General features: G+C 41.2%; 1 protein-coding gene and 3 long non-coding RNA genes across 7 annotated transcripts; 3 read left to right on the top strand and 1 right to left on the bottom strand.

The window, feature by feature from the left end:
• Positions 1-94,600: 94,600 nt before the first annotated feature.
• On the top strand, positions 94,601-549,566 carry TSNARE1 (t-SNARE domain containing 1). 3 transcript variants are annotated; one of them, XM_068672755.1, is made up of 13 exons: positions 94,601-94,673; positions 111,701-111,790; positions 192,753-192,872; positions 243,416-243,493; positions 250,671-250,740; positions 293,962-294,052; positions 297,238-297,312; positions 298,803-298,859; positions 335,411-335,575; positions 372,476-372,548; positions 385,142-385,224; positions 490,094-490,209; positions 548,892-549,566. In XM_068672755.1, the coding sequence occupies exons 3-12, from the start codon at positions 192,791-192,793 to the stop codon at positions 490,187-490,189; spliced, it is 870 nt and encodes a 289-aa protein (XP_068528856.1). In that variant the 5' UTR covers positions 94,601-94,673; positions 111,701-111,790; positions 192,753-192,790; the 3' UTR covers positions 490,190-490,209; positions 548,892-549,566. The 3 variants fall into 3 exon arrangements, with proteins under 3 accessions (XP_068528856.1, XP_068528855.1, XP_068528857.1); XM_068672754.1 differs by having other exon boundaries at positions 111,701-111,794; XM_068672756.1 differs by lacking the exon at positions 111,701-111,790 and having other exon boundaries at positions 94,653-94,673.
• Positions 123,794-137,681, top strand: LOC137851541 (uncharacterized). The gene is made up of 5 exons (XR_011093274.1): positions 123,794-125,320; positions 126,344-126,490; positions 126,586-127,687; positions 127,853-128,041; positions 137,406-137,681. It is a non-coding gene; the product is annotated as an uncharacterized lncRNA (long non-coding RNA).
• On the top strand, positions 143,273-172,816 carry LOC137851866 (uncharacterized). The gene is made up of 2 exons (XR_011093552.1): positions 143,273-143,796; positions 171,582-172,816. It is a non-coding gene; the product is annotated as an uncharacterized lncRNA (long non-coding RNA).
• LOC137851540 (uncharacterized) lies at positions 431,054-433,377 on the bottom strand. 2 transcript variants are annotated; one of them, XR_011093272.1, is made up of 3 exons: positions 433,324-433,352; positions 432,827-433,002; positions 431,054-432,556 (listed from the first exon to the last, which is right to left on the bottom strand). It is a non-coding gene; the product is annotated as an uncharacterized lncRNA (long non-coding RNA). The 2 variants fall into 2 exon arrangements; XR_011093273.1 differs by lacking the exon at positions 432,827-433,002 and having other exon boundaries at positions 433,324-433,377.
• Positions 549,567-576,716: the final 27,150 nt, after the last annotated feature.

Raw genomic sequence — 576,716 nt, 5'->3', positions numbered from 1 at the left:
AACCAGCAAGGTCAGAGACTGCCTTGGATGTAGTCCTAGAAAACCATCCAGGCGCGCTAAATAAAACAGAAGCCAGTAAGCATCTGGGGGGAAGTGATCTTAATGTATTCAGATCAGAGGTGTCACCAACAGAAGGCTCAAGCAGCAAAGCTTGGAACATAGGATCATTTGAAAACTTTACCTTAAACAGAAGTCCTTACCTTTGAGGAGACAAACGGGTAATGAAAATATCTATTTTTTCCAGTCATTCCCTAGAGCTAAGGGGAACAGAGGGAGTCTTCCTTGGGAACTCTCCCCAACACAACAACAGAGACACTGTCCTATGAAGAAGGTTAAAAAAATAAATAAAAATGTAAAGGCTGGTAAAGGTTACATTGACAATACTATAATGAAGTCTTGATGGACATACAGAAACTTTATTAGTTAGCAAGGAGATCCGTGCCCATAACTCACGTATTGCGAGAAGCCTGCAAAAGATCAAACCACTCTAAAGCAATGGAGATACACTGGTATTTTGAGAGGATCAGGAGACCTGTTGTAGACATCTTCTCCAGGATGAAAAGATGCACAGCAAGCAGTGCTTACTGCTATGCATTCTGCTCATCAGGCAGGCAAATGTTCCCCTTAATCCCTGTAAACAACCCAGTTTCTTTTTGGCAAAACTGGAGAAAATTTAAAACATTTTGATTCTTCATGGAAAACCATACACAAGTTTTGGCTCCAAAAGAAGTATGGCACTTGGATTTTTTTACCTCTAAATAGTGGAGCATACCACTGAACTCAACACGTGAGCTCCAAAGAACAGCTACCAAATTATGCTGGTAACTTGAGAAATAGAGAAAGCTTTTGTCTCCAAATAGCCACTGTGGGTTTAACTCTTCCCCAGCCACACATACTGAATAGTTTGAATGAAGCTGAAATACTGTTTAAAAACTGCAACATAAAGCCACACCTCTTTCAAAATGTTCCATGATTTTTGAGACTTATGGCCAGAACATTAAATAGTCCAGAGTTAAGGTTAGGGTTTGTGTGTGTGTGCGTGTGCGTGTGCGTGTGTGTGTGTGTGTGTTTTCCACTTGAAATAGTTTGTCTTTCCTTCTCCAAAGAGAATGACTTTTTTAATTCTCCACCCCATTATAATACATTAAAATACATTGGCATAAGGCATACATTATTTGATTACAAGTGCTTAAAATACATATACATCAGATTTCCCTTAAGCAGATTGCCAGAGAGGAAAACCAGAGTCAGTAGCTTAAGAAGCCAACTGGTCCACCTACTGCTCAGACTAATCTACTGTTAAGATGGGAAGATCTGAAAGACACAGTAAGGGGTGATAGTATGTAATTTAATCACATAGAAATCTAAATTCTAAACAGAAGAACAAAAGTAAATTCTGCTCATCTGCCATGTGAGGGAGACAGTAAGAAATTAAAATGAAAACTATATAGGAAAACTATATAAGAAAATAGACTAATAAATTACCTACTATGAACCAGGTATGCTAAAAAATCAATGGACACCCAAAACTTCAGAGTAGTCACCACAAAGTTATTCTCAACATTGCAGTAGGAAGTCAAACCTACAGGTGCTGCATCCAAAGTCAATGAGCATTGGATAAGGCTGCTAATGTTATGAGAGTAGAGAGGAATGTTTTCCTTCTAGTAGTATACTGTCTATAGTCCACAGGGTAAGAGCTGTGGTGCTACCCTAAATTGTGAAGAGGAAATCATAAATTATCAAGTTCAAGACAGCATATGAAGAGAAAGTAACTGTCTCCATCAAAATAGAAAATGTTGAAACCTAGGTTCCTGTGAAACTGCATCTCATGATGCTTTAGATGTTTATGGTAAAACTGTATTTTGAACTATTGGATGTCAGAAGCAGAAAGAGAAAGAGTTTCCAAATGCCTAGTTTTGGGGAAAAGCTTAAACTTGAATTTGTGATCTGTAAGATACTAGAGGGGAGCAGGAGAAGAAACATCCTTTTTGGAGTCTATCATGTCCTAGTGGAGCCTTTCTAGATGGATTCTCTACCTGGAAGTCCATCCATTTCCATCCATACCTGTGAGAATTTAACATTTTCCTTCTGTCAGATTTAGCTTTAATTGGAGAATGGACTCAAAAGTCATGAGAAGGGAACAACTGACAGTCTTAAAAATAGTATGCAGCCCCAGCTGACTAAGTCTAGCTGTGCAGAACCCATCAACAGTGAGTTATGACACCAAGAGCTGCAGAAGCTGCCAGGAGGAGAGGGAAGCACCGACAGAACTCTGATAGCTGGGAAAGAAATATCAAGACAAAGATATCTGTGTAGATGGGCTGAAGTAGAATTAAAAAATTGGAATTAAAAGGAAATAAAGAGGAAGCCAGAGATTAGACTCTGAGCAGACTGATCGGCTGGAGAATTAGAAATGCTAGCAGCCACAATAAGTGGAGAAACCCTATGAAAATAGAAAAGATTTCAATATGAAAACAGAAAAGATGTTTAAATATAAACTGTTGTAGAAAATCAAACAGGGAAAGATTAGAGTGTGGACTGAAGTCTTGTTTGTGGAAAATAGTGATTTCCTATGAAAATGGTTGGGAATTATAGGGAAAGAGGCTTCCAATAGGGATAAAAGGAAGAGATCAGTGAGGAGAAAAATGGCTGCATTGATTTCCAGAAAGGGGAAGGGGTAGAAATTACGGTGCATAACAAGCAAGCCTGTGTTAGGCAACTCAGTGATGTGGTCTAATAAAGCTGGACCCTGTCTCCCTTTCTCATTCACGCAAATGTCTGAAATGAGATTCACTCTAGGGGAAAGAAATTAGTTGCTAATAATCATGAGGGAGGAGAAGTTAGTTTCTGGGATGGAAATAATTTAGTACTCTGTCAGGACACACAGCTCAACTATTAAGAAAATAAAAATAAGAAATACAAAGAAGACATATTGTTGGGACAAGAAAGACGTGGGAAATTCTGTGGGTGTTAAAATTGTCTTTTTTTTTTTTTTTCTTCCATTTTAAGGGAGGAAATGGTGGTCAGCTCTAACAATAGCACACTGAATCTTTCATGATGTCCACAACCAGCTATGCCCAGAAGCTGGGTGCAGTGTGACCAATTTAATAATAGAGGTATCAGCTAGCTGCAGACAACCTGTGATTAGGCTTGGTTTCATCACTCCTACCTAAGAAGTGGGCATTGAATAAACTGGTTGGTCTTGGCTCCTATCTCATTCAACAAAGATCAGCACCTCTAGAGGTGATTCATCTCACCCCCCACTTCTGTTCCCCCCTAGGTTTGGATGGGATGAATCACCCTCTGGAGATATCATTCAACCTCTAATAAATATTGAGGGAGCCTACTTGGCTGTCTAAAAAAACAGTATAACTCTTAAATGGTTAAGAGTATAAATCCAGCCAAGGTGATGACCTGGGTGTTGTGATGACCTCTCTCCATGTGGGTCATCTACACATTTTTGTACCGTTTTATGAGATGGGGTTTACTCCATCTTAACACTGGCCTTCAATCCAAGGAAATGCAATCCCCACACCAACAGCACTACCTGACCCAGCTCCAGTTTATAGCTCAGATCTCTTGACATTGCTATCATTTAGAGCCACAGGAAGGAAGGGGTTGTCCGTATTTTGAAAGGGAGAGCCAGCGGGTTCCTTGTTTTTCCAGGGGTCATTGGCGTGTGCTACATGGCAATAAAGTTTTGGGAAATGAGAGGAGTCACAAAAGACTTCAGATACTCCTCTTTGCTGCAAATTGAACATATAGCTGCATGAGTAATTTTCATGCAAATGACCTTGAAGAAAATATTAATAATATGATAATGAAACATTTGCATACACCGCCGAGCATGTTGTCAGTTCAAACAAGAGAGTTTGTCCAGAGCTCTTAGTCAGCAAACAGAAGCAGAATAGGCTCTGCAACTAACTTTTACATTAAAAATCCCAACCTGCTGTTTGAAAAAGTTGGCAACAAGCTTGACTTCTTTGAAAGATATTTTGAATGCCAGACTAGAGTGAGTAGCAATTAGACATGGACACTGTAAATATGTTACTTGATATCCAGAGCTTAATTTCACCCTATTTTCACCTTTCCTCTCTTGATGATTTTTTGTATGCTGTAACATTTCCTAAACATCAGATGAGAAGCTTACCTGATTTTGAGAATCAGAGCATGACAAATACATTCCAGTTGTGCTTTCCTTGAAACCTGCCAAAATCTGAACTTTGTTTTTAAGAATCAGATAGATACACACAACAGACAAAAACACCAAACCAGCCTTTCCCATATCATTTAGGTATTTAACTCTGTGGTATCTCTTCCTGCAACAAATCAATGATAGTTCCTTCCAGGTGATGTAGAAATGTCTGAAAATGCCATCAAATTTAAAAAGAAAAAAAAAAAAAAAAGGAAAACAAAACTAAAAAACAAAAACCAACCTTGTAGACTTATAACTTTCTTTTCCCTTCCTAATGCAACTTTCTCTGTGATGATTACATTTATTATAGGCATAGAAAGGACAGTCTCAAACATGAAATATGTGCTTTGTATGCTAGAAGGGCTAATTTCTCAAAGCTGAGAAAAATTTTGAGAGAAATTGACATAAGTGTAGACAGGAAATTGTGAATAAAAATTGAGAGTCTTTTTGGAATAATTTATTAGATGGCCAAAAGCCAAGCATTCACAATGAAGGCAGAGGATAACTTCAGCTAAAAACCCATTATGGTTTTCTGACAAAGTGAAAACATCAAGTAGAAATATCTATATATAGCCATGTTGTCTTTATGTCTGTGTGCATTTATTATATCTAATTTCTTCTTTACTTCATCTGTGTATACATGCATTTTTCATGCATATGAAAAAGTATGCATTATGCATTTGTTACCTTATGAATTTCAGACCACAGAAGGTAAACAAAAAAAGGTGATTAAAGTTTTCAGAAAGAAAAGGTAAGGTGAGGGAATCTCAAACTAACAGGAATATAGGATTGTGGAAAGATTTTTATTTTTTATTTTTAAATATACTAGAATAAGAATGAAGCACAGAATGGTAAAGGGCAAGAATCTGGCATTCTTCATCTAACACCATTACAGAAGAAGAAGAAACATTGAATAAACCTTTCTTTTCTATATTAGGAGATGTAATAGTCTTGTAATGATGATGAAGCACTTCACACTTCCCTGGTAACTAAGGGGAATGGTAAGCAAAATCAAACCAAGAAGCGACTGGACATTTTAAAATCAACAAGTCAGGTCACTGATACTCAAGTCCAAAAGATACTTTTTGAGATTTCCAGTCCTGGCTATCATTGTTAAATTTTAATACATCTTGGAATCTCAGAGACATTTCAGAAGACTCAGTAAGAATTACAGCTGCTCTCACGACCTAAAAGGGCAAGCCTGAAGTTATAGACTGCATAACCTGACATCAGTCTCAAATAAAACATTGAAATATTGCTGTTAATTGGTAAAAAATGGAAGAACAGGCATATAATGAATGACAGTCCACATGGTTTGGGGGGAAAGACATGCTACAAATAATTCGGTCTGATTTTATTCTTTCAGGGTATTTGCTGGAAGTGATTTGAGAGGAACTACAAGCACTTTTAAGGAATTTGACTTAGTCATCACAGACTCACAAAATCATTGGGGTTGAAAGGGACTTCTCAAGATCATCTAGTAGTTCTACCACTGACTCAAGTACAGACAGCTAGAGCAGGTTGTCCGGGACCATGTCCAAGGACAGAGATATTCAAGTGATGTTTGACATTCGCATTAAAACCAGACTCAAATAGCATCAGTACCATGTTAAGTGGATTAAAATATTGTTGACTGACAGAGAGTGGGAAATTGCTGATAGACCTGCTTCTAACAAGATTCTGCAGAGGTCAGTCTTAGTACTGCTCTCATCCTCTCTTTTCATCAACAGTGTGAAAATAAATATAAAATTAATTATGATTAAGTTTACAACCAACACTAAGCTGGGAAACAGTGACTGGTGCTGGGGAAGTCCCGTAGGGCAGCCTGGACCAGGTGCTCAGTTGTGCCCATTCCAGCAAAATGCAGCTGCATCCATCCAAATGCCAAGAATGAGGAACATAGGCCATGCTTCCAGAGCAGGAGGTGTTTTTCTAGCTCACAGGGGCTCCAAGCACAATTTTGGGAAATTAGTGGCATTCGGCCATGACCTCCCAACACAATGTTATGGCAAGAGAAGCCTTTGGCTGGGTGACCAAGGGATAAGTGAGTGGGAGAGAAAAATTCTGTTGTATTTGCAGATAGAGTTGGTTGGATGAATGCTGCTAGATTTGCATCATTTTGTTCTCCATCACTTTCAAAAGGTCACTGGAGGTTCTGGAAAATACTGCACTATAAGTTAAGATGTAGAAAAGAATTGCTTATTAAATGAGACATAAAGAGGTCATACTTTATCAAAAAGATGCAGTGCCTAGGTTATGACATGGACATACCTGCATCAGAGGAAATTGTGGGTGCTCATGTTTCTTTAATCTATCAGAAAAAAAGGCAAAACAAATACCAAAAGCTGAAAGCCGAAGGCAGAGAAATCCAAATTAGGGGAAAGACACATATTATTAATGGTGATTAATCACTGAAATAAACTGTCCAGGGAAGAGGCAGAATCTCATCTTCTGATGTTCTCACAGCAAATGCATTTGCTCTGTCAGAGAGGGTGCTTTCAGCAAACATATGTTATTGGTCTTGTTACAGGAGGAACAGGTAAAATTTAATAAAATGTTTTTTTTTTTAATGTTTTTTTTTTTTTTTAAAGAGACCTAAAGACCCCTATTCTCTTCTTTTCTTGTAAAGTTTTCCTAAGCCTATGAATTGTTACCTAATTAGCTATATTCAGACATGACAAAGATAATGAGAACATCTCAGTTATATAAGAATCAAGCTACATTTGCATGTGACACCTCTAAACAAGCACAAAAGTCTTCCAGACAAAAATAAATAATAATAAAAAAAATACAAATAAAAATTGTGTTAATAGACAACTACAGGAAAAAAAATTGGAATGAGAAAAAAAAATCCTTTTTCTCTCTCTTATGGATTTTTATTCTCATTTTGTCTCAGAAAGTTTGTTGTGACCTGGACTTCTTTGATTGTATATATGCTTCCTCACCTGTCATTTTAATTTGAACCCTTTTAAAAATTTTATATTTACTTAAAATAAGTAAGATCTCTCCAGGTTGCTTAAATCACATGTTCCCATCACAACTTTCACCCAAGGTTACTGGATATGTTCAAATGACTAGGTGAAGAGAGTCATATATTGATATTTTTGATAGCAATGCAAATACTAAGGGCTGTCATATAATGTCTATGCAGAAGTTGGTTTATGTTAACATGATCCCAGAGAAAATAACATAAAGTCTAAATTATAGCACCCTTATTATTATTATGACATTATTAAATAATGCCAAAATTAGCATTTAAAACCTCTTTCTTCTCTAACTAGGTGATCTCCACTCAGAACACTGCCCAGTAACAATATATAATTCTAAGGCTGGCAGGCTGGGAAAAGAATGATTGTAAGGGTTGGAGCATTAATTAAGAGAAGCTGAATTCTGATTTATTCTATTCTCATTCATCAACACCACTGAGGTGTTACCTCCCTGATTTGGTTTCAGCTGTTTACCTGAATGTCTTTGGCTTGTTAGTAGTGCATTCAGAATTCCAAGGCAGGCTCACACCTAAATACTACCCAGGCTTGGGATGGGTTCATTTCCAAGAACAGATGAAAGCATCTCAGTTATTCCAAAATGGGCATAGGCCAAAACATTCAGTGCTCACAGCCAACTGCTCATGAACTGTCTGCAAACCAAGAGTTATTGGCAGGCAGCATATGGCAAATATGTTGCTCTTCAGAAAACTGTGATCTCTTTGTGGGCCACTTTTAAGTAGATAAACGGACCAAATGGTTTGTTATGAATTATGTACGCCATTTCTATATGTCACCAGATGTGTTTCAGTGTAAAATCAGCATCCCATCCTCCAGTCTGTAATGATTAGTTAGTTAGCTGGATATGAGGGGAGCTTGGACAGGCATTTGGAGCTAGCTGGTTTTTAAACCCTGCCAAGATAAATCAGATTATGCCCAGATATCAAACTGTGCCTAATAAATACCAGTGCTGACAACAAGCACCTGTATTTTTCACTGTTATATCTTAGTGTTTCACTAAAAATTCATCATAAAGAATAATTATTGTGAACAAGTATAAGACTGGCTGTAGCAATTAATCTAGTAATTGCCAGACATCACAATGCCATTGATGGCAATGCAAATGAGGAAGATAGTGCTAAATGTGCTGAATACAGATCTGGATTGATATCACCCTTTTCCATGCTCGGAAAGTATTCTCCTTCTTGTCTGTAGACTTCGGAATGAAGTCTCCAAAAGCTCTCCACCCCTTATTCTACTATCAGATTTACATCACCATAGTAAGTTTGGGGCAAATTTACTCTATTTTTTTTCACTAAATTTCACTTCAGACCAAATTTTAGCCTAGCACTCTTGAATTTAGTCAAACGTCTTCCAATTTAGGAATATGGACAGACATATGCTGGAAGCCCTTCTTATAGAGCTCTTCAGCTTCTTCATTTAGCTGTAGCTCCATAACAAAACAAGACCAGAAATGACTTAGCTTAGAGGGATTTAAGCTTAGTCAAAAGCTTTCATATAAGATCTGTGCAGATGACATTATTTTCTGAAAAGCACAGAGGCCAAAAGAAATCTTGTAATAAATAGGAAGCTGGAAAAGATGTATTTGTACATAGAACAGCCCAGAGCACCACGCTGGTTAGTCATGGCTCTCCAGAACAACAGCAACAGATTGTCAAGAGAACCCCCCACCATTTCAGCCAGTATCTCGACAAAAACTTTTGGTCCTTACCTGGATGCAGATGCACAGCATGTTTTGGAAGGACTTTACCACCACCAATGCTGTGGACCACCAGTCCCAGGTGTATCATGTACTGCATTGCCAATTCGATGTGGGGAGCACTGGGAACTCAATGCCTGTAAAGCCAGCTGTGCAGAAATTCAAGAATAACAAGAAACCAGCATTCACTTTCTCTCCTGAAATCCTTCATACTGTTCTCCCAGACACTCACTTTCTGCTGGAATAGCAAATTGATTGATGCTGGGATGTTCACCCAGGCTGGAACATGAACTTTCTCTTCATGCTTACATAGTCTGGTTTTCATTTCAGGTTTCTCTCTTTCCCTTGTGGGTTCCTCTTCCTGCCTAGCTCTGTGAATTCATTGGATTTTATGAGTTATGCTAATCAGTCCTCTGAGTCCGAGCTAATCCATCATTTGGGCTCCAGTGGATGGATGAAGCTGGATGGCTTTCAGTCCCCTCCCTGTTCCCCACAGTCTCCAGCAACACAAAGGATGAGGGTGGCATCTGGAGCTAGACCTGCTGGGCAGGGGTGAGGAGAGACCAATTGACAAAACAGAAAGGGCAAAGGGATGTTCATTTCTCTCCATCATCTTGGAAGGGGGAGTCTGCTTTCCATGCAACTTTTCCTCAAGGCACAACAATCCTCCTGAAGTCTAATTTGAAGATGGGGTCCTGGGGAGCTTCTGAGAGCAGACTCAGTGTCAATAAACTGTCAGGAACTGGTCTTATTCATCATGGTTGTTGGGTAGCTGCCAAGGACCCTACAGTAATTCGGTTGAGTTTCTTCTCTTCTAAATGAGTTTACAGTGATGAATAGTGTTTGCTGTGTAATTTAATAATATTAATGGGATCTCATTAGCTTTGGTATTCATTTACATTCTTGAAGGTGTATCCCCTGCTGGCAGTCCTGGGAAAGACCAGGGCGGACAGGAAAACCAATATCCTAATTCATTCACATCCCTAAATACTTCCAATAAGAGAAAGGTTTTAAAGCACTTTATTGGTTTGGTTTATTTAATTTACATTGCTCTTTGTGTGCTGTGGTTTTATTTCCTACACAGGCAGTAAAACCAATATTGTTTAGTCAAAAGTGCCCTCAAGAAAGATGGTATTTGAGTTAGAAATATCAAAATGGCCAGAATTATTGTTATTATTATTATCCAAGAATCAGATGGTGGAAATGCAATAATTCACTTAAAATAAATCCTTCTACCAGGGCACAGGTAACCTATCTATATGAGATAAGCAGCACTGATAGGACTGTCATCTCCGTCATTGCTCTAGCTATTGAAAAGGAAGCTGGCAAAAAGAAGGTATTCATACTGCTTCTTTTGATCTCTCTGAACGAGATCCTTTTTTATTATTTTCATTAAATTTGATATCTCCTGTGTGAAACCCTCTCCCTCTTTTTGCCTCACAGGAGACATGAAGGTAAGAATCATCATATAGCATCATCAATAGGAATAAAACTACCAGGACAAATAATCCTTCAAGAAGTGAAGGTGCCATCAGGAGCCAGGACACCTCAGATGATCCACAGTGGCAAAATGGAGGAAAAAATTAAGTTTAAAATTATTTTAAAATAGAAATACCTCAAAATGGGATTCTGTGCTTCATGTTCCCATTGCCCTCCTAGGAGAAAACAGACCATAACACTGAGTGCAACTTAATTTTCTGGGCAAATGAGAATATTTCACAGAATTTTCATTGGAGACTAGCACAGAAGATAATAACTTTCACCCGTATGCTCCCCATACACGCCATTTATCAGTACCTTTAGAAAAAGTTTACTCCTAGGAGATCATAATACAGGCAATTGTAAAATTCCAGATTTTACAAGAAAACTTATTTTCTTAAGTACTTATTTTTCTTTTAGGAAAAAAAAAAAAAAAAAAAAAAAAAAAAAGAATCTTAGTAGAAATAGAAATTTCTTTTTTTTTTCACCTTTTAAAATTCTTTTCATGTCGCATGATGCTGAATATAATTTTGGATGGGAAAGACTTTAAAAAAACTATTTGTTTGTTGAAAAGTACAAAAAAAAATAAGTGTAGACAAAAGAAGGGATATTTTTAATAAAATGCGTTATTCAATCAAAAAAAAAAAAAACCTCCCACATTTTTCGTCACAAATTTCAGATGGAATTATTTTAGTCCAGCTGTAGTTTACCTCTAATATGAGAATAAAATCCCTATCATGCTAAAAACCTCCAGATCCTCAGAGCTCATATTTCATGCCATTTTTGCACCAGAAGAGTGAATAATTCAGCAGATTGGAGTAATGAATCATTTTCTCATCCCAAGGTGGCTGCTGCTCGCGATGATTAATACTGATTTATTTATTACTCATGACAGTCTCAACCGGGTCAGGGCCTCACGGTGTGACATACTGTATGGGATACAAGAAATAAACAGTTCCTGCCCCAAAGAGCTTGCAGTGTAACTTTTTGTTCTTCAGGTCTTTGCCAATGGGGTACTGCCCCTAGTGAGCAACAAACATTTACCCACACCAGCCAAGGACAATGCTGATGGGTGGAGAGGAAGCAGTAGAAAAATAGAAACCTTGCCAGTATATTCCACCTTTGATAAGCACCAGATACTTATTTTTTTAACAGCCTCACTCCATGTCACCTTGCAAAAACTGGCTGATGAGATGTTTTGGCAAACAAGGATCCCAGAAAGGTATTTATAGGTTTCTTTGCAGTGTTGTCAGGAGTTGCAGCTACATTATTTAGCTACCCATGCCTGGATGTGTTTAGGCTTTTTGACAGGCTGAATTCCCTGACCAATGAGAAACATAAAACTGAAACACCAGCTACGTGCAGTTCTGTTTCCCCACATTTAATAACTGTAGTTCCTTTTAAAGACTGATGTGATTTCAATATAAAAGCCTACCAATCCATATAGATGTTACCAATTACACTACAGCCTCTTTTCAAAGACCACAGTTTGCATAAAGCTAGTTCTATCCAGAAGTAGAAACATGTACTGGACAACTGTGGGATGATCAGAATTATTGTACCTTCTCTAAACAGCATGACGGACTAGAATTTCCAACAGTGGGCTGTCCAGGAATAGAAAAGAAGTAAATAAAAATAGATGTTTTTTTCTTATATATACATATTTATTTGTTTGATTCTTAGTGAAAAGTATGTCTTAGGAGCTCACACTTTCTCATGAATACTGCTTGTGTAGGTAGAGGCTGCATTAGTACTTGAGTTCCCCAAGCAGAGATTATATTGGTCATTGTCAAAGAAAAGTGATAGAGATACAAAAAAGAGAAGCCTGTCTTTGTCCCCTGCCCCATTTGGCCCATGACACAGGACTGCACTGATTTCGCTGGCACCTCTCCAACACAGACAGACTCTCCTTCCATACCAAAACCAATGGAGGACAGGGTGGCTGGCATCAGTTAAGAAAGCGCTGCTCTACTTCTCATCCTGACATTGCAGTCAGCTGTGTTTCTTATTTCCCCCGGCCTCATACATGACACCTATTAGTGCTGTACTGAGTGGTCTGTGATACCATTCCCATCCTCCTGCCTTCCTTGACAGGTGCTTTTATCTAGTCATATCTAAAAAAATAGCTCAGCTCAATTCTGGTTAGCAGACTTTACCCACAAGTCTCCTTCTCATCCCTGTCATTCCATAATGAGGAATGGGATTTCTTTCCAGGAATACTTGGCAATTTTTTTCCCTGAGGAAGATAATTCTTTAAAGGGAGCCTGACTCACTCATGCTCAGCTCACACGCAAGCAAAGTGGTATCTGCAAACCAGGATCAAGTCTTATCTTTAAAATAGGTTGTATTATGTATGGAACAAGTCCCCTTGTCTCTGAATGATGTCCCTGTAAGACATCACCCTGGAGGAAAAAGAGAACTTTATAACTCAAGAATATCTGTCCAAAAGTATTCAACAGTCATAACTACAGGGCTACATCAGTGATGCATGGGCACTGGCAGTGCATCTTTCCTCCGATGCTTCCTGCTCAAACAAGCATTGTCCATCGTGTTGTCCTGCACTATGAAGAGACAATTCAGCACTACAAACACCTCAAGTGCGTAATTATAACAGGGATATTATTTCTCCAAAGAAATAATTACAACCTGCATTTTCTTCTGTAGAGTCCAAACAGCAGTTGCATCGAATTACCTTAGACAATAATTTCTCCCTAAAAAAGAAGAGTTGTTCCAAACTCATGGTCACATTCAAAACTGGTTGTGCCCTGTACCTTTAGGGAATAGATAGATCTAGGACTACCTATTTGTTGTTCTTCTTCTCTTCTGTCTCTTTTCTGTACTATTAACTAATAAAAAGTTAAGATCTTTTCTATTTTTAAGACCTTTTTCTTCCCAGTTTCCAGACTCTGATCATACGAGTTTTTGTGAAGTGTTCCCAGGCCTCTTCTTACCATTTTTTTCTCTGGAAAAACTCATCTACCATCTTTATGCAAGGGTCATTAAAATACTCATATCAGCTACATCTGCCTGTGTCCAAACAGATATTTTATCCTTTCTATTTGACAGCAGCCCATAAATGGTCCATTGACTGCTCAAATCAAACTAATTTATTTAACTTTTCTCGCAGGAGTTCCTTCCTCTCACAACCACTTCAGCCATAAGACTCAAACATCAGCAAAAGGACACAACCTTTTCTACTGTCTCCTTTCTTAACCTCTGAGAAAATATAGTTTTCTCAGCTGTCAGACAGACGTTGAATATCTATTGGCTTCAGGTGAGACCTGTCCATGATCCTCACAGCCAAAGCATGTCTTGGTCTTGCAGATTCACCCTGAATAATAACTCTACAGTGCCAACTTTTGGGGCCCCTTTCTCTATAAGTAACACATAATGCACAATGTATTAAGCAATGTTCCACTCCACACCTGCCTGATCTTTCTTTTTCTACTATCATCTCTTTGACAAGGTGCAAACACACCCCCAGGGGCAGAATGCCTAACAGCCCTCTGCCCCTCTATGGTGTGAGCATCACTCTGAAATCCCAGGATTATTGAGTCCAAGTGTGTAGGGTGGGATTCATCAACCCAACTTGTGAAGACCACCATATGATCATCTGCCTAAGATTGTTGCTTAAGGTTCCACGCATAGTCAGCAGAAAAATAAATAGATAAATAGAACTCACAACAGATACGCTGGGGTCCAACTGACCTACTTTATTTTGAGAGATCTATTCTTAACAGCAGGAGGGATTGTACCCTGCAGTACAACACTCCACTGACTATATTGACTATATCTCCCCAAATTAGAGTAGAGCTGAGGGTAACAGTTTCCTGAGAAGACATCACACGTAGTTGAAACCTGCTTATTTTACCAAGTGTAAAAAGAATTTGTTGCTGTCAAGTGCACAACTATTTTTTCCAAGACGAGGTGAAAGCATTTAGCTTCCTTGCAGGGAGAAGCCACTGGCAAGGTGTAAGCTCTGAATACCAATCCAGAAATAACATTTGAAGAACTGACTGCCTCCTTGGGAATGAAAGTGCAGACAGGAAATTTATGTGCATGCAGGCTGAGCCTTTGATTCAGAGTCCACACCAATTTCCACACAGGACATTTTGGGTTAATTAGGTCAGCTTAGATTAGTCACAGCTCTCTTAAGGAACATTTTTAAAATAGGTTTCTCTTCTTAGGGCCATATGGAATTAGTAAGAGTCTAGTCAAAATACATGCACGTAGCAGCCTTTTCTGGGCTAGGGCTTTAGAAAGTTTATTTAGAGAAAGTCATTTAAAAAAAGCCAAGACCTAGTTCAGCTCCCCCAGAGCATGAGGAAATAAATAGTGTTCCTGTAGCGCAAAGATGTGTCTCTGGAAGTAAACAAAACAGGGGATAGTTGCCCTCTCCGCCCTTTGATTTCAGACCTCCAGACCAGACTGATGGCTGCCTGCTAACACTCTCAATAAAATGTGTCCATTATTCCTGTCTGTAAAGCAGAGCACTAAGGTCATAATCCCCTACAGCAAATACTTAGAAAGAGTGGGAAAAAAAAAAAAAAAGTTTGTTCTTTCCTCTGCCTGACTGCTGTTCTCTGTCACCCATACCAGCCTAACCCTCCATCCCTTGTCCCCAAGCATCACCTTGACCACTCGTTGTGGTTTAACACCGATAGGTAGACCTTACAGCCACTCTCACACTCCTCATTCTCAGCAGGATGGGGGAGAAAAATGAGATTGAAGAAAAACAAAACAAAACAAACAAACAAAAAAAAACAACTAAACTTGCAGGTATGAGATGGAAGCAATTTAATGACAGGGAAAGGAAAAGGTCATGTAGAAGCAAAAGGAAAAAAAATAAATTACTTCCCAACAGCAAGTGATGTTCAGCCACTTCTTTGGGAGCAGAGCCTCAATACACACAACAGTTTCCTGGGAAGAAATATGTTTTCATAACAAAAACCTTCTTTTCTCCTTCTCCACTCCAACTCCTAGATATTTGCAGGAGCCCCAGTTTCCTTGTGGTGGGATAGCAGACCAAGACTCAACTACCCTTACAAATGGGTGTAAGGGAGCAGAGTGAAAGTCCTTCCATCTGCACTCCTAAAATGTATGGGAAAACAACCAAAATAAAAAGGACAAAGAATTGTTTTTAAAATAGCTCTTTCAGTTTAATGCATTGCAATAGAGAGAGTGGCCATCTGTCTGGAACTGACACTCCTCCCCAATCCACTGCACACTTTGAGAGCCATTTTCACAGGAGGGAGTCAAAGAGCTCAGATACCTTCTCACCTGCTTTTTGCAACAGTTACAAGCATGTTCAACACAATAAAATAGCATCAAATACAAGGAAAAGGCAAAATGCATACATAAAATACACAAAAACATATGAGAAGAACTGATGTTCCAAAAAGTATAGATTACGGGGTCCTAAGAAGTGAAAGTCACTATTATCATGAACTGGAAGTGGTTTCCTGAGCTCAGTTCTACATCTGCCACATTTAATACTGGCTAATCCTACTGGTCTCTGCTACTGCTGGCAATGGCCACATAATGCCACAATGCCAGCATAAAACATCTTGGGAGGGAGTGCAAGGAAGGAAGGGCTGGAAAGAAAAGACGTCTGTCCAGTGTACTCCAGGTGCAGATAGTGCTTGAGTTTCCTGACACTTTCTGTAAATACCTAGGTTCTGGAAAAATAATACAAATATATATATATGTAAATATATATATGTACAAATCCTTCTCATTGGAACTTTCCTTGGTGTGAAATTTAAAGGTTTAGCATAAAGCTGGGTATAGAAAGGCAAGTTATTACAGTTCAGCAGCCATGTGCTCATCCCTGGGTGACAGGCACACAAATGTCCAGAAAAGGCCTGTTGCAGAACCCTTTCTGAGCATCGCCAAGCCCACCCAAAGGTGCTAAAGGGGTCAAGCACTGGAGGCAGGTGAATTACACAAGTGTTTTTTCACCTCCTGCCATGAACCTAACACCTCCCAGCCTGGTTAAGACCTCGTGTTCCTGGACACTGCATGGCTACTATGAAGCAACAATTTCAGGGAAAAGCCAGCTGGAAACATCTCAGGTGTGTATTTTTATGACACAATGCCTGGAAACTCAGCTCTGGGATTTACTACTAGAAAGGCAAAGAAGCAAGGAGAGAGGAAAGAGGCATACATTCTGACAAGGAATTAACCATCAAATGATCACCATTTGGGTAACTGAGACGTGACCTGCATCACGTCTTTAGCATCCTCCCTCTTTCTCATGTAGGAAGAAATAAGGGAACAGCTAGTCATCTTCAGAAGGGGTTAACAGAGAAATAAAAGTTTTAGTGATGGAATTGCAGCCCCCTTGTAAGCTCACAGTGAAATTTCCACCCAAAATTCAGTAAAAAGCATAACTTCACCCATCAAGTGCATCTTGGTGACCTCACTCCCTCTGCTTGCCTTTACCACCATTTATGAAGGGGATGTCAGTTTTCAGCACTGGGTAGGCACACACTTTGCCATCAGACAGCACTGTTTAGATGTTTTTTTGGCCTGGGACAGACGTGAGTTTAAGGTTTGGAGGGTCTTCATGCAATGGGGTGACATCTCAGCCACCAAGAGGAAGGACAGAAAGGGTTAAAGCATGGGAGATGTGGGAGGACAAGGAACACAGAAAAGGGATGAAAGTCCGGCTTTCTCTGCTCAGAACTGCACAGAATAAAATGTATTAATTCATTTAAATATGGAAGCTGTCATGGATTACCAGGTTGGAAAGTAGTTCTCTTGTCAGTAGAGGCTTATAGCTTGTAGAGACATCCCTGGTAGCATAAAGATGTCGCCTTGAGGTGACTCAAAATACCTCATCTTCACCAGCTGTCCCTACCTATGAACTTTTGAAGTTCTTCACTTTCCTGGCACTGCTTTCAGAGGGACATAAGCAGTTATTGCCCTACTAGAGGATCACGCTTCCCCCTGGGGTGAGCCTTTGAACCCCCTTGGGACATGCGTCAGGCATATGCTGAAGTCTCAGCTGGGACATAGAAGAGAGGGGACAGAACCCTAAGCAAAATCTTCACCCCATGCTGACAAAACCTTCAAGCCAGTTGCAAACTGAGAGTCTCTTAAAACCAGTTATGGCTAGAAGTTTTTTGGTGGTGATTTATGGCTAGTGATGTGGAAAGAAATTCATTTTTTTTTGGAGACCTTATTTCAAGTGGATGGGATAAAACCAGGGATGGAGACAAGACAAGAGGCCTGGTGGAGATAGCAGTAGCAGACGTGAATGATCTATGAGAGACACTTGGGAAGCCTTCTAGTAAGCAGTGCTACCACAAGACTCCTAAAAGCAGGCTGTTTTCCTGACCTTGAGAAAATCACCTGTCAAACCCCCCTTCTTGTACTCTGCCTCCGCTTCTCCACAGTTATTAACCACCCCCGGAGAGCTTGGGAAGTCCTCTGAATACCTGAACCTCAGGCAGGGAATTTCAGAGCTTTACTTAAAAAAAAAAAAAAAAAAAAAAAAAAAAAAAGTGATAGGAGGGGTGTGAAACTGAGCAACGCCTGCTATTTTGCTGGCTGAGTCTCGATGTGCCTTGATGTACTTCAGAAGAAGGCCTGATTAATACTGATCCTGCATTTACAAAATTAAATTAGGCTGCTTAAAATTAAAAATACATATTTGTTTTAACCAGGCCGGGTATTCTGAATGAATTGGAAAGAGGATAGAATATTACAAATGAGACAATTAAGCAAAGCAAGCAGGGGAAATTGTATAAATTACTGTTCTGTGATGCAAGGGAGGGGGGCTGGTAAGGACGCCTGCCACCAGAGATGGAGAGTGTTGGGGAGGGTTGGTGGAAATGGGGTTAGGGAAGAAATAATTTTAAAAGATAGTAATAATAACTTTGAGAAAATCCATTAGTATTGATTTAAGGAGGTAATCAAGGGACAGGATGGTGACACCTGAACACTGTGATACTCGATGCTTCACACAGTACTTTGACCGCAGAACTGCATTTCTGGGGGAGACCAGGTCCAAGCCTGGTACCTTCTGGCCTGGCTGGATTCCCCACCCCTGCCAGGTGTGATGATGCTCCTAGGTATGAAACGGGATCAGACCAGACCTCAGAGCTGTTCCCTTAGCTCTCATGGGCAAATGACTAGAGCAGGAGTGAAGATAGTTGCTAGGGTTGGTTGCCTCCAACGAACCAAGGGGAGAAGACAACTAGCAGCCTATGAGTGCCAGTGTGTTTTGCCAAAGGTTGTCATTTTTGGAACAAAGACAATCCCCAGTGAACCCAAAAGTAAAATGAAAAACATGTTTGTTTGTTGTTTTATTTTGTTTTGTTTTGTTTTTTGGAAATGGAAAGCACATCCCTCTTCCTCCTCGTACAGATCACAGACCCCTGTCAGAGCAAAACACCTGTGCAAGAAAATGCTCCCAGGAATGATAGAGCTTTGCCAAGCAACAATAATGACCTGTTTATTTCAATAGTTCATTTGGGACTGTTTGCCTTTCCCAGCAGAAGACAAAGCTGGCCATGGAAAATGTTCTCAGTTTGCTGGAGGCTAAAGAAGCTCAACACATTGCAGAACATGGCCCCAGGCACGTGGATTGTTCCCAACTAAAAAGCAAATTATCCTTGAAAATACTGAGAGTGTTTCCCTTGGTTTTCATGCACGGATGCAGACCAATATGCATAGCTTGACATATTTCCTTAAAAACATGCCTATAACGCAGATAGAACCCTCAAGTACCTAAGTTTCAGTGCTGTGTGTGGTGGTTTTACCGTGCTGGGCAGCTAAACCCCACAATCGCTCTCTCACTCCCCCTCCTTTAGATGATGAGGGGGAGAAGTAAAGCAAAGAACAGCTCACGGGTTGAGATAAGGATAATTTAATTAAAGGGAAATAATAATAATAATAAAATAAAGATTATTATGAACTAAACAATTTAACTAAAGGGAAATAAAAAGGGGAAGGGGAAAAAGGGAGAGGGAAAGGGAAAAAATAAAAAGCCTGCCAGAGCTGCCTGGTTGCTCAGGTGTGCAGGGGTGGTGGCATGAAGCACAGCAGAGCTCCTGGGCCCACGTGGGCTCACTCGTTCAGTGGGACAGCTGTGTCACGAGAGATGCGTCAGAGCTTGCCCAAGATGGTCATTGTTGGGTCATCCCAATTTTGCTCATCTTCAGTGCAGGAATTGTTTTCTAAAAGTACAATCCCTCTGCAGAAATGCACCTTCTGGATCCAATGCCCTCACAAGGCCTCTGTGAGCATCTTCTTTTAATAACATCATATTCTTGAATGCCGGAAATTTCCCTAGAAAATCAACCAGATTTCTCAATTTTAATTATCTTAGGGTTCAGAGCAGGTGATGTGCTCGCATCTATTCCAGCTGCTCCTTTCAGGCTGTTTTCTCCTCACAGAACACGTCGTGGTGGTGGCACGGCCTGCAGCTCTGCCTGGGCCTTGCTCTGCGCCAGGCTGCTGTGGGGCAGGCCAGCTCAGGAGGCACCATGCCTCTGTACCTAGCTGCTGTTTAATTAAACAGAAAGGCCCTCAGTATTAAGAATAAATCAACTTCATGGCAGAAAGAGGGGAAAGAATCTGTTGGAAACTTTATCCCTCCTCAGGCTCTGGTAGTGTCCCCCCACAGACAGAGAAATGCTCTGACTTAATACTCCTGTCTCCTGTCTTCACCAGCATCGAAGTACCTGTTCAAGTACCACTGAGGCTGGGGTGCACAGCAGGGATGGGGCTGTCAGCATGGCCTGCATTCCTGGCAGCTGCACAAGGTGCAGCTCCTCAGGACCTGCAAGCTGGATGCTGGCTAAAGTGCTTGGATAGCCATGGGCTTGTGCTGGGAAGTGGGAGACTGGAAGAGGACGACGGACATGCCTTCTGTGTTGGCATATGCATTACATGCAATCATTGTTTGCACCACAAAACGCTCCCCTCTGGCTTTCCCCCACTGTGGAGACAAAGCTGGAAAGCCTTCCGTAGAGGAGGGAGCTCTTCAGTTTTGAAAACAACAACAAAAGAAGAAAAAGAAAAAAAAAAAAAAAGAAAAAAGACAAAACCAGAAAAGTATAAGGGCATTTATTGGACTTGGAAGAATTCAATGTGGACCATTCCCGATGCTTCCATGTGGAGGTGGAAGATGACTGGAGTCACAGTCCAGGCCGGGTGACGCCCTGCACGCTGTGGTGTTCGCCCCCGAGGAACCCTGCGTGCACGAGCCTGCCGGGAGGTGCCATTTGCAGGCCCTGCAGCTGCGTTGGGCTGCACAGGTCCTCTCCTCCCAGCTGAGGGGCCGCGGCTGCTGGGCTGTCCGCGGGAGGTGTAGCGCCGCCGCGGGGATCTGCTGTGCACCCTCTCTCTCTCTCTGTTCCTCCAGCGGCGGGCACATGAGCCACCCCTGGGCTCCTCGTGGTCTTGTGGCATCCCGCGCATCACCCGCTCAATCCGCTGCCTGCAGAGAGGGCAGGTGCTGTTCCGCCTGCGCCAACGCCGGATGCACCTGTAGCAGAAGCGGTGGGAGCAGCGGTCCACATAGGCGGCGTCCGTGATGTTGTCCATGCAGATGGGGCACAGGCTGTCTGCCGCTGCCTCAGCCGACTCCGCCTGCTGCAGCTGGCTGCTGCTGCCCCTCGCAGCAGGGCTGCTCTCCTCAGCACCCGACGCCATGTCCTGCCAAGAGAGACATGCCGAATGGCCGAGTGTGCCTTGCGCTACCAGTGGGAACACAAGGAGAGCCCAAGACCGCAGTGGGAGAGGGGTGGCAAGGGCTTCCCGAGGGGCTCCTGGTGGGCCGAGAAGCAGTGATGGCAGCCTTTGGTGCAGCCTTGGACAAAGGGCCCTGGGCAGGGAGAGCATGTGCAGCTCATGGTTGAGAGGCTGTATCCAGGCCTTGTCAGGAGCTGGGGCAGGGCAGACACAAGTCAGTGGGGCTGGATGGGATGTGCGTCTGCACCCTGTTGGATGTGTGAGGCAGAAGAGAAGGGAAGCCCTGAAGTCCTCCTCACTTGCCCAGTGCTCAAGCCCAAGGTGGGCTCTGGCATCCTGTCAGCAAGCGCTGGGGAAAGAGCTGGCTTGCCTAGGACCTCGGAGTCCCAAGGCTCCATCCCAAACAAAGCCAGAGTTAGCCCAGCGTACCTGAAGGAGGTGCTCAGAAAAGGCACAGCAATGCACTGGGAGCCTTCAGCACTGCTCACAGCCCCAGCACACTCTTCGTGTCCACAGCCACGGGACAGCCACTCAGTGGGAGCCTCAGCACCCCACAGCCAGGCAGCAGGGACAGCAACACTGGCAGGGGGCTGCCTTGGCTCAGAGTCTAGAGCTGTCGCTCTCCGCAAAGCCAACACTTGGCCAGCACAACCACAGTCCTGCTCGAGCCTGCACAACTTGCGTGTGTGCCTGCACGAGCTTCAGACGAAGTGAGCAAGGACAGAGCCTGCGGCCTCTGCAATATAGAGAGGTCACACGCAGTCACAATCAGTGCTGGCGACATCACTGGGGTTTCCGTGGCTACCTGTTGAAGTTGCCCAGCCAGGATGGCAAACGCCCCAAAGAGGGAAAGCCTGCCACACAGGGTATTGTCATCCTCTCGGCAACTCTCTCATCTTCAGGCCTCTTGGGTCCTGTAGTGAGAGACCACTCCAGGGCCCCAAATCAGAGAATTTGTTTGGTGAAACTGCAATTTCCACTGTGGAAACGGAAGCTCAGGAACACACGCAAGTGATCCCCAACTGTCTGAGATACGGAAAAGTTCCTTTCTGAACCTGCATTTGATTTAGCCCCAATAACAATGAGGAAGATGTACAAACCAGCACTTGGGACAATTTCCTCCATAGCAGGAAACCTGCCTAATGCCTTACTGTGGTGGCTTTACCGTGCTGGGCAGCTAAACCCCACAACCGCTCTCTCACTCCCCCTCCTTTAGATGAGGAGGGGGAGAAGTAAAGCAAAGAACAACTCACGGGTTGAGATAAGGATAATTTAATTAAAGGGAAATAATAATAACAATTAAATAAAGACTACCATGAATTAAACAATTTAACTAAGGGGAAATAAAAAGGGAAAGGGGAAAAGGGAGGAGAAAAGGGAAAAATAAAAAGAAGGGAGGAAAACAAACAAAATAAATGAAGGCTGTATGGAAGTGCAGAGGAAAGAAATTACTCTCTACTTCCCACAAATGAATGATGATTGACCACGTCCTTGAAGCAAGGCCTCAACGCACGCAGCCGGTGTTGGAGAGGAGGACCGACGTTTTTCCAACGAGAGCCCACCCCTCCCCTCTTCTTCCTGTTTCCACCTTTTATTGCTGAGTGTGACATCACATGGTATGGAATATCCCTTTGATTGGTTTAGGTCAGCTGCCCTAGTGATGTTTCTCTCCTGACTTTTTGCCCACCCCCTAGGAGGGTTAGAGAAAGGCCCAATGCTGTGCCACTGCTGCTCAGCAGTAGACACAACACTGGTGTGATAACACTGCTGTTCCAGCTACAAGTACAGAGTACGGCACTGTATGGGCTGCTGCCAGGAAAGTTAACATTCCAGCCAGACCCAGTACACTGTGAAATAGGGTCATAGTTACTATGTGGTATAGGTCCCTGTAATGTGGTGGGAAGAGTGCTAGTGGGAGTCCTGGGGCAATCAGCCTTGCTCAGCTGGACCCTAAAGAGAAGAGAAGAGGCCATGTATTTTGTCCATGTATTTTGTTCCCCATGAAGGTGACTTTAAACTCAAAATCATCCACATATCACTGCAATTTGACTATGTGCATGTGGTTATACAATTTTTATGTGTGCTTAAAACATAGGGTTTACATTTTCTTCTTGAACAATTTAGCATAGTTTTATTTTGGTCACAACCAAATCAAACCTTCTTGAGATTAGTTTTTCAAAGGGAAAATTAATTATCATTCAGTGGCCTGAGCTGTCATTGGAGGAGACTTATAGCCCTCTGAATAAGGCATGAGCTGGATGAAAGGAGTGCATGGGGCCTTCCATACAAATTTATATTTCACCAACCTGATAAGCAGATGTATTCGCCTTGCACAAGTCTCATTGTAGCTGACAGATCCTAGAATCACATTTTCCAGTGCAACCAACCACTCTTTTTAATGGTGAACCAAGAACATAAAAGTCTCAGGACCCCTGGGTTCTAGTTCTCTATTGCTCCTGAATTGTGCAACATGCCACATCTCAATTTTAATAAAGTTCAAACTGGGGTGAAGGAGCTGAACTGACCCTAGAGACTAACCAGTATCTGAGCCTTGTGGACCTGTATCGGTGATGATGATACATCAACAGACTGGCACCAGTGTCTCTTTGCTGCAGTCCTGGCTATTTGAAAAGAGAATCATCCTCTTTTCCAAGCACTGGAGAACAAATCAAGGGCTAATTTCTTGACTCCCAACAGCCAAAGTGGGGCCCTCAGGAATCTCTGTGTCCAGCACAGTCTGCTTGCTTCCATACTGGGACATTCTGCCACTCTTAATTTTTCCCTGGGTTTTCCCTTTCAATTTTTTCTCACACCTCCAAACACGTAATGGCAGTTTTCAAACAGTCCTATAGAAAGTTCTTTTAGTCCTCTGTACTTGTTGGGACTGTTGGGACAGTTTTCTGTGTGTTTTCTTTTTTTCTTTTTTCTTTTTATCTTGGTGATCAGTGCTTTGGAAAGCAGATTCCACTCTCTCTAGTTATATTACGGATGATGGGGTATGTAATTGCTCCTTCTATTTGTCTTGTGAAATGGGTTCTTTGCAGATCTGTCAACTGTAGCTCTCAGAATAGAGATCGACTTGATCCCTGAACATCAGGCACAATATTTACTTTTTTCAGAAGCTCATGCAAAATCTGTTTTAGCTATCCACTGAAGAAACATATATATAAATATATATATAACCACTATATAAATGCAAAGTGGTATTATTAAGGGGAGAAGAGAATTGCCATATTGATCTAAATAATATGCTGTTAACTGCCAAAGAGCAAGCACACTTTCTGCTAACAGGTTTTTCTAATTCTAGAGGAAGAATAACAAGGCTGGAGGCTGGAAGACATTTAGCAGCAAATATGAAAATGGTTTTGTTTGTTCTCATTCTTTGTTCCTTAAACTCTCTGTGCTTTGCTGCATGCCTGTTTTTCAAAACTGCAAAGCACTTTCACCCTACAGCAAGCTCTAAAAGCAATTCCACATGGCCAACAGAGCTGAAAGGGGGAGTGAAGGAGAAACAGATTGACGTTTCTATACAGGGAAATGCAACATGCCATGGAGAGACCTGTGAGAACAGGAGGCATCCTGAACCAAGAAGCTCCAGGTCTGCATCTCCTAGGGCCTGTTCCCCCCCTCCCGCCCTCCCTCTTTAATTGGTTTGGGCTGATATTTATTCATTTAGGCATTTGAATTTCTTTCTGGTGATGAGGGAGTTCCATTCTGTGCAACAAAAACCTGGGAGCTTAGAAGGTCCCCAGCTTCCATTATGTCAACAAAAGGCAGACATTCTCCACTCTGCTCTGTCTTTGTCAGTTGAAAACCATACAAGAAGTAAAGTGAGGCTTGAAATCCAGCCCAGTGACAAGGTCAGGTAACTGGGTGATAGTCTTTTATTCTTCATTGCAGCTTCCTATTTTGGTACCAAATCTCCTCTCTTCAAGACCTGACATGGTGATGAAACTCAAACTGGATGGTTACAGGCACATATTTTTGATTTTCATAGGGCATCCACAAAAGAAAGAGTAGTAATATTGTAGAACCCATATGTGATTGCAGAAATGAGGCAGATTAAAGATGCTGTCAATCATGTTTCATGAGCTACAGAAGGTACAGAGATAGTCCATTAACAACAACAGTAGCTAAATCAGTACAGGAGACAAGAAACAGCATTAATGGGAAGGCAGTAGAGAACTCCAGATAGATCCAGAGATGGTCTAACTTCAGTGGTCAATGCTGTACCACAGCTAACAAATCCCACCTCTTCTCAGGCTATTGTAGCCTCTTTGACATCTCTTCTCCATGTTTCAATATCTTCCTATTATTTAAAGTAGGGATACCCAATCTTTATTGTTGGGTAGAGAAAGAGAAAAAGGAGCTAGAAGTGTCCTGTCATGTTCTTTACAACGTGGAGGGATTTGCAGGGATGTGCAGCGTCATCCACATGCAAAAAAAAAATAGAAAGGCACCAGAGAGGATCTTAGATACTGTGATGTGAGGACTTAAAAGTTCCAAGCTGAAGATCATGAAGTTCATGTTTCAGATCTGGAGAATATGCAGGATGGTGATGCCTGTCATTAAAATATTACCGAAGAGCATTGTGGCTGCAGGAGGTAAAAAACTTCATTTTGGCTATATTGGACTTGGTTTGAGGTTAGCCACAAGGATATGTCAGAGAGACAGCACATGTTTTTGGACAAAAAAATCATTTACTGTAAGATACTTGTACAGCAGATTGCCCACCTCTCAATCAATCATCAAAAATCCCTACAGAAGAGACACAAATATTTCTGGGTGCTTTCCATCACCTCCTCAGAAGTATGCCAGAAGAACTGTGTTCCCTAAAAGTTCCCCCTTATCCCCATTACTATAGAGAAATAAATAGATAAATAAATAAATAGCTCAGATGCAGAAGTGTCCCTTGTGTCTACATAAAATCAGGCAAAATTAATCTCACCTTAGGTGGCCATCTGTTGAAAGAGAAATTGCTAAAGCAGCTACACTGGGCTGGCAGTTGTAATGGCAGATGAGAGAAGCAGGGCCACAAGCTTGTGGAAATCCCCAGCCAGATGGAGGAGAAGGAGAATCCTTCACAAGAGCTGTGAGAGTGGTAGGAAAACACCAGTCATGGGAAGCAGGAGCAGAGAAGAGGAGCTCCTGAAGTCAAACGGAGTGTAGAAGCTCTAGGGGATTAAAGGGCAGTGCTGGTCTTCAGCTTTGGCTTGGAAAGGTCATCAGAGACTTCTGAGCAAATTGTTTCAGCTGAGAATTTGGGGCATGCACTGGATTTCAGAGAGTTTTGAGTGGAGTTGGCAGAGGAGAGCTGCACGCATTGAAAATAAGTGTTTGGGGAGGTTGGAGATGAACAGAAGAAAATGAACCACTTTCTCTTTTTGGGGGAAGGGGGATGGGAGTGGGGAAGGAAAAAAACAATCCATAACCAACTAACTAACTAAATTACAATGTGGTTGTCATAAATACATATATAAAGTAAAATATATATAAATAAAAAAATGAAAAAAAAAAAAAAAAAAGAAGAAAGCAAAAAGCAAAAAAAGCAAAATAAAAAAAAAAAATAACAACAACAAAACTTGTGGTCAAGTACAGACATCATCTTTCTATTCCATGGCTTACCTTTTGAAAATTATTGATGTCATGGAAGTGTGCCAGGCTGGCATAACAGCTAGCCTTGGACAAAGAGCAAGGTAGAAATTTCCCCACAGATATCAGCAGGACTTTTTAAATTTTATCAGCAACCTTTTGTTCAAATGGTCCATAACGTGGGTGCCACAGGTCACATTTTAAGTAGTTTTGGGAAAAGTCTTTAATAATATTCTTGCCATTGAAGTCCCTGATCAGAAGTTTAAAAAAAAAAAAAAAAAAAAGCTGTGAACCCACATACTGTCTGTGGCATTAATTCCCTCCATAGTGTCAACCTACTGTACCAAAAACTTCCCGCCTCAGTTTCCAATTGTTAAAGCAAATGCAAATCTAAGTCCATTGTCCTGCTTGATCAGAATTGTTAAAGCAAATGTAAACCTATGTCCATGGTCCTGTTTATTCAGGTCACAAATGCCTGTAGCTTCTTGCTCTGGGTTACTTTAGTATGTAGAGCAGTACAATTTTGATCTCATTCAAAGTCACAGAAGAACCATGATATAAATAACAACCACAACCAATTTCCTACAGTCTCACTAAAAAGGTTTTTTCCTCCTTCTGCCATACATATACATATGTATGAATATTAATCCTGCCAAAAAGAAGAGAGAAAAAAAAAAAAAAGACAGAGATAGAGGGGTAATAAAAATTCAGTACATCAAACTGACTTTTCTTGATTTACAACAGGTAATTATCATTCTTCACGCATGGCTGCTCTCCTGTTGTGGGAAAGCAGAGCAGGTGGAGCACTGCTCGCCCAATATCCTTTCCCCAACAATCCCATCCACCTGCAAACTCCCCATGCACCTGCACCAAGAGAAGCATTGTCAAGACCAGACAGAAGGATAGATGAGAAAATAGATGGAGGTAGCTGAACAGAGGCACCTGGAAAAGTTGGGTTTGCCCATACTTACATAGTCTTGAAAGCTTCTTTAGCATCCACTTACTTAACCTGCCATGGTGATGGCTCTATCATTTTACTGTGGGGTGTAAAAGAAAAGGCAGTAAAAATTTTAGACAACATAAAAGAAGTGTGGAATCATAATTGGAATTATTCGCGTAATGGATTAAAACTATTACAAGTACCATGATCTAAATCTGAATGGTGGGGGATGGGGAGGAGGGGAGTAAACTAATAGAACTTGGAATTGATTTTCAAAGAATACTAAAAATTATTACCAGTAAAATTTACAAGCGCTGTAGATCACCCGCACTGCTGCCTTATTTGTAACAGAACTATCCAATTTCAAAATGAATTGGGCTGTGCAAAAACTAACTCTTGCTGATGGTGGCAAGTTGTTAATTAAACGGCACTTCTGCACTGTTCATTTTGAAAGTCTCTGGAAAGATAACCTGAAGTTCTCAGCTTCTGAAATAAGTGGAATGAGGTGAGAAAGCACGGAGTTTTATAGACCCCAGGGGAAGAAAAAGAAAATTCCCTTTAGGAATATGGTTACCAGGACAGGGTTTTGTCACATGGCCAATACCAAGCAGGGATTAAAAGTTTAGAAAGGACAGAAATAGAGGTGGGAGGGATGGTGTCTGCAATACAGAAATGCATGGTCCTTCTTAGAAAATTTTGTCACCAATTGAGCTCTCGCTAAATTCCATAGGGACTATATGCATACATACGACTACATAAGTGCATAAGGACCTCCCATCTCAGATAATTGATTGAGCCTTGTGTGGCTTTGCCCTTTCCAATAGATATCTCTTTTGGGCTTGGTAAGTTGGTGGCTACTTGAGTATGAACCTTCCTGATAATCTTTAACCACGTACCCTTCCTGGTGGGGTTGAGTAGCAAGAATTTCACAGAGAGAACTCAGAAGACAAAGAGACAAATCGTGCATAAACCTGACTCAAAATGGACTTGAGTCCAGGTCTCCAGGGTGTTAATTTAGCACCCTGAATCCACAGAATGTTAGCACACTTCTAGCCCCAGCCATTATACACAATCTTCCACTGCCCTTAGAAAGAACCTCTTATGGCCAGAATAGCTTGAACTCTTGTAGGAATAATTCAAAGGGATATGTGTTTCCACACCTGTAGCTCTGCTTACCCACCTGTCCTCCAAAGGGTTCCTCCATACTTGGTTAAAAACAAACAAACAAACTAACTAACAAACACAAAACAGATTAGGATGTGCAAAATTCACCTTTGTTATCATAAAGCATCTTCCCAGGTGAGGTCAAGGAAGTCATATCTGCTTCTGTTAGAAGAGATATTAGCCCAAAGAATATTTTGGCTCTCTGTCAGCATTTGAAATCCAGCCAGATGCATGTAGCAAGGAGAAGCTGTTGCCTTTCAGGTATCCCTCCTCCCATCCAAGTTGCCACACTGGGACACGGTAGCTGGCCCTACCACGTGATCCTAGAATTGTCACTCACTTAAACGGATCCAGCCTGGAGTTTTCTTATTTTTTTTTTTTTTAATTCTGTTTCCTTTGTGCAGTTCTGCTCATTGAGTCTCACATGGCTGCCAAACGTTTCATTTACATGCTGATCCTGATATCCTGCCCCAGCTCTGTTCTCTGAAGCATTCATGGGGAACAGTGAAATATAGCTGCCATGGTTCGGCTTACTCATGGAGCAGCTTGTTCCTCACTTAGAGGCAATATATTTTTCAAGGTGGGGATCTTATCTCTTTCATTTTACTACCTTTATTTATTTATTTCATACAACAGAGCAGTTTATTTTTGACTCGTATATGTTGTGCAAGGGGGATGGTGTTAGCGATGGCAATGAACATGAGAGGAATTTTGTTAGGAATAGGAGAAAAGAAGCTACCAGGCGGGGCAAACGTCTCTCCATCTTCTATCCCATATACTAGGTGATAAAATCTCTCTAATTTGTTCTCTCTTTGCTTTGACTTTACTCATAAGGTTCACCATCAGGCCTCCCAGGTCCCTGTAGACAAGGTACAGGAAGACAGAATGAAAGACAACTTAAACAAATAGGGTAAACACAAGTCCATGAGGTCGTGCACCTGAAGGTGCTGGGAAAGTTGGGCACTGTCATGGTGAGGCCATTCTCTAGCAGACATGAAGGGTCAAGGCAATCACAGGATTTTCTGATTTCTGGGAAAAGGCAAATGTCACTACCAGTTTCAAGAAAGGCAAAAAGGAGGATCTATGTAGCTACAGGCCAATCAGTTTATCCTTATTCTCTGGAAAGGTTGCAAAGCAAATCCTTCTGGACACTCTGTACAGAAACATGAAAGACAAAGCTCACTAAGAACAGCCAGAGTGAATTTATCAAATGCAGGTCATGCATGACCAACCTGATGATACGACTAGCTCCAAGGAAACGGAGAGAGCAGTGGATGTGATTTACCTTGACTTTAACAAGTGTCCCATAACACTCTTGTAGATATATTGGAGAGCTATGGACTGGATAATGATCTTCTAAGATTTCACCCCAGAATAGTGGTAATCTTATCACATAATTTGGCTTTTCAATATCCCAGACCTTTGCAATGCAAAAAAAAAATTAAAAAAAAAAAAATGGTGATGGTTGTAAAACTTTGTCCATTTAGAAATAAAAAGACAAGGAGAAGAAGAGAGAGAAAGAGAATCTTTAAATCCTTACAGCGGGGACAAAGCAGCAGTCACATGTGGTAATTTAGGTCCAGGGTCCAGAAGACATCCAGCAGGGATAAAATATTCTAACCGTTAGCCAGAGAATATCAGAGACTTTTGTTCCAAATGTTTTTATCTCCCAAAGAAAGATAATTGGTAAGAAAGTGTCTTTGGGGTGATGAAATACCTGAAACCATACTATGCAGAGGGGTTGGAATTAGATGATCTTTACAGTCCCTTGCCACTCAAACCATTCTGTGGCTATATGAGTCCTTCCCAGACAACTTCTACCAGTGCCACGTCTACGAGGAAACAATTCCTTCTGCACCTGTCCAGCTTCAAGAGGTAACCAGCCAGCTTGATTTTGGCTCAGGTCATGTAGCTGTGTGTGTCTATAAGTCAGAGCACGTTGTCTTTGTAATTCATGGAGAAATACAGCCATTTTTACGGAGTGAGTCACCTGACCTTTTTATAAGTCTGCTTCGGGATCAGATGAATCATGGCCTGAGCTCCACTGTCTGTGTTGACTAGCTCTCCGTTTACTGACTCAATTTATTCTCCATTTGTTTTGACAAAGATATTTATTTAATCAGATGCATTCCACCCCAGGAAATATAAGAAATTATCTCTTTATGTCTCTCCCTCGTACTTTATGCTCTTACCCTAAGTGTTCGTGAGCACCAGCCATCACAGACAGGGTAGCTGGGCTGAGGGACAGGCTGATGCACGGGAACTTCTCTTACAGTCCTCTTTAAATGACCTTCCTTTGCCAAGTCTAGCACACACAGAAGCTAGAAATTTGACAAAATACCAGTGGAGTGTGACTGGAGAAGAAACAGTGCCAGCTTTGTATCAGAAGCAGATAAGCATCCTCTTTTCCATCTCCACAATCATCCTCTACCAGCACAAACCAAAATGAAAACTGGGCTACCAGCAGCTTAGCAAAGACATTTCCAACAACAACTTCCACGTGGGGACCACACATTCACTAAATGGTCTCTTTGTGTTTTTTTTCCCAATGGCATGAGCATAGGAAGGCCACCTACCTTGGAAGTCTTTGCTGTAATTAAGATAAATTAAGTTCAGTATCCACAGTCCTTAGAGAACCTGAAGGTCCCAGTTTTGGGTCTTCCACCTCTAAATACTCAGTTTGGATCACCAGCAGGTCTGCACGAAGAAGGAGACAAGTTCAGTCATTGGTAGCCTACACAATGGTTGTTCTGTGACCAGAACCAGTCCAGCCCTTCTGATCAGAACTTCCTGCACAGAAGCAGGGGAAAAAAAAATAAGAATACGGTAAAATGCACTACATTGTGAGCAGAAAGCAGCAGGGAATGTATGCAAAGGGGAGAAAGGAATTATACCGTGAAGAACTGCTTTCTCTGGCAGAATTATAAAATTATTGGGTGAAAGGAAATTTGCAGATTTAATATGCTAGTTAATGATGTGGCATTTGAAACAGTCCCTAACAAAACACTGCTCATGATATTAATTGATATTGTCTCTGAAAGGACTGCTGAGTTTACAATTGGTGGATGAATAAGAAATAAAGAATAACCTTTTTCCAGGCTAGTGTGTACCCACGGAATTCTCTCAATAAATTTTAATTTTGGTAAAAAGCATGAATAATGTATTTGATCAAGCGCTAAAGAATGGGGCTTTGTTTTGCTTTTTTTTTTCTATTTTTTTTGTAACCAGAACACAGAAATATTAAGCTATCTAAAGTAACGCACTGTGCACAGTGTTTGAAACATAATTTACAGCATGGGATTTATCCTCTCCTGTTGACTGAGGCAACAGTTATTTCAGAAGACTGATGAAGAGAGCAAACTCTGGTCCTGTTAGCTCTAGTGGCTGAATGAAGTGTCACACATAAGTGGCAGAGGTGAACAAAATTTCTCATTTGCTCTTTCCTGAGAAATGTCAGGATACTGAACCCTCTATTTTTACACATGCACAGCCAGCTATAGATTGGCCTATGGGTCAGTCAACCATACACTCTAATTCTCAATATAGATTTATTCACGTGGCCACAGATAACACAGTATCTACATGAACTTTAATAAATATGTCCTGAGAACCTCACCACAGTGTTGTTAACCCTCCTGTTCTGAGGGACAAATAGGTCAAAAGAACTAAATCACATGTGCAAGCTCACCTAGAAAATACATCAGACAGAGATGGACAAAACCCAAATCCAGAATCCAAATCCAGACCCTTAATAGCAGTGTCCTACTTTGGGACATAACGTATGTGTGAATCACAAGGAGGTGCTACTTGGATCACAGTGTGGGTCAGTGTCAGATCAATTTGCTTAACAACCTTATCAGCAACATGAGAGAAGGTCAGAGAATCCTAATGGGCATCGCAGGGTGAAGAGATCAGCAAGGACATTAAACACGAAAGAGAAAACAACAAAATGTTTTTAACCTCCCTTGGGGAGAATGTCCTATAAGAAAGACTGCTTCTGGGGAAAAATATGAGAAAAAAACAATCTCTGAACAAGTATTATGGGTGAGTAGTTGAGTTCAAGTGAAAAAAGATCTGTTTGAAGGGCCCAGATTGAGTGGTCTCTGCAGAGCATCACGAGAACCTCCATTTGGAGGAGGGAAAGACAGCATCCTCGGGAACATTGCAGGGGAGGAGAGTCAGGATTAGTCCTAAATGCAGGACGTTAAGTAACAGTCTTCCTTTTTTTTTTTTCTTTTTTTTTTTTTTTTTCCTTTTTTTCCCCAGTGGTACAAGATTATAAAAGTTAGTGCTCTTGTGCTAGATGTTTGGTAATATGCAATATGCCTGACATTGTGAGCGACCTGAAAATGCTGATTAGAAACTCAAAAGCAGTGTAATAAAATCTGATGAAAAAGGAAAGTGATAACAACTGAGCTGAATAATGATATCTGAAGTGTTGAGAAAGCATACAGGAAAAACTGAAGGCATCAATTAAAAGGTCACACACTTTGGGGACAAAAGAAAAAAATAGCAATGATATGGGGCTCTGTGATAGATAGACATAGTCTGTTTACAATATCTAAGGAAAAATATTCAGTAATTATTACTGTTTTTTCCCTTTTGAATTACAATGAAGGGGAAATATTAATATCTTCTTAGGGTGTCAAAGCTCATGGCAGTCACTCAGAAACCAAGAGCATTGCAATGCATATCTAGCGATAGAAATGCATTGAATATTTAGGCCGAGTGAAATGCACTCTGAAATTTTATAAGATGGGGCAAACAGTGGTGTTACCGTTTGGGGTCAGCTTTTTGAGAAATCTTCAAATGTGAGATAAACACCAGAGCACATGGACAGCCATGCAGGGAAGTTGCAGAGACTGGGGGCTTTATGGAGCAGCATTCGGAGTCTATCGGATAATCTTAGGGCAACATAACTCCAGTGTTCACACAAGGCAATAAAGCCCATTGTGTCTACATGAAAAAAAAAAAAAAGGTTCTTGGGCCTGATCCTGAAGTGACTCCTGAGCAAATTACTGAGACTTTTGATCTAGGACTCAAAGTGTGTAGGAGTCCTACACATCTGTGTGAAACTGAATTAAGCCAGTTCAGTGCTGCAAAGCTGCCTTGTGCACTCTTCTGCTTATATTACAGTCTGAGCAGCAAACCTTTCCCAAAGCATTTGATCTAGTAGTAATGACAAAATTAGCAGTTGGAGTTATCAGTAAAGCACATGGTAAATAAATTAAATAGCTAAATTATTAATGAGTAGTCACCAGTGGGAAAGGGAGGTGTTTTTGATGAAATGCAAGAAGGATGACTTCTGTACTTGCACACCAACAAGAGTAGCATTAATAAAAATGTTTGGCTAGACTCAGTGAAGTCAAGAACGGCATGCCCGCCCTGGGGAGAGGCTCAGTGCAGGACAAGCCAATGACCATGAGTTCCCACCGCAAACTTATGGCAGAAAAAAGGGAATTTAGTCCTTGGCTTTACATAGAAGTCAATATGAATAAAAAATTTTACTCATTTCTTCTGCTCCTTTCTTGCTCCTCCTTTTATTTTTATTATTTTTATTATTGTTATTTTGTCAGCAGGCTAGAAAGAATGAAGAAAAGCACATTCAAAAAAATAGAAAAATTGCAAATTGAATGCTGGTGGATTTTTCCCCAGACACCACTGAAAACAGGAAGAAGTGGAAATAACAAACAACGCTTTAATTTGGTTTGTTTGTTTGTTTGAGGAAAAAAAAGGTCATTTTTCTCTAAGAGAAAACTTTAAAAGAAAATATAGCAAATAGCTCTACTTAGGTCTCTGGAAGCAAGACTGAACTTAATGCCAATGGAGGCTCTGTAGAGAGTAAATGAGGCACCAAAAGACTTTATAATTGCCCCATTAGCCTTCTTTCATCTTTTACATCTATGACACAATCAACACAGGCACCCTGAGAGTCTGGAAGAAAGGGTTTTTACTCGCTCACAGGATGATGCTATCAAGTAGCTACAGTACAAGCTATTCAATTTGCACTGAAGTCTCCCAGCCCAGTTAATTTCTTCTGCAACGTGGAGACAGCAGCCTCAAAGAAATTTATCATTTCTTCCTTTCCATCCAGCAAAATACAGGAACAAAGGGCAAAGAGTCACTGCCAAGGAGTCGTACAGTTGTCATTTAAACTGTAATTCACCCAGAGCAGGATGGAGGAGCATCAGACTTGTTGGGCCTGGAGTTGTAAGACTAATGGAGCTGAAAGGGAGCAGAAGCTTTTTAAATGCAATTCAGGAATTGTCTAGACTTTGTGAGAAACCTGCTAAATTAGAGTGGGATGACGTTGGGAACAGGGAAGCTCTTCTTGCTCTTGGCAAGACGATCAGGTGGACACAGTAGGATTGATTGCTGGAGGAAAACTGGTTGTTTCTGCTTGGAGTGTGATGGAGAGCTTGGCAAGGCGAAGCATTATCTGACTCAGGACTCTCTTCTCTAAATGAAGATAGTGCATGCCCAGAAGAGAAATCATTTGGGGGCACCTGATATGGAATTCGGGGGGAGGTGTCTCATATGAAATGGTAACCCCATGGCAAAACTTTTGTTGATCCCAGCAACAGCTGAGGAGGGAGGAAGGATTGGTAAGGATAACAGGTTAAAGAAAACATTTTTGGCTCTCCTTTCAACAGGTAACCCTTCCTTTTTATCTAGATTTTTGTTCAGGCTTTCCCAAGGTGAGGCTCTTTAACAAACACAAGAAAAGCAAGTCATGCCAGCTAGACCAAGATATCATAGAATCATTAAGGTTAGAAAAGACCTCCAAGATCATCTGTTCCAAGCACCCCCTAACACCAATATCACCCACTGAACCATGTCTCTAAGCACCAGGCCCAACCGTTCCTTGAACACCCCCAGGGACGGTGACTCCACCACCTCCCTAGGCAACCCATCCCAATGCCTGGCTGCTCTTTCTGAGAAGAAATGTCTCCTCATTTCCAACCTGAGCCTCCCCTGGCACAACTTGAGGCCATTCCCTCTAGTCCTATCACTGGTTACCTGTGAGAGAAGGCTGACCCCCAGCTTCCCACACCTTCCTTTCAGGGAGTTGCAGAGCACAATGAGGTCTCTCCTGAGCCTCCTCTTCTCCAGACTAAACACCCCCAGTACCCTCAGCTGCTCCTCATAGGACTTAAATATGGTTACCCCATGATTTCTGTTGATGGTCTCTGTAACTATTTAAGACAGCATGTGTAGTAGTAACCTTCCAGATGGCCAAGAGTTTCCACTACTTCAACCCGTGACTGTTGTTTGAACTCGCTTGCTGTTTCCTCTAGTCCTTGCTAAGTTCCCAGACTTGTGTTATTATCTCGGTTCCTGTGCTAGCTCCAAATCTTCAGTTTATCAGAATCAGTTATGACAGACAATTACAGTTGTTATCCCAAGACAGGGTAATGGGTCTTGTGGACAGGAGAGAAGCAGCAGAGGTTGCATCCTGGCATTAGAAAGGCTCTGGACAGTGTTTCACATGACATTTTTCTAAACAAGATAAGGAAGCATGGTGTGGATGAACACTAAAAGGTGGGTACTCACAGAGCATTGATGGGTGGCACACAGTCAAAATGAATGCGTCCATCTATTAAGAATGTGCAGAAGTCTCCTTTGGACCAGTGAAGTGCAAGAAATCTGGCTTGGGAGGAAGAGTTGAGCAAACTGAACCGGAGGAAGAAATTGCAGAGGGGAGAGATGACAGCAGTCTTCCAAATTATAGAAGATTGTCCAAAGAAAGAAGGGAAATTTTTGTTCCTGCTTCAGTGGTTACTGGGGAAAATGTCATTGCTCTATAACTGGAGGTACTTAAAAACAATCTAATAACAAAGTGTTGAGAATGACTTAGATCCAGTGAGGCAGAGCAATAGATAAGGTGATTTTCAGGGTGTCCTGGCCCTGTGATACTTGGTCTTCTACCAGGGCCACCTGTGTGAAAACATCAAAGTTCCCAGAAATTAGTCCCTCCATAAAGAGCTTAGCCATGCCTTGGGAAGGAAGATCCTGTGTAGAGTTTTATCTGGACATACTTTCATGCCACTTGAAGGTGGTTGTCCACCTGTGGCTCATGGGACATCGTCTGGGAAATCCCCTAATGATGTGTTTTCAGAACCAAGGGGACGGGGAAGATCTTGGGCAAAGTTCTCACTAACTGTGCTGTTCAGGTCTAGTTGTGCATAGAAGTAAAATAAGCGCAAAGTTAAGCCAAAAAGAGGCTATTTCTGAAGAAAAATAAAACAAAATAAAAAATCTTGCAGTCCTATTTTCTCAAACATGTTTAACTGAATGTTTAACCAGAACACATTCTTGCCCAAGGCAATAGACCCAAAATTGAAAGCAAAGAATTTGACTAATTAGGTGGAAGCTTTTCAGGAAAAAGACGGTATTCCTCTGACACAGAACAAACATCTTTAGGATGAACCAGGGCAAACCCTGTAGCTGCCATACCTCCTTCCTCTGGGGGATGGAAAAGGAAAGTGAGAGAAGAAGATGGGGGTGTTGGTTTCTGTGGAGCTTAAAAAAAATAGTAAAAGGTGTCATACTCATCTTGTTGTGTAATGTCCAATGCAAAATTAGTCTTCTGCCTCTGGATAGGAACCCAAGCAATGCTGGTAGTCATATGTAAGGGAAAATATGAAGGCCTGGCAGACCCCCCATAGTCTGATCTACCAGAACAAATTGGCCATTTCCTAAATCTTTTATAAGAGACCTTTTATAAGGAAATGGGCCTCTTTCTTCTCCACGCGCTCTCATTCTGACACTGCTCTTTCCATTTTCTTTATCTGTAATGTTAATAATCCTAAAGGTATTTTTAGTGGGTTCCCTTGGAGATATATCTCTTCCACTCTATGTGTTTCCTTGAATACCAATAGTCCAATATCCTGATATCATGATTATCTGCTAAAATGATTTACGTTATTTTATATAGAGTTTCCCACTAAAAAATCCAATAAAGTCAGGTTTCCAAATTATATTCCATCCTGTGAAAGTGTCTGGGAGAGAAAATAGTTTTTTAAATGTCATTTGTTACTGATAAATTTTCAAATTAACTTCAAGTTAATGAGAATTATTGTTCCAGACAATCCCATATGAGATTTTCCAAACTTTTATCTGTTGATATTTGCCAGCTAAAATCATCCTTCATAAATCAGAACGGGGAATTATTCAGTAGCTTTAAATGTGAAAGCTCATTTGCTTGTTTGTTTCAAAAAAAAAAAAAAAAAAAAGAAAAAGAAAAAAACCCTCTGATTACTGAACAGGCATTTATTCAGCAAAGCGTTCAAACCTCTGCTGTTCCTCACAGTATTGTCATCATGAGTAACTTGAAGAACTATACATTAGGTGAATATTTTGTTATATTGTTGTTTGCCTTTTTATTTATTTATTTATTTTCCAGACCACAAATGCCCATGTTCTTGAAGTTTTCCCCTCGTTAACACAGTGCTCACAACTGGGCATATCCATCTGATTTTGGTCCCTTACGCAGCTCCAAGTCCATGACAGCACTTCAGCACTTCAACCACGGCCACTCAGCTTCTTATTAAACTCGTGCATGATTCTATCTCAAGGCTTTTTTGCAGATCCAAATAAATCCACCAGGACTTCATCTCACAGCTCTTTCCAAAGGGTTCTTGCTGATTATTGAAATACAACCTTCCCCTCCAGAAGACACTCTGCATTGTTTGTTTTCTCATATCGTCTCATTTGGTATCTCTGAAAAGCTACACCCTGCTACCAAAGGTGCATGCTTTAATGTTATAACAGCTATCATTAGGAATTCCAACAGCAAACTGGAATCTAGAAATATTCCTCCAGTATTGTCTGAATGAAAAGAAGTGTATTGCATCATACAGATATTATATTAATTCACAGTGTTCAGACTGCAGTAGCATCCAGACACTATATAAACTTGCAGCTAAAGGACAAGCCCATCCTCAGAGAGCTGAATGCTGTAACAATTTATCATATTGCTGAGCATCACACATGCTCCAGCTGCTCTCTCCATGAAGGCAGTATCTGTATTCTTTCCAGATAAGGTCTCAGCCACCTTTCTTTTATCTAAAACCAAAAGCCTTTGGAGGACTGATCTGACTCCAGAATATCACGAGATTGGGAAAGCACTGACCTTGTACTTTTAGGATTTGGTATGAAAAGGTGTATGAAATAGCACCAAAACTTGCTCTCCTACCTAACTTTGCTCTTTCTGCAGACCCTTCAGGAAAGTTTTCTCCACGTGATATTCCCTGAGCAGACAAAGACTTTGAGGAGAAGAAAAAGGAGACAGGTAAAACAGTGACAATAAGACAGCAGCGATATAAAATTCAGCTACAAGGTGCCCCCCAGCACTGCATAATCAATATCCTAAATCAGCCAGAGCATTCTGCCTGGGTTACAGAAAAGCAGCATTTTCAGGATGCACTTTGTTTGCCTACTTCTCAGCCAAAGAGAAACCTGACAGTTTGGAGCCGAAGCTCAAACTATGCAGTGTCCATCTCCTTGCTCTGCAGGGGAGGCAACAAGCTGGCAGTGAATTTATGTGCTAGTAGAACTCGCCTGATTATTTTCAGCTGTAAATTAAGCTCTGCAAGCTAAGAAGTGCTCGCACACCGTGGCTCACAAGGATCAATGCACAGTTATATGGAAGAATAGATCCACATATGAGCACACACTGATATAGAAATGTTTTCATAAAACCCTCTAAGAAATGCACGCACAAGGTCACATGCAGATAAGGCAAAATCCATGGACAAAGGTGCAAGTTATTAATGTGAATTTTCAGAGAACTGCGATGCAGCTGGGTGGCCTTGGGAAAACATCTTTTCCAATAGTAATAACAGAGTCAACAACTTCCTCAAAATACAAGACTTTTCAAACACCGGAGAGTTTCCTTCAATAGAAGGCTGTTCTTTACTTATTCTAATAACTGGTCAGACTCATTCCTTCAGATGTTTATTAATTACGGGCTTGGTAGGCTAGAAACATGCTGATGCTCACATACAAGCAACATTGGAGATAACTCCAAGCCACATAAATAAAGAACTTAAAAAGAAACCTAAGGTTCAGATCTGTGGCCCTTTATGTATGTTCCCACCCATCAGACGAGCTGTGGTAGCTATCAGTCCACATGACTTATGTGTTGACTGTGGTGAAATTAAAAGAAAATAAATCCCAGTGGTATTGGGCTAAGGGCACACTCAAAAAGAGTGATTGCAGTTGGGTTACAGCTCCCTGCTCCCACAGGTGTCAGGACTAGCCCTGTTCAGGGAGCTTGGTTATCTGTGTGGCTACATACTCATGCAGGCTCTTAGGAGATGATAAAATCATGGGATCAGGGGCTGGTGCAGGTGGGAAGGGACCTCTGGGTCCATCTGGTCCACAGAAGTGCTGCTTGATGTCCAGATGTCTCCTCCCATGCTCCAGCTTGTGTTCCTCGCCTCTTGTCCTGTTATGTGATGCAGGAAAGGAATGGGTAACTCCTAAGAGTGCAGTCTGCTGTCTTCCCCAGCACTCGATTCATTCAACAAGACCAAAACAGCTCCACTGAGTTGGTAGCTGCAGAAGAGCAGATTAGCATCAATATGCTCCTGGCTATAATGCATATTTTTTTTCCTGTTTTGCACCAAAATAGCTTGCTTCCATATGGAAGAGATCAACCTAAAGATTTATCTATCTCATTGACTTCCCAGTTCCACAGCTGACGAAGATCTGGGGAGGAAGTTCAAGTAAGCATCAGAAAGAGGCAAATTGGGTTTTCATGGCCCCATGCTACTTTATCCAATTACACTTTCCCATGTGAGGGCATCCCACTGGGGTCTCACCCTTGGATTCACTCTCCTTAATGACATTCAATCATTTTGTGCTGAAGACAGTCATTTTCATAGCTGCTTGCATAATAAATTCACAGAGTTACATGCTCACTGGTTCTCTAATTACACCCTATTCCTGCAAAACAAAATGATTAAACTGAGTTTCTCCTGGGAAAAAAAAAAAAAAAAAAAAAAAAAAAAAGTGAATCAGCAGTTTTATTTTACTGACAGAATTTGAAAGGATTTGTTTTTGTTTGATGTTTTGATTTGTAAATTGGAAGCTCACCGTATTTAATGGTTAAAAGTAGAAAATTACTTGTCCAGTCCAGTGGATCATTGTCCAGCAAGTTCGGGACACTATTCTGTATTCTGATCCTGGCTCTGCCTAAAATGATCTGAGTGACCTTGGGAAAGTTAATCAGCATCATGTTTGAAGTTTTCAAGAGAGCGCTGTGCAGAGATAGGAGGACCCATTTTGGACTAAATGCGTTTCAGACCTGGAGGCAGCAGAAAATAAAACAAAACAAAACAGAACAGAAAATGAAAACATTCAGTAGATGTCTGTTAGAGAATGGAACACAAACTATTTATCTATATTTATGCTAGTCTAATCACAGACCTCAACACACTCTAACCAGTAAATTTTCACATTTGGGTAGTCCTAGAGAAGTAAATCTGGGAAGCTCCAGAAGATGTGTTAGAAATCAACGTATCTATGATCATTGGGGATCCTACTGTTTTAGGATCATGTGCTGAGTATTGCAACTGGCTATGAGGTTTTCTGAACATCTTTAGTTGTAACGTATTATTGAAACCCCCCAAATTTCATTCTGCAGGGGGTGATACAAGTTGAGGACATGCTTCTGGGTGTAAAGGCAATGAAATCAGTTGTTCCAGGTGTTACCTGTGCCAACCAATTGTCAGACATAAGATGAACATGGTTCAGAGCCTAAATCAGGTTGAACGTGGGAAAAAAAGAATCCAAGGAACAGGCAGAAACAATGAAGTTTCATTAGGAAGGACTTTGCTAGCCTTCCTAATCCATTCCCTGATGTTGTACCACCCTTCCTTAAATGTTCCCAGAGTGATACTGCTGGCCATAGGAGCTTCAAGATCTAGGAGAGCATCAGCAAAACCACAATGCATAGGACAAGAAGGGAGAAAAATCTCCATGGTCATGCTTTGGTCACCCAAACTAGCCCTTACCACTGCCCATGTGCCATGCTGGGGAACCTTTTTCAGTTAATTATTTACATACACAAGCTAGAAATCAGGAACAAAGGAGGTTGCTGCCAGATTGACTGAAGTAGACCATAGGAGCAGGACATTTTGGTGCTCTTTGAGACAGAAGTGCAGACTTGTCCTCAGGTGGGATTCACTTCATGTGATGTATGGGATTGGTTTTGGCTGATCAAAACCAGTGATGAGATGACTGATGTCCTAAACACTGCTAGGTCTACTGGATCTCTCTTCCTTGACCACAGTGGGAGCCAGCAGTGACTGTCTCTGATGCTGGCACTTCCAGGATAGACACCCACGCTTCGTCAGACAAATCCTGCCCCAACTCAACTCTTCCTTTCACACCCATGCACAATATATCTGTGCTTATGTGTCCATTTTGCTTTACCCAGCCTTGGCAAAGATACACTTTCCCATCCTTGTTATGGACATCAGAGGCAAAAATCCACCTCTTACCCCTTCTGTCAGGGTGTTTTTTTGTCCCCTCCATGTCTCAGGGCAGACCTGCTCTTTAAATGTCAGGCTTCCAACCCCTTTAGATTTAAGGCACTACTGGAAAGCTTTTCAGTCCTCATGGGCATGTCAATAAACGAACAAAGTTAATTGTTATCACTACTGTGTGGATAGAAGATCTATGCCATCACTGTTTGTTTCCTACTGCTGGCTTCTGTCACCACCCATCCCTCATCTTTGTTGCTTTTCGACATTGCAAATTCTTTACAGCACAGAACTTGCTCCCTAATTTGTCTCTTAAATGTCTACTCTACAAATTAGTCCCAGCCATCCTCATTAACAATAGCTTGTACTTATCCCTTCATAAACCGATGGATGAGAAGCTCTATAAAAGTGCAAAAAAATATTATTTCCCCCAAGAGAAGGGTTTTCAATGTCATTATTCAAAGAAAGCCAGCAGACTTTTCCATCTAACTGAAATCCACCACAGCACAACTCTGTCGCCAGAAGCATATCTTGTTTTTCCTCTCCCTTTTTTAATTTTACTTTATCTTCTGATTGATTCACTTATGAAATTAAAGGAGATTATGATTTTAACTCTTTGGTTTTAGAGCCACGAGCAAAAAAGCAACTAGCAATGCCATCTGCAAATTGCAAGAGACATAAAACAGGGTAAAAGGAAAAGAAGAAGAAGTGTTTTCCACTTAGCAATATATTTCAACAGAAGATTAATTTGCTGTCTGATACTGGATGGTTATTGTTTGCAGGCTTCAGATCTGCAACTGCATATCAAGCTGAAAAGCATCATCTAATCAAGGAGGGGATAATCTGACAAGAAACCACTCACATATGTCTTCTTTTAGGTTATGGGCGCTCGTGCGTGCAAAAAATGTCGCAAGAACAAAGCCCCACGAACCCGGTACACGTGTCCGTAACGGCCTCCTCTCTGAGAGGCTTCTTCAGCCAAACTGATTCACACACTGACCTTTACTGCAGTTGAGACAAGGAAGAGCTGATGCCATTGCACAAAGCCAGGAGACAACACTCAGAGACCTCAAGTGCAGATATGCCAACTCGTTTTCCAGGAAGAAGCCTTCAAGATGGGATAGGAGAGAAAGTCTACAGGGAGCAATTTAAAAAGAGATCTTTTGGATCACAACATCCTTGAATTTTAAGACATGACTGCTAAGGTGACAAGCTGACATAGCATTTCAGCACATTCCTCTACCCCCTCCTTCTTGTATAAGACCTTATTAAAAGGGTGAACCTGCCTTGAGTACACTGCAGTAAAAAATAATAATAAAAAGAAATCTAGACTTGTTTGAACTCTATTAAATCTCTGCTTCGCTGGTTCTAAGCCTGCCCAAGCCAACCTGAATGATTATTGTTATTATTAACAGAGCACAAAGTGAGAAAAGAGAGGTTTTATTTAAATAAGTTATTCTTCCTGCGGCTGGCTGTGCTGCAGAGGCCTGGCAATGGTTCCTATTACGGGCATTAAGGATTCCTTAGAGCTTTTCATGGGGAGAGGCTTACTTTGACATTCTTGTCAACTCTTCTCTCCCCTGTTTGTTGTCCAAAGATTGGATGATGTCTTCTCATAGCAATAATCGCATATTTATAAGCTATCTATGCAGTTCTATCTTTGTGTTAGGATTTTTCTATAGTATTTGTGTTTCCTGCTGTTTACCAAATAAATCAGTTTTGTGGTTTCAGTGAGGCTTTCCTGTCCTTCTCTCCTACCTAGTAGAAAAAGCTTAGCCGTGACAGTAAAAATATGTAAGAATTTGGCATGAAAAACTTAAATAAAAGAGAAAAAAAATGTATCAGGTCTGTCCATTAAAACAATTTCAGCCCATGTCCTGATTAAGAGTGGTTGTGGAGGAGTACAAAGGCAAGCTAGGCAGACACCAATACTGCCCAGTACCTTAATGACCTCAGATGATTTTTCTTCCATTAAATTTTCTGTAGAAAGGTCACTGTAGCATGGCAAGCAGTGCCACAGCTCAACCACATCCTGGTTGTGAAGAACCTACCCCCTTGCCCTTTACTGCCTCCACATCCATCGGGATTTAAACCTGACAAACCCTTTTGACAACATGTCTCTTTCGAAGAGTGAACAGTGCACATGTATTTAATCATTTTCAGTTCTATTCATCGGCAACTGTTCCTTACAATCCTTCTTTCACCTTCTCTAAGCCTTTTCCAGAGCTCCCAGAGCCATTTGGGAGGGGGAGAGAAGAACTGCAGGCAGTATTCAAGACGCAGGTCCAAAATGCATTTATACAGTGGCATTATGATGATTTCTGTTTGGCTTTCTATTCCCTCCTTAATAATCCTTAACATTCAATTTCCTTTTTTGATTGCTACAGAGCAATGAGCTCATAATTTCATTCAACTGTCCATTATAAGCTCCAAATGTCATTCCTCAGTAACAATAACCAGCTCAGAGCCCATCACTGCGCATGCAGAGTTAGAACTGCTGTTTTTTCTTGCACGCATCACTTGTATTTAATGTCACTGAATTTCACCTGGTGTTTTATTCCCCAGCCATCCAGTACAGTAAGACAAAGCTACAATTCTTCACAGGTGCAGTCATGAAGCAGTAAGAGTGGGGCTGCTCCACAAGGCAAGGTGAGAAAAAAAAAGAAGAGCAACAGCAAGGCAGGGACAGACCTCACCAGCAAGTGTTAGTAATTCCCTATACTTGAAACTTCCTATTTAAAATTCATTGTCCGTGAGACCTGGGAGGTGAGATGGAGTCTGATTACTTCTAGACCAAATACACCACTTGTTGTGGGTGATAACAGCATTATTTAAAGTGGGGTGACTGAAATTTGAAGTCTAATCAAGTAGTTTTCAGCCTCGCCATCTGGCAGCAATAATGCAGTATTAAGATCTTGCAGTAGTTTCAATGAGAAGTGTCTGATGTACCAAACCACCTGATGTGTTTCTACGAAAGTATCTTAGAAGCTGTGTTTACTTTCCATGTCACAGTATGCTACAGAGAAAATGTATATGCTTCCAATCTTTGCCTCAGACAACTGCAAAATCCTTCCATCTGGTACACATCTGGTCCCTTAAATAGAGAGTATCAGGGCTTTTTCAGGCTGGCCCCCAGGAATCCTGTAAGGAAGAATTGTGCATCGCGTCTTCTGGTTGATATTGCCACCAGAAGTTTGGTTAAGGTTTCACATGATGGTAGACCAGTCTGCAGAGCCGGTAGGCCCGATAAATGTGGATGCCAAAAGCAAGGTTCAGGAAGGTGTATTGGGTTTACATGGCAAGGTTTTGGTAGTGGGGGGCTGCATGGGTGGCCTCTGTGAGAAGAATCCTGCAGCTGCCCCATGTCAGATCAAAGTCACGGAGCTGTGTGGGAGCAGTTTCTGAACAGCTGCTGCCTGTGGGCAGCCCACACCGTGAAGGAGCAGTGGAGACGAAGTGTAAGGGACTGACCACAGCTCCCATTCCCTATACCCCTGCACCTCTCAGGGGTAGGAGAGAGAAAAGGGTGGATGGGTGGAAAGTGTTTTTAGGCTTTTTTTTTGTTTTACTGTTGTTGTTTCACACTGTTCTAGCTCATTAGTAACAGGTAATAAATTTTATTAATCTCCCTACACTCTGTCTGTTTTGCCCATGATAATCATTGTTGAGTGCTCTCCCAGTCCTTATCTCAACCTTGAACCCTTTCCATTGTATTTTCTCCCCCTTTCCCTTTGAGGAAAGGGAGTGAGAAAGCAGTTGTGGTGGAGCTCAGCTGCCCAGCTGAATAAAACCACCACAGAAGCATCTGTGTGGAGACAAGAGTTGGGCTCAATGACCCTTGGGGGTCCCTTCCAAATCGGGTTACTCTATGATAAGGTTCAACCAAAATCTCCGTCGTGAGTTGCAGCCAGGACAGCATCTGCAGAGATCTGCAAGGCTGAGTGGCTAAGTGCTCGTTGGTGTGGGCACAGCTTTTTGGGCAATGCACTGAAAAGCTCTTCAGGCTTCACGACATCACCGAGATGGCTCCATCCTCTCTGGGTGCTGCCACTCATTTTAATGAATGGGATTCTCTCTGCGGATGACAGCTGGAGGATGCTGACAGAGTGGCATGAGCTGAACCGAGCAACCTTTTGTTGTCCCAGCCTGACAAGTGCTCCCTCTCAGACGTTCATTAGTTGATGTCAAAAATTCAGAACAGAGCCATGCCTGCATAACTGGGAGGGGGTAGGCAAAGGGTGTTGTATTTACTCTGCTTGTCCGATGTAAAGGCAAATTACTAGTGAGATACGCATCAATCCAGTCTTCCAGTCTCTGTGCCGATGGCTTTGCTAGGTAGAAGTGTTAACAGGGTCTAGCTCCTCCTTAGTGGAGGGATTACAAAAGGGATTACAAAATAGCTCTGCACACAGCAGCTCAGTGAAAAGCTGTGGTTAACAGAGCATGAGGCACACGCTGAAATAGCTATGGTCAGAGCTTCCTATGTGGGGTAATGGGTCTGTGAGATCTGCTGCCACAAAAGACCACATTATCTACCTATTGTCCCCCCTTAAATCATAATGCAAGGCTCACCCCAAGGGAAGTAACAATTTGCCCCAGCTCTATCTAAAGGGATTGGGTAGAAGAGGAAAGAAAATAATTCTTGTTATAAGAGAGGGCATACGGAGATGGGCATTTGGAAATGTGCTGAAAGCTGGGTTATTGCAATGCTGCTCCTAATGACTACGATACATCATTTCAACTTGTTGATTTTTCTTTCTTTAATTTCCAAATTATCCGGCTGTTCTTTATCCTCCACGCATTCTGGAAGTAAACAGAGATATCATATGCCTGAGATGCCAAAAGTTACTTTCAGCTGCAATTAACTTGATTTTTTCTCTCCCTCTCTTTTTTTTTTTTTTTTTTTTTCTTTTCAGAAAATAACAATTTTTCAACTTTACTTTTCAGTTTTACCTTTTTCAATTTTGCCTTTTAATTTTCTTTTTCAATTTTACCTATGTAACATCCTGGTGATTTATGAAAGTATTATTTCTGTTCTGCAAATAGTGGAGAATGTGACAAAGGGTAGTTTAAATGTCTTGAATAAAATCCCATGGGAATCTGTGAAAGGGCTTGGAGGAGAGAAGCGCCTACTTTGCAGTCCCAGAGCCTTCATTACAACCCAAATGATGGGCTCAATCCAGAAAGATGGGAATTTTCCCACATCAAGATCCCAGGCACAAGGAGCCTCTGGCATTGTTATGGGAAGTCTGGCTTCCCTACCCTTCTCCCAACCTCTTGGAGAAGCCCTTCAATGCACTGTTCACCCCAGTTACAAAAACAATATGCAGATCCTCATTGGGTAAATAGTTTGAGGAAACAGGAAAATCTGCCAGAAGACCTTAGTAAGAATGCACAGGTCTTGGCAAGACAACCCAGGGGCATTCAGTGAAAAAAATATAGAAGTTCTGGATCATTCTGCCATTCTCTACTTCTTTGTTTTGGAGGCAACCCCATTTTGTCACGCTCACAAAGGCTTCCACATCTCCTCCAGGGAGCAGTTCTGTTTTGAAAGGGCCATGAATCACATCCATCAATCTTCAAGTGAAAAATAATCAACAGATGGTCATTAAGGATCATGTGGTTCCATTGAAATCAGAGATGCAGCAGAAAACAAGCTCTCTCTTCCTCTTGGTTATGTTACTTTAATGCAGTCATGCATTCAGTCAGGCTAGCAAGAAACGTGGCAACACCAATGCTTTGTGCATGGTGCCAAAATCAGTACAAAAAGGTTCAGCCTCGATCAGAGAAGCATATTTACTCCTGATAACCACAAGGCATGTTTTCAGGCCACTGAAAATAAATAAATAAATAAAATAAATAAATAAATAAATAAATAAATAAAATAAATAATACAACATTGCAGAGAGTTTTGTTTTTGCACTTGGTACGCAACCCTCAGCTGTCTCTCAACCTGCTGTCTTCCAAACCCAACCACAATAACAAAAAAGCCGTGTCCATTTGAATGCCAATAGTTGTGAAGGAGAAGCTTCAAGATGAAATTAGACATCTCTTCTGCAGATATACTTCGTAGCCAGAGAAGTTGTGGAGTGTCCTCCTTGGAGATCTTTAGAAGCCACCAGGATGTGGTGCTGGGCACCATGCTGGAGGTGGCCCTGCTTGAGCAGGGGCTGGACCAGATGGCCCCAGAGGTCCCTTCCCACCCCAACCACTCTGCTATTTGTGATTCTGATATTCTGGGATTCTGGGATTCTAGGATACGTTCACCTGAGCCTACAGCAAGAGGTGTCAGCTAACCAGTCATCATAACAATGGATTAAGTCGGACAAAAAAAAAAAAACAAAAACAAACAAACAAACAAAAAAACAAAAACAAACAAACAAAAAAAAAAAAACAAAAAAAAAAAAAACGTGATTATTGACTGGATTTTCTTTGAGTGCCTGATTTTTTAAGCCCAGAACATTCTGAAGGATGGACTTTGTCTTTGAAATTCTGTTACTGTTCTTTGGTTTATGTCTAGGCTAAGCTGGACCTAACTAAGACAGAAATCCAAAGCACACCTCAGTTTGCTCGCTCATTGCCAATGGAAACTGCCTGAATTCCAGCTGGTAACTCACGACCCTTGTAAAAAGTGTCTCAGGGGCCTTTCTAAGTCAGAACATCCATGTCTGCTGAAATGGGGGCCAACTCCAAGCCCTTTGATGCTCTAATAACAGCTAAAAACTGATCCAATCAAAAAAATGATGGCTTTTTGCTGCATCATTAAGGGGGTGGGGTAGAACTTCAGATAAACTTTTTTTTTTTAATTTATGATTTTTTGGGAGCAATGGTGGGAAAGTCATTTAAATTATTATAATTTTTTTTCCAAAGCTTTTCAGAGATCTTCTTCTGGCTGATGTCTCAAGAAAGGAAAAATTTGTGGCCTGGGACCCACAGACATGGTCCTGTAAAAGTCTTTCATTGATAATATTCTTACTGTTGAAAAGAAAAAAAATATATATATATTTATATACCAAGCAGGGCAGAAGGCAACCTTTGAAATTACTTATTTAGGAGAACTCATGTATATTCAGGGGAAATTTCTGAGCATCTTATTAGGAAGAATTTTCTTCCAGTTCCCAGCAGATCTTAGAAAATAATTTGTGTTCTCCGTTTCCATCCACACAGTCCTTCATTTGCTCATTTTTCTGAGGGCATGCTGTATCTCTGAGGCAGGGCGGTATGTTGAGGGTTTCTGTCTTTTGATTCATTTTTTAAACGCACACCTAATGACTGGCATCCTTTTCACTTCGCACATCCTTTTTTTTTTTTTTTCTTTTTGCTTCACACCTACACAGCTTGCTCTTGTCTAAAAGACAGATACCACAACATAAAGCAAAGAATAAAGAGCTCTTCCTGGATACATCGTCCTAGCCTGGGCTTTTGTTTTAGCCAGAGTTTTTCACCAGGGTATGGAAAACCTCCAGTTGAAAGCAGCAGGTAGTCACCCTAGCCTGTGGCCTGCTCTTGCCACAACAGTGGGCAAGCACTTAACCTTGCAGAGTCCCAGGGAGTCACTGTAAGAGCAAGCCCCTCCCCAAGTGCAGCTTTCCTAACATTTTTTGTCCTGCTCTTGAGCATGTCACTTTTGATTTCTTCATGTTTTTGCCTGCTCCCAGTGGTTCGCCACTTCAAAATGAATGTTGGATCAGGAAAAAAAATATATAAAAAAATGTAATCACTCCCAGTTCTCAAAGCCCACCTGAATCACCCCAACATCAGTGCCTGCCATGAGTAATGCATGGGACAGAACCACACACAGTCTGTTCAAGACACTGAAACCATGGAAACACTCCTGACGAGAGCTGCTACTTGGGATGATCACAGGCAGTAGTGGCTGAAGGAAGTTCTGGTTTGTCCATGTTCATAGAATCAGAGAATGGCTCAGGTTGGAAGGGACCTTAGGATTATTTAACTCCAACTCCCTGCCATGGGCAGGGACACCCCCCACCAGCCCAGGCTGCCCAAAACCCCATCCAGCCTGGCCTTGAACACCTCCAGGGATGGAGCATCCACAACTTCTCCAGGCAATCTGTGCTAGTGCCTCACCACCCTCAGAGTGAAGAATTTCCTCCCAACCTCTCATATGAATCTCCCCTATTTTAGTTTAAAGTCATTCCTCCTTGTCCTGTCATTATTTGACTGAGCAAAAAGTTGTTCTCCATCTTTATTTATAAGCCCCCTTCAGGTATTGAAAAGCTGCAATAAGGCCACCCTTGAGACTTCTGTATTTCAAGGCTGAACATCCCCAGCTCTCTCAGCTTTTCACAGAAAGTTGTCCAAGGCCAGATCATCTCTTCCTACATGCATATAACAGGAAGGATTTCAAAGTTCACCCCCATGAGGCTGCTGTCAGTTCTGGATGATAGAAAAGCCTAAACAAGACATGAAATTGGAAATCCTGGAGGTTTCTCAATGAGATCCAGTAACACTGAACTGGGATTTTGGTGTGCCTCCCTGGCACCAAACTATCTTCACAACCTCTGGCTGCCTTTGGAGGCAACCACAACCCTTCAGAAGCAAGTTGGGCACTTGTTCTTTGCTTCTGGGAAATTCATCTACCTTGCAATAAATTCTATAATTAAAACAGGCTGTAGGTTTTCAAGAGGAGCATTGGGGAGGGAGATTATATTGCTATATAATCTTCTCTACCACCCCGTCTTTGGAAAAACTCTCCAAATCTGGGCATTCTTAATTGCCAGCTCTTTTTTACACATGCTGGCTGGTGGAGCACAGGCCAGGAAAGGACTGCAATAATCTGTATTTGAGGTATGTCACAGGGAGAAGGATACCTGGAAGAGGGACAGGGTTTGACACATCTGATATATGGAAAGAAGACAGAATGGAAGGAGGAAAGACTTTTCATTTTCGTTTTGTTTTCTAGTCATGATCACGAATTAGTTCAGTAGCAAGAACGGTTCAGATGTAAGATCCCACTCCTCGATGTCACCACACATTCTCAGAACCAATTTCTTTTTCCATCATGACTTCTCCTCCCCCATCATCTGCTTTTCCATGCTCAGGACAGAATACCTTCTTCACTCACCTCTTTCCATGACACCTGATCCCTCTCCCAACCATTTGGAAGAATTTCCCCACACCTTCTTTATGTGTGGGGCATGTTTAAATGATACAGAGCAGCCAATGCATATAAAATATACATCCTTTGGTGGGGAAGCAGCAGCTAAAATTAGGCAGTAGTCCAAAAATGTAGCAAGGAAAGAGTCTCAAGTTGGTTATTTTGCAACTTTTTGAGTCATCCATGTGGAGGAAAGCAGCTGCTGGGAACAGTGATACACACTGCAGTGTTAAGACACCTGTGCTACCAATAGCTCATATGCATGGAGCATCCTTCAGGATCCAGGGAAGCTCCAAAAACTATCAAGATATAAAATGCATATGTGGAGTGCCTCATTCAAGTCCGAGGTGATGTGGAAGAAAGGTCTCATGAACAGACTCCAAAAACATCTGCAGGTATTGAAGAAGGCCTTTCCTTCCTAACAGTGTCCCCAAAACAACCAGTCCTCCAGCAAGATCAAAGCCTGAGTAACTCTTGAGTAACTTTTCTCACTTGAACGGGTCCAGAAAAAGCCACTGAGATTGCCATATACTTTAAATAAAGATGCTCTAAACTTATTGGCTTCCAAAAGCTTCCTCATCGGTGCCATCTGGGTGACGTGTCTGAGCGCATTTAGGAGCAGACCCCAAATCTGGACATGAACCAGCGCTTAGTCAATACTCCTAAGCAATGTTTCATGTCTCGCCTCTTTCTTTGCCTTCTGTTATTGATGTTCATAAGCAGCACAGACTGATTTCTGATCTCGGTTTCACTCCAGCGAAGAAATTAAGTCAATTTTCAGTTACTGAAACTTGATTCATAGGAGATGGAGCAAAGAGAGACACAACCCTATTGAATAACGGACATGGCTAGTAATTGTTTCATGTTTCTGTTCCTAAGTAGTTACTTTTCTTCCCAAAAATCATTATTCTTCATTCAGGAGAGGCAGCCAAACTATGCTGCATTTCAATAGAGAGACGTTTGCTAGGTAATTACTGATATTTAAATTATTCTGCATATACTATATGGCATGAATGGCACATATTAAAATGCAGAGACGACTTAATAAGTTATAGTTATCCATATGTGTCATTCTCCTAATAGGACAGAAAAAGTATTTTTATATTTCAGATTTGCCAGGTGTAGAGTAAATAAAATTAGTATACTTCAAACCTCTGTAAGTGATATTGTCCCTGTTAGAATGAAGATAAATGACACCAATAAAATAAGCAGGTTAGAATGCATTTTTTTTAGGTGCTGAATCAAAAGTATATTAAACTTGTTGATATGCATATTAAAATCAATGTGAAAGAAAAAAAAAAAAGTGTTTTCCCATTAAAATGATGGATTAAAGGGTCAAAATCACAGTGAAAGGTAATTGGATAGCTCTGCAAAACTCTGGGTGAGAGAGGAAAAAAATTTCTAGTACCTGAGTTTTCTGGTGAGGCTGCACAGCAAACATTTGCACAACAGGGAATTTAGCTGCTAGGCAGATGTACCTTAACTGATCCACGGATAGACCTCCAGCAAAACAAACAAGACACCTGGGGTGTGATGGCATTTTAAGACTTAGCTAGTGCTAAGCAGTTATCGTTCTCGATCGGTTATGAACACAAAGAAAATATAAAATTGCTACAGCTCTTTTCAGACGCTGGTGAATAACCAGGCACGCTGGGTTCGGCCCAGCACAATGTGTTTTAACTCGTGTCAGTGCAAAGTCAGATTTTAACAAAGACTGGAAATTACTCAGAAGGGGATTGTGCCTTGGGAAATGCATTCAGCCAGGTACGCAGAGTCGTTCTGAATAGTAACAAGCTAAAATGGGAAATTTTGGGTTGTCTAACCAGGGAAACCTCAAGTGGAAAGAGAGGTTATTAATGCAATCAGCTCTGAATTACTCCATCTGCTCTTGCTGTCCCCCACTGTAAAGGGGGATGATAAACTGGAATGGGTTCACAGCAGACCAACAAGAGTGAGGCAGGACCTGGAAAGCTGGAGGGATCGAGGAACTTGAAACAAAAGGAAAATTGGACCATCCAGGGTTGTGTGTTGTAAGCAAACCACACAGGGCTTCTTTTTTTGGATGCGATTAAGAAATGGTTCTCTTTAGGCAACTCAACCATTTTTTTTTTTTTTTTTCTAACCTTGTAACAACACTAGCAAGTTAGACCTGTTGCCAGAGGTGTAGATGTACATCTCTCTTTGAGGGAGGTTTGGTGGAGGCATGTGAGTATCTTCCATTCAACACGTCCACAGGCATAAAAAGTGAGTTTTCTTCACAATTCTTGGTGCGTTTGATAAAGTCATGGATGCCAGGATTGTGAGTTTTTAATAGTTTCTTCTGGAAAACTATATGCTACCATATAATGAAAAAGAGTGGGTTTACTCAGCTTTTCACATATAGGATAGTAATATCATTTTACTTTAATGTTCATTGTAAAAAAAAAAAAAAAAAAAAAAAAGTGGAGAGAGATCTTTAACTAGGAAATTTTTGCTGGTATTATTTTCTCAGAGAAAAAATGAGTTTCTGGAATATCGATTATTTTCCTATGGGGAAAAAGAAAAAAAAAAAAAAGAAAGAAAGAAAAAAAAAAAAGCTCAAAATTTTCTGACAGGTTTCAGGATCTTCAGTGAGCTTCAGACATGCTCCAAAAAGATTTAAAGGAAATCTCTTCACTTCATCTAAACCAAGTATGAGAGTTCCCATTCCACAAGAGGTTTGCGTTTCATTCCATTTCAGAATAATTATCTCTAAAAAGAAAACGGAGTGGATTTTTCTGTGGAATTCCCAAGGAGTTCCAGATTTGAGCCAGATCTATAGATAGATGTAGTTTATTCAGTGCTCAGAAATAAACTGTGAATCTTTCCAGCCAGTATGGAGGATCCCCCAAGACTACAACTTTATACAGGATTCCAAAAGGCACAAAAATAAGTGGGCTTCTTATCGCAGTTACATCTTTGGCATAGATGCCACCCCTAATTTCATGATATTTTGCAGCAAATACACCCCTTTCTAGTCTGAAAAAAGGTATATTCATGCACATAGTTGTCTACTATTTTCAACAGTCTTCCTCATTTAATAAGGGATATTGTCTTCACCCATAGTTCATGTCTTGCCTACGCCATGGGTATGGATATCCCATATCCTGTGCTGTCATTTGGGTGCAGAAGATGCTAGTGAATTTGAAATGGAGAGGACAAGACTGGGAGAAAAATGAAGCCAAGTTGAACAGTGCCAACTAATTCCTAAACTCACACAAGACACATGATGTCCTCCACTGGTTCTTCAGTTTTGAAGCTTGTTGCTTCAGTTTCAGACCTGAAGGAGAGCTCATGGACACTGAAACCTGAAGCCCCAGGTGTGGTGATGAGCACTGTAGATGTCTTAGCATTCTCAAGTCCATGCTTCCAGGCTTCACCCCAAGTCCAGGCAGGACACCACAGTGAAGAGAAGCCCTTAAGAAAGAAGTTCAAAAAACCATATCTGTGTTCTTATGCCCCTAAGCCTTTACAATTAGAAAACAAGAATATACAAACACACTCTTACTTTTTCTTTAAATCCCTGACACCTCTCCATTGACCAATTTGTAGATTTTTGGAGCTGGCTACACCAGGCTGCCAGACTATCTGACAGAGGGAATACCACGAACCTTCTCTGCCTATTTTTACAGGTTTTGCGGGATGGGTTTGTCTCTGAAAACTTACTTGCCCAGCCCTGTACGTGAGTTTTGAGACCCAGCTAAGGGGAAGGAGACACCAGGAGATGGAGAGCACCTTGCTGAAGGCTCCATGACTTCTGCAGCTTGGCTTGTGTGGTGTAAGAGGCCATGAGGATCTGCTCCAATGCATAGGCATGTTCTAGGGCAGTTCAACTCCTCTGTATAACCTGGAAATCACAATGCTAAAAACTAGTTCCTGGATGACCTCTGTGGTGCAGTCATCCTCCAAGGGTTTTCCAGATGGTTTGTTGCCTCTTAGAAAGCTCGTTTGTGTCTCTGCCTCAGGCACAATGACTTCTGCTCCCAGTTAAACCTTGGTTCAGTTTTTTGGTTTCTTCTGAGAGGCGTTGCTACAGAAAAACCAAACAAGTCTACAGTGGCTCAGTTCATCTCTGCAGGAACCCCACCTCACTGCTTCTCCCTACCCCGTGATCCACACCAAAGGATGGAATAAAAATCATTCCTTATTCCACGCAGGCAGCAGGATGTGCCTGCAACCAGCGGCAGTGCCTGCACGGGATGGAGAAACACAAACAATCCCTCTGTACTGTATGATAATCAACAAAAATTAGCTGTCTAAGGGAACCAGGAATCTCTGCCATGAACGCAGCAGTTAGAGACTGAGCCTATTTATTTCACAGGTGTCCCCTGAGCTGGGATGCCAGGCTCCGTTTGCCAAATTTGCAGAGAGAGAAAGACGGCTTGAATAAATACGGGCAAGAGGGGAACGTTTCTGAAGGCATTTTTTTTTTCCCAACACCTTTTTTTACTGTAAGAAAGTATGTGCTAGTTCTTGGCTGTGGATATTCAGAAGAAGCTGTGTGCATATCCAGTTGCCCTCCCCGTGATGCTGTGCTGTCCAGCCACAGCCCAAAGTTAGCACTGCTGGATGGCTCGATGATTGGTTTGTTTATTCAGTTTAATTAAAATACAGTATGGGGTAGGGCTTGGATGTGAACCCACGACAGGCTGCTAGGGATCCGGAGCCAACACCAGCAGGATGCTGTGTCTAAATGATCTCCTTCCCCGTTCGTGTGCAGTGGAAATGCGCCTCCAAGCACGAGTTACTGTGTCTGCTGTGCCCATGCGGAGAAGCCTTGGGATGGATCAGATGTAGCATTTCACATCAGATTTACTAATGAATTAATGAATGAATTAAATAATTATATAATTAAAATTATGTGCATCAAAGACACAACATCTGTGTGGTCCTTGGCTATTTTTGCAGTGTCTAGAGGCAAGGGGTAAGGATGGAGAGGTTGGAGAGGAAGAGCTGCAGACATTGATGGTGATTCTTAAACAGAAAACAAAGCCAAACAGATCATGAAGGATTTTGGTGAGCTCCAGATATACAAAGTCCAAGTGAATCCTGGGCTTCATTCTGGTCTGACGTTCCCCAAGCATCTCTTTTGCCATATATCCTTTGCTGACTTACAAAATATGCTTTGTATAAAATATACTTTATATATTACAAAACATACTTTTATGTAGAGCAGCCCTGGCTTATAGCACAACCTGAAGGAAGTGGGGAAAGCAAAGTCTGCTCATCTGGAGAACAATTCACAGGGAATGTCCCAACCAACCTCACAAAAAAAGCAAATCTAAGCAGCAGTAATAAATAAATAAATAAATAAATCTTTCTCCTGCTAGAGGTTTCTGCCTGAGAAAGACAGAACTGCCAGGGACTGTGGAAACTGAGCAAGTGATAAGCTGTAGTAAATGTTTGCTGACTGCAGTGTCGGGCTGAGAGATAATCTGATAAATAAACAGCAAGACACCGCGTTTCCATTTTTTTCCCCTAGTTTTAGTGTATTAGGCACTGGCTCTGTGATATCAGTTCCCCAAGTACACAGACCCCCTGGCTGATGCCGGCACTCTCTGAGCCCTTTCTCTCTGATTAGAGGCATGAACAGGGCAGTCTCCTACGAGAAGTTAGCTCTGGGGAGACAGAGACGTGAAGGTCTTGCTCACACCTCGTTCCTCCAGATGTAGTGAGCTGAAGGACGGCAGCATGAGCTGGAAGCTGCCCAAGATACCTTCCAGTGGGGCACCCGCATGAGGCTTGAAATCATAAGTGTATGATAAAGACCAGCTAGCCTAAGCTCTACCCATGGATATTTTCACCCCTGGGTTCTCCACAGTGAGGGGAACCCAGAAATATCTGTACTGGTATAAAGAGAAGTGAGAGCATCGTTTGCTTTTCAGCTTTGTTGGTGCAACAAGTGTGCAGCACCGTGCTGAATCCTCCTCTACTGGGCTGGAGAGCTTGGAAGAGCCCAGCCTGGCTCTTCGGCCGATTAATTCCCGTGGCTGTGCATCCTTTCGTGCTGCTTCCCACGCTGGGTTGCCCTGAGCAACCTCTGCCACCACCCCTGCAGCACAGCCTGCTCCTCTTTCACCACGCACAGCAGCTCCTCGTGGGTGATGGTGACGTCTCCGGCCACCCAAGGTCAGCTCAGACACCTCCTGCTGGAAAGCCAGGACAGAGAAGCCATGCACCGTACGCCTGCTGGCTGCAGGTAAAGAAATAATTGTGAAATAATTCAAGGCGCCCCCCAAATCAAAATTTCTATCCAGAAAAAAAGACAGAGAAGAGAAATGAGGATCTCTTCATAGCAATAGAAAGCTAAAACTGCTGTGTGTTTCACAAACCTAGCTGAAATGACATTGTCACTCTCAATCCACACTCTATTATAAGGTCATATAATTAATTTATTGCCCCCAAAGTGTGCCCACCCAGATTATGGGGCCAAAGGGAGAAGTTTAGGACCACAATACAAATTCACAGGTCTGAAGGAGACCTCAAAAGGTCACAGTCTGTTTTCCCATCCCAAAGCAAGACACGGTATTTCTAAGTTGCTGTTGATGGATCTTTGTTTAAACTGTTTTCCGAAGCCTCCCATAATAGAGATATCACAGGATGTTCATCCCCGTGTTTCACAGCCCTGACCTCATAATATCTCTCGTAATATCTAACAGCCATCTTTACTGCAACAGTTTAAACCCTTTATGTTTTGTTTTTTTTTCCTGTGCACCATGACCACGAGGAACAGATTTCCTCTGATAAAGCCATCCTTAATTCAGTTGAACACATTTTCCTCAGTTCTCTGAAGGAGACGATGATTCCGCACAGGTAGTTTTCCCCTGTGGGCTCTTCTTCTGGTTTCCTCTAGATATTCATGAAGTAGGCCAAATCTTTCTGGAAGTGGAGTGCCCCACTTTACTCTGACCGAGGCTTTCCCAGGGGTGAGCAGAGCATCGCCTGCAGGTAACGCAGCATAATAGAGCATTATGGCATTTATCTTTTTGATGACAGTGTGATGTGTTGATCTGGGGACAGGTTGTGATTCATTACTGCCTCCAGATGTTTTTTTTTTCTTCCTTTTTTTTTTTTCTTTTTTTTTTTTCTTTTTCCTGAGGACTGATGTCTGAGTTGTTCCCAGCCCTGAATCCATGCTACCTAAATCATTTAGGAAAGCACTGCAGTTAAACTTCCTTAAGGCACTATAACTAAGGCCACGCTGGAAGGAAACCAGGCCATATGCTGAGTGTAGGCACATTTAATTTCTTTCTGAAAGATCTGCCATCATGTTCAGGACCAAAGTCGGCCTTGCCCAGTCTCAGGTTGACAGATAATGAGACTTTAGGGGAAAGACTTAGAAACAGAGAAAGTACAGTGATGCTCTTCTGTTTTGCTCCTTTACAGTCCAATGTTTGGTTTTGCTAGATTAATCTGGAATACATATTTTATTGCTACCCCTGAGCCTCTTCTCTGTTGATTTTTCTGAACTATTTCTGGAAAATAAATAAATAAATAAATAAAATTAAGGAACTCCTGTGATAATTTCCATGATTTATGTAAAGGATCTTTCTCATGGTTGTTTAAACCTGTGACCTGATCTTTTCATTAGTGTCCTGGCTGCTGGAGGTGTGAGAAATGATGAGCAACCATTTCCTACCCACCCAATTTGTTATCATTTTGCAGATGTCTGCTAGTACGCAGAATGGTTCTCAGCTGCAATGGAAAGTCCTGTTTAGCCACTCCTCATCTTAAAACTACTCCACGTCTCTGATTAACCTTCTTTTTACCTTTTCTAAGTCTACAACATCCTTATTTTTACACTGCATGAATGGAAGCACACACAGTGTCCCAGATTTAGATGCAGTAGGGATTTATATACCCAGTTTTAAAGTGAAATTCTATTTTTCTATCTCTTTCCTACTAAGTCCTAGGATTTTATTCCCATTTTATTTGCTTGTTCTGAACACTGAGATGGCATATTAAAGCACTTTCTGCAATCACTCCAAGATCTCTTTCCCAAGGGGTCAGTGCTAATTCAGGGTGGATTCATGTGCATGCAGTTATTGGCTTTTCATTTCCCTCCTGGCTGCTACTTGGCGTTAGCTTGGGGCTCGTATGTGATGTTCTGAGTCACCAAACGTCCTGGGTTCTCTCTCCAAAAGATCTCACTCCCCAGCTAGAGCTTCCTAGTTTATTGTGTGGGCTCAGGCTTTCTATCAGTTGAAAGGGTAGGAAAGGTACACCAGGGTATTTCCCTGAACCTTTTTTTAATTATTTTTTTTCCTGCCATTAATGCAAGATAAAATCCTGAGATGAGAAAAGATTCATGTTTCTGCAGCTCATGTCCTAGCTAAAATCCAATCACTTGTGCTAATTTCACTAAGGGAATTTCTATTACCAACTTCCATATTATGAAAGAGATGGGGGAAATCCCATCATCTACTGTGTCTTCTAGACCAGAGGCCATTTCTTGTGACTCGGGAACACTGCAGGAATAAGCACAGAGAAGATTTCCATGCCTCTTGATCATGCTGGAGATATGCTGCTCCTTCTTCAAATCGAAACTGAAAAGCAAACAAAACACAACTGCCACCACCAACAAAAAACACACACACAAGCGTTCCTTCAGTTCATTAGTGTCACTCATAGCTTGCAGGGGTGAGAAACTGGCTGTTAGAAAACATCGTGTCACCTCTGAAAAGCTGGAGCTAAGTGGAGAGAAGGGGAGCAGGAGGAAGGTCACGCTACTCCAGCAGCCACAGTCTGCTGACTCAGAACTGCTGAGTCCTAGCCAGCTCTTTAATTTCTCTTTTTCCTCCAAAATTTCTCTTTTTCCTCTCTTACAAGGAATTTGTGACTGGATGGATACTTTTGGTTTAGCACTCAAAGACTGCCATCCTGGGAAACTTCATTGTGTGTTTCTTCCAACAAACTTGTCCTGGAGCTGCTTGTTCCTGACTCTTTGTTGATGAGCTCCGTAGGAAGGAAACCAATTAGTCCTGCTCCTGGGGACCTGTCCTTATGGGCACCTTGCCACTAATCCCGAGTGAGACATGGTGCCTCTCACCACATTGACCATGATGAGGAGCAAGCAAGGGCTGTGCTGAGGTGGGCGTGCAGGACCTCAACCAAACCATAAACCCCAAGTCTGTTCTGGATGCATTAAAGGTGAAAAAAATGCTAAATGAGTTGAGGTTCCTTTCCCAAGCTAGCAGAACTGGCACTTGACCAAGTCCTAGTTTCACAGCCTCGTGCTACAACATGGGCTGGGCACAATATAAGTTTATCCTGCAGTATTATTTTCCCACCAGAGCTGCTGCCAGCAGTGGTAGGAGTTCCCCTCTACAGCCATCCCTTTCACCTACTCTGAACGTCTTCGTGGTGAAGAAGAGGAGCTGAACTCTCTCCAGGGGTGTTCTCTGTAATTCTGGGCACTTTTGCATTCCTATCATTGGGAAGATACCTAGGAGGGGGTCGGGCATTTCTAACATCCTTTGTTTAACTGCTGAGAATCCCACTGTAAGAGCATCGCTCTCACCTCGCACTGTGCCCATTATGCCAATGATATCTCATAGTCCCTTCAATACTTTTGCAATGAGCCTTTGGCTTTTGTCTTAAAAGAAATGAATAAAAGAAAGAATAAAATAAAACAAACCCTTCTCTTATATATGTGCTCATATGAATAAGTTCTGATGCAACCAGGGTCTCTTGTTCAATTTGCATCCACATTTTTGAGCACACCCTGCCTTTGCATCCAGACGTGAGTTCCTAAATGCCATCATACAATGCACTGCAGCTCAGAGGATGCTGAATGCCCTGGCTTTTTGCATACTGAGGATCTCAGCTGGGACGTTAGTGACCCCTTTTGCTTTTAGAAAGTGGGACTTTGTAGCCAGGATCCCAGCTATTAGAGTCATAGAGGAGGTCTGGAGAAGAAGCTGTATTGTTTGTCAGAGGAACTAATTAGGAACAGAAAGTTATATAGTTCCAGCAAGGAGCCCAACAGGTGACCTGAGGCCAAAGCAAAAGCACAACCTACAGTCCTCCCTGCCTAAGAGGAAAAGCACAGAGACTGTGCAGGGCTGTATTTGGGGACCAAATTAGAGCTCAGCACAGAGAAGGCAGCAGCAGTGTCCCAGAGAGACAGGAGGGGATAAAATATACAGAAGTGCTGCTGAGTCGTTGAGACAAGGAGCTGCTAATCAGGAGATTTAGCATCTCTTCCTAAACCTGTCACGGCAAGCAGTACTGAGCATTAATCTGTCAGGGCATTCATCCCTTCTTTGCCTCAGAAAGAGGGATAGTGGCAGTTTTGTAGGGACTTCCACTGGCTCATGTTCCCACAGATGCAAGGGTCTATCAGTGGTCCATCAGGACATTATCCTGGGTCCCAACTCTTCTCAATCCATGCTGGATATCCCATCTGGAAATCTGCGGTGTGCATACCTTGTTCCAACTGGTGTGGGCAGCGAGGGCCACAAGATTTTTTTATATAAAGGATAAGAGCAACATCTCAGACTGAGAAACATCATCGTGGCATGAGGCAGCAGCAGGAGCACAACTTAATTTCCAGGCTGAATCCAAAGAAAAAAGCAGGTACAGGTGTGTAAGTTTAAAGACGAGCTCCAACCTGTCAAGAAACAGTTTTCTAGGGGTGAAAACCCCCCTGAAACTGCAGTTGAGGTGCAGAGCTTGCAAACAGGCTCCTTTCACTCAGCTCTGCGCTGTCAACAAACATATAAAAGCTTGCATCCAGATCACTCGAAAAGCCAATTTCCCGGAGCTCCACGTTACAGAAAACCCAAGTGCACACACACGTGGGTGTGTGGATGTAGGTGGTAATTTAAGGGTCTTGCCATAATCAACTCTTCTGGGAAAATTTAAAATACCACTCTCCTGTGGGTGGGGATTGGAGGACTTTCTCCTAGCAAATTAGAAGGTGTTTTTTTTCTTTTTCTTTTTTTTTTTTTTTTTTTTAAGTGCATGTGGGGGTGGTGAAACTGGGCTCACCTTCGGCAACGCCGATGTAAAAATAAAACTTGTAAGACGTTTAAATCTTCAGAGAGGATTTCAGACCTTCCCGCAGACAAATTAGCAATGAATATCTTACGCATATGTGGAATACGCAGAGCGACAGGGATACAGAGCTGGTTATTATTAGTACAGCATTAATATCTCTGGAGCTTCAATCTGAGACAGGTGCCGGTGTGCAGGACACTGCAGAGCCTGTAAGTGGGGCTATCTAAGTTTTTTATTTTAATTTGAATTTTTTTTTTATTTTTTTCTCTTCACTGATTGTTTTTTAGCTACTTCTTTATCCCCGCCCCAACACATTACCCAGTGAACTTTTGGCCACACCAAAAAGCTTTATGAATCTGGGTCAAACTTACTGATTAATTTCAAGTAAAATAAATCAGAAAATAGTGGCACTGTCAGGCTCTGCAGCTCAATGAGGGGAAGAGGTCTTCAGTCCTCAGTGTTTGGCCATGGGGATATTTAATTCACCAGTACGATGCAGCTCTTCAATAGATAGGGAAAGCTCTCTTGCTGGTCTAAATATGGCCCAGTAGGAGATGTAGAGCCAACATGAAGATTGCTTGATGGTCACTTAGGAGGAAAATAGAAAAGATAGTCTATAGGCTGACTAATTTTGGTCTATCCTGGCTTAGAATGGTAGTGTTAAAACAGAGTTAATAAAGACAGTGATAAAAATCATGGATGAAAGTCATGGTAAAAGGAGCATTAATTATTGTTGATTTCAATAACAGGGAGATGGTGAAAGATGATGTAGAACCCAGACCCAAATTATAGAAAATTATCCTTAAAAGGATTAAATTGCAACTTCAAATCCAAAGCCCTTTCTCCTTTTGAGGTGTTTTTAAAATTTGGTTTTAAATTTCACCTTGAAGACCATTTCCAAAACCAGAAACAAACATTTCTCACTAACTATTCAATATTAAATATACCTCTAGATCAATTTCTAGGTGGGAAATATTTTGTCTAGGACCCTGTCCCAGGCTTCCATGCTGTTTTCTCACTTGATAGATCCTGTGAGAAATAAAGTCAATGTAATGGTCGAAACAGAGGCCCAGATCATATGCCATTGATAGGCATATTCCCTTTGCCCTCAGAATTACAGAAATTGTCTTCTAGGAGAGGAGATTGCTGTGAAGAACACTGAGACAACATTGGGGATAAAGGATAGGGACTGGTCCTCCTCACTGGATTGTGGTTTTGGAAAGACCTAGCCAAAGCTTTGTGTTTAGGGGCAGATTTTCTTTCCAAACCCAAGCTTTTTTTTTTTGCTTTTTTTTTTTCCTTTTCTCCTTTTTTTTTTTTTTCCTTTTCTTTTTCAGATTTTATTTTCTACCCAAGCTGGGGAAGCAGCCGAGCCAGGCTCCTCACCTTTCCCTCAATGCCTTTTTCTTTGTAATAGCTACCAGGATCCAGACATCACCCTGCACAAGGTTCTTCTCTTCCCATCTCCCATCCCTCCTACCCATTCTTCTCATCCTCTTCAGAAGTTCCTTTCTCAGGTAATAGTTGAAATCCATTCCAGCTCACTGGGAGAGCAGAGGTTGAAATCCTTGCACGGTGATTTACCAGTGGTCTACCCAACTGCTAACCCTTCGAACAAATCAGCAACACCAGGAGGTCAACGTGCACAGAGGTGGAGACCTGTGGGTGACACAAGACCCAGCAGAGCAGTCATTAGTGTGCTCCACATTAAAAACAGAGGTGAGTTGGGATGTCTGAACCATGCTCTTATTCTAGAGATACTCCTCTTGCATCCAGACGAGGGGCATCCTTTGATGGAAAGCTTTCTGTGCTCGTGTCTTATTTTGGAACAGCCCTTGCTTGGATTATTCTAAGCTCTCTTGTGCCTTTAACCAGCCCTGGTTTTCTTTTTTTTTTTTGTTTTTCTTTTCATTTTTTGTTTTTAAGCTAAAGAGAGATATTTTCCAGTGGGATTTCTTCTTTCTGATGAGCAGGAATGGACATTGTTCATATCGTTAGTCTGCTCAGCTCTTCTCCTGGAACACAAATGTCCTGTAGCTATATGGTAATGCTGAACGCCTGAGTCTTCATACCCAAGGTGACTCCCACCTCTGTGAAGTTAAGATCATTTCAAAGCAAAAGACTTGCCTAACATTTCTGTGAACTCTCAAGTTTGAAGGCAGAAAAGAAAGGGAAGGCATTTCCTTGAATTTCAATGGACACACCAGACAAACTTCAAGAGTTTCTCCTGGAGGATTGTCAAGATTCACTGTGTCTCAGAGCTTCAGAAGGATGCCAGTGCGTCGGCTTTGTCCCCATAATGTAGCTTCCAGTAAAATCAGTTTGAAAGTCATGTGTGCGTGGCATGATAAAGCCTATTTCTCACAGTTTATTTTTCTTCCAGATACATTTCTGGCAAATATAATAAAATAAATCAGCTACTCCTAACAAGGGGAAGTAGCATTAATGAAGGCAGTTATGACAACTGTAGAAAAAATGGGATTTCAGATGCATTTATTTCATTGTTATAAAAACAAACGAAACAGAAAATACTGAGAGAAACAGTGTGCAAGCATTTGGGAAGGTAAAGGTAGGGAAGGAGAAAACAGAAAATGACATTGAGGCTAGGGGACAATAACCAGTCTTGAAGAATGAAAAGAGGAGAGACTGATACCTACTGCAGATGGCTTGAAAATGGTAATTTTTATTAATGTTTTTTGACTTCAGTCCCACTATATATGAGCACCACTTAACTACTTTAATCATGGCCAAGTCACTGCCACCTTGATCTCCTCGCTTCTTTGGCTTAGCTCTCTACAACCTGCCCCCCCCACATGATGAGAAATTACTGAAGACGAAGAACACCCTTCCATTTTCTGAGTATATCACTGTTTGTATATGGGATCCATTATGTACCCGGTCTTTAAAAAATATCTGGAATATATTAAACAGTAAAAGAGAAAGAAAAAAAAAAAAAAAAAAAAAGCTCGAGGACCATTACTTTGCCTGAACCATTATAGCTATTTTAGCTATTTTAGCATCCAGCAAAACAGTTAAGTTTGCTCTCTTCAAAAGGCATATTTGTGTCGACTTAGATTAGCCAAGATTGGAAAAGCTTGAGATAATTAACAGAATTGGTCAAAAATTGCAAAGTGGCTGAGAAATTTTAGAATATAATTTCTGAGATCTCATCTTTTTACTGCTACGTCCATTTAGGATACCTCACATCAGTCACTGAAAAAAAAGGAGGTGCTCCAAGGACCTCAGCACTTCTTAAATGGCTGAACACCATTCAGACCACACAGCATAAGACTTGCTGGTAGGAGAGAGATCAGGGAGTTGGTTTGCTCAAGACTTGAGCTTAACACAAGAGAAATGGGAAGCATGGTTGTACATTTTGTTGATGCTTCCAGGACTCAGCAGTCTCTTAAACTGATCTATAATAAAACTATTTTTATTTAATATTTAGTCAGCTTTCTTGGTTAAAAAATGTTTCTTGTTATGCACAACAGTCCCTCGCCATGGGCTGGGCAAGTCTAATGTGCAGACTCCAGGGGATAATGCCCACATGCTCAGCTCAATCACCAAAGGCTCATCCATGCCTGTCATCTGCAAGGAAAGCCCTAAAGCCCCTAAAGCTTCACATCCCAATGCAGAAGACCCCTTTCTGTTCTTGCAGGGCACCAGGATGCACCCTGGCCCATAAATGCCTCTCCTTTGCTAGTTTTACCTCCACTTGGGTTATTTTACAGGGCTGTTCACCAGGTACCATCCTCCCTTCCTCGTTAGCATATATTGGTCACAGCTTTTACGGAGCCTGTTTTGATTAATGATTTCAGAAAAGCTTTTCTGTAATTACATGCACTAATCAATGTTTCAGGCCAAGCATACAGAAAAAGGACGATACTTTATTGTAACAGGTATTTTAGCGAAATACAGTTTCTGTTAATATATCATCTCCTTTTCTCTAAAGTGAATCTTATATTGCCCTCAAATATATGGTTCTGAATTATTACAACCTTTATTTTCCAAGTTACAGAACGTCTCTGTTTAAAATATTTCATAAAACATTAATTCACAACTCTGCTTTTAACAGATATATGGAATTGAACTTTAACAGAATCAGCATTTATCAGCTTCTAGAACTTGCTTGTTTACCCAAAGGAAAGATTATTTTCATGGATGCCTTGGAAATAAAAATGTTAAAACAAATTCCATGAGATTAATAAATAAATAAATAAATAAATAAATAAATAAACAGAAAACTTGGGATTTGAAGAAAAAAATCTGATCATTTCTGATTGCATGACTTGGAGCATGTACACACACTCTACTAAACCATTCACTTCACCTTATCCCCTCTTGCTGATCTCTATTATTTCATAGTGCTTATGACATCCAGAAAAAGTTAAGTTTTTTCTAAGAACACAGAGAAATCAGACTAAGAACACTGTGTTCCGTGAAACCAAATGTCAGGTATTTCAGAAACAGTTTGTGCTGCTGAACAAAACTTGTTTTCATTTTTTTTTCTGTTTTGCTATCCCATTCTTTTCAGGTAAAAGATAAATTTATGACCAATTTTTCATAATTATTTATTATAATTTGTCTTTCAATTACCGTGTTAAGCCTAAACCGCAGTGCAAAAAGACCAGGTTGTTCTAAGCTTAACATTAAATCACAAAAAGCAGCAAGATTTTCAACACATTTCAAAAGAGTCATTAACAGTCATTGTAAGCAAATTTCTGTCCTCCTCAGTTTTGTCTTTTATAAAGAAATTAGAAATTACAGTCGAACAATTGTCCCCTAGCATGCAAAAGAAAAGTTTTACAGCAGGAAAACACATTCAAATATTTTGTAATGTGGGGCATAAAGAAAACCGCTTTTTAAGGATGTGTCTACCTATTTTTCCCAGTTTCCAGAACTATAAAATGAAATACTTTCTGTAAATTTTAAGCTTCTTTTGGAGGATTAAGGAAGGTCATTAAGAACTATTGTGCATCATTCAAGGCCTGGCTGATGGAATTGTGAGGCCTGCGCTTATCACCTTCGAAAAATAACAGTTATCAGGAAAAAAATACACTAATGACTGGAAAAAGGCTAATGTTATGCACATCTTATAAATAAATAGAGAGATAGATAGATAAATAAAAACAATAAGATGCATAAAGGGAAGTATAAGTAACTCCATCTTTCTCAGTGACCTGGATGATGACACTGTGTACCCTCTGCAAATTTAAAGATGGCACTAAAATCAGAATTATTTACATGCTGAGACATGAAAGAGTCCTGACGCTAAAGAAAGGCAAAAACTTGTAAACTGGACCATGTCCTACAGTAAAATAAAATGTGTTTTTGCTGTTTGTTTGTTTTTCAGTCTGATGAAGAGATGGTTAAAGTCTTTGACCTATCTATAACTGTAGAAATTACAGTTATGTGGACAATGGGGCCAAACTCTTGTTGGCAGTGCTGTATGGTACAACTGGAGATGATGTCCAAAAACTGCACCTTGGAAAGTTCAGGTTGGGCATTAAGAAGAAAAAAAAAAAAAAAAAAGTAGAAAAAATCACAAGTAAAGTAGCACTACCACAGAACCAGTCATTAGAAAAGTCACAGAAATCTCAAGAGTTGACTGTGAGGATCCATTGCTGATTTGATCTAGAGCTGCTTAATTAACGTTGTCTCTCTATGTCCAGTTATTAACCACTTTATCATCTCTCCTCCTTCCCACAACATCCTGGGTCCACAGATTCTTCCTAGATTTTCTTTCAAACCCTTCAATTGGTTAAAATAAGGGAGATTAACTTTGAATAATGATTCTCCACTTCCATTTAGCTTAGAAGGCTGATGATTTGACTCTGTATTTTGAGAAGACCTTGTGTGCCTAAAAGCTTTTTTTTATATTATTATTATTATTAGTATTTAGTATTTTTTTCTCAGTTATATCAGATTCTCTAAGAAAATGTTACCCATCACTACAAACTTTGCCTATTTCATATTTTCAGAAGACCACAGACCAACAACGTTACTTATACTATAAAAGTCAGTATTAGCTTTGTCATCTGCAGATGACGACATATTGAAGTCAATTGACTTTAATACCCTTCTTGCATTTTAAGGCTTTCCTAATGAATTTTTACTCTTGCATTGAAAATAATTAAGTAGACAATGGATCACTCCTCTTTTGACTGTATAGGAATGAACATCTGCCAGAAACATTTTAACATTTCTATGGTTTAAAGCACCAGCAGCCACAGAGAAAAATACACCCTTTTCAACCAAGCCTTTAATGATTCTTCTGATTGAAAATGGAGCTAGTACATTACCAGAAATATGTAATGCTTTTATTCTACCAAGATGTATTATTTAACAATGGGCGAATCTTGCAGAACAACTCTATTTAATTTGTTCTTTCAATCTAATGACCCGTATGAATTATTGTAGAAACTATTGTGGCACATAAGTTGCTTCTGTCACAGCCAATGTTTCATTTTCTTCACGTCTTCATCAGGGAAAATATTTCAAGTGCTTAGATCCTATGCAAAACTTGATTAATAAATTAGTTTGCTTGCATGCTGCCCTGAGTCTGATGGTCAGCTATGAACAGTTAAGGAAAGTCTTCTGCTTCAGCTACAGCTACCACTGATGATCCATGCAAATTAATGTCCCCAGTGAGTGTAAGGTCTCTTCTTTATAAAGACTACATCTGGTCCAGGATCGATTGACCTTGGACCTGCTTCATGACTGTGGTCTTGTCTGGTGATCTGGGCTCTCAGATGAAGCTGGTGACCATCACTGGTGGTGATGTTTGTCTTCGTTGGGTCTTGTGGGCCTGCCCCCCTGCTAAGAGGGCTCTGCTTGCCTTAGTAAAACCCCAATATCCCATGTCACCTTTCCCCATGGAGCTGCTCTTCTCTTCCTGCAGCTCGGCTTTCCTTGAGTCCTGAGCCAAGCAAGGTGGAGCTTGGCTCTCAAGACATGCAGGATCTTATGCCTCAAGACATCCCACAAGCCCGTTATTAAGCTTCAAGCCCTGCAGAAGATTATGGTCAGCACACAGAGGCAGGTCACAACCCTGCAGGCTTCTCTTTCTCTAACAGATTTTTGACTCCATTGGGCAGATCTCAGCAAGGAGACTTTTCTCAATCCTTCCTTTCTCAAATTGTCCATCTCTTCACAAGCTCATACCCAAACCTTCCCCTCAACTTGAATCAAGACCACCTCTTTTTCTACTTCAGACATGCTCCTGATGATCCATGATGGATTCAGAGGTGGTTTTTGTTGCATTTATCCTGCCCCACTGAGTGAAGACCCAGCAGCTGCTGAGCTTGGTAGGGTGTTTCCAGAAATCTTATGGCTCTTATCCATAGCTGCCCATCAGAAAGACCTCAGCTTTTGGTGCTTTAATTGCCAAATAACATCACTGCATCATTACACATAGACATGCTGGTCTGCATGTCTGGTGAACATCTACTGCCCACCCAGCTGTTAATAGACCTTTCATAAGTCTGCCTCCTTGCACACAATTTCTTTACTTGAGTAAAAAGCACAAAAGCAGATTTATGGGGTAATACCACAGTTTGGCAGGCAAAGTCCATTATTTTTATTTCAAGGGTGTGATTCGGTACTGCTGGGGACAACATGAATGGACTTTACTTAAAATAATTTGTAGGGGTTTGGGCTCGCTTTTGTTAAAAGGTTTCTCAAGGCAGATTTTACAGTGAAAAGTGCCATAAAGAGCCACTCTGCTCACTTTTGTTCTGCAAAACTTTAGTTGATGATTAAGCTGATTTTTTATTTCCCTAGAAGAAATGACTGAAACAGAGCTACTGTTTAAAGCAAGGCAAATCTGGTCATCTTTAAGGAGATGTTGCAGAAATAAGTGGTAAGTCTTTAAAGCAAAGGATGTTCAGCCAAACTATTATCTTTCTTCATCTTTCTCTAACTAAAGACTCTTTAAGATTAAAGGAATGTTTTTTATCCCAAATACAATCATGTCTAGGATTTATCTGTGTATACATTGTCGTATCCCATAGAGCCTTACAGACAACCTACGGATGTTGACAAGTTCCTTCTATGACAAATTTTTTGAGGGACGTGGGCAGCAAGACTGTAATGACCTGAGGCATCTGTGACTTTCATTCAACAGCTTTAAAACCAAGTGATCAAAATTCCATAAAGATTCTTCTTCAACTTCTGTTTTTTGCCTTTTAGATCAATTCAGATAACATATTTGAGCTTTTTTCCCTTTAAATGAAAATTATTCTTGTTCTCGTTTTGTTCAATAGAAGCTGAGACTTTTATGCAATTACTTGTTTTCAAATATCACAAGAGGTGGGATTTTATCACGAAACTTTGCAATGTTTTGACTAAAGGGCCCAAACTTGAAGTGCTTTGAATCAGATCCACAAGCAGAATGGGGACTATGAATACTAAAATTACAGAACTTCTAAACCTTTGATTTACTAATGGCACAAGGGGCTCAAATGAGCTAAAAAATGATGGTTTGGTCTCTGCTTTTCTGATCAGTGTCCAAATACATTAAAAAAAAAAAAAAAAAAAAAAAAAAAAAAGGAGAAAAACTGAATGGTTTCTTCATATTGCAGCTAATTAATATTGCACGTGGAATCATTTGGCTTGGCTTCATATCTTTTTTTCCTTCCCTCTGTCAACTAACCAGCTCATACAACACATTAAAGTAGAAGTAAATACGCTGTCATCATACACTATTCATGTTCTAAACATGCATTATATAGCCTTTAATCTGTGGTTTTTGAATGTTTCATGTACAAAAATCGCTTAACAAATCTAAAAGTTTTCATTTGAATCCCTCTTTATTGCAATTAGCATATAGCAACTATTTAAAATAAAATTTTCGAAATGTATGCATGCACATACACATCTCAGGATGCAATTCTGCTGTGCAAATAACATTTCTTTCTCGAGTAAGTGAGAGAGTGGCTGGGTGATGCTTAGCTGCCTATCAGTGTTAAACCACAACACTGTGATGGAGTGAAATGAAGGCAATGCAAGGTTTAACGTGTAAGACATTGAATCTGGTATAAATGTGTAATCACACCCCAGATAAAGCTACTATCCAGGTAACAAATAATTGTAGTGAGAACTAAAAAGGTTATCAGCTGCTGAAAAATCTCCACACTTGCTGGACTGAACTGATCTGATTATAAAATTTAAGATCTTCAAATACAGTAACAATGTTATTTATAAAAATTAAAATACGCATTCCATGAGGATGATTTTTGTCTACCTGATATCATCTTGCCATCGTATATGTCAGCATGTGATATATCACCACCTAATATCCTAAATAAACATGTAGCAAATTAACTTTCTCTTAAAAAAAAAGAGTATAGGGAAATGGTATTTAGAGCATAAGTTCAAATTTCCTCTGGATTTCCAGCCAACTAGTTAACTCAGGTGGAAAATGGCAACCTGGACTGGAGGGTCAAAAGTGACTGAATGGTGTGATAACACTTATTAGTATCAGCCCAGGCCAGAAGCACAATGAGATAACTTTACGTTAAAGACATTTTTGCTTTTTGTTCAGCTTGACCAATGCAACTTACTCTATTTTTCCTGCTGAGAGTGTTCTTGAGCACTTTAAATATGAAATAAGTGACTGGCCTTTTCTTTGGTGACTTCAAGCGATGGGGGCACTTTTCTTCGTGTTGTTAAAAAAAAAAAAAAATCCTGTTGAAATATGGAGGATGGTGATTTAGCTGTCAGGAAATGGCATGTTCTGGAATGAAATATTTTTTTCTTGGAATTGGAAAGATGAACATGAGATTGGGGCAGCATTTTTGGATGACTCTGTACCCATACGTTGAACAGGCTGGAAATGTCCCTGGGTACCAGAACATATCCAACTACATTAGGGAAAGGCTGGAGTGGTCCTTGGCATGCCTTTGGTACGTGCCAATGGCACTTTCCAAATAACTACAAGCACAATTCAAGTGTATGAGTTCAGGATTCATTCCCATTAAGCAATCTGCATGCAGCCACCCTACTTTGAAACAGTTCCCTAGCACAGAGGTAGCTCCTGATGTGCCAGCTGCCCTTATTGCCCAGGAATATTTCCAAGAACCACTCATTTTGAGTGTTTCCTGGGAAAAAAGCATGATGCATCTCCAACTCGTGTCTCCACAGCTTGATGGGGACTCCTGCTCGGGCTTTGCTGGTAGCAAAAGTGTACATCAGGGCCTTGATTCAGGAAACCATGTGTTTATGTGCAATGCAAATCAGAGCCTATGCAGATAACAGACCTCAGGCCTTATCTGACTTTCCTTCACATATTCATGGCAACTTGAATTACTTTTCCCCTGCAAAATCTGATAGGGAAATATTCAGCGTTTCAGGAGGCAGGCGTAAGACTGGCAGAAGGGATTCTTGCAGTCATACTTTATATTTCCCCATCCCCAGTGCATGTCAATTAAAAAGGGGCCAAATCCTGACACTCCACAGAGGTTGAGTGGGACCTCAATCATTTTGGTGAGACTTCTAGGAGTGAAAAGTGCCACTCGGTGGATCGCTGTGCACAATAAAATGAATAGCAGGCATTTCTATCTCAAGGCAGAGGCGTTGAAAACATCTTCAGGAGTAGACATCCAGCACTATTAGAGTCCTAGCCTGCAGTTTTAATCCTGGCAGAGCCGAGCAGTGACAGCTGTGACTCACACAGACATCGGGTTAGGAGGCCTGCTCTGAAAATAGAAGCTGAAGTATAACAGACTGCAGTAGTAACCTGCTCGAGTTAATGAGGGAGATTTGTTCGGCGTGTGTAGCATTTCTTCGTCCTATGATTAAAGGAATGATTTGGCAGTAAATGTGCTATGAATGAGCTGACAAGACTCTATCCACCAACCAGCAAATGACTGCAATATGTCATTTTTATTAGAGCATGCGTCAGCGATGAATATTTATTTAGAAGTGGATTTCCAAGAGATGCAGTGGACCTAAAGGCCATCGACTCTTGAAGCTCCTGAACTTTTTCATACTGAGCCATCTTGCCTTTCCAGAAGAGCTGAGGATCCCCTCTCTTCCCTTCTTCTTCCCAAGTTCCCTTGAAAAGTATTTTGTTCTCATCTTGCTGTCTGCACTAGCTCAAAGAAAATTGTGAGGTTTTTGTTTGTTTTTCACACTGATTCATCCCTTTGGGGATGGAAGCAGCAAAGGGCAGATGGAGACACCAAGGCTGAAGGTAATTTTCTGGGGCTTTTCACAGCTTCTCAAGTATATTCTTTGTCCCAGTTTATCAACATCTGCCCCCGTCCTTTCCTCTGTACCAAGTGAGAATCAAGGATACCTACACATCTCTGAAATGTGTTTGCCTCAGGTCCTATAAAAACCCAAGAAATTTTCACAACATCTCTAGACAGTATTTGCTCTTCATTTTCCTTCTTTTATGGCATTTAATTTCTCTTCTTTGTTGGACGTTGAACAGTTTTCTTGTTGTTCTAGTCACCAAGGGCACAGCACTATTCACTAACATACTCTCCTCTCTTGTTGGAACTGTTTCTAGGCTAAAAAATAATTCAACTGCTTCAGTTTTAGTTCATATGTTGTTTTCATCTCTTCTTCTCATTTTCATTGTTATTTTCTGAGTTTTTCTTCAGCATGTGTGGACTCTATATTCCTACTGTGCCTCTTCTTGGGGAGCTGCTGCCACTGCTGCTGCGGCTGAAATTCATCAGATTTCTGATGCTGAAGTCTGTGGCTTTCCATTATCATGTGAAAGAAGAAAAAAATAAAAATAAAAAAATTCTCCAGAGGATTCTGGAGCATAACTTAGAGAAATCACTTCTAAGGAAAGAGATCATTTCATCTCACTGGTCTAACTACTCCTTTATCAGTTTACTAAGACTGCTGAAAAGCCTGAAAAAAAATAATAAAAATCAGTGGTGTTCTTCAAGATAGGGACATTAGGCTGAGATTATGGAGAAATAAATCCTCAAACTCACTAGAAATCATCTTGTCCCATTCCCATATCTCAATATTCTTGGGTAATTCTTTGTCCCTTTCCAACAGGGGAGCTGAACAAAACTGAGAGGTGGACAAAACTACTTGTCCTAGGGATGGGAATCACTCATGATAGTTTTGTCCCTTGTGCTCAGTGAGTGGGACAGCAATTTGGATCCTCCTCATTCTTATAGCTGTTCAGGACTCTGTATGGAGACTTTTTGGTCCTGAGAAAGGTGTCTTTGCTAAGGAAGCAGCTGGGTTTAGAAGGCTGATGACCTACATGTATTGCAGGTCATATTCTGAAGGTTGTAGACTTCAGAAGTGTGGGTGGAAAGCAGAGCTGCTTGGCACTCCAGCCCAGACCAACCCACTTCTGCTTCTAGACCAAGAAAATAACCTACAACCCATGGCAGAAAAAGTTGTTGCTTTCCTCATGTGAAGCCTTTTAAAAGGGAAAAGTCAAATACAACCTTCTGCCAAACACAAGGACCCTTAAATACAGCTGCTGACCCTCTACTCACAGAAGCAGTCTCTTGCAGTTGGTCCAGGGAAATTTCCTTGTATTGCAGGGAAATTAAGATTTTTCTTCCAAGTTTAGAAGTGCTAAGGGGAACAGAATAAGATTTTGAAGATAATAATAGATTTTTTTTTCAAGATGGATATCTTTTCTGGAACATCCTGTGTAGTGCTGCCTTTGAGGTATAACAGAGGACAGTCCAGTGGATGGTAAAAACCCTGAAGGACTTTTGCATGCTGCTAGCTCAAGACTACCCTTTGTTCTCAGAGTCTTTTGTGACTTATAATGACTTATGAAAGAACAGGCTAGTTTAAGAAAAGAGATTTTCAAATGCTGTCCCTGCAGTCAGGGAAAATAAATAAATAAATAAATAAACAAACCTGCAAACAACTTGACAGAAAAATCCAATCACTGAAGGCATGAAGTTTGTTTTTAGCAGTGTGAGGGGAAAAATAAATAAATAAATAAAAAGAAAAGGAAGGGGAAAAAAGGAAAAAGGAAAAAGGAAAAAAAAAAAAAAAGTGTTCTAGGTGCTCTAAGATATCTATTTAATATGATGCTATTTAATGCAGTGAAGGTGGTCTCCTGAAACTTTTCTAAGGTCTCAGATGCTGATACTGAGAGTCATTAAGGAAATTCCTTCCTCAGATATTTTTTTCTCCGAATTCCTTCAGCCTGACAGAAGATTTCTTATTATTAAAACCCAGAAGTGCATACCAAAAGCCAGACAAAGCCAGTCAGCCTAGAGGTTGTGTACAGTCTGTGAAGCTATCTGTACAAGCAGAAAACTGCAATGGCATTGTAGTGTGCCAGTACAATGAGCTATTACTATCCTTTTAATTAAATTCAAGTGTCTTCTTCATATACTATTTACTTTCTCTCTGATTACTGTACACAGACTTATGTCAAAAGGGTTAGGAAGCACAAAATGGGGATGGTTACCAGCATAGCTTTTTAAGCCATCAGGGAACATCAGGATCACGAATTTTGGGGGAGATAAAGATCATGAAAGCTGACAGAGTTGGGAGATAAGTTTACGTCCTGAATTTGCATCTCCTACTTCGGTGCAGAGCACAGCAATGCTGGGGTTCATGAATATGTAGTGAGCTGATTAAACCCTTTATGGGATGTGAGGAAGGCAGAACCGCGAATTAATCAGTCCTTCCTGCTTTTCAAAAGGTTGGGCAGTAGGACATCCTTTGGGGCTATCTACCCCTAAAACGTAATGATTATAATCATGCTTAAAGACTGGTAGTCATCATAAAGACATGATCACATCCTGGCTCAGGACATCCTGGTGTCACAGATTGCCCAACAGGACTGAAGATCATCATTTTATACTTGTTCTTAGACAATTTTTCCTGTGCACCCACCTGCCACAGCTTTCATTTGTCCTAGATAGGGAGATGAGATGGAGCCAAATTTTGCCAACCTCCACCCTTCCTGACTTCTTGATATGCTGTTCATCGCAAAGATGCCATCGGTAAGTTGCCATGTGTTACACAAGAGTTACTTACCTGGAGTAGCTCATCAGCACACACCCATAGGGGTGCTTGAGCCCCACTGACACCATTTGTATTTCTTACTCCCCATATTTCCTTATTTCTTATTCTTACTGATATATTCAAGCCTAGCTCAGTCCAGCATAAAATCACAGAATCATTTTGGTTGGAAAAGACTTCTAAGATCATCTGGTCCAACTTTTAACCCTTCCACCATTAAACCCTTTTCCTAAAGCTCTACATTTCCATGTTTTTTGAAGACCTCCAGGGATGGTGACTCAACTACGTCCCTGGGCAGCCTGTTCCAATATTTTATAAGCCTTTCAATTAATAAATTTTTCCTAATATCCAACCTAAAGCTCCCCTGTCTTATCACTCGGTGCTTGGGAGAACTGACAGATCCCTGCCTTGCTACAGCCTCCTCTAAGGTAATTGTAGTCCTAAGGTGCTAGGATGTTTCATGCTACTTTAAAGCATGAAGATCTCTTCTAAAAGTAAGAGTCTTCCTTCCAATGCATCCCCTTTTCCTCTCCACACAACACACACAAGAACAGTGGAGCTGCCACAGACTAGAGATTATGGAGGTGCCACAAATGAATGGGGAGAAAAACAGCAAAATTTTAGGAGTAACTGGCAAAGACAGCTTCCTAATAAAATAGGACGTATCTGCATTTGACAGAATCATATAATGATAGAATATCAAGTCATCAGTTCATCTCCTGGGTCCACACAGGATCACTCAAAATTCAGACCCCATGTCTCAGAGCGTTGTCCAAATGATTCTTGAACTCTGGCAGCTTCAAGGCCATAACCACTTCTCTGGGGAGCCTGTCCCAGTGCCCCACCACCTCTAGGTGCAGAAACTTTCCCTAAACCCCAGCCTGACCCTCCCCTGTCCCAGCTCCATGCCGTTCCCTCGGGTCCTCTCGCTGTTCCCAGAGAGCAGAGCTCAGCGCCTGCCCCTCTGCTCCCCTCATGAGGGAGCTGCAGGCCGCCATGAGGCCTCCCCTCGGCCTGCTCTGCTCTGGGTCAACAAACCAAGGCACCTCAGCTGCTCCTCATGTCTCTTCCCCTCCAGACCCTTCACCATCTTGGTAGCCCTTCTTTGGACACTCTTTAATAGTTTTATGTCCTTATATCGTGGTGCCTAAATACTCAAGGTGAGGCTGCACCAGCACAGAGTAGAGCACAACAATCCCTCCCCTTGACTGGCTAGCAATACTGTGCTTGATGTACCGCATTTGGCATAAAATTACTGCTGTTTCATTAACTTCTAAGAAGAAACATTAACTTCTAAGAAGAAACAAGACACATATAATTTACATCAGTCACAATCTGACTCCAGAGCTCTCTAAAGCCTTTCTTGATACGTATGGCATTTCCCACAAAATGCCTTCCCTGAAACGAGAGCTATATTTCAAGTTCTGGTGGTCAGTTTCTTTTGGGGGATGTTACACTGAATGGTGGAATTATAATGGAAATCTAGAAACAACCTAAGAGTGGAGCCAAAAAAAATTGCTGTTCTGGGAACACTTCCTACTGACCTTATAATTACCAAAAGCAAGGAGAGCACAATTGAAGTCAAACACTCCTGCCCCCTTACGGAGCAAGGGGGGCACCATTATTATAACTAAAGAGTAAGTTTTAAGCCCTCCAATAAACATATAATAAATCAATGTCCTTTTCCTTGTTTTAATTTCACACACAAGATTTATGAACCTGTATATTTAGACTGTTTATTTAGAGTGCTGGCATGCAGGCTACTCTTGGCACAATAAAAGAGCCTTCTCTGAATGTATGCTCAGATTCTGTTTGGATTTGGCTTTATTTTTAATGATTTAAATTAAGGAATCCATCACTGCCTTCCAAAGATCAGCTTAAGGTGAACAAGGTCAAAAGTATGTTTTGTGTTAGTCTTAGCTCAGTTTTAGCATCACATTTGAATGACACCTGATACTGTGCATGGCAAAATCTCTCGTTCTTAACATCCCTTTGGTTCCTTCATTAAGTCTCAAATTTCTGTTGGTCTTCTGTATTCATGTCCCCCTCCCACCTTCCCCCCATGTCTTATTTATTTTTCTGTATGGATTTCTTGGCCTGTAACCAGGTGCCACATTGGACCTGAAAGAGGGGAGATCACAATTGTGCTCTTCAAGTCCTCCCACCGAAGAGCATCCTTCTGCCTGACTCACCAGAATGAGAATAAATATAGGTGTGTGTACAATTTTTGAATTATTTGTGAGTTCCTAGGTTCCCCTTTAAACTGATAAACCTCTCTGATGGCATCTCTCAGCATTCTGCATATCAAGAATAGTCTTGCTTGCACACCATGGATACCACAGGGACCGTCCTGTCGTCACTATGGGAATATAAGGGAGCTATGACAGCTTTTCTCCTCCCCATCCCTTTTTCTCCAAACAAGGACTGATGTTCTGCATTTTTGCCAGTCTGCCTGTTAAGTGGATCATTTCTTTTCATATGACATGGCCTGAGTACTGGCAAAATTTAATATCACCAACTGTCACTTGAATGTGGGCTTCTGAACAATATTAATCATACCTAAATATTGTAACTTTTATGATTTTTGCTTTTAGCATTTTCCATTTGGTAATCAGTGTTAAAAATGTGTCCAGCTTTAATGTTAAAAACGTATCTGAGTGCTTTGTGAGCCCTTCTGAAATCTTCCCAGGATGACTGTGCTGTGACTCCCCCCTTTGAGAAGCACTGTGGGGTCACAATAACCCAGTGGCGCCCAGCTTGCAGCAAGCTCCAGAGAGGTAATTTTCTCAGATGCTCCTGGGAACACTGCGGAGTATTTGTCAAAAGGGTTCCAAAAATGACATTTTGATCTCTCTCACGGAGGAAATCCTTTCTCTTGCTTTTTCACAGTTCATCCCACATAAGGAGTATTCCTTGAGTGGGATGAACTGTCAAGAGCAAGGACAAACACCTTCCTCTCAGTGAACCTGTGGAATATATTTCTGATACGGATGAGACACTGCAGTGTAAGATCTAAGTACAGATTGTCTAGAAGAAAGAAATTCTTCCCTTTCTTACAAATATTTCTTTTCCTTTCAAAATCATCTACCACTGTTCATGATTTGGCCATTGAGTCAAATCAACAGCCCCTAACACGAATGAGATCCCTAACCTCCCTAACAGGAGTCCGAGTGCGATGCCACTGCTGAGTAACTTCTCCTGACAGGTTTTGAACATTTCCTTTGGATACATTGAGTGAGCGTGTAAATAGTTTTGTGCCTCGGGTTATCCCTGTACTGAACAACTTGCTCTTCTGAAATGTTTAGTCAGAGAAACTGGAGAAGGAAAGGAGAGATAAAGAAAAACAGGATGTCCTCGCCTCTTGTTTGATAAACATCTCAATTTCAACAGTGGTTGCCTGTAATGCTCAGTCTTGGTCTGGCAGGTATAAACACAAAATACAAGCAAAAGATTTGTCTCCTCATTTACCTAGGCCTAGCCTGGGCATTAATGACTATACTTAGGTTCATCCTTGCCCTTTTGATCCTTCTCAGATTTATTTTTTCTAGGCTGCATAAGAAATAGAAGCTTTTATTTTTATTTTTTTCCTGTCTAGTAACTTCTCCATACCACTGATGGCCCCAGAAGAATTTCATTGCACCACTTTGAATTCATATTTCTTGTGTGTGGAAGCCAAGGATTTTGCACCGTGCTCTGTAAGAGGTCTCAGTCTGGTCTAATCAAAGAGGAATAATTCTTCCCTGCCTCTCATGAGAGTATCTCAGCTGAGGCATTCCTAGGATGTTTGCTTTTTCAGGTCTGAATCATTTTGTAATCAACAAACACAACATACCCCTTTTGCGCTCTCATTTTCTACTGACAAGCTCCTGCTTTATAAGTGATTCTCGTGTTATTAATCCCCCTATGCATGACCTTACTCTTTGTACTATTATATTTTTCAGTTCTCTATCCAATTCACCACCGTAATACACCAATCCTCTTCTGAATTGCCTGTGCCTCCCAGCTTTGTGCTGTCTACAGATTTCATTAGTAAATCTCTATTTTTTAAGGCAGGGTCACCAATGGAAACATTAAATAAGATTAGTCCAAAGACAGAGCATTGTGAAACTACACTAAAAACTGCCCTGCAAACTAAAAGTTGTCTTCTCTACAGAAAGCATGGTCATTTCTCTTCAGTAGTTTCCTTACCCCATTAGTATTTTGGATACACTCCATGTTTTCTCCAGTTAATAATTTCCCATGTGGCACAATACTGATATTGCTTTATTGAAGTCTAAGTGGATTATGTCTACAGCACTTTTTCCATCCATAAGAATCGGTTATCTTTTTTAAGGAAAGATATCAGACATAATCTGTCTTTGATAAATCTCTATTTCCTCCCATCTTGATTTATTTTCACCTCCTTGTGCTTGTTTCTTTTCTTTAATTATTCATTCATTTTTGTTTCCTTGATGATTTATTCTAAAGTGTGCACACTTATGGGGTTGGTTGGTTGTTTTTCTCCAGTCTGATGTGGACACTATTTTTATTATTTGACAGCCAGATGGAACCACTCCCAAATTCATACATTTATTAAAGAGCTTTGAGATGGAGCACTGATTTCATGAGCCAGCTCTTTCAAATATCAAGAATGCTGATTACCCAGCTCCATATCTCCTCCCTTCTCCCTAGCTAAATGAAACTAGTTTAGAGAGTTTTGTTTCCACCTTGGTAATAGAAATTTCCATGTCCACGGTCCTCTTCCCATTAATCATCTTGTCTTTTCTTAGCAGGCTCTACATTAGATTCCTTACAGAAAACCGAGCTGGAGTATGCCTTTAACAGCAGGGTCATATTTCCATTATCTTTAATCTCTGCCCTATATTTCTGAGTCCACCTTTTCTTTCTGTTTTCCTGCTTAAATACTGAAGAAATCCATGCTCTCCATTATAAGTTGCTCTTCCAGGAATAATTTAAATTGACTTTTAGCAATGTCCATGCTACCTCTGCATTTTTTAAGCTCAAACACGCAGTTTCCTCTACTGCTCTTTTTGCTCTTTGTAATATCTCTCTTTGCTCTCCCTTTCCTGTCAAGGTGATTTCAGGTGGAGACATTTCCCTTCTGAGGATCTTAGTGAACTCCAACCTTGCAGAACAATGGCTGGCCCCTTTTTTAACCTGCCACAAGACACAGATTGACTGGCCCTTGTAATCACTGGCCCTAAATGATCACCAGGACCACCTCTTTAGGGGACAGCCACCACCGAGATCTGCACGCTAAATCGGTGGCATTTAAAATACTTTGGATAAATGGATCAGTTGGCCCATATTTGCTACTGTTGTTTCTGAAAGGATGTTACTTGAAGGTCAAGAGATCCGGCTCAGCCAAGCTTAATATCTTAAGCCATTGGACTATTAAAAACATTTTGCTAACTTAATCACTCCCTCTTTTTGTATACATCATCCTGAAGAAAGCATGTGTCTTCAGTACCATTTTTTTCCCAATAGCTAGCCCAAGTACTTTATTATCTCAATGGCCTGCAGGTGTGTAGATTTGTATCTCATTTTATCAACTCTGTCTGAGGAAAATAAAATGGATACACTCACTCATTAAAATGAGGAAGCCAGCCTCATTCTGATTTCACATTCTTTAATCTGACCGATGTATAGACTTCAGCTCCCATCTCCAAACAGATAAATAACTAGATAAAACTATTTAAAAAAAATACATTTTTATGACATGCAAGTAAGTAAAAATACTAATTTGGATTTATAGAAAGCCTTCGTCATAAATTATTTAAAAGCACATTGGGAACTGACGTAGGAAATTGATCCAAAGCTTGTTGACTCAGCAGAAGTCCTTCCATTGACTTCAGAAGTCCTTCCACCTTCCTCTAATGAGAGGAAGGGCTTATTGCATGTAGTATTTTTTTTTTCTTTTATTAAAAGGATGCTCTGTCTGGAAAGGAATCAGCAATAAAACCTCTCCTCTAAAACATGCAGCTGTAGCTCACTCCAATAGTAAGCAAAAACATTTTTTTAAGAGGACAGGTAAAACAATTTTACAATCCTTAAACAATATATTCACGAGCGAGGACCACGTGCAGCAACATTACAAAGGGCATAAACTGAGGGAGGTAACATCCATTTTTAGGTGGGACAAAATCTCCAGGAACAAGGATTGAGGATTAGGGAAATTCAAGAGAATTCTACCTATTGGCCCCCTCTTTTTGCCATGTCAAACATGAGTGTCATTTTTTAAATTTGCAGGTTCCTTACAATCCATCCTCACACCTTTCTCTTCTAAGATGTCCATCTTTGGATGTCTTCCTAGGATGTCCTCATTAATGTGTTTCTTTTTGTCTCTTCCTTTGTTCTTCTTTTTGTTTCTGTTTGTCTCTTCCTTTGTTGGCTTTATGAAGCTCGAAGGTCTTTTTTTCTGCACAGTGCCTCAGCTTTGCCTAGCAGGATAGAAAGCAGCTTAAGCCCAGCTGCACGATTAGCACATTTTTCTAACGTGAACAGTAGATTGGAAACCTCCCAACCTGAAAGACTTGAGCCCAAGCTACCCACTCCCTACGTAAACAAGCAAATCCCCAGGATATCACAAAAAGGACACATTTTGCATTACTGGACAGCCAGGGTAGTGTCATTGGTGATAATCACATGCAACCAGAACATGGTTTTGAAATGAGCTTCACTGAGATGTTTGAGGAAACAGTGCTGAAGTCATGTCATCATGTGCACCTCTGGATATGCACAGGAGAAAAATTGAGATATCTACTACTATTTAGATACTATTACTATTTAGATATCTATTTAGACATCTATCTACTATTTGGATGTCTACTACCAAAAGCATTGCCATTTTGGATGCCCAAAACCCAAACAAACCAGGCAACCTCTTTGCAGATAGTTTTTCAGAGTAGCCATCTCAACCTTCCTTGGAAATCAGGATCTAATTAATTGGTAATCTTTATTATTATTATTGTTTTTAATGTAGATCTCATCTCCAGTGCCAGAAGCAAGAAGAGACCCGATCGGTATTGGCAACCTGTACTATGAGCACCTCGTTAGCCAAATGCTTCGTGTGGGTCTGTGTGATATCTCGTTGTCTTGCTTCTTGCTCCCACTATTGCTAGGTGCAGTCATGACACTGAGAAATTTTAGGAGAGATTTAGTAACATAAATAAGGGCAAAGGAAAGCATATTTCCATGATCACAGACTATCTGCCAGCCATTCAGACGGGAGGGGAGGAGTTGATTCAAGCTGCTAAATTTAATTAAAGCATATGCTCTTGGGCTTTGCAGTTAAATATCCTTAAATCTCCCTTACTTTGTCTCCTTTCCAGGTCACTACAAAGTTTTAAATCACTTTGAAAGGTTCTTGTTTCATAATCCTGCAATATTTTTCTTTCCTAAAATTTGTTTTTTGCCTCCTTTCCACTTCCTCCAGAGAAATTATAGAGAAACCCTCATCAAAAGGGTATTAAGACCATTTTCATGAGGATAGCAAAATTAAGACGCGTGGAAGACCAGTCAGGAAAGAAATTATCACCTATTAAAGTTATTGGCTTTAAAAGAAAATACAGATCATCGTTAAAATGCCAAAGGTTTTTAGAAGATTATAAGAAGAAAGAGATGGGAAGGAAGCCTGTGGTCATGGGCCCAAATGTGTTCCAAGGACATGGGCAAGGGAGGTCCTCTCTGTAGAGGCAAAATCTTTTATGGCACTGTTCTCTGAAATGATCCTATTATCTCTTGTGGGTCCAGGGAGATGCTTACTTTACATGTAAGATTTGGGGTTCAGGAAAAGGAAAAAAAAATAAAATTGATATTTGAAAAGTTCGTCAAGACAGGAACCAAAGTGGATGGAAACGTGTCACCGTGCAAACGCTGGAGACCTCAGAGACAAAGATGGTCAAACTGGCCTTTTTGAGCCCAAATGAAGAGATGGATATACTACATTCATCAGAAATATGTTGGAAGGGAATAATCAAAGGGAGACTGTATAAGATGAGCAATATCCTGGAAAGAGAGCAAAGTATGTGCATGAGGATCTATACGTATGGAAGCTCCGGGCCAATAATGCTCAGACCTTACTTACACCTTACTAACAGACCTTACTATTACCTTATAGTAGCATAAACTGATGCTGATAGAAAGCCAAGAGGAAGGGAGGGCAGAAAAAACATGTGTACTGGGTGACTTCTGTTACCTCCGTGGAGACAGAGCGAAGGTCACATCTGTCTGAGGAAAAAAACAGAATTTTTATATGCCTTCAAAGCATGTGCCAAGCAGTAGCCGGTTCCTGACCCAGAAGAAGACACGTAACCCTCTGTGTTGGTACTGAGTGTTTAAAAAAAAAAACAAACAAAAATCTAGATTAAAGGCTCATAAAGATGTCAGCATCCTGGAGCAGATTCCACCATGAACCTTGTGTCAACATCCCTATGGGAGCAACAGGGGCTGAGCAGTCCTCCAAAGCTTTGCCTGAATTTGTAAGGGGAATGTGTAAAATAAGCTCTTAGAAAAAGTTAAAAGGGGAAGCGAAAGGAATTAAATCCTTACAGGTGTTGACAGTGCTGAAGGGTGGTGACTAGGAAACATGCCACTGGCGTACTGCTGGCTTTCTCTTAGAAAAGCCTGGAGAAAAAAAGGAAGCTGAACAGAAGAGTAAAGGCTGCTATTAGAAATAGAAGGCATCCTTCAAAAAGCTAAAGCTGTATCCAAAAAAAGAAACCAGAATGAGGAACTCGAGCAGATTAAAAGCCCAACATAATGAGGCAGGCCAAAAGAGACTGAGGAGGAACCAATGAAAGGAAATAAGACGTTTTAATTTTTTTTTTTTTTCAACACATCAGGAGCAAAAAGCCTGCCTGTAAGACCAATCGGTAACAACTGTATGCAGAGAAAAAGGTCACTGTAGGGGAACCGTGTGAATTCTTTGCACTGGTGTTTAGTACAGAAAAAAACAGGGGTGATAAACATCCTAGAACTTCTTTGAGGGAAGGATTCAGCCAAGAGTCTGCCTGAAATCGTAGTGAAGGTAGAGATTAGAAAGAAGGAATAAACACCGACAAAACAGCAGGGCTAGATAAATTAACCAAAGGTTTCTGCAGAAAACGAAAGATGAAATATCTGAATTATTAACACCAATGTGCAATGTGTCCCTTAAAACTTACTTCCCTGGTATGAGAAGACTGGAGAGGATCCAGGAGGGATCCAAGGAACTACCAGCCTGGCAGTTCTCTTGATTTATTATTATTATTATTATTATTATTATTATTATTATTATTATTATTATTATTATTATTATTATTATTATTATTATTTTATGGGTTAACAGGCTTGTGGATGTCAATAGCCCAGTAAATAAAATGTTCTCGGTCAACCCTTGTCATGCAGGAACAAGGCATGGGTTATGACAAACACCTCCTTCTGAACAGCAGCTCTGTGCTCAACAGAAGTGAAAAAAAAAAGGGTCTAAAATGATAGCAATTCTTCAGAAGGGGACAAAAATCAAAACGAAGAGCATCATCATGTAATTACATCTGCAATTCTGAATTTCTGAAGTTACAACACAAAATATAACTGAGTAGTTACTCCTAATTCCCCAGGTCTTCAAGATTCAACAAGCTCCTTCCCTTCCCTTCCTCCCTTCCCTTCCCTTCCCTTCCCTTCCCTTACCCTTCCCTTCCCTTCCCTTCCCTTCCCTTCCCTTCCCTTCCCTTCCCTTCCCTTCCCTTCCCTTCCCTTCCCTTCCCTTCCCTTCCCTTCCCTTCCCTTCCCTTCCCTTCCCTTCCTACTCCCTTCCCTTCCCTTCCCTTCCCTTCCCTTCCCTTCCCTTCCCTTCCCTTCCCTTCCCTTCCCTTCCCCTTCCCTTCCCTTCCTTCCCCTCCCTTCCCTTCCCCTCCCTCTTGTCCCTTCCCTTCCCTTCCCTTCCCTTCCTTCCTTCCCTTCCCTTCCTTCCCTTCCCTTCCTTCCCTTCCCTTCCCTTCCCTTCCCTTCCCTTCCCTTCCCTTCCCTTCCCTTCCCTTCCCTTCCCTTCCCTTCCCTCCCCTCCTCTCCCCTCCCCTCTTGTCCCCTTCCCTTCCCCTCCCCTCTTGTCCTTTCCCTTCCCTTCCCTCCCCTCCCCTCTTGTCCCTTCCCCTCCTTTCCCTTCCCTTCCCTCCCTTCCCTTCCCTTCCCTTCCCTTCCCTTCCCTTCCCTTCCCTTCCCTTCCCTTCCCTTCCCTTCCTCCCTTCCCTTCCCTCCCTTCCCTCTTCCCTTCCCTTCCCTTCCCTTCCCTTCCCCTCCTCTCCCCTCCCCTCTTGTCCCCTTCCTTCCCTTCCCCTCTCCCTCTTGTCCTTTCCCTTCCCTCCCTTCCCTTCCCCTCCCCTCCCCTCCCTTCCCTTCCCTTCCCTTCCCCTCCCTTCCCTTCCCTTCCTCCCTTCCCTTCCCTTCCCTTCCCTTCCCTTCCCTTCCCTTCCCTTCCCTTCCCTTCCCTTCCCTTCCCTTCCCTTCCCTTCCCTTCCCTTCCCATCCCTTCCCTTCCCTTCCTTCCCTTCCCTTCCCTTCCTTCCCCTCCTCTCCCCTCCCCTCTTGTCCCCTTCCCTTCCTTCCCCTCCCTCTTGTCCTTTCCCTTCCCTTCCCTTCCCCTCCCCTCCCCTCTTGTCCCTTCCTTCCCTTCCCCTCCCTTCCCTTCCCTTCCCTTCCCTTCCCTTCCCTTCCCTTCCCTTCCCTTCCCTTCCTCCTTCCCTCCCTTCCTTCCCTTCCCTTCCCTTCCCTTCCCTTCCCTTCCCTTCCCTTCCCTCCCTCTCTCCCCTCCCCTCTTGTCCCTTCCCTTCCCTTCCCCTCCCCTCTTGTCCTTTCCCTTCCCTTCCCTTCCCCTCCCCTCCCCTCCCTTCCCTTCCCTTCCCTTCCCTTCCCTTCCCTTCCCTTCCCTTCCCTTCCCTTCCCTTCCCCTTCCCTTCCCTTCCCTTCCCTTCCCCTTCCCTTCCCTTCCCTTCCCTTCCCCTCACCCCCCTTCTACTCCCCTCCCCTCTTGTCCCTTCCCTTCCCTTCCCTTCCCTTCCCTTCCCTTCCCCTTCCTTTCCCTTCCCTTCCCCTTCCCTTCCTCCCTTCCCTTCCCCTTCCCTTCCCTTCCCTTCCCTTCCCTTCCCTTCCCTTCCCCTCCCCTCCCTTCTACTCCCCTCCCCTCTTGTCCCTTCCCTTCCCTTCCCTTCCCTTCCCTTCCCTTCCCTTCCCTTCCCTTCCCTTCCCTTCCCTTCCCTTCCCTTCCCTTCCCTTCCCTTCCCTTCCCTTCCCTTCCCTTCCCTTCCCTTCCCTTCCCTTCCCTTCCCTTCCCCTCCCTTCCCCTCCCCTCCCCTCCCCTCCCCTCTTGTCCCTTCCCTTCCCTTCCCTTCCCTTCCCTTCCCTTCCCTTCCCTTCCCTTCCCTTCCCTTCCCTTTCCCTTCCCTTCCCTTCCCTTCCCTTCCCCTTCCCTTCCTTCCCTTCCCTCCCTTCCCCTTTCATTATTTTTTTTTTTTTTTTTATTTATTTGACATGTATTCCGGACCAATTAATTTGGTCCGGAAAAGACAATTTGAGTGGCACGTAACTGGTTGTATGTTCATGAGGGGTGTGGAGTACTGGAGGGGGATCCAGAGCAGTTTATTCGAGTGCAAGGAGTAATGTCTTCATGTGAAAATGATGGAATTCAAAATAAATGAAAGAAGTAAGTCTTTCATAGTGCTGGTATGAATGGAGATATGAATGATAATTTTTGTAGGTTTAAGACTGGGTGAAGAGCTGGAAGAAACAAGCAGCAAGGACCACAATAAAATGAAGTAAATCTTGAGCTGAAAACACACGGAGACTGGGGGAGCAGTCATCAACATCTCTTCTGGGCTTCCTTCTCCTTTGGCATCTGTTGATGGGCGCTGGGAGAAGCAGAACATGGGGCTAAACGGATCCTGGCCTGAAACAACGACATTTAAAATTTCTGAAGTTACAACAGAAAATATAACCGAGTAGTTACTCCTAATTCCCCAGGTCTTCTAGATTCAACAAGCTCACCTCTTCCAGTCTTTATTCATAGCATTGGTTAGATTTGTGATCATTCTTGGCGTGGTCTTGTAGATTTTCTCTTGTTATTTGAAAGTGTGGATAGAAAGATTGACATAACTTCAGCTGAGTCCCTCTAAACTCTGGGAAAAGTACATTTACTCCATGTTTCAGATCTGCATATCCCTACCTTTATATCTTCCTTTTCTTTTCTTTTCTTTTCTTTTCTTTTCTTTTCTTTTCTTTTCTTTTCTTTTCTTTTCTTTTCTTTTCTTTTCTTTTCTTTTCTTTTCTTTTCTTTTCTTTTCTTTTCTTTTCTTTTCTTCTTTTCTTTTCTTTTCTTTTTTTCTTTTCTTTTCTTTTCTTTTCTTTTCTTTTCTTTTCTTTTCTTTTCTTTTCTTTTCTTTTCTTTTCTTTTCTTTTCTTTTCTTTTCTTTTCTCTTTTCTTTTCTTTTCTTTTCTTTTCTTTTCTTTTCTTTTCTTTTCTTTTCTTTTCTTTTCTTTTCTTTTCTTTTCTTTTCTTTTCTTTTCTTTTCTTTTCTTTTCTTTTTTCTCTTTTTTCATTTCGTTTCATTTCGTTTCGTTTTTTTTTTCGTTTCTTTTCTTTTCTTCTTCCCTCCCCTGCCCTTCCCTCCCCTGCCCTCCCCTCCCCTCTCTTCCACTCCTCTCCCTTCCCTTCCCTTCCCTTCCCTTCCCTTCCCTTCCCTTCCCTTCCCTTCCCTTCCCTTCCCTTCCCTTCCCTTCCCTTCCCTTCCCTTCCCTTCCCTTCCCTTCCCTTCCCTTCCCTTCCCTTCCCTTCCCTTCCCTTCCCTTCCCTTCCCTTCCCTTCCCTTCCCTTCCCTTCCCTTCCCTTCCCTTCCCTTCCCTTTTTTTTCTTTTTTCTTTTTTATTAGAGATGTAGCATGTATATATAGAAAACAGTAATCTTTTCTTTTTTTTGTTTTCTTTTCCTGAGCAAAGTGACATTACAAATTCACAGAGATGATGAAGTTTCAAAAGGATTCACTGATAGATACCAGTACTGACATTGCAGTCATACTGAAACCAACATTTATTTCTACCTTTGATAAAGTGCACAGAGAACTTTACTTAACTTTTTTTTTTTTTTTTTTTTTTTTTTTTAATTCCAGGTTTATTTTCTGATTTGTCATTTGCTTGCACCTTTCATCAGTGAATCCCAAAGCCTTGTGTTCTTCTTGGGTCATTTTTTTTTTCAAATTTTTCTTTCTGAAATGGAAGATTTTACTATCTTTCTCATCAGTCTTATTATTTATATAATGCACTTGGAGGCTGAACATGGTTGGGAACCTGTTGTGAGCGATGTAGCACGTATGTGTAGAAAAGAGCAATCTTTTCCTCCCAAAGTGTGTAATTCTGGAGAAAACCTAATAACCTGATGAGACCACAGGTAGAAAGGACAATTCTTGATTAATACGTAGTAAGAGTAGCTCTAATAACAGTAACCATATAGAAACTTGCTTCCGGTAGTGGGAATTTAGTGTTAGAACCATGCAATAAATGAAATATTTACAGATTAGATTAAAAATATGTATTTTAAACCAAGACTATTCTCCCGTTTTCTAAGAACCTATGTACCAACTTGTATTTCAGGCTTCCTTGCTTTGCATGATGCATTTATTAGTTTCACAAGGGCATTGCACACAATTTAAAGGAGGATTTTGGTTATGCTTTGGATACCGGGATGGTTTTAGATGTCATAAGGAAGAACTGGGAACTAAGACTTTGTCAGCTAAAATCTTCCTTAATGTCTGATCTTGCAAGTTTGGACCTGTAAATCCTGTACCTTGGCTTCTCCATATGGGTCAAATCTTCTGATTATAGAGGTGCAGCAGCAACTGCATTGCTCGAAGTGAAAACCAGACCTCAATACTGCATATTTATAAGTATTTAGGCACAAAAGTGACTTATTTTCTGCTTTCCAGAATGGAGCAAATTAACGGTGGTGTTTTATCATTGAGTTGGGCAGGATGAGGGATTTGTTCCAGCATCCCCAGGCTTTCCACCCCGGCTGCTTGCTTTAGCCTTCCTCCCTCTTTGTGGTGTTAGGACCGCTGCACTCGGCATGTGCTCCTTTAGCTGTTCCAGACTTAATTACCGTAAAATAAATTTCCTATTTTCCTAATCCTGACGTTTCTAGAAAAAGAGGGGTCAAATCCAACGACGCTGAGATAAATCGAGGCATAACGCCACTCAAATCCACAGAAAGTCCTGAAAACAGGCTCTTTATAGCTCGTGATTCCTCCTTGTGACGTAGCAGACCTGCCAGATAGTCACCAGCTTGGGACATGTAGTGCTGCCATTGCAGTACTTGATGAAAACATCTGTTTTATGTCAGAATCTGCTCGGGCCTGGAATACAAGTCTCTCCTGGACTTTAAATAGACTGAAATAAGGTTGTTTGGGGATTAGCAGGCATTCTCCAGCCTCCTTTTATTGTCGCTATAATAACTTTTTTATTAAATTGCTCACAGGTAACAACACATGGATATGCTGCGATAAGCTCTCCGAGATGTACTGTTTTCAGGGAATCTTAGGTCACCGTCACTGAGCTCTGAAAACGGGAAATAAGAGCCCGCCTCGTTTTTTTGTGAAGCATTCAGACCAACTTCTATTTGTTTCAGCGCTCCTTGCAGCCCACTGGCTTGGTATATAAGGCATTTGACTGGGAAAGAGCATTTTTATCAAGGAGAAAACAAAACAGAACCAAACTACTCTTCTAAATGTGTAATTGTCCAATTAATCTGGGATTGAAAAGTTAAGTGCTACTAAAAAACAGCTATATTTTGTCAGAAAACCTACAACCCCTGTCCAAATTCTAGGCAGAAAGCAGAAATAACAGCAAAAGGAGAGAGTTGTCTGGAGAAAGGGGAAAGGAAAACATTTCTCCTTGAGATCTGTAAAGAAATTAGGGCAAAACTGAAAAGAAGGGGTTTGGGGCAAAAGTGGAGACTCCTTAAGCAAAGGTGCAGATATATATAGCAGAACTATACTAAATTAATAGTTCCTAGATAATTTTAAAATCTGGAAATTTGGTTTGTACAAACTCAAGACAAGTCTTCAGGCTTTCTTCTTCACGTTGTGGCTGAGTTGCTCTTTACTTTTCCTTTACTGCTGTGTTAGAAAGCTCTGCTGCCGGGTTTGTGTGGCTATTGGGAGGAACACAGCTGCTGTGTCCCTCCCAATAAGGGGATAAAATAATGGGATAACATAAATTAATTATTAATAATTAATGGAATAAATTTATCCCAACAATTGGATAAATTAAGCAGTCATTAAAGCTTTCTTGTGTTATTTAATTTCCTCTGTTTTCTTGAACATACCAACACTTGCAGTGAATCCAAAACAGGAGAAAAATTAATAGTGGTTTTGGTTTTATAAGAAGCAATATTAAGACCGCAAAATGAATTATAACCTGAGCGATCCACATGCCAATCCCTTCCTCTTCATGTAAGTTATGCTTTGTATTCTCCTGCCTTGTGGAAGAGTACTGCAAAATTTATTGGGAATGAAACCCCTCTGGGTGATATGCGAGAATATAATAGGATTTAACACAGATTTACATTTGTTCTTTTTTTTTTTTTTTTCTTACACTGAAACTTAGTAGGAGATATTGCTCTTTTAATATTCTCCAAGATATTTGACCATCATAGGTTTACCATTTTCTATCACATTCTCAATCATGTTTTCATAAAAGCGTGATTTCTTTTATCATATATCGAACAAAGAAACTCATCAGGTGATAAAAAAAAAAAAAAAAAGAGAAGAAAAAAAAAAAAGAGACAGTGGCAATGGAGGTTGATGAAGAGCCAGGACGTATTACTACAGGAAAATCAAATAAACACATATTTGGAAAAAGTATCTTAGAGGACAAGAGGATAACCTTTCTATGAGTACCCTAATAGTATAGCTACTGAAAGATTATGAGTTAAGGAGATTCACAAAATAAACTTGTGAGCCAGAAGGAAATTCCTCTCAAATACTGGAAGGAATCCCCTAAAAATAGAGTCGACCTAGCTGAGTAACAGTCTCAGTAGCAATCCCTTATGGCTATAGGATGGAACAAGGCTGTTAATTGATAATATTTTTTCCTCAATTCAAAGTAAGCATTGGCTTAGATGGTGCAAGACAACTTGCCTATTTATGTTAAAGGCCAGAGTGCCACACCATGCCAAGAGCCTAATCTTGCCTCACTTTGAAAACTATGAGATCAATAAGCAGCTGCTGATAGCAAGGACAAATCCCGATGCACACAATATGAACGTATGTAAGGCCCAAAGTCTTCAAATAAAAATTGTCCTAATTGCACAGTATTATTATTGTATGAATAACACGCTTATTGATCAAGCAGTATTTCTTCAACTACCATATGCACAATGAGCAAGATGCAGAGACTGCAGAACACATTATATAAGTTTTATCTTACTGTAATTGTAATACTTTGTCTGTATCTTACATTGGCATATGTTTAAATATTTTTTTTATTTACTTTCATGAGGCTCCCACTGAAAGTAAATATGGTCTGTACTGCAAATTACAGGACTTTCCTGAATTTTTCAGGAGTTTTGAACTGTGATCTCTGCTTCTCATAGGATTAACCTGCTCTTCTTTCCCAAGAAAACCCCTCAGCAAGAGCCAAGCGTGTTGCACGTGCAACTGTGGTCAGAGGATTTTGCAGCTGTATTTCATTATCAGTGCATTTTTATGGCCTTTTTCCTTAGGGATTTTCTTTTGAGACCACACAAATAAGTGATTTACCAATGCAGCAAAAGATGGAGAAAAATGCTCTGATGGTGGCTTGGTGCTGTAAAAGCCCTGAAGTTTATGGAGGCTTAGGTGGCCCCTCAGCCCTTTTAAAACTTTTTTGGCAGGGCTATCAGTAAAGAATTACATTTCTGAAAAGGCAGCTGGCTTGTCAGCCCCTTGTTAAAATGAATTGTCGTTTAAAGGCCCTGTGAAGAAAATCCTTGCTTTATAACTCCTTTTGCAAAGCCAACCACTTCCAGCTCGCTTAAGTAAAGCTGCTGTCACTTAGCAAATAAGTACAGGTACAGCGGGAGCTGTGTGTGCCAGGCCGGTCTGTTAAACCACTTTGCTGGGAAAGCTGCCTGAGCTGGTCTTGGAAACACCACAAATCGCGGTGTTTTCAACAGCATTTCACCCACGGTCGGCGCTTTAACAGCAGCAACTCAGCGGCTTTTATTTGCTGCTGATCATGCGCTGAACTCTAAGCGCCGTGTCGCTGCAGTGGAAGGCACGATCCCCTCCTCACAGGGCAACCAGGATCATCTGCTAAATACTGAAGGAGAATCAGCTCATCCAGTGCTAAAATGTTGTTGTTTAATGAAGTGGTAACACCTCTTCTAATTAACGGCCTGTATCAGGAATAGTGCAGCCCAAAGGAGCAGGGAGGCGATCGTCCCCCTGTGCTCTGCTCTGGTGAGGCCGCACCTCGAGTGCTGTGTTCAGCTTTGGGCCCCTCACTACAAAAAGGACATCGAGGCCCTGAAGTGTGCCCAGAGAAGGGCGGCGAAGCTGGGGAAGGGCCTGGAGCACAAGTCCTGTGAGGAGCAGCTGAGTGAACTGGGGTTGTTTGGTCTGGAGGAGGCTCAGGGGAGACCTCGTTGCTCTCTGCAACTCCCTGAAAGGAAGGTGTGAGGAGCTGGGGGTCGGCCTCTTCTCACAGGTAACCGGTGACAGTACCAGAGGGAATGGCCTCAAGTTGTGCCAGGAGAGGTTCAGGTTGGAAATGAGGAGACATTTCTGCTCAGCAAGAGCAGTCAGGCATGGGACGGGTTGCCCAGGGAGGTGGTGGAGTCACCGTCCCTGGGGGTATTCAAGGAGAGCTTGGACATAACACTTCATGTCATGGTGATAGTGTTGGTAGGGCGATGGTTGGACCAGATGATCTTGGAGCTCTTTTCCAACCCTTATAATTCTGTTTTTTAAGGGGACAGCGCGGAGCGACCGCCTCAGGGTGAGCCCAGAGGCCTCTGACGGAGCGCAGGGCTGAGGCGCGTCCTCACCCCCTCAGGCGAGCAACGCTCTGAGGGGACGTGAGGCGGGGTTGCCGCCCTCACCCCCGATTGGCCACCGAGCGCACAAGGGGCGGGGCTACACCTCGCAATGCCCGCTGGGACTTGTAGTCCGGCCGCTCACCCGGGCGGCGGGGAGGGAGGGGAGCGGGCACGTGGTAGGGGAGAGGAGAGGGCGGGGCCGGCGGTGGTCACGTGATGTTTGGGTGCCGGCGGCGGGCGCGCGGCGGCAGGTGAGGGGCGCGCGCGCGCGCGCGGCGGCGGGGGCGCGCGCTGGGCTCTCCCCGCCCCTCCCCCCCCCCACCCCGGTTCCACGCGGGGCGCGCGGTCGTGGGGCGGGGGGCGGGAGGGGAGGGGGCGTGCAAGCTGGCACCACGGCCCTGCGGCCGTGCACGGGGCGTGAGTGTGCAAAGCGGGCACCCTTGGGCCGTGCACGGGGCGTGGGTGTGCAAAAGTGGGGCTTGCTGGGCGTGCACGCGCCGTGCGTGTGCAAATCGGGGGCTTCCTGGCCTTGCACGGGGCGCGGGTGTGCAAAGCGGAGGCTTGCTGGGCATGCACGGGGCGTAAGAATGCGTGCTGGAGGCTTGCTGGCCTTGCACGGGGCGTGAGAGTGCAAAGTGGGGGCTTGCTGGCCGCGCGCAGGGTGTGCGTGTGCAAAGTGGAGGCTTGCTGGCTTTGCACGAGGTGTGCGTGTGCAAACTGTAGACTTTCTGGCCATGCACGTGGCATGAGAATGCATGCTGGAGACTTGCTGGCCTTGCACAGGGCGTGCATGTGCAAAGTGAAGGCTTGTTGGCCATGCACAGGGTGTGCATGTGCAAGGTGGAGGCTTGCTGGTCATGCATAAGATGTGCATGTGCAAATTGGAGACTTTCTGGCCATGCACGTGGCATGAGAATGCATGCCTGAGACTTGCTGGCCTTGTACAGGGCACGCATGTGCAAAGTGGAGGCTTGCTGGCCATGCACAGGGTGTGCATGGGCAAACTGGAGACTTTCTGGCATTGCACAGGGCGTGCATGTGCAAAGTGGAGGCTTGTTGGCCATGCACAGGGTGTGCGTGTGCAAACTGGAGGCTTGCCGGCCATGCACTGGGTGTGCATGGGCAAACTAGAGGTTTGCTGGCTTTGTATGGGGTGTGCATTATGCAAAGTGAAGCCTTGCTGGCCTTGCACAGGGCATGCATGTGCAAATCGGAGACTTTCTGGCATTGCACAGGCAGTTAGAATGCGTAATAGGGACTTTGGGGTCATGCACAAGTGTGTGTGTGCAAGTGGAGGCTTGCTGATCTTGCACAGGGCATGCACATGCAAACTAGAGGTTTGCTGGCCATGCACAGGACATGAGTGCACAAAGTGGAGGCTTTCTGACCATGCACAGGGCGTGAGAATGCAAAGCAGAGGAATGTTGGCCATGCACAGGGCGTGTGCATGCAAACTGGACACTTTATGGCCATGCACAGGACACTTTAGTGCACAAACTAGAGGCTTGGTGGCCTTGCACGGGGTGTGCATGTGCAAACTGGAGGCTTTCTGGCCATGCACAGGAAGCCTCTGTGCACGGGAGCCCCTTGCACACCCAGCCCATGTGTGGGGACGAAGCTTCGTCCCCTGCCACCAGCTGCAGTGACACTGCCCTGCAGTGCCTTCACCCAACAAAACACATGGGGAAGAGCAGCGGTGTGATGGCCGGGTTAGGAACTGCTCCAGGACCCTTGGTACACTTAAATAAGAGCTTTGGGTTTGCTTCAAACCTTGCCTGGGGGGGGGTACAGTGGTATTTTTATAACCTTCAAGGTAACACCTTGCAGAAACTTTAGTTGGTGTGCCTGTGTTTTAAAATACGTTGAGATTTCAGTACGTTGAGCCTTGGCTGCGTGGTGCATTGAATCCACAGCACCTGAAAATCACCTTTCTGTTTTTGCGTGCCTAGCAAAGAGCTGAAGGTTTTGCAGCCCAGAAGAACGTTTTCCTTCTGCCGTGAACACGCCAAATGTGCCCTGCAAAACCTTTTGCTGTTTGCATTTTAAGTGCACTGATTTAGTGATGCATGGACTCCAAAGGGGGAAGTAACCTGGATTAGTTTTACTTCCCCTCTCTCCCCTTGTTCCTCGTCAAAAATGATAGCAATAAGTTGCGGTTTTGTTTTTAATCCCACCTTTACACCACTTTCCAAGCTTTGCGGTGGGGCTGTGAATGCGCTGGGTGAGGAGCCAGCATGGCAGGTGGGTGGCTCGAGCCTCCAAATTTTCCAGGTTCATCCCTGCCTTTTTCCAGGGCACTGTTGTTGCGCTGATCCAGACATCAGCTGAGCAACAAATTCCCTCCGCTGCGTTCAGCCAGGCCTTGCTGTTTTGCTTGTGTCTGTTAATGCAATTAAAATAATAATAATAATAAAAAAAAAAAGCAGCTGATGTGGCTGTAAGGGATGCAGGAGAGGCTGAGCTCAAGTGGAAATGCGACTGTGCCTCCTCTGCCATTCCTGCTCCTCCCCAAGTCTCCTTGGCTCGTGTCCCCAAATGTGGGAAGATGTTTTGGGTGGCACAGGCTGGATAAGGGGCAGGCAGCGATTCTGGCAATGAGATATTTCAAAATCCTGTGCTCAGGGCTAGTGTTTGGAGCAGGAACATCTACCAGGGAGTCACTTCAGGCACTTTTTTGGGGTATTTTTGCTGTGTAACGCTGCTCTGCAGATTTCCAGCAGTCCAAAGTTGCCTCTCGTGCATGAAAACAACTGGAAATTTGTCTAGAGAGACTGGTGGGACAGGGATTTGAATATTAAATTCTTTATCCCCATCCTGTCTTATCTCTTGGTCAAGAATCTGGAGTAGGTGAGAATCACAGAACAATTTGGGTTGGAAGGGACCTGAAGGATCAGCTGGCTCCAACTTGTGCCTCTCGAGAAGTTGGCACGTCGACATTACGGCACTTGAAATCTAATAAAACAAACAAAAAAAGCGAGCAAGTCGAAAATGAACGGCTCTGAGCTTCCCCCTGCTTATAAATATATATCGAACGGTATTTTGAATTGCTGATTTTCCTGGGAATTCAGGGATATTTAAATAGCAAGCGGGAAAGGGTAAATAATATCAAGATAAAAATAAATGCTTTTGATTCCCTGCCTGTACCAGAAAGGCATTCTGCTGGATGAAAATGGAAAGAACTTGAAGAAATTGAATTTACTTTTGCTGCCTTTGTTGCCTTTCTTCCTATTCAGCTGCATCAGGTGGGGAGATGGCTCTTGCTTGGCTTTTCAGGGATTTTCTGAGGTTGGTATCTCCACGATTGATGGTGTAAATCCACAACTGATGGTATAAATCCACGACAGGCGAGGGCAGGAGGAGCCTCTGTGCGTGCTTAATGTAGGGTTGGGGTCATCGTGGTCAGGGTGAAGGCTGCTTGCACCAGACTTAATGTCCACGCCTGATCCTGTGCTGGAGACACGATGGATGGAAAACTGGTCCCTTCCATGTGGGATGTGGCTGGTGGTGTCTCTCCAAGCAGATTTGCCTATGGCAAGACCCAAACTTCACCCAGATGCATGAACAGGACTCAAAACGAAGCGTTGGAGCCTGCCTAAACCCCGACACTTGCTGGCGTAGGCTCGCAAAGCTTCTCCTCTAGCAGCATCGCCAACCCTTCAGAGTTCATCTTCTTGCAGCCCGCTTTCTGGCACCCGCAGCTCCACAAAAACCTGGCCAGAAATTCAGGTTGGTGCTGCAGGGACGAAGGATGCTCAGTGCTTGACATTGAGTGCCTGGAAAGCTGTGGATGAAACACGTGCCACAGCCCCACCTCGCCAGCAGCGCTGCTGTCACCAAGGTTATTTGTGGGTTTTAATAAAGCCCAGCATTTCCGAAAAAGGAAGGTGGTCAAGATAAGAACCCTGCTCTTTTTTTTTTTTATATTATTTTTTTTCCTGCTTGCCTTGCAAATGGTATGTAAGATTAAAATAATGTAAAAGAATTAATCTGATTTAACGCTGGCAGGGAGGTTTCTATTTAAAACTCGTTTTCTTGGTAGGTTCACTAGTCAGGAAATTCAGTAGGCAGGTGCCGTGTCGTTGTTGGAATGCATGGGCACATCTCTGCCTCCCAGTGTTTCTGATAATGAAAAAATAATTAACGTTAGAAAGAGGGAAGAATGGATTTTTTTTTTCCATATTCTTGTCAGTTTTTCTTGCAGCACCCTCAGCAAGCGGAGATCGGTGATCAGTTGGTAGGAAAAATATTATCAATTGTTAAAAATATTACCAGTTGCTCAGAAAAATATATCAATTGTTCAGGGAAATATTCTGAAGATGGGTCTAAAAAAAAAACGCCAAAATGTTGTTTTGTGATGCTGCTTTGCTGGGATTCGTAGCTGGGGGCAAAGCTCTCCCAAAGGGCATTTACTTGCTTTGGTTACTCACCTCCTGGGCTACTGCAAGCAAAAAGTTGCAAAGAATTTATATTCGTATTATTTTTTTAAAAGGAAACCACTGTATAGCAAGGTTTTGGACCAGGGCTTTCCCCAGTTCCCGTTGTTTTCACAGAATCTCAAAAGGATCAAGCAGGGCCACCTGGAGGAGGTTGCCCAGGGCCACGTTAAATGAACCTTCTTGTTTTGCTTCTGCATGGAGCGTCCATTTTCGTGTGTGTGAATAACAGCTCCGGGGGAGTTGAGACCCAAATTTTTGTGGTTAAGCCACTTGTCATTCCCTTTGCCATGTGAGATGCCAAACTGATATGGTCCGTAGGAACCCCCAAGCTTGCTCTCAATGGCTGCTTTGAACAAAAATGTGAAGACGTTGGAAAGGAGCTCTGTGGTGGAGACATAAAATCACGAACACAGCTTAACCTTTCTTATTTTTTTTTCCATTATTTTTTTTTTCATCCCTGAAAGCCCTTATTTATTTACCATGTGATATGGATTGCATGTGGTATCTCATGACTGTGACCACAATTCACATGCAGTGGTGCTCGTGTGTCCTAAAATGAAGATGTTTTAGAGGAGAAAAATAAGTCCTTTGGGTTCTTTGGAGAAGACCAGATGATGTCTCCTCGAGTTTACAAGCAATGCGATGATGACTCAAAATTTGGGGAAAACTTTCTGGAGGAAAAGTCTTAGGAGAGTTTTTAGGCTGTCGAGTACAAACCATCAGCTGAGACTTTTGTGGAGGGGAAAATGCTGAGGTGTAGGAAATGAGGTTGGAGATGATAGAGGTTTTTCAAAACGGAGCATCTTCAGTGTGAGCAAACAATTTTCCCTCCCCAGTGTTATTCAAAGAACAGCACTCAACATCCAGATTTCCTCCTTGAATTTAGTCCTCAGCAAATAACCACTATTGAAATTTTCGGCATGAATAATTTGTTCAGAAAACATATTAGCCGTGAAAAATAGGACTTTTTATCAATTTGAGCAGTGGCCACAACTAACTGTAGATAACTGTGAATCTGTTGAAGCTGAATTATTACCAAATGCTTCACAGCATCCCTGCCCACCAGACATTGCTCTCCAGGTGGACGCCTCCTTGGCCCAGCTTGGAGGTTTTGTTATGCTCTGAATTCTTCTAATACTGCAATTTTATGGGGAGAGAAGTGCTGCTGTGCATCTGCCTGGCAATGGGGAAGAGAGATGAGGCTGCAGGAACCCAACAGAACTGTGCTGACTCACTGGGTAATTATTTAATATGACGATGGACGTGATGGATTTCCTTTATTCCTTATTTATTGCGCTTCCATCCGCCTGGCACCGGGAGCTGCAGGCGATGAGCTGTTGAGTTTGTGCAATTTTGGTGTTGTTTCTGTTGGAGCATATTGTTCCCGAAGTAGAGGAGTTTTTCAAAATTTTGAAGGAGAATAATGCTGATTATTTGCTTTCAGTGCTAGCTGGGCACAAAGGCTCTTTTATGTCCCACCATTGACTGAAAATCAGAGAATTGTCTACGTTGGAAAAGACCTTCATGATCAAGTCCAACCATCAACATGACCTACTGAGTCCCATCTCTACACGATGCTTCTAAACACCACAGCCACACATCTTCTGAAAACCTCTAGGGATGGTGACTCCACCATTTCCATGGTTCTTGGCCAACCTCTCCGTGATGAAATTCTTCCTACTATCCAATCTAAACCTCTCCTGCCACTACTCAAGGCCATGCCATCATGAGGATGGGGGGGAAAAAGAGACCAGCATGCTCCTCGTTGCAATCTATCTTGTTCAGACCACTATGGTCTTGCTGAGAAACCGTACGTGGAATGAACTCTTTTTTGCCAAGGATCTTTAATAATGAGAAACCATTTATTAAAAAAAAAAGTATGCCAATTGCTAAAACAGCATGAAGTTAACTCTGATGAACTGTTTTCTATTCACAGCTGGCCAAAGAAAATAATCATCTTATATAAGAGTAGATGCTGTGCATTAAAGAATAGATGGATCTTCATTTTTTCTTTTTTATTTTTTTAAATCTTCCATGTAGATATATATTGTTCTGTTGGGTACTGAAGATCTTTAGCTTTTCATGGAATCAGAGAACACTTGGGTTGGAAGGGGCCTTGAAGTCCATCTAATTGCAACCCCCTGCCATGGGCAGAGACACCTCACAAGAGCCCAGGCTGCCCAAAGCCCCATCCAGCCTGGCCTTGGACACCTCCAGGGATGGGGCATCCACAGCTTCTCCGGGAAACCTGTGCCAGTGCCTCACCACTCTCGTAGTGAAGAATTTATTCCTGCAAAGCCTAATGAAACAAGAACAAAACCTTACTGCAGGTTTTGACTGGAGAAGGCTCTAGGGAGACCTTATAGTGGCTTTCAGTATTTAAAAGGGACCTACAGGAAACCTGAAGGGGGACTCTGTGAGGGATTGTACTGGCAGGACAAGGAGTAATGTCTTTAAACTGAAAGAGTATAGGTTTGTATCAGATATTAGGAAGAAATTATTTTCTGCCATCAAAAGCTGCATTAAGGTTTAGTTCTTGCTTAATGGTTTAGCAGCCCGGTCTAGTAGAAGGTGTTGTTGTAGAAGGTGTTGTTGCCTGTGGCAGAAGGATTGGAATTAGATGATCTTTGAGGTCTCTTCCAATCCCAAGCATTCTACGATTCTGTGGCTTTTTTTTTTCCTCCCCACAAAGCAATTAATTTGTGATCCCTTGTGTCACTGTTCAATTTGTAGACTTTCATTAGCATCTCCTAACTTCTAAAATACCTGATCTATATAAGTTTAAACATTCTGCTAAAGAGCTGGATAAGGCATATAGCTATTCAAAATGTTTTGATGTCTTCTGTCTGCTTAATATATTGCCAACAGATCTCTCGCCTGCCTGTTGCTGATGGTGAAGCCCCAATATCAGTCTCAGGCAGCAGGTGCTCAGAGAACAAGTATGAGAAATTAAATTTATATAAATATATATGTTGTATAAAATATTTTTGTAGAAATAAATATTTCTGATATATATAAATATGCTGCATGAGTTTTTGTTTGGTTTTATGCTATTTTTTAAAGAGTTTGTTATTCCTCTACTATGAGTTGTAGAGTTGGAAGCCTCTCTACTCTGCGCTGGTTCAGCCTCACCTCATATACTGTGTGAAGCTTTGTGTACCCCGATATAAGAAGGACATAAAACTATTAGAGAATCTCCAAAGGAGAGCTACCAAGATGGTGAAGGGTCTGGAGGGGAAGAGACATGAGGAGGGGCTGAGGTGCCTTGGTTTGTTGAACCCAGAGCAGAGCAGGCCGAGGGGAGGCCTCATGGCGGCCTGCAGCTCCCTCACGAGGGGAGCGGAGGGGCAGGCGCTGAGCTCTGCTCTCTGGGGACAGCAACAGGACCCGAGGGAACAGCATGGAGCTGAGGCAGGGGAGGGTCAGGCTGGGGGTTAGGGAAAGGGTCTGCACCCAGAAGTGGTGGGGCACTGGGACAGGCTCCTCAGGGCAGTGGTCACAGCACCAAGCCTGATGGAGTTCAAGAAGTGTTTGGACAATGCTCTGAGACACAGGGTCTGATTTTTGGGTGGTCCTGTGTGTACTCAGGAGTTGGACTTGATGATCCTTGTGGGTCCCTTCCAACTCAGGATATTCTGTGATTCCATGAAAGCTCATCATTGACAACCTAAGTTTCTATGTTTCTGTGGCTTCAGTCATTTCTCTGCTGAGTGGAGTCATTATTTTACAAGGACCTCTCTTAATGATGATCAACCAGATTTTTATGACGCTAAAACTGCTGAACATAAAGTTGTGCGTATGCCACCACATCTTAGTGGCTCGATTTCTCAAAGTAGAGGGCCTTCAACTTCCATTAAGTGCGCCTAAAAATGCAAATAGGTGGCAAAATGTGGGCATCGCAGTCCCAGAATTATTGCTTTTTGACATATTTGTGGTAGAGAACAACTATGAGCTTTCAAAAGACCTGTTAAACATTGATCATGCACCACAGGAAAGTTTCATAGGTACAAGTCATTTTTCTCAGAGTACAATGATTGCTATCCTAGCCAAGTACCTAAACTAGCCCCCTTGGAAATGCATCTTAGGAAGTGGTGTGAACAGTGCCGGGATATTACAATAAAACGGGATGCTGTGACAGATGTTGAATCACTGTTGAATCCAAAAAAGCAGTTTGACAGTTTCACTATAGATAGTGTAATATCCTCCTGATTATCGCTGCTAGAGCTTCAAGCAGATGGATTTCTTCTCCTTTGCCACAAACATGTAGCAATGGAAAATGTTTCAGTTCTGTTTTTTTTTTTTTTCCTCTCATGGAAATACCAGAACTTTAATTTTAAAGAACCTCTTTCTGCGTGGAGAACAAGAGTGTCTTTTCTTATTCTTCCCTTGCTTTGTACGTTATTCTGTTATATATTTGTCCTATTTTCTGCACTCAGTTTATTTCATCTCATGGACTGCTAGATGTCCAGACGTGCTCTTCTCTCTTGGTCCAGTTCCATTGCTAGTGTGTTGTATTGTTGGTATTCTTTTAATTAATAATGATTTAGTTTAATTTTTTGCTTGGAGACAGAGTTATGGGTCTTGATTGTGTTGGTGAGGCATTTGAACATAAAGATGGGGTGCAGAAAGCAGTTTAGAGGTCTTCATCACCTTGGGTCGCTTGTCTACTCCCTTCCGGCACCTCTTGGCTTTTAGCATCCCTTTGGCCCTTGTAAGACCAGAAGGACCTTTTGCCTTTTCCGCAATGGTCACTTTGTGGGCTTGAGATGCTGCTGTTTTCTTGAGCTCTCTTGGGATGCAACATCCCCAGGCTCAGATTTTGCTGTTTTTCTTTGATGGCAGAAGGGTGGATGAGAATATAAAGCCATGCTCCTTGAAAGCAAATTGCTTCTTGAAACCTCTGGTGCTTCCTGGGTTGGGAGTTTAGGATGATAATCTGACTCCCTCGAAGGAGTTGGTGGCCTTCAGTATAAGGTGGTGGATGTGTTCATACTTAAAACTTTATGTGCAGCTTGAGTTCTTCTGGTGCCTCCCTCTACATCAGCTTTGGTAGACGACCCGATGTCCTTCTTCCTATGCTCCTGTGGTGGAGGTGATGCTCATGGTCACTTAAAGGCTCAATGAACCTCATCTCATAGCCCACCAGCTCTGCAAGAAAGTGCTTGTGGTTGATTGAGGCAAGGTTTTCTGACATTATCGTGTCCTGTATATCCATTCCTCGCTTTCCAGGGCTGAACCAGGCTTGCACACCAGTTTCCAAAAAAATTAAAAAAAAAAAAAACTAGTCTTCTAAGCAGGTGAGAGTGACCTTGTGCTTGCTGATTTGATAGCCGGGCTCCGATGCCGACTCCCTGCCTTGCATCTCGTAAATAACTGTTTTTTGGTTTCATTGCCTGGACCTGTTTACGTCTTGCCAAAAATAATTACTACTGTTGAGACCTGGCTTTGCTGGGTGAGCAGTAGGAAGGCATAGAAAAGCTTGCAATTGCTGGTTTTCGTGTGCTTTCATAGCACAGTGCTGCCAATGGGGAAAGGGAGCTCCCTTCTGGGGCATGAATCAGGCCATGCTCACATTCAGCCAGGACCCCTTGTCTTCTTCGCACGAGCTTTCTTTCCCTTTCTCCTTTCAGAGTCTTAAATTCACGTCCCCGGTGATGCCTCCCTCTCCTGCTTTCCTTTATTACCTCTTAATTTGTTTTCCCAAGTACGTCTCGTGCTTCGATAAATATCTCCTGCTTTCCGTGGTTGCAAACCCAGCTCCTCCAGCAGTTCTCCTCCTCCAGCTGCCGTACATATCCCTCCTCCATCCGTGCAGAGGTACTTTCTGGTTCTCAGCGTGTTTTATTGAGCCCTTTGGTTCTCGGCACTTTGGAGTGCTCTTGCAGCATCCTCGAGAGGCGGATGGCTGCCGTCGCTCCCGGTTTCGCATCCGAGCCGGTGTTAGCTGTGGTCATGTGCAGAGCCAGTGGGGAAGGCGGGTATTTTTAGCGTGTGCTTCTGTGCACCGCTCGGGGGGCCGCCCACAGTTGAGTATTAAAATAATAGCGGGGACATTGGGTAATCTCTGCAGCAAAATGTTGATATGCAAATTGCCATCTCAAGAGCAAACCTCAAGGCGATTTTGGCAACGTGCGCAAGGCTCTGGAGTGGTGTGTTTTGAATACAGATTACAGCAAGGGATTTCGCCCAGAGGGCACACTCCTCTCATTTATTCTGAAGCTTAGCAGGGCCAGGAATTCAGTGTTGGAAGCCAACACAGTGAAACGTGTGCACCTTTAAAAAGGTATTAGATTAGCATTGGCAAAACGAAATGTAACGTCACCTCTGTAACTTGAGTTTCCAGGGTTGCAGAAGCAGTAAATCCACTTGTATTGCATTCACAGGCGATTCCTGGGCACTGTCCAGGGAAGAGATGGCTCTGATGGCTGCAGAGTTGGACTGGGAGGCTTGGAGGTATTATCTGGTAGTAAATGAGCTCAAGCCAGCTGCTTCAGTGCTACTTCAGCTTTTGTCTTCAAGTTGCTGATAGGTGGCCTGGCTGTTTGAAACCTTTCAGTAAGGAGTATTGGATATAATATAAATAGCTTTTTCAGTTTTATCTTCATGGTTACTGTGTTCTTGGTGGCACTACTGGGAAGGAAATAGTGATGTCTGTAAATTGGGAGATTAAAAACAGTGGCTTTGTGTTTCTCAATCTGTGGCTGTCCAAGCTGGTCCTCTGTCCATCGGTGCAAGTCAGAGGTATCATTTCTCCTTTTTTTCCCCTCAGTTGCATCCAACCCAAGCTCAGCTGTATTCAAGCAGCTACACTTGGGTGTCTATATGGCTTCATGGTATTTCTTGGGCAGTTGACTGGATGTTTTTGTCTGGGGGGCATTAGTGTCCACAGCAGTTGGATAGAAGAGTTGGAAGGCTACACCTACAGCACTTTTTGCCCTTGCATGTGTTTTTTCTGAGACTTAAAGAACCTGTGCTGAGGTGTGTGTTGGACTTGTGGCTCATGATGGTTTGAATGGGTATATGGTTGGACATGAACAAAGCCAATGTGTCCAACACAGTGGTGGAAAATGTGACCTGGATCTTGGTTTGGAGCTTGGAGGGGCCTTGGTTGTCTTCTTAAGAGTTCATTTGGAATCAAGGAATCATTCCCCAGTTCAGCAAAGCTTTGTATGACTTTTTATATACTGCTAGTTAGAGGCAACAATGTGTAAATGCTTGGTTAGGGTAGAACCACTGAATGAATACATTTCATACAGTTCTAGTTTATTCACTCGCAAATTGAAAATTTTAAGAGACAGTTTGGACTTGCTCTAGTAAGGTGATGAGGCAGAAAAACAATTTGAGCCCTCCATTTATACCAATTCTTGAGGAGAGACTGCAGTGGTTCTTCAAGAAATAATAATTTGTAGGTGTTTTCATCATTCTTGCATTGTGAATACTGGACGTTGTCAAGCATTGACCTGTGTCACAATAAATATGTTTCTCTAGGATTGCAAACTGGCTGTAAACGAGGCAAGTTCTTACGGTGTATTTTGTTTTTTAGCTGTCTGAGATTGTACAGATTTGTACCTTTTAGAGGCTAGAGGATGATCTTCAGTGGAAATAAAGTAGATTTTTTTCCCTTTCCATGTACCATGGAAGAACCAGGTGGCTGAGTCTTCCTGGGAACACGTTCTCCTGATTTTGATACAAGTTTGTGTTGATCAGCTCTTAGTTCACTTGTGTCCTTTTAGTTTAATTATACATTCCAACACCATAAGACTTTTAAATATCAAATTTTGAGTTTGTTCTCTGCCAGAATTGGATAGTTTAAATGCAGTTCCTGTTGGCAGGCATCTCAGGAGCTGTTGACTTCCCTTCTTTATAACCTCATCCTCTCGGCCTGTTTTTTTTTTTTTTTTTTTCATCCTTAAAAGTCAAACAACATTTGATAAAATAGCGGTGCTGTAAAACATGAAAGAAAGTACACAGAAACTTCAAAAGTGGTGGTATATAACATGTTCTCACGAGTGCTGAAGATCACCGTGTCCTGCTTGTATCTTGACAGTGCCGGTCAAGTAAAAGAAAAATATCTTCCTAGCTTGGTGTGTCTTGCATCTTTGTTGTGTCAGTCCTTTTTTTGCGTTCTGCATCTTCATGTCATTACACACAGGCTGCTGGTTGCATCTTCCAGAGCCCTCCGTGCGCTGCTTTACGTCTTGTTGAGATGTTGAGTCTTCTCTCCAAGGTCATGAATCTCTGTTTCTGACTTTCAAATGCTTCACGTATTTGTTGCTGTGTTGCTTTTCCTTCGTGATGCATTGCTGGTGAGTATTTATAGGGTTGTCCTTAATTTTCCCCAATTCTTTTTTTTTCCTTTTTCCTGAAATACCTACAGCAGACTGTTGTGCTGGTGTTTCTGTTGGTCTTGCCAAGCAAGATTGCCTCTGTGCTGCCTAATATTTCCCTTCCAATCTATGTGCAACTCTGTATGCATTCAGCCTCCTACTTTTACATCTTTAAGGCAGGAATTGTCTTACTCTGCTTATACGTCACTGAACATGATTCTGAAGTGATGCAGTTGATAATACATTTCAGGTAGTTTGTTGTTGTAGCTGATGATTTGGGAATGCTGTCCTCTTGCTATATTTTTTGGACCCAGGAGCAAAAGTTAAGCTGTTGTGGCTTGGTAGCATTTGAAAATCTGACAAATAATAAAAATTAATATATGTATATATTTTTTTGGTCTTTACCCCGTCTCCTTTGGTATTTATCTTATCAGCTATTTGATGTGGGGAATCTGAAATTGTGAGCTCCGATCTTGCTGTGTAAGAAAGGATTTTGTGAAGCCGTGCATTTAGGCTAATTATTTCTGCCATACAATGTGCTGAGGATTTGTGATCTTAGGCAGACATTTGACAGATCTTAACTAGTTATGCTATGTCCTGTCAATCAAAATTATACGCCTACCTCACTCCTTCCTACTTTCTCTCTCTTCCAGCTTTTTTATTTAGGTTGGTCATTAAAATTGCTTATAACCATAGAAACAAGGAAAACCCACCCCTTACGTTCTAATTCTTTAGCATGATATTCTTGTACTTACATCGTGAGAGTTACATACACGATGGCTTCAAAAAAAAACCCAACAACAACAGGTAGGCAGTTGTCATTAATTCCTCCCTATAACAATGTTGTTCCCACTGATGCCAACCAAAGATTGTGTTCTTGCATTCATCTGCGGTGCCCAGCACACGGAAAGACCTTGCTGTGGAGCAGCCTCCTGACAAGATAGTCGGGGAAGAAACAGATCTGTAGGATGGGAAGGGTGGGAGGATGAGATAAGGAGAAGATGGATCAATGTTCAGCAGAGAAGCCGCAAGCGTGACGTAGTGCGTATTGATGTTTTCGATCTTGGTTTTCATCCTTCTAGGGCTGTGAATCCCAGACAGCACGCAATGATGGGGTGCTCCAAGAGATGGACATAGTATTGATAGTTCTGTAAGACCAGGCCAACAAGGGTAAAAGGCAGCTTTCTGCACTTAGGGACGTGAATCCCTCCATGGAGGGATGGAGTGTGACGTATCTTTGCTTCTTCTGAACAATTAAAATGCTGATTGAATTTGCAGGAGCATTTTTTAAAAAAGCTGGACCTTAGGCTATGTAAAAGTGATAAACTCTTACATTAAGAGCTAAGAACACCCTGAGTTTGCAGTGCAGGACAAGTAATGCTGTTTTCTTGCAAAACAGGATTCCTCCACGTAAAACTGCCAGAGGCAAGATTTCTGACTTTTTTTCCTTACCTCAAGTTGCAATAAATCATGTGAATGTTGAAGTATTTTACAAAAAGGAAGGAGTAATTGGTCAGATGAAAAGAGATAACCGCAGCTGCCAGCATTGCTGTCTATAACTTGATCAGTTTTGCTCTTTTTGTGAATTATTGGAACTCGTTAGCGCATGGAAGATGTCTAGACGGGAGGCAGCAGGCAGTGGTTCCTCATATTGATGCTTCCTTAGGTATCTCATATTAATGCTTCCCACATGATATCCTTGTCTCTAAATTAGAGATACTTTTGACAGATGGGCGACTTGGTGGGTAAGGAGTTGGGTGGGTGGTTGCACTCACAAAGAGTTGTGGTCAATGGCTCAGTGTCCAGGTGTAGATCAGTGATGAGTAGTGACCCTTAAGGGTTAGTATTGGGACACAATAACGTATTTGTGGGTTACATGGACAAAGATCAAGTACACCCTCAGCAAATTTGCCGATGACACCAAGCTGCATGGTGTGATCAACATGCAGGAGGGAAGGAATGGCATCCAGAGAGGCCTGGACAGGCCTGAGAGGTGGACTTGTGAGAACCTCATGAGGTTCAACAAGGCCAAGTGCAAGGCCCTGCTCTTGGGATGGGGTAATCCCAAGCGCAAACAAACACAGGCTGGGCAGAAAGTGGATTTAGAGCAGCCCTGAGGAGAAGGACCTGGATGATCAAGGGGCTGGAGCACCTCTCCTGTCAGGAGAGGCTGAGGGAGTTGGGGTCGTTCAGCCTGGAGATGAGAAGGCTCTGGGAAGACCTTACAGTGGCCTGCCAGTACCTAAAGGGGGCTGCAGGAGAACTGGGGAGGGACTCTTTGTCAGGGAGTGTAGTGATAGGACAAGTGTTAACAGCTTTAAACTAAAAGAGGGTAGATTTAGATTAGGTATAAGGAAGAAATTCTTCACTCAGAGAGTGGTGAGGCCCTGGCACAGGCTGCCCAGAGAAGCTGTGGATGCCCCAGCCCTGGAGGTGTTCAAGGCCAGGCTGGATGAGGCTTTGGTCAACCTGGGCTGGTGGGAGGTGTCCCTGCCCATGGCTGGGGTTGGAATTAGATGATCTTTAATAAGATGATCTTCCAGCCCAAACCATTCTGTGATTCCTTGTGTATGACACAGAGAAGACAGATTTATGCAAGGAATCCTACATCTCTCTGGTGGCAGCGCTGCGTGTGTCATGGTACAGTAATTATGAAGAGCGAAGACTGCCTCCTTGAGAAATTTCAGGACGTCTTGATGTTTGGAAGGTGTCCAGGATGGAGACGTGGGTTATTCCTGAGATAGCGGGATGTGGGAGTTTGATCGCTTGCTCTCTAGGAAGGCTTGTCTCTTGGAAAGATGAATTTTGACCTTTGGCCAGGGAAATAACGAGTAAGAAGCGTTGTGTGATGTAGCATGACAAGGTGTTGCTGAGCAACCATCTTAGATTTTAAAGGTCTTACTTATTTACCCTCTCTTCGAAAGCTGACTCTGGGTACTGTACTTTAACTTAAAGGCCCCTAATGAGTTTTTTTTTTTTCTTTTTTTTTTTTTCCCATGTGTTGGAGCTGCTTCTGTTGGCTTTTGAGGGTCTGGAAGTAGTTTGAATTTGTCAAAGAGGAGGAAACGGTAATTGTGTGGTTCTTCTAAGGGTAGGAAATCGGAGGGCAGGGAGCTCCTTCAGCATCCCTTGCCATTCATTGTCAGTCATCCCATGTGGTTTGGCTTCTCCTGCATCCAGTTGCAAGGAGGGATCAGAAGGTCTCATCGGAAGATCTGATGAGGAGCCTGGGAGGCTGAGTGCTACGTGGTGCTACTCCTTCTGCTTCAAGCATACCAACAGGCCAGTTTTCAGCAGTAAAATTAAAACGCTTTACTCGAGGAATAACTTCTGTACAAAGGGAATAGTGTTTCAACATCTGAACTTCACATGCAATAAAAGTGCCTCTACCTGAGGTGCCTACACCTCATCCTTCTGGAAGTAGTTTATAAAGTACATTATTAAAGTTTATCCATTCAGAATATATCCTCATATTTCTTTTGCATTTCGCTATCACACCAGTAACGACAAAACATATTACAGGTTGCATGGAGCCTCCTTTTTTATTTTTTTAGCATAAAAAAATTGCATTAAAAACATGTTAAATTCCTTCTGAATTTGAGAAAAACTTACTCAAGTGTGAAAAAGAGGGGTTAAGGGCATCGCTTACGATGCACTCCAGAGTGATCTGAGCTATCAGATCTTTATGGATGCCGATATAAAATAGCTGGCTGTATATCTGTTTATATTGATACATTACCTCTGTCTTTTGCTCTTTACGCACACGTGCACATACTCTTACACGCATAATTTTCCCCCAAGCAATAATTTTTCCTCTAAATCGTGTGTGTATATAATTCAAAATGAACCATGAAGATACCGTAATGATTTTCCAGTATTCTGCAAACTGTGCTTTAAAACATGATCTTATTAACACAGAAGCCTCTGTGCAGCTTTGTGTGGTGCTGTCCTAGTGTGGGTTTTGCTCCTCCGTGCTGAGTCCTGGTTCAGTGCTGGGCCCACCTGGTTGTCCCAGCTGTGTGCCTCTAACTGGGACATCAGGTCAGCAGTCCTGCTAGTTGCATGGGCTTTTCTTTTTTTAGTGGAAAATGTAGGAGAAATGCCGACAGATCCTGCTTAACTGGCTGAGATTGAATATGAAGTATGAGATCACTAAGCAGGGGGAAATGACAAAGTCGTGTGAAATCAGAAATTGCAGAAAATTGTCTGCTATTTCTCACTGGGCAGCTTTGCACTCTGAAACTAAAGGTAAAGAGTTTTCCTATGTGTTTGTTTTGATATGTGTGGTACACTGTTGTCAGAGAGACCGTGTAGACCCAAAGGAAGTCTTGCTCAAGTTTTTTGTTCTGTAACAAATTCATAGGGTATGAAAACCCCTGAAAGGGGGTTTGGATCTGAAGGTACGGCTAAAACCTCGGTCTTGGGAATACCTGACCTCACGCTGGGGGAAACAACAAATAAAAAAATGGTATGTGCTTTTCATTTGATTTTCATTTATTCTTTTTCCCTCCGCAGAGACAATACCACTGAGACCAGCCTTTGGTCTGTTGTGCTGTTGCTGGCTTGTGCGAAACCGGTGGCTCCACATCACAAGGGAATAAAAGTGTGGGTGAGATACTTGTTGTTTTCTCCCTGTGATAATCCTTGCTGTTTCAGGTGGTTTGATTTGGTTGTTTTTCTCCATCTCTTCTGAACTCACTGGCAGGGATGCTGTATTTTGTAGACCCTGGGGTGGGTGTGGAGGAAGGGTTGAAGGCTCCTGGCTTGTAGATGTTCCCCTCTGGGTGGCATCTTCTGCTTCTTTCCTTGATTTCTGTGGTTGATATTGAGGTGGAGGGGGGAAATCTCCATCCAGCTTCTTCCCCTGGTGGCTGATCTTGCCTCGCTTGGCTGCTGGTTCATTAAACTCCGGGATGGCCCACACTTGCCATGCATTTGCTGACTTTGAGTTCGTCTTTCTGGCCAAAGCGAGTGTTAATGGATGCTCTCTGCTAGGAACAGATGGTCAGTGAAAGTTTCATTTTTCAGGGCGTAACAGACTGTATTTGTAAAACCTTCAGAGTTTTTAGCAGCAGCGGTCGTTTCCTTAAACTACATCTGTTTTTCCCACCTGGAATACTGTTACCGTAATTTGTATCGTGGCTGGAATAGTTATTTCATGTGCTCCAGTCTAATAGTAGGAAATCAGTCTTTTCGTGGGGATTTTTGGTCAGTGTCTCTGTTCCTTCTTCGCAAAATACTTAAGGAATGAAAAAAAACTAAAAGGCTACATCATTTTTTTCCCGAATCACTTGGGTGTTGTGCTCTTAATTCTTATCCTCGAAATCACATTCCTTGCAAGAAATCTCTATAAAAAGAATTTTCTTTCTTTACCTCTGTTTCCGTACCATGGGGAGAATTGGCATGTTCCAGCCCCGTTTCATATACAGAGCTAAACAGATTTGCAACGTGCGGTAAACTGTATGCAAAAAGTATGCTTATTAGCGTCCTGAGTAATCACCCACAACAGAGTAAATAGGAGGTTAATGAGATTAACAGCAAAGAGAAACGTAAGCGTTTGAGTGCTCCTCTCCGTGGCCCCGTAGCCGGTGGCAGCCTGGTTTCTCTTGACGAGCCCAGCATGGGTGTAGACGCAGTAGTGATTTTGCTGCTGTTCCCCATACAATGCTTAATGAGTTCCTACTGCTGACATTTTCTTTTAGACACTGTGTGATATTATTAAATCCCACTCCGCGCAAGATGTTTTGTGCATTGCTTCTTTTTTTTTTTTTTTTTTCTTTCCCCCCCATATTTATGTTTCTGCTGTTGGGACTCGGTGGTGAATAGTCTGATTGCCCTTGCTGATCCTCCAAAGTCTTCTCTCAGGTGTGTGGTGCCCTCTTTGATGTCTCCACAAGGCTACCAGAGGAACAAACTGACCCACATCTCTTTGGGGGAACTTGCTACCACCAGAATACCACAGCCAGAAGTACACTGAGATTTATCTCCTATTTTCTTATCCCAAGCTTTATCTTCATTTCATCTGTCCTTTATTTTTCTCCTTCCTGACTTTCACATTCTATCCATCAAGTCTCACAAGGAGAGAGAAGCCCATCTTCAAGCAAAACCATGCCTGTCTTCTACCGTCCTGCCTCTCGGTTCCTTTCCCTCTTCCAGCACTTTGGGTTAGGGGCTTTTCTGGACGTGATGCTCTCTGCCTATCCAGCTCTCACATCTTCTGGCAACCACCAGCGTGTTCTCAATGTCAGCGCCTCAGAATTGTTTATTTGCATTTTCTCCACCCAAAACTGCGTCTGTGTGGTTGGCTTGAAGCTCTAGGCACCGACTCCCCTTACTGGTCAGTTGACAAACTGCAAGGTATTTTTTTTTCTATTTTAAATAAAAGTCCCTTACCAAGAAACCTGTTTCATTTCCTCAAGATAAATCTTGTACTTCTGACTGTAGTAGTTCTCTCTTTTCTTTTTTTATTTATTTGCAGTTCTGATTAAACTGTGAACCTTCAACTCAAACAATTCGCACAGAGTCGGGGCACTGCACATTGCCCAAATGAATTATTCACCTTGCAGCTCTTTTTTTTTTTTTTTTTATTTTGAACCCCTCAAGCTATTTTCCTCCTATTTCAGTTGAGTAGGGCAGTGGTTCCCTTCCATGCCAGCTCTCCTGCTTTTGAGTTCGACGGGGATTATGCCTGGAGCTGGGATTTCCTTGCCAGGCTGCACGGCTGGAAGGCAGCCCAACATCTTGGCATTGCCTGGGCGAAGTGGAAGAGCGCTCACGCCCTACACCACTGCTGTTGGAGGAAGGAGATGTCATTCCCCAAAACTGCTCTCCAATGACACGGGCTTGGACAGGTTCACTGTGATGTGGTGGGGTAATTCTTTGGTGCTCTCCGAAAAACTAGGAAGGTGTGTTTCTGATGGGAGCAGTTCCTTGCCTTGCAAGGACATGATATGGGGCAGCATGAGAAGAACAGAGTAGGTCTTGAGGATCTTCCAGTTCCCATTCCCTCCAGTTCCTATTAAGCTTGGTCACTGGGGAACCAGCTGAGCTCAGTGATACTCTCCCAGTGCTCAGGCTCTTGCTGTTGAGCCACGTTGCTGGTTAGCATGCAAAAAATAATATTCAAGGATGTTTTGGTGGTGTTGTTGAACTGCATTATCGCTGGCATCCAGGACAGAAAGAGCCTCAGAAGGGGAGGAATGTGTTAAAATCAAAATTGTAGTTTCTTTCTGTTATCTTTGCAAACAGAAGAGCGACAGAAGCAGCGAATGTGTGTGCATGCAGGGGAAGGACTTGCACATCTTCTCGTGCGAGGGGAAACAACTCAGCTTGCTGCAGTGTGTTACTAATATTCGCGTCTGAGCGCTCGAAACTTAGCGAGAGACATAAGACAGAATGAAACAGATTTCTGAAGTCTTAAACGGATGGTTAGACCATTTCTTCTTTTCCGCTGTGGGAATCTTTAAGCCGCTGTACTTGTTTTCTTTGGGGATCATATTAAAAGCAAAGAGGGGCTTCATTATTTATTTATTTTGGAAAGCGCTTGGCTGCCTGTCTTATGCAAAAGCACTTTAATTGATCTTTCAGACGGGCGAGAGGAGGACGGAGGAGAAAATGTTTAATGCAACGTATAATTCTTTCTGGTTTTGCCTCAAAATAAGAAGCCACTTTGTTAAGATTTATGCATCCGAGCGCAGTTTATGCGCACGGTGCAGCTGTGGTTTATCTGCGTGCTGCAGCAGGCTGATGCAAAGAAATGCCTTGATCAATGGTACGAGCTGGTTCAGGGTAACTCCCAAACTGCTCCCGTGACAAATGCAGCGCCAGTTTCTTGCCACCCTCACTCTAATTGCTGTTGTGTCTCGTTAAGTTTGTGATTCCTTTTTTAAATGTAATCTAGTTGAGGATGAAAAACCAAAACGATGCAAATCCATTTCTTGCTGTGCTGTACCGAAGCAGAATAACACTCCATTAAACTGAGATTCTTTTCTATCCATTTTCCAGCAGTAGGATGCTTGGGAGGCAGGTGCAGATGACTGTGCCTTGTCTCTGTTCCTCCTCGATCCACAGTATTACATGACAGAGTTTGTGGAAGCCTGGCAGTTGAATACGTGCACCGCAAAGCATCACTTCAGTGTCAACGCCTCCCTCTTGTCTCTTTAAGGTGAAGCAACTGGGGTGATTTGGTGCTGTAGTGTGCTTACCTGCAAGGTTTGAGGTCTGAGCTTCTTCGGTCTGCTCTTGCTTGGTGAATTAGGAATGTTTATAGGCTGGAATCACCTTGCTTTGGCTCCTTCAGAGTCAAAGGTCAACTAAAACGGTGCATATCGGGTCTTGTTTGCTGTTTGTCATCTGTTTTAGTCAATAAACCACGTGCAATTATTAACACACAGCTCCATGGCTTGCTCTTTTAGTACCAGAAATTTCTTGGGGGCGTCTGGACATGGCATGTAATGGTGGTGGTTCTTGCCTTGGGCAGCCTGGGATTTAACTGGGGAGAAATTGATGAAAACAGGCAGTGTGGAGGCTGGAAATAGAGCCCAGCTCACAGCTAGAGCCTTTCAGGCCAGTGGGTCCTGAGGAAGCCTTAAGATGGCTTTGTGGGGGAAGTCTTCTCTAGCTGGGGAAGACTGTAAAGATGTGCACAACAGGATTGTTGGCACTGTCCCACGCTGGTGAGTTTCTCCAAGCAATTGAGTTAAAATACTTGGAAGAGACTCAACTTCTTAGAAGCTGTGTGAGCACCAAAGGTAAGCAAAACCCCTTAGTGCAGTCGCTGGGAGGTTTTCAGCTGCGTTTGTTTGAAATATACCACGTGCCATACGGTAAGAGTGCATTTTTATAGATATATTTGGGTACCTCGTGCGTAATACTGAGTTTGATTTGAATTTGGGAAGTTTGTGCCTTCCATTCGGAGAGATTACAAAAGCCTCAAAGACGAGAGAGCGACGCGGCATGATGCCAAACCACTGCAGGGGGGATGTTGTGTCCCCTCCCCACCTCCTGTGCCATCTGTCTTGTCGTCCCTCGGCGCTGGAGGCACTCCTCTTGTGTGTTAACAGGTTTAGTAAACCTGCATTTGCTGCGGTTTGGGTAAAGAAGAGTTAGATTTGCTTGTGACGACAGGAAAAAGAACAGCCCCTTCCTCCTCCCCTCCAAAAAAAAAAAGATGAGGAAAAGAAGCAAAAAGAGCTTGTAATGAAACTTAAATTCCCCTAGAAACATCGGGTTTAGACAGGCATCTTTAGAAGCTTGTTCTCTCCTTTTATAACACGAGCGATGTTATACGGCCACACTATATCAGAGCTGTGTGATGTGGTAGCAGCTCCTCTGTCCTGAGCCACTGTCACGCCGTGTAGCTGTAGCTTTGGTGTTTAAGCAGAAGAATATTTCAGCTCGGTGTCACCGTGGGTAAAAACAGAGGGTTAGCTGCTCTGAGTGCTTGATAAAGGGTGAGTTAGGTGTTTGCAAGAGGCATTCAAAGCTGCAACCACTGCACCAGGGCTGCATCCTGGCATCAGGAACAGCTGCCAGCCACGGGAAAGGAAGCAGCTGAGATGCTGCAGCATGGCTTTGAGGTGTGCACGGCCACGTGTGTTTGCACAAGCGTGGAGAAGTTGGGAGCCAGCCACAGACGTTGCAGATCCTCCTGAGGGACCCAGCTGCTGTGGGGGAAGCAGAGATCTGGGGGATGGCGGTCCCATTTGCAGGCTGAAGAGAGCCAGTTATTTACTCAACGTGTGCTTAGATGGAAGATGCTGAGATTAGATAAAAAGGAGAAAAAGAAACCCCCTCAAAAGCCTTCTGTTTTCCAGCATTGATCATAAAAACAGTTGTAAAAAGAATAAATCCTAAGTAATAAGTCTTCTTTTCTCAGCCATGGAGCACGAATAACGGAGGAGATGGTCGCAAGTGGAAGATGGTGGTGCCCCAAATATTCAAATCCTCCTTCTGTGACATCTCCACAGGGAGCCAGGCAATGTCCTCTTCAAGCCAGGTCACCACTAGGTATGGGTGCTGAGACCCAGTTGCCCAGTATCAGGGTCATTCTGGTCACCCAGGAGATCTTGGAGCAGCCCAACCCTTGTAGTGTCCCCATGGGACGTGTCCAGCTCCCACCCTGGACCTTACAGACATTACACAATTCACGTGGGGTCCTTATATTAGTGTATTAATTGCATTTGGTGATTAATTATGGTTCTCTTCATGAGGGTTTTAGTGTGTGTGTCAGCTGCAGGTCACCATGGATCCGTTCATCCCTGCTTTAGGATGCGTGAGCCCTCCACCCAAGGCTGGATTTAGGTTCGATTCTCTCCGTCCCCATGTTCTGCTGGCTGGGGTTGGTGCTGTTCTTGCCACCTTCTCTTCAGAAATTGCTCTCGACTCAGCTTTTTTTAGAAACACGCTTTCATCATTTATAATCCTAAAGGCTCTCCTGCAATGGAGGAGTTTTTGGCTGTTATTTTTAACTGAATGTTTCATTGATCTGATTTACAGCGTGAGCTGCCGGCTGCTGTATTAGCAAGAGAGCGGAGAGCCAAGCGTGGCGTGGGGCAGGGAGAGAGCAGTGTGGGGAGGTCTGAACTTACCTCCCTTGTCAGAGCTAATGCATCTCGGAGCTGCAGCCCAAAGATGCAGTTTCACATCGTTTTAAGCCAATATAAGTCAGGGTTTCTATTTATTTATTTATTTATTTTATTTTTAAAATTTTCCTTTAAGTGGCTCCATCTCTATTGCCTGTTTTGGTGTTGGTGTCCAGGCGCCTGTGTGGTGAGCCAGCTCCAAATTCATTCAAAACGAAACCCTACCAGAAATAAAATTAAAGGGATATAAAACAAAAAAGGCTTGGAATTTGGCTAGACGAGATGAAATTTTGAGCTCCGTGAGAGCTTTTTGCTCTTGCTTGGGTTTGGTTAGTCTTCTACTCACAGCTGAAGAGGCTGAGTACAAGCCACTGAGACGTGGTGGGACCTTGGTTGGTGTGGTGGGACCATGGTTGGTGTGGAGGGACCTTGTTTGGTGTGGTGGGACCATGGATGGTGTGAGGGGATGGAAGGCGGCTTCTTCTGGGCAATGCCATTGTTCATGACGTGGAGAACAAAGTGCCCATCACTGATGCTTTGCTACGCCGTGGGTGCAAACAAGAGCTAGGAGCACCTGAAACCTTCAACGACAGATCTGAGTGTTTAGCTTGGTTCTGACTAAGTGTGTAAATAAAACAAGAAGCATTAGGAAAGGGGTTATTTTTCTACTTGGTGAACCAGAAAATTAAATACAAATACAGTGTGTGGGGCCTGGGTACGGAAGTGAGAACAAATGAGCACTATTAAGTTGTTTTCAGGAGTGGATTTATTTATTTTTTTTATTGGTCTCAATTCTCTCACTTCTTTTAAGGCTTTCTGCTGTTGGTCTCTTTCTGCTTCTTCCACTTTAGTAGGTTGGCTGAGTTAATCACATCAAAGAAGAGATTACAGATCGCTGATTTCAGCTTTTCTCCTCTACCCAGCCATCAATGAGCCTGTTCATGAAGCACATAAGGGCTTAATATCTCAGTGCCCTCAAGGGAAATAGAGGGAAAATCAACAATTAGCTATTTTTTAGGGATCATCCAGTCAACCAGTTAGTATGTGTAGGGGTCCTGATTATTCACGTATGCTGCTTGCTGCCTGCCTGGTGTTTGGGAGGGTGCTATGGAGCAGGGATTGAGAAATTGGTGGGAATTGAAGCTGTGGAGGTGAAGCATCCATGGATACATCAGAGGTGTTGTGGGGACGTAGAACTGGGCAGCAGGATCATCATGGCAGGTGAAGATTTGCAGGAGAAAAGGGCAGGGATGCTCAGCTCCACTCTTGGCTTTGAGAACATGGTGCTCTTCAGCACTCAGTGCTGTGCAATGTGGAAATGTGTGGTTTTATTGCTGCTACGGCTTTTGTGGAGCAAACCAAAGACTATGATGTCAAGGAACCTGAACATGCAAGGTAGCACCTCCATGAGGTCAGGGCAACTGTCTTTGTTTTACAGGCCATAAGTTGTGTCGTGGAAATGGTGTCCATGCAGGTGGTCCAAAGCTGGAAAGGAAAGCTGTGTGAGATTCAGCCTGTCCTCAGTATGAAACTCTGCTGGAGTTTGAACTGAAAAGGAAGACAGTGAAGACATCAAAGAGAGCTGTCGAAGAGAAAAGACGTCTGTCAGATGCCTGCTGATGACAACCAGTGCAGACCTGTCTTCCATTCTTCCAACAATAGCACGTAAAGAGTTTCTCTTTTGCCTGAGAAGCTGCTTTCGTCAGATGATAGTGTTCAGGAGGGAAGAATTGAACTCTTTACATTGATTATCTCCTGTAGCATTTGCAGAAAGGCTGAGAGCTTAAGCCCAGCCTGCTCAGGGAAGCAATCCTTTCCACTTCACTGGAGGAAAATCCTGGCTACCAAGACTTCTGCGCTAAAAGGAGCGAGCCAGTTGGGAGACAGGAGATGACTCAAAACTGTTTTTCTTTGTTGGTATGCATGGCTTTGGTGAGGAGGAGGTCTCTGTCACAATGGGTGCTACTATGGATGGCACCAGTGCAAGTCTCATCTGCTTCATCGCAGGATCTTGTGGGCCTCTGAGGATGACTGCATCGGAGGAGAGGAGGGCTCTTGCATATACAGACTTGCTGGCTGCTTCTTCTGTTCCTTAAATGCCTAAATGAGCTCCTTTTTGTGTTGAGATATTATTTGTAAACTCTTTTGCCTTCTGCTGATTTCACTTTGCCAGCGACTTTTCTTGCAGCCTGAATGCAGCGTTCTTGGAACTGCGAAAAATATAGACTGTCTTAAATTATACCTCTTAGCCTCCATCCATCTCTGTTTCGTTTTGCAGAGGGATTGTGTATTATCACTTCTGGTTTGCTTTCAGAATTACGAATGGTCATAGATAAATGTAACTCATAGAAACTAGAGGACGTGGTTTGCTTTGCCCTGCTAAATATGTGGGAGGAAAAAAAAAGATTTTTCTTTTGTCTCCTGCTCACCTATGGCTTGGATAAGCCTCTCTGACTTGGCTGTGAATGAAGCTGTTTGTTGGACAGCAGAAATATTTAAAATAGAAAAAGCAAGCTCATGCAATAGGTGATTTGGGTCTGGTTTTGAAGTACAGTGGCAAAAATCAAGTAATTGGTTCAATTGAATTACACGTTTCTGTTAGTCTCCTGCTGCGCTTAGTTATGGTTTCAATTTCTTGATCAAGTGGGAAAGTAATGTGAATAGTGTCCGAGAATGACAGGTTTATGTTGGAAACACCTGTACTGGGTTTTTGTGACAAGGTTTTGGTAGCAGGGGGGCTGCAAGGGTGGCCTCTGTGAGGAGGGCCCAGCAGCTGCCCTGTGTCAGATCAGAGCCAGCTCCAAAATGGACAAATGCTGGTTGTGCTTCTAGGAGAGCACGTTTAAGAAAAGGAAAAGCTGCTGCACAGCAGCAGCTGGGACAGAGGAGTGAGGAAATGTGAGAGAAGCAGTCCTGCAGCCCCAAGGTGGGGCTGTATGAGGTTCAACAAGCCCCAAGGTGGGGCTGCAGGAGAGCAGGAGGTGCTCCAGGCATGCAGCAACAGTTCCCCTGTGGCCTGTGGAGAGGCCCCTGGTGGAGCAGGCTGTCCCCCTGCAGCCCATGGGTCCCACATGGAGCAGATCTCCACGCTGCAGCCTGTAGAGGAGCCCATTATATTTTATCCCCTTTTTTCTTTGTGTGAGTTGTGGTGGTGTTCAACTGCGTAGCAGGGTAAAATCACCACAGCACCATGTGTAGTCTGCTGGGTGGACACTGTGCACTTGGGAAGGAAGAATATGATCTGGATGAGGGGATCAAGTACACCCTTAGTAAGTTTGCAGACAACACGAAGTTAGTCATGAGTTGATCTGCCTGAGGGTAGGAAGGCCCTGCAGAGGGATCTGGATAGGCCGGACCGATGGGCCAAAGCTAACTGTTTGAGGTTCAACAAGGCCAAGTGCCGGGTCCTGCACTTGGGGCACAACAACCCCATGCAGAGCTAAAGGCTGGGGGAAGAGTGGCTGGAAAGTTGCCTGTTGGAAAGGGACCTGGGGGTATTGGTCGGTAACTGGCTGAATATGAGCCAGCAGTGTGCCCAGGTGGCCAAGAAGGCCACTGGTATCCTGGCTTGTATCAGGAATAGTGCAGCCAGAAGGGCCAGGAAGTGATTGTCCCCCTGTATTCGGTTCTGGTGAGGCCGCACCTCGAGTACTGTGTTCAGATTTGGGCCCCTCACTACAAGAAAGACATCGAGGCCTTGGAACATGTCCGGAGAAGGGGTACGAAGCTGGTAAAGGGTCTAGAGACAAGTCTTATGAGGAGCAGTTGAGGGAACTGGGGTTATTTAGCCTGGAGAAAAGGAGTCTCAGGGGAGACCTTACTGTTCTCTACAACTACCTCAAGGGAGGTAGTTGTCATGTAGTGGGGCGAGGATTGGTCTCTTCTCCCATGCAACAAATGATAGGACAAGAGGAAACGGCCTCATGTTGTGCCAGGGGAGGTTTAGATCAAATATCAGGAAAAAAATTCTTCACTGAAAGAGTTGTGAGGCATTGGAGCAGCCTGCAAGGAAAGTGGTTGAGTCACCATCCCTGGAGGTATTCAGAAGATGTGTAGATGGTTTAGTGGTAGACTAGGCAGTGCTAGGTTAATGGTTGGACTTGATGATCTTAGAGGTCTTTCCCAACCTAAATGGTTCTGTCATTCTCTGAATGTAGTCTTCTGACTTCTGCTTGTCGGGGCATCTGCTTCTCATGGATGGCTTCTGGGCAGCAACACGATGAAATTCTCGTGCTTGTCAGCCTACTTGAACACGAGGAAACCCAAGAGGCTGAAGTGGCCTCAGGTCTGAAGCAGTATTGACTGGCTACACTACTGGTAGCTACACCACCAGGAGTGACCTTGCACTTGGTGGGGATAACTCCTGGGATGCAACAAAATAAATGCCTAAAACATGAACCTCAAAAGGAGGATTTCCATCTGCTGTCTGTGCTCCATCTGCTGAAGAGCAGAAGATGCCTGATTTCTGGTGGATTTGTCTGTCATCTCCTAGCATGTCTTCTACCACTTACTAGCTGTGGTAGGGTTAGCAACTACTATCTGTTTACTAGTAGGTAAGCCACATGTTGGGTGGTCGCTAGAAGTGTTGAGTTGTGCTCGCCTTCTCAGCAGATGTATTAATTTCTCTTTCCTTTACTCCAATTTTCAGGGTGGTAGATATGTTGTATGATTTTTTTAGTATTATTTTTTTTCCAGCTGAGCTGAAGCTGCCCAACAACAGCTTCAAGTTACAGCTATGGCCGAAATGACAGGAGAATGGGGCTAATAGATGGGAAAGTCAGCAGGGACCACTGATGGTTCTTGTATCACTGTAAGTCTTTGTGGTGATCATCATCATGTTGCTGGGAGGCTGAGAAGGTGGTGCCCATCACCCTATGACCATGGGAGGCCATTTTGTTTAAGGGCAAGTGGCTGGAGGCAATGCAGTGGTAACAAGGATTACCAAAGGCTTCTTTGTCTCTTCCAGTGGGGAAAGAAAGACATCTTCTGTGACTTCTTCATCTCGTGACACAGCATCTCTGTCAACTTTTGGTAGCCTATTTGTGGAAGTACTCAGGAACATATTCTCCTACATATTCTCCCATCTGTCTTTTATCCCAAATTCACTGGCCTTGGTGTATGCTTAAGAATAGACTTGCTTTTTTGCATTATGTTGAGAAGGCAGTTAAGAATTTATTTTCTGACCCTCCTGCGTTTAGATGATAATATTTTTAGTATCTTAGATGATGGCTGTTTCTGAGTTGATTTGTAGTTTGTTCTCTCTTCCTGCCCCTTAAATGCAGAGAGGAAAACTTGACCAGCATCTTCCACCAACAGATATTTGGTGATGTTCTGTTACTCGGACCAGGTTGCCTGAGAGCCCTTGTTACAGTGCTTAATTACCCTTTTACTTTGCTTCTAAAGGACTGTATTCACGAATAGATGAACTATGCTTGTGGCTTTTATCAGTTCACAAGAATTTACACTCACTTGGCTTTTCTGACCCTGAAAAAATAAGCACTCAAAAAGGAAATTCACAATATTACCCTCCTGTCTACCCCCAAAAAATGTGAAATGGGGAGAAGATACTTGCTTCTGTGTGTAAACTAGATTATTTACTTACTGCTTTCTCCACAGTATCAGTGATTAGATGGGCTTTTTCTTTTTTTTTTTCCACTTCCTACACCTTAAGCTTGCTGGCAGATGACTAGGGAAAGTCTTTTGAAACCAGAGCTGAAGGGATGATAGAGGCAAGAGTATCTTCAACGATCCTAAGATTGTAGGACATTGAGAAAGCTTCCCATAAAATTGTATCTATTTGAGATCTGGTGTATCTCCTGTATGTGGTGTAGTTGGACCAAGTTCATCTGTGCAATCTTGGCATGGATTGGTGTCTCTGAAGGCTTAATGGTGCCTTTAATTATAAGCGGCCCAGGAATTGCCTGGTGAGACACAGGGTTCATTTAGCTCCAGAATCTCTCTTTTGGATGACGACCAGAAATAGTGTGCTCAAAAGACGAGAAAGTAGTGCCCTGATACACAAATGCCGTGATTATTTCTCCCTGTTTTTTTCTTTTTTTTTCTTTTTCTTTTTTTTTCTTTTTTTTTTTCTTTTTTTTTTTTTTTCCCTGATGGTTAATCACTAAGGCTGGCTTAAGCATTTGTGTTACAGCTTAGTTATGACAGCATTGGCTGGTCTCGTTACCTACTTCACTGTCCCTTGCATGCTTAAGTTCTTGGCCTTCACATCCTGTGCTCCAGTTTAATTACTCAAAAAAATGTCACTTACCTCTTGCATTTCACGATTTATTTTTTCCTGATTTTTGTGGTATGAGGAAGGAAGCTATGTAGTTCTAGATCTGTCGGCCCTAAGCTTGCTTATTGATTTTTATTTTTCGTTTCTGCTGTGTTTGGTTTCAGTCAGTTTTCTGAATTAAATTCATCCCTTCAGTGTGTCTCCATCCATCTCCTCCATCACAGTGGGCTGCTGTTGTTTTGAATATTTTCCATTACATTCCTTTGCAGAAGGCATCTCGTTGGCACAACAAATCCCAGTTACTTGCAGGTGACCAGCCCTGTAGATTTGCTGGCAAGAGTGGGAATTCCTTCCTGAACTCCAGTAAGAGGTGGTGAGCGTGGCCAAGTGGCCAGATCCCATCTGGAAGTTGTGATGCCAACCATTAAGGTAACCTTTTTCTGCTTTCAAGCAAACATGGAAATTGGAAGGATCCTCAATGTCTCTTCAGTGCCTTTCATCGTTTGATCTCGGAGCACTTTATTTATTCAGCCTCCTGGCGTCTTTGCGTGGAAGGGAGGCATTGAGAGAGAATAATTTATAGGACTTCGTGGCATGATGCCATTTTGTTACAGTGTAATTGCGCTTGAAATATTCAATAGAACATCGTTCTTGAGTTAATGGAGAAGATTGTCGCTGGGTTATGTCCCCTGTGATTTTTTTATTTTTTTTTACAAAGTCTTCTTGCCGCATGTGAGATAAATAAAAGATTTTATCCGTGTTCTTAATAGCTGGTATCAGAAGTTGAGAGCTCTAGTTCAAATATTTGTTGTTCTTTTTTCCCCCAAATAAGAATGTTTGATTAGTTTGTCCTTACATTTTTCCTCCTTCTCCCTTTAAATAATCCAAAAATCTGGATACAAATTGTTTCCCTCTGCCCACACGCTGGAGAAAACATCTATTTCCCGAAATAACAGAATGATGCTGTATTATTTGTTGTAGGAAGGAAAATAGCTAGTTGGAGGTGAACGGCAGAGTAAAAGTTGTTTGAGATGATAGGAATTACTTTTTTCTTTTTTTTTTCTTTCTTTCTGTCAGATTTTACCAGATGTAACTGACCCGATGATGGCCTGTAGGTGCTGCAGATATTATTTGGCTGGTGGAGGGGCAACAGAGAGAGGGCTGTAAGAGCATGAGAAGAATATTTCTGCATCTCGGTAGGCTACAGAGTTCATTTCCCCATCAAAGCATTGCTGAGAGAAGTGGATGCAGTTAAGAGGACCATTTTCAACGATTTTCAAAATCAGTCTGGGAGAATCATCGCTCCGTCTAGCTTAGGTAAAATAAAGGTGATTTGAGGAAGAGTAAATACTTCTATTTCTTAGAGACTTTCAGCAGGTGTTCATTTTTGAAAAAGATGAGCTTTGTGCTTCTTCGGAGACTGCCCCGTCGCTGAAGTTTCAGCGTGGCAGGGCTTTCTTGTTCTTCATAGTGTTCCTTGTCTTAATATCAGGGGAAGGAAGTACTCTCTGTGGTCAAAAAAGGATGCTGGAATAGGCAGACTGTCCCAGGCATAGGAATATATCTGCTGGAATAGGCAGACTGTAACTTCTTGTGAAGTTACAAGGAACTTTTTATCAGGACCTTTTGATGCATGATTATCTTAATATCAGGAAGGCTGATAATATAAATAGAGATTTCAAGCTTGACCTGATACATCGATACGATAAGTTAAAATGATGAACGGGATTGAGTTACTTGCTGCGGCTGCTTCCAGGAGTTGATTGATTTGAATTTCAGCTGGCAGGGCATTGATACCATTGGTAAGGATGTCCCTGAATTTGTTAATGCAGCGCTGGGGAAGGAGGAGCATTGGGAACAGAAGGAGATGAGAAGGTTGGGTAGATGGTGGTGGGCTGGCTTAGAAACCTTCTACAGATATTTGTTCTGCTTGTAGCAAAACAGTTCAACTAATACAATAATTTATCTTGGATATTGTGTTCCTGGTAGCAGTTGCTGTAGTTGGTGCATCACAATGTCTGTTTCTTTCTTTTTTTTTTTTTTTATGATTATTTGGGCTCAGAATTGCTGCCGGTGAAGAATTTTCAGGAAAAAATATGGAGTGTGTGGGCACTTCCACTAATGCTTTTTTGCTAATTTGTATTTTCTGGCAACGTTTCTGTTGGCAAAGGATTCTGTGGCCCATGGCATGATTTTGTCGCAAACCCAGACAAAGTGACACGCTCATCTGTGAAGTGCAAGACCTCAGCTGGATCCGTGCTGTTGAAATTTCCCTTCCCCAGCATCCCAGTTACGCATCTGAATAGTGGAGTAAATTGTTTTCCCTTCTCTTGTTGTTAGATCACACCATGTATAACTTACATTGTGGTTTAAATTGAGTCCAAAAGCTTTGGCATCACCGAAGATCAAGGTTGTGAACCTTCCTGGAGGAGATCTTGCCTGCAGGCTCTTGGCATTGACAAAGAAGCAGCATCTCAGCAGGGATAGGTATGCTGAGTAGTTAGAGGGTGCTGCCAAATCTCTTTGCAGGTACACACCTGCTTCGCACAGCTGTGTGATCTTCTGTTTCTTTTGACTCCTAGCCACAGAGCAGCTTCTGTTTTCAGCCCACCTCGGCTACCCCGTTCTCCATGCCAAGCAGATGCTCCACTGATCCCCTGAACTGAAGACTCTCACGTCATCAGCCAGATTTCCATCAGCCCTATTGACAGCACGTCAGTAATGAACCTTAGAAAATGAGATTTATCATCCCAGCTAGAGAGGGAGAGTTTTTCCATGGTAGAAACAAGGTGCTGACCTTTTTCTTGGCCGGTGTTGGTGCCGATGCCACTGGTGATCTGATAGCCTTTGAAAACCATCTCCCTGATCTAATGAGACCTTGTAGGTAATATCTAGGTCTCGTGTCTTTGTGAAGATGCAAGGGAAAAGGTTTATTTATTTTTTTTTACAATGGCATAGCACATAAAAAAATGCATATATACAGACACATAATACTGTTGTTCTTTCATTGACAAGTTAAAGTAGCAACAGGGGAATTGCCTGAAATAGAGCAGCAGTAAATTAAATTTATTTTGCCATTTCCTAGCCACTATAGGTCCAACTTAACCCCCTCAGTCCCAGCTTTCACTCTGAAGGAAGCGTCTCAGCAGTGGACCCCTGACGGGCAAGTTCTGTGGGAGAGTTAATTACTGCAGCTCGCTTGGGTAGAACTGAGGGAAGCCGTGGTGCTTTGGAGACAGCGAGGCGAACGTCCCTGCAAACCTTACAAACAGAAAGCCACAAAGGATTTGGCTTTCCGCTTTATTGGTTCCGCTGTAATTGGCTGTGGTTTTGTAAAAATAGCATCTCCTGTCGTCAATTTGCAATGGAGAAGACGGTCCAGTCCTGGAGCAGAACTAACAGGGTAGTGTCGTGAGCGAGACAGCCGTGATGGCTGAACAGGGAATATGTAAATAACAGCCTGGTTTTGGGTTTCTTTCTTTTCTATGATAGCTTTTGTTTTTTACAGAACGGCCATCACTATGCTTTATGATGCTTGTATGCTTGTAGGAGCCTTGCACTGTTGATGGAAACAGAGATTCACCCGGACGGGGTCCTTCCTTTTCTTCATCTCGGACATCCCGGGCTGTGTTAAGTGGTGCTAAAGTTGGAAGTGGGGACGTGGAGCCCAGAAGTGGTGACCAGGTACAGGGCACGGCAGCTTTTGCCTCTGCCCTCACCTCTGGGCACTGGCTCAAGATGAGTCATTTGCTGCTTTTCACTCGATTTTTGTCATCATTAATGCATCGCATTCTCAGTTTGTCCTTTAAATAATGCAGTTGTGTGTCTCTGTTGACATTAACCTCCTAGAAGCGTGTGTCCACAGGAGAGCAGCTTGTTTTCTCTCCAAGCATTCACCCCTATCCAAACACCTCATCTACCAGCTCAGCTTTACTTAACCTGTGAAGAATTAAAGCACCTAATGGCTGGCAGCATTGACTACGTGAATTAAGCCTTTTATAAATCAGTATTCAGCAGTCTCCAGCGCAGTGTGTGAAGGTAAATAGCTACTCCATCTCCCCCTCCTGCTGCTTCATGGCTCCGTCCTTGTGTTAAGTCCTCGGTAAAACTCCTTATTGTGTTTCCTCTGTAAATCCTGCAGGTTGTAACGGGCTCTTAAATCTCACCATTTGGGATAGAAATGTAGCTTCTGTGTTTACTTGTTTGCTGCGTTTAAGGGAGTCGTTTTTATTTGACCAGCTTTGTGCCGCTCCCTGTATATAGATCTTATTTATCCTAAAAACCTCGTCCCGTGCCAGGTGAGCAGGTTGGGAGGCGATGCCTCATTTTTATAGGAAAGTCAGGATTTAAATGCACTGATTTTCCCGCAGCTTAATGCACTGCTGCAGGGGTATTGCAGTCACCGTTCCTGTTTCTGCTCCTCGCCTATGCAGTGCGTGAGATCGTTGCATCCTCTTTCATCTTCTCCCCTGTCCGAGCAAACCCGTGTTTGCAAACACAGCGCTCGTGGCTCAGCTGATGCGCACCAACTTGCAGGGTTGAGCTTCCCTGATGGCGTGCCCAAGCCCGTGCTTTGCTACATCCACACTTACACAGCCTTCTGAATTACAGCCCCGTTTCTTCCCCTCCATTTCTTTCCAGGACTGTGGCTTTTTTTTCTGGGACTTTTCAAGAAAATAGGGAATTTCTTCCTACTCAGAAATCAGAGCGGTGTCTGGTGCTGCGAAGGCCTTTTATAAGCGCCGTGCAGCGCTGCTGCTGGGAACAGCCTCCCATGGCAACCTTCAGCTTGAAAGCTAAAATCACATCACCCCATATGACAGCTTTATTATTAGATTGGCATGTGAACCCTTCGGAAGGAGTCTAGGTGGAAGAAAGAAAAAAAAAAAGTTTTCCTTGACTCTGCCTTCAGTTTGTTTTTTGGATTTTATATTTTGTGATATTTTTTTTAATTGCTTTGAGGATTTATTTTGTTTCTTTCCCAGGTAAAGTAAAGGCTAGAAAAGTGAAAGACTTCGTTCTAGGTGAGGTTGGAAGATCTCATGCCATGAGGATGACCACCACCAGGGCAACTTCAGGTCCTCTACTGCTGCACGTGGATGAGAGTTGGGCTCAGGGTGTGCTATTTTGGGGGTCTGGTCTTATTTTAGGAGTGGTAGGGAGCTCTTGAGGTTTACAGTCTTGGACAAATGGATGACAACAGCTCAAAGAGAACATAGCTGCCTTCTATACAGCATCTAGTAGCTAGCAGGTAGCTCGTGAAGGCGTTAAATTGGTTGGTCCAACGTGCTCTGTGTGGCATCTTGGGCTTTTCCCTGCTGTCCTTGGACAGCGAGTGCTGTGCCCGCAGTCAGCCGAGGAGCAGGGCTCTGTAGGTCAAATTCTGCGTAAATAAATTGGTGCTGGGGCTGTGCAGGGGCTGTTCTACTCTCTCCATCCCTAAGAAGCATTTTGTTGACCAAGTTGAGTGTTTCTTCTGTTAGGAGGTTACAATTTCATCACCCTGAGCTCCTTGGGGCTCCATCAGCACTCAACATACATGAAGACTTCACTGGCACGCACGCTGTTCCTGTTGTCCAGCCTCATGTTGCATTTCCATGCTGCTTCTTGGGTTTGCTTCCTTTGACGCTGGGGGGCTTCAGGGTATGGATGAAGGTCCTGGAAAGTTGAGGGGCTCCGGAGAGCAGGCGTGGGACCAGGCTAAGACCATCGATAACAGCAACTTCTGTCATCTCCCTTTCCATGTTTCATGGTGCAGAGGTAGCCCTGTCTGCATTCCTGAGCCACCAAGCCCATGGGAGGAGCAGCATCCATCCTACTTGCTCTGTGTTTCTCCTCCCAAACTCTTCTGGGGAGGAAGAAAAGCTCGGGGAGTTATTTTTGGGTGAGGGAGAGGGGGCGGCTTTTCCGTGCTGGCTGCGAGCAAGACGCCAGCCAGACTTGAGCCTGGGGAAAGTTACGGTGATAAGGAAAAAGGGATGGAACCTGTGCGTCTGAGCAGGGTTTTAGAGCTGCTTCACTTTATCTGTGGCTCCCTTGGAAGCTTTTCTAACAAGCTTTGTGAGCGCCTCCATCCTCTTTAAGTCCTGTACCTCTCCATTCCCTTGCACTTTCTAGAGAAGCAGGGAGAAGTGACTCATTACACAGCCTACGAGGAAACTTTAATGAATAAATGCATTAAAAAAAAAAAAAAAAGAAAACATTTCTCCTGTCTGGGGCAGAGTGATGCTTGTGCTGTCATGAACCCTGAAAAAAAGTAGTTAGGCTGTTTCTTTTTATTAGCTTTTAATTAATTGAGTTACAGGAAATATTTTAGTGCTCTTGTTGAGACTAATAGGACTTTGGGACTAGAGCTGCGGGGTTGTTTTTGTTTGTTTTTAATTTGCGTGAAACCTCAAGAGCAAAATTTGCAAACCTCCCAGCTATTTCCCTTCTTTTTCTTTTTTTTTTTTTTCCCTTCAAACCTCTGAGACGCTGGCAGCAGCCTGCAGGGAGGAGGAGCAGATCAGTGCCTTGTGGTGCTTCTTGGGTATGTGGGGCACTAATTGGGGCAAAAAAGTGTTTTCTGAGGCATCCGGGAGGCGAGATGTGTCCCTGAAATCAAATATTTAGCTGCCTTCCTTCCTTTGTTGCTCGCGCGGAAGGAACCTCGGTGATGCTTTTCACTTTTTATAATAAAATAGCCCCATGTAGATGCAAGTTTTTAAAAAAATACACCTTGTGCATCCCCTTCCTTGGGTCTGTGCTGCTCGGGATCTCTGCTCACGACTCCTGAGCTGATGTGGCAACGTGTGGTTGGAGCAACGCAGGAGTTTTGCTGTACGGGGTCAGTTGGTGAGGTTGTTCTGGTGGTCTTAACTGAGTTTTATTTCAACTGGGTTTTATTTAAGGGGTGATCTTCGTTTCAGAGGTTCTCCTTGAATCCAAAAGCTCGTTAGCGCTCTGCTTCTCCTCCATAAGCTCCAAGTCTTCTTCTCTTTGTTTAAATACAGGAAAGCAATGTTTTCAAAGGGTGAGAAAGAAGTGTGGGTGCTCCTCTGAGATCAAGCCGATCCATTTTTATCTTGTTATATATCATTTTTACTTAATACTGTTATATTATTTCAGCTGTGCTTGGTTTTTAGATTCGATGCGGAGCTGAAGTTGCTATAACAACATGATGATTCATATAATGCTAGCAACAATCTGCCGGGATTTATTTTTCTATCATGACGACTTGGATGTTTTTGGTGGGGATTTCTGTCTATTTTCAGACAGACTGCGCCATTAGCTTTCTGGAGTGATTTACTTTGGATTACCTGTAGTTGTACCTCTACTGGCGTAGTACAGCTCGAGATCTCAAAGCACTTTCGCAAAGGGCAGCACCTTTAGGGCAGATTTAGGTTAGGAAATGGGGGTATGGGCACGTAGGACTGACTCAAGCACCTACAACACGTCAGGTGTGTGAGTTTCTGGTGCCTGGAACCTGTGCTCAGGTGGTTCTCCATCTCATGCCCTCTTTCAGAGGTACAGCTGATACACTGATTATTCTCAAATTCCTGATCTGTGTTCGTAAAAATTCAAGAGGCACAAGCTAAGAGCTCTTGAATTTCTCCTGGAAAAAGACCATCGAGAGCTTTGCTACCACCTGAAGTTGCTCTGAAGTCGCTGGGGAGCTATGGGTATATCCAGAGGAACTGATTAATAAATCTTCCTTTTTTTTTTTTTTTAATAGGAAAAAACACACCAGAATTAGCAACGTCTGATTTTCCCCTGGAACCTCTGTCACCTTCTCCCTCTTTTCTGCCCCAATATTAAGGGTTTCAAATAAAAAGGCTGCACATGAAGCCACTCGCCCCAGTGCCTTCCATGAAGTTGTGGGTTTTCCAGTCTCAAAGCTAAGGTTTTAGCAGGAACACAAGATTTCACTTAAAGCCAACAAATCCAGGGTTACTTGATTTATTTATTAATATTAGTATTATTTTCCCCATGCCTGTGTAGACCTGTAGCAGGACATGATGCCTTTTGGGAAAGCTTTTCCTCCTTGCAAAATCCTGACCAATTTTACAAAGATCTGGAGGTGGTGACGTGCTTTTGGCCAGCCTGCCCGTTGGCCTGGAGTCTCTTTATCTTGCCCAACAACCTGAATGCAGTTGATCCTGTAAAAAGGCGTGAGCTTTCTGTCCTGCCTAATTGTGTTAAATTGCATTCACATGCTAACAGAGAGCGACGGGGAGAGGGTGTTGAAGCCTGTATGCATTTTTAAATTCATAAATAACATTACAGGAGTGTCTAAAGCATCAGATAGCTGACTCTGAAGACCTTGCTGCAACGAGGCGATACAGATATATCTTTGAGAGCCGTCTTCCCCTGCGCTGAATCTGGATCCAGATCATGTTGCTGCCAGCTGTATCGGGAGCAAGGAGGAATTTTGACTGAGAAAACCAAGCTGGAAATGTGCCCTGGGGGCTGCAATATCTGCATCAATACCCAGCAGCGGTGCTGGAAGGCCTGGCATATCAGTGAGATCGAGTTTTAAAATGAGTTTTGCAGTTTCGAAGCGGGTTTGTGCTCTGATACCTGGTGTTGCTGCTGTGGGAGGACTTGCACAGCACAGCAAGGAGCTCTTGTCGGATCTGGCCTCCTGCATCGGGGGGAATGTCTTCTCCTGGTGCCTCTGCGCATGGTCCTTCTGATTCCCACTCTGTTTTTTCAATGAGTGGGTGTTTGGGCACCACGCTAAGAAGGCAGTAAAACTGGAGGCAATGAAAAAAATAAATAAATAAATGCCAGATGATGCTTTCTAGAGATGTATTCCAGAAGTTAAGAGCTTGTGAAGCAGGTGAGCCAACGTATTATATAAGCTATTGCAGGCATGATGATGGGATGTTGTCTTCACTTCCTTCCCAGACATAACTTCAATCCCATGGCCATATGGATGATTCTGACCCGACCCCACACCGTCTATTCCATGCACAGGTGTCAGAATCAGAGAATCATTAATGTTGGAAAACTCCACGATCATCTGGTCCAACTGTTCCCTACCACCAATGTCACCACTAAACCATGTCCCTAAGCACCAGGTCCAACCTTTCCTTGAACACCCCCAGGGACGGTGACTCCACCACCTCCCTGGGCAACCCGTCCCAATGCCTGACTGCTCTTGCTGAGAAGAAATGTCTCCTCATTTCCAACCTGAACCTCCCCTGGCACAACTTGAGGCCATTCCCTCTGGTCCATCCAAGTTTCTCCTTTGCACACAGGATGAGGATCCTTGTGTTTGGCTTGCTGGTTCCTAGGATGTTCCATTGGATGCTGCAATGAAATAGAGGAAGACTCCTGTTCATCACAGGCAAGACAGTCCTGCAGTTTTATTTTCTAATTCTTGGTACTTTTGCTTCTTTTTGCCTTGTTTGTGTTTTCTTATAGACACGTCACACAGAGTTGTGCCAACAGGGTTAAAGACTGGTGGCCATAGACAGAAGACCCAGTTCCTCTGGCGTGCACGTGCGTGTTTCTGTGCTGGGGAGAAGATGATCCTCCCTCTGAGTCACGCCATTCGTATTTCCTTCTATAGGCTGGTAAAAATTAGTCGGGAGACAGGGAAGAAATGGGAAGTGTCTCTGTATTTCAGGAGAAAAAGCAACCATTCCTCTGTGGCGGTTATTTTAGCAGCAGTTTGCATCTCAATTTCAACCCCAAAATACGCATCCTAAGTGCAGGCAGCTGTGTTTGCTGAGCCAGAAAGCGTCTGAGATGGTCTCGGTTTTCTAGCTGTGGTCCTGCTAGTGGAAAGAGACATGGAGAAACTGTCAAACGTGGACAAAGAAGTCATTTGCAAAAAAAAAACAAGCCACCAGACCTGTATTTTTGAAGGTGATGATATTTTCTTGCATTTACACCTTGCTATGGATATATCCTGTGTTCTCCAAAAAGAGATAACTCCTGCGATGAAACATTGTGAGAGGAGAGGCATGGTGGTGGAGCTGGGAGCTTGCTGTCGGGAATCTCTTGACGTGACACGGGGAAGTTTCTGCACCATGGATCTCCTCCTCGCACGCCGAATTTCAGGGAGCGAGGCGAGGCCAAGTGTACGTTTTAATTTTAGTTCTGCATGACAGAGGATGCTCGTGAGCACATCGTATTAACTTCAAAAAGCTCTTCGGTATTTTGGTTATTTTACTGGGGTAGCACAGTGGGTCAACTGGGGAATAAGCAAACAAAGCAAGGCTTTGGGGAATGCTGAAACTACCCATGCAGACATAAATTAGCCTGCGTACCCCATCAGTAACCACATGCAACAGGCAGCAGATACCTTCCTTAACACCCTTTCTGCCCCTAGGAAAGAGGTTCTGACCCTGAAGGATCTTTGCATCCGTGGTCTTTTGGGCTGTAGTTACTGGATCGGAAAGACTCCAGTTGTCCAGCTCTCTGGTTCAGCCATCTTCCGCTGGTCCCATCTGCTAATTCATCCTCCAGGAGGAGCAGAGTCGGTGTCACGCCAGCAGGAACTGTCGTAAGCTATTTTCACATCCAGTGCCTGGGCAGGGCGGAGGGAAAGGCACGGAGAATTCCCAGAAAGGCGACTGAGTAATGGGAGGCGATGGGTCCAGATGGAGGGGAGACATCTTCCGAAAAGGGCCCTTCTTCCCCTTCGGTTTCTTTGACAGCACGAAAACCTCACGTAGCCTTTGTGTGCAGGCGTTTGGTCGCTTGGGAGGGGGAGCTGGCTGCAATCAACTTAGAATTATAAAATCGTAGCATCATTAGGGTTGGAAAAGACCTTCAAGATCATCTGATCCAACCATCCCCTAGCACCAATGTCACCCACTAAATCATGGCTGATTTACCTTGGCACTGTCCCAGTTTCCATCCCGGAGGAGATTTAGCTTTTGGGGGATGTGTACATCTGACATGCGTGGTTGTGATGCCGATCAGGAATGTTTGTGGAAAACCCAGCAGGCAAAATCCTCTGGACAGCAACTGTATTGGACGTTGTACAAACAAGAGGAAATCTATGCCTCCAACTCGTTATTTTTTAATACAAATATCATGTTTGTGTGTTTGGATGACATTTTCCATTCAAAAAGGGAGGGAAGGAATGAGTATCACCCACACCCAAGGTGCTGGGCACGTAACTCAATTACTCATACAACTGCAACCTCATCATCCAACCATGAAGGATTTCTTCCACCAATTTCCTCGGTCCTGGCCACAATCCTGAAATTAATCTCACCTAAACAGTCCGTAGCGTTTCCTCTATCGGTGCAGACAGGAGTTGTTTCCTTACACGGCTGAGTGCATCAAACAAAAGAGAAAAGGAAAGAAGGGAGGAGAGAGAAAAAAAAATAAAAATAAAAGAAAGCTCAAATGCATAGGACATAGATGGTTGCATTTTCTTTGAGTTTTAGAAAAGGTTGTCACCTTCCTGATCCCAAGCAAGTGGAGGAGCATGTGGAACTGGAAAATAGATGGCCTTTGATCTTTTCATCGTAGTTTTATATCAGTGTATAGGGGTTGAAATCTGTAGTGAGTTTGTCCACCTAGGGAGAGCTGCTCTTCCTCCTGCTGTTGGAGGCTTTTGCACAATTTCTTCCAGCAGCGTTTGCTTTCCAGATGGATCTCTCCCCTCCGAGTCTGCTGTTTTGCTCTGCTGGGGAAAGCACACAGGCGTAGGTGGAGCAGATTGGAGAAGCCTCAAAGCACCTGGGTGACTGGTGAGCTGGGTGGTTGAGGTAGTTTCTCCCTCCCTGTAAACATTTCACGAGGAGGGAATGGCTTCGCTGTTTGGGTAGCAGATGGGATTAGGAGTTACTGAACCCCTGTGGGCACTGGGAGGATGAGCTGATTGTGTGGATCTTGTTGCCTGGGAGAGCTTGTGTGAGGCTTCAGGCTGTCGAAGTGCATGCTCCTGTATTTCCTTCTCCCAGTGGAGAATCGCTTGGGTTTTAGCTGCTCTTAGCAATGCCCTGCAGTAAACAGGAACGGTGAGAAAGTGACTGCTGAAATTCACATCTAAGTGCATCTCTCACTGACGGCAAGGTTCAGAAAACCAGTGGTCTCCTCTCTGCTTTTCACCATACCTTTCCTAAATTTATGTTCCTGGAGAGGAAGAGGCTCACAGCTGAAAGCACCTGTGTTTAGAAGTCACAAATTCCCCACTTTCAGCCCCTGCTGCTTATTTACCTTCTAAAGAAATAAAGGTACTTTTCAGGATGCCCAGCAGAAAAAGAATCCTAATAACCAGAGCTGTGATGGTGTAGCACAAGAAGCTGCACCTAGGGACATCACGGGTGGCACAAGGCTCCCTAGATTGCCACTTGTCTGCTCATAAAGAGCAAGGGGATGGAGGGAACGGGTCAAGCTGGGCTTCCTGGTGGGGATTTTCATAGGTTAAACGGGACCGTGCTTGGGATTTATGTCCTCTAGCTGTAACAACTCAGTAAGATCGGTGCCTGCGAAAACACCTTGCGCAATTTGATCTAAATCTTGATTAAACCTCTAGGCCAGTTGTCTGTAGCCTGAAGGGTGTGATAAGGTGTGTTTGTTGCACGACCTTTTGATGTTTCTCACAGCCAGCAGCAAGAAGAAGCCGATGCAGGAGGGGAACGCCTGCTGTCACCGCGTGTAATTGGCTTGGTACCTTCATAGGGGTCACCGAAGGCTGGCATTGCTGCTCTGGGCAGCTAGAAATCACTGTTGCAATTTTATCTCGGATTTTTTATTCTGCTTGGGGAAATTGCATCCATTTTTAAGCAAGCTTTGTATGTAAGAAGTATTATTGATACCCTAAAATATTATTGCGTTCAACAAAGGATGCTAAGCAAAAGGCCTTTTGTGCTAACAGCCTGATAAATGGGCGCTGCATTTTCTTGGTAAAGGAGTAAATTAAGAAATACGGCCTGCTAAATAGCTGTTGCAAGGTAGATGGATACCTGGAGGAATCCACCATTTATCTGGCTAATGCTCATCTTGCATCATCCGAGTGTCTGCAGAGAAAACCCTGGAGCTGTAGGCACAGCGCTTGGTTGCATCTCAAAATTTGCTCAGTTTTCAGTGGATGCAGGACTTGCCTCTTGGCAATACATCGGTATTTTTCCCTGCTAGGGGGATCAAGTGCTTTTATAGCCAAGAGGGGTTGCGTTTCAAGGAGGAGAGTTCGTGGGATAAAAGCTAAAAATGGGAGCTCTTGCAAGGTAGGTGTGTGTAAGCAAGCGAGAGAGCAACAACCTGCTGGTGAGAAATGCAGATCCTCATTCAATCAGGATCTTTGTGTTCTATCAAATTGAACATAAACGGAAATAATTAAGTGGGTTGTGGCCAGAGTGCTCCTCCCATGGCAGGACCAGACTCCTAAAGAAACCAGTACAGTTAAAGAAGTGATTCCTGTTTCCCACGATGGATTTCATTTTATTTTCCACAGGTACTTTGCAACAAACACCAGCTCTCTACCCGGTGTCTGCTGATCTGGATGTCTTGAAACTCTGTAGGACCTTTACAGCTTCGTGTCCCCAGTTTTTAAAAGGGAGATGCTGTTCCCGTACTCGGCAGTGATGTCCTGAGGATCAGCAGGTGGTTTTGTACCTGTCCAAACAGCACAGCTCAGACTGCAGGATGACACCGGAGCTCACACCTCAGTGGTGTCTGTGGTGTGATGAAATGATGGTGAAACAGTTTTCATCCCAGTACTAAAAAATCTTATGTGACCAGGAAGGACTTGGTGAGAGCATCTCTGCAGGTGTGGGCCATCTGCACTAGGATGAGGCTCCAGCAGACCCAAATGTTGTGTGTTTGCCTTGGGAAACGCATTATTCCCAGCTCTCAATCACAGATAGATGCTTCACCCTCCTTTTGATCGAGTTATGAACTGCTTTTTAAAAGTTTTGAGCTCCTCCTTCTCCACACAAAGCCTTCCTGGCCAGGCCTTTTATTCTTTCTAAACTCTCCCCAGACTACAATCCTGTTGGGAGTTGCTGTTTTAAGTGCCTGCGCTAACGTGATTAGAAATACCACTTATCTAACTCAATTAAAAAGCCACCTGTTTACCTACTCAGGCATAGCTGGTGGTCTGGCTAGTTGTCTTTTTTTCACTCCCACATCCTTGGCTCCTGTGCCAAACCAGGCAGTACACAACCGCCCTGCAGAAGCCTAGTGAGGCAGGGTTTGGTGATTTTCTGCGTGCTGATACGATGGCGAGGCCGGGGAAGGAGTCCCTGTGCGTCGTGCCTTAGCTTGACTCATAGAGAACAGCATTATCCTGGAGGTGTCTCAGCTGTAGCCATATTTTCGTGTTCCCTGCTGTTGTCATTGTGCTTGTCACTTGATGGTTTCATGTCTTGGATGTCTAGAGCTAGTTATGTACAGAAAAAATGAAATATGGATGATGGCAGCGCTTGGAAACTTGGGCGCTTAACGATGCCGTGCAGAAGTCCCTGAAATCGCTGAGAATCGCATTGTTGTAGGTTTTTGGGTTTAACTTCACATTCCTCATCTTGGAAACTCTTCCCAGAGTGAATAAAGCTTGGTTGGGACCCCACGTGGTGTGAATGGCAAGCATGGGATGGCTGGTCCTGCACCACGATGCCCGAGTGTGCTCTCATCTCCTGGGTCCTGGCGGTGATGCCTGCTGATGCTCAGGTCACCTCCCGGGGGGTTTGCCATCTGCCTGAGCAGCAGATCCACAAGGAGCAGCTCTGCTCTGCTGGCTTTCCCTGAGACTGTTCTTTTTACTTTTCCTTCCCATCTGGTTCACCTCCGCTTGGAGGTGTGGATTTACGTGGCTCATCCATGATGCCCCTTGAGACAGCATCTGCGATTCAGCACCTGCAAGGCTCGTGTTTGGAGAGGGAGCAGAGCTCTGCACAGCAATTCCTGCAGGCTCAAGCATTACCTGCAGGAGCACTGGTGCTGGCTCAGCAGGATGGGTGCCCCTTTTGATCCAGGTGAGGCTGCCCTAAATGTCACTGCCCATTGCCCCAGGATGCGTGAAGAGCATCAGTGGTGTTACTGTGCGCAACAGCCTCCCATCACCATGTTTAGATGGAGAGGGATGACATAAATTCCCTTCCTACAAGGAACGGGGCTGAAAACCACAGTATTTGGCTTTCAGTGCTAGCTAGTCGTGCTTTAAAATTCTGCTGAAGGCGTCTTCTCAGCTTTATAGCTTTCCCTTTCCATCTCTTGCTTTGACATGCAGTTTCTTCTGCGTGGCAGAAAGGACGGGCTGCGTGGGAATGCGGCCTCTAGGAGCTGCCTAGACCAGCGTGGTAGAAACCAGTTTGCAGCTGCTGTAGTCAAGATTTAATTTTTTTTTTTTAGGGTGGGGGTGGATGGACTGATGCGGCATCCCCGTGCCTTACCACGTCTTGCTTTGAACTTGCTCCCGCAGTGTGTTGTTGGTTGGTGTTTGGTGGTGTTCATGATGAAGAACGTCAAACGTGATGAGTGTGAAGGCTTCAGGGTTGGAGAGATATGGGGTTGGTGTCGACAGGGGGGAAGCTCCCACAAGATGGGCCAGCAGCATGTTGGCCCCTGTTGAGTTCAGAACCCCATCTGCCTTCAGAACCAACTCTGTGGTGTCTTCGTGGTGTCCCTGCCCATGGCAGGGGGTGGAATTAGATGATGTTTGAGGTCCCTTCCGACCTAAACCATTCTGTGATTCTATGATCCGTTTGGGAAGGGTCACCCCAGGTGCTGGTTGGGCTTGGGATGCTCTTGGAAGCCTCATTTTTGGGTAGATTGATGTGTGATCACTGGGGAGCACAGCTACAGAAGGACATCTGCAGCAACAAGGCCGTATCTCTGCCTGCCCAGGCTCGCTGTTTTTCACCTCTTGATACCTTAAAGTCCAGGCAGCTGGGTTGGTTTTTAGCTCCTCGATTTGCACGCGGGATCTGCGTGGAGTGAAGGCAGGTGAAGGCAGCCTTGGAGCTGGAGCAAAAAGGTAGCATGCTCCCTGGCCCTGGCTCTCTCCTTCCACGTTTGCCACAGGCTGTGCTGAGGTCCAGCGAGGCCACTCCGTGCTAAATCCACCAGCAGGTCCCCAGGGGACACCCTTCAAGTGGCCTGACCCATGTCGTCCAGCCAGGTGACGCAAGTGAGAGATTGATGGGGGCTAAGCCTGCACCTGGACCTCTTTGGGTAGGAACAGCGAGCATCAGCTTCAGCATGCCAGCTTTTCTCATGTGGCTGAGCGGTTTTCTTTCTTCTAGTCTCTGTCTGATCATCTGTGCTTTCAGATAGAGGCATGATGATTGGAAAAATTGTGTCTATATCAGTGTGTAAGAATACATATGTATGCACAGAACTATATATAAGATATTTGGGTTTGCTGAAACAAATGGAGGCATAGCTAATGGGTGGTGATGCCCTCATTGTGCCCTGCTCCTTGCTAGATCTTGTTGTGTTTCCTCTTCATCCCCTCTGGTCCCTTTGGTCTTTGCAAGGGCTGTTTTCCATAGGGATACTTCTTTTGTTTTAAAGGGCTCTAAGGAATGGGGACAGTGCTTATCCCAAGAGCGTGCGCAAGGGCTCAGAGCTAGCGATGGGGCCTTGCTGGTGGAGTTGGGGTGCTGCTGTTCCTCTCCCAGCATGCTGCTTCATATCTTCATCCCGCAGGTGATTCCCAGCTGTAGTATTCCTTTATGGGATGCTGCTGAGCGTGTGTAGAAGGGGAAAAGCAGATGGCTTGCAACTGTCCTGGCTGTCAGCAGGTGATGGGGCTGCTGTGGTGACCCCAAAAAGCTGCTCCCCGGGGGGAGAGCCAATCTAGTAAACACACACACCTGCATTAGTCTGCATGCCCTGAGGTTTAGCTTCCAGCAGACCATTTACCTTATAGCAATGGGCAGTGTCACCAGGCTGTTAGCATATTTTGTGCTTTCTCAAACCAGTATTTTGGGTAACGGTTAAGCGTTGGGGTAATTTCTGTCCTGAGCTCACCCATGAGACGGTTTCTGCTCAGTTAACAGAGCTATGCCTCCAAAAAGGATCCCATCTCAAGTGTTTTTCCCTGCATCTCAACACTTGTGTTACTGCAGGTGAAGGAGGTAACCAGAGTGGCATCTCTCTTCCAGTAACAGCCGTGCTGAATGCGTGTTGGGGTGGGTGATCACTGTGCTGTAGTCCTCGTTGCTTTGGAAGAGCTGCCACCCTCGGCCTCCCTCTTGGGAAATGCTGTCCCCAAGTGACCCAGGATCTGCACAAAACCACCAGCCTTCCCCCAAGAAGTAGGGAGGTGCTCTCCCACGTCATCAACGTGAGTGGGGTTTGGCAGCACAGAGCGTGCAACTAGAGGGAACGCTCTTCGTGCTTGAGTGTGAGCACTGCTGTCGCTTCTCATGTTTGGGAGCACTCCTCAGATAGCTAAAACCCGGGTGTTGAGGATTTATCTTTGCTTTGAGATGCAGGGGGATACAGAGGCATGCAGTTATTACTAAGGACAGCTCTTGGATGTTTGTGCTTTTCAGAAATGAGCTTCATCTCTACCATGTGTTAAAGGAGTGATGAGAGCTTTCCTGTGCTGGGCAGGTGTTTGGACAAAGCACTGGCACCTGAAAACGTATTAACCATGGAAATGCTCTGTTGATCACTCTCCTGCAGCATCATAACTCTGCTGGTGGCTGCTATCACATTTTTCAGGCTGTCAGTGCCCTATTTTGCAGCTCAGATGGGACAGGAAGATGAAACTGTCTTTGTCCTCCCTCCACACATCCCAACTACAGGGTTGACAATTTAGCCTTATTTATTCATGCATTTATTTTTTAAAGAAGTGGAGGGAGTGATTTTTCTCCTTTGACCTGGAATTTGAAGAAACCCAGCCTCCATGGTAGAGTGACTTAAAAGTGAAGACATCTGTGCAACCACCTTAACTTCTGTAGTGAGCTGCCAATGAGTTTGTCCTGCATCAGGCAAGATATTTTGGCAGTTTTGGCTGCTATCTCTGGTTTTCAGGGCACATCAGCATAGTGTAAGTTAGCTGCGTTCCTGGGCTTTCTCTTTTGCCAGTTCTTGATTCAGCCAGCTGGGGCATTGAGCATTCTGTGAGGTTGGTCTCAAAGCCCCATCCAACCTGGTCTTGAACACCTCCAGGGATGGGGTGCCTACAGGCTCTCTGGACAGCCCGTTTCAGTTTCTTATCTAACCACTTTTGGGGTAAGGAATTTCTTCTTATACCCAGTCAGAATCAACTCTCTTTCAATTTAAAACTGTTGTTACTCCTTGTCCTATCACTACACACCCTAGTGAATAGTCACTTCCCCTCTTTCTTGTAGGCACCCTTCAAATACTGGAAGGTTGCTATAAGGCTTTCTCTTCTCTAGACTAAATAAACCCAAGTTCCTCATTCATTCTTCACAGAAGAGGTTCTCCAGCTCATCCTTGTGGCCTTCCCCTGGACCCACTCCAACAGATCCATACCCTACGGGGGGCCCCAGAGCTGAACGCAGCACTCCAGGCAGGGTCTCACAGGAACAGAGGAGGAAGACAATCACCTCAATCCCCTCCGTTGCCCTGCTGGTCACGCTGCTTTTGATGCAGCCCAGGATATGGTTGACTTGGTGGACTCTAGGTACAAACTGCCAGCTTATGTTGAGCTTCTCATCAACTGACACCCCCAGGTCCTTTTCTTCAGGGCTGCTCTCTGATTTAAGAAGGGGGGGAAAAACTGCTGCTACACAGCAACTGGGAGAGAGGAGGGAGAACCATCCCTGCAGCCCGAAGGTGAGTGCAGCAGGAGGGCTGGAGGTGCTCCAGGCACACAGCAGCAGTTCCCCTGTGGCCTGTGGAGAGGCCCCTGGTGGAGCAGGCTGTCCCCCTGCAGCCCATGGGTCCCACATGGAGCAGATCTCCATGCTGCAGCCCCCCCATGGGTGGAGGAGCCCCCGGTGGAGCAGGTGGATGTGGCCTGGGGGAGGCTGCGGCCCATGGAGAGCCCACACCGTGAAGGAGCAGCAGAGATGAAGCGTCAGGGACTGACCGCAGCCCCCATTCCCTCTTCCCCTACCACTGGGGAGAAGGACATAGAAGAGGTTGGGTGGTGGGGAAGGTATTTTTGTTTTTTTTCCTTTGTTTCTCACTGCTCTAGCTTGTTAGTAATAGGCAATAAATGTCATTAATCTCCCTATGCTGAGTCTGTTTTACCCATGACGATAATTGGTGAGTGATCTCCCTGTCCTTATCTCAACCCTTGAGCCCTTTCCATTGTATTTTCTCCCCTTTCCCTTTGAGGAAGAGGAGTGAGAGAGCAGCTGAGGTGGAGCTTGCCTGCCCAGCCAAGGAAAACCACCACACCAACTCAAATGGAGATTGAACGGTTCCTTTTCAGGTTACAGCACATCCAGGACATAGTGCAGCAACATCATCCTGGGAGAGCCCCCACCACGTCCCTGCTTCACCCTATCCCAGCCAGGGGCAGTGCTTTTAGGTTCCTTTGCATCCTCTGCTCCCACCAGCCCTGCCAAGCACCGTCATTGCCCCATCCCCATCCATTTCCCATCTGTTTTCTGCCCTGGGTGCCCCGTAGGTAGGGAGATGCCCCACCTACCATTGTGAAGGAGCTGATAGCAAAGCAGCTAACAATCACTAACCAGCGGATGAGGAGGCAGTAACATGTCATGCCTCATACAAGGCCCTGGAGGATCCAGAACCAGACGCTATGGGACTGGTAGGTAAATTGAGGGGGTTGTTGTCCTGATGGCTGTAAAATTTGACAATACCGCCTTCACTCATAAGAAACCAGGCTAAGAAGGATGCGAACAGCCTGGGGAGACTCCACAGCAAAACAAGAATGACCCATCAGAGAAGAAGATGAAAAGGTTCGTTTGTTGTTGTTGTTGTTTTTTTCTCCCTGAAGAAGGGCAGTTAGGAAGTGGGATCGTAATCACCATTGTCTCTTTCTTCTGAAGAGGCACCAGCAATTTGTCTTTGTTTACAGCAGGGTTAGAATACAAAGCCGTAGGTTTCAGCTACAGAATGAACATTAAGATATACTTAAGCAGGGAAATGCATTATATGAACAGTCCCAGTTCACAGTGATACTCGGTAATACCTTTTCAGTAATAAGGAAAAATAGTTTTATTAAGCATTCTGTAAGAAAAGATGCTTCATGAAAACTACAAGCAGCACTTCACACCTGTAATATATTAAAAACATCTTTGGAAAGTACTACATCTCATTTCAGATGCAATTGAATACTGGTATTGCAGAAAATACATCTAATTGCCATTAATGAACAGCCTTGGTAGTTACAGATAGGGCTCTACCCATTTGCTAACAATGTTCTGCTTTGCTTACTTTTTCCCTTCTAAACCAAAACGGTCGTAAGTAAAAATTGCTGCATATTCTTCACAGCAGTCGTTTTCCCTTTTGTGTAGTTTGAACTGACTTCCACATCAGTGCCTCATCCCGAGCAAGCACTAGAGTGAAAATCATACTGAAGTCTACCAAGTTAATCGGCACCTTTCTTAACATTGTAGACATTAGATGGAGGCTTAGGTGTGATGCCCACCAAGCTCTTAGGGTGTTTGCCCTCATCCTTGTCCATTCACTTAGGTGTATGAACCACACGAGATGGGGACTGAGGTCTGGGGCCTGATCTAGGCTGTCCCTGAGTTCCTGTAAACGCTTTTTAGTGGAAATAAAGAGAGGTAGGGTCTGAACTCATCTTAGGGTTAATTACCATGTCTGCTTTCCAAGAAGTTCCTAAGCAGGTCCTTCTGGCAGACCTTCTGCAGCACAAAGGGTAGAGAAGGGCACATAAATTAGTCACCAGGGAGACTTTTCAGATTTCCAGTCAATTCTTCAAAGCTAGTGAAGAATCAGATTTGTCTGAGTAACAGCAAAATTACAAGGTTGGTTTAAAGCCAGCTGAGGGAGAAGGGAAGAATCCAGACCTCAGTCCATTACTGTCAACGTGTTTTCTGGCAAATCTGATGGTAAGAGCTGCGGTCTGAATGTCCAAACTAGTCCTCCGTGAGTCCTGTTCGGCTTTTTTTGACTGAAGCACACTGAATGGGCTCGTTTTCTTCACTGCATTTCCATGAGTCTTTGCATCCCGGACACACAGGATTTGGGCTGTGTGTATAGCAGTATAGTCTTTGTGCTTTGAGTCAGATCCTGGAGGAGTGCAGTCGTCAAATTCTGCAGGAGCACAGGCAAGCACTAGGGGAAAGGGCTGATCAAAATCTGTTGGAGCATAGTTCTCGTGTCCTGGAGGACTGCAATGCTCAAAGTCTGGATGGCTGTTCTTCCCAAAGCTGGGGGCAATACATTTCATTAACTGAAGCAGGCTTTACAGCGTTCCTACTTTTGAGCTCTGGTGATGTCGGTCTTTCTCCATCTGGAGGGAGAGGAGTCAGTTGAGTAGAAATCTCGCCACCAATTAGACAAAACTGTGATACATGGGAAAGAGACAGGGCCAAAAATTGGCAAAGGCTGGCTCTGATGGTGGAAGTGGCCAAAGACTGTGTTAAGGGACCCTCTCCTCCTCCTGTCCTCCAAGTTGGAAGGAAGCATGGAAGAAAAGAGGCCAGGTCAACCCTTCCCCAGAGAAGCTGATGAGCTGGAGGCTGTTGCAGCCACTGTTTTTCCTTGCCAAGTGCAGATTTTTTTCTCTGCCTCCCAACATTATTATTTCTCAACACGGTGCTGTTCAGTGGCTAGTAAGAATTTTTGGCTCTCTATGGGGAGGGTTATCTGGAATTGTTTAAAAAATAAAATACTTGTGCTTTCCTGTAAATCTTTTGCAAGTAGCATTAAACAGTCTGTTTAATTATATATATATATATTAAACAGTCTGTTAACTCATAACAAGCCCATTGTCACGTTGTAGGCATTTTCATGATAAAAAAGACATCATGTATCAATCAAAGCTCAGTTAACTAAGGCAAATGGAAGACCTCTGTTGCCAAACGACAACGGGTGGCTGGGGATGTTGATTTCTCTAGGGATTAGTAAATTTGGCATACGAGTGTACCTCTAAAACAAAAACTGCATGCCCTGCTGGTGCCAGGTAGAGAAAGGGTGTTATTTCCATTGATTCCCTGTCTCTTAAATGGTCTGCAAAATCGTGTGTTAGATTTTTTTGGTTCCAACAGTAATAGGGTAATGACAGTAGCAAAACATCGGTAAGAAACAGTCTGGGCAGACTGTGGAGTTGAGAGACAGATGTATTAACGCATCCCTGGGACTGAAAAATGGCCCCGTGGTCTATCGTAAACAAAGCAAGGCTGCATCTCCAGAAGCACTTGCTGTGCACTGCACACGTTTAATAATGCAAGTGATGAGTGAAGGTAAAAACTGCATCACACTGTGAAGTGCTGACTGCCCAGAGCTTGCAGAAGTTGCTTGAAAATCATTGGCACCCATCTGGCCTGGAAGTGTCCTACCTCCTCAGTTGGTGTTTGGGTGCCTCTTGGGGTATGTTTTTTCATGGTCCTTGTGGCTTTCGTAAGATTTTGTGAGTGAATTTTATAAACCTCACAGTAACTTGTTTCTTACAGTCAGCTAGATCTTGGTGGTGGGGTTGGACTTTGCTGGATTTGAATGGGTGACCTCAGAAGGCAACTGGGCAGGTCAACGGGGTGTTGACCCCAGTGACTGCTGTCTTCGCTTGGGAAGGGCTTCTTCTTAGGACTAGGGGTCTTCGTGGTGTGCTCCAGTGAGGAGAAGTGAAAGCAAATAGAAGAAGAAACTTCTGCTGACCCCTAAAGGCATGCTGTTGAGCCATGCTTGCATGGTGGATATCCATCGGGTTGTGCTGGACGTGGGAGCCTGTGCATTGAGCATAGCAGGGTGATGGCTGGACCAGATGGTCTTGAAAGTCTTTTCCAACCTTAACGATTCTATGATTTTAGGAAGATGATTGAAATATTTTCCTTTGGCTGATCTTTGCTTTGCTTGGACCTACTCTGTAGAGCTCTAAGCTCTGTATTTGCAGCAGGCTGTGCAGCCTCTGCTGCTGCTGCTGTAGGGTAACCATAATGAAAGGCAAACCACCGGAGTTTACTGTCTAAATGAGCAGGTAATTACGTATGTTAAAAAGGGAGGGGGAAGGAGGGAGGGAAACCTATAGGCTGATGTGTTATTTGCAGTATGCTCTAATCATTTTATTTTGTAATCTAATTATAAGAGGACAAGGGGAGGAAAAAGTTAGGTAGTAATCAGAGCAGCTGACTGATGGCATTGAGAGGATAAACAATTCTCTCCCTTGAAAAAATGAGCGTGTTTTGAAATTGCTTTGGAGAGTTAATATTTTATATTTACAAGTGATAGACCTTCTGTCATGTCATAATTAATCTTGACAGTGAAGAGCTTTCTGACTCTGTTACCTGGTTAAATCAGATTTGGCGCTGCTGTGGTAGGGTTTGTTAAGCTCCTAATGTTACCCAGGCAGAAGTTCACTGGCCAGAGACCTGTGCTGTGAACCCACCTATAATTTTCCCATGTTTTTGCCAGTAGCATGTCCCTCTAATCAACAGAAAACAAACAAAACCTCAAGTTCTGGAAAGTCCTGACCTGGAGAAACTAATGTTGACTTTTCCGTCTTTTATGATTAAGTTATTCTCTGGCTTCTTTGCCCTGTTTCTTGCTGCTTCTGCTTTTCTGATGAGATGTCGAGCTTTAGTAAAAAATACAAAACAAACAAACACAAAACACCTGTTTGTCTAAAAAAAAACAACACCTGGCTATATCTGATTACTTACATTAAAATAAATGTGCAATATTTCTATAAAATGTAGGTGTCCAGCAGATTTTTAGGTAATTTAACTTTATTGGTGGCCCCTACACTCTCCTTCCTGAGCAGAAGCCTAAGGCGTAGGGCTGCTTTGTTTCTGAGTGCACGTAGTTGTAAGAGCTCTTCGGTCCCACTACTCATACACTAATTTGGGAGGGTTTGTCACCTGTGGAAAGAGCCATGGGGAATGTGCCAGAGACAGAGAGAGGGAAAGTCTCAGCGGTTTTAGAGAAGTGCGCTCTCATACTTTTTGTTTGGCAAGAGTTTGGCACTATCATGAAGCTTCTTGCTGGTAAGGGGTGTTTACACCTGATTGCACATTTTATTTTTCTAAAGCTAACATCTGGGATACCCTGTAATTTGGGGTTATGATCAAGGCAGAGCAATTTCAGGTTACACCTTCATGGTTGCACCTACAGGTCCAGATCTTCATGCCCGTTGCGCTGCTCCAGCTCATGGGAGGTGGCTGAGCTCTTAACTTTGTGCTAATTCACCAGATATTTGTTCATCCACCGGTGTTTAAATGTGTCCTCGCTACTGCCAAGCTGAAAGCAGTACTCTAACAGCATTAAAAAAGTCCCTTGTTGAAAAGATGTCCTGGTCTGCATGGCCTTTACTGGTTTTATGATGGACACGGGTCCATTGCTTGTTGTCTGTGAGGGTCCTGCTGGTTCTCACCCTTCCAAAAGCTCCCCTCCTGACACAGAAACTCATCCCTTGCATCAGCCTGTCACTGCATGCAGTCTAAGGATGTGTGTAAAAAAAAATAGCAGAACTTGAATCAGTTTTTAAATACTCCAGCTCCTTGCCAGCCCTGTGCTCGGTGTGAGGGAGGCAGCTTTTGGCAGCTGGGGATTTGGGCAGCTGTTGGGCCAAGACTCTGCTTTACGAACCCCTTTGCTTTTGGCTAGCCGCAGCTCAAGCTCTGCAAGTTTAATTTCGCTCAGCCACTGCCATGTGCTCTGCCTGCTGCTGTTTGTCTCCGTGTCAGAGGTGTTTTATCCTGCCCAGCAGAGGCAGGATGGGCTGAGGGGGGTGGCTGGAGGTGCTGAGGGAGATGCTCCGAGCTGGGCAAGCAGCTGAAGGCACCACCTGGATATCTGGGCATCTTCCAATTGCCTGCGTGAGCCAGCAAGGACAGTTCTCTCCCTTATGCCTCCCTTCAGATGCTGGCACAACGCATGGAGATGTCTGGTTGTCTCTTTAACTTTCCACCTGTGTATCACAACTTGGCCACCGCTGCCTCGCCGTCGGACACAACATACATTTATAAACAGGAGGGGGAAAAAAAAAAGCACAAAACAGGTCCTGTGAGAGTTCTGCGGCTGCGGATTTCACTCGTTCTGAATAAATTTGGGGTTTGCGAGGCATCTAACCGCTGTCCAGTCCTCCCTCGGTGCTCAGCAGGGATGTCTGGGCAAATAGCCTTGTTTTTCTTGGCGCGGCGCCCAAAGCAATTCATGGGCCTCCAGGGTGGCTGGGAAATAAAAGCTGGAAAACCGCTGCCCAAAGAAAGTTTCGGTGCCCAAAAGCTGGAGAAATGCTGCCGTTTTGGGACCGCGGTGATTATGTGTCAGCATGCTTCGGTGTTTTGTGGTTCTGCCCTTGTGGTCCAGCCTCATCAGCTGGAGGTGGCGGTGCCCGTCTTTAATATCCAGCACCACACCCTGGTTTCATCTGCAGTTTGCTCCTGCAGTTGGGTTGGGTGTTGCAATTTACTGACTTTACACGCAGGAGCACCTGTAGCGGGATGTTTTGGGATGCTGGATGACAGCATTGTGAAGTGGCAGCTCACAGTCTCGGTGTTTTCTCCTACGGGAGCCCCATTTGAGACTTTTCTAGGTCTTTGGGTTGACCTAGGGCTTGCTGTTACTGCTGTACCCTACAACCGTACTCTTAGGAAACAGATGTTGATATGGCAGCTTTTGAAATAGTCACAGTTTATTACAAGTCATGGCCTGGCTGAGCTCTGAAAACTCATGAAGAACCTGAACTTTGGAAGTGGACTGAGGAGGAAAGGACAAAAGCCAAAAATTTAAGCCGTTGAGCTGCCTGTTGACTGGCAGCCTTGTGAATCTTTGCTGGGGTCTGAAGAACAGAACTGTGCACGATGCTCTTCACGTTTGCTCACGTTTTGCTCCGAAGTCCTATCTACCAGGCTCATGTCGCCTCCTCCATCTACAGGGCCTGCAGAAGACACCTCCAGGGGATCTCCCTCTTTCTTCATCTGGCTCCCACTGGCATTGAGGGGGTTTTGGTTCTCCTGTATGGTGTGTAGGAGGAACATCCTGATTTTCTCCCACACTTCCAGCCTGGGCTAGGCAACACCTCTTGCTAGGCCTTACCAAAGGCCATAGACCTCTCTGAGATACCCCTCAGCAACACTTGAGTTTAAAAAATTGAGATGCCCTTTTTTGATGGCAGTTTCCAGGCCATAAATGTGGAGGATCTACACCACAAGCACTATTCAGTGAAGTTTTAACGACGTAATTCAGTCTCCTTGAGTCACTTTTGCCTGTAAGGGTTCCCTGCTCAGCTGGGGCTCAGGTTTGTGACAAGACTTTGTGGTCACCTTTCAAACCACCTTCTCTCCTTCCCCTTACTTTCTGCTTGCAATACTCTTTTTTTTTTGGTGGCTTTTCTAAGGGCTGGACTCTCCTTTGTTCTCCTTTCAAGTCTGATTCACTCTGGCTAAAATGGAGCTGGAGGCAAAGTTGCTGTCTCTTTTTGAAGTTCGTCCTTTGTGTCTGGGACACGTTTGTAAGCAGTGACATTTTGCTGGCTGCATGATTTTGGGCAGAGCTGTCCTGCCTATGGGATTGCTCGTGCAAACTCAGCAACATCTTGCTGAACCTCTGCTGGTGTTGTTACGTTTCGGAACCCTGTGGAGCTGTAGGGCAGTGCTTTAATGGAGAAAAAAGGTCTTTGTACAGAGACATGGATGGGAGAGATTCCTGGGGCAGTGGGCAGTGTGGAGCATCCAGGAGGGATAAAACCCCATCCAGTTCCTTGCACATCTCCGGGGTGTTTTTGTCTACTAATGCATCTGGTGGGGCTGAAGAAATATCCTTTGTTTATTTATTAGGTTGTGCATTTTGGATAGATCTGACAAATCTCACCAAGGGAAGGGAAGCAGGGGCCTGACTTGAAATATCTTCTGTGGGGCTAACAGCTGGCATGGGGCTTTTCTATCCCCTGCTTTTTTATTTTACATTTCGGACAGCTGGCTGAAGAACGATGGGGTTAGTGGATACCATGCACTACTAAGTCAGCAACAAGCTTGTAATAATACAGAGAGCTTTTGTCTCCGTGTGAGCAAATATTTAATTCCAGAATTAAATCCTTCCCATCCTAGGCCCCTCAGACGTTGCTTCAGCTGGGTGGTGCTCTGATGCATGGGTGGTGCTGTGACCCCCCTTTTCCTGCCACAAAAAAGGATTCAACCTAAAAAAAACACATCCAGGCTGCTTTGGAAGGAGCCCATGCATCTCTGAGCAGTGCTCTCCTGCCCACGATGGGTTTTTGGTGTCACATTTTGATGTGTGTACGCACACCATTGAACATCTGGCTTCTGTCATGCTGAAATATTTTGTCAGGATTTCTTTCCCCTTGTGGCTGCTGGACAATGTGTGAACTTGGGAAGCATTTGATTGATTGAGTAAGATTTACCTCTGAAACACGTTTTTGTGTACGAGCAAACGACGTGTATTGTTCATAATGCCACCAAAACCTTTTCAACTAAGAACCTGCTGTCCTTCCCTCACCCCAGTTTTTCAGGTGTAGCAAGCTTGAAAGCTGGAAACCTCAACCTCACAGTCGACACGACACGACAAATATCTTTTTGGGAAATACAGAACAATTGGTACGTTACTAAGGGGGAAAAACTACTGATGCTATATTACTAAAGGAAATCCCGCTGTTGCTTTATTTTCCCCCTGAAGCTACCGAATTTACTGCACAGTTAATGTGCTGAAAGAAAACTGCAATAAATTAGTCTCTGTAGCCAACCACACTCGTACTACGGAAATGTTCATATTTATGAGAGTGGTCAAACATCCAATAGTGTCCAGAGATGTATGGCGGTGTTTACAATGGACCATAGCACTCTATGATTTATCACGGTGCACTACATAGCAGGCTATAATGTGCCTTGTAATTAGCGTAATGTACCCTGTAATAGCTGTGAAATAAATTCTGCACCAAAACTTTCAGCCCCAAAACACAGGATCTACTACAGATTCCATGAAGATAGAGGAAGAAAATTGTCGAACATCTTCCAGACCTCAAAGAGAAGTCTGTAGGACATGCATCCATAACCCACAAGTTTTGTGTTTGAGGGCAAAATGTGTGTTACTTTCCACTGGGCTCCCTTTTCCTTCCCTGAAGAAGGGTTTTCTCTGCCTCAAAGCATCGTTCTTCTGTGCCAAGTGTTTTCCTGAGAAATACTGGTAGCTGTGGTACATGGAAGGTAAGACTAAGAGGTGCTCTTTGATTAACTAGCCAACCCCATATTTTTGCTTGCAACCTCTTGGTGTGGCTCTTCTTAACACTTGGTCGTTTTAGAGAGGGTACTACTGAAAATCACATTTTGAAGCTCTTTGGGCACCTTTTCCCTTACCTTTGTTGCAGCTTGCATTCAAGTAGACTGCAAAATATCCTTTCTTGGTGATGGTGGCTCTTTATGTGGGCTTTTGAAGCGTATCCTGATACAGCTGAGAAATGCAGCCGAAATACCCTATTTATTTATTTCCCCCCTTTTGGAGGTCTGTAGGACTGTCAAATCCTGATGTTCCTAGACAAAGGAACTGTCTCCCAAATGGCTGGGATGTTGAGAAGGACCAGGCTCGTACCTTTAGGCATTGCTTTGCTTCAGAGGTGCCCTCTGAGTGCTTGGGGAAAAAGTTTCGTAGTTGATATAGGACTGAATTTATTTCATTACTTGCTATCTTTTTAGTACAAATGCTTATTTTAGTATTTTTTTGGCTAAGGAGATTTATTACTCAGATTCTTATTAGGTAGAAATGCAGGAGGAAATTTCATTTTGGGGCTATTGTTGTGTTTTTTTTCTTTCTTTCTTTCTTTTTTTTCCTTCTCTCACTATCTGTCTTTCACTCCATAGATCATGGGTATTTGATTGGGGGTGGAAGAGTCAAACCAAAACAAATTTATTTTATCTGTCAAACTTCCTCTTTGTAATATTCTTCTCTATGTAAAAGATGACACAAAATCAATCTCCCGGCTACCTTAGCCATTCTGCTCGTGGCGGCTTTTGCTCAATGATCATTATTTTTAGTTCGGTTGCATTTTATTCTTTAACGTGTTTTCAAATACATCATCAAACAACAATGCTTACGCAGAAGGAGATCCTCTTTTCATTTGAAAAGTACAGATATGCATTCACATAGCCTTTTTCTAACCTTCTGTGATCGTATTGTACTTCTTTAGACAGGGATACTGGGGGAAGGAGTTCAGTGACAGGCAAGAATGAAGAACAGGGATATTATATTGCAGAAGGGGAGGTAGCTTCCATGTTCTTTTTTTCAAGCAATAAATTTATGAAAGCTTCCAAATATCTTTTAGTTTGTGCTCTGATTCTATAACTTTTCTTTCCCATCCTGCTGCTCTTCTTTTGCCTTTTCAGATTCTCCGTGGTCTTTGTGATGGATTGTGAAAGCGAATGCATGGTTGTAAGTGAAATGAACCGAAACATGAATTCTTAAAACTGCTGTTCCACTAATGTAATTCATTTTTTTCCCCTGCATGCTTTAATTCCATACAAGTTCTTCCATCCTATCATTTTTAATTTTAAGAGGCTCTTTGAGAGCCTTTATATTTGTAGAGTTTCTAATTCAGGAGGAAAAAAAAAAGGCGTGGATGTCACTGCGATTCTAACCTGTGCTGAGTGACATGTCTCTTCTAACAGGTTTTTTATAGTCAAGACTTTACAGGACCTTCCTATTCCCCCCAATAAATAAATAAATAAATAAATAAACATTAAACATTAATTCCATCATTTGAGTTATTGATCTTGTAAGACTGGGAATTGTTTTTTTGTTGAGAGAGTATTGGAGAACTGACCAATGGCAAAGGGTGATGAACAGAAGGTCTCGACATGAAAGTGATCCCCACTGATATGAAGGCACAGAGGACTGTGTTTAACTGGAAGGTCATTTTTTAGATAAAAGACCAAAACAGTGAATTTTGAGCCCAAATACCATGAAGAACCTAAATAATAATCTGAGTATGAGTCAGTAGGGTGTTGTGGCAGGGAAGGTCAACCACATCCCCTGTTTATAAAGCATATTTATCAGGTCCAAGGGAATAATTTCCCTCTGTTTGATACTTGTGAGACTGCATCTGGCCTCTGTGGCCAGTTTGGGGCTCCCCACTTGAATCACCTTCAGGAGAGTCCACCAAGGTGTCTGAGTGTTGGAGCAAGGATGTACAAGAAGAGCCAAGAAGAACTGGATTTGTTCATCCAACAGATTAGCCAGAGGACATTTTGTCAGGATTTTTGTCAGAGGACACGGCAGAGGCATCATTATTTTTGTTGGCAACTCACCACGATGGTGTTTGAAGACTGGAATGGAAAGCTGGAAAGGCTGTGAGATTTCCATCCTTGGAGATACTCGAAACTTAACTGGGCAACATTTGACCAAATCTAACTGGAACTACTTCGAGAAGGAGGATAGACGTAGAGACTTCTGGAGGTCGTTTGGAACCTAAATAATCTTGTAATTTTAAGTTGGTCATCATTTAGGCATGAATGGGAAGGTGTTCTTGCCCCATGGGGTTAATCTGCAGAGATCTACCCCATTTTCACTAGGAAACTGCTGGTTTCCTGAGCTCCTCTGATGGCGCCTGTGAAATTATCCTTTTTTTTATGTTCTTCCATTAAACTATTGAAGAGATTTATGCTACCGAAGAAATTTATTTCTTGATCAGCTATTCCCAGACTGAGAGTTCTCAGTTCTCTAAGTAGGATTGCAGGCTGGGTGGAAATGCAGTTACTGGGGTGAAGAGACAGCAGTCAGAAAATGGGTTATCAATGCAAAAGAGACATCTTAGGTAGAGCGATGAACTGATGATGTGCAATACCAATCGTACTCTTGCTAGTCTATAAAATGTGAAGTTCCCCTTGCCCTGAGACTTCTGCAATTATATGATACTAGCAGTGTCTTCAGCTGTGTCCCAATTAGCTTTTCAGTGAGTGCTGGTTGCATTTGAATTTCAGTGTCTAAGAAATGGGTGGGTTGTTGTTGTGTTGAACACCAAGGGCAATACCAGTTTCTGTACAATGGCAAGCTAAAACCTTACGAGTTGCCAGCTTTTCAAGATGTCTTGGCTCTTGCAGAGATAAACTCTTCTCATGGAGGTGTTACAACCAGCTTCTGAAATTGGAAGGCACAAGATTTACTGATGATTTCTCCTGCAACAATTGATTACTGCTTCTGTAATGGAATAGAGTGAATGGGCTGGTATAAAACTGGACACGTGGAGACCTTTGCTCATCTTTAATCATACGCTGTCCAGTGCCATAGTGCATTAAATTATTATTACTATAAAAGCTACAGTTCATTGTTTCATTGTCCCATGACCAACACCCATAGCTGTATTTTTATTTTTTAATTTTTAATTTTAATTTTAATTTTTATTTTGTTCTGCCTCGAGACATAGGAGTCTTTCTTAGGTCTACCAACAGCAATGAAATGAAGAGTATTTGCTGTGTACAGTGGCCATATTTCTGCTCATCTCCACCAGACCGCTTGTGTCTGATTGCAATGGTTTCTGTCCCAAATAGACCCAAATATGACAGCTCAGTGTTTGCTTCCTTCTGCTTCTGAACATTTGATTTTTAAGCAGACAGGTCTCCCTTCCCTTCTTCATAGCACTTCAGCTGATGCGTTGGCGAGAGGCGATGTTAACACACAGGTATTTTGTCCTGATGGGATGTTTGGCAGCTCTTTATTAGCCTTTTCAGTGTCATTCTCCTGCTGTGAGCCGAGGATCAGAAGCTGGGTTATTTTAGAGGACTTATAAGACAAAATATAAGCTGATTCAGTTCCCCTTCTTCTTCTGTGTGTATGCACAGACTACCTTGTGGAAGCCGCTGGAATTATCTCTCTTAACAATATAGCCTTTCATCTCTTTCAAACTCTAATATATATATAATCCGACCGGTTGGTTTATTACATTTTTGTAGCTGTCAAATTTTGCCGAAGATTAGACTGGGAGGAAAAATGCGAGCAATGAAGGTGTGAAATAGTCTCAGAAGAGAGGCTCTGGAAGCGCCATGGCTTGAAGGATTGCAAAGCAAACAGTGCAGAGGGCAGGGAGGTGTCTCCCGGGGGCATCGATCTCTGGGCAGCCTGGCTGGGATGGATTACCCACGTTGGGGGTCGTCTTCTCCATATGCAGGGGCTTGCAGGATGGATGGGGCTGGTGGGGAGAAGAGTTAGGTCTTGCTGATGAGCCTGTTGCCTTTGAGATGCGTTTCCTATAAAACAGCCTACTCCTCTTCGTGCTGCTGGACTGCAGGGTGTTTTTCCCTTTTTTTATGCCTTCTCTATAGTTAGTTTCTGATATTCCCTCACTCGTTTAAGGGATTTAATTGCCCTCTCTCCCAGTACATCCTTGAATTTATCCTAATATTCGCTTGTGGTGGTTTCACCCAGCTGGGCAGCTGAACCCCTGCACAATCCACACCGCCTGGATGAACATCACTGGGGGCTCTTGGCATTCTGTTGGGAAAGCTTTGCTGTTTTTAAATATGTATATTTTTTTTATATATGCTGAAGGTCAGTCCACTTTGAAAACGGGATTTCTGGGTGCACATCCTCTTTTTTTCTGTGGCTGAAGCGGACTTCTGCAGGGACTTCGGAGGTTGTGCAGGCAGTCTGAGTACCGGGTTTGGGCCAAACTGAATGGACCAAACCTTTATTGGTACTAAAAAGCCCTTGGAAGCAAGAGCTGGTGGGTGTTCTTCACACTTTCAGGGCTTTCCTGATGGATCCACTGCCTTTAGCTCTGGTTCTGGGCAACCTGGGCAGGCACGCTCATGTCCCACTCCCCAGAGTCCCCTTCCCACAGAGACTGATGTTTTGAGGAAAAAAATAGCAGTTTCGTAGTTGACAGCAAGGTGGGCACTAAATTTCATGGTTGGACCAGATGATCTTGGGGGTCCTTTACAAACGTAATGATTCTATGAATGATTCTGAAGGCTGCAACAGAAATTTGGGAATTTTTTTTTTCTAGACACCTTGTGTCTATAACAGGTGAAGGGAAAGTTGGTATTAGCAATAATTATAATGGACATCTTGGTGGAAGCTTAAGCTTCGTCTGTGTGGTTGTATGAGTGCGTGCAAGGAGCCCTGTCATTTTTAAAGATCTAAACAGCCCAGCGTTGCTTTTCCCTAGCAAAGCTAAATACATTGTACAATGTCTCTGAGACCTCTTTTCGCTATGCCAGAGAATTTTCTGTTCTTTATACATCTCTCCACTTTAGCACAGAGGGCTCGCTTTGAATTACGCAAGACCTGATTAATCCTTTATTCCCGTCTAGATGTGAATCTTGGCTGGATCCACTCATCGTCGTATTTCAAGCTAATAAATAGAGCTCCATACAGGTTATCACATGGGGTTCTTCCAGAGAAAATCCTTACCACGTAAAAAGGTTAATTTTGCCTTTTTTTGTGGTTATTATAGATCTGGGACACCATTTGCAAGAGTACATCCTGAATGCTTTTTAAAGCCATTTCTTCTAAAAAGTTGTCTCGCGCTCCGCACTATTTGATCTCTTATCTGTTACCTCCATGGTAGAAAGTGCATTGCTGCATTTCACTGATAACCTTATTCTTGTATATCTGGAGCAGTCTTGCTTTGGGTTTCTGTAGTGCCTTTCATTGGAGCATCTCCAGCAGCTTTGCAAGCGTTCTGGAAAGTAGGTCAGTGTTATTCTTGTGTATATTATAGAGGCCAAGTCTTTAGGTTTCGCTCCAACCAATTTTGTTGTTGTTTGCAAGTGGCTCTGCTGCGGACAACTTGCCGATTTCTCAGCTTCATTTTGCAGTTGTGAACCTCCCCTTCCTTTCCCCGGTGCAGTTGCAAACCACTTCTGAGATGTATGGGGAGAGGCCTGCTGCCGAAGGAGCAGCACCTTACTTGCACATTGCATTTTGTTGGTCTCTACCAAATTCCTTCATCTGTCTCTCCGGGATCTCTCCGCACTGTGCAGAGTGGGAAGCAGAATATAAAAAATATCTCAAATACAGTAATTAAACTGAACCTTTTCTAGAGCTTGTTTTTCTTTGCATTTTGTACTTATTTTTTAAATTCTTAGGCTTCCCTAGGAAAGGCCTGTGACTCAGGTAGAGGCAAGGTAGAAGCACAGCTACATCAGTCCATGTTACAACTCCTGCTCTTGTCGAATTCATTGCCTTTAGCAAAGTGTTCCAAAAATTGTTTTGAACAGTTTACCCAGAAGCTGTCTGCTTCCATCACATTCACACCCAAAGTGCCCTTCTCCTTCACGGGTGGCCCATCATTAAACTCAGCTGTCCCCCATCTCTGCACACCCCTCTGCCCATCTCCCCTCCTCTCTCGCTTGTGTATTGAAGGGTCTTCAGCAGAAGGAAAGCAGAGGTCATCCTTCCCTGACATCATGAGGAAAATGTTGGAAAATAACCTTTGGGGATGGTTTTTGCCGTAAGAGGGATCAGTATTGTGAATTACTCTTGAAACTGTGCAGCTACTCCAAGCCCTTACAGAGCACTGGGTGTTTTACAGTGCTAATGGACGTGTTTAAGTAGGCTTGCATCTATTGACAGGTGAGGTCTGCACTGGTTTCCTGGAGGAAGAGCTGGTAAACAACATTTTTTTGGTGCATTTTGCCCCCGGCTAGGCAAAATATGCAGCGTTTGAGGAATAGAGTGTAATGGTCCTTGAACAGGCACATGGAGTTCGAAGGACTCGTATGAAATTTTGTCAAGATCCTCTTAGAGCAATTTAGAGCTGGCAGAGCTGATTGGGGTCATTGTATCCCATTTTAAGCTACTTTTGTAATGTTCTTGTAGACTGTATTGGGTTGCCTACAAGAGGCAACTGCAAAATGCGGGTCTACTCTGCTTCAGTTTTCTTTCTACTTACAGACTATGTGATAACAGAGATTTTGTTAGGTGAAGATGTCCAGATGAATTTCGGATGTGGCCTGTGCAAACAGCCCACATTTCCTCTCTTTCTGAAATGCCTGACTCCAAATTTAGATATCAGTGGGGATTTTCAAGGCTAAGACCACTCTTTGTTGGGCTGAGGGTGGGAGTTTCAGGAGGTTCTACTGGAACTTCTCCGTGGTCCATCCTGATGGAAAGATTACTGAAAAACTGGGAATTGGGGTACAATTAGATCTGTCCTTTGTTGTCTGATGGAATGTTTATGGATGCCCAAAATCCTGATTTTTTTTTTAATTTATTTTATTTATTTTTTGTCCCATTCTGCAGATTAAAATGTGCATCACTTTGGGTTGGGGATGGAGGTTCTTGGTTTTATTTGATCTCTTTTCTTTGCCTTCTCAGGATTCCCTGCGAGATCTTTGCATGTCCACTGTGTAGGCACACTACCGTGGATTACCTTAGTGCCTAACAGACATTTGTCTTTGATTTCTGTGCCTCGTTCTTCTGCTTCTTGTCAGCCTCTTCCTCCTCTCAGTTCAGGTGAGTGGCTGGGGAATGCCATTTGGAGGAGGAGATGTGCTTTTCTCTGTCAAGTGGAAATAACTTAGGGTAACACTTTACAGGAATAGGACTCAAGTGCTATCTGTGGGATCAGCCCCAACACTTCAGTGCAATGATAACTCCAGTTTTAAGCGGCTTCTCTTGTCTCTAGGGCAAATTTTAATTTTCTCAACAAAGTCCACCATGGTTTTCTCTCTGCAATGCTTTTCTCCCCCCCTAAAAATTAGTTGCCATGCCGTTTTTCCCCCCAACATTGGTTATTTATTAGTTATTATTAGTTATTTATTGGTTATTGATTATTAGCAGAGGACTAGTTGGTTCTCCTTGATACAGTCCCTTGCTCACCATCTTTACCTGCAGAGTATTTCTTTTCCCCCACCTCATATTTTCCTCACTGTCCTCCTGTGCCTTTCCTCACCTCCGTTGGTTTAGGCCATTCACCGTGTTCCTGGAGGCAGAAGTGGAAATAACCAGTGAAATTTGGATACCAACAGCTTTGATCTAAAATATCCCTTTGCAGAATCAGGTCATCCTGTCCCGTTACTTCCAAACTTCACGCTGAAATCGCTCTTTTATTAGGAGTCTCTTGACATAGACAGAGCTCTTTGGGTTTCCTTGTCCCAGGAGATGTCTACGAGATCTGGCTTCTCTGGTGCTGTAGGTGGACAGTAGTGAGGCTTGGTGTGAAAAGTGTTCACTGTACCCTTCTGGCATGAACTTCTCAGCTCATGGGACAGCTGATCATCTATTTCTGAGTCATTTCAGATCTGTTTATCTTCCTCTTCTTGCCTTTGCTGCTGGGCTGGTAACCCCAAACTGTGACATTCCTCTCTTGGGATTGGTTTTGTTCTTTGTCCTATAAAGCTTATGCTGCTTGTAGTTTTTAAGTGATGTAGAGGAGATACATGAAAGAAAAATTCTGGTGATTGACGAATTCACCTGGAATAAGCTGGAGAAAAAAAGTCTCATTCTTCCTTCTGCATTCCTCAAAAATTTGGGCTCAGATCTGAAATTCTCCCTTCATGGAAGCGGTGAACTCTCCCTTCAAATTACTTAGTCACAGCCATTAGTTTTCTCTGTTTTTTCTTTTTGATACCTCCTAGGTAAAGACCTAACAGAAGGTGTATAGCCTTCTCTTTAATTTCTTGGTCACTGAATCCGTTCATCCACCGAAGGAGTTCTAGATGCCTTTAAAATTTCGCATTTTAGCTTGCTGGGCAGAAAGACTTGTTGTCATGGTGTCCTCTGAAAAAGGACCGTAGTATGAAGTATTCCATGGGTTGTAGGCTGAAAAAACGGTGACCTAAAGTAACTTTGAAATGAAATGGAAAGCATCTAGAGCTCTCAGTAAGTTTTGGGATAGGCCCTTGTTGCCTGTAAATAATTCCATGGCACTGCTTGCAGCTAGGTTCGAAAGTTGGGCTCCAAACGCGTTCCTGAGAAGCAATCTGCTTTATTTTCTGGCCAAAAGATATCAACGTCTATTCCATTTTTGGTCCATTTCTGCTGCTCCTAGAAGCGGTGATGATGTGTTAATTCCCAGAACACGCTCTTGCTGAGGATTGCAAAGGCGTGACACCTATCGATGCATCAAAATGTCCCCGTTAAGCATTAAAATGTGCTTTGTTTGGATGGGAATATTAAAATCAGATTTTTCCACCTTCTCTCCCCCCCCCTCCTCAAGATCAAAATGCTTCAGAGAATTACGAAGTTGTAAATGATTACAACTCCGTTCTTCAAACTGAATGGTACAGAACTAAATGTAGAGAAATTTGCTTTCCCCTGTCGCAGAGTTGCAGTTGCCTTTGGTGTGGGACGTAACAGCGGGGTAAATTAATAACTCTGGTAATTGTCTCTAGCCCCCGTGGAAGGCGGGTGCATGAAAATAAGAAAAGTAGAAACATCCAGGCTCTTTTGAGATACGTATTACCCCCAGTCCCGTCCCTCCTTTGTGTGGAGTTGCTGTCTTGGACATTAATAGTTGTTCATGGTGGCACTTCTCAGCAACAAGTCTAATATAGCTATTTAATGAATGTAATAATATACGTGTGAAGGTCAGCAGTGCTGCGCTGGAAGGAATACAGATCATGCTGTTTAAAAGGGCTGCAAGATAGGTTGCAAACTACAAGTCAGATTTATTTCTTTGAAAATAATTACCAATCTCGCAGGCAAGAGAAGGTGCCTGCAGAGAGCTCTGTCCATGGCAGACTTGCTGTTTTAAAGACTCGGCACTCGTTTTAAATAACATAATTCAGTGCCAAAACGCTATTGCTCTTAGGTAGTTCAAAAGTTGATGTTTTTTCCCTTTTTTCTTTCTTTTTTTTTTTTTTCTTTTTAAAATCAATTAGCAGAATAAAAATGTCACCGCTATATATAGGCTGTAGAAACTCAACGTTAGTTTTCAACAGGATATTCTCCTAAGAGAACACAGCTAAGGACGGAGCCGCCGAAGGAGGCGGATGGATGCTGGGCTGCCTGGTGGAAGTAGCCAAATTCAGCCCTTAATTATTATTTTTCGACGTATCACATCATCGTTCCCCAAACTTCGGTCCCTCTGTCCTTTGCGTGCCACTCAATTTAAATGGAATAAATCCCAGGGGCAAGGAAGAGAACAAATCCTGGTCCCTGGGATTTTCCCAGGTGAATATTTTAATTCGAGATCCTAATTGCACAACCTTTTTTACAGTGTCAGGTGCATGGCATGTTAAATCTTGCTTTCTTTGCTCGTCTTTCTAGCTATTTGTTGCTTCAGGAAGCAAACCTGGGTAGGTGTGCACCTTGCTGGGGGATTTGAAAAGTGAAGAGGATGGTGCCAGTAATGATTAATTAAGATTAGCCTGTCCAAACTTGCAAACCTGGTAGTGGGAGCAGATTATTGCTGGAAGGGATGGACTGGGGGGGAATATTTACACAGAGAACAACTGTGGAGCTTGTGCAAGGCTGCTGGAGGTCCGTGCTAACATGGATGCAGGTGGTGGGTCCAGAGAAAGCCAGAAATTAAAGCTGGGGTGTTGGACTCCTGCAGCAGCAAGAGGCAAACAATAAATTTGGTGGCCACAATGAGATTTCTGCTGGCTTCTGTGGCCACTCAGGCAGTTGGCTAGGGTTTTGAGGGATTTTTTTTTTTGCTTTTAAGGCTTTATGGAGGATTCTTCCTCCTTGTGTCCCAAGTGTAGTGTTTGCTGGGCGGTATTGCTGCCGCAGGAACCTGCATGCCTGGATTTTGTTTGTACTCAAAATGCAATCGTAGGGATGGTTTGTGCTGAGCATGTCAAACTGGTAATGGATAGTGGTGTTTTTTTTAATCATTTTGCCACTGGTGCACCTGGAGATTCAGCTCTCGAACCGTGCGCTTCCTACCCCACTATCCCATCACCATAGTCCCTTTTCTCTGACTGTACACCTGAGAGGTAGGTGAGCATAAAAATCTTGGAAATAAGTAAAACCAGTTTGCTGGGCAATAGCCAGCTGTTACCTACAGCAGACAGGATTAAAGTGCATTTGGCTTTTAGTCCCTCTCTGTTCTAGAAAATGATTCATTTCATCCCAAGGCAGCTACCCCAAGTAAGGTGGGTGACTCCCTCTAAGGTTGCAACCAGTGGAACAAGGCAAGAAGGCAAAGATTTAACCCCCCCAATAGTATTTGCCTGCTGCTGTCCTAGCAATAGGCCAATGCATTTAAGTATTTTGCACTGTGTGGTGTGCAGGAGGGGTTATTCTGTGAAATAGGTCCGCTTCAGGAAAAAAAGGGAATGTGCTAATACTGTTTCTGCGTGGGATGCCTTCGGGGTTATCTCACCACGAGAGGAAAACACACACACACAGTGCCGCAGCCAAACAACAGAAATTCTCGTTTTTCAGCCTAAAGGACAACACAGGGTTTGTCTACTCCTTTGGGGATAAAGAAATCACGGGCTGTCCCTTTCCTTGCAATGCCCGTGAATAAACGTGGCTCTTGTTATTCTGTGCCTTTCCCATAAGGCTTTTACAAAAGGAGAACATCAAAATTATCTTCATTTTGTGGTTTGACCATCAATGCTTTGTGTCCTTTCATCTTGGTGTTGGGGAAGATGTTTGTGGTATGAGCCCTGTGGTTTGTGTGCGTTTGTGCTCAAGGATTTCTCCACCTAAAAAGGGTTGCTCTGCTGGAGTATTGCATCTGTGCCCCACCACCCCCATGTTGGTGGGAGATTTCTTCGTTAGACAAAATGCTAAATTGCTGCTGGGTTAGGGGACCCAACTCGCTTCCTCTTGCTGTAGAATGAGCTCTTAAAAGCTACATACCCACGTGAAAACTTCTCAAATCCCTCTGCATCAAAGGCTGGATCTCTTTCTTCCCTCCGTGGCTCCCTGTTGGTTGTGCACAAACATCTCCTTAGATTTTGGCTTTATTTTTTCTCTTGCCCTTCTCCCTGGTGCTGTTCCCTACAGCTCATCTGGATTGTGCAACCTGCTTGGCTGGAAGAGCAGCAGATGATGCCCGTGCTTTGCAGCCTGGTCCTGTTGCCTCACCAGGTGGAGAACCTTCATCATCAACACGTGGGATGTCCCCAACCAGCTCCCAGCCTTGACTTCTCAATTCCACCATGGCAGCTTGCACCCCAAAGAGGAGGTCAGGAGGCCCCAAAGAGGACCCCACCTTGCAGATCCTACTTGTGTCTGTAATTTAGACACAAACCAGATGACTGGAGAGCTTTAAACCCTTCAGATTTCATTCCTCAAGTCGTAATCTAGAGAGGTAGCGAGGCTGGTTGGCTGGGCGGAGTTGATTAATTTATAATTTATGAGTTGTTTGCTGTGTTCCCGAGTGTGAATTAGCAGGATTTTTCTTCAAACCCTATTTGAACTTGGTTATCCTCAATTGCTTGCTCTAAAAATTTCTCCGAGCTCGTATCATGATAGATGATTTGCGAGCGGTTCAGTGCCGGTAGCAGTTATCTGAAAACGGAAACATTTTGCCTGAAAATGCGGGCAGCGCTGTACACTCGTGTTGCCTGGCTGGACAGATATGAATTGCCGTTCTAGATTGCTCTTGACCTCGTGTTAGGATGTGCCTCGCTGTTTACTGAACCTGGATGCCGTTATGAATGATCCCGCTAGTAAATGAGTTTGGGAGAGTGCAGCACGAGGCAGGGCGGCAGGAAGGCTTCCTAAGAAAGGCAACAGCCCCGTGGGTATTTGTGGGGATTGCTCAGAAGTGCTGTCCTCGCCTCACTCTTGTCTCTGGCTTGTTCGTGCGTGTATTTTCATTTTGCTCCGAGTCCACCCAAGACTTTGCCGGAGTGCCCCCTCAGCCATAACCTTTAAAGCTGCCATTTGAAGTACAGCAGTAGTTGGAAAAGTGACTCTCTGGAAGTGACACGGTGGCACGTGGTTGAGGATTTCAGCCCCTATCCTGTTACGACTGTGTGATGCTTCCCTTCTTGCACCTCCCGCCCCGTCTTCAATGTTTAACAAACACAAAGCCTGCGAAGGAAACTGAGAATAAAAAATGCTCCGTAGTCCCGAAGTGAGGCGTGAGGGAAATCCCAGGGCTTTTTGAATCCATTTCACCTGGATTTCAAGAAAAGATGGGCAATCTGCCCGAGGCCAATATGTCTTCAGGTGTGCAATGGGAATTGGTCAATGCAGGCACTGGATGGGGTGGGACGAGCTGGGACGTTCCCTCGCTCTGGTTGACCTGCTGCTGCTCGAGGCGTTACACCAAGCACGTTTAATGTGAATTTATCCGAATACACAGGGATATTTGCACACATTACATTTATTCATTTGATGCTGTTGGTTTTAACCCACGTGCACGTTGCTGCTGCTTGGTCCCTCCCTGCAGCGTGCTCTCCTCTGCAGCCCTGCACAAGGCAATGCGTGTTGACCACGGAGGTGAAGCTGCCAGAGAAATAAAATGCCAAAATAAATCACAGGTGAGTGCTCGGTGCAGCCCAACTGGTCGGCAACCAAAGCTGGAAAATGCCCATCTTTGCTTTTGGTGGCTGGTTTGCTGTCGTTTGCTCTTCTCTCGTTCGTTGTTGTGTCTTTGTAGTTGGTTTTTCTTATTTTTTTTTACTCAGATGCAGTGCAAAATAAAGGACTTGAGCACATCCCAAAAAGTTCCCCCAGAGCAAGAAATATCGGCGTTTTTCAGCACCTGCCACAGTTTGAGGTTGCGACTTGTTTTGTTGCTTCTGTCTCATCAGCAGCTTTTTAATTAATGTGGAAAAGCTCCTAGATAAAGCTTTTTATCTTCTTTTTTTTTTTTTCCCTCTTCATCTGTCAATATAAAGCTGGTGAAAGCTTCAGGCCATGAAAAATGCCCCAAAGATGTGAATGGCAGGCAGGCCAAGGGATGGAGTTGCCTCTAATTACATCTTTCCCACCTCCAGTTCCCTGCCTGCTGGTCCAGCACCTTTAGGAAGCTGCCGCTGCAGCCTGTGTATTTTAACTCGGAATAATCTTTAATAATCCCTGTCATTTTATATTTATGTGACACTTTCTATCCGGCAGCATTCCGTAACTCACCCATCACACACAGAAGCAGCCGTTCTGTCAGGGGAAGACACAAAATACCAGAAGCTGGATTTTTCTGTTTAATTGAGGTTTCTAACCTTAATTACAGCGGGCTGTTGGTCCAGCAAACTTTTTGCTTCAGGAGGAAATCCATCGACAGCATTTTCACCTTACTAAGAGACATCAAAATGAAGCCCCGGATATTTTTTTTTTTCTTTCTTGTTTGGTAATGCAGAGAAATAGCAATTCAGAGTATGAATAATGTAGAAGGGATGCGGTAGTTTATGGGCGAAGCGAGGCAGTTCTGCTCGCCGAAGCAGTCTGAACGCTCCTCCAGAAAGAAACACCTCTTGCTGGGGAGGAACGAAGAAAAATGCGTTTGGGTGTTATTATTAATAAAAGACCTGGCATTTTGGAGCTCCTGGATGGTAATGTGGGAAGGCAGGGTATATGCAGAGGGACTGCAAAACGGAGCTAGTTACTAGCAAAAAATATTGTTAGGGGTCTTCTTCCATCCTGTAAAGGATGGAAAAACTTCTCAAGTTTTTAGGCATCACTTTTTTATTTGAACTTCCACAAAGAAGTTGAGTTTTGCATAAAATGCCCTTGCCCGGAGGATGTTGTTCAGTGGCAGCTTTGTGTTTTATTTTTCCTTCCTTGCTTCCATAACCTTTTTAGCAGCTCACGGATAAGCAGTGCCTTTGTAGAGACAGGGATGGAGATGTGGAGATGTGGATAATGTCCATAGGGGGAAGCGTGAGGAGTCAATAGATGTCCTCAGGGAAATTATACCGTGCTTTTCTTTTTCTCCTTGCCTCTCTCCTGCTTTCTTTCCTTCTCCCGCAGGAAGAGGTGGAGAAGGATGTGCACGTGGAGGGTGTCAGTCTAGCTGCTGTAGACTGCTTCTGGCCCCAGCTCTGCCCTGTGATGTTCTTCGGCATGTTGGCACAGCAGGGAGGTGCAGATGCATCTCGTGGGGATGTCTCGCCTCTCCCCGTGCTGTTTGCTCTTTGCTTTGCTGCCCTCTTGCAGGCTGGAAAACGCAGTCTTCAATAAGCTGTGGCTCTCCGGCCAGCGGCTGTGTCCAAAACATCTGGAGCTGCCTCCTTGCTGCTCCATCAGCAGCTCTCTGCTTTTTTTTCTTTTCTTTTGGGATGCCCTTCTTGCTTCCTCCACTTGTCTCATTTCTGATAGATATGAATTGCTGCTTAAAATTTAAAGATCCATCTGTCACGCCATGCTGGTGCACGGGGACTCAATGTGATGAGCAAGTGGACTGGGGAATTTCGAGGAGGAATTTGATAGGACTGGTGTTACCAGATGGGTCACCTGGTGGGGCTGTTAAAACCCCTGGCACTGACCTGCTTAGCAAAGGGGGAGTTGATAAAAGGTGAGCAGGAGGTACTGTATGTCAGAGAAGTCAGCGTGGAGAGCTTGAGCTGAAAATTGTGAGATCTTGAGTACCCAGGGTCATTTTATTTCAGCCAACCCCTTCCCTTGGTGCACTTTCTCAGCTGGAGGTTCCCAGAGAAATCAAAGCAGGTTGTACAGCTTGCTTGTAGACTTTAAAAAGAGGAATTTCTGCTGCATATAGCCAGAAAGACACTGAAATGACCTGTTAAATAGCCATCTTTTAAGAATCAAAAGTGGTGATTTTCTTTAATACTTTCTCAGTGGAGATCCATCCATGTACGTGCATTTGTATGAGAGCTCGTATCATAACTTACAGATACCAGTGACTAACATTGTTCTTAACTCGTCATGGAAGGTGGTTTTATCTGAACTCGAGCAGGTCTGAGTGCCATCTTTTGCACATTAGTAGCCAAAACCAAAGCTGGGGTGAGTACAGATTTTTTTTTTTGACTTCTCTCTCTGCTGTGTTGACGGCTTCATTTTTTTGAGCGTTATCTGATAGCGTGGCTTTCCGTAGGGTTTTTGTGCATGCATTTCTCTGTAGCTCCATTTTGCCCTTTTAAAAAGCAATTGGGGGACCCCAGGAGGTGTGTAAACACAGGTGAAAAAAGCAGTTTCTGTGCTGAAAGTGGTCATTTCAGGTGGTGGAGGCACATCTTGAGGGTTGATCGTGTGTTGGATGTCTTGGTGTTGTGAGAAAGGAAGGGATGGGCTATGGGGGCCTTGGTGAGTGAGAAAACACCAACTCGTAGGGGAATGGGGAGCACGAAGAAGAACATGGGTAACATCTGAGATGGTGGTCAGGACTGAAAAAGAATATATCCGTATAGGTTGTATAAATTCAACCATTTCATCATTTTTTTATTTTTTTCCCATCTTTTTGGGGACTTCAAGCCCCATCTTCTTCACCTGAGTATCCCTGGTCAGTCGGTTGAGGCTAATTTGGGTTTGGTTTCTGTTTTATTGGGGTGCCTCAGGGAAATAAATATGAGCATCCTTAAGGTAGGAGAACGGAGTGGGAAGACTTACATAGATAGAACCCAAACCTCTGATGGAGGAAGATGATGGGAGAAGGATGGAGAGGAGATTTATTTTAGCCCCACCAAGGTGAGGAGGCCAGTGAAGGCACCTGGTTGGACAGGAGCAAAGCAGGGTTTAGCAGTGGGGGTGCCCTGCATAGGGAACCCACCTGGGTGTGCTTCTGGGGCTGCTTTGCGAGCTGGGACCTTGCTGCTCTCCTGGTGCATCAAGGACAACCAGCTTCTCTGCTGTCCTGCCCCCTGTCCATGACTCCTCCTGGCCTTGAGGCACATTTGGTTCCAGCTGGTGATAATTTCTGTGTGGATCACTCTTTGCCACTACCCTATATTTTGAGGCATTTGCTTTCATAGAATCATAGAATCATAGAATCATAGAATATCCTGAGTTGGAAGGGACCCTTAAGGATCATCAAGTCCAACTCTTGACACCGCACAGGTCTACCCAAAAGTTCAGACCATGTGACTAAGTGCACAGTCCAATCACTTCTTAAATTCAGTCAGGCTCGGTGCAGTGACCACTTCCCTGGGGAGCCGTTCCAGTGTGCAACCACCCTCTCTGTGAAGAACCCCTTCCTGATGTCCAGCCTAAACTTCCCCTGCCTCAGCTTAACCCCGTTCCCGCGGGTCCTGTCACTGGTGTTAATGGAGAAAAGGTCTCCTGCCTCGACACCCCCTTACGAGGAAGTTGTAGACTGCGATGAGGTCTCCCCTCAGCCTCCTCTTCTCCAGGCTGAACAGGCCCAGTGCCCTCAGCCGTTCCTCGTACGTCTTCCCCTCCAGGCCTTTCACCATCTTCGTAGCCCTCCTCTGGACACTCTCCAACAGTTTCATGTCCTTTTTATACTGTGGTGCCCAGAACTGCACACAGTACTCGAGGTGAGGCCGCACCAGCGCAGAGTAGAGCGGGACAATCACCTCCCTCGACCTACTAGCGATGCCGTGCTTGATGCACCCCAGGACACGGTTGGCCCTCCTGGCTGCCAGGGCACACTGCCGGCTCATATTCAACTTGCTGTCTACCACGACCCCCAGATCCCTCTCTTCTAGGCTGCTCTCCAGCGTCTCATCGCCCAGTCTGTACGTGCAGCCAGGGTTTCCCCGTCCCAGGTGCAGGACCCGGCACTTGCTCTTATTGAACTTCATGCGGTTGGCGATCGCCCAGCTCTCCAACCTATCCAGATCCCTCTGCAAGGCCTTTCCACCCTCATTCGAGTCCACAACTCCTCCAAGTTTGGTGTCATCAGCAAACTTGCTCAAAATACCTTCTATTCCTACATCCAGATCGTTTATAAAAATATTGAAAAGTACCGGCCCTAAAATGGAGCCTTGAGGGACCCCACTGGTGACCGCCCGCCAGCGTGACGCAGCCCCATTCACCATAACCCTTTGGGCCCTGCCCGTTAGCCAATTGCTCACCCATCGTATGATGTTTTTATTTAGCTGTATGGTGGACATTTTGTCCAGTAGGATCCTATGGGAAACCGTGTCAAAAGCCTTGCTGAAGTCCAAAAAAATCACATCAGCTGGTTTCCCTTGGTCCACCATACGGGTGATCTTATCATAAAAGGAAATCAGGTTAGTTAGGCAGGACCTACCCTTCACAAACCCATGCTGGCTGCTTTGATGTCAGTGTTCCTCCGCTCCTAGCAAATACAGATATTGGGATCCTTTGTGATACACGGAGATCTAGAAAGAATGGCAAACCTCTCCTTTCTTTTCCCTTTTAGCTCTGTTGTAAATTCAAACCTTGTGTAACAACATCTCTGACTCCTTTCTAGGTCCCAGAGCTGCTGTAATGAAGAAAACCTGCAGTTGTTTCAAGCTGTGACCTAAAATAGGATCTGTCATCCCACATTTTCTAACTTTCTGTATGTGCAAGTCCCCTGGTCTAATGCATCTACTCAATTATTTTTTTTTTCTACTACTGTATATGCTACACTGGATAACGTTAAGGGTCTTATGTATTCTTGCATAAGAGATTTTTGCTTGTAGTCGTGATTTCCTGGAAGAAACACTAGTAGGTGAGATACCCAGAATATTTTAAACTCCCATTAGCAAACTAATGTTGTGGAAAGGCAAGAAAGATGTTATTTTTGCAATGTAATAAGTCAGGTAGAGCAGCGCTAATGCAAAGTTGAACACAGTCCTTCCTTTGCATTCTGTTTATGGAAAGAAAAAAAAAAAAGGAAAAAAATAAAAGCTCAAACAAGAAAAAAGAGCGCCACTTTTTAATATTTAATGGAGAAGAGTAAGGATGCGATTTATTTGCGTAACTTAAACATCTCCACAAAGACAGAAGCAAGGATAGCATGTAAATAGCTACTGGGGAAGAGGGTGATTTCTTTTTTAAGGACTTGAGGCAGGAAAGCTGGCATGTCTTTAGGCTCTGCTGTTGGCTCCAGCTGCTGGTTCCCAATAAACGTCCCAAAGGGAGCTCACTACCTGTGATTTGGGGGTTTGGGTAGGATCTGGGGGCAGGTGATGCCTTCTTTCTCTTAAGAATTGTGCTGTTTCTGCATGCAAGACAGTAGGTTCCCAAACTGGTCCCAGTAATCTAGTCAAAATTAACCTCTTAACCTTTAATTAAGGGTTTAACCTTAACCAAAATTAACCTTTTGGTCAAGTGGAGACTTCATGGGGCTTTTAGTATTTTCAGATTCCAGCTGTGGTTCCTACCTCTTATTGGTGAGTGGATTGAAAGTGTTTGATATGAATCAGCATTATCCCACCTGTGCCCAAGGGAAGCAATGATTTAGCACAAGAAAGGTGCTGGCAGTTGCCTCTGAAATAATTTGTTTCGAAAAGAGGTGTTTTGGCAGCCTTTCCACGCTGGGACATGCTCGGGATGCAGGGCTCCTGTGCTCGCTGACCTGGAGGGCTGGACGCGGACTCTGGCTTTAAAGAGCATCACAAAATGGAGTTTGAAGATGATGTTTAAAAAAAAAAAAAAAGAAGGAAGAAGGATAAGGAAAGAAGTGGCATCGTGTCAGAGACTTTAATTTTAATAGCCATTAAAAATACAGATGAAAATGGGGATTGGGCAAGTTTCAAGATGCTGGAATTGATGGGAGGTGCTTTATCAGAAGATGAGGGTTAGTGGGCTTCATGAGACAGCAGATTACTTCAGGGATTATCTTATTCATTTTTTTTTATATCATTATTTGTTGCTAAAAATATTTCAGGTGTGTCCCTGTGTAGTTTCGGTGCACCAAAGAGTTTGTCAATGCAAGCTCAAGACCAGTGCCCTTCACCCCTAGAAGATGCCTCAAAGGAGGCACCCAAATTAAGTGGTTAATTTGATGTCTGTAATGAAGGAAAGGCAAGAGGAACTGAAGCAAAGGCAGAGAAGAGAAACGAGTGGGCAGGACTGAGATGGGGAAAGCTGCTTATCACAGTTGCAATCAGCCTACTGCTCTGAGAAGAGAATTACGGAAACGCTGGAGAAACTCGATCAAAACGAAAATTCATTTCTGCCCCAAATCCATTTGTTTCCTGAAAAACGACACCGGGCTACCAGCGAATAATCAAGTTAGCTCAGCCCTAATCAGGGATGTCAGCGGCAAAATCATCTTCATAGAGAAAAAAAGTTGTTAAAGTAGCACCCAGATGCTAATGAAGATGATGCTACGCGCAGCAGAGCCGTGGAGAGGCTGGGTGACATTGCTTGAAGCCTCTCCAGATCTTTTCTCTCTCCTTCCCAAAAAATCCTCCGAGGCAGTTATGGGCCTTGCAGGGATATTTGTGCTGAGCTCTGCCACAGAGTGTAGCTCCAGTTATTTCAGTGGCAGCTGAGAAGTGGATTACAAAGCCAGAAGGACTCAGTATCTAGTCTGACCTTTGATATAGCAAATACCTTAAGTCTTTTTTTCCTTTAGGTATTCTCCTTCTGAAGTAAAGCATATCTTTAAAGTGGGGGAGGGAAATCTAAACTTAGATCATCCCTCATTGCATTTTAATTTTTTTTTTTAAATCTCCACAGTGGCTTTTTTCCAATGGTAATGGTCCCTGCCGTTGGAAATTATCTTCTGATTTCCAGATTGTCATCAAGTTTCAAGCTTACCTGTGATTAGTTGGCTTGTTTGGCTAATTAAAGAGGCAGTTAATTATTACTCCTGTGCTGGATACATCACTTTCTCGGTAGAGTTGCACCAAAATCTACCTTTGGTGAACCAAGACGTATAGCAGGACTAGAAAAAAATGTTATTTTCAGTAAGTGAGTAGTTCTCTGGGTCATCTTTTGATGCTTGATCCATGTCTCATTGGACTTGGCACTGCATCTGGCCCTAACACGGCCATGAGCAGGTGCAGCTTGGAGAAGTGTAGAAGTAGCCTCCACGTCCCAGCTCTGGTAATTTCATGCACATAATTAAAGCCTGATGTCGATAAATTAAAGCCTTGTGGTCGATAAAATTTTTAATCTGGGATCTGTTGGTCTTTGTCTTCGATTACTCAGGATGGTGCCGTGCCTTGCAGACTTCTCTGCATGCATCACGGTGGTGTCATGACCATTATCAGGTGCCACTTGGGATCAACGGGAAGGAAAATTCATCACAGTTTGATAAGCCATAGTTCCCATAAAACCATACTGATTTGCATATTTAATAGCTATTTCTTATGGCTGAGCGTTACGGTACCAGCATTTGGAGAACCAATGCATTGAGCTCATCATTCGCTGGAGAGAAAACCAGAAGGGTTAAGCTGGCCACTGCTTCAGGAAATGATAATATTCTCCTTTAATAACTGAGCCCAACATCAGCTGTTACTTCTTTTTTTTTTTTTTTTCTTTTTTTTTTTCCTCCTTTTCTTTTTCTGGATTTGTTGTTAGGCTGGCAGGCCGCTAATGAGCAGTGTATTATCTGTTTTACCCTTTAGCTTTGATTCAGCGTTAGCTTTTCTTCTGGAATTTCCTTGATTTTTCCAAATGGTGTCACAAATCAGCACTAATGAGCCAAATCGCTGCTTAGCTGGCTTTTTCAGCTACGTTGGTGCGGATGTTACCGACACTTGCTGGATTTAATCACATCTAAGCTGCTATTTTTGAACTTTTTTGAGCAACTGATGAGGTGAACAACAATTTCCACCAGCTTTCAGTGAAATTGTGCATTTGAATGTTTTCCAAATATTTTCCAAATGTAGAAAAAAGTTATGAATGTTGTATAACGTATAATGATTTTCCTGAATTATTTCTGAGTTCAGTTACTTCTGTCCTGTCCTGTACAAACTCTGTTGTGAAGGTTACCTTTTTCTTTTCTTTTTTTTTTTTTTTGAGATAAATGTCCTGCGTGCTGTTTTCTTTTTTACCAAACTGATCCATTTTTTCCCCACCAATTCATACACGAGCATTGTAAGTGTTTTGCAAGGTCTATGTTTCCCCATGTGAGATGGGTTGCCTTCCCCAGCTGAGAATTATGGACATCCAAAAAGGGGTACATACCAAATTCCTACTTATCACTGATGTTTTGTTCACCTTTAACGGGTTCAGTTCTCCCCACTCCTTTTTTTCCTTTTCTGCTTCATAAAACAGGCCTTTTAGAATAAGCAAGGACTTATATTACTATTCTAGATTTGTGTTTTTTTTTTACTTTATTTTTTTAATTTTTTTAAAGTGAACAAGTCACATTTGCCCAAGCAGCCACTCATTTCCACTTCTTTGATCAACTCCTCCATATCAAGATGAGCTCTAACACAAAACTCCCTTGAGCTGCACAATCCTTTCCGAGTTAGGAAGCTTGTCATCTGTAATATTAAATAATTCTAAGGATGTTTTAGTCCTGGCAGCAGGAGACTTCGAGCATCTGCCAGTCAGACTGAAGTCCCTCAAGAGAACTTTTTTCCTTACTCTTCATAGGCAAGTGCCGGTCTTCTCTCCTCCGTTTCATCCTCTTGTTCTGCACATTGCTTGGTTTGTCAGCAGCTTGGAAATCCTGCCCCGTGTGTCGCTGAATGCTGCTGCTTCCTTTGCTCGGCTCGTCCCTCTTGCAGAGGTTATAGCCTGGCAACATCACGTCCTGAATATGCAAAGACCACTCCACGTTTTGATGGTGTCCATCCATGAGGGCCATCAGAGCTTCCCTAATGGGAGAACTGACCTTCACTCTAGACGGCAAACAGAAATTGTGACCATCTGATTGCTCTTTTGAGGAGCTGATGGGTGAAATAACTCAGTCCTTTTTGAAAGGTTGACGCTGACTTACTGAATTTTTACGAAAATCGTCTTTCCTCTTCTACTGATGGTTGTTCTGAAGTGTAATGAAGTTTGCACGCCCGTCTGCGGCGCTGGCTGAAAAGGTCTAGGCTGACTTAGCCATGTCATGCATCAAAAAATTATGCAAATGTTTCTGTTTTACTTCGTTAAGTGAAAAGGCATGACAAGTTTCTTCAAGGGATGGTGGATGTGGCTTCTGCTTTTCCCTTGAGTAAAATAGCAGGAGGGGTTGGGCTGGCCTGTGGGGATGGAGGTTTCTGGCAGAGCCAAGAAAGAAAAATCCATGGGAAAAAACACAACTTGAAATTGTGGGCAGGTCTTTGTCCTCTCCAGAGGCTTTCAGGTAGCGACTGATAGGGGTTTTCTTTCCTGGGGGGATTCTTGGGTCTCTAGTCAGTTCATTATAGCTTTGTCTTGAGATGAACAAATGAGAGATGAAAAAATCCATACTGCAGTCAGAATAATAGATTGAAACTCATTTAAGAAATCCCAGTGTTTTAAAGAAATGTTGAAAGGTGGGGTCTCCTTTTTGGGTGTAAAGGTTATTTAATGTATAAAATAAAAATTAATGTAACTTTTAATTTAAAATGTAAAATATGTAGATTCACTTACATGAAAAGCTGAAATGTTATTCCGTGAAGGACAAACCCGTGTGTGCAGTACTGGCAAAATCCTACAAAACGAAATGCTTGAAAGCTAAACAGGCCTTCTCGTTTCGAAATGCAGATTTCAGACGGTTTAGATTTTGCAATCTGGAGTTTCCAGCTCCTGAGAGTCCTTCAAGTTTAATTTATCTCTGTTGGCTTCAGTGGCAGAGAGACAGGGCATACGTGAGCATTTTGTTTTAACTAATGCCTCTTCAGAGCAGCAGCTGTATGCTTCGGCAGTGATGAGATAAGGTGTGAGGCTTTGTAAAATAGTTGGTAAAGTCAGGGAGGAGGAGAAACGGCACCTTCTCTGCGGGTCTGCTGCTTGCCTGGACCTTAGGCATCTGCATCGGATGTTTTTTTAACCCAGCAAATTAGAAAGGTAGCTTTTGTTTTGGTGTTTGTGTGGGTTTGGTAGCAGTTATTAAGAACTTTTGCACCCTGAATTCTCAGAACTGTCAGCTGAGCTAGAAGAGGTTTCTTTGTAGACATGAGGCATTGTTAGTCCTTGTACCTTTTTTAATGAAATAGCCAAAAAAGGAAGACTTCGCACGCTCTTTCAAAGCGCTGAGTGTAACACTTAGAAAAGTCTTGTTCTTCTTCTGTTCCTGTTTGGACCAGCATGGAGAGAAATGCCTTGAGGATTTATCTGTGTTCACTTTTATATATATATATATTTCTAAAGCTGTGCGTGTATAGACAACTAGAAAGACGGAAAGAAAAAGGAGTTTTGCACGATAGCGAACTGAATACCTGAAAATGATACCATGGAGGAACACGAGCAGAAGCAGCAAGGGTCAGCCTGCTTTAATGAAATTACATTGTTTGAAGTTGTTATTTTAGAAGCTTTTCCATCTCACCATGCCCAAGAGCCAGTGTCACACGGTTAAATCGGGAAGGCTGAGTTGGTTCGGTGTGTTGTGAGACAGTATGCGGATACAGGAGGGATTCCTCAGTGGTTAACTCATACCAGGGGCTGAAGTTGTGTTTTTGACAGCTAACGTGTGCGACAAATGATGAAATGCTGTTCCCTTGCTCTGCCTACTTTGAGATGGAAGGAACATCACGAGCAGCAAGGCTGCAGTGGGAACGTGCTGTTTATTGCCACATTTTCAATACGTTTTTAGTACTGTTGAGTATGGGAGTCATGTCGTTTGTGAAATGCTTAGCTAAACATACTGCTTTCTCTTTTTCTTTTTTTCTCCTTTTTTTTTTTTCTTTTTTAAAAATGAGTGATGTTTTTAAAGAAGTGCACTTGAATTTGGTTGCCATGGCATGTGGCTGAGGGGTCGAGTGCGGCTCCTAGAAAGCACGGCCTTGGTTTTGAGGATGGGTGTTACAGATGAGATCCTGGATGGCTGATGACAGTTCCCATCTGTCTGAAGCACCTCTGGTAAGCAGGATGCTGTCCTAGGAGATGCTACAGTGGGGTAGCAAAAAGCTCTGTGCCTTTATGAGCGTAGCCAACTTGTAGACGTCTATGTCGCTGTGTACTACCTTCTTCAAGATAAATGCCATGAAAAGCCTGCAACGTTGGACAAATTTGCTCTGCCATATGCTTGTGGAGGAGTATTTTTCTGAAGCTTTTCTGTATGACTGGTAATCATAGATTGGTTTAGAGAGACATTTCTGAAAGTGTGAAGGGAAGGGAAGGGCAGCGTGTTAATGTGAATTAATTGTAGTGCTCATCAAGTCAACATCCAGTGGAGACCGATTCATTACCTAGTCTCTTCTTTTGCTTCTAAAAAGCTTAATGCTGCACTGAATAATGGATCCAAGGTCAGCTTTAAATAAAAAAATTGGAAGAAACCCCTAACATCTAATTTGCTGTAAATTCCCATTTTGTGGTAAGAAGTGAAACGGGTCGGTATGTTTGTTTGTTTTCCCATTAATCTGCCTGCAGAGATGCTAGGGGAGGTAGTTACTTGTATTGCACAGAGCTGAGAAGACCTAACAGATAAAGATCCAAGCTCAATTCATGCATCGTAATGGAAGGAAATGGTATTTTAACATCTTTTATTGGGTTACTGGGTACAAAGGGAAGAAGAAAGATGCTTAGCCTTGAAGAAGAAGCTATAACCTGGACCTTCATTCCCTGGTTTCAGCCCACTGCCTTCATGCTGTTAGCTCCTCTCCCTTCCACATCAAATCCAAAGGTACCAAATACAGCCTTGGTGCATACCGTGAAACAAAAGGGTTGGATTACTGGTGGTGTCGCAACCCTTCTCCTGATTAGCCTGGCAGGATTCTTTTCGGTATAAAAGACTATCCCATGTTCCTCCTCAGTATCAGCTGGAGGACGACAACCAACGTAAAGTAGATCTTTGTGTCTTTTATGTACAAACTGCCCCCTCCTTCTTGGGCAGTCTCAGTTTTGGCAAACAGAACATCAGTTTTTAGGAGCAGAAAACTGAGAACTTCTTTTTGGCTAATCTTAAATGAAAAAGTGGATGTTTTATCCTTGTGACACGTGATTAAGTATCTTTTGGTATCTGGAGACAGCGCTGTCATGGGACTAGACTGTTAATTTTTTACATGAATGATGGTGGTATCAGCCTGTGCTTATCCGAGCTAAGTCTATTTTAATGAACAAACTCTTGAACTTGGAATTTAGGGAATAACTTCGTGCTAAATTAAGCAAAAGGACAATATCTCTTTTCACAGAATTGTAGAATCAACATTGATTAATTGGAGTTACTTGCAGTAATTACAGATGAGATGAAAGTCTCTGTCTGCCTTTTTTCTTTTTTGTAATAACATTATATCTTCTGTGAGTTCTTTTTTTTTTCTTTTTTCTTTTTTTTTTTTTTTTAAAGGACAGGTGGAGAGCCTTTGCTTTCCACCTCATCAAAAAGAAGCGTAAGTTTTGGTGACAGAAGATCTGTAAATATTTTACAGAATTCAGCCGGGAATCCATCTGGACCATACTTCTTTTTTTAGCCTTTCGTTCTTTTATAGTTTCCCTTAATTTTATCTGCAGAGAGCAGCTATCTCAACTTTCGGAACTGAGCATTTGAAAATTGATTTTGAAACGTTCCCTGCAAAATAATGGCCTGGTAGAGGCATGTATTTCCTTAGAGCACTTTAAAATGGGACAACCCATCCCTGATGGAGCTTGCACATACTTCGTTTTCCAATGAAACAATTTTATTCTGAAGCATCCACAGTATGTACAGTGCCTGGTAAAGCGTAATTGATACAGTTGTTTATGATACTTAGTCGAAATAACAACAATATCTTCTGATTTTTATGAGCATGTAGTCATTAGGGGCTAGATTCTCATACTTTGTGCGGATAACAAATTTAATCCGTGGATTAAGGCAGCTCAAGAAGGGAGGCAGTGTTCAATTTGAATAAATATTCTTGGTCTCATCCTGGAATGAGTACCTTTTAGACACAACTCTTTGCACCCTCCCTGTGCTCTCATGATCTTAATTGCCTGAATTGTTTGGTGTTATATTTGACCTCAAACCATTTCGGTTATGCTCCAGCAGCAGTGTTTTCATTTCCTTTCTTACAGCATAGTGAGATTGGGTTTTGATTTGAAAGTTACAATGGGTTGTGTTTTTTTTTTTTCTATCTTCTTTAAATTAAAAGCCAGAGTTTTCATCTTTCTTACTTTTTTTTTTTTTTTCCAAGTTAAATGTGATTTAATCAGGTTATTTGCCAAGAGGAATATAAATGGTGGAGAAGAGGAGCTATGAACTTGGAGAGTGGTTCTGGAAAATAAGAGCTAAGTCCTTGGACTTTCTGTCCAAGGTTTAAGAGAGCTTTAGGTGCTGGTTCCTCTGGGCTCTCCTAAGAGCTCCCCAAAGCAGTGCAGCTCTTCAAAGGAGGTGAAAGGTGACATGGACCTCATGCCCCATGTGATGATCCGTGTCAGAAAGCCAAGCCCTATTGCTGTGATCAGTTCACCAGGGGCTTTTGTCTGATCCAAAGCCATGTAAGGCCTGTATGTATCCAATCCTCTCAGTTTTACGTTGATTTGGGATTTTAGACTTTTCTGTGGCTGATTCACAGAGGAAGGAAAATGACCAAACCTGTTTGGGATCTTCCAGGTCCTACAGTCAGATAAGAGGAAAGAGGGGGAGAAAACAACACATTGGCAGGGATCAAAACTGCTCCGACATTTGTCCCCTTCATTTTTGCATGGGTCTGTTTTCCCTCCCTTTGTCATTTGATTTTATTTTTTTTTTCTGTCAGATCTCCTCTGTTCACCATTTCTCTTCCTGCACAAGCTGTTCGATATTTTTCACTTTATCGTTGGGTTTTCAGTTTCATTTTCCAGTCAAAGCACTTTCCTTTGGTGCTGGCACCTTGCAGCTGTAATTTCCGTGGATTATTTTATGTCTGTGTAGGTTTGGATGGCTTCCCAAAGCTTTGAATGTAACACAAGCAAATGGTGCAATAGAACATTTGAATTACAAGTTCTTTTGGTCCATGTCCTAACTCCATTACAGAGCCTCCTTCATTTTATGTTTTATTTATTCTGTTTTCAAAATGATGCTTTCTTCAGCCTGAAGAAGTTTGTGAGACAAAGAATATAGGTAAAAACTGACTGCATGCATACAAAGAGTGGAAAGAAATAAGTCTCAAATATGAATGCTACCCTTTATGTAGAATCAATCCACTAAAAAACAACACTAAAAAATGGGGCCAGTGAGTTTAGATGAGCTTGGTTAGAGAATAAAAATGGCGTGTGTGGGAGTATGTATTTCTACACATGCGTGCATGCCCACACAATATTGCAGTTCTGTGGAATGGTGTTTTTAAGGGAATGCCTGTGTGATGAAAGTGCTGTTGGCACTACCATCGCAGGCTGAAAGCAAATACAGCACAACAGGGTCTGTCTCTCGCCTCACCTTTTTTGGGACCTAAATACTTTTATACCGCAGAACCGTCTCGATTCCCATGCTTCCTTGGCAGGTGTGCAATTGTACAGCATAATTACTATATATTTTTTTTAAGAGCAATACAGATTCATCTTTTGTAGTATAGAGCTGCCCACTTTTCATCAGATGTGGGCTTAGCATCTGTAGCTTCTTCATGCCCATTCCCTACTTCAGTCTCTAAAGATTATGTTTACCTTCGTTAACGCGTGGATGGATTTAGATTCGAGCCTGCCTGAACATAGAAGGATGCTCAGCCACCAGTCTTTGGTGTCTGGTGGGTCCCTGGTGATGCTCTTGCTCTCTCCTTTCTAATCATTTCTCTTTCCACTTTGGTGAAGGAGATCTTGTGATACTTGATAACACAGTTGTCTTGAAATGTGGGTTTCAGAGTTGGCTCTAACCTTGATCCTAAGGCCAAGTTTGTAGGTCTTAGAAAGAGCACTCTAGTAGCCATAGAGGCAAAACAGACTTGTTGACTGAAAGAGGTGAATTTCAGATGTCCTTGAAAACTGCCTTGTCCAGGCTGTTCTTGAAAAGTCTGTGCTTACCTGAAGAGTTCCTTTCTGATAGTCATATGAAGAGACAAACTGGGTCAGGTCAGAGATGTGTCGATGCAAGACGGACCAGTTCCTCTCCAGTTATGTGATGACTCATGACTGCTTAGTGAAGAGCATGAGAAGAGGTCAATCAGAGCAAGGCTTCTTCCAGTGTTTTCCATGTTCCCTGAGTCAGACGTGATACATTTCTGATTAATACCACCTGATGAAGTTTTCTTCTCTTCGTCTCATTGCAGTTTTAAAACTGCGTTCCCTGGCATTGGGGTAGTTTGCCTTTTTCTGGCCACTTAGTATGTCACAGGATAACATTTTATGGGCTTTTCTGCATCCTGTCATTCTTTTTCCAGCCTGAAGAGACTTCACCTGTTTAGTTCTTCTGCTGTGTTAGAGGGAAATTGGTAGAATTAGAGCACAGAACAGGGAGATGAGGAGGAGCAGTTTAAAGTTTTTTGTTTGTTTGTTTGTTTGATTTTTGTTGTTGTCTGCTGTGTATGTTTGCATCCTAGAAGCTGCCATCTTCCTCCATTATCCTTTTTTATTTATTTTTTTTTACTGAAAAGTAAGCGCCTCCTGCATGTTTTGACTTCCTCTTCAGACTCCACTGACTGTTGACTTAAATCCCTACCAGCAGCCACGGAGGCTCAGACACTCGCTGAGAGTTAGTTGCCTTAATTTGAAGCTGGTCTCTGCTCTCCTGCCAGTTCATAAGGTCCCTTTCAGGTCTACTAGCCCCACATACACCTCGTACGGCATCTCAGGTGGTATTTGGCATCTCTGTTTCATAGAGTCATAGAATCATGGAATATCCTGAGTTGGAAAGGAACCACAAGGATCATCATGTCCAACTCTTGGATCCACACAGGACCACCAAAATCAGACCCTGTGTCTCAGAGCAGTGTCTGAACACTTCTTGAACTCCAGCAGGCTTGGTGCTGTGACCACTGCCCTGGGGCACTTGTCCCAGTGCCCGACCACCCTCTGGGTACAGAAACTTTCCCTAACCCCCAGCCTGACCCTCCCCTGTCCCAGCTCCATGCCGTTCCCTCGGGTCCTGTCGCTGTCCCCAGAGAGCAGAGCTCAGCGCCTGCCCCTCTGCTCCCTCCATGAGGGAGCTGCAGGCCGCCATGAGGCCTCCCCTCGGCCTGCTCTGCTCTGGGCTGATCAAACCAAGGCACCTCAGCCTCTCCTCATGTCTCTTCCCCTCCAGACCCTTCAGCATCTTAGTAGCCCTTCTTTGGACACTCTTTAATAGTTTTATGTCCTTATATTGTGGTGCACAAAGCTTCACACGGTATTGGAGGTGAGGCTGTACCGATACAGAGCAGACTGGGACAGTCCCTTCCCTTGCCCAGCCAGCAGTGCCATGCTTGAGTTTTCACCACAGGATACGGTTTCTTGTGGCTGCCAGGGCACGCTGCTGGCTCAGATTCAACTTGCCATCAACCCGAAGCCCCAGATTGCCTTCTGCGGGGCTGCTCTCCGGCATCTGATCCCGCAAGTCTGTTTGTAGTTTGTTTGCCGTTATTTAGGCAAATGCATCTCACCCTATGTGTTGTCTTCATCAGGGTCTTACCCATGGCAAATTGTATAAAAAACACCCTGCTTTTTTTTGGTGAAAACTCGCAGTCTGTGTTTTTAAGGGCAACTTTGAGCTTACACGCACGGTTTGATAGTCAGCTGTTCTGCTTTGGCTTGCTCAGGGCTTGGCGTTCTCCTCGCATGAGTCACGCGCTGAAGCGAAGCTGCTTTTCTCCTTGATATTTGCACTTGGTTCCCTTTGGTGCCATCATGTGCTACATGAGCTTATCAGCAGGAAGAAGTCCCAAAGTATGCGGTGAATGATACTGAAGCTGGGAAACGAGCTGAAACGAGGCTTTTATGGTTCATAACTGCCTGGTAGCTGTGTCAGAGCAGGCCTCACCGATGCAGTTTTCTCAGCATGATGGTGGATATACCCCAAGTGTATCTGTCATTAGGGTGGAAGAAAGTTGAGAATGTGATGGGTTTAGCTCTCATCAGGCTGTCTCATGCTATTAGCTGCCTCCACTTCTTCCTCGACAAACACTGTCTGAGCAGAGCTGGCCTGGAGAAGACGAGCTCCTTTGACAGCATGTATTTACACGTCCAGATGCTGCAGCAGGCTTCGTGCTCTGTCTTGTCGTCCTTGCTTGTAAGCCTTCAAACCTGTGAAGTCTCTTTTTCTCATGTTATGCTAGTGCTGCCATTTGCCTACCATGCTCTGCAGCAAGCAGGAGATGTGGCAGGAGGCTTTTCTCTGTCCTGTAAGGCCTCCTGTCCCCTGATGGGAAGGGGTTATTGTTAACGTGTTTTCCAGGATTTAGGCAAATTTGTTGTTGTGTTCTTCCACTGCATCCCTCTGGTGAATGACTGTGATCAAAAACATCTCTATCCCATGTTCCTCTTCAGTCCACTTAATTTTCATCCTTTTGCCCTGTAAGCAACCCCAACAATTCTTTACTTGACTGTGACTTTTCACCTACTGAGGAACATCCCTTGCTTTAAAAAATTATTTTATTTGTTGATGTCTTTTATCTGGGTAGGTAAAAAGTTGAAATACAGCTAGCCAAGGCAGTCACCATCCCTTCTTACCCACAAAGATTGTGATGTGGTTTAAAAATACAGAAAGTCCTTTTGTGAACTGTCCTTCGTAGTCCTGGGCACCCTTCTCTAGGTGTTCCTGCTTGAGCAGGGAGTTGAGGTAGATGACCTCCAGAGGTCCCTTCCAACCTCCAATATTCTGTGATTCCGTGTGATTCCGTGAGCAGTGAATTAGTGTGCTGCTATGGATTGCTTGACATAATCAAGGGATCAACAAGTGGGGACATTTGAACTGAGCACTGAGATGTGCTGGGTTTCTAATCTCAGATGCTCCAGCTAGGCAGAGCCTCACAAGTCACTTCACATCCCTGCAAAATTGAGCTAACATTTGTTTCCCTTTCAACTATGTTCTCCATCAGGGAAGGGTCTTGAAGAAGGTGGATGAGTTGGAAAGCTGAATGTGCTTTTTAATTTTATTTATTTTTTTATGTGTGCACTGTCACAATGGAAAGTTTTGAGCAAATTTACTTCAATTTGATAGGAAAGTTGGCTCACAGACATTGCTGACTACAGGCTGTGGTTTCTGACAGATGGCCATAGGTCTCTGTGCAGTCCCAAGGATCTTCTGCATTTTCTCATCAGTGGAGCACATGGATTTTTGCTAGTTGGTTTTATTTAATCTCACAATGTGGCCATCATTTGGAAGTCTTCTGTAGTCTTATGTGCACATCCCTAGTTGGAGTAACTACAGAAATGCAATAGGAAAAGCGAGTAGTAGAAATGACGGAACTCTTGCCATCAGAAGCTGGTGGTATGTACAAGTTTGCCATCATCGCCTCTTTGTGAACAAGATTATTTGTATAAAGAGGGGAAGTATATATTTGGATGCAGTATTCAAAATGTATTTTACATAGATGCATAAGTAAATGTGGCTCCTGTGGTTAGTCCTTGTCTTCTTGGGGGACCTGGGGGATGCCTCAGTGATGGTTATATAGTAGTTGACACTGTGCATATTAAAGCTGGTCACAGCCTGAGATTGACTATTTTCTCCTCTATATCCACAAAATATTTGCAGATACATCTATTTCTCTCCTTTGTTGTGTTGGTCTGTGGCTCCCTCTTTCTGGCTTATCAAGGGTAGCCTTTGCTTCCAGGGTGTCCTGGGGATGCCCCAACTCACACTTGTCAGCTCCTGCCAAGGCTCAGCATCTGTCGGTGGTTCACCTGGGCTGCCCATGTTTGCTGACATTTGATTTCTGAGCTTGTTTCATTTCTGCCTTCCTGAGTTCTGGCTTCTCCCTGGAAAGGAACTGGGAAACAGTTGCACAGTATCTGAGTGGTTTTCTTCCAGTTCCCACTTAAACATAAACAAGCAGAATAGCCCCAAAGAAAATCCTTCATCCCCATCAACATTAGGCTTCGGAGACTGCTGTCCATCATATGGCCAATGTGGTATATTTTAATTCTCTCCTCTCTATATATGACTTCAGTTACACTGTGCTTAACTGACTGCTGCCGTATCCCATGGCTTTGGTAGGAATACTGAAATGAAGACACCAAGAGACACCAAGTTGTTTACTGTTTCTCAATGAACTGCTCCCAAAGGAAGAAGTAGATTCTTGAGTTTTCCACCACGTACTGTGTCTTTCTACTAGACCATGCTGCTTCTCATTTAGCCTTCTTCAGGATTTGTTTATAATAAAACTACTGATGAACATAAATGTAGATGAGTTCTTATGCTGATGCATATTCTTATCACGTGCAGTGAGTAGCGGTGTTTCTCCTTTGGGAAGTGGTACATTGAAAGTGAAGTTGTATTCTAGGAGAGCAGGATCCACAGATTTAGGAGTCTATTACTTGATTAATTCAAGCATTCCATTTTATCCTGCCTCTCCTTCCCCTAAAAGCATTGCAGGTGTGTCAGTGAGGACGTTCCTGTGGACTCAGAACTGGTTGTCAGATGTATTTTTCCTTAGTCTGTTGAAATCTGATATTGGCTTATAAATGCTATTTTTAATTTTGTTAAGCTGACCTAGTGCATTGCACTTAGTCTTTGTCCATTCGTGCATGTTTGTCTTTTATAATTAATAAGTTTACTTTAAATTCAGCGTAGCAAACTAGACACTGGTTCTCTCTTTCTCTCTTCTCTGTTTGCTCCTTCCTTTTTTTTTATTATTTTTATACAGCAAGTAAGCATTAATATTCCTCTTTTGTAACCACTGAAAAGACACACGAAACCTAGATTTTGAACTGACTGGAAATTTAATTTTGCTGTTCACTGAAATATGGAATACTTCTGTGTTTGTCTAGCATATGGATAGATTAAGACCATTCTGCATGGAAGGTTCACAAAAAGTAGACAACATGGCACAAAACAGCAAATAGAAGGCGGCAATACAGGAAAAAAAAAAAAGATAAAATCCTTGGTAAATTTGAACAGGCACATTCAGAGCATTTGTACTGAAGATTTTCAGGGTTGGGAACTGTCTAGATTGTGTTCTCCTGCAGGAGATATGTTGTTTAACTGTTATTTAATGTCAGTTTAAAAAATAGGAGAGATGACATCACATCTCTATCAAACTGAGCTAACGATGACCCGGCACTAAGTCATCTCAGCAGTGCTTCCCATTTAGCCTGAAGATAAACAGAAGAAAACATTACATACAAGTCAGTGGCAGTAGACTCCAAAACATCTTTGGTCTTCCTTCTTCTCTCTCGATCTAAATACCTCCGTATCACAGAGACCTGATTGTTTCTCCGGGTGAAAAGAAATTTGGGTCCTGAGGGTTTGACCTTGCTAGTGCAGTCGTTTTGTCATTTATCACGCTCTGCTGCTGCTCCTGGGAACCAATGTGTTTCAGTGTGTACTGCCTTTTGCTTTGAAGATGGAAGGCATCCATCTTTCCATGGCATTTGTGATCCTTTTGATGGAAGACTTTCTCTCGCAGCCCTAACCAGCTACTTCTGCTCTCAAGAAGTTTATTTAGCTGAAATGGGAGGTCTATGAATCTGAGGTTCCCAAGTTAAACAGAATATACCTCTAGTCCTTATTCTTGGCATTTGCCTACGGCCAAACTGTCTCTGGTGCCTCTCAGCAAGATTTGAAGACTGTCTTCGATTCTTTTGTGAGAAGACATGCAGTAGGGTCGATGTGGAAGAAGACTGCCTATTGAAGTGGCAACTGGGACTGACTTGAAAGAAGCACCACAGGCTTCCAGATTGCTTGTCCTACCTGTCTTCTTCCCGTCTGCGATGCACAGACAGTTGTGCGATGCGAAATGAATACAGATGATTTACAAGCATTCATTCCTTCCCATCTCTGTTGCTTATGATTTTCTTCTCCTTTCTGTTGTGTGATGGTCCATCAGATCTGAAGTCCCCTAATGTAAACAGGAGGTCTTATGTTACACCTTCGTGAGGGGATGGAGGTGACTTGTGATTAACAAAAAGGGGTCTGGTGTACCTGATGGGTGCAGTTGTTGCACATAGTGGAGGTAACCAACTGATGAAAGAAGGGGTTAGGTAGAAGCAGGTCATGTTGGCTCTGCGTAGTGCCATGGGGCTGGTGGTAAAATGAGATTAAACACAGTTTAATCAAATGTGCTGAGGCCAGCCACAGCCCTTAGTCATCCAAATTAGTAGGACAGTGAACTGCCTGACTTTCTCTGTATATATTTCTCAGTATATATCTCCGTAAAACTCCAGGGCCGTCTTATCCTGCTATCTCCAACTTCACAGTCTGTCCTGATAGGATCTATTCCCGAGACAAACTGCTGTGCTTCTGGAGACATGTATGATGGCAGCTATACTGCAGGGAAGAAAAAAGAACAAAACAGATCTGTCTAAAAGTAATCAGATGGTTTCCTGAAATAAGGCTTTGACAAAGAAAAATGGGGGAAAAAGAAAAAAAAAAAGGGATTTTTCTCATTGTTTCTTAGCAAATCTCCAGAAGAGCAAAAGCAGCTTGTTTCTTAGATAGTCGGAGCTGTTTTTACTTTGCACCTACTCCACAAAGCCTTAAGGCTGTGGGCGTTTGCTCTGTAGTACACTTCAGCCGGAGGAGGGTAGGCAGGAGTGTGCTTCAGTGTATTGAATCGGGTTGTTTACAGTCATAAGTGACGTTGTGCCTGTCAAGTACTACATATGTGTCTCTAGAAGCTTCTGGAAGCCAAGCCAATTTGTACAAGGTCTGATGATAAATATATATATTCCTGGCTTTTTTTTTTTTTTTTGGTTTTATTTGGATGATGTTGTTGCCTTATTTTGTGCCATGTCAACCTGGGCTAGACAGCTTGCTCCTCAGGGCATAGGGGCAGAGATGACTTCAGTCTCCAAGGGCTTTCCATCAGCATTAAACCTTCCTTAGGAAGCAAAGTGGAAGGAAAACGTGTATCGTTGCCTGGAGAGCTGCCTCCCCTGCCCTGCTGCACGTAGGGCATCATCCTGGACCACTTCCCTGCCAGTCATTTCCTCAGCTTCGGAGTGCTGTGTCCTCACCTTGCCTGCCCAAAGCCACCTGAGAACACAACGTTAATATTACAAGCATCAGAGAAGATCTAGAAGAGCATAAATTACCTCAAAGCCACAGCCTGAAAAAGAAGAAAGTCATCCCCTACAGCTATTCTGATTGACCTCTACCGGTCATGTTACAAGGCTCAGTAAGCACTTGGGGATTTGTGCAATTACACCAATTCAGTGTTAAAACCATTGATTTATAAAAAAATGCTTTGGCAGTAATGCTTGTTCATAAATTCAGGTGCTCTGAGAAAAAGGAGAGGGGCATTTTTTCCAGGTGAACAAGACAGAAGCTGCAGAAGCTGAAAAGTGGCGTGTCTGTGATGTGAGTGACAGAGTCAACTGCGGGGAACAAACCATTAGAGGAGTTTTGAAAATACAGCAGTTTGTAAATGTCTTTCTGTCTTGTGGCATCAAGAAAAAAAAAAAAGGCAAGAAAGAAACCCAAACCTTTGATATTAATCAGGTTAATTCTGGTACCCTGCAAAAAGGAGGGCCCTACATCTGGCCATCCATTTTACAGACAGGGAAACTAAGGCAGCTGTATGGAAATCAAGCCAATACTAAGTATTCTCCTTTCTTGTTGTGATTTGTGTGTGCTGGTAAACAAGTCTCCTAACGAGAAATGAAAGGGGATCAATCTGTTCAGTTCATCTGAGGGAAGGTTAAGAGGCAGCAGAGAGATCAAACAGCAAAGTTCAAGAGGTGAGAAGATGCAGCTCTTGAAAGAGTGGCCGGGGCTGATCCTTTATTAACTGAAGCCTCAAAGTCTCTTCTGGTAAGAGGTGACCTGGTCTGACCAGAGTCTGCAGGGGTTGATGTGTAAAGATGTTTTGTGTCAGACGATCTGCTCTCTTTAGGAAGAAAGTCAGGCTGCTTGATAACAGGATTTTATCTGGATTAAAAACTTTAGAAAATGTCTCTAGTTGGTCATCGAGAAAAGGAGGTTTTGTCATCACGAATCACTTCTGAAGCCCCCCCAAAAGCACTTCTTCATCGTCAAAGTGGTGGTCGAGCTGGAGTGCTGCTGCTCTCACCACCTCCAGCACTCATTCATGCCAGGCATTTATTATCCAAACTACATGATTTTAGTATTTCAGAGCTGAGTAATAAATAGAAACATGCCGCTTTGTGGCAACTGTGGCATTCCTCAGGCAAAGATAGGCTAAAAGACACTCTTGGTGCCTCATGAGAAACACGTTTGTAGACTCATCCACCTGATGACAGATGTAAAAACCCAAGAGCAAACTGGAGAGCTCAGCTTTTTTTTTCTTCCAGGATGAAACTGGGAAGCTACAATTTACGAAGAGCTCCTTCTTCTCCTACCCACCCCAAGTCATCTGTGTACTGAGGGGACGACAGTTCAGTAGCAAACATTGATCTGACCTACTGAAAAAGCAGTTCAGTATTTATTTTCTGTCCTATCTTTTCTTTATTACCATATCCCATTTCTGTGTTTTTGTATCTTTGCATTTGCTTTGAAGGCTCATCTATCCAGCATCAGCTGGTCTTGCACCTCCTAACTTAAAAAAAAATAATAAAAAAGTAATAAAAATAATAATAAAAAAACAAACATCTAAGTTGCTTACAGTGCTTTATAACCTATTTTTCTCTTCCATGCTGAAATCTTCTCCCCATTTATTTTTTGTCTTCTGTTACTAATGCTGGCCACCTGAACGTCCTGGTAAATGGAGAGCATAGGGAAACTCCTTAAATAAGTTTGCCTGCTGGTAGTAGCTTTCCCAGCCCATGAAACAAAGACCAACCCATTTCTTGGGGTCATGTATCCTTCTAATATACGGAGTGATTGATTTCTACAGGACATGGACAGCAATAAATGGTTGCATGTAATTAAAATGCACATACGTATTTGTGGTGGGTTGGACAATCTTTTGGTCTGGCTTGGGTGTGGTTCTTTCATTCCCATTGTAGGTTATGGGATAAAGCTGTGATCAAGTCTCTTATTTTTTCCCTTTTTTTCTGTATCTAGTATGTTAGGCAATGCTTGTTCCAATTTGCATGAACTGCCTTCACAGCAAGTCACCTGCCTGTCACAGTAAGTTGGACAAGCCTCCCTGAGGAGCTGTAGACAAAAGAATCGAGAGGTGCCATGGGGATGGGGAGGGAAATGCTTTTATTGCCAATCAAAGGGAAGGTGTACAGATCGGCTCTCAAATTTTTCTGTGAATACTGTACTATGGGGTAGGAGTGCGGTTCTGGAGCTGTGTGAATAAGGGATATTTCAATGGCTTAGTAGGATGGGGTGGGAGGTGGTTGTTTCTAAAAAGGTTGGTTAAATGAAAACAAAATATTTTGTTTTCAATTCTTTCCTTTTTTCTCCCTTTTCGGGGAGAAAAAGTTTTAAAATGGAAACATGCTTTGAAAATGAAAAATCAACACGAAACATTTGGAGTGCTGTAAATGCCTTCCTCCTCTCCCCCTTTCACGCCACTCTGTTGGGGAAAAAATAGACACATTCACTGTTTGCCAACGAACGCTTGCCCAGTTGTAATCAAGTCATCTTACAACATGATGTAGACTTTTGCTCCGCATTTGTTGTATGTGACCTTGGGGAAGCTGTGGCACCATATGCTTCCCCTTGTGCATCTGTAAAAAGGAAGGATAGGTCAGGATCAACCTTTGTGTAGAGGCAGTTTTCCAACCGTTTGATTGTTCCCCTTCCCTGCTTATAGCACGTTTAATCTGTAGCCGCACTGAGAGATAAAGCAAATAACACCTTATCCCTGCCCAAAATTGTTCCTGTAACTGTCTTCTGTGTGCCCTTATTTTCCCAGGTGGAAGGTAAGGGTCTTGCTAGGTCTTGGATGCAATTTGCGGTGGAGGTTGTGTTAGTGTTGTAGCTGTGGGCTGACAAGAGACCTGGCAGAAGCAGGATATGTTCCCAAGTCCATCACAGACTAAGTTCCCCTGCAGCCTGTGGAGAGGCCTCTGGTGGAGCAGGCTGTCCCCCTGCAGCCCATGGGTCCCACATGGAGCAGATCTCCACACTGCAGCCCCCCCATGGGTGGAGGAGCCCCCGGTGGAGCAGGTGGATGTGGCCTGGAGGAGGCTGCGGCCCATGGAGAGCCCCCGCAGGAGCAGGCCCCGGGCTGGAGCTGCAGCCTGTAGGGGACCCGTGGTGGAGCAGTTTGCTCCTGGGGGATGGACCCCGTGGGACAGAGCCATGTGGGAGCAGTTCCTGAAGAGCTGCTGCCTGTGGGCAGCCCACACCGTGAAGGAGCAGCGGAGATGAAGCGTCAGGGACTGGCTGCAGCCCCCATTCCCTGTTCCCCTGCACTGCTTGGGAAGAGGAGGTGGAAGAGGAAAGAAAGGGGGGAAAGTGTTTTTAGTTTGCTTTTAGTTTCTTATTGCTCTAGCCTGTTAGTCATAAGCAATAAAAGACATTAATCTCCGTATTCTGAGTCTGTTTAGCCTGTCACAATAACTGGTGACTGCTCTCCTTGTCCTCATCTCAACCCTTGAGCCCTTCCCATTGTATTTTCTCCCTTTTCGCTTTGAGGATAGGGAATGACAGAGCAGCTGTGGTGGAGCTCGGCTGCCTGGCTGGTTAAAACCACCACCATGGCTTTACCTTCTTGACATGATTGGCTATTGTGTCGTTTAGTGTCTTGGTAACCCTTGGTTCGCAGGTGTTTTTTTTTAACTTTTGCTCTTGTTTACTTCGATTGCTGACTGAAGGCTGTTTTCCTAAACTGTAGGATTTATATGCTAGAGGTACCGGCACCCTCGGATCCCAATTATGTGTATGCAGTGCGCTGAGGCTGGGTGGGAAGCTGTGCTCTGGATTTGCTCCACTTTTAACATATTTAGCTGGTTGGTACATCCAGCTCCCACCCCGTGTTCTCTCAAGGCAAATGCACTTTCACCCTCTTTTAGGTTTCTTTCCCAATTAAGAGAGGATTGTGAGTGACTTCTTTTAGTCCTATAGATCCTCTGTCTGGCTCTTCTCAGCAGTATTGTTAGTTTTTATCTATCTATCTATTTATTTATTTATTTATTAAAAATTATGAAACTCTGAAATTAAAAATGAGAGTGAAGTGCGGGAGGGGCCCTTTTTTTGTTGACTAAGTCCCTACCTTCTTCCTCCTGATTTTCCCTATTTGGGGCATTTTTTCCCAGCCTTGAGAAAAGGAAGTGACAGCTGGGTTTGGTCCTGCATCATGCCCTTTATGTTGTGGCACATCTATCTGTTTTCTTCCTTTGCTGTTGTCACCTTCATGCCTTAGTGTTGGGCTACATTTAATATTAAAGTTGTGGAACCCTGATGTTTTGCTCGAGGGTGTCTGTGGCTCATGGTGAGACAAGGCCTGCAGACAGTGAAGTGGAACAGGGGGAGAAGCCTTCCTCGGCCAGTGCTTTTCTGATTTCAATCTGCTGCTTCTACCGCTGCTTCTGCTTTTTTTTTTTGTTTTGTTTTGTTGTTTTTTTTTTCCTTTTTTTTTTTTTCCTTTCTTCTTTTTTAAACCAGTAAGGAAAAATAACCCTGGCTCAAATATTTATACTAGAGGTCCAGGAACTTACAATGCAGCAGCAAGCTGTCTCTTTTGAGAGCTAATCGAGACTGTGGTATGATGGATAGACTCCTCACCAGCTCTGTAGCAATAATGTTCCAGAAGACAGCATTACCTGGTTTTGATCAAGTGCCTAGTCTATGCCTACCATCTCTAGATCTCAAAGCACTTTGTGAACAACGAGGAATTAGTCTAGACATGGCTGAAACAGATAAATCGTTGCCCTTTATTACTGGAGAAAGTAAGGTTGAGAGAGATCTAATGACTTGGTCACCCCCAAGATCATCTGTAGTTCCAGGAAACCTGGATTTTAGTGTTTTGTTTTGTGGTTGGGCATCCTGAAGTTTGGAGATAGGCCCTTGGTTTTTCATTTGCCTCCACCTAGAGTAGTACGATTAAACTGAATTCTAACAGTGTTGCATTTGTATTTTTCTCTGTTCTCTTAGGTTTAAAGTACAACCCTGCATCCGTTGCTATCTAGAAAATGTCTTATGGATCCATTGATGGGAGTGGATTTGGGAGGAACCCATTTGGAGGCCCTTCGAGACAAGGCTATCAACCTCTTGGTAAAGTACTGATCCCCTGCTGTAATTCATTCTACCAGACTTCCTCTTTTTTAAAAAAATGAGGTTTTTACTGAATGAGGTTCAGTGTGGCTGTTGTATACATATCAGACTATCTCCAGAGGTTGTTTCTGATCCGGATTTGGTGAAAACCAAACTTTTGTTGGGTTTGATTTGTGTAATGAGGCACAACATCTGACCATGCTCAGGTCTTGAGGTTTCAGTGTATCTTGCCAATTGCCATGGAAAAGCGATACTGATGAAGATTTTGGAGGTGTTTTGAGGGATTAAGAAAATAAATTTAACACATTTTCTATACCTGTTTGTGTCTCTCCTCATCAGAATTTCGTCCAAACAGTTCTTCTCTGGCTAGTTGTGGGTGCTCTGATGATGGGAGTAGATGGACTGAAGTGCAATGGGAAGAGGGTTGTGATTCCACAGGGCACAACTTAACTGCTGGGGAGGCTGCTTTAATCTGCAAAATGTGCTCCAGCATGGCAACAAGAGATAAAAACTTGCTCAGGAAATGCTGAAACCATAAACAGCGACTTGCAAATGAATGCAGATTCTGTTTTTGTGGGGTGTTTTTAAGTGAACGCCAGACATACTTCCTTTATCTGTTCCCTCCTTCCCACAAAAGACTCCAGGAATGCTAAAGTAGAAAGAAAAAAAGCATCCAGATGTCAGCCTGTGTATATGAAATGGTCTCCACTGCACAGGGCAAAGCCGTGCTTCATAAAAGCATGTTCCTAGTGTTACTGCCGTAACACAGGGCTCAGCTAATGATTATAACCTCCTGCTTTGGTGTGTCGAAGTCATTGAATCTACTGTGTCCTCTTCTTGTAGGAGGCATCCTTTGCCAGAAGAATGGTAGGTAGAATAATTAGTGTTAGGCACTGCAAGTGTGCCATTTTCCCTGTTGATTCAGGGCTGGCTCGTGCTTGGAGGTGGATAGGAAGGAGGTCTCATCCTGTCCACCTCTGAGCTATTGTTCGAGAAGGATGGAAGCCAGCCCACGTGGGCATGGGCAGTTAAGGCCACATCTCCAACTGCACCATGTCCTGGTCCAGGTAGGGAGTTGCTGTAGGGCCAGATCTGGTTTAATGCAGCCTGACTTTCAGCAAGCCATGTGAGCTGGAGCATATTTTTGTGTTTAGTTTTGGTCCTGGGTCTGGCTTGCACAGCAGGGTGAGGGTACAGAGACACAGCTGAGGGTTCAGACCTTTGCAGAAGCATCAGGAAAGGGGACGTTGCAGTATGGCAAAGTTACTGCTAGCACGGTCTGTTACTGCTTTGAACCTGGGAAAAGCATCACCATCACTCTTCTCTTATGTTGCCTTTGGTTTCAGCAGTGCTGTTCATTAAGGCAGCCTGACTTGGTTTCCAAGTTGTCAAGGTTGCAAATATTCTTCGGGAAATGTTTCATTGTTTTGCAAATAGCTGTTCCCCCTGGATGGATCTATAAAAGAAGCATAAAGGTTTCTCGTGGTTTTGTGTTTTCTTACGAGTTTTGGTGCAATTATCTTTTTTTCTTTTTTTCCCTTTGAAGAGGGAGAGGGTATTGAATTAAGTGTGAGTTGACTGTTCAGTTTTAAATAGTGATTTTTAGGCAGTCCTACAAGGCAAAATTAAAGGCATAAAAGCAAGGAAGAATGGGATGCTTGGGCACAACGAAAGAACCATACAAAAAGAGAATCAAAATCTGGAATAGGCAAAAGATGGATCTCAGTACATTGTGGTTTGGGATTAAGAAAAAAAACAACACCCAAAACACACGAATACTTACAGTTCTGTACAAAATGATCACTATTTTTAATGCAAATACAGAGAATAATTCAAGATGTTTCCTAAGTATTTGATGAGGTACCACATCAAGCCCAGCTTGCCCGTTGTTTGAACAACCCTCAGTGGATTGCAAAGAAGTAGCTGACATAGAAATATCAGTTTTTTAGGACCATGATTTTGAAACCATTTCAGCTGCCTGTCCAGAGCCTTTTAATGTGTAAGCTCACATCTCAGAGGTGAGAAACTTCCCCTCCGTGCACGCACACATGGCCTTGGGTGGTGATGCAACGGCCAAGTCTTCCAGGTCCTCCAGGGCTGATTTTCCTGGTGAGCAAAACTTGGTCACGGAGTTGTTCAACACCACCTGGGACCCTTGGCTATGGAAGGGATTGCAAGGCTGGAGCAGGCACTTCATCACTTTGCTGTATTCCATCGCAGAAGGGCATTTCTGAAAAGAAATAGGCTGGTATCCTTGGCCAAGGGCAACTCGAAGAAACTTTTCTCCTTTCTGTGTGTCTGAACCAGAGATGAGCTATCTCAGCCTAAATAACTCTCCACGCCCCTTCGCTGTGGGAGACTGAGTAGCACACACCAAGTGTTTTCTCTTGTAGTATCCCCAAATATTGTCATTAAGTGTCAGGAGAGGGTCAACGCAGAGCTCATCGTATGCCTCCTGCTTCCCAAAGATGGATGACTGCCTTGCTAAGAAAAACTGCTCTCTGCATTACCTCATGGTATGGCTGGAACAAAAGACCGTGGCCTTCCTGCTGCCGTATGGATGTCTGCTCACAGCAGGGCAGACCTCGATGGACGCGTTCGGTGTGTGCTCTGAAACTCTTCTTCTTGCTCTATCCAGTAAACAAATAAATAAAAAGTACCAGCATCCCTGCAGATAGGTGCTGTAGCATGTGGTTCAGCAGAAAATGTTCGGGCATAGAAGAGAAAACCCTGGGATCTTTCAACAACAGAAGTGCTGGGGATGCTGCTGCTTAATAGCTTTTCTGTAATAAACTGAATAATGCAATAAATGGAAGTTACAACCAGGTTTCGGTGGCCCCGGCTCACCTCAGGAGCCGGAGGCTCTTCGTACTATGTGGTCAGACAGTAGGATGGGGAAAAAGTAGAAATCACCAGGGATTTGGTTTCTGAACCCTTTAATTTCATGAAAGAGAACAAAGAGGCCTCAGGTTTTGCTTTTTAAAAATAAAAAAACAGACATTACTACCAGGAGGGTGGCCTTTACCTGTCTGTCTTGGCTGTATTTCCTCCATGGAGGAAATGAGAATGACAGCAACGCTTCCCCTGGCCCCGGGCTGCCGCGATGATGGATGGAGATCCAGCTCATTGTTGGGCATTGTGGCAGTTGCCCTTGTTAACCTTCCTAATTAACGAGATCCACAGGGTCAGTTTGCAGAATTTTATGGAGGAATCCCAGAGGCAGCTTTATGGGGAGTTAGAGTTGGGTGTTGGGCACCTCTGGTTGAAATTCTGCTTTTAATGGTTTTGCTGGATATCCGGGATTTAAACCTGAGAATGAAAAAAAAAAAAAAGTGTTTCAAAAGATTTTTTTTTTTAAAGTAATGAGTGATACCTGAAATAAATGGAGATTAAATGCCGTGCAGCAGTAGGAATTAAATTCTGAATTCTCAAGTGTGCAACATCTGCCATATTAGACCCATCCTTCCGAAAACAGGCTTTTTCTGGGGAGAATGAACAAAATCTGCTGTGTGCAGGGAGGCACAGAGGTCAGGGAATTCAAATGGCTTGAATCTAAATGCCACAAGCCAGTTTTTTTTTTTAATACTGTTTTTATTAACCTTACTGTGCACTGGCCATTACAGGACAGATTTGAACAGGTCATTTCATGTTCCAGGGGTGTAATGTTTCCAGGTGTGCTCACGGGAGCATTGGGTCAGTGCTTAATTTTGCCGTGACTGCATCTAGACTATTTTTTCTTTGGTTGGTTGCTCGTGAAGATCTCATGCGGGACACTGGCCAGGGTTGTACTCAAGATATATCGCACATGCGGCTCCCTGCTTCTCTGCTAGGCTGCCTGTCTTGTCAGAGAACGAAATTAGATTGGGCTGTGCACCTTGTTCTTGGCAGCGTTTGCTGGGTATTTATCACCTAATTATCATCGTGATACTTAGCAATTCATTGTTATATAATTTCTGCTAATATTTTTCCAGGAATTGGGTCTATAATTTTCTTTGCCCTCCCATCAAGTGGTTGGGCCATCCCGCTGTCCTCTCTGTGCCCGTCCAATCCTATTTTGCTCTTTCCCTGGCAGTTTTGGAAAGTGGTTCAGAAGAAAATACACCTTGAGGGTCATGGTTGCCTCCAGGATGGTGAAGTCACAGTGCTGCATGGGCAGGAGGTTTCACATCGGTTGTAGGCACTTTGGTGGGGTGGGGATGGGGCAGGAGCTCTGATGGAGACCCAGGACCGATGGCCAAAGCTGGGGTGGATGTTCTGGAGACAAAACTCAAAGCCAGGTGCACAAACCAGCATTGTGGCCTGACCACCACGTGTTCCTTTGCTCCCTCTTGAGGTAGGTTGAGGTCTGATGGCAGAACGTGGGAAGGAATCCACCGCATCTCGATCCTGCAGCGTGCTGAAGCACTTGGATTCCTAAACACGCAACAAGTCCCCGAGGTCAATTAACGGAAGGCAGGTGGTTAATGATTCTGCTTTACTGGGACCTGAGCACGGTTTTGTTTTAGCACAAACTTCCCAAGTGACTTTCAATACCTGCAGTGCTTTGTTAAAGGAACACTGAAATATCTCATTGCTGCAGTGTACAGAGCTATCCAGAGGGTGTGGAAGATGATCAAAATCTGCTCATAGCATGTTCCTCGCTGGAGCAATGAGGAACCCAACCATGAGCTTCAGCTTCCTTGGTATAAAGTATTGTATGAAGAAAGAGTTAACAGTGGTGGAACAAAGCAAGAATAAAGTCTTGGCACGTTTTAGTTTTATTTTACAGAACTCAGCACTTTAGATTGATGCAACATTAAAGGTTTTTTGTTTGTTTGTTTGTTTGTTTGTTTCCACTAAAGTTAAAGCCTTTAAATCTGAATGATTGCATTGTGACTTGGTCACGTCCAGTGATACAACCAAAGTGTGTGTTTGAGATGGAGTCCCATCAAGAATAGAATGAAAGGACAGAGTTAAAATGATCACCTTTTTTTTTTGCCATTTGTAGATAATTCACAAATATTACTCACCAATTACTCACTGGTCTGTAAAGAAGGTGGTATGTCTTCTATTTTACACAAGACTGAAAATAAAATGGCTTGTCAAATGCTGTCTAAAAAGTTTGTGCGAGTCTTAATGATTGATTTTCACTTCTGAGTCTTGGGTCCTGTCATATTTTCTTGAATTTACAGGGACGCAGACATCTGGAGGGCTCAAGTGTCATATTAGTCAAATCATTAATTGGCCTGAAATGAAGTGCTGGTCCAAATCTAGATGCAAACAATACTCAAAATCGTAAGATGATCTCTCCCACTAGACAACTTTAAGATCCCTCATACAACATCTACAGAGGAAGTGTTTTGTATTGTTTCTGTGCTATTGTGCAATATTCCCAACATTATACATTTGTTTCCTTAGTCCAGTTTGAGGCAATGTAGGGGATATTCTCTGTTTTACACCCACTTCTTAGAGATCTTAGCAATGATTTAATGAATTAATAAGCCAAAACATATGAAAACATATTAAAGAATAACGAACAACATGTTTTATAGCAAAACAAATTGCCAGGAGAATTAACTTTGATACACGAATTAACTTTGAAACGGCTTGTTTTGAAAACCTCTGCCCTCTCCCTTCTGGCAATTTTAACATTATAATAAATGTTTCACTCTAATCTTGGTATATCAGGGAAGTCAGGTGGTTATGTATTTATTTAAATAACTAGCAACACTAGAAAGCATCATTGAAATAAATAAGTAAATAATGAAATCTTTGACCAGCTCATAGCAGTTGAAACAAAACAAAATAGAAACAAACTCCTGGGTAAAGATAAACTTTTTTTTTTTTTTTTTTTTTTTTTGTCTAGCTGTTTTATTTGCTAGTCTTCGCCATGCAAAGCCGTTTTATTTTAACCATGTGAAAATCATCCCGGTGCTCCCAATCTTTAGTGGAAAACCAGAAAACAAACACGCAATCTTGTCCTCAGGCAGCGTTCAGCTGGAAATGCATTTAAACATCTCATCCTCTCAGAATAGCTTGCTCCATTTTCCACTTGATTACAGCCAAATTAGAAGTAGTTGAAGAAGATGTTCTCCCCTTGGTGTGTTCATCGTATGGGTGTAGGTACCTTGCTGGAGAATGCAGAGCAGGATGAAGGTGCTGGTGGTTCCTTTAGTGGGTGCCTGGCCAGGAGCCTGTCCTCTTGGGACATCTTTCCAGGTGAATTCATTTCCATGTTGGAGCAGAGGATTGTCCTGTGCTTTAGTTTCAGCTCCTCAGATTAATACAGCTCAGTGCTTTTGCTTCTGGTTGCTCTGGCAGAGCCAGGAACCATTTTTTTTTTAACTTGTGTCACAAAAAAAGCAAAGAAAAAATTATTAAAACTTGCACTTCTTTACAATTAAACATTCTCCCTTAACTGTCACTTTGCAGAAAGTTTGTAGTTGTTCTTGTTTAAGCTGTTCAGACCTGAAGAAGATACTGATGCTCCTGAGATTTCTCTAATCCTGTCAGTGCAATCTAATTCATGTTTGCCAGCTCTCTCAAAATCATGGCTCTACTTAGGAAAGCAGAGTGGTCTGCTGTAGAGCCCTTGTCCAACAAGCCATAAGTGACTGCTTGGCTACATTACTAAATTCTTGCAAGCATTCTGAGCCTTCCTCATATTTTCTGGGGTAGCTCTGCTCTTGCACCCTGTGCTTTGCCTCTATTTTGTGTCTTGGCAATATCAGATGCTTGGATCAGAAACCATTTCTCTTGCACTCTGCCTCCAAATAAGTCTTCCTGAAGCAGGACACCCAGCTGGAATGGAATTGTGTGCAGCAGCAGATTCCTCCTGTGACCTTTTATGTTAGTTTGTCTGTACCTGATGGAAATCCCACTGGAAAAGTGGCATCCAGGAGCAGGCTGGCACTGCTGGCACAGGTTTATCCACTCATTGCATTCCTTGTCCTGTTCTCTGGAAGGTGCTGGCAGCTCTTGCTGCCCTTACAGCTTGCTAGAAGGTCTTTCCATTTCTCATTTGTATGTTCACATCAGGAAACCAAGTGAGGTTGGAATGCAATTCGGCTTGACCTGTCTTAGGTTGGGTCAGCACAAGGACATGAATGTGCAAAGGGTGACCACGTGTTTCTTCTGTCTCCTCTGTTACTGCTGTAGCAGCCCCAGCAAATTTGGGAATGGAAATTACTGAGCATTGAAAGTAGAGCTAAAATAGCACCTGGCATGGTTTTGCTTGGTCCCAGACATTTCCCGGGTGTGAATCAGACATTTGCACAGCGCAGGTTGTTAGCACAGATGAGGTGATGCTACCTCAGCGTTTCTCTTTGAGCCCTGCTGGGGCAGGCATCAGGTCCACGCATTTACCTCCACTGTGCCTTGCTGGTTGTGAACTGCTAAACTCTGATTGTGGGCTGCAAAGCAAACTTTATATCCGGCTAATAATATTCTGTTAAAGCAGTGTTGCTTCAGGGACATCTTTTTTATTATTGCAGAATTTCTATCTGGGGTTCTGGCAGTGAGAGTGATCAAATCCAAATAATCTGAACCCTGGGGTAAAGTTTAAAAAGGGAAAAGTTGACCTGTGCTACCTGTGCTGTTGTAATATGGAAAGTGGGTGCTGCAGAGTGAAGCGGGTGAGATGGAGCTCAGTGTATTTCCCAGGTTGGAGTGTACTTATGTCTAGTGTTAGGGGAAAAAAAAAAAAAGAAGGGGAATAAAAAAGGCATGTAATTGGTAATGATGGTGCTGTTATCCAGCAAAAAGTCCCACTGAGCAAGTGAGCATGGATGGACAGACTGGTGGATGGACAGATGGACAAGGCACCTGAACATGACCAGTGCATCCGTGCCTACCCCACAGGACCCTGTTGGAAAGGTTTCTCATCAGCTCTTCTCTTATAAATAAGGTTATGTCATTATTTACCTCTCTATAATAGAGAGCTACGGTATGCATTTTATAGTGGAAAACCACAAATTTGTTTTAGACTTAGTTGGTACCTAACAGTCAATCTATTGTAATATTACACATGCTGGAAATAATCTCCATTTGACAAGCAGATTCCTATTTCTTTCCTGTCCAAAATACTGAGCCTGGGAGCTGCAGACCACTGGCTTTCACTACTGAATGAGGAACACTTTTTTTTGACATGAGGGGAATACCTTTTTAAATTTTGATGTTCTGGACTTGAAGTCATGAGCTTCCGAGTCTTGACCACATCTGCTATCACTCTTGTGCAAATCTCTCAATTTACCTGTATTCTTGTCCCATTCCCTTCCTGCTGCTTCGTATTACCTAATTAATTAAAATTTTAAAATTTTAAGGATGGAGAATATGTCTGTCCTAATCTATTAGAACACACTTTATCCTCCTCTCTCTCTCTCTGTGCCTTTTTTTTTTTTTGAAGACCCAACTGGAGTTTTTAATATTTGCTCCTGCCAGCAAAATGGGGAATGAAGATTTATGTCGGTACTGAAATACCATGCTGGTGGATAGCTGTTCTGAAACCTAAAGGTAAGGATGTATTTTTCTGCAGAAAGTACACAAACTCACCTCTATCCATTATGAGGGGTGGACACAGCTGACACCAACATGTACGTGACACAAAAAGAATTTGGGCTGAACAGAAAGGGAAGAATAAAGCTTTTATCCGGGCTGTCACTCCAGAGATGTCATTGCTAACTCTCTCTTTTTCCACACTGATGTTTGCTTGGAGACAGATGCTGGCAGCTAGAAGTGGGCAGGGATGAAAGATCAACAGTGAGGAAGGACTCGACAGATGTAAGCAGGTAGATTGGGGATTAGGGCGATTTAGTCTGGATGGAAAGCACTTAGGAGCAAGGAGGGATTTTAGATTGGATGTTAGGATGTGCATATTGCAAATCTCCCCTGAATTTTCTCTGTTAGACCTGGGTATTTATGGTTGGGATTCATGAGCACCTTTAGTAACTTCTGGTGTAACTGAAGGTAATGAGAGTCGTGCAGGCAGTTGTAGAAGGATAGAAGAAGCAGTTTGCATAGATTTTGAGGTGTGCAAGTGGCTGCATAGGTATTTATAATACCAGTTTCCCATTGCTTGCTGATTCCAAGCTGGAGAAGAGAGGGCGAAGAAGGACGAATAAACCAAAATCCTGCTGATTTTCACATAAATGACCAAAAGCAGTGAACTTAGCTGGGAAAACAGCACAAGGTTGGTTTCATATGTAAACTGGACAACTCTTCTGCTTGCCCCTTGTGCTGAATCAGCCATACAGGGTGCTGGGACCATCCCTGGATGAACACTATTTTGTAAAGTAGTAGTAGAGCAGAGTTTGTAAATTTGCAGTAGAGCTGTGCTTTTCAGACAGTCCTAACTGCTCACCTCTCCAGCTTTCCAGAGCTCCACAGCTATGCAAGCACGGGTTATTTTTGGTGGAAGTGAAGCCTGAAATTTAATTCTGCTCCAAAAGGCACCGTGAAGGCTTGTCCTTCTGGTTGCTCTGTAAGATTTGAATGAAATCAGCTTATTTTCAATCCAAGAGCTGAACAAATGAGTCAGCTCTACAGTGCTAGCAGACGAGATGGGGAGTCTTTCTATCCTAAGCTGTTTGTGCATACTGTAATATTTTGCAAGTGCTGGATTGCAGATTTTCCATCTTTTTCACCCCACCACACTGGAGTTGCTTTTAGATCCTGATTATTCCCTAAAAACAGGGATGGCTTTAGTGACTGCAGTTTCTCGTCTTGTGATTCATAGGGCTTGCTGTCATCTGCTGGTCGTGCTTTAAGCTGAGCTGCTTCTGTCCTGGGCTCATCCTTCAGAACTGCACACAAGCTTTGCTGCTGGGATTTTTGAACATCTGCACAGTAGCAACCCAACAAGGTGTAAATTTGCTTTTACATTTTAAAGGAAGTCCTTGATAAGGCAAACTTTCTAGCAGGTACCCTTTCCTCCACTCCAGAGCCGCATCTTGGGCAAGGGGAGAGTCTCTGTTAGTGAGCAACAAGACAACTTTGGGACACCATCTCAGAGAAAGTACCGCTTTTACATTATTATTATTATAGCTTAAGTTGCCAGCAGCTTGATTAAAATAAAGATGATTCTGAGATATTCTCCTTGTGCTTTATCGCGCTGTGTTTGTGATGGGGTTTTCCTCTCTCATCCTTTAGCAGAACTGGTTAACAGCTACCTTCTTTGATGCTCTTCTCCACTTCCCAAATGTTTTTTTTTAGTCTGGACAGGCACTTGAAGAAAGTGGTATTTCTTCTTTCATATGGCTGTGGGATTTTGGTATAGGTTGTCATCAAGGACACTGTGACTTGCCTTAAACTTCTTTCCTTGGCCTCACTGGAAATGAAGCAGTTGGAGGATGAAGTAGGGCAGTTATTGCCCTTCAGCATACAGCTTCAGCACACATAGACATCAGGGCTGGAGAACCGGTCTTGAAGACTTGAAGACACTCTTAAGAACCATAGATAATGCTTTCAGTAATGAGTTTTTAAGCTGTGAAGAGCAGGGCCTGGGTCTCTCACAACTTTTTGTCATGACATTCTGAGCAGTACATGCATTTTACTCTTTGTTTTCCATCCCTTTCTGAGATGTTTCGTGTCTCAAATATTTTTTAAGAGAAAATCCTGCTTTTTCACATACTTTCAGAGGTCAGTGTCAGATGGACACTACTTGTTTCAAGATAATTTGCCACTGTCATCCTTGTCCCAGTCTTCAGTCTCATGGGGCTGTCTCGTCACTCTGGGAAATGTCCACAGTTCTTCTAAACCACAGAGCAGCTTCTGTAGGCAAAGGTGCTGTTTTTAGTTTTAACCAGGCTTAGTCTATCTGGAAAACTTGGTCCTTTTGTCCCTGGCAAAGACCCACGCGTCTAGCTGGGCACACTGCCATCTCACCAGATGGCCAGCAGAGCAGTGGCCAGCACTGCGTGTCACATCTCCACTTGGCAGCACACAGCATGATTCCCAGGTGACAGTCGTCATCAGCTTTGAACTCAAAACACACCTAAGGACTGGCCGAACTGATGTGCCAGCCTGAATCCAGCTCTGCATAGTGGTAACTGGGTTGGACGTCATGGAAATAATGCCCTCAGCTGCTTTAGAAGCAGGAGGGACTCACAAGACATGGCACTGGGATGATTCGTACCTTTGAAACGTGCTGTGTGAGGAGGAGCTCGGCTCCTCTGGGCACCACAATATAAGAAAGAAAGAATTATTAAAGAGTGTCCAAAGGAGGCTACAAAAATGGTGAAGGGTCTAGATTGAAAGATGTATGAGGAGAGGCTGAGGTGCCTTGGTTTGTTGAACCCAGGGCAGAGCAGGCCGAGGGGAGGCCTCATGGCGGCCTGCAGCTCCCTCATGAGGGGAGCGGAGGGGCAGGCGCTGAGCTCTGCTCTCTGGGGACAGCGACAGGACCCGAGGGAACGGCATGGAGCTGGGACAGGGGAGGGTCAGGCTAGGGGTTAGGGAAAGGTTCTGCACCCAGAGGTGGTCAGGCACTGGGACAAGCTTCATGCAACATCTTTAGATGCATTAAGTGGAAGCACATGAGTTGGATGTCCATGTTTCTTACCTTTCTGTGGCTGCTGAGGCCCACAGCAAGGTGATGATTATTTTTTCTATATGAACAAATCCTAAGTATATTAAACATGTTTTAAGTAATACTAAATCTCATATTTTTAATGGGAATTAAGCCTGCAGCACACTGAAAGGGGGGGAAGGCAGCTGATAATTCTTGTGACTTGGGTTGGGAACTACAGTAGTGGGTTTAACATATTCAAAGTGAGATTTTTAAAGCCCATACCCCATTTTCAGAAACGCCCTTGAGGTCAGCTTTCACAGGTCTCCAGGTACTTGATGGTGGAGGTACAGATATGGGAGTTGATAGTCCAAGGCCCATTTGTGCTCTGGAAGGCTTCTAAGGACCTCTTGAAATACAGTCCTTTGACCAAAGGCTGTTCTGTTGCCAGTCAAACCTGAGAGCTCCTAAATCCACAAAAATGTGCTGAAATTGGGTTCAGTGCCCTGAAATATTTTTATGTTTTGGCTGTTCATTGCTTTGAAAGCTTTACCCAGTGAGATTTAGGACTGAGTTTCCAGAGAGACCAAGATATTCTGATAGATTTGGATACAAAAGCTCATTGTGAAGACACATGCAGGGACTTTGTTTAATTAGGTATGGATTTTTATTTTTTTCTGAAATACTTTGCTCAGGGCCTTAGTGGAGAACAGAAGCAGACTGAAGAGCTGACCACAGCCACGCTGCATAAAATTCTATTTATCCTCTATTCCTTCTCCTCTCCTAACACAGATACAGTTACAGAAATAGAAGTAGAGACACAGCCATTGAAGTAAAAGGACTAAAAGCTATATGAAGAAGATTTTTTAAAAGTCATAAATCCGTCTTTTAAGATTGGGATTAGCACATTGCAGTGAATTTGGGAAATTAATCTGTTGTGTGTGAAGTTACACGGAGGCAAGACCATAGGGAATCCAGTTCCCCAAGATAAGAGGTTTTGAAGGAGGACAGTCAGTGCTGGGTGCATTAAAATTTCAAAGCTACTGTACTTGTCCACATATATGGAGGCAACTGCAGTGATGAATTGAGGAAAATGAGACTTCCGTATTGCTTTTTCCCACTGATCTCTTTTTTATTATTATTATTTTCACTTCTGTAAAAAGTTAGAAGGCACAGATTTATAAAGAGGGTTTGCTATAAAGTACAGTTTGCAAAGAACTTGAGTTTATGACAAAATGGTGCAAAAAAAGGTTTATTGCAATCATGTAGTAGCCAGTATTTCGGATTTATTGCAAGCACAGTAAGAGTTAAGCAGGTTGGGAAGGAGGAATGATCTGCTTCTTTTCCTGCACTGCTTTACCAACAAGACAGTAGCCTGCTTGTGGTTTTGAACAATACATAGATAATATCAAGCCAGGATCTAATAAAAAAATGGCTAAAGCTGTATAGAAAATGGCCAAAAGTACACATATATCTACCTAAGGGGTATGCATTTGTAGTGTATGTATACGAATATGTAAGTATGCTTTTGAAATGCAATTTGGAGGTTTTAGTTGTACTGTTATTTCACACCTCTCCTTTTATAGTCTTACTGTTAAAATAAAGTGTGTCTATTCATATATATATATTTTTTAATTTGGAGTTTGTTAGCAGAATTTCAGTATTTTCACAGAGATTTTTTTTTCTTCATGGAGTTTTCACACTTATTGCTCATCAGTGTTGGAGAAGAAGAAACCAAGCCTTGTTATCATCCTGACTGTGAGAAAAAGTTTATCCTTATATACAAGATTTATAAGAAAACAGCCACTCTTGCAAAAAAGTTTCCTTCTGGGAGACTGAACTTGCTGGAGATCAGAGAGTTGAACTCCTTTGGATCTGAGGGATGCCTGGCATCTCTCCAAAGAGATGAGGGATGTTGAGTTATCAGTGTGTCTTATGTCAAGGGTTCTTCTTCCTCCATACCCCCAAATTTGACCTTTTTTTTTTTCTTTTTTTGATAAAATACCACCATATTTACCACTATATATCTGTCGGGAAGAAGACTGCTTGTCCTGGTTCTGCTCTCCAACCCTTTTGCTTCTGGTTTCTGGTTGAACATCCTATTCCCCTTGGTCCACCTCTGTTTTACTGCAGCATTTTACTTCTTCGAAGCGCATCTGAGACCTCCTCAAAGCTGAGCTGAGATGGGACAAGGAGAAGGCCAGCATCACACTACCCAGTGACAGTGCCTCTCTTCAAGACAAGGAGAAGGCCAGCATCACACTACCCAGTGACAGTGCCTCTCTTCAATAATCAAAAGGCTTACGAGCACTCCTGGTATCTTCTCTCCTCCTTGGCATTTCCATCAGGGTGGCTGTGAGTCAGGCAGAAGGGATTCCCAGTCAGCAACAGATCTTTCTCCTCAGCTGCTGGAATAGTGCTCCCATAGCATGCTGTGAATTCCTCTTGTTGGCTAAATACAAAAGCTAGCATGCTTTGGGGGAGAAATGCTGGGTCTTCTGCTTGATTTGCCATCTCTGTCTTTCCTAATTATTTCTAAAAGTCCCCCAGCCTCCACATCCATCAATTTACGCACAGCAGGGACTCGCTTTTTCTGTTTGTTTTTGTTTCGTTTGTATGTTTCCAAAAATATATATATTTTTTTCATTTTATTCTATTATTTTCTCCCCCTTCTCTCAGGCCCTTTCTCCTCACTTGCCTGTTCTGCTTTTCTTGGCCAGGTTTCCTGAAGTGAAGGCAGTGACATTGTTTTACAGTGCTGTATAAATTCTTACCCTGCTTTGGCACGAGCATATTTATGTTCGCCTCCTCCTTGGTGCACACTGCGGAAAGGCTTTGTGCTCAAACCCAACTATTAATCTCCAATGGCCTGGAGCGAGCTCTGGCTGTGAGCTTCCACGGGAAGGGTGGGTACGGAAATCCTCAACCACCAAAACAAACCCTTCCCTGTGTTGAAACGAGCACTGAAGTTGTCCAGTTTTAGGACATCCATTTAATTTCTGGTTGAAGATGGGGACCACTACGAGTAGGCTTAGATGGATTGTGCCGTGTTACACCTCGTGTAGGGGTAATTTATGGACATACCTTGAAGCCCGTGCCACAAGGAGATAATGTGTCATCGGTGTTGTTTGGAGTGTGGCACATTTTAACACTGCAAATAGATTTTCTTCTCAGTGTGCCTGCTGAAGTATATGGGCTTTGCTCTCCTCCAGAGAGAGTCATCTTGGCCAAGGTTGTTGTGAGTATTTCTCATGAAACTGTGTAGAAATGCTAAACGTGGTGTTTACTGGGTAGTTCGTTGACTTGTGCTTTCACGTGTACAAAGTGGGCCATGGCCATGATTCACTGGACAACCTTCAATAAATCAAGTATCTTCATGTGCATCTTGTTTTCTCAAGAGAGGAGAAGGTTGTCTCCATTCCCATGGAGGAGGTTTTCCCATTGCATCTGCAGGTAGGAAGGTGGGCAGGAAATGAGCAGAAGGGCTGGGAGACTTCATATGCTGTTGTATTTCCTCTCTCGCCCTTTATAAAGGCATAGTGATTTGGCCAGGATGGTATTTAGGTGTTAATCTTCAGTTGAACAATGACTGTGTCAGACCTTGTAAGTTTAGAAGGCACGGAGAGGAAACCTCTAAATAGAGCAGAAAAATGAAGGCGATTCAGCAGCTGCTGGCCCTAGCAGGTTGTGAAGCAGAGGTCCTGAGAAATACTTAGAAGAGCAAAAATTTGAGATTCCAGCATAAAAAGTGCCTCAGTTCCTGTGAGGAAGCTCTGTCAGGCCTTTTAATGACCCCCAGTGGCCAAGATCAGTTTTATCTCATCCATGGCTTTACAGAAACACCTAGCTGTGAACGAGAGGCTTTGCAGCAAAAGGCACGGACAGAATTTGGTTATACGGGAGCCGAGCACCGAGAAATAACGTGGTGATTAGTGTGAGCTTGGGACCAGACCAGAGTTTCTGTATTGCAGTGCTGCTTACTGGTCTGCAGCATGTGAATGCTGCCCAGTCAGCTCGAGCTCAGCTTCCTCTGCCTGTGCTCAGATTTAGAAGGTCAAAAAATAGATCAGGATATTGGCCTTGTCTTCTGGGAGGAGAAGTGAGTGTCTCCAGGCTGGGAGATGCAAGCACTGAAAAATAAAGGAAGGTTGGTATGCTGTAATGGAGAAGTCCTTTTGCATCTTTTTTCTACTTTTCCTTTTTTAATATACATGATAACTACTCTTCGAACATCAGTACTTTAGGGAAAGCTTTAAACTAATTCTGCATTTGGATGTTCTGTCAGGCTAAACGCTTTGCATTTTTTTAAGGAGGATGTTTCCAGTCCCAGCTATATCAAAGTTAAGGTGAAATGGCTACTGGCACCCGCAGACACCACAAATTCGGGTGTTTAGCTCATTTTTTATGGAAATGTGGTTGTCATCAGTTCAGGATGAGGGTCAGCACATCCACAAGGGTAGGAGTAGGGGTTTTGGTGCCTTCCCACTGTGAAACCACAGAGCGAGAGCAAGCCGTGGCCATGTGCAGGACCACCAGTCCATCTTGGTGATGCCAAGGGTGGCTTTGGGAGGAGATTGCCATGGCCAGAAGTTCATCCAAGCTCAAAGAAACACAAACTATTTATGTGGCCCCCAAGAATATATACAGAGAGGGAGAGGGAGATTAGACCCTTTTGCTTTAGGGTATTAAAAACTCCTAAAAACGGGGTCTTTAAGACCATTCCCATGTAGTTTCTCTCTCCATTTCTGATTTCTGCAGCTTCTCTTTAGGTCCTGGGGCCAGGTATCAAAATAAATGAATTTCTGATGTGGTCTGTTGGTGCAGATCTTGTATTATACCTGGGCTGCCTTATGAGAAGTTTTGTACGGGGGAAAGTTTTCTGAAGGTGTTTCTAAATTCTCTGCTGGAAGGTGCTGTGGAAGGGCAACCAGGATAAAAACAAAACCAACAAAGAAAAACCAACAAAAAGCAGCGTGTGTAGAATGGCGTTGTATGAATTTAGGGATGAGATACATACAAAAATCTCGTGCAGAAGTGTTTGCAGTACCTGCTTGGGGGCTTATCAATGAATAACAAAGCAGGTGCAGGAGACCTCCTCTGCACCTTCGTCAGGGATTTATCTCGGGGCTGTTTGTGAGCCCTCATGAGCAGGTTTTGAATGGATTATGTTTTGGGGAGAATAAGACCCTAATGTGGCAAAGCAGGGTGTTCATTTATAAACGATCTTCTGGTATTCCTGGTGATTACTTTTACACAGGATCAAATACTGACCATGTTGCCTTCATTGTAATGCTTCAAGGCCAACTTGTTGCATCCGGGCTAGGAAAGGACCCGGCAGAGTGGGAGAAGTTGCTTGATTGAAATCTGCAAAGCATAACCCGTGTCCTTGCATATGAAATGACATCATTTTGCTCAGGGATTCTGGAGCAGGCACACGCAGGTAGATTTTAATACAGCAGGCATGTTTGATGTCCTGCCTTAAATCCCAAACTATTAACTTAATTAATATTTTAGGCTCTTAACACTTTTCCCTGCTCGTGATCTACCTCATGTGAGACTGGAGGATGCTGCTGTTTCCCTTTCTGGCCTTGCAGCCTCAGAAGTGTGTGTTCTTTGTTCTGCATTAATTATTTCACTCTTAAGGTCCTGATCAGGCTTTGACAGAAAGCTCCACATGGGATTTTAGCTCCGTGGTTAAGCAGCATCCTTGCTTTACGCCAGGGTTGCTCTTCACCAGTGTGTAGAGCGGTACAGATGCAGATGTACACGACCAAACTCCATTTTCTAACTGTTCCAGCAGTATTTTAAAAGGTAAACGAGATTGTTTGCTTCTTTGTTTTTCCACTGTAAAGTTGGGCAATATAATTTCTGTGTTTTTACCAGCATGGTGTGCTCTCCTTGGGCACAAGCAGCCTCGTGATGTGCAAGTGAGAGTGCAAGAACTGATTTTCTTAGGGAGATGGTGGTGCAGAAAAAGATGTTAAATGACTCTGCCTTGATGGATTTGCTGTTTGCAAGGACAAAGGGAGGGATGGGATGGTTAAGCTGCCATCTGATGTGCAGATTAAATTAGGTTTAAGCAGCGTTTTGAAATGTCACTGAAGATAAACTATTTTGAATAGGCAATTCCTTAACCAGCGGCTTTTAAGTATCTCTTAAAGTGTTCGGCTGAGGTGTGCTGGCTTGTTTGGAGGGGGGAAGAAGAAGGAGAGAGTCTGGATTTGGGGTCTGGCCCTACAGGTCTCCTACACACTTCTGCTTCTTATTGGAGCAGGTATAGTAAAGTAAATACCAAACCATTGTTCTTTCTCCATGGTGTAAGTTATTTCTGCAGTTCACAGAATGGATGAGGTGGAAAGGGACCTCTGGGTCCATCTGCTCCAGCCCCTGCTCAAGTAGGGCCACCTCCAGCAGGGTGCCCAGGACCACATCCTGGTGGCTTTTGAAGGTCTCCAAGGAGAAGACTCCATAACCTCTCTGGGCAACCTATGCCAGGGCTCAGTCACCCAAAGGTGGATTCAGTTTTCTCCAGAAAACAGGCAAAAAAATAATAAAAAAGGCTGTGTATTGAAGGAACAACTGTGTATCTCTTAATTGGATTGATAATTTGAAAATATTTAGGATCTGGAAGAAATCTCCCCATTTTTCACTCAGAAGGACTCCATCTTTTCCTCCATAGGGAAATGAAAGGAGGGGTTGGGACATGTAAAAACTGGATTTATCCTGGTGTTCAGGACAAGGGTGAGGGCTGGGACGTCCCAAGATTTTGTCTGTCCCCTGATACCACCTCCCTCACTATTTTTTCACAGAAACTGGATCTGTGCTTCTTTCCCTAATGCTGTTGGTAACTCACTTTGCACATTGCTTTTTCTTTTGTAATTTTTAAGCATACTGAGGATCTTGCTGTGATTATGAAAATTGCAAAGAAATATTTATGCATTCCCAAGCTGTCAGACTGGGCAACAGGAGAGGAGGAAAAAGCATATCAAACTCTTCCTGAAGGAACAGGCAGGTTTTTTGAGGATCTTAAGGCAGAAGGAGGACAGGGGAATGACTGGGGTCCTGCTGGACGTTTTGCATCCCGTTAATTCCCCCGCTCCCGATGGCGTTTCATCATCATAAAGGTCTTGTCGCAGATTTTGCTTTGAGTGCTAAAAGCTTTGCTCCCCTCTGCCTTCCTCCATGATTTAAGAGCCACAGATGCTGATACATCTCCGAGACAGAATCTATTACACTTCTCCTGCCAAGCAGAGCTATGGTGCTTGCTTTATGTCCCTCCTCCTAACACTCAATTTGTTCTTTGTCGGTGCTCAGCTGGCCACATTGCTGAGCACCAGCAGGGCTCCCTCTGTGCAGTGGTTCCTATTAGCTTTCCCCTTCTTAATTTCATTATCCATTTCTAACGGTGTTTTAGTGGCTGAGCTGAATGTACAGTATCGAGGACTTCATGCAGCTTCTGTTTCTCCAGAAGTTTGCCACGGAGAGCACGACTGACCATCCACTGTTTGCTCCTGCTTTGGAGAAGAGCTGGGCTCCAGGACTGGAAATGATCAGGGTGTCTTCATTTATTATCTTTATTTTATGTTTGCAAGCATTATCTCATACACCTTTTCCTTTGTTTCACTTCACAAACAAATTATTTAGCATTTCTAAAGCTCAGTTTTCACTTTTTGTTTCTTTGCCTGGTTATTCCCGTGGTCTTTCTCCAAGCATCCTCGTGTCCTTATCCCAGCTGTAGAGCAGAGCAGGAGGTTGCCCTTGCCCTTGGAAGCCCACCACACCTCTGCAAACCAGATTACTACACGAGCTTGTCTCCACCAAGTAGTGACAGCATTTTACACCTTATCTGTCTGTTTTTTTGGGGAAGCAGGCAGTGCCTTACTCTCTGACTGCCCCAGGGTCTTTGAGAACGACGGAGCTGCCAAGAGGATCGATGGCTCCCAAAGCCACTCCAGCACCACACAAGGGGCGTAGTCGTTGGTATCGGGTTTAATATTCATACGAACATCTGCTATTTTTATTAGTCACTAAATCTGTCGGTGGTGAAATTGAGGCATTCCGCTTTTCAAAGGTAATTAAAGAGTGAGTAGTTCATAAAACATGACTCAACCTACGGGGTTCTGGCAAGGTACTGAGTGTTGCGTGCACTTGCCAAAAGGATGCCAGATGTTGACGGGAAAACGGAGCTCTCTCCTTTCCCAGAGGAGCACCAGGTTCTTCCAGACTTCAGCGAGACCTGAAATGAGGCTTGGAGACATGGATGTGACAGCAGGTGATGGGACATGTGCTGGCATTATTCAAGCTAAGGCATCATCACAGCCAGGAGCAGCCCTGCAGTCCATCTCCCCTGAAGCTATCCAGAGCATTTCTACGTGTTCCTCATCATCAAACTTCAACTGCTTCTTCAGGGAGATAAACTCAGAGCGCAGTCATTCTCACCATTGAGAAATGCTCCCTGACACATAACCAATCTTTCCTTTAAGTTTCATTCCTTCACATTTAATTTTTCTTGCTCTGATCCTCCCCAGGTTGCTTTGTTGGAGTACCAACGTGTGGCTGCAGAAAGGTCTGAAGACTCACCTTTTGCCTCCGATGACATTAGCCCGAATTAGTGTTGCACGCTGCAGAAGGCGAGGGTGAGCACCACATGGCAAGATGAATAAATGTGATTACTGTATGGCGTGACGCAGACGCAAATGTGCCTGGGGGGCTTAATGGGAAACAGAGAAATCTTTCAGTTTTGGAAGAAGAGACAAATAGAACAAGGGCTGTTGGACTTCTAAAATTAGGAACGGCGTAGTGTGGAGAGGTGCTGTTGCAGTGCATCATTCCTTCCCTCTCTATCATCTTTTCTCTCACATGAAGTGAGAGCAATGACAAAATCTTTCTCAAGCATGGAAACTTGTGCATCCATATTTCATACATCTAAAACAAGCAAACAAAACATCCCGAGGTATTCAGTTTCTGGGAACCTTGTTGCTTTTGCTTTATAGCTCCAATAGGGAAATTTGGGTGTAGTTTTGAATGTGAAGAGTAGTTTAATCAAAAGGACAGCTACCATAAAGCAGGAAGTAAGAAAATGAGAAGTTAGTATTTATGTGAACACCAGTGACCAGAACTAACAGGAGGGATCAGTATTCATTGCCTGGAAAACGGGGATTGTAGCTGCCTCTATCATCTCTTCTCTGCTAAGCTTCTAGTGCATTTATCCACTCCTTTCTGTTCTTAGTGAAGTTTCACTCTTACACCTTGTGTTTTCCCACCACAGTGGGCCAGGTATTATAAATAGAGCAGGACAAGTTACGCTGTCCTTTGGAAAGGCAAATACAGAAAGGATCTCACTGATGCTTAAGATGTGCTGTTGTGTTGTTAAGGGTTGTTAAAGCAGAGTCTGGGAGCATAAAACACGTGGTCTGTTTTGCCAGAATTTCCTGGACCATAGCGTGGATTGCGCTGAATTCCCTTGGAGAGAATTACTGCTTTTTTTTTTTTTTTCTAGTGTAATTGATATGCATGTGATAAAAATAAGTCCTTCTTATCAAAGACACCTGCAGAAAAGGGAGCTTTGGGATGATTTTACCCATCTATCTCCTGCCCCCTGCTGTTTCATAGCAAGAAGAGAGGGAAAGGGCATTTTTATTTTCACAATCCTATTTATTTTGATTATCAATCTGATCAGCAGCATTTGCTATGTCTTAAGAAAACCAAATGAGAGTTAAGCAGTTAAATGCTTGACCGGAGCAAGGTATTGTGTTGCAAATGTATCTCTCCCTCTGAAAAGAAAAAGGAGGTGTAAGTGGCTTACGTGGAGCAAGTATCAGGCCCTTGGTGCACTTAGAATCACAGAATCATAGAATCTTTTAGGTTGGAAAAGATCTCCAAAATCAGGCATTGATGATCTCCAAGATCATTGAGCCCAGGCATTGACCTACGACTGGCAAGTCTACCACTAAGCCATGCCCCTAAGCACCACATCTGCACGTCTCTTGGAAGACCTCTGGGGATGGAGACTCAACTTCTTCCCTGGGCAGCCTGTTCCAGTGTTTCCCAACCCTTTCAATGAAGAATGTTTTCATAATGTCCAACCTAACCACCCCGGCACAACTTGAGGCCAATTTCTCTTGTCCTAAAACATTTCTGCAGGGTTGCTCTGAGTAACTGCAGAGTGTACAACTCTTAGCTCTTATCAGCATTCTTCTTCAGCTGTTGGAGAGGCTAATCCATAGGATCAGTTAGGTTGGATAAGACATTCAGGATCTTAAAGTTCAACTATCAACCTGACCGACTGTGTCCCGTCATTAAACCATGTCCCTTACTGCCATGCTGGATGGGTTGGGATGGTTACAAGTAGTTTAGTGCTATTCCTAAGCTACTACGGGCAGGGTTGTTGGGGTTGGACATGCCATGATGATGAGGCTACAAATCTTCAGTCTGCATCTGGCAGCTTCGTGTCTCTTTGGTGAAGAAGAAAACACGTTTAGGTCTGGTCTGCCCGCCAGCATTTTTAATAGTTAGGAGATAATTGCTCCATTCAGAGTAGTGAGACACGCAGCCAGGTTTGAAAGTGGTGAAATGATGATAGATCGCAGCAATTTATCATGTGTTGCGAGGAAGGAGAAGGGGGAGGTAAGAGAAGCGGCACCAGCTCGGTGCAGGTGCTTCCTCGCAGCTTGCGTCACCGTTGCCAACTGCTCCGGCAAAATGAAGTCCTTGTCCTTGCGACCTCGGGAGAGGTCTCAGAAGTTGGCCAGTCTTCTTCCCTCTGCTTTGCTAATGCACTACATGGCCAGGCGCTAATCACAGTAGTCTGCAAAAAAACGTGAGAGGTCGGAAGACCAGCTGAGTTTTTTAGGGTTTAATTTGTTTCCAGCATTGAAGGAGGAAAAATCATAGTTACTTGCAGGTTGAATGCACTCGGGAGGCATTCAGATGAATGTATTTAATACACATATTTGCGTATGTCGGCTCTTTAGGTTTTGTTCCTTGCATAGACAGACTTGGCAGGATGTGCCTGAGACAGAGAAAGTGGCTCATTTTTTTTTCAAAAAGAAGGTGGTCTGTGTCCCCCTCTCAAGGACACCGGTGTGGTGTGAGTGTAATTTCAATTTCCAGCAAATAAATTTAGTAGACTGGCTGGACGAGGAAGGGCCTGGCTAGCTAAAGGAAGTAAATACCATGTTGTTGAATATTTGTGTTGGGCCTCCAGTCTTGCTTCACGCTCAAGTGAGCTTGCAGGAGCGGTTAATAGACATATGTCGGCAGGATCAGGCCCCCTCTGAAAGCGCAGATTCAATTATACGCATGACGAATTCATGTACTTGTTGGAACAAAGGAACATTCAGGGCGAGCTCTTCTGGGGAGGAAGCGTGTAATCATGCGTGTTTGGTGCCGCGCTCGGCGTGATGGAACACCGGGGAGCAATTCATTCGCAGCACCAGTGCAAAAATGGTGATTAATAAAATTATAACCGCTTATAGTTCTAATGCTAGGTTTGAACCAGCCTGCTTGTGCCTTTCCCCGATTCCGGAGATAGTACAATTATTTTTATATATGTGAAGCTTGGATAATATGATAGCTCAAATGCTTACTCTCTAGTAGCTGATTTAATTATATGAAATGTCAAGTTAGTTTAAGAAACACACGGGGAAACCCCTACCTCTGTCAACCAGGAATATGCCAAGTGTTTCAGGAGATAACTTGCACCTTGTGAGTCAAAAACAAACCAAACCAGAAGGCAACACATGCCCAACCTCTGTGCGCAGTGTGATGTGGCGTGAATACAAAAGCAAAACTGAAACAACAGATTTGATTTTCTTTTCTATTTTGAAGAGTGAATAAAGCAGCTTTGTGTTGCTCACGGTGTGCCTCATTGATGCCTTTTTATTGCCAACAAGTTTCAAACACTGTGAACTCGGGATTTGGGCTGGGGAAATAAGTGTTGACTGAGCTGGTAGTTAGCTCTTCCCCGCAGTACAAATCCTCGTGTGCATGTGGTCTCTGCCTCAAGAAGATGGGCTTCTGATCGAGAAGAAAGGCCTGGATGAACAAAAGGAATGGATTTGCTCCTTGCTGAGATCAAAGAGTGCAGGTTTTTTAATTTGAGCTCCGAAGGCTTTGAAGCGCAGGAAAGCCGCCTCGGTTTAACAAGTCGCTGTGTGTCAGCGGGACTGTGGTTTGTCTGCTGAACCCGATGGAAATGTGAGATAAAACACACTCGCCTGAATCTTTCACAGGGGTGTAAGCAGGTCCAGCACATCTTGTTTTGCTGTTGGCAAAGAGCACGCGTCCTGCTCCTTCCATCAGCTCAGGCGACGTAACTTGGTCATGCATCCAAGTCCCCATCCTAAATACAGACAGCTGTTGCTCCCATTTCTTGCAGAGAACTCAGTTTAAATCTTCACAGGCAATACGTGAAAAAAAATATCCCAGAAAAATGTGATTTTTGTAAGAGTCGTCATTAAATTTCAGATGTGTGCTTATGGTTGGGTATAACCTGGGCGAGATGTGGACTGTGTCCGGGTCACATCCTTCTGCGGAAGCCGAGCGATTCCATCAGCCTTCAGATGTTTACTTTGATGTAAACTACTTTTGAGATGCAAAATATTTGGAAATCTCATCTGAACACGAGGCTGAATTTAGTAACATCCTTTTGGCATTATTGGGTAAACAAGCACTTTATGCACCAGTATCATTGGGCTGTTTGAAGAAATAATTGGCTGCTATTTTGGGATACAGCTTAAGTATAAAAAATATTAATACGAAGTGAGGAACTTTGTCAATGTTCAGAAATACCTTGCTAGACTTGAGGAGATAAGTGTCTTGTTCAGAAGAACAGACAATAGCTTCTTTTACTAATTAAGGACAAAGACTGCCTGAATTTTGAGAAAGCTCTCTAGAAAAGGCAAAGGCTTTTAAGAGTATTTTTGGTACTCTTTGAATAAAAGTTTTGCCTTTTCTGCAGTTTCTTGCAAGTTTTGTGATCTCTGGATGAGGGCTAAATGCAAGGAAAAGTCGCAGCATCAATAATGACAGAATTCTGAAGATGTTTTGATAAGAGACAGCAATGGTTACTTGGCTCTTCAGAGGGCATTGACATTCTCTGCATGGTATTTAAGGTATAAAGACCAACCCCAAATAGATACATTAGTCCAGGCTGACCTCTGGAAAAGACACCAGTTGTCCGTACCAGTAGAGGAAGAGATGATTTGCTTCTGGTATTAAACCAACGGTGCCATTGCTGGCAAAGATTTATTTTAGGGGACTTGTGGAGCCCTAATTCCGTTTTCACGGATCTTTGGTAGTCATCATTTCAGCAAGTTCTAAAAATAATGTTGTAATATAAAGGATCAGCAGCCTCTTCTGGTTTAAAACATGGAGTTGCTTAAAACACCAGTGAAATTTCTGTTATTTTGGGTTGTTTAATAAGAACTAATTTTCGTTCTTGGACTTGTGAATGACTTTGAATTGCAGTTTCAGTTCCATAAATCAGGGTTAGTTTTGCCCTTTTATAAGAAACTGCCTTGCTTTTGCTGGCAGAAAGTGTTCCCAGCACAGTAGGTGCTTTTCTCAGGTCCCGTATCAAAGGTGGGAGAAGGCAGCAGGCGCTATCGCGGGGCAGAGGCGTCGGTGTGGCTGTCATCGGGAGCTGCCGTAGGTCCTTGGGAATGTGTATACGGGTGTGTGTGTGATGTGAGCTCCTCTCCTTCAGCTCGCAGTCCTTCAATCATCACCATGCTGCTGTCTTCAGTCGTTGTCTCCTTTAGTATGCGTAACATGTTGACAGTCACATCCAGAATTGATGCATTACAGCATTTCTGTGTGCATGCAATTGCATAATATATTTATGTTTGCTTTTTTTTTTTTTTTCTGTGTGTGCCACACTTTTTTTTTTTTCTTTTGTGAATTTGTTTAGGCTGAAATTACCTGGAACACTGCTGTTTCTAGTCCTGCAGACCCTGGAGGGACTTCTGACCGCTCCCTTGGCTGGCGCGCGGGCTGAGTCCTTCTGCCAGGTTGTGCTGACAGCCAGCATTGTGGAAGTCAGCCCGCTTATACAAACGGCTTCAGAGAGATAAAAGCAGTGGAAGAACTCCCCGGCAGAAAAGAAAAAAAAAAAAAGAAAAAGAAAGAAAGAAAAAAGAAAAAAGAAAGAAAGAAAAAAAAAATCATTTTTTTTGAGTCTTAAGTGATGGGAATGCCTATCAATCAGATGTATTTTAAAGTCTGAAGTGATGTGAAATCCTGTAGAAAATAATGAAAATATATATACATACCTAGGTTGTAGGTAAAGATTTTTAATTATTTCACAGGCAATTGGTTACCTGAGTATCTGATTAAGAAAGCACAGCAAGCTTATCAAGAAAGCATGTCTATGTCCTCACCCTCAGCCCTCTTTCCTTTTCGCAGCAGGCAAGTTTTTATGGTCTCTGAAGTCCTAGTTAATGCCTTTAGATATTTCAAGCCAAATTTGGGAAAATGGGCATGAAAAACTCTGCTCCTAGTGCCATGGAGACTTGAAAGTTTGCTTTTGTTCTGGCGGCCCAAGAATTCATAGCGAGTGCTTTCAGAGTTTCTAAATGCCTTTGGGACAAAACCACCGATCCCTGGACACTCGGTGCTTTTGTCGTTGCTGGCTTGCACCCAGCTGGTATCTTCAAGGACCAACAAAATAGAGTTTCTGTGAATATTTTGGGCTGTGGCTGGCACCATGTGTCTGCCCAGGGGCAGACATACTGATGGGACAAGTATGTGCTGGGGTAAAACAGTGTGCGCTCCTGCACATTAGCTTTAATGCACGTGAATCGGAGCCCTTAATTCTCTCTGCAGCAGTAAATTAGATATAATTATCGCCTTCCTCACAATTTTGAGGTATATTATAAAGTGAGGTTTGCAAAAACATTTTGATTTTCAGACCCAGACATTACAATATTAGGACTTCCTCCTCTTTCTCCTCGTCATTCCTGCAGTTACCATTGCAAGTAGCCACATGGGCAACCTCGAGCACTTGCACATCCCAAATTTTTGGGGGGTTTTTGGAAGGATGCCTTCTTTTAAGGGAGAAATTTCTGGGAAGGCCTTGGGCAGGATTCATCGCTGAAAGGCTGCTCTTGCTTCCCCTGGATGGTGGCAGCACAGCCTGGAAGGTGGAGCTGAAGCCATTTATTTGGCTGCACAGCTTAAGTTGAGCTTATGTCTGTTAAAGGCAAGCTCAGGAATGTTTTTATCCAAATAGTTAAAACTTTCATTAGGTGTTACTTACAAAATAATAGTGAAATGATTGTTTAAAGCATTGTTTCTTGGAGGAGAACATGTCCCAAGGAGAGACGTGGAAGACTAAAAACTATTTCTGCTGGTTGAGCTATCAGTTAAGGAGCAGAGCTTCAGCAAATGTGCTGAATTTGGTCACCCTTGGGTGTGTGTTTATGGCTATACACATCCACGTGCATTGATAAAGCTGTTATGGTGATGCTCTCTGCCGCGGTGGTTGTAAGCATTTAGTTAATAGATTTAAAGTGCTCTAATACCGACAGGGAAAAATAAACATTTCCTTTACATTGCTGAGCTACTTCTGTTGTGGCAGCAGAGTCCTCAATGTGTGTGTTTGTTTCTGGTATTGAAGTATTGAAGTACCGATTTCAGTATTTTGTCTTTGGATCCAGTGTAGTAGCAGCAAAGCTCAGCTTCGCATATGGATTGAGGGAGTTGAGAGGAGGATAGCCTGCACGTGCCTGAGGAATTCAGCAAGGATGAGCAGCTTCCAGAGCATCCCTGTCAGCCAGCAGCACAACAGCTTCGGTCCTGCAGGGCTGTCCATCCTCGAGGTGGGAATTTAACGTTCCATGGCGCTTTCCGATGCATTAAGCACAGTCCGTAAAGGTACTGGAGTGGATACCGACAACAAAGGCATCAATCAGGATTCACTCATCGGTTTTCCCCCGTCAAGCCGCAAACCCTACCAGGAGACAGTAACCATGCAAAGATGGCATTGGAGAGGCTTGTGCTCCAGTGTATGAGTGAGCAAGCAGATGTATAATTATGAATGCCTCGTATCGCTGCCCATCACGAGTGTGGGAGGGGAATTTTGAAGCTCTGCTTTTTTCTGCCTTCACTCTGACAGTTATTTACTTGAGCAGGAGCAGTATTTCTTTAGCATTGCGGGATCTCAGCTGGGAAGATCTCTCGCTGGGAACAGCAAAAGTGATTTACCAGCCACGGTTTGCATGAACCAGAATCAGGCTCATCTCCACGGAGCTCGGTTGTCCTACCAGGAGGCTGTGCACCAACTTCTTTTCCAGCACTTCTGCCAAGCTGCATGGCATGATGGATACTGTCCTGCTGAAAAAACATTGGTCCCCTGAAAAAATCCAAGGAGTAGTGTGGGCTATCATAGAGCAAAGTTGGCCTTTTCAGTGGAGAAGGGGCTACACCCCATGCTTCCCCCTGAAAACTGATGCATTGGTAATATATTTTTATTTTATATGCCTTAATCTTTACATGGGTAAACATCTGGGAGATGTTCAACAGACAGAAGCAAAGCCAGGCCTTGTTGGTGAGCCTGGGGAGCAGCAGGATGAGATCATTTGTTAGGAAGAGACCCGCAGACAACAGCAGGAACAGCACCGCATGCCAGAAGACCAGCTCCAAATAATGCCATGCTTCAGAGCCTGTTTTTTTTTTTTCCTTTGCTTTCAGCTTTTCTCTGCCACCCACTCAATGTCCTTCAAAAGCTGGCTGCTGGGAGCTGAATAACGCAATGATGTTTATCCTTCGCTATGTCATCATGAAAAGTAGGCTGAGTTCATTGAATCTGGAAGTTAAGTTGTTGTCAAAGACCTGAGTGGGCTCAGCTTTCCTCAAAGATCTCATTTTGCTGCGTGTTGCCTTTGACAAATAGGTAGTGGTGGAATTGGGAGTCCTGCTGTGGGGGTTGGAGTTTTGCCCAAGGTGGGGTTTGCTCCAACATGTCATGCAGCAGGAGAGATGAAGACGGGCTAAACAGTGGTGGACAGTGGTGGAGACACTGCAGGGGGAGGGAAGGACCTGCTATCTTGCAGAAGACCAGGGGTCCATCTAGTTTGGAAACACTTTCTTACTATGAGAGTGATGGAGCACAGGTTGTCCAGAGAGGTTGTGGAGTCTCCTCCTTGCAGAGCTTCAAAAGCCACCAGGATGTGATCCTGGGCACCCTGCTGGAGGTGAGCCTGCTTGAGCAGGGGTGGGAGCAGGTGGATCCAGATGTTCCTTCACACCCCAACCAGTCTGCAGTCCTCTGATTCATCTCTTTTGACGTAGTTCTCACAACATCTTGAAATACACCTGTAGATCAGATGTCCCCTGTAGATCCACCTGTAGATCAGATGTCCCCTTGGCATTCTGCATTGGACCTCCTTCTGTGGGGACAGCAAGCTGATGCTGACTGAGGGCAAGATGCATTTTCTGCTGTTTCAGTAAAGCTGACTGTGATGAACGTTTACAGTGTCTGGCATCACAGGAGTGAGCTTTGTCCATACTGATGGTAGTACAGACACCTGGAAGTAGTGGTATTAAAGCTCTGCTTTGCTCCAGTGAGAATAAATAACAGTTTCCCCAGGCTTAGTGCCTTTCATCGAAACTTCTCAGCCACTCTGCAAGTATTAATTAATGTAACCTTCATGCCACCCCAGAGCAGTAGTCCAGTATTTGTCATCACTGCTTTATGGATGCTGTAACCAACTCACAGAGAAGTGAATCAATTTTCTTCAGGTACCGACAGAAAGGATTAAAATATGGGAGTTTGGGGCTTGTAGATCTGTAGACGGTACATTTTCCATTTTTCTCTGTACGACATCCAGAAGGGGATTTAGCAGCTTAGTAGATAAGGAGATGTCTGCTTGCAGGTCCTGACTGGGAAGGAAGGAGGTGCCTGTGAAGTCCTTCAGAGAGGATGCAGCTGAGCTGCTAGGAAGACCATGGTAATAGCTTGTAAGGAGTTAAAGTCGATTCTAGCACTTAGCAGTTTGAGGCACAGTCTGTGGGTTTTGGGCAGCACCACAATAAACATGTTAAGGCCAATTAATAACAAAGGCCCTCAAGCAAACTTGGCTTTCTGTGGAGAGATCAATGTCATTCTTCAGCCTGCAGTAAAAATAGATCATCACTGGGATGTGTTACACAGTCTTAAGAAATGAAGAACAAGCTTCGCTGCTTGAATAGCATTAAAACAAGGATAGGCAATGAGAGTAGATTTGTCGAGGGGCATGGAGCTTCAATAAAGGAGGGTCAGGCTGGGTGTTAGGGAAAGGTTCTGACCTAGAGCTGGTCGGGCACTGGGACAGGCTCCCCAAGGGACATGGTCACGGCTCTGATCCTGATGGAGATCAAGAAGTGTTTGGACAACGCTCTCAGACACAGGGTCTGGTTTTGGGTGGTCCTGTGTGGAGCCAGAGATTGGACTCAATGGATCCTTTTGGATCCCTTCCCACTCAGGGTGCTCTGTTATCCATAATGCTGGGTTTTCTGTGCTGTCTCCCTCCTTGGGAATGTCTTTGTCCATCAAGTCCATGAATTATGTAGGCTTTGCAGTTAGGATTGGCACTGTTGACCTGTTGACTCAGAAAAATGTTGTGCCAACTTCCTTCGTGTGGTTGTATGGCTCATCCAACAAGTGTGTGCAGAGGAGCAGCAGCATAGTAGAGATAGTAGAAGCCTCTCAAAAACAAGGAAAAGCCTTTCAAGTTCCAAACATTTTTCTTCCCTTCTTTCTTTCCTTCACTTTTTTCTTCATGAAGTGTTTTTATGAAGGAGTTGGAGCTGGGCCTGCTCACTGCGGCCTGGCCCGGCCTGCTCTCTGTGGTCTTCCCATGGTGCAGCCCAGCCCATGCCCAGCAGGCAGCAGGAACTGATTTTTTTTTTCAGACTGGATATCAGGAAAAGGTTCTTCACTGAAAGGGTGGTCAGGCACTGGAACAGGCTGCCCGGGGAAGTGGTCATAGCACCGAGCCTGACAGTCCCTGAAATATAAGTGGTCAGTGCTTGTGCAGCAGCACACGTATTTTCCACCTTTCTACATTTTCTAGCCATCTGGCCACTCATCCTTAAGAGGCAACCTGCTGTGCTGAGAGCTCTGCTGGTGTGGTGGCCCCCTGCTCGAGGCAGGAGGCTGGGTGCAGAGCTGCCTGCAAGGGTCACAGCATCAGGAGGCAAAGAAGCTGCTAGGGAAGGTGTGAGACAGCCAAGCAAAGCTTTTCGTACAGCTCTTACTGCCCATCCACTTGCTCTTTGACCACGGGAAAAGGCAGAGGAAAAACAGCCTGTTCCCCACAAGGGGATGGAGAGGAAATACTTAATTAGCAAGACAGTATGCCCTGGAGGCTGCTGCAGTAAAATGTTAATTGAGCAAGCCCAGTTCAGAAGTCGTACATATTCAGTTAAATGTTTAATAGTTCACATTTTTGCACTAGTTAACGGTGGAAGTGTTCAAAAGGCTGGGCTGACTGCAGTAAAATTTCTTCACAAGATATTCTTGGGCTTTTTCAAGAAAGCCAGGAGAAGAGACGGTGGTCTTGTCTGAAAACAGCTGATTTTACATGCCTCTTCTACAGCGAAGAAATGCTGGAGAACACCAGAACTGACACCAGAACTTTGACAATGGTTCTGGTTTTGGTGACAGACATTTGGGCAGCAGAAAATGGATCTACTGTCCCCACATCCTTTTGTTGCTACTTTTTGTAGGCAATCTGCCTCTCAACATCCCTACTTTAATTTTGCACAAAGCTCCAATCAAGCTAAGAGAGATAACACTTCTGTGGGGTAAGGGTGGAGGGGGAACCTTTTACAAGAGGTATAATTGCCAAATAGAAATAAGAAGGTCTAAATTTTTCTCTACTTCCCTGGCAGGTTTCCTCCCCCACCCTGTTTGGTTTTTGTTGTCATTTTTACAAAGGCTCTATTGTTTTGCCACACAATGGCATGGGTGGGAAGGGACAAAATGGTTCAGACAGCTCAGAGCAGGAAGATTAGCTTTGCAAAATGCTTATTATTTTATTATTTAGCCAGGCAAGCGTTGTCATTTGGGAGGGAGGGGGGGGGAGGCAGAAGAGAGATGTTATCAACAAAACTGATTGCTTTTTTTTCCTTCTATCCTTTCCTCTGTCAGAATAAAATAAATAGCTGTCTTTTCTTGAAGAAATATATATATTTCTTGATTTCTAGAGGATAAACTTGAAGTTTAATTAGATTCAGTGGTGCAGTATTACTTCTCATCGGCTGATCATTTTAATTAAATTATTGCAAAGATCAGAAAGTATTAATCTAGTGGTTGGAGAACAGAGCAAGAGCTTGGGAAGTTTTGCGCTATGACTCTTACCTTGCAACAAATTCTCAGTAACCGTACATCACTCCATGATTCTGTTTTCCTTCCTGCTTGCGCTAATAATCTGTTTTCCTTGGATATCAAGAAGATGGTGCAATACCCAGAAGTGCGTGAAACATGTAAGACATTATGGAAATGATGTTCTACATTCATCAAAATGACACGTACATTAAAAACTCAACAATTTCATTAACAGCACACTTTGGATTTTCATGAGAAATTTGGAGGTTTTAGCAAAGATTTAATAGCAGGTGCTTTTAACGTGCTCTTGCGCTAGGACATCTCAGGAAAATATTTGCAATGAAAAAGTAATATGCAGTAAAACATGTTTTACGTGTATCTGGGTGTATACATAGCCACATGACATGCATATAACTACTGTACGATGACAAATTACTACTAATACTCTAATGCTAACAAGCAAAAAGAAGACTTTAGATATTTCCTTTAATTTACTTTCTTGGCTTTGAAATTCCTAAAATAAGGTGTTTAATTTTTTTACTTTGATTTTTTTTTTTTCTTTTGAGCAGTGGGAGATGAACACGATTGTTCCTGTCTTTACTCTATAGAGGCAATTTTTCTGTCTATATGGGTAAATACTGTCATAGTGCATCCCACTGTTGAATGCAAGAGCCTATGCCCTATGGACGTTAAATTCACTGAAACCAATGGCAAAGCCTCCAGGGAGTTCGAGATTCGTCAGAGCGTGGCGCCTGGGAGGCTGCACAGTGCCTGGTTATATTCTGACCAAAAACAATTTGACGTGGTTTTCTGTTCTGCTTTTCATAGTTTGTTGTCACCATTGGATCGGGCAGATGGCCTGCAAGTCACTAGAGCAACTGAATATAATACAATAGCATGAAATACGAAATTACGCCCGTCTCTATTTTGGTTGCATTGCTGCCTAGCTGTTCTGCTGATCTCAAACTCTGTACTTTCACCTGATTTCCACCTAGGATTTGGTCTATGTTGCAGTGGAGGGGGGAGTTGTCCATCCCAAAGGAAGCTTGCCAAAAATCCCCACGGGTTCCACGTGTCTCAAAGATGTCTAACCTGTAATCAAATTGGATTATTTTATACCTATCCATGCCAGATGCCAGAAAATTTGCTTATTAATACTGATTTGGGCTACAAACATCTAAAATGGTTGTTCCTACCCTGGCCATCCCTGTTGCCCGCTGTCGGGGGGGGGTCCCTTGGGTGTCCTCATGCGTGGCACCTCCTGGCAATGCACAGGGTGCTCAGCGGCCGGGCTGGGGTGACAAACTGTGAGGCAGCCAGCAGAGGGAAATTGTCAGCTCTCTCCTGCAGCTTTAATTAGCTCTCTTGAGGCAACTGCCTGACAGCAAATCTTTTCTACGGGCCTGCCTCCTAAATTGTATTCATAACAGGCAGACGCGCTCGGCACGGCGTCACCTTCCTGGTGAGGTGGCTACTTGCTGCTGTAGAGCGTAATTGAGCCGTGGGGATGAGCAGCACATCATCAGTGGCTTGAATTTCTCTGTATTCCTAAACAGGGGGGAGAGAACAGAGGGGGTGGGTTCATCTGCGAATAATTCTGCCTGGACTAGCAAAACTGGGAATGGGATCTTCACTGGACGCTCCTTTTGGCCCACAGAAGACCATTTCCATCAGGACGTGGCAGAAGGGTGGTGGCTTTTCTTCTATTCCCACCCCAAAGCCCCCCTCACACACCCAGGAGCCTGCTCTCAGATCGATCCCTCTGTCCCGTTGCCAAATGGAGCTCGAGTCCAGGTTGCTTTATTGGCTTAACGCATGCCAAATTTCACACACGGGAGTTAAATGGCAATTAGCCATTTATTTGAGTTGGCTTTTCCCTCCTGCTGTGTCTCAGCTCTCTGTGGGCTTGCAGGTTGCTTTCCTAGGTGGATGCAGCTCAATGGGAGGCCACCAGCTCCAGGAGGCAGAGGGGTGGGGGCAGCTCCTGACCCTCCATGGTATGGGCAAGGATGGCCATACCCAGCTGGAGGTGCATTGCATGGAGAACTCCCAGACCCTTCCCTTCCAGTATTTCTGTTCACCACCGTGGTGCAGACACTTCTGTGCTCTACAGCTCAGGTGTTTCTTCCATCCTGTCCCAACTGGGCTGGTTTCTTCCAGAAAATTCATCAGACAGATGATGAACAACATGGACAGCCAGCAGTTGGAGAGCTCTTCCATCTCCTTTGAGTCTTGGAGTTGACTGAGGTTTGTTTTTTAACAAAACCAAAATGTACCCAAGGAATGTAGGATTGTGCCTCCTTCATGCTTGCATCAAACAATTTTCTTCTTCAGCATTGCTTTTTTTTTTAAATAAGGCATTTTGTAGGCAGTGTCTCAGCAGCATATAATCATGCTGACCGCGGGTGATTGTTGCTTTGGCCACTGTTTGAGTTTTGCACTGCTCAGAACAGAAGCTCTGGCAGTTTTGGGAACCGTCTGCCCCCACGTGCCAGCCCCACTTGTCAGCCTCCCGAGCTTTCGTATCAAAGCAAGAAAAATGGATTTTTGTCGTAGCTGTAAAAATCAAGGCTGGGGTGTGCAAGCAGGAACCAGTGCAGAAGCATCCCTTGGAGGCTTCTGGAGCATCTTAAACACAGCTGGTGTGTCCCAAGAGCTTGATTTGAGGAGTGTTGGGATAATTTGGTCCCCCACTGCTATGATGCTATGGGCTGCTGCCAGGTCTAGGAATCTCCTCCCAGTGGGCAGAGGGATTTTTAGTGGTCCCTTTAGTGCGTGATTGGGGAATTATGCATAATTCACAAGATTTGGGGGGAGAATTTCATCATTTCTGAGCAATATATCGTTAGTAATGGAGCAGCAAGAGATCAGCGTTTAAAAAGACACAGGATAGTGCTTTTCCTTATGTCGTGCCTTATAGTGCAACATTAAATATCGCTTCTTTTAATCTGAATGTGCAACATAACCCATAGCAGTTAGATGAATCTTGCTTATGGCCACTGGGCTGGAGCATTCAGCAGCCTATCCCTGGCTGAAGACAGACCGACTGCAACACAGCTCACGTTGAATTAACGGGCTTACATCATTTTATGTGGGCAGGATATTCAGATGGCAGTGCATGCATAAGCTTTATTTTTAAAACAAACCAAAGCCCGTTTAGGAAAGGTAAGCCTCCAACTTTGCACAAGAATTTTAACTTTCCTTTTCTGCGAAGCTCATTTTTTTAAAAAAAAATACATTTTAAGACAGTGGCATGGAAATCCCCAGACATAATCCCAGCTCATTTAGAAAGAGTGTGCTTTTAATGATGCGTTCCTGCTGAAAACAGGCTCCTTTTTAAAGTGTTGTTTTCTGCCTACTGAGCCAGTTTATAAGTGCAAAAGTTTACTGGAAGTTTGGAAATTCTGTTATTTAGCCCTTTTGCGACATTGGGTGAAAACATGTCTAGTCTTGGCATTAACAGTAAGCAACGCTGTATTTTTTGGTATTTTTCTCAGCTCTCACATTTATGGATTTTAAAGCTAGAAGGGATCATGAGATCATTTTGTCAGTCTTTTTGGATCACCTGCATGCTAAGAACTCGCTGCAGCCTTATTCAGCATACATTCAGCTCCTTACATCCAGAGGTTGCCTGGATTTACCTGCAGGATGGATGATGCTGGCCCATCCCATTTTTAAATTTGGGAACAGTTTAGCTTTCGAGCCCTGGAGCCATTTGGTGACATGGCTGAGATTACACTGTGAATTTGTCTGTAGTTGGTAAATCACACCAGTAATCCCATGGATTTCTGGATCTTTGTGGAAATACTTCAGTAGGGATGGGATTCACACTGTGGGTCACCCACACAGGACCAGGACTGGGTCCATTATCCCGTTCTTAACCACAGCTTGCACAGAGCATGGCCCACAGTTTGGGGAGGTTTGGGGCTCTCTCTGCCCACAAATATAATCCCAAATCCAGTCTGTGGAGTCCCAGGGGCCCATGTGTATAACCAAGTCGGGTTTTTCTTCTCTATCAATTTATTGCAAGTTCTGGGCAGGTTGGTAGGGGAAGACAATTCTGCAGCCCTCACAAAGGAGTATTCCCAATTCTGGCCTTTTTTTGAACACTGATTTTGCAATTGCAGCTGCTGCCATGCAACACCCCAACAAACACCATGGCCCCCATCTGAGCTCACGCTTGTTGCCTCCATTATCCTGACAACATTAAATGAGATGAAAAAAAGGTGGATATCTGGGAGTGTGCACAACCCCAGACTGGTTGGGGTGGGAAGGGACCTCTGGGACCATCAGGTCCAGCCCTTGCTCAAGCACGGCCACCTCCAGCAGTGTGCCCACGACCTGGTCCAGGTGGCTTTTTGAAGCTCTGCAAGGAGGAGATCCCACAACTCCTCAGGGCAGACTGTGTTGGGTGTGTTTGGGAGCATTTTGCTGGATGCAGCTCCCCAACAAGTGCTTCTTGCCTTGCTTAAATGGCTGGGAGCAGAAGAACTTGTGGATTTTCTAAGCTAAAATGCTCTTGCTCCAGAACACCGCATGCAAATCTTGAGCTACATGAGTGTACTCCAAGCTCATTCCCATAGGTCCTCTCCTTTTGTTCTGTAAAAAGATCCACAGCATCTAAAGGAAATAGGTTTACCATGATGGCCAATTTATATTTATATTTTTTTAATACGTATCTTGTCTTTGATTGAGCACAGGTGGCAGAGGGATGTGTGCATGTGTGCGTGTATGTGTATATTTTTTCTCCTCTCTTAAGCAGTACGATAAAACCAATTAGGTTTGTAGTTAATGCCTAGTGGCATCATTACAGAGGCTTTCCTCCTGAATATGCAGGCTTTTCCCTGCAGACATGCACACAACACCTTTCTGAGAAAGACGTGTTTTAGAGATGTCATTCTCCTTACAAATTGCTCCTCTCTTGGTGTGCTCTAATTATAGAAACTGCAAAGATGTGTGAGCGTGCATGAAGGCGGCGGCAGGAATTTCAGATAAAATCAATTCACTTAAACTAACTGATGCTAACAGCTTGGGCTGCTGGTTACGATGAACTGGAAGAGAAGTGCTGATTGACCTCCCCGCGTCTCGGGGGGGATACGAAACCATCTCCAGTGCCGGTTTAGCACACTGTGAGGAGCAGCGCAGGACTGCCAAGCTGTGATTTCCACCGGTTTTGGGTGAAGTTACCAGGTTATGAACATGATCATGAGCTCATTGGAATCAAATGAATGATTAGGGGCTGATCCCATTTCTGGACATGTTCTTCTTTTCTTCATATCCAGCAGGAGGTATTTTGTGTTTTCAGGGACAATTTTTTCCTGTGACTTTTCCATGCACCGTGTGGTCTCCCACATTCTCCTGTACAGGTCTTTATTAATTTGATGCTGACCAGCAACGAAGAATTTGGTTTGGGATGCAGCCCCTTTCCCAGCACCTCTGTGCTCACCACTTTCAGGTGTGTCTTGTTGAGAAGAGGCTGTGGGATGGAAATTTGCCCTGCCTGGAGATCGCTGCTTGCCCCGTTCAAGCACAAGGAACAGGTTGCCTAGCGCCACGTCCAGGCATCTGGATGGGCTGAAATTTGCTGCAGTTCCCCTGGGGCACAGGGGTTGTACCAGGCTGGTGGCAGGGCTTAGGGGAGTTTTGGAGGCTCTTGGCTTTCAGGCTGCCCTTCCTGAGGAGCCTTTGGCTTTCAGCCTTTCCAAGGAGTGGGGATGAGGTGCTTTCGGTCCCCTCGATCCCCCGAGCGACTCCATGAGATCTGTGCAGTGCCGGCTGCTGCTGACTTTACGAGTGGTGGGTGGAAGAAAATTGTTCCCTGCGAGGCTGGGGGAGTGAAGGAGAGGAAGAGGAAGCAAAAGGAGAGGAAAGGAAGGTGAAGGCCATCCAGTTGATCCCTATCAAACATCCTCTCTTGGCTTACGCATGGACAACCCCTGTTCTGGCCACCCAGGGCACAGCCCCGGCTGCTTCTGCCCAGCCAGGTAGCACCAGCTGAGGCACCAGCGATGTGAGGGAACACACGGGAGCAGAGATTTGGCAGCAGTCCTGTTTCCTCACCTAAAACAGCCCATTTTGTCACTGTAGTCCTGACGGCGATGGAAATCCAGAGAGCCACTGCTAGCAGCACGCTGCTCGGGCATTCAGATTTACTGGGGCAACAGCGTGCAAAAAAAGGCAATGGTTGTACATGTGCAAAAAAAAAATAAAATAAATAAATAAAAATAAAATGTTAATCCTTTTAAATGCGTTTGGTGGAGAGTGTTCATGGGGAAGGATTTCTGTGGGCTCCGTTGCAGCAATGTGTCCCAGGAGGAGCATCAGCAGCGAACGCAGCGCTTTGCAAAGGCGTTTGGAGAGAGGCCGCAGGATGAGGAGGGACATGGCAGAGATCAAAGCGGTATTTCTTGGGTTAGTAGCACAAACAAAAAGGCTGCTACAGCCCTAAAAGAAATGTCTGGTTTGGGTTCCTTGAGATTTTCAAAGGGACTAAAGGATTACCTCCCATGGAGGCTGCGTATCTCCAGGAGTTTTGCCCTTGGAACCCAAAACCTTTTAAGATGTATTTTGTTTTCCACCACTTCCCTATATCTTGTATGTGTGTGTCTCTCAGCATGAGCAGTGGTACCGCTGCTCAGCAGGGGGGGGTTGTAAATAATTGATTTTTATTTACTTTTTAAGTTTTTGTGCCCTGTGGCTGATAAATATGTTTAGAATTTGTCTTAAAAAAATTTGAAAAAGAAAGATGAGTTGCACTGATTGAAATATTTTGGGCAATGTAAACTCTTTTTTTTTTTTTTTCCTTCCAGTTTAGTTGTTCTTTTGGGCCTTAAAACGTTGGGCAATTTTGACAAGCCTCGGAATTTTGAGCCAAAATATCAAAATGCTTCTCTTTGAAAGCTTGCAATGGGCTCCTTCAACTGTGGAGAAGGGAGGGAGAAAAAAACCTTGTAGGCGAAACCAGCTTACTGGGTTTGTCTTTTGTAACTGTGGATCTAAACCAGAGCCCTTTAGCTAATAAACCAGTGGTCTAAAAAATCGCATTCAGCCTTTTCTTCATCATATCCCTGTCACTTCCACTGTCTCGTATTAGTCAGTATCTCAGTGCCATGGACTTTTATGTTTTTAGGCGGATGCTTCCTTCAATGTCTCGGTTGTTTTTTGGAAGAATGGGAGAAATTCTGCGTTCAGGCACATAATAGAGTCTTCTGGATGAAGATGAAGATCAAAATCTGCTCTGCAGATCTTTAGTGAGTCATGCTGAGAAAGAGAGCAAAGTTCTGCTGAATTAAACAGCAAAACGGCAATTTTAGTCTCATAACTCGGGCACAGACGGGCCTGAGGTTAGGGCCGAGAGCTGTGGTATTACCCCTGCCATAGGGAACGGATAGTCTTGCTTTTACATATACATATATATATATATAATAAATATTTATTTATATGTATTTTACAAATTTCTAATACACTTTAACACCCATGCAATCCTTCAATCCTTTTTTCCTTTTTTTTTTTTTTTAATGTGAGATCAGAAGCGTAAAGTTCTTTGTCCAAATCCCATTACAATCCCATTACACATGGAGTAACTGTATTTCTTCTGTAGCATAACATAAATTTCTAATGAAATTCTTGTCTTTTATTTGTTTTGTTTTGTAGCATTGTGATGGTCTGGGGTGTTCTGCATAGTTTGGAGGATGCCTTCTAGAGTAACAGGCCCTTGAGATTAAGCCTGAAATTGTCTTTGAAATAGCAAAGTGGGATTTTTTTTTTTTTTGTCATTTTTGTTCGTTCATTTATTTGTTCAAATTGCCAGGTAGCAGCAAAGTTGCGTTCCCCTCTACTGATGAAGATGAGGAAGGATTGTTGCTGAATGTGTTCCTCTGTATATTTTTGGGAAAAAAAAAAAAAAAAAAAGGAAAAAGAAGAAGAAAAAGGAAAAAGAAAAAGAAAAAGAAAAAGAAAAAAGACCATTTTGTAATGTTTGCCTACATTGACTGTCTTGATAGCAATGAGCAATACGAGGGCTTGCAAGTATTATCTTCTGTCTCTGAGATCTGAGAATCTGGGGATTTGGAGAATCCCAGAGAGAGAAAGAGCTGAGCAAGACCTCCTAGAACATCCTTTCCGTACCATGGATAACTACAGCAGTAGTTTCATAAGAACAAGACATTTTATGGCCATTCATATGACTTCTTGCCAGTGCTACAACTTCTGCTGACCCCATAAACTGAGGAGGAGCAGGTCTACATGGGACATCCCAGGCAGCTCTCAAAAGGGTTGGCAGTGACAGTGTTATTTCGTCCTCCCCAAATGGTTGTACAAGTTTTTAAGATTTCTTCCAAAAGAGCTGGTTCCACGGACCAGTTTCTGTCATCGTCACTCTTGGGTGAACAAGTTAATCTCGTCCTCCATTCAGTAAAGGTTGGGAAGGCGCTCTGTGTTTTCTGCATAAAATATCAGTATGGTTTTCTTATTTAAAAATACAGATAAAGCTTACCAAGAAACAGCAAAGGGGGTATTGCTCTTTTTCAGTCCTCCTTAGGACTTGTAATAAGTTACCTTGCTCCCTTTTATGCTGCTGGATGAAGCTCCATGGAAGGGGAGGGTGCACCACTCGCTGCTTTTGTACTGAGCTTATTTTTTTTTGTGGAGATCTGCTCCACAGAGCACTCTTCTTTCCTGCAGGTAGATGCCAGCTGTGGCATTGCTCCATCGCTGTTTCCCACTGCATCCGCCCCATCTTTCAGTACCTTCTGCTATCTCGCCATCCCAGCCCTCACTTCATCCCTCTGGGACCTCTGCTTTATAAAACCTCTGCTATGATGCTAAAACACCTCCGAGACAATGCAGGGCTCCTCAAGGATGCTGATTCTAATCCCAACAGGTAAATTTTGTCTTCTGTACCTGTGAGATGACCTGAATTTATTTGTCCTGGCCAACAAAGGAGGTGATGAAGAGGAAGGAGATGGGGAAGAAGCATTTTCTGCACTACAGCTGCTTCAGCCTTATGCTGGAACAAACACGGTTGACCCCAAAGCAAGCCCTCCGGTACAGTGGCAGTAAGGATAAATCATCAATTATACATATTATCTGCTGGGATCTGCCCTTCCCATTCATTTTTTTTACTAACCGTTTATCCAATATTCAGGGGCCCTTCTGGTACACGAGTTTAGATACCAGAATTTGGTTTATAGAATCCATAATTTGCCAGACATGAAAAAATATATGGTTATGTAGATATTTTCAATTGGCAAGCCCCTTGTTTTAATGTTTTTAAAGGTTTCTCTTTTATTCATATGGCTGATTTTTTTCTGATACTGCTCCCTTGCATTGCATAGATGTAATCAGAACAAATAAATAAATAAAAAATCAAACAGTCATCTCCATTTTGTCGTTAATAGCCTGGATCTTTTAAAGGGTATTTTGTAAGGCAATTACTGCTGAGTGCATTAATAAGACCAAAAGTGAGACTGATTAAGAGCTGTACAACATTATTTTGTAATGTATATAGCCTGGAAATCCTCAAATAATAACATTTCAAAAATATTTGTATTCTTTGTCATTTTCATTGGCTGTCTTCACATTACATTTCCTATAGCTTGGGCAGTGAGTGTAAGATCAATCCTTTTCACTTTGTTTTTCAGTCAATCTTTTGCATTTTCACATACTGTTGGTGCTTGTGTCTGTGTTTGCATTAGCACAGTGCTGCAGACTATCCTGGGGATATAGCAGTGCAAACAAAAAATGGCTTTCACCGAGGTTTTATTTATATACTTATACCACATCATCATTAAAAAAAAATAAAAATCTGCCAAATGACTTTAATTGCCTTTTTTTTCAACAATTTGGGTATCCTTATAAAAATGCAGGCAGGCTCTGCCATTATGCATAGTTCTGCTGCTGCTTTGGCGCATGAAGAAGGGAACATGATTAGACTTTCCATCTTGGAAAGCAGGAAGCAATGGGATTTGGAAGGGAAATTTTGCAAATGAATTGATATTTTCCAGTACGTTGATTTATTTCAATCAAAAATGAATCATCTTTTTAACTCTCTCCTAATCCACCTCTACTGAAAAAAAAAAAAATAAATCAAAGTGCTTTGTTTTATTTAAAAGCTCCTCAACTACATTTTGGTAACGCATCAGAATTATGCAAAACCTTTAATGTTTGCTTCCTCTTTGTTTAAAAATGGCAGAAAACTCTTAATTGTAAAACTGTCCAAGCAAAGCCAGAATTCCACGCTCTGCCAGAATAAGCAGCTTCTTAATCCATTGCATAATTCTAATCTGTACTTATTCTTCATAAAGTCTTACTTACAATTTTAAGTCTGTTTTGCAGTTAGCCATCACAGAAAATCAACAGTTCCCTAATTCTTGTCTTTGGACACGAGCATCTCTGTAAACAGGGATACCTGTGGGGAAAGTTTCCATTGCTCTCCGAATTACTTTATTAATTTTATGGAGATTGGAGCAGGTGAAACAGGACCAAGAATTCCACCAAGTTCCCAGGGGCTATCAAGGCAGCCTGACCTTCAGATCACTTTAACGTCACTCTTAGCCATCATCTGCCATGAAGTGATAGCATTTTTTTTTTCCAGTAATGGTTCTCATGAACCTTTTGACATTTCCTTCTACTGTTTTCCTTGTTTGAAGAATTAGAAGGCAGTGGGTTTTTTATTTATTTACTATTCATAAATTATAATAAACTGATAGGGTCATAATGTAATAAACTTGGTTGGGTGGTTGGGGCTTTTTTGTGGAGTTTTGTTGGTATTCGTGAGCTGGAGGCAGCCTCTATCCAGCATTTCTGTATCATCTCACCCTTTACATCTCTTCATTTATGGTGTATCCAAACTTCTCAGTAACACTTCATGCCAGAAGCTTTCCCTAATGCTGCTTCTGATGCTCTGCTGATGCACACCATCAGCACGAGTTCACATCTTCATGGCCAGACTCCCTGCAAGCTGGTACATTGGCATTGTCTGTCCTGCTCTGCTGGATGTGGAAGGCAAGCCGTAGGGCTGAGGAGACACTGGCACTGGCCGTGCACCTAATGCTAAAAAAATAAATAAATAAAAAAATAAAAAAAGAATGAGAGAGAGAGAGAGAATGGAAGAATGGAAACTTCTTAATTAAAAACTATGCAACAATGCAAAGCAAATCTGATTGAACCATGATTGCGCTGGAAAAAGATAACCAACGTTTCCCCTTCTCTCTGAACAACTTCTGGGGGTACCCAGGATTGCATTTTGCTGAGAACCAGGTGCTGGTGTTGCAGGGGATGGAGCTGCGTGTCCCTGATGCCAGGGCAGGGAGGATGGGAGTACCAAGGAGCACCCCAGGGCATGATACTGCACCCAAGGAGAAAGGCTTAGGAAAAGCCTGCTCTCCTGACTGGTTTAAAGTGGGAGTGCACAAAGCGTGTGCAGCCCCTTCACTCAGCTAGGCAGTGCATGAGATAGATAATGTCTTCATTCTGCATCATTGTTTTGAAGTTGACTGTTACTACACATTATTGCTCACCCTTCATCTTCTCTTAATTTCTGCAAGGGATGCCCACCTCTCCCTTGTGATGCCTCCTGTGTCACCAGAGCCAAGCTGCTGTTTTGGTCCCATTGACCCAGACCTCACCTACGTGAGAAACTTTGGCCTCTATAACCTCTTTCCTGAGCTTCTTGGTGTTCTTCCTAGGCGTAGGCTCTGTGCTTATTATTACTTTCAAAGAAATGTGTTGTATTTATAATTGAAAGCATTTTTCTTTCCTAGGATCTTCCAAGAAAGAGCCGCACTGAGCTCCAGTTAACATGTACTAGCTCTACCAGGAACCCTTGTAGTGGAGACACTGTGCATTGCAGTTTCTTGTCTAGGGACGTGTTAACTAAAGCACAAACCTCAGAAGTTTAGAAAGGTTAATGTATGGAAACTCTTTGCTTAGTGAGTACACCAAAAAATAAAAAAATAAAAATACATGACTGGGTGGGATCCTCTCAAAGCCGAAGTGATTCTCCCTGCCTGCTTTATCTGCTTGGTCTCGTGGACTCATTGCATTTAGCCCCTGCATTCAACTTGGTTTGGAAATGATAAATCTTTGTTGCCCCAGTCAACTCGCTATAGATGTGGTAGGTCATTCAAGGGAAAAATAATTTATTAAAGCAGTGTGGTTGTTTTTTGTCTCATTTGCTCTCTGTTTTTTCTTCTAGTTTATCTGGTGGGAGATAAGGTGTAAGTAAGGTACTTCATCAAAGCAGGGCTTTGAGGGCAGGGTGATTTCCTGGCTTTGTATTTTTTTCTTGGGAAGAATAGCAAGAGGCAAGTTCTTCACTACCTAAATGCATCTCCCTCTCAGATGGGTGGGATGAAATGGGTTCTCCCATCTGAGATGCCTTTGCCTTAATACCTTCTTCAGGTAAAGCTTAATTACCAAGAAATTTAGAAAAAAATATCTTTTATTTATTCAGGGATATTAGGCCAACCCAGGAAGGCAAGTTCATAAAAATGAGCAGGAGTTTATGAGCATCAATGCAAACCCAGACCCCCACTTAATTGAGTAATTGAGTTCCTGAGTACAGTGACCCCACTATATGAGAATTGGTTTGGAAGAAGATTGATGCAAACGCTGTTTTTAACCCATTTCTTAAATGTGTGATCTCCTCAGTGTCCCCCTTGGTGTTAGGGCCAAGCTAAGGACATCCAAATCTTTTGTATGAGTCCATAGCAGAGAACTTCAGAGCATTTTCCACATGAAGCAGCATCACGTTTTCCAACGCTGGTGGAAAGCATGCTGCCTGATGAGTGTGATTTTTGCTTACATTTCCCTTTATCACTTATTTCGCTCAAACTTCAACAGGAGGAAATAAAAACCTCCTAAGCTTGCATGCCAGGAGCAACTTCACAACATTAGACATGATGCAGCTCCTTTCATTCCCTTCCTCTTCCCTTTCTATTTTAAACTCTTTTCCTTGAGGAAAGGAGCCTTGTCCCAACACTCTTGGCCAATCCTTTCTACGCTGGTATTTCTTGAAGCCTTTTGGCCAGTTTCTACACGAGCAGGGGTGACGAGGATAAATGAGGTATGTGAAATGGAAATGGGTCTGAAGAGCAGAAGAGCCTTCTTGCAACACGAGAGCCTGAGGACTGGCATGAACAATGGAAAACCAGACAGTCCATGGAGAGGAGGACCGCGGGATGCTGTATGAGGGCTCTTTCTGGTCTCTGTAGGCATTTGTGTCTGTGCACCCAACACTTCTTGCATCTCTTCCATTGCCGTTTCTCTGTCCTCCCCACAAAAAGCTGCTGCTTTGTCTTTGCTCTTTGCCTCATCTTTTTTTTTCTGCTTTTTCATTTTTACTTCAATCACTGTGGAAAAATCCTTTGATGTGAATTTAGCGTTTTGTTCTAGAGCATGTCCTTCACTCTTGGAACAGCAGCCAAAAATGAACATTTTCTCTCCCCTGAGGTCAATCCTCTCTACAACTACCTGAAAGGAAAATGTGGGGAGCTGGTGCTCAGCCTCTTCTCACAAGTGACTAGTGGTAGGACTATAGGGAACGGCCTTGAGTTGCACCAGGGGAGGTTCAGGTTGGAAATGAGGAGACATTTCTTCTCAGAAAGAGCAGTCAGGCATTGGGACGGGTTGCCCAGGGAGGTGGTGGAGTCACCATCCCTGGGGGTGTTCAAGGAAAGGTTGGACGTGGTGCTTTGGGACATGGTTTATTGGGTGATATTGGTGGTAGGGTGACAGTTGGACTAGATGATCTCGAAGGTCTTTTTCAATCTTAATGAATCTGTGATTCTATGATTTCCCAATGCCAAAGGCACGTGGCTCTTTTTACAGATCGTGGCCTTCAGGAAAGAGTTGCTCTCTTGGATAGCTGAGGTCAGTGCTATGAGACATCTTTGAGAGGGGAATTGAAGCCTTCCAATGGGTCACTTCGTCCTGGGGAAGGAGCAGGGTTCCTGACAGATGAGTTGTGTCTTAAGGTAAGCTGTGAAAAGCTTAAGCCATGGGGTTTGAGTGCAGCTGAAGCCCCTTGTCTTTTATCCTTATCGGTAGAGGTGAATTGAGGATGTGGGGTGGATGGTTTGACCCCATGGCGTGCAGCTTGCTCCCTGCCGGCACTTTTCTCCTTGTAGGAGTTTCACAGCATAGAAAGGGAGTTTGGCTACCAGGTAATTTTCTGCTGAAAGGTTTTTCCCAGCAAAAGCTGGTGTTACAGCTTGAGTTAAATCTTTCAGATGAGCAAAGATGCAGGAAATCTGTGACCATGTTTTATGTTGCAGAGACACACATAGCTCACAGTGGTGCACTGGGGATATTTGCATTGAACCCGAGGTGCTGAGTTCTGCAGCCTCATTTAGTGCTGTAAGCAGAAAGATTGAATGCTTGTCTTGTTTTTTCTCTTCTCCCTTTTTATCGGAGTTGCTTCAACTATTGTCTCTTCCTTTCTGCAACTCTTGACTTATTTTGGGTTTGCTACAAAATTCAGATCATGGAGGCAATTGACTTCACCTGGCTGCAGAAAAGCCATTAGGAGCTTCAAATTAGTGTGAAATAATTAATAGGCAAGGAAGATTAACGTGGGGAACATGGGCAGTTTTCATTAGCATTATGCACAAGGATGTTCCTGTATATACCTTTGCCAAGCGTGTTGTCCTGCACCTCCAGCTGTCCCCTTCGGACATTAATTATATCCAGATCAGTAGAGGCAAAACCCAATAAGCCTGCTCAGGCTTTGCAGAGGAACCAAAAAACATTTCTGCTCTCCAGCTCAATCAGATACCTTCTCTGCAAGAACTGCTTTCAATGGTGTTTGAAGCAAATGGCTGCTTGTCCAAGAGCCTGAGAGCCCCAAGGATGCCCACATGCAGCAGCAGCAGCATTTTCTTCCTCCAGAGCAGGACGGGGGAAGCAAACCAAGAGCAAGGAGCCCCCTGCTTATATTCTGGTCCGAGCACCAACCTGATCACCTACCTCCATCCCTCTGGTTCTCATGCTTAGTATCCCCTGGAGGTGATGATTTAGGTACTGGTTGAGGATTGTAATTGCATTGGAATGTGGAATTTTGTGGTCTCTAGAATAAGAGTCGCAAAAATGTCTGAGGCTTGCAAGGGTATTTGAGATGTATGTCTCCTTTGTTTCTTATTTTTTCTTTTTTGTTTTGTTTTGTTTTGTTTTGTTCAGCCCAAAGTGCAAGAGGTATCACAGGGGTCAGGCTGCAAGCTGCACAGAGCAGGTAATCCCAATGGCACAGCACATCCAGAGGCAAATTTGGTTCAGTCTCACTGCTTTTGCCCAGAGAAGCAATCTCTGTGATAAACTGTGCCCCAAACAGCTCCAGAGTTTGTCTTGGCAAAGGCTGGTCCAAAACAGAGCTGGGGAGCCAGCTAACACTAAAATACAATCTTTCTCCCCAACTCTCTCTTATTTGCTGGTGTGTATGTTCTCCCAGTGTTTATTTTGGACTAGTTTCCTACAAAATAGTAGGAATATTTCAGAAATGCCATCGTTGGCTGCTGCTTCTTTAGCAGCTGAAATAAATGCATCAGTTTGTCACTGTTTGCTAGGTGGGGAGGAGGTGGAGTTGGTAGCACAGGAAATTGTCTTGTCCTGTCCCTCGCCAAGGGGATTCTGCTGGAAAAGCAAATGAGGAAAACACTGGGAAGTTATAAAAGTGGTTTTGGCAATTAAGGAAACAGAGGAGAAGCAATTTGGATGCGGGATTCTGTAACATTTCCACTGCAAGCTCCTCATGGCTTTCAGGACCCACGGTGTAATTAAAAGTCACCTTTCCCCAATTGTGGTGCCGACCTCTATTAGCGTCAGGGCATGGAAAGTATTTACTGCGTATCAGCAACCTCGTGCTCCTTCTCAGGGAATCGTAATATTTTAGCAGTCCCTTTATGCAGTCGAAGACATTTAATTTTTTATTAGACACAAATGTGCCTCACATTCACTTTCTTTCACAGCCTTGATATGTCTTCACTTAGCTTGGCAGTACAGATGCATTTTTGCTTTGCTTTCTGCTGCTGTTTTTAAATTGTTTTGCTTGTCTGCTTGGACTGCTGAATCCTCCATGAATAGTTACAACATTTCTGCTCGACGTGTGGAAGCTCGAAATTGCAGCAGCAGTGTAAAACAACATCCCTGCTACTATTTTCTTATCTTTCCTGAAAAAAAAAAAAAGAAAAAAAAAAAAAAGAAAAAGAAAAACAGAGCTGGCACCATATTCCAACACGAAATAAAAGTCCAGGTGCAGGGAAATACAGAAGATCTGGTAAGCCAGATTCTGTGCAGTTTTGTTAGACAAGCAATTCTCTGAGCATTACATTTTCAAAGTGTTTGGAAATTCTGGCCAAAGTTTGCATCCATTATTTTATTTTAATTATTTATTTTTAATTTAGTTCATGTTTGTTTGTCATTTGGAGGTGAGGTGTGTCTCTCTGCTGGATATTTATGGATTGAGACTTTAAGCCTTGGAAGGCGAAGTTCTTCACCTCTTGGTCCTCATGCATCCAGCCAAAATAAATATCATCCTGCTGAGGCTTAAAATGTTTAATATTTCCACGTCCTTAGAATATGATCCTCATGCATTGTCCAGTCCTATTTTGCCTCTCTTCCATTAGGGAAATGTGGTAGAGGATGAGCAAATTGGTCTCTCCGTGGCCATGCAGGGGAAATGGGGTGAATCCTGCTCTGCCAGATCAGCCCCTGAATTTCTGGGCGGTTGGGGCAGGCTAATTTTGGGGGGTGCTTAGTGTAATTCTGTGCCTCGCTGGGTGCTTGAAACTGGGGATTTGGAGGAATTTACAACCCTGACTTGGTTGCATGGTGGCTCATCTGGAGCTCCAATCAGCAACATGGAAAAAAGCACATAAACTATTTTTTCTCCCCCCAAAAAGAACCCATCCAAAGAACCTCTATCACAAAACTCATGGATCACTACACAAAACTGGAAATGCCACCCTGAAACCTTGTCCTGGCCACCACGTGCCCGTCCTCCCCTATTACTAACCCAGAAATTTAAATTTTGTTGAAAAATTCAAGCAAAGCCTCCTGAAAGCAGGGTCAGTGCAGCCTGTAAAGATCTAAAACCTTTTCCTGTGCTGCTTTTTTCCCAGTGATTTAATGAAAGCTGGATCTTGTTAGTAACAAGTGAAATTCCTGGGGGACAGACAAGCCCAAGCTAATTTCTTGTTCTGTAGCCCGATACATGAAGCAGTGGAGAGGAGTGTCTGGGACAACTGATTTAGGAGGAAGTGTGGAAGGAGAAGAGTGGGAAAATCTCTGGCAACGAGACCCTGTGCACTTTGATTAAACACCATTTAATGCCCTGGGTTTGTGTCAACCTGACAGACCGAGCCAGGACTTTATTTATGGCTGGGACAAGGCTGAATTGTCTCGTACAAGGATTGCTGTGGGTGAGGTGGGTGAGAAGCAGTGGGAAACCCCCTGGATGCCCAGATTGAACATGAGGCTTGTCCTGAAGTCTTGGGGGACGTCCTCAGGGCCACCCTAAGCAGGGCATCGGGAGGGCTTTTCGTTCAGATTGAGATTTGTGGGGTTTTGCCTTGCCCCATCCTTGGCTTTCTGCTCTTCCAAACGCAGGCTGGGAGTGCAGTGTTTTAACAGCATAGAGGAATTTGGGTAGGGGATGCAGAATATGTTGTGATTGCAGTCTGCTGACTTGAAAACATGAATAACAGCTCCTGTCTGAGTGTCTGTACTGCTGCAGCTCCGTGCTGTAACTATTTCAATGTCAGGGGGACAAACCCTACGGTGCTTTGGCCTTGGCCAAGGTTGCAGGTAGAGCAGTTTCTAGGAAACCCACAAAAGCTGACCCAGGTGGGAGGCAGAATGGGGCAAAACCTGGGAAAATCTGCACAGCTGCTGCCGTAATGCTGGCGCTAAAGGGGAAATGAGTCTGTCTCTGGGGACTGTTGCCAACCAAAACCCTAACCCTTGTTGAAGGTTTATTTAAGCGACGTGTCCTTTCTCTGTGGTACAGCCCAGTCCAACCTTGCATCTCTCCTTCTCTGGGGATGAAGTTGCAGTTTCTCATTCATTTGCAGCTCTGGCATGCCCACTTGGTAAATGAGCAGAGATCGTTTCTATTCCAATTGCCGATAATTCCTGCAGAGGCTGCCTCGATCCGTGTAAACCTTATCTGCTGTATCTCAGTGTCACCTTTGCTGCCTGATGGAAACGGGGATGCAGTGGGTATCTGCCTGTGATCAGTGATCACACGCTGTGTAAGGCTACATCCGACCCCCTAGCTGGCCTAAATTTCCAATGAGGAGGAGCCCACAGCAATGAATTAATGGTTAATAAGTGTTTTAACGAAAGAGAGCATGCAGGAGTTTCGATTCAGTGCTTTGTTACATCTTTCAGCTGAGTAGGGAACACTTCGGGCTGCTGTGGGTTTGCACAGCACTGCTGGGACAGGACAGGGACCTTCACCAATTCTCTTCTTCCTGAAGCAACACCGCAGTGAGCAAATATTATTTTGCTTTCCAGGAGAAAATCCTGGAAATCCTTTGTAGGTGTTGGTGTTGCCCATTTTCTCCGTGGAGTATGACAGCACATCACCGTTGCTGCAACCTGTGTGTATACAAAATATAGCATTTTGGTGACAGCTCTATCGTAAAGGTGCTCAGCTGGGTGTCCAAATTCGGAGGCTCTTCTGGGAGGGGAGCCCCCCTTCAAAGTGATGGTAGTCTCCACTATTAACAGGTCTCTCCCTTTTTGTCTTTGCAGCCACCCAGATTGATCCCAGCGAACTGCAGGAACTATTTCAGGAGACTTCAGCCAACGTCTTCCGAATTAACTCCAATGGTGCGTATAATGAAAGGTTTCCTAGTCGATTGTGTGCTGTCCTGCTGATGACTCCTGTGCGTGTACGCGGCGTATGACAGCTCCTGTTGTCAGGGAGCAAATATTAATGCAGTTTTCTTGCTGCTGCATCTCACGAGCACCAGCACATGTCCAATACACAGTTCTTTATAAGATGTAAAAATATTCCACCATATGTTGCATTAAGCAGGCACAGATATATTCCGATTCTTACTGAGACCACATCCTTTTCTATTTTTAATTGTGTCATCTGTTACAATGGGGAGTTAGAGCGCAGAAAGGTGGAACAAGCCAGACTCATTTTCTAATGTGTTGCAGCACTACTGTGTTCAGAGCCTGTCACACGAGCCTGCAAAACATCCATCTCCCTTATAAAAACACCAGCACCAAAACTCTTCTGTTATTCTTCACTCTGTAGATGGAGCAACGATGCTATTCCTGCTCGTGTCTCCCTGGACACTGGAGGTGCAGAATGCTTCCCTCCTTTGGAGGTGTGCTCTGGCTCATCAGCGCCTTGTTGGGGTGGGATCTAGAGCCGTATTTTGCAGGTAGCTATAAAGGAACATTGCTGAATAGCTGTTAATGCCATAACATCGCAGTTCTAAAATACACCACTGCCAGACAAGGATTTAAATTCATGATGTTGTGAATTACCTGGCCAGCTTCTCCATGTGGTCTGATCTGTGTCTAAGGGGATCTGGTGAGACATTGCACTGGGCTGGGTGTAAAGCAAGGATCTCAGGGCCTCCTGTTTGTTGTAATTCTCCCCATGTGTCCTGGGGAAAGGTCCCTGTCTTTCTAACAAGGAATCCTTGCTTGAAGAAGGATGGGAAGCAGATCTGAAATGCAGTCATCTTTTGTCTATCAGGATTCTTGCATGCTGCAGAGCAGTCATGCCTCCATCTGCCAGGCAAATTCAAGCGCAGAGATTTCTATGACTACAAGGAATGGATAAGTTTGAGTTTGCTTTTGACAATCGTCTTCACCTTGGGTCAGAGCTTGAGGACCTCCTGCAACACAGATGTTACTGCTCTCCTGTATCCCAGAGGGTGAAGTTGAAGGCCAGAAACCAGGTGGCCCCGTGAAGGTATTCAGGTGCTCAGTTGGCTGTAAAATCATAAGAAAAATAATTCTTGACACCTTCTCTTATGTGTTTGGATGGAATAATCCCGTGCAAGAGGACAGGATGGGTGCTGTCTTGCTATAAAGCTGTTATGAAGAAAAGTCCTGGGAGTAGTGGTGAACCACAAGTTGAACAGGAATTAACAGTGATCCTGCTCTTGTCTGTAATTACCCAATATGAGACTGTAGAGAAGGTGAAGCCAGAACTATCGGATGTTCGTGGTGGAAGGACCAGAGGCAATGTGCACAATCTGAAATATATGACATTCAATATGATGGAAACAGTTCTGGCCACCTGGCTCAAATGGGAGCCCAGAGAGGCTGTGGGATCTCTATCCTTTGAGATATTCAGAGCTGGAAAAAGATCTTGCTTTCAAGTGGACTTTCTTTGAGCAAAACGTTAGATTAGAGACCTCCGGAGATCCCCTTCAACCTCCACGAGTCTATGATTCTTCAGTGGTTTGTCAAAGTCTCACATATAAGATGATTCTGAATGGGACAAAAACAAAATGGGAAATGGACACTTCATGTTCCCTTTTTTCTTTTTCTTTTTTTTTTTTTTTTAGTGGTTGTTATTTTTAAGAAGAGTAACTGATTGATACACTGAACAAGCAGTAGATTAAAACACGTTATTTATAGCCTTCTGGAAAACTGCTCGGGTAGAAGTTTGGCAACATTCTTCAAAGAGCACAAGTTGAGAAATTCAGCCATTGCAAGTCACCTTGGGGTTTCACTTATATGTATCCTCTGTAATGCTGGAGAGCACTGATGGGACTTGGGATGAAGTAGAATGATGTCCTGCAGAAGTGACCTCCCCAGGGCTGAGCAGAGGGGAAGCATCACCTCCCTCGACCTTGTAATGCAGCCCAAGATACCATTGGGCTTCTTTGCCAGAAGGCCACATTGCTGCTTGATGTTCTACTCTGTGTCTACCAGGTCTCAGAGGTCTTTTTACCCGAGCTTTTCCTTGGGAAACCTCCAGTGTTGTGACCTGGACTTGAGGCTGCTGTGGCAGCTTGAAGCTCCCAGCTGTGCTTACTGGTACTCGGCTTATGGATAGGGTATGACCATTTTATTACATACAGAAACACCTTAATTAGCACCAGTCTTTCTTCTTCCAGCGCTACGTGCTACCTGGACACAATGGCAATGTTGAATGGCAGCGGTACTTCAGCTGCTGGCTATTTCAGGGCTCAGCATGAAATTTTGCAACCTGCTTGAGGCTACGAGTGCTATTAATACTCCAGCTAACCAGGTTAGGCATGTCCGTGCTGCAATTCCTCCCCTAGTGGAGTTTGCGCTGAGAAGCCTTTAAGATGAGCGGTGCATCCTTTCTTGAAATGCCACGATCCAATTTACATTTGTATTCTTTTTAATAATTGCATTTGTCCCCTCAATTCTGTTTTGAGCACTTTCTGGTGGTCTTTGCTTCTCCTTTTAAGACGGTACAGAGTGCACGAAGACGCGCTTTCTGTTAGAGGTGCCTGCACCAAGTGCTCTCCGAAGCAGGTAATGACAGCACCTATACTTATACTATTCTGCAAAATTGGAGAGGGTACAGAGAAGAGCTAAGAAAACTGTTTGAAGTCTGCGAATCACACTTTAAAATGCATGCCATCCGAACTTCTGTTTGAGACGTTTGAGAGGACTCGATCGTGGTCTGTAAGTACCTCTGTGGGAAGAAAGACTTCAAATAGATTGCGTAGGGCTCATTAATCTAACATCCTCACACATAATGAGATCAGGAGATAGGAGTCAAAGCTAGACAAATTCAATCTTTCTGTATGAGGATAACTAGCCATTAGAACTGCTTATTGAAGGGACGTGATGGATTTGGTGCGACTTCAAACCTTTAAATCAAGATTCAGATGCCTTTTTGTAAGAGATACTGGAGTCCAGCTACAATCTACAGCCTCAGGGTAGGAGTGATGGGGCAAAATTTTATGGTAGGAAATCAGACTGGATAATCAGAATTGCTCTCTCTGGCCTTTAAAATCTATGAATCTATGAATTTATAATGTTTTTTAAAGTGCTTTTAGGTTAAGAAAATGCCCATAAGATACTATGCTGTTGTTGCTCTGTTCACCGCCCAGATTATTTCAGTCTGCTGAAGTCAGTTTGCTTCAACTTGTGTGTGGCTTCTTCATAAGCTGGCTGTGCTGCTCAAATTTTTGCAAAGCCAATCCACCCTAGATGGAGAACTTTGTAGGTTTATAAAACGGGAAAGGATGCCCAAGATCCCTCCAGCCTTGCACAGCTGTACCATATGGTCTCTTCAGCCAGCCCAGCAAACTCCGTGTCCGAGCTTGTAGCAAAAGTCAGAGCTGTGTGTGCACCACCATGCAAGGGGCTGATCAAGGAGCAGGTGGCAGCATTGCAGATGCTCACCAGATGATGCTTGGTGCTCCTGTTGCTCCGGGCATGGTGTGTTGAATGCCCTTCTGGGTTGCATAAATCCAGTTACAGCTCCCTTTTTCCTTCTTTTCCTGCCTTACCCCAGCCTCCTAGAGGCTTCCCAAGTCCTCCACTGCATTTGGAGACCAAAACAGGCACCAGAAATGCTCCTCTCCCCTTTGAGATGCTAAAGGTGCCATGAGCTCCCCGTGCTATGCCTCTGTTGTTTGAATTTCCAAAATGCAAGGTTGTGGGCAGCTGCATTTTTTCTATCTTTGAAGAATGAGTATTCTTAATGAAACAAGAAATCAACTCTATGCTGGGATTTTAAATCACCGCTGATTTTTGTTTGGTGTCACTACAAAAATAGTACATGCTGCATGTCTTGTTCCTTCTTGCTCTCCTAACTTTTTGCTGAAGCCTAAGTCTTTGGGGTGATTTAAATTCATATTTGGCGGTTGAGGACTTGGCTCCTGACCAAGGGGAATCTCTGCGGCTCTGAGGTAATCTTGGCAGATCTCACATATAAATGCCTCCCGCTCCCCTTTTCTGCTGTGGATATGGAAATCTTCCTTTTGTGTTGAATAAAAGCCATAGCCAGGATCGTTGGTTCTGTTTATGTGCCACTGGATCATTCTTCTGCCAGTTCATGAGCTTAGGGACTTTTTTTAACCCATCTCTTAAAAAAGTGTCAAGGGGTAGAGGGAACTTTTACCTATTCTTTGCATCTGCTTTCTGTCTCTAGCTCTTTGGGGACTGTCTCTGTTGAGCATAGGGAAGTTTGATAAGGATTTGGTTTCTTTGAGTTTAACGTTTCCTTCTTTAGTTGAGTTTAACGTTTCCTTCTTTAGTTGATTTTTCCACTTGGGTGGGAAAAAACACACACACACACACACAAAAAGCAGCTCAGGTACTAGGTGAGTTTGACTGGTTGATGGCTTTTTTTCTACTCATTTTTATGAAGGTTTTGCATTTCTGTCAGAGCATGGCTTTTAGCTGCCTCTCAGTAAATGCCTTATAAATAAGTAAAATAAATAACACTCGTAAACGGAGCTAGGTTGGCGCATCGTGTCTAAAGGGCTGATCGCTGGAGGATATACTGCAGGAATCAGACCTGTTCTGGCCAGATGGAGAACCTGAGTGCTCCAATGGGTCTCTTCCCTCTCTAATTCCTGTTACTTGCTCATTAATGACTCCCCGTGACAGGCTGGTGCCAGGCGCAGTCCCATTACCCTGATCTGAGAGGCTGAGCAAAGGATTTTTCAGCATCCCCCAGGTGTGATAAAGTCTCCGTTGCCATCTAGGGATGGTTTCTCATCCCCCATTGATTTTAAGGATTGCGATGGCGTAGACAAGTGGTGCCAAACTTTCAGTTTATGTAAATCAGTGCAGATCCAACAGCAGTGATCTCTGTGGATGCCTCATCTTGGAAGACTAGCATATGCCTTTTTAATGTTAAGTGTACAAGGATTTTTAAGTAAGATGTCTGTTTTAGCACCAGCTTCACAGCATCACTCCATCATAACTTGACATTTTGCTTCTTTGATAGCTCGAATGGTCAGAACTGGTAAACTGGGGGGACTTTCCACAACAAGAGCCATGCAGATTTCAGTAGAGCTCTTCTTATCCAAAGCAAGGTAGGCCTGTCCCAAAATACAAAAGAGCTCAGTCCCCTGAGGTCCAGCTCAAGTTTGCGTCTCAGTTGTGCTATTTCCCATGTAAAAGCCATATCAAATGCCAACATCTTGTGTGTTCCACAGCACATATCTTGTCCTATAGGGATAGCTTACCTTTATGTATATGTGTTAATATATTACACTGGAGTTAAAATATTAGATCAAATTTTAGGATGGGGACTTAAACCTGAGTCATTTTCTCACCTCACCAATGAGTGCTTTGTTCCTCTTTTGCAATCCTGCCTCAGATTTTTCTGCGTGCAAGTTTTGAACATTTTAGTGCAAAAAGAAAACTGCTTCCTCCTCCATTCTTCTCCGAAGCAGGCAGCAGCAAAGGTCCATACTGCTCTTGCAAAGAAGCACCCGCCTATCAGATCTGTCTTCCCTCAAGCCTGTGTTCATTTCTAGGAAGAGCTGGAAGAGAGTCCTTCACTTTGGATAGCCTTGGTTTTGCAGCTCAGGTTAGAAGGGTGCCTGGATGCTGTAGCTGCTCTTCTCCCTCCTTGAGCTGCACACATGACGTTAACGTGTTCCTAGAAATTCAACGTACAAAGTGCTTCTGCTACCTTAACTCACTCTCTGTTCTCCAAGGACATTCGAGCAAGCATCGTGCTCTGCAGCGCCCTGAAGAGCTGCTGGGCCTGGAAGTATTTTTAGTATTGTCTTAGAAATGGACAATTTCCATGGGAGATTGAGTTGTTAGGATTGAGGAGCAGAATGAGAGAGTATCATATCTGTGAGATCTTTGCAGGATCAATGCTGTTAAACTAGAGAAGCAAATGGCTATTAGTGAAAACTCTCAATTTATTCCTTAAAACATCGTGCATCCAGCAAAGGATAATAATTATGAGCTCAAGTGTAGACAGTTCCTTAAGGCTTTATCTTACTGAGCTGCCAAGCTCTGTACTGAGATCTGCTGTTAAGATCTAGCAGCGTAGTAAGCAAGGTGAAAATATGTGGTGGTATTCAAGCTTCTTTGAATACCATGTCCAAGCACATTAAGTTGTTTTTATCTCTTTTTGTGGCTTTTTGTGTCAACTCACAGAAGCCCAGAAGAAAAGAGGGGATTCAGTTTTGTCTGTCAATGGAAAAAAATAGTTGAGTGATTTGTTCAAAGCTGTAGACCGAGACCAAGACTTTAATCATTAAAACAGGATATCTTAAATTTCAACTGGAATAGCTGAGATATGTTTCTAATATATATATTTTTTTCCTTCCTTAAATATTGAAGTGTAGCTGATAACTGGTCATCAGTTTTTTTTTTACAGCTGGAAGCCTCCTGAGAAAACCCCACATGTAAATAGAAATAATCTCATTCATTTAGCATCTTTCATTACTGAAGGTCTTGAAGTGTTTTGCATACCTGACATGCTAAGTCCAAACGTAATGATCTTCTGTTAATCTGAGAATGAATATGTGGCAGTGAATACACACAAACCTGTATGTATTTCTTAAATATGAAGTTATTTTGTATTGCGAAACAAACCATGTTTCCAGCTTAGGATCACTTAGGGTAGAACATTCTTCTCTCTTGATGGAAAAGCCCAAGAAGCTCTCCAGCTCAAGCACATGAGATAATCATAGTAAAATACCACACTTCATCTGAGCTTAAAGAAAAGATTTTGACTGTTAAAGTCTTGAACAATGAGTTAGAAGATACTAGAATGGCTGATAAAGTTCAGGCTCTTAATGTCCATTTGGAGCAATTCACAGCTATGCTGTCATGTCCTGTCATGCCACAGCATCTGTGGAATCTCCATTGCTGCATCCTAGGGACCCAATTTATCCATTTTGGGGTAGCGGGCATTGCCTGATGGCCCCTTTGTGTCACAAGGTACCTGTTTAAACACTACTTCATTATGTTGTTTTGAAAGGAAACAAATTAAAAGACAAACAAATGAAAATCCATTATTTTTTATTTGAAAAGGTGTGCTGCTTGTTTATCTTTCTTTCTCTGCTGTTGACAGTGACCTCTCTGGAAAGAAGCCTTCGATCCCTGGGGACCTCAAACGATACTCAAGAGCTGCAGGATGGACTGTGAGTCTCTTTTGAATTGCTACAGATCTCTCTTTGTCCCAGCCTTTTCATTTTTCTCACCTTTTTTCCTGTCCTTTTTTATAGCTGGACACTTTTTTTGTCAGGCTTACTTCATTTTGCTCCTTTCTGTTGGTGATTAATGATGGTAAGACATGTATTGATCCTATAAAGTTTCGCTTGTGCTGGTTTCAGGTGGTGGAGAATGGTAGGTAGATAACAGAAAATGATAGCCTACGGTGAAAGACCCTTTTTTGTGGTTGTGTATGTGTTGTTTATTTTATTGTTTTTTGATGTGAAGCCAGACTTGGATGCTTGTGTAGCTCTTTTCCTTCCTTCCTTCCTTCCTTCCTTCCTTCCTTCCTTCCTTCCTTCCTTCCTTCCTTCCTTCCTTCCTTCCTTCCTTCCTTCCTTCCTTCCTTCCTTCCTTCCAGCAAGAAGATATTTTATAGGCAGAAAAGTGTGCTGTGGTATTGAAACTTGCATCACAGCATCACACGGTACAGCACAGAGAAGATGAAACTTCAGTTTCACTTGCAATAGATACAGTTCATTAAACTCTCTTCTGGATATGTGTATACACAAACACGCACAGTTAGTTTTCATTGTATGCATGCTAATTAGAGAATTAAAATGGCTTTTCCAAATGTAGCACAATTTATTAAAGCTGCTTCCCTTCATGCAGCCTGCATACAAAAATCAAGTAGTTAGGATGTGGTTCTGGTTTTGTATATAGGATTGCATTTCCTAGTGAGGTTCAGCTGTGAACGGAAGGGAGAATTTGGTTTCTATTTCTTTATATTGGCATTATTCTCCTTAGAAGTGCCTGATGTGCTTGAGTTGCCTTCTCGACGCAGTATAATCTCTCAGACTGGTTTGCAGTCTCTTCCCTCTCTCCATTCCACTGCTTTCATCTGTGCCTCAGATCTGCCCTAATTCACATATACACTGTTTTGCAAACTGGAGGATTAAAAATAGTAATAGTAATAATAGTCAGAAGATTTGGATCTAATTTTAGGAGATTGGAGAGGATGTAAGAGTAAAGAGTCAGCCTGTGGAGATCAATGTAATCAGGAAAGATGTTTACATGTACAAAATTATTTGTAGCATAAACTGCCCTTGTAACTAATGGAGATCTTTTACCAAGGATAGCTTTCGATCACCCAGAGCATCTATTGTGCTTATGCTCCTAAACTACTTCTTTTTTATTTAAGAATCAATTCCTTGGCTCCTCAGAGCGCTTCAAAAACATGGCTAGATAATTTTCTTCTTTCCTGAGCAGTTACATAAATAGATCCATAAGGCACTAATTGCAACGATTATTTTGGATCTTGGAATTATCATTAATTGTCCAGGTAGCTAAATGCAGCATATTTTTATTTTAACCATGCTTCCTTGTCCCCGTCATCAGCCCTAGAATTCCTCCAGCTCTCTGCTTCCACTATCCTGATCTATCCCCTTTCCCCAGGCTTTATAGAAGGTTTCTCTTGATTTCTCCTATTTTCCTTGTTGCATCTCCAGACCGAACAGTTGCAGGGTGCCCAGCAGAGGAGGACCAGCAGCTGTCTTCCCCTCCATCATCCCATTGTTTTCTCCTGTCTTAAGACTGGTGTGTCCTTCACAGTGACCCCATTTCGCCGCCAGATGTGTGCGAGCAGCCTTGAATGCTCTGCGTGCATCTCTGCCCATCTCTCATGAGAGCTGCACCAGCAAAAAGCAGCGCGCCATGAATCATGAGAGCCGGCAGGGCTGCGTATATCTCTAAGATCAGGAACAAGCAGAGGGTCAGCTCTTCAGGTGAGACTTTTGGGGCAGCATTTTCCGCTTCCCCAGCTGCAAATCATGGCTTAAACTCTTGCTCCTTTGCCACTCGACCCCTTTCCTTCAGAGGCTGATGCATGCTTCTCCTTGAACATCCTCTAACTTGGAAGACGGATTGAGAGCAACGAGTGAACATTTGGTAGGTTTATAGCCTCGGCTATTAGAAAAATGATAGTGTTTGTGGATATCTAAATAATAAAATCACCACACCTTCTCTTTCATACTAACTAGGTGACTTATTTATCACTCTGCTAAAGGGAGGTTGTCAGGCAGGCGAGGGGAGTCAGAATATTTGAGATCAGGGGTTCATGGTGAGAAATGGTCCTGCCACGAAGGACGTTTAGTATCCATAGTCTGTGCACTGCAATAGTGTTTGCTTATCTTGCTGCAGGATCCTGCTAAAAACAATACATGAAGCCAAGTTGCCCGACTTTTAAAAAGTCTCCCAGACTTTCCACCTCCTATGCACAGGGCTCATAAGGGCATCAGAGGGACGCTGATTCAGATGAGGGCAGACTTCTCACTGTCAACCTGGGCTCTTCCCTTTGCTGAAATGCCTTCTCTCCCTTTGATAGCCGAGTCATTTGGGATAAGGACTGCACCTGTGGCAAGTGAATTTGGGACGAGTTCATCCCAAACAGAGTGCCAGTTCTAGGCAGTGAGGCAGAAGTGGCTGGTGATGTGTGAGCAGGGTGTGTGTGAGATCCAGCAGTCAGAAACCTTGGTCAGAGCTCATCCCAGAGCCAGCTCTAATACTTGTGTGTGACATGCTTGGAGCTGGAAGGAGAAAATGCAAGGAAAGGGAAATGTAAATGCCCATAAGAAGCTCTAGATGGAGTCGGCTGAATGCAACTGACCCCGGATTAATTGGGAAAGGAGCAGGAGCAAAAGGAAGAAGGATGCATGGAGCTCGGGTGAGGAGCTAGGGCCATTAGGCAATGCTGACAGCTTTTTCCAGTGATACATGGCTGCAAACAACTTGTTAAGTACTGATCCCATGCAAGAAAAATGTATAGATTTTTTTTCCTAACCATTGGTTTAATAATCCAAGCTCCCAAGTCTCCCTCCTTGGTCCCAGGGTGTGGGATTCAGGAGATTCCCTGATATTAGGCACTGACGGTAACTAGCCCTTAATTTGGGCAAAATAAAATGAAGTGCCCGGATAAATCGCTGTCTCAAAGAGACAGTCCACAGGCTGCAGGGAGGATAAAACTTCCCCATCTACCACTGGATATTCTTCCTAGGAAAAATATGAGTTAAGAAAAAACGTAAAAAATAAAGTTGGCTTTTATTATTATTATTACACATATATATATATTTAGAAGAAAAGTTTGCAAGCATCATTTGATTGATATCTTGAAGCTACAGGATTGAGCTGTTAGTGGCAGGATGGGTCTGCGAGTCCCTTTATTACAGGCTGGTTGACCATGACATTGTTGCATACTTTCCAAACCAGGCTTCCTGGAGGGCTTACACACAAATATATCCTCTCATTCAACACTTAGCCTTAGCTTAACTTATCTCAGGGCAAGGTCAATATGATGCTGTATTGAATTACAGTCGTATCCCCCTTTTATAAGTGATGGGATGGAGCCAACAACTCTTCCTGCTGCAGCATTTTTTGTTTCCTTTACCAAGTTTCCTTTGTCACGACCAGGAGAATTTGCCTGTTCGATGAAGAGATGTGAAGAGGATATTTTTGGCACTTTTAGCACTGATGAGTTTTTTGAATGTGTCCATGCTACAAAATGTGTTGATTTATCCTGATTTGAAGAAAAAAAAAAAAAAGGCTTCCACCTCCTTTTCCTGATTGTTTTTTTTCCTTTTTTTTTTTTTTTTTTCCTTTCCAATTTGCAGATGATAGAAATATGCAGATATGTTTTTCTGCAGCTGAGGGAGGACTCAGCTTTACATCTGTACACTGCATGAAAATAAGCCTCCTATTCTTGTAGAAGTGAACTGGCAATAGTCAGTCCTCTCTGTTACAAATCCCTCCCAGTCCCCTGGAAAAATCAGACACCCTGACACTACAAGATTGCTATCAGAGAACCCATAAGGACACAGATCCTCCTGTATTTGTGGCCTGATTAAGAAAATTCCTATGGCCACAGCCTGACTGTCACATCTAAGCAGTATTAGTGGATATATACCCATGAAGCAGTCACTGTCTGCAGAACACTGACAAAGTGCATGCTTTTTGATGTATAATACTTTAATGATTTTATTAGGGCTATGCAGCAGAACTGATTACGGTGCAGTACTGCAAAGGAGATTCAAAGTATTTGCTGAACAGGAAGCTCAGTTTGAGATCCGAGCTGCTCAGGGGTGAGACAAGGGCAATGGGCCTGAAAGGGGCAAAAAGTGCAGCTTTTGGATCACTGATTGTACCTGCCTTTTGGCCAAATAGTGACCTCAGGAGGCACCTGTTTTCCCCAGGAATGCAAATTAAGCCAAAATTCATGTATGGTTTGCCATATTCTTTGCTGGGAGTAGAGGAATTACATCTTCCTCTCCATTCCTCAGTAAGTTTGCCACATCACTGAGAGAATTTGCAGGGGTAAATAAAAGCATTTAATCAGTTTATCTCATCATTACACGTTTGTGAAATCAAGCGATGCCTCCGGGGAACCACTGCCCCTGTGATGTATGCAGGGTGCTTGTTTGGGTTGCTTTCGGGAAGAGAAGTGCCTCTGTGCCAGCCTGAAGCCTGTCTGAGCAACAAGAATTAATTAAAGAATGACAATGAGCACTTCAGTCCACTCCAGCTCACTCAGCAGTGTTTTGCTGGATTTATGAAAGTGTTTTGAAAACACTTTGGCATTCGGGACGTGGTTCTTAAGTCTGTGGTGTATTGGATTCAGCTGTGGCTGTTGATGACATCTTCATGTCACCTTCATTATGGATAAGGCACCTGCAGGTAGGTGTCTACGTGGGCTTGGCCAAGGGCATCTGTCAAGATTCAGGTCATCGCAGTAAGAGGAAGGACCCTTGAGGCTACTGAGATGCTCCAGGGTGTCTGAGACACGCGTGGGACTGGCAGGTTTAGCATAGGACTTGCTGTTCATTTGCTTTTGAAATAACATCCGTGGGCCTGGTGGAACCCTAGGACATCTCAAGTGACACCAGGTGTCCCCCTGAACCAAATGGGAGAACCACCACTGCTAGTTCACCTTTTGGATGATTGATTAAGAGAGTTCAGATTCATCCCACCTAATTGATATTATAGGAAGAAGCATCCCTGGCTTTTCTGGGGAGCTGTGGGGTCATTTGTACCTCAGGGGGACTGAAATGCCCTTCGGACATGCCCAGCTTTCTTTGTGTGTACTCCAGGGAGGCTGAATGGTTGTCCTCATCAGTAGGAGCCTCACTGTCCTCCAGAGGAGGCAGATGTATCCACACCCCTTGGGTTTTCTGAATTGTCTTAAAACACTAAAGGTTTGTTTCTCAGTTCATTTTATCATTTATGCTTATTGTTTCTTTCTTCTTTCTTACCCATACGTTTGGTAAGTTGGAGGTATAGCTTAAAAATAATAAAAGGTTTCAAAAAAAAAAAAATCCACCAAGCTTCTGTTAAGAAGGTTTTAATTCCTGTGGAATGCAGATTCACTTAGAGCAGAAAGATATCTTAAAGACATAATTTACTGAAAGAAGATTTTTTTAAAGTAAATCAGACAGAAGCTTTTAAGTGTCAGCATGTTTAATTAAGGGTAGGATTTAATAATATTTTATATGGTTTTGTTATTCTGCTTGTATAAGCTTAAAAAAAAAAGAGATTTCCATAAATATTTTGAAATGTCGTTTTGATTCTGTTAATATGTTAAACCCTTCAAAGTAATACCTTCCCTGTTCAACTCAAAGCAGTCGGATTAACTTTATCTATCCTCCATTTATCGCTGTTGGCATCAATTTCTGACATGAAAACCTTCTAGGTTTGGCAGTAAAAATGGGTTGCCAGATTGCAAAATTTGCATTTAACTGTATAATACACATGCTGTATTAATAGTTGTATTTATGTGACAGATCTCACCCTTAAGAATCCCAAAGCTCCTGATATGACATCTCTGTGATAAACTGCAAAAGCTGGTGACAAACTGCAGAACTCTCCAATGATGATAAATTCATCTCCTTTTGACCACCTTCTCTGCTTAGAGAGGTCCTTCGCATGCCTGAGCAGCTTCTAATGGTCACTACAAATCAATCTGTCAGAGAAAAGTTTTCCTTTTCAGTGTTTTCCTCTCCAATTGTCCTTGCCAGAGGTCTGAGATGGGCAGAAATCCTAGCCAAAGCAGTATCTTCCCGTGTCAAGATATCAGCCTTTGGAAATAAGCTGTGAATTTTAGGCCATGAAGTGATGAAGCGATGTTTAGTTATTTGTGGCAAGTAGTGAGTGCTCCAGGTGGTATAAGCAAGAGAACAGGGAACAAAAGCATGTAGAGAATAACCAAACCTCTGCTCTTGAAGGTCTTCTGCTGCTGTTACTTGTCATGTTGACTTTTTGTCTCACGTCTTGGCTTGTGATTTTTGATCTCTCCTTGGTGTCATGGTCAGTCATGGAGATGAGACCATGGGGGCCTGGTCACTGTTGGTGCCTCCACAGGTAAAACTGGCTGAATGACAGGACCCAGAGGGTGCTGGTCAGTGGTGGGAAGTCTAGTTGGAGGCTTGTAATGAGCAGAGTACCCCAGTGGTCAATTCTGGGCATTTAACATCTTCATTAACCATCAGAGTGTACCCTCAGTAAAGGAGTGGCTGACACACCAGAAGGCCATGCTGCCATCTAGATGGACCTCAACAGGATGGAGGTGGGCTGGCAAGAACCTTGTGAAGTTCAACAGGGAGAAATGTGGGGTCTTTCACCTGGGGAGAAGAAACCCCAGGCATCAAGACATGCTGGAGGCCACCCAGGACCATGTGGGCCCAGAGGTCCCTTCCAACCTCAACCAGTCTGTGACCCAGTACCCAGTGAAAACTGGGTTGCACGGCAGCCCCAGCCTTCCCACATATCTTTGCTCCCACATCATTTGCAGAATTGCCCTTCAGCTTTAGATCCAGTTGGTTGAAGACCTGGGATGCCAGATCTGGGAGCTGATGAACAGGACAAATTGGGTACACAGAGTGAGCACAGGCCCATGCACACTCAAGGAAATAGGGTCTGCAATAACGTCCCAGGGTCTTCATGCTGTTTAGATCATAGGTCTTGGTAAATGCAGCGATGCCTTTTATATCCTGCCAGTGACAAGATGCTGTAAAAATCAGTGTTCTCCCCTCCCCCCAAAAACCCTTTTGATTCAGTGCCTAAGGAGAAAAGAAAAGAGCACACCCCCATTTTGGAAGCCAAGCACATTGTCAAGCAAGTTCTGTACTCGTAGCAAGAAAATTCGACACTAGCAGAAGCAAAGCTGGATATTGCTGTGTGTAAAAATACTGTCGTGCTTGATCTTTTTATAAATTTATTCTAAGATGCTTATCTGGAAAATGCTGAATTCACAGTGATGTTATTTGTGTTTGTGGGTGACAGCAGAAGGAATAAATAAATAGAATAAAACTCTCCCTCTTTTTTCAGCACTTAGACCACCATGCTAATAGCGGTACTTTTGGTAATTTTGAAGAAGCATTTCTGAGCTTATTCAACACAAAAATATGCAGATCTTCCCTCCTATTATTAGCCAAAATGCTTCTTCTAAATTTTGATTTTATTTTGCTTTCTATTCTCATATTAGAAACGAAATGTGCCATTTGAATAGATTAAATATTGGCATTTTGAGTCAACAGTTTGAAATCCACCCCCCAAAAAAATTATATATTAAACTTAAAATATTTTGCCTCTTTCTTCTCTCAGAGTTAGAGATAGAGAAAGACAAGTTTTCCTTCTGCGCAGCTTGCAGAGGGCAAATAATTTGTTATTTGGGTTGAAATATCCACAGGCGGAAAGTTTATCTTATGACACGAGATCCTGGTTGGAGTGACTTGCCTCTGGATTCGTTAGCATAAGTTTTGTAAACTTTCAGAGACCAAAATAAGAATCCTGAGGCAGAGAGCAGGGCTGGCTGCATGTTTACGGTAAGTTTTTATGCCTTTAGTTACACATTCAGCAGTGCAGCTCATATTGATTGACTGGGGGACCTGTGGGATGAAGTTCGTTTAATAATTCATGTATGCAGGCACGGAGTGTGCCATTGTTAGGGCTGAGCATCCAGCTTGCCGCAGAGTCCTTCAGGGGTCTGGCACACTAATCCAAACATGCTAATGTTTAGTGAAATACTTCTATTGGCTTTGTGTAAGGTCTCATTTATTCCCCAAGTCTTATGCTAGCCGTAAAGCCAGGAGCGGCGATCCTGTCAGCGGGAATGACGTTTGTTGTGATCCGTGGCTTTGGCTGATCTTTCAGTCGTACTTCTGGAGGCTATCTGTTGAAGCAATTAGCATCCTCGAACGTTTGCTGACTTGGGGGGAAAAATGAAAAATATAATCCAATTTTAGAGAAAACTAAGGGGGCCTGCCGAGCCTTTTCTTGCTGGAGAAGTCACTCTGGCTCGCTGACATTACTGCATTTTTTCAGCACAGTGCTCAAATGGCTGAGCCCTTCTATACCATGCTTATGCCAAGGCCATGATAAACCTTCTGCACAGAGATGTTCATCTTCCCACCACCTGAGGCACCACCAGGGGTTAATCAGATCCTTGGGCAATGTGTGTGGACAAAAGATGTTTTAACTGAGTAAGAAGATGGTTTTCAGCAAGAAACACTTCCACAGAGTGCTAACGTGAGATGGAGGAATTCCCATTGGATTACTGGGTTTTAATCTTCTGGCCCTAACTTGTTTTCTTTTTTTTTAGGGAAAAAAAATTCTTCACTGCAAGGGTTGTGAAGTACTGGAACAGGCTGCCCAGGGAAGTAGTTGAGTCACCATCCCTGGAGGTCTTCAGAAAGCATGGAGATGGAGAGCTTAGGAACATGGATTAATGGTGGACTTGGCAGTACTAGGTTAAATGTTGAAGCAGATGATTCTAAAGGTCTTTTCCAACCTAAACGATTCTGTGATTCTATGATTCTGTAAGTAGAACTATGTAAACCAGATGAGGATCTTCTTTGGGAAAATGTTTTGGAGGCAGAGAAGTGAATAATGTCAGATAAAAACCACAAAGAAAAGAGTAGAGAACCTGTGGCTGACTTAAAGAAATTATAATTTTAGTATAGATTTTACTGGTTGCTGGTAATGTTACAGTTTCGGGAATTTACTGTGTGGCTTAGGAGATTTATTCCAGAAAATGCTTGTGATCAGTCGTGGATCCACAGCCTCATCTTGACTAACCATGATGAAGGTCAAGTGTCTGACAAACGTGCATTTTATGTTGACGAAAGACAATCCTCAGAGGGATTATATGTGCTTACCAGAACATTTTATATCACTGTCTCCTTATATTCTCTCTCCCAGTGTTCACAAAACGCAGACACAATTTGTACATGAAGAGCTTGCCTCTTCGCGTCCTGTGATCTTCATGCATTCACTCTTGCAGAATCATGAATAAGTAATGTCATGCTTCTTTCCTAGATTGCAGTGTCACACAACAGGAATCCTCCTTCTGGATTTACAACGATGAAGGAAACAAATCTTAGTTCCCCAGTACACGTCCATAGGGGTTAAACTGGCAGTGGAGGAATTTAAGAGTTATTTTTTTAATAGCAATACAGTAAATAAGTGCAGAAGGTTAAAACTGTACAGCTGGCCCCCTACACTGCACAACAGCAAACAGTTAATAAAGTTTGAGTGTTTGAGTACCAGGAGTGCTGTGGACTTGGTCCCATGGCAACAACCACCTTAGGAAAGGTGCAGACAAAGAGAGCAAACTTGTACAAGCATTCAAAAGGTAAAGCATTCAGTAAGGCTTTTGTTTCAGCTGCATTTTTTCTTTTCTTTCTCAGGCTGCAAGAAATGTTAACCCCGTGTACCAAAGGCTGGTCTAACACCCTGTTTGTTTATTGTCTTGGAAATGTGTTTATTGTGTTAAAAATGAAAAGATCCTCCTTTTTTGGAGAGATCTCTTGCCTTGAGAGGGGGTGGTTGTGGCTGGAGTCTAGTGTTGCTTCTTGGAGGAAAATCCTAGGGTGGAGGGGAAGTGCAAGCATAACTTGGAAAGGAGTAGCAGCTTTTGTTTCTGGTGCTGACCCCTAAGAGGTGCAAAATGGAAAACCCTGGAGATGGCCAAAAATAGCATGTAGCTGATCAGGGCTGTCTTTTAAGCTTGTATTTAACTTCTGGATGCCTTTTACAGAGTAGATTTATGCAGGACTTCAGAGGAAGCTGGTTGGGATGGTTGAATAAAGATGTAAAAGGAATGGGTCGAGGCAGGTTACCAAAATTTTGATCCCCACAAATGGTGCTGCAGGACGGGGAGAGGTAAGGTGGTGTTTCTTGCTCAGGTGAACCTTCACTAGGGGAAGGAAGGAGATGAGAGCAGAAACAAGTTTTGATCTGCAGATGACAGTGCAAGCTCAGCTGGTCAAGAAGTTGGGGTTGTGTGGTAGAGAGCAGTGCTGATGTGGGCTGGGCAGTGTTAAAAGTATTGTCTGTAGATGGAGTCCCAAGAACTGGAAGAGCTTCACGGAATCAGTGCTTTGAGAGCTTCCTGCTTCTGTTCAGGATTACAGCTCTTTTCCCATGTGAAGCTTTAAGTGCACTTGTTTCTTTTCAATATAATTACCCAGTAGCAAAGTTTGATGCCTGACATCTTTGTTGTGGCTTTATGGTACTGCACATGATTGCAGTCGTGTTATACTACGGCAAGGTTAGAGATAAAACCATCTCAGCTGGTTAAACTGGTGGTGATGGGTCATTTCTGCACGTGGACCATTTAACTAAGCTAGCAGATTGCAGATTGCAAAGGGATTTAATAGGGGTTATTATTAGCTGCTGAGGCATTCAGGTAAGGTGGGCAAAACAGCTGAGTTATTTGCCAAAAAGCAGGTTACAGCAGCAAGTTGACAGGAGCTTTAGATTATAGTGTTGATAAAGCCCCTCAACCTTTCCTGCTTGATTCGCAACTGGAGAAGAACGAAAATCCAGCTATGTCACATTGTCTGAAGAACAGAAATGAAAGAAAGTAAGATTATTGAATTGCTGAGCATGGCAAATTCCCCCAAGCCCTGCAGAATAATGTATTTTAGCCATGCTGTACAGTTTATAAAGGTCAGTTTGCACTTCAATTACAAATCTAGGTTTAGAGCTTTTAAAGGACACAGGGAAAAAAAATAGTGATTTTTTTTTCTTTTGTGATTACCTCTTGAAATGCTGATAATATTTCAGAATCATTTGTAAAAGATTCGCAGTACTATAGCAACAGGCATTTTAAAAGCCTCCGTTGAAATGCTGAAAATCTAGCTCCTAGTTTTATTTCTCCATTTTGCAGATGGACAAAATAAGCCCTGTGAATTTTTAAGGTTTTTCAGAGAATTAATCAAAAGTTGGGAAGCAATCTTGTGTGGAAGATTCAGTTGAATAGCAAACCAGGTTTAATTAAAAAGAACCCACAATTTTTCTCTCTTTTTTTCCCCCATCCTTTTTACTAGCATCCTGGCTGTTAATCTTCTTTATTGAATATGATTTCACTCAGTTGGGAGCGCAGGGTCTTTACGTCCTGGTTAAATTTAGAGTTGACTGGGATGACAAGAGAAAAAGGTTTCAGGCAAGGAGGAAATGACCAGAAAAAGGAATAACCTTTTTCCCCTGTATAGATATGATTGGAATAGGACAAGTGTTAGTTTTAAATAGGTGTGTAGATGCCTGTGCCTTTTACCTTACCACGGATGGCAGCCATCCCATACCTCTGTAAATATCTCTTCTTGTTCTTGGCTATGCCTGAGTGACCGCATCACTAACAAGCCATAAAGAGAGCAAGCTGGGTCACGGGGTAAAGGTTACTACGCTACAGGACCAGACCACGCTAATTATGGCACTGAGAAGTGATTTTGAGTGGGTCCGGTTAAATTATTGCATTTCTCAGGCTTGCAGAGGGAGATTTTTTCCTCTAGCACCAGCTGAGGAAAGCTCCCTCCCTTGACATAAGTGCTGCAGTCTACTTTATGTGTGTCTTGGTTCAACCAATTATACCTGAGAGATGGACAATTAAAAAAGCATCTGTTTTTACAGCGAGAGCAGCCTGCCTCTGGCATTTTAGTTACCATAGTGGTTTTCTACATAGAGGAGGAAGATAAGGGAGGGAAAATGGGGTTGGAAGGAAACAAAAAAAAAAAAAAAAAAAGAAGAAAATGTTGAATATGCTGTAATAAAAAAACTATCAGCTGCACATGTACCTTCTGAACTGCCAGGCTTGCTGGATCCTTTCATGGAGATGATGGGCTTCAGGACCACTGTGATTTTCCCTGCTTTGCCTTTTAGGAAATGTCGTATGGCTCATTACTGAAAGAGGAGAGAGAAGCCAAGAGGTGTAGGACAAAATTTGCCATGTGTTTTCAAGTATCCAAGCCACTGCTGGGGACTGGTACCTGAAACAGCTCAATGCCATGGTCTGAAAGTCAACTCTGAGCAAAACCCTGTGGCCAAATCCACGTTTTTAAATAGCACAGCTCTTCCTGCTGTGGTTTCTTCTGTATAAACAGTCATGGGATTTGGGGTACACCTGGTTAACGTCACCTTCCCAAGCAGGAGTTTCCATGCACTCCAAGCTGGGAGAATTTGGGAGATGAGGTATAATGCCACCACCTGGTAATCCCAGCCATAGCCATATAACCATGGCCACTCCATGCCAAGTCAGTGCTGCAGGTCTGTGTCAGATATGTGCTCTTTGCACATATCTGTCTTATCTGCAGCCTAGGTAATGTCAACTGTATTTCACCCTCATTTTTATGAAGCCACTGGGGCTCCATTTCTTTCTGCTCAAGCAGCATAAACAACGAGCATTAGTTTAACATTTAATTACAATTGCGTTCCAATAATATACCTATATATAAATTGTGCATGTAAGTGTACATTTATATAGTATCTATGCACAGTGTGTAGACACCCATACATAATGATGTAAAATATCAAAGCTATATAAAGCTAGAGATAATATAAAGCTATAATCTTTTTGTGTTGTGTTTTCAGTGTCTTGTGTGTTGAGGTGAGGTCATACAGACATATGAAATGGTGCTGGGAAGGAGATAAGATGAAAGACATTTGGGATTTGGGGCTTACATTAAGCTATGTCCCTCTTCATCAGCAGTGGTTTAAGGGACACAGATTTGCAGCCAATGGAGCTGTTAAAGTACCTGATCCTGTTCCAGTAGTTTCTGCCACTGCTGACAAGGTTTCCTTCTGCTCCATCCTGCAACAAACTGGTAATATATATGAGGATAAGTACAGAGCTCTCTTTATGTGGATAGCCATGATATATGGTCCTAGGTTCATACACCTCCTCTTCCATTTCAAATATGTAAAAATTATAAAATATTAAATATACCAGGATTGGAATCTTCTCTCATCTAAGACTGCTGACCCTCTTTTCTCTCTGTTGTTTAGAAATGAAATGAGTATGCACAGTGCTCTTCTCACACTTGTCAACTGGCAAGATGATGGATAAAGAGAAGAAAAGAAGTGCTCATGCTTGTCAGTGATGCTTATATACCACTAAAAGCAAAACACATTATATTTGCTTGTGAAGATATTCCTTAATCCAGCTGCTAGATCACAGAGTGATTGTGCAGCTCTTAGAAAGCTAGAGCACCTCTTATTGAAGTCGTCCTGATTCTCTTTTTTTTTGCAGAAAGTACATTTTCCCCAGTCTGGTCAGAGCAATTTTACCAATCCACCCATCCAAAAAAAACACAAATAAACCCAGATATGCACCTGCTTCCCTCGCTGTATTCAGCGGGGGCTGCGGGATGGGGAGGGCTGGAGAGAGCTGGTTTATGCATGAGCTGCCGTGCCTGCTCAGCAGAAGGAGGTTGTTCTTGCATAGATGGGTAGGGTGACTGAAAACTGCACCTTGGTGGCCTGCCTTGCTAATCTCTTCCCTCAGTATTTCGCAGTACTCACAGTGAACGACAAGTACCCCCGAGCAAAGTAATTTATTGCTGTGTAATTGCATGGAGCGGCGAGTGTGCTTCTTTTGTATCGAGGTTTGAGGCACACGGGGGATTTTTGTCTTAGACTGCATACAAATTGATTTTTTTTTTTCTAGATTTGGGGTGGGGAATATGGTCAAGTTGAAGATACAAGTCTCTGTTGGCTAACTTACTTTTTCTAAGGCACTGAGAGAGTGGTTAGCATTGATTAGGGGCAGAGAAAAAAACAATGGAAATAAAGACATGGCCCAGAGAGCCTGTCCTCTCTTGTTTAATACAGGATGCTCTGAATGTTTCACCAGATTTGATGCTTTTACATGTTTGTTAGTATCTTAGTAGGAGTACTTACAGGGTCTGGTAGGTATAATATGCCCTAATACCATTTATAATATACCCTAATACCATTAGGATGTAGCAACTTACTCTCCCCAGCCCTTCAAAAAAAAAAAAAAGAAAAAAAAAAGGAAGAGAATGACCATATGCAAGCTTACTAGCTTTGTACTTTGGTCTGAGTTGTCCAAGTGCCTTATCTGAGAATATTGCCACAGAAAGAAGACTCACCTGAGTCTCCCTTGAGGGGTTCTGCAGTTTTTGATGTGATATTCCTCTCTGAGGTTTCTCTGTATAAGCAGTGTCTTATTAATATTAGTATGAGCTGTTGGACCTATCAAGAAAACGTGGTGGCTTAATAAATGATGATGCAGGCAGCATTTTATTCATAAATGATGGAGCGGATGGAGGCACAAAAAGGGGAGTAGGAGATGAAGGAGGCATTAAATCTGGCATTTGTAGAGTGGGAAAATCATCAATGTGAGGGGGAGCTGGAACATGATGGACTATTTATTGTGAGAGAGGAGAGATTTATGACGAGTATATGAACGGCTCACTGTTTTCCCCATCACCTCCTGTTTTCATGGAAGAATAGAGTTTCTTGCTGAAATCAAAGTTTGCCTAAGCAAGAACAAAACACTCTTCAGAGCAACCAGGAAAAATAAATAACATAAGTAAAGAACCTCGTATTACATTTTAAACTACCCTTGGCACAGTGTAAGATGATTGTAAAATTGCAAAGATGCCTAGAAAACACAAACTCTGAATAATTCCTGGATGAAATGAAGAACAGGATTGACTTCAAAAGAATATTATACATAATAAAATTGAATAAAATACAGAAAGCTGACTCGGTCCTTTCATATGTACCTACAAGCATTCATGTTTGCTTTCTCCGTGCCTCTTTTCACTCCCCCATAAATTGGCTTAACAGGAATTATTCCTTTTCTTCACCATCTCTCTTGCCTTATGTAGATAAAATGGCACAACTTTTGCAGCCCAGCACCTTCCTCCTATGCAGATGCAGTCCTTCTCTGATCCATCTGCCTTATCATTTGCATCTTATGCATCATTATCTATTACGGTTGTGAATTTTCTGTAGGTTTTTGTGCACTCTTTTTGATAATCTTCTGACCCAAGGATTTAATATAGCCACATATTAATGATTTCTTAATTAAATGCAGATTGAAATGATGCCTTAGTTCCCCGTGACCACTCATGACTAGTTTTATAAATGGTTCACTTAGCTAAAGCTTTAAAATGTGATCAAAGCATATGCATAAAAATAGTGTCTGTTCACTGGCTTTTATGGGGTTTGGATATGTCCATTTGTATGGATTAATAAGGTTGTTCTGTATTTAAAAAGGTACTGCTCAGTATGTAAGTGTCTAAGAGTTTGGGAAGGATATACTACTTGTAACAAGTTGTATTTTTTCTTCAAAGCTTTTTTTTTTTTTTTTTTAGGACTGAAGTCATTTTTAATCCAATTTACTTGTCACAGCTGTGATTACTCAATACGGGAAACAACAACAGACAGATTATTTTTAATCCTTTTTTAATCATTTTCCCTTCTTTAGTTTTGTGCTGTTAATACATGGCTGCAGAGCCCGAGCTGTGTGTACTGTAGCACGTTTAATTCTGACTTTTGAAATCTAGATTGGTGAGAATAAGGACAAACAAACAAACAGAAATGCAGTCCCTTCTGTTTGCCTATGAAGCCTGCAACCTGGCCTCAAGGCCATCCTGATCCCTGTTTTATTCAGCAGGAAGATGTTAACGCAAAAAAATATTGTCCTGTACCTCTAACCACTGGAAAGGGGTACTGCAGCAGTTCGTCTCCAAAATCTCTTGAACCCAGTTCTTCAGTGCATTTTGTATACTCCAAAATTACTCTATTATTATCACAGAACTGTCAAATCATTCAGGTTGGAAAGGACCTTCATGATCATCAGGACCTATCATGGTGTGGTGGTTTTACCCAGCTGGGCAGCTGAGCTCCACCTCAGCTGCTCTCTCACTCCTCTTCCTCAAAGGGAAGGGAGGAGAAAATACGGTGGAAAGGGCTCAAGGGTTGAGATAAGGACAGGGAGATCACTTAACAATTATTGCCATGGGCAAAACAGACTCAGCATAGGGCCTCAGCCTCCTCCAGGCCACATCCACCTGCTCCACCGGGGGCTCCTCCACCCATGGGGGGGCTGCAGCGTGGAGATACACATGGGGACAATTTATAACAATCGTTAATGTCTTAGAATGATACCGAGCAAAAGGACTGATTCAATATGTCCTCACCTTCCTTCTTGCTGTTAAGTTTTCTTGGAGAGAAATGAAAAAGCCCTAAACCATACATGCTCCTAACAAAGCTCGTGACACCAATGCTGAGCCAAGCTTTAAGGTTTCAGACCTGTTGAAACCTTGTTTATTAAAAATATAGATGCAAGGGTCCAATTTGTCCATTTTGCTAGAGCTATTCACTCCCTGAGTACCTCAACAAGGGGAAAAGAGGAATGCATGGGTAAAAGATGTGTGAAACCCGTTGTCTCTCTCTGCTTGTTCCCAGTCACCAGAACTAAAGTCTTTGCCTTCCGAGTAGAAAACATTCCCATGTATTCAGTAGTATTATTGTAAATTAGCTAAGAAAGGCCTCCTTTGCCCTGTTCTGCACAGCTTTACATGGCTGAGATGCCGCAGGAGGGAGTTTGGTGCGTGCTGCCACACACTCCAGCAGCGATGTGCATGGTGGGTGTGCAGAGCTCCTTAATGCGGTAATTAGGGAATGCCTGATTTAAACACACTACAAAGGGCCTGCTGTCATTTATTTACTTGTTTATTTTGGGGCTTTATTCGTTTGTTTGCTTTGAAAAATAACTAGTTTTAAATGTGCACAGCAAAAAGCCTCTGGCTGCAGTCCCTTGGGGTGTCCCTGCCCAGCGTGGGTCTCTGCTATTCCTCAGATTAAAAAAATAAAAATAATAATAATAAAAAAATCAAAACACATCCAAACTTCGCTTACTGAGAGTTCTGTTATGTAAATGTATATTAAAAAAAAAAAAAAAGAGAGAGAAAAGAAAAACACACGCTTAAGTGGAGATAGATTATATACTAACACGGCAACAAATATTCTGTACAAATGGATTGGATTTAGCCTTCAACCTGATGAAGCGACCAGGTTTAAATTTGATCTTTGACTTGAGACCTTGGCTAAAGCCTGTGTTTCCAGGTGAAATATTGCAAGTGAAGTTCCAAGCCTAAAATAATTCACCACTACCTAAGCACTTGGTTGTGGCACCTACTTAAATTTATCTCTGTCCTACCTTCATTGCAGTGATGTCCGAGCTCCTGGTATTTATTACAGTTTTAGTCAGCAGTCCTTTGAATATCAAAATATGGCATGTAAAACTCCTACAATGTTTACTTCATTGGGACAGCAGCTGTGCTAGAAACAATTGTAGTAATAATAAGAATGAGAAAAGATTGCTGGGAGGTATTTTAGTCACTGTCAGAGTCAGTATTTTATTTTCAGAACAGGCTTGTGTCTCTCCGGTAAGCGCAATAGCTGTAGTCTAGGGACCAAAGGATGTAGCAGAATAGATCAAGCCCTTTGAGCTGCATGGAAATGTGCCCTTAATGTCCCCCTGTGGCCCTCACCTTGCAGTAAACCAAGGCTGTGCATTTCGTTACACCCCCAAACTTTGTTAGTGTAAAGGGAGCACACCATCTTTATGGAGCCATGGAGTTTTTATGAGCCCAGTTATGACTGTAACAGTCTGATTGTCCAAGTTACCTAATTACTACAGAAAGGTTCATTAATAATGCAGTTATAGTTGTTATTGCTGTTAATTTTGTCTTGTTAGTTCCCAGCTATTTAGTGTTTCTGTTCTCTTTTTTTCTCTCTAAAGCTGATTTTATTTTGTTGACATAGTTGCATGACCATTGACATCATGATTTGTATTTACAAACTAGTATGTCTGGTACCATCTCATGTCTGCACTCCTCCATATCTTGTTTTACCCTAGTTTTAAATAGACTGTTCTACCAGCAGAGAATAGCTACTTGTAATTACTAAACCAACATTCAACCAGAACAAATTTGTGCAGTTGCCATTGTCTAGAAAATTGTTATCGCAGCTAACATTAGCTCAGATGAAGTCTGAGAGTGAAGGTCAGTATAATAAATGGCTCTGTGTTATGCCCAGTCCTTCCAGATTTGGGAAATGATTTTCAAATGGGGAATGAATGACGCTGTGTGACCAATATCTCCTGCTAATGAGAATGTGTTTTGTCAGAACCAGGCATTAGAGTTCTCTGAAGGGACAATGCTTTTGACACAACTAGAATGTAGCTCCATTTTCCCTGGTTATTCATTACATCTGAGGGCAAGAAACAAATGGTACTTGCTATTCAGTATATGGTGCAAGAAGCTAAAATGTCTTCTATGGCTTCTTTTACTGTCAAAAATACCTTCTTCTTCACGTGGGCTTAAATTAGCTTGGCACATTATATGTGTTCCTGAACAAAGAGCAGGTTTTGCACTAGAGGAAAAGCATTGAGAACTCAAGTTGTTTAATTAAGGCTGAAAATGGATTCTCCTTTGGCATGGAAGCAGTGCTCACCCTGTTAGATTACAAATTATTTCCGCTAAAAATAAATATATTAAATGGCAACAGAGCATTTTAGCTCTTTAGCTTTTCCACACAAGGATTCCCCTCATTCTCTTTTTTTCTGTGTGCCATGTGGATCCATATAGGACCTTACTCTACTTTAGTGATAAAGAAAAGATGAGATATAAACCTTGGTGTAGGTTGAAAAACCTAGCTTAAACTTGACTTATCTGTGCTCGGTTTATGTTTAGGTCATTTCTTCATGAATACGTTGCATCAGGATATCTGACATCTGCTTGAGGTGTTGTAGTCAGCCCCATCTGCTCTTGGGCCTGATGTACCGGGATGGTTACAAAGCCCTGAAGAACTTTCTGTGTCTGCAGCTGGCCTTGCATCAAGCTGAGAGCTTGACCAGATGACCACTAGTGGCCACAACCAACACAATTCATGATACTTTGGTGGATTCTATGAGAAAGTAGCAAATACTGGCACAAATACACGAGCTGCATTGGTTTGATGCCAAGTTTTGCTACAGATTTACCTACATGATGTGGATAGGAGGGTATTTAAAATGGTTTGGCCATTTTTTCTTGTGCATAGATGAGGACAGTGGTGGCTTTCAGAGGAACTTTGCAAAGGTTTAGTGATGCATGTGAAGAGCCTTGAGTGCAAACTGCCTTACAGTGAGGTAATTAATGCATACCTTGAAAGGTAATATGCAACTCATGGTAATATAGAATGAATCTATTTTATTCCTGCTATTCTGTCTTGGATTCAGATTTGTGCTTCTGTGGATTTTCTCCCACCTTCCCTCTGTGAGTTTTGCTTTGCTTTCAGATAAATGGACATGAGATGGTGGAGGTGATTGATGGGATTCGGGGTTTGGGCAACAGACTGCTTTTCTGTCTCACCACTTCACATTCATCCCTGTTTTATTTCAGTGTTTGATTCCATTGCATATTTCAGTGTCTTTGGGTTAAAGGTGGCCTTGCCATCACTGTACACTGGATCACGGTGGATGATGCTTCCTTGTGATGCACACACACTTGTTTATGGAGTATTGAGTCCTATAATTGGAAAAGTCACACTGGGTGTGATGGGGGAGTGGACTGTTGGGGGTCTGTTTCAAGGCATGGTGTGGTATCTGCAGTGTCGTTGCTGGTAGACTGTTTTCTTTTCTTTTTTTTTTTTTCCTTCTGTGAGTCTTCTTGATTTTCCTTTATTTTTCAGTGTTTCTTCCAGTTCCTCAAAATATTATATTCCTTGATTTACTCCAAAGAGTATTTCAGTGTCCTCCCCTGAGACTTCTGATTGCCCTGACACTGAACTAAACTATTACAAAGTTATTAACCTAATGGGAGTTAAAACACTTTGCTTTTCTCTGCCTGGCAGGATGGTATTCCAACTCTGTATAATCCTCTGCACACGCTGAATCCTAAATTTCATATAAAAATATAATTTGTTAACTAGACTGTCTTTGTCACGTACATTAGACTAATGCTTGCGGATTACTCATTACTCATCTGAGGACGTTTGGGATGGTGAAACTACTCAAATCACAGATTGGTAAGAGCCAGCTCCTGGCATGTGAATGTTGGGCTGCACCTGAAACAACCTGCACAGACTGCTCCTGGTAGAGTAAAGTTGGCTTGATTTCAGCAGGGATGGTGAGCATCCAGCCTCGGAGGATGCACCAAGTGTTCAGAGTGGTGAGTACAGCACCGAAAAATCAACAGGGCTAAAGGAACCAGCCATGTCTGCCTGAACAGCTAGACATTCCCACTTCCAGGGTCCTCATATACCACCCCACCATCTTCAGCTTCCTCCAGGGCTGTGATGTTGCAGCCCAGATGAGAGTCCATAAATTTCATGGCTCGTTGGAAACGCCAAGGTTTTGTGACCTTGGATGTCTTTCAGAGACCAAATCTGAGGTCCTTGGCACATGTGTGGCTACGACGTGTTGACGTCCCTGCTCCTTATCTTGGCATCTCTTATCTTGGCATGGATCATCTTATCTTGGCATGGATCGAACAGGGGAGAAGGCAGGACCTCAGTGAGTCTGTAAAGTGAGGGGATCCTGCTATCCTTTAGCAAAAAGGCTTCTTTTGTGAAACCTCAAATTAGAGGCGGCTTTTTTCTTTACGTTCATTTTGTTGCATTAAAGGAAAGGAAAAAGGAAAAGAAAAAATAATGTTGTGCGCCTTAGCAGCCTCAATGCTGGGTGTGCAAAGCAAGTCAGAAAAGCAGCATTTTGTGCAGAGCGTGTGGGGGAACCAAATGAGGAGGAGGAGGGCTGTGGTAGGAGACCAAGCTCAGGTTTTGCCTTGTAAAGGCAGATATTTCAGTATCGTGCTGTTCAGCAGGACCTTGTCTAGCTCAGACTGGGTATTTATTAAAGAGTTCATGTTTCTTTCATTGGACAGGCTTGTAGATGGAGTTAGCATCTTTTATTAGACCAAGTGTTAGAGCTGGAAAAATAGATGAGCTTTCTCCAGACATGCAAGACCAGTCTTGTAGGCCTAAAGCTTCTTCTAGCGCTATCTTTTTTTGATAAAAGATATTGCCTCTACCTAAAAACGTTGTCTTACATATGTTCTCAGACCAGAACAACAATAGCAAATTACTGCTTGTTACCTTGGGAAAGGATGGAGATTGTCCAGGGTATTCTAGGAGAAAATCTCTTTTTTTTTTTCCTTTTTTTTTTTTTTTTTTTTCCTGCAAGCTGTGATGGCTGTTGTGTTCCCCGGGTGGGACTGTATTGCAGGATCCCTTTGGGAAACCTCTGCTTGCAAAATGCTCTGTAAATACATCCTTCATATAACACGTGCCATATAGGATGGAAAATCTAAGCCAGGTTTTAGATTTTAGGGCTGTGAATATGTCAGCTGAAATACTGTGTGGCTGTCTTCTCTGGGGCTGGGTGGTGGAAACCAAGAGGAGGAGTAGGATGATGAGTTACCTGGGGACATTGATCATCCGAGGGAGGACAGGAGATTGTCTCATGTTAAGTGGCAGAGGGAAAAAATAACAGCTAATCCTTGCTTTATTGAGCAGAGACAACAAAGGTATGTTTACAAGGAGTGGTGACAAGTATAATAACCAGTTACAGTGCACTCCCAAGTATGAGTCCCTCAGTCTAACGTCACCAGGATATTAACCTGTAGAAGAAATAATAGCAACCATAGGATGTCATTGTGTGAAACACTCTCCATCTTCTTTTCTTTTCTTTTCTTTTCTTTTCTTTTCTTTTCTTTTCTTTTCTTTTCTTTTCTTTTCTTTTCTTTTCTTTTCTTTTCTTTTCTTTTCTTTTCTTTTCTTTTCTTTTCTTTTCTTTTCTTTTCTTTTCTTTTCTTTTCTTTTCTTTTCTTTTTTCTTTTCTTTTCTTTTCTTTTCTTTTCTTTTCTTTTCTTTTCTTTTCTTTTCTTTTCTTTTCTTTTCTTTTCTTTTCTTTTCTTTTCTTTTCTTTTCTTTTCTTTTCTTTTCTTTTCTTTTCTTTTCTTTTCTTTTCTTTTCTTTTCTTTTCTTTTCTTTTCTTTTCTTTTCTTTTCTTTTCTTTTCTTTTCTTTTCTTTTCCTGCCTTCCTCTCCTCTCCTCTCCTCTCCTCTCCTCTCCTCTCCTCTCCTCTCCTCTCCTCTCCTCTCCTCTCCTCTCCTCTCCTCTCCTCTCCTCTCCTCTCCTCTCCTCTCCTCTCCTCTCCTCTCCTCTCCTCTCCTCTCCTCTCCTCTCCTCTCCTCTCCTCTCCTCTCCTCTCCTCTCCTCTCCTCTCCTCTCCTCTCCTCTCCTCTCCTCTCCTCTCCTCTCCTCTCCTCTCCTCTCCTCTCCTCTCCTCTCCTCTCCTCTCCTCTCCTCTCCTCTCCTCTCCTCTCCTCTCCTCTCCTCTCCTCTCCTCTCCTCTCCTCTCTTCTCCTCTCCTCTCCTCTCCTTTCCCCCTTTTTCCTTCTCCTTCTTCCATTTTCTCCTTTCCCTTTCTTTCTGCCAGCACTGTGGAGCTAAAAACAAACCTTAAACTTCTTGTAGAGGCCTTGTCCTGATGCTTTCCCTCTCATTTAAAAGCCAGCAAGAATATCTGAAATCTGTCGTAGATCCCCTTAAACACAATCTGATGGGAGAAGGAAATCAGTAACCTTAATATTGCCCTCAAATTGAACAGCAAATTGCTGGCTAAAGGTGCTCTCTGTGGATTAGCAGGTCAGTAACATTAGCACTAATGTGCATCTGTGCCTCCAGCCTCAGCAGTGAGCAGAGGTGGCACTCACGTGGGTGGTGATTGCCAGCAGAAAGGGAAGAGGAGATGACAAGAGAGCTCGTTTTGCAGGTAGCTAAACGAGGAGGTTTAGGGAAACGGTGGAAGAAGGAAAACAGCGTTGGAGTTGTGTTCGAAAATGGGGAGGAACTGTTCATGTTTGGTAGGTGATACTACCTTGTGTTTTTGGAAGGACTTCTTTAGGCAGAAAGGTTTGTGGGGTGGATTGGGGACGATTCAGAAGAGGTCCAGGGCTCTGTTCTACACTCACTTCAAACCAGCCATGGCATCTGAAGACATCACTATCCTGTGTCTTCTTTGTCCCATGCTGGAGTCAAAGCCAGCATGGAAAAATGAATTTGCGGTTGTTTCAGTTCAACACGTGGCTTCTCACACAAACACAATTACTTTAATTCTGTCTTTTAACTGGAGAGACTGGTCCTGGAAATACTTTCCTCTCTCCCACCACCACTGACCTTCTGCTGGAGTGTGCAGAGAACAGGCAGGGCCGTGAACAATATGAATTTATGGAGTCCACCAGTACAATTTATTCCTCACACATCTCATGCTTCCTTCCATTACGCTAAAATATATTCCATTTATTTGCTGCTGAGTTAACTTTTGGGGAAATTCCACAAGTAGTATTTGCTGGGCTTGTGTAAAGACGTCAAAACATGGAGACTGTCTAAAATACTGTATTTGCTTAAAAAAGCAACCTGCAAAAAGATCCAGCGGAGATGCTCTTTATCTTCATCCTGTGGGGGATTGAGAAACCCAACTGATGTTGCCAAAGCTATTTTAAGCTATGAGAACACAATACATTTGAAAGTTTAATTGCTTGCTGAATAATGTAAGCTGTCAAAATAAATACTCAAGGTCTTGCATAAGGGAGAACATTAAAAAAAAAAAAAAAAAAAGACAACGCACAAATGTGAAGTCAATGAGAAGTGGAATCACACTTTACCTCAGCGTTAGCAGCACCTTTATTTTTGTAATCAGTAATTGCCGCAACAAAGAGCCAGCGAAGATTTCAGAGGTAATACTCTTTATTTTCCATCTGCTGGCTGGCTCCCATAAGTGCAACTGTTTAGAGATAACCTCCCTTTCCCCAAAGGTGATGGATACGCAGGTTGCTTTTTTCTTCAGACTAACCAGAAGGAACGGTTCAGCTCCATTATGCAGCTGATGAAAGCTCCCACCCTGCAGAATGCCAAAAAAAAAAAGCAACGGGAGGGTGGCGGTGGAAGCGCTCAGATGGACAGGAGGCTTTGGGCCACAGAGTTTGCTGGAGAAGCAGCTTGAAAAGAAACTGAGGGCTGGTTGCTTTGTTTTCTTTTCTCATCTTATTGCACTTGGGGAACAGGTCTTTGCGCATGTTCTCTCTAAGGAAACAGGATTGCATCAGCAGCGTACCAGCCCTTAAAACCATGTCTTTCCAGCAGAAAGAATGAGGAAAACCTCTCCCTGCCCCTGCAATATCCTGGGAAACGTGTACAGTGAAGGGGTTTTTGGCAGGTCACCCCGATTCCAGCAGGGTTTGGTGAAGATGCATTGCAAAGTTGGCAAGGATCAATGTTCTCAACCAGCACAAAGCCAAGCTCAGAAACATTCAGCAAGAAGCATAGGATAAATAAATAATTTTCACCCCTTATTGTGCTGCAAATGGATATTAATACTTAAAGTTTTGAATGACACCAATTAAGATTGTTAAATCCTTTTAATTAAGATGGATCTGGGTTGGGCTGGTGCTCCATAACGATAGCACTTTTTAGTGGTGTGTTGCACACAACCAGATGTGTGGTTTTCTCGTGCCCTGTTGCTGCCAAGACCAGACACTTCCATGTATCAGTACCAGGAAGGATGCTCGTGTGTGGAAGGGATAAAGCACCACATGTTCCTCCCTGCCTGCTTCAGGGAAAGATCTGCTACCAAGATGTCATGTCCCTGACACCGTTGGAGGCAGAAGGTGATTTCTGTAAAGCTGAGCTCTCATGGAAGCTGCTCCACCACTTGCACACCAGGAAGAGCTATTTAGGGGCTGGGAGGGCATTTGGCCCTCGTGGTGCAAGCTCTGCATGGACATGCGTCAGCAGTCTGGTAGGGTTTGTACAGCAAACGTATTGCCCGGTGTCTTCCTCTGGCTATCAGGAGCAATTATCTCTTAACCGAGTTTTGTGGTACTTGTCTCTAAGTGAATTAATTATCTTTTTCAGGGCTGAAATTTAGAAGAGCTTTTTGGGAAGCCAAATGAATTGAGTGTTTTCTTTTTTAGTGAGGAGCTAGAAATGGCTTGCACTTGACTCTTCCTTCCAGAACTGGCAGGCATGTAACTTCTCACATGCTGAAGCCTGCCAGAAAAAGTCCTTTCTAAGAGCTTCCTCTGCATTTCTCCTCCTCTCCTAATCTTTACCTCTTTAAATCCAGCTGGGAAGTTCAGGTGAACTGTGATTACATCTAGAGTAGGTGGGAGGCATTGCTGGCATTGCTACCATACATTGCCCGTGTTGGGAGCTGGTTGACATATGTGATATCTCTATCATGAATAGAATAGAATAGAATAGAATAGAATAGAATAGAATAGAATAGAATAGAATAGAATAGAATAGAATAGAATAGAATAATAATTTGGTTAGTAGGGACCTACAAAGATCACATACAGTCCACTTTTCTTTCCATTCAAGAGGGGATTCAGGGGAGAATGATAAATGTCCAGGTCTGAATGTGATGAAGAACTAAATGCTCCCTTGTCACCTGAACACATCATCTGTATTTCCTAAATCTCTCTGCCCCTTCTCTCCCCATACACACACAGGCACATACACCCAAGCGGAGTTTTCCTCCCTGGTCTACTGAGTTTGCAAGACAGGATAAGAGTGACAGCTCTCTGCAAAGTTAAGAGTCACAACAGAGCATTTCTAATGGGTTTTCCCTGTTTGCGAAGTCATTTCACCAGTCAGCACTAAGTACCTGTTAAAATATTGCTGCTAAAATTCGGAGCTGATGCAAAGATCAGTGGCACTGAGAAGTCTGGAGGAGCTGTGCTAGTGTTAGGCTAAGCTCTTTCTAGCACCATGTCTGTATATCCAAACACAGAATTATAGCTAAGAGAAAGCAGTATGAACTGGTATGAACTGTGCTCATAAAACTGGGTTGCATGTTGAAAGTGATGACCTGAAGGGTCAAGGAACTTGGCATGGATTCCCAGGGATGGCATTCACAACTGTATGAACCATTAAATACTGGGTTTGGAGCAGGAAGGTGATTTTTTGTTCTCTCTGTAACTAAAGAATTTGACACTGGAATGCACTGTAATATTTTCAGTGTTTGTGAATTTAAGGGATTGTTGCAAAACTCCAAAAAGGATCTGAAGGAAATAGAAGAAATCATTGAGATCTAGGGAAAATATCTTCCTTGGCAAGCCTTGTAGCACATCCAGTTTAGTTCATTAGAAATGAGACTGAGAGGTGACTTAATTACCGAGTACAAGCACCTTCAAGGGGAGAAAGCAGTGGCACCTAAAGAGCTCTTAAGTCTAGCAGGAAGGGGAGCGACTAGAAGAAATTATAAGAAGTCAACAACAGAGGAATTAAAAGGGGGAAAAAATGCAATTAAAAATAGCCTTGAGTGTGGTGATTCAGGGAAACTAGCCCCTGAGGGTTGGGTATGCTATGTCTGATTCCACTTACAAAATGAAAGAGAAGTTGAGCAGGTATCTAAAAGTCTTTTGAACTGCTTTTTTTCAGAGGAGGCATTTGCAGAACAGAAGGAAAAGCTTGAACTATGCAAAGACGGGCAGATGCTGGAGGTGAGCAGGTCTCCCCTCCTGCAGGGAGCGATTCACACATTTTGGCAGAGGTGTTTTCACTGAAGCTGGTCACATTTAAGCTCCCTTTAGTCAATGGAAAGAAACAGACACTTTTTGTGACATATAGTTTGCCTGTAGTTGCCTGTATTTGACTGGGTTATTCATGTTTGGTGACTGTACCTAGGTATGCTCCATACCTTTTTATTTCTCTTTCCCCTTTTCTTTTTAATTTACACAATTAATCCACCACTGTATTTCAAGGAAGTAAATAATTCAGTATTATTTGCACAATGTGTGGGAGCCATCTCCCACCTTGCACTGATCGCCTATCAGATCCCCAGGTATGGTTTTGCACCTGGACTGAACTAAACTGGATGTAAAATTAAAATTGCTGTATATGTTTCTGTTAAACCACACATTTTCTGTGGTGCCTTTTTGAATCTTCCTTTTAATAGCCATGAGATGGGTTGCGGGAAGCTACAATTAAAAAACACAAATTTCAGGAGGTCAAAGGAGAGACTATATGCGGAGAGCACCTGGAAACAACTAAGAAAAATAGTAACAAGGCCAGAAAGGCATATACCGGAGCACACTGTCCCCTTTTGTTCTCAGACATCTTGGATTATAAATAGAAGATAATGGAATGCAGCGTCCTGCAGGAACCGTGAATAATTAGATGGCTGATGTACAAGAGCAAGTGGAGGTCACACAGATAAACTAAAATAATGCTTGAATTTATTGGAGAAAAAAATGACTTGGAAATGACTTTAGCTGGCTTCTTTATTTTTTTAATGGTAGGAAAACAAAATATATAAATCCTGAAAAGCAAAAGCTCAATTCAAGACACCAGTGCAAATCGAGAGTAATTCCATTAAAGCTAATGGAATTACGTCAGTGTAAGACCGGAGGTAAGTTCAGACCCAATTACATCTTGCTCCCGAAATAAGATTTCGATATTGTTTGCTACTGTTTGTATTGCAATGAGAGTCCAAAGGAGAGCATCGTATTGCTGTACTGGGTGATGCTCCCTAGAACCTCCAGACTTAGTAGCCAAGGTGCACAAAGTAAGAGATCAGAAGCAAAAATTAGTTCTGCATGTGACAAAATGGGAAACTGAGGCGGAGAAGTAGCCAAAACTGTAATACAGAAGCAACTTGGCTCATAATTGCATTCCTTTCCCAGTAATATTTTAGAAACAAAAGCAAACACCCTGCTCTCTAGGGGACCATAGTGTGCCTGGCCAGTGCTGTTTGTGTGGTGGAAGGCTTGACTTTGGAGTCATTTATGAAATAGGAAACAAAAAAAGAAAGTGGAAATGGGTTGCTGATGGGAAACAGCAAGATGAGTGGCTTGAAGGTGGTAGCTTTTGGTGACCTGAGTGTTTGATCTTGTTTTAAAGAATAGAGCTGCAGAAAATGCAACACAGACATCTCATTTTTAAGGCTACTTCCCCTTCTTTTTCTTTTCTTTTTAATACTTTTTTGTTCTTCCAATCAACATGTGGAGGAATACTTATATCAACTAGAACAATCACAGTTTTAAATTTCACCTTGTCCTGCAGGTAAGGCATAATTACTTTATTTAACATGAGAAATTGATTTTGCTAAATACAGAACATGAGAAGAGCCAACATCTATGAAAGAGGTTCGGTTATGGCCACTACTTTCCCCTGAACCCACAATTTTATTACTTTTTTGTTATTATTTGACATCTGTATGGTTTCAGGGAGACAGTCAGATGCTCTGCATTTTCAACAATGCAGAGAAATACCTTGAATGTCCCCCAGCCATCCCGTCAGCAAAGAGATTTTCTCGAGTCCACGACAGCTGTCACTGAGCTGTTGGGCTCTCCATAACAGAGTGCTGCCTAAACTGTGGTAAAATTTTTATAACCTCTGATTTACTGTCTGGACAGTTCCAGGCTGGCTGGGGAATAGTAGACAAGTTGCTGTTTTGACTAGAGTGACCATCAAGACTACCAGTGCGACACAGGAAAAATAATGTGATATTTCAGTCTGATTTAATAAGTAAATTACGGAGTTCCCTTAGGTCCTTGCTTCTCGATGGCAAATCCCCAGCTCCATAGAGGTAGTAGCTGCTACAGCTTGGACTAAAGCCTAAGGGTGAGTAATTGTAGGTGTAGCTGAGTGCATGAAATTTTGGGCAAATCTCAGTTTGCCGTGCCAGGTATTGGAGCCGGAGTCATGAGCCAAGGGGAGCTGAAGACGTGATGTCTTCAATATTAAAAGGGGAGTTGATAAATTACTGGATTGTCTCTTTTCAAGATTGATTCTATTTTGGTCCATGGGAGAAAGAGCAGGTGATTTGACTAGTAGATTAATTGATCTTTTTTTTTTCTTTTCAAGTAATTTTGCCTGCTGTTTTTCAACCGCTTCACATATGGAGAGCTACCACACCAACACCGAGAGTGTTAAAAAGGCAGTTGTCCAGGGAGGGGGAGCAGAAGGGAAGAGGAGTATTTCTGTGGTATTTTTTTTCTCCATTAAGAAAAAAGACCCTAAAATTACATAATGACTGGTTGAGCAGTTGAGATGGAAATCTTCTTCCCCATCAGTTTCCCTGCCACACATCCAGATATTTGACAAGTTGATTTTGTACCATTGCTTAAAAGCTGCTGCTGTGGCTTGTTGAATTTACGTTCTGCTTTTGGGGAGACAGTCTGAAAGTCCTAGGGGGAAGGAAGGGTACCCTTCCTAAGGGTAGGAAGGCTCTGCAGGAGGATCTGGATAGGCTGCACCGATGGGCTGAGGTCAACTGTATGAAGTTCAACAAGGCCAAGTGTCGGGTCCTGCACCTGGGGCGCAATAACCCCAAGCAGAACTACAGGCTGGGAGAGGAATGGTTGGAGAGCTGCCAGGCAGAGAAGGACCTGGGAGTGATGGTGGACAGTCGGCTGAATATGAGCCAGCAGTGTGCTCTGGTGGCCAAGAAGGCCAACGGCATCCTGGCTTGTATCAGAAACACTGTGACCAGCAGGGCTAGGGAGGTGATCGTCCCCCTGTACTCGGCTCTGGTGAGGCCGCACCTCGAGTACTGTGTTCAGTTTTGGGCCCCTCGCTACAAGAAGGACATCGAGGTGCTTGAGCGGGTCCAAAGAAGGGCGACGAAGCTGGTGAGGGGCCTGGAGAGCAAGTCCTACGAGGAGCGGCTGAAGGAGCTGGGCTTGTTCAGCCTAGAGAAGAGGAGGCTCAGGGGTGACCTTATTGCTCTGTATAAGTACATTAAAGGAGGCTGTAGCGAGGTGGGGGTTGGCCTGTTCTCCCATGTGCCTGGTGACAGGACGAGGGGGAATGGGCTAAAGTTACGCCAGGGGAGTTTTAGGTTAGATGTTAGGAAGAATTTCTTTACTGAAAGGGTTGTGAGGCATTGGAACGGGCTGCCCAGGGAGGTGGTGGAGTCACCATCCCTGGAAGTCTTCAAAAGACGTTTAGATGTAGAGCTTAGGGATATGGTTTAGTGGGGACTGTTAGTTTTAGGTCAGAGGTTGGACTCGATGATCTTGAGGTCTCTTCCAACCTAGAAAATTCTGTGATTCTGTGATTCTGTGATTCCTTTCTTTGTAGTTGTCTCTGACGTCTTTCAACCTTCAAAATAATAAAAATAAGGCACACTTCCAAAGCCGCATTAATTCGATACATTAATATAAGAGATTGATAAGGAGTAATCCAATTCATCTGATTCAGCAAATTCCCTGTATGGAAGCTTTTAGGGCAGATAAGATTCAGTCCCTGACAGAAATGTTTTATCTTCTGTGAGAGATAGTACAAGCATCTCTTTATTTCAGTCTGTTTGGTTGGAAATGTGTTTTTGACCTAGAAGTGTGAGCCTGCCGGTGTGAGGGTGAGATGACGTGGGGTGCATGAGGCTCCCTTGAGCTATCAAGGGCTCCCAGCAACACCCCCAAAGGAAAAGTGTCCCCGTTTTGGGAGAGAAGAGGAAGAGGAGACATGGCATTGCACTGCGGTGTCTGCAGATAGATAAGAAGCAAGTGATAAGGACTCATCCATGTGAAAAGTAGGAGTACAGATCATGAGCCACTTCTACATCAAAAAATTATATCGGCCTCACCAAGGGTGTAAAATTTGCCAAAATCTTGCTGAACCAGAATTGTGCTTGCATGTGACAGCGAAGTCCCAGTAACGAGTTGTGAGTGGCTGCAGGGCCACCCTTAACACCTTAAGGACTTTAAGGTGAATGTCAAGACACGGGCTTGGCAATTCATTTGGTCCGACAGAGCATAAGTCCACTGCCTGATGTAGTTACTTAGAGGAGCCTATGACCACAAAATATCCAGCTAATGTTAGACTAATGGGGTGAAATGTATAGGCAGAACATTTGTGTTTGACAAGTGCAGCTAAAAATATCGCCAGGTCTCTTTGCTGTTCCACGTACCATTGACTTAATGTTCTTTTGTGCCATTAATATGGGAAAGCACATAATCAGGAAGCAGTATCTATATATCTATATCTATATCTAAAAAAACACCAGCCCAGTGAACTAGGCAGAGCTCACTGAGTCACGGGATGGTGTTGGCTCAAAAGAGGCTTCTGGAGGTCTTCTCGTTGAAGCCCCTGCTCAAGAGCAATGGCAACTGCTTGGGTCTTCATTATGTGACATAAACCTCGGTTAAGGAAAATGGCAGGGTTCAATAATGTCTTATAACTTGTTCATGCTGGCTTCATACCTTCTGCTGACTTACCTTCATGTATTAAACTGTTAGGGATAGGGGGAAGAGACCCTGGTGAATGATCCAGTCAGAAGACTTGATGCAACTTGTGGGTTGGCAGTAGCAGATGTGATTTTGGGGGTTCTCTATGCAGGAACCCATCAGTCTGGATGTCAAGAGAGCTTTAAGATCAGGAGAGCTGCCTATCTCCACAAAGAAGGTTTTTCTAAGCCTTTGGAGGGAGCAGAGAGTAAGTTCCTACAGGACTTTAAGCAAGCAGAGTGCCAAACTATGTATGTTAGTACATCCTGGCTGATTAGGTGGCTGTCTTGGATGTTATATATATTAGAAATTATGAATGTGGATCTCATCTAGCATTTGCATGCTGTGCCATTGAGCAGATCCTGAAACTAAACACAAGGACTGTTTTAGGACAGCTGTCAAATTTGATGTCAGTGAAAGAAGTAACACTGGATGGCAATTACACCCAAAGTCTCATTTGGGGTATAATCAAAGCAACCTAGAATCCAATATGTTAGAGTTATCTGGACCCCAAAAGTTCAAGGAACTTACTGAATGTGGCACTACCATCTGATAGCCACTCCAAGATTAAGGGACAAGGACCAGAGATATGTTTTAAGAGATGGGCTTTTCTTTTTCAGTATGGGAAAAGGTGGATCCTAATCTCATGGTTTATACTTACCCTTTAGCTGTAATGCTTTCATGTAGGCAGCTGTGGGATTATTAATATAGATTGCTCAAAATCAGTCCAAGATTTGGAGCTGGCACATGCCTCCTGGTACTGCACAGCACACACTGTGTAGTACACTTGAGTTAGCTGGCAAGCAAGCAGGAGGTGAAAATCTCTTCTCTGCTCCTTATGAGCCAAGCCAGCATCATTTACCCAAGACCTCATGTCCCTGAAGTTCACCAGATCTTCGTTCTGCTCCAGAAGTCAGTTTTTATCTGAAAAACAAACAAACGAAACAAAACAAAACAAAAAAAACCACTTTTCTGTCCATTTGGGAAAGAAAGAAAATAAAAATATTTAGGATCACTCCCTGTAGCTTCTTGCATTTAAATCTGAAACTGTCGTGATGTAGGATCCCTTTATTTATTTATTTATTTATTTATTTATTTATTTATTTATTTATTTAAAAAAAAAAAGAAAGGTCATATGCTTCAGGAACACCTCTGCTGTGGTGCTTTAATGGATAATGCTGCTGTATTTGTTTTGGTAATTTGTCAGCTGGATCCATGTGCACAGCCCTTTGGCAGCTGTTGCATAAACCTAGCATGCTTACAATTTGGAATGAACGGCTGGCTTTTAAGCACTAAGAGTGCAAGGAAGCATGCTTAGGCTGATTGCTCTGCTATTACAGTGCACTGAATGTGACTTTCTCTGTTTTCTTTTCTTCTTGTGTACCTACCTGCACAAATGCAATGATTTTCACAACATGGTTGTAAATGTATAAATTTTTAGCTTAGTTACATCTACAATAGCTTGCGTTGCAGCAAGGCAACGGAGAATCCAGCCATGGAATATTTTATTCCGTTCATAAGCCTCCATTCAGGAAGAGGAGAAACATTATTGATCTTTCATCAGGTAATTTTCTTCTTTCAAGTACCTGCAGTGGACTCTTAAAAGCAATTCCTAAACTGAATCCATTTTCCCCCAGAGAACAAATTTGCTATCAGCAGCAAAGGTTTCTGACAACGGGACTTAGAGTTTTCACATCTGAATGGATTGAAACAACTGGGTATTTCCATTGTCCTTCACTGTAAACAGAGGGTTGATGTTTCTGAGTTCATTATGTGCTTGGTCCATTGCCTTCTGCCAGCAGAAAAAGATAGTCTTGCCTTACCCGAAACAAACTTCAGAGCCTGTCGGTTTACAATGAACTTCCTCGGACCTTTTCTCCTGTTTGTTTATTGTTTTACTATATATTTGTGCCCGATTATTAGGGAAATATCTCTTCAAAGTTTAATTTTTTGGACTGCTGGCAGTGCATTTTAATTGTTGCTCTCCCCCCTGGAAATATACGTCCTTCTGGACACAGCCTGAGACATTTTGCTATGGACCATGGCTGGTGATTTGCACAATTCCCGTAATAGCAATGCCTTTTGGGTGCTAGTGCAAAATTTATTGCCCCACAAAACGGGGTCTTCGTTCACATGGTTACTCTTGCGGGTGTTTTATTGGCCAATAAAGGGCCTTGTGTTTTTGTAATCTAACTGCTGGGCTGTTTTATGATCTGTTGTTGGCTGGCGGGTGGTGGGGAAGAGCGACTCGTGGCACTTTGGGAATTACACATTATTGTCACCTGAGAGTCTGAAGGATCTTTAAATTGATGAAATGTTGGGCTGATCAGCAGACAAGCCTCACCAGTAGCATTTCTTTTAAGAGTTTCTCTCTCATTTATTTATTGATTTATTTATTTATTTGAAACCTAATCATTCCTGAAAAGAGACAAAGACATTTTTTTCTGCCAGCTAAATTCAAGCATTGCTAGAAAGGTGATGCAAGGCAGAGGGAAACATAAGTTGAATTGAAAGGACAGTGAAGGAGGTAGGAAGAAAAGTATTTAGAGATCAAGAACTCAATATTTTAAGTGTATTGCACTCTGCACAGGATAAATATATTAATTTCCCTTGCATTTCACAGCTTGCCCTGATGTTCAGAAAGTTGCAGAGATGTCATTTAAAGAGGCATATGAAGCATACAGGATAGAGCAATAGGTGGTGAGTTGACTGCGAAGATCCATTTCTCTTCCCTGCACAATTCCTTTTAGTCATCGCTGTGCTTTTAGAAAATGAAATGCAGTATGAAAACAAATAAAGCCATAACAAAAAAATTTACTTTCAAGCAAACATAGTTTAAAGTTGTTTTCCATCATATATTTTTTTGTTTTTTCTTTTTTTGTTTTTTCTTTTTTACCCTCTCTTGCTCAAAAATCAGAAGAAATCAAACCTTGACACATGTGCCTCAAGGGAATATGTTCAGAAGGTGCCAACCTTTTCACCAACTTTGACTTTTACATTTCACATTGTACTTTAAAATGGATCTTTCCTCCAACTGGCTTCCATATCTGCGTACTGCTGTTCTCCAAAATCCTTTCCAGGGCAGGAATAGGAGGAAGAGAGAGAAAACAAGACCAAGTTGTGCAGCTGGGCAGGGGCTACAGGGTCTGGCTGAGGAAAAGAAATGTGTTTGAGCACATAAAGTCACTAGATAAAGATTTTTTTTTTATTATTATTTTTTTTTGTGGACAGAAAGGTCTTTGTGTTTATGTGCTTTGTGATACATGAGAGGTCCAGAGGATGCTTTTTCTGTTTAGGAAGATAGGATCTTGCGGCACATGGATTCTGCAGATGCATGAAGTAGACTTTTCTGGGATGGCCAGATATGCTGAAATCCCAGATGCCTAATCCCAAAATCTTCATGTCCCATCTTGATGGGTTTTCCAGGTGGAAAAGAAAAACATCACAAGAAATACAGCTTGCAGGATCTTTATACACCTGTCTTGGAAACCAAAAGCTATGCCACTGGCTCTGCTGTATTCCATGCCAAATTAAATGAATTTGCTAAATGCTCAGTTTCTCTGCATAACACTTCAGTATTAGTGGATTTTGCATCTATCTTCAACATCTGTTGAAAATACCAGTCCACATGCATGTGGTCAGTTTAACAAACTGATATTTAGGGTGAAACATTTATTAACGTCAATAGGAAGGTTCATGAAGGGTTTCTTCAGTGTCTAAAATGTGCACTTCTGACAAACGTGACACCCCACTGTGCTGTTGTTTTTTTTTGAGAGTGTCTTCACATTGCCTGCCAAGGAGATCAGCGCGTATTAAACCTTCCTCCAAGCTGAGCTGTGAGCTTCTTGGTTACTTTTCCTCCATTTGTCATCTGGGACAGGGTGGTCCATATAACTTCATTGGATACATTTCCTTTGCCAATATGCTTCCTTCTGAAATACGGAGCACTCAATTCCTGCTATGGTTAAACACGGAGCATTTGCTTTTGTGCACTGGTGCAGTGTTTCGTGGATCTTTGTATGTTTAATCTTAAAGCTGAGCTTCTCAGAGATGATAAACCATCTTTTTTTTTTTTTCTTTCCCCTTTAGACTACAAAAGAATTACTTGGTCATTGTCTTTCTATTTAGATTTTTTGCTAGTTAAAGGATGGACATTTTTCACAGGTTTATAGGACAACCTGTTTGCTACACATTGACAATTCAGTGGTACAATCACTGCTAATGCCTTTTCTTTCTCACTTAAATCCTGACCAAGGGATTGGGTTTAGGCATGTTGCTTAATTTAAGTATACACATAGAAGTCCCTTAATACCTCTAGCTGGAAATGCACAAAAAATAACAGCAAGCTGAAAGGTGTTTGTTTGCCTTAGATTTCTTGCTCACTTCACAAAATAGCAAAACACCTCACGGTCGTTTGAGTGAAATGGTTTCATTTTTCAATTAAAATTGCCTGGTTTTAAGCAAAGTTGGCTTTTCTTAAATGAAACATGACTTTTCTTGTGTGAAAATGCCTCTGTCCCAGAAATTTGTACAATTTATTCCCTTGTTTCATCTATTTTCTCTGGATCTTCTTGCCACCGAAAAAAAAAATAAAATGGCAAGAAAACAAAGGAAACAGCAAAAGCAGAAGAAAAAAAATACACCAGAAAAACAGGATGAAGCCTTGAAATATCTTCATCTCTTCAACGAAACTTTTCATACTCAGAAGTGCAAAGCACCAGCTCTTTTATTAATGATGGTTTCAGTGTAGTTTCTCAAGGAGAGCAAAGGCAATCGATCACTCATTCACATCAGTAAAGTGCCCTTCATCTTTACTTTTCACAGCAGCGTACTGAGTATTAAACCCACGTTAAATGCTAAAGCTAAGAGAGCAAGTGTGGGAAGGATAATAGGCTAAATTAATCTGCAGGGCAATTTATCTACAGGCCATTTGTCCCTGTCCTTCCTACATACATGTCTGCATGTAGGACACGTTCTTCCACACTCATCCACCCCAAATCACTCATCGAGTCAATCCAAATTGCTTCATCAGTTGGGATTCACAGAAAGAAACTGATAAAGGCATTGGTGTTTAAGAAAGGGGCTGGTTTAGGGTTCACTGAAGCAGTGAAAAGTTCACTGAAGCACCAGAAAGAGTCAGGGTTTTGGGGGTATGCAGACGTGGCAGTTCCCTGTACTCCATGTGCCATGAAGGGATTTATGCGAAATTCCTAAATAGGGGGACCTAGGCTTCTTCTTTATCTGGTGCTCTTCCCAAATGCAGAAGCTAATGCCTACAGGAGTATATAATATGAGAAAACGTATTGAAGCAGATCCAACAGTTGGCTTTTTTTATCTGCACAAAGTCCGTGGGATTTTGGTATATTGCTTCTCGCATTTTGTGTCTGTGGCTTTCAGCCTCTGCTCTGAAAAATAGAAATAAACAAACAAACAAAAAAAAAAAAAAACAAACAGAAGTTTGCATAAATTGGACACCAAGTCCTTAACGTTCCCCAAAAGAATTGGGGTTAGAAAATTAAGACAACATCTATTTTTTCCAGAAATTTCAGGGAAGGGGTACATTTTCTAATCCTCTTGTACAGTATATAAAATGTTTTCTGTGTTTGCAGACTGTGTGCGGGATGCAGGAAGCATGTTGTTCTCCTTGTGTCTCTCTGCAAGTTGTCTGGCTCCATTAAGTCCTGCTGCAGAGTCCAAAATGAAGCAAACCTGAGCCTTAGATGGGCGTAGTGCTCCTGAAAAACCTAGAAAGACAGCTTTCATCCAAACTTTGAGTAAATTACTGGAAGAAAGGCATGGTAACAACCGTATAGAGATTGCATGTTGCTTTCTGGTGTTGTTACAGCCACCTCTGTGCCTCTGAGAGCTGCTGCAGGGATGCATCCCCATCACCTTTTCATCATGGACATCGAGCAGAAATGCAAAAGACACAACAGAATTAGAAAGCACGAGTGAAGCTATCAGAATGCTCATGGTTTGATGACATTTATTGTAGGGTGATAAAAGGATTATCGGGGTAATACCAGGAACACCGGTGACTATTAAGAGCTTGCAGAGGGCAGATGAGGTCCTCAGGCTGGGCAGGAGGAACCTGCCTGCTTTTTGCAGAAACATGATGCAGGGCAAGGGACTACTTCAGCGCAACACAAGTAACACAAGTTGTAAAAATGGTTAAAAAGAAGTCATTTGTTTATTAGCACCAACAGGGAAAAAATGGCTATCGTGATCAGTAGGCACCAGGGTTCATCAAAATGAAATTATGGCAAATTAAATTAATTTCTGTCTCTGATAAGCTAAGAGGCTTACTGACTAATGAGAGGGGGGTGTAATATAGCTCCGTTCTGGCAAGGCGTTCACAAAGGATCCAAGGGGCTCTTTTATTAGGAAATAAAGTGAAACTCAGAAAATTAAAAGTGAACTGGGGAGTAGTGTGGGTGAGAGAAGCAGAAGTCACTTGAGTTGTGACTAATGGCAGCGATGGCTCTAAGCTGCTTCCCGTGGGGTCCTGCTTTGAGCACTCCCTGAGCTGTCAGTAATGACCTGACAGATGGAGTCCGAGGCGATGCTGATTTAATCTGTAGGTGATACGGGGTTAAGAGGGGGTCTTATATACAGTACTGGACATAATTTAGTTGAAAAAACACAAACCTGCATCCCTGGCAGCAGGTCAATGAATAAGCTGCTTGCAAAGAGTGGTCAAATTCTGTAGGAGAGCAGCATCGATTAGGGCAAGCGATCTCCTTATTTTAGCAACAGTTGCTTCTTCATTTTTAATTATTTGTTTGTAAGAGTCAATAAAAATAAATAAATAAATAAATAAATAAATAAATGAAAAGAATAGTGCCTGATAGGTATTAAAAAGACCATGGAAAATTTAACTAGGGTTTGCAGTGTTGTCTTAATTGCCTTGGTCACATTTCTGTGATTAAATTTATGAGGACTTCTGTCTGACCCCAAGTCAGATGTTTTAATCCAGAATCCAGCCCCCCTGCAGCCATGATCATCTCCAGAGATGACGCAGCACCAGAGCCAGGTGAAATACCTCCCCTTCTCTTCCCACCCAACCACAGACCATCCCCTGTGTTCCACGAAGAAAAATAGCATCACATCTCCTAATACTTTCAAGTGACAAGCAAATTGGAAATCTATGATGCTTTTATTATAGAATATTGTGTGTCTTGAAACTTGGAAGTAGCAGTCCATTTTTCTCCTGAGTTTTACTCGGCTAGATGATTTACACCCATGCAAAAGGGCTTTGCTGACGGAACAGAATTAGAACTCTTATTTTGCTCTATTGTATATGGTTCCTCAGCATGCAGAAGCAGTTCCTAAAGGGAAAAAAGAGGAAAAGAAAAGAGTTTGACTGTCACGGTGGAGCTGGAAGAAGTAGATTTATCCAGTCTTCCTTTGGTGACTTTAACAATACAGTAAAGATAATTTAAAGCTTGGTAAAACAACTGTTCCTCCTAGCTCATCTTTCTGCTTTGTTTACATCTGCAATAAATACTCAGAGGTGAGAGATGCCCACTGCTTTCATCCTTTCCTGCTTGCAGCAGCAGAGCCAGCAGCCCTGGGGGACGACGCATGGGCTTGTCTGTGGCCATGAGCTATAGCAGTCTAATGCAGCACGACTTTCCATCCTATTGGTGTTTGCTAACACAATTGTTGGACATATCAGCCTGGATATATCCGTAGCTCTGTTGTAGGACTGTAGGAGACACCCAAAAAGCGGTGGGTTGCTGCTGTAGGGTGGGCTTCTCTGCAGCACCTCTGCACAGACCATGAAGGACCTCTGTTGGCTTTGGGGTTGGAATTGGCATTTTCTAAAGCTGAACACCTAGGTCAGGTGGATAAAGGAGAATCAGAGCCTTCAGGGACTAAAAGTACTCCTTGCTACTCCATGGCTGTCCCTGTGGCCAATGTGTAAGGTTTTATATACATGTAGTTAGAGTTTGCTGAGTCCTATCTTCAGCCCCCACAGATCTTCACAAAATCCAGCTGTACGACAGGCAAGAGGCTGGCTAAAGTTTTACAATGCAGATAATTTCCTTGTGCATGCTTGATGCACCCTTACATATTTATGCCTCTGACAAATATGGAATATATTTAAATGCAGATACCCAACCTATTTCTGCTTGAGCCACAGATTGTGCTGCTCAGTGCCCTGCTCCATGTACTGTAATTTTTACCTTTCTATGTACAAGAAAACTGCAGGGAGTGGTAAGCATTACAGCTGCTCTGTAAGAGGCAAGTGAAGGGATTAATGAATGCTGTGTTACCCGGCTTAGTTGTGCCCAAACCTACTTGACCTCCCAGCTCTTTAAATGCCTGCTCCATTGCTGTGTAGTTGAACTGTCCCAAAGGCGATACTAAATCTAATGAGGTTTAAACTAGCATTGTAAATGTATCCTTGGATCTGTACCTGAAAATCTTATTATTGGTCTTATATCAGGGGTAGATGAAAGTAAAATAAGCCATTCCTTCTATTCTAAGTGGAAATGCCTTTCACCTGCTGCAAATAGAAAACAAAGCTCTTTGGGATTGTTGTGAATGGCAGCAGGCATGGTGAGGCAGAGCAAAGTCTGTCCTCTGTCGGTCTTTGTGGTTGCATTTGGGGTCTGATTATTTTGTGTTGACCTGGTCATTCAGCCTCAATGAATGACACAAGCAGTAGTGAAGCTCCCTCGTTCCATCCCTGCAGAGAGCAGAAGCAGCCGTCACCACATCTGCATCTCCGCTATGCTCATTTTAGAACAGGATAAATAAATTACAGATACGATCGCTCAAAGAACAAGCCGTAAGCAGTTGCATGCTGGGGTTTATGGATTCAGTGGACCACAGTTCCCTGGTAGAGAAAACAGCAGCCATAGGAAACTCTTAGGCAGCAGCGTGCTATCTCTTGTATTATTTAGTGCATTGTCTTTGCAATCTCCGTGCGTACAGAAATGCACAGCAAGAGGTGTTATTCTTCCTAAGAGATGGACTTTTTGTTTTTACTCTTAGAGTGCTAATTTTCACAGTACCGATGTAGCCAGATAAGTCTTTTACAACGTTTATATTTTAGGCGCTCCGTATCTCTGTAGACTATTTAACTTGCTGTTGTGTGGAGGACTTTTTCAGAAGCACATTGTATTCATCAGAGACACCCCTTTAATTAACTTGCACACTTCCATGGGGAGAGGAATATAAAGAAAACTAATAATAATAATAACAATAATAATAATGGCATATCTTGTTACCATTACATATTAAAATAAAATGCTGCAGGGGGCAAGTTTCAAGGCCCCTATTTTTTAATGAAGATCTTAATAGCATTTAATGTAAATTAAATATAATCATTTTCTGATTCCTGAGCATATCTCTGAGGCTAAAGAGTAAGAATTTAATTGTGCTGGCAATATAGTGGGTAATGCTAAAATCAAGCACTAACATGTTAGTTAAATGCATTTTGAATTAAGAGGTGGAAAGCAGAACTTTTAGTTTTTGTACTCCTTTTCCCAGTTTTTTTGTAGTAGTAGCCCAGTGCAAAGTCTGTGTGAGGTGTGGATTTATTACACAAGGTATCTGACATCAAATTTGCATTAAAATAAAAATGCAGGAGACTTTCTTTAACTTTAGAAATTAGGCAGAACAGATGCAAAAGCCTAACAACCCTTTTTACCTTGGGGATGGGCAATTGCTGTTATGCACATCCCTGACTTGTCTTGTAGGCAGATTATTTAATGTGGTCTGGACAGCAGCTCCAGTGTTGTGAAAGGCTCAGTCTTGAGATGGCTCCTTAAGGAATTCATGCCCTTGGTGGCAAGATTTACTTGATTAAAACATTGGGGCTGAGGCTAACTGTGTAGTCCTCAAAGCAGATGATGTGACAGGATTCAATTCCCAGATCCCTCTCCTGTGATGATGGCAATATGGAATACCTGCCTGTGGTCGATATGACCTCTTCCATCTCAAATTAAAAGTGATGCAATTAGTCAGCTGGTGTTTTGGGTCCTGGGATCATAAATAAACGATATGTATTTTGATGAATGGATCCAGAAATGTTATCTTAATTTAACTAATGAGAGCTCAGAGTAACCAGTTATCTGATCCAATCTTCTCTTCATATTTGATTTTTTTTCTTTCCTGTATGGCATCTATGACTTCTCTGCACTTGCTCTTACATCTGAATTACTGTTCTGCAGCTAAGAGATGTCATCTTCATGGTACGCTAAGCTTTCACTTGTCTACCTGTTAGGTCCAATGTATTAAATTAATGTACTTTTATCCTAGAGAGGATTTTATCCAAGGATTTTGTCCTAGACAGGATTTTTTATCCAAAACATGATCCACCTGTTTTGTCTGCACGGGGAACATGATTTAGTGGATGAGAACTTTCCTAGGGGGATGAATATTGCAGTTCTTGGTGTCTACATCCATCTGCTCTGACCAGGTAGAAATGACAGTCAGTGGAGTGCTTGCTGAGAGGGTTCAATGTGTTTGTAGATAAAGTTGTGCTTGGAAAAAGGCCAGGTTTGGGGTCTGTAAGATGCATCTTACAAGATGCACTTTCTGCAGAAAGCAAGTCTTGAAAGAGTTGGCCTCTATCCGTGCTGACAGAGCAGTAAAGAAGGCGCTGAAGGGCTGGGACTGGCCCTGGGTCTTCAGGACAGAGGGACCCTAATGAGTTGTCTTATCAGTTTTTTAATCAAGGAACTCCATTCACTCTTCATCCCGCCCCCTCTGAAAAAGAGTAGCTGACAAATGAGTTTTTCAGTACAACTGTGACTTAAATGTGTCCTCTAAGGGAGAAAAAAGATTGTTTTCTCTCGGTGGTTTTTTGAGCCTTTCCTGAGTTTTTGATTGAAATATAATTGAAAGCCACCCCTTCCTCAATAAAAAGATTCGAAGTTCTCTCTGTAGAAGTTTAGAGACTGAAAATACCCCAGTGACCTTATGATGCTTGGGAACCAGGGGACTGAGGTAATAAGTGCCTTTGGGCAGCATTTACATCTCTTCCCCCAACTTTGTGTGGTACTGAGCAGAGACACCAGCAACCAGTCCTTAAAGAAATAGTGGTACTGGGATTTGGGGTGAAAAGGAAGGGGAGAGCCATGGCTGGAGAAGGGGCTGGTTTGGCTCCTTGCCCGCCTTTTTCAGTGCTGGTAATATCTTCTTTGGATATAGCATATCATTAGCAGGGAGGTGACCTCAGTGAGGAAATTCATCCTGCTCAGCATCTGCCTCTTAGAATTCCTTCTAAGCAATGCAGCTTTTTTGGACAAGCCATCAGACAACTCCCCAAACCCATCTCTTTCTCCTATACAACCCTACTTTTGACACTTTCAGTTGCCATACCAACCGTGATGACCTGGCTAACTGCCCATGCTCCATTTTCACCTTATCTTCCCCCACTGAATTTGCAGGTCTATTGTCTGTGTGCTAATCACAACAGGGACATTTGGGGTATCTTTCAAGGATTTCCTACAGCCTCCTCATTCCTGCTTGAGGTCCTGGACTTGCACAGTCTCGCTGTGGCTCCATGTGATGTGTGGTGTGTTGTCTCGACCACTCTGCAGCTTGAGGAAGTTCTGTAAGTGTCTCATTATGCAATTAATTTCAATTGCAATTCCCATCGTCTCTCCTCCTCTGCAGGCACGCGACCCAGCAAGAGACTAATAAAACCATCACGACTAGCACCAAAGCCATCAAGCAGCTGTCTGAGGTTGTCAGAGGCTCATCCAGGGTACGTGTCATTCAGGATGCTGTTGGGAGAGGGTGCTGGGCCTTGTGGAGGGAGGAATAATGAAAAAAAGAAGTGGGTAGTGGGTGCTTTAAAGCTGTTAACTACATGTCTTGTTTTAAGTTCCTGTCCTGTTACACAATAAGCATAACTTGTGTTTGTATTTAAATCACAAGTGGAAAAAAAACAGCTGCATAAAGCAGTTTTCCCCAAACCTGGATCATCTGGGATTGGAAAGCAATGATTCAGTAACAAAAACTAGCTGACATCTTTCTCAGGGGCTCCCACAGTTTGGGTGAAAGCACTCCAGAAGTTGTCCAGCTCTACATGAATGTGTAATTGGGTAAAAACTCAGTAGTGCAGCAGGTGCACTGGGTGCCAGTGGGTTTGGAAATGTGTTCAAGTGTCCAGAAAGAGCAGAGCAGTGCATTTGTCTATGATGTGTATTCAGTGCTGTATCCTAGCAGGCAGGCAGCGGTGGGGGCAGATAATAACTGGCTATATGGCCAGATCAGAGCTGAATTTTGAATTACAATTTACCCTACAGCAGTTCCATCTGTTGTGTGGACAGACTGGTGTTCTGCATTCAGTATGTTCAACTCATATGGACATCGTTGTCAAAAGAGTGCCTCCCATTCCCTGGTTCCCAGTGCAAGGGCTGGGCAAGCAGATGATGTCTGACCTTTCCATAAAGACCTTTAGACCCCAAAATGTCCCTGCTGACTTTGTCCCATGGTATGCATCTTGGGGAAGAGCAGCAGCTCGCCGTATGGCATCCCTGGGGAGCAAACTCCAGCTGGAGTGAGATTTGAGATGTTTCAACTGCATAGCAGGTGATTCAGCAGCTGAAAAAAAAAACAAAAAAAAAACAGTTCTTTTATCCTTGACTATGGACACCAGTTTTCTATCACGTTCTTGCTTCTAGCATCCGTGTATTTTCTGGGTCAGAAATTTACCCGAACTGGGGTTAACTCTCACTCATTTTTGCCATTCCCCAAAATCCTGTACTACAACATTGTTTTCACCATCCTCACACCTGGAGGAAACTCTGCTCTTAAAATAGAACCAGGCTTTGTCCAGGTGGTTTCTACAGATCAGATTTAAGTTACTTGCAAGCAGGAATCTCAGAAAAGGATTTAAGAGTCAAATCACCCCAGACAACCTTAATAAGTGATAGAAGACCATGTGCAAATCAAACCACCTAAAAAACAAATGCATAGTGGTGTTCCCCAGAGGACAGGGAGGGAAATGTGTGTTAACGACATGTTCTTCACTTATAGGTATCAACCTTAATGTTTGGAGGTCGTTAACACATTATTTTGGTTCATGATGGCAAGGCCTATTTTTTTTTTTCCCTTTCTCTTGCACACTCTGAGAATAATTACACTAGATCCTGATGAAACAAAAATTGTCTTTTTTTGAGGTGTGGAGATCTGGGCTGTTTCATGTTGATCTCTGGGTTCCATTTTGTGACATAAATTGGGACCAAAAGGGAATCAGCCAAGGGCACGTTAAAACCAATTATAGTGTCACACGAGAACGTCATTATTAACCTTTGAAGCCAATGTTGTGTCCACTGAAAACTGTCAGCAGAACAGCTTTTACTGTCATGTGGAGAAAAATTGCTAAGTTAAAGGGGGAATATTTAGGAGCTGAAGGAAATTGACACATAAACAATTATGGTAATATGAGGAATAAACTCACCGCTCTCTACTGGCATCACATAATAACTTTTTCTGCTCCCTGGTCAATTCATTTAACAGATTTTTTTTCCTTAAACTCTTTTTTTTCTAACCGTGTGCAGTTTAAATAATTAAACCTACAAATTTTTATATAAAGTCTGTAGTCCTTCTCCCTTATATAGAGTTAATGATTCTGGTGGGTATCGACTGCTGGGTCGGCAAGTCCCTCTTGGGGATCTGGGTAGCATTTCAAACTTTCTTCCCATAAAATTTCTCACAGCGTGAAAAGCCTTCCATTAATTTGGAGCTTTATAGTCAGTCCTTTCCAATCTTTTATTCTATGTATTGCTTTGAATGCACACACATGGAAAGCTAACAAAAAACAACCTTTATTTGCCCCTTATTTTCCAGCCATAGTGCAGAGCCAGCAAGGAACGTGGGGGGAGTTTCTCTGACTTCCCTTGAAGCTCCAGGTGCTGCTGGAGTCAGGATTGCCCAACTGGGCAACCTGGTAGTATTTCAGGAGCAAAGATACTGATCTAAGTGGATCTGTGTGATACAAGGCAGGAGACTGATGTAAAATAGCACATGGTTATTTTAGGGCTTTGTTTAAACTAATCTCAAAGGGCTTAAATAGAGAGGATCTGGATTCCAGGTTTCTGTAGGATGAGTGCTAGACCATTAGATCAGCTCTCCAGGGTGGCAATCTTGTCTTATTTTGTGTATGTAACAAAGTTTATAGACCTTTATTGGTAGAATGGGAGTAATGATATTTGCCCTGTTCTAAAAAAGGTTTTAAATCTTTGCATGATGAACTGTACAACTAAGATATTCTTCTCCACAAAAATACTACCATTAAAAATTAAAGATGTTTATCCTATCCTTCATAAAATACACTTTTGCATTCTTAAGCAGTTGTCTGAAACGGCTGAAAGTGCTGTAAAGTGAACGTTTTGGAGTAGTAGCTTTAGCATATATTGGGTTTTGTTTGCTTAGTCTGAGGCTGGGTTTTAGTAAGTAGAAGCAGCATACAATGCTACAGCCATTTTCTTCTCATTATGGTATTAAGGTCTTTATTTGCTTATGTTTCATGAGTCTTTAAGAACAGTTATGGAATTGAGACTCCTTCCACGTAAGCAGGCTGGAGAGAAAAAATACTCCCCTATATTTTGCTGGCACAGAAGGTGTCCAGCTCAGATCACAGACTATGCTGTAGTCCTAACACAAGTGTTATATTGAGTATCAGAGATGGCATTTTTGGAACTTCCAGAAAGAGAAAAGCACTGTAGCATCCTGGCATCCCCAGTGAAATTGGATTTTTTTTTAATTCCACCTGTCAGTTTTGTCCACCTTGTTTATTTGGTGTCTCCCACTAGAACTTTTCCCAATAATTAGGGTCAACTCAGGTGGTTTAAGTCAACAGTTTCATTTATCTCTACAGACCTGCTAACCAGTCCTTTTTTTTTGTTTTTGTTTTTTTTTTTGTTTTTGTTTTCCCCAATACAGCAGGAACGACTTCAGCTGGACAGGCTGAAGAACCAGCTGTCTGATGCCATCCAGAGATATGGAGCTGTGCAGAAGGTAAGGGGCTCTCTCTTCCCCCCTTCAGTGCATGAATTTGGGATCATGCTAAGTGGGAGCAAGCGTGGCTCCCAGAGGTGTGCAACATCTGCATAGTGCTCATCTCCATAGCTGCTCACATGTAATTCCCTCCCTCTTTTATTTTATCAGCCCAGTAGTGAGTGCATCATTATATTGAAATATGCACATGCATGTGACTGCTGAACAGCTCTGCAACAATAGCAAAAAAATACAATAAATGGTGCCTTTGCAGGCTGTGTATCTAGTGGATGCTCAGTGGTACCCCTGGCTGAGCCATGACATTTTTGTGCATTTCTCCACTCAATAAGAGAGCAAGAAGTGGTTGCACAGCATCCCTTTCCCCTTCTCTGTTTGCAGATAATGTATGGGCAATGCTGGTATTTATGCTAAATGTTAGCCCACTGTATGGCTGTGCCGCTCTGTGTTTCTGCCAGAAAGTTTCCAAATGCATCTTGTGGGTTGGACCTGTCACAGAGATCAAGCTGTTTAATTAAACAAACAAAACCTGAACTCCAGCTCTTCCGTTCACATCTTGCTCTCCCACTTTACCCTGGGAGACTCCACTGATGTGCACATTTGCTTTGCTTTTAAACACTGTAGTAGCAGCCTAAATTTACCATCCTCAAACCACGTCTCTCTCCCACACTGCTACCTGCACATAACAAATCTGAACATTAAATCAAGTTCTGTGCAAATACAACCTGCACAAACTCTCACTGCTTTCTTATACTACTACACTGAGTTTGGGAAGAATATACTGGAATTATACTTCTGTAAAGAAATTTGACTGGTAACATAAACTTAATAACATATCTCTATTGGAACCACTCTGATTGATTGCCCAACATTTGCTGGCTATGATTAAAAAATAATAATTAAAAAAAACTATTCAGAAACTCAAGTATGGGGACTTTAAATTAAATGACTTTATCCCATTAAATGAGAGTTTGGAAGGATCCAGGTAAAGGACCCCACCCCTTTATGCACACACCTTTTTCATACTTTTTTTAATGCTCATGACTACAATCCATCTGAACTGTACGTGTGGCTTTTCAAAAAAAACCACAACTGTCATCAATTCAGAAGTGCCAAAATTAGCCACCACATTTTGTGAATGCCCGGTTGCGTCAGGAAACCAATCTGAGTGGTAAATTGCTACTTATCCACGTCCTAGCTGTCATTTCTTAAATATACGTTTCGATTTTGATAACCTTGTCATTCTGGAAGCTTTGAAGACTTTTAATTCCTGCAAGACCAAACTTTTTCATGCAGTTATACTCCCTTTCTTTTTCTAAACAGCAAGAGCTTTGTCTTTGTCTTGCTCTTTAAAAAGCAGAAAAAATAACTTCATATGATTTCTTCCCTAAATATTTGTATTCTGTTTTCTGAACCATTTTCCTTCTTTTTTTTCTTTTTTCTTTCCTTTGTTTCTTTTTAATTGAATTGAATTTTATTTTCCTTTTTTACAGAAAATAGCAGAGAAATCCAAAGCTTTGCTTCCTACTGGGCAGAGAAGTAGCAAACAGGTAAGTTCGTGTGTGTCTCGTGGAACTATTTTTCTGGTCTTTCTGGGGGTTTTGTCTACTCTGAAATTCAACAAAACAGTCCTGTACCCACTACCCTGGGAGCTGGGCTCTTAGGCTAAGTGAAATCACACTCCAAGTGTAATTTTGTCAAAGGAGGTAAGATGTTTTTTTATCAAAGCTCTATCCTCAGTTTTAAGATATAGTATTCTGTGTTCTTAATCTACATTAAACTGTGGCTAACAACTATAAACATATGCAAATGCAACCTTTTTTTTCCCCCATTTTCTCCCTATATTAGGAAGTTTGTCAATAAACAAATACTGTATGTTGTCAGAGTATGAATAATTCTGTGCTTATATTTAGATTCATGCATGCATTCATGTGTGTGTATTTATATATGATGAAATGTGTGTCTGTGCAAGTATGTAACAAGGGTATAAATGTGTGCATGTGTATATAGGCATGTATATGCATATATATATACACATAGCAATACAAACACATATATACATATAAACGTGAGTGAGTTTAAGACATCTCCACAGATTTCCATGAGATGTTTGATGCCAGGAGATCAGATAAGCTGTAGCATGAGTCCAGCAGAGAATAGGTTGTCCTTTCAAGTCCTACACACAGAACAGCTTTTAGGTGTTTGTACATGATACCTTGCAACCAAAAAAAACCAGAACTGTATGTCTAATTTTACTAATTATTTTTGATACCCTTGATACTCTCATCTTTATCTCCTTTTCTTTTCTTTTCTTTTCTTTTCTTTTCTTTTCTTTTCTTTTCTTTTCTTTTCTTTTCTTTTCTTTTCTTTTCTTTTCTTTTCTTTTCTTTTCTTTTCTTTTCTTTTCTTTTCTTTTCTTTTCTTTTCTTTTCTTTTCGGGGTGGTTAACAGATTTGCTGCTTTTTTAATGACTCTTTTTTCCCTACCTTGTTGTACTACATGGTTTTCCAAATCCTCTTTAATGTGTATGTAAGAAATATTTGTAACACTAATGCTTCTTGGTGAGGGAGGGTGGTGATGTCACTGAAGACCCTACCATTAGGGTAAGTCAATGGACCAGAGCTTTAATATTAGATAGATTTTAAGCAGTTATGATTCATCATCAAACCTTGTTCTTATTTGCTTGGGTTTAGGTGTCAATGAACTGAAGGCCTTTGAGTTGCTAAAGTGCTAATGTATTCCTTTACCCTTGCCGAGCATTTCCAGTGGCACTGCTGGATTGATTGTGCACAAACGTTGATTTTCAGCTATGCATTTATAGAAATGTTATACTTTTTTTTGTGTGTGTGTCTGCCAACTGGTGATCAGTATTGGACACGAGAATTTTCTGTGGTCACAAATGGCATACTCTTGAATTATGGTCAAATCCCACAAATGTCAAACAGTCATCTTAATGGTTGAGTCTGGGGGGAAGGAGGGTTATTTTGCACAATGTGGCTGTGATTTATTGCCGTGCAATATATATCAAATTGCTTCTTGTGCTTTTAACCAACTGTGTTGGACTACAACCTGTCAGTGGAGTGGATTGCAGAGGTGGGAACAGCTCTGGTCTCACCAAGATCACCACATGGTTTCAAGGCCATACCTATGCCACATGGTGTGGGACACTTCCAGCCATTAACCAGTGCTAACGGGATGAAGAGGACTAATTACTGCATAGCTGTTGTCCATCCCTGCACCTGGCATAAACCTAGATGCAATCAACTTTTTTTTTTTTTTTTTTTGGTGTATTGAAAGTATTTAAAGTATTTGATGATTCCAAAAAAAAGCCTTCTCCGGGAGTTAGCAGAATTTAACAGAGGAAGAAAACAAAAGCTTGGGTGAAAATCATTGAGGCAGATGATGGTGGGGTTGGAAGTAAAGGGAGGCTGGAGGAAGAGCAGGACAAACCCTTCCATATTGAAATGGGTAGAAATCCTACCCATTTGGAGTCTGTACAAGTAACAATTTGGTGTCAGTCAGGCAGCATCAGCAGAAAACATGTTAAAGTGGTTCAGCAAAAGTGTGTTGTAATATCTCCTTAGTGAGATGCTTCTGACTCAGAAGTAGGCTCACGCACTTGTTTGCATGTGCCTGGCATGGATGCTTACAAGGTGTTTCTTTCATGTGTATCATGCCCCAAAGCACATCCATTTTCATGCAGTGACACTTGCCCAGGCTGGGGACACGTAAGGTTTCATGCAAACTGCTTGAAAAGGGTGATGGTTAATTCATATCCATATCAGCTGCTCCCTATATATTTGCTGCTTTATGCGTGTCTTCTTTTGTTGCTCCGTCAAATATGAGAGAAATTGGATGTATGAAACCTGCTGAAGGGAATGCAGCGTGGTGACTGTATTACCTATTATTATTTGTCAGCTGAAGATTGGTCAGAACATACAAAATTATAGTTCCCACAGCAACTGTAACCTGACCAGCATGCGCATATATTACGGCATTAAAGTTACCACTCTATACAGTAATGCAAAATACTACCTGTGTTCAGGGGACCTGATTTATGGGTCTTGTGAGACTGTGTGGTCAACTTCTTCACTCTGGTGCTGATCCAGTCTTAATTTAAATACAGCTCGCCTGCAGGGCTTTGTTTTTATTTTATGTTTTATTTTATTGCAGCAAATTATAACAGGTTTGAAGAATGCTAGTTTTTCCGTATGGATGTCCATATAATTCCTCTCTTCCATTGGTGGGTGGGAGAGGTAAGGTGTTTGGTAGCACGGACTTTAATAAGAGAGTAATTAATTCCCTAGACTCAAGTAGTAGGTACAATAACTAACAATTGGAAATTGAAGCTTCAGAATTATTCTCCTGCCCATTGTGGTTTGCTGTAAGAAATGTTTAATTGTGTTTATTTATTTATAAAAGCAAAAGAAAGGCATTGATCCAAAATTCCTTGAAGCCTGAAGTTATATAAATTCTTAATCAAATATATGTTTGTATGAATGTATTTGTGTGTAGACAAATCAATTTAGTTCTATAGCTGTGTTATGTATTGAAAGACACGAATTTTTACAATGCTAAATGATCATTGTTGAAAGTGAGTTGTGGCAAATAATTGCAAAAATCCCTTTCACTTGAATCCATTAAACCAATTTTAAATATTCACCCAGTGGCCAAAACGAGACCTCGGAAGTCTCATTAGGAGAGTGCACAGGGGAATCCTGGAAAGCAGCACTTCTGTTTCCCTTTTCATGTTTGAGAAATGCTGTTGCAGAGATGGTGAGGTGTTTGGTGGTACGCCAGTCCAGGGATGGTCGCCTCCAGTTCCTCCCTATGTATGGGGCAGAGGTCCCTTGGATGCCACCTTCTTCCCCTTGGAGTGACCTTGGTGCAAAGCATCTATTCCTCCTTCCAGACACAGAGCCCACTGGGGTAAAAAGGTGTTTTGTGTGTCCCCCAGCAGCCCAGGACAGCCTGGTCAGAGGTAGAAGAGGTTGAACAGCTAGATAGACCTTTTCCTCCTGGCATGAGTCCATCCCACAGGGCAGCAGCTGGGTATAATAAAATATGATAATGTTCTGTGTAAGCACGGAATAGATCATCCATAATATTAAAGTAATAAATGATAGCCTGCAGAAAATCCACAAGATAGCCAATAATCTCTCTGAGCACAGGCAGTGAAAAGAATCTTTCTTTTTAATTATTTTTAATTATTTTTCATCTCACATCATCTCCTTCCCGTTGAAAGAAGAATATGTTATTGTGCCCATGGTTGAACAAGTTCAAATGATATTTAACCCAGCAGTGGTCTACACTAAAAAACTTTGGGCTGCTAAGGACCAGTCCCTGGCAGTACCTAGCAGGGATAGCACATATTGTGCATCGTCGTTGCATCTGTGACATGTTTTTAGACCATCTCCATCTCTCCTGGATCCTCAGTGACCACACGGGGCCATTTACCTTCTCTGTTCTTGAAGGGGAAATTTGAGTTTCTCACCATTTGAACTTTGTAGCCAATTTCCCCAAAGGACTGGGAGAGGGGAAGGAAAGCTGAGGAATGAGTTTTAAATTGAAACCACGTCAAAAATCTGAACAGACTTTTTTTTTCTTTTTTTTCCTTTTTTCTTCTTTTTTTTTTTTTAAGAGGAAACTTTCCTGGCAATTTTTAGAAATCAAAATTACAGTAATTCTCATAGTGTAATGGCACCCCTCTTCATTTCCTGTCGCTCATGGGAAGAGGGAAGGATAATTACTGCTCTGGGATATGGCAGTTGCCAAAAGAGATGCCTTTGTCTCTTATTCCATAAGACTACTTGACCCTTTTCACAAAGGTTAGTAAATTATGTTTCTTAGAAGCAGAAAAAAAATGGGTAATAAACCTCTATTTGCATTACAAGCTTCTTTCTCCTAACTGCATCAATTTATTCATGCTTTAAATGGACTTCCTTATCACAGGAAGCATCCTTTCTCTCTTTCTTCCTGTGTTTATGAAGTTGTTCTTTTTATGTGGTTAGAGAGAAATTCTCATTTTGGGGCAGCAAGATCCAATCCTTGCCTTTATGGGAGAATAATTTCTTGGCAATAATATCTGCATAAACTGCATATATGTATGTGTGTGTGTAATGACTGCAGTGACTTGGGCTTCTATTTTTGCAGGGTCCTTATCATGGTAGATGATAAGCTCAGCTATTGGATTGTGCCACCCGGAGGATCTCGCAGGCTAAGCAAATGCCAGCAGGCTATTTTGAATGATAATTAACAATGACTTTGTAATGCGATAGGTGCTCTTTGTGCTGGAAGTCCAAAGCCCAGTCTGAAACTGGCTTCCACTCCGTGAGAGGTTGCGGCGTGTATTTTTCTGAAATGCAAAATGGAATTTTACACAATCAAAATAAGGCTTTTGCCCTGACAAATGGAGCTTTTTATTTACTCATTTATTTTATTGACTCCAACATCTTATCTTAGCACTCATCCCAGATCCTAATGTTCCAGTCTGGCTGGTATATCTTAGGTAATCAAGCTTTAGCTTTGGCGATAATGTATCTTCCGTGTGTGGTGGTAATTGCTATGCCTTTTCAAGGTCATTTTGAATGCAGCTACTTCTGTAAAAGGTGTTATTTCAATAACTTCAACTTTGTTTTAGATGAGTGTACATCCATTAAGAGCCATATTCTAATCAACCCACTCCTCTTCTTAGGGCTGTCAATAAGGAGCAGTTAAATCACTTGGCTATTTTTTCTCAACTTTATTTATGCGTGGGCATTTTTTTAAGGCAATTATTAAAGCATTTTTCCTAAACAATGTTATATATATATACATCTTTCTCTGATAGAAGAATTTAATAAGTGGGCTGAAAGATATTCAAATCATTTTTTTTTCCATGGTCCCTATGTTCCCAATGAAGATGCCAGTGGGCTTCATCGAGACAGTACTTGACTGACTAACCACGAAACTCCCTCTCTGACACATCAGGGACGCAGCATCTTGCAACTGTGGGAGTTAAAATGAAGAATCCTCCCTCCGTGCTTGCTTGCGATGAAGCCCTTGGACAAGTGCCGATGTTCCTCGTGCTGCCTGCAGATGCGCACACGTTTGGTGGGGCAGCGGGCTTCAGTGCTGCGTGTAAAAATGAACAAGAAAAGCTCCAAATCCCACTAAAAGGAGGGTATTTGCAAACAAACAAACAAGCAAACAAAAAACTAGTCTTCTAAGAACCCATAGCACCTTATTTTGTGGAAGGAGAAAAATAAGAAAAGACCAAATCCATCCCAAGCTGCCATTTCTGAAATCTCCCCAGCAACCTCAGCACTGTGGATTTTCCCTAGCAATCAGCTGTCAAGCTCCTTTCGTGGCATAAGCCTGCATTGCTTGCCAGCTTCTGCTGATTTAGCTAAAAACTGCAGCTGCCTGTATCTGCACCTGACCAAAAAGTTTTGTACTCATTAACTGGGTTTTCCGTTTTTTTCTTTTTATTTTTTTTTTATTTTTTTTTGTTTTGCTTTGTTTTGTTGTTCTCCTTTTCCCCTTCTTTCTTTTTTTTTTTTTTTTAATTTTATTTTAATTTAAGTGAGAAAGGACAGAGGTTTTTATGTGGGCAGAGGATGAAGGCAGAGCGTTTCTTTCATTTCCTTTCTCCTCCACATCTCAACTGATACCCATGTTATTATTCCTCCATAGGAATAATAACAGAATAATTCCTCCTCATAGACATAGCACTGCAAATACTTAAGTACTTTTCTTTCCAATGCTTGTGCCAGCTGCCTGGGAAGTTGCAGTGCTCCTTTCTCCTCCCGGGTGCTAAATTTAAAGGATGTTGCAAATACCAATCTTTCCTTTCATGCAAAGTCAGCTCATTTGTGGAAGGGGCTGCTGTGCCCAGAAAGATGGGAAAAGCCATCGTCATCTGTGGCAAGCGAGGGTCCGTCCTGACAACCCTGTAAAAGGAAAGCAAATACAGGCAAATACAGGCCATAAGCTCAGAGCTGGTGCATGTAGGCTGGGTCTGTAGGACACCTGGACCACAATGCTGATAGTGTAACATTAAAAAATTCATCCACGAATTAGTCTGCCAGCTTAAATTTTGTTCACTCTAGTTCAGTGGGTTTTTTTTGTGTGTGTGTTTTTTTTCTTTTTTTTTTTTTTCTCCGCTATATATTCCTTTTTTTTTTTTTAAGAAAAAAAAAATCTCCTTTGCAGAAGCCTGATGATGCAGTAATCAAGTGAAAGTAGTTCCACTTGCTGGTGTGATGTGGATGCTTGTACGACCTCGTGCATGCCCTCCACTTCAACCCTACCTTGCAGAAGTTGCACTGCAGCAGTCTAAATTGACTTTTGCCCTGGCAAAGATCACACAGTAACTGGAGAAACAAATGTGAAACCTTACTGAGTGTGTCACCTTGCTCCAAAGTGAATGCAGTGTTATTTAATACATTTAAAACCCCCTGTGGAGATGGATTATTGAAAGGAAGGAAATTGTATTCTTCTAAACCCACTCTGATGGCTGCATTTATCACGATTAAATGTGAATGGCAATGGTATTTTCCCATGACAAAATATATTTGAAAATAGGTTAACCCTTGGCTCGCCAGGGTGAAAAGTAAGACTTGGTGACCTTTCTAGGCTCCATTTGATTTCTTTTCATGGTCTAAATAACCAATACCGTGTCCACGATATGATTCAAAGTTATTTAACCCCCTTGGCTCTTATGTAGAGGGCACTGCTGTTATCACCACTATAATATATATCGTCTGTGAAATGCTGTGTGATGTCCCAACTGGGGCGCCTACCAGCCCCCAAATCCACCTGGCATGGTAAAACAACCTGGCTATCTCAGATTTTTAGGACTGATCACAATTATTCCTGATTTACTGCAAACACAAAACCAGTCTTCTAATTAGGATTCTTTGTTCTGCTGCTTCGTTCTGGTGCTTGGCTGAAAACTATAACCCAGGTTTGCATTATTTTGCCAAATTAAGCTCTCGCTGACGTTTGGATTTATTGTGGAGTTTCATCTTCACTTCTCATTCCCCCAGGATGCTCAAACACCTTTGGAATTCAATCATAAAGCTAGGCATATATCAGAGAGGGGATTTATATATAGTTGCTTTATAAAGTACACCGGGATCTTTGAGATAAGGGATGTGCTGCAGATGGTGTTTCAAACGGTTATTTTTAAGCTGATAGCAATAGCCTGTGTGATAAATAAAATAAATGTGCGTGCAGATGAGCACAGGCGGTGGTTCTCCCTTATAACTCTCCCTCCAATTTGAGAAGGCGCCTGGGCAGCAGATAATTCCCTTAAGTTAAAGAGGCTTCTCCAGCTGTGTGTGACTGTCCCGGCTCTGAACTGAGATGGTTCCCAGCACGTGCTGCAGGTGAAGCCTGCTGAAAGCTCCCGGGACATGCTCACGTATGCATAGATGGGAATGAAGAGACTAAACCCTGAGTGTTGCTCAGCACTGGTACTGTCAGGAGCAAATCGGTGTCATGGGGCTGGTACCCGCTCAGCATCACCCCTGTGATTCCTCCTGCTTGTGGATGGATCCCAGGGGGAGCGATGCAGCCAAGCCAGCACAGGGCATTCGCCTCCTGGGGGTGTTCAAAGAGGCAGTTCCTCATTGCAACAGCGAGCTGCCAAAAATGCTTCTTACTGTGCCCCCTGCGGTAAAACACAGCAAAACTTTGCAGCATCCCATTTGTTAATCCCACCTTAGTTAAAGCTGTGTTACCACGCAGTGTGCTGGGATGAGCATTAAGCAGGTATTTATGCTTATTATTATTATTATTATTATTATTATTATTATTATTTATATTCAAGTGATGGGTTGGAGCCTTTAAAAGATTCATTGGGCCCCATGAATCTTGCGAGTCCCTTCCAGCTCGGGATATTCTATAATTCTGTGATAACAGACACCTGGACTGTGATAAGTTCAGACACTGAGCAAAGCAGAGCCATCCTCCTGCTCCAACTTGTGCAATTTCCCAAAGCAGAACTCAAGGATAAAAGGTGTGATGCGTTCCTCAACTCCCTCCTGTATGGAGACTCAGAGGTGGGCAAGTCCATAGGGTTTATTTCTCTGCATGGAGAAACTGTTGGGAAATAGGACAAAAACACTTATTTCCATGGACTTGGCTTTCCATGGGGGTAAGGTGAAGATCTTGCTTCCAATCTGTGCAACACGTTATCAGTTATGGTTTGCATCCCTCATTTCATTTGTTTAAAATGAAGAGCTCCAGTATCGTCTTCCACCTTCACTCAGACTCTAAGCTCCTGGATGTCTGTGACCTTGCACACTTCCACGTCCCCTTTACATTTTTTCTGTATGGGAATACTTCTTCATGAAGAGGTTAATACTGGCATGATGAGAAACAGAAATTTAGCTCAAGAAAAAAAATAAATAAACAAAACGCCAACAAACAAAAAAAAACAAAACCAATTAAAAAAAAAAAAAAAGAAAAAAAAAACGTAATCAAAACACCTGCTTGCAAGCACAACTGGTTTCTGGTAAGTGAGGAAGGTGTTAAGGTGTTTTGGTGTTTTCTCCCTTTCTGTGCCCAGCAGTTGGTAATTGGTGAGGTGATTTGAGGAAAGAGAGTGGGAAATTTGGCTTTGTGTGCAGGGTGACATACTGACCTCTTCTGGAAGCCCAGGACCAGGAAGTTTGATGGCCACAGTGTGTGAGCTGCCTCGATGACCCTGATATTCAAACACAATTAACAGCATCAGTGATGAACTGGGTACAGAAAAAAAAAATAAAAAATCCTTTTCCAGGAGTTGCTGGGGAAGCTGCAGATGCTGCACATTCCGGAGTGCCATCTGCTGGCACCGGATTCCCCAAATCAGATACAGGAGCCTTGTTTTAGTGTGCTCGGATGAGAGCGGCAGCAGAGAAGGCTTGACAAACCATTGATGTTTGTTGTTGCTTAGCACTGAGATGGGATAAAATCTGCACGGAGGTGGGGTGCATTAGGGGCCAAGAGCATGTGCTGAAGTGATGGGAGAGAGGGAGGCACGGTGACATGTCAGTGGGTGCAGCATGGAGTTGTGCTGATCTGTGAATTTAACAGGTTCCAAATGATTTAAATTAACAATAAACCTCAGCTGTGTGAGTAAGAGGTAATGGGGATATCAAGGGGTTTTCATAGTGGTGTTCATGTTCTGGATGCTTGCCTGGTTGGAGCTGTCAGACAAGCACGGGCTTGGAGAAAAAAAGAAAAAAAAGCAAGAGAAGGGGTTTTATGGACAAGCAAAGGGAAGGATGCTGCACTGTTTAAGAGGAAGGAGAGAAGTCTTTCTTTTTGCTTTAAAATGTTCAGTTTGGGATAGGCATTTTTTTTTCCTTTTGCTTTTATATGCTTTGTCCCTCGTGTTGTAATTTTACAAATTTGCATCTGTTCCACGTGGGATTTCATTTGTGTTCTTGTCCTACACTAATGCTGCTTCTTATTTATTTATTTATTTATTTATTCTTTTTGTCATTGTTCTTGATGATATCCATCACTATAAGACCTTTTTCTCTTCCTAGTATTGCTTCCAAGACTGCAGGCATTGCCCCCTGTAGAGACCTAAGTTCACACAAAATCCCTTTAATCGCCCTTTGGCCATCTTGATTTTCTCCTTCTGCAATCTTGAATCTCACAACTCATCAGTGGTGCTTTGTCCCCTGCCTACAGCTGTAAAAGTCTGGAAATAATTATAAAATATAAGGTAGTCATCCAAAGAAAAGAGCAAGTCAAAGAAGCATAGTAAAGGAGTTTATGTTTTTCTTTGTTTGCTTTGGTTGTTGTTGTTACTTTTTTTTTTTTTTAATGTTTTATTAGGCTTCTTTGTTTATGAACAAATGATGCTACTTAATTGATGTGAAACAGGAGGAGATGAGCTGGGAAATTCTTCAGTGCTGATTTTTTTAGTAAACATTTCTGAAGGTCTCAAGCACTTTGCAATTTAAGATATTTCAGCTCTAATGGGGAAAAAACCCATCCCCGTTCTACAGAAAAGGCAGAGGTAAGATGAAGAGTGTAGGTCATAGAACAGGTTATATTGAGCCTAAGGGATTTGACTTTGTCATTGCAGTAAACACAAAGTATTTGTTCCCAGCCTATCCTATGCCGTGGGTTATCTGTTTTGTTTTGTTGTGGTTTGTTTTTTTTATTTGGGATACTCAGAAGGAAATGGGGATTGGTGGGTCTGAAGGTGCATACTTTTGATATGCAAAGAGTCTGAAGAATACGTGTTCCATGGGTTTGTTTAACCACTGTTGAGTATTGGAGTACTAGGTAAGGGATTGGGAGTAGACATGCAGAGTTAAATCAAGAACTTCTGGATATAATGTCTTTGTGGCGTGGGGATTTGAGGAACATCCCCTCCTGTTCTCAGTAGTGTCATTGGCCCTGCTTACAGAGTAGGAAAGATGGGAAGGGGAATGAAACTCTTACAGTGAGGTCCATCTCATATGGCTTCTTCGTAAATGTTATGTAATCATAATAGGCATTGACAGGAAGGGATTTTACAAAAGGAGTGATGAACTGCATTGCTCTGTTCATTCCACTGAATTTCTACTGAAGATTATGAATGAGTCAATGAATGAGTGAGGTATTTCATATTTTTCCAACATCATTACATTCAGCGGCTCTGAATTTTCCTTTTGATATCCTCCATTAATTCCCAGCATCTCAGCAGGGAACAAGTCAATCTCCTTGTTCTCTGGCACAACTATTTGGTGAGAAGGTTACTGATAAGCTGTAAATTAGCTTCCATATGTTCTGAATGCAAAGATATACATGGAGTTCTTTACATACCATGCCAAGTGGCTCTTCTTGGCAGGTCGCTCCTCCGAGTATGACAAAGAGGACTTTGGCTTCATTGCAGAACAAGCGATGCGAGAGGACCGCTTGTCTGCAAAACCTTTTACATCAGGAAAATTCCTTGCACCGTGATTCACTCATGCCATATGTGGAGAAATTAAATTCTGGGTGAGATGCATGAAGGAAACCCCACAGGAGAAGAAATGATTTGGCAGCTGATCTGTAGAGCTCTTTCAGCCACCTCTAAAGAAAATGCTGTGATGCCAGTATCAGTTTCATTACACATCTGGGCTTGACTCATCTGTTAGAGTAAAAGAAGAAAGAAACCCAAAGAAATAATTAAAGTTCATTATTGCATAGATATGAAATAGCATTATTAAGTATCTACCTCACACTTATTTATAACCCTTCTTCCTGACAGAGCCTGACATGTTTCGCAAACACCACTGAGTGATTATATATTCTTTGCCCAAAATCTGAGGATGTTGCTCTGCATTTTATTCATCACTTGTTCAGTCAAAATTTATGTTCCTGCACAATCCATGCATTTTCTGAGATCTCTTTGTGTAGGTACATTACTCATGAGACCTGTGAGGCATATTTAGAGCAAGTTGGGGTGGAAGGACTTGAATTTCTTTTTGAGAATGCTGACACGTTCTGAGGAGTGCTGGACTGGGCACTGCTACAGCATGATAAGGTGAGACTGGAGGAGAATACCACCATTGTCACTCCAATCCAATAGACACATCTTGGTTAGCAGGATATGGTTATCCATGATGATGCTTGTCAAGGACAACCAAATCATCATGACTCCTCTTTGAAAAAATTCTGGGGTGATGGGTGATGCCTAATGCTCAGAACATTGTAACACTTCCACAAAACTCAGGCAAATGTAGTTTCCTGAAAAATTAACCCACATGTCAACGTCCTCGAGAGTCTGACTTAGGATGTGTTTCAAGGACTTAGAGGTAAGTTAGCATAAGGCTGGTCTCATCCCTTTCCATTTTCCGAATATGACACGAGAATGTTTTTTTTTTTCCATAGGTATATTGGTATATTAGCACAACTGTGTTTGAGCTAAACAGCACCATGGGTAAAAGCATGGATGGTGAAAGGAAATTCAAGGACCCCAGAAGAAAGATATTGTAAACCTGTGAGGCACTTAAAATCATTGAGCCAGATCCCTGTGCCTCCACTGATTGGAAGTGTCACCGCCTTCCACAGGCAGTTTCAGTGGTCCATAGAGCACTTTCCATGGAAAAAGTCAGTGTGAAACCTAACAATTATGTTAAAGTACATGTTGATATTATGGACTTAGTCAGCATCCACAACTGGGCATGGAAAATAAATGCCCAGCATTAACTCTGTCAACAGTTTCCTCACTTGTTCTAATCACAGATCAGCAGACAATTTAGGATCTACCTTTAAAGAGTGTTTTTTCAATGATTTTCTTTTCACCATTATTTTCTATTACCACTTTTGCCACTTTCTCTGTTGCCACTTACTGTGGCAAAAAAGTTTCCTTTCCAGAAGGCAGGAGGAATGTTTTCAGCTAGTTCTGCTTCTTTCTCTGTTACAGTCTCTCCTCCTCCCCCATCTCTTACTCATGCCTTTCCCCTCCGTAGAAATTTTGGCGAAGAATTGATAACAAAGAGCGTTGAAGCCAATTCCTTGCCATGTGTTCTCCCGTTTATAGCATGTGATACGATCAGTTACATTTCTGCCCATAGCCATACTATTAATGTTTAAATTGTGCTTATTGACATAATGAAACCTACTGTGAGACTAACAATATAAATATGCTGAAGGAACAGCTAGGAAAACAAGATAAGAGTATCTCAGCACCCAGGGAACATTCACAGGGTGGAGAGTAATAGTGAACATTATTTATTTTGCTCATCAACAATTTTTCAACGAAAGCAGATTTAAAAAGTGTGGCAGTTCTCAGCATATTAAGTGTGCATCTCTGAAACAAATTGGGATTAGCTTGTATAGTGACTCCTTTCTGTGTAGTAGCAAACTACTTCTGGCTAAAGCTTTAGTTTATCAAGTTCTTCTCCTCGACTGAGCCAATGGAGGCTAAAAGCATGTTCTGTGTACATTGCTGTCTTTCCTATTTTGAAATATGAAGAAAGCCAACAGTCCTTGACTGTGGATGATTTTTTAAGTCTTAGTACAAACTCATTGAGGGCTTTTTCCTCTTCTACTTCATTTCAGATACTAGTATGAGTCCTCCCAATATGTTAACCAAATATAAAAATGAAGTCCCTTCTTCAAGGCTCTCACCATCTACTAGACTGATGTTTTGAAGGAGCTGCACACGACATTGTGGGCCTAATTAAATAAAACCTATAATGAAGGGATATCAAATGGGGTTGAGCAGGGACTGGGAGTGGGAATGGCAAAGCACAGTCCATTTTCTATTGATTGTTCTTTTGCCTGGTTTCTACACTGTCTTTTAGGAGAATGGGGTAGTCTTTGTAGAGAAGAGTAGTAAACTTCATTACTCAAAAATGTAATTGTGTGCAATGATAAAAAGCAGCCCGCTGAAACAAAACAAGCATGTTTAGTTCAGGTATTTAAAAGAAATAATTAGATATGATGAAAGCAAATAAAGGTAGTAAACAATTTTCAAGGAGTTATCAAGAGAAGACAAAGAGTCAAAAAACACTCATTGAGTGTTTATTTTGCCATAAGCTTCACAAGGATCAAAATTCCGCCTCCAGCCTCTAGATCCTAGAAATGTTAAGTCTGTTTTCTTGCTGATATTCTTTTTCTTGGTCAGGGCCTCTGCTTGTAACATGAAAGCACAGCCAGGATCATGGGAGGAGAAGAAGGTGGAATTCGTGAGGAAGCCAACTTTAAAATAGCTTCTTCTCTACTTCGGTACATCGTTCTTGGGTCATACTGGGCCTCCCTTGACTGATTTAAATCGACTGTGAGGCTTCTTCCTGCCTCTTGTTTAGTTCTGAACGCTAAATCCTGGAGAAGCAAAGACCTCTTGTCTGGCTTGAGCACATTTCATGGATAATCTCTGTGTCTGTTCTCTGGGCTCTATAATGTCTTCAAAAGACGCAGCATTGAGCATCTGCTTTCTCCTCAGTCCCAACCATCAGTTTGTTTCTTATGAAATATTTATTAAGAGAATGATATTTGCAGGCAGAGAAAGAGATAATTCATGCGAGCAATCAGCTCTGGGTTAACTGGAGAATGAAAATGTCTTGGACCGTAGCAAAAACTCATAATCAAAGGGCTCCCCAGCTATCCATCAAACAATCAATTACTGTATCCATTAGTCCCCTTTCACCACACATTAGAACAATTTACTAGACATGCTAATGTTCGGGTCATTGCTCCTTAAGGATGAGCAAATAGCAGAGGCATCTATCAAAGTTTTGATGCTGTGTGATCTCATACAGTGTGAATATATGGCTTAGATCACTTTATATCCTCATGGTATCATTAAGACTATTAAGGACCTCGTCTGTGGGGGGCATGCTGCTTGCCTCCAGCAGCTCAAGGAAACGTCAAAAGAAATTCAACATTTCATATGGCATGTCTGTGGCGAGATAGAGGGTCATTCTGCATGAAACATGAATAAACAAACTACGCATCAGTAAAATAGTGGTGTTTTTGTCACTTGTTAGTTATGCTGTTCAGATTAATTGCCAACATATTTTCTTTTCTTAGATATGCTGGGGGGGGGGAATAGAGGATTTTTCCAGGAAGATGGAATCCAGACAAGATAACACCCCAGAACAGTCTTGCTTTAGTCTTTATCCAGTAGCAGATAAATCTAGTGGGTTGTCAGACCATGTGTGTTGGAAGAATCTATACTAATATTTCCAAAGCATAGATTTCCACCAATGAAGGAAGCTACATTCCTTCTACAGCCAGTGAAGAGAAATAGACACTCAGTAGATAATGTATTCACATCCTAAAGCACTTACTTGAATTAACTAGGATGGATTGTTCTCTGGAGTCGGGGGGGAAGCAAAAAAAAAAAAAAATATATATATATATATATTTTAATATATATATATTTTAAATATATATTTTTAATATATATATAATTATATATAATTTATTTTATATTATATATATTTTTTTTATTTTATATTATATATATATATATATTTTTTTTTTTTTCCCCTCCTCTTAGTCTCCCTTGGTTGGGATTCATCTAGCCAAACCTTGGCATGTGCCGTCTAGGTCTCTATCTCTGAGCCTAACATTGGAGGCTCCCTTTGTAGTCAATGATACAATCTCATGTGTTAAGTAGCTGTCAATCTTTTTAATCTGGAGCATAGGGCTCTAATCTCCATTGACTTTATTGACCGTGTCTCCACTGAATATAACGGGAGTCTTAATAAGGAGTTTGGAGGTCAGTGCTTGCCAGATATGTAAAGCTTGGTGAGGTGGATTTCTTGAAGTTCAATTTGGCTGCTGAGTTCAGACATGGATATGTACTGTGCAAACATCTCAAATTACTTTAAGAGCGATCCCACATGCATCTATACCTCTAGACCTGATCTGGTGGCACAAACTGGCTTCTAGCTTCAGGTAAGCAGCATATATCTCCTTAGCTCCAGTAGCAGCACATAGCTCTTTAGAAAGCCAGGGGGAAAAAATAAATAAAAATAAAATAAAAAATGAAACAAGGGTATAACTTCATTGGATTGCATTACCCACTGGAGAAACCCTCTGCACTGTTTTGAGTAGACAGGAGCAGAAGGAAATAAACTCCCTACAAATATCCTTCCTGTGGTTCCTTGTGGTATCTTTCTCCCTTATATGTTCGTGGATCCTTGGACAAAAAGAGAGGACGGTGCAGGTGGGTACGTGCACACACTCGTATCTGTTAGCAAGGAACATCTTGTGCAGTGTGATGTCTTAGGTTATGTAAGGAAAAACTTGTGTTCATGCATGCAAAGGAACATGTAGGAGCATGTAGGAAAGACTGAGCAATACCCTGCCCTCTCCTGGTCAGACAGAGAGGGCAGCGGGATGAGGCTGTTGGTGCCCTTTGTGTTTGGGGTGGATAAAGATGTGTCTGTCAGTGTGGATACATATGGCCAGTCATTTTTATGTGTTATATGCATGTGTGCCCACTACAAATACATGCTCACCCTTGCTGCTGGTTGGGTCTGGGGGCATGGGGCTGCCAGATTTTGGCACTAAGCAGTTATTTCATATGGTATTTTGAAGCTTGAGCTATAATCTAGCCATCAGAGGAAGAGCAGGAAGCTGTCCACTTTCCACTAAGAGCATCTTTTTCCAGTGTGGTTTTGGAGACAGAGGTCTCTTTCAGGGAGTGAAATATGATTTTAATTCAGGGAGCATGTCCTAGCCTTGCAGAATCTGTTCACTTCTCCTTTATTGCTGTAGGAATGGAAAGTATCCAGATTCAAGCCCTTGGAGACTAGGTGGAATAGTTAAGAAAATTACCGAGAAGCAAGCAAGCAACCAAAAACGCATGCAGCAGTTTTCAGAGTACACTCTTGTTGGGAATTGGCATAATTGTTCGATCTAAGCTTGCTTTAAGCAACCAGAGTAGGCCTTAGAAATCTCAGGGCCTGCTGTAGCTGAGCAAACCAGGCTGCCAGAGTAACTGTGAGAAGCTCCCACGGCAAAGACTCCCACATCACCCAATTAAGGAACTCAGAAAATACTGTTATCAGCAGCTGGCCTCAAGGACTAGGCCTACGTGACCGTTAAGCACAAAGGGGGTTGTTTTCCTAACTTCTAATCAAAAAGGGGGGTTCTTTTCTTGCAGGTGGTGTTATTTTCTTATAACTGTTTGTCTGAGTGCTTTTGACCAATAATCTTGTGTGAAACACTGTCCACCCCTGTAAAATTCACTATAAAAGTTGGGCTATTCGGGCAATAAAATGGCGAAGCATGATCTGACTCTGCTGGTGTCTGTCGTGCTTTCGTCCGTGCTTCGCAACAAATGGCGCCCGAACAGGCTGAGACCTGAACAGGACCCGAACAGGACTTCGCAGCGAGACGGACATCGCACCGGAGCAGGACATCGCAGCACCGGAGCGGACATCGCAGCGGCGCCGGGGCGAACATCGCAGCGCAGCGGGACACCAGCGCAGCGGGACACCGGCGGCACCGGCACATCCGAACGCAGGTAAAGCGGGAGACCAGGTACATCGGGAACCAGCGGCGCCGGGTGCCGGGACATCGGTGCGGCGCGGGTACCAGCGGCGCCGGGACATCGGGGCCCAGCGGCGCCGGGCGCTGAGACATCGGTGCGGCGCGGGAACCAGCGGCGCCGGGACATCGGGGATCAGCACTGCCGAGCGCCGGGACATCGGTGCGGCACCGGGGCCAGCGGCGCCGCGACCTCACAGCGCTGAGCCTGAGCCCGAGACTGAGACATCGGAGCGGCGCGGGACATCGGAGCGCCGCCGGAACATCGGACCGGACATCGGAGCGGACATCGGACCGGCGCTGTAGCCAGACACCGAGCCGCAAACGCTGTACACAGGACTTACGGTGAGACGCGCTACTCCCGGTCAGAGACGCGGAAAACGCGGTACTCCCGGTGAGAGACGCGAAACACGGTGGGCCGCGGGGACTTACGGTGACAAACGCGGGACACGCGGGGACGCGGGGACTCACGGTGAGAGACGCGGGGTACGGAACCGCGCAGGACATTGAAGTAATCGCGAGACACTGAAGTAATTGTGGTAGAGGTAAAAGGGACAATAATCCCCGCACCTGCACTCTGACAGGTGAACGGGACGTAAACGCGTAATCCCCGCACCCGGGAGCGCCCGGGAGCACCTATAGACGGTCCCTGCCGGTCACTTGTCTTGCAAAGGTTGTAACAGTATAAACAAAGGCATGGAGAGACAAGCGGCCTATGATTTGCTCAAATGTTTCTTAGAAAAGCGAGGCACGCAGGGAATAAACTGCAAAAAGGAGTTACCAGGATTGTTAACATATGGTTTGGCACAGGGTTGTTTTATCAATCCGGATACAATTTTTGAACAAGCAGAGTGGCGCAAATTCGGGGACAAATTGTTTTATGAAGTTATTAATGACAATAAGACTGCTAAAAAATTATTGAAGCCTTGGAAAGCAGTCACTTATGCCTTAGCTGCACATCAGGCTGAGCAAAAAATCGCTGCTGCTGCTACAGAGCGACTGGGTTTACCGGAAAAAGCTGGTAGTGTTAACCCTCAACTGGGAGAGATGAAGGGAGCTGAGGATTGTCCATTGCCCCCTTCAGTGAGAACGATAACGCTGCCATCCTCTGAACCGTTATCCGTGCCCCCGCCACCGACAGCTCCACCACTGACTCCTACTCACGAAATTGCGGAGATAGCCGAGGAAATAAGAGAGCAAAAACTAGACAGTAAAAATACGAACCCGTTTACAGACGGTGTTCAACAGAGGCAGAGGATGTGGAACCAAATAGTAAACGAGGCCCTATGCGAGGGGGAACACGAGATAGCTACACAATTGACTCCTGAGGCCTTCCCGGTAATATATTCACCACCGGACGCCCAGGGTAATGTTACAGTTAATCTAGTGAATTTGGACTGGAAATTGTTAACTCAGCTGCGGTCCACAGTAAATGACTCAGGTCTGAAAGGTGAACCTACGAGACAGATGCTGGACTACATTTGGGGAACAAATATCTTGCTTCCAGGGGACATACGCAGTATAATGAAGTTAATTCTGACCCAACACCAGCAGCTGTTATTTAATGCCCATTGGCACGCTGCTTGTCAAGAAGCAGTTGCAGTGATAAGAGCACCGGGAGACCCTTTACATGGGGTCACACTGGAAGAATTGATGGGAATAGGACCGTATTTTAGGACAGAAGCACAGGCATTGCTGGGACCTGATAAAGCTAAGGAGTCAATGAAACTGGCCAGAAGAGCATTGGATCGGATAAAGGAGCCAGGGGGAATACCTTCCTACATGGGAATCAAACAGGGTAGAGAGGAACCATTTGGGCTTTTTATTGATCGTGTTGCAAATGCCATACAGGCGGCAGGGGTGCCCGATTACCTCAAGGGCATGATATTAAAACAGTGCGCAATTCAGAATTGCAACCCCTCTACTCGCACTATACTAGCTTCCCTACCCGGGACATGGACAATTGAGGAAGGGTTGGAAAGAATGTCTCAGGTACCAGTAGGCCCACAGGCTATGTTAATAGAAGCAGTAAAGCAATTAGGTGACAGCATGAGAGAACAGGCACAGGCTGTGAAACAGCATGTTCAGTCTACACAGAGTCAGGTCCTTGCAGCTCTTGCTCCTTTGAAAACCCCCGGTTCACGCTCTGGTGGTCGAGTACCACCCTCTAGTGACCCATCACCACATCGCTGCCGATGTTATCGTTGTGGTGCTTTTGGGCACGTGAGACGAAACTGCAGAGCTGGGGCAGTATGGTGCCCAAATTGTCAGTCGACTAATCACAATGAAGTGGCATGTAGACGCAACGTGCCGGGAAACGGCCAAAACAGCGGGAAGAGTCGCCCCGCGACGACAAAAAATGCGGCCGCGTACACAGTAACACCGAGGGGGAACCCATTCCTCTCCGACCAGCCACAAGAGGAAGCCTCGGCCTGGACCTGGCAACAGCAGTAGATTGCACGTTGATGGATTCAAAACCTGTTCGCATTCCTACAGGTGTCAAGGGACCAATTTGTATTAATGGACAAGCTGTGGGTGCATTACTTATAGGGAGGTCATCAGCGACCATGCTGGGACTTCAAGTATTAGTGGGACTTATTGATAAAGACTGTCAAGGAGAAATTCAAATAATGGTTCAGACGTTGTTTCCACCGTTATTTGTGCCTAAGGGCACCAAGATAGCACAATTGGTTCCGTTATCACATCTTGCGGAAGGCATTTTGCCCACGCAGGAGCAACCGCGAGGGCAGGGAGCATTTGGCTCTACGGGAAATGTGGCTTTGTTAACTGTGGGGTTACAGCAAAGACCACGACACATGGTCACAGTGCAGTATAAAGAAGAAACCGTAAGAATCAATGCCTTACTTGACACAGGAGCCGATGTATCTATAATTAGCACACAAAACTGGCCGCAGCATTGGCCAACATTTGAAACTAATACCACGGTAGCCGGGGTCGGAGGCCTGACACTTGCCCGTCAGTCACCACCCCTGCAGTGGACAATAGGGGACAAAGTGGTGAAATGTTGTGTCTCTGTTATTCCGTTGCCTGATGGGGTGCACGCACTAATAGGGCGAGACATCCTTGCTCAAGTGGGGATGGTTCTTACCTCAGAACGCCCTTTATAGATATGGCCATTGTTTGGACTTTCCCGATCCCACTCCGGTGGAAGAACGATAATCCAGTGTGGGTCGAGCAATGGCCGTTAAAAAGGGAAAGTCTGGTACAAGCACATAAGCTGGTTAAAGAACAATTTCAACAGGGGCACTTAAGGTTGTCAACAAGCCCTTGGAATACACCTATCTTTGTGATTAAAAAGAAATCGGGAAAGTATCGACTGCTCCACGATCTGCGTGCAGTTAATAAGCAGATGTACGATATGGGAGCAGTGCAGCCAGGGTTACCTAATCCTGCGATGATACCTGAGGGATGGTATTTACTCATAGTGGACTTAAAGGACTGTTTTTTCACGATTGCACTTCATGAAAATGATAGGCACAGGTTTGCTTTTACACTTCCTGCAATAAACCGAGAAGGGCCGGACCAGAGGTTTGAGTGGACGGTCCTGCCGCAGGGAATGAGAAATTCGCCGACTCTATGTCAGCTCTATGTCGACGATGCGTTACAGCCGTTGCGACGGAAATGGTCAGGAACAATAATCTATCATTATATGGACGATATTCTATTAGCACAGTCAACACCATTTTCTTCACAACAAAAGGATGAACTGACGGAGCAACTTAAACAGAGAGGATTAGTAGTTGCCCCCGAGAAGGTACAGGAGACAAGCCCATGGAAATATCTTGGGTGGCATATCACTGATGCTACGATTCAACCGCAGAAATTGACAATACAATCAGACCTTAAGACTCTTAACGACGCTCAGAAGTTGATGGGTGATTTGCAATGGATCCGACCAGTGGTTGGTATTCCTAACGAACTGTTAAATCAACTACGACCTTTGCTACGAGGGACAGACCCCGCAGCACCAATTCAGCTTACAGACCGACAAAAGCAAGTATTACAACTAATAGCCTCAATGATTACAACTCGGGCTACACATCGGCGTATAGAGGGTGCGCCTCTTGATCTAACAATAATGTGTGGCCCCCAATATTTGATGGGTGCAATAACACAGCAAAAAATAAAAACGGGGGAGAAGCAGGGAGAGACGGTGGTATTAGAATGGCTAGCTCCTCCGTTGCAGCCACGACGGACAATTCAAGAAAAAATCACCACATTAGCAGAATTAATTAAAAAGGGACGAAGCAGAATTTTGCAAATAGACGGGGTCCCTCCTAACACCATATGGCTACCTATAAGATCAAGTGATCTGGAATGGTATATACAAAATTCTGAAGAACTGCAAACTGCTCTATTGCAGGATGGAGCCACATTAATAGCAAAATCGTTACAATCTCCTGTCTTGTCCTGGATGAAAAACCAGGGCTGGATAAGCAGACCAAAGCGATCACCCCAACCAATTGCAGATGCAGTAACAGTCTTTACAGATGCAGGTAAGCGCTCCAGAACTGCTGCAGTAACATGGAAGGATGAGCAGGGCTGGCAGCATCAGATTTTGCAAGCTGAGAAAGAGGACTCATTACAGACACTAGAACTGTTCGCAGTAGTATGGGCGTTTGTAAAATGGAAAGATGTTCCGTTGAATGTTGTATCTGACTCTCTTTATGTAGTAGGCATAGCCAATCGCATTGAGGATTCAAGTTTGCGAGAAGTGCGGAATGGGCGACTGATCCAACTATTGATAAGCTTGCGGCTTGCCATCGCACAGAGGAGTGAACCGTATGCAGTGATTCATATTCGCAGTCATCAGTGGGAACAAGGACTCGGAGAAGGGAATGCCCGAGCCGACCGATTAGTTGCTGCTACAATTACTGAAGCTCCACTATCACCATTTTGCCGAGCACGAGAAGCTCATTCCATATTTCACCAGAATGCGAAGGGACTAGCTCGGGCCTATAATTTGTCTAATGCTGATGCTCAAGCAATTGTAAAGGCTTGTCCTATATGTAGTCATCATAATTTAGGAATTGGACTCGGGTGTGGTGTTAACCCAAGAGGGTTGAAAGCTAATGAAGTGTGGCAGATGGATGTCACGCACGTTGCAGCCTTAGGACGGTTAAAATATTTGCATGTAACAATAGATACCTATAGCCACATGATATGGGCTACTGCACAGCCCGGAGAAAAAGCTCGGGATGTGCGGCGTCACCTCACTAGCTGTTTTGCTGTGTTAGGGGTACCTAGTACTATTAAAACTGACAATGGTCCAGCTTATAACAGTAGGCCACTGAAGCAATTTATGCAATTATGGAATATCAATCATGTTACTGGTATCCCACACTCCTCCACAGGACAGGCGATAGTGGAAAGGGCAAATGGGACAGTGAAACGGTACTTAGAAAAGTTCAGAGATATTAAAGACATAAAAGAAAGAATAGGGAAGGCTCTTTTTGTACTTAACCATCTATGTGTGTTTGGCGACAGCACTGAGCCTCCTATAGTACGTCACCATGCTGGGGCAGAAACTTTTAAGCCACCACGCATGAAGGTGTTATACAGAGACATGAAAACAGGGCAATGGCTAGGCCCTGCTGAAGTGATTTACCTGGGGCGTGGTTACGTTTGTGTTTCTTCCCCTACAGGTACAATCTGGGTGCCTAGCCGATGCATAAAACCAGCCGTTGAAAACAAAAAGTGACTGTCGTCAGAAGCAGAATATTGAAGAGTAAACAGCAGATAGAGTCAACAGCCAAACTGTACGAATGAGATTGTGGTATGATTGAGAGTGAGATGTGTCAGAGGCCTCTGTATGTGCGATTGTGCTCTGTATGTGCGATTGTGCTCTGTATGTACGATTGTGCTGTGTATGTGTGATTGTGCTGTGTGAGTGAGAGTGTATGTGACCATGGTTCAAGTTGTCGTTGCCATAGTGCAGGATTCCGGAATGTAACAATAGTTCAGGTTATTGTCACCATGGTGCAGGATCTTGGGATATAGCAATAGTACCGGTTATCATTGCCTTAGTGCAGGATTCCGGAATATAGCCATAATACAGGTTATCGTTGCCAAAGTGCAGGATTCCAGAATATAGCCATAATACAGGTTATCGTTGCCTTAGTGCAGGATTCCAGAATATAGCCATAATACAGGTTGTCGTTGCCAAAGTGCAGGATTCTGGAATATAGCCTTAGTACAGGTTATTGTTACCACAGTGCAGGCCGGCAAAAATTATCAAAAGATTTATTAGAAAGATTCAATATGATATCAATCCTTTTAATCAATAGTTCACTGATTTGTTTGAAACAATGCACAGATGGTTACTGGGATTAGTCAAAGGGGGATTAGGTTTAAGTGTGTCACTATTAAGTTGTGCTACCTACTATTAGATTATGTTACCATTAAGTGCTTACAGTAACTATAGTATCATTAGGGTTAATTTGCATAGTTGTGTTGATCACCATTAAGTATTTAGGTTTAAGTGTGTTACTATTAAATTGTGTTACTTACTATTAGATTGTGTTACCATCAAATGCTTACAGTGATTATAGTATTATTAGGGTTAAGTTATATAGTTGTGTTATATTGTATATCTGACACCTACTGTAAAACCAAGTACTGCCTGTACTAAAAGAAAACGGGGGAATTGTTGGGAATTGACATAATTGTTCGATCTAAGCTTGCTTTAAGCAACCAGAGTAGGCCTTAGAAATCTCAGGGCCTGCTGTAGCTGAGCAAACCAGGCTGCCAGAGTAACTGTGAGAAGCTCCCACGGCAAAGACTCCCACATCACCCAATTAAGGAACTCAGAAAATACTGTTATCAGCAGCTGGCCTCAAGGACTAGGCCTACGTGACCGTTAAGCACAAAGGGGGTTGTTTTCCTAACTTCTAATCAAAAAGGGGGGTTCTTTTCTTGCAGGTGGTGTTATTTTCTTATAACTGTTTGTCTGAGTGCTTTTGACCAATAATCTTGTGTGAAACACTGTCCACCCCTGTAAAATTCACTATAAAAGTTGGGCTATTCGGGCAATAAAATGGCGAAGCATGATCTGACTCTGCTGGTGTCTGTCGTGCTTTCGTCCGTGCTTCGCAACACACTCTAACATGTGACAAAATTCTTCCGGTGTTTGCACGAAAGTTTCTGACAGGCGTAATTTTATGGCACAAGCAATCAAATCTTCCAGCTAATGGTTTTGGAAGGGTATTGGCATATACACAGAGATCAAAAAAGAATCCAGAGCATAGAATATAAAGCATCAGATGAGAAAATGAGGGAGATAAATTAAGTAGTTTAGAAGAGATTATCAAAAAAAGATGTTTTTTCAGTCTATAAATACTTTCAAGGTGAAAATATAGATGAAGACTGGGTGGATTATTCACCAAGTTAAATGATAGAAGTCAGAATGGCCTAATGTTGGGAAAGAAATACATAGGTTTAGTGCTAAAGCTAATAAAGAACAATTGTGTTGATGGTTTATGCCGCATCAGTTTGGCAAGTGAATAGTACAGTACAAAATAGTACAAATAGTACAAAAGTAAAATAAATAATAATAAAGTTCCAATAAAAAGAAATTTTATTGGTAGAAATTATCTAAATCTTTATCTGTGGCCTCTCCTGCTTTTGACGCAGTTAAGATATTGTCCCGATGTTCACTGAAAAAATGAACATAATTTGGGCAATTTTGTTACATGTCACATTCCAGAGGCACTGAGCTGAAAACCTTTCAGCATTTTTTATCTTAATCCCTTCCCTGAATGTTTTGTTTTGCAAACATTTTAGGTAGCTTTTTCAATCCTCATGAAAGCCTCCACGAAGCCCATATGCTAACGGTGTGGTGTGGGACTGAACGGCTGAGCTTAAAAAAGGTTAGCAGCTCTGCAAATGTATGGCACAGAGACAGCATGGAGCACACGAGGATAATAAAGTGGGCTTGCATTACATTCCTCTGCTGGCATTTCCTATTTCTTGTTTGTAAGGTCAAACTCACTTCATCTTTCCGAATGTAGAACTCGTACAGGATAAATTAGCAAACTGCAGAATTCCTCTTATTTAATTTTCCGTGGAAAAACTAATTCAGAAAGCGTATTTTATTCCCTTGAGCAATGTTTACACTTCTCATTTTTATTATTTCACTTTGCAGGCATTTTGGTCACAGATATACACCTACAACTAAATTTACCTAAAATCATTAGTTTCTCTTTCTTGAGACGTTGTCTAAATCTGTAATAACTTTATTGCTATTCTTGAGGAAAGATACAATTTTCTTGTTGCTGTTCTTATGTTTTTCTGCAAATCAGCAAATATCCTGACTTCATTTGACTTGTAATTCAAGTTGTCACTCTTCATTTTTCTTGCAACTGAAACTTACATACTCCAAATTAAGTTGACTGGTTGTTAAGTGTTTCCAGTAATACCATGTCCTCAGATCCAAGTGGCTTATTGCTGTCACAGCACACGGAAAACAGGGCAAGCATTTAATTCCCTTCAGTCGAACTTACCTTTTTAAGGTTATTTATGGGTTGCAAGCTTAGACTGGGTTTGTCAGGGACTACTGCTGGTCAGGGGAATGAACCAGGCTCCTCTGCTCTTGCATCGTGTGTCTGGGACAGGTGGGAGGAATGGCCACTGAAAGAACCCCTGTGGTGTTAATGGGGAACAGAGGAAGTGCTCCTAGAGCACTTAGATAGCAACCACTTAACCACGATAGTTGAAAATGTGCTCTTTATTTCACTGGATGTATTTCTTTAGGAACAAATGCCACGGCCTTTTTGATTGCAAAAGTCCTTTTCTAAACAGGCTCTGCTATGCAGTGCCATGCCGTGATTAGACACTTAAGAACCCAACTACTAGAATCCAATGCAAATTTCCAAGTATCTCCTTTCCTCCCAAGAGGATGATTGTGTCCCATGACCTGGAACATATCATAGTTGAAGCAAAAAGCAAAATAAAACAGGTTTTGTAGGATGGGGAGACAATAAAATGAATTTCTGTTTGTTAGGTTATACACTTTCAGCATATCCCTTTCTAGCTTGAGCAGATACGTTGCTTAAAAGAGACATAAGACTTAAGGAGAAGCCCATAAGGACTGTGTTTTCCTCGTCTTGGTTATTTTCTTGACCCAAGAGGAACAGCAGAACCTCTATAGGTTCAATACAGACTGATGTGCTCTTCCAGATCCAACTGAATGGACTTGAAGGCACAACCAGCTCAAGTAGCGTTGGGACTGCCTTCATGGCTTTGCCAACAGGATGGATTTTGTCATTGATCCCAAATTGTTTTCTAACAAAACAAGTGGAGAAAAGTCCATCCACCTGTTTAAAGGTCACTTCTATAACTGATGGAGGATAAGGGACATTCACGAAAATACTTGCCTGAATCACTTGCCTGGATTTTCTCCTTTATTACATAATCTAAAAAAAGACCCTAGAAAAAATCAGGCAAATTTAACCATGTTCAGCACTACTTGTGTTTGGAAACACCACAAAATATTTACCTAGTGGTTGTCAGTAATGAGTTCGTCTGTCATCTTCACAGCATCCTTTCTTTATTAAATCTAGATTTATTCAAGATGTTTTTGATCTCTTCAGTTTCTCGTCATAGAATCACAGTATATTCTGAGTTGGAAGGGACCCACAAGGATCATTGAATCCAACCCCTCGCTCCACACAGGACCACACAAAAAACAGACCCTGTATCTGAGAGTGCTGTTCAAATGCTTCTTGAACTCTGTCAGGCTTGGTGCTAACACCAGTGGCCTGGGCAGCCTGTCCCAGTGCCCGACCACCTCTGGGTGCAGAACCTTTCCCTAACCCCCAGCCTGACCCTCCCCTGTCCCAGCTCCGTGCCATCCCCTCGGGTCCTGTCGCTGTCCCCAGAGAGCAGAGCTCAGCGCCTGCCCCTCGTGACTTGAGGGACTTGATTTGCTTTCTATTTAGAGGTCTCTTTCTCAGCTGGAGACACCTCATGGGAGTCATCAGTTAATTACTCAGATGGACTCTGCTTGGCTCTGACTTTTGCTGGATCGCTTGGAGTAAATCACATTGACTTTATGTTTTCAGGTTTCCAGCCTGTAGTACTGCTCTGCTTTGTTAAGAGTTAGTACTGAAATAATTTTCTGTGAGGTGGACCAAAGGGCTGAGCATCCATTGCTGTAAAAGACAGACTGTTTAAGTCTTGATGCCTCATTTTTCCTTATGGTGAAATCTGGTGGATAGTAATTCCCAACTGTAGAAGGCTGAGAAAAGCCTGTAAGTGAAAATAGGTTATGTTTGCCTGCAGAGGCAGTGCTGTTGTCCCAGAGCTAGTCATTTCTGTGCTGCAGCATCTTGCTGCTTTCCCAGGATAATGCTGGCATAATTTGAGCGGGGGCTCTTCCGTGGGTGGTTCCAGAAGCTGTGGTTGGATGAAGGAGCCTTGTCCCATCCTGCTACTCCAAGCTCAGCCCCCAGCTTTCCTCCTCCTCTCCCCCAGAGGTGGACCTCACTCTTACAAAGAGGCAGGACCCTTGTCTAGTCTCCTCAGCCCAGCAGCTGACCACTGACCCCAGCAGATGCTCAGCAAAGCTCCTTCAGACGGGCAGTGAAAAGCTGCCTCTGGCTTTTGTCCTCATTTCAGGTCAGGGTTTTGGGCAGTAGCTGAAGTATTGTGAATGCAGGCAGTGCCAGGGCTGTCAAATGGGCAGGTGTTTTGCAGAGCAGTCACTAAATGGGAACATTCCTCAGTCTCAGGCTGTGAACGTTTCCTTGGGCTCTGAGCAGTCCACTGAAACCCTGGAAAACACCAGTAGTGAAATGAGATTAAAAGATGGCTGTCAAAGCAGTTTGTTTTCTGGGAATCGGTTGTGTTTCTGAAACAGAGTAACTGAGAACTCCAAAAAGCAGAAGGCGATGAGGATTAACAGGAGTGGCTTTCCTTCGAAGTGCATGGCATAGAAATATACTCTGGTTTTGCCACTAACATACAAATCCAAATGCTCCATTCTGTGTAACAGCTATTAGGATTCAGTAAATGCACCCATTTTCATACCTTCCGTGTAAACCAGTGAATTTCGTGAAAGAAAAAGACGTACTTTATGTTTCCAGCATCTTCCTACTTTTCTCCTGCTCTGCTCTAGAGGGTGGCACTGTGCCTGTGCTAGGGGTTGTCTCTGCCGCAGGAAACCAAGCCGAATTTGGCTCTCGCCTCCATCTGAACCCAGGAAAAGGCTTCTCACTTTTTTATTTTTTTGCCCTAGACAGGTGTTAACAAGTGAGCCAGTGACTCATTCGCCTTCTAGTTTGCCTTTCTAGCAGGAACCTGCTCTCCAGCTGCGTGGCACATACTCTGGGATGCAGAAACAACACGGTCCCTTCTAGGCAGTTGTGATGTGTCTGCAAGCTCTTGCGAGCGTGGTCCCTTTGCAGAAATGTTAGGTGCTTCAGCTGCTCAGCGATGGAGCTGCGAGCAGGGGAGTTTTCTGCCTAGCATCAGGATCCAGGGACGACGTACAGTACAGCTCTCAGCCAGCAGTGCCAGCCAAAACACAGTGCCAGCAGCAGAGCTGTGCAGAGCCAGAGAATGATGAGAATATAATTCAGACAGCTAGGAAAGGGCAGGAACAGCTTTAGAAATGTGATGCGATGCTGTAAAAATACCGGTGAATGCTCTTCTTCAAGACAGTCCTAAAGGAATGTTTATCTGCTTGCTTTGCATGTGTGGAGATGACACCTGAAGCTGCTGATAGTCCAGGCAGCTGGCTTCAGGAAGGATGGGTTTAGATATTTGTGATCAGACTTTCATCATTCAATTAAATGGGCTTGAAAATAAAAGGATGTTAGGTGACAGAGAGGGGGAATTTATACCTCTTTTCACTGCTGCTGTTTCGTTTCACTCACATTGCCACAGGACCATCTATTTGCATAGCAGATAAAGTTCTCAAGTCAAGGGAAAGGAAGGAGAAGTACTGGAAATAGGAATAGGACAAACTACTCATTCTCTCGCTTATGGGGCATCTGCAAGAATTATTCACAGTGAAAATACATGACAAATGTAGCCCTTGTGATAAACTGAAATTTGCTGTAGAAGCTGACGCTTTCCATGGGCAAATTATCTGACCTAAGGCTGTGCTCGGTGTCACCTCCACCACCTGAGCCTGGTGGGAAGGGCATTCTTCCTAAATTTGGTCTTCACCTTGGGGTGAAAATACATGGCGCTTGTTAAAAGCACGTTGGATATCAGAGAGCTAAACCTCAGGCCTCTGGTTTATTTTCCTTTTCTTCGTCTACCACAGACATGTCATTTAATTCTCCAACCCTGAGTGTAGTGAGATCGACTCTGAACTAGAGCAGCCCTAGGAGCTGAGGTCAGGATTGCTCAAAATGAATTTGGTGGAGTAATAAAGTCTTGAAGGAAAAATAAAGAAGAAAGAAACAGTGGGAGGTATGAACTGGGTACTCTGTTAGCAAGTCTCTTCTAGTTCCAGGAAACTAAATGGATTTTCTTAGCCTTCATGACTGCAGAGACTTGAATGATTGAATTTATAAATGCTGAAAAGCGAATCAGCAAAATAGTTTCTGTTTTTACATTTTCCCTAAAACTAGTAATTTCTTGCAGACTCCATAGCAGGAAGCGGGTGGAAATGGTGATTTTCTTGCTCAATTTCAGGCCCGCATCATTCAAAAGTAAACAACTTGATCAAGAGTGAAGACAGCAAAACATGAGACATTCTAGTTAATTTAAATAAAAATGTACTTCAGTCCTTCCCTTTATGCTAATTTTTGCATGCTGCTTCTTCTCATGCTACATTGGTGCAGAGTAATCACATTTACATAACTCGAAGAAAATGCTGAATGCATTTCTGTATTTGCCTGTGTTAGAGCTGCATGCAGGAAGGATGGAAAATATCCCCCTGAAAGTGGCCTTTGTTTAGGACTTAAAGGCAGTAGTTTAAAATGTGCCCAGCGTTTGAGTGAGAGGGAAGGGCAAGCAATGGTTAATTTGTGATTGCATTTCTTCCCCCGTTGTTGTGGGAAGCTCCTCTCCTAAGATAACGGAGCTCAGATTACCAATCACTGCTGCGATCTTCTGTGTGAAAGATAATGCAAAGTTGTAATATCACTATTTCACTCCTCTAAAAGATTTAGAGGTCCCAGGCTGCTTGTTCTGTGCCTGCCTGAGGCCTTTCTACCTGTAATTGCTTTGGGCTTTTGCTTGGCGAGAAACAGCTCTAAATCTCATTGAGTCTGCAGGGTGAGTTGTTTTGGAAGGGTGGTTTGAGAAAGATTATCTAATTCGATTTATCTGTCTTCTTAACCTAGCTGTATATTGTAGGTAGGCAGGCCAAACTGGCTACTCCGTGCCATTTTTGTCCCCTTCGGCTTGCAGTGCCAACGTGCTATTAAAAATGCGTCAGGCACAAGCAAGTAGCGTAACGACGGCAGCATTCTGCACAGTGGTCCTCCATGCAAAGTATTTTATTGATCTTTAATGCAGGCACTCTGGCCTCATTATTCTACATGCAGTAAAATGCGAATCTCTGAGCCTGGATGCTAGCGAGAATAGGATATCCTCATAAAGTGTAGCCTGGCTGTTTATGCGTCTATACATACTATAAAGCAGGAGATAAACATCTCTGCATTTGCATTTTGTGTGAAAGCCAGAGCCAAAATGTTACCCAAGGAGACGGGAGAGTTTGCAGGAGGTGTGGGAGGTGCGTTGATTACTGTTTGAGCTGGCCATATCCCTGCTGGAGGCACGGGAAGCTTCTGGAGACTGGAGAAGACAGAGCACCTTTCCTTGGTGTGCTGCCTGAGGCGTGTAAGACCTCTAAAATACTCTTTATTTTCCTGGCTGCACAAGGTTTCCGCGGAACAACCTGCAATATGTACTACAAAATTAGCTTGTTATTAGTGAGACGACTTCTACCTGGGTTTGTATAAACTTGGGGGTGATCAGGGAATTTGTGATCTATGATGTGCATAGCAAAGGAAGGTTATTTTCTGTTTGGGGATGGTTTTGAGCTGAGACAAGTGGCTCTGTGCAGTAAAGACAGTTGACAGGCCCCTTCTTTCTGCATTGATCCTGATTTCATGATTTTAGATATTTTTCAGTGAACTTCCAGTAACAGAGAGTGCACAATGAATTTTGTGTTTCAGGGTAATAATGTGAAATAATAATGAAATAATAATATTTCAGCACAATAATGTGGAATATTTCAGCACATTAATAACTCCAAGACCTCGCAGGATGATCTAGAATAAATGAGACAGCTTTCAGTCATGAGTGTCTTCCATCCGTGCGATTATGAGGACAGCTCTAACTGATTGCAATATGCATTTGAGTGGAAAAGTAGCCAGAAACATATTATTTGTGCTCCTTCACATTCTCCAGAGTTAGGTTTTCAGTCCAGTTAGGAGATTTGCCTTCCCCATTTTGGTAATAGCAGTGCTGTCACATCCATCCTAAGGTGCCAAGGTGAGAGCTCTTCCTCTTCCCACGTTCTTGCACACACTCAGAAATTAAACTGTCTTCTCCAGGACACAACTCCTGGTTGAAGTCAGAGTCCATGGAGATGTTGTAGAAGGGGATTTACATTGTCTAATTTCAGGCACTGAGCTCAACTATCCTCTTCGATTGCCTTCACACAGAAGCTGAAGGTAGAAATGTGAATGTCTCCCTCAGCCCTTCATCCCTCCGTCCCTCTGGTTGTGTCATTCATTTGGGGGACACGGTCTGTAAACCCAGCTCCAATAAACCTTGGTTATTGACATTATTTACAGATAATTTTGGAACGACAGTGAGAGGCTGCAACAGCAGCTCACATTGGTCTCCTTAATCATCTTACTTGTAGCTAACCTGAGCTGAACGGAACATATTTGCATGTCTCCTTCTTTCTCTCTGCCTTATAATTTTGCTCCGTGTCTTCATGGTTTTCAGTGCCAGGTTTTGCTGAAGTGTGGAAAAGAATTTTTCCATTGAAATCAGTAAAACTCTCACTGGTGCTGAGTCTTTTCTCACCTATATCCAGTCAACACATCGTGTCCTTTACCTTTAGTACCTGTCCAAATGCCTTGTTTGCTTGATTATTTTAATTTCTGGTAAGGGAACAGCCTGTAATGAGCAATCAGCAATTACATCGTTAAAGTTAGAGACGTAAAAGAGAGCTACAGGACTGAATTGTTACCAGCACCCACCTGCAGGATATTCCCTAATGCTCTGAAGATGAACCCCGCAGGTTAGGTGATATTATATGAGGTGTAGTTCAGGTTAGATTTCTGCTTCTGGGTGGAATTAAGAGCCTATTAAGAGAGGTCATTTCAGTCCCTTCCTTGCTGGTTTTATGTGACGCGGGCTGTAAAACTACTGATATTGCTGTGTACGTAGAGAAGAAATTGTGTGTGTTAGCACCCTTCTTTTGTCCCAAATAATATACGAATGGGGAGTGAAGCAGACACAGGGCTGGATGGGGGGAGTTGTCTTCGGAGGGGTCTCAGATGTGCAGCATCTGATGTAAAGATTTGATGGCTGGTAAAATAAGATGCTGGCAGAAGTTGCCCCTTCCAGATAAGCCTTTTTTTTTTTTTTTTTTTTTTTTCGTTTCCCCTTTCCTCTATCAGCAGCTGCATATAGCAACTTCCCATTTGTAGAATAAATCTGATAAAAAAATGTAGTTGTAAGCAGGAACGATTTTATCCCAGTGAAAAGATTTTATCCAACAGAAAAAATGTTGTGCTGGGGCATAATTTTTCAGATATGATGAATAACAACAAAGTATGACCCTCAGTCCTAAGAATTTAGTTTTAAAAGAACTACTGAGCATATCAGATAAACTCAACTTTTTCTCCCCTATCATTTTTTTTCACAGGCAGTGTTTGGTTTATAGATACATCTTGACAAAAATCTGCCACAGGCAAATTTCAACAAAAGAGCAACTTCAAACACATCCAATTAACAATTTATGAAAGGAAATCCAACAGAAAATTACATAGAGATTCACAGGGCATAAAATTTGGCACTAAATCAAATTTAATGCAGAAATGCCTGTATGGGGAGTTATGGCCCCTTGCAGTGCATTGTCAAAAGGAACTTTATCTGTGGAGGCTCAATGAGTGCCCTCCATCATATTTCTTCTTGCTATAAATAAGAGATTTTGTCAGACATGGCAATGAGCAAAACTCTAAAGGGAAAGAAATACACTGATAAACCTACTTATACACAGTTTTCAATCAGAAATATTAAGTCATCAGATTTCTTCTCATTTCCAAATCCAGGATTTGTTCACTTTATCACTGAAATGAGGGCCATTCTAGCATCAACAACCACAAAATCACTTTTAATTTCTCCGCACAGCCGGCTGCCATACAGATCCCCCTAGCAGGTCATGATGACTACAGTTAAGGTTACTATGGAGCCGTTTTTGTGGCTGGGAGGCAATTTGAGACCCCCTGCATTCTGTTGTTTCACAGTTCACTCGTTCATTCAGCAGTTGTGGTTGGGTTTTCTCAAAAGATGTTAAGGACACAAAATCACATAATTGCCTTCAGCAGCTCTGAAATTAACTTAAGCCACTACTTTGTTTGGAGAAAAACATCTGTTTCTAGACCATTATGTATTTAAACTCGTAAATAGCTGGCTTTTGTAAGAGATGACTGAGCAGCATCACTTGCATTGCTCTATGTGTATTATATTTGGGGGTTATTTGCAGATAGTAGGACCAACAAGGGAGGATGACAGATACAGTTGACAGAAGCCAGACCAAGCATCTTTGTGATACAACTGTAGTATTGCAGGGACTAATATCATTTGAGGAGCTGGTTATTGTATTGCTGAATCTCCTGTTAATCCTGTGCTCCCACTTCAGAACAGGATGGGAAACATTTGGTAATGAGCAAATTTGATATCTTCCACTGAAATGGATGTATCTGCATGGGGAAGCATGGATTAAGGTGGCCATTCACATGCATTTAAATCCATGGCAGAGCAGCTTTGTGACCACAGCACTTCACTAGATCATTGCTTTCCTGCATCTTCAGAGGTCAGACACATGAGCCCTTCCAGCCTTCATCACCTTGTGCAGTATAACTGGTGAAGATGCAAGAACTCCTCTATCACTAAAAACGAAGCAACAGAATACCCCACGGTGTGTTTTCTTTTCTTCTTCTTGAGTCCATTAATATATGTTTTTGGCAGTGAAACACTCCACTAGATAAGTTAGTGTCCGAGGCACATAATAATTGGTGAATAAAGCCCTCCAGAGTATCTTAATCCTATTAAAATGCGTTTTTTAAAGTGTAAATGAATTTTAACCTCATTTTAAATGATGATTTTCTTCCTGTAACATACCCCTTCTCTGTAGATAACAGATCCCAGGGAAACAGAAGGTGAAACAAAGATGTTCATGTCAAATATTTTTATCTTCTGTTTATATGTTTGAAATATGCTTGACTCTACACTGCCAATTTTTTTCTGCATGCCTCTACTTCTTCCATTACCCTACTTACTTCATCACATTGTATAATTTTCTTCGTCTGCAACTAGACGATGGTGATAATAATAATGAATTGCTTTTGTTAGGCAAAGTCTATATTTAGGCAACTGCAAAAGTTCTTTAGTCTCCAAATGCAGAAATTATACACTTTTTAAAGAGTTAAATAACAGTTTCCAGGTGCCTGATACTCTTAAAAATCTACCTAGTTTGCGTGTCTAAATGTGACAGTAATAGTTAAAAAATACCCATTTTCTCTATGCCTCCTTCACAGTTCCTCCAAGGCAGATCTCTAAGCAGAGCAGCACGAAGTAAAACCCCTTAAAAGTGTCTTTTTTCTTTTGCTCATTCTCCTGCCTCCCTCTTGCATGCTTGGTTAGGTTTCTCATTCGTGCCTAGGTGGTTTGACATTTTTTCCACTGCAATTTCCACTGCAGTCCTTACAGTCTTGCAGTCCTACGCCCTTCCAACAAGCTATGTGATGGCCTTGCTTCCCCCAGTTTGGGGGAATTTGGGGCATTTAAGAGTCCCAGTGTTTGTGCTTCAGATAAGTCCAGATTCAGAGAATTGAGCACCCTCCTGAACGGTTGTGCTTGTTTTCTCCTGTAGTTTTTGGGGGACTTCGGTGACATTTAGGTCAAGAGCATGCTGTAGCAACTGCCATTTCGTCGTTCAATTTCATAGTGCTGGAAGCAGTTGGATTGCTTTTTTATTGTAACTTTTGATTGGGAGTCCAAGCTCAGATCAAGGCCAGAAGGACCTTGTGCATTTTTTGAAATCAAATACTCATAAACTTGCAGGATTGGAACCTTCTGCAGTGCCTGTAAGTTTAGGACTTGAACTTGACCTGGACTATCCATACCAACTTCGTGTCAGTTCATTCTCTCAGTCCTGTCTATGCTGAACCATCTCTACAGGCACACAAACTAAGGGCTGGGAGGATGTGAAGACCTTGCTAAACCTCTACAGTGTAGATGAGTTCGATCACAAGCAGGCTCTTTGAACCTGGCTCAGAACACAAGCACAGCTCCCAAAGGCAACATGAACATCTAGCTACCTAGAAATCAGTTTCTGACGTGGAAGCAAAAGCAAGTCAACTCTACAGAGGAAACACCATGAAGCTGTGAGGTTCTCATACTGTCATACTGATGGCTGTGCAGGAACATTATTATAATGGATTGCTTTTTTTTTTTCTTTTTTTTCTTTTTTTTTTTTAATTGTATTTATAGTTTCTCATAAATAAACAAGATAGCATCTTTGTTTTCTTTTGAAAGTTGGACTGTGAAGTCTTCAAGGCAGACACATAATGCTTATGTACATCTGAGAAAGCATCTAATTCTAGAAGGATTTGCAGGAAAATCAATGGGGTGATTTTTTCAGTTGCATGTAAAAGTTTTGTTCTGTGAGAACTGTCAAAAAACAAACTGGTTGCTGGGGCTTTAATGTAGCTCAAGAGATCTGGCTTCAGGTCCTAACTCCTCTTCAAGACCTAATATGTGTTCCCTTATATAACTTCCAGTTATTCTCTTCACCTTTTCACCACAGTTTATGTAATCTATTGTATGACTATTTTCTTTTCCAGCAAGAAGGTTACACAAAACTGAACAACAGTTAAACTTCCTTTGCTTTCTTTCTATTCCCCCATCTGAGCAGAGCCCTAAGACTCCCTTCTCTGACCTCGCCGATGATGAGAAGATCTTTAACGGAGGAGATGGCATGTGGCAAAACCAGAGTCAGGATCAAGCCTTGCTCTCAGAAATCACAGAAGAGGATCTGGAGGCCATCCGTCAGCGGGAGGAGGCCATTCAGCAGATTGAGGTCAGTAACCTCTCTTGTCGTGGGCTTGCAAGCTGGAAGTGCAGGTTCCTTGTGTGCTGCATTGCTCAATGTGACAAAAGAAATGCTAATTCCTGTACATCATCACTAGATATAGGAGAGATTATCAGGCATTTCTAAAATTGGAACTGAGTGACAGAAGGAAGAACTAGAAATCTATATGACCTGCAATAAAAATGGCAAGTAGTAATTAATTTTCATTGGCTGGTATTTTCTTCTTCCATAATGGTCTGTAGTAAGGTGGTTTAATTGAACTTGCTTTTGAACAGCAAAACAATTTTCTTGTTGTGTTGCAGAAACAATTGAAAGTCAAGTTTGGGACAGAAAATATTCATCTTTAACATTAGAGAGAATAATCAGTAGATGAAATAAGTTGATTTTTTTTTCAAGAATTGTTGCTTTGTCACAGTATTCGGATGTTCTTAATATAGGTAAAAGAAGGCATACGATTTTTCTTCACTTTTTTTTTTTTTCTTAGAGGTGCTATAAATATAATATGGTAAAGGGAACAAAAAGAGGTCTGAATGAGTTAAACATCCCACATTTTTCTTTTTATACCTCTCTTTTATGCTTTGGGAAACTCTTGTTACTCAAATTTAAGTAATAAATGAGTAAAAATTAGAATATAAAATCTTTATAATTTGTATGCTTTTACAGGCCTAAACTCAAGCTGAACCAAAAAAAGAGGGCTTCAGAATAAATCAGAACATTTAATTAAGGACTATACTTTGTCCTTTAATGGGATTGAGCTAATTTTATCAGAATGGATTTTGGTTGTGGTGTAGCAGGAATTGTGATTGAGTTAACAGTGGTAAAAGAGGACAAATGTCCCTGCTGTAGACTGGTGCTTTGAGGGTTTGACCTCTGTTTGCACACAGTGATAGTTACATATGAGTCAATCCTGTAAGTAGGAAATATTGATAGTTTTATAGGAGTGGGTTGAGGTTAGTGTACATCTAATCTCTGTTATGGTTTGCTGAATAGAGATGATTGACCTTTGTGCACTTGTGTGCATCACTAGGGATGAAATTGTGAAAGGATATTCTCATATTAAATTATATTCTCATATCTCAGAATATTGAGTTTTTTGGGGTGTGAATGAGCTTTTCATACCTGGGGAAACTCTTTGCACCCACCAGGACAAACTCTAGGGAACTCTGTTGCAAGAAGATGCATGTTTTGACATGATCTTGTACTGTGATGTCCAAGAAGGATGGATGCAATGGTATTTCTGCATCGTGTTACAGATAAAAAGGATGTTGTTGTGATTGTTTATTCTAAGATATAGTCACTGCTTTTCTCTTTCCATCTTTATGCTGCCCCGTTTCCTTCCCAGGAAAAACAAAACAAAACAACAACAACAAAATGTAGTTGTGTATCCTAATTTTACTGTTTAAATTCTGTGTTTGTGCTACAATATGATATTTCTGCATGGTGCCACACTGGACCTCGTGGCCATGAAAACGGTACTCATGGTGACTTCTGACGTCTCCTCTCTGCATTGTACACCTCTGTGCATCCTGAGAGTTGCTTTCCAGTGGCTTGTGGAAACTGGACGAAAGCTGCTTGTGTTGAAAGCTGAGGAGGCAGCCAAGGAATTTGGGTGAATATAGTCCCAGTGCTGTACAACTTCTCAATAAATGCAGTGCTCATGTATTCTGCAGATTGCATATCTATTGATTTGGTAGCTTCTGCTTACCTTTCTACCTAATATTAACTTCCCTCTGAATGACCTGTTCAACTTCTGCAATTAGTGAAGTTCAGACTTGTGCTTCCTAAGAAGCACACTTTGTTTTTACCAATTGTTTTTTCCTGTCCCCATCAGAGCTGCATCCATTTTGTTTTGCTATCTGAGATCCGTGTTTATCCAGTAAGCAGGACTGCATTCCACATACATTATTTCAAATGCAGCTAAAACATTTCTCCCCAGGAGGAAAGCATTTAGGCCCAGCAGTATTTTATTTAACATCTCTTTTGAAAGAAATATAATGAAAATGAAATGGATTTTTGGACTGCATCGTACCTCTCCCCAGCTGTATTTGAATAAGCAGATGGTGCTTTTAAATCATTTTCACTGAGTTTTGTTTTTCTGTTTGTTGACCCACATGAACATATTTCTTGTGAAAAGACTCATCTTGTACATTAAAACTTCCCCAATTTCATTAGAAGTTGTCGGTGTACAGAGAAGGGACTCATTGAGCTCAAAGTTACCCTTAAAACTTTTTCAAATATGTTTTCAAAACCAGTAACTAACCAAGAAGGCTAAAAGGAAACATTATTCTTAACTGTCAAACCCAACTAATAAACTAGATTTATCACCAAATTGATATATAGCATTTGTTCTCCTGTGCTCTTTGGGGACCAGAATGAAGAATAGAGCAGTGCAAAACATATTTTATGCAAGTAGATTGGCCTTATTGGGAGTTTTACTTTTCTGAGTATCTAGCACCAGAAACACGCAGGTCTTAAGCACAGCATTGCTAGAATTTTGTCTTCTGGGGCACGCTATTTAGCACATAACTTCAGAGAAGCTTGTGATGCTGGTACCAGTGTTGGGTCTTTTCTTTTGGAGATGTCAAATTTGTCCTTTTTGCAAGAACACATATAAAACCATTTTTTCATTGCTAGAAGAATGGGGAAATAAATTCTCTTGCCATCTCATGTCCTGAAAAACAGATATAAAATTGGGTCCATAATAGATATCTTCTTAACGTTCCAATGGCTCTTTCCCACTTGTGTGTTTTCCACATCTCTAGAATCTCTTCAGAGGTGCAGGTTAATGGGACATTGTTCTCTGTCATGCACATCCCTTGAGGCACTTCTCGGTGTTCACAGTTTCCACCTAGAAAGATAACAGCCATGTCAGAAGTTCAGCTGGCTGTTCATTTTATTTAAATCTACTTCTTTTGATATTGCTCGCAGATTAAAAATAGAGAAGTCTGCAAGGGAGATGTCTCGCCAAAACCTTACATTTTGGATAAAGATCTTTATTGCTTGGAAATGTCAAAATCTGGTAGGACACAGCAGCCTTGACACAAGTGTTATTTCTTAAAATATTGCTTTGAACTGTTATATAAAACCTATTTTAACTTGAACTGTATTGGCAGTGAATAATAGATGCCATAACAACTTTATATATAGCACTGTAAAATGTGCCATCAGAAATACATGAGCTGAACTGTAATGTGCATTGTCAGTGCTCAGTGCTGGCACAAGCCCAGCCATAGCAAATGGCTATAATTTAGCCCCCCGTGCCTTTCACTGGCACCTGTAGTCAGGGGGGAAGAATTAACACTTTGAGAAGAAATGGATAACCACTGAATGAGGAACTTTGCCTGGTGACTGGAAAGACCTAGAGAAAAAGGGTGCTAAATGCAGTATTGATTCAGACAACCCCTGGTGATCCTTGCAGTACAGACACAGCTGGTCCAGAGGTGATGAGAGAGGAGGAGGAGAAGAAGCCCTCCCAGGCACTACCACCATTTCCATCCCATCTCTTCCACAACCTTCTCTCCTTTCCTATAGGAGTCTCACATCCCACTCCTGTGCTTCCTGGGCTGCTAATGCAGCAGTGAGCACGCTATTACCATCTACAATGGGGAATAGCCAGGTCAGAAATATCATAGAATCATAGAACCAATGAGGTTGGAAAAGACCTTCAAGATCATCTGGTCCAACCAGCACCCTATTACCAATGTTATCCAAGGGTGTATTTGAAGAGCTCCTGCTGTTGGGAAGGGTTATGCCTGTAATAGTAAAGGCCACTTTGTCTATCCTGATCTCCCTACACCCATTTTTGTCTCCATCCCCTCAGGAGGAGCAGCAGCAATAACAGCTCAGCCCATGGGGGTAGGCAGCTGCCTATTTTGTTGGCTGCCAAACCTGACATTGCCAGGACTGATCACATCACCTCTCAGCCCTGAAAGGCAGCAGATGTCAGACACTTTATAGAACTAATTGTAGTTACCAACTTAACAATTAGGAGGTCAGTCATTCAGACTAAATAAGGTGAGTCTCTCTGAAACACAGCCTGGTGATAAATCATCACTAACTGGGAGGACATTGAAGATGGGAGACCATCAGCTGCAGATGCCCATGGAGAGTCCCCCAACAGAAGGGTGCTAGGAAAGTGTTTGGAAATAGTTCAATGTCAATTCTGCCATCAGCTTATGTGACCTGGGTGCTCATCATGCTGATCTTAAGTCACTTATTAAACGAGGATAAGAGTGTCATCCTACATCTCAGAACTGGGAGAATAAGTTTTTTAAGGTGTTCTTTCCTCATTTAGGTCAGAAGACGCAAAAAATCACAGAAGGGATCCCCCTGGTCCAATGGGCATTTCCACAGGTTTCCATTTCTTTCCCTTTTTTTTTATATGATGCAGAACCCAGGCATTAACTTGGCTAATATGGGAAGGTGGACAGTTTTCTCCAGTAATATCTGGTCATCAGAACACAAGAGCTGATGCTTTGCCTGCTTGTGGGAAGTGAGTATACGTCGAGAACACCTCCATCTAGTTTCTGATCATCAGTTGAGGATATCCCAGAGAAAACAAAAGAAAACAACAGAACTCTGTTTTAGCTGATACCTCTCTTGGCAAAAGGGAAGGTGAGCTGAATAGGCTGTGGCAACAGGTGTGAGATGCTTTTATAGTTTTAGGAAAGCCTGTTCCCCCTGGATTGGTGTTGAGAAATGTTGATGTTCATTTCCTATCTGTTTTGAAGAGAAGTGATAGATGCCAACTTACACTCCTGTCAGTCAAGCATTTGGAACCAGACAGAAGATGAAATACAATAAAAATAAAACAAGAAAAAGCCCCACAGAGTCTGTCAGAGTATGTTTGTTAGTTCGAACATGTTCCTTGTTCACTCATTACTGCGTATAATTTCTTGCTGAGGGGTATTTTCAGTAAAATCTCTCACTGATGCTAGCCGTTTAGAAGGTTTAATGCAAGCTATTTCATCAGCCTCGATAGTCCAGGGGTTTGACTTATGAGGGCTCTGCTTGCCTCTTCACACAGACTTTTCAACTCAAAGTAATGTATAAATAACATGATACCATGACAAGCACCGAATGTGAAAGATCTGCTGCCGTGTGAGTGTCAAACAGCGTTCAAATGCACTCTGCTCACAGCGGCGTTGGGGAGCCTCATTATCATGCCCGTCAGAGGTTGACATGGCCATCCCTGGGACCCGCTATTGAGTTGTTCCCTGGAGAATCCACTCAAGTATTTTGGCCAGTCTAATTTAAAATGACCCGGGCTGTAGGGCTGCCACCATTTATTTTAGGAGACTATTTCACGGTCCAGCAGACTTCAGTGTTGATGAAATGCTTCCCTCTGTTCTCGCTAAAGATTCCTTACTCGTTCTCAGCTCTTAACACCTAGTAAAACTCTATTGGACCCTGCAAATAATTCTTCTTCCCCTTTGGTGTTTAAACTCCTCGAGTGCTAACAGTTATCCTCCTCTTCACAAGTCACTCTCCCTTGCTTTTCAGCCACCTCAGTGCTCTTTTCTCAATTCTTCCCCATTTGTTAATTCCCTTCTGCTACAGCAGCAGACTGTGCATGGGATCTTGGTGTCGTACCAAAGCTGAACGTAAGAAATGTGTTAAACTCCCGTGGATCCAATTCAAAGGTTACAAGCACTGATGGAACGATTTCTAGGTAATTTCTACACTAGTAAATTAAGGAGTATCAAGGAACACTTGCAGGCACGAGAACTGACTCATTACACTCCTAAGTTGTTAGGGCATATCCTAGCACATTTTTTCCCAGTGCTTACCCAAATATTAACACATTTTGAGAGTTAGTATTCTCCAAAAACAATTTGGCTTCATCCACTCCGTTCAGGGCGTAAGAGGACTTAGTAACATGGACGCAAAGAAGTGCATACCTGCAGTTGTAAAGCCTGAGATAGGGCATCTTCTCTGTCCTTGTACAGCTGCAGCCCTATTGATTCAATGATTTGATCACAACAATTTTCTTTAGTCTTCACTGACATTTAGGAAAGAGAAGGAATAAGGAGAATTAAGGGTAAATTCTGTGGGAAACTGTGCAAGCCTGAGGGCAAAATAAGAGATATGTGGAAATAACAGCTGGGCTCTTTTGAAAATGTGAAGAAGCCTTAGCAAATACTGAGAACAAAAAAAAGCCTATCCCAGCAGACTCATGCAGAGACCGGCTTCTTAGCATACTGATTTACCTGTTCTGCCCCTGTTTCTACTCTTGTGGCCTGCATATTTATGCATTGCTCAAAAACTAAATTACTTGCCTTCACATCAGCATGCTTCCTAGTCAATCTCCACGTCCTTAGCATGTCGACTCCTGCCTCCAAACTGCCAGAATCATGCCAGTTAGAAATGAAAGGTTGCATTAATTGGAGTTTCAGAGCCTCTGCCCTGAATGGGCCAGTGCTGTTTCGGTGTTTTCTCTGTCAATTTGACTCACTTGGTTGCACTCCAGATGATGCTCTCTCAAGCATCTACGCTGAACGTGTGCTAGTTCACTTCCAGGCTTCCTTGTGGAGCACTTTAACTGAGGGTGCGTCTGTTCAGAAGTTTTGTGTTGAATGAGAAAAGCACTTCTGGGGAGAATCATGCACTTGCCCTCATATCCTGTGTTTTAGGTCATGCCACAGGACTCTCAGAGCTCACAAACTTAATGCCTCTTGGATGAAACTGCTTTAAGGGATGTACTCCCAGGCTCCACCTCAGGGACTCTGACTGATAGTAGGCATTCAGCCTGCAGGAGGGAAAATCTGATTCTTGGTCCTCTCCAGCCAGTAAGATCACATATTACCTTAAGTTTGGCTTTTTCCATCTAGGACAGTTCCCAGTGCTGCCTAAAATCATCTTTTCTTTTTTTTCTTTTTTTTTTATTTTTTTTTAATCATGTCCTAGAGCCCAAAACATCATCATGCTAGAGGAGCTTTACCATCATGCTAGAAGAAAATTGTTCCAACAAGCTCTGACACAGGTTTCTGCCACCTTGCCACCTTGCACAGAGAAAACATGCATAAAGTAAGATTTTGTTTCAGGGCTGAAGAGCTATCACATGGGACCCGGAGGGGATCCAAGTGAAGTGCTGTGCAATGTCCATATAGTTTGTCAGTTCTGTTAATCGTTAATGCTTGTATATATTTTTGCAATCAGCATCGTATCAGGGATATGTGGATGATCTAGGATCTCACGAGACAGAGAGACAGCAATACATAAAAACTATTTTTAGCCCTGGGTATTTCTTGTGTCTCAGGCGTAACCTTATGATGGTACTGTGTATGGGGCAAAGTGCTTTTAACTAAATTGGTGAGGTTTCCACTGTGTACTAGAGATAATTTTCCTTTTTTTTTTTTTAGAGTCCCATTGCCTTATCCAGGGACTGTTAGTGTCAAAGAATTTCACCCTAAATCCTTCTCTTTGTGAACTCCTCCTTTCAGCAAGTTTGCACGGAGCTAGGAATGAAAGCCCTGATTCAGCAAATCATACCTAAATATGTCTTAAGAGCTTTGCTGAACAGTGATGGACTTCAACACCTACTAAAAATGAAGTATTTCCTCTGCAGAAGGAGAAAATAGTGCAAACATACACATTATTTTACTAATAATCTGAATTTTGGGTGAACACATCTGCATATGTATCCACAGAAACTGAGCTGAGTTGAAGGCTGTCTGTACATTGGTAAGGTAGAGAGCTGGAGAGAGATCTCTAGCTCAAGTGAAATAGTGTTTAGCTTCAGCAAATTCTCTCACTGAAGTGTTAATATTTCCTTTGTAAAAAAGACGTGTTACTTTCCACCTCCATTTGCTGCATTTTTGCCTATATTTTGTTGCCAAATGATGTCTGTCTCAATAAAGGTAATATCTTGCTGCTATTTTTGTTAGTGCAGACAGTACAAACATCATCTGCCTCATCGATTCAACTATTTTTGTAGATGCGATTTGCTGCCCCAAAGGGGAATTACCACTCTCACCTATTATTTGGGTTAGAGCACTTCACTCTTCAGTGCTAATTAATAACAATGCAGATCAATAGTCCATCAACGAGGCAAGATCCCCCAGCAGGACTCTCAAGAGCTGTTACTGCGGATTTGACTTCTTGCCCTCCTGCTTTGAGTAGTGCCATGCTTTCTTTTTTATTTATTTTAGGTTAGGAAATAAGGTGTGCTTTTTTTTTTTTCTTCTTCTTCTTTTTTTTTTTCTTTCCTTGCAGCAGCACATTGCTTCAGGTCATGGTACAGTAAGAAGGCTTTTTCCCTTATTTCACAATGGTAGCTGCTGCACTTTACTAATATCCATGAGTCTTTAATTCAGAAAGGGGAAAAGAAGCATTACAGGAGTGAAGGGTGATACAGACTTGCTAACCTGTTGTTACACTCTACATTTGGATTGGTGAAAATTCCAATATATATATATATTTTTTTTAACCTTATGTCCTGAATAGAAAAAGCTCACGTTGCAAAAGCCCTGAAGCATCCCATCCCTGCCTGTGCATCCTGGAAGAGAAGGATGAACCAAGGGTAAAGATGAGACCCTACAGAGGTTACAAGGGAAAGGGATCACTGAGAAGGTGACTGAAATACACATTTCACAGTGAGACTAGTTCGTGTTCCCGTCTGTTTGCCAAAAAGTGCCTGGCGCTGCCTTGACAGTTATAGACTCATGTTCTAACTGAAATTATAGTAAACATCCCAGGCAATGTTAACAGCATTATCAGGGAATGTCAGCTTTTAGAGGCTGATACCAGACACTATTATTTTACGTCCTCTGCACTCTGCAGGCTCATCTTCTTCAGGTATTCTGTAATACTTTGAGTTGTTCATTTATGAAAAAAAGATTGTATAGAATCTATAGAATATTGTATAGAATGTGGGTTTGTGTTGGGTTTAGAAGTAGGAAGAGAGATATATCTGCTGGGTTTGTCAGAAGATAAACTATGTGGTTAAAAAGTGTTATTCTCAGCTACGGGCTTACTAACTTTGTTGGTTTTGGCACCCTACTATGCCACGTGCTTTACACACCTGTATTTTCCCACTACTTCGTTCACCATCAGTCTCTCTGGTGTGACCCCTCTGGTTGTCGTTTCCATCCCTTCATTGAAGTCTCCAATTCCTCTATGTATTGAGGCTACCAGACAGCATACTTGAGGCACAAACTGCTAAGACTCGCCTAGATATTATGGAGTAATGCAATTTTTATGTAAATATATATATATTAATGCGCATTTTTAGATAAACTCCTGAGCAACCTGGTGTGATGTTGTAGTCTCCTCTTAACAGGGCATTGGGCTAGGGCCCTCCAGTGGCCCCTTCAAGTCTGAATTATCCTGCGACCCTGTGATCCCATTATCCTTCCATCTCCTCAGACTGCACCACTGAGAGCTACCAAGAGTTCATGCCTTAATCTTCCTTTAATTTAAATACAAGACACTTCTATCTCCTCACCCACGTGAGGAAATGCAAGTCATTCTCATTCTCTGTCCTCTGACATCTCTTGCCACTGCAGGCAGGGGTTCATGCTCTTCTTTACCCTTCACACCATATCTGTCATTTAGTTGGGAGAACAGTCAGGATATCGGGATGGCATCAGGGGGATGGGTGGGAGTCTGCAGAGGCTGGTGTGGGGACGGTGTCCGTGCCTGTGTCTGCACCTCCCTCAAAGAGAAGTCTGTGGGGTGGCCCTGTGCCCACAGGGTCCCTGTCCCATCAATGTTGCTCTGTGGACATCCCCTGCACGATGTGTCTTCATGCTCTTTCTCGTCCTGGGTACATTAATCAGCATTCAAGAGTGCTGACCTGATGTTATGACTATTGAACTTGTTGGTTTAGTCCAAATATTTGCATCTTTTTTGAGCGCTTCTTTCTGAGCCATATTCCTTGTTGAGGAATAGATCCCAACAGAGTTTGCTGGAATCGGTCCTTTCCTAACATGCTTATTAATTCATTACTCCAGCAGAGAAAAGAGGCAAAGAATGAACAGCAGAAAAGGCCTCTGAGAAGCCTGAATATGTCAAACCCCCAAAAAACACACACACACACATAAAAAAAAAAACAACAAATGAACAAACAAATGATAACTAAACTAAACAAAACGCATTTCTAGGGCTCGGTAGGATGTTGCTAGTCTTACAACACTTGTAAAAGGACGTGTTTTAGCCTAAGATGTTAAAGTCACCATCCCTGGGGGTGTTCAAGGAAAGGTTGGACGTGGTGCTTAGGGACATGGTTTAGTGGATGACATTGGTGGTAGGGGGATGATTGGACCAGATGATCTTGGAGGGCTTTTCCAACCTTCTATGATTCTACCTCAAACACCAAAACACAATAGCTTTTAAATATTCCTCCCCTTCCTGGAAATCTAGCATCATACAAGCAGCTGGGTTGGTTTGTATTTCCAGTTTGTGCTGGAAGCCAGCTGGTCACTGCAAGCATGGGTGTCTGTGAGCACTTACAACCAGGGGCACGTTTTCATTACAATTCAGCAAGTGGCGTACAGATATGGTGGGGCCAAGCATAAAGTTCGGTTGCTTTACTTAGGAAGGAAATGGAAAGTAACCGTTAAAAAATCCACTTTTATAGAGGCATCAAAAAGCATTTTTGGATAGTGTGGTCTCTAGCTGATGCAAAGAAAAAAAGATGAATAAACATCTGATTTAAGGGTGAGGGATTGGTGTTGAAGAATGGGAGGCAGAAGGGCTTTGGTTCAAAGATCAGCCCATACAAAGCCTGTTTTTACACACTGAGCCTGGACATCTTCTACTGAGCTGACAGGGACTAAAAAGACCTTTCTATAAGCACTCTCATGAATGTCTAAGACTTCCTGCTAGAACCTGTGGCAGGCAGTGCTGTGACAGCTGTAAGCATTTGCTTACCTTTAACTCTGCCTGTTTTTTTTGCCAGTGATTTCTGTAGCAGAAGTCCCCGAGCCCTATCTTCCCTTGTCAGTTCCTGCTCACGCAGCACATGGGGGATCAAAGCTGCTGCAGATGTGTGACCGTGCTCCTATCCCCATTTCACAGCTGGGGAAACTGAGACATTGCGGATTGTTTCGCTGCCAGTGGAACTCCATAGAAATGTAAATGCCTTGCCTAAGACCAAGGAAAGAGTGGGTGTCCGTGCCAGGATTAAGCGCTGCCCGTCCTCTACTTCCGCTCCCAATTCCCTTTGAGCGTGCTGTGATGTGAGATCCAAATACAAGATCTGGCGGAGCTGGCTTTTAATTTTTCTCCCCTTATTTGAATTGCGAGGCAGATGGAACGTGCTCTCGTTCACAAAACACACTGTCATCTATCCAGCTTGGATGAAGCTCAAGGAAAATGCTAATCATCATTTGTAACCGAAGGCAGATCTCCCCTACAGGGGGAGCTTGCTGTGTTCTGAAGTTTCGCCCATGATATCATGACTTTATCGAGAGAAGCTAAATAGCAAGCCCGTCTCTCCGAGGGCGTGTAGCAGATTGTACTGTCAAAGAGAGAGATAACTTCTTGCCCTCTGAAAAATCCTGAGATATGACAATGAGGGAGGGCAGGGAGGAAAAGAGTTGCTAAGATACTTGCACGCATAAAACACACCCGGGGGAAAAATTACCGGAGGGGTGGCTATGTTGGACAAAGTGCTCTGGAGACTGCAAATAGGATACGCTGAGTTTACAAATGATGGTTCTCTGCTGGCTGCACTCATATGAGGGGTCTATGTTCAAAGCTTTTGTATGTACAGGGGCATTTTGCACATGCCAAGCTTCTCAGCAGTCACCTTTCTCCCCCACGCCACGATGGAAGCCCGTATAGCTGGCAACAATCAGGAGGAATAACATTAAATTTCATACAGTGCTGAGAGTCCTTGTACTCTACTTAAGGAGAAGGTTGTTTTTATGTAAGAAAATATGATCTTTCTATATAAGAATTTTTTTCTTATGCTGTAAGAAAAAACTCATCTTCATGTGCAAGACAAGTTCTTGGAGAAAGCAGCTACTGTCTCTTTCCCTGGCTGGTTCTAGGGATTGGCCATAAAATCAGAGGTTTGGGGGAATAACTCATGCTCTCCCCACCACCCAAAACACACACAAGCAGTGTGTGTCTGTCCCTGTGGTATTCCAAGGTTTGGGGCTTTCCTACCAAAATTTGGAGGAGAGCAGAGGTGCCTCTTTATTTTATTATTATTTTTTTTCTTGGTATAAGAGTGATGGGAGTGATGTTGGGGGGGGTGTGGGGGCCATAAGGAGGCATTGCAAAGGATACCTTCAGATCTGTAGTGATTCAGTAGAATGTCGTATTTAGCTGAATTTTGACAATCCATATAAACATACTGCCATGCAAATTTCAGCTCATTGGCCTGTTTTGATTAGCAGGTGCTGCCAGCAGTGGTAGCTCAGAAGTTATTCCATTAGCATTGGTCCCTGTGTTAGGCTTTATCCTTTTAAATAGCCCTAAGGATGAATTCTCTGGAGCACCTCACTTTTCACAGGAGGAATTTCTCTCATTGCTTCTTGTTCCTTGCTAACTGCAGATGAACAATTAAAATAGGAGGAAAAAATGAGACCAACCAGCATGACTTCTCTGCCTCTGAAATTTCAGCTGCTGCTCATGGATTATGAGCCTCAGTGCTTTCAGGCTGGGAATTTGGGGATTAAGTCCTTCACCTTAGATGTACCTAGAGGAAATAAATGGAAGTCCTGCACCTTTGTGCGTTGGTGGTGATTGCTTAAGAGGGAGCAACCTCTAAGCCAAGTTCCTTCAGTTATTTCCTCTCTTGTTCTTTCTAATTTGTATCACTGTGAAGGGTTAAGGAAGGTGACTTCAGGTATTGCCATTAGAAAGTCAAACTGCAAAACTAAAGCATTAAAAATAAACGCCACGGCAGAATTGCTGAGCCAGTGAATAAAGAGCTTTAAATGCAAACAGGGAACTAGCTGTGCATTTCTCTCCCAGTCACCTGTCTCCCCACCTCAGGATTAAGGACTCTGCATCTTTCAGTCCTGAATCTTCCCGTTTAACTCCAGGCACTGCTGAATGTCACACCTTTTTACAACTCACCTGTTAAAATTTACGGGAACTCCCTTTTTTGTGGACCACAGCAGAAGGCTTATTGCTTTTTCTGAAACGTCTCCTTGTAGGAAAGAGACCCAAGGAGGATCTGTCATAAATCAGTGCATTTTAAATATAGGCAATCTCCCTTCAAACACACCTTAGGAATTTGGTGAGTGAGCTCATTTGCTTGTAGGATAGATCCCCCGCTACTGGAAATTGATACAGATAACTGACTTCAATGATGATTTCTACCAGCTGCAAATGAACTGGTACCTCATTTTGAGTGACTTTCAAACACCTCCAAAAACCAAACAAGCACGTGAACATCATTTCTCTAGTGCACAGATTTCCTCTCCCCCGGGTATTTTGCAGAAGAAGAAAGCATTTTACAACCACACTCAAACAGATACTGCCACCTTGGAGCTCCTTGCAACATATTCTCTCCTTGTCCACCTCTGCATGAAACCACGTTATCCCCCTATATAAGGGTGCAGCCCTCCCCAGTAGTCCCAGTGCCATGTTTAGGACACTGATGCTTTGCTGGTGGGATATACAGTTGGATGGAGCATCGCTCTGACTGCTGGGGCTGGGGAAATGTCGTGGAAGTGTGGTCCTTGTTGGGGGCAGAGGACAGCTGAGAAACAAAAGGATTTGCTGGCTGGAAGCTGTACAATGGCTGTACCCTGCTGTTGATGGCCCTGCTTGAACAGGGGCTGGACCAGATGGACCCAGAGGTCCCTTCCCACCTCACCCATTCTGTGATTCTCTAATGGTATCGTAGTGTGTTCACTTGGCTTCACACCCTCCTCCCTCTGAGCTTCCCTTTCTTTTCTCCATCTCTCCATACCCCCTGAACCAGAAGTAGTAATTCTGCAGTACCATGTGTGGGCATGGCGAGGTTTGGGTTAAACACCATTATATTAACGCCTCTTGCTAATCTTTTTCTCCTGATGCCTGTGGAGTTGGAGCACCTATTGTTAGCTTCCATCAAAAAGAGCACCACAATAGCTTTGGGAGAGCTGTGAGCAGCCAGAGCTTTATTTCACAGGTGGGTTTTCTCCGTGGGCGTCAGGACAGCACTGCATTGAGCCGAGGGGGTGGCGGAGCTTTGTACCGCAGGCTCTCTGATGCTTGGTGACCTTCAGACAAGGTGAGGCAGGACCGTGTCCTCTGAGATCTGGGGACAGGAGTGCCACTGAAGTGCCGCCCGCCTCTCCCACATCGTTCCCATCTAAAACAAAGGCGCTGGCACTTGCTGACCATATTGCATTAGCGCGGCAATAAATGAATCCTTCCCTCCTAAGTGCAGCCAGAGCTGCTGAGTGGTGCCAGACTGGCAACCTTGTGTTATTTATTGCCCGGTTCATTCTGCTTCCTAATAACTTGTTTGCTGTTTTGGAAGGCATCAGTGCATTAAGCAGCGGTTTTCCTCGGGCTGCTCGAGTCTGTCTGCTGAACTCTTGTGCCAAATGTAGGGGCATGTGAGCTGTACGAGCCGCTTTAATTTTTCCCTCGCACGCTTGCATTCATCAGCGTTGAGCATCATTCACTGTCATATTATAGAAAGTGGTTAGGTCTTTCTGGTGTAGAAGCCCTCTCCAGTGCTGGCTAGCATGACTAGAGAAGCACAGGCTGCTTCTGCCCTTAGTATTGCTCCCAGTGGCTGACTTGTACCTCTTCAGTATACCAGATTTGTGCTATTCCATCTTTTTCAGACACCTGTACATGCATTGCCCCGCACACTGGGCATTGCCCTCTGGGTGCAATCTGGCTTTACCATCCAGCTGACCTGTCCCACAAGGTATGTTGTGAAATTCTGGATTAACTCTTGATGTACTTGGCCATCTCTTAAGGTATTTCAAGAGCTCTTATGGTTACCCAGGCCCTCCCCATGCTCAGTTGTCTGGGTCTGCTTCTCTCACTAGTCAGCACCATTCACTTTTCTTAGGTTTTTCATCCTCCTTTCTCAAGGCTTTTGTTTTGACAAAGGGCTTAGGGTCATCAGTGGCTTGGCCAATAAGCCATGTAGTGCCATGTGCTCTTGGATAGTTATCCCTATTCCACCTATGAACCCTCCAGAGAAGAGTTTTTAAGTAGTCCTGGGTTTGTTGATAGCCCTGTTTCAGATTCCTGCCCCACAGGGTCTGAAGTTGCAGTCATAAATATTCTACATGTCAATACAGCTTTCATGTTAACATGGATTCAGGACCATCATGTTGTCAGATTGAGATTGTTTTGGTCTGTTTTTGAGATTTTTGTTTTGTTTTGCTTCATTTTGATTTTCCCACCACGGATTCCCCTTCCTGGAGCACTAATAAATATATTTAACAACATGGCATCCAACAAAACGCCTAGAGGCAGAGGACTGTTAACCTTTTGTTAGGATGAAAACTGACCTACTTTTAGGTTTTTTGTGTGTATGCATTTTTTCTTCTTCTTCTTTCTTCTGAAGTACTTACCATTGTTTTTTACCTCACTCCACGGTAGTTACCATCTATAGTCACCTCAGGAGTGACAATATCAAAGGCCTTTACAATCTGAAAAAGAATTAAATCAACTGTTTTACAGTTTCTTTTTCATTTCCACTGAGCTATTGACTTGTTTAAAGAATTGCAAGGGATAAGTGATTTTCCTTACAAGGACCAAGCTATCACAGCCTTGCATGTGTTTTGTTGTTTTGTCCTGGTTTAGCCATTTTACCACGAAGCGTAAAGTTTTATTACTCTGTTCATCATTCAAACAGCCGAGACTTTTTGTAAGGCTCAGTTATTTGTAACTGGCAATCTGCAACAGGGGTTGTTCTTAAATAGAGATTAGATGTTACTGTTAGCAAGTCAGCTCTTGTTTACTACAGGTCATTAGGGCTTTTTACTGACTGGAGCAAGGTACTTCTTCCCTGGCTGTAGGTTCCCAGGATGCAGATGCCCCCATCTGACTTAAAGGTCTCATTATAGCTAATGAGAAGACACTTTCAGGTCATATTTCATCCAATATGGTTTTAGACATTTGCTGAACCGTGAGCTCATCCGTGGTCTGGCCTGTTTGTCTTCATTTGCCTGAAGAGCTGTTTATCTCACAAGCTCTCACACGCATCCATAATCATGGATATCTATTATTTTCTTTAGATAAATACTGGCCAGACTGTTTGGACAAAACACTATTTTTATGGATTTTTTTTTTCCTTTTTGACTGGCAGCACTACATTCCTGTTTCTGTCATCCCCATCTCTTAGATCACCTTCTCACGTTGGGCGTAAGTTCAGAACCTTTTGTCACTTGAAGGTTTTGTTGTTTGATTTTGCATCTGAAGCTATTTGTTTTTCAGAAACCGATCTTAATCTTCTAATTTTCTGCTTACTTGTAAGAGTATGGCATAGTATGTTAATAGCAGATTTCCTTGATTTACCCCATTTTTAGTTAAAGAGAAGATGCATAATATTGTCCGGAGAATCATGGACTGATGACTGCATGAGCAAATGCACTTATAAACTGTCAGTCTGTGATAATGAAATTAAAGAAAAACAATGTCCTGATTTCGATGCTTATGTTTAATTTTACAAATTAAAAGCTTTCCATTTAGACATGCCAGGGTTACCTAAGTAGTATTCTGGCAAGTTGCCCTTTCACCAACGTGACAGTACATTCCAGTTATAAAACAGAAAAAAAAATCAATTCAATTGAAAAACATAATAATTGAATCTAATGTTAATTGCAGATCAGTTCAGGAGAAGGAATTTACTTTATAATTTAAGAAAGCTAAATGAAAAAATGAGCAAGAGAAAGGTTGGCTCATTTCAGGATGAAATTCATATCTCAGCCTTTGTTGGTGGATGATGTGACATGGCCTGCGATGTGACCCAACAGGCTAACAACAGTATATGGAATTGGGTTTCTAGGGTTTCTAGCGTTGACAAAACACTTTTTTTCCTATTCTGACTTCATCAGAACCGTTGTGGCACGGTGTCTGCAAGCTGGTCCACACTGACTTGAATGATGTCCATTACATGATGCAAGACACAGCCTCTGAGCAGCCTTGCTTACATCATAGAATCATTAAGTTTAGAAAAGCCCTCCAAGATCATCTGGTCCAACCATCCCCCTACCACCAATGTCACCACTAAACCATGTCCCTAAGCACCACGTCCAACCTTTCTTTGAACACCCCCAGGGACGGTGACTCCACCACCTCCCTGGGCAACCCGTCCCAGTGCCTGACTGCTCTTGCTGAGCAGAAATGTCTCCTCATTTCCAACCTGAACCTCCCCTGGCACAACTTGAGGCCATTCCCTCTAGTCCTATCACTGGTTACCTGTGAGAAGAGGCTGACCCCCAGCTTCCCACACCTTCTGTTCACTTGCATAGCCTGAAGAACATTTAGACCAGTGTTGCATACATGCTGTGGTCCCACTACGAAGGATTGACTTTTCATAATTTTGTAAGTCTCATGATGGTTCCCAGCGGTGATGCTATCTTGATACTCCAAAGTCGTTTTGGTGGGCCATCGAGCAACCCAAAAGTTGTCATAAAGGTGCAAGCAAAATGGTCTGAGACAAGAGCAACAACAAAACAATATTTAATCCCAATGAAGGGTTTAATCCTGTAGTTTCTATGGTGCTGTAGCTCTTGCCTGCTTCTTGGAAGAATGCAAAATGTTGCATCTATAAGTGAAAAATCTCTTTGGTAGGATCAGGTTTGGGTTCCCATTCTTTTAGTGAACAGTTTGTTTAGTTCTTCATCCCTCAAGTTTATGGTGGTTTTCCTGGGTGGAAATGTAGGAGTTGAGGCAAGAAGGGAACTATTGCAAGACTAATATTTGCGTATAATTCCATGGGTAAAATTTCTGTTTTCCTACAGCTCGAGCTGGATTGTAGCCTAGTCTGGTTTGATTTAGGTAATTCTGGAAGGCGGGAGGATCACAGCAAGCAAGAATGCAAAGTATCTTCCCTGGGAGATGAACAATCCAATTTTTGCACAGCAAGAGAGCAGGGAAATTTAAAACCAGTAGCATTAATAGAGAATTTATCAAGAGAAAGTGAAAAGGCTAATAGCAAACTGAAATGCAGCCACACTTCCCTGAAGTTTAACTTTTCCGTGATAACACAACTTCACATTATGTGATTATAATGTCTCTGTGTTAAAAGGGAGAGGAAATCATTGTCAGTTGTTGCACTCATCTAACTCCTCCTTCTGCCCACAAGCCCACAGAGCTTGGAAATAAGGGAAAGGTGGGGGGCAAAAAAAAGGAAAGAAAATGAACAAAATTAAAATTGGAATGAAGCTCTGGAACTGGCAGCTGTCAGCAGCCCTCAGGACAAGTGATAAAATGCTACATTAAAGTAGCTGCAGTGTGAAATGCCATTGACGGAATAACGAGGATGGGAAATCGCTTTATAAATGTGCTTACCAGGATAAACAGATGTGACTGAGGGCAACTCCATTCTGTCACTAAACACTTGAAAGGGCAAAATTTATGGCCATCTATTTTCTGTTCAGAAAAAAAAATTAAAAAAATAAAAAAATAAACAAGGTAAAGATACAAAACAAAACCCAAAGAGTGTTCAGACAGAGGTGAGGGTTCAATGCACATGTCAGAGTGGAAACCAGGGCAGAAACACTCACTATTAATAAACCACTTTGAGAGTCCTATAAATCGAAATGTGACAGTGCGTAATGATGCTGAGAAAGGGGGGCCAGTTCCTGACTGTGAATGCTTTGGGAAAGCAGGAGCCCCTCTATGAACCTGACCTGGGGTCTTTCGGAGCAAAATATGCAAAGGGATATTAGTTTTGATTTTTCTCTGAGCTGAAGCTGGCTGGTAGCTGCTCATGGAAGCTGCCCAATTTTAAAGGATCCTTTGGGCTTGTAGCTAAAGGACTCTACGTGCCATTGGGGTTGTGCCAACTAATGAAATGCTCCTGAGTGCTGTCAGTGCCTCTGGCATTTGAGGAGGATGAGCTGCGATGGTCCAGATATTCTCCATGTAGACTTTCTCCTCCCCATGGCACTGGGGAGACCTGGAATGGGCAAAAGTGCCAGAGTTGGGTGGGAGCCTGCAGGCATGGGAAGGTGTTGGAGCTGGACAGTGAAAGCAGTGACGCAGAGCACATCACTGCTGTTTTCAGAGGTCAGCTCAGCTGGTGAAAGGTGGAGAAGACAAGTTGAGCAGGAGTCAGCAATGAAGACAAATCAGCCCCTGGGCTGCATCTATGGGGCATTGCTAGTGGAAATTAGGAATGTGATCATCCCACTGTGCTCAGCACTCCTCAGGCTGCACTTGGAGTTCTGTGTCCATTTCTGGTCCCCACAATTCAAAAAAAACACTGGGATGTTCCAAAGGAGGGTCATCAAGATGGTCAAAAGGCTGAAGAACCTGCCTTATGAGGAAAGACTGAAGGAGCTGGGTCTCTTCACCCTGGAGAATAAAAAGCTAAGGTTGGACCTCATCACAGTATTCCAGTGCTTAAAGGGTGGCTTCAAAGAGGACAGAGGCTCTCTCTTTGCAAGGAGCCACGTGGAGAAGAGAAGGAGCAATGGGTACAAGTTGCAGTGGGAGAGGTTTCATCTTGATATTAGAAATATATTTTTTTTTACATTGACAGCAATCAATCATTGGAGCAACCTCTCCAGGGACATGGTAGAATCCCCATCACTGGAGGTTTTCAAAAAGTGATTGGATAGGGTGCAATAATCTTATCTAGGCTCCTTTTTCCCACAAAAATTGTACCTTATAATCTTTTGATGTCCTTTCCAACCTGGGCTGTTCTATAATTCTATGATCTCCAGTATGTGGAACAGCAAAGAGGATGTGTTCATTGATGTTCAGCACGAGCAAAAGTCTTGTCCAGCCTCCTGGTGGAAAGCAGTGATAAGCTAGCGCGCCTTGGGGAAGGCATGCGTTCAGTCTCATAGGAGAAGGGTCTCTGTAAGAGTTGTCATCAGATAGATGTCTGCTCTTGGTATCTATTGCTGTCCAGGCAAATGCATATTTATTTATTTTGCTTAAGGAAAGCAAACCTTCATTCTGTTTTTATTATAAATAGCATCATCCAGTGACCACATAAGGGAATGCTTGAGCTGTGTTTGGCCGTCACTACACCCCCACAGGGCCTGCTGGCAGGAGACGAGCAGGGGCTGGAAGGACTGGACAGAGAGCTCACTCCAAAAGCAGATGGCAAGGAGTCAACAGGCACTGAGACTGCCTGCTTTGTCACCAAAAATCAAAGCAATGACTCACTTTCCTCCCTCCGTTCGGAGCGTTCGTGGAACTTTGTAACTTTGTGGATGGGAGGCCTGAAATGAGTATGTTGATATCATTTAGTATTAATGAAAATGCAAATACTTGCGTATCTATATTTCATTATATTCAGTGACATGTAATCTGGGATATGATGGGAAGCATACTTAATGTTCTCTGTGCTGGAAAATTATTCATTTTGCCACTCTTTCTTGAAGGGAAGAAGGTATATTCAGTCCAAAAGTAACCCTCAAGTCCCTCCACTTCACACCCCTAGACACATATGTCTTCCCCAGAGCTTCATTCTTTGAGCCAGAGGGAGCTGGAGGGAATGAACCAAGCCTTCTTTGGTTCAACTTTAGACCTAACTCTTTTGCAAATTAAAAAAAAAAAAAAAACAAAAACAAACAAACAAAAAAAAAAAACAACATTGAAAGGTGGTGTGAATTTAGGGAGCATGAGCTGGGCATGACTGAATACACATGCTTGTGATTTTGTAATAAACTGGAGAGATGGATTCTGAATTCCTCAGAATTAGCATTTTCCTTGGGGGGCCATCGTGGGTGGAAAGGAAGGCAGGATAACTGTTGTGCTTTGGTACTGAGTAACTCCTGGTTTTATAAGCCCAGGAGTATGTGCTCTGTCACTGCAGACATGCTTGACAGTTTCTAAATGCAGCCTTTGGGACAGGGGTTGGTTGTGGTTTGTTTTTACACACAGATGATAGATAGCACACTGTTGTAAGGATTCCCTGCCTGCAGATGCTATTGTTCCATGCTAAAGAGGTAAGATGCTGCTGTCTGATTACTACCTGTTGCTATTTAATGACAGAAAATGTCTTCATTGCTATTGAAAAGTTGTTTAAAGCTTATTGGGTTTTGCCTTTTATTTTTGTGGACAGGGACGTTTAGCAGAGCGGAGATTTGCTGAATTTGTCTTAACACATAAGAGCTGGGGGAGAGGTGCATGCTTTAATCAGTTTAGTGACTCGAGTTGATAAGAAGTTTGTGGCTGCTTCCTGAAATAGTGCGTCTCTGTCTGAGTTCGTATTGATTGCATTGAATATTTGACAAGCAGAGTTAAGAGGAATCTTTAAATGTCATCAAATCCATCTCTTAGCTCTAAGACAGGATCAGCTACTCAAATCACCCAAATCATTAACTTCTTATATGAATGTCTTCTGTAGCAGTTCAAGCCCATGTCCTATCCATGATGGATACAGAGAACATGTTCTTCCCTTCCTATCTGCAGCAGTTTCACTTACATGGAAAGCCTTATCATGTTTGGCACCAGCACCCCCACAGTCACCACCATTTCTATATTAGAAATCATGCTACTTTCTGATTTTATCATTGGGCTGTGTTTCTGATGCTTTTGACCAATCTCCCATGGCTTTTCTATGGACTTTCTCCAGATGGTCAACAAGTGGTGGCTTTGCTTGCTCGCAGCAGGCTTTTTTTTTTTTTTTTTAAATGATCTCTTTACAGAAAGTTTTTTTTCCTATTCTGTATCTCTAACTGTAAAACTATATATTTTCATTATTTGACTTCACCTTTATTTCTTACAGTATTTTACTAATTTAACAAGATCAGTTTGAATTCTAATTTATCTTCTGTCAGGCTTAAAATATTTCTGAGCTTCACTGCACCTTTAGTAACCCTCCTTTCTAGTCCATCACCCAAATTATTACTTAAAAACATTAATTAGTCATGAATCCTGGACAAAGCCATGAAGAACTCAACTCAGTGCATCCTTCTGATCTAGTACTTAAGCATGGAGAATTAGTTTTTAAATATGGTTTCCAAGCCTGTTTTACAATTTTCATCTAAACCATGTTTTCTCTGCTAGTGTAATTGTCATCTTCTTCTTCTCCTTTCCCCCAAGGTGTGTTTTCCTGCCCTAGAAAGATATTAGGTTGCTTTTGACAAGCACACACATGTTTCTTCTCATTCTCCTGCTGAGTTTTGTGCAACTGCAAATCATACATTTCACTATTTGTTCCAGCACCTCTACCAACATCAGCACAGGGCTGACATTAAGCTGACTTGCCTGTAATTCCCAGACTTTTGGATTTTGTTTTGTTCAGACTGTATACTCTCTTTTTGACCCTTCTGGAAATTCACCTGATTCCCCATGACTTTTCAGACTTAACAGCTCTAAGGTTGCTTCAGCAATTTCTCTAAAATCTTCAGGTCAGTATTTATGAGTCCCAGGCAGTTTGAAAATATCTAAACCTTAATCTAAACTCCTCAAGCCCACTTTTGGCTCTCCACTTACTCTGAAAGGAGCCCAGGGAAATTTGCTGAGCTGTAAATGTAGGTGTAGCAGACATCAACATGTAATCCACCAACTCTGCTCTATAAATAGTAGCTCTGTCCTTTAGAGATTTAAATGACCTAGACTATTTTCTGTGTAAGCATCTCCCCCATCTGACCGTGACAGATAAGCAAAACTGACAAAGTAGAATGAACGCTCAATTGTTTGAATGAGAGCTGCTTTGGTCAGAGAGAGAGCTGTTTGTTGTTCATAACTGTCATTTTAATTATTGAATAGTAGTGTCATTCACAGTGCTGCTCTGAGATGAACAAAAGATTTTGGGATGTCAGACACCTACTGATATTGTACTGGTTATCTACATACATAAAAGCTATTATGTGTGTATGTCTGTTTATCCATCATGTGCCCATATCTGTCAGTATCCAGTTTTCCTTTTTAGAAAGAAACATGCATCTACGGATGCAAAATGTTGGTGTCCCAGTTGTTCTCCCACCCCAGAATTTGGGGTCCTCCAGAAAATTTCACTCTTCTCCACTTAGCTGTTTGGAAATACAAATGCCACTTGACAGTGATTCTTGAATTGTGCTCCAAAGGAAGCAAGACCTGGGCTCAAAATGATCATCTTCTGGCCTTTCACAGTTGTGGGTTGTCTTGTTTCTCCCCAACTCTTACTGGGAAAGTCCTCTGAAGCCTTCAACTTCAAGTGGTACTGAACTAAAGCAATGGACAGGCCCAACTATCTTTGGAAGATAAAGGCCAAAGCATCAGATAAGATTGTCTTCTATTTGCCTAACTAATGAAGAGGAACTTAAGGGGATAAACTGCTCTAGAGTCTGAGATTAATGTGGCTATGATGAGCTGAAGGAAGGGATTCATTGCCTGAGAAATCCTAGGCATTTCTGAGGAAAAAAAAAAAAAAAAAAAAGGAAAAAAAAGAAAAAAAAAAGTAAAGAGAAAATGAAGAAAAACATGTGTGGATGGTGCCCCAGATGCAGCCTCACCAGTGTCAGGTGAGATCCCCAGATCCTTCCCTGCAAAGCTGCTTTCTATCTGGTCAGTGGCCCACCTCTACAGGCACATGGGGTTATTCCTCCCTTGGTGTAGGACTTGCTATTTGCCTTCATTGAATTTCAGGAGTTTCCTGTCTGTCCATTTCTCCAGACTGTCCAGGTCCCTCTGAAAAGGTCATTTGAGAAAGATCTATAATCACTTTCAGGAAATGGTTGAGCTACAGAAAGTAAATGACAGTTCGGGCATCACTGGGTGTTATTAGTGCTAAAGCATACCCTAATCAGAAACTGAGGGAACAATAATATGTCATTTTAGATTGTCACAAGATCATAATCCAGTTCATGATATCATAGAATAATAAAATATCCTGGATTGGAAAGGACCCATGAGGATCATTTAATCTATTTCCTGACTCCATGCAGGGCCACCTAAGAGTTAAACCATACATATAAGAGTGTTATACAAAGGCTTCTTGAACACTGATAATGTGTGCAAATATAGGTATGTTAGCTGCAGGGTTGTTGGGCCAAAGTGTGTTTTCTGAACAACATTTTTCTCTCTGGGAAGAAGGACTCTGAGAATTATCTGTCTCTTTGCAGTGCTACCTACAGTGTCGCAGGCTCATCTCACTTCTGTTTAAATCTGCTGCTTTCTGAAGGTGCCTGTCTCCCTCTTGTGCCTATTGAGGAAGCCTAGGGAAACTTTTCTTCTGGGTGACTCTGGGATGGTAGGACGTAGGGGTTTGTACCTTTATAATCTCCTTATACAGACAAACACCAAGTCCTTGCCCCAAGAATCTCATGATTGACACTATTCTAGACCATTCAGACTGCGCCACCCACCAGAGAATTTCTGCTACTTCTGAGATATGGGCACTGCTCATCTGCACAGTGTAAGATACTGATGTAGTTTTAACCAGAACACGGACATTTTCAACTGGAAAGTAAATACAGAAAGTTAGAAAGTAAAGCTAAATGGTCATACATTTTTCAGTGTCTACCTTAGACATTGGCAACTTTTATCTGTTAGGAAGGTGTGTAAGAAATGAGAGCTGCTTAGATTGGTTTTTCTATTAGTAATTTGGAGGTGATCCAAAGGGAAAAAAATAAGGAAGAAGTATCATGTCTAATTTATGAAGAGAGATTACAGGAATTTACCAACTGCAGGCTCAGAAAGTGCAGCAGTGATTAGTTGAGCCATGATGACCACGTAGAAATACTTGATGTGGAATAGCATTGAAAAAGGGTAGAATAATTTAAAGCATTAAACTTGAAAGTGGTAACAAATTACCAGGTAGTAACTAAAGACAGATAGGTATAAATTAAACATTAAGAGTAATCCTTGAACAATGAGATTAATCATTTTGGATAAAATGGATACTTTTAACAAGAAGCTGTCTTGTGCATAATGGAAAGCAAAATCACGTGAAGGTTGCTCTGGAGGGTCAGCTTCATCAAGTCTGTTTTTTACAGGAGGTGAGAACTGTCAAGCCTTCCTTTTATAAGCCTTTAGCTGTAGTAGTAATTAATTGTCCCTCAGATGCCTCTACTCAGCATTCGTTCCTTTAAGGTAGCCTGCATTATTGGCTGAAAATACACAAGATGAGTGTCAAAAATATAGCCAGCTGCCCACAGGGCTGAAATTCAAGTAGCCTGCAAAGAAAGTACTGTTTGTTTTGGAAACATGTAGGACAATACAGAGCAGATCAATTTTCCTTTTGCTTGTATAGAGGATGTATCTTCTCTTTTCCCGGTTCTTAACATAGAGGAGTGTGTTAACCTTGCGCAGACCTAGGATATGGGATGACTCAGGGAGCTAGTGCTGTCCTTGGAGATCTGGACTGTCATAGGGATCTGAAAGGGATCTAGGGGTTTTGGTCGACAGCAAGATGAACATGTGACAGCAGTGTGTGTCCTGGAAGCCAGGAGGGCCAACAATACCCTGGAGTGCATCAAGCATGGCATTGCTAGTCAGCCAAGGGAAGGGATTGTCCTGCTCTGCTCTATGCTGGTGTGGCCTCACCTCGACCTCTGTGTGCAGACTGGGGCACCACGGTGTAACAAGGACATAAAAACTATTAGAGTGTCCAAAGAAGGGCTGCAAAATGGTGAAGGTTCTAGAGGGCAAGACAAATAAAGAGCAGATGAGGTCCCTTGGTTTGTTGAGCCCAGAGCAGAGCAGGCTGAGGGGAGGCCTCATGGCGGCCTGCAGCTCCCTCACGAGGGGAGCGGAGGGGCAGGCGCTGAGCTCTGCTCTCTGGGGACAGCGACAGGACCTGAGGGGACAGCATGGAGCTGGGACAGGGGAGGGTCAGGCTGGGGGTTAGGGAAAGGGTCTGCACCCAGAGAACTGGGACAGGCATCCCCAGGGCAGTGGTCATGGCACCGAGCCTGATGGAGTTCAAGAAGCTCAGGGACAACGCTCTCAGACACAGGGTCTGATTTTATGTGGTCCTGTGTGGTGCCAGGAGTCAGATTTGACGGTCCTTGTGGGTTTGTTCCAGCTCAGGATATTCTGTGATTCTATGACTCAGAGAGCTGCTGCTACCCGCTGCCCTTGGAGATCTGGACTGCCATACCACATCGTTTTGTTGTATCCCTCCTGCCTCCTGGAGACAGAGGACAAGCACTTCCAGCCTTCAGTGACATCTTTAAAAGATTATGTCCTCCCAGAATCAAAACTATGGACACCACCTGTAATAAGAAATGAATTATCTCCAGACTTTTTATAGAGTTCAGTAGTTCCAGCTATTTCCAAACTGAGTACTGGCAGTATAGCAGAGAATCATTAAGAGATGCTTGTGTTGCCAGTCTTCCCCTCTCCCCCTTTCCCTTGTTCCTTTGTCTTTTCCCCTTCAGTTAAAGTTAGATTTTATTATTATATTTTTTTCAAGAATAAATACCGCACCTAAATGAATGAGGGCTGCTGAATGCAGAAGTTGATAGCAGCAGATCAGACTCTGCAATCAGTATTTTATTTAAGGAAAATAATTGAGTGGCAATTGATAATACATGACAGCTTAAGATTGCTCTAATTGCTTGGTTTCCCAGAACACTCCTAAAAGGAAAATGAATTTTTCCATTGTATGTTTCTGGTTAAATGACCCTCATGAAAATAAATCCAGAGTGAAGAATTAATAGTGCTGCAAACAAAGTGTAGAAAGAGTTGAAGTTTTTGTCATAATCTTTGCACTGTTTCTATTTTTAAAGATAGCATACCGCCTGCAATAAACTACCTTTCCTGGGGCTGGTATCAGTCAGTGTGATAGATTACAGCAACTTCCCTCACTACTCGTATTAGTTTATATACTGCAGCCCAGGGCAGCAAGTAGGAGATGCTAAAGGAAAAGTCAGTGTGTAAGATACTGAGTTTGGAGTTTGGTTATGGATTTCCATATCTCTATTAACGTAGTACTTGGGAGACCTTCTTCTTATGAACAGCTGCAAAAAAAAAAGTGTAGCTGTAAGTACTTTTTTTTTTCCTTTTTTTTTTTTTTTTAAAGGTTATGTGTCCCCAACAAGCATTCCTATTGTAAAAAAATAAAAAAATAAAAAAATAAATCATTGATTGCTGTATGAAGCCTTATATCTCCCTTCTTGCAGTTTGTCGCTGAAGAGACCCAATGGCTTACTGGAGTTGTTTGGAAGCTTATATAAAATAATGGTATAACAGAGACTAATATTTCCTGGTGGGTAGGCATCCACATCATGAACCAGTTCATGGCAATCAGATCTAATTGGTGTGTTTATTGTCCAGCTCTTGCGAAGGACTGAGTGAGCTCTTGCCCTTAAAAGCCTTTTCTCAGACAAGACAGTCGATAATTGTGTATGGACATTTCTAATCCAGTTGGTGTGGCTTTTTTTTTTTTTTTACATTTTGTGTTGTATTTCATTTTTTGCTCTCAGGGTGCCAGACCAGCAAATTTCACAAACCCTGAAGCTGTAACTTGTATTCTAATTTCTAATAGACATGCACTATTGGGAGAACCTTTCTTCTTCACTGAGCATTTCTATTTCCAGAATATGAATGCCACAATGTCAGGCATTTCATTATCTTTATTTGCATCTATTCTTTTTGGGTCTTTTATTCATTTATTATGGCACAACCTGATTACCCCATAAACAGAAATGAATTCAGCCTCAGAATAGATTCCTTAATTCAACTCCCGGGAAGGTGAGACAGATGAGTTGCCTAAAAAACCCACAGGGAATTTTTATGGCATAGCAGAAAACAGAAGCAGTGTTTCTAGCCTGCCAGCCTCTTTCATATACAGTCCAATGTGTTTGCTGGAAACACAGAAATATTGATCTTTCTTTAGTGGCAGGGTAGCTAGAAACTTGTTTGTGGGAGAGCAAAAGGTTGGGTTTGTCATTTGGGTGTAAATACGCTGTTCTGTAACATTGTTCAAATAAAGACTAAGAAGCATGTAAACAAAAGTGTGAGGTGTGACCAGCCTAATGTATTTTTGGTGTTACTGCTTCCAAATACGCATTATAATATTCCAGAGATTTGCATCATTTGTGTTAACGAAATGCAGTGACAGCAGACACTGAGCAAAGGGAATAAAACTGTGGCATTCTCCCTTCTGGAGGGCAGAGCTGTCGTTCTCCCCCATACTTGGAAAGTAGTGAAATCATCTCCCTTTTCATTTACATGTGTGTGGATCTCCCTTTAGCTTTTACCGAGTGTGGGCAACTACCTGTAAGGGGTTTCATGAGTTTTAGGGGAAGAGGAGAGAAGTGGGGATGAAGGAAGGGCAGTGCACTGCAAAATATGGAAATGCACATGCTCTTCTCCATCACAGATGAGTTTTGCTCTTCACTTTGACTTTGTTGCATAATTCCTTTGCCCCCCACACGAATGATATCTCTTGGCTTTCCAATGAGGGCCATTATTGCCTATGCCCCACCTTATGTAACCTATGTAACCATAGAACCACACGACCATAGAATTGTAGAATAATTTGGATTGGAAGTGACCTCAAAAATTATCTAATTCCAACCCCCCTGCCATGGGCAGGGACACCTCCCACTACACCAGGTTGCTCAAAGCCCCATCCAGCCTTGCCTTGAACACCTCCAGGGATGGGACATCCACAGCTTCCCTGGGCAGCCTGTGCCAGTGCCTCACCACCCTCTGAGGAAAGAATTTCTTCCTTATATCTAAGATAATATCTACCCTCTTTTAGTTTAAAACTATTACCCCTTGTCAGGCTATTTCAAATATCAAATTATCATTATCTTTATTCCATTATCTTTAAGATAAAATGGTATTGATACAACTTTTGTTGTCAAAACTCAGCAAGGCAAACCAATGTTTTTTGTTTGTTTGCCTGCCTGTTATCAGAACACATCAGTGTTCCTGCTTATCTTACACCAGAGTGATTAGCCAGGAAAAAAAAAAAGTGTGAGATTTAGGTTCTGTTTTGTGCTACTGTAGACAGAAATAGGCTGTTTCTATCTCTGCAATCTGCTAAGCCTCAAATGCTCAATTAACACCTGGTGCACGTTAGGGGCAAGTTAGATCTTAAAATTATTAGTGTATTTATTTATATAGTTACTGTTTACACTTGTGGGTGGGTTTGTGGTTGAGTATACAAGGATACAGGTGTATGTGTGGCTGTATGAATGCTCACCTATGTGCATGCATATATAAAGTCACATACTGCTGTATTAATAACTGCTGTATTTCAGTGAAATTTTGGATGTAAATTAATTTGGAGTTCAAAACCATGGTTAATAAGAAGAACTTTTGACACGATCTTTGCTACTTCATCGTACACTTCAGCTTCCTGAATATAAAGTGCGGGTATCTGTTTAAAAACAGAAATATCGATGAGGTCCTCCATTAAGTCATCTCATATTTCCAGATCTAAAGGGTTTTGAAAGGGCAAAGTATCTCTTCCTCTCATCTGTATTATTATATTTCCCTGAGACACCAATCCAGTTCTGACCTTCAGCATGGACTTGGAACTGATAAAGTACTCATGAAAGAAAATATCTGCTCTAAACGGTTTGTGATCCCTCTAAAGGGATACTGACGGGTATAGAAGATGTGGGGAATAGTGAGAGCAATGCGTGTTTGCAGGCAATCTGATCCAAATACGCAGTTGTGATGCTTCAGAGAAAGGGTGTAGTATAAAAGGTAGCTAAAAGATATTAACAAAGTACTCACAGTAACGTGCTGTTGTTCCTGCATGCTACCTTTCACACATTTTAGGTAGTACTGCAGATAATGAGACCTATTATTAATACAGGCTGTCAAGACATGTCTTCAAATATGGTTAGATGGCAAAGAGGAGAGGAGCTTTCCAGGGGAACTGCCTGTCAGACCAGCTCATGCTCAGATTGCTGCTGGTGGGAAGACATGCTTGGGGTGGTAGAGAAGGTGAGTTGGAGCCCTTATGTCCAATTCATTCAAGGACATCATTAAAATAAATAGTGACCACATCTCCGTCTGATGTGTGAGATGTCCATTAGGGTGGACAAGGGTAACTGAGCTGCAGTAAATACATTTAAATACCTTTTCTGCTCTTACCAGTCCTGCAAGAAGTTGTTCCTGACTCTTCTTCAAACGTGCAGCCATTTGGTCTTCCCACACACCAGCCTTACCCCCTTCACTACAGAGAAATTTGCTCAAACATTTGCACTTGGTATCATAGGTTGAACATATCACTGGATCATTTCTCAGGACACAAGGAATACTATTGCTAGGTGGCTGGTTCCAGGAGCTCTGTTCATCCCTGTTCAGGTTTCCTCTGCAATGTCTTCGCCTCTGCATAATGAGCTCAAGGCAGATCACTTTCCACAGCCTCACCGTTTGGCTTTTGGTGGACAGGAAGACTGTCAACGCCACATTTCTTGAGCCCACTGTCCCCAGGAAGATGTAGGATTAGCATGCTGAAGCTACACACAACTATTTTAATTATGTGGTGCGGTGTTACACTTCCCAAGATGACACCAACTGCTAAGACAACAAAACAGAGAGGAAGCACACGCAAGTGAGCAAGAGGGAGAGAGAAACTCCCCATGCTGGCTGTTGTACAGTCCCAGAGGAGATCTAACTCAGTATGTAATTGCTGTTCTGGATAGCTTCTGCCCTCAAAACAATTTTCTGTTGGTCTGCTGTTGCTTAGGCTGAATCAGTTTGATTTATAGAATGTCATTTTTTTCTCCCCAGCCATAGACAAGAGAAAAATATTTGTTGAAAGGTTTTTGCAGCAAGATTTAGTTTTTGCCCATCTAGCATCAGAGAAGCTTGCTGACTTTTTATATGAGCTTTTTCCTTTCCCTTCTTTCCCCTAACTCTAAGAAGAGAATGGGGATAGATGCTTTGATTAGACTTGCAGCATAGTTTGGGTCAGTGATACACACATACTGGACCACAGGATAAGAGACATCCCACAGATGGGAAAATATATGTGGAACATCTCAGCATCTTGTTGGTAGAGCATGCCAAACTCTACAAAGTGTTGGGTTTTTGTATTTCCCTTCCCTTCCCTTCCCTTCCCTTCCCTTCCCTTCCCTTCCCTTCCCTTCCCTTCCCTTCCCTTCCCTTCCCTTCCCTTCCCTTCCCTTCCCTTCCCTTCCCTTCCCTTCCCTTCCCTTCCCTTCCCTTCCCTTCCCTTCCCTTCCCTTCCCTTCCCTTCCCTTCGCCTTCCCTTTCAACAAGCACTAGGGTTTTTTGTTTTTGTCAGCTTTTGCAAGCCAGAAATGCAGACATGAACATTATATTGCTTCTTTCAGAATCTCCTTCAGATTTATTTTATAGCCCTCCTGGCTGCTTGTTGCAGAGTGGTTGGTGAGGCAGAATCGGACCTGACTAGTAAAATTCAGTACCGCCTAAATATTGAGCCAGCAATTAATTTAGATGTTAATTTGTAGTCCTGTAAAAGATGGATGGATGGTTTGTGAGCACACACGCGTGCACACGTGCTAAATAGAATAGACCACGGATATTTCTGATCCCATTTTTTACACAGACCTAAGGCAAACATCCTTAGAAGCACGCGTGACTCTTCCCTTGCGGACCCGAGCTGACATTGATAAAGGGTTCTGGAATCTGGCTAAGTGTGAGAGAGAAAAAACTGACAGCACATGCTCTTTTTGTATCCTTTTGCGGAGAGCATGTTTCCCCTCTCTGGTTTATTTAGTGTTGTTCTCATGGCTGGAATACAGGAGTGTCCTTAGAATACGATTAAGGTCAGGGCTGTGTTCAAAGTTTTTAGTGTCAGTAAATCTTCACCCCATTAGCTGCAAGAGTGGAAGTGGGGGCAGGTTTACTTATTTGCTGTCTTGTTGAATATCTCAGTAATGTGCATTCTGTGGGGAAATGGGCTGCTGGGATTTATGATTAGGTTGTTCCCATCTTGGGAACAATGTCTGAATTTTACGACCCAACTTGTTCCCAGATTCATTTTTTCTTTAAATGTTGAAATTATGGTTTCACTAAAGTAAAAAATGGGAAATGTAAATTTATCTGCAAACTCATATTTCCAAAAGTTTCTGTACAACAGTTGGAATTTCAGAAATTTTCCAAATTTCAAGTACTTTGCAGTGACATTATTCACGTACCAACTCAGGTGAAATTACTCAAACAATCCTTTCATTTTATCCAAGTACCTTCTGTTAGGAAGTTTTGAAACAAATTTTCTCGGGCTTGAGTTAATCCTCCAGTTCTTTAGGGTCCCAAACTCTTATAATTCTCTGGTTTTCTCATCCTTGTGTCTTGTTATTTGGCACTTCGCTATTTTCTTTTTGGTCATCTTTAGCTCTTGATATTTCTTCTCATCATCTCTAACTGCACTGATGATTTTTCTTACTGTGTTTCACTCTGACCACATAAAATCCAGTATACTAATCTGTATGTTGGATATCTCCTTTGGAAAAAAAATAAATATATATATATTTATATATTTAGATGAACAATTTACTATCTCTTGCTGCTGAATATAGGGTGTGAATTGTTGCCAAGCATGAAAGGCTGGTGTTGATTAAAATCCAGAAGCTCTAGCCTTGTTAGCTGGCAGGGAGGACACATTTTTGGAAGAGTAGCTGGCTGTTGTCCTCCAGTTTTGGTGGAGTCAAAGGGATTTATGAGGAGCTCTATTTCACTCTGAATTCTGCATATCATGTGCAAAGTTGGGAAACTAATGCAATTTGATTTTTACAAACAAACTCTGATGCCTGGCAAGTTCAGAGGAACTTCATGATAGAGTTAACCTGGCAAGAAGGAATGGGAACATAGCTGCAAGGTATATGACATTATAGAAGATCTTTATTTCTAGATATTTTGTTCTTTTTTATTATTATTATTCTTTTTTCTTTTGTTATGCTTACATATATCAGGTGCTTGGAAACTTCACATTGCCAGGTTAAATTATTCAACAGATTCCTTGCTTCAGGTCAGATCGCTTTGTTCTCTGTGCTTTACAACCACCTCTGTTTGTTTTTTTCTTAAATACAGTAGTCACATTTCTTCCTTCCTAACAACTCAAGGGCTGGTTTTAACTAATGCATATTTACTGAACAATATTTTTAAGCATTGTTACAATGTTTTGAAAGGGATCTATACGCTGCAGCAGCAGATGGCTGGTTCATCTCAAGTACCTGAATAAAAATGACAAATCTGAAACAGCACAGTTCATATACAGTATTGAATTTCCTTTCTTCTTACCTTTCCTATCATAATATCCCAGGATCAGCAGGCAGACGGCCCAGCTCCTTGCAGTTAAATTAGCTGAGGTAGACCCTGTGGGGAGTCAGTATATCATCAGATCTTTCTTAGACCAAATTGCCTGCATGGTTTATTCCAATGGAAATGCAGAGTGGGGGTACAGTTCAATATGTTACCATAGCCTCCATCTAACCAAATGTATATGCAAATAAGTGTTCATGGGTTTTAGGCTGTGTTCATTTAAAGTGTTTACAAGAAGCAGAGCAGAACAAAACAGACTAACTGAAGGGTGGAAAGAATTTTGTTTATGTTGCTTGTAACAGAAACCAAAGACTGATGTCAGTGGCGATTTATCCAAGAGAGACAAATGAGCACTCTGGGCTTTTATTTTTTATTTTTTTTAGTATTATTTTTCTTTGATTAATTTTTCTTTAGCTGTCTTTTACTAAGCAGTTAAATGAGAGCAGAACAACACATTAAATTTAATTCTTGATTCTTCACATTTTAGTAAACTTTAGTTTTCTCCTCACAAATATTTTTATAAGAAACCAAACAACTCCCCCACCCATAAAATCATAACTAATTTCTCCTCATTTCCTGGCAATGATTTATGACCACAGTGCTCAAGTGCAATCCAAGTTACTTAAACATCATTGCTTTACAAAATATTCTCCAGTATTTACAAGTTATGAATAATACCATACATAATTAAAGCTTCATTATGTTTGACAAGTGAATCAATGAAGTGCATTTTGTGATGCATAACTCAGTCTTTGTTTGAGGATTTTGTAGTATTGTTTAGTTTAGTTTAGTTTAGTGGTTTTTTTTATGATTTGTTTTATTATGATTTTTCAGTTTTTAATATATTTTGTTTCTCCTACTTCTTCGAATATTCAACAATTTGGTGTATTCAGGAATTCACAACACAACTCACAGGCTTTATTGTAAATGAATATGATTGAATGTGATTCTACTGCATTTTATGATTAAATGTTATGCTACTTACATTCTCATATCAAACATCAGAAGGATGTGTATTCATTTTGCTCCATTTTCTAAATTTATCCTTAAGGATTCTTAGGATCCTTTTAAAGTGGAATGGAAACAATCTGACTTTTTGGCATGATGGACTAGAGTTGCAACAGGACCCAGGCAGATAAATGAATTACTGTGTAATTAGAATTTTGGGCATTGGAGCAGGCTCCCCAGGGCAGTGGTCATGGCACTGAGCTTGATGGAGTTCAAAAAGTGTTGGGACAATGCTCTCAGACATAAGGTCTGATTTTTAGGTGGTCCTGTGTGGAGCCATGGGTTGGACTTAATGATCCTTGTGGATCCCTTCCAATTCGGGATATTCTGTAATTCTAGTGTTGGGAGAAGCACATTCTTCAGAAATACTTCCAGGGTTTCAGAAAACATCTTGGTCTTAGATCTTGTGGTAGGCGTGTCTTGATGCCTCTCTGTAGTGAAGTTTTAATGGTGCTGCCTTTCTTGAGCTTGTGCATATTTTGATTTTGTAGTCCTTGATTTATCCAGCAAGTTGGTTCCTTGAATGAACTAAAGAAATCTGGTTTGCTTTGCTTTGTATGCGTTGTTTGGATTTTATTTTATTTTATTTTATTTTATTTTATTTTATTTTATTTTATTTTATTTTATTTTATTTTATTTTATTTTATATTTTATTTTATTTTTGTTATCCATCAGCTTGTGAGATATTTCTAAGATGGGTACACTCTAATAGAGATTGGTTCTCTATTTTGGATTCTCTGGTGTCTAACAGTCAAGTTTTCTTCAAACCCAGTTCTCTCATTTTTTCCATGAATATTTTAGACAATATGTTTGCGCCGCTCTGTCAGATATGATTGCAATCTGCCAATTTTAAAGATTTTAAAGTGTTGGGGAGTGGTGGAGGGGTGTGAGAGGGTGGAAGAAAATGGGGGAAAGACAGGCCAGGAGGCCATGAGACCTGGTGACAAAGAACACAGAGAAGGACGAGTTAATGCCTTCTTCAGCTTCCTCTTTACTGATAAGATTGGTCTTCAGATGTCCCTGGGAGGGAAATTATGGAGCAAGGAATACTTGTGGTGGTAGAAGATCAGGACAGGGAGCATTTATACAAACTGGACCTACCAAAGTCCATGGGACCTGAATGGATACAACTACAAGCATTACAGGAGCTTACCAATGTCATTGCGAGGCCACTCTTGATTATCTTTGAAGGGTGGCAATCAAGGGATGTTCCCAAGGACTGAAAGAAAGCAAATGTAACTGACTAACCTGGTACCTTCCACCATGTGATAACTGTCTTGGTGTGAGAGTGGAGAACAATATTTATTGCTTATCTTGACTTTAGGGTAGAGCTTTTCAATACCAGGTAGTTTTTCAGAAATTCAGAGCATCCTCGACAAGCTGGAGAAATGTTCCTTGATAAAAATCCCTTGATGTAAAGAAACTGGAAATGGCAAGTCATGCTCATGGGGAGGAGCAACTCTAGGCACCAGTACAGACTGGGGACTGATACTGTATGAAAAGTGACTTTGCAGAAAAGGACCTGGGAGTCCTGGTGGGTGACAAGTTGACCTTGATCCAGAAATGCACTGTTTAAGCAAAGATGGCCAGCAGAATCCTGGAGGGCTGGGTCCAGTACAAGGCGGACATGGAGATATGCAAAAACCAGGGAGCACGGCATTGAGCAACTGGCTTTGATGGCTCTGATAAAAGGTTGCTGGACTTACTGATTCTAGAAGTTCTTGCCAACCTCAGTGTTTCTCTGATTCTGTTATTTGTACAGCTAAACAAAATGCATCTTGCTTGAATGCCTTTTTTTTTTTCCCCTCCTATGTTAATGTTGCCTTGCTGGTAGTGCATTTAGCAGCATCTACATTATTATGTCTATTATTGCTAGGTTAATTGTTTTTGTAAAAGCTAGTATCATAAGAAGTCAACATATGCTCACATTTGGTTTTATATATGTAAGTATTCTGATACTAAGGAAACAAACTCTCTGGGGTTTGCTGTGTTGGAACTAGGAAAATTCTGTGTTGAATTTAGCAACTTGTTTTTTACATTTCTAAAGGTAAAAATGAATACATTTGTCAAACAGGTCCTGACTTTTTGATTTCTAAACTGTCGTACCAATGAAGAGATTTCAAATTCAGTGAGTTTTTGATCAGATCTCCATCAATTTACAAATAGTATTTTACCAGACAAATGTTATACAGAAAATGAGCTTCTTTTTAAGAATCTGCACTCCAGGATGAATGGCTTGCACCATAATATCTTTCTTGCACCAAAAATATCTTTCTAAAAAAGATATTTTTGGGTGTAGTGCAGTTGACTTTATTGTTGCTTTTTCACTCTTAGCACTCCACAATTCTGAAAAGCAACTGTATAATCTGATCATTCTGCTTGTTCCTTATAGAAAGTTCAAGTCAGCTGGCTGACATAGATCCAGGAAACCATGGCTTTGTTTAAATTTTTTTTTTGGTTTACTATAGGAGCATTGTAACTTTTTCTTTTAATTCTACATGGACAATTTTTTCCTTTTTGTTTTGTTTTGCTTTGTTTTGTTTTGTTTTGTTTTTCTTTGCCACACTTGACTGCTGGACATATCTTTTATGCTTGTATATTGCCCATTCATTGATGTTTGACTTTCTGTCTTTTCAGAGTGACATGTTGGATGTGAACCAGATCATTAAAGACCTGGCCTCCATGGTGCATGAGCAAGGAGACACAATAGGTAGGTATCACTGTTAAGGTATGGGCTTTGTTTCCCTCCTATTCCACTCCAATGTGATGTTGTGTGTCCCCTCACAAGAAATGTTTTGTTGATGCTGTGATTATTTGTCCTGTGTTTTGTGCATTTTGTACAGCCAGTGATGTTTTGATCTGACAAGATGCCCTATGCAATAGAGTCCTCATATTCAGGATAGTTAGCTGATACACTTAGCATAAAATAGATTTTGCAGTGAAATTAATTCATTCACTTTTGGCTGTAACAAGGAAGCTGAAGAGATGTAGTATTAACTAGTAATTCTTCCTCTCTCTCTGGAATTGTAATTAGAAAACAACAATAGTAGTAGCAGTTACTGTTATGATTATTGATGGTGGTGAAGAAAATTTAACAGCTTGCTTCTCCTAAATAGAAATTTCTATCCTGATTAATCTACCCGATTAAATCTACAGTACTCTAACAGTACTCTAACATTATGATATATACACACGCACAGTCTGAAGCTTCTGGCCATTAGCTGACCTCCTCTTGCTCTCTAGCTACCAGTGGCTGAGAACACTGTGGAGAAATCTTGGGAATGGAAGAGATGAGAGAAGCCCCTAGTATTATCTTCAACAACAGCCCATCTCTGACCACCACCAATCTTTTCAAGGAGGGATAAGACATAGTAGATCTGCTCCTTTTAAATTCCCTCTGACCTTTTTCTTTCCCTGTTGCAGCTTCTGATACAGCTAAGAATGATTGGCTGTTTTTCTGTGCCTCTATTTTTTTTTTTCCTGTTTTGTATGTATGATGATACTGTGCAATTCAGCAGCAATTTCCAGTTCCGAATTTGAGAGCTCAGAGTCCTAAAGCCATGATGAGGGACCTAAACACCAGAGAAACAAGATTTGTGAGGATATTGCTAACCTACAGTGCTCTTACCTGCTCCTAGATGTGGAATTCTTACCAGAGCTCATGGGAGCTGGATCAAATCCTAAGGCAGCTATATGTAAATCATAGAAGAAGAAAATCTTCTCTGCTGTTTATTAATCACTCTGGATTTCTTTGCCAAGCTCATACCTTTGCAAGTTCCCATTAGCATCAGATACCTCCTTTCACACTTCAGATGAGCTGGCTGCATTCCACTGAGAAACACCACACCGGTTCACAAGTGCAGAATAAAATCAAGATAATATCCCAAACCAATTCTTTATTACATTTTTTATTTTTAATGCTTGTTGAACAGCTTGGTTTTTGTACGTGTATAACTTTGGAGCCTGATTCATTTCCAAAAAGTACTTCAGATGCTAATGCCTTGAGGAACATGACAACCTACATCAGTTAGCTTCAAGATCCTATGATTCTATGACTGTGGGTGATGTAGTGACTATGACAGTGTGGTTGATGTAGTCTACCTAGACTTCAGCAAAGCCTTTGACACGGTTTCCCACAGTATTCTCCTGTGGAAACTGGATGCCTGTGGCCTGAACAGGTACACTCTTCTCTGGGTCAAGATCTGGCTGGAGGGAGGTGTCCAGCAGGTAGTGGTTAATGGAGTTAAGTCTATCTGGCATCCTGTTACAAGTGGTGTCCCCCAGGGGTCGGTACTGGGTCTATTTGTTTAATATCGGTATCTGTAGAAGAGAAGGCTCAAGAGAGACCTCATTGCACTCCACAACTTCCTGAAGGGAGGCTGTGATGAGGAGAGGGTCGGCCTCTTCTCCCAGATAACTAATGATAGAACTCAAGGAAATGGCCACAAGTTGTGCCTGGGGAGATTTAGATTAGATATCAGGAAAAAAAAATCTCTCAAAGAGTGGTCAGGTACTGGAATGGCCTGCCCAGGGAGGTGGTGGAGTCACCGTCCCTCACAGTGCTCAAGAAGCGCCTGGATGAGGTGCTACAATTTACTAGCGTAATGGGTAGTATTGGTGATAGGAGGATGGTTGGACTAGATGATCTTGTAGGTACTTTCCAACCCTGTGGTTCTATGATTCTATCCTTGTAAACCATTTTCTTAAGGCAAATGGTTTCTTTATTATTATTTCAAGACATTGTGCATGCATAGGAGTGGTCCCAGTATTATGTTGCCCGTGAGAAAGTTAGATTAAGTAGGGTGTTTGGGTTTTAAGCCACCATGAGTGTTTTTTTCTTCTCATTTCACTGCAACATATTTATTTGTGTAGCTTCTTCAGTATCTTTTCACTGTGGAAGCTAGTCAAGGTATCTTTCCAAGCAGTTGCTGAAAGGTCCCACTGTTTATCTTTGGACATTCATATTGCACAAATATAAGTGAGACTAAGAATCAGAAGGTAAAGGGAGTTGAAACCTCCCAGTGAACATTCAGCAGCAGTGAGGATAAGGGACAGTTCTCTTGACACTTGCTTTATTTTTTTAATGCATTCCTCTAACATGCATGAAGTGAAAGTTGTGTTTGTGTTCATTCAGAAGACACAGAATAAATATGTATCCAGGAAATCTGAGGTGTATCACTTGGCAAAACACAGACAGGGCTGTAGAGCAAACGACTCTTGTTCACCCTGAGCTGGGCAGAATAAATGGGAAGAGCTTGTCTGATCTATGCATAGCACAGGAAGAATAACACGTACTTCTTATAAAAACCTAAAAGTTTTGCTCCTGTGTGGGCCATTTCCTTAATGGGAATGTGCATAACACTCTCTAGAGTGGAAAGCAATTTCTGTCAGGCAGAGAGGAAATAGATGAGGGGAAATGCAGAGTTGGGGCAGCAAGTCTGTTATGTTTTGTTTTGTGCAAATGCCTATGTTCCTTGTCACGGCATCTTTTTGATAAGAATATTTAACAAAACATTATAGTGTCAGTGAGTACAAGCCTCAAAATCAAAACCAGATAGTGGTGTAGGTTTCCTTTGAATTAGCAGAACAAGTCTTTTCAACACATATTTACAAGAGCTCTTGGCAAAAGCATCAATGTGAAGCTTCATCACAAATACAGGGAATGGGACATCTCCTTCTCCCCTAGCCAAATTCCATCTCATCCACTTTCTATCCCAGTCTCAGTCCAGCTTTCTTTAATTTCTTTGTTTACACAGGACTGAAATGCTTATGCAAAAGCTCAGCAACCCTTTTCAGCTTATTTGGGGGACAAGGACCCCCAAAGAGGGAACACAAAATCTGGAATGGAAGCCTACAAACAATTTTTGGGGATACTTCAGAAGAGACTTGGCGATCTGAAGCACAAATGGCAAGATATTTGCAACATAGTGAGGCAAAAACTTGAGGAGCATCAAAAAGCTGTCTGGGGTTGGGTTGTCTCCTCAGCTGAAGTTTACTATCATGGTAACAAATGGTTCTTCAGCTAAAGCATCCATGGCAAGGATTAAGGAGTTGGCACTGTGAGAATTACATTGGGGGTGACTGCTAGAGCAACAGTAACTCCCTTCCATGCTCACAGATGGCCACTCAACTAAACTACAAGTGCCTCAACAGCTGGAACATTCCCAGTGTTTCTCACTGAATGTCATTATTTTACGAGTGCATGCCTGTCCTTCCGCTGGCCATGCTAGGATAAATAGACATAGTTCCATGAAATAGGATTATTATTGATGTTAGGGAGAATCCTTAAATTTCCATTTCCTCTGAAGTATGTGTTAATGACACAGTATTTGTATTAGTACCTGATAAAGGCATGGGCATATTTATTTGCCTTTGTAGGCTCCTGTTTATGTTGTAACAGAGAATAAAGATGACCTGAACAACACAGTCATTGCATTGTTTTTGACTATGGCAAAAGAAAGTACCATTTTTTTTGTTTGTTTTTGTTTGTTTGTTTGTTTTCATTGCAAAGAGCTCTTTTTCTCTCCTACCTCTGTATGGAACCTTACTAATTATACCAAAGCAAGGTGCAAGATCTACATCCCTCATCTAAACTTTCCTAATTCAAATTTCACTGCTCACAGCTCCATCACATTTCTCAAAGCCACAAAGACCCACGTTGTTCTTCATAAATTTGGAACTTCTCTCATAAATTTGGAACATTTTATACATTTAGAAAAGGCACATTTCTTCTGGTGTTGGACAATTTTGGAACCAACCTTCTGTCGGTGCGTCTGTAACCTTCCCACCTCCCTAAAATGTTGAGAGACTGGCCGCCTATTTTAAGATTACAGCAGCAGGGATATGGGAATTGATTTACCAGTTCTCTACTTCTCTGTCCAGGCAAAATGGGTGCAGAGTAATGTTTGCAAAGCAAATCCCACTGGCTGGAAGAAAACCCTACTGCATCAAAGAAAAGACGTTCTCTGACTTTCTTTTTCTTCCACTGCTTCAGGTTTAGATCTTCATGTTAGTAATGTTTCATGTCACTCTTGAAGTCTGTGCATTTTATACTTGCAAATAATAAGGTGAAAATAGGGTGAAACTTTAAGTGGGTGCTCCCTCACTTTTGCAGACATTGTTACACGGTATCTCTCAGGCTAGAACCCACAGACCTGACAAGATAAATATAAACATGGCAGCTGGTGCTTTCCTTCAGTCTAGGAAGAACTTCATGATGGGGTCAATATATTCAGTCCTCGAGCAATGCTAGTGTTTGCTGACATACCACGTTGTCAGTTATTGCTCGATGATAATAATAAACCTCCTTCAACGTAAGTATATTTGCGTGAATGCAAATTCCAAAAACTTTGGAAGCTTTTGAATGGTGGTTTGTGTGTTTTGTTTTTGTTTTTTCCTTTCTTTTTGCTCAGTTTTGTTGCTTGCAATAATTTACCATAATTGCCTTTTTGACCTGAAGGCTAGTTTAACATGTAGACACTGTCAAGAGTCAAGAGGTCATCTTTGCATACATGTGCTGCAGACTGACTGCCTGGATGACATGACAAAGAGTCTGTTGTCAAATGCACTAACGCAAGCCAAGTAGGGAAATTATTCAACTGGATCCTTAACTAAACTCTCCTGAGTTATGTGTCTCAGTTGGGACATCTGCAGAAAATGAACACATCTTGAGAGTGGTCCCTGAATACCTGAATGTAACAGCTCTAATATCTACGTTGTTGAAAGCGATCTGCAAAGTCTCTCATTTGGTTAAGTCTCCTAAGTGATCTCAGAGGAGACCATTATGTGAATGAGTTCGTTTATGTTCTTATTGGTTCCTGATGAATTGGGAAATCTCTCAGCTGTCTTGCTTTCAGTCGTTTGTGGCAGCACAGAGTTACGTGTTGGTACAGAGCACAGCCCATGCAGTGGGGTATTTCTGAATCAGGGACTTCAAATGAAATAAACACTTCCCATTTCTTCAAAGAAACCTCCAGTTTCCTTGTGCATCCTGGGTATACCTCCTGTTCTGTTATCAATCGAATGAAGGTTTCATGTAAACTATCCCAAATGCTAAAATTCCATAGTATTGTTACCCTTAATTGACTTGTAGGCAATAATCCTAAGGGCACAGTGCTTTGTATACTGCTGCTCTTGCTCTCTGGACTGCAGTATAATCATCTCCACTATCACTATCACAAGTCCCTGGACTTGGATGCCTCTGAAGAGCCTGTAATGTGTTCTGTTTCATGTTATGCACAGGTTGTTGTCCATTGCTACAAATGAATTGCTGGAATCAGGGGTGGGCTAGCATGACCTTCTCTGACCAACTCATTTCACTCAAGATAATGGCAGCATAAAAATCAGGATGAGCTTTTGTGCTTCTTTCCTGTTTCTGCTCTCTGTGAGCGTGAGGTTTTTTTCTCTTCCCTTATGTGTGGACTTTTACATTCAGCTTTATTGCAGACTGCTAGTAAGACAGCACATGCTGGCTTATAAGGGAAAGAATAATGGGTAACTCTAGATTTGTAAATTTACTAACGCCTAAAGATTTGTCTGCTGCTCTCTGTTTGACCTTCGTAATGTGATTGGGCTGGTGTGCTTGCAGTTAATGAGCCAGCTAATTTTGTAAAAGAAACAAGGCTCTTCCTTTTATGAGGTTTATTGACACCAGTAGGATTGTTCTCACACCAAATTATCCAAAGTCATTTTGGGGAAGTTGGAACTGCTGTGCTCTCAATTTCTAGAAACCTTGTGATCAATCAGCAAATGCCATACAGCTGGAAGCTGCCCATGTGGTTGGTTTCTTTCTGCTGGCAGTTGTCATACTCTACTACAGAGAGTTTGGGAGGTCATGGCGTGAGTAGGTCAAGTAAGCCAAACAAGCCATGTAAAGCAGAAGTGGTCAAACAAGTTGTAAATATCAGCGATTTTACTTTGTAAGTAAAATATGACTTTCTGAGACAGCAAGCAGAAAAAAAAGGTATCTTTTTTTCTACGAATCAACCCCCACAACATCCTTATTTGTTCCCATGACATACCCAGATGAACACTTAGTTGATCAGTTGACTGAGTTGTAGCACTTGGTATCTTATGTGCCCAGCTATGTGATTGGAGAGGAGTGTTGTATTAAATGTAGACAAAAGTGGTCTTTTCAATAATGCTTAGTGCAAGTGAAATTAAGGTATTTATCTAAACTGTGTCAATGCATGAGCTAGATTTGAAAAAGCAAAAATATAAATAGTTTGATTTTCCTTCCTTCCTGCCTTCCTTCCTTCCTTGTCATTTTAAATGAACGTATTTTATTGCAGATTGAAATAATATTTTTAATTTGGATGTTTTATCAAACTAAAATAAAAATAAAAAGTTTTGAGGTTACATCCCAAGGGGAAAAAAAAGGAAAGAGTGTACTACAGAAGAGTAACTAGAATTTCTCAATCAGAGATAGATTGTGTGCTCTTTTCCTCTTTAAATTAATTCCAGAGACGATTATTTGGAAGAAAAAAAAATATATATGACAAAAAGAAAATGAATCATATAATGGTTTGGGTTGGAAGGGACATTAAGACCATCTAATTTCCAACCCACTTGTCATGGGAAGAGTCACCTCCCACCAGCCCAGGTTGCCCAAAGCCCCATCCAGCCTGGCCTTGAACACCTCCAGGGATGGGGCATCCACAGCTTCTCTGGGCAGCCTGTACCAGTGCTTCACTACCCTCACAGTAAATAATTTCTTCTGAATATCTAATCTAAATCTATATATATTTTTAGTTTAAAGCCATTACTCCTTGAAAAGTCATTGCTTCTTAAAGCCATGACTCCTTTTTCTCACAAAAGAATTGTGTTAATTGAAATGTTTTTGAATCAGAAAAATATATATATATAAGAAATGTGAATTTATTCCATTGCCATTATATAATATCGTGGCATGTTCAAATTTTGAGGAATTAAAACTAAAAAGCTTTCTGAGAGCATCCTATGGGAACCTTGGATATCTCTAATAGCTGCGGGTGTGCACACAGGCAAAGAGGGTCAGGCCATACCACGCACCTCCACGAAACTGTTCATTAGCTGACTTCTCTTGGGAAATACCAGTTGTTTGGGACCACTTGTTTCTCTATAAGAAAGAAAATAAATCACTTTTCATGTACTAAAGTGGTAATATTTCTGCACTCTGCCCTTTACCACAGAGCAGATGACATGAGGTACCTTACTCCCTGGTAGGGCGTGCTGTTTTCCAGTGGATTAATGAAGGAAGACATCTGAATTTTAAATCCCTGGAAGATGCATCCTGGCAGGCATGGTAAACCGCTGGCAGGGCAATACCATTTTGTCAGTGCATACATATGTAGCAGATACTTGACATTTCCAAGATGCATTTCAAGGACAGTATAAATCACTCAGGAGCTGGAGCACTCTAAATTTATGCTGGTGTTCGGTCATTGCCTCGTGGCCACTTATTTTCATTCAGACTAGAGCTCTGGTCTGTTGGCTGAGGAAAACCAGCAGGAAGAGCTGGTTACGACATTTTGGGGGAGTTTAAACAGTGTCTCCAGGCCTGCATGGAAAACTAGAGTGAGCAGTTGTTGCTTTAGTCCTTACCTCCAGGGGTTGTGGTGTGTCACCGTGTGGGAGAATTAGAGCTCTGCTAAAATCAAATGGAAAGCTAGGTACTACCTGCTTTTGTTGAAGCAATAACCACAGCTCCTGATGACTCATGGAGCTGCAAATTGTGTTTCACTGCACCAATCTAAGCCAACGTGACCCATTTAGCCCTGGCTTAGCAAACAGGAGAGATTATTTTACAAATCCTCTCGTGTGCTGAATTTGTAACTTGACATATACACAGAAGTTTGCAAATGTCTAACCCTAAATCATTTTAAACTTCACTCTGGAAGAACTGCCATCGTTTTCTTTCCCCTTAACATCCGCAGTCATGCCTGTAGAAAGCCCGAGGGTGTTTTCTTCATGGAATGAGACTCGCTTAAAACTCGCCATGTACATGGCAATTAGAACAGGCAAAATTATTTTTCATGCTGACAACAATTTTACCCCAAACTTGGCTTTTAATTAAGAAAGAAACCTCTACATGTTACCAAAATATTCCTTTTTTTTTAGTGTGCTTCTCAGTATGTTGTATTAATTATTTTTAGTCAGAAATTACAGTGATAAAACAGTGTTAAGCTTATTAGAGTGCTAAAAATAAAAGCGTACTGTGAAACCTGAAGGGGCCCGTTTTGGTTATTGCCAAGTGGGAGCATTTTGAAATTCTCATTCACAAGCTCACTTCCCTGTCTTTCAAGCAGCTCTACTGAAAATGCTCCCTTGTGAAACCAGTCCATTGTTGCCACTATAAAGACAGGGGTCATATGGGTGATTTCCCGACACATTTGGACAAAACCCCATTCCAGCCACTGTCACTCCGGTAATTTCACGCATAAGACTCTTGCTGGTCATTAGCAGTGGGGTGATCTCAAAAGACAGGAAAATAGGTAGGGTTGAAAGAGACTTCTGGGCATCATCATGATTTCTGTCTCTGCGTGACAAGTCTGTCATAAAATCATATCAAGTTACATCTAAAAGCTTGTTATCTCTGCTGCCTTCATTATTCCTACTGAAAGGAGGTAGGATTTAGGCTGGAAAATTAGAAATCTCCTCCTAATTCCCAGGCGTATTTGTTTGCAACAACCATCTGCTTCGGTGCAGCCCTGTCCCTCAGTTTAATAAAATGGTGATCGCATCGCTTTATGGTTTGTGTTTGTTTCCAAAATGTACTGTAGTTATAAATGTGTCATCACAGAATGAAGATGGGAAATCACTAGGGGATTCAGGGCACTGAGACCCTTTGGAAAATCCCTGACATGGGACTAGGTTATCTCACCTTTTTGGGAGCAAATTTGCTGTCTTTTTGTGCCAAAAACAGTAGAGAAAGGAAAAGCCAGACCCTTCCAGCAGGTGTTCCAGTCTACCTAAGATCCTAATGCCCCTTTGGAAATGCATGCTTCTCCATCCCAAACCAGGGTACATGGGAGAGAAGCCTGGAAGTAATCATAGTGAAGCTGTGAGCCATCTCTGGCATACGCACGGAAGGAGTGCTGAGTGGCACGTTCATCCTTGATTTATTGATACAGCCTGCCTACTTCCTTGTGATTTGACCCAAATTCTCATTGCCTCTCGCTTTCCTGCATAAATCTGCAGAAATACCTAGTTACATCGTGTTACATATTTATGTCTCATTTTTATAGAGCTTTGCTTGTTTGTTTGTTGTTGCCTTCTTTTCTCAGCACTGCAAATTGTTACTGTGAAAACTTAAATGGGAATTTTGCTTATTCCAAAGCTGACATTCTCCTCTGAGGAGAGAAAGTGAGAAGAAACAGTGCCACCAGGGTCCAGTCTCCTCCTGTAACATCACATCAACTTATATAGGACTTGTAGTAAATGCCCGTACTACTCGTGGAAGCCTGTACTGTGCAAAACGTAGATGGTGTTGGCAAAAGATGATGCATAACACATGATCAACCCATTCCACGCAGTGCTGAGGGATTGTGGTAGCATGTCACTGTCATTCAGGGTCTCAATTTTAAATGATGCAAACTGGTGTTGTCCCAGCGTTTAGTTCTTATGGCCTTCTGGAGAAGACATGAAAATGTGTTTTGGCAAAACCAGTCTGGTTAATTTGCATCCTCTAGTCATGGTTAGCTATACAAGTAAACATTTGTCACCAACTAGGTAGCTAAGAATTTGTCACGCTGAGTGGGTGACAAGTTATTCTAGCTGATACATCCTCTGTTTGTTAAGTGCATATTGAACATGCTAACCCTTTTGGTTTCTCTGTCTTGTACCTTGCAGTTTCCAAACCCAGAGAGGGCCATACCCGTAGTGCTGGAATTTGCAATGTAGTTGCCAATTGCACAGTACTGCATGCAAACGCAGAAAGGAAGCACTCCCCTGTCCTACAGAACTAATCTATCCCATAAATCTACTGCTTCTAAGCTCAATCCTACAAAGAAAACATCAAATGTCCCTCTCCTACTACTCCTATAAAATACGTAGAATGGTCCCCTACGGATTCATGGGTCAACTCAGTTTCTGTCTGGAAAGACCCCAAGAGCAGTCCTGGAGTTAGGACATCTATTCTTTTTGAACAGGAGCATGAAACCAATTCATAGTGATAGCACTGGTTGATATGTGGTACGTCCTGCTGCTATGTGCAGTGGGGTTTTCCTTGGAAACTTGCTTTGCAACTCATTATTAAGAGAGAGGTTGAAAACTACCTACCACATTTCACTTACAGCTGTTTCTCCTGTTACTCCTGTTTGAGGTAGACCTGGGGTAGATCCACTCACATGGCAAAAGCATTGCTCGCTGCAGCATAATATTGTACCATTTGTGTTTCTGTTTATCATTTTTGGTAATTCAGCACCATTGCTTTCTACTGGTGTTGAAGAGAAAAGATAAAAAATTGTCACTTTCCCTGAAATACATTCAGATCGATGCAATATTGGGAATAAACTCTTCCAGGATGTCACACTGGTATGTGCATGTGTGTAGACTCAACTCTTCTAAGTTATACAGGCAAATTTGGTATTTCTTCATATCTAGGAGTTGCATTATTAGAAACCTTTTGATCTGTTTCTGACAAGTCCTTTTTGCAAGGGAAGCATTTAGACAGGGCTCAGTGATGCCAGCCAAGGTCCATGGTTCCATGGTTTTAAAATCCTAATAATTTTTTTTTTTTGTGAGGCTTTTTAAATGGCCAATAAAATTATGGCATATCAATCTATAAAAGTGCCAGCCATGTAGTTTGCTGTTGTGTACCATGGCATGCATAATATAGCAAAAAGGATTGGAAAAAACATCTCTGAGGTGTGAAGAAAGACTTTGAATAGGTTTATAGATGCTAAGCTGAAGTTTGGGGCATTGTTCCACAGTTCTGCTGATTTGGGGTATTGTTCTTTTGTTTTGTTTTGAAGTTGAATTTTCAGAAATACAGTTGTATTAACAGACTTGCAACAAACACCGTTTCACTAAAAATGCCAAAAGCTGAACAAAAGTACCTTTCACTATTTATGTGAAAACCTTCATTTATTTATCCATCACAAAAGTAGCCAGTTGGCTTAATGTTCCTAATGTTAAAAAAAAAAAAAAGGTAAAAAATAAAACCTAAATCTTCTGTTTTAATCCAACTGTTCATACCTTCAGCTGAATAATTTCTGTTAATTTTACTAAAGATTAGAAAAATCTCTGGAACCTTACTTTGAAATCTTTGACATGGACTGAATTCCTTCTGATCATTTTCATATGTTCTGTGGTGTAAATCTCTGCTGTCTCTGCTGTAAAACCCACAAAAGCAGACCAAGTGTAGATATTCTTCCACTGTGGCCAGAAATTACTGACTGTGCATCTCTTAGGGGACAAATTGGTCAACGTTTCTAAGATTTCCATTTAAAACACAAACCACAAAAGGTTTTATGCCATAGCAATTCCATCTTGCTTTCTAAGCACAGCTCCGGAGTCAAAATTTACACTTGTTTTTGATGGAAGTGGGGATTTCTCTCACTGCCAGCTGCAATGTGTGGCTGTCAGTCTTTCTTTTCTAGACTCATTTTAATTCCTCATGTTTCTTCCAGCTTCTCCTATCCTCAGACCTAGCAGTCTAGGGTGAGATTCATCTCCCAGAATTTTAGGCACTGGCAATTTGTCTCATTCTGAGATGTCTGTACAGACCTCTCTTGCAGCTTGGAAATGTGATCCAGGAGTTGAGGTTGTGATTTGTCTGATCTGATCAGCAGCAGTTAGCTACTGTATTGGGATGAATCACACCCTGTGGACTTGCTCTTTGTTGACTGTGATAGCATAAGAGGGGACTTGCTCAAATACAGACACTGGAGTACAGTCAATAGCCCACACTTCGATGAACCTTATCACTGAGCTCTAATTATGAGATAAATTTGAATACAATCTGATATGTCACTTCTGTAATTTAACTCTAATCTGGTGAATTTGCCAGTGTTCAGCTGATTTTGCTCGAATGTGCTATCAGTCTCTCCATTGGTTTCAGTGGGAGTGGGATAAGATGCTAACCTCCGTCTTATCTGGGGACACGTGGAGAGCTGTCAGTCGTACTGCCTGTAACTGATGGGTTTTGGTGCTCTCATTCATCAAAATGGGGTACAATTCCTATTTCTTTCGAATGCAATGACTTGCAAACAAGAAGCTGCTTGTCTCTTTATGTCCGTGAGTAAACTGCTGAATTGCTGTTGGTATAAAGTTTTTGTTTTAGGCTTGTACCCTCTAATTATCTTCTATTATCTTAATTTGCAGATAGTATTGAAGCCAACATTGAGACGGCATCTTCTAATGTAGAATCAGCCAATGAGCAGTTGGCAAAAGCCAGTCAGCACCAAGTAAGTGGGTCTAAAAAACCCTACGGATACATTCAGTAATAGTATTTAAAATAAAGAGAACACTTGACGACTGTGAACCACATGGCACATGGGCTGCGTTGGATTTGTGCTACCTGGAAAGATGATAAAGCATATTCTAAGTAAGAGCTAAACTTTTATGTGTTTATATATATATTAAATTACTGTAGCATTGGCAATTTGCATTAGAGGAGTCATTTAGAGATCTGCATATTAAAGAGCCATTTCCCAGTAGGAAACTCAACAATTAGCTACTGTTGTTCTTGGAAAGATGTTATAAAAAGTGCATCATTTCAGGGTATATGTGTTTCTTATTGGAGTGTTTCCCTATAGTCAGGCAACAACGCTTTTCAAAAACAACAGAATTGCCAAAAGACATGATGTGGCTGGTGAATAATGGTTACGGGAATGGCGTTCAGCACTTTTTAAAGGCAACCAGAGGGTTGTTTTTGTTTTGTTTTCCTAATTTTCCTTCACTGGAGCAAGAATAAAATACACACACACAAAAAACATTTATCTTGTTTGAAAATAGCTTGACCAGAAGACCTAGTTGATGGTTATATTTACAGGGATTCAATTTATAGGGATTGAGGAAGGGGGAAAAAAAAAGAATCAAACGAAGAAAAAAATGTTATTGTTGCATTAGATTGACAGGACAAAAGTTGCTATGGTTTCATTATTTTCCTCAATTATAAATTGATTTGTTGAATATCAAGGTGATTTTCATTTATCTGGAGTCTTGTTATGACAAAATGTTGCTGAGATGCATGTGAGTACCTAGTGCCGCCTCCTTGGTCCTTTGACACAATGAATTCTGAAGGTCTAGGACAAAGCTCCAGCCTGAAGGAGAAGGAACCATAAGCATTTCACTCCACTGAAAAGGAGTAATGTGATTTTAAAATTATCTACAACTCATTTCCTGGTGAAATGTACCTTATAAATTGTGGGTAATAAGAACAATTTTTGTAGAGCTTTGATATTATGGAAACTAGGAGTGGTCTTCAGCAACATTTTGGTTTTAAAGTCATATATATTCAAGATAATGTGTGTCACCATGCATTTAATCCTGCATTTGCCTTGAAAATAGACTGTTGCATTTTTATTGCGTGAAGTCTAATATAAGACAAGAATAAATTTAATACTTGACAGTAGAACAGATCACAAAGCTGTAAATGAGTTAATAACAATTTTGGCTAAGAAGGTCAAGGAGTAGTCAGGCAGAAAATGAACTCAGCATAGTGGAAAGGATCTGCTTCCTTCAGCCAGCGGGAGCTGCTGAAATAACCTGTCCAGTTAGGAGGTCCTTTATTCCTCAGATATGTTGACCAAGATGAAGATATAGTCACCCTTAGCAAGTCAACCACTTCAGGGGAATAAAGAGATGTTGTGTACTGACTGGTATTTACTGGAAAATACTTTGAATTCTCCCTTGCCCTTGAAACAAGTCTGGATAGAAAAACTAGCTTAGATCAATTTTGGTGCCAAATAAAATGTGCAATTCAGGTTTCCTGTAGAGGACAGGTAACATTCCTATACACTGCTGGATGAGGATCACGGTATGCAACCTCAGATTTCTCTTTCACCTCTTTTGTGGACTGGAAAATGGGTGAAAGTTCTGTGATTTTGATTGCTGGCCAGCTGCCTGGGTTTGTAAAATGGTATACAGTGTCTACTGTGTTTTGTGCCCTGATATCTGCCCATTTTATATCTGAAAGGACATTTTTTCCCACAGTGTGACAAGAAAGTTCTGGTCACGCATCCCTCAAGAGCTTTTCTAGGAATTGATGTTGGTGCCACTACCATACATATGGATAGTGCATTGCAAGTATAGGTCATCATTCCAGGTTGTGTGTGTAGTTTTGGTTGCTTCAGAACTACCTAGGATAGATTTCAGAGAATGAGCAGCTGGACAGCTTTGTGGTGAACTGCTTTATAGGGAGCTGCTGTGGCTTTACACCCTTTAAATCCTCTTCTGCTCCCTGCACCCTGTGCTGCTCAGAGATCAAAAGCATGGACTGTTTTTAAATCTTACTGGTTAGTTTTCTTTCTTTCTTTTTGTCTTTTTCTTTCTTCCTTTTTCTTTTTTTTTCTTTAATTATTTATTTATTTTTAAATGAACAATTCATTAATGCATTTGGCCATTACCTACGACCTCTAGCACAGTGGGATTGTCCTGTAAATGCAGAATGGCTAACATACCTTTATTATTTATCCCTATTTATATGTATATATGTATATGAATCTATGTTTGTGTGCGTGTAATATTTTTGTGAGTATATTTACAAATGTATACATAAATTGAGAAATCAGAAATATCAATATAGCTGAAACATTCAAGCTGAAGACCTACTGTAGACCTTAATGAAGGGATTTCTGCCAAGAATAAAGACTAAGTGATGGGTTATTTAGCATAATGTTTGCATATAATGAAGTGCAGTCACTTCAACAATACCACTTGGAGCACCAGTCCCAATCCATCCATTAACATAACAAAGCATCAGTAAATAGCTTTTCTTTAAGTTGTTCAAAATGAGGCGTTTAGGTTCTATGCAATGATAGAGATATTTAAACAAATATAAATATCTTCCTGCTGAGCTCGTTCATCTGCATTTTAAATTTTGAAAGGGGCTCACTCTTCTTGAGATGTGGGTGCTAGCAATAGCATTTTACTATTCAATGTGAATTTTCATGTGCTCCGTCTGAACTCTTCCACCAAGAAGAAAAAGATAAAATGAAATGAAGTGAAACAAAATGAAACAAAACACAACAAAATGAAACAAAATAAAATAAAATAAAATAAAATAAAATAAAATAAAATAAAATAAAATAAAATAAAATAAAATAAAATAAAATAAAATAAAATAAAATAAACAGCACCTGCATCAGTCTGCATCATGGGGTGGGTGGAACTCCTTACCGTCACCACACAGAGGTAAGACACCAACCAGTCTGAGGCCTTTTTGGGGCAGCTTGCTTCACTACTTCTGTTGTACGAAGCAGTATCAGGCAGAGGAGTAGATGTTCTCAATTGTCTATTATATTCCTGACCTTAGATGCCATAGGAAGTCCCAGAGTCCATAACTGACAAGCCATGTTATTGCCTGTAGTCTTTCTCAGCTGTAGACTTCACCCCCTGATAATAACACTTCCCTGCTTCACCAGGCAAATTCACTAAGGACTGTGTGGTGCTCAGATGCTAGAGAAATTCTGTGGATGCTATAGAAAAATAGCAATAATTGTTATTTATAATTTATAATAATTGCTAAATGCTTATGCTTGTCCATGATGTAGAAAAAAATGTCTTATATCATAATCACTTTATTTCCATAAATATTTTCCTGCCATTATAAATCATTTTATATGAGCTGATTTCAGCAATGCTTGATTTATATTGGGTGATATGTGCTTGCTATATTTTTGCTGCAAGAGAGGATGTAATAGGTGAACTTGTAATGAATCATAAACAAAAAAAAGTATGACACCCCATAGGCATAAAATACTTAGTGGGAGCTGTCAGCGCTTTGGAAGAAATACGTTTTAATTTCTTAACAGATTTATTTTTCTCATCTTAAATTATTGTCATTACAGAATAATTGTTTTCTTTTGCTTTTGCTTTTGCTTTTGCTTTTTTTTTTTCTTTTCACTATAGATAATAGGTAAGCTGGTGACCCCAGCAACTTGCAGGGTCAAAACTCATTGTTGGATATTGATACCAGGATTAGAGGAAGAGAGTCCTGTTTCCATATGAAACCCCTTTCTGGTCACAGAAACATGAAATTTTTAGTTAATTGTCCTGTTTTTTCACTAGAAAAGTCAAGTTAGAAAAACAACAACTGAAAGACAAACAAGTCTGGCAGATAAGCCAGAAGAAGCAGTCTCTGGCAGTAGACTTGTTTCAGTGCCTTTCTTTTCTGTGAGGGTCTCACATCTCTTGGACCTAAAGAAGACATGGTGAATTGCTCTCTGGAAGGTAGGGATTTATCTGACCAGACACAAATGCCTATGGTGGAGGCATGTGTGTCTGAGGTAGCTGTCTGGACTCCTTTTAAACCAACAGGGAAGAGGAATTGCTTCCTACATGTCTTGTTTTGTCTTACAGAGATGTCTAACATAAGTCCTATGGACTCTCTGGACATGCCTCTTCTCCTCTCTGTCTCTAAAGTCCAGACTTCAGCAATTACCTTGCAAACATTTCCCAGGAAAATAAGTCCCATGTAAATCACCTTTCTCTTTATCGGGAAAAAAGGGAGGGATCCAGACAGCCAAAAGCCTCAGTACCTGCCTCTAAGATTAGCTTACGTGTGATGAACATCACACAGAGGAGCTGGCTGTGGTCAGATGAGCAGTTTTGCTCCGCTCAGTTTGTTCATAGCTTCCTGCAGATGGATTGGGAGGAAGAAAAAGAAACAAACGCAGACTCCGCGGATACATATTAAACCAGTTACTCTTTTTGATGGGAAGTTTGGCCTAAGTTCAGCTTGGCCGCGCTGACTGAAGGACTCTGTGTGCTGACTGTTGAAGCTAATTTGTTTTGGAAGAGCTGCTTGTGTCGCTCTGATTAATGCTGGTTGCTTTCCTTCCCTATATCCTCCGTGGAAGTCAAGCTAATTTGGATTCACTGGCATCGCAAAGGCAAGCAACAGTTCAGTGACCCACTTGTGTAGTCTAAGAACAATGAGTTTTTTTCCTGTAAAGATGCAATTCCTGGGCCTGGCTTTCAGGGATACACAGAGGGGCACTTTGAAGGCTGGAGCTTTAGGAAAAAGCCTCATAAATCTGTGACATTTGCAGAGAGATCTTATTGCCAGGGGACCACCATTAAAGGGCTGGCTTCAACTTGCGCACAAATAACTCGTCAGTACTTTAAAAAATAAAGAAAAATTGAGTTTTGAAATCACATTTTTATATTCTTTTAAATTTCCTAGCATGCTAACCTCTCAAAGCACTTCCTATTTATAAATGCTGTGATAATGCAGATTTTCTCTACCTTGTCCCATGGGGTATGCCCTCAGATCCTGACTTACGCTGTGATTAAATCATTTAAAAACTAATCATTTTAAAACTGTGGCCTGTGGCCAGTTGGCACCACAACACAATGAGTTTGGACCCTGCATCTTCCCTACCTGTACAGAAATGCAGCTTCACATCTACTTCATCTAGGACAAGAAGTGTCTTGTAAGGCATCAGGATGAAGATGTGCTGACAATCCAGCCCTAGCTCTAAGATGCAATGTAAACCATCAACCTCACATTGCTGTTGCTTTGCTGTGTCTGTTGAGAGTGCAAGCACGGATGAGTTTGCTGCTTCTTTATGTAATTAGCACTTGGAAGTTTTATTTGGGGGATTATGAAGCTATTCTTTCTTCTGTCAGGTTTTGCCTGTGAATGTGATGGGAGCTGAATTAAAGCTGCCATAGGAGCTCAGAGCTCTGTAAGGACTCCAAGCAAAAGCCGATACTGAAGTGACTGTGTAATTACATGACTAAGCCTTAATCCCCTCTTCAGCAGCAGAGGGAAACTTTGCCGCCATCCAGAGTCCTCACAGATCTGTGCTGTGATCTCCAGTTAGTAGAAAAGTTCTGCCCAAGCTGGCTGAAGCTCGCAATCATGCCCGAGTTGCATCCCCTTCCTGTTTCTCAGTCTGCAGTGCCACTCCAAGATTCCCACTCATTCAGCACTGATTTCTCCAGCTTCAAAGTTTCCCATTTTTCCTTCATTTGTTTTTCTTCCACCCCTTCTTTCTCCCATTAAGCCACATCTTTTCATGTTCTCCATCAATCCCAATCCCTCCATCCTCCTGTTTGATGCCTGCCTGCCAGCATCACTGCTTCCTCAAAGTCCATTCCCTTCTAATGATCCCACTAATTTGCTTGTCCCAGATTGTGCAGAAACTACCACACAGGGATGTTTCATCTGTCAGATGTGTCCTCATGTAGTCTGTGTTGCCTTGGAGCAGCTCCTTGCTGAGTGCCTGCTCCTGCTTTTGCCTCCTTTTGTCATGCCATGTGCCATGCAAGGCTGGCCAGGGCGGTGCTTTGTCCAGTTACAGAATGACAGAGAACTGTAGGGGTTGGAAGGGACCTCCAGAGATCATTGGGGCTAACCCCCCTGCAAAGGCAGGTTCCTTAGAGCAGGCTGCCCAGGTAGGCGTCCAGATGGGCCTTGAATATCTCCAGAGAAGAAGACTCCACAACCTCCCTGGGCAGCCTGGCCCAGTGCTCCATCACCCTCACTGTGAAGAATTTTTTTCGCATGTCGGTGCAGAACTGCCTGGGCTCCATTTTGTGGCCGTTGCCCCTTGTCCTGTCCCCACAAACCACTGAAAAGAGGTTGGCCAAATCCCTCTGTCTCACACACTGAAGATATTTGTAAACATTGATATGATCCCCTCTTAGTCTTCTCTTCTCCAGGCTGAACAGGCCCAGGTCTCTCAGTCTTTCTTCATACAGAAGATGCTCCAGGCCCTATATCATCTTTGTGGCCCCTCTTTGCAGAAGATCCCTGTCTTTTTTGTATCAGGGAGCCCAGAACTGACACAGTACTCCAGGTGAGGCCTGACCAGGCCAGAGTAGATGGGGAGAATCACCTCCCTTGACCTGCCGGCCACACTCCTTTTAATGCATGCAAGGAGTAGCCATCAGGCCACATCACATCGCCCTTCACCTTCCCTCGATGAACAGGTAGCAGCAGCAGGTGGTTGGGATGAAACTTGTGCTTCCTTTGCTCCACTCACTCCCTATTAAAGATGGGCTGGGGTTTCAGATTTCAGTGTTTTATTTTGCAGCAACTTCTGTTTGTGTGCATTTTTTTTCCTTGTTTGTTTTTTGTTTGTTTGTTTGTTTGTTTGTTTTACTGTTATTTTAATGCAGCCCATTTACAAAGCAGCTGCTTGCTATAGGAAATGGTGTTCGAGTCAGAGGCAGTCCAAGTGATAAATGATCTGCGTGAATGCAGCAACTTAACCTCAGTGAGGTCTGAGCCATAACATTTATTTAAACCCATCCTTTTTCTGTAAATAATGGATCCGTGTGATCAAATATTTATTGGGAAAGTGGGAAAGGGTTTGTTTAGAGCCTTTGAATGTCATGCAGTTGGGTGCTCTTGCATGTGAAGGTAAAATCTTTCAGGCTATTCATAATCACAGCTGAACATCCCTTCATTTGTACCATCAAAAAGAGACAGTTTACTCAGCCAGGTGGTAGTTTAATCTTTCTTTTACTATAAACCATGGCCAGGAGGATTTTTGGAAGGAAAAAAAAAATGTTCCTGTGAGCTCACTTTGTATTTAAGCAGAAATCACTGCTTTCTCAATGATAAAACAAAAAGAGGAAGAGTAGAGGAGGAGGGAAGGATACAGCAGAAGGAGTGAGGGCAAGTTTAGCAGTGAGGCATCGCTGATGAAGCTGCTCTGGCTGTTAAGAGGGTGAGTGAGTCGCTGTGGTGTTTAGCAACCATACAGCAAGTGTACTTATCCAGCTCTGGGGCTGGATCACGTCAAGATTTAGGAACATCCATTACATTATACACAGGGATCTGGATTTGGTATTTCGAAGGCAAGGGTTTTGTGTGTGAAAGCTGAACAAATCTGATCCACGACAGTCTGGAGACGGCAGAAGGAAATCGCATACTGTCTTTTGTTGCTCTGTTTTGTTTGTTTAACAAAATCTCTTTCCAGGGTACAGTTTCATTTTGCGGGATCAGAGGTTAAAAAGCAATTTTCTCTCGCTGACAGCAGCATAAAGTAGTGAGTTACATTTCTCTTAATGGTCTCATTTAACTGAGGAGTGAATGGAAATCCTTGGTAACTGAGTGGAAAACCACACTTAGTGTCATTCTTGTGCCCAGTGGCAGCATATACAACCAGTTGCATTGCCAAAGGTCAAATCTTTGAGAAATGCTATTCAACATGCCATTTAAGGGGCCTAGGAATACCAGGAAGTTGGGAATTTTAACACTGGAGATGTATACCTAACCTGACATCCGATGAAAAGCAGGAATAGAAAATAAGTATCCCAGTTTGAGTCCCAGCTGTACAGCCTGGAGCAGTGTTATGCTGGGCTGTGATCTTGTCAGATCTCATCAAGTAGGAAAATGATTCGGTTTGGTCAGTGCTCTTGCTGGAAACCTCTGCTGGAAACCTTTCTGTATGGGCAGCATAACCTTTTGCTGTTCAGTGGGTAGCCCCTTCTGAGTGATTCCTTTCTGGTACAGGGACACCATCCAAAAAGTGCCATCGTTCCTGAGGTACTTCATCAGGTTTTGATAATCAACGTCAGTAAAGATGCAACGTTGGTTTTGGAAATAAAAACTGAAATTAAAAGTAGAATTCTGATATGGAGACTTACAACCTGATTTCTGTGCCGTGATGTTTTACTTGGTTCACATAAGCATCAGTTTATCAGCTAATCTTTTTAATAGGGACAGTGTTCCTTGTTTCCACTATAGTAAACTGTTTTTCCACTGAAAATCACAAGTCACCTATGCTAGTCATATTTAAATGTTACAGAAAACCTGGGGTGTCTCAGATGGTCAGAAGTGGATGAGAAAGTAAGTGTTTATTCCCCTACTGTTTTTAATAACAATAACATCAATCATGAAGAGAAAACGATATGTAAGAAGGAAGAAGTTAGGGATAATGAAATTGCATTTATTTCCATTTTGGCAAAACTTGAGAGCACTTTCATTAAAGGTCTTCTCCATATTCCTAAAAGAAGTCACAGACCTGCTGTGATACATTTGTAGTAAAGTTATAAAATGGCCTGGCACTATGAGAATTGGAAACCAGGAGTTGTTAATTATGCTCAAAAGGAGACAATAGAGTGAATTATAGTCTCACTAAACCCGACTGCAGCAATACACAAAGCTCTTGAAGACATTTTGAAATGAAGAATTAAAAGCATAAAGTTCAGTGGAGACTGGGACAAAATGGCATTTCATTTTACTTTGAAAAAGTAATTGACTGTCTTTCTTTGTGAGGATAAAGAATTTGCTTAGACAAAGGTGATGAGAAAGACTTGACTTCTGGACTTCAGAAAAACATTTGAAAAACATAGTATCACATAAGGATTGTCTTTTTTTAGAAGATTCATAGAGAATGAGGTTGTCTCAAATGATAATTGGATGCTTGTGGGTGGGCAACTGAACTGCCAATTCAGTGCAATCAACAGCTAATGGAAAAAATATTCATCTGATTCCCCAGTAAATGTCTATGTTGGATCAAACTGATTCACTCCTGAGTCTCTGGGGTGGACTCTGAAGGATACTTCCATGAGTACAGCAGATGCTTAGACATGAACATATGTGTGTAGATACGTAGCACATCAGGTGTGGACACATAGCCAACATGGTGAGATACGGACTTGCTAAGTGGGGAAAAAGGAAAAACAACAACAACAAAAGGATGGAAAATGGGCTTAACTGTCAGGTTTAGCAGGCTGGAACCAGCATTCCAGCCTAGTGTGTCTGGCACGGGGCAGCTCCTGGTCTCTTCCCACAGAGACCACCATGGCAGCCCCCCACTGCCAACACTGACACCCCATTCATATGCATTGAGTTGTACAGAAACCTGAAAAAAAAAAAAAGAAAAAAAAAAGTACAATTTAAGATTAGAGCTAAATAATATTCATCATATTTTTATTGGACTGCAGTATCAAGCAAGCCATTTTTTCTCATTATGCTTGATAATTGGAAAGCATCAGAGCTGATGTTACTTCTTTGCTACTGATCATAATCCAACAAACATGACTTCCCAGTGAGATAAATATGAAGTGAAAATCTTTTAATTGGCTCTTTTTTATTAAAAAAATGCAGGTAAAAGTCAGAGCTTAACTTTTAAGCTGAAAATCAGCTGCTCAGATGTATTTTTAATCTTCTTTAATGTAAAGCAGATATTTTGGACACAGATTGTATGACAGAGAGACAGTTTGCTGTGGATTTTTGTCATCTAACAGGAAAGCAAAGTTTGGGATGTAGACTCCCTGTGGACCCCCTGGTTAACAAAAGAGACTGCAGAAGAGAGATCCAGATCTTTGTAAGCTGCTAAAATGGCTTAAGTTGGGAAACATGCAGCTGGGCCTTGCACTTTGTAGGAAATTAATATTGAATTTGTTTTGGTGCAGTTGCTTCCTATTTCTGCAATATGTTCAGGCTAAGAGTGTGTTGTTGAGTCCATTGATTCAGGCTATAAAACCTATGAAGAACCAGCAATATTTATATGGCCAGATGAGACATCAGTCCTATGTATTCAATAGTTCCTAGTGCTTTTGTGAGATGTGTACCTGTTAGCTAAAGAAGAAAGTTCTGTCATGGACAATCCCATCCTTCCCTCATTATTATTATTATTATTATTATTATTATTATTATTATTATTATTATTATTATTATTATTATTATTATTATTATTATTTGGAAACAGCCCTGTCCAATATATTGCCAAATACAGTTGAGCAGCTGTAAACCCAGCCAGTCCTGCCAGGTAAGCCAGCTATCAATTCTGTCTCAGTAGGCCCAACAATTTTATCATTAATGTTTGTATTTCTTAATAGACAAATCACTAGCCAACAAGCTCTGCAGGCTTTATTCTTAGATTGCAATTAACAGTGCACATGAAAAATCACGTCAGTGATCTCAGTGCAATTAAACTAATCTAAAAATGTAGGAGGCTGAGGTTGCACTTGAAAAGGCTCATTATCATTCTAGGTGAACGGGGAGAAGCTTCTTTCAGACATTCACCCAAATGAAAATTTGCCACTAAGTTTTGGTTTCCCCAGGAGTGTATGAAAATCTGAACGTGGAAACCACACTTTGCCTGGTTCTGCTCAAACTTCCAGCAGCATCAGTCTTCTGGATTTTTATTTCAATTCGTTCAGTAGAAAGAAAATCTAACCCTGGGCTTCTTTTAACCTCTATTATTGATCCTCAGATAGTATAAATTTGTGCGGCTGCCTGGAGTTAAGGTTTTTACACCAGGTAAGAAATGTCCCTGTTTCTGCTACACTTACAACTGAGTAGTATTAGTTGTCATAGCTTATCTATTTATTCATGGTTTATGGAGGCCATCATCAATTAATATCAGCATCAGCATATCTATTTCTGTATTGCTGTTTACCATTTTGAAGTAATCTTTTGTCAATGTTGAGCAACCGCATGTATTTCATTACACTATGTCTAAGTTCTGGTGAGGTGGAAATCCATCTTCAAACTGTATTTTCCTGTAAGATTTGCCTTACAGATTTTCCTGTAAGGCAAGAATGTCTCTTTTACACATATTCTCTAAGTTAATTGAAAAGTATTGGTCCCGCAGAGAAAAAGGCAAACATACACAGATAGGAAGGACTTTTTAAGCTCTAGTATTTTATCACCAAGGCACATAAAATGAAGTAGATGCACCAAAAGGCAGGGAAATCTCTCTAGTGCATATTACAAAACATGAAGGGACTTTTGCATCCACAAAGACAAAAATCCCAAGCCACAAAATGCTTTTCCCAAGTTTACAGGTACAGTGGCAAAGAAAGCACTGTTCCTTCACTGCTCTACTGCCAGAGGCTTCTTGTTATATTTCGAAGCCATAAAGAATTCATGTTCTGATGTGCTTATTCTTCCCCACAGAAAAGGAGGAGAAAGTGCCTTGTTGCATGTGGGTGCCTTGAGAGGATGAGGTGTCTGTGCCAACAGCAACACAAATGTTAGAAACTAGGGGACACCAAAGACCTAGTTTCATCTTTTCCTGCCTTCTGCCTCACGGACACAGTTTTCAGTAGGTGGTCATGCCAAGTGTGATGCTTCCCAATTTGAGAATCACCTGCTAGATGCCCTTCTACAGCAGAGCATTTTTGTGTCCTAATGGCATCAATATCAGTGTTCCTTGCTCTAACAGAAACTCATCTTGGAGTGGTCAGTGGAACCAGAAGGCCAGCAGATAGGTTGGTGTGTTAGAATCATAGAATCACAGAATGGTTTGATTTGGAAGGGATCTTAAACACCATCCAACTCCACCCCCCTGCCATAGGCAGGGACACCTCCCACCAGACCAGGTTGCCCAAAGCCCCATCCAGCCTGCCCTTGAGCACCTCCAGGGATGGGGCATCCACAGCTTCTCCGGCAACCTGTGCCAGTGCCTCACCACCCTCTGAGTGAAGAATTTCATCCTTAATTTCTTCCTGGGTTCCTGACCCTCACACAGGGAGATAGTTTCAGAGCAAGCCTGCACCGTTGCCATTCTCCTGCCTTCCTGGTTAGGTAGAGGGGAGACTGGAGCAAGCTGGAACTGAGGTGTTCTGTGGAATGATCTTAAAAGACTAGCAAATATTTAAGCTAGGCATGCCTTAATCATAAAACACAACTTAATTATTATGTTTTTTAAGCCAACTCATAAGAAAAATAATTATAGGATGGGTGAAAAATCCATTATATTTTGTAGGTCTCAATAAATACCTCAGTAGCTCTTGTTTTAGTGTGTCCATCTTGTGTATATTCTCCACAGCTTGCCTTTTTTTTTTTTTTTTTTTTTGCCTAGTGAGGGAAAATGTATCATTCTCTTTTATAGACAATAGTACTGTCCATTTATGCTTGCATCAGTTCCTTTATATTGCAGAAGGCCTTATTCTAACACGGATATGAAGCATATAAAAAAATAAAATAGACTCAATTTTTTATTTATCTTTACTCTTCAGGATCTGTTCTAGAAGACATTTTATTACATCCATATTACCCTGTTCTGGAAATACTTCCCCCACTCTCCACTCCCCACACTTTTTTTTTTTTTTTAAAGAGTTTAAAGAAAAGAAAATCATCTGCAAGGATGTAGTAACTTATGGTTTCCACTGATGTCAAATGTATGTTTCTCTCTTCCATTAATGAAAGTGAAAGCTCTGTCTATTACACAGGTCATATTTGCTGATTCAGTAGTACTGGGGACAGTTCAGGCAGGTAAGTTTATTTTTTCTAAGTGGAGGAATCTGGAATTCCTCTCATGGCCTCTAAACTTTTCCTGACCCTCTCCCCAGCTGTGTCTTTAAAAGATAAAAGGGTTATTATTGACTATTTAGAAGTGTAAGAATGTAATAATGGCTGTTTTCAGCTATCACCAATATAATCAAAAATGCCATGATCGATTTTTCTGTAAGTTCTAGTTCCTTTGACCTAAAAGAAATACAATGCCATGTAACATAACTGAACATACCATATCAAATAACAGGGCAAACTCTCTAAAGACTGATAGAAAACGATACATTGACAGATTACAGGTACCAACACAGACATGATCTCTCAGGTAAATAATCATTTAGTGTTAGTGATGGTAAAGGCTTCAGCAAGGCTTCAGCAGTGGCACTCCTTTCAAGGCTCAGGCCAGTTAGTAAGAGTGGAAAAGCAGCAGGAGAGCCCTGAGGGCCTGCAAGCCTGGCTGCAGAGGAGAGATTACAAAAAAGAAAGTTGGTTAGGCTAAAAAAGACAAGATGGAGGGGATGATAACAGTCTATGGGTACATAAAAGTCTGCTCCAAAGAGGAAAAGAATAATCATTGCTTTTTTTGTTTATTACAGATGGAAAGAACAAGAAGTAATGGGCTTAAATTGTAGCAGGAAAGAATCAGGGTAGATACTAAGAAAAAACTACCTAACGATAAGCAACATGAAATACTTTCTGGGGAGATTTTAGTCTCCAGCACTGGATATCTGTAACAGTATCTTGTGAAACATATTTCAGGGATGGTGTTTGCATAATTGCTTTTATTCTTGCCTGTCAGATCACATGGCAAGGTGCAACGTAAATAGGACACGTTCATATTGTATCACAAACCATCATTATCTAATCAGAAAATGTTGCAGCCATGAATCATTCTTTGATTTGTGTTCTCATCTTCTCTTCCTCCCCCTCCTCCCTTCAAAAATAAATAAATAAAAGTGTTTTCCTGTTAGGCACCTTCTTTAGGGACCCAAATCACTGATTTGTTTTGACAGAGGTGGTGAGACTCTGCATTTTCTGTCAACTTTGGTTAGAGAGGTGGTTGGTTACAAACCCCAGAAATCACTTTGCCTTATCCAAACATTTTCTGCCTGGCTCTCAAGCGTCCTGGCCTTAGTTAGCAATCACCTTTAGTTCTATAGAGAATTTACACAAACAGGAGTCATTAAGATTAGGGATTATGTTTTCAGTAGTGCTTTGGATGATGTTGTTGAACCACACAGGTGAGGGGTGTGGGAGCTAGGTTGGCAAGGCACCTTCCTTGAAGAGTAACAGATAACGATGTCTGACCAGCAAATGGGTTGGAAATAAAGAGGGTTTGTAGGAAGAGGGAAAACTTATATGCTATTCAGAAAGAAATACATCTGTACTACTCAATAAAACAAGACTAAGGGCTGTCCTGTGGCCCCAACAGCAGGTTGTGTTCTCGCAGTTATATTGTCTCCCATGCCAGAAGAAGGTGACAGCATCCAAGTTGTCCATGAGGAATGGTTCTTGGCATAAGATTCTGGAGACCTGGGTCATTCTTTGGGAGAACTTGACAAAGCTACATCACAAAGTGTGGCAAGAAAGATGCATTAAAGCATTTAATGCAGGAGATGCATTAAAGCTCAGTCCCTTGCTCTTGGTCTCTTCATGAGCTACATCATAGGTCTGGCCTGCTTGGCCCTGTACCATGTAGAACCTGACCCAACTCACTGGTTTGACCTTCCAGCTAGGCTTTGGACCCACATCACTTGTACAGACACATCTGGAGGTCACTCTGCCCTTGGCTGACCACAGTTACTGTCACTGGACCTGCTCTGCCTATGCTCAGGTGGTGTAAGACCAAGCCCTTGTTGGTGAGGGCACTTCTCAGCTCCCCATGCTGTCACCCTCTCTTTGAAGTAGTTGCAGTGTGGTCAGCAAGGATATTTATTGCATACTTATTTTACTACTGTTGTTAGTTTTTTTTATAGCTGTAAAGGAGTTCTTGATTTGATATGAAAGGGTTGGGTTTTTTCAATGCTAAGAAGGGTGTATTGGGTCTGGCTAATCCCAAGTAAAATAAGGAAAAAAATATTTTTCTACCATGATCACATAGGTGATGGTCGTTAATTGCTGGAGGACAGACAGGGGGGAGACATGACATATTACCGTATCCACCTGGAAATTTATCTCAGAGAGAAAAAGAATGCTGAATGCAGGTACTGCTTGCATAAAGCCAAATTGTGTTGGCAGGGGGAACATTAAATTCTGGGTATGGCATGTTAGGAAGGTTTAAATATAGCAGTGGTACAACAGCATGCAATAAAGTCAGACCTGAAAGTCCAAGGATTTAGAAATGAGAGCAGCATGCCCACAACCAGGCAGCAGATTGATCTGTGCAGTATAAAATGAGACCACGGAGTAGCAGACGGAGGTGAGAAACAAAATCCAGTGGATCAGGGCCTATATTGTTTTAATTCACATTTCTCTGTAATTACTTGGAGTGCTTTCCAGAATGGGAAGAGCATCATGGAATTAGGGTAACAGAAGTAATCTGGTATGAGGAGAGCAGAATACATCCCACCATCTGACACTGCTGCTTCCCGACCAAGTGCGGGATACTTTCTGCTTTCTCAGTCCCCAGGCTGTTGCCTTTCTGAGCAGAGCTGTAGTGAAATGCCTGTGGTGTCTGCGGGCTACGGCACACCGTGTGTTGCACAGCAGCCTGCTGCATCAATAACCATTACCATATACATCCAGTGGCTACCAGGAATTAGATTACTTCTGCAGCTTGTATCCCCAGTGTCCTTCAGCAGCATTGCCTTCAGCGACAGGCAGCACGGGTACTGGTTTACTGCTCTGCTGCAGCCTCCCTTGTGTTTTAGCATCCAAAGCCAATTAGGATTGAACAATAGAAAGAGGATGTTGAATGAATGTTCTCAAACATATCATAAAATACTGGTGGACATGCTTTGTTTGCGGAGGTGGATGAAATGTTGACCACCGTGTAGCCATCCACAGATGGTTCTTCAGTGAAAAACAAACAAACACTTGCAGGGCAAACTACTTCATTTCTGTTTGTTTGTTTTGTTTGGTTGGTTTGTTTTTGTTGTTTCTTTTTCTTTTTTTTCTAGTCTGTCTTCTAAACACAGTTCCAATTCCTAAAAAAGTCAGTAGTCTGTCCTCATAATACTTTTAGAATGCAAAAAATGATCATTTCAGATCTACCAATGGAAACCAATAAAAGATGGACTTGTCACCAGAAGGTGGAAGGCTTTGACTCTGTGCACTGACCTTCTGTCTCTTCACCTATTTTTTAAATATTATTTTAAATATTATAGCTTCTATTCCTTTGAGTTGCTTATCTCCAAATAACAGAGGGAGGGATTTTCAAACATACTCCACAGTCATTTCAGTTCCATGCCTATGACTAAATAGAAGAAGAGGAGGAGCAACAAAATATTCGAATCGATACTTCTGTCTGAGCCTGGATCATCCCACCGAGATAGCCAAAAGACTCCTTGTTATTCACCAGTCTGTTATGGGGTTGAACCTATGCCTATGCCCCGTGGAGGGTTGGTGGTGGGATGTTTGTACCACTTCTCTGTTGGTATGGATTGTCCATGCTGGACATGACTGGCAGGTAAGAGACAGCTTTTAACCAAAATAGAAGTTTTCTTCAGTTGCATTTTTCTCAGTATCCTTTTAATAATTGATTTAATCATTGAAAAGATATCATTTCAATCCCAAGAAAAGAAAAGAGCCTTAACCAGCCCTTCAGTCTGATTTATTGTCCAGATGTGTTCATAAGGCATCCAGAAAATAGTTTTCTTAAGACATCCTCATTACTTAAGACTAAACCACAGAAGTGGTGTTGGGCCACCTTATGCCCAAGAGATCTGAAAAAGCCAAAGGTGTTACTCACATTCTATAATAATTCATATAGATTTATTTATTTATTTATTTATTTATGCTTTCAGTAGTGGAGGACTGTGTTGCAAATCCCGTCACCTGTCTCATCACCCATCCCATCAACATCTTGGAGGACCCTAAGTCACCCGTAGCAGGGAAAGGTTCAGCAAGGTCCAAATGTATTAGCTGGTATCATTCCCTTTCCATTTTTGCTAGTTTGATTTTGTTCTCTCTGTGTTTCAGAGAAAAAGATGAGAATTTTATATACACCCTGTGAAAATTATTCTTCATTCCTTTCTGGCAGTCTGATCAGTTACTTGACAGGCTTACTGAAAATGTTTTTTGTTTTTTGTTTCTGTTTTTGTTTTGTGAAGCATTAAATATTCCCTACCATGAACTTAGTCCATGTTTGTCTTCACTAAATAATAAAAAAGCCTCATTTATTTATTCATTTATTTATTTATTTATTTATTTACAGGCAATTAACCTGTCTCCTATGGCCCTATTTTCTCCCATTTTCTTTCCAAAGCTTTTCATCTGCTGATGGATCTTGTTTACCAAACTTTTCTATAACTGTGGGTGCTCTCCTCCAAACTCACTTATTTACATTCAAAGCAAGTCAACTTGTGCCCTTTCGATGATCAAGAAGACATAAGGAAGAAACGAGTCCATCACACTAGTTTTATATAAAGGCAGAAGATGCAGAGAGAACAGCATAGTGGCATGGGACATTGTCCTGTGGCATGCAGGAAATTTGGAGTTCTGGCTGGAACAGTGCCATTGTGGAGACAGTATTTGGTTGTCGATGCATGGATGTGGGCAGATTAAAGCAGTATGGTGGATAACCTTCCACAGGTCCTAAATCATTACTCCACATTATTGAATCCATAATTCAACATATTGAATTATGTTGTATTCATTACCCTGTTGTTTCTGTAAATCAAAAGCTGTTTCCTAAAAGGTTTAGCCATCCTTGCCATCTCCAGAAGAGGGGAGGAGGGACGCCTGGCATTAGTAGCTCTTCCTTTATTTGAGCAGACTCTTCCTCTGCTTAGCTGTCAACACTTTCAGATTGCCTAAAATGAGCAAATATATTCAATTCTTTTTTTTATAATGCTCTTTTCTGGACAAATGCATGAAAATCAAGTGAAGTTCATATGGTACACATCCTTGACTAGAGCTTGCCCTGTGGGGAAGATGTCTTTGTGACCTCAGCTGGTGAGCATCCGGTACCCAGAAGCACTGAGTATGCAGTAACCCTTGTAATTCATGTCCTGTGTGCACAGCAGCAGATGCTGCTCTTGACATCAAGCTAACCTTCCATTCAATCTCACTCTTTTTTGTTTGTATTATTATTTCTCCTTCATGGCATTCTCCATCAGAGCGCATCAATGGTTCATTTAAAATTTTTTATTCCCAGGCCTGCAAGGTCTCTTGGGTTGAACTTGTACATAGTTTTATTTCTCACTCTTCTCACTCTTTTCTTTCTTTCTTCCTTTTTTTTTTTTTTTTTTTTTTTCCTGCAACCAAACAGAAAATTGCTTTTCAGGGTGAAAAGCTGCCTTCCCCTTGTGCTTTTACACTCAAATCTGCCTCTAACCGAGGAATGAGCACGATGAATCACTGGCAAAATTGTGTCTCCTTGAAGCACTTAGGAAGAAGGAAGTTCCTTGATATTTCATCACTTAAGCATTTTTCTCACATTCTCAATCAACAACATTTCCTGTTTTTCACTCAGTGAAGTTCTTCAGTTGTTTACTCCATATTCAGGTAGAGTTCAGAGGTGGTACTGTGAAAGTCAGTGTTTTGCTTTTGAAATCCCATTTAAATTTGAGAGAATGATGCATTTGAAGAGCTTCCAGGCCTTCCAACAGTCATGAAAAATGTATGGCATCCTTTACCAAACAATATTCAGAGTGCCAAATGGAATTATAAATGAAAGAGGTGGTTACTGTGCAGGTGGGGTGTTTTCTAGGTCTTAGTGAACAGAGGATTAAACCAGGGTGAGTTATTTCCTCTCCTTGTACAGTTGCCCAAGATGAATCAGCTGCTGAGGTGTAGTGAATGTGGAGAAGGAAAACTGGAGTCTACACCCAAGGTTACAGGGCTGGACTGAGTACGGGATGTAAAAGGTTTTCAGGGGAGAACCTCCATTTTCCATTACTTTTCTTCTACTTATTTTGTCTTTAGTATCTGTTGGCATGAGACCCCTCCACGCTCTATCCTTCTACCTCATTTCCTCATAGTCAAAAACTTGGCAGTGAATTTTGAAAATAATGCTACAAAATAATCTATGTTCTGGAGAGGGGGAGACACAACCCTTCTCTTCACAAGCAGGAAAATACACAAAATCCACGATGCTTTTTAGCTGACCAAATGCAACCTCAGTTTGTCATTCATTGAAGATCTTTCCTCTGCTTGCTTTGTGACCTTCAAATGGAAGAACACTGTTGTTTGCTGTCCCACACTAAGTAAAGAAATCTGACCTTGTGACATGTCCTACTTGTATCCCTGTTTGGCATTTCTAAATCCTTTAGGCCTAAATTATGGAAGTTATTAAAGAACCTAATTCCTGCTAGAGTAAGTGGGACAGAAAGTCTGTACTACCACTGCAAACTGTGTGTCATATCTGGTATGTTAAAGGGTGGTACTGGAGGGAGAAGTGCCTTAGAGTAAAGCAGCTTGAAACAGAGCCTAATTGAAATATAAGGTTCTTTAATTACATTAATGAAGCTCATAATAGGATTAAAACAATTGTTCCTTTTTCTTTTATCTTGAAGCTTTTTTTTTTTTTTTTTTTTTTCCACATAAATTCCATAATTACATCTGCTTGTGCTTGGCTATTTTCATCTGAGCTCACCTCCTCACCTCCCAAGAAAGAATGGTCCAGAAAAGGCAAACTTCAAAAGTATTTCCTTGTCTTTATTAGAAGAGGTGTTTGGTGTTGTGTATCCAAAAAGAAGGGTCAAACGACCAAAACAAAGTAGCAAAACACAGCAAATAAGCAACGTATCCTGGATATCTGTACTACTTAATAAGCCAAACTGTGGTTTCAGTAGTTGGATTTCCATCCAAGTTGGATTCCTTGCCTTGCCTTGCCTTGCCTTAGTAAGTTTTTGGAAAGGAAGAGGACTTCAGAAAGAAAAGGAGATATACATGTAAGTTACTGCTTCTCTGTGACAAATGTGGCTCAAATTTCTTCTACAGTACTGCTGGAGTAAATGCAGTAATCAGTACTTACTCCAGTGTACACTTGTATCTTCAATGCACTGAAAGCAGAACTCCACCCTCTGTGACTGGCATCAGCTCCCTCCCTCCCCCCCTCAAAGTGCTTACACTTTTAATTTTCAGGCGCATCAGATTAAATTATCAGGAGCTGTATTTCATTAAATGCTACAATGGACCTTAACAACTCAGAACTCCCTTGAAGGCAGCATTCTTGCAAATGTCATTCAGCTGATCAGATTTTTATAAATTTGTACTTTCATGGCATTATGTACCATCCCTGCTGTGTTTCTGAGAACCGTAAATTCAATTGTTGATTTTTTTTTTCCTTTTAAAAGGAAAGTGCTGGTTTTCTGTAAAGTCCATTTAAATCTATGTATCTTCGTCCCTTCAGCTCACATACAGTAGTTTCCTTCCTATATTTCTGTTGTACATTAATATTAATGCAAAATAGGAAAATGACCTTGGACAAAAATTTAAACCTGTATCTTCTCACAGAATAAATGTAAGGATGGAGCAGAAAGGGAGTTCTGAGCTACTGAAAAATGTTTAAAGGATAAAGAGATCATTGCAAATAAAATGTAAATGCATTGTAGGCTGTTTTTCAACTTTATATCACTCCAGCCTGACAATTACACATATAGGTATAGATATATTTCCTTAAACACTTCTTATAACTGCATAAATTGAAATAATCTCAAGGAACTCACGGTCTCTTTGTAAAATTTTGTTTCTCATTCATCCCATACTTGCACATCGATAGCCCCTCTTCATCCAGACTGGGTGGCATTTTCTAAGCTCATGAAGAGCTGTAAGTGACAGGTTTACTCTTTCACCTCAAGCACCATTGTAGGCTGTGTAACAAAGTGCTGGAGCACATCAACATACTGGTGTAATTAATTCTGAGAATAGAAGAAGAGGAAATAACTATTTGTCCCACTACAGGGTTAGGAAATTGGCATTTAAATGTGGAATTCACCTTTTTACCTCTTTTTTATTTTATTTTATTTATTTATTTATTTATTTTTGTAGAGGAAGGATGGGATTAACCTGACAAAAGCCAGAAATACTCAGCTAGTCTACATCTGAAATGGTTGCCTACTCTTGCTTTGTAGTCAGGGGATAGAAATAGATATGTTCACAGCACAACTTGTTGGAAATCAGTGCAACAAAACATGGAAGTGATATTTATTTTAAACAAAATGTATCTCAGTGACTAGCTCTCACTCATACTCACTGTCTCATAGATTTTGCTCACACTTGAGCACCTGCATGCTATAATACATATAATCACAGCAAAATCATCACTGAGGTGTGTGCGTCAAGTAGTCTGGATAGGATGGCTTGTGTAGGACAGGACAATCAGCACCAGCTCATATCCTCACTATGTCATCTCTGTTATTCTACAGAGCAATGTTCATATCACAGAATCACAGAATGGTTTTGGTTGGAAGGGATCTTCAAGATCATCTAATTCCAACTCCTCCACCATGAGCAGGGACACCTCCCGCAAGACCATGTTGCTCAAAACTTCTTCCAGCCTGGCCTTGAACACCTCCAGGGATGGGGCATACACAGCTTCTCTGGGCAGCCTGTGCCAGTGCCTCACACCCTCAGAGCAAAAAAATTCTTCCTTATATCTAATCTAAATCTACCCTCTTTTAGTTTAAAGCCATTTCCCCTTGTCCTATCACTACATCCCCCTGACAAAGAGTCCCTCCCCAGCTTTTAGATATCCTCCTTTCGGTTCTGGAAGGTTGCTGTAAGCTCTCCCTGTAGCCTTCTCTTCTCCAGGCTGAACAACCCCAGCTCTCTCAGCCTGTCTTCATAGGAGTGGTGCTCCAGCCCCCTGGTCATGTTTGTGGCCATCCTCTGGACTTGTTCTAATACTTCCATCTCCTTCTTGTGCTGGGGGCCCCAGAGCTGAAAGCAGTGCTCCAGGTGGAGTCTCATGAGAGCAGAGTGGAGGGGGAGAATCACCTCCTTCCCCTGCTGGCCATGCTGCTTTTGATGCTACCCAGGATAGGCTTGGCTTTCTGGGCTGCAAGCGCACATTTCTGGCTCATGTTCAAGTTTTCCTCTTAAAATACTCCCAGGTCATTCTCCTCAGAGCTGCTCTCAATCCATTCTCTGCCCAGCATGTATGTGAGCTTGGGATTGCCCCAGCCCAGCTGCAGGGCCTTGCACTTGGCCTTGTTGAACCTCAAGAGGTTTGCACAGGGGGACTCTGGAGACTAGAGGATCTTCAGAGGGCCCTTCCAACCTCAGCCATTCTGTGATTCTGTGATTCACTATTCTTTATTACTTTGGTCATTTTCATGGTGACCTGTTATTTCTATAATCCTTTCTCTAATGTTTCTTCTTGTACTTTCTCTCAAAGAAATACCAATCTTAATATTACTAAGCTCCAGAAGTTCATCTCATCCCACAGGAGACAACTAAAATTTATCAGGCGACTGGCTGTCTTAGAAAACCTATTTCCTCTTCTTGACTGTAAAGAGAGATGAGAATGTCTAGGTTGGCTAGATTTATCTCCCTCCAAACCAATGCTCACCTGATTGTCAAGGTTTGCTTCATAATCACTTGAGAAAAATTAGTGCCTGTAGCGGTTGAGTCACCCTCCCCATTTTTAAGATCAACTTCATGGTGCGATGACTTGCATTCCTGAGGACAATTAATTTGATTAATCACCCGTCTTTTGAATTTCTAAGGTCTAGTGAGTTCACTTCACACAATGTACCTTTATACCCTGCATTTATACCCTCCATAACCCTAGTTGCACTCCGTAACAGAAGTAAATATGCCCACACTCATGGGCGTCGTACCAAAGCTACTAGACTTTGCTGAAGTGTCTGACTCCTTACATTGTTATATGTCTGATGTAGCTGTTCTGCCTACAAAACCTGTGATATCTCTGTCAGTGCTGATCTGTTAGGATATGCTAGGAGCCACTACCTTGGATTTCCCAAGATGGCTTTCAGAAGATACCACAAGAGACATGCAAGCTGGCAATAAATCTTGCTCTTCCATGTAAACATCTTAGTGATGAGAATTTTTCTTCTCCTTTACTGGCCAGATTTCCCCTCAATAGAGAGTCTATGCTATGACCAGATTAGACTTAATCTTGGAGATTCTTGTCCTAAAGGTCTAAACTAGCAAATGGAGGGAAGTGGAAGAGTGTTGTAAACATTCAGCTTTCCCCATGGCCAAGTAAGACTAGGTGCAGTTTTTTTTTTAAATTTTCCTCTTTCAGTACAGTGTCATGATTATGGTCAAGACTGAGAATTATTGAATTTATTTTTCATAGCTTTGTTGGTAAAATAGATGATAATTTTCAGTAAAATGTAGATTTTACTAGTGACTACCAGAGTACCTTTTGAATTCCAGTCTTTCATAGGTCTCACATCAAGTGAATAACCCTGATTTCTGTCCTAAGATTTCCATAGAAAGTGATTTGACCTTTAGATAGCTGGAGCATTGAGCTGATGAATATTGAGTTCTGCTGATAACTATTGAGTTTTTCTAATTAGCAGGCTTTGTCGCCAAAATCCTACCAAATAATTAAGATATTGACAAAAGACTATATTCGCTGACCACTTAAGGTTCTTCCCATATGAACCATGACCTTAAACACTGGTACTACAATGACCTTTTTTATTTTTATTTTTTATTTTTTTACCGTGTCCTGGGTAAAATAAATAATTAAATAAATAAATAGAACTAAAACATGTTTGTACATACCATCCCTTACTACAGTTACCGTTAGTTTATTTCCACTGTTTGCTTTGCAGAAAAAAAATAAAAATAAATAATAATAAAAAAAAAAATTATTTGGGACAGGCAAACAAGGGAAAGCAGATAAATAACTTCATGGTAAGTTTGGGGGATTTCATTCAAATAATTGCTGTGCTACAGACTCTTCGACCTCAGTGACATGAGGCAGACCTTCAGTGGGAAAGATTTGTCAGTAAAGCTGTAGGTGTATTTTTATACTTGTTTGAACATAGGTAAATGAATGTATGGAGGAATGCATGGTTGTACATGGTTTCCTTGAAGAAATGTAACTGACAGGAAAATAACATGTACAGTGGATACCTCGTGCTTTCCCAAGTGAATTAATTAGTGCTATGATTTGTTTTGTTTGTTTGTTTTTAAAACAGTTGTGCCTGCGGTAAGGCATTCACGAGTATCTAAATAGCCCCGAAAATAATGACCCTAAGTAGCATTATTTAACTAAAAAAAAAAATGTTTCAACACAGATCAGATCAGACCTACTTGTCCTAATGACAAACACACTCTATCATCTATAAATAAATAAATAAATAAATAAATAAATAAATAAATAAATAAAGTTGTAAGGAGAATTACATTTAGAAAAACAGCAAGTTTGTGGCAAGTTTGTGAGCAGTTCAGCTGTTACTGGAGCAGGAGCCATATAAGTGTGTTAGATAGACTGCCATGTTCTTCTCCTCTTGGGATGCATTTGTGCATCACCTTTAGAAAATATATGGCACGCTGCCTAGATGTTCTGCAGCAAAATCTGTGTCCTTTTGATGTATGTGAAATCATAATGTCATAGGGGTCTTTTCTGTCAAACTGAAACTATACAGCTGCTCCCTGCGATGTTTAGTTCTTTTTATGTAACTGGCTTGCAGAAGGAAATGTATGTATCTATTCCACCGTGAATGGACGTTTCAGCAGGTGTCAGGTTATAAAATCACTTTACACCACTTCTTCGAGTCAGTTTATGATCACTGGATATTGTGCCTTTGGTCCATGATATGGGGCATTGCCATATTGATTAAATGCCTTAGGCTGTTACAGGGGAAAAAATAAGGATATTTAATCAATAGACCTGCACTTTAGTTACTGTTCCTGTCAGGCTGAAACAGAAATAGCTCAGGGAAGGGGCAGCCTCACATACAATTTGAGGGAGTTGAAGTTTGAAGAAAGCTAAATAATGCCTTTCCAGCCCCGTGAGTGAAGATAATCAATTTAGCAATCACAGGTGCCAAGACTGAGAGCCAGGATCAGCGTGGCTTAGGGGTTCAGAAGGGAGTACCCAAGAAGTCATGGCTAAAACACTAGTGGAATTAATGCTGTTCATTGCCTCTGGTCTGTCCAGATTCTGAATATTACATTTATGAGGATTAATTACCTCTCAAGATATAACATCTTTTTTTAGTGAGCTAGTTCAGGGGACAAGTCTCTCCACTTATGCACTAGAGTAAAAATGAAGAAGAAATTTTCCCCCGAGTGCCTGACTTTGTTATTGAGCCTTATGACTGTGGTATTTTCTTGCCATTGTTTTGCTGTTATTATGTTGCTGTAACACAAGTCCCGTATCTTTGCATATAGGATATATTTGGATATATTCCCTGAAGAGCAGTCAAGCAGATGTGATTTATCTCACTTAATTTAAGATGTCTTCACTGTAAAAGCCTGCATTCACACTTAACAGTCAATGCTTTCATTACAATCAGTGCACAGAAACAGGCACTTTTAGAGCACAGTTTGTCCCATCTATTTTCCACATTTATCCCTGGCTGAGATGGTCCACAACAATCTTATCCTTGCCTGTCCTTCTTGCCCCCACTGAAAAAAAGGAGCCTAGGGTAACCAGTTCTGAAGTTCTCCCACCCAATAGACATCTAGGACAAGCGAATCTTGTCCCATAGGATGTGGGAGGAGGTTTTAATTCTGTATTATAATGGTCAAGAATAGACATCTCCTTTTGTTACATTTTAATAGGGATTTTGAAGAAAAAAAAAATCAAAGTTGGAAACAATACAATATCTGAAGGAACTAGAAGTGTGTATAAATTATAAGAATGAAGACTGAGAGGAAACTTTATTACACTGTACTTGTACGGTCCTTGTAAAAAAATAAAATAAAATACAAAAATACTGAGTTCAGGGTTCTCAGAGAGGAAAACATAGCAAGAATCAATTTCTGGAAGCTGGAGCCAGACACTTTCCAGGTGGAGGAAAGACGCATACTTCATTATTTCTAACAGTAAGTGTAATGAACAGCTGGTGGATGTTACCAAAGGAACAGTGTTTTTTCATCAGTGTTCTTCTGATGTATTCCAGTCCTCGATAGATGCCTTACTCAATGATTTCTCTAAGGAAGTGATTTATACCTGATGCAGAGGAAATGTGTGAAGCAAAGGCAGACAGGCTAGATTAATTAAGATTACTTAATTGTCCCTTCATATCCCTAAACTGTAGGGATTCACAACAAAACAAAACTTTTTTTTCTTCCTTTTTTTTTTTTTTTTCAGAAAAGTAACACAAAATAGCATATCTAATTCTCTTTGTGCCAACACAGTGGTAGATGAGGTGTACTTGGTATTTGCTGCCTGCCTTTATTTATCTATTTTACTAGAGCATAAAAAGGAATCAGCTATTAAGTAAGGTTCTTGGAGCTTGATACACTTCAGTCATTACTTCTTGGGGTGGAAAGGACTGATGTATGTATTCAAGAACAAATACAGCTTGACAGCATACAAGCTGTTAAGACAACTTGACCTTTGTGTGTCTGCTCTATGAACAGTAAGCTCAATTAGCTGTAATGCTTCCAGGTCCTGTAGCACCATTAGGAAATGCCTTATTCAGCTAAAACTGCATTTTTCTCTCTCTCTCCAACCTGTCTCTCTCGTGGCTTTTTTTTTAAATTATTATTATTATTATTTATTGATTAATATTTATTGATTATTATTTATTGATTATTATTTATTTATTTTTATGTATTTTTATTTATTTATTTATTTATTTATTTTCCCCCCAGTCTGGGAAATTGCTCATTTGACTGATCCAAAGCTGTGCTGGCATTATTCTAACAATTTAATTCTCTGAACGGTTGCAGTATAGTGCTTGGGTACTGGTAATGATGTGGCCACTGGATCCTTGTCCTGGGCTTCCCCTGGATGATCAGCCTTGTATTTCTTTCCTGTATTTCTTTTATTTTCTTGTTTACTTGGAAAACTGGGGATTTCAAGGGACATAGTGGCATCTAATGCTAATCAATGTGTCTCATTACTATTAGGGCAGTCCAGGACACAGTGCTGAAGAACAATTTAGTTTCTAACCAAAAGTTTTAGCACTGCTTGAGCCATTTCAGTGGTTTCAATATATCCAGAGAGTATATCAGATGAGATAAAGAACCAAGAGGAGACTTGCACCCTTCTGGATTACCAGCTCAAGGCCAGGTGGAACACCTGAATTTTGCCCCAAATTCAAACCTTGTTCCTTTTCCTATCCCCCTTACCTGAGGGGCTAACTACCCAGATGTATGCTGTTCCTCACCCCTTTTCATCCACTAGCTGGCTAAGAAAACAATGGCTGTCTTGTCCTGGAGCTCTGGTGTCACTGTTCTCAATGGTATAGCTTCTTACTTTTTCATGTACTCTGTATCTGAGATTTGGGGTTATGTTCCCTCTACCCATCATACATTTCTCAATGCTTACTTTTCTTCACTTAGCACCCAAATACCTTTTAAAGTCTTGGCTTTACCTGGTATTGTAGCTTCCCAATAGGAGAAAAAGAAGGCAGTTTAATGTGGTTTTAAGAGCTGTTCCTGAGTCGCTCTGCATTGATTTTGTGGAACTGTCCTTTTAATTGTGTTTTCTGTCTGACTTCTCATAGCCTTCTGTTGAAAACCGGTCCTCAAGTGCAGGCTTGATTTTACATTGATTATTGTCTTTGTTGTCTTTCTGTGACCCCTTTTGAACTGTGAACTCAGAGCTGTGGCTTGGTTGTGAAGTTGTTTTTTTGTTTTGTTTTTTTTTTTTTCCTATCACGCTGACTATAAATGTGGATTAAACAACCGAATGCAGCAGGCATCTGATCTTTCTCCTGTGCAAACAAAGAATGTTGCTTCCTATCCTATATTAAACTGTCATTTGTTTCTAAACAGGAAACATATTAATAACTGACAACAACCTGCTTGCATTTAGATGTTGTGATATGGGGGAAACAAAAAACGCGTGTGCCTTATTCAGCATAGTTTGGGCAACTGTCTAGGCAGAGGCAAAGATCTGCATTTCTCATATTCTGGATATATTAGTGCTGCCATAAAGAAACATTTGCTGCTGTTCTCCTTGTAAAACCGTCTTGTTTCATTTCAAGAGGAGAAGGGCTGGTAAATACTTCTATTCCACTTCAGCTCTGGGCACTTTGCACATGCACTGGGAACCATTAGCATGGATTTACCAAGGGTGAATCATGCCTGACCAACCTGATTGCTTGCTATGATAAAATAACTAGATATAAAGGTGAAGGGAGAGGAAATGTCATTTTCCTCAATGGTAGCAAAGCTTTAGATATTGTACCCACAATATTTTTCATTGCAGTCTGGGTAGGCAGACAACTTGTATGCAAGAACTGGATGGTTGGACTCTGAAGATAGTGGTCAGCGGGTCGTACTCTACCTGGAGACCTGTAGTAAGCAGAGTGCTGCAGTGATATTTTGGGACCTGTCTTGCTTAACATCTTTGTCAGTGATGCTAAAGAAGTGACAGATTGCATTCCCAATGACACCACGTTGGAGGAGGGTCAGTTGGTAGGCTCGAGGACAGGGCTGCCATCCAGAAGTACCTGGAGAGGCTGGAGGAACCTGCTGGCCAGAATCTGCCAAAATTCAACAAGGACAAATGCAAAGCCCTGCATCATGGGGTTTGTTCCACCTGGACAAGGCGGCAGACCTTACTTTCAGGAGGAGATTGGAGAGGAAATCTCTTGAGATCTCTTCCATCCTGAATTATCCTGTGATCCTACGTACGGCTCCTGCACAAGTGAAGCTTTGCAGGGTCCTCTGCAGTGCTACAAGTGTGAAGCACCATGAAAAAGAAAAATGATGCCATTTGACTTGTTAAAGATAATCTAGAGAACAGTTTTGATTAGCTTTTTTGCCTCAGTAAGTACCTTGTTCATCCATGGATACATTTTTGGAGGATACACAAAGTGTTAATTTATCTAGATTAGCGTTTTCTTTGCAACACAAACAATAAGTACTAATAATATGTCTAAATGCAATTATAGCTAATAAAGCACATACTAGTTTTCTCAGGTTTAAAATACTTGTTATTTTCTCCTTTCTTTTTCTTTTTCTTTTTCTTTTTCTTTTTCTTTTTCTTTTTCTTTTTCTTTTTCTTTTTCTTTTTCTTTTTCTTTTTCTGTCTCTTCACACATACGTATTCTCTTTGGCTATCCCAGAAATCTTTGGAAATTTTTCCTCTTTTATTAAAATGTTTCTTTCCTATACAAGCAAGTAATCCAGATAGGGCACCCAATTTTCATCAGGAGCAAGAGCACGTTATCAGGTTATAAAAAAAAAAACAATTCTTATCTACTTAGCAGTGGAATAATTCATATATGTCATTTACTAAATCTTCAGAAGACCAGCAGGACACATCCAGAACTGTATCAGATGACCTTCATCAGTAAAGAAAAAGGAGATTTCTTTGGTATTAACCATTTCTGAACCCAGACTGTGCATTTATAATGTCATGTCAGCATCTAAATGGTGGATACTATTGTATTTCCATAACAAGGTTACATTTATGCTATTTTTATTTTTTTTTTTAGGGAAAATGGAGACACGTTTTATTTTGTGGTCTAATTGAGTACCCAATCCAGCTCTTAGTGCCTTTGAGGTTTGGAATTGTATTTGTATGCACAAGGGCCTGAGCCAGGGTCATAGGTCCATGGGACTATTACACTTTGGGGAGATCTGAATCTGAGAGAATAACCCTGTTCCGTAAATCACCACTCATATTATTGATTCAAACTCAGTCAGGCTCCAGAAAAAAATGAAAAATAAATTCAGGTATAAACACAGTGGATTGAAAACATCTCTGCTGCATATCATTACTATCTTTTGCATCATGCGAAATGTATAACCCTATCAGCTGGTCCATCTGCACATAACCACAGGCTGTAGGTAGGGGTATGCCAAGAAAATCCCAGTCATTTCCACCAACTCCTCTTCATTTGGACTGCGCTGCTGTGAAAATGATTTTGCATGGCCATCAGAAGGGCTGTTGGACTGGTGCCACAATATCCAGCTTGTGCTTGCTGGTGAGGACAGACTGTGGAGCTGTGGCATGGTTGTAGCAACTGCTGGAGCTCCTTCCTGCTGAAAGCACTGCCCGTCCCACAGACCCATCCCCGCGGCAAGTGCCTTTGCCTGCCTTGTCCTCTGGATTGCATAATATTGGAGACAGCAAAATAAGAGGGAGAACTGAAGACCTGGAAGGTATCAGGGTTGTGAATACTGGGTGCCATTATCACTAGCACACGGTGGGTTTGAAAAGTAATGATGCTACATAATGAACCTATATAGATAACTTTCTGAAAGACATGCAGGTCAACAAGGGTTAGTGCTGTTTTCCATCAGTCTTATGTCTCCTGATAATATTGAAGATCAAATGTGCTCTTTTCTTTCACTTAGAAAGTTGTTTTTTTTTTAAATCTTTTTTTTTTTTTTAATTTCTTCTTGATCTTGTCATCCTCTCCTCCTTGCTACTGCTGGTTACCTGAGCCCTTTTTGAAACCTGAAGCTCCAGCAGTTGCAACACAGATACTGCAAAGCTGAGGATCCACAGATGGATAAAGCTGTGAACAGGATGTAGAAATGACTTCAGCAATCCCTTCTGGTCTGCGCTGAGAGAAGTGAAAATTTAAATACACTATAATTAGTTTATGTACAGTATATAATATAGGCATATAAAATGCCCACTTGTATTTTGATCAGTTGATAACAGTTGTGCTTTAAAAATATATAAGTAACATATGGTGATTACGGCAAAGTTGTTTAATGAAGCTTTAATTGAAGTGAGTTGCTGTACTGTGAGGAGAAAGGCTAACAAGCAAGATCAAATGAGCAGGAACAGAAACCAGTGTTCCTGGAGCTGAGGTCTGTATTTTACTAGCAAAGCTAGAGGCACTGGCAGCGTTTTGAAAGTTTTATTCTTCAAAGAAAAGTAAGTCTAAGGTTTTCAGCTTTTCAAGTAGATTTAAGCAAATGAAGAAGCATGTCAGGTTTGACATCCTCGCTGCTGTCCCTTCAGACTTAATGAAGTGTCACTAGAGCCTACAAGATAAAGCAATATTTAATCCCATATCTGTAGCTTCCTCCCCTCGGACTAGGTTCTCAGCTGCCAAAACTGGCAGAGGCTCAGCCTATGGCACTACATCAACGTTCACCACTTGATGGTCTCGTCCTTTGAGATGTTGACTCAGATTGATTTTACTGAAATGCATTAGGTTGGTTTATTGCTGCTTTTTTTTTCCTCACTCCTTTTGGCTCTGCAGGCTGTGAAGGAGCTATGCTACACTACAGTGGATTTTACAGTACTCTGCCTAGTGTATCAACAACAGCACTGTCATTAAACTTTTTTCTTTCTTCTTTTTTTTTTTAAATATATAATCTCTGTGGCTGATGAGGATATGAGGAGAAAGAATCTTGTTAGCATTTGATCTTGTTAATCAAATCTCTGATGATGTTAATAACACTGGCTTTAAGAAAAAAAATCACACTGATAAAATTTGGCTTAGATGAAGAAATGTGGAAAGTAAAACAATTCATGGTCACTTTTCTGATTGCAACAGCAATTAGAGAGAGATAGAGACAGAGAGATTGAAAGAGAATCTCTGAAAGGAACTTGCTGCACAAAAAATCAGTGTAACCAGAGGCACATATGCTCTGCAATGCCTTCCCAAACACACTGAACAAGCACTCGAATCCATCACGTACCAAATAAGTCTGTTAACATTTTGACATGACCACAGTTCAGCCTGTGTAGCGGAAACAAATAAGTCATCCATTTGAGCATTTCCATTTCAGAGGAGGGAAAAGAGAACAATCATCACACTTTTTGTCTCAATCTAAAGAAAAAATACTGTATAAAAGAACCCTCTGTTTTAACATGAAGTTAATTCTTAGATAGACCCAGGACTACAGAATATTAGCTTGAGCTGACAAATTAAATAAATCTGCGAAGATAACATTGTTCACTCACATGTCTGATGTTTGCAGGTGTCAGGAAAATCAAGTTGTTTTTTTTTTTTTCAAAAATAAAAATAAAAATAAAAATAAAAATAAAAATAAAAATAAAAATAAAATAATTTATGGGACAGTACAGGCAAGATGTTATATTTGTTTAACAGTTATTCATGTTGTCCTAAGCTAATTCTCTAAGGAACACCGGCAAGGTAAACATCCTCAAGCAGATAATAGAAAGTTCAGCCTTTCATGATTTCCCTGTGAAAATTGAACAGAAGTTTTTTTGCTTTTTTTCCACTGAATTTGAAATGAATTTCCTTCCAGAGAAGCCATTGAAGAGAGATCCCCATGGAGGAGGCAGAGATTTAGGTGGGTGCGGACTGGTGGAAAGACCTTTCTTCCATTACCGTTTCCAAGCAGTTTGCCGTTTGGACTTGAATTTTTAAAAGTCACTGAGACCTTTTTTTATTATTTTTTAATTATTATTATTTTATACTTCCATTGTGTTTTTTTTCACCTTGTCCACGGGTGTTGCTTGTATGTTTGTGGGTCTGCCCATCTGTGTGTCTTACCTGCCCTGTATAACTTTGCAACCGTTTGTCTTGTGTCTCTAGAAACTGCCAAAATGGAAAATCTTCAGTTTTACATTCCTACAAAGTTTTGCAAAACCTGTACCTTGGTAAAGGGGAAATACTATTAACACCTCCACCAAAGGGAATAGCTACAGGATGAATTCATCCTGTTAGATGTGAAATAACCCACACAACAGAAGGCTTGTGAAAACTAGCTTTGGTAGTGCTGGTGCTGTCTGAGTTACTAAATTTTACAGTAAGCTTTGAAATGAGCCACCATTAATGCAATAGAGACTGTGAAACAAATGGACCAACGATGCACACCTGATTCTGCAATAGATGTGTCATGGTCGTGGTGCTGAGATAAAAGCCCAAGAGACTTTGTAGTGAAGACTGTGTCTTTTATTAGGCTGACCATATATTTTACAAACAAAAACAACAAATAGAGACTCTTTCAGGATCACATGCCCTTGGAGTGGCCAGGAAGAAGGGCTTATGTGCCTGAAAGCTTTCTGCTTCTTTCCCTCAGCTATTTCCATCACTCTAATAAAAGATATGTGCTCTCCTCACAGTGTGTGGTGACTGACATCATACTGATCTAAATTGGGAAATTAGGAGAAAGCTCCTGTAAAGTGAAGAAACAGCATCCAGATAGGGGAAAAAATAAATATATATATATATAGTTATTTCAATATTGGGACATGAAAGTCTTACTTTCTTCTTATTTCTTTTTTCTTTTTTTTTTCTTTTTTATTTTTTTTTAATGTATATATTTAAATCTCTGATGATGTTGTTGGGATCATAGGATGAGGAGGCCGCACTGACAGAGACAGATAGCTTTTGCCTACAAGAATACCTAGCTTTATGGCACTAATTTAGGACAGGACAGGACAGGACAGGACAGGACAGGACAGGACAGGACAGGACAGGACAGGACAGAATAGAATAGAATAGAATAGAATAGAATAGAATAGAATAGAATAGAATAGAATAGAATAGAATAGTTCAGTTGGAACGGACCTACAAAAATCATCAAGTCCAACTGCCTGACTACTTCAGGGCTGACCAAAAAATTAAAGCATGTTATTATAGGAATTGTCCAAATTTCTCTTGAACGCTGACATACATGGGACATCAGCCACCTCCCCAGGAAGCCTGTTCCAGTGGTTGACCACCCTCATAGTAAAGAAATTTACTATTATTGAGGCTGCTGTGATGAGGGGGAATTTTTCCCCCCTCATTTGCAAAAAGGCCTCAGCTTTCTGATGGAGCACACATGCAAATAAAAACTGTACCAATAAGGAGGTGGGTGTAGTGGTGATGTGTAGGTACCAAGAGATTATCCATTTAATAGAGCCAAACACCTGGCTATTTAATAGAGGTCAGCAGCTAAATCAGTTAGAAATGGCTTAGGCAGGCATGTGGAAGCAGTGCTGAATTAGAAATAAGTGAATCCTAGCTTTGGCCACAAATGTGTGGAAAATGAAACTAAATTAAGTTGCTTCAGCCCTTTCACTGGCACAAACTGATATAAATTGGTTTCATTAAAAAACCCTAACATATTTTAAGGCTGCAGTCCTAACCTATTACGCTTTGTGTGGTTGCCGAAAGCTAGTAGCTTAGTGGCATTTTATGTAGAAAATGAACAGGGGACAAATAGAATTTTATTGCTTTCTAAATGAAAAGGCTGGGAAGTTTCAGAATAAAATTGATTTTCACATCTGGAAAAGTTCGCCTTATCATTAGCTCCGCGCTTGCTCTCTCTCTTTCTCTTCCATTTTTCACTCCATTGTTTTCCACTTATTTTGCAAGGCAGCCCTGTAATTTCCATTCTCACTCATTCATGTGCCCAAATTGTGTTTTCATTTTCTGAGTGCAACATTTGACAATGTTTGCACAGGGGCTGTTCAGCCGAACTGTTACTTGGATGGAGCGGGACAGGCACTGGCCTCTGCCTCATTTCACGCCTCTGGATGTAATACTTGCAACAGGTTTTGTTGGAAGATTTCCAAAAATCTCTATTTTGCAGTGGTAATTTGGCTCAAAATATTTAGAATAGCCTAACGTTATTCCAAACTTTTTATTTTTTCTTTTCTGGTAAATTGGCAAATTCCAGTTTAGTAAGGAAAGGGCTAAGGGAGTGTGTGCTCCCTTCCAGTTATCACAGAACTTGCAACGCGTTGTGCTTTGTGCCATATCATCATAGACTCATAGAATGGATTAGGTTGGAAAGGACCTTAAGGATCATCTAATTCCAATCCCCTGCCATGGGGGGGTCATTGAAAGAAGACTTACAAAGGAAAAGAGCAAGCCTTCCATCAACTGCTGCTTCATCTTCTGTGCAGGGTCCAGGATGCTTGTCCCTGTGGATGATGTTTTCTCACCCAGAGACAATCCAAGTGTGTTTTGCTTGATGTGACCTGTACCTCTTTTAGCAACAAATGTAGTAATGTATATTTCAGATATTATTGGCATGAGGTTTGCAGATATAAGGACTGCTTCTTCAGGGATTAAATCCCTCTCCCAAGAAGGTGCACACTGTGGTGGCTCTGTGAGGTAGGGTGGTTGGTGGTCCATGCAGAAGTAGAAGGGCATGGACTGAAGAAACATTTCAGACAGTGTAGCTTGCTGAATAATAATAATAATAATAATAATAATAATAATAATAATAATAATAATAATAATAATAATAATAATAATAATAATAATAATAATAATAATAATAATAATAAATAATTAATAATAATAATGAGAGGCATACCTGTGTATAATCTGGAGATGGTGAGGACATCACTCCCCTGTGAATGTAGACTGCTGGTTGGAGTGCTTTGTGCACCTTTCTGAGCCATGCTGAGCTAGCTAGAGCTTGTTTTTTTTACTCGTTTCCATATCTTTTGGAAACGGGGAGAAAATCATGTTTGAAAGCAGAGCTCCATGTTGGGAAAAAAAAACAAAAACAAACAAAAAAATCACTCATAATGGCTCTCCTTGGCAACGGTCAAACTCTCATTTCATCCCTGGGCATCGTCCCTCTGTGTGAGACAGGTGGTGGGTTATGGAGAAGTTGTGTTTGCTGGAGTCTGTACTGCCCCTGCCCACGCTGCTAGCTCTGTGCTGCTTTCATTAATTGGCTTCTCATTAAAAGGAGCACATTCTTCCCTCGACCACAATAAAGTGTTATTGCAATGGTCAGCTGTGAGTTTGGGCTAGTGATTACAGGGTATTCTTGGGTTTATTATGGCTTCCCAGCCAGTCTAGCACCAGTAAACTTCCATGCCTTCCCCTTCATTTTGGGTTGCTAAAGTCACATTAGGTAGACACAATTTTTCTAGCAAAGATATTCGTCCCAGAAGTTTTGTCTCCAGTGCTGTCAGCTGGTCATCTTTTACAAGCACTGAATGCAATTTAAAGTGAATAAATTCAGTAAGATGTTTTGCCAAGAATTACTCAGCTCTTCATGCCGAAATATTAATCGATAATACCTCTTTAAAACTTCTCCTCACTCCAATCATTTTTATGGTCCTGCAATTTACTGCGTGGAAGCAAGGTAGTTAAAGATAGAAAACATCTGTTAAGTGGCGTTACTATTAATATTTATCTGTCATTTACAGAGCTGCAAAAGGTGTGCACAGCACTTTCCCCTTGGTCAGCACGCCAGACAAGGCAGCCACTTTCCTAAGGACTGCAGTCGTGAATAGGTACAGGACAAAGAGACACTGTAGTAAGAGAAATGCCTTCAAATGGTCCCATGAATCTTTCTGCCAAGGATGCCCTGTACTTCCTGATTAGCCGCAGGGGGCTTTTGAAATGAAAAGGGAAGGAGCGTGCCTGAATTTGCAGGAAGACAGCACTAGACGTCAAACCCTAAGCAAGGAAGATTAATTTAGAAATAGAAAATAAAATAAAGTGATGTACAGGTGTGTGCAGGACACAGAGTTCTGAATTAGATCTTGGCAATATATATATATATTTTTTTCATTTTGTTTTGCTTTGTTTTCCCTCTGAAGCTTTCCAGGATTTAATTTATTATTCTCAATTTGCTCTGGAGCAAATCCAAAATATTTATGGTTTTGGTTTTTGTTTTTTTTTTTTTGGCTTCCTGTAATGAATATGCCTATTTTGGAAAATAAATAAATAAATAAATAAAATATTTCTCACACCAGTATTCTCAACAGCCTCACACCTAGCAAAATCTATTAGATGTCTGTAGGTGATCTAGGGTCCAGTCATTACTTCTCATTCCTCTGTATTCCAAGGGAAGAGTCTAATCAATAAAGCTGTTGGTTACTCTAGGTGCTTTTGGCAAGGAGTTGAGTATTCATTGATGATGGTTTTGTACCTGAATCTCCTATAGCCTGAGTGTTACGCTGCTTCAAAGCATCAGAGGAAGGCAAAGCAGCTCTCCCTGAATAGCTGCAAGCCTGCTGCTGAGAAACTTGCTGGGAGCCTTCAACTTGGGGATGGACTTGGGGACTGAGATATTCTTGTGGGCTGTTTGCCTACAGCATATTCCTCGAGGGTGTTTGTCTGTCTGTAACACCATCTAGATGCTTGAGCTGTGGAGCAATTCACCGGACACTTACAGACACTTCAAGGGAACATAAAATGTGATGATGAGTATGCACTGAAGGAGCACGAGGAGGAGAGACAGAGGCTGTATTTGTGAAGATGTAGAGCATGGTGTTTTATTTTGCTAGGTCACACTGAGGAAGGTCCTCTTTGTTGGCCTGTGTGTAGAGTCAGTGCTCCACAACAACGTTGTCTACCAAATCTCGTGAACTTGACCTTAATAAATTAGGAAACTGCACACAATATTTGCTCCCACATCCTGCTCCGTAATTGAGATAATTGTGCTCGGTCATGAAAGAAGTATGTGAATCAGCATGTAGGCAATTCTAATAAGGGAGTGAGTTTGGAGAAAAAGCATTGTTCAGGCTTCACTAGTTTTCAGACATTGAAAATAGCACAAATATGCTTTTATAACTGAGGTTCCAAATACTGGTAATTACACTGATTATGCAGAGGATGTCTTGTTTTCATATTTTATAAATCCTTTATTCCCCAACCATTGTAAGTGGACTAGGTTTTGCGTTTCTCTGATTAAAAATATATGAACAGAATCTCATTAGTTTCTATCTATTAACAGCAGGAGGAAAGCAATGTCAGAGCATTTGTGCTTGACTGGGGAAATCATGGTATCATGTGCTGAATGAAGGTATAGTAGTATCCAGTGTCCAAAAACTGAAAATGAAGGCTTGAAAAATAGGTACCACTGTAGAAATACTGGTCGGTCTTGGTCTTCCCAGGCTGTGTTTGATGAGCTTGTATGGGGTCTAGTGATGTTCTACCTTCTCCAAAACTTCAAACTGTGTTGGAAGTCTTGACAGAGATTTCATTCATGGGGGGATTTTAGACAAGATAATCTCTCTATCTCCCTCTATCTTTCTTCTATCTGTTATAACTTAAGAAGTTGTGTTTAGTATTGTTATTATTAATAATAATTTATTTATTTATTTTTATTCCAAATATGTTGTATATTCTAGCCCTACTTATGTTTGAGAGATATTTGCAGGTACTTTGCTTACGTCCACATTGCTCTGAATTTGTTCTTTTTCAAGATCTGGAACATTATAAAAAAACATGAAAGGTGCAAGGAAAGAATGTAATGGTCCCCTTCTGTCACACTGGGTAAATTACTGTCCCATACCAGGCAATAAGAGGAGCATTTGCAGGACACTCTTTAGTCACAGTTGCAGCTGGGTTTAAGAATGAGAAGCAATACTGTATTTGCACTCTTCTCTGGTTTGGCAGGTCTCATTGCTGCTGCTTGCACAGTTCATTTGCGTTAATGCTGGAATAAAAGCTAATTTCTCCTGGGAGAAGACAAATTCATGAACAGCAGGTCCATATCTCTTGGGAAGATCACTGAAGGGACAAACACTTGAATGTCAGAGCCTGAAGGAAAAGTCTTTAAACCTAGAATTGTATTCCTGGGTTGTTTGGTACCAGCTGGGCATACTGAGATTTACTGTGGCTGTAGTGAAGTCCTGGGTTTAAAGGACATTTCTAGAGCAAGCTGAAAACATCAGGAGCATCTCAGGCAGGGAGGACACAAGATGAGGACAAGCAGTTGAAGCAAATGTCGAGTGCACGCTCTGGTAGAGAAACACTAAGAGGAGGATGCAAGCAGATCTGGGGACCCCTGAATTGAAGAAAACAAATTTTATTTTTTTCTGCCCATGTGAGCACAAGGTGTGAGCTTCTTCCTTTGGATATACATGGGACATCACCTCCCATCCTCACCTCTCACCAGCCTCTGCAAATGCAGCCAGTAAAGGAGCTGCCATTTGCCTGTACAACGTGAACAGCCTTAAATTACTTTGTAAAGGGCCTTAAAGTGCAGTGTACTTCTGTGGCTCTGAAATCCTGAAGAGAATGTAAGAAAGTGGATTTCTGTGAGTAAATTGTGAATGAGTAGTTTTCTCTGAACGGTTGTTTAATTGAGCTGCAGCTGGAGCTGATTATGTTTGTTTTTCCTTCAGTGTCTCTCATTTCCTTTCGTTTCCGTTAATTCCTGCTTTCATTGGGTAACTGTTGCTGTACAAAATTTAAAGAGCAGTAAAAAAAATGAAAGAAGAAAACAAGAAAGAAAAAAAAAAGTGCATATTTTGGGAGCTTTTTATGACAGTTGTTCCTGAAGACACCTGTAAACTATTGAGCTGAATTGGGCTGCAGCTGCTGCTGACAGTGTGGGGTGTGAAGGAGAAGGGGTGTGACTCATTTTTCTGGTTGTTCTACCACCCTCTCCTTTAAGTTGCACCATGGGTGCTACGTTGCTTCTTTAGTTGGGTCTTTGGGTTGAGAAAGTTCTAGATTGATGTCGTTTTTGAGGGTAAACATTGCTTCCCACCTCAGTTTGGGAAGAGACAGGCCACTGTTAGAGATGGAGGTTGTGCGTTAAGGCATCTAAGGTGGCATCTATGGCATCGTTGCTGTGTATGAGAAGCTGACCTGCCTGAGAAGGCAACACATAAATAGGTAACAAACTCTATCTTATCTTTCCCATCATGTGAGCACTAAGTGAAGATGGTCAAGGTGTATTTATCAATGGGCAGGACCTTGGCATTTGTTTTCCTGCCCTGTGGACCATCTTCTCTGCTCTGCTTATGTTACAGAACAGATGCTAGAGAAAGATTAATCTAGGCTAGAACTAGGCTAAAAGCCCTAGCATAGGGCTGCTGTGTTAAATTTGTGAAATGTTACTCTCCCGAGGAAGCTTAATAATAGCAAAACAGAGGACACTGGGGTTTTCTGCAGGACTCCATGTCTTATTTTTGAAAATTAAGTTACTTTGCTTTTCCAACCCCCTGCCCTTTTTTTTTTTTTTGATTCCATGTCATACCCAAGGGAATACTCTTTGATTGTATATGACTTTCAAAGCTCCATCTTCTGTAAGTATAGTTCTTTCAGTAAAGACAGGGAGAGAAAAATCCTCCAGAGGACTTCAGAAGGATGGCAAAATCAAAATCTTGGTTGTTCTGAGGGAGGAAAAAAAAAGTGTGGGGGGAAAGAAAAAGATATTCACATGCTTCTGGTCACTGATTCCCATATGGACTGCATAAGTTCTTTTTTTTTTTTTCTTTTTTTTTTTTGTCTGGAAAAAGAAAGCTCCTTGCTCATTTATTGTATGCCACCTCTCTCCTCCACCCCAAAACCATTTCTCCTTGGCATCTCTCAACTTTTGAGTGCCACGGACAGCTAGCAGTCTGCATCTAGTGTTGTTTAAAAATTATTATGCAGAGACTAAGATGGAGGTCTCCTCTACTTTCTTCTGTGCAGGGTGATTCATTTCCCATCATAAAAATGTTTTTTCTTCACCTCCAGTAAAAACGTCTTATATGTCTTGCTCTCTTCTGAATTCCCTTTCTTTGGACGTCAGGTTTTGTCAGCCTGGGGCATTGTCCTTAATACGGCAAAAAATACCCTGTGGCTGAATTCCCAAGATCACCTCTGTGAAAGATAGTCATGCAGCCATTCTTTGTGTTAAGTATTTCTTCTATCAACAGCTGTTTCTCAACCACTTCAGTGTCACTAAATGTACCTGAACACATAAAACCAAAATGAGCCCAGTTTTCCCTTGAGTTTATGTCAATCCTATTTTTCTCAGTCATGCAACACTAAACAGATAACCGGGGTTTACAGTATGTCACCATGTCACAGCACCACATGGTAGCATGACAGCCTTGTGAAAAGATATCCTGTTTTAGCATTGCAACTGTGACTGCCTGCCATGTCTTTGAGCCGACCCTTGATAGCACACACATTCACTAAGAGGTGTCTGTGCAACGAGGTGGTAGCCTGGTCTTGGCCAGAGTTCTAGAAAGAAACTGGAGGAGAAGCAATTTAGGACCAAGTCACTTTAAATTACCCTTGATCAAATTTCTGTTCTTTGGGACTGCATTCTATTGTGGTTTCCCACATAGCTTTTCTAAAGCTCTTGTTACAAATGGAACTTTCCCCCAGTGACCAATGCTTTTAGAAAGCAGAGTTCCTTGGGGCATCATCCCTTTCTTTCCTCCAATTTGTAGTTGCACAACATGTGTGGTATTTTAATAGCACTGAATTAATAATTGTGGGTCCGTATCAAAACACTTTATTTTCCCCCAGTAATTGTGCCTAAGCGCTTATATGTGTAATAGAATAATGCTTCCTTACTTGGGTTTTAAGGGAAAATTCTGCCTTAAGGATGGATTCCCTGCTAGTCTACTTCCTGTGGAGTATCACCAACTCTTTGCATGGAATTAAAAGTCAAGGCAGAATTAGCCTTCAAATTCACAGCACCCAGACCATCTAGCCTTCATTTGTTGATTATCCCATCCAGATGGTGCAAGTATGTTCTTTGGGAGTATAACAAGGACCATATTTTTTTGCAACCCTTTATTAAAACATCACCTACCAGCTATCACTCCAGTGCAAAGTCTCAACTAATTGGCAACTAGACGAAAAAAAGCCTGCTTTGTACTGCTCTTTGGGGACCCAGAAATTGAAAGGGTTAATTTGTGCTTTCTGTCTGAGCTAGAGGAAAATCTTGTTTAGCTTTCTTTATGAGTGAGAAGCCAGTGCATCAATCCATGGCACCTCCTAGTCTGCTTGACATCCTGCTTTTTGTAATGAATACATTTCCTGCATTGCTGCATGCTTCTCCCAGTGTAGATATCTATGATTAATATGCCTTGTCTTTTATAAACAAACCTAATGCAAAGCCAATAATGTGAGTCTCATTTCTTTACTGCCAGCCCACAGCTCAGCTTTGTTTGAATATATATGTAAAGGAAGAAAAATGAATGTTCACTCAAGCTTGGGAGCTGGAGCCATAACAAATTTATGGGATGAAAAATGCACATCAATGTAAGGCAAATACAGCCTGGGAAGGTCTGTGCTGTGCTCCCCCCTGTATTTTACTTTTTTATACTAAGAAAACTGTGCTGTGCACCCAGCCAACAGATGTCATGCCATGCAAGCATACTGCAACATGCTGAAGTACCTGGTAAGCTTTTATCACTGACTGGATTCAATTATAGTATCAGAAATGATGAAAGCAGCAGTAACTGCTGTGATCGCGTCAACTGGACATCAGCCAGTGGATTTCACCCAGTTCAGGTTTCTCTTGAACTAATTTACTTCAGAAGAAGAGGTAGAGGGAGGAATTGCAATTTTGAATCTTTAATCACAAAAGGGCCGACCACAACTTTCATCCTGTTGCTCCCTTCAGTGCTCAACATTCACATTAGATTTGAAATGTGAAGTTATCCATCTCAGGGTTCAACCATGGGATTTTACTTTTCACTTACATGCTCAATCAAAGGCCTTATTAACAAAGTCAGGTTCCCCAAGCAGCTGTGTCCTGGGGCCAAAGCAGACCTCAGTTTCTCTTTGATGAGGAAAATTGATGCAACTTCCAAATTTCCAGAACCTGCCCTAAGAGACCAGATGTGTTGGTCTTTTTTTTTTTTTTTTTTTTTTTTTTTGGTTGGTTGGTTGTATGCTTGCTTGCTTTTTCATCTTTTCCTTTTTTTCCCTTTCTCCTTTCCCCTTCTCCTTTTGTTTCTTTCTTTCAACCTCTGTCTTTCAGTTACACTGCAGAGTTTTTCTGGACTCCTTCCTGTTTGTCAAAACTTTTCATGGTTTGGATGTGGATCTGTGGATCTCAGCACTGAAATAACAAATGCTACTATCAAAATATTTTCATTCCTACTTTGGCATCTTACATTCCAGCCTTCATGTCCTTATGGCAGCTCCTGTTGACCTGATCATTCATTCTGACCCCTAAGCATTTATAGAGTCACCCAGGCAAAAATCACCATCGTTACCCATCTTATCGGTATGGCCTGAATTTTGTATTCATTTGTGTGGGTTTCCATTTGGCCCTGTTGAATGCTTTCATCTTGTAGAGATCTCCTGAACCTTCTGCAGGAGGGATCTTGCAAGGAGTCGAGTCCAACAGGATAGATTTGTCATTTTACTAACAGAAATACCCAATGGGGGAAGTACGTCTGTAGAAAACATACAGACTCTCTCTCTTTTGGACTATTTCCCTAGTTACTTGAACAACCTGAGACTACTGTGTTTGGACAGCCTTTGATTCCTATCATATGCACATTGCACCAGTTCAGACATTCATTTTATAATAATACAGATTAGCCTCACCACACAACATAGTACTGTGTCCTCAACAAAAGGGACATCACATTCAAAGATCTGTTTTCCAAAAACTGGTAATGACTGGCATTGATTTATATTAATTTTCTTTAATTCTTTATTAATGGAGTCCTATATCAGTTACTCTATTATTTTGACTAAGATCAATGTTGGAGTGGCAAGCCTGTAATTACCTGGGTCATCCCTTTTATGATCTGACTACATCATCTGGCTTCTTCCCAAAGAATGAACAAAAATTGTATTGCATGCTCTCACTTTTTTTTTTAGCTGTTTTATTGTTACTCTTCAAATATTGCAAGTAAAATTGGAATTTAGTTTAAGATGCATTTTCCTTTTATTATATCTTGAAAATTCCTCTTTATTGTCCTACTATTACCAGTCAGAGGTTTTTGTGATATGCTTTAGAGCTCTGCAGACTAATTTGCTTCATTTTCTATACTCTGATTAATATTCATTCCTGTTTTCAAAATACCTGAGGAATTTCACTGACAAAACTGTGCAGAAAAGAGAGGCATGGAAAATCAGTCCTTTTCAGGCAAAGGGTTCCAACTAGCAATTTGATATAAAAATGTGATTCAGTTAAAATTTAGGTTCCTAGACAAGGATATAGAACTCTTCAGTTTCTCATAGGGCCACAAGTTGATTACAGAATCAAAAAATGTTTTCCACTTCTTATATTCTGGAACAAATTTCACTGCTCAGGGAAGAATTATTTATTTCAGTGGCCTTCTCATTCAGTAGATAATGGTTTAAAAGCAAAACTGAATAGAGAGTATTGTCAGTGTGCAAATAATTCTTTTACCATGGAGAACTTTCCACTCTTGATGAGATTTTGAAATTCATATTCCTTGTAATTTACATAGTAGGAAATAAGTAGAGACAATAATTGAGTTACCCAAGTGAACACACAGTAAATTTTTTTTGCAGAGCTGGGAGTGGAAACCTGACTTCTCCATGTCCAGAAGGCTATATTTCTTGCTGAGGAGAAAAAAAAAAAAGATAGATGCTTACACACTTTTCATGTCTTTCAATTCTATTTAGCAAACAATTTGGGTAGGAAATATATATATATATATATTTCTATATATATAAAAAATGTGTGTGACACTTTTGGAGACAATATATACGAATTAGAGTAGGTCATGATGAGTATGCAAGAGATTATCTTGAAGGGTTTGCTAATGACTTTAAGTTTCCAATAATTTGGAGTGGTTATTTTGAAACTGTTAGAAAAATATGTTGAGTCTCCTAAATTTCATTTTGGTGAATGAAAATAAGCTTCGATAAAGAATGGAAACAGAAAGTAGCTTATGTCCAAAATGGACAATTCCTGATCTAGTGGAAGGTATGGGTTGGAATTAGATGATCTTCAATGTTCCTTCCAACTAAAACCATTCTCTGACAGGAATGTTGAAGATAAGGGAGAAACTGAAATTTCTAAAACACATTGCTTATTATATGTTTCCATTTCATTTCCAAAGTGCCATTTTTCAAAAGCTTCTTGTCAAGAAGAGCTCCTATTATTTAAATGAAAATGCTGTTGCATGGATACTAGGGCAGAAAAGTATTTTATATTAAACATTTTTGCTATGGGAATTGGAAAACACATTGATTTGTCTGACATCATGTCCTAGACTTCTTGCAAGCATCTTCTTGCAACAATGAAGGTTTTTTTAAGGTTTTCTTCTGTAGGAGGAAGGCCTTTGTGGATGAGCTAGTGAAGGACACTTCAGGGAGAACTTACAGCAGTTGACTTCACACATTTAGTTTGAGGCACGTAAATCAGGGCTCAAATCTTTGTGGTATCAAATGACCTACTGGAGCAATAATTCTTCTTTTTTGACTGTGACAGAGTCTTGGTGAAGGTCCAGCTAAGATGCTTAAGGCTGATTGCTGAGGTTGAAAGGTGTGAGTGGCTTTTTACTCAAGGGAGGCCTAATGAGCAGCATGGAAGAGTGCATGGAAATTAGGGTAGCATCTGGCAGAAGGGATGCTCATCCTATAAAGTAGTAACAGAATGAAGCAAAGGAGGTCCACAATTAAATGAGACATTGTCAGGTGAGCACAGAGAATTAGTAAATGCTGACATTTTCAGCACACAAGAAGAAGGAATTTGAAAGATGAGGTAGGTCTTCTGAGAAGTCAGGAATGTGAAAAGTTGAGAGTTGGAGAAGTGGTTGCAATGGCCATAATGGGATAAGAGGGTTATTTATCCAACCTTTCCTGATAGATCAAGTGCTCAAAGATTTTTGTCATTGTTATATCTCTCCCCAGACTACTCCTAGTTTATATCTACAGTTTTTAAAGTGCAATGCCAAAAATGAATATATCACTTTACTTCATCAACAGTGAGTTTGCTTGAAAAATCTGTTCTGAGTTACTGATAATATTTCCATCAAAACATTCCAAAATAAGATTTATTTTTCTTGTACAACATTACATCATTGATTTGTAAGGAGCTTGAGGTTCCCTTTCAGCATCAGATTCTTTTCTAATATCTTGACAAGCAAACAAGCTTGTATTTGTGCATTTAACTTCTTCATTAAGGGCATAGAAAACTGCATGATTCTATATTCAATTTCTTCCTCCCAATTTCACACATCTCTCCAAATTTCTTTTCAAGATCATTTTAGATTCCTGTACATTTAGATGCTTTTACATTTACTCAAGCGTGCTATCATTCACAAGCATTTAGGCATACTTTTTTTTTTCTTATTATTAAAACAAGTCAGTGCTTGCATTTTGAATGGAATTGGACCTAAGAAACATCACTGAGAGATATCATTTAAGATCCTCTTTTAGTCAGACACTAAGAAGCCTTTGACAATTACTCTTCAAAAGTGATTTTCCAATCAGCCCTATCTTAATTGGAATTAGACCTTCATAACCTTACTGTGGAAAAAAACTTTTCCTAGCATCAGTTTTATAGCATCTTCTCTTACCTCCTTTCTCACCTGGCCTCTCACTAAGTTAGAAATTAAACTTGAATACTTTTGAATTATTTCCTCTTTCTGTATTACGTATTCATTTTATTTATTTCTCTTTAGGAAGATCATTACCTCCTGGATATTTTCAAATAGCTGCTTAATAATTTCTTCTAGCATCTGCCCACAAGTTGAAGTTAGGCTGACTAGTCTGTAATTTCCCAGCCGCCAACTTTGTTTTCCATAGGCGGGTTCTATATTTGTCCCTCTTCAGCCCTCTGGTACTTCTGAATCCTCCACAAGCTCTTGAAGATAATCAGTAATGACTCAGTTTGCTTCAGCTAGTTTCCTGCAAAATCTTCAAGGCCCAACTGAATCAAATGTCTCTGCCATCACAAAATACTTTAAAACCATTCTTCCTGTGAATCAACTTCAATCCAGTCTTCAGTTTTAAGATAAACTCAGTCAGCATCTAGTTGCAGGTTATCGTCTTTGCCAAGAGAAGCAAAACTTTTCCAGGATACTTCGTCCTTCTCTCCATCTTCCTGTACTAATTCTCCTTTTTTTTCGGTATTCTGATTTATAAAAACTTTATTTTCCTTCTAAAAGCTGGAGTGCATGAGTCACTGCCTCTTGACTCTGTTTGGGATACAGAGGGCTTCACTGGGGCTCCTCTGTAATGCTTCTTCCACAACCCATAGCAATAAACAAGGGAGTGACAAAGTGGCCTCATCTCTATTGTGTGGCTGCAATTGCTCATGGTGTCACACAGCAAACCATACCAGTGAAGCAATACAGATGATTTTAAACAAATAAATGAACAACAAAAAAAAATCCTCGCTGCCCTTGTGTAATTTCATAAATTCTTCCAAAGCATGTGTAGGTGAATCCTTCCAAAGCACGGTGGGGTGAATCTACCAGGTGCCTCAAGGAGACATAACATTTTCCCAAATCTCATAATTCCTCCTCTTCTGTGCAGGCTCAGGTGTTTACCAAGTGCTGTAATGAGGACATTCAGCTCAGTAACCTAGCAGAGAAATAAAAATCAAGAAAGAATTTACATTTTCTTCAGCACTAGTGACTTCAGATGCCTCTTGGAAGAGACAACCCAGCAGTAGACCTGGCACGTGAGAGCACATTGGTTGGTTAAGGAAGGACTAGGGTGTAGGAGTGGGACTCCTCTCTCCAAAGTGATGTATTTTTTGCATCTGCTCAACCAAGTTACACAGCTTCATCCTGAGAAGAGAATAATTTCCTTAAGTGTCATGGCAGAGATGGACATCTGGGAACCTCTTACACTTGTTTTGCAGCCAGATAAAACCTCTTCTGACCATCACTCTGGGGGCTTCTTCCTGCAGACTTTACTAGGCTTTGGATCAGCCCCAGGGAATACAGCAGTCAGAGTTTCCTAACCTTCTGCAGTCTTAATTTTCATGTAATGCTCCAGCTGTAGTTTTGCCTTGCGCATAATGTCTGGAAACAGCAATAATAATGATAGAAAGGGCTATGCAAAGCATCTGAAAAGGAAGCTCATTCACTTGTTTGCATGCCCGCCCCCCAAGCCCCATTTATTCCTTTAAATAATATAGATTACATTCAATGCTAAGAAGCAAGTCTATGATTTTCGGAAGTGCTGAGCTCCCATTGTCTTCAGTGGGCGTCGTGGCTGCTCAGCATTTCTGAAAACCAGACTCATAATGATCAGCATGTTGAGAAAATACTTAACAGCTAAATCTTTCCTGTCCCCTCCTTTCCATCCCCAAGCCAAGAGACAGCTTCTCCCTATCCCACAACCTGCTCCCTGTAGTATGACCATCCTCATCACTCTGTCCCACCGCTCTCAATTCCCTTTCACCTAATGTCTTGAAGGTCATGGTCTTCACCTGGAGCCCATTTGGTGGGATTCATCTGATTAGCTGCGGATGTCTGCCATGTGGGTGTCTGCATCTGGGCAAGTTGCCCTAGACTCCATTTGTAGTCAATGCAGAGTGAGTCAGCAGAGTCAATGGAGCTTGGGGCGTGATTTCACATCCCAAAATAAGCATCTACATTTGGTCAGATGACTCACACTCAGAACACCATTGACTATATTTACTATACCTCCAGCATCTTCAATGGGAATCCAGACAAGGAGCTCAGGTGGGACAGCTGCATCAGGACCTCAAAGTGAGATGAAATGAATCCCATCCCTTTTGTGAACTAGTAGAGCAGCTCGCTGCATATATCACATTCACCTCCATCTTTAAGAACTCTTTCTGTCTCAGTGCCTACAGGGAATGAATCAAGTAATAAAGGGTAGTGAAGTGGAAATATGATGGTAGGTCATAACAGAAAGTCAGCCCAAACCTTAGGTTGGATAAATTGGAGCAGTTTTATTGATTCCTCTGGAATCTCTCTCCTATAACAATTTAGCTTAATAGAATTAAAAAAAGAAAAAAGAAACAAAAGCTAAATATGCCCATGAACTGTCAAGGCGTATTATCTTTCTGTGTGGATTTATGGTTCACCATATTTTCCTTCCAATTTCAGTATTACTGCCTAGATTAGAAGGCTTTCCCCAGTGGTAGGCAGTTCCTGCTCGTGAGCCCTTGCTGTTTGCTCTGAAATACTCCAGCAGCTCACTGATTTCAGATCATAAGGACTGGTGGGAAACTTCTGGGATCCCTTTCAGACTACAGGCAGGGTGTGATCTCTAGCAATGTGAGATCACATGTCAAGTATCCTCCCCCTCCTCTCCAGTGCAAACTCATCTTTATTAGTGGTGTGCCCCACCTAGAGATTTTAAATATTGGTTACTTCTGATTTCTGTGATAATTTAGGAACTAGACAGTATCCTGTGGGGCTAACTCTCAAACTTTTGTTTGAACAAATTAACGATCAACCTACAGCCTGAATATTACCCCAAAACAAAGTGACTTTACCTGGCGAATCCCAGAAACTCCAGATGCAGGCAAAAATCCTTGTCAATGCAGCTTAGCCATGTACAGAACAGCACAGCAGGAAGAGCAAGCAGACTTATGAAATAGATACATAAGAATCAGTGTGGAACACAGCAAAATAGAGAGTAATAATAATAAATTGAATTTAATTAGTTCTCCTCTGGTCTTCATTATTGCTATCTCCATCTTTTCCTTTTCCAGTTCATCAGGCATAAGCACAGATGCTATTGCTACTTTCTACATATTTAAAAGACAGAGCCCACCCCCTCCTCAGCCTTAAACATTTCCTCCTAACTCCCTCATTCATTACACCATCCAGTTTAAAATTGCCCCTCTGTGTTATAAAACCCACCATAAAGGGAGACCAGCCTCAGCCACAATATTCCTCTCTCTCTCTCTTTCATTATTAGCAGTCATTTCCTGGAGTATTTCTGCTGTCGGTGAGTCTTCCCTACAGCTCTGACTTTATCCTTGTGCTGCATTTGTTCTGACTCATTTCAAACATCAGCTGAAAACAGCTCATCTATCCCTGGCTTCTGCCTGTTAATTTCCCCTTTCCCCTGTTATTATTTAACTGTAATGGTATTTTTTAACCCTAAATTGTTTTTGTGGGCATAGTTAGTATGAAGAGTTTTTCATAAAGTAAAGTATCGCAGCAGGTAGACAATTTGTCATGTAATACAACAGCTAATGAGCATTTTAGATGTGGTTGGTCTGAGTCACTGAAAACAGACTGTGTTACTAAACCTCTCTTTTTATTAAGATTAAACAACACATTTGTTTACTCTGATGGAGAAAATGCAAAGCAACCAAACTGTCTCCTTGTCTTTCTTCCTCTTGTCTGTGCATGTAGATTTGTGAGTGTATTGCACCTACTGATGCACACAAATCATTGAACAATATAAAAATCTTCCATAATGAAGCCCTGAGATCCGTCGCTGGTGAAGGTTGTAGTGTCACTCAGGGACTCGTTGACAAGCTTTAAGGCAAGAGATGGATTCTCAAGAGCGAAAGAACTAACATCTATCAGGCATAATTGAGGAAATTAATAGCTTTGTGAAGTCTCTTCTTTGGTTAGCATCCCATGAAATGACAATAGATGTGGCAGGGTTTCACTTACAGCTTCTGCTTGATTTTTTTTTCCTTCTCACCGGTGTCTTGTGCACAACGTGTAAAGGGGCTTCCTCTACAAAATCAGCAGCAATTTTGGGATTGAAACAAAGATGTGAAAGGTGAAGATTGAAAAGTGCTCACCTTCCCCTCTGGTACTGCCTTTGAAAGAAGATTTCTTCGCATTTGGACATTGGTTTTGTTCCAGGTATTGCCTTGCTCACAGGAGGAATCAGCAGGGAGCTGGCGATGGGATCTGGAAGCCCTGACTTCTCCCCCCCCATCTTCAATTAGGCACTTTATGGCCCTTTTCTTTCCGCTTCTCAGCTATTCCTGGACAGCAATAGTTGTACTGCTACACTTAGTGCAGACAGAAGACACTTCAATTTTTCCTTGAAATGGGATCTCTTCTCTTTGCTTGCTGCTAAGGGAAGAAAATCTTCGGAAGAGAGGGAAGAGAGTTCTTCCACCAGAAGAGCTAGCAAAGAGGTGCTTTACATCCCCATTACTAGAAGAACAAAAAAGGCACTTTGGGCCAGCATCAGGACGGGCGGTTCTCCATATTTCTGACAACTCATTACTCTTGTTTTGTTTATGCTCTGAAGTGTAAACATGATAGTAAATTGTCAGCATCAGTGTCTTTACAAAGGACAGAAACCATTCAAGATACAGGCAGCATGAAGATGCTGCAGTAAGCAGGATAAGGTCATTGCTATTTAGAGCAAAGCAGTACTCACAGTCCTCACCAGACTGAGTGTTATAAGTAAGCAAAGTGAGAAAGTGGAGCCTGAACACAGATCCAGAGACACTAATCCCAAGTGTGGCACAGCATCCTGCCATACTGCCTTGCACATACCTTAAGCTGTTCTGCTTTTTTTTCCAAAACAGAGAGCTATCCTAACCATTTGATTTAGCACATTGAATCGGCCTCCTTAAAGCTTTTTCTTCAGCTTTAAAATAAAATTTGCTTATCTTTTCCACACGCTATTAAGTTTTTCAACATTATTTTTCCTAAATGACAGCACTGTTCCAGTATTCATCTCGTTACACCATTTACAGAGTAAACTGAGGTTGTGCTATTTGCTTTTACTTTTCTACTTTTTTAAATTTCACAGGTCTTCCAGGTCTATTAAAAATAAACATAAGTGGGTCAGTCTTCTTCTAAGAACATTGCTTTTTGTGGAACTTGCCTGATTTTCTCTTTGAGGACTTTCTTTGGGGGAAAAAATAGAAAAAGAAAAAAAAAAGGAAACAAAAATAATCTAAATTTCTTACTGTTTTCCCAACTGAACCAAGTATTTCTCATGTTTCTCACATATTAATGTTTTTGATCTGTGTACACTATATATCTTGTTAAATGTACTTAGTTTCTAGTTATAAGGACAGATAAAATATTCAGTCAGGGATTCAGGGACGTGTCGTCTTTGTGCACGGTGGGCTTTCTGTGCAATTGAGTTCCTAGCTCTTCTGAGGATAGAAGATGGTTCATCCTCTAGTTTTTCTAGATGCTTTCATTTTTGGTTTGTTTGTTATTGTTGTTGTTTTTCTCCATCTCAGATTTATTATTTATGGATGCATTTATTTATTTATTCTCTGGAGGAGTGAAAGTGTTGAAAATAAGACAGTTTAAAAAAAAAATAAAAATGCAACTGTGCTTGAGTCCCCAGAGTTTGTCTTGTGGAGAGAAAAGAGACGGCTGATACTTAGTCCCTACAGCCAGCATTATTTATTCATTATTTAAGAACATAGATGCATCAATTTATATCTTCACACCCATCAGTTTGTTCCTTCCCACACCACTTCCCACTCTGGCTGTTCCAGGGCTTCACAACTCTTATGTTGACAGCCTTCTCCTCATTTCCAGTCTGCATGTCTTTATGGCCAGTTTACAAGCATTTGTCCTTGTGACAACTTTTCCAGTTAGTTTAGCTATCTTGTCTTCCTCCCTTCTGTTTGCTTTCCTGCTTTACTTATAGAGTTTGGTCGTATCCCTTCTCAGCTTCATTCTGGTAGGCTAAACCAGCCATGGGTAGCATACACATACACATAAAATGAGACACTCCACCTTCAAAACATCTTTCATGAGATTTGAATTTGGTTTTGGTAGAATAATGACTAAAGTCAAAATCTCCCAAACCAGCCCTAATAAGTCATAGGATAAGTCAAGACATCAGATGCAGTGGCCACTTTTAAAGAGTTCATTGGAATATTTTATTCTGACACCAGCATAAATTTGTTGAGGTCCTTTGTGGAAAATGTCACTAACCCGTGGTAAAATGAGCAAGCAACATGGTTGGTTTCACAAGGTTAAACCATACAGCAGGCTATCAAGCAGGGTCTGGCTCCTTCCTCCTTGCTTACAGGGTATATCATGAGAATTTAGGACCTGGCACAGGCATCAAAGAGGGTGGTGGTCCAGAACTTTTTTATCTTTTGCCCTCATCCTCTATGGTCTGCTCCTCATGCATCATCATGGGCTTGGCTCCTATGTTGGAAAATTGCTTTAGAACAGCTACAGGGTAATCCAGGCACTGGCTGAACCAGAGTTAGGGCACATTGGTCCTGCAAAATATCTCATTTCATGCATTTCTTTTGCTAAGGACTGCTCCAGAGCAGATAAAGTCACCCCTTCCGGACGAAAGAAAGTGCTCATTTTTTTGCATAGGTGTCAGAGTTGTGCTCCTGTTGTTCAAAGACAAGATGGTATTTGCATTTCACTTCTTACAGCAGCCCCAGGGCAGGTGATATTCTAGACCGGCCTGGCCTTCCTAGTATGAGTAATGTCACACTTATGTACTGTCTGTAAATTGGAGCTAATCTGTAGGCCATCGTTTTCCCTGAAACCCGATTTTTTTTCTCTGTGCACTCAGCTTTCCTTCCAGCTTGCTTTTGGCAAAGTTAGAGTGCATGAAAAAGATCTGCCAATTACATCCGCACTGTCTGCTGTTTAGGGGGCAAACAAGTCTTATGCACGATGATTCAGACACCTGCTTGCATGTTTTTTTACCAACTTCTGAATTCTCTGCATCGCTCTGTCTGTTTAAGGCAAAGCAAAAAGTCTCGAGGATTATGGTCCAATGCAATGTGTGTTTGGTCTGTATTTAAGGGTGAGAACTTCCCTCTACCAAAGGGCCAGGACCATTTTTAGTACTCTTAGTTTTGTCCTCATGAGGAAAAGTCACTGGTTTGATGTCAAGAATATTGGTCACTAAACGGGATGTGTAGTCCCAAAATTAGATTTTATTTAGATATAGCTTATTCTTGAATCTGAATCACAGGGAAGAAGAAGAAGAAAAAAAATTTCATTTGTTTTAAGTTCAGTTTTTGCTTTTGGTCTTTGCTGAATCCACACTGTTCTCAGTGCTTAAGGAAGGTGATAGCCAGGAATCTAACAAGACCTCCTAAGTCACCGTGGCTTTCCTTTGATATCAGAGCTTCTAGCAAACTTTTCCATGTCCCACTTTACTTTTAACATAAAAGATCTCTCTGACCTGCTTTGGGAAGCAGCCCCTGGTGTGATCCACAGCCCTACTCTCTGTACAGAGCAGATGAGAGCAAACGATCACCTTGAACCTCACCAGTGTTTCTGTGGGTAGGGACCAGTTGCTTCTGGTCTGGGAGAAAGCCCTGCATGATGGGAGGACTGAAATATGGGGATGTGCCCTAAGATGATGATCACTGCCCTTCTAGTGCTGACACTGCTGAAACAACACAACAGAGCCATGTTTTGTCACACCTATATTCGTCCTTCCCTTAGCAGATTTCCTTTGTCAAGGTAGAAGCAGTCACCTGGCATGAGCTGTATAAATGGCAGAGAAATTCCCCATCAGCTATTTTTGGGCAAAATCAATTCTCTATATTCAAGAAGCTCTGAGCTTGCTAAGCTCCCTACCTTTTAACTGCAAATTGCTCTAAATATTTTCCCCTTATCATCAATACAGCACAGGGAAGTAAATCCAGCTTGAGGCCGAGCTGGTCAATTTTCAGGCCAGTTTAAGCCAGCTGTTTTATTCATTTATTTTTACCTATATGTGCAAAACCCTCCCTCTCTTGATGTCATGGAGAGCTGTCTAGCCCACAAAGGGCCAAAACCAATGAACTGGAGAACATTTATACCACTTGCTGTATTCACAGGGAGGGAGGGATGCTGGCATCCTTGCTAGCTGCTCCAGTTGGTGGCAATTTAAAAGCAGCGAGCCATCTACTATCCCTAGAGACAGGGTCAGAAGCAAGATATTTGGGGTTCAAGTCAAAGCGAGTAGAGATAAACAAGGGCAAAAAGTGACCCCAACAAATGTTGTAATCACTGGGTATAATTTTAACATCCACTTTGACCAAACTGCACCAGATTTCTTCCAGGAGGAGTATGTCTCCTGGGGAATGGTTGTGGGAGAGTCAAACACCAGTAATTGCTGTTGCCAAGTCCATCAAGCAGGCCTTGTATGAACAGGAGCGTTATTGCTTGGCATTGTACAAGACACAAAATGGCTTGCCTTCAAACTGCTATTGTAATTTTCATCAAAGCCGTGCTTCTGACTCAACACGCTGTACTTAATACAATTTATGACAATATTTCTCCCTCAATAGCTTTTTGTAGAGTGTGTACAACCTATTCTGCAGACTGCTGGTTTTCTTACTTAGCATCTATTTTACGGTCTGCATTTTAAACTCCTTTAAGTGCAGGCAGTTGAGGAACAGGTTTCTGGGAGAGAGAGGTATCAACTAGTCAATCCCAATTCCCTCGTGCAGTGTCTGTGTGCTCTTTATAGGCCAGTATCTTCTTCCCCAGAGACTGCAGCATTTCAGGAGTAGACAGAACAATCCCAGTCTATGTAAATCACTTAAAATTATAATGTGCTGTGAGATACTTCCATATATAAGATGCAGTATTGATACTGATATGACAGTAACTTTTAGCTGAGATCACAGACCTCTCATACTAGGCATTACCCAAATCCATAGGGAGAATTTGTTCCTGCTTCAGAAAGCTTGCATTGTAAATAGCTCTGTGAGATAAAGGATGGAGGAACAAACACAGGAAGCCACAGAAGATACATCCACGTTGTCAAATAACTCCCACATATTTGTCCACATTGCATAAATACTAATCCTGTGCCACACTTTTTTTTTTTTTTTTTTTTTTTTGAGTGAACCAACAGTTCACTCCAAAATGAAAACTGAAACCTAGATGTTTTGGGGGATGATCCACCTCTATCTGGATGGAAACAGACCAAATCAAGTTCCTGGCACTATCCAACATTCCACCAGACTTGCCCCGTCAGCTTCTTATGTCAAGGTACATAATCCATCACCATATGACTATGCTGTAAAAAGCCACCCAGATGAAGAGCAGCAAATTTATCAAGTGTTTCTGGCTGCTTTGATGTGAAAATAAATGACTGAATAAATAAATAAACGCACACAAAACTTCCTAATTATGTCTAAGAGCTACAGAGGCACCTTACAGAGGTAGGTCCAGAGCCATTTGCGATGATCTATAGACACTACTGGCCCATTTCAAATGGGCCAGACCAGTACAGGGTTATATGGCTAATCTGTACCATTTAGTTGAAATCACAGAATAAACATTTTTATTTTATTTTTTTTAGCAATGTAAATATAACCATGATATAATCCTGTAGCAGAATGGGTTATTAACATTCCCCATACCAGCCATGTTCTCCTCCCTACTCCAGCTTTCTTGCCATTGAGCCCAGCTTGGGGAAAGGGACTGAAGGGCAGGTGTAGGTCTGATGTCTTCCCAAGGGGTGATCGTGACATGAAGAACCTGACCTGGCAGGAATTAACAGGATTAGCACTGTAGAAAGAAGCCAGCTGCACTGATGGCAGCCTGACAATGCAACATGGGCAGCAAAAGTCAACTGTGTCAAAGTACATCTTCAGATATTTGACGGACTCTAACTTGTGCATAATTGATTACTTTCAGGGCTCAAAAGCTATGTTTTGATTATGACCTTAGTACGGATTCAGATTAGTAAAATCAACAGATGACTTGTGCAGGTGGACTCCAGAGGCCATGTGAGAGAAACAAGCCTGAATCCCGTGGCTCGAAGCATCAGCCAAGTCCTCAGCATGGCCCGTGCAGCCAGGGCATGGTGCTTAGCTGAGGTGACAGCAACAGTAGGAGCATGAAAATTCTGAATTAAAAAGGATTCTGTCACAAAAATTCGGTTATGCTTTTCTACATCACATATATGCTCCCAGCCCCAAGGCTGCGTTCTGAGTGCGTTAAGGGTGAGATACCCACTCCTGGATGGTCTTCTGAAAAGCCTAGGAATCACTTAAATCTTCCCAAATCTCTCTTTTGGGAATTATAAGTGATGCGCTGGCTTCTCCTAACCCTCTGGAACCAGCAGCTTGCTGTAGATCTTGGCTGAAGTCATTAAAGGCTTTAGGGGGTATTCTGTGGTGAGATGATCTGCACCATGTGAGGTCTTTCCTTGAAAAGATAAAAGATAAAAGATAAAATTTAGTTGGATGACCTAGGAAGATAGCTGTTTTTTGCTAATATTTATGAAAGCCTAGTAGGAAATCTGGGAAATCCTGCGGCCAGAAGTCTTTGGGTTAGTTGTGTGTCTCATGGTGTTATATTATCATTTGCAATAAAACTTTATTTTATCCATTGGAGTATGTGAAGAGCGTAACCATGTACTTTCTATGGATGCTTCTCTCCCTTAACATTAATTTCGTTTCAATAATTTCATTTGGCTTTCCTTACAAGAAGAATTCACACTTGTAAAACAGCTTCCATCTGTCTCACCATCTTATTTAAGATGCAGAGACACAAGACATTTTCAAACCTTCACAAAACAGAAGCATAAACTACAGTTTAGGATACTGACTCAATAGTCTGTAGCACAAAAATGCTCGTCTCTCTTTCTGCATTTTCTTGCTCCTCGCAAGTCTGTCTGAGCTCTCCCACCAGCTTCTCTTCCCCCATCCTTCCCCTCCTTCTCTTACGTGCCTGACTTTCTCTATCCCAGTCATAATTCTGTTGTGCTCTTGCTCAAAATGAAATAACCTCTTCTCTTTTCTCCTGTTTTTTTGGCAAGTCCTCCCAGGCTGCTGATCATTTTCTTTGCCTGGCCCTGCCTCTTCCTCCCCTTCTACCTACCTTATTTCATTGCACTCCATTTCATTTTGCTTTATTTTTGAGGTGATACAGCCGAACTCGAACACAATATTCAAGGTGAGGACATTTTGTTAAATTATACAATGGCATTGTGCTACTTTCAGCACTATTATCAGCTCCGTGCTTTCTGCACAATATGATTTTCTTTGCTTTTGTGACTACTGTTGAGGATCTGGAAGGTATTTTCATGGAGATATCCACATTTGCGCTCCTAACTGAAGAATCCAAGTCTATCAAAGAGGTTACAGCATGCAGCTGTACCACAGCCTTGGAAGTGTAGTTCAGCAGGCAAATAAATTCTTCACTCTTCCAGGGTAACACTGGGAGAAGGGGCGTCCAGCTCTATGAAAATATTAGGCTGAATGTTATTTATTTATTTATTCTGTTTTATTTTTTTCTCTGCTTTTTATTTTATTTTGTTTTATTTTTGGTTGTGTGGTGGTGGTGGTTGTTTGCTTTAGGGAAGTTTGAGGTATTTGGAAGAAGATTCCTCGCTGTTACTGCACTACAGAGTTCAGCTGTTCCCTGTTCTGGCACAGACAAGTATTGCATAAGTTCCTTTGTCTGACTGTGTTTTTGTTCTCCATCAACAAAACAACATTTCCTAACCTTGAAATAAAGTCATAAGACAGTGGGGTGCAGTTCTGCATTTGGTGAAAATAGGAAAACTTGCCTTGGCTTGGTTTCTCTATCAGTCTCTGTACTGCGATGCTAGTAGCCCATTTATTTTGCATCTGTGAAGGTAAATTTTGTTCTCTCCCAAAGCAGCATAACTTTGTCCATGTTGCCTACTGAAAACAGTAGGTGGCTTGTACAACCCTATAAGCTCTTCCCAAGCAATGTCTGGAAGAGCAGTAGTTGGCCTAGATCAAACTGGCATGTGGGGTGTGCTGACAACTTAGCAGCATGATTCTCCAAGTTGCTGAGCCTGTGCCCTGGCACCCTTCTTATTTCTGTTGAGGAACTGTACTGCTTTTGGGCAGTGAGAATGATCCAAAGCACAAGGAGTGCCTTGATATGGACATGCCCAACCACACCAGTGCATGTCTACAACATTTTGTGACCCAGGCACATGGGTGAAGGCAAGCCTGGATTGCTGCTTGGAAACCCCCTGGATTTCCAAGTCTAGACCCTCCAACCCTGTATTCAGGTTGACTTCATCAACACAAAAGCAAATATCTGCCAACTGCACATCGTCAGGGAGATTCCCCTCACTGGAGCTGTGGCTTATGTTTACTCCTTGAAAATGGCATAGGGAGATACATACAATGGCAACATGGACATTTTCATACAGCTCTTAAACTCATTTCTCTTTTTAAACCTTCTCTGTACCCTCCTTCTCACTGTGCACTAAGCCTGTCCCCTCAGCAAGAAGCTTTCTAGTGCTTGTATCTGTTTTATCCTGGCTGGTATGTGCAATGGAAGCCTAATCACAGTCAATTGTTTCCATCTTTAGTTCAAACAGTTTAACAACATTTATCTTAAATCAGAAATGATTACCATCATCCCATCTATTCATTGTTAGATACATTAGGCTAATTTTTTATATCACCTTCATGACAATCACTAGTGGTACGGAAACATGGGAGACCTGTCCCTCCTTCAGGCACTCAAGACAGTCAGAACAGTGAGTTTCATGTTTTCCCATATTAGTGGATTAGATTATGCTGATATTACGATCAACAGTGCTCTTATGGGTCCATCAATGGAAGGAAGTTTTGAATAAAAATCCTCTCTAAACCAGTAGGGTAAGAGAAGATAACTGTACATATCTATAAATTTAGAAATAGGTAGACCAAGAAGAATCCCAGTGAGCACTATGGAAGTCTAATTTGGGGGAGCTGACTTTCATACACACTTAACATAATTCAGTCACACTCCTGACCAGGGTTTGGGACCTGCATGCCTCTTGTGTCTCCAGCCAGGATGCAGGAAATGGTCTCTCTGGTCTGGGTGATGACCCAGAGTTCCCAGTTGGAGGAAACCAAGATTCAAGTGAACTAAAACCTTTCTGTATAAGTGAGAAGCATGTTTAGGAATTCTTTAGTGCTTAAGAATAATGAAAGCAATAAATTCCTAGGATAATGCCCATTATTTTTTCTTGTGGTCGAGCATCCCTAGTCCAACTTTGTAAACAATACCCAAATTAGGAAGAATCACTTTAAGAAAAAAAAGACATCTTCTTGGAGAAAGCAAAATAGGAAAAAAAAAAAAAAGTTATTTCCTTTGAAATTGGTTGGAGATAGCATCTGTACCTAGAACTGTGCATGCATACGTGTATTTATCTGTCCGTCTAGCTATCTTTTCACAAGCAACATATCTCTTCCTCTAACATTAATGTTTTTCCCTCATATACAAGTAACTCACCTTGGGTAACTCTACTGGGGGTGAGAAGATGAGTGCCAGGAATACCAAGCAGGCTTCCAGTAGTCATCCCTGGGAATGTGAATCCCTTCCTGGCAGGGAGATCTGATCTGGTTGAGGATACCAACAGCAGGTTATAAACTATGTTTTTTTAACCATGGAAAATGCCGCTGTGAAACTGCTAGCATCTCCTACACCCTTTTAGTCTGTTCACCGAAGAAGCACTTGTCAAGTCTATAATACATGCTGGGATGAATATGCAGCTTATTCATCTAATACAAAGAGTTGGGAGCTTTCTGCTGAGTGTCTCTCTCTTTGTACCCTGCTATAACCCAATTGTGGGAATTGATATCCCTCTTCACAGGACAAAGCTGTGTTTAATTGTAATCTTTCCATTTGGGAAAATGGTCGGATTAAGTGGGGAAAAATGCATTTCAGCAGCAGTCTGAGTTACACACAATTAGAGGCAATATCAAGCATGCGTTTACTCCAGATTTCCCCCTTCCCTGGAGCCCTTGGCCTCTGATCCCCCCTCATCTGTTCCTTATTTTAGTATCTTCTCTGTTTCTTATTCCTCCCTACCTTTGCCCCTCTATTTGTCCCCATTATGTAAAACTGAAGGTTATCTGATGATTTATTTGAGAAGTAATCCTATTTTTAGAGTAGTGTGGGCTATCGGGTGCAAACTAAGCATGTGAAAATACAGCAAATGGAGTGTATAAGGCAGAATAAAAATGATACAATATCATCCAGTTTATCCATTTCTTGCTGAAATAGGTAATTACTGCCTTTAGCTACCATTGGAAGCTCCCTGTTAATATAGAAAATGAAATCCTAGAAAGAAAGAGGCTGTTAAACCACAGGTTGCTTCACTCTCTGATTTCTTATCCTAATGTTCATTTACTTCTGAAAAACATGCAATTTTTCTAACTTCTTTGAGACCTTGTTTTAATAGTCAAATACTTCAACCCAGACCCTTAATTTTTACAAGATATAAAAGTTGTTTTATACCCAATTGCTTACACATTTAAGCCTCTGCATCCCTCAGCTGGTTTTAGTGCCACTCTGACAATGAAAAGGGCTAATTCAAGATCTATTCTTACATTTATAGCCTCATAAAGAATGTTCAGAGTAAAGACTTCATTTGCATACATCATAAAAAATAAACAAAATAATTTGCATAAAAGACTGTGCGTGTAGCACTGCTTTGACTGAATGGGGAATCTTGGGAAATGCGTTTGTAAGATGAGAAAGCGGAGGGGGGAAGAAGATGACTTACAAATGTAGGGAGGCTTTCAACGGGTGGGATGTTCTGCTTCTTTATATTGCTAAACCTTTTTTGTACTTTGCAGTTTTAAGGCAGACAAGCTCTAAAGATCCCTGGGAATCCCTTGAGAGGTGCTAGGTGATGGGCAGCAACTTCAGGGATTCTCTGGGTCAAAAGGGGTGATTAGCGCTTCAAAGTGCTCACTCTAGGGTTGCACTGGCTTGGCCAAAACTTGAGAGAAATCCCAATGGTTGGTCATGTGTATTTAGTGTGCATCTTTCATCATCTGTGTCTGTATCCCACATCTCCCAGGTGTGATTCAGTGCTGCAGCCAGTAGCTTTCAGTGGATGCACCCTCATTTGTTGTGCGAGGGGAGAATCTAGGTTGGTGGCGTAGCCATATGGCATGACACAGGACCCTCTTAGGACTTTCTGCAATTTTACAACATGGAAAAATAACCCTGATGACCTTCTTCATTTTAGCCGTTCTAGCATCACTTTTTACTGCCACATCTACCTTTATTTAGGAAAATAATTTCATTTTATGCTTTGATTACTTCTGTTTGCAAGCATTGTCCTATACAGTGCTTGTCTTGAGGTAAATTTGAAGACAGAGGAGCGTAAATTTAAAAGCTCCATGAACTAGCTTTTTACAGCTTTTAAAAGCGTTTGGCCACTTTCATGCTTTGGGGCTTTGAATACCACTCCAGATCTTCCCAGTTCCCTGAATTTTTCAATAGGGTTTAGGTTTCTGTGGCTAAACTCCCTCCCCTGTGAAATAAGGGTTGTCAGAGACCACACTGCACTCAGAGGCTGTGTAAAAGGTGCTGTCTAAATAGCTCAGAAAGACAGGTTGTGAAAGCTAAGCAAAGCAGCCTAAAGAGTCCTGAGACAGGCTGTGGCTGTCCTGTGGTCACACATCCAGCTAATGAGTGTAGAGCAAAATTGCTGTTTGGATGGAAGAGCCTCGGGAAATGTTTGAGTCCTGTGCCTGAGCAGCTAGGTTAAAGCTCGGGTGATTAGCTGGAAAATCACTCAATCCACATCAGGGTTTCACAGTCCTCCCTGATCCTGCCCTCGTGTAAAGGTTGGTGGATCCAGGAACTGCTGGAGCAAACAGACTTTACCTGTGGATAAGACAGCCCACCAGGACTTTGTGTCTGGTGCCCATCTTCAACCCCCAGACCACCGCCACTGCAAGATGAATCCCTGTGAATTCAAGTGAGGGAAGACTGCTGCCTGCACCATCATTAGCTGAAAAATTTCACCTTTATTTTGTATGTTTAATCCAGAGGAAAACTGTGACTGTTTCTTCATATTTCAGTAGCTTTAGAAACCTGTGTGGTAGTAGGCATAAAAAATCCCACAGCAAGCAATTTGTAAGAGTAAGGTTTTCTCAACAGTGTCCTGTCTCAAATCTTCACGTAGAGAACCCTCCTTTCCACACTTTGTTCTAATATTTAAATGACAGAACACGCACTGTGCTTCTGATGCTGGGACCATGCTGGGACCTCACTGTAATAACTTCACACACCCCTTGTTCCCCAGTGCCAGCTTCATTTCAGCAGAGAAGCTAAATGTGGAAGCATAGCACTCCTAGTTTTCTCTCCAACACACACTGATCTCTTTTATATAGGCCAGCAATTTTGTGCCTGGACCTTGAGATGTAGCACAATTTTAGGATGGTTTTGTTTTGGGTTTGGTATCTTCTCAGCTCTGGCACGGAATTCCCTTTTTGCCAGTTGCCCGCAGCATGGCACAACGAACAAGACAGTCGGTTTGGGTGTGATGCTGCCAACACCAGCTAGTAATTTATACCATATTACACAGCAGGGCAGGAGCAGCAAATGAAGTGCTACCTAAGTAAATAGTCATTTGTGCTGCTCCGATTAAAACCTTTGGAAGTATTTCCAGCAGAGCATATAGCGCTAATGAATCTCATTATTACAAATTGCTGAGCAGCGCCAAGAGTATGGGGGGACCTTGCCAGTCAGCCCCCTGCAGCCACAAACCTTGCAGACGTGATTTAGCTTGGACATAACTTGCACCACGAAGAGAAAGGATTCCTTCAGATGAGATTGATTCCCTCTCCTCCTCTGCTATCTGCCTGTCATCCCAAATACCTCCAGCCTTCCTCTTTCTCCCCAACCTCACTTTTGGCATCTGTTCTCAGATTCTTCTCTTTCCAGGATTAGGTTTTTGCATATTTTTTTTTCTGTTTTTCTTTTTTATTTCTACTGACTCTGCTGAATCATAGCAGAGAAACAGAAGGTAAGAATATCCCAAATAATAAAGACTATCCCTTGCCCAGTTCTCCTGGCTTTTTTTGCTGGAAATAGTGCAGAAATGATCAAGTCAAATAAGATCACTTTGGGAGGTTTCTATCACGTTTTTCCTCCTCTTCACCTTATTAATATTGCAGCTGTCGCATTCTATAATCTCATGTGTTAGCTTTACTCGGGCACGCAGCTCTTGTGTTGATTCGTTTATTTTAATCAAAGTTTCGCCTCCTGATATTTTTTCCTGTCTAGGCTGGAACAGAGAAAATGAAATTTCAACAGAAAACACACACACAAATCGTTAATATTTGACCTCTGGAACGAACTCATTTATTAAACATTTTTTCATCCCTTTGGGGTATTCAGAGACATAGTTTCTTTGTGTGTTACTTTGGCAGTAATACTAGAGCGTTTCCCCATGGGCTTCTCTAAGTGATCTCAAGTGTACACTAATAGCCCTTTGCCTTTGGCTTTCATGAGTATAGCACACACTTAGTCACAGGATCCCCTTTGGGTGATGGGATTTATTTTTTTTTAGGTGAGGTATTTCTTCATTTGGGACTTTTTCTGGGTTTTGTTTTTACAGCTTATAAGACAGTTTGTTACTGTTTCAGGATGAAGTATAGGAGCCTTCTGCTCTAGCTCTGGAGTTTTAACAGATGGAGAATATTAAACCTTCATATTATATATATATATATATATTTCAGGGTGTAAAAGGATTGATGGCCACAGAGGAAGACACTAAAAGCCGTTTTGTTTTTTTTTCCCCTCATCCTGAAGGATGTTTCCCTCCCGATGGTAAATGGCCCCAAAATGATGTTGACATACTGGTTGTCTACTCACATCCTTCTGGTGGTGGATGCCCTTATAGATTACTTAGACATTGAAGGGCCTGGAAATACATGCTAAAGCAAATTAAAAATCCAATCAAAACAACATAATAAAAACAGGAACTGAAACTGCAATTGCAAGTCTGAGCACTAAATCTTGAACTGGCGCGTTTCAACAAGCAGTTTGACAATGTCTGACAGAGGAAACCTCCAGTGCTACGTGGAGAAGGGGGTATTTCCGAAGGCGGAGGACACAGGATCATGTTATGGAGTGGTGGTGGTGCTCACACAGCCAAATTCATGGGCTCCTCAAGAAGTGGAGAGTTAAAAACGTTAGAGTTGGTAGCAAGAATAGTGCCCACAGCTTGAAGTGGAGCAGTCTCGTCTTCACAGCAGCCTGGGCAATGAGACAAGGCTTGTTCCCAAAGTGTGACGTGGTGCCATAACACTTTTCCCTTTGCGGAGGGGAAATATCTGTGCCTGCAAGAGAGGGCTGGCTAGTTTGGACATGCTGGTAAGGATTTACATACACCCTCTTTGTTCCCATCAAATACTATATGCTTATCCTCCATAGGTGTCTGGACAACCTGTAGATAGGATGAGACCCAAGGGATACACATATACCAGTTTATTCCAGAATTAAAAAAGAAAATGCAAGTAGCCACCTTCATATCTTGCCCTCTTTCTCACATACACCCCCAAACTCATCCCAGATGTCCTGCAAGACCAGTGCTTCACTTGTGCTGCCAGGGTTATGAAGCACTTTCTGTAGAGCTGGGGTCAGCATCTCCTCCATTTAAGAGCTGCCCAGCCACGCACATAGCACATCTTTAAGGGTCACAGCAGTGGGAGATGTGTTTTGCAATAAAACAGCAATTAGCGATCATTTCTGAGTGTGCTTGGTTAAGCTCTCATTGTATCTCACCAGCCTCCTCTTCCCCTCCACCTGATTCCTCAACACTCAGTTCTTTCTCGAGATCTATTAATAGAATGTGATTTACCTATATATAAAGTATGTTACTTACTGATTCCCACTGGGCATATGGAACAGATGTCCCTTTTCAAGGGACTTAACAGCAATTACAAATAATGCAGTGTAAATAAGTTTTCCAAGACCTTCAATTATGCACATTTGCTTGAGGCTAATGAGACGTGGGATCAAACTTAAATCCGCCAGCCTATAAAGTTAAGGACAGAAAGGCCTGCTTAGATGTGCAGCTTTGAAGACTCAAAGTGAAGACAGTACAGCAAGGCATGCCAGATATTTGAGGCAAAGCTCCACAAGATCATAGAATCATAGAATCATAGAATATCCTGAGTTGGAAGGGACCCTTAAGGATCATCAAGTCCAACTCTTGACACCGCACAGGTCTACCCAAGTTCAGACCATGTGACTAAGTGCACAGTCCAATCTCTTCTTAAATTCAGTCAGGCTCGGACTAGATCGTACTAGGAGATACGCATGAATTAGGATCCTGACTGAAGCTCTCATTTTTACCCCATAGAATTTTACCATCGTAGAATTTGATGCTATTCAACTTACTTTTGTTTGTTCATTTAAAGGAGCTGCTATTTTAGGGGTGTAAATTACTCTTCAAGGAGCACTGCCTTCAAGAAAATCACAGGACAACACAAATGTTAAGGTTTTGCTTCTGGGGAGAGAGGTTTTATTTAGTTGTGGGCTTCCCAGGTATTTTTAGTTGCAGATGCATCAGGTGCTTCAGATAAGAGCACATCTGGAGACCGCAAGTCCTGTGTCTTCTTAGAGCCCCCCTGGTTAAAGTTGTAGGGGAAAAAAAAAAAAAAAAAAACAGATGCCATGTCTATTTCTGTAGCTCCACTTCAGTACATCGGTCCCATTTCTGCAAGCTGTTTTTCACAATGCCATTTCTTCCTTCAGCTCCCTATAGGAAAAACTCAAAATCCTGTCAAGTATCTACACTCATATACACACACTCACAAACGCACACACAACTATACATAGAGTTGTGTATAAATGCATATCTTCTGCAGCAGATGCTGTCGCCTTAAAGATTAAAAAACAGAATAGCTTCATCCTGGGCTGGTTATTAGTGAGAGCAAGGGAGAAGGGGTTGATGGGCAGAGAAATTCTTTGCTAGCCTTCTCAATTTCTCATCTGCAGGGAGGACGTATCTACTGGTCTACCTCAAACTTACCTCTGGGATATTGCAAATAACTGGCATGTATTTAATATGCTGATTTTCTGTTAGTGTATATCGTCTGAAATTACCAAGAAGATGAGACAGGATTAAATACATACCAGAGAGAGATAAAAAAGGCACATTTAGAGCAGGAAGGCAAAGCAGCCTTTGAAGTCTGTGGGAGGTATGACTGTTTCCTCCAGCCCAGAATTTGTATCAAATTATTTAATTCATTTTAGGACTGTGTGTTAACAAGCTTTTTTAATAGCATAGCTTTAAGCAAGTAAGTCAAAGACAAGTTAGTGTTTTACTTCTGCTTTCTGTGTCATGATCGATAATAGATCACCAACTCAGTATAAAGTGAAGGTACATTTCTCCCAAAAGAGGATCTGTCCAATATTGGATTCTTTTTCTCAATGTATATTAAAGATAGATAGATAGTTTATATTTTGGTGCAATTAAATCTCTCAAAACATCTATATTAGATACAAAAGTGAATGCGTGTATGTTAATTCAGGAGGATATTCAATGGACGCATCCAAGACTCAAAGGTATCCTGGAAAATTCCAAAATGTGCTTTTAAATATCATCATCCAGTGCAAGGTGCCCAAATTGACTTTAGAAGTACATTGTTGTTATTAGCAGTTGTTATAATAAGCAGAATCAAGCAGAAGCCATTTCCTAATGGGGTTTTATAATTACTTGTTGGATATTTCTGGGTTTTGGCTCAGAGCCTTTTATTCTTGTTGCTAACAGAAAAAGTGTAATAACCAGTAGCTGCAGCCTACTGTGGAGGACACCATCCAAGTTCGAAGAATATGTAATGAGCAGTTTTGATTCACATTCTCTTACTCTTTAGAAAATAATTCTAGTCTTTAAAAGGCTCCATGCACCACTTAACTCAGTAATTGGCAAGAGGGGATGGAAATACAATGTTCTGCAAGCAAAGTTGCACTTTTCAGATTACTCTGTGAGGAGAGCAAGCACTTTTAGTCACATATTCATAACTTTCCAGTTTTCAGGAACCATTCAATATCAGGCAGTTGGCAGAATCTTTCTCTGCTTTGCCTGGAAGGATGCTACCTTGTGGTCCAGTGTGTGTTAGAGGCACGATTACTTGGGACTGTTCCACACTGTATTTTAGGAGTTAGGCTGGGCGGGAGTGCAGGACAAGGTAGCACAGATGCTTTTCCAGTCCACAGGGAAGAGATTTCTACGTGGAGATGCCCTCAGGCTAGAAAGGTGACAAGAAATGCCTATTGACAGCTTCCCCTACTGTGTTGTGCAGCAGTTTTTGGAAAAAATCATTATGAATAGGGCATATCTCAGCTAACTTTAGGTGTGTACAGTACAGGTGTCAGTACTTGGTACCCATAGGTATCTAGGTTCCCCTGATATTCAATGACATTTAAGATAGTGGGCATCTAATCAAATGTAAGCTTCTGTGTTGGGGTGAGAACGTCCATGCCTTAAACTCCACAATCCAATGAGTATGAAATATCTCAGGTCTTTTTGAAACAAAGACATCATGCAATGTAGCTTTAGCTGCTGTCATTTATTATCACAGACACAGGATTTCATGCCAAAATGCAAAGCACATTTTGTGGCTTCTGACTGCTTTCTGCCTTTTCAGAGAGGCTAAAAATTGAAGGAAATTATCTGACCTTAAATGTGTTGTTTTTACCAAAAAATTCTGTGTTTTCAGTAAAACTCACAGGTATTGAAAGCAAAGCCCTTGTAGAACTGACAGTCTTTCTCAATTTACTTAACCTTCTGTAGTCATCCAGGAGTTTAAGCTCCAACAAGAGTATTTTTAAGGTACGAAGTCTTGCTTTCTAGTTCACTGAACACACAGTGAGCCTTTTATTGACATTATCTGCACTGTATCTTCACGGAAGACAGCGAGTTTATAAGTGAAAAGGTTCATGAAATTCACATCCAAAAGTCAGGGAAGCAAACAAGCAGAGAGATAAAATATTCCTGACAGTACTGAGTTCAATATTACATTTTTTATTTTTTTTTTCAGAGGGAACAAATGCATCAGGGAATTTAAATTCAAAATTACATCAGTTTATTTCTCTGATATTTGCATATTCTTAGTGGAGAGTTTAGTTCTGGTGAGATCATTAATTTGTTAAGTGATTAATATAGGATTATATTAGAACAGACAGTTTTCTCATTACAAGTATCTTGTTTTATCTCATCTCTGCTAACTAAGGTGTCAAATCTTGGAATGTTTAAATTCTGTTCTTCCTGGAGGAAATGGGAAACTTTCAGTTCTTCTAGAAAAATGTGTAGTAGTCACTTGGAGGTCCACTTGGACATTTGATCTCTAAGTTAGATGCTAGAAATTCATTTTCAGTTGCTGAAAGATGCCACATATGTCCTGTGGATCTTGGGAAAAACTCTTTATCATTGTGTGAATATTTTCTTTGCAAATTGGAGCTACAAATTCTCTTATTCATCACGTTTGTTCTTCAGTTATATCAAAATCTCTTTGGGGGACGTGTGACTAGAGGACACGTTGTTCAGAAAAAAAAAAAAAAAAAAGACAATTCAGGTTAGAACAGGTTAGAATTAGTTAAAATACAAAGACAAAATCAAAGCAAATATTTTGTTGCTGTTGTTGTTTTTGTTGTTTGTTTTTTAATCTGGAAGGACAATAACAGTAATGGAATTTTAATCAATTTTGTTTTAGTCTAATCAGACCTCAAGAATCTTATGGTAAACTATGATCTGATCTAAGTCAGGCACAACACTTAGTCTTGCACTTACATATTTTAGCCAAGCAGCCTTCAGCCTGCCTCCTGTTGAGGAAGCATGGTCCACTGATTGATTGCCTCCTGACTGAAGTCTGTGGCTAAACTTTCCAAGAAAACTCCATGAGTTTCAACTCCCCAGATTGTCATAACATCATCTAAATATCAGGATTTGCCTTTTGAATATGTGATCAAAATGTCCGCTCCTTTGATATCTCGAGAGATGGCATATAATTGGGACAGCAAAAGGTGGTATTATAAATTGAAAGGAATATGGGAAATACTGGGTGATGCCAAATCTTTGTCTCTTTAAATATAAGTTTTCCTGGGATAAGGGATAAGTTTTCCTGAGCTTTGTTTGGAATTCAGAAACCACAGTATGTTCATACAGGAAGGCTTAAGTAACTTTAGCAATCCTAAGCGGCTGCATCCTACCACATGCTGCTATGCAGAGGTACTTGAGCAAATCTGGGCAAGTGAAGCAGCACAGCATTTTCTCTGGTGCAAGAGAGCTCACTCACCTTTGTACATCTGCATCGAACCACTCTTCACTGAAGAACTATCCCAAATGATTTAGGAATATCTGTATCATTCTGGGTCAATGGGGTTCAGTCAGTAAGGTCAGTGGAAAATCAGAGACAAAAATAGGAGCATCCATAAGAGACCACAACAAAAAAACAGATGCTGGAGGCAGTGGAAAAAATCTCCTCTTATCTATCCATTTCTCACTGGTACATGGTTTGTACCCATGCATGCTCATATTGTCATAGCCTGGTTTAATTCCTACTTGAGGAACTCTTCCTGAAATTATCAACTTTTTTTTTTTTTTTTTTCCTTGCTTGGAGTGAAGAATCTAGCTCAAGGTGTTATAATTAAAGGGAAAAAAGATTTTGTTGTACAACACTTCCTAAGGATTTTTGTCCTTTTCTGAGAAAAAGCTCAGAGGTGGTTTTGGTAGAATTTCTTTTGCTCACAGATCAACCTGAACTTTGTTGTTGTTTTAACAAAAAGACTTCTGATATTAATTTTCCATCGCATATATTTGAAGAATTACTCCACTTTCTATGCACTGTAATTTCTTAAACACTGGCCAAATTCCTTACTGATCTTATATTTAAAATGACTGAATAAAAAAGGAGGAAGAATAAATGTAATAACTATTGAGTGGAATATTTCTAGCCTTTAATCTGGCATTGATTTAAGCCTCACATTGAAAATGGAAGTGAAGAAATTCAAATTAATTTGCTTACATAAAACTGACTTTTTATTAAAAGTGATAAGCAAATCCTGGGAGAAACTTTTTATGTAGTTATTCTTCCTCGGGCACTGGAACAGGCTCCCCAGGTCAGTGGTCATGGCACTGAGCCTGCCAGGGCTCAAGAAGTGTTTGGACAATGCTCTCAGATGTGGTTTGATTCTTGAGTTGTCCTGTGTGGAGCCAGAAGTTGGACTGAAAGATCCTCGTGGGCCTCTTCATACTCAAGATATTGTATGATTCTGCGATTCTTTATTTATTTCTGGGTAGGCAGGATCAGCCTGTGAGTGACAGAATCACAGACTCACAAAATGGCTGATGCTGGAAGGTCTTAGCAGCCCAACAGTGAGAGATAACAGAAAACTTTGCAGAAAAGGACATTAGTGGACACGGAGTTGAACAAATCAGCCATGTGCCCTTGCTGCTGAGCAGGCTGATGGGATTCTGGGTTTAATTAGGTGAAATATTGCCAGCAGGACATGAGAGGTGAACCTTTACTTAGCACTGGGGAGGCTGCATCTGGAGTTCTGGGTCCAGTTCTGTCCCCCCCAGTACAAAAGAACTGGACATACTGGAGACCAGTGTGGGGCCACAAAGATGATGAAGGGCTTGAAGCACCTCTGCTGTGAGGAAAGGCCGAGAGAGCTGGGACTGCTCAGCCTGGAGAAGAAGAGGCTTGAGAGCATCTTATCAATGTCTGCAACCACTCTATCCCTGGAGGGCTTCAAAAGCCACCAGGACGTGATCCTGGGCACCCTGCTGGAGGTGGCCCTGCTTGAACAGGGGCTGGACCAGGTGGACCCAGAGGTCCCTTCCCACCTCAACTGCTCCTTGAAAGCATGTAGGAATGTAACGAGAGGTGGGGACACACATCCCACCTCAGGTGTGAGTCCTGTTAGGCCTCACTGCAGCATGTGGCAGAGAGATCCGCAGTGCCTGGCTCCACACTCTGGCATAGTTTTATGACTTCCAACAACGTGATGGTCCACTCAGTTCTCCTCTATAGCAGGTTGACCTTTCCCACTCTGCTGATGCCACCTATTTCATCAAAAGTGCTTCAGCAGCCAGCCCTTAGTAAGGGACTGACAGTATTTGTACAGTGCCTGCTATTCCAGCCCCCCTCTGCCAGGCCTGTAAGTACTACCATAAGCATGATTAACAATATTTATTATAAGTGCATGGTATATTATGCATTTTATGAGGCTTCTACAAATCCGTGGTCTTTAAAACATGCATTTCATCTAAAATTCCACCTAAGCCAAAACAACAAAAGAATTATTACACTGCAACAACATCAACAAAAAAAGATTTTATTTTTCAATAACACTTTATTTTCTGGAGATGGAGTCACAAGAGGTTTTCATTATTATCTATCTATCTATCTATCTATCTATTTATTTATTTATAATTTGGCTGCAACTGTTTTCACTGTAGTTTTCCACTCGTCTCTTTTCTCTGGGATATTGGGATTGTGTGTGCAAAGGTTACACCAGTGAGTGGTATGCAGCCTCTTCTGGGGTGAAAACCAAAAAGTTTTAACTCAAATATCATTTCATATTGAAATTATCCACTGGAAACTACAGTTCAAAATCACATGGTGGTATGTTATCTGTTTCTGTGTAATCTGTTTTTACAGACTGACACCCAGTTGCTAAGTCAGATACAAAAATATTTATTTTTATGATAACATTCAGGAGTTTTCAGATAAGGAAATTTAGCCGATGGGATGCATGTAAAAATCAGTAACTGCTTTGATATAATTTCATATGGAAAGTTAATATTATTTTGGAAAAGCTAGAGATTACAGGAGGCACTTAAAAGCGGGTAAGTTACTGATTTAAGGGGAGATGATACAATCAGTAGCTGTTGGATTTGAAGTTGGCAGTACAAGCTGGGACTAATCTTATTTAATATTTTCATAATATGTTATTTTACCTTGGTGCACAGTTAGGAGATATTGGAAATTCAGACGGAGATCAGGATATCACTGCAAAAGAATACTTTCACCCCTGTTAGTGAAGCAGCAAATACATTTTCTAACAGAAAGTCCCAGGTTATTCACTTAGGGACCAATCATTTCCACTGTAATATGAGATCTCATCAGTTGAAAGTGAAAAAGAAAAAGGGTTCTGCATACCAGGGTGAGAATATTTTATTAATAAGCAGGATCATGACAACATGTACATGGCCTTAGGATGTGGTGGGCAAGGTATTTCTAGCTGTAAGAGGGACTGTTGCCATTGCAGCAGATACTGTGGAGATGTTAGAGTATGGTATGTCATTCTGCACTGCAAAAGTGAGTTCAAGTAAGAGCAGTGCATAACAGAGCTACCAAAATGATGGGAAGAGGGGAGAGGTCACCTGAATGCAGGCGTTTATACCTCCAGCATAGCACAGAAATGTGCTAGCTGGCTTCTCATAGCATAACTCAGATAATAGAAATACTGGCTGTGCATTTATAAAGTTCCATTGTGGAAATTATACCTGTTTGGAAAATATACCTGTTTGCTTAACAGAGTAAAATGCCAGAAGCTGAGCTCCTGTGCCTGGTATTTCAGCAGTCACTGCTTGCTAAGATTTTCTCTATATGGAACTGTACCAGAAAAAGAAAGTCTGGAAGGAACTACATATCCCTGAGAACAATCATATCATTAGAACAAACAGGTATAACATGTCCACAAATAAATTTATGCTAAATTTGGATTAGAACTGTCCAAAGGAAACCATCAGACTAGGGTTCAGGTGGAGATGAACAGCTGGTAAACAGGGATTAAGAAGTGGTTGCTGGCAACAGAAGGAGACAGGGGACCTAAATAAATCAAAATAAATAAATCCTAAATAAATTCTACTAACAAACACTTTACAAGAGAAGTATCTAAGACTTCCCTCTCATATGCATAACTCCATGCTGGTCTTGTGTCAGTACAGCCCGTACTGTTTTAGAGGCACCTGAGACCAGTTGTCAGGTTATTTCTGACAATTTTCATTCCTTTATGCATGAAGTAACAAAGTCCGATTACGTTAAGTATAGTAAAATAGCCAGCTAGTAGGATTATGCAATGCAGTTCCCTTCACGAAGAGGTGATTGTACCCAAAAATCCAGGACAGTGCCGTCTCCCTAATATTGTACTTTGAAATGTTCACAGCTACTGAGAATTTTGAATCTGTTCTGCCACCAGCTGTTCTCAAACCAGCCTAGAGAAAACATTGATCATACACAGTGGGTTTCAGATCATGTTTGGTTTGTTTCTTTCTGTGATAAAGAAATGGTACTTTTCGTTAACGAATCTGACATCTTTTTCTTCTTTGTGTAATTTGTTACTTTAAACATTCATCTTACTTTCAAGACTGTCATATCTGCGTGTGTGTGAGTGTGTTCAGGTTATCTCAGTGTGTTCTCCCAACCTCCCATATACTCTGATTCATTGGGATTTCAGTGCATCTTATCTGTGCATTGGATTTCATGGGTAATACTTAAAACAAGGCCATTTATTTTATTTAATGATGCAATTACAAAGGTATCTTGTTTATTACATTAGTTCCCACATCCACGTCAGACTTCTTTTCAGGAGAATTAGTATCATTTGTCTCATTCGGGACCTGTAACTTTATGCCTCAATTATTCTGTACTATCACATAAGTATCATTGCCAGGATATCTATTAGATGGGGACACCAGGTGACTTAGGGAAATTTAATACCCTGGCATTTTCAGCTGCAGAGCACTTGGTCCTTTTATTAATCAAGACTCCAGAGCCTTATTCACCTCCTGATTAAAGATTTAAGAAAAAAGGAATCATGCGCAGTAAGTACAGTATTTTTAATTAGGAACAAATTCAGGATATCACTCTGCATTAGATCTTCAGTAGGTTTAATTAAAGAGCTGATCTGTAAAGAGCTCACTTGGAAAAAAAAAATACTACTTTTTTAAATCCTAGCAACCTGCTCTTAGAAAATGGACCAGAAGAAATAGGGCATAAAATCTACCCCACAGATGCCTTCATGGGAAATGTCTTGTGGTCGCTGTTGTCACCTGAAGGCTGAACATCTTTAAAGAAGATGGTTTCTTACTAAAAAACAAAAAGGTTTAGTCAGACCACGTAGTATACAAAGGCACACTCACTCAGTTTTCAAGTATTTGGAGAATCACTTCAGTTTAAGAAGGAGTTTAGGAACTATCGTAAAAAAATGTCGGATTTGCTGTAGCTAACCTTAACCACTTAAATACAATATATCTAGTTTAAACTAAATCATCAAGGCATCCAGTGGGGAGAGAAAGACTCCTCCAGTTAGGGCTTCATCCCATCCTGAGATAAGTGAGAACAGTTATTGATGCAGATGGTGCAATATACCACACGTGGCAAGTAGGCTCCCAAGAGACATCTGATGAGGCAGAGAAAGAAAAGACTACATAGCCAAAAAAGCTAAGAGACTGAATGCTTTAGAAGCTCAGCAAAAGAATTTATTTCATCTGTAATCAGAAGCCTCTCCTGGCTTACATGTTATTAATTTCTGCAATGTGTACTACAGCTTTCTTTGGCTTGATGTTCTCCTTAGCTCTCCTCTCATCGTTCATTCGTTTCTTCCACTCAAAATCTTCAAAGCTGAACCACTTTTTTTTTTTTTTTTTTTGTACACCTCTGCAGTGATATGAATATTGCTCTGAAGCACAACTTTGAATAAAGGGTGTATGATACAGAATTGGGATAGAAACTTTCTCAAATGTGGTATGGATTTTAGCTAAGAAAATGTATTTAAATATTACAAGTCCCTTATTATGGGAAGCATCTGTACCAAGACCAAAATAATGGTATTTTGCTAATTTGCTTTCTGTTCCTCCCTGCAGATTTATTTTCTGTTATCTGCTTGGAGCCAACTGGTACAACCTTGAGTTTTAGGAACTATCACAGGAATTTTGACTCCTATCCAATGTATAGTCCAAGAGTTCTCTATGGCTAGAGGGAATACTAGTTTTACATAGTCTTGCAGTCCGGTTAGAGTAGCTGAAAAAGCAACCACATCTCACCTTCCAATTAACACTTTTCAGATGAGAGGCTATAAATGAACGTGTTAGTGTTCTTGGTTGGTTTCGGCACCAAGAATAACAGGGACAGCATTCTAGCTGGGGAAACACTAAGTAGGACCCAAGGAACAATTAACTCCCTGATTTCCATGAAAAGAGCCTATCTGATGACAAATGCAGCTATTCCTTAATGGATGCTCACAGGGTAGCTGAGATGTCTTACGGCACTGGTTCATAGAGAGTCAATGGAGGATACCAGAACAGCTCTGGTGGATATACTCTGGATGTAAATGAACACCATGTAAACACTGTAACTACACTGCGGAAAGCTTGCCTTGGAATAAGCCATGGCTGTCACTATTTGCAGTGAGCATTGGAAGGAAAATGAATATACACATCAGCCTCAGTGGAAGGTATACAGGAAAGATCAGGTTGTGGTTCTGAAATTTGTATTTTGAACTCCTAATACCAGATTTTAAAGCTGGGTCAATGCAATGCAATGCACTGATTGACTAAAGACATTCACCTGGCTACAATTTGTTCCAAAATTGGCTGCATTGCCATGATAAATGGAATGTGAGCCAGGTGTTGTCTCCTTGCCATTTTAAGTTTCTGTTGGAGCAGATACCACGTGAAGGTAGAGTGAACTTTGTTTCACAGAATCACTTGACTGAAATATGATGGGACATTCAGACTTGATTGCTTGCTAGTGATCCAGTAGTTCAGATCTCATCTTGAGGTCTGCAGGATCACAATGTGATCTTTTCTTCCTCATCAATGCCCCAAGCACAGACCAACCTCATTACACCAAACACTCATTTGCTCCTTGGCAGTTGCTTAGGCTCAGATAGTAAATTTCTCTGGGAGAATTGTCCCTACAGCTGTGGAAAGTAATAATTTAAATTATGTAAGTTTTGTTGTTTTATTTGCCTTCAATTTAAAAAATGTAACTGATTAAAATGAACCCCGATGAACCTCAGCAAAATCCAACTGTACATTAAGGTAAAGGGAAGAACATTTACCTCCCCAGGAAAAGTGTCTTTATAGGCAATCATTCCTTTTCACTTAACCAAAATGACTTAAAAGAAAACAAGATGACAGCTACAGCAAATAAAACGTGGGTAAGAATGTACTGAGAGAGCACAGTAATGGATCAAGAACAAGCACATTTGGTTGATTTGTGTCGGGTTTCTGCATAGGGCTTTTCTATTTATGGACTTGAAGACTTGATTTTCTTCGTATAATTTTAATGTTGATGGAGGACAGCAGCAGAGACAGGCGTGTGATAATACATCCCTAGTACCACTTTCCAGTATTCAGGGCTTCCTAGCTCAGGCATTTTCTTAATCAAAGATGTTATCTGTGTGCTTAATACTCTTTGATGGATATATATATATACATATGTATTTTTTTTTTCTCATTTTTCCTACCCGTATTTTGCATGTACATAGACTTAGCAGCTACTCTCTCTCATGGCAATGATTTCCACAGTCTACCTTCATGTAGTGAGAAAAAAATAATAAAAGAAAATCCTTCCTTATATTTTAGACTTGCTGTGTGATGCTTTCATGTGATGGTCCATAGTTCTTGTATCAACAATTATCTACTGGGAGAAAAACAAACAAATGCAGAAACATCATCAAAAAATAAAACCAAACAAATAAACAACAACAACAAACATTGTCTAATAGGAATGTAGAATGGAGCTGATCTACACACAAATTTGGAGGTGTAAACAGTATTAAGGTAAACTGCACCCTATGTTGGTAAGCTGAGGCACCAAGAGAAGAGGAATAACAAAGGGCTCCATACCATGGAGTTTCTGTCTGTTGACTGCTGATAAAGATGTTCCCTTTAGGCAGTTTCCTGCCCCTGCCCAAATTTTGCACTATGTACTTATTTGCTAACATGTTCTGGCTGGTTATCCCAGTGCTGTTGCATAAATGGGAGCTAGACCCTGGGTGCCACAAATGTTTGCTCATGATATAAAGGCACGAGGCAATATCAGTGCAGAAGTGGAGGGAGAAAAAAATAAGTGATTCTGAGCACAAGAAAAAGAGGAAATGTAATATTCAGTGTCATGCAGTTGGGGATGAATATTAAAGAAAATGATCCTACTATCATATAATTTAGCCCATATTATCAGAGACAGCAAGAGGGATATGAGCCAAGGATTAGGATGCCAAGGAGCTGAGTTCCAATCTTGTCTCTGCAAATGGCTTGATGTATGCCCTTAGGTAAATTCTCTACCTTCTCTCTTACAGCTTCTCTTTCTGTATTAACAGGATAATAATATTTAGATGAGCTTTGCATGGACTAATTAGTTAATGATTATAAAGTGCTTGAATATGTAAAGTGCAATGGAAGTGCTAGGGATTATTATCATCTAGGAAATAATGAAGAATGTTTATTAGTTAGTTATTGTGATTATTTCTTTTAAATCTCTTTATTGCTAAGTGTCTAAGAGGCTGTCATCCATAAAGTGGGTTTTACAAAGGGATTTAAAAGGGAGGGGGCGGAGGCATGGCCAGGAGGCACTGAGATAGTTTTAGTAGAGAGTTTTGAGAGCACAAAGCATATCAGTTCCCCCATGAATATGGCAGATGGTAGTACGGAGTGGAGAACAGTGATCTGCAGCATTTGGTAACTCCAATCAGTGTTGTGCCTCTTCTGCTCTCTGACTTTCCACTGCCTGCTTGTTGGGGTGCAAGCACTCTTTATCTGCGCAGTGCTCTACATTCTGCTCCTCTGCAATCATTTAAAGGTTATCTCCATGCCACCACAATAAGAAGACAGAGGGATAAGCAGCAGAAAAAAAACTGGTTTAAGTCCAGTGTATGAAGACCATTTTTATCTGGGAGCTGGGTTGCGATGCACGCCAGGAAGTTTCACGTCGACCCCGATTAATTGACAAAATCACACAGTAATTGTGGTTGGCAGGTATCTCTGGAGATCACATACTCCAACCATCTGCTCAAAGTAGGGTTAGGCAGAGCATGTTGCTGTGTCCAGGAGGCGTTTGAATATCTCCAAGGCCCAGACTCCACAACCTGTCTGGGCAACCTGGTCCCCTGTTTAAGCACCTTCACAAAACAACAATAACAACAAAGGATCCACAAGTGCTTCTCTGCAAAACTGCTGTACAGCCAGTCAGCCCCCAGCCCCGACTGGTCTATGGGGTTATTGTTCCCCAGGTGCAGGACTACAGACCAGGTATACACTGAACAGCTAATACAAGGTCTCTGCTTTCAATATTGTTTAGCTCCTAATTTATATTTAATAGGTAAGATGCACAGTGATCTTTGGTTTCCAGGAGAATGACAGAAGATCATATGATAATTCAGGCTGGAAGGGACTTCAGCAAGTGTCTTGTTCAACCTCCTGCACAAAGCCTGCTGCTTCCACCTACTCAATACTGCCTTTTTGCGTTGGAGCTCTGTCTTGAGTTTCATGTATAGCCAAGCTTGTATCTTGGTATATTTAGTTGTTTTGCTGAGTTTTGGGACACACCGTTCCCATCATTCTTGTGCTTGGAGAATGCCGTCCTTTAAACTCTGTCAGCTTTCCTGAATTCCTTTGCCCTTTGAAGAGCTTCTTCACCTGGGATCCCACCAACAGGCTCCCTTAGTAAATCAAAACCTGCTCAGAGTCACCAGTCTGCACTGTGCTCCTCTCCCTCTTTATCTTCTCAGGGTCTTGAACTACACTAGCTCATGCTCATCACAGTCAAGACTACCACTGATTATTACCTGCCTGCTTCATCCACCGACGTCCACCTGCACCACACTTGAAAATAAAATAGTGCTAGAAGTTTCCCATTAAGCTGGCCGGACACTGAACAATTTGCATCTGAAAACCTACTTCCATGGTGTTTAAAGATCATTTATTGCCATTGTCTTCCCTGAGCCCATTAGGAGAAGGATCACATTGTGCAGGAGTAGCAATACATTGCCAGGAGTGAGCTGACAGCACTGCATTGAGCAGGTTTATTCTCACCAGCCCAGAGTCTCTGCAGAGCTTTCTGCAGCATGGTGTAGATGTGTTCTACATTTTCTCTAACATCCTAATCCTGGAGCATTTTGCTATCAAAGCCCCTAAAAGTATGTTAATACTAAACCTGTAAAAATTCTGCTTATCTTCCTCCTGCCCTCCTACTGTCCCAAATAGAAAACTGCTGACAAGGCTCACGATGAGATAAACTGGTTCATGAGGATGAGGAGAAGGAAGGAGACTTAAGCTGACAGTCTTGATCTCCTCCTGCCATCCTTTTTCCTCCAGAGCTTCAGTACAAGCTGCATGTGGAACAACTTTAACATGACAGTGTTTGTGCTGCTGTATCCCTCCCATGAGCTTCTTAGGGAGGAGACTGGATTTACTTCCATTTCTCTGAACTTCTCTCCTGGCACTGCAGCCCAGCCCTCTGCTTTCCTGCACACCCTGTCAGACAGTGACAGCATGATCTACAGACAACTTCTGAGAGGGAGACTAAGCTTATAAGTGCCTTAAAATTTCACATGAAGATGGGTTTTCCATTGTAATAAGAGCTGACGGTACCTTTTTATAATCAAAATGCAAACTCCCTTCCACTGCTCACTGCTCAGGAGCACAATTGAGAGTGACAGAATTCATTACACAACGGAGACAGATGGAAGACTTTAAAAAGAACCATACATCAAGAGCGGAGGTCTGTGAGTGTGTAGATAGTGGGCAAAAAAGCTTTAAAACTTCAATCCCCTCCACACTGCTGAAAATTACCAATCTTCTTATCTTGGCAAAACCTTATTATGCAAATAGTTGTCAAGTGGAACACTCAAATTGGCAAAATTACTTTATTGTAGCACTTTTTACCCTCCCTCCAAGAAAAGTCTGGTTTGCTCCTATGATAAATAAATGATTGATTACTCTCGCTGTTTCAGAATAGCAGAGACTAGAAAATGATGTAGTAATGCCATCAGTCGAACAGACTCCATTCTAACAGAGGGACGCTACCATTTTTAGAAAGAAGCATGCCCAGGCAGTAATTCTTCCCTCTTTTGCTTAACAATTCTGGAGGCTTGAAGGCAGGTGAGTAGACCAAGATTTTTAAGACACAAAATGATTCCTCCCTTTTACCCACACCGCTATGCACTTCAGTCTTTTCAAACAAAATATGGAACTTGCGCGCACTTCTTCCCTGCTCAAAGTAATAGAGACTTTATTTTTTTCTTTCTCTCAACATTTATTTTTTTTCTGTGTTTTACTAATGCATGGAATAGTTAAGTCTTTCAGTTTTGGGCTCAGTGATGAAATGTGTCCATTACTTCCACGAGAAGAGTATTACTGCCTCAGATTTATTTTTTTTTATTTTTATTTTCTTTCCTGAGAAGGAAAGAACTGGAAATGGCTCTTGGAGCAGAACTGTGTACTCCCTCACTTCAGAGGTGTTCAGCCAGTTGGAATTGGCTCTACAGCCAATTGGCATTGGCTTAGTACTGAATAATAAATAGCACTAGATAGGACATAGACATAACATCAAACTTCCTGAAATGGTTATCCCATTATTAAAGTGATCCTGTGAGCATTTATTATAGGAAACAGCGCTGCAAACAGCCATGCCTTCTCCACAGGTAGTCTTGCCATCATGCGAAGCCGACTACATGAGCAGATGGGATGAGCTGGTCATACAAACATGAGCAGCTTTCAGCAGCCTTCCAGGGTTATAAGGATTCCCAGCAGCAGTGTTAGGAGTAGTCTGGACCGTAGATCACTGTTGTGAGTTTGCAGCCAACAAACAGATGCCTTCTTCCTTCTAAGTGGTTATTGAACAACCAAATAATAAATAAATAAATAAATACATTTTAAAAGACCTGTTTTTCTCCTTAGATCTCCCTTGAGTTGTTGTAGGTCACGGTAAAATGAGTGTGAAAGGAATCATGCTATTCTTTCTCAGAGCAGGGATTGCAATAGCAAGTGAAAAACATGCCCATGGGCTGACATTACAACAGCTTTTGGGAGGGCGAGCAATGACCATTCATCTCCTGACATGGCTTCACAGGAAGAGAAATTCAGATTGCTTGTTTGTTTTTCAAGTTGTTTGCAAGTTGCACGGCTGATTTCCTCATCCATCCTTTTCCTTCCTTTTTTTTTTTTTTTTTTTTTTTTGTCTTACAATGTGATAAAACTTTAAGAATATCTACTGACATTGCTTAGGCTGCACCAGCCTGGCCACTAGTTGTACTGGGACTGGTAGCCAGGTCCTTGTGGGCTGTTTTGGGGCTTGTGTTACACAGCCACATACGCTCATTGAAACAACCAGCATCCTGCTTGCTTTGCTGTCTGCTCACTGTTAGTCGTAGAGTCCCAAACCTTATCAGAAAGCTTTCTTATTTCGTAAATATGACTGTCCTTTCCTAGATAATTCCATTTTGATAGATATTTCCTTATTGATGCTGTTCATGCATTCTCTTTTCTGGCTTTTATCAAGATCACTTTCCATCATCTTTGTGGGCATTGATACAGCCCCACAGGTTATACCTACACTTCACTGTTGGAAATATATAATCTCAAATACCTGTATTTATGGTGCGCTTTGCATTTCTACCATTTTCAGATGCTTTCTAACTGTGTGTGGTAGAGGACTGTAGTGGGTTGCCATGTGCTAGACACCCCCCTGCTGCTCTCTCACTCCCTCTCCTAAACAGGACAGGGAAGAAATTACGAAGAAAAAGCTCAGTGGTTGAGATAAAGACAGGGAGATCACTTAACAATTAACATTATGGACAATACCGATTTGATTTGGGTGAAAATTCATTTAACTCATTTAATCCACAGAGGCCCTGCAGGCCCCAGCCAGCCAATGCCTGAGCACGGACACCCAGTGTACTGTGGGACTGTGTGTCCTCCAACATTTCCACTGTTTATTGGCAATCCAGTGATTTTATTTACTATAGAGTAAGAACCTAAATTACCAACTCATACCTGATACTTGTAGATAGTTAAAATTGAGTGAAATGAATCCAGGCTGAAGCTGAGGCCTTTTCTTTCTGGGAACTGCCTGTGTGCAGAGCAGGCCTCGTGAGGTCCTGACCCCAAGCCATTCACTCAGTATTTTCTGAAACAACCTATAACTTCCATAAGGAGCCACAATTCCTTGCTGGAGGCATATGGGATAGTGAATGCTCCAACAAGTTCTGCCCTGTTGTGGTGCAGGGATATACGGGAGCAATCTCCTTTCCCAGGAGCATGGAAGGGTTCTGGGATTCCCTATTTCAGACATAACCACAGAGTTGTTCTTAAAAACATATTTGAGAACTTGCTGCACCTCTGTCTTTCCACCATCTTTCCACCATCTCCTGTGCTAATTGCAGGCCTGCCTTACAGCAGACATGCACACAGGAAAGAGCGCAAATACACAGATAGAGTGAAGATTTAATGAGAAAGTACAAGAAGATGTGGCTTCAGTGTTCAGCCACAGGGCTCGGCCAGACAAGCATACCGACTAGTCCCATTTTACATGCAACCCTTTTATACCCTTTTATATCTATCCCCATTCTTTGCTCCTCCTACTCTCCTTTCCCTCTGCTTTTTTTTTTTTTTTTTTTTTTTTTTCAGAGCTCTGCAGTTTCCTGCACCATCTCAGTCCAGGGCCCCTTGGTTCACAATTGTATAAACTGCAAGGTTCATCCTTCATGGAATTGATCCCTGTGGCTTGTTAGGCCACCAATAAGTGTGACTGGGAGATATGTTTCTTGTGATTGTATCCCATGTTAGAAGTCCTCCAACAGATGACCCCACTGGCATAAATATTTCTACAATCTCACCTGCTCTCATATTTTCAGTAATTGTCATTACTGACCAGACTTGGTTCCCATCACTACCTCCATTTCTTCTTTTCCCTTGTTGTCCTGGAAAAAAAGTTTTTGCTCTACCTGCAAAGAGGGTAATGTAGCATTAGCTTTTTTTATTGTAGGACTAATAAATGCTTTGTGTAATTTTACTTCCTCAAAAAATTAGTTCTGTTGTTTACACATTGCCATGGTTTTGTCATCTCTCCCCAGTGTAACCCATCCTTTAAAACAAACAAACAAACAAACAAAACAACAAGAAAACACATAGCATTTGTAATCCACTTAGAAAATATTTTATTGTAGACAGCACCACTTTAGAAATGAATACACTTCACACAGGTTTATCTGAATTGTGTGTTTCTAGATTATTTTATCGGAAATGCAGTCTAAATATAAATACACATTTTTGTCTCAGATCCCATATTTTATGAATATATTTACATAGAATACAGTTACACAGTTTGCAGCTTATATTCAGGACAAGTACAAAATCGTGTCAATACAGATTCCTTTCCCTTCTTATAGGCACACAAATTTGCTGTTTTCAATGCTCTTGTTTTCCTTTTGTTAACTTAAAGTGATGAAGCTTCACAGATTTTTGTATGTGATGTTGATAATGCATCAATTTTCATAAGCAATTTCATGATCTGTCTGATTACTTATATATCTGCCCAATTACTCGTCCGTTGAGTCTCATAACTGTGTTTTTAAAAAGCATTATTCCATTAAGGCATCCAGGCTTAACTTGCAGACCCGACCCAGAAATGATGCTATTTGTTCCAACCAACCTCAAAAGCATTGCACCTTGTTTCTAATTAGAAAGTAACTGATGTCTGCTTCCAACTAAACAGCCTTTTAAAGTCTTTTCCACCAAGTTAAAGATCCTTTTAATAGATTTTTTTTTCCTGTCCATGGAATATCAATGTATAAATTACAATTTTCTGTGGGTTTTGGGTGTCCCTCACAGGGAATCAAGCTGATAGATGTGGCATTGGTGATATCGTTGTAAGAGCTGTTGTTATCAATGCAGGGACCAAACAGCCTGCTGGATATAAAACTAGAAGACTGCAGAAAGCATTCATCCTTCATTCTCAGTATGATTCCTCAAATTTTTAATTGCTGCCTACACTTTATCACTGAATCAGGGTGATGTTTTCACTAAAGGTCTTCATTTTTTTGATTGCAAGATTAAGGCATGCTGGTCAGCTAATACGCTGTTCTTTTAAGCTCTCCATTTTTTCTTTCTCATTTTTCTATTTATACTTTCTGCTGTCAGTTTTGCTCAAATTTTCTCAGTTTGGGGAGATGTGCCCCTTTGAGGCACCAATTATATATATAAGAAGTTACTGATTAAGAATTTATTCTGTTTTTCATATTGAATGTAATCAAATCGTGATCACTCATCCCTAGGAAACTACAGATTTCCAATCCAGTAAGTAATTCATCTATATCCATCATAATCAGGCGTAACAAAGTCATTTTATCTTGGTCGCACTAGCCTGATCTAAGAAGTAGCAGCTGCAATTTTTGTGCGTTATTAGTGGCCCATTGCAACCTTAATCATATACCTCACAAACTGAACTTTGCCTTAACTGTTTTTTTCCTCTTTTTTTTTTTTTTTCTTTTTTTTCCCCTTTTTTTCCTGTTCTTAATGTTTTTAATCTTCTCTCATCAACAGGCAGGTGCTTAAGGATTAACTTCAGTTTCTCTGGTTTCTCTGGGTAGTTATAAGAAATTCCCACCACTGTATCTGTTGCTGGACTCTGCTTACCAGCCCAGCCTACTCAAAATCCTGAATTATTCTGTAATAAGTGCTCAGAAATAATTCTGCAGTTCTGAATTATTAGCAATTTTTAATAAGTGTCTGTGTTTTTGACACCGTTTTGTATCTTATTGCGCCTTTCCCCACCCTTTTCACCTTCTTGAGCCTTTTTAAATCAGAAAGTGCTTAGCATCAGAAGTGATTTGTTTTTGATCTTTGAAAAAAAATCATAATTTGAGATAAATACATTTTTTTATGTGCAAGAATTTCCAGTTTCTTTTTGCCTGTTTCCCAAATATCCAGCAGAAGCATGCGAGCAAGCTGGAAGCATCTTATGTACATGTTCTTTGTCATGTCAGGTCAATCAATTTAGCACTGTAGAGTTAAACTTTGCAGCACATCTGCCTTTTACACCTCCTCTCCTTGCATTACGGAGCTGGTCAGACATCATTCAACTAGAAAAGATTAGTCCTCTGTATGCAGTCTTAGAATTTAAAATACTGAGCTGCAATGAAACCGAGGGAAAATTCCAAGGCCAAATATTGACTTTCTGGGAAATCTGAGCGATAAAATCCCCAAACGTAGTTCCTGCTCTCCACTTGCCAGAAGATTAAGTCCCTTGCCATCTTCCCCTCCCATGCTATACCTTCACCTTCCAGAGAAAGGGCTCTGCATCTGCCAAGTTGAAGTACTATAACTCTTTATAGCAGAAATATCTACACATGCATTGCAAATACCCAACAGCATGTATTTCTTCTGGTATTAGACCTATGTCATGTCTCTGGACTTTTGTTGACATGACTGTGTGTCACTTGCTGTGATGTACTCCAGAATTCAATACTGCCTAATTGCTGTTGAATCATCTTAGCTGAGCTGCTGTGGAGAAGCTAAACACAATGGGAGGTCATGCCAGTTGCTTGCCAGCAAATCTAAATAGGAAAAATCCAGGTAAGAGCAGTATCAACACCTTTGTTTGTTGTTCTGGTGAAGATTAAGGACTGAGTGGACCACAAGCTCAGAACATCTTTTGCATGATGATTAATTCTCTTGCATTGCAACCCTGAGTGGAAGTATGAGACAGTGGACAAGTGGAAATGCTGTTTTCTATGTTGTAGATTTTTCTTCATCAGGAAGACTTGAATTTTCTGGAGCTTTCTGACTTGCCTCCTTATCCAGAACTTCTATACTCTTGAAGAAATGTTTGAAGACTGGAGTCTTCTGCTGCAAGGAAAAGTAAAGAAAAAGATAAAAGAGCTCTAAGAAAAAGAAAAACATCTTTTAAAAACATATACGTATTAAAAAAAATAAAATAAAATAAAAATTGCTTGGTTCTATTTCATCACCATATCCAAACACTAATTTATTGATTCATGGCAGTTTTAAGATGACAATCATGAGATCAACAGCTGAGCCCAGCTAATGAGACCAACAGAAGAACTAATTACAGAAAGACAGTAATTACTTCAGCTCCATCACTTTGAACACCCTAGCCTGATGTATCCAAAAAGGCGCCAACTATAGCCAACTATTTACAGGCTAAGTCTGCAGGAAGTGAATTTAAGTAGAACTTCAAACCCATTGCTGCTCACCTCAGAAAATAAAAAAAATACTAGATCCCTACCCGCCCCTCTTTCCTGTGAGCTGTTGTTCCAACAAGAGCTTACAAGGAAGAGTCTAATCCTGTCTTTTCAATACACAGTAACACCAGGTACTAATTATTTGTAAATTTGAGAGAGACATTCACTTTTTTTTTTTTAAAGAATAAGCCACATTACGTAGCATTTCTACTAAGCATCCAAGGAAAGGCACCTTGTTGGTTTGTTTTTTTTTTTTCTTTTTTTTTTTTTTTTCTCCAATTTTCTACATCAAATATGTGAGGACTTTGTGATCTGTTATTAACAATAACATGCTCAGGGATTAAGCTACGAGTGCAGACAATTATAAAAACAAATATTCTGCTCTCATGCTGTTACCTGTGTGAAACAAACAAATAATGAAAAATCTCCTCACCACTCCAAACTGTTAATAAAATTTCTGCTCCATTGAACAGGTGGAGAAAAGGAATGGTGTTTTTTTTTTATTTCTTGGAAAGATCATATGTGTGTCTTTCCAAGATGAAAAAATAACAGCACAACATTCACCTGCCTGCCATCTGGACTGTTTTCTGAGCCTTATTTAAAAAAAAAAATAAAAAAACAGCTCCAAGATCTTTGCATGAAAACAATGAGAGGAAATAAAACAGAAATTGGCAAGGAACAAGGTGTATGGAGTAGTGCCCAGAAAGGCATTGGAGATAGAGCTCCAGCTTCATTAGGTATTCCTTTTTCCTACCTTTTGGCATCAGTGCCAATGAAAGGTCCAAGGTGGCAACCCTTTGTAACATTGGCAAGGCCTACAAGCTCCTTCAAGCATGAGAGACCAAATGTTAGTAGGCAGTTGAAAGCCAACGGAGATCCAAAACTTTATGACCCTATTGAGCATGTTTTATGTCCACTCACCATTAGCTTTGCTCTGGCATTGCTGGAAGAGACTCCCACAGTTCGCCTGACAGGTGTGATTTAACTGTCCTATACACTTATTCTTTTCCTTCTGTTTTTCAAATGTATTTACTAATTTAAGAACTTCTGGAGGATGTTGGAGTGGGACCCTGGAGAAGAAAATCCTCAGCTCAAGCACAAAACCTGCAGCAATAGTGGCATGTGAATCCAATCTTTGCTTCCATTGTCTTTCTTTTATTTTATTATTATTATTATTATTATTAAAGTTTGGAGATGCAAGAATAGTCTAATATTCATGGTTAGTCCAGTCTTTGACCTCTATACTGCTAAAATGTTGGTAGCAACTTTGCCTTATAAAGATCTGACTTGTTCTGGTGTAATTCAGTTTTGGTTCTTTTGCCCTATTTTCTGGAAAAAAAAAATCTTTTAGACAGGGTTTGTGGTCCACGACCTACGTATATTCTGGACAGAAACCAGCAGCATAGAACCATTGTCACTGAAATGCTGAATCAATGTTGAACTAGGGTCTTCTGTAGCTCTTTGCTTGACAGAGAGGCAAAAGTCAGAAAACTGACTTCAGTTTTCTGCTTTGCCACAGGTTTCCTGCTTACAGAAGTTACCCTTGAGCAGATCCAGAAGGATCTTTGCACTATGATACTTTGCATTATAGTGCCCCCACATAAAAGATCTTCATGAAGAAATGGATTATTTCATACTACCAAATGAGGCAAAATCTTCAGAAAATTGCAGTATTAGGTAAATGCTGCTGAAAAGCTTCACCTTCAGTACAAGAAAAAAAACAAAACAAACAAACAAAAAAAACAGCTTTGGAGTGCTTCAAAGGGATGTTATAGGGATAAGTGATTCCATAAAGCCTCTGAAACCCTCAGTCTCCATGATTTTGAAAGTACTTTGGCCAGATGTAGATCTTACCTTAATAGCAGGGTGAAAAAGTAGATTATTATTCTGTTATATCTGTCTGCTACAGACTCTTCCACAAACATTGCTGTTGTAACACTTCAGGCCAGGCAAAAGTTTTCATGGGCAATAACTAAATACATTTCCCTATACTACAGAAACATTTTCTGAAATCCTTGGACTGAAAACCAAATTATTCCATGAGCAGCAGAATTAATAACGTCTTGTTTGATGTCCACTGTGGCCATTGTCACCCTAAATTTTTCTTTTTCACACCTTTCTCCCCACTACACATATATTGAAAAAAAACATGGTATTTCCAGAAACCACACTGTTTGGGAGCAGATTTTGCTGTTTGCTGCCAAACCAACTGAATATATCTTCTCTACAAGGCAACATGGGAGCTTAACTATTTTAGGGGCTCTATTCCTCTCAGATTTGATTGAATATGGCAAATTTTGGAGCAAGGAAAGAAAGACACAAACGCGATACCCACTTTCTTGCAAATTACAGGGCTAATGACAGAGCACATCCATCCTATTTTAAGAGGATATGGTTAGAAGGAAAAAAAAAATCTAAAAACATGTACTTTCAAATTCAATTTTTATTTGTTGGAAATGATCACAGAGATAATCAGAAAAGCACAGAGTGTTTGTAAGGAACATTTGTAGAACAGCATTTTGCCTATTTCTTAGGGGACTCCCTGGTAATAGAGCTAATTCATGCCCACAATTTAATATAGCATGTTATAAGATTTAGCAGGATCGTAGATCAAATAAACAGCAAACAACAACAACAAGCAAAAACAGTTTGCTGACATTCTCAGTCTCTTTTTAAATAACCACCCCCTGCTGCATGTTTGGACTCAATTTCAATCAGAGACATTAAATATAATAAAGCTATGTATTTAGCTGGTTTTGCCTGATGCTCAGATTAGGTTGGATTCCAGCAAGGAGAACTTGTGAGAATTTCACAACTAATGACTAAGGAGGCAACCATGTCTTAGCTATAATTGAAGGTAAAAAGCTGAAGTTCTTTGAATCAAACCCCCAAAGATTAAGAATATCATGTTTGCTTCTCATTAGTATCTACAGCACCTTCAGTTCTACTCTGACCAGAGGTCATAAAAAAATATTTCTTGTCACCCACTTTAGAATCATAGAATCACAAAGGTTGGAAAAGAGCTCCAAGATCATCTGGTCCAACCATCCCTCTACCACCACTATCACCCACTAAACCATGTCCCTAAGCACCATGTCCAACCTTTCCTTGAACACCTTGGGTAGTAAATGCTTCTGCCTATCGAGGCTTCTCTCACTGGCAGAACAAAGTATCTTCAAGCGTGAATCTGTGCCCCACTGTTTGAGTAACGCACATTCCAGTCTTCTGTCCAGAATTTCGATCAAAAGAATGGGAACCAAATTCATCACCCACAGTGTTCAATTTTCCTTCAGAAATGTTCTTCTCTGTCCTCTATCCATCTAGAGTTGGTTTCTGGTGGTTACACCATCATCATATTCCTAATAGGAATTTTTCTCCATCCAAGTAACAAAGTAGTGTTGCCATTTCTGATATATACTTTTTTAGCATTCTGTCAAGGATACTCTGAAATGGTTCTTTAATTTTAAAATATATATGTATACTTCCCCCCTTTGGGAATAATTACACAGTCTAATAGATCTTGGTGTTAAGGTTTTTTCTTTCCTCAAGTTTAAATTGCCTTTTTTTTTTCTTTTTTTTTTTTTTTTTCCAGAAGCATAATGTATTCCTACTACTCCTTATGGAACACTCTAAATTATTTTCATCTTATACTTTAATTTTTAGCTTTTTTTCCCCACTTCCCTACAACAGTTTTGTCGCCTTTTTCAAGTTATTAATACACAGAGATTGCCTTCGTAAGTTCCTTGACATTTTTGCAGACATTCTCGCAAGAGATTGAATAAATTATATTATCAGATATTAACCAAAGTAATGGCCTATTATGAATGAAGAAAAGCAAATAATAATAGATCGAGCTTGGCATTTCAGTTCTTACAGCCTGTGAACTGTTGTATTATTGAATCTTTTGCTGCTGTAGCAATAGCCAAACAATGACTGTGTGCCTGAAGGCTGCGGTGGAACATGCATATCCCGCTGACCTTTTGCAGCACTATTTCAATGGAAATGGCTGTTCCTTCCTTCAGCCCACTCTTTTTCTCCCTCTTCATGTGTGCAAGACTCAGCAAATATCACTGTGTCAACACCTCATGGAGTAAATTCTGAGTCTCACGATGCAGTGACAATAGAATAAGCTCTGGGAAGAGAAACCAGCTTTCCTTTCAGTAGGCCTATAGCAATCACCAACTTTTTCAAGCGTCACCACACCATCAGCTGTCAGCCCATGCCATCCAATAAAGTCATCCATGATTAATTATTCTTAAATGACAGCAGCATATTGAAACAAGCTGATAGCTGCTGACAGTGGAAATCCAATTAACCTGAATTACTATCTTGATTGTGGCCCAATTAATGTCAGCTGTGCCACATCAGAAGTGAAGGCTTGGCTAATATAATTGTTTAATTAATTCACTGCAGAGATTAGTTGATGTGGGACTGCCCTTATGCTGACTTCTTTTTTTTTCTTTTTTTATTTTTTTCTTCCCCCACTGAACATTAGATTTGAGGAAGAAGGGGAAGCAGCTTGCTGTCTACAGCTTTTTGCTTAAGTGGATAAATGAAGTTCTATCTTTAAATGGGGTTTGAAAGATCACAGAGGGAATTGCAGAGCTGTTAAACTTCTGTTACGAGTCTGTTGTTGCCCGTTGCTTTAGTGAGTTTTGCTGCACCCTATAGCTGAGATGCAAAGGGATCGTGAAGGCTTCTCTTTGATGCGTTCAAATTGAGACATGATATTGTTATGCATTAATGAATTTTTTCTGCTTTTTAAAGTACATATAGTGAACAGCAGGAAGGCTGGTAATGACGAGGGGTGGATTTATTTATCTTTAGAAATAGAAACTTGAGTCAGAGGTGACTGGAAGTTTGCTGTTCACGATGCAATATCTGCCTGGTGTCTTGAGATTAGTTTGTACTTTTGGATCTCTTGTGCAAAGACAGACTTCCATGACAAATAATTGAGTATTAAGAAATGCATTATGAGCAATTTCAGGAATGAATCACTAAACAAAAGGGTCTGGTAGTGGCTCTTCTAGTTGAAGCACATTGCAGTTGCTATTATGATCTTTGCCGTATCTATTTTAATTCCTCTCTCTCTCTGCTGGTCAGCTGTCAGCAACCATAACACATTTAAAAGAAAAGTCGCCCTTCCATTCATTAAGGGCAATAAAGGAAATAGAAAACTACCACAAAACAGTTGTAGGCCTAAGGGTTGCACTGAACCACTAACTAATAATTTGGAGTCTGTGAAGTAGATCAAGAGAAAACTTTCCTTCATCTCCACCAGAAACTTAAAAATATTCTTAAAAAATACAGGCAGACTCAGACTGATTACCAAATAAGAGGATTATGATGAAAAAGGAGCTCTAATGACTTAAAGGAGCTAGCATTAAAAAGTTGAACTTAATAAATTAATATGTTAAGTATGGAGGCTTTGACAAGCAGAAAGGGGAAAATATACACGCAGCCATACCACATGTCTCTCTCTTTCTCTCTTTCTTATTCCACGGGGAACTCAACTATTTAAGCTCTTGTCATAGATGCCAGGGAGGAAAGGAATAGAGAGTTAAAAGCTTTGATCAGCTGTGTGTTTAAAAAAACAAAGCTGGGACACTTAACGAGTTCAGAGGTTCCCTTCACAGATCCAGAATGTTCAAAAATATCTGGTTTCATGAATGCCGACCTCCAAAAATTCCATAAGCGGGACCTCTCTGGAGATTTCTGCCTTTGAATTGCTCTCCAAATACCACCAGCACATAATCTCCCATGGAGGCTTCACTTTAGGCAGAAGTTCTCAGAACTACTTTCAAAACTTTCTTAAAGCTTCAAACCAGTCGCTCAGTTCCGTTCTCGGGATTATGGTTTCGGAGGATTTGCAGATAAGCCGTACCCTGGAAACTGATTAATATCCTCATCTTCTCAGCAGCCTAGGAGACCTGCCCAGCATATTGTTGAGAAAAACATGTCACAACGAACCAAACTGTATAAAAAAGTTTTAAACTTAACCTAGTACAACAGTTTATTAATTTTTGCTGTGTATCTCTACAAGGATTTATTTCAGTATCTAACAGAAATTTCTTGGTCTAGTCTAAAAGTTATAGTTGAGTGGTGTGTTGTCTTTTGGCTACATCCCCCTGTTTCTACCATACTGGAGAATTGCATCTCTCTGCTGTCTTGCTCATGGGAAGAAATGTTTGCAGATTGTTTTTTTTCCTTGCACAGCATAGAAGGCTGGCGTAAATGTGTGTTCTACTGCAAATCCTGTAAATCAGCTCCTAATTGGCACCGTGACAGAAATCATGCATAGATGTAAAAAGATGTATGGATTTAATAAGTTTCATTGCTTTCCGTCCCACTTCCAGTCTTGCAGATAAAACTCAAAGACGGGGGCTATTTTCTCTTTTGCCCATAAAGACTTAAATTTTCTTTTAATTTGTAGTTTGGATACTGTCCTCTTATTGCTGCTAGTAGTGGATATTCCCTATGGGAACGACCACTGGTACGGTACTTTGCAATGTTCACAGAGCTCCAAGGTGTTATCCATCATGGTTAAATTATTGCTACACCCTTTGCACAAACAGATCCCTGCACTGACAGCACCAACAATGTTGTGTACTGAAACTGAGTTTCGACAGGCAGGGTCAGGCAACAATGCAATTTGTGAAGCAATGCTAATAAAAAATTCTTTGTAGCACACCAATCTCTTATTCAGAATCCCTTGCAAATTGTAAAAACACAAGGATTTTGACACAGATGCAGGAAACACACAATTTTGATGGCAGTAAATTATACAGCATGCTTCTGAGTATTGTTTTATTGGCAGGAACAATAACAAATATAGTCCTGTGATCATTTTTAACTTTCAAATCAGTTATTGTTCACTTTAGTTTACTAGCTTAGTTCAGAGTAAAAATTCAGTTTAGGACAGCTATTTAATGATAACATTGCAAAGAGTGCTGAACAGTTGTTTTAGAGGTGAATAAAGGGAACTGTGTTTTAGTTTTCTTCCACCATATGAGCTCCAGTGCCATGCTCATAGCTCTATTATGTGACTGTAATTAAAAATAATCTATCATCCAGGAAGATGTTAAAGCTTCTAATCATACAAGTGGGTGAACTGAAAAACAAAAGAAAACTCCATTTGGAAACAAACTTTTTTTTTAAATTATTTTTTAATAAAAAATAAAAATATAGTGAAAAAAAAATCAATGTTTGTGGCTTGATATTAGCAAGTAATGAAAGCCCTCATTACAAATGTTCCTATTTGTGTATAATACATAATACCATGTATTTAATGGAGTAACATCCCTACATTTATGAAAAGGGAAACTATGGAACAAGAAAGTTAAATGTCTTATGAAAAATAACAACAATTTGAAGAGAGAAGGAGGCATAGATGGTAGATCTTCCCATACAGTTCTCTGCATTGTCTGCTATTTTAAGTTACTTTTTTTTTTTGTCTTTATATTTGAATTCTGTTATTAACAAGTCCTGAACTTTGTTCTTTTTTTTCCTTTGTTCTTTGTTCAGAATCCAGAACTCTGTTCTTTTTTTTTTTTTTTTTTTTTTTTTTTTGACTTTCCCTGGATCTACATCTGCAAAACTGAGTAGGAAATCTCAGGAGAAAATCACACAAAATTTTCCATTATGTTCTGATTTCTTGTATAGAGGCAGAAATTTGGTATCAACTCAGGTTGCCTTGTGGCATTTGTGCATTTAATCCAACAGTAAAACAAAAGCTCATAGGCCAATGTGAAAATGGTAAAATAACAGAGGTTAAAATCCTCTCCAAACCTTGAAGATCTTGTTCGGGTTTAAACAGAAGTTTAGATCATGAATTTTGACTTCCTATCCAATTCTCCATGGCTTCCGTGGAAAATCATTCTGCCTCAAATATAATTCTGTCCCACCCAATACAATAAAACGGAGGCACTATTATTCTTAGTTTCACTGATGTTACGCTAAATGTGGTGTTATTCACTTCTTGTGAAAGAAATTAGTCGGTAATAGAAAAGAAATATACTTTTGTCCTTTAGTGATGCTCATTTGGCAATTGTTAAAGACTTTCATCTTGTCTTTCAAGGGTCTACTTTGAATAGGTGAAGACCCACATGTAGGTACTTACGGGGTTAAGAAGCTGTAAAATAGCTTCTGCTATATTAATCTGCCTGTATATATATATGCCATGTTAGGCAAAGCATGGAGGTGTGCATTCCCTGAATTTCTAGCACACAATTTATCACTCTCTCTGAGTAAGATTTTCATGCCCGGTCTCAATTTAATTTACTCACCATTACTTAGCACTTTGTTCCCATCTTGTCTGCATACTGGAAAGGAGCAGCAGTGACATGGTGAATGCTTGTAGACTAGTGAAAAAGAGAATGCCTGGGAGGAAAAACATCAGTCTTCAGCTTTAGTGATACTCTTGGTTGCCAAACTTGGTGGTTCTCTCTCTTTTTCTTTTTTTTTTTTTTTTTTTCTCTTTAAGGAACATTTATCTAAGGAAGAAATAATAGCAGTTGTTTAAGGAAGGAGTTTTTTTAAAGGAACATTCTCTTAATCTCTTTATTGGAACATGTTTTCCATTGTCTTTGGCCTTCAGTACCAAAACCAACCTATTTACCGATCTTACTGAACTTTAGATATGTATTTAAAGTTCAGTGCAGCAGATGTCAGATCTGTTCTAAAAACTGTGAAATATTGCATGATAGTTTGTCCCTGCCAAACAGTGCTTGACATGCTAATGATGGTAGTGTTTTGTAGTAGTAGAGATACTGCTAGAATAGGAGTGATGCCGATGCCTTTCTAGACATAGCGGTGAGCAAAGTTTGTAAGATGTGATGTCCAACATTAAATGAATTAATACGGTAAAGAAAAAAAAAAAAGACATAGAGGTGAGTAACAAGTCTTCTCTGCTTTTCACTTTTTTTTTTTTTTAAATTGTTTCAATTGGTCTAACAAAAATACAAATGCACAATACTGCCTAATAGTATCCTGTGACACTTAGGGGATTCATCACCTCCTAACACTGACTTTCTGAGGTGTTGATGGCATGGTGCTTCCTGGAAGCTGTTCTGCAAATTGGTTTTACTTTTGATACATAGGGCTGGTGTTTGTATGTACAGCTGCCTGCTGGTGGTAGAATCAGACTAGCTTAAACTTTAAGTTTTCTCTTTAGTGTCTGACAGTTTAGCTGAGGGTAATTTGTCTTAATTACAGCTGAGACTTGAAGGCAAGTCTTAGCTCAAGAATTGTGTGCTTTGAAGTCAGAAAATCCCTTCTTTCAGTCCCAACATGAAAAACACTTATATGAATTATGTGTTCAGCTGTTTTTTCCCCTGCCCCCCAAAGTGCCTTTGCGTTCTTTATCTGATACTTGCATTTGTTGGAGGATGGTCTGAAGATCATTTCTGGCTGATGCTCAACCCTTTATCCGGTATTTTATTTTTATTAGAATTTTCAAATAAAGGGTTGCCTATAGCTATACACATGGTTCTAAGGAGAAATTATTAACTTCTTTGAACCAGAATCTCATAAGGGTAGACTGAAATTGTTCCATTAACACAAATGGAGTTGAGGCGGATTATACACTTTCTTTGGCTTTGTTTCTTATAAGTTTGTGCAAAGTTTGATCTAGTTATTATAGGCATAAGGAGCTAAGTTGGGGAGTCAGACATTTTTTTAGCCAAATCTTTCTGTGGTGGGGTCTGTAGTTAAGGCTTTCAGCACTGGCTGCCGTAATGTATTCATAGACAAACTATTGACATACAAGTTAGAGTCTGGCTGAACTTCTGAGTTCAGAGGGCTGAGATAAGCAGCATAGTGACCCAAACATTGCCATTTCCAATCCAGACAAATAGTCCTGTTCGTATGGGAGTACAAACTAACTGATGAACACTGCCCAGCAGGAAGGCTTTCTCTGAGCACACTTCAGTGTGGTTGAACCATGCTCTCTCTGCTCCACTGTCACCCATGTTTCTGGGTTTGAATTGTTATGGGTGTTCAGTTCTCTCCGAGTGACTGTGAAGAGTTGTTAAGAATATCAAGGCAGTTTTTGCAAAACTATAGGGGCATTTGTTTAGCTCCCATGGGCAGTTTCTGGTTTGGAAAAATGCAGACACTCTGGTGTTTCATCTACACAAAATCATAGCATCATAGAATGGCTTGGGTTGGAAGGGACCTTAAAGATCATCTAGTTCCATACCCCCTGACAATCACCTCCCTCCCCTACTGCCCACCCCTCTGGTGATGCAGCCGAGGATGCAGTTGGCCTTCTGGGCTGCAAGCACACACTGCTGGCTCATGTCAAGCTTTTTGTCTACCACAATCCCCAATAAATAGTCATTACCTGCTTTAAACTGCTGGCTAGATCTACTACATACAATTAAAACAGCTGCCAAAGGTAGGTGGCTTCATTCCAGTGCTGGGGAAAAAAAAAAAAATCCTCTTTATAGTGAATTGAAAATCTCATTGGAAGCCTGTTGGATTGAAAGACATGATAGAAATGTAAGCCATTTACATGTGTTATTATAAGTGATGTTTCAGCCATTAAAAAAAAAAAAATCAACAACAACAAGAAGTATATTAGGGGGATACTAAGATTGTGGTGTGTATGGTCTCCACCAGACCCTGTTTGCTCTTGGACAAATCAACACAGAAAACACTGTGCTTTTATCATTATCCTGAGAAGAGACTGTTGCAGGTGGTAAAAATTATTTGATATTTTGAACTAGTCATGAGTGCACATGAACTAGGATCTTAAAGAAGCCTTACCTTCCCCAAAGGAGAGCCAAAATTTCCTAGAAACACCAAAAATACAAATAAAAAATGCCCCCTCACTGACAGGGCAAACTCCTTACTCCCTCTTTTTCTTCATATTCCCCATCTTGCTCCAAAGCATGTGGGCACTAGAGAAAATGTTTGCATTGTCTTTTCCAGCATGCGACACGGACAGTTTTCTGTAGTTTTCTTATTTGAATTAACTACATTTAAATGAAATACATAAAACAGCTTGAGATATATTTCCAGCATGGAAAATGTCATCCTGAATGGCCATCACTAGCTAAATAGCTGAGTGGCAGAAAATTCAGTCCTCCCATAAGAAATGCTGAGGAACCACACCTGCAGATGGCAGTTAGGTTCGCCTGGGGTATACACCAAGAAGATAAATCAGCAAGAAGTGAATCATGAAAAGACTTGGAGGGAATGGAAAGACTGCGTAGAGTTATTGCATGTGGTGATTATGTAGACACAGAGTCACAAAAGGAAGTTCGAAATCGTCCCAAATGATGTGAAAGTCAGGGCACAAAAACAATGTGACAAAGTAAATGATATTCCCTTGCTGGTGTGGGCTGGCTTTTTCCCGTTGCTATCAAATCTTGTAGGTTTTACTCATATGCAACTTGACTGATTCATACTCATTTAAATACACCAAAAGTGCTTAATAATATTACTGGCCTTTTCTAGTCTGTCTGCAGAAGCAGTGATATTTAATAGCAAATTCATTGTTACTCTATAAGGAAGCTTTACCATAAAGGTCACCAAATTTGGCCAGTGCATTTTAATTTGTACACACGGTAAAGGTCATATTCTTCACTGCTGTTGCAATAATCGTCTGTTTACTATCTTATCAGAAATGATTGTGTATAACTTAGCTGAGGGATTTTACCAGCGTAAGTGGAATATAAGAACAAAAACAATAATGATGAAGACACTGGTGGAAGTGTAAGGGGAATTTTTGCCTTTGTATGTTTACATACTGCTTGAAGGTAAACATACGTCTATGGTTGGATTTTCTGCTGCATTACTACAATATTTATTTTTATTTTTTTTTCCCCATGAAAGCTGCACAGCCTTCAGCAGAGTTCCTGCTGGTGTATATTGGAGTGACAGCACTTTCAGATTTATAATATCATTTCTGTATAAACATGTCCAAACGTTAATAAGGACCTGGACTCCCAATCCAGCAGACCTAAAATTAGCTTTCAAAATGCATATTAAGGGCATAGACAAATGCTTTAGTGCAATTCCAAATGACCTCCAAGGTCAGGGTGAATGAAATTGTACGAACCTCTTTAATGTCACAAAACCCTCTCTACAGAGATTTGCATATAAAATGTCCCATTTTATGTCAAACAGATTTGTTAATCCTACAGTGAAGGAAACAGTACTTGAAAATTAATCAAGATGAGTTTTCATTGCCTGACAGGCCCTCAAAAGGACCTGACCCAACCCCTGGAGGCTCTTAGTGTATGGTTTCTAAATTGAATCAATTTTGGATTATTGTTTTATTGTGTGGTTTTATTTTTTTATTTTTATTTTTTTTCCTTGTATGAGTTTGCAGGAAATAGATCTCTATAACAGAGATAACTCTGATGATTTCTTTGGACAACTAGTGGAATTGTACTTCCAGAAGCTCATGTAATGCTGGCTCTGATGGAAAATGCTTCATTATTTGTTCATTATTTAAAAACTGTGTTTAAAATATGCATAAACATTTCTGCAGGTAAAAATGGATAGTCTTCCCGGGTCCTTCTGTACTGAGTACAGGATGGTTTTTTTTGCTCACTTACCATAGTAACCTAAAAAAGGAAGACTGAAAAATAGACCTCTTTTCCCTTGTGGCATATTCTTGCCCATATAACCTAACTGAAAAGTCTGGAGTATGTCAAATATTTACACTATCTGACATTGCAGGAGGGAGGGACAGAGATGCCTGCTCTTGGGCTAACCATCTTGGGTGATGCTATTTCTTTGATATCCTCATGCCTATCTTGGTCCATACCATATGAACAGGGAAAGATGTAATAAGAAGGCAAGATAGTGGTGAGATTGGTGAAGGTCATGACAGCAACCTACCCAGGGCTTTTGTCCTGCAGGAGACCTAGGAAGTGCCACATTCATGGAGTTGCAGGATATGTCAACTCTGAAGTAGTGCCTTATGCCCAAGATAGATGAGCTGTACTAGTACAGATCCAGCACAAATCCCTGCCTGAACTAAACTGCATTTATAGAGCTTTTGGTCTCTTTCCTAAAGCCAGTTCTGAAATCTCTACTTTCCCTGTGGATTCAAAAGTTTCCATGCATTATTATATACTGTGAGGTCACTAGTGACAGGGAAAAAATGCAGTGTACGTTATAAGCAATCCATGGAGGGTAAAGAAGCATGATGCTGCTTTTCCCTATGTGAGTCAAAAGAATTACACAGGAACAGTTTTCTATGGACCCACTCTCCTTTTATTAATGCTTCGCCCCTAGCCACCATTTGAATCTCTAGCAACGAAGCATTTCTTTCCTCCTTGTAACTGCATTTACTTAGGAATTTCTAAGACGAAACTTGCTTTTCTGGGCCTACGGCAGTATTGGGCTTTAATAGTTTTTAATGACTTAACTATCTGTTGTGACATAATTAAAATGTCTTTTAACATTTCACCCCCAAGAGAGAAATATCTTCTAAGCTGTAAAACATGACCTGCAGCTTCCTTTATGAAACAATGAGGGAAAGGTTTCTTCCAGGCTCAGTCACATCCACTTCTCCTGTCAATATAAAGTACTCCTTAGCTGTGTCCCTAAATAGCCTTGCTCGTTCCTTCTCTGCTTTTCACTCCTCACTGTTTCACAAGTGTGTTTAAAGAGCTTCTGTCAGGATTAAAATATATCTTTACCTATACTGTGTTACTAAAAAGCCCTGAGAGCCTAGCAAAAATAACTGTAAAAAAGCCATTTCTTCTTACTACAGGATTAGGTGGTTGGAGTTTTTTTATTATTATATTTTATTTTATTTTGGTGGGGGCGTATCCCACATTGTATTCTTTTCTTCTTGAGCAAATGTTAACAATAAAAATAGCTCCAATTTAATCATCAGGTGCTTTATATTATGGAAAACGGTCTTACAGCAGTTTGGAGCAGAGCTATAAAACCAGAGTAGTGCAACACAATACCATTCAAGGTTCAGAATAAACTAATATCATTAAAATAAAATCAGATAATGCTGCTTAGAGTTGTTTGTCCTACATTTTCCAGAAAATAATTCTTTCATGTTGCCTTAAATTTGGCCCAAATTTGGCCTGAAATTATGTGTGTCAAGATGATTTCCATATCTCTATTTATTTATGCATTTTAATGGGTAGTTAAGGGTAGTCAGTGTTTTTGAAAATGGAATTCCTATTGTCCTTAGGGTCCCCTACTAGAGACCAGAAAAGTCAAGGAAAATAAGCAATAGCATTAATGCATATAATCTAAAAGAAAGATCTCCAGCAGCTGAGAAGAGAAAGAGTTGGAAAAAGATGAGTGAAATCAACTGTGGATTAGTTGGATGCATGGAAAATGTTATAAAAATGCAAAGCTCCCTGAAGAATTATGTCCCAAAATAAATGAATCATCTTACAGTTTGTGATTTTTTTTAACCTTTTCTTAATCTTTCCGTGGATGTACTTTTGCTGTTCTGCGACTACTAATTTTGAGGCAGAAACTTAGTAGTACCTTACTCAGAGCAGTAAGGATCTTGCCCTGGGGAGAAATGATCTTTGGCTTTCCAAATCTGCATTTGTAAGTGTAGATTGACCTTGATTCAAGAGATAGCATCATGATTACATAACCACATTGATATTTGGGATGGACAGTAATCGTTATATGATTCTACTGTCATGAAAGCTCCCGTGGGAATATTGGGAGCCTGGTGTTAAGTGAAAGGTTTAAACAGTTGTGTGGTCTCATGTGAGCATGACTTCGACAGATGTCCTAAGAAAAACTAAGCTAATAAGTAAAATTTATATATACAGGGTGTACACAGCTGTGGTAATTACCAATTTACTGAACAAGGCAGAGATCTTGCTGGGGGAAAAAAATAATCCTACTTGTATATGCATACCTGAAAAACCTGAGCCATAGTGCATCCTAGCCATAGAGCGCTTAAATTTCCAATGGTGATGTGTTTCCAGTGTGCCTTGGTGCCTTGGGGTTATTAAAGATATGGAATTGCATTATTTTTTTTGTCTTCCAACTTGCCTTCACAGTTACGGTGGCATTAAGGCACTGTATATAATCTCAGGTTAGCAATCACTCTCTGTTAACCTGTATCAGGGTTTATGTTAACCTTTATCACGGTTTAACTAGAGTTTATGTGTAATATTATTATGCATGCTGTTTATTATTGTATATTTTTGTAGTATTTCAGTAAGGGTGCTCATGCCATGGTCTACAGATCCTATCTGGTGAACAGAACAATCCATTGTCCTACCTGCTATGTGCTATCATCTTTCTCCTCTAATAAGGGCACTGATAAGCTTTGCATGAGCCATGTGAACAACCTAAGGCATGGGGAATCAAGTCAGTTGTGAGGGACTGCTGGGATAGCCCTTTCAAAGGCAACATGTGCATCTGTACCTTGAGGGGAACAACTACCTTTTGCTAGTATGTCAGTGTTTTTCCATCTTAGTGACAAAAAGAAGTTGGGGTGTACGTCTGTCCTTCCTCAGTGCGTGTAGAAAAGCTTGTGGCAACAGACAGGGCTCAGAGGCTGTGTTTCTACTGCTCCTACAGCACATGCAGATTTATGAGTGGAGACTAAAGGGACTCAAAAAACTGAACACTTTCCTTCCTGAAATATAAACTAAAGAAAGAACTCAGAATTAACAGGAGAATCCTGCAGTACGTTATATGGCTGTGAAGGACAGTAATACTTAATCCAATAAGAGATGTTGTAAACATAGTAGGAATCATTATCCTGACTTACCAGCCAGGACAAGGTCATAAAATGTGAACCAAATACCACAATACAGGCTTGGCTGCATCTCTCCTACCTTCTTATTAGTCTGTTTATAGTCCAGTTTGATGCTTGCTTTTGTATAGTACAAGATAAGAGTGAATGTAACTTTGCAATGATAAAAAGAGCAAAACAAGGGAACCTCTCTGTAAATGGACTGATGTAAAAGCCATCTGAAGTAATACCATACAGCCTTTGAAACTCTCGTTAGGAATATTAGACTGCTGCTGGAATCTAAGTGACCTATTAGCATCCTCTCTTTGCTGACAGAACAAAGGCTCTGGCATTGTAGAAGTGGATGAGGACATCTAGGTATTTTAAAACAGTCTGCAGTTTTAAGCAGAGGTTTCCTGGTTTACCTTGGAATTAACTGAGGTTAAAAGAAAAGAGGATGCTGTAGCAGCCCTATTATCTCATGTACTCTGCTTTAAGAATGCATCTAAGTTATCCCTCTAGAAAAGAAGGCTGTAAGAATCACTGTGAAGAAACATCATTTAGTGGGTGAAAAAGTTTATTAAAGAGAGAACTAGTCCTGGTCCGACCACATTCTTCCCAATAAATAAGTCACAATAAACTGATCAAAAAGTGTGAGCAAAGGGGTGCCCCCAAGCAGAGTTTTAGGGCAGGGGAATAGTCTCTTTCCACTCAGTCCTGCCTTGCATACTTGATGAAAGATCCTTCTTAACACATGCACATGGAGTGATATATTGTCAACATCTATTTTATTTTATTTTTTTCCAAACTCAAAGAAAACATTTCTGTGTGAGTAATCGAAAAGCAAATGGAGAACCAAGATAGATCATTGATTATCTGCTATAGACATAGGGCAACATGGCATTTGTGTTTCATAAGAAATAATAATCTGGAAATCCACACTTCAATAAAAGCCACCGGTTCAGTTGGTGATTGATTCTAGAGGAGAGGACAGACCATGAATTACAGAGTTCCCTGCTGAAAGTGCTTCTCCAGCTCTTCATAGAAAAAATGATAGGCTCCAGGAGGGTTGCAAGAGAATGAAGTAATGGGATTTGGAGCATAAATGGAGGAGATGGGTTCCCTGGCACTTTCAGTGTAGGCCAAAACTTCTGTAGAAGAAGATAGCTGTAGGGAACAACAGTTCTATTGGAAACGTAATTCAGTGCAGAGAGGTGTAAACTGGTTAGCAAAGAATTTCAAACAGACCGTCAGGGCTGATTACACCCGTTAAGGAAAGAAAGGAAGGAAAAATAGATAGTAGTATTAACATAGTCTTTCCAATGATGTTGTTGTAGTTGAAAGGTAAAGAACTCTGCACAAATGTAGTTGGTTTATCAAGGCAAGATGTTGTTTTCAGGACTGGTGTCTGGAGGACTGGTTGATCTGTTCTCAAGGAAAATGTGGGAACTGACTCCATGTTTCATAGCTGTTATTTTTTGTGTGTCAGATAAGAGGATTCCTGACAGAGTGGGATTGCAAAGAGCTATTTCACACCGTGAAGAGCTGCCATAGATTGCAAAGAGCTGCCTTTGAGAAACAGCCTCAAGACAGGTTGAGAGCTTGTAGATAAAAATTAAGGACCAGACCAGTAAAGGACACCTTGGGGTTGGGGTCTACTATAGGCCCTGTGATCAAGGGGTGCCTGTTGGTGAGACCTTCCTGCTTCAGCTACACGAGCATCGCACTTGCATACTCTCATCCTCATGGGGGATTTCATGCACCCAGATATCTTCTGGGAAAGCTATGCAGCAGGCTGTAAGCAGTCCAAGAGACTCCTGGAGTACATTGAGGATAAATTTCTGGTCCAGGTATTAGAGAGACCAACCAGAGAAGCATTGCTGGACCCGGTGCTCACCAATGCAGACAAACTTGTTAAAGAGGTTAAGATTGGAGGCAGCCTGGGTGACTATTCTCTTGTTGAGTTTGTGATCTCGAAGGATATGGGCCTGGTGAAGAAATAGCAAACTGCAAGTTTGCAGATGACACCAAGCTGAGTGGTGCAGTTGATATAAAAGAAGATAATATAGAAGATAATATATTATATATTATAGAAGATAATATATTATATATATTATAAGATAATATAAAAGAAGTTGATATAAAAGAAGAAAGGGATGACCTGGACAAGCTTGAGAAGTGGTCCTACATGAACCTAATGAGTTTCAACAAGTCCAAGTGCAAAGTGCTTGCACCTGGGTTGGGGCAATCTTGGACACGAGTACAGACTGGGAGAACTCATTGAGAGCAGCCCTGTGGAGAAGGACTTTGGGGTTCTGGTGGAGAAAACGCTCGACATGGGCCAACAGTGCAGAGAAGGTGATTGTATTTAAGGGGATTTCCCTTGTCAAGGGAGAGTCAGGATCATCCAGCAGGATGTATCAGTCTGCACAAGGACACAATTTCTTTTTGATGTATTGACTTGTTTCAGATAGTCACAGCAATGGAAAAATTCTATCATGAATTTACCCTCCAACTTCTCATTCAGAAATCCATACATTTATTTCTTCATCTTTCTCCTTTTTTCAGCTACGAGCCAGGAAGATGAAGTGCTGCCTTCTCTCTGCTGCTTTGGCCGTTCTGCTGTTCGTTGTCATAATCATCGCGGTCTCAGTCAAACGCTGATCTGGTGACTGTTTCCACAGGTAAAAGCCTATAACTAACTTTTATCATACCCTGTAAGGTAGGTAGAGACAACTCAGGAATCTGATAATGGTAAGAAAGATTTATGTTAGCTTGTGGGTTCGGGTCTAGCCTAGGAAAATTATTTCCTTTAAAGGGTATTTGAGCTTGGGAATAGAATACTTCGTGGATCCTTAAATGCATGACGAGGTGGTATTCAAACTAAACATCTTTTTATCATTTTCTCTGCTGTTTATGTTGTATTTTTTTGTTTGTTTTTAATATATGGATTTATAGAAATAGTAATTAATATATCCTAGACCCACTAAATTTGAACTGCAGAAATGGTGTTAGAGACCCCAGATTGAAAATCAGGGTCAAGAAGGGCAATCTGTCATCCAACAAATATGCTAAGATGTTCCAAAGTGCACCCAGGTGTTCCAAAGTGCAAAGGAAAAAAAATGTTTTCCTTTTCTCATTTCTCATTACTTTAGGAGACTCAGTTGTTTTACCTTTAATCTCTGCCTGATAAAAACCATTTCTAGGTGTCTATTTATTTAGAAGGTTGGCAGGCCTTCATGGAAAGATTATCAGATTTACAGAATTTCTGCCACTCAGAGGGCTCTGATCTTCCAGCTCCTTGTCTGCTGCCATAGCAAGGTTTCTAACTGGTAAAGCCAGAACCCAAGAGTATCAGCTGGACTTTCCTCCAGGCTGCAGGTAGGACCCCTAGGCAGAAAGCAACAAGGGTGCCAGAACAACTTTTTGTTTAGAGACCTCTCCTGTCCCACACAGACTTGTATGAAGCCTGTGTGATATCACTTCTGTACTTAGTAGATGCTGCATTATACTGAGGCTCACTGAGACCTTTTCTTAATTAAAGCAGAGATTTCTTAGTCCGGACTATCTTCTAGAATGACCATGGAGAAAACAAAAAAGATTGATAGATTTTGTTTATTGCTTCCCTGTTACTAGTAAGGCTGTCCTTCCATCTCAGAATGAAGTCATTGCTCTTCAATATGCCCTCCTTCTAAAACGTGCTAGAGAAATAGCAGGTGTTCGTTCAAAACAAACCCAGAAAGACAATTCTTCACAAAACATGTTCTTAAGCTGTGGAACTACTTCCTATATAACATTATGGATGCCAAAATCTGGGTAGAAAAAGGGCTTGGACCATCAAGTAGCAGTTCACTGGTTTTGGATGAGGGTATTCATGAGCCTTGTATTACTCATTGCTAGGAGAAATATCCATAAATGCTTTTCTTCACTTGCATACTTACTTAAGCATTTGGCCACTGCTGAAGTGAGGAAGGTGTCGGTGAAGTGGGCCTTCAGACAATAGAATGTGGATGTTCTAGGGGTCTTTTTATGATAATATATATGTGCATATATTAATTATATATATATTTATGCCTCTTTTACATGAGACACACTGCTTAGGGATGCAGATAGTGATCTGTCCTGCTGATTTAAATATAGAGTAACTACAATACTTTTAGTTGCATTACTCTGGTTTTACTCTGCATTAATCTGGTTTGAAAATGTGATACCTCATGGCAATTTATAAGATAATAAAATTTCGTTCATATATGCTTAAATATTCTCAACTACTAGAAATCACGAATCTTATCAACAGTTGACTAAATCTAGACACATTTTAATTTAAATCCCTTAAGTAGATAGTCAGAAAACCAAAATATTCTAACAATAAAACTCCATCTGAAAACTAGATCTAGTCTTATGCTAAAAGATCCATGTCTCGAGGGAAGTGAACCTAGAGATCTTAATGAAAGCCCCAGGAAAAATACAATGCTGTACTTTTTCTCATCATTTGGGGGAATAATTATTAAGTTTAAAGCGTAAGTTACTTTCCAGCAGTATAAGTGCAGGCAAAAACTGTACTGAGTTATATTAAAAAAAGTAAACTGTTCTTAATCCACATTGACTCCAAATGTTGTGCAGAAGATTTCACATTTAGATTTAAAATATTTGATATCTGGAGCATTTTCAGAATTTCCTTGTCCATGTTTCATCTACCTCAACAAACTGTTTTATATAAAACTGTCTTGCATATTTTAGGGAGACAGAGAACAGCTGGGTTTTAGTGTATAGCTTGGCATGACAGTTCAGAGAAAATAAAGGAAAGAATGTGAGTTAGGTAAATGGTTACAAAATACTCTGAATTGGCAAAGGACACATAATTGAATAAAATCCCAAGTTTAGTAATGACCGGTCAGAACTTCCACTTAATACATCATCAGGTTTTTTAATTTTTATTTTTTTCTGTGATGGATCAAGAAGAAGCCAAAAGAAATGCCACCAACTACCCCACTGAAGCAGTTCAAGCCCTATCTGCATGATATTCAGGCTGGGTTTCTTTAAGTTTCACAAGTGCAGCTAAGCTGAGAAATCTGAAGGTCACTATGCAGTGAGTTAAAAGACTGAAATGACGCTATTAGTATCTATGATCACTAATGATCATTATGATCATTAACATTAAAAGCTGCTTCTTTTCTTCTTCCTTATTTCTATTTTCTCAATAATGATGCTGAATCAACAGCTCTCCTCAAAAAGACAAAAAAGCACTTGCTTTCTCACCACAAATCAGACATGAATTTGGCAGAAGTGCCATTACTTCCATAGGAAAGATCGTTTAATGAATCTTGAAAAACACAAAACACTTTTCCCCATGACTTTCCCAAGCAGCAGTGGCACCATCAGCTGCTGCCTAAGTGCGTGCAGAGAGACCAGCTGTTCAGGAGAGCTCTGAGCCCTGACTTCTGCCTGGCGAAGCCCTTGCTGTAAGTATGTCACTGCTCCCTTAGGGCGGTTTAGTCTGGCAGAGAGAGAGAGTAGAGCATCTACGGAGGACGTGGTGAAGCTCCTGGGGACTTATGTCTTTATGTTTGTTTGCTGACATCTCAGGAAAATAGCCCAGGAACTTTTGGGTCACGTTGCTCATATTGTAGCAACATCGCAGCTGCTCTTTTTTGCTGTTATTTTACATCAGTAAACGTCTTAAAAGGACAGTAGCACAGTCTCAGTCTGAAAGAAGTTCCTCATTTAACAATGTCTTTGTCTAAACTCACGATTTCGTAGCCTAAATAGACGTTCTGTGTCCTCTGTAGTTTTTGACTCATTTAGATAAGTGTACAATTGCACAAAATGGTGAGCAAGACTGTTAGCGTTTTAAGTCCAAGACATTTTTTTAATAGGAAAAAAGAGGTGGCAAAATTTGAGAAAGATTCTATATGTACATGACATTTGGGAAATATGCTTTCCAATAACAACTAAATAATCTGTTTATTTATCCAAAGAAAGAGAGAAAGATGACTTAACTGTACCAGACCCTTTTTTTTTGGAATAAGTCATTGCAGCAGAAGGTGCCTTCCCTGCTTCTAAGACACACTTCAGTCAGACAAAGGGTGCTGGACTAAGTACATGGACTTTGTAAGGTCCTTAAGCCCTGTGAATTTATTCTTCTTTCCAACCTTAGGATGTTTCACTTACAGTTACTGATGCAGTGGTTGACTGTGATCCACAGCCATGGAAGAGCAGAGCAACAGCCAAGTGTCCAAGTGATCACTGAGCAAAGTATTCTCCCAGTCTTCATCAACCAGAAGCTCAAAGACTTCCTAATACACAAAGCAGTTCATTAACAACCACTGATGTGGTCCTTTCCTGTTAATTTGACCAGTTCTGTGCTGGACCATCACAAATTTGTAAAAAATATACAGAGCAAGGAGTTCCACTCTTATTGCAATCAATACGTAAACTTTAATGTACAGTTAAAAATCCCTCTTGGCCAGCATCTCCACAGCAGGACTGTAGTCCATATGGAAAAGCAATAATCAGGCTCCAGGTATCTGTTTCCTGAACAAGCAACTGTCTCGTTTTGAATTTAAATTGAATTAATCTTTATAGAAAACTGGAAAATATTGTTTTAATTTGTTTATTTTTTTCTCCTTTGCAATCACAATTTTCTTTGCCTAATTCATTTACTGGCTTATTACGTGGTTAAATGTTTTCTGTATCCTGACCAATGAGAATGAGATTTAGACAACTGATTTCATACAGTCCATCTTTTTGCCCTCTAAGGGCAAAACAAGGACAGTTTTATTTCATTGTTTTGCTTTTTCTTTTTAACTCAATATCATTGGGCTGGCTTTACTTATTGTCTCTGTCTTTCCAAGTCTCTATATGGCTAAATAACTACACATGTTTTTCAGTATTCAAGCTTGTTTCAGTGTCTTGAACTCTGTGGGGTTCTTAATATTTTTGACAGCTGACATTCAAACTCTAAAATAATTCACCCCTATGCCCAGGCTGTGGTGTTACTGCCATGCTTTCTCTGAAGCACAATCAGAAATCAATAACTTTTCAATATCTTCTTTTCTCTTTGTTTCCTATTTTGTAAAGTTTCCTGTATTTACAGTCACATGTCAATTCTTGTCAATTCAATACGTGTGCTTTAGTCTGTAATTAATTGCTCAGATCCTGGCATCCTTGCTCAATTATGTTTGGTTTTTTTTGTTCTGGCAAGGAAAACTGAGGTACATTCTGATTCTGCAGAAACTTTTGTGCTTTGAATTTAAACCAGTCAGAAATGAGATCTGAATTTTCAGTGATTAGTATTTAAATGTGTCTGTTTATAAGATCTGGCCCCATTTCTTAATTTAAGGTAACATTTGCATTCTTCAAGACTTTCCTGATTCCATTTCCAATGTCCTCATCTACTCTTCTCTTAACTAAATTATTTCCATGACAGCCAGTTGAAATCTGAGGTGCAGATGTGTAGAAGAGAGAAATGATTACCAGTAGAAAATGACATTTTTAAGAGACAAAAGTCAGCATTATGCAAAAAAAAAACTTTTATATTTCTCACTATTATTTTAAAAGTTCCAGGAAATGGGTGGATTTTTTTCTACAAATTGCTTTGAGTTTTCACCAATTAAACAAGCCTTCAAACAGATGAATATTTTAATCGGATATCACATGATTCGGTTACTGTGGTTGAATGCATTTCAGGTTGACCTTGATAGTTGTCCATTTGCACACTCTTCAGTCATTGCAGGCATCACATAATGCCAGGTTGTTAATTCTTCTGTGAAAAGAGGTAAGGAAGGATATATTATGCCGCCTTCATCTTAGACTGGCAGCCCACACATAGGCAGCTCCTGAAGCCCAATTAATGTATAGTAATATGAATTACTTAATTTGAATCCAAAGTGAGTAGGACTTCTGAGCAATCAGCAGCTTTCTTTGTCCTGTCTCAGGTTTCTGCACTGGTTCTTTGCAATTGGTAGGAAAATGGATTACTCCCACTAAATACTTGTGCACAGTGCTGACCCTTCAGATGGATGAAAAGTCTGTGATCTGAATTTACAGAAGCAATCTGCAAACATTCATTATTTATTCTTTGTGATGCCTTTAAACTTTAGCCATGATGACATATATAAGGACCTGACAGAAGAGGCTGATCTTCAGTTCAGTGCATTTGGTTTCTACTGCAATAAATGGCACAAAAATGGCCATTTTTGTCCATGCTTCAGACCAACAGTCTTTGATTCAGACCAGTAACCTTTCTGGACTTGGATTCTGCAACACTCACAGGTACTTGAGGAAAGACCATGAAGAGATCAAGAAATACCATCTGAAATTGTGGTCACCACTGGTCCTTCCTTTAACTGCCTAAATATGGTTTTAGGTGCCTAAAACTAAGGTTCTAACTTGGAAAAGACTATCCTAAAGTGTATGTCCAAAACTTCTGAATGAGTTAGACACAAGTGTCCTCTTCCCTATTTATACTCCTATTTCTTCAGGAGCAGAGTTGTCTGGTTGAGGGAACAGTTGGTGTTTTCAGTATGATTAATGGCCCAGTAGAGTTCTCTGAAGCATAAATCACTAGCTCCATGAGAAAGGAGGATTAGGCTTTCTACAAGCGAGATGCAGATTTATAAACTGTTCTCAGCATCACTCCGCCCCTGTTAAGTGACATTTTCAGTTGGCAATGCTTGGGTTTTCTGTCTTGTTTAACCTCCCAAATAAGGGATGTCTTGGTGTTGTGTGAGGGACAAGAGCAGAGATGAGTAGTCCAGGGAAGGGCGTTGTTCATCCTGGTTTCCCTTGGCTCTAAAGTATGGATGGTATATGATTTTATTTTTTTTCGATAAGGTAGAAACAGCCTCTCTTCTCTTGAGAGCAGTTCCTTTTGCCCTGGGAATGATGGGGAGGTGGACAAGGTTTCTGTTGCTGAGAGCAGAGCTTGGTGTATGGGCCACCAGGAGGCCCTAAGTGTCCAGTTCTGTGCTGGCAAATATAGATCCAGCAAAAGACGCAAATTTTGTGTCTTTCATCACCATTTCAGATATTCATCACCAGTATCAATTGGTTCTGTTATATTGGAAAGCTTTTACATGTGAAAGAGAGTTTGAAAAAGAGGTCTCCAGTGCAAGTGATAGATCTTTACTTTCCCTACTCATAATATCAAAACACTGTTATTATTGTGTTTTTTTTTCTTTTTTTTTTCCTCCTTAAGTAACCCAAAAATTCAGTCAACAATGTAGCCTCTGAGAACAAACTTTTTTCAATCAAAACAATTTTGACAATGCTATAGCTCCAAAATCAGCTGCAAAGACTGCATCTTCATTCTTATTATTACTATTAATTTTTTCCCTTCTTTGAACACGCGCAAAGTAGTATTAAACAGAAGTTCTGAGGATATTGGGTGTTGATACACTTAGGTATTCTACCTATCTATGTACCTGTACAGAAGATTTTGAATAGAGCAGCATATAGATCACAGGTGCCATTCATTAAATGTCAGGATGTGATTCTCATTGGTATGCAATTTATTTGAAAGTGTTCCATGAATACTATCCTTGGTGGTAGTGTAAAGCCAAGTAATTTTGGATCAGTGTGCTCTGGAAGAAAACGAGAAAAAACGGCACACTAGGTTTTCTTTGATAACCGTCTGTTAAAGAAGAAATATTTTGGTAATTGAGCTGGAGAAACTGGTGTCCCAGCACGAATGCCTCTTAGAAGAGCAGTACATCTGTGATTATGGCTGGTCTTGAAGAAAGATGTGTATTGAGGGGACCATGGTTTGTTGTCTATGAGTTAGTTGTAACTCTCAGTTGTTTGAAACTTAATGTTTGATGAATTAGTTAGAATTTCCATGTCATATAAAAATAATTTTAAGTAATGAAATACACTCATTAAGTGCTGTGGTTTAGCCCAGCAACATGCACCAAAGCTCTGGTGGGGGTCATCCTCGTTGGAAGATGGCCTTGTTCCATAACATGCTGTAGCTTCTTGTATGCTCCAGTGCAACCAAGTTGCTTTCTCCAAGCAACCATAATGCTCTAGGAGGTATTATTTGAAACGAAAAATTAAATCAGATAAAAGCTGTTTCAATGGGCTCTGTTTCTTCAAAGGCCTTCATTAGCAGGAAATAAAATTTAAAATATCCCGCGTGACTTCAGACATGATTGAGTTACAATTTAGTAGTTGCCATGTCTTCATTAGCTATCCATTTCCTTGAGTTGTCTTAGAAATATCCACATCTTGATAATATTATGTCTGTTTAATACATTAATAATAAAATTCTAATTGCCTTTATCTCTGTGTTGTAAGATTCTCAAACTGTGTTTAAAATAAGAATTTTAATTCCACCATACTTGGTGAATTTTCTGAAATATCCTTTGTAATTTCATTAGACTTTAATAGGAGTTGGAATCTGCTTCACAACAACCTTTCCTTTACAGAATATGTTTCTGCTCTCAAAATAGCCCTTTTAGATGTATCAGAAGGGGCCTTTTGACTTAAGTAGTCATTAAAGAAATAACTGTCTTTATTTTCTAAAAACTCGTAGAGAGATGGCTCTTTTACTTTAGTTTAAAGAAGTTGCTTAAGCTCTGAAAGATTATTAATTCCCCAATTAATAGCCATAATTTTACACTGAAATAGCTTTTTACATTACAGTGTCAAATTACTTTGCTGTATAGAGCATAACCCATTTTAATTTTTCTCAGAACTAGATTATCAGGAATTACTATGTTGAGGCTCTCTACAAAGAGACACCACAGTTACAGCTGTGCCTCTCAAGCGAATCTGATCATCCTAACTCAGAAAGTGAGAAAAGTTTGCTGAAATGATACACAAGGTGGAGTAGAGGTAGAGGTAGATAATTTCAGATTTCATATTACAGTGGTTGATTGAATTACCTCTTGTTAGCTGGACCACTATAGCTGTCCATGTACAGCCTGCTGAGAGTGCAGAGTAAAATGCATTATTTTTGATGTCATGTCATCAAAACACCAAGAATAACATCCCATCCGTTGCTGCCTCTCCACTGACAAGCAGTAACTCATTAAACAGCAGTAATTTGATCCCTTTTGATTGTCTGCCTAGTCTTTAGTTAAAAAAAAAAAAAAAGTCTTACAGTCTGTGGAATGTCTTTAAGGCATCTGCTTTTTCTTCTTCAAGCTTGAGAGTGCTAGAGTGCTTGCAGAAGAGGAATAGAGCAGCAATATCTTGAGCACCCTCTGTGCACTTTTGGATTGAAGGGATTTTTGAAAAGAAAAGAAATCCCGCCCAATTTAAGGCTCTGATAATAATTATCTGCATTGCTCTTTGCTTTTTCGTTGTACATCTTCTTACTCCTTCAACCCCCAAGCTTCCAAAGTACAAGTGCCTTACAGAATCACAGAATGGCTGAGGTTAGCAGGAACCTCTAGGGATCATCTTGTCCAAACCCCTTTCTCAGCAGGGTCACCAAAGCCAAAAGATGGTCAGGACTGAGTCTGGCCAGGTCTTGAGCACCTCCAAGAAAGGAGACTCCACAACTTCTCTGAGCATCATACTTCTGTGTTTGACTGCCCACAGAGTCAGAAGAGTTCATTTCTTATGTATAAGTGGAATTTCCTTTATTTCCTTTCGTACAAGGATTGTTTTCCTGATGTCTAGTCCTCTGTCTTTTAAAAGTGATTGCTGTATGAAGAGGCATTCTTGTTGATTATTTTGAACAAAATTGTCCTTACTTTTACAACTACCATTTGTATTATGTTTACAACATGCAATTAAGGATTCCTATTAAATGTTCCGTACAAGGCAGATCCCAATAACCAATATTTATTTACATTTTTTCCAGAACACAGGATTAAAAAGAGTATAGAGGACAAATCTAATGCAAGAGAGAAGCTATAAAAACTACATTTCAGCTTTTATGAGCAAATTTGGGTATTTATTGGCCTAGGAAATTTTTTTCCTTTGACTCAAATATTGTTGTGGGGTGACAGAAACACAAACTTCCTGGAATCTCCTTAATTTGTAGCAACTTCTCTTTTATTAAGTTATGTATTCCAAAGCATATCTTGTTAACAACCAGTATATAGCAAATATATTTTCCAAGCTTATTAGTACAGAAATAATTGTAAGTGGCTGCTATAGTTCATTAAGGCTTATTTATTTTATAGTTCATTAAGGCTAATTTTATAAGTATAAAATATATTTTAATAGCCATTTTTGCCTCAGTTTTTTATGTTTCTCTGCCCCCTACCGCTAGCAACAGCTTCTGATTTTCTTCTTTGGTGCTGGATAATTTGCCACTCTGTTTACTGTGAAATACTTACTGATGGCTTTTAATCAACAGCTTTGCTGGGCAGTAGCAGATGCTAATCTTCAGTTAGACACATATTCAGTTGTGTCAGACATATACGCTTTCTTGGAGTCAAAATGGCCAGGTAATTTGTTCTCTGCTCTCTTGATCCAGCACACTGGATGTTCTCCTTGCTGTATGGGCAGAAATTTCTTTGTGTGTACACATATGATAAAAAAAAATAAATCTGTAACTTGATTTGGTGGCTGCCTTGAAACCCAGAATAGGTACAATTTACACATAAAATTTTTATCAAGAGAGGAAAAAGGAATGTGGGTAGTGTTTTTGCTTTCTTTTTCTTTTGTTAGGATAGCCACGTTAATAAAATCCCTTAAAATAAGCTTTATCAATGTGAACGTGGAGTATATTGTTTAATATAATCAAAGGGTATCACAGTTGTTTAACTTAGGGTTAAACTTACTGCTCTGGAGAGCCAATTTTCCAGCTTGGATTTAAAATACATATTTTTTTTTCATTGATGTTTGTAATGAGATGTTATAATACTGACTTTTCTCCTGCCCTTTGCTTAGTATCTTGCTGAGCCAGAGGCTTCCTTGCTTATCCATGGCAGATATGTGCTTGATAGATACCGCATTGCTAAAGATAGTTAGATTTTTCATGGCTGGCATTCAGGTTTTCTGACAGATCACAGGGGAATATTCTTCATCTCTAATGCATGTTTGTTTGCTGTTTGAAGAGAAACTTAACAGCAACAGTAACTTAAATCTAGTCAGATTATCTCAGAGAAATACTGCTGCACAGCTTGGCAAAGGATGCCATCCACGTCAGTTGAGACAGTGGGCAGCCCCTCTCTCTCTTTTCTTATGTCTTTTGAACTTCCAATAAATACTTAGGTATTTAGTGATGAAAAGACCACAGTTGGATCATTCTGCCTGTCATACCCATGTCTTTGCTCTCAAGCAATGGAACAGTGCTAAACTTCTGAGTATACTTTTATAATCTGCTGACATCTTTGGTTTTTAATACTGTGTTCAACTGGTGATTTCAATACAATTTTCTATGGTGGGAATTTCATTTTGGTGAGGTCCACACATTAATCCCTTGCTAAAGAATGGGACACACCACCATGAGTGTGCAAATGTACACCCCAAAGCTGATGTTCTCAGCAACAGAAAGAAAATGACATTGGGAGTGGGGTGGAATGAGCTCATGACGATGATTACGGTGAAGGATAAAGGTAATAACTGCTTCAGTTATGAAGAGGAATTAAATAGCATGAAATTAATCAGCAGCCAGCCTTCTCTTCCAGTTTCTTGGAGCTGGAGGACCAAGTATGGACAAGAGACGTAAGCATTGTGTGCATACATTCGGATGTGTGTATAGGGTGTATGTTTTTTCCTGTTCATATCTGCATCTGCACATAGAGACCTCTGCTAAAAACAAGTTGATTTCACTATCAATATCTTGCAAATTGGATACTTTTGTTTTCAATTGCTTATAAAACAAAGGCCTTTAGGATTACTTCCTATTGTGATTAAGCCCTGAATGCTCTCCCTTGGGGAATGTTTATGCAAACTGAAGAGATGGCCGTTCTTTCTATTTGCATTTTTTTGTAATGAGTGGTTGTAAGGGCTGCTTTTGTCTAAACACCTAGGAAGTTAATGAGCTTACTTCCACAGGCATAGGAATCTCACTGTGAGTTCCTCTAATCCTTTTTTCTGGTAAGACCATGTGGAGACATGCAGTAGGGAAAAGCTCCTCAGTAGCCAGGAAAGCAGTTTTCCATCTTGCAGGTCACTCCACCACTTTTCTTCTCCCATTCTGGGTGAAACTGAGGTTCAAACACCTGTTTTTGTTGTCAAAGCACCTCCACACCAATTCATCTGCCTGCTTCACAGGGCTCAGTTCTCTTGTCCACATGCATATGTCTACAGTTGTTTGAGATCACAGAATCACAGAATCACAGAATTGTCTAGGTTGGAAGAGACCTCAAGATCATCTAGTCCAATCTCTGACCTACCATGCCAAAAATTACATCATCTGGATCCCAGCTGTCAGTCCAGGAGGCCATGGGTGTCACTTGTCATAGCTCCAAGCCTCACACAAATGTATTGTATACCTTACTTAGTTTCAAATGGCATGAGATGGTTGACTGCAGGCAATTGATTTGAACCCTAAAGGTCTGCTACAGAGCAGTTTGTTCTGTGGGCTTCATGGACTGTCTTGTCTGGCTGTCCTGTGACTGTAAGTGTAGCTTGGACACCCACGGCACATGGAGACAGTGCCAAGCTGATGCCTGAAGTAGGTGCTTTAATCCTCAGTCATGAGTGGAAGTTGGATTAAACAAAAGGAAAATGATCTGAAACATGATCTGGAGGTAGAAGTCCATTCAAAAGTTGAAACGGGTGTTCCTGAGAAAAAGGGGTGCTTTTTAGCTTCATGCTGTGACTGTGTATGGACAGGACTGAATGTGAGCCAGACTGATAAGGTTTATATGTGTAAACTGCAGATCTTCTGCAGAAAATATACTACCTCCAGGCTGCAGAGTTTTGAACAGTGGAAGGGGCTGGAAACACTTCAGTTGATTTTAGCCAAAATGACATATAAAAGGACTCGCAGGCTGGGGCTGCATCTAATATGACACTAATTTATCTGTCAGCCCTGATACACATTTTTTCCTTGCAGTAGAAGTCCAGAATATGTGGGTTTGTTGTTTTAGCAGATGACCAATCTTTCCAGTCTTGTGAGCAACATAATGTTCCAGTATTTCTCCTTACTTCCTACAAAGGAGAAGTCTTGGGAAGGAAGACGGAAACATGATGTGGCCAGCAGCAGTTAAAAGTAGGGAAAGGTGATGCTGAAGGATTATTCCACCTACCTTCCCTTGCATCCTTCTGGTTCCTGCATCTTCCATCCCAAGAAAGCCTCTGGATGCTTTCTACCCTGGGATTCTCAGTCTTATCCAGAATTTCTGGAAATCCATTAAGTTTCTGGGCAATCATGTTTATCACTCTGTTTTCTCTCAATATCCATCTTGACCTTCTGGCTTCTATTTCTAGTAGATAAGAAATATTTTCATAGCCAACAAGTTTGTATAATGTGTCTGAAGTGGTAGAATGGCACCTCTAAACTTAGCAACTCCTGTAATAATGCAGGGTATTCTATTTGTTTAGATATGATAGGTGTAAATTTTAATTCTTACAATGATTTTAATTGAATTACTGAGTTTCAGTGATCCACATGGCTGTTCCCTTGTTGTTGAGTTATCCCATTGGATTAGGTTACTTGGACTTTTACAGTAAGTTATGCTGATTCAGTGGGTGTCCTGGTTTCTATCTGAGGCACATTAGGTATCCAAGGAAATGGCAAGTGATAGCCAATTATTGCCTTTCTCAAAGAACTGTGAAGCCATTGTGTTTTCTCATCTGCAAAGAGTCTGAGCAATGATTCCAAATTTACTGGACAGTTACTATGAGGCATGACGAAGTATGGTCTTACCTCACTTCAGCCATACTGAAAATCAGGCATAAATGAACTAAAGGTCAAGCAGGTCATGGATATATTTCTCAGAAGTGAAAGTTAACCACAAGCTAAGTTAACCACAAGTTAATTCACCACTTTCTGTCGCTAACACTCACATTAATGTTGGAGAATTTGTGTTTTCCAAGTGTTTCTCTCTATACAGAGAGACTATATCTGAGCTCTATGAGGATAGTACAGGATTTAACATTCACTGTGATAGAACTTTTTATGTGCTATTGGACAGCACATACAGAAATGGGTGTAGTGGGCATAATGACCCTCCTTTCTCACCTACCTTTATTCACAGACAAGGAAAAATTCCCTCTTCCACTTGGGGAGTGAAGAGTTTGAGCAGAGCCTTGGGAACATGCTTAACGATGAGTACATGTAACCTTCATGCTTTGTAGGAGCTGGTGAAGCTGTTCCTGCATTTAGGGTGCCTGTTTCAACACAGGGACATTGGTGAATCAGAAACAGAGTGAGACTCTGTGTGAGCTAGAATAAAAGCCAATGTTCTTGTATCCTATCTGCACTTCCAAGTAGGGACATATTTTTTTTTTTTCAGGCTATCCCATTCATGACTTTTCTGCCTCCCCACAGCCTACTACTTCACAAAGAAAACAAAACAAAACAAGAACAGCCAAAGTATTAGGCTTGGTACTGTGACTCAGATACCCAAACATATGTTGGAAAAGTTTAGGGATGCCAGAAATATTTTGTCAGCTTTCTATGGCTTTTGAGTGAAAGTCAAGGTTTTGCTTTCTGTCAGATTTTTATTATATTATTTTTAATCTCCTTTTGATGAGCTTTCTATTGGGTTCTTAGCTACTTATAAAGGAAAAATATTTTTTAATTGCTATTTCCAACAACAACAAAAAAAAATCACTTCAGAGATCTTCTTGCTTTCATTTTTCCCTGCTGTTGCTTTTACTCTTGACATTCAACCTACTCAACAAGTCCTGATGTGACTGTAAAATCTTTATCCTGTCAAAGCCCTGCTGTGAGCATTGCCCAGTACTTCCAAAATTTGCATTTAGTATCTATTCATATGACTGAATCGGTGGGGTTTTCTTATCATTGAGTAGCCCTCCAGCTTTATAGGAAAGGGCACAAAGTTAATGAAAACAGCATTAAAACTCTATTAACATTGAGTGAGATTGCTAAGCCTTGTAACTTAATATTAGTTTCAGCTTTTTCCTTTAACTCGCAACAACCAGAACCTGATTCAGCAGAAACAACTCTATTGTTGAGCCCATTTTCCAGGTGAGGATGTTATTTCAGAAAAGATTGGAGGCTTTGCTTTTTAAGGCAAATTGTTTGAAGCTTTGTTTTTTGGTCCAGAGGGAGAAAGACCTCCTGCAAACGCCACGCTACACCCTACACCTATTTATTTATTTATTTATTTTTCAGCATATTAATGAAGGCTTTCCCTCAGACGTAAACTTTGCTGTTGTTTTTCTTGGAGAAAAAAAGGAGGTAAAACCACAATGTGGTAGTAATACAACAAGGAATTGGCTACCGTGCAAGTGGAAAAGCAGGCTGAAGTATGTTTGAATCTAAGCATCAATATGCTTTCTATCCACAGCCCTGGCTCTAGCTCAACTATGAACTCAAGTTCCTCAGATACATCAAGTAAATTGCTTCTCTAAAAAGTACCAAGGGATTATTTCTGAGCCATCCCCAGAAAGTCAGCAAGTAGATGTGGATTAGTGCTTATGTTTCACATTGGGAAACTTGGCCTTACAGATCCGATCTATCTGTCTATTCTGTTATTACTGATTACAACTAGCATTGCTCTCCTTTCCATCGGCTATTCCAGTGTGTGGCACAGACAGTCACAAAAGTAAGAATAGTTCTGGAAGAGGAGTGGCCCCAGATGGTGTACTAGAAACCTACAGTCTTTCTCTTCCTGTAGAAGAAATGATTAAGCTCTTATGAGCCAGAATGCCCAAAGCTTTACCTTCAGCCTTTTTACTTAAGGATTGGTTTCGTGTCTGATAAGAATCTGGATGGAGAACTGATCACAGCTCAATTCTTGGTCTTTTCCATTTAGCAAAATCTTTAATCCAGTTTTTCTTTTTTTTCTGAATTCCTTTTCCCCATATTTGCATAATGGTTTTTGGTCAAGTTGTCTGTTTCACTTTTATACTATTTGGGTCAATTCTTCTGCTAAAAATGATGGAAATCTTCTCTAACCTGAAGGTGTGTTCTGAGGGCAAAATCAGTAAGGGCTTCTGCCTCAGCAGATGCTGTGGTAGCATCAGGAGAGGGCATATAAGGGCTTTGGCTGATTAAAAGACATTCAGAGAAGAACTGTACAGAATAATCTGCTGTCATATGTTGAGTCAGCTAATAAAAAAGGTAGTTACTTAAAATGTTCATAGGCATCAAAGCGTAACAGAAGTTTTAGACAAAAGAATATAATTGAAATTACTATGGACATAATGAGAAATACACTATCAGGTTTTATAAAGGCTTAGTCAAAGGGCTTGATTCTCATACTGTAGACAGTAGAATTGCATGTAGCCAAGTGTAAAAAAAAATTAAAAATGGATTTATAAAAGGATATCACGGAGGGTGGTATTAAGTGAACACAGCTTGTCAGTTCTGGAGCTCAACGTGAACCCAGGTACTGTCCTTGTTAGAATGAACTGAGATTGCAGCATTTAGTACAAAACACTGTTTTATTCCTTACATTTCTTTCATAACAGACTGTAAGACTGCTGAACTGAAGATATTGTAATGCAGATGTTAATAAAAACCCTGCATTCCTTTCATCCAGCAGGTCTTAACTTACCACTCTGAGTACCCCTCTGAGGCGCAGAGCTATCAATACCTTGTTTTAAAGGCAGTGAAACTGAGATACAAAGAGGTTAAGTAACTTGCTGGAGGCTGTTATAGGAGAGCAATTGTGTCAGTTGCTCCCTAGCTCTCAGCTTTCAAGCTCAGAGAGATTTTGTTTGCCCCTCACTCTCTTTACAGCACATATTTAGAAAAAAATGAACCAAAGATGTCTTTAGCATGCATCTGACAATTTCAGTAGAATTGCTTTGGGGTTATTTTGATCTGCTAATTTTTTGGTAGGTACTAGGAAAACAGCAGTGTGTATTTAAAGCATGCTGTTCCCATCTATTGGGGTTGCTCTGTAATTGTTTCTGTTGGGTGGCAGCAAGTCATCTATCTTGATGTTGATAATCTCTTTGGGTTTTAGTAACATTCCATTATTTCCCACTCCATTAAATTTCTTACTGTCTAGGGAATTTCAGGTGAAAATGTACTCCCCCCACCAAACAATCTCTGTTAATAATTTCATTGTTATGTCTGGGTCAAGTATTGACTGTGATTCACCTCTGAATGAGGAAGATGATGATGTTCAGCATCAACAGACTTTCTGTCTTGTATCTCATTTCATAAAAAAAAAAGAAAAAAAAAAGAAAAAAAAAAAAAAAAACAACCTCTGTGTGAGTCAGCTGTAAGGATTCCCTAAGTAGAATACTGGAAAGGAGGATTTCATCTTCTTTAACTTGTCTATCTAAAAGTTAGACTTTCAGTCTCAGTGAATTCTCTAAGCACCTCTTTAGATAATCACAAGTTGTAGGTAAACACCAGAGGATGAGTAGTCTTGACTCTCTTTTTTGTATTATCCATTGGGTCCTGCCTTCTCCTTGTTCCTGGATATACAAAAATTTGAGAAACTGTCCTTCAGAAAGTTGGAAAAAAAAAAAAAAAGGCACAGGCAGAAACCCACTACCCCGATTTTGATGGGAAGCATTTATGGAAGTTCAGGAAAACAGATGAGGAAAAAAACACATGAAGGGTTTAGAGAAGCAAATGAGAGCATTGCAAGGTCTAAACAAAAATTCACCTGGACTGTGGGGCTTAACTCAGCTTTTTGTGTTTACTGCCACTAGTTGATCTAAGCAGGGAGTTAGAGTGGTGAAATGTATAAAGATACCAGAGCTCCAGTGCAGGCTTTCTGTAAGAGACCACTTCCAAAATAAGGGCAAAATAGAGAGTGGAAAAAAAATGGTGATGTGTATAGGCTGGATAAAGTTAGATATTAAAGGTTGGATGTGGTGCTTAGAGACATGGTTTAGTGGGTGACATTGGTAGTAGGGTGGTGGTTGGACCAGATGATCTTGAAGGTCTTTTCCAATATTAACGATTCTATGACTCTATATCTTGCCAGAGAGCCTGAGGCTGACTGCTCCTTGTGCGTGTTCCCAGTTTTCTACTCCATTTCCCTAAGCACAGCAGTGGAAACCGCTGCTATAATGTACACAGTTCTCTCAAATACAGAGATGTCCTTCTCAGACCGAAATACTTCCCAAATGCATCAAAATCTAGCAAAAAGGACTGCCATATGGTTTATTGATATTTGTAAACTACTGGTTATTTTCCTCAGTCCTACTGTTATAGTCAGGTAACAGGTTAAATATAATTAATAATTACTTCAATTCAGCACTTAAATCTTGTAAAATGCTGGTGTGAATTTCAGATTTGTGGTACATTTAGTGTGAACTATTGCAGTGCTTTGTTTTCAATATTTATTTATTTATGGTTTTGCTAAAAAACTGGAGAGTAGAAAAAAATATATCTGTATATACTAAGCTGCCTTCGAGATATTTTAACTAAATGCATAAATATTGTAAACAATCCAGCTCCATATTCAAGAATTCTGTGTAAAACTAGAATTGCTGCCTTTTTCACTGTTCTGTGATTCACAGCTAGAAACATTCTGTTCAATGTAATGGACAGGAGGAGCTCAGCCTCCCAGGAAGCAAATATTACTTCTATAAGGAAAAGGTTTTCTTCTCTCTTGTATAGAAAGATAAAAATATGGCAACATTTATAAAAAGTTGTCTAAAAATAAATTCTTATTTATGCTTCAGACATCTATCTTTGAAATTTAACATGAAAATGCAGCTCAAGTGACATCACATATAACTTGTTTTCAGATACAGGAAGAATATTTTGTGTTCTGATAATTTGTTGTTTGTTTTTTGTAATCATCCCAATTTCAAAATAATGCTGATGTTCATGTGAGATAATAGTTATGCTATTTATTTTGTATCTTCCAAGATTCCAGAAATAGCTTTCTATTTCCCTTTCTAAATGATACTGGAGTCTACAGAGAAGAAAACATTCATATTTCCTTTTGTGTGTGTGTGTGTGTGTAATAATAATAATAATCAAGAGGAGTAGCATCCTTTCTACCTCTGTAGCACAATTTAATATCTGGGGATCTCTAAATGCCTTTGTAAATGCATGCTATTATCTCGGCTTTAGTGACTGAATGAACAGCAGCACAGAGTTCAAGTGATTTTCCCACCATCACAGCAAAATACCACACTGGGGCTAAGTACAGAACCATATCTCCTCCTGATTTACTCCTAGGTGGTTAGCTCTTCTTTAGTCTCTGCACAACTTCCAGCCTTTATAGTTGAATTTCCTGCACCTAGTCACACTTAGATGTGATTTAATCCATTTTTTATTATTTACTGAGATGCCAGGAGAGAATGAATCTTTTCTTTTTCAAATAGAATGTAGTTTCAGGAGTTGCCTGAATCTCAGAGATGAGACTCAGTTCAACAAGTTCTTTTTTTTTTTTTCATCGTTTCTGATTTGGTTCCTGTGCTGTGCTCACCACTTCAGTAACTCAGCATGTGCAGTCACATATGACAGTTGCTTGCTGGAAGGCAGGTGACTATTTGAAGGACTGCAAATGGCATATGGCAAGGGGTCTTGACTCCAGTAGGTCATTAAACTGCTTACAATAATAAGGCCAGTACTAATGAAGGATGCACAACTCCTCTGTTCATGTACTGCGCTATTCTCCGATTGCTCTCAGAATGTCATAAAGCCCAAGCACATAGTAGATCATGCTGAGTTTCTAATATCCTAACCTCATGAACACCAAGTATTGAAATTTTAGAGGAAGAAAAAAGAAAAAGAAAAAGAAAAAGAAAAAGAAAAAGAAAAAGAAAAAGAAAAAGAAAAAGAAAAAGAAAAAGAAAAAGAAAAAGAAAAAGAAAAAGAAAAAGACCTTGGTTTTAAAGGGATATTAAAAAAACTGAATCCTGTTTATAGAGACAGCCCAATTCTCACAATACTAACCCAAACAGTTCATTCCTAAGAAAACCTGGGTATAGACTTCCCATGTCACAACTTTGACAGTTTCTAAATTACTTGCTTGGCTCCACCTTTCCTAGAGTAGTTTGTTGTGTTTTTTTTTTTTGTTTTTTTTTTTTTAACTGATGTACCTCTAATCGTTAGGTTCACTAAACCTCTGTGAGCAGAAACCATGTGTTAATATCACTGGAAAACAGGCCTAAAGAATTAGCTGTAGCATCGACGAAGAGAGGTTTTTTCCTTCTAATTCTTGGTGGCCAGCCTTACAAATCCCTTATTATTCATTCATGGAAGTGTCACATTTAAAATGCAAATTCCTTCCCATCCTCCTCCCCTTTCTGAATGCATTTCCTTTGAAGTATCCCTGGAGCTCTTGAGGTGCCATCCGCAATGGGCTCACTATGATCAGCCAGCTTGCAAAATGAGTGCCCTGCATCAGCTCAGGTGAATTCAGCTGAGCCCTGCTCAGCTGTCCCAGGGCTTTAAGTTAGTGTAAGAAAAAGGAGAAATGAAGGGTAGTGGGGATACTACTCTCAATGCAAACACACATTTCTTTGTTTACCATTAATACTACTATTAGGAATAATATTTTGGCTAAGCCAGAGTTGCTTTTCTTGAGGAACATCACAGACCATATCTGCCGTCCAAAGAATCCAATAGATGGCTATACAGTGAAGTCAATAACATAAATGGGTCTCTTTGTCTTGCACATAATTCATCTGTTTGTCTCCCAGCATGGGAAGAGCAAAGCTCTTCTATGGCATCCATACTAGCAAACAATGTCATGGCTCAACTAGCATGGGGTTTCTATATCAATATGAGGAGTGGTGCATTGCCCTTAATAGCTTCCAGCCATAGCTAAGATTTCTTCTAGGCAGTGGTAGCTGGACCAGGCAAAAATTGTGCTAGGGAAAATTCCACTAATTGAGAATGTCCACTGTGTCACTCTGCTGTCAGTACCTGTGGTCCCAGAGGGCTTGGGAATGTAGTGGAGGAAAATATCTTGTTTTCAGGTAGAGGCCAGCTCAGTGGATGTAATGTCGATGATTCAGACTTCTAGGAGTAACATAAATACAGATAATAATGACCATAATAGCATAATAAATCACATTATCAGTGATGGGTAAATAGCTTAACAAACTTCATCAAATGACCGAGTTCCTCATGCAGCAGCTAGACTTGCTGTCTCCTGTGTGCTAATGCAGCCAGTACTTAAAACCAGAAGCAATGCAATTTTGACTATAGGCCACATTATTTGAGTTAAAAGCAAACTTTTATCAGTTTATATGAGATTTGTGGGGAGAGCTCATGCACAATAACAATAGTTTTAGGTCAGAGGTTGGACTCGATGATCTTGAGGTCTCTTCCAACCTAGAAAATTCTGTGAAAATTCTGTGAAATAACGAAAATCATGGCCACTAAGCAATAGTTTCAAACTTATCAAAGTTTATATGATATTAATGGCGTATCTGTAAGAAAAATTTCAAATAAAATGTTGTTTTCCTCTGAGTGCAAAAAGATACAGTATTTTTAGCCAAATGTATTTTCCTAAACTGTTGTATATATAACTGTATATACACCACTGGAAGTTCCAAAGATCATGAATACGTGTTGGCTTTATGGGTTGGCAATGATCCATGTCCATAAACTACTTATCCTGCTGACTCTGGGGAATTGTCATCCACTTTGATTTCACATCCATCACATGCATCCCACACAACTTGGTGTTCTCACATGGTTGTACACTTTGGCTGTCGACTGGTTTTTGCAATGGTACGGTAGAGACATGGACATACTGGAGGGAGCCCAGTGGAGGGCCATGAAGATGCTTAGGGGACGGGAGCATCTCTCCTATGAGGAAGAGCTGAGAATGCTGCTGCTGTTCAGACTGAAGAAAGAAAGGGTCAGGGGAAATCTTAACAATGTCCATAAATACCTGAAGAGAGGGTGCAATGAGGATGGAGCCAGCGTCTTATCAGTGGTACCCAGTGCTAAGGACAGGAGGCAATGGGTACAAACTGGAACAGAAGAGGTTCCATTTAAACATCAAGAAACACTTCTTTACTGTGCAGGTGACAAAGCATTGGCACAGGTTCCCCAGAGAGTTTGTGGAGTCTCCCTTCTTGGAGAGCTTCGAAAGCTGCTTGGACATGATCCTGGGCACCCTGCTCTAGGTGGCCCTGATTGAGCAGGGGGTTGTCAAGAAGTCATTGGGTACCTCATCTTTCTCCTTATCACAGGTAACCTGACCTCCTGTTTCTTTCCAGAGAGGACCCACTATTTTCCTAGTCCTCCTTTTATCACTGATATACTTATAAAGCCTTTTTGTTTGTTTGTTTGTTACTCTTCATGTCCATGGCCAAATTTCATACTGATAGGGCTTTGGCTCTCCTAACCTGATCCCTGGCTGCTCAGACAATGGCTTTGTATCCCTCCCAATCTATCCGTCCTTGCTTCCACTCTCTGCAGGCCTCCTTTTTCAGCTTGAGTTTGTCCAGGAGTTCCTTATTCATCCATGCAGGCCTCCTGGTGTTTTTGCCTGACTTTGGGATCTTTGTTGGGACGCATCACTTCTGAGCTTGGAGGAGGTGATCCTTGAATATTAACCAGCATTCTTGGGACCCTCTTCCCTCCAGGGTTTAGTCCCATGGTACCCTACCAAGCAGATCCCTGAAGAGGGCTCTCCCAAAGTAAAGGGTAATGAGATTGCTGTGTTCCCTCCTCACTGCCCTCTGGATCCAAAACTGGACCATTTCATGGTCACTGCAAGCAAGGCTGCCTTGAGTTCAGGAACCTCCTGATTTACCTATGCCCTGCTGTGATGTCCCTCCAACAGGTATCAGGGTGGTTGAATTACCCCATAAGGACTAGGACTTGCAAATGTGAGGCTGCGTCTGTCTATGGAGGGCCTCATCTGATGACTTCCCAGGGTCCCTTCCAAACTCAACCAGTCTGTGATTCCATATCCCAATGACTAGGGAAAGAAAATAGGACATATATAGTTACATTGAAATGCCAAATATCCTCAAAAAAAACATGGTGTGATCAAGTTTGTAGTTTCCATAAGTGAGTAGGTAACAAGTGACATGAAATTCCTTTACCAAATTCCCTTAGCTGCCTTGGCTTTTGTGCTTTGAATTTGGCTCCACAGGTGTCTGGGAACCCTTTTGCTGTTTTTAAGCATGATTTGTGGCTTTATTAAATGGATTTGGGAGTTAATTGTGTTGGGATGATTCTGCCTGCCAACAGGAAACCTGGACAGCATTTTCAATGCCCTTCAGCCTGCGTAATCTAAATAAATTCATGAATGCACAAAAATGATTCTACTTCTTTCCTCTTGCCCAGCAACATGTGTTGGCTCAAAGAGCTAAGATTTGCTGTAATCGCCTTTTCCTCTCCAGTAACTCCTCAGAAGTCAGTCGTCTCCTTCAGATAACACTACAACTTCCACAACTTCTAAGTATCTCATATTTTGCTTTTTTCATGAACATTTGGAATTGGGATATTTTGCGTAGCTTCAAAGAGAGAGGATTTCATCAATAATTTCAGAGTTAGTTAGAGTCACACCAGCATGAATACTGGGAGAATACTCTCCTTAGTTGTATATCTGTTGAAGCCAGGAATGCTTTTAAATGCAGTCATTAATTTTTAGTACTGTAAAGAATGAATCTCTTAAACAGGGTTATCAAAGTAATAGGAATGTAGGGGTGGAAGATAAAACTCTAAAGAGATATTTTTTTTTGATTTGGTAAGGGATGAGGACAAAGTTGTCTGTGTTTTTTCCCAAATGTCCCAATTTTTTTTGTTTGTTTTACTAAAAAATAGAGATAACCATGTAAACTGAAATACTTTTATAATCTTGTTGTGTTCTATTTCTTAAAAATGCATTTCCATAGAAGATATGTGTACTGTATTAGATGTTACATTACTTGCAAGCTATATTTACAAAACTTTGTTTTGAAAAAAGCATCAGTGGTGAAGAAGAAAAAAAAAAAAAGAAAAAAAAAAAAGATCTGTTGCATTTTCCTCCTAAGTATAAGGTTGTTTTTCCTGTGTTTAGTCCAGTTTTACAGCAGCAAAGCAAAGAGGGTTGCACTGTTTCTGTGAAGAAATAATTCCTTGGTCTCATGTTGCTAAGTATTCAGCATTTGTCCACATACATTATCTGGTCTTTTCTTTTGATTCTTGCTGTTTTGTCAAACACAATTGTCAACACAAACCTGCTTTCTCCCATGGAAGATTTAGGTCTTGGAATATTAAGCAAAAGGATCAATTCTGATTACATTTGATTGCCGGGATTTCTACTTTTAACAGATGCTGGCAGCTGTCACCCTTTTTTCTTTTATATATATGTTTGGTCAGGAAAACTCAGCAGTACTTTTCTAATACTTTTTTGAAAAAATGATGCCAATCTCTGACTTACTTCAGATTTAGTGAGATCTCAATGCTAGTTTTTGGAATGCAAAAGAATGGATTTTTACAGTGTTAGTGTCTTCCCTCTCACACCTTTGGGACCTCAAACAATCATTTATTGTGTGGTAGTCACCTGTGTATTCTAAACAAGTTCCACTTTGATTATCATACATTCTATAGTGGCTTTTACCTCCCCTACCATTACAAATTTAAGTTATATCTCTCTTTTTTCATATAAAGTTAGAGGACTACCTGGACTACCTGGACAGAGAAACAACAGGTTTGTGCTCCCACCCTCATTCCCTCCCTCCCTCCTTCCCCCCCTTGCTATTTAAATACTAAAGGCAATGATTTAAAATAGAGAAAATAAAAATATTCTTCTTAATTAAAATTTGACTGCAGCATAAAGATTAATGGTCCTTTAACATTTTTACTTTCTATTGCTACATGAAGAACAGTTACTTCTTCTGTAGGCTGGATTACAATGAGTTTAAGATCATGCTGCAGTGAAATCTAAAGAAAGAAAATCTTCATTGGAGAGAGAAAGGAAAATCACTCCTACAAAATGAACTGACATTTCTGCCTGTCACTTGAAAGTTTTGTTGTTCAATACAGACCAGATCATGCCTGGTATATGACAATGCAGCTATTTTTTTCTGATTCACATATCATTACTAATAGTACTTTCTGTCATAGGTACTCAGATGAAATATATAGTACATTCTATAGGAGGCAGAGTAGAATCTAACTTATTTTCCTTACAGTGATACTTAAGAGGAATGAGGTTTGTTTTTACCAGTGAAATGCAAAGGCACTCAAGAGAAATGATACCACTCCTTCTTCCATTTTCACATGACTGTTGATCACAGGGAAGCTGTGAGGCACTGATGAGGGGTACTCATGAGCGGTTTATCAACTAATCCATTTCCAGTTGAGATAAATAATAATGCAGTTTCTTAGAGAATTATATGATTTCCCTCTGGAATACATGTACTTGTGGTTAAGTCAAATTAGTTTAAGCTGGGAAGGTGGAACAAGGGTAGAGTGGACTAAGAGGTAGAATAAGGGGATAAGGCAATGGAAATGTCTTACAAATGGGGTTCTTCCACCATGCAGTGGAAGCTCAGTTTGGCCTGATCATGAACAGTGATATATTACAATCCTGGGCTGTGATACTTGATCCGATTTAGAGATAATGTAGATCATTCTGTAAAGGGTTTACACGGATGACTATACCCTTTCTCTCAGTGCTTCCATGCTCTTCAGCATGAAAAAAATTGACCTAACCTACAAAGCCCTTGTGTTGTTTTATTTTGCAAACTGGAGTCTGAAAGTGGATATACAACTACCCTCTGTAAATCCATCCTTTGGATGGATTTCTTTCCAAGGGATTTTCCAGCTGATAAGGGTTTGCAGATCCACTTCCTATAACAGTGAATAAATTAATGCACTGGCCCAAATGTGGGTTCTCCTGTATGTAGTACTTCTCCTCCTTTCCCTTTCATATGCTTGTTACAGACCATTAGACAGCCATGAATTAGGTTCTGTGTTCAAACAGGCTCTAACTCTGTTATTTTCTTTAGCTGCTTTCCAGTCCTGTTTCCATAAAGGAGCTGAACAAGACTAGCAAGGGGTTAAATCAGCCGGCAGTGGGCAGTAAAACACACAGATTGCAAAGGATTAAATCCATAAATGTCAAAGGGAGAGAAAGGAAGAGTCTGCCTTGCAATCTTGACTGAGCATCCCTTTATTCCTCGACGTTAATGCTGGTGAAACAGAGATTAGAAACTCTGCTATTGAGCTAAGTGGAGACTGCAGCTGGGAGATAAGTGAAGGAGAATATCTGTTCAGGGCTCATTTGTTCAACTTCACTCATTCAGAACCATTCTGATGGAGAAACATGGGTCTGAATACAAAATTCACAGCTTGTTCAGCTCTTCCATCACTTCCAAGCCATCCTCATGAGTGAAGATCCATTCTCTGTTGTATAGAAGGCTTCAGAGGACCGTTTCTTAGCATGCAGTTGGGTTTACAATGTGGAGTTGCACAGTGCTTTCTCAGATTAGGAGACTTTATTTTTTGTTTCTTGTTCTTGTTGGATCAAAAGTCGTAGGGAGAAAGGATGAAGGAGTAATGTTTTTGATTCAAAATACTGTCCTTTTACTTCTAAAAAAATATTAGCTGAATGTTCCCAGAAAACATAGCTGTTGCATATTGAGTTGTCAAACTGTTAGTCATTAAAATATCCCACTAGATTTTCCTGGGATTATCCAACCAAATTTAAGGGCATATGGTTAGGTTCTACTTATCTACTTCGATTTTCATTCAGATTTTTTTAAATTATTATTCTTTTAACTTCCCTGATATGATCCAAGCCCCTGAGTAACATAAAAACTACTGATGATTCAAATCTGTCCTGATAAATTGAATAGTAGGTAGTGCACATGCCCTGAGAAGGTTGAAGATGAAGTTAAAGTGGAACAAATATCACACAGAAAGTAAAATATTCTCCGTTATTTCTCTAAATGTGTTCTCTGTTCCACCAAGAAGGGGGTTGTATTTTAGCGTTGTGACATTGTCTACAGATATGTCACTTGGGTGACAGTGAGGATCAACTGAAAGCATTAGCTTTTAAATCACTAAAAACAAAACAAAACAAAACAAAACAAAACAAAAAAACAACTGAGAACTTGAAATATCAGCTTCTTTCCCTTTTCTTTCTGGTTTCAAAGGTTCTTTGCAGAGGTGTTGGAGTGGAAATGCTCTCTTCACTGAATCAAATATTTCAATTTGAAAGAGTAGTATAAGGGACAAATCAATGTAAATTTGGTATTTTCCAATGTCATCCTAGGTCCAGTTACGTTATTCTGGTATTTTAGTGTTATTAAGCATAAGTATGTGGGCATTGCTGGGTTAGAACCTTGAGCATTTTCAAGGGTGATAGTCTGGGGAAAACCATTTGGGGGTTAATGTAAAAGTGAAGCAGCAAGCAACTTTTAAGAAGCAGAGGCCTTGTGTTTCAAGGATGATTTAAAAAAAAAAAAGTTTCTAGGCCTTAGGAAATGCAATTTGCTAATGGACTGTAGTATAACGATTAAGGGGAAGTGATTGTAATTGTAAATTACTCTGTACCACGTGGAAAGCACTAATACGTTTAAAATACAATAGTGCATACATCTATGACTAGTAATGAAGGTGATAATCACCTTATATTCACAAAGGAAATGATGTAATAAATCCTATATAATGCAGTTTACAGGTTACCTTGGCAAGGGCACTTGAATCGACAAGCAAAGAACAGACAGTCCAATAGCTGCAGTATACATTATAATTAGGAGCATAAAATTCTAATGAAATGTTGTCCTAAGTAGTATTGATTCCAGTTTGGTGGGGTAAGATGACAGAACAGTGTATGATGATGTAATGGAATTTAGCTAGGTTGGTTCACCAAAGAATTAAAGAAACACCCAAACCACCCTTTCAGCAAGACTTTTTTCTTCCTTTTTGACCATTTCTTCCATTTCTTCCTTTTTGTAAAACTTACTACTTCCTGGCATCAAATCAGGAAAAAGACATGAAAAGGTTCCTGCAAACACTAAATTGCAGCAGAAACATTTCTTCAGCTCTAATTACCACAAATTTAACATCCCATGGGGAAAAAAAAAAAAAAAAAAAAAAAAAAAGAATAAGAAGAAAAAAGAAAAAAAGTGTTCTTAATTTCACATCTCACTTAATGATGAGTGGGGGCTGGAGATGTTTGGAAGGAGAACTTCATTATAAACCAGCCTGAAAGTTGGGGAAGGGTTATACATGGTGTGTGAAATGGTAGAAGTGAATTAATGGCTATTGTTTAATGATCAGGATGGATGCTGCAGTTGTCTGGCAGAAGACTAGAAAGATAGACTGCATTTATAACTATACTTTAGTTATGTGAGATTTACAGACATTTATCAAATACAGGTTTTCTTTTGTTAGTACAATATTCACACATGGAAGATTAATTCTACTTCTTAACTTAAATTTGTACCAAAACATATGAGCTTTCAGGTATCATAATTACTTAACTTCAGACTTCCAAATAATTTTTCTATCCATGTACTTTCATACCAGCTTTGTTTGTGTATTGTTGATCCCAAAGTAACAATGAGTTTATTTTCATATTTTCAAATAATCACGGAATGCCACTGAAAACCCAACAGATTTGGAAGATCGATCGTTTATTTTTCCATTTCAGCAACAGTCCCATAGAGCTAGTAGAAATATTAAAATAGCAAAGAGTTGATGGTGCAGGTAATTATAATGTGTTCAAGTTCAGAAGTCCTTTTCAAGTTTGTAGTCATTCTTACACATGCCTTAATCAAATAAACTTGCTTTGTGAGTTCGTAATCATTCTCATACATGCCTTTCACAAATAAACTCACCAGCTGATAGGGCAAGAAGAAAACCTCTTCAGAAAGTGTGATTCCTCTGAAGACGCTGGTTATCTCTGAGAATGTGCATTACCTTTATTGTTAGACAAAATTTCAAATAATAGAAAACATCAAGACACACTAAAGTCTGTTTAGCCATGCACACAAAACAGACATGCAGAATTTTGAATAGTCAGGAAGATAATAATGCACATTTTTGTACCTTTTACTTACAGTACTATACCTTCAGCAGTATATAGTAGCCCTGTACTCATGAAACTTCAAATTAAAATGTTTGGGAAAGGAAAGCATATGTTGTTAGGAAGAAGGAATGCAGATCTTAATTCTCAGTGACTTTCCCTTTAAAGGATGAGTCCCACATTGATTATCAGGATGCCCTAATGAAATTCTTGTTATGTTATCATTTATAGCACCGAGGCAATGGGAATATCTCACTGACCCAGTCAGTCCCAATAACTCAATTTGTTAGACTTCAGTAGAGGCTCCTGCCCAGCAAACAAATATACTCAGCTTGATGTTATAAAATACGTCAGATGTTTTAAGGCAAGATTCAGATGAGCCAAACTGTGTATCTTTTTAGATGGCTGTGACCAGATGCAAGTGTAAGCAGAATGGCTTACAGAACTGGAGATCATGTTCTTGAAGCTTTACTGAAAATGCATCCTTGCCTGTTTATCTGTTTTTATTTCAACACAAGTCTGCAATTCCATATGCTGTTCGTTATCTGGGGTTTTTGTCATCCTCTGCATTGCTCTTATTCTGTCTCTCTCTGTTCTCCTTTTGTGAGTCTTTCTCAGCCTGGCTGGCGTAATTTCAGTGTTGCAAACTTTAAATGACAATCCAGCAGGATAATGTCTCAAAGGAGTCCTCAGCAGTGCTGGATAAGTGAAGCACAGAGGAAAAGGGAGTTTTGAAAGACTGAGCAGAGGGTCAGATCCAAAGAATCAGAGCCCAAAATACACCTGAGAGAACAGGGAGCTCTTACGGTATTTTGGGGTAGATTTGAAGTAGAAGGGGAGCCTAGGACAAGTGAGAAATAGTACCATAAGGGCATAAAGCCATGGGAAATTTCTAGGAGCTTGCAGACTAGAGTATCTGTTTTGAAAACTTCATATAGCGTTTAGATAAACAGATTAATATGTCAGGGAGAGTCTTTGTAGAGAGATGTCACACAGCACTAATCTATCGAGGCTTTTTGAAAGGCCAAACAAAAGTAGGCAAGGACAAGTGGTCAGCACAGTGTGCTTTGATTCCCACAGTTCCCTGCACAAAAGAAATGCTTTCACGCCCACATTGAAGAAGCTATATTGTAAGAGGTAAGGTTGATCACTCATAATGAGAAAGAGATCAGAAACACAACAAATCAGAAATAATGTGATTAATTCTCACAATTGACTTGGACTCAGATTAACTCATCTGCTGTTTATAATATGCATACGGGGGGAGAGGTAATGATCTGGTAAAATTTGAGGTGACACAGAATTATTCAGATTGTTTAGAATTAAAGAGTCTGCAAAGGATCTGAGGGTGATGACAAAAACAACAACAACAAAATAAAACTGTTGACGGAATTAAATCCACGTGCATAGGAAAAAACAGTGCTAACCATGTGTATCAGTTGTTAGAATTTGAATTAGCTATTGCTGCTTATGAAAGGGATTGTAGAGTCATCACCTGAAAACGCCAACTCAGTGCTCAGTGGCAGCCAAAAGGGCAGATATAATGTTAGGAATTATTAAAAAGCAACTTGAGAACAAACCAGAAAACACTGTTGTGCCAGCATGTGAATTCACAATCTGCAGTCACACAGAATACCACATGCCAGTCTAATCGCTCTGCCTCTGAAAGTTACAGCAACATCAAACAAAGTATAAAGAAAGGCAATGATGCTGATCACAGATATGGAATGATTCCCATGCAAAACCTTTTGATGATAAAGTTACTGACTCAGATTCAGTCCTGGGTACAGCTGCTTTCCATGCTGACCACCTGGCCTGCAACATATACATGTGCTGTGCAGAGACTGCCAGGGAAATGAGAGTGGGTTGAATACGTTAGCATGTGTTTGAGTGAAACAGCAGGAGTCCAAAGTAGAATTAACTGCAGGATTAATTGGTTTCTTGATTCCTTTTATTACTGCACATTTTTATCCTTCGTCAATTGAAGCAGAAAGGGACAAAATAGAAATGTCCCTCTTAGTTCAGGAAAACTGCCAGTACTCAGCTCCTTCCTGGGAAAAATGCCAGCACTCCACTCATGCAATATCTTTCTCGCTTTAAGCACACTCTTTAGGAATTGGGAGAAGAGGAAAAAACAATGAATGCCCAACACAGGAAAGCACACTGTGCATCTTCTTTATGCATTTGGCAGAAAAAAACACAACCAAGCACATAAATTCTTGAAGTTTGCTAAGCAGGATCATACCAGGGAACTAATTTCTCCAGGATTCTGTTTTGTACAAGTGCTCCTTTCACATAATTTTGTAGCTCTTCATCATTGGTTATTACTGCTGTACTACCTGCAAAGCTAGCTTAAATTCAGAAATACCTCAGCCTGGGAACAGGAGAAATGGGAGTCTGGAATGGTATTGCAGCCGGAAAGTCTTTGCGTTTCAAAGCAGGGGTCACACAATCTTTTTTCTTCTCAGTCTGGAGTTGTTGCACTTGCCTAGATGCTGTGTGATATATCCCGGTGGTCTCAAGACATCACTTTGCGTCCTCATTATTTTGATAGCTGCATGAACATTAACTTGCCTACCCATGTGGATTTATTATGAGCTTATTTGGGTAAGAGATTTACACAGAGTGAGTCAACAGCAAGATAATTATTTTAATGGAAAAAGGAGAGTCCTTCAAAGATCTCAAGCAGGAGTAAAATGCTATATCATATCGCCTTCCAAAAAGGATTCTCTGCTTTTGTGCCTCTGAAAATCTTTCTCTGAACACCTAATGCCTTCATCATAGCTGCCATCATCATTTTGCTTGCTTCTTGGGAGCAATTAGTGCTAGGAGTATCTATAGAGACGAGATCTCACCTCTATCCAATGTTCTCCTTGTCTAAGCTGAGATCTACCCATGAAGCAGTTGACAGATGGTTCAATTGCTGTTGTCAATTCTAGCTTTATAGGGAAGGGAAGGGAAGGGAAGGGAAGGGAAGGGAAGGGAAGGGAAGGGAAGGGAAGGGAAGGGAAGGGAAGGGAAGGGAAGGGAAGGGAAGGGAAGGGAAGGGAAGGGAAGGGAAGGGAAGGGAAGGGAAGGGAAGGGAAGGGAAGGGAAGGGAAGGGAAGGGAAGGGAAGGGAAGGGAAGGGAAGGGAAGGGAAGGGAAGGGAAGGGAAGGGAAGGGAAGGGAAGGGAAGGGAAGGGAAGGGAAGGGAAGAAGTATCTGGAGATTAGAACGAATTATCTAATGTTTTGGATTTACCACAGAGAGGACAGCATGCCAGCATGCTATGTATAGCCTACCATGAAATGTCCAGGTCACAATGAGACTTTAAAGCACTGTGAAATGACAATGCTCTCCAGTCCTTGAATTTGACCTGGAGCCACTGCTGTTGCATATTTAGTGGAGTCAGCTATGATAGATGCCATGTTTTGGGTTCTGAGAGTTAGAGGAGGGATACTTGGCAAAATGTATTAATCAGGTTTTCTCAGGAATGCCTTTATTTTAGGGTATCATTTATTTATCATTAGGGTATCATGGTGTTGGAGCATAAATTGGGTGTCACGCAGAATGAGGTCTTCATGGTCAGGTCTACAGTCTTGGTCCTGTGACCATGGAAATAAATGACAAAACTCATGGGGATTTCAGTGGGAGGGGAAGACTGAGTTATGAAAATAGTACTGTAATGCCTAAAGCAGGATGTTATAGAGAAAAGGTGTCAGATTTTTAATTATGCAGTGAAGATAGTTTGTAGGACATCTGGAGTAGCTTGGGAGGTGTCAAGAGGAGTTCTGTAGCAAATACTTATTTATATGATTCCTGATAACACTGGAGCTGACACATCAAACTGCCAAATTATGCACAGGAAAAATACATCTATAAGAAACAATTCCAGTGAGTATGGAAGCAAGCAGTCAGGACTATAGATAAAATTTGTTGTGGTGCAGTGAATTTTTAAACTGGGAATTGTTTACAGGTCAATTCTGGGGACTGATAACAAGAAAAATACCCACTACTATCACCGAAATTGTATCCCACTTTTTAACTTCTGTATATAAAGGCTAATATGGTCTGGCTTTAAATGTCTGAATCTTTGAGTTTCTCTTAGCACCTATAGGGATCAGTCCCACAGACACTCTGTGGCAATAAAAGCTAAGAATTCTTCTTCTTATTATTATTTTTTAATAACTTAATTTCTTAGTTTATTCAATTTTGCTGGAAAACCTTTTTTTCCTGATACGGGGTCCTACTTATCCCATTGATTAATAGCCCATTTTTTTCATCAATTGTTATCACAACATGTATGCAAATAGACATAAACAAACAAAGAGAAAAAAATATATACAACCAAAACAAAGTTTAAAAAAATTCTACAACAAAGTATATATAAGAATTTAAGTCAAGCTAAATTCTTTGGTTTAGTTTTAATTTCTTTCATGTCTTAACTTTGGATGAAATTTTAAATGAAATAAAGTTGGTTAATTTTCCAAATCCATCTGTTTGCCTTTGAAAATGTCAAAGCATAGACATTTATTTTACTGCTTCTGTTAATTTGTTTTCTTTTTGATAAACCCCCAGAAATTTTTTCTTACTGTTATCAAAAGATCTTGATTCTTTTTTTTCATCCACAATTTCACAGGAAAAATAGCTCTCAAACCCAGCAATAACCTCTAGGTGTCCCTTTGTGTTTATTTAAGTCCTTCAAACACTAAGACTTAAATATGTTTTTCTCTTGTAATATTTTATACTTCTCCAGCCGTGTAACACAGGGGAAAGGATGAGAAAGGTTTAAACTACATAAATCATATAATTTAATAGAATGAAATCTCATGTTTAATGACTAAAACATACATCAAGAACCCAAGCAGATTCACATGAGAGCTTCAGGGAAGAACTGCAGAGAAGAAGCATTGCTGTCTAGAAAAGGCAGAGCCATGGCTATGTAGATGATAAGTACCGAAGTCCATAAGCTAAATGACTTTGATGCTTTGATCATAGGATTATGATGTGTTTTTCTTCACACTCCTGTCTGCAGACACTATTTACTAAGTGAAATTTTCTCGTTTTCCCTCTCATCTTGTGTCTGCTTATTTAAAAATACATGTATTTGCCAGAATAGTTTATTCATCTATTTCCTCTTCTTCACTGTCTCAGAGGAAGACGAAGTATAAAGGAATCTAAGCTCGGACATGAGAAGTGCAGCTGTAATCAGAGGCATAATTGAGAGGTTAATGTAAGGCTAAGTTCTCATGCTAAATGAATTTAATTTTTTGTTGCTTTGTAAAAGACATATACGAACTTCCCCAGGCTTTCCAGAAGGGAAGATTAATTAAACAAGAAGAATCAAAAGGGCATTTTTGTTTTGTTTTGTATTTTTTTTTAAATATATTTTTTTAATTTGACACAGACAGCTTTAAGTTTTTGCCCACAACAAGCCCTGTGCTTCGGTTTGTACATGCAGTACTGACTTTAATCAGGAGTTGTGATAAGAACCTATGTCCACCATATCTTCCCATTAGGGAAGAGCCTCACGATGCCTTTCTCTGCATCACCACAACCCAAAGGATCAGCTATGCTGCAACCACAATTGTGCAGCCCCAGTGACTGGTGTTCTCCATACACTGCCAAAGGGTACCCTAAAAATGTCCTTGTGGGACACTCTGGGTGCATCTAATGTCACCCCAGTCTCCTGACCACTGACACAGAGTAGAATGAGGCAATGGGTTAGGAAAAGTGCTACATGGAGAGAAGGGAAAAGTGAAGAAGGGAAGGAAGTACATTTTGCAAGGATGAGAGAAAAACATTGCTCTGGATTCCAGTTCAAGGTATGAAGAGTTTGTCTTTCAACAGGACTTGCTTTACATGCTCATCTACATGCTCTTCATTTCACTTAAACTGCTAAACTAAAAGACAGATAAAAATGCCTGTGTACATATATATATATATACATATAAAAGTGCACATATTTCCTCTGTGAGAAAAAAAGAATTAGCAAAGCTTAAGTAACTCACAAGGTGATTAAACGTCTCACCAAAAGTCATGCAAGACTCCATGCTGCCCCTCAAAATCAGGTACTAAGACTTGGACTTAGCACATTGGTTCTCTCCAAACAATTTTAGCAGCCTGACCAGTGACATTGGCTTTAACTTTTAAGGCGGCTCTCTCCCAGGAACTGTGATGAGACCACCCACTTGCTGCAGAGTGACTTCCACCAAATTGGACTTTCCAATGTTGCAGGGGTGGTATTGCTTTCATCTAAGCCTCTGCAGTGACGCTTCTGTTGAGCATCTTTAGAAGAAGTTCTGCTGCATTTCCACTTGCTTGCCTACCTGGCAGGAGGCAGATAAAAGAACTCTCTCTTTGTATGGAGGCACTTTTGAAAGCTATTGTTAGCCAGTGGTCCTTCCCACCTGTGGCAGGTTCTTATCTTCTGTGCTCCCAAACTCTGCTATAATGATAAGCTTTCACTTGTATTTTCTCATGCAGTTCTTCCTGGCATGGGTTGCTCTTTGTGCTAGAGCTGTAATGCATGAAGTAGTCTGAGAACAGAGCACATGTGGTCCTGTCCCTGCTGCTTGACCTCCCTTGAAGACACTTCTAGAGAGTGAAGGAGGAATATGGGCATGGCCACCTGTATTGGTGTTCTGTTCCAAAGTGTCTGAACGCATATTGAAAAAATAAATAAAAATGTGAGAACCGTGACACACTTTCAAGCTTCCTTTTGCCCTAATTTCTGTGATGGATGTTCTCTTTTTTTTCTTTTTTTTTTTTTTCTATGGTGCACCATATTTTATTTTATTTTATTTTATTTTATTTTATTTTATTTTATTTTATTTTATTTTATTTTATTTTATTTTATTTTATTTTATTTTATTTTATTTTATGTGGCAAAGACTCCGTCTCTGCCACAGCTTCTCTGTCTGTAACTAGGGATTTGTTCTGTCTGTAGATACTCTGCAACATACAATGTTAACTGTTATGACCAGCCTTGTCAGTACTAGGATAGATGAAAAATCCCCTCTGGATCTCGGTCAGTGACACCATGAGCAGCTACTTCTTACAAAGCTCCTGTTGTTCCTGCTCAGCAGCACCGGGGAAGCAGAGGTCAGATCTATGCCAGAGAAAGATCAGGCCAATGTGTCTTACATTAAGCAATTAGATTAAATGAAATATGAATGGTAATACTGAAATCACAGGGAACCTTCTGTGTAAGGCAGAAGTTGCCTCTCATGTGAAAGGTATCTCAACTTCTCCACAGAAATAAGGGGATTGGTTTATTTTTAAAGCAGCCTTGACAAATCTAATACACTGTAATTGCTAACCTCCAATGGCAACTATTTCCACCAACATGAAGCATAAGATCCCCCTAAAGGCGCATCCTATCGTGTTATATCTAACACACTGGGAGAAGCAATGAGCCTTCAGCAGTAGGCTGCAAAACAAGATGAGCCTCGTAAAGGAAGAGCAGCCAGCTGTGTAGTTAGGTCTAATCCTTTTCCCAAGTTGAAATCTAACCTAAGAGGAGCTTCTCAGCATTAGCTTTAAATAGACTGTTCCCAAAATGTGTGGCATGGTGCAAGCACCTAAAAAAATCATAAAGAGTTGTCATGCCAGACTGAAGCATTTTGCATTTACCCTTTGACTTTAAATGTAGATTGGTTGTACCTTAAAACCAAACACCTGACATCTAAAAGTTGAAGGTATATAGCCTAAATTTTATCTGTAATAATGTTCTGTGAGAGTAATCATGTGATTCAGTAACAACCCAGGTGAGTGTTTTATAAGACATAGGAATAATCAATGTATTCAAAGACACAGAACTTTAAAAGAACTCCACCAAACTATTCAAGAGTTAGCAAACACCAATATTATTGTTTATTCAACTTATTTCAGCTTCTTTGAATATGTGTGATGTTGTCTTCAGTGATCTGATATACAGGACATAGTGCAGAGGATGGTGAGTGGTTAGTGCAATCATTATCCTTCTTATCTTCTCCAGCAAGTGGCTACTGCACATCGAATCCTGCTCTAAATGTGAAGTTCATCAATTCATGGTGAGATTCCATCACAATTGGATTTTATGAATGAGAACCTCAAGTGCAGAGATGTTATGGTCAAAAATGACTGCTGGTGTTTGGATGCCAAATTATGCATGCTTATGGTCTATCTTTTTCAGAGACTGAGCTGGATTATAGTCTGTGTGTTCAGTACAGATTTTACTAGCAGATGTGCATGCCCAGAAGCTTTGGAGAAACCCAAAGGTTTGGATACTTGCTTGCCTTGTGAGTGGTAGGCAAGGAGAGCATGGAGGAGGCATTCCTGTTTCCTACACTTCCTGTGAGCTTATGGGTCATTCTTTGCAACTGAATGAATCATGCTTTAGGCAGGTGTTGTTTCTAAAGAATTTCACATTTCTGAAGAATTTAGAAATCTACATTATCGTGCTTACAGTTAGTATAGGCAAAGATTGCCTTGCATCTTGGCCAAATGCATTTTTCACTTGAATGACAAACACCGTAGTCTTGATGCCATGCCAGTATCAATTCCCTATTTGAAAAGTGGTTACATTAGAGTTTCTCAGCAAATCATTTAAAGAATGTTTTAATACTGGGAAGGAAAAAAAAAAAAGTTTCATCAGTTAACTGAGTTTGCATTTCAATAAAGTGATCTACAGTAATCAACAAGCAAAGAATGACCGTCATTGAAAGGGAGATAAAGATACACATGATGTTTCAAGCATTTCTGGCAGCTAGTAGTTCTGGGTAAGCTCATTCAAATGGTTATGTGCTCCCTTATGGCATCATCAATGAGGCTATTAAAACTAAGGTTATTTAGAACAAGGGATACGCTAACACATTACAAACTCAGGAGAAGAAGAAGGAAAAAAAAAAAAAAAAAAGAAAGAAAAAGAAAATAAAAAAAAGATTGTCAGCAAAACAGAGAGGAACAAAAAATGCCAAGACTTTGACAAAGCCAATTCGCTCCTCCTGCTGTTAAGAGATAGTAAGTGATCAAATATCTACGATAAAACTGTGTGACAATGGAGATAAATACTTGGACCACAGAAGATTAAACTTAAAATAAATGTAGGCAGCTTCAGCAAAAGGGTGGGGGGAATCCTGTACTGTCTAAATATAGCATAAATGCATGCAAAACAAATGGCACTAAAATACATTGGTCACAATCATCAACAGCCTTTTTAACAGAATTTTGAGATTTGTATTATCCACTTCTTGGGTATAAACCTAATTCTATCATCTGCTTGTTGTGCAGCTCTTCATGAGCCATTTGAACTTCTTACGGCTTAATTTACTGTCTTCAAAAAGCATATAAGTACTCTTAAGCTGTCTCTTACATTAACCACCTGAAACAGAGCATAGCAAAATTCCTCTAGGAAGAAAGCTTGGTATGTCATTCCCTACCTCAAGCAAAATTTTTATTAAAATCTGATTATACCTGGAATTAACTGCAGGAGGAGGAGTGTGGAGCAGATCTTTTGGCCCCTTTTGAAACAGAAACAATGGTTTCTGGGTTTCAGAAATTTGCCTCTTATTTGAATACTCCTTTGAGTTCGCACACCCTTCTGAGGGTGCAAATAAGTGAATTTGCAGCTTTTCTTTACATTGTGACTGCCATTTTGGGTTGAACACCATTTCAGAGTAGAAAAGATTATGTCATGCCTGCTGTTCATGCCTGCATAAAATCTTATATGAGCAACATTTAAGGATAGATAGTAGAAAACAAACAAACAAACAAACAAAAAAACATCCTTTTAAGTCAAAACATGCAAATTTCCATCAATTCACAAGAAATGAAGGTGAGAAATGATCTGTAAGGCCATCCTGATTCCACAGTGCAGTCATTCCATGTGACATTGCAGGGTGAGGCTCCTGTTTGAACAAGGTGCTGTTGTGAAGTGAATTGTCTAGTGTTGCTCTAAATATATCTCCCTGCAGGATTTTCACTTCTCCCCTCTCCTAGAGCATTATAGATTTACATGTCAACTTTTATTCTTAGTCTTCAGTTTAGAGCCTCTTTGGCTGAAGTCACACTGGAAACACATTAGAAGAGCATCTCTGAGCTGTGATGCAGGTATTTAGAAAAGAATACAGGCTACTCTAAATAGATAAAGCATAATTCCTCGCCCCAACCAAATTATGATTTCATACTAATCTCTAATTCCCAAAATTGCATTTTAAAACACTGAAGGTGTGATATCCTTTGAAAATTTTTGTGAATGCTTTTGCATTAAGGTGGATAACCTTATTAGCTACACCTGTAGCCAATTTCGCTTTTAAGACCAGGATGGTCTTAAGAGACAGCGGTTTTCACAGTCCAGATATATGAATATAGTGTGGGATTTGTCAATCATTTTGAATACAGCTCTTCTGCTTAATCAAGTTTGTTCTTACTCTATACTTTTATACAATTCTGAATTAACTCTGAGTTATAAATTAACTTCTGTAAAATGTGATTATTTTATATGCTTTCAGCTACATTACGATGCCATTGAATTTGCATAATATAACTCCCAGTCTTTTTCTCTTGTTTAGGAGAGTATTTTTCTCTCACCAGTCACTCAATCACCACCTGTCTCTTGATCTCATTCTGTAATGTACTCTAGATGATTGACCTGCCACCTCTAATTTTACATTTTCCAGGTGTTTTAAGCTCTTACCACTTTCCAAAATCACTTGGACAAATTAAAGATAATGCTTTTCCTTTTTTTTCCTTTTTTTCTTTCTTTTTCTTTTTTTTTCCTCCCACATGAATCAATGATCCTTAATTCTTGTTTAGGTATTTGTTATCTTTGTTTCAACATTTGGACACCTAATTTTGGTGTCAAGAGGAAAAGTGATCTGAACTTTAAACAGAAGACATATCCTCTTGTATGTCATATGTCATGAAGTAAAATTGCTCTCTTTGTTTTGGACCTTCCTCACACATAAATGTTGTTTTGAGGTTTTTACTGATGTACAGTTGTAAAGTGGTCATGAAATGGCTGTTTTTCTTTCTTAAGTATAAACAAAACAAAGGCATTTCTCCTACATCTGTGCAGTTTACTTCAACACCAGTAACCAAACGCACTGCCGCTTCCTTTCCTCTTAACCTTTTGTTATGCTCCAATGCCTCAAGTGGTTAGGACCACAACTTCAGCTGATTTGTAATGCTCCGCAGACATTTGTGGCCATTCGTCATTTCTGGACAGCTTTTCAACTGTGTAAAGTAAAGTATTCAGAAGCAATTTTGCAGCCTTCATATCTTAGAAAGTTTTCATAGGTCCATATTTACTTCCTTAGGTACTGAAGTACCTTTGAAAACTTTACCCTAGCAGGGTTTCTACTGAAATTGATGCGTTGGCTGGTACATAGCTTCATGGCTGAATGCTCATAGCATATCAAGACAGCTTCAAGAGCCTTAGCACTGAAAAACTCTGAAAGCAATTAGATGAAGGGAATTTCATAGCTTTGCCATTAACACAACCTCTGCTATTCTTAGTACGTTTTTATTTTGCACAGTGAGTCACACAAATGCAGTAAGAAACAACAAGGAGGATGTCAAGTTCCATTACTGTAGTAAGATGGTGGATGACAAGGGCATCTGGTTGATAGAACAGTACAGAAAATTGCACTTTGTCTGGCAATTAAGGGAACAAAATGGAAAAATGTCACTGTCCTATTTCTGTTCAACTTCAAAAAATACATATGATTTCTGCCTGGGAAATTTCTGTAGGTGGCTGCCTGCCTTCTAATGCTGCTTAAGAAACATTTTGTGTTCAGAGTGGAGGAGTAAACCAGGTGATGAAATATTCATCTGACTAAATTCCTGTCTCTTTGGGGTTTTGCTGGGAAAAAAATATATATATGTAGTCCCATTGCTGGCTAGTTTGAGCATAGGAGTTGATGTAACCAGTCAGGATAGGGTATTGTTTTTTTAATGAACTTTGCAGCTAGTTTGTGTTGAAAAATGCTGCAGATATAATGAACCCAAATCCTTTTTTTTTTTTTTTTCAGTGCTGCAATCAAAAGCCAAACTTATGTGATTCTTCTAAAAGATCTAAACCAAGCCAGAAATACCTGTCCTTTATTCTATTAAAGCTGAGCAATGCAGCTACAAAAACAGGGAAAAAAAAAAGGAAAAAAAAATAGTGAAATTGGTCTTGTAACATGAAATTTTCCACATTTGTAAAAATCCAATGACTCAGTAGTCAAAAGGGAATTTGAACAAGCGATTTCTAACAATTTAGTTTTGAGTTGTATTTAAAGATTTATTATCCTTTTTATTTCTTTTATTTGGCATTTTAAACTACATGGCAACCTTCTTGAAACCAAAAACAAACCAAATCCAAATCTAGCCTGTTTGCAGTAGTATTTAATATTAAAATCCAACGAGTTTTCATTTTTGTTCACAAATAGAGAGGAATTCAAAGGAAGTCTTGGTGACACTGTGCCAAGGTAGAGGTCACACAGAACAAGCAGTCTCCTGATACGAAAATACAGAAAGCAATAACAGCAGCAGAACTGGGTGAATCAGGATACAAATTACATAGATTTAATATTTCCCAATATTTTCCCAGGTTTCTAATAATATTAAAATATTCAATGTTATCACTTAATCATTCTTAATGAGTTTATATATAATAAGACATGGATAAAATATAAAATAAACACTTTATTCTCTCTTCCTTGCAAATATTTTATGATATGAAGACAAAAGTATCCCACAATTTGCAGTTACTTTAAAAAAATAAGTGTCCTCTGGGAGACCCTGGGAGTCACACTATGTCCTCTTCCAGCAGTACTGGAGGTTTTCCAGTAGGATAAGAGAGATTTTCAGGCACTTACATCCTTGGATAAAGACTTTGTGGAAAGTGGGCATGAGCATCTATTTAAAAATCTTTAAGAAATAATTACTCCAGCTTTCTATTCTCAGTTTTCATCTGGAAATTTCTGCTCCTATATTGGTTTGAAATCACTATCTTCAGCTCAGTATTTTTGCATGGTTAGCTAAAATTATTGCCTGGAAATGACTTTAATGTGATGCGCTGTTTCCCCCAAATCACTTTTGGGAACAGCAAGAGCTTTTCAGTTATTGCAGGTGTTTCAAATTGTACAGCAGATAAGTCATACCTGGACCCTCCAATTTCAAGTTTGTCGTTCTAGTGTCTGTGATGCACATAGTGCATTTGGTAGCCCGTATCATCCCTAAAACAAGAGTAACGGTTATTTTCCGCAGAGATAAGCTAATAGTCAGACTTCCCTCCATCCAATGAGACCATTGGGTTTTCATTTACATTCAGGCATAGTCCACATAAAGAGGAGAGTGTAGCACATATTTAATTTTCATGGGCTAAAAATACGCAAGGGATCGAGGCTTCATGGCCCAGCATGAGAAGTGCAAAAAAGTGAATGAAAGTAGCAAAAAAAATGCCTCTCAACTCCAAGTGAACTGTCAACACCACAAAGCTACATCTAGCATGTTACACCGTGGCCCATAACAGATGTTTCTCTTTCAAGCTGTCTCTTCTGAGGTCTCTTACTCAAATATGATATGAAGGCAATACAAAAGAAGGCTTTCAAATGCAAATATGAGGAGGGAAATGACATATGGCAGAAGGAGCTGGATGTGCCAGTGAAGGAATATTTAGTTTTTCTTTTGCATAACATTTCATGAATATATTGAAGCGTGATGCTCTGGTGACTTTGGTGAGAATAGCCTGTGTAATTATGAATTCTTCAAGGGATAATTTGTTTCAGCAACCTGCCTTTTGTTGTTGTTGTTGTTTTTATGATGAGAAATGTGGTTTTACAGGGTTTGGAAATCACGCTGGTTTTGAACCATGATTTACAAAGAAAACACTGTTCTTCCACTGTCAGCAGTTTTTAAAAAGAGAGATGTATCAGGCAAAAGTATGGCATTACTAGGAGTTCCCGCATTCCTGATTGTGAAGTTGGAAAAATGAGTAGCCACCAAGCTACACAAACATGTTTTGCGTTTTCAGAATTTTATTTTTCATTTTTTGCACTTCCAGAGCATATGTTGGAGGAAAGTTCACCTACTTCTAAACAGAAATTTTAAAACTTTAAACTTTGTGTTTAAAGGCATGCAGTACTCATTAGCATCAGGAAAAAGTTTCATTTGTTTTTATCTCAAAGTTTATTTTTCCTCTCTTCTTCACGTCTCTTCCTAAAACATCCTTTGTAATGCCTATCAAAAATTATCCCATACTAAATAATCACATTTGGGTGTATATTGAATGGTTCAAACTACATGAATAGTGGATCAGAACTGCTTGGGTTTCCAAAAGATCTATTCCAATTCTATGTAAGGGCTTACAGCCTTTATCTGGATTGTACTTTGGAGGTCAGCCTATGTTTTCAGTATGATCTTTTCTTTATTGTTGGGATTACTGTGCCCTTTTTCCACTATATTGAAATGACTCAGGCCTGAAGTATCTAATTGTGTCACTAGACTCTTCAGACATTCCCATGTGGTATGAATTCTAACATTTAGGGTAATCCCAAAAAATCATTCTATGTTACAAAATTCTGCTTCAAAGGGTTTTTATTGCCTTAAATATCTGTATACTAAATGTACTCGAATATGTCTCTTTTTCTTTTTGTTTTCTTTTGCTTTTAATGTTTGTTGTGTTGTGTTTTTTTTTTTTTATTCTCTTTTTCACTTTTGATTTTGCTTTTTCTTCTTCTTTTACATCTGCTTCTTTTGCTTTTACTTCCTTTTCTTCTTATTTCTTTTGTTTGTTTTAGTCATTGTTAAAAAGTTCATTTTCAGTGAGAGAATCGTAGGACAGTCTGCGTGCATTTGTATTAGGGGATTTCTGTCATATTGCTCTCTAGCCTTATAGAAATATAGCACCTCTGCATAATACAGCTCCAAGTATACCTGTGAGTTCTGGGTATTTGTTATAATAATTGTAGAACTGATAATATATCAGAAATGTGGGACTTTTTAATACCTTCCTTTGGCTCCAACCAATTTTGGAGACAGAAAGCCAAATATTATCATTGTAATAAATAAAATCCTTACATAAGCAGAAACACAGAGTTTCACCACAAACGATCAGACAGTTTACAAGTCATTAAGAAGATTATTGCAGTTGAAGGTAAAGGAAATCTCTGTTTCTCTTTTGCCCAAGCATTTCTACTATGCAAGGCCAAATATCTTCTGTCAGCATTTTGAAACATATACACAATATATTATTTAGGTTTAATCATTTTTACCCTGGATTCACTTTTACTCACAGGAGAAATGTAAAATGAGGCTCACAAAAACTTTTGCCTTTGAATATTGTGTTGTTGATTCCAAATAGCTGCAAGAAAGATTTAAAGGAAGTGCTGTATTAACATCTAAGTTTAAAAAGCCAAATCAAACCTAGTTGTAATTCACTCAAGATTTAGGTTCTGTAACAACTACCACATTAGATTTCTCATGGATGGATGGATGGATGGATGGGACCCGGGACTTTTTATTTATTTATAATCTCTCTGTACTGACTTTTAAACATTGCTATAAAACAACACAAGTAATTTCAAGCACAGCAGAAAGCAAATATTAGAGTCCCTAGGCCTGATTCTCATTAACTTTAATGCCATTTTACACCACTCTGGCACTGCACTGGGGCCATAAACTGAATTACATTAAGCATAAAATGTTTCTATTGTAAGAACCAGAGCCTCTGTATTTACAGCAGTATTACAATCAACCTCACAAAGATGGTACAACACTTCCCGCAATAATGCTTGCTTTCCCATTTCTAGCAGAGGGTTCATCACAGCTGCTTTCTGTCTGTCAGGCTGGAAAAAAAACAGTATTTCTTCCTTTCAGGATGAAATAATTGTAATAATATTGTACAGACTAAAAAAGACCTGTGAAAATAATCTTGGGGGAGAAATAAATAAATAAATAAGCAAATACTTTGCTGAAATTATAGTATTATCTATATCAGCCCTGCACTTGACTCAGGGATATCCTACGCCTGTTTATTGTTGATCCATGACAATTTCTTCTCATTTATTGAGTGCAATTTAATCTATACAAAACAGGAATGGGCCAGGAGGCCATTCAGGGCCATACATCTCTGCTGTTGCACTCCATGTAGGTTCATGGAAATTAAATCACACATGTAGAGTTGGCTGAAAGAAGAAGATACCTAAAGTCATTCGGCAAATTCACAATGTAGTCTCTGCCTTTATATCATTGTTTATTTGGGAAATTTTAGAAACAGTGAACGGTATATTATATGTCACCATTTCCTTTTACCTTGAGAATGCAATGATTTTTCCTGCTATGATCAAAGTCTAATCTCAGTCAAAGTAATGAAATATAAAACAAAACTTTGCCTTTCTTAAGATGCAAAACTGTCACCAGCTCCACTGGTGGTTCATAATACCTTGATCAGCATTTTAGCAGAGGAGGTGCTAGGTTTCCTCTTACCTGGTAATACTTCTGAACAATTTGCTTAGATTCTCTCTGTAGCCACTGGAGGGGGATAGGCACTTTAGGGTATAGTATTTCTCTTCCCAAAATAGGCTTCTGAAATGGGTCAGTTGAATCATGCTCCATAATCATGCCTTCATTGACTACAAAGAGGGATGAATGAAATCAGCTGTTAGGCTTTTAAAAATACCCTGTTGCGCTGAAATCAAGGGCAAAGTGAAGGAAGGCAGAATATAGTAGTTGCATGTGTTCTTACATGAGTAGTACTCCTTTTAGAAAGCGGTGGTGCAAGTCTGATGGAGAGTCATTAATGTTTGAGAGAGAAACACTAGATGAGTCACCACGACAAATAAACAAAATAAAAATCTAACAAAATAAGATAGCTCCAATAAAAGCAACAACAAAACCAGAAAACTTAGGAATGTTGGGCAAAGTCTATTTTTAATGCATGAACTGACGATGATCTAAGGATATCATTTGATAATGTGTCTAGTGTGACCTACAGGTCCCATTAAAAGATTTGTGAAGAGACAGCCATGAGTTGTCCTAATTTGCAAACAGTTTGGAAAATAAAATGAAAAATAAAATGAAAAAGAAACAGGAACATCTTAATACATTTGCATTTATTGCTTCCAAGAGTTAAAATTCAGTAGGAACCAACGTGAAAGTTGTGCTTTGTTAGAAGCATTTTAAAACAGTGAACAATTGCAGAGAATGATAAATAATAATGAAAAAAATCTTTGTTAATTATAATTTGCTTCCTAAAGAATTCAGATTAAATATTAAAATAACAGGAGAGTTGCTCATTAAAGGAGTTATTGCTCTGATAATACATTTACAAGATGTTCTTTTTTATGGTATAGTGATGAACATCGCAAGTTGGAACAACTAGTAAAAACCACTGATTAGATAAATATTAAATACATCTTGTGGATTTACAGATTTTATAGAAGAAGATAATACACGCTGTATTTTATCAGAAGCACATTCAGCCTACCCTACATGTTGTGTAATGCAGTCCCACAGCGAGGATATATGAGCTGCAGTAGATATGGAACCCTGGGTAATACAGTCCCAGTAATGTTAGCAAAGCAAATTGTATGGAGTGCCATGTTGGATGGTGAAGACACACTGCTGGTGATTCCAAATCTTCATTCAGTACAGAGATGGGAAGGGGTGACTGGCTTCATGCACCATTTTTTCTCAGACACCAAACCATGAACATCTTATATCCCTGACATTTGCTCCAGAGGAGAAAATGGCAGGCAACCAAACAAAATTTGGAAACCATTACACTGTGTTTCAACTGTAATGTAAATGGAACCATATCACTTTGAACCTGTGGTTCAAAATATATATAGCTGCTAGTCTTATTTTGGCAATGCAATGTCTGCCATTAAATGTGCACTCTTGCTATATCAAGACCTGTCTGAAAACTAGATATCCCAATGGCTTATTTTCAAATAAACCTCTCTTTTCTGACAGTATTTTCCAGGTTCCCTTTGCAACATGCTTCAGCACTGATTTTCTCCTCTAAGGTCTTCTAGCCACTTTTTGATACAGCCTAAGCTTGTTGAGATTGAAATACACACTATGAGCATGGCCCTGGAGGGGTAATATGAAGCAGAAGAAATACTTTAAGAACTTTCATCCTGCTCCTAAACTTGTGCAACTATTACTTGGGCCAGAACACACTGAAATCATCAGTGGCATTTCTGCTCAAAGCCCCATGAAGGACAACCCCTCACATAGCAACTCTCCTATGAAGAGGTTTGTGATCCGTCAGTCTGAATACAAGGGTTTGGAAAACAACAGAAGTTCTTTCTAGCGAAGAAACAAGGCCTCGAGCAGTTCCGAGCTGAAATGGAAGAGTTCAATAAGAATTCATCCTTTGAACTTTGTCATTCTTTCCTGATTCTCTTTCCTTACATTTTCTTTCATTTTCACCCCTTTTCCCTGCCGCACTCTCTAGTATGCACCCATCTGCTAAAAAATAAAAAGGGCTCCCTGCGCTAGTGTCTATTGAAGTGCCATATGGCTGAGGTATTGCCTTAGGTGGTGAGCATCACAGAGTGCATCTCTGAGTGAACAGAGATTTCTACATTTGAGGTTTAATTAGGTAACTGCTTTTTAAGTGGCATCAGTTTTCCCTTAAACATTTAACTATTTCTCAGAAAAGAAAAAAAACGATGAAGCCGGTCTCCAATACAGTCTGACATGTATCATTGAGTGTTCCCATCCTTCTCGTAATGTTCCACGTCTCCTTCATCTTCACTGTTGGGACTAACAGGGAAAGTGGTCTCCTGAGCCTTCACCATCCCTCCCACCCTGATCTGCCCAGCTTTCCTGCTTCATTACTGCTGCTACAGACATGCTTGTAGTCTGGGTTACACAGCACCATCTGTTACAGAGGAGGAAGGAGTTGTTTATTTCAAGATGCAGCTGCAATATAGCATTAGTGAGGGAGGGAGATCTAGAGGAATTGTGTGCTTTTAGATGTCTTAAAATGACAGACTTGGGTGCCATGCGGCAGAAATCTCGTACCTGCAAACAAATAGAAATGCAGTACAGGGAAGGCAGAAGAAAAAAACAATGAGATCTATGCGATCTAGCTGGGCAGGGGTTTGCTGTCGCATTAGTCCATTTCATAGAATAACTCAGTGCAGATAAAGTAACTAACTGCGTATGCTTGATAATCAATTGAAATGAAAAATTAAAAGTGCTTGCTTACACCATTGATGAAGCTGGAAATTTAGTGTGAATTTAAGCAATGGCTATGTTGCAAAATACTCTATCATCATTGCTGTTTATTAGATTTCCCCTAATTAGTGCTCTACTAGTGTAAGATTTATGGGGAATGAAAAGTTGTGCGTGTTCTTTCTCAGAGAAGGATGAACTTCACAGTGGCTGAAGAGTCCATGTGTTTGCATGGATTGTATCCCAAAACTTGTGAATCTTTGCAAGAAAGTGAGGCTTAACTTTATCCTGGGGTGATCTCATATCACTACAAAATAAATGGGAGGATGAAATAACATCAGGTGACTGCAACATTCGTGAGCCCAAAGGAGATATTTGCAATATGCAGCCAACCACAGCCCCAGTGCCAGTCACATATGACTGTTGTACAAGCACAAGTCACCAAGGATGTATCATTCTTAACCTTTGGCCATAAAGGACTTCTAAATAGAGACTTGGCCAAGTGCAATTTGAGATCATTCTAATCCCACCATCTGCTGCCAACTCCCAGTAAAGAATAGTGCAGAGAACTATTTGTTATTTCCTTTTTTGTTGTTGTTGTTGTTTTGTTTTTTGCTATTTCTGTGCTTGCTTCCTTGTTTATTTCAAAGCCACTGTCATTCTTGTTAAAGGATGAATTTCGATATCTGAGGAGAGAGGAACTCCTCATGCTTGGTGCGTGTGAGGATGTGTAGGCTTCTGCTCAGCCATACTGAATACCCAGTGACATCTCTAAAACACACAGAGGGCAGTGCCAAAATTCATTGCTAATTATTAGTGTCTAAGGGGATCTCAGTTGTTCCAGATGGAGGAGGCTGCACGATAACTACCACAATTATTCTGTTTTTCAAATAATTCTACAAACACAGAGTTAAAGATAAGTCAAAAGCCCTTTTCCATTCCATTCTACAGTTTAATTGTTTGTGTTTTGTCTAGATTTGCTTTTCGCTTTTGTGTTAAACATGTCAAAGACTTCCACCACTGTGATATCCAAGATCTGCTTAAAACCTTGAATGTATCCCCCCTTTTTTCTTCCTCTGCCTTTTGTTTATCAGAGTTTAGCTGTAAAAAGGCTTATTTGATACCCTAAAGTTCTCTCTCTGCCTCCCAGAGCCCTTAAATACTTCATATCCCCTCTTTTGTTTGTTGGTTCCTTAGTACTAGATGCTATAAAGTAAAACCTTAATCATTTCCATTCATATAAATGGAACCAACGGCACAATGCAGAATATGTGATATACAAGCAGCTCTTCAGTGACTATTCATGATTATTTTCCCTCCCCAACAAACTTCTGTATCTTTTCAAAAGAAAATGAAGACACTTCTGGAAGCCTACGGGATCCCTTTAGTGATGTTGTTCACGATAGTGATAATGAACAGAAAAGAGTCAAACAGATGAAGCACCCTGCTAAATCTAACCTGGCTGCTTTTTAGGACAAGGACTCCCACTCTTGCTGGTACAAAAGGGCTGTTCCACCCATTTCCTTCCTTCAGCAGCACACATAAACAGACACCTAGGGAAGGGTAATAACAGATGATATATACAGAATATTCCCTCACATATACTCCAAGTCTCCAATTATTTTCTGTTTAGGGACTTCTGACACCATTGTTTATTCAGTAACTCAGAGAAGATCTTTCTTTTATTTTCCCCCTTTTTGTCCCTTGAATCCATGGATTTTTAAATTATTTTTTAACTTCTGGTGGGGATTTAAGGAGAACATGCATATAACCATCAGGAGATGTTTTTGTGAGTATGAAGAACAATACAGGGAAAACAAAATGGAAGCTATATATATATGTAGTAAATAGAGACTACATGAGATTGCTTTTAGACGGCTTCAGTATAATTTAGTATGAAAGGTAATAATTATGCTCTCCATATTGAGAATGGGAACACTTTGTGTGGTCACAAAACAAACACAAACGAACAAACAAAAGAATCCAAACTTCAAACTTGTTAACAAACAAAGAACTCCTGAAAAAGAAAAATATTTATATATTAAAATCAAAACAAACAAAAAAAAATGGAACAGAATATGTTTCCAGGGCACATTTTTATGAAGGTAGGCTTTCTTCCCTATAGTAGTGGATTCAGCACTAGTATAACTGGTCACTGATGTTTTATTTATAAAGAAAATATACAAGGCAAATCAGTAAAACTTGCAAAGAGAAGGAGATAATACAAAAATATTTAATTTAGGAGTAAAATATAACACACTATAGGATTAAATTCACTTAACTTTAGCCAAGTAAACTGGAACTGGCCCCTTAAAGCTTACTTTTGGGCTAACACATTCTGTTGAATAGATTTAGCTGAAGGTGAACTGAAGAAAAAATATCTCACCAGCATAGAGCAGAACCATGATAGGAGAGGTCAAAGTGAATGTCATCTCAGTTTTTCTTGCTCTCATTTATGAACAAGCAACCGAGGAGCAAACTCCGGCACTATGAGGAGATATCCATAAGGCATCTCAGGGTTATCTATAAATATCAGAATGAACTCCCTGACATATCTATGTTTTCCTGCCATAACCAATTGCTTTAGTATCCCTGGTGTCTACTAAAACATCTGCTTTCATGTGGGCTTTTTTATGTTAATGTGGTACTTATTGCTACTGCATAAATGAAGCAACCATGTGAAGTGTACTCCCATTTACTGCTTCAGCCCTAGCATCATATGCATGAATAATGCCAACATATGTACATAAAAACAGCATCATCCAAAGTTAATAACAGCTAGTGTTCAGGTAGATGCAGAAAAACATTTTATTAACATCAGTGGACTGAATTAGTTGTTTTTAATCAGTTCTATATACAGCAATCTATGTCTAGCACTGTTCTTAATGAAAACATAAGTTCTAGTTCTGATTCCAATACAGAATTTTGTCTTTTCTGTCTCTTTCCTCATTACTAAAATCAATTAAAAACTCTTCCCCTCATAGTTAAATAGCCTTTTTCATTTCTTTATTTATTTGGAAAACAAACAAACAAAGAAGAAAGCCTGGAAAATCTGAAGTGGGTATTTACTGCATTTGAATATGCAGGGCTGTTGCGCTGAAATATCTATCAGTGTATAAGATGCCACACAAAGTACATAGTCCTATTCTGTTTTTCTTTCCTTACAGGTCAGCTTTACTCTCATTTTCTCTGTCTCTACCAAAACCATGTAATACTTCCACCAATTCCCTTTAAGGAACACCCAGAGCATACAGTTCTAACTCCCTGAGCTGAAACAGTTGGAGTTCAGTGATAACCATGCTGTGTATCTTCTGTGGGCTCTTTCAGGGATTATCAGCTCTATCTCCACTAACATGTAAATAGTAATTTAAGGGCTTCTGTCACATTTTACATTTCTGATTTACTTGTTTTATAGTTAAATGCTGCTATAAGGAGAAAGTGTGGTATTTCCCATGACTCTTGCCAGATTTTCGGGGATGGTGAAATAGTAATGATAGTGTACTGAATGATTTGTATGCTAGGCAGCCTTGGCTACATACTCTACTGTTTAAGCATCTATCTCTTTGAAATTGTCTTTTCCTGCAACCAGACATATTTTAATCTCAGTCAGCATTTTTCTTTCAGATAATCCAAACTGAAAGTCCAATACCAGTCCAATGCCAGCAATTCTACATGCTCCCAGAGGAACATCAGATTTGCCAATTGGTAAAAGCTGATGACTCATCAGGTCTGCTGTCTAGTCTCTATTAGTTTCCAGCAAACAATGTCTTATCTGGCCAGTGTTTAATGTCTCTTATTTCTGCGTTATCCTGAGTGCTTCCAAGAATGCAGTTTATTCATAAAGTTCATTTTCTCTCTTCCTCCTCCGCACAATTGGAGTTGCCAAATGAGAGTATGGGAGCTTTGTCTTTCTAGGGAAAGATTGGCAGTGACTGCACAGATCAAAAGAGATGTGGGCTGTTCCAAGGCAAGTGAGACTCTAATCACTTGTCCATGCGGTTTGGGGAAGGGAGATGCATACTGCCTGTCTCAAATGTTAGCTTGCACAACTAACACAAAGGGGTTAGGACAAAGGGGTTAAAGCATACTAAAAAAAAAAAAAAAAAAAATAGATTGTCTTGGAGTACTCTAAAGGTGAGGTAAGAGTGAGGAAATTAGGTCATGTAAGTGGTGGCCTCTGTTTTTTTTTTAAATAATGTCTTCAAATTGCCTCCATTACCATAGAAGTTTGGTTAAAGAGATGCACTGGGAGCACTGTCCCTGCTCATATTTGCTAGAAGTTTTTGCCTTACAACTATACCACTTGCCAAAGAATGAACGAAATAATCCATGTTTCTCTTCCAAGTGGCAATGGGAGGAATGTTCTCCTTTTCTTACTCCTCTTAAGAACCAGAATTTCTTACTGTTAATCTAACAACATGTCCACTCCCAAAGCTGCCACGCTGCCCCAAATTGTCTTTCAAAAATAAAGAGATAAATGCAAGGGAAAGGCTCTATCTTGTAGTTCATCAAATTTAGTGCAGCTTGAAGTACAAAGAGAGCTCATAGATAGAGAGAGATACATGCTATTTTCTTGGACATTCAGTCCCATCTGTTTAATGTCACTTAGATTTAGATCACACATTGCTGGCAATTTTAACCTTGTTTTTCATGTCAACAAAATGAAGTGATAACCCTTCTGCCACTGATTAAACCACTTGGAGCCTCACTCCTTTGCATTTCATTCTTAGACTTATAGAAACACAGAATATCCTGAGTTGGAAGGGACCCACAAGGGTCATGGAGTCCAGCTCCTGGCTTCACACAGCACCTCCTCAAAATCAAACCATATACCTGAGAGTATTGTCCAAATGCTTCTTGAATTCTGTCAGGCTGAGTGCCATGACCACTTCCCAAGGGAACTTGTTCCAGAAGAAAGTGGTTCCAGATAAGGTTGTTTGGTTTGTTATTGTACAGTCATGAAGGACATCCCAAATGAGAGACTTTCTTTGAGAAGTAGGATGACAGTGCTTCTACAAGGATAATATGGAGAAAAAACAAACAAGCATGTTTTGGAGGAAGCATCTTCTTTGAGTTGCAATCTTGAGAAGAAGCAAGACCTCATTTTTAACTGTTTTTGATTCCTTCTCTTGACAGATTATTTTGGAGTAGGCTTGAAGGAGTTCTGCCCTTAAACTCACCTTGACTGGAGAGCAGGACCGCCTGCTTATTTATACCTGGATGTCAGCTTTGGATGCCTCTGCCTATTTCCTACCTTTTATCTGCAAGTTATCTGAAAAAAACCTGTCTTGTTGGACCCTGAGCTGGAGCAAAACACATGGAATAATCTATATATAAGATGGTGAAGCATCTGCAGTGAGGCCAGTGTTAATGATCAGTGGTCTAATGCAAGAAGTACAGAAAGAAAAGAAAAAAAAAATAATGGAGGAAGTGAGCCTCTGTGGCCCAAAACACTGGCCAGAAAAAAAGCTAGTAAAATGTCAGTGAATCTTTGGTGAATTACATTAGCTCATACATTAGTGCTCCAGGGAGCTCCTCGGGACTTCTATCAGAATTTACTGGAAGTGCTTGTCAGAATGAAATTTTTACACCTCACACAACTTCAAAATAATTCATTCAGGGCTTATGTCAAATCTGTGGCTCAAATAATAAGAATTTACTGGAGGTTGAAATGCAACTGTATCTTGGAGTAAACATTGTCATGTTAAAGAACTATGTAATGACTTATCAATCATACACAACTCTGCTATGCACAGTGTGCCATGAGGGGAAAAGAAACAATATCTGTTTATTCAGATATAGGGGATTTTCACCATGTTTTAATCTGATAAAACAATGCTTCTGAGACTTGCTACTTACTTGCTATTTAGTCAGAGTTTGAGATGTCATTATCTGATGTTGCACACCAAACAATACAAAAATCCTTGAAGTTTAAAGATTGATTGCATGTTATCGCCACATCATCTTGCTACTTCCATAGCAATATGTATTTTTAAGAATTGGGGGAAAATTACTGCTTCTCCTTCCCATCTCATCTATTATGTGTCATGTCCCAAACCCTGGACACTTCACCCTTATGTGAAATGGATCTTCTCACAGTCCTCAAAATTCAGCAGCACTGTTCCACAGCTTTGACTTCTAGGTGCAGATTCGGACATGGTTACAGAATTTTTAATAGATTTGCATGGCCTTATTCAGTTCCATGTTTCTTAAAAACTTTGTCATATACTGCAACTCTGGTAAGGAATTTGCTTTGCTAAAACAAAACTTTACAGCTCAAAAGTGGCAATGCATGGGAGTCAATTCTTACTAGCCACAATTTTCTAGCATGGAACTGGAAAACTGTTTGGATGTCTTTCACTGTAGTGAGTGCTAAGGAGCTGGCTCATAGAGACATCTTTTTTGGACTCATCAAAACATAGGCACATCCCCAAAAGATGCCCATGCACCTGCATTAACATTTACCTGTTAAGCTTCTATATTACCAATGGTCTCCAGTTGCTAAATTAAAAAACAGTTTAAGCCAGGGCCAGAAGTCTTCTGAAGTTCCAAAAGACTTCTATTTTGTAGCCTATTTCTAAACTAAAGAGAAATTATTTCACTGTAGTTGGATGAAAAAGGGTTTCTGGGCCCCACTGATGCAGTTAAGAGAACTCATGGAAAAAATAAATGACTAAGTGAATATGAAGCAATATTCTATGAAATATATCATCACCCTGCTTCCTCATTTTTATTTATTTATTTTTTATTTTTTCTGACAGAAGGCTCTTGGGTTATTAGGTCTGTCCTATTTTAAGAACCTGTTGTTAAAATTACAGTATAAGCAGAAATGGCCAGTGTGGCTGAATAGAACAGCGGCTTTTCTGCTGTGGGCATTGTGCACTAGAGAAATGTCTCTAGAAGATTTCTGCAGTGAAAAGTGGGTATCATTTACTTCCTTGGAAAATTTGTGGGAAGGATTATTTAAAAAGGAATAATTTTAACTGATGGAAAAGCTTTACTGAAGGCAAAATCTCATCATTTTACAGTACTTTTGAACAAAGGCCCAGATACAAGCTTAAGGCTGGGAGATTCACAATGTCAGTGATGAAGTTCTTGTCACAAGTCAGTGTAATGAAGTTCTTGGATTAATCTGGTGTCTGATTACCTTCAGCTTGAAAGATGCAGGATATGATGTTGTTTTTTCTTTCTCTCTCTCTTTTTTTTTTTCTTGGCATTTTTTTTTTGTGAGTTTTGTCTTTTTTTTTTCCTCCCTACCCTGAAAATGCGTCATTTAGCGACATTAATGTATATAATAATGTAATTATATCAGGCCCAGGTTGAAACCTTCATAGGAAGGTGATCAGAAAGGGAAGACATGAGTCCTCAGAAACCACTCTGCACCATCACAGGTGGAAGGTCAATCAAGTTACAGCATGACCTGCAGAGGAATGTCTGGTATGGGGCTAAATTTGATACTGATGTCCAAAGCTGATGATCTGGTGAATTCTGAACACATAAGAAAAATATATCAGTCATGTCTGGAAAATCTGAGAGTTTTCTCTACCTCTCAGAACTACTATGCTCTGTATGCATATCTCTATTCTCTGATACTACAGAGGCAGAGAAACAACCCTAGGTTTTCTATTTTCAGCATTCTTTTGAGCGATGTCAGAAACAGAAAACTTAGAACCTCATGTCATGAGATGGTATGTCCACTATCAGCCTTGCATATGAGTTTAGGTTATCACAAAAAAAAGTAAAATAATAATGTTGTGAATGGTCAACTGCTGTTGATAAGGGAGCGCAATTTATCTGGGTGAGTCCTCCCAACAGAAAAGTTCATTGAGGTTAATGACTACAGAAAAAAAACCCTAATGCCTGTATAACTTTGCAAAAGTAGTAAGTTATATTGTCAAAACTTATTTACACAGTGTGATAGGTATCATCACATTTTCTTAGAGCAAAGGCAGATCTGACTTGATTCAAAACAACATCAGACAGGATCAAGTTTGCTTTTCATCCTGGAAAATGTATCTTCTCATGAGACTGGCTGTTTAATTCACAGGCAGAACAAGCTAGACTAAATAGATGAGCAGAGTCTACACTGTAAACTGGAGAGATTCTTCTCTGAAGCCAAAGAGGGCTGTGGGATGGATCCATATCTCAGATTCCTACTGCAAATTAGAGCCACCACATGACTGGAGAGGTTCATCTGTCTGATTTTGTGGTTCACAGTAAAAAGGTCTGTAAGCCTGCATGGGAGAGTAGTCTTAGCAATCTGATGGCAGTAGAATATTTTTCCATTTGTCTTTCCTTTCATGCCCTTTCTCTTTATGAATGAAAGGAATCGGGTTAAATGTACCTGTTTCCTGTCATTGACTGTGAGTGTGATAGAAATGATTTGCTGAAATGTGGACAGGCAAAATCTCATCATCCAGGTTTCTATTTGTAAAGTTCCCAAAGATCTGCCCCAATATTATTTTTATGTTTGTATTTTTATTTTATTTTTATTTTATTTTTATTTTATTTTCTAGGGATTGTAATTTACTTCTGTTGTTAACACAAGACTGTGTAGTCTATGACTAGAACTGCTAGACTCAACATTACAATGCTTATTACTACCATAGCAACTAGTAAAAAAAAAAAAAAAAAACAAGCAAAAAAAAAAAACAAAAAACAAACAAACAAACAAAAAAAGACCTCCTTATTCAAAATCTGAAAGTAGGACAGAACTCAAACTCTCTCTTAACAAGTGAAAATATCTAATTTTTGTCTTCAACTATACCAAAAACATATATTCAGGTTGTTGTTTCATGGCCCAATGTATCTTGTAGCTAGTTTATTTCTGGAAAACCTCTTGTTATATTCAAGAGTAAAGTCTATAGATTGTCTATGATTGTCTATTTCTAATTTCTTTTTTTTTTTTAGTAATGTTGATTTTTTTCTGTCTGGAAATCAAGATTCATTATTCCCAGTGGCTTCAGGACCTGCCAAGAGTAATGGCTTGTGCTGGTAGTGGAATTTGCTTTCATGTCAAAAATATGTTGTGTTTCATCCCAGTCCTCAGAGATAAAGCCTGTCCAAAGTCTAGAGGATTTGGTTAGACTTCATTCTTTCTCTTCCATACACAGGAATTTGTGTACTCACACATAAACTCTCTCAACCCCCAACCCCATACATTATAAGCATGTACACATACGTACACACATTCCTCATAAAGAGCCTTTAAAGATGGCATCTGTTAGTGATTGACTTGAATTTGTCATTTACACAGTTGTTGACTGCTCGTCTTGAATGACTCCCCACTAAGTACAGTGCTAAGAAATCTTGACAACTATTTGGTGGTTCTGTAATGTTAACACGTGTTTCAGGCAGATCTTGGCCCGCAGGTCAAGGCAGGTGCTCCTTTGCCTCTATTCAGCATTGACAAGCCACATCAGGAGTGCTAGGCTCCCCAGAACAAAAGAGATGCATAGACATACTGGAGTGAGGTTGGCAAAGGACCAGGAACTTGGTTATGGGACTGGAGCACCTGACATAGAAGGAGAGGCTGAGAGCTGGGATTGTTCGGCTTGGAGAAGTCGTGTTATTTATGTGAATGGGAGGGCATAGCCTTTCCTCTTTGTAGAAAGATGAGGAAATATTAAGAGTGAACATGATAGTCTAAATGGTTCCAAAGCAAACGGAAAACCTATGTGATTATTACTGCCAATCTCCTTTCCAGAGCCTTTCAACTCATCTGAGTAACTCTAGCAAATACATTTCTGATATTAGAAGAAGTTCTACTACTGAACTTATACAACTTTATGTGTCCACAGTGTATGCTTCTGCATCTAAGAGAGTCATTCTGAAGATCCCTTTGTAGTTAATGCAAATCAATAACAATGAGTGAAATCTAGGTCATTGTGAAGGTGGTATCTTTATTCAAATGAAATGACACCCTAAAAATCCACTATCTGTATTGACTAGATCTGTAATTATTGTAATAGGAGCCTGGAGCCTAGGAGCACAGGAGACATTAGATTCAGGTGGAGACACACAACTTAAATTAGCTGAGATGAACTGAGATGAATGTCATGTGCAGAAGAATACCCTGTCTCATTAAGGAGCATTTCTTTTAGTTCTTTGCAGTGTTTATGTGAATGCAAGACACTATCTTCTATGCTTTGTATTGAGTGCACCATAGCACAATGGTGTTTGATTTCACAATATTATCTAAATAATATCTTATTATGAACAATTCTAATAATTGGCGTAAATAACAATATGTGCTTATCTTTTCATTTTGACATTGTTCTTGATTTAGAGTAAAGTGTAATTAAAGAGCAATTCTAAGGTTTTCAGCAGTAGTCAACAACAACAGAGTTGTTCTCTGTTATGGTTTTACTGATAACAACAGAAAAAAATTCCATTTCTTTCCTTTTCCTTGATACCAAGTAGGACTAGATTTTATAGCATAGAATATACACAAAGAAGGAAGTACAGGTAGAAAAAATGCAACTACTACAAAAGTCTGTTTGTATTTTTCATGGTGATGTTTACAACAAACAGCCTGAGCTGTTTCACAATAAGTGCAAAAATACAGTTTGTTTGACCTCTAACCTTTCTTTATAGTGCAGACGTCTTATCTTTGAAGTCATCCTAAGAGGCTTCTCTTATAGCTATCAGACAGAAACGTGAACTTTTATAAAAAATAATTTAAAAATATTTAAAAATCATAATTTTAATTACATCTTTATTTTCATTAACTATTTATATTAGGCAGTATAAACATTTATGTTGTAGAGATCTACACATGATATGGTGAGAGTCCTTCCTATCAAGTAAAAGTGTCTATTGGCTTCATTGTGTGGAGAAATGGAAAAGAGATGAATATTTCTAAGATATATTCTCTTCTGCAAACTACACTAATGTTACACTCCAGCTTCTTAGTGCACTTTTCAGGAAAAAAGTATTTTTAAAATCTAACCTCTTTTACTAACCTCTAGGTATGGGAACTGCTGGCATTGAAGAGAATGCAAAATCCACGCATTTCTTTGCCACATTAGATTATACTACATATTTTCTGTATAAATTTGATCTGTCTCTACTCTCATTATCTCCACCCCTTCCACATCCACAATTATTTTATACTGGAATCAATGAAAATACACTTTTCTGAGTTATGTCTACTTCATTGTTGCCTGCATTTTGGCACCATCTTGAGTAGCCATCCTTCCATCAGAAATAACATTATATCAGCAAATCTCTGGGAATCCCTTGAATGCTTAACCATTATTCTTGCTTTTGCAGAGCCGGTGAGCACCCCATGAAGTGGAATGGATTCTCAAGGCATTTCACATTCAGGCCCTATATCAATGTCTGCTTTACTGATCACAGTGTATTCAAACTGCTATAACCAACAAATACTGTAATTGTATGAAAGAAAAGCTAAGTTTTATACCATGTGTTAATATAATTGCAGATAACTTTTTTTCCCTTCATTGAAGATATGTTTTACCTAGTGTTATGAATTTTAATTGTGTCCCCTGTGTATCTGGGGAATGTTATTTCTTTGCCTCCAGATCTGGTATCCTGTGTGTTGTGAGATACGTAGCTGTGAATTCATCTGTATTGTTTGCGTTTTTAACAGTTCTGCTCATTTAAAACCATGAAAGTCAATGTCTTTTGTTTGATTCTTTTGTGTGTGTGTGTGGTTGTTTTTGTACATTTTAAATATAATCCAACTCAGATTCTCATTCTCACTGCTGCTTTATAATTTGCTCTGCAGATCTGAGCTAAATATTTTCACAATTACATGTGTCATTTACATTTACAAACAAATTAATGAGATACTTAGTTGATACCATTGTATGCATAGAACAACACATTTGTCATGAGAAACACTAGTGCAAGAGCAGGACAGGTAAACATTAAGACATATTGTTATCCTTCTTTTTAAAAAAAAAAAAAAGAAAGAAAAGAAAAGATCTACAATCTGTTAAAAAATAAAAAAGGCATCTCATGAAAAATGTCAAATTCTGTATTTGATTTAATTTCATAGGTTTCAATGGATCCAGCATTTGGGATTTTGTTCTATTTTCGCACACAATAATTTCTGCTGAAACATGATTGAATATGCAATTTAAATTCATCTTTAAATGTGTCATGTACTGTAAATGCAGTTTTCCTCCAGCAAATAAAGCATTTCAGAAATGGTTTTAATTAAAATGTCGTAGGAAGTATGGAAGAGAATTTCACAAAATGATATGTTTTTTTATTCTTCATGAAAAGTTACATCTTTTAGCAACACAGTGTCTCACCAGAAAATAAATAAATATATGAAATCAGGTACCTCGATATGATATGTGGTGTTGGTTACTGTGAAGGTTTAGAAAAGAGTAATAAATATTAAACTAGATTCTTACCTGCACTGATTTCGATTACATGCTTCCTTTCCAAAAAGCTGATGTAGTCTTTTGTCAGTAAAGGTTGAGCACAGAAAATGCTTAGAGAAATCTTGCAATTGCTTAAGCTCATTCAGGGTCAAAAGTGTAAAACTTTTAAATCAGTGCAGTTAGGCTTGGAAGGAAAACACAAGCCAGAGGTTTTTTTTGTTTGTTTTGTTTTTCATTGTGTATTTTTTGTTTGTTTGTTTCTTTTATCTAGATTTAACTGGCAAAGTCTACATATCTGGATCATTACATGTAACATTCAACAGCAGCTATTAAGAAAAGCTAATGAATAGGATGATACTATTTTTTTCCAAAAAAAAAAGATGAGAATTGGTGTGAAATTACAAAAGATGATGCCTCCTTCCTTACCTTTCTACAGATATTTTACTTCTGAAATAGAGCTCCCTGTTTATTTCCAGTACAAATTGCAGGCTGCCTCTATCAGCAAAATTGGCAAATTCTCTAGTGATGAAAATGATTTTAATCTAGTCAGTAAGAGCTGAAACGAACCCAGCTCATAGCTGATTGCAAGCAAATATTTTGAGAGCCTCGAGTTGCATTTGAACAAGGGATTCGAAATGAACAATCCCTGCCTATTCGCTAATCCCATTCATTAGAAACTCAGTGATTACCTCATTAGTATGATGCAGTGCAGAGACAGACTGATGGAGCTTACAATGAGCCAGCTTACACAGCTGATGGATTTGGCACCAATGACCCAGGTGAAGTATTTATCTGCTGAAACTGTAGGCACTGCCTGGCTTAGAGCAAGCATGAAGTCTATGTGAGACAACACAGACATTCCTTCTCCATTGTGTATTATGGACCTTCTGATAATGGCAAATGCTATTTCTAAAGAAATATATTCCATTAGGTTGCTATAAAACAGTATGTTCCTGCAGAAGATATGTTTTCTATTCCACATCCACTTCTTGGGCACATTTGCTTTCTCCGTCCTCATAGCAAATATATACAACAGGCCATTAAACAGCTTTTTATGCTACTGATGCTTCTGTCCCTTTAGATGAGAACACTGAGTATACACACTGGCATAATTTTATTCTTCCTTACAATAGCACACACACACACAGACACACTAAACTAAGAACCCCCCCGGCAGCACGAACTTCAATTTGAGCAGATTCCCCGAGCCACCGTGGTGTACGGGGTCAATCTGAAAATGGGGTGTGACAGTGGACAATTCCAATTAACATTTTTTTGTGGACATTACTGATAAGCTAGTGCATGCTGGCAACAGAGCAATAACAAGTAAAAAGATCTTGACAAAATAAATTAAAAACAGGCATATCGGAACCGTAGTGAGCTGAGCACACAATTCAATTAAGTTGTCAGGTCCTCTTACTCAGGAGAGGAATAGGAAGTAGTTTTTGTCCCTACTACCTTAAGGGCAAGTGTGAACATGATAAAACAAACTTATCTGTCATGTCAGTTACTGTCACCTAATCAAACAATTCAGAAGGCAATAAAATTTCTCAGATCTGAGGTCTTTGTAAAAGGGCTGACACAGTTGTACCTACCATCTATTGTTCAACAATTTTTTGACCTTCTGGTCACTTTCACAGTACCTATTAAAGCTTTTAAGAAATACATAAACCTATTGTGCTGGGAAGATGGCTGCTTAAGCTAACTAGGAGTAAGTCCTGAGGAACATTATATGTCTTAATCCCCATGAGGTAGGACATAAAAAACATTCTACTAATTCACATCAAGGGTCTGTATCACCTGGTATTTAGTCTCCAACACTGGCCATAAATATCTAAGGGATAGAAAAAAGACCTGTGAACCTTAATTCCTAATAGTCTGCCAGTCTCTGTTCTTAGTTTTTTCATTAAGTGGATTTCCTTATAAAGCTTATAAAGGAGAAAGGAATTTCACAGGTTTGTTACTTACTGTGAAAACAAACACACAAACAAAACTACTGTGTTTGTTTTTTGTTTTTTTTTTTTGTTTTTTCAGTTTGAACTTGGCTCCTGCTGCTGTCATTTACTGTCCCTTTTTTCCTTCCATCAAAATAGGTGGTTAACAATCTGTCTTAATACGCCCTTTCCATCCCATCAGGATTTTGCAGACCTCTGTTACACACTCCCTTATATATCTCTTTTCTGATGTGAATAGTCTCAGCTGACTTGGCCTTTCCTCTTTTACTTGGGTAACTTGCTTTGTCTGTATGACTTACTCTTTCAGTCAGCTGTAGAGGGATCCTCCACAGTAGCTTTAAATTATATGCCTGATTTTTAGACAGCTACATCTAGCTGAAAGGAGTTCAGTCTATTATCTGAGCTATTTTATGCTAGTAAAGCATCTATTATCTCCTGTACATGGTGTGTTTTGATCCAAAGTCAATTGAAGTTATTGGAAGTATCAGATGCTCTCTATTTTGCTTCAGTTCTGATAATTTCTTAGGTGAGTGTGAGGGAAAGAGGAATGGAAATGGCAATGATTGGCATATTTCTCCACTTGAGCATTTCATGCCTCTAAGAACATATAGACTGGAAATGAAGAACGATAGGGCAGGTCAACAGATCACTCCCTAACAACTTATTAATCTACAGTTCTTTTGGTTTAAGGGGCCCTGAGACACTGAAAATAGCTTCGTTTCATCCATTTAGTATAAGTGTATTAACCCACATAATTAGGTGCAGCCTCTTCCAAAGCAGCAGCCCAGAGCATATTAATGATCCTTCACATTGGGTCTGAACCATGTTTCTCATGCTTTCATTCATTACGGGCTTCCACGCTGTGGAGCTGAGTTGAACCTAATTAGACCACAAAGAAATATGGTTATAATTGGTCTGGAGCAGCTTAGTAAGAGGTAATAAGGTAGTTTAATTGGCTTCTTCTTTGTATTACTGATTCTAGAATTTATCATTTGCTGTGGACAGTGGACCAACTACACTTTACCTTGCCCTGGAAAGAAGATGAATAAAATATATGCTGAATGGTAATATGCTTGATGATTGCACACAGAAATGTCAGAAACTAATAAATTCCACAATAAAAATCAGGGATTCCTGATCCTTGGATGCTGTTGACAACTGAGACTTGTTTTAAGAGTATCAGATGCCATTTAGGAAAGAAGCTAAGTCATTGTTGTTTTTGTAACCTTTCTTTCAGTGAACTATAGTTATGGTTAATGTCCGAATCCCTGCTTATCATAGGTATAGGCACACGCATAAAAGTGAATAAAGGCCTATCATCAAGGTGATCATCTTAGGATTTTTGTTGATATATGGCGTGACCTTGTAGGAAGTGTGGAGGATATTGAATGTTTAAAAGATTTACTAATTTTAATACAGATTCTTTCTTTCTTTGCCAATGAACATGTAGGGAGACAGAAGACAATACAGAAAAAAAACAGAAGATGAAAAACAAGGCAGACATTCCTGATATGCTAGCCATCCTTATGCTCTTTTTATGGAGGGGGAAAAAAAATAAATCCAAACTGAATAGGGAATCAGAGGCCAGTTGGAGTAAAGGGCTGATCTGATGATATTAAGTTCCAGGTTCCTGCCCTGTCTGGACTCTGAAAGGTCCTCACCTCACCTCACAGTAACCCTCTACACCAGCCTTCTGCTGGTTTCCTTTCAGCTGTGTTGCTGCTTGAAATCAGCTGAATCTGGTCAACTGGCTATTCTGAAAGGCAAGGTGTAAGTGCTGAAGAACACGCATTTCCAGCTTTTTGGCTAACTCAACAGGATTATTAAAATCTACATTTGAAGGCCTTGTAGACCCTGGAAGGGAAAACAACTTTTTCCACTGAAGGTTTTTATAGGATTAAAATAGTTTAATGGAGCTCAGGTGTATGAGAGATTGCTACCAGCACCTTAATGCCATTCAAGTGTTGGAGTTCCTCTCACCTTGCTTGTCTAAGTGTTAAAAACAATTTTCTGTCCAAGCACCTCCAGTGAGTCTCTACCAATTCCCTGAGGAAATTACTCCACGCCCCAATTGAAATCACTTTTGAAAATGTTTTGCTTGAATTTTCAATATTCTTATTACAGCTTCTGCCTGGCTGCTTTGCTCCCTTTGACAACCTAAAGTGATCTCCCCCCCTCAGGAATAACACCAGTGCAGTAGGCTACAGTGAATGATCTCTGTGCTGGGTCTTTTTTTTTTTCTTTTTTTTTTTTTTCAGAGGAGAAAGTCACAAAGTTCATGACAGGCAAGGGTCAAAAGTTTTGCCCAAGAGAGGACCTGAGGGAAACCTTTTTGGATAGCGCATGCATAAAACCCTCAAAAGTTATCCCCAGAGCAACTGATTTGGCACTGTATGAGGTAAGAGATGGGAGGTGTGCTTGAGAGAGTGCCTTACAGACCATGCAGAGTGCAAATGTGATTGTGTAGCTGCACAGCCTGCTTTCATGCTGTTTGTAGTAATATCACCGCAGGACATTAACCCTGAAGGAGAAAGGAGGAACACGCAGAGACAAGCTGGAGAGCTTCGGGGACTCTGCCTGGTGCAGCTGATGGACACTGGAGATAATGTTTGGTTGTGAGATGGCGCAGGGTGTTTGCTGAGAAAAGGAACCCAGGAAAAAGCAGGCATGATTACTGCAATCATCTGTCTAGCTGTGGTACTAACTCCCTACTAGCCATCTTGCTGTCACGCTAGATGAAAGAAATAACAAAAAAAACAGAACCCTATGGAGTATGTTGACATAGTGGGACAGCTTTTGTAATGCATGGCAAACGGGCAGTTAGCAGAATGCAAAAGCATGAAGTGAAGACCGACACTTTTGACAGCAGCAGGTAGGAAAACATCAGACATCTGTGATTACACCATCCTTCGCCTTTTCTTTCCATGCTTTATGTCTCCACTGGGGTGTTTCTGACACGAGCAACAGCAATGCTAAGTGCTGGAAAGCATGTGCCAGGATCCTCTAGTTCTGTACATACAGACCACAGACTCAGCAATTCTTCAACCTACAGGATGGTTTAAGAGCTCATTCGCTTCACAGGTAAGTTGGATTCACTGCAGAGCCCAGATTTGCCTCATCTTACTTTAAGGGTCTAAATGAGGAGCACAGCCACTTTCATCTCCCTTTACAGTCAGTAGGAAGAGATCTTGGGATAGGCTGTAGTACCCTCTGGCAATGCTTATGTTTCCCAAGAGTGACTATGTTCAAAATTTAGAGCCTCAGTTAGGTGGGGTGAGTCTAGATTGAGTTTCCTTTCACAATGCTCCAATTCCAAATCTCTCTCTGGTGGGCTATAAAGCCCACTAGAAATATCAGGGCTATTTCTTCCCACTTTTCCAAATCTCATATTGATCCTTCCTATGCTTTGAAGTGCTACTGACCTTCTGAAACTGCATCTTCATTTGACATAAGAACATATAAAATACTCCACAGAGGCAGATGAGCAAGGCAGAAGAAGGCAACCTTTGTAAATTCTTCCAGGTTTTGCAATACCTAAAGTCCCCAAAGGAGAAAATACAAGCACAGTGCAAGGATTGAAGAAGAATCATTCTACATTCTTTAAGGAGATTAGAAGCTTACTGAGTGACTGTATACATTTCTGATTATCAGGACACTTTTTTTTTTAGAGATAACATATCTATGCGAAGAAAGATGAGTAATGTCTGAAGAGGATTCAGAGAATGTAGATGTGTAGTAAAGTCAAACAATTTTATTCAATTTTATTTTACTTTATTTTACTTTATTTTATTTTATTTTATTTTATTTTATTTTATTTTATTTTATTTTATTTTATTTTATTTTATTTTATTTTATTTTTCAGTATTTGGAGCCGGAGGGATGAATGTTTGGGGTAGAAACTGCTGTTAATTTTTTACTTAATACATTTGTGTCTTCCAAGACAGTTGGATCTCAACTGTGAACACAGCCAGGTTGTGTTCACAGCCCCATATGAACAGAAGTTGTTTCCTGATCATTGAGCATAGTGAAAAATGACAGCAAATATTACCAACTAATCAGTGATTTAAAGCATGCGGTGTGTCCTACTCTCCTGCCAGTCTATAACTATTCTTTCAAGATGAACATGATCTATGCAGCATCAGCAGGCTAAAAGTCTTCAAGGCATCTCACATAAGAATCTTCAGAGCAACTGTGGTGAAAGGAAGGCTCAAACACATTTGTTGGCTTCCTATTGGAGGTAAATATTTCTGCCTTACTCCTAACTACGTGATTCATCAAGGCATGGAGATGCTAGTGGGTTCTCTTCTAATACAGAACAACTTTCAAAGGCTGAAGGAAGAACAGCAGCCAAGCACCAAAAAGACAGACTGCACCACAACACATTGCAGTACGGTATTAGTCTTGACCATTGGTAAAACATTGGCTGTGAACTTCATTTTACCTCCTTCACTGTTGAACAGTGTTTGTTTCTGTAGCAAAATAAAATAAAATAAAATAAAATAAAATAAAATAAAATAAATAAAAAACTTGTGGGCTTGTTCCAAAAGGTGGAATACCTGATTGATACCTGCTGGGATCTTTATTCTTAATTTCAGCTCTTAAAGGCACCATATATGAGCTGGTGAGATAGCAAGAAAAGGATCTGGAGATGATGCCAAAAATACAAGTAGAAGTGAATATCAATAACACTAGCAGAGAGGGGCAAGAGAGAGGAGATAAAAATTTGGAAGATAGTCTGGTGAGGTTTGGGGTAGGGAGAAGGTTTGGAAACATTTGAAAAATTATCCATCTAGAAAAAGGCATTATTCAACAGCCACTTTTCCTCCCTTCCACTACTCACTCCACAACACTGAAACTTTTTCACAGATTCACCATGGATTTCTTCCAAGCTTGTGACAGTATAATTAGTGATTTGATCTGTCCAGCCAAAAACACATCATAGAATCATAGAATGGCTTGGGTTGAAAGGGACCTTGAAGATCATCCAGTTCCAACCCCCTGCCATGGGCAGGGACACCTCCTACCAGACCAGGTTGCCCAAAGCCCCATCCAGCCTGGCCTTGAACACCTCCAGGGATGGGGCATCCACAGCTTCTCTGGGCAGCCTGTTCCAGTGCCTCACCACCCTCCAAGTAAAGAATTTCTTCCTTATATCTAATCTTAATCTACTTTCTTTTAGTTTCAAGGCATTCACCCTTCTCCTATCACTACACCCCCTGACAAAGAGTCCCTCCCCAGCTTTCCTGTAACCCCCTTTAGGTACCGAAAGTCCACTGTAAGGTCTTCCTGAAGCCTTCTCTTCGCCAGGCTGAACAACCTCAGCTCTTTCAGCCTGTCCTCATAGGAGAGGTGCTCCAGCCCTCTGATCATCCTTGTGGGCCTCCTCTGGACTTGTTCTAACACTTCCATGTCCTTCTTCTGCTCATGTTGAGCTTCTTGTCAAGCAACACCCCCAGCTCCTTCTCCTCAGGGCTGCTCTCAATCCATTCCCTGCCCAGCCTGGATTTGTGTTTAAACAAATAAATATGTGCTTGAATGCAGATGCCCATTTGGGGAGCAAAGCTTTATCCTAAAACACACAAGAGAGGCAAACTTGGCACAGGCTTCTGATCTTATTACTTCTTGACTTGGTCAGGAGTAAAGACTTGCCACTGAATTATGCATCGTATGTTTTGGACTCAGACTGCATTGATACTGAGGGACTGGGGAATTGTGATCAACCTCCAAATAAACCCCTTTATAATTAAAAGAAAAAAATGTGTTAGAGAATACGTGAGAAATACTCTATTCTCCTGCTCTTAGCAGTCTCTCCCACGTGTTATTAAGCACAGTTTCCCACAAAGAAGTGTGATTTTTTTTTACATTTTTTTACCCCTTCACTAAGTAGTGACATTATAAGATATAGTCTGTATTCCAAAACGCAAAGCCCCTGCAGTTAATAATAATGTTCTTGGTTTTAGCAGTCTTTGATTCATACCCTGATTTTTTATTTACTTGACCATTCTCCCTGTTCATACTTTGTACCACAAGAAAACCTGCACATTCTTCTCCAGAAAATTAGTTCTTTCTCTTAAAACCTCTTGAGATATGGCAGGCATTAAAATCAAGAACTGGAGCTAAGAATAGAAAAGCAAGGTGGTAATCAGAACACTAAAATCCCCCAGATCACCAGTCAGAGAAAACATTTCCATACACCTTTGGAGAGTTAATGTTCCCCAGGCACAACCCAATTACAAGTTACATGAAGGCAATAGGTTGGAAGGGGTATAACGGTCTCTTATTGGTTTCTATCGCAGCCAGTAAGTACAGTATAGAAATGTATAAACTAGAGAAACTGTCTGGGCCATGTCAGCAGATCTGAAAAGACGATTGCAGATGAGATAAGCCCCTGGAGTGGTTCATGAGATCAGGAAAAAGATATGTTAGTAAACTACAAAAGTCTCAGTAGTATTGGTGAGAGTCCTTTACTGCTTCTTCCTTGACCACAGAGCTATTGCTAGCATATAATGAACACATCATTTGCCCTATATACTCCGATATTGGTCTAACAACCTTTTTTTTTTTTTTTTTTTTTTTTTTTCATCATATGTAACCACTGCTGTGCTATAGTAATCTTATAAAATGAAGCTTTGATAATAACATTTCTCATAGTATTTTTTAATTCATGATTTTAATGGACATTTTTAGAATCCCTGAGATTAGACCAAATAGGAAACTGAGCACAACTGTTTAAGTTCCTGTTCATTTTGCTGCTTAAAAAACATTGACAGCTGAGCTTCATAGAGGGAAAATCTGATGTTAGAGAAGAACTCTGCAGGACAAATTGACCCCACAGAAGCAGGGATAAGAAATTTTGTGAGGAGGGAGACGGTGTGAGAAGTGAAATGGGGTAGGAGGGCGCTAAAAATATCACAGCAATGATGTAATGCATGCCACTGCAAAAATATTATGTCTCTTCTCCTTTGTTTTACCCCTTTATGTCTGTTTGCTGGAGTACACAATGCACTCAGTTTTTGAGAATATAGGCACTGTAACACAGAAATTGCACTGTTTTCTTTACACTGTAGGCTTTCCCAGGGATTTGCCTCTTCTCAGCAGCCAGTGTGATGGTTCACATTCACTGATGCTAATCTGGATTTTAAATTCTTTGAAGGTGGTTAATTTCACCTGGTATATTATTTCAGAGACTTTTATTCATTTATTTATTTATTTTACTTAACTCACCCCCAACATGCACATTTCTACCAAAAGTTGGCCTGCTTTAACTTGTCAGCACAGTACATGGTCTGGTGGTCATTTTGTTGTCATGCTGCTGTTTCCCAAAAGCTTCAGACAAGCTATCAACTCTTCCATAAGGTGGGTAAAGTGTCCTTTGCATTCCTCTTCATGTCGCTCTCCTGCCCTGCAACCCTTTCATCTTTTTCCTAGATCAAAAAGATATAACAAGGGGGTGAATGATACCCAGAAATCACAAAAGGATATGGAACAGTAAGAAGGTGTTTGAAGACTTGTGTTGTAATCTAGACACTACAATGCACTGCAGTGATTAGACTTTTCCCAATTTCCATATATTTTATTTTATTTTATTTTATTTTATTTTATTTTATTTTATTTTATTTTATTTTATTTTATTTTGTTTTGTTTTGTTTTGTTTTGTTTTGTCTTATATTATTTCATCTCATTTCATTATTTTTTTATTTATTTTTTATTATCTTTATTTCAGGAACAATATTTACATTGGAATGTGACATTGCCAAGGGAGACAAAATTGATGTTTTTCCTTTTTTTTTTTTTTGTCACAGAAACTATTTATTTGTTGTTGAAATTTTTATTTTTTTTTTCCACATGCTAAGCTAGAGTTTCTATAGCATTTCTGTAGCCTAATAACTGCACTTTCATCTGCACCTGTAGGTTCCAACTGAGGGCAGCCTTTAGGCTCAGAGTCACCACATGAGGTATCTGGTTAGAGGTTTAATTGTCATGAGGACCTTCTGTTAGTCAATGAAGCAATAGCAGCAGCTCCTAAGAGGAATACTTCCCTACAGTAGAAGATATATTCTCTTTCCATCAATGACATGATGTATTTGGGATGAACTATTTTAAAGTTTTGCTTAAACTATCTGTCATGTCTGGTACTCAAAAGCAAGCCTCCTTGTCCACAGGATGGGAATGACAAAAGACAAAGGAAGTTCCATATGAATACAAAAGCAAGAATTTAAGAACAACCACACTGAGACACACCGATCTCCACCAATATTGTGCCTCCACCAGTGCCCACCATGTCTGTGGAGGATCATAGGAAGTGAGCACACTGAGGTGATAACTCTCCAGATCAATCCTCCAGTGGCTTTTTGGTCTGGAGGGTTCATGTTTGTGTACAGTTGGATGGGCTTTTCTTTCATGAACTTTTAGGCTGCCTGCTTGTGAAAGGCATCCTAGTGATTTTCCTGGTTATCTGTCATTGTATTAATTTAAGTGGCACCAGTTAGGGTCTACATGTTGTGAACTGATGCAAGGTAGAACATGTTTTTGGAGAGACCAAAATTACAAGTAAGCTAGACTTCAAAGTGTGTCAGTCATGTCATGATACTCTGTTCAAGACAAGGACCCTCTGTTTTGGTAGTATCCTAGCCACCATGAAACTTTCCATCAGAAAGAAATGAGTTGTCTGGGTTAATGAAAGTATGATGTACAGTCTTTATACGATGTAATGATATTACATCACAGAGTGTGACAGTACAGTCTGAAAGCTCATCTCTGCTAAAAGAAAAAAAGGCAATATTACTGGAAATACTGGAAAATATTACTGTAATTCTGTCTCTGAGATCCATTAGGATCTGTCTCTTTACATATTTTTTTTTTCCGCTAAAATATTTTGTTGACCTTAAAGAATATTTTAGAACATATTTAGCCTGCAGAACCTTATTATGGGGCTGTCAAAAGTACAGTTTTAGAGAAAACTGTGAATTTTTTAATATGATTTTCCAGGTTTTATTCCACCAATTAGGTGGTCCTTTATTTAAAGAAAATAGGAAAAGAAAAAAAAAATCCTTTTTGAGCCTTGGGGAAAGTAGTGATTTAAAAACATATTTTTCGCTTCACTCTACTAGTGAAATCAAGTGGATTTACCTGCAAAGAACACAGCCTATGGGGTTCAGCTGGATTAATATAAACACTCTCAGTAGACACACCATATTTGTCCTATAGATCAAAATATCTACAGAAGAAAGTCATTTATCTTCAAACCTCTCAGGACTAGAATGGTTATTATTTCCCTCATTAGGAAAGTTGGTATATCCCAGGGGAGACTGGGGGTTATGGTTTCAACTCATACTCATTTGTCATATTTCTATTGCTGGTTACAGGCATACATATTTAGGTAAAGAATAGTCATTGTTGCCTGAGGTTGGTATCATGATCCTTTTAAGAGAGCCATAGGTTTATGAGGAATAATAGCTACCCTTTAGTAAAAAAGAAAAAAATAAAAGGAAGACTAAGTTTGATTTTAAGACCTGAAGACTTCTCAGGGGCTGGGTTATTGTTTGAATCAGGTATCATAGGTTGGACATGTGACTCTAGACTTGTCATGTCTGTCATCTATGTCTTGAGAGGCTGGCGCAAAGAGGACCAGCTAAGGGGGAACCCATCACCAAGATTGTTGCAGAACATGACAACAGGTGAAGGACAACAGAGGAAACTCCAAAATGACAGAGCACAGCATGGTCACATTCAGTTGTATTTTGAACATGTGTTTTTTGGCCCAAGAAATGAACACTGATCTTCAAGAGTCATCCTGAACCATCACATCATGTCTTTATTAATAAACTATAAAATATTAAGTTCTATGTGGATCACTTCACTGACATTCTGGATCATCACTAGCAATATATGAAACAGTGTCTGAACTACTGATAAGCCGTAACTCAAAGAAACTGCTGGCAGCTTGAAGGTATTTCCAGAAAGCTTTACTCTTTTCTAGTAGGCTACTGACACTTTAATTGCACCCATTCTTCAACATACAATGATGTTCATCTTCTGCTATGGTTAGTGTGACTGGTAGGTGGTGGCACGAGATGGTCCCAAGGGATTATTGATGTGTTACGTTATCTTCCAGGTCTAAGTCATCTGTTCTTGTTTACCTTGGTTTAGTAGTAGCCAAAATTCATTACTTATCTTCTGACCATATAAAGTAAAAACATGTGGTGGGTTCAATCCAAATATGAGTGGTCATTCATCAATATAACGCCCTGGCTTGCTTGGTGGGTTTGTGCTTTCTTCAGGGAAACAGGAAACTACAAACAGACCATGCAGACTGAGCTGTTGTCTCCTCTGTAAAGAAGGGTTCTGCAGAACAGAGCTAAAACATCCTGAAGCAATGGACGTGTTTTCTCAGCTATGTAGGTAAACAGAACCACCAGTCTCAAGAGCTGTTACTCTTAGGTATTTTATCACTATTCCATTATAAGAAGAAACAATCAAAGAAGTTTTTGAAAAGCCGCAAATATTGTGGGATTCCATACAACATATTTTCCCTTTAATTATTTAATTATTTTATTTTATTTTATTTTATTTTATTTTATTTTATTTTATTTTATTTTATTTTATTTTATTTTATTTTATTTTATTTTATTTTATTTTATTTTATTTTATTTTATTTTATTTTATTTATTTTTTGGAGAAGAGAGAAAAAAAGTTTTGTTGCTTACCAAAGATCACTCAAGTATTACATATGTTCACTGGTTAAGTATTTTATTACAGAGCAGATAAAAGCCCCAGCTGTCTCCAGTGGTTAATGTTGCCATATTTTATTTATTACCTTTTGTAACTTTATTCATCATAAAGGACACCTTAGTGTCCTTTTCTTAAACTCCAGTTCAGTTTGATTCTGAAATGCAATTCAATCTATTGCAAATATATATATATAAATATATATATATCAAATCCTCAAAGGATTTTAAAGTCTTCCATTAGGTGATTCAATCAGGTTTCTTTATACCAAGAAAATCAAGGACATGGAGTTTTCTCATTGGAAAATAAGGGAATAAAACTGGGAATACAATGACCTACTGTGATGAAAAAGATGAAATTTTTCAGTGGTAAACATATAAGCTGTCAGTTTTGAGGTTCAGGAAAAAAAAAAAAAAGTTTTCCATGAGGTAAAATCAGTCTCTCAATCCCTATTTCTAGGATTTGCTAAGATCTGAAAATGCATTATAGTATAAAAATGAATCACTAAGTGCACAGGTATTTCTAGGTTCCAGAGTTTTCATCTTTAAAGAGATGAAAATAAGAGATATCATTTATTCTTTACAGCTAAGACTCTCTTTTGACCTCTAATTAAAATAAATAGATAAATAATATTTTCTTAATATTTTTTTCTTAAAAAATATTGCAATTCAAACTTGGGTAGTCTGAAATGTTAAACAATAACAAGCGTAAAAAGAAATGAGATTCAAAAGGCCGAAGTAGAAAGATACCTCCATCAAAGGTTTTATATAAAAAATATGAACAACAAATTAGCCCTTTGGACAGTTTGATATTTTCCGCTATTCCCAGAACTAAAGACCAGGATGTATGTAATGTCTTCTCCCATTCTCTCTGCTTGCATCAGAGGAAGAGGCATTGGCTTCAGCAAGCCTCAGAGCAGAAGGGCTGCAAATATCTTTTTGATCAGACAGATTTATCCAAGATGGAGATGTTTCCTGTATTTTTAAACTATGTGACAGGTCAAGCTGAAGTCTTGACTTGCCTTCCATGTCTCTCATTGGGCAGATCCAGACACTGTCCTCAAGCTCCTGTCTCAGCCAGGGGAATTCAGAGTTCACATCTGGGTTAAAACAAGCAGCATGCTAAAGAATCAGTGATTTCTGCTGAGTGCAGAAGCACTGGTGGGCAGGGAAGTGTTTGAAGCTCAAATCTTAAAGCAAATCATGAGACAGACAAGCCAAGCATTATCACGCAATTTGAAAATCATTCACAGACCACCCCACTGTGTTCTGCCATGGCAAATAAAGGTGTGACAAATGATTGTAAGAAAGTAGAAGAGGCAATGTCAGGAAGGGTGAATGTATTCACAATAGGATTACGCAGTATCATAGACTAGTTCTGTGCATGCTTAGCAGGGTACAAATCAAAGCTCTTTTAGAAATAAAACTGCAGTAATAATGTAGGCTGTATAATTAGTCAAAGATAATTAAACAGTCTTCAAATTTGCAAAAGATACCATGGGGAGAAAGAGAATAAAATGTTCCTTTTCATTGTAGGTAGAAAGCAATGCACGTACTTTCCAGGAAGGAACTTTTATCCTAGATTTCATGTCTGAGAAACTTTCTGGTGTAAAGGATAACAAGGCTGTGGAAGACATGGTCTACACTCAGGAGTGTAAAGACAGCCCCTATCCTTGGGTGATTTCAAGAGCAGCCAGCATTGACAAGCATAGAATTACAGAACGGTTTGGGTTGGAAGGGACCTTAAAGATCATTTAATTCCAACCCTCAGCCACAGGCAGGGAACATCTGTCAGAAAGGCACGTGTCTCCTTGAACCGTAAGGGACTGACCAAATGATCCTACAGAGGTTTGTTCTATGGCTTTGCAGTCACCTGACACCTAGCAAAATCTACCACATTTCCTCAGGGTTTTCAATATCATATAGCAAGAGAGTAAGGTGTTTTCTTCCCCTCCATCCTGCTGTTGCACTAAAGAGAGCTCCATAACCGATCCCTCTGACAAGACCAAGATTGACAGATTTGTCAGAAAGATTTTAACCATGAGATGGAGAAATAGAAAACACTACTGAAAACTGTGTGCAATGAAAACACATAAGTGTCGGGATTTACAGTGATACTTTCAATGCTTTAACGTCGTGTGAGAGGAACTTCCCGATTTCAGAAATAGCCCTGAGCAATGTTATCTCCCTGGGAGCCTGAGGGAGAATTCAGCACACCAACAGCATCATCCAAAAGACATGGGTGGGAAGAGTCTTTTTTCTACAACATGATATCACTTCGATTCAACTTGAGTTTGAAATCTGTGTTGTCAGTAGGGGGAGTTCACTGAAAATTCCTGTACCCAAGGCCAACTAAGCACTCAAACCATTCATTTTAACCCCAAACCATTCATTTTAACCAAAAACTGATTATTTTTTTGGTGGAAAGGTTTGAAACACACCCATGACACAGCACATTCTTACATTTTTTCCCCATCTCCAGTTTACTGAAATCTTTTGGGAGTATGTTACTATAGTTGCACCTCAAGGGAAACTGAAGGGGAAAAGAAAGCAACAGGTCTCAATTCTTACTAAATTATACAAGATAAGTCCCATCCCCGAATCTCTAAATTATTTACATCATCAGATGATAGTCAGGATAAAAGATTAAATCTTAAAGGGGCCATTTATCTACCACATCTTTCCCATCCCATTCTAAGAAGAAACTACTTAAACTTCTTACTGATTGTGGAAACATGCATGTATAACTGACTGTTGCATGTAAGCATGGGACAAGGAATCTTTGCACAGCTCAAGGAAGAAGAGGGAACAAGATCCTTTCACCACAACTATTCTCCTTCTTTCCCCAAATACCCCTACCGTTATTAATGAAATTCTATTAACCTACTTCGTTTCCTCCCCTGCTACAGAAACTTCTGTATTTATCTCTCTCTCTCTCTGTGGCATAGACAGGAAACTTTGACAAATTGCTCCAATTTGTGTCACTGGAAGTAGATGAGATATATCTTGTTAAAAGCATCTAGTGTCTCACAGCAAGCTCAGCAAACTTGTGAAGGGGATATATGCAACAGCAGAACTGTCTGCAGTGCTGTGCCAGGTACTGTGTGCCCCCATATCTTCCATACCCAGTGCAAAGACAAAGTAAAACAAAATTACCAGCCTGAAGGATTTGCTGAACAAGGACAGGGGAAGGTGAGAGCTGAGTCCATCCTTATTTCCTCTGGGTGACAAAATTCAGTGATGTCTCCAAGCTCACACAGCAAGCTCTGGCAAAGCTAGCACTTGGTTCCACATTTCTTACATTCCTTTTCCCTTACATTCCTTTTAATATTGTAGCAGCAAATGCTATTGCTAGGCTCTAAGACCTGTACTATATCTAAGACATGTCTAAGACATGTACCATGATTTTGACATGTACTATGATTTTGCTGATTGAAAAGTGTTTTGCCATATTCTCTGTCTTCCCCATTTGTTTGGTTTTCTTTGTGCAAAGATCAGAGCAAAGAAGAAGCTACTGCTTTCTGACATATATGTGAAATGTGGCAATTGTAAGCCCACAAACAGCCTCACTTTTTGAGCATAATCTCAGACAGTCAGTCCAGTTAGCACTGGAAATTTTGAAAGATGGCCCTTAGGATCAGACTGAATTCCCAGTTCTCTTCCCATATAATCAAAGGGAAAATAAATAGTAGTAATAAAAAAAAAAAAAAATTGTCAGTGGGTGAAAGGAAGCTACATTTATACAGCTTTTAACAGTACCTGAAAGTACTTGAGAGTTAGTACAGCCCTCCCAGGCATCCACCAACACAGACTGTGTGGTTATCTTTGGCTATCATCAATGAAAGGAAAAAATAGTATCTGTAGCACTCCCTCAAGGACCAGTTCATTTACTTTCTCATTTTTTGGCTCAACATTATGTATGAGCATTTAATGTGGATTTGAAGGGTACAATTCCCTGAATGAACGAAACAAAGCAGCAGCCTTTAATTTGAATTTCCCTGGAGCTAGGGAGAAAAAGGGTTTGTCAGAACTAATAATGGGTGAATCCCAAAATGGTCTTGTGAAAAGAAATTGTCTAATCCTAGTCATTTCCCTTGGCAGCAAGCTCCACTTTTTCTGGGAGATGCTGCCTGGAAATATTTTATTCAATAACATGTTCTGTCTATACGGACCAATTTCAAGACAGTTTCATTCTCGGAGACCCATCTGAAGAATTACATCTTCACACATCAAACATTACATACTTGAGTATGGAAATGTTAATTTTGGTTTTGATGTATTCTCTATTTTTACTTTGATTGGAGAAAATCCCCAAATCAATCAATTTGAAAGCACTTACCCACAGTAAAGGAGGCTGGAGGTGTTTAAAGAAAAGGGCTTTAGTAACAAATAATAAATCACTAAAATAATATAGAATGAAAAAGCAACATCAGGGAACAAGAAACCGTGCAATGAGATTCTTCCCAAAGCAGTGCAAGATGCATTAACATCTTTAATATAATGTAGGGAAACAGAGTTTATTTCTTTTAGAAAGCAGAGATAATTCATCAGAGAAAACATATGTCTTCCCATATGATTTAGCATCTGGGTCTCTGTAGTGTAACACACCATTGGAGTTAACACTTATGTCTTAGTTCTACCCTGCAAAGAGCTATTACTTATTATGCTGTATTCCCATGGTGCCTTCACTTTCCTGAAAGGTATATGTATCCACTGCTGTTCAAGAAGTGCCTATGCAGAGTCTTTTGGATTTAGACAAAAACTCTCTTTGGGCCAGGGAAAATAGCTCCTTAATTGAGAAGATAGGACTGCCTAGTTGTTTCAGTAATTAAGTCTCCGACCACATGGTTGGCTGGACCTTTTCAGAACTGTGTTTATGCTGTAAAACAACTCATGTGAGGCAAAATCTTCCTCATTTGAGAATTTCGCCTTCAGGCTAATGTTATAATAATGTGAAAATGACACTATATCCCTATGGATGTATCTTCTTATTCAAAGAGAAAAAAAAATATAAAAAGAAAAATATATTTATACATAAATATACATAAACTTATTTCACTTGGAAGCAAAATAAAACATTGTGCTTTATTTATTGCATATTCACTAATATTCTTAGGTTGCATGAAGTATGTGTTAGGATACCTCCCCATAAAATTTAAATAAATATTTATATTATAAAAACTGAAATACCCAATTTTCCAAAGATATTTACTGAATTTTAGATGTGCTGGATGTGGTAATAATCTATTCCATGGTTTCTTAAGTATAGGCATTAGATTTGTGCTCATTAAATGTACATTAACTGTAGATGAGGTGGTTCAACTAAACAGTCAAGCCCAGCTCCAATCAGAAGGTCAAATTTGCAGTTTAAACTGAGAGTGAGAACCACAGAGAGCTGAAACAATTCCTTAATGGCATCAAAGACACTTACATTTCCTTTACCTTATTTTCCCTTTCTTTAAGACTAAGACCATTACTTTATATCGCTACATGCTGTAGAGGATGAATGCATTGATGGTTGTAAGGTCATAAAGTAGCCAAATAATAGGAAGCAAGCAATTGTTTTGGAGCATTAAATATTTGGTAGAGATAAAGGTAAGCCAGGTAAGTTATTATTTTAAAAATTATTTTATCTTTTTAAAGTCACATGGAATGCTAAAATCTGTTTTAGAAGCTATTTTATGTCTATACAACAAAACAAGAGAAATAGTAGGTTATGTAATTAATAAGAATTATTTAACTTCCTTAAGGAAAACAAGACTAGCTGTTAAACTCTCTCAGGCATAACAGAAACAAGACCAAAGACTGATATCGGGATTTGTTCCACAGAACACTTTTCTCTCTATTTTATCTATTTTCTTATTTCTATTTTATTTATATTTAAAGTCTATTTTTTATCTATAGTTTTATTTACTAGACATAATACTTTTTTTTTTTTCTTTTTTTTTTTTTTTGTAGGCTATCCCAATTCGCTGAGTATGTCATTTAACATTAAACAGTAATACTTCGTTTTTATGGACATCATGCAGTTAAAGATAGTTTGAAAATACCTGAGAACATACATGTACCTTAATTTCCCATATTAGAGGATACTTGATGTGAAAACTCCTTCATGGTCTTATAAAAAAGTAATCAAAGGAACACATGAATGTGCTACAAGGTTACCTGTTCTTGTTATTCCATTTATAGGAATCATGTAGTCTCTCTGCAACAAAAGCAAACAATTATATACTCATTTCACCCCTAAATCCAAGATCAACACATTATCCCATCTGTTAGAAAAACTAACAATTTCTCCAGTGAATAGCCAGTTTCTGTTTGCACTAATGCTTGTTGTAAAAAAAAAATAAAATCAAATAAAATTGATGTAAACAATAAGTCTCTTAACATAACTATATTTGCTTGGATAGTGTCTGTGTTTTGCATAATTGCTGACACTTTTCAGAGGTGGCTGCAAGGCCAGGCATTTCAGAACAGGTAGAAAGTTTTAAGCTCAGAAGGGAAAGCACAAATATGAAAGCATATTCACTTAACCTACTCTGCCCGGTAAACTTCAAGGCATGCTGCCTATTAATACCATCACCAGATACATTTCATAGAAGACATGAATTAATGAATTAAGGACAAAAACATATGAATGCTGAACCAAATAGCTTTGTGGTGTAGCTTCATTATATATATAAAAAATGCTGTTTTACATGTGAGGGCTGTACCACATACAGCAACAAGCAGACATGTTATTTCTTTCCTAATGAAAAACATTGGTTTAACTTATTTCATTTATGATCTCTTTCTGATCCCTCTGTCAAGGACAGATGCTTTAGACAACGATGGTGTGAGAGATACATTATGTGTTTCAAGAGCACATTCTGATCCATAAATATGTTTTCCTGCCAAGCAGGCTAGCATTGCTATTCACTGAGCACGATGATACTGAACATTTGACTTAAGGTATGGTGATGGTTTCTCCTTTTATATGCCAAGACTGGATGTCTGATATGTGATGCAACTATTAGAAATATGAAGGCAGTAGTAGCTGTGCATAGCTTACTTTCCCAACATTTTGTCCCATCTCTGCTGCTGGGCATACAGAAATAAAACATTGTGAACAAGGAATTCTGCATAAGTCAGTTGCAATATGTAAGCAGATATAGATGGTTAAAAATAAATAAATAAATAAATCTGAGTTGGGGTCTGAAAATTGTAGGGCAAATCCTCCTTTTCTTACTTATCTTCTCTCCTTCTTCTCCCCACCTGCCACTCCCACAGAGAAAGTAGAAGGGCATAAAATTGTAAACTATTTAGTGACCTAAGAACCTGGGGTGGGAGGAAAATTTCTAAATAAAGAAGGCTGAAAGCAGTGAGCTTCTCAACAGAATCGGATAAAACAGCTGAACACATGCAATGAAAGCACTGACATTTATATGTATGAAAATGCTTAAGTCGTCAACAGACTACAGTTTGGTCCCACATAAAGAAAGTAAAAATTTGTTCTTATGCTCTGCTTTGGAGGTATGCAGTTCAGCCTTCACCATCTAAGCTGAGCATCTAGATTCTTGTTATAGTTAACAGACAATGGACTGTATAGTCTGTTGTCAGTGGAAATAAGTCCATGACTCATCCCAACAAACATAAGCATCTTCTCATAAGGTGACATGAATTTCATCCGAAAGAGCAGTGTCTACATGGACTCCCTCTCAACGTGTGCTGGGGAACCAGTCTGGCATACACACCTGGAGTAAGACTCACCTACCCTGCAGACAACTGCAATTAAACCCAACCATAAGAATTTATTTACTTTGATGGGTGCAGATTTAATCTACCCTGGACCTGATGAACTGCCCCGACCTCTACTGTGCCTTTGTATTCATCTTTATCACTGTTGATGTTCACTCAAAATGACACTAAAACCAGTACATGCATGAAGATGTGAAGGTTATTCAGTTGTATGCAGGGTCTGACAACAAGGAACTTCAGTTTTATTCTCAGTATAGATGGGCTAAGGATTATGCCAAGTTCATCTACTTCTCATCCATTCACTTTGTTATCCATCCTTCCTAGCTCTATTTGCACAGGACAGTCCTTAGGGATGAAGCTGCCCTCTACAACAAGCATCTGCAACCCATACCACAACAGGGCATCAAGGATGCGATACACTTCACTGGTAAGATTGAAGCAGCAATATAGTTATTGTTATAGCATAGTGATCCTAACAAAGCAAGCATTCAGCCTGTAATCTAATCACTCTCCAGTGCATCTTGGTCTCTTTTCAAATGGAAGGGCTGACAACTGTACAGTTTTACAGTATTCTGCAAGAGAGTTGTGAACCTCAGAAATGGAGTGGGAATTAAGATTGCTTTTAAATTCTGGAGTCTTCTAACATGGCTCACTGGCACATTTATCAGATACAAACTAGTTTATAGTCCATGTTTTCTTCTTTAATAGAAATACAGCATTTCCCTATTGTTCATTTCAAAAAATGCTTTTAAGATTTTCATTATGAAAACTTCAGAAAGCTACCACTGATTTTCCCTCTCTCTACCTTTATGCTGCCTGTAAATCAGATGCAATAATAACTTCTGAGATGCTGGAAAGAGCATATTTATCTCACTGGGAAAGTTATGAGGATGACAGCTCAGTGCTTCTGCAGCGTCAGAGCTGTTACATTTCCATTCATTAACTTTCCCTTTTTCTATATAAAACCACATAATTGGGACTTCCCTTAGTGGAAACATTTAGTGCTTCTTTAACGGGCAACTCAGGATCACAGCTTTTTAAGCCCAAATCTAAGAGTTATTGAGAGCTTCCTGAGAGCTGCCAAATGCTGTGTGTTCCCATAGACTCAGCATCTTGCAGGATTAGATTCTCATAATATTTTTAGTGCTAATAATGTCAAATCCTCTGTAGTTCTTTTGTAATCTATTTACAAAAATGTCACATGCAGAGCTGCTCCAGAATCATCTGACTATTCATTTTTTTCAAGTACAGTTTCTCCAAGCTGAAAGTTTTTACACTGATGTCATTCGTTCCCTTTTTCCAGATGAAGATTATTGTCAGAATGAATTAAATAAGTAACTACTTATTGCATACAGTTTCTGGTGCAGTAGAGAGTAAAAACTGTTATCTGAAGCAGACAAACAAGGATTTCATCCTGGTGGCATGACCCACCAGATTCCATTTAGTTAGAAATTTGGTGAAGAGTTTTGGATTTGTTGCACATGCAATTTCACACCTATGAGAAAATTTATAAATTTGTGTGAGGATCACAGAACCTTTAGAAGAGAAGCACGGGTCAGAATTATGGCACCACTCAATTCGAGTGCATCATTATGCCCTGAGTTTCATTCACAACTCAAGGTCTCAAAATTCAGCACTGAGAAAATGAGGAACTTTTAAGGAATAGATGTCATTGAAGAAGCAACTTGCTACAACCACAAGTGAACAAAGAGGCACAGAAACCATCCAGACAGAAACATCCAAGCAGGATGTTTCTTAGAGGAGAAAGCAGTGTTTGATTTCCCATGGTTCTTCTCCTTAAACTGTACCTCTCAAAAGCTGTAGTGAATACTAGATACAGAGCCTTCACCATATGATTCTGCTATATCCCTAGAGAAGGCTCAGAATTTTGTTTCACATAGTAAAATGTGATATCACGATGCTCGAGAAATGTTGCTTTGTGTGTTTGATACTGCAACTGTAAAATATTATTTAAATTGACTCCTCCTACAAAAAACAAACAAGCAAACAAAAATAACAGGTAGAATTAATCCAAATCCATCAACATGCCTATTACTAAACACTGCTATTCTAGTGCAATTTTTTATTGACTTGAAAAGCGTGTTTCTTTGCAATTACATTCTCAACCACTGCATGGGCGTTAAGCCAAGCAAGACTGAAAATGTGTCTGTTTTCCCTATCTAAAAGCAATCAGCAAAATTCAAAACTCAGACACTTTAATATGACATTTTGTTTTATTTATGTTTTCTACAGCTCATGGTATTCAGATCCATCTCCTATTTCCAGAATCTTCTTGCTGCCATAAATCACTACCTACAATGGTCAGCATTAGGGTATTAAATACAGGACTGTCACCATGTAAAACTCAAGTTCCTATTACCTGAATGGAGGAAGCGCTCTTTATTAGGGAATGGGGTACTTTTTAACCATTTAAATGCCTTAGGAAAGAACGGAGAAAAAAAATAAGCTCCACGCTGTGAGAAGTAGAAACATATTTTTCTTCATATTTTGTCCTCCTATTCACTTAGATTCTTTCCTTACAGTGTCCCTACCCCTCTGCTCTGTGACTACGTGCAGCTACACAGGAATATGTAAGAGGGTAGCAGATACTCCTGGAGGGGACACAGCTTGACTTGAAAGAGGGTGGTTTTATTTTAACTGCTTCTCTATCACTATATGGAATAATGACCAAAAATATTTGTTTTTATGAAAGTCAGGTTCATGTTTTCTTTAAAGTTTCCCAATGGACAGTTCAACATATCCTTCAGGCTGACAAACTGAAACAGGTCTTTGCCTTTGTTCATGGAGTACTTGAAATTTACTGTTGAAAGGAAATTAAAAACTTCTGGTCACATATTCCCCAATATCTTCAAAGGATTAGGGATCTGCTTCTGCAAAGGGAAGTTAGGGGAATGATAAATTCAGAATCAAAAATTCGTTTCAGAATTGCATGTCAGGAAGGACCTTGCTGTGCTCATCTCAGCTGACTGTTACAGTAACACAGGCCATGTTAACTCAATTCCAAGTATTTCTGGTCCCCAGCTGACTACCCCATCTAATTCGCACTGGAGGGAAAGCTGTTCTCTTGGTAAAGGACAGTACAGATGAAGGGGCATCAAGATAAGAATAAATGTAAGGCAAAAATTCTCAAAAAAGATTCCTAGCCCTGGAGCAGTAAAATGCTAAGATACCCTCTGATCAGAGGCTTAGTAGAAAAAAAAATAAAAATCTGGCTGCCTTGAGACAGAACGTGAAAAGTTGTCAACAGGGTCATATGAGGTGGTTGTCTGCAATGACTGGGTTGGTATTTGGTGACACTGGCAATTTCTCCAGCCTTATGCTCCTAATTAATGCTGAATCCCATGAAGGGCACATGATGGATGGAAAAGACTAGAAATGTTTTATGAGAGAAATACATTGTTACATGTATTTGATCAGGCTGAATTCCACATTTTGACATTGCTGGAGAGAAACATTTGATGACATTTCAAAGGGTTCGGGATAAAAAAATCTAGATATTAATAACTGTTTTTTAAGTCTACATTTACCAGGAAGCAATGCTATTTCTGAAATGACTTGTTCTTCAAAGAACAGATGTCTTCTGTTGTATTACTTCAGTAAAAATAAGTTTGTTTGTTTCTGAAGATAAATCCATCTTTAGACACATAATGGACAAACCTCAAATGGGAGCCTAATCATCCCATTCTCCCTTTGTAATTTTAGTAAGAGGAAGCCACAACAGGAGGGTGACTCTGTTCTCTCTAGCATTGGGTTTATAATCTGGAGATACTCCTCTCTCCACTAATACTCAAGAAAATACTAGTTGAAGCATAGTCATCTTGAGATCCACAAAAGAACCATACCCAAAATATTACTTTCTTTCTTTCCTAATTTTACCAGAGTTGTTTCAATTGATAACACTAATTTTGAGAATATTAGGTTTTATGTCCTAACTTGCTGAGTCAAATTCTTTGCTCTAATAAGCATTGCACTGGTCTTTATTCAGAGCTCAGAGGACTCACAAAGGTGCAACACTTGGGATTCATTTTCACTGTTGCCCCAACAGATTAAAAACAGTGGTGTATCATTGTCAGACATTGCAGGCAGAGACTATGTTTAGGGCATGGGAAGTTCACCTTTAGAAATTATTTCTAATTTATTGGTTTAGAATCTCTGATTAAGGGCATTTTATTATGAGAAATGAGAAAGCAGACACCAAAGACCAGTGGTGAGCCAGTGGCTTTGCCATTTTCCAAGAGAAACATGACTGAGAGAGGAATGTTTAGTCACACGATGTCTTCAGTAATAACGTAGGAGATCTCATGCCTCTTGCTTCTCTGAGAGGCTGATGATAAATCTTTAGGGTGCTGAAAATTAAAATACATTGAAAGATTGTCATGGTAGGTCATTACACTTCCTAGAAAACTTGCAAATAAAATTAGTTTTGTTTTGGGGATGCGAAGGGTGAAAGTTAGAGAAGTTAACTGTTTGACCAGAGTCTCTGCGACAAAAAGAGGTTAGCATATCTAATTCCCAAATTACTACACTGAATACAAAGCTGTTTTCTGTTTGTTCACATGGCAGTATGAATAACTTTGATCACCAGGAACTAAGATGAGCCTTCAGTCAAAAGACAATAGAAATTTATTGCTTTGCTTTCTGCAACAAAGGTAAATTAAAGAAAATGCAGGATGTCATGTTTTGACCTCATCCACAGTGTTTTTTTGGAGGTGATGGTGTGTTTTTGTTTGTTTGTTTGTTTGTTTTTGTTTTTGTTTTTAAAAGCTGAGATATATGAAATGTTTTTTGAGAAGCTTTGCATTAGGATTTTCACTTCCATTTGAGGCTGCTTTTTGCTTATTAACCTGACTATTTTTGGCATCAAAAGCACGAACTGTTTTACATTCTCCATATATTCTTCAGGGCTGCGTGACATTCTCATTTTCATGACATGCACTGGTAAAATCAAGGCAATGGTTTGGAAAAATATGAGAATGCTTCCCAACATATACCATAAGAAAAATAATGGCCCCAGTATGGTGGATCTTCTAGATACCTTAATTAAATACAGTATGCCATCACGCACTGTCAAGTAATAAATGTTCACTAAAGAAACAGGTTATGTAAGGAGAAAAAGAAAGAAAAGCTTACATAAAACATACAAAAATATTCAAGACATAAATGAATGGGGTCATTTTAATAATTACTCATTTCCTTTAAGTTAAGCAACATTTTTTTACAAAAATAGAGTCTTTAGTACTCAGATCAGAACATCTAATTCTCCTTTTTGGTTTCCAAGACACAACTACCTACTGTATTATAAATGAAGTAGTTATTTTTACTGTTTTTTGTTTGCTTTGTTGTTTGTGCTTTTGTTGTTGTTGCTTTGTTTTGTTTTTCTGTAACTCAGAGAATTTCCTTGGGCTGTGGAGGGAATTCTGCCAACTGCCCATATAACTGAGCTAATCAGAAGTCTACTATATTAAAGGCGGGCAGCTCAGAGATTGCAGCTCCAGATCTACAGCCCAGATATGAAAGCTTTCACCTGTGACCTTAGCATGTGTATCCTCCTGGCTCTTTGTTTGTGTACGATGATATTTCTCAATAGCCAAATACTGAAGAATATAATATCCATTTGACATTTCAAAGAGAATCCAAGCAGGGTAAACTGTAAATAATTGTATTTGTCCAGGGTACCAAATTCAGTGATTCTATATTTGCAAAGACTTCCTTCACAGAGAAAAAAAAAAAAAAAAAAAAAAAAAATTAATGTCTCATTTATGTCTCCAGACCAGAACAATCTTGGTGCTGCAATTCTGCATTATTCACAGTCAGACACTTGACTTCATTGACTTCCTGATCTGTAAAACTACCTACCTCTGGATCTCCCTAAGAAGTTTCTCATCCAAACACAGCCCTGTCTCAAGGTCTGCCAAGTCACAATTGCATGAAACAAACCTTCTGAATTCCAAGAAACACTTTATCCTGCTCTGATTCATTGCAGCTAATGTTACTACTTTAAAACTCCCTCTGCTCTTTGCTGCTTGCTGCAGTGATCAAAGGGGTTAAGAAGCTAAGCAAAAAGAATATGTAGTTGTTTCACAGGGTTATAATGGAAACTTCAAAGTAATTTAATCAGATATGTTTCAATATACCCTAAAACCGCTACTGCCATAACCATGATGAGTGAACAAGCTGAAATCTTAGGCTAAATTGTGTGACTAATTCTGAGTTTATTGAAATGAACAAGGACAAATGAGGTGCTACTTTCTCTCCCAGATATACAATCAATTTTGGAAGGGCTGCAGAACCTTTATTGTC

The sequence above is a fragment of the Anas acuta genome, chromosome 2 (genome assembly GCF_963932015.1).
Source record: "Anas acuta chromosome 2, bAnaAcu1.1, whole genome shotgun sequence".
Taxonomy (NCBI): Eukaryota; Metazoa; Chordata; class Aves; order Anseriformes; family Anatidae; genus Anas; species Anas acuta.
This window is presented reverse-complemented; position numbering and strand designations above follow the sequence as displayed.

What these genes read in the sequence shown, in the direction of transcription:
- TSNARE1 (XM_068672755.1), top strand. Translation starts at nt 192,791, where the DNA reads ATGTCTTATGGATCCATTGATGGGAGTGGATTTGGGAGGAACCCATTT. An exon ending in ACAAGGCTATCAACCTCTTG is followed by an intron (nt 192,873 to 243,415) that starts GTAAAGTACTGA and finishes TTGTCTTTGCAG; the next exon opens with CCACCCAGATTGATCCCAGC. An exon ending in AGGCCATTCAGCAGATTGAG is followed by an intron (nt 335,576 to 372,475) that starts GTCAGTAACCTC and finishes CTGTCTTTTCAG; the next exon opens with AGTGACATGTTGGATGTGAA.